Genomic DNA, 576,716 nt, shown 5'->3' with positions numbered 1-576,716 from the left:
CATAGAGGTCCAAATATCGACTTGCAGACTTTACAAACAGGTTGTTTCCACCTGCTCTATGAAAAAAAAGGTTAAACTCTGTGACTGGAACGCACACATTACCAAGTGGTTGCTGAGAATGATTCTCTCTAGTTTTTATACGAAGATGTTTCCTTTTCTACCGATGGCCGCAAAGCGCTTGAAATCTCCACTTGCAAATTCCACAAAAAGACGTTTTCAAATCTCCTCTGTCTAAAGGAAGGTTCAACTCAGTGAGTTGAACACACGCAGCCCAAAGAAGTTACTGAGAATTCTTCTGTCTAGCGTTATATGCAGGAATCCCGTTTCCAACGAAATCCTCAAAGAGGTCCAAATATCCAATTGCAGACTTTACAAACAGAGTGTTTCCAAACTGCTCTATGAAAACAAAGCTTAGACTCTGTGAGTGGAACGCACACATCACCAAGTGGTTGCTGAGAATGATTCCCTATAGTTTTTATATGAAGATATTTCCTTTTCTACCATTGGCCACAAAGCCCTTCAAATCTCCAAATGAAAATTCCACAAAAAGGGGGTTTCAAATCTTCTCTGTCTAAAAGAAGGTTCAACTCTGTGAGTTGAACACACGCAGCACAAAGAAGTTACTGAGAATTCTTCTGTCTAGTGTTATATGCAGAAATCCCGTTTCCAACGAAATCCGCTGAGAGGTCCAAATATCCACTTGCAGACTTTACAAAGAGTCTGTTTCCAAACTGCTCTATGAAAAGAAAGGTTAAACTCTGTGAGTGGGATGCACACATCACCAAGTGGTTGCTGAGAATAATTCTCTCTAGTTTTTATTCGAAGATATTTCCTTTTCTACCATTGGCCAAAATGCGCTTTAAATCTCCACTTGCAAATTCCACTAAAAGAGGGTTTCAAATCTGCTCTGTGTAAAGGAAGGTTCAACTCTGTGAGTTGAACACACGCCGCCCAAAGAAGTTACTGAGAATTCTTCTGTCTAGAGTTAATCGCAGAAATCCCGTTTCCAACGAAATCCTCAAAGAGGTCCAAATATCCACTTGCTGACTGTACAAACAGAGTGTTTCCAAACTGCTCTGTGAAAAGAAAGGTGAAACTCTGTGAGTGGAACGCACACATTACCTAGTGGTTGCTGAGAATGATTCTCTCTAGTTTTTATACGAAGATGTTTCCTTTTCTACCGTTGTCCGCAAAGCGCTTGAAATCTCCACTTGCAAATTCCACAAAAAGAGGGTTTCAAATCTGCTCTGTATAAAGTAATGATCAAAGCTATGAGTTGAACACACGCAGCCCAAAGAAGTTACTGAGAATTCTTCTGTCTAGCGTTATATGCAGGAATCCCGTTTCCAACGAAATCCTCAAAGAGGTCCAAATATCCACTTGCAGACTTTACAAACAGAGTGTTTCCAAACTGCTCTATGAAAAGAAAGCTTAAACTCTGTGAGTGGAACGCACACATCACCAAGTGGTTGCTGAGAATGATTCCCTCTAGTTTTAATACGAGGATATTTCCTTTTCTACCGTAGGCCACAATGCGCTTGAAATCTCCACTTGCAAATTCCACAAAAAGAGGGTTTCAAATCTGCTCTGTCTAAAGGAAGGTTCAACTCTGTGAGTTGAACACACGCAGCACAAAGAAGTTACTGAGAATTCTTCTGTCTAGCGTTATATCTAGAATTCCCGTTTCCAACGAAATCCGAAGAGAGGTCCAAATATCCACTTGCAGACTTTACAAACAGGGTGTTTCCAAACTGCTCTATGAAAAGAAAGGTTAAACTCTGTGAGTGGGATGCACACATCACCAAGTGGTTGCTGAGAATAATTCTCTCTACTTTTTACTCGAAGATATTTCCTTTTCTACCGTTGGCTGAAAAGCACTTTAAATCTCCACTTGCAAATTCCTCAAAAAGAGGGTTTCAGATCTGCTCTGTTAAAAGGAAGGTTCAACTCTGTGAGTTGAACACACGCAGCCCAAAGAAGTTACTGAGAATTCTTCTGTCTAGCGTTATTCGCAGGAATCCCGTTTCCAACGAAATCCTCAAAGAGGTCCAAATATCCAATTGCAGACTTTACAAACAGAGTGTTTCCAAACTGCTCTATTAAAAGAAAGGTTAAACTCTGTGAGTGGAACGCACACATTACCAAGCGGTTGCTGAGAATGATTCTCTCTAGTTTTTATAGGAAGATATTTCCTTTTCTACCGTTGGCCGCAAAGCGCTTGAAATCTCCACTTGCAAATTCCACAAAGAGAGGGTTTCATATCTGCTCTGTCTAAAGGAGGGTTCAACTCTATGAGTTAAACACACGCAGCACAAAGAAGTTACTGAGAATTCTTCTGTCTAGCATTATATGCAGGAATCCCTTTTCCAACGAAATCCTCAAAGAGGTCCAAATATCCAATTGCAGACTTTACAAACAGAGTGTTTCCAAACTGCTCTATGAGTAGAAAACTTAAACTCTGTGAGTGGAACGCACACATCACCAAGTGGTTGCTGAGAATGATTCTCTCTAGTTTTTCTACGAAGATGTTTCCTTTTCTACCGTAGGCCCAAAAGTGCCTGAAATCTCCACTTCCAAATTCCGCAAAAAGAGGGTTTCAAATCTGCTCTGTCTAAAGGAAGGTTCAACTCTGTGAGTCGAACACACACAGCCCAAAGAAGTTACTGAGAATTCTTCTGTCTAGAGTTATTCACAAAAATCCCGTTTCCAACGAAATCCTCAAAGAGGTCCAAATATCCACTTGCAGACTTTACAAACAGAGCTTTTCCAAACTGCTCTATGAAAAGAAAGTTTAACCTCTGTGAGAGGAAGGCAAACATCACCAAGTGGTTGCTGAGAATGATTCTCTCTAGTTTTTCTGCGAAGATGTTTCCTTTTCTACCGTTGGCCCCAAAGCGCTTGAAATCTCCACTTGCAAATTCCACAAAAGGAGGCTTTCAAATCTGCTCTGTGTAAAGGAAGGTTCAACTCTGTGAGTTGAACACACGCAGCCCGAAGAAGTTATTGAGAATTCTTCTGTCTAGCGTTATATACAGAAATCCCGTTTCCAACGAAATCCTCAAAGAGGTCCAAATATCCACTTGCAGACTTTACAAACAGAGTGTTTCCAAACTGCTCTTTGAAAAGGAAGCTTAAACTCTGAGACTGGAACGCACACATTACCTAGTGGTTGCTGAGAATGATTCTCTCTAGTTTTTATACGAAGATGTTTCCTTTTCTACAGTTGTCCGCAAAGCGCTTGAAATCTCCACTTGCAAATTCCACAAAAAGAGGGTTTCAAATCTGCTCTGTCTAAAGTAACGTTCAACGCTATGAGTTGAACACACGCAGCCCAAAGAAGTTACTGAGAATTCTTCTGTCTAGCGTTATATGCAGGAATCCCGTTTCCAATGAAATCCTCAAAGAGGTCCAAATATCCACTTGCAGACTTTACAAACAGAGTGTTTCCAAACTGCTCTATGAAAAGAAAGCTTAAACTCTGTGAGTGGAACGCACACATCACCAAGTGGTTGCTGAGAATGATTCCCTCTAGTTTTAATACGAGGATATTTCCTTTTCTACCGTAGGCCACAAAGCGCTTCAAATCTCCACTTGCAAATTCCACAAAAAGAGGGTTTCAAATCTGCTCTGTCTAAAGGAAGGTTCAACTCTGTGAGTTAAACACACGCAGCACAAAGAAGTTACTGAGAATTCTTCTGTCTAGAGTTATATGCAGAAATCCCGTTTCCAACGAAATCCGCAAAGAGGCCCAAATATCCAATTGCACAATTTTCAAACAGAGTGTTTCCAAACTGCTCTATGAAAAGGAGGGTTAAACTTTGTGAGTGGAACGCACACATCACCAAGTGGTTGCTGAGAATGATTCCCTCTAGTTTTTGTTCGAAGATATTCCCTTTTGTACCGTTGGCAGCAAAGCGCATGAAATCTCCACTTGCAAATTCCACAAAAAGAGGGTTTGAAATCTGCTCTGTGTAAAGGAAGGTTCAACTCTGTGTGTTGAACACACGCAGCCCAAAGAAGTTACTGAGAATTTTTCTGTCTAGAGTTATTCGCAGAAATCCCGTTTCCAACGAAATCCTCAAAGAGGTCCAAATATCCACTTGCAGACTTTACAAACAGAGTGTTTCCAAACTGCTCTTTGAAAAGAAAGGTTAAACTCTGTGAGTGGAACGCACACATTACCAAGCGGTTGCTGAGAATGATTCTCTCTAGTTTTTATAGGAAGATGTTTCCTTTTCTACCGTTGGCCGCAAAGCGCTTGAAATCTCCACTTGCAAATTCCACAAAAAGAGGGTTTCATATCTGCTCTGTCTAAAGGAAGGTTCAAATCTATGAGTTGAACACACGCAGTGCAAAGAAGTTACCGAGAATTCTTCTGTCTAGCGTTATATGCAGGAATACCGTTTCCAACGAAATCCGCAGAGAGGTCCAAATATCCACTTGCAGACTTTACAAACACGGTGTTTCCAAACTACTCTATGAAAAGAAAAGTTAAACTCTGTGAGTGGGATGCACACTTCACCAAGTGGTTGCTGAGAATGATTCTCTCTAGTTTTTATACGAAGATATTTCCTTTTCTACCGTAGGCCCCAAAGCGCTTGAAATCTCCACTTGCAAATTCCAGAAAAAGAGGGTTTCAAATCTGCTCTGTCTAAAGGAATGTTCAACTCTGTGAGTTGAACACACACAGGCCAAAGAAGTTACTGAGAATTCTTCTGTCTAGAGTTATTCGCAGAAATCCCGTTTCCAAAGAAATCCTCAAAGAGGTCCAAATATCCACTTGCACAATTTTCAAACAGAGTGTTTACAAACTGCTCTATGAAAAGAAAGGTTAAACTCTGTGAGTGGAACGCACACATCACCAAGTGGTTGCTGAGAATGATTCTCTCTAGTTTTTCTACGAAGATGTTTCCTTTTCTACCATTGGCTGCAAAGCGCTTGAAATCTCCACTTGCAAATTCCACAAAAAGAGGTTTTAAATCTGCTCTGTGTAAAGGAAGGTTCAACTCTGTGAGTTGAACACACGCAGCCCAAAGAAGTTACTGAGAATTCTTCTGTCTAGAGTTATTCGGAGAAATCAAGTTTCCAACGAAATCCACAAGGAGGTCCAAATATCCACTTGCAGAGTTTACAAACAGTGTGTTTCCAAACTGCTCTATGAAAAGAAAGGTTAAACTCTGTGAGTCGAACACACACAACATCAAGTGGTTGCTGAGAATGATTCTCTCTAGTTTTTCTACGAAGATGTTTCCTTTTCTACCGTTGGCCGCAAAGTTCTTGAAATCTCCACTTGCAAATTCCACAAAAAGAGGGTTTCAAATCTCCCCTGTGTAAACGAAGGTTCAACTCTGTGAGTTGAACACATGTAGCCCAAAGAAGTTACTGAGAATTCTTCTGTCTAGCGTTATATGCAGAAATCCCGTTTCCAAAGAAATCCGCAGAGAGGTCCAAATATCCACTTGCAGACTTTACAAACAGGGTGTTTCCAAACTGCTCTATGAAAAGAAAGGTTAAACTCTGTGAGTGGGATGCACACATCACCAAGTGGTTGCTGAGAATGATTCTCTCTAGTTTTTATACGAAGATATTTCATTTTCTAACGTAGGCCCCAATGCGCTTGAAATCTCCACTTGCAAATTCCACAAAAAGAGGGTTTCAAATCTGCTCTGTCTAAAGGAAGGTTCAACTCTGTGAGTTGAACACACACAGCCCAAAGAAGTTACTGAGAATTCTTCTGTCTGGAGTTATTCGCAGAAATCCCGTTTCCAACGAAATCCTCAAAGAGGTCCAAATATCCACTTGCAGACTTTACAAACAGAGTGTTTCCAAACTGCTCTATGGAAAGAAAGGTTAAACCCTGTGACTGGAACGGACACATTACCAACTGGTTGCTGAGAATGATTCTCTATAGTTTTTATACGAAGATGTTTCCTTTTCTACCGTTGGCCGCAAAGCGCTTGAAATCTCCACTTGCAAATTTTACAAAAAGAGGGTTTCAAATCTGCTCTGTGTAAAGGAAGGTTCAACTCCGTGAGTTGAACACACGCAGCCCAAAGGAGTTACTCAGAATTCTTCTCTCTAGCGTTATATGCAGGAATCCCGTTTCCAACGAAATCCTCAAAGAGGTCCAAATATCCAATTGCAGACTTTACAAACAGAGTGTTTCCAAACTGCTGTATGAAAAGAAAGGTTAAACTCTGTGAGTGGAACGCACACATCACCAAGTGGTTGCTGAGAATGATTCCCTCTAGTTTTTATACGGAGATATTACCTTTTCTACCCTAGGCCCCAAAGCGCTTGAAATCTCCACTTGCAAATACCACAAAAAGAGGGTTTCAAATCTGCTCTGTCTAAAGGAATGTTCATCTCTGTGAGTTCAACACACGCAGCACAAAGAAGTTACTGAGATTTCTTCTGTCTAGCGTTATATGCAGAAATCCCGTTTCCAACGAAATCCGCAGAGAGGTCCAAATATCCACTTGCAGACTTTACAAACAGGGTGTTTCCAAACTGCTCTATGAAAAGAAAGGTTAAACTCTGTGACTGGAACGCACACATTACCAAGTGGTTGCTGAGAATGATTCTCTCTAGTTTTTATACAAAGATGTTTCCTTTTCTACCGTTGGCCGCAAAGCGCTTGAAATCTCCACATGCAAATTGCACAAAAAGAGGGTTTCAAATCTGCTCTGTCAAAAGGAAGGTTCAACTCTGTGTGTTGAACACACGCAGGCCAAGGAAGTTACTGAGAATTTTTCTGTCTAGAGATATTCGCAGAAATCCCGTTTCCAACGAAATCCTCAAAGAGGTCCAAATATCCAATTGCAGACTTCACAAACAGAGTGTTTCCAAACTGCTCTATGAAAACAAAGCTTAAACACAGGGAGTGGAACGCAAACATCACCAAGTGGTTGCTGAGAATGATTCCCTCTAGTTTTTAAACGAAGATATTTCCTGTTCTACCATAGGCCCCAAAGCGCTTCAAATCTCCAATTGCAAATTCCACAAAACGAGGGTTTCAAATCTGCTCTGTCTAAAGGAAGGTTCAACTCTGTGAGTTGAACACACGCAGCACAAACAAGTTACTGAGAATTCTTCTGTCTAGCGTTATATGCAGAAATCCCGTTTCCAACGAAATCCTCAAAGAGGTCCAAATATCCAATTGCAGAGTTTACAAACAGAGTGTTTCCAAACTGCTCTATGAAAAGAAAGGTTAAATTCTGTGAGTGGGATGCACACTTCACCAAGTGGTTGCTGAGAATAATTCTCTCTACTTTTTATTGGATGATATTTCCTTTTCTACCATTGGTCGAAAAGCGCTTGAAATCTCCACTTGCAAATACCACAAAAAGAGGTTTTCAAATCTGCTGTATTTAAAGGAAGGTTCAACTCTGTGTGTTGAACACACGCAGCCCAAAGAAGTTACTGAGAATTCTTCTGTCTAGAGTTATTCGGAGAAATACCGTTTCCAACGAAATCCTCAAAGTGGTCCAAATATCCACTTGCGGACTTTACAAGCAGAGTGTTTGCAAACTGCTCTATGAAAAGAAAGATTAAACTCTGTGAGTGGAACGCACACATCACCAAGTGGTTGCTGAGAATGATTCCCTCTAGTTTTTATACGAAGATATTTCCTTTTCTACCGTAGGCCCGAAAAGCGCTTGAAATCTCCACTTGCAAATTCCACAAAGAGAGGGTTTCAAACCTGCTCTGTCTAAAGGAAGGTTTAACTCTGTGAGTTGAACACACGCAGCACAAAGAAGTTACTGAGAATTCTTCTGTCTAGCGTTATAGGCAGAAATCCCGTTTCCAACGAAATCCTCAAAGAGGTCCAAATATCCAATTGCAGAGTTTACAAACAGAGTGTTTCAAAACTGCTCTATGAAAAGAAAGGTTAAATTCTGTGAGTGGAACGCTCACAACATCAAGTGGTTGCTGAGAATGATTCTCTCTAGTTTTTCTACGGAGATGTTTCCTTTTCTACCGTTGGCCGCAAAATGCTTGAAATCTCCACTTGCAAATTCCACAAAAAGAGGGTTTCAAATCTCCTCTGTGTAAACGAAGGTTCAACTCTGTTAGTTGAACACATGCAGCCCAAAGAAGGTACTGAGAATTCTTCTGTCTACAGTTATTCGCAGAAATCCCGTTTCCAACGAAATCCTCAAAGAGGTCCAAATATCCACTTGCAGACTTTACAAACAGAGTGTTTCCAAACTGCTCTATGGAAAGAAAGGTTAAACTCTGTGACTGGAACGCACACATTACCAAGTGGTTGCTGAGAATGATTCTCTCTAGTTTTTATACGAAGATGTTTCCTTTCTACCGTTGGCCGCAAAGCGCTTGAAATATCCACTTGCAAATTTTACAAAAAGAGGGTTTCAAATCTGCTCTGTGTAAAGGAAGGTTCAACTCTGTGAGTTGAACACACGCTGCCCAAAGAAGTTACTGAGAATTCTTCTGTCTAGCGTTACATGCAGGAATCCCGTTTCCAATGAAATCCGTAGAGAGGTCCAAATATCCACTTGCAGACTTTACAAACAGGGTGTTTCCAATCTGCTCTATGAAAAGAAAGGTTAAACTCTGTGACTGGAACGCACACATTACCAAGTAGTTGCTGAGAATGATTCTCTCTAGTTTTTATACAAAGATGTTTCCTTTTCTACCGTTGGCCGCAAAGCGCTTGAAATCTCCACATGCAAATTCCACAAAAAGAGGGTTTCAAATCTGCTCTGTCAAAAGGAAGGTTCAACTCTGTGAGTTGAACACACGCAGCCCAAAGAAGTTACTGAGAATTCTTCTGTCTAGCATTATATGCAGGAAACCCGTTTACAACGAAATCCTCAAAGAGGTCCAAATATCCAAATGCAGACTTTACAAACAGAGTGTTTCCAAACTGCTCTATGAAAAGAAAGCTTAAACTCTGTGAGTGGAACGCACAAATAACCACGTGGTTTCTGAGAATGATTCCCTCTTGTTTTTATACGAAGATATTTTCTTTTCTACCGTAGGCCCCAAAGCGCTTGAAATCTCCACTTGCAAATACCACAAAAAGAGGGTTTCAAATCTGCTCTGTCTAAAGGAAGGTTCAACTCTGTGAGATGAACAGACGCAGCACAAAGAAGTTACTGAGAATTCTTCTGTCTAGTGTTATATGCAGAAATCCCGTTTCCAACGAAATCCGCAGAGAGGTCCAAATATCCACTTGCAGACTTTTCAAACAGAGTGTTTCCAAACTGCTCTATGAAAAGAAAGGTTAAACTCTGTGAGTGGGATGCACACATCACCAAGTGGTTGCTGAGAATAATTCTCTCTACTTTTTATTCGAAGATATTTCCTTTTCTACCATTGGCCGAAAAGCGCTTGAAATCTCCACTTGCAAATACCACAAAAAGAGGTTTTCAAATCTGCTCTATTTAAAGGAAGGTTCAAATCTGTGTGTTGAACACACGCAGCCCAAAGAAGTTACTGATAATTCTTCTGTCTAGAGTTATTCGGAGAAATCCCGTTTCCAACGAAATCCTCAAAGAGGTCCAAATATCCACATGCAGACTTTACAAGCAGAGTGTTTTCAAACTGCTCTATGAAAAGAAACATTAAACTCTGTGAGTGGAACGCACACATCACCAAGTGGTTGCTGAGAATGATTCCCACTAGTTTTTATACGAAGATATTTCCTTTTCTACCGTAGGCCCCAAAGCGCTTGAAATCTCCACTTGCAAATTCCACAAAAAGAGGGTTTCAAATCTGCTCTGTCTAAAGGAAGGTTCAACTCTGTGAGTTGAACACACGCAGCACAAAGAAGTTACTGAGAATTCTTCTGTCTAGCGTTATAGGCAGAAATCCCTTTTCCAACGAAATCCGCAGAGAGGTCCAAATATCGACTTGCAGACTTTACAAACAGGGTGTTTCCAAACTGCTCTATGAAAAGAAAGCTTAAACTCTGTGAGTGGAACGCACAAATAACCACGTGGTTGCTGAGAATGATTCCCTCTTGTTTTTATACGAAGATATTTCCTTTTCAACCGTAGGCCCCAAAGCGCTTGAAATCTCCACTTGCAAATACCACAAAAAGAGGGTTTCAAATCTGCTCTGTCTAAAGGAAGGTTCAACTCTGTGAGTTGAACAGACGCAGCACAAAGAAGTTACTGAGAATTCTTCTGTCTAGCGTTATATGCAGAAATCCCGTTTCCAACGAAATCCGCAGAGAGGTCCAAATATCCACTTGCATACTTTACAAACAGAGTGTTTCCAAACTGCTCTATGAAAAGAAAGGTTAAACTCTGTGAGTGGGATGCACACATCACCAAGTGGTTGCTGAGAATAATTCTCTCTACTTTTTATTCGAAGATATTTCCTTTTCTACCATTGGCCGAAAAGCGCTTGAAATCTCCACTTGCAAATTCCACAAAAAGAGGGTTTCAAATCTGCTCTGTTTAAAGGAAGGTTCAACTCTGTGAGTCGAACACATGTAGCCCAAAGAAGTTACTGATAATTTTTCTGTCTAGAGTTATTCACACAAATCCCGTTTCCAACGAAATCGTCAAAGAGGTCCAAATATCCACCTGCAGAGTTTACAAACAGAGTGTTTCCAAACTGCTCTATGAAAAGAAAGGTTAAACTCTGTGAGTGGAACGCCCACATTACCAAGTGGTTGCTGAGAATGATTCTCTCTAGTTTTTATACGAAGATGTTTCCTTTTCTACCGTTGGCCGCAAAGCGCTTGAAATCTCCACTTGCAAATTCCACAAAAAGAGGGTTTCACATCTGCTCTGTCTAAAGGAAGGTTCAACTCTATGAGTTGAACACACGCAGCCCAAAGAAGTTACTGGGAATTCTTCTGTCTAGCGTTATATGCAGGAATCCCGTTTCCAACGAAATCCTCAAAGAGGTCCAAATATCCAATTGCAGACCTCACATACAGAGTGTTTCCAAACTGCTCTATGAAAACAAAGCTTAAACACTGTGAGTGGAACGCAAGCATCACCAAGTGGATGCTGAGAATGATTCCCTCTAGTTTTTATACGAAGATATTTCCTTTTCTACCATAGGCCCCAAAGCGCTTGAAATCTCCACTTGCAAATTCCACAAAAAGAGGGTTTCAAATCTGCTCTGTCTAAAGGAAGGTTCAACTCTGTGAGATGAACAGACGCAGCACAAAGAAGTTACTGAGAATTCTTCTGTCTAGTGTTATATGCAGAAATCCCGTTTCCAACGAAATCCTCAAAGAGGTCCAAATATCCACTTGCAGACTTTTCAAACAGAGTGTTTCTAAACTGCTCTATGAAAAGAAAGGTTAAACTCTGTGAGTGGGATGCACACATCACCAAGTGGTTGCTGAGAATGATTCTCTCTACTTTTTATTCGAAGATGTTTCCTTTTCTACCATTGGCCGAAAAGCGCTTGAAATCTCCACTTGCAAATTCCACAAAAAGAGGGTTTCAAATCTCCTCTGTGTAAACGAAGGTTCAACTCCGTGTGTTGAACACACGCAGCCCAAAGAAGTTACTGATAATTCTTCTGTCTAGAGTTATTCGCAGAAATCCCGTTTCCAACGAAATCCTCAAAGAGGTCCAAATATCCACATGCAGACTTTACAAGCAGAGTGTTTTCAAACTGCTCTATGAAAAGAAACATTAAACTCTGTGAGTGGAACGCACACATCACCAAGTGGTTGCTGAGAATGATTCCCTCTAGTTTTTATACGAAGATATTTCCTTTTCTACTGTAGGCCCCAAAGCGCTTGAAATCTCCACTTGCAAATTCCACAAAAAGAGGGCTTCAAATCTGCTCTGTCTAAAGGAAGGTTCAACTCTGTGAGTTGAACACACGCAGCACAAAGAAGTTACTGAGAATTCTTCTGTCTAGCGTTATATACAGAAATCCCTTTTCCAACGAAATCCGCAGAGAGGTCAAAATGTCCACTTGCAGACTTTACAAACAGGGTGTTTCCAAACTGCTCTATGAAAAGAAATGTTAAACTCTGTGAGTGGGATGCACACATCACCAAGTGGTTGCTGAGAATAATTCTCTCTACTTTTTATTCGAAGATATTTCCTTTTCTACCGTTGGCCGAAAAGCGCTTGAAATCTCCACTTGCATATTCCACAAAAAGAGGGTTTCAAATCTGCTCTGTTTAAAGGAAGGTTCAAATCTGTGAATTGAACACACGCACCCCAAAGAAGTTACTGAGAATTCTTCTGTCTAGAGTTATTCGCAGAAATCCTGTTTCCAACGAAATCCAAAAAGAGGTCCAAATATCCACTTGCAGACTTTACAAACAGAGTGTTTCCAAACTGCTCTACGGGAAGTAAGGTTAAACTCTATGACTGGAACGCACACATTACCAAGTGGTTGCTGAGAATGATTCTCTCTAGTTTTTATACGAAGATGTTTCCTTTTCTACCGTTGGCCGCAAAGCGCTTGAAATCTCCACTTGCAAATTTTACAAAAAGAGGGTTTCAAATCTGCTCTGTGTAAAGCAAGGTTCAACTCTGTGAGTTGAACACACGCAGCACAAAGAAGTTACTGAGAATTCTTCTGTCTAGCGTTATATGCAGGAATCCCGTTTCCAACGAAATCCTCAAAGAGGTCCAAATATCCAATTGCAGACTTTACAAACAGAGTGTTTCCAAACTGCTCTATGAAAAGAAAGCTTAAACTCTGTGAGTGGAATGCACACATCACCACGTGGTTGCTGAGAATGATTACCTCTAGTTTTTATACGAAGATATTTCCTTTTCTACCGTAGGCCCCAAAGCGCTTGAAATCTCCACTTGCAAATACCACAAAAAGAGGGTTTCAAATCTGCTCTGTCTAAAGGAAGGTTCATCTCTGTGAGTTGAACACACACAGCACAAAGAAGTTACTGAGAATTCTTCTGTCTAGCGTTATATGCAGAAATCCCGTTTCCAACGAAATCCTCAAAGAGGTCCAAATATCCAATTGCAGACTTTACAAACAGAGTGTTTCCAAACTGCTCTATGAAAAGAAAGGTTAAACTCTGTGAGTGGAAAGCACACATCACCAAGTGGTTGCTGAGAATAATTCTCTCTACTTTTTATACGAAGATATTTCCTTTTCTACCGTTGGCCACAAAGCGCTTCAAATCTCCAAATGCAAATTCCACAAAAAGGGGGTTTCAAATCTGCTCTGTCTAATGGAAGGTTCAACTCTGTGAGTTGAACACACACAGCACAAAGAAGTTACTGAGAATTCTTCTGTCTAGCGTTATATGCAGGGATCCCGTTTCCAACGAAATCCGCAGAGAGGTCCAAATATCCACTTGCAGACTTTACAAACAGGGTGTTTCCAAACTGCTCTATGAAAAGAAATGTTAAACTCTGTGAGTGGGATGCACACATCACCAAGTGGTTGCTGAGAATAATTCTCTCTACTTTTTATTCGAAGATATTTCCTTTTCTACCGTTGGCCGAAAAGCGCTTGAAATCTCCACTTGCATATTCCACAAAAAGAGGGTTTCAAATCTGCTCTGTTTAAAGGAAGGTTCCAATCTGTGAGTTGAACACACGCAGCCCAAAGAAGTTACTGAGAATTCTTCTGTCTAGAGTTATTCACAGAAATCCCGTTTCCAACGAAATCCTCAAAGAGGTCCAAATATCCACCTGCAGAGTTTACAAACAGAGTGTTTCCAAACTGTTCTTTGAAAAGAAAGCTTAAACTCTATGAGTGGAATGCACACATCACCACGTGGTTGCTGAGAATGATTCCCTCTAGTTTTTATACGAAGATATTTCCTTTTCTACCGTAGGCCCCAAATCGCTTGAAATCTCCACTTGCAAATACCACAAAAAGAGCGTTTCAAATCTGCTCTGTCTATAGGAAGGTTCAAATCTGTGAGTTGAACACACGCAGCACAAAGAAGTTACTGAGAATTCTTCTGTCTAGCGTTATATGCAGAAATCCCGTTTCCAACGAAATCCGTAGAGAGGTCCAAATATCCACTTGCAGACTTTACAAACAGGGTGTTTCCAAACTGCTCTATGAAAAGAAAGGTTAAACTCTGTGAGTGGGATGCACACATCACCAAGTGGTTGCTGAGAATAATTCTCTCTACTTTTTATTCGAAGATATTTCCTTTTCTACCGTTGGCCGCAAAGCGCTTGAAATCTCCACTTGCAAATAACACAAACAGAGGGTTTCAAATCTGATGTATTTAAAGGAAGGTTCAACTATGTGTGTTGAACACACGCAGCCCAAAGAAGTTACTGAGAATTTTTCTGTCTAGAGTTATTCGCAGAAATCCCGTTTCCAACGAAATCCTCAAAGAGGTCCAAATATCCACTTGCAGACTTTACAAACAGAGTGTTTCCAAACTGCTCTATTAAAAGAAAGGTTAAACTCTGTGAGTGGAACGCACACATTACCAAGCGGTTGCTGAGAATGATTCTCTCTAGTTTTTATAGGAAGATGTTTCCTTTTCTACCGTTGGCCGCAAAGCGCTTGAAATCTCCACTTGCAAATTCCACAAAAAGAGGGTTTCATATCTGCTCTGTCTAAAGGAGGGTTCAACTCTATGAGTTAAACACACGCAGCACAAAGAAGTTACTGAGAATTCTTCTGTCTAGCGTTATATGCAGGAATCCCTTTTCCAACGAAATCCTCAAAGAGGTCCAAATATCCAATTGCAGACTTTACAAACAGAGTGTTTCCAAACTGCTCTATGAATAGAAAACTTAAACTCTGTGAGTGGAACGCACACATCACCAAGTGGTTGCTGAGAATGATTCTCTCTAGTTTTTCTACGAAGATGTTTCCTTTTCTACCGTAGGCCCAAAAGCGCCTGAAATCTCCACTTCCAAATTCCACAAAAAGAGGGTTTCAAATCTGCTCTGTCTAAAGTAAGGTTCAACTCTGTGAGTTGAACACACACAGCCCAAAGAAGTTACTGAGAATTCTTCTGTCTAGAGTTATTCGCAAAAATCCCGTTTCCAACGAAATCCTCAAAGAGGTCCAAATATCCACTTGCAGACTTTACAAACAGAGTTTTTCCAAACTGCTCTATGAAAAGAAAGTTTAACCTCTGTGAGTGGAAGGCACACATCACCAAGTGGTTGCTGAGAATGATTCTCTTTAGTTTTTCTGCGAAGATGTTTCCTTTTCTACCGTTGGCCCCAAAGCGCTTGAAATCCCCACTTGCAAATTCCACAAAAGGAGGCTTTAAATTCTGCTCTGTGTAAACGAAGGTTCAACTCTGTGAGTTGAACACACGCAGCCCGAAGAAGTTATTGAGAATTCTTCTGTCTAGCGTTATATACAGAAATCCCGTTTCCAACGAAATCCTCAAAGAGGTCCAAATATCCACTTGCAGACTTTACAAACAGAGTGTTTCCAAACTGCTCTTTGAAAAGGAAGCTTAAACTCTGAGACTGGAACGCACACATTACCTAGTGGTTGCTGAGAATGATTCTCTCTAGTTTTTATACGAAGATGTTTCCTTTTCTACAGTTGTCCGCAAAGCGCTTGGAATCTCCACTTGCAAATTCCACAAAAAGAGGGTTTCAAATCTGCTCTGTCTAAAGTAACGTTCAACGCTATGAGTTGAACACACGCAGCCCAAAGAAGTTACTGAGAATTCTTCTGTCTAGCGTTATATGCAGGAATCCCGTTTCCAACGAAATCCTCAAAGAGGTCCAAATATCCACTTGCAGACTTTACAAACAGAGTGTTTCCAAACTGCTCTATGAAAAGAAAGCTTAAACTCTGTGAGTGGAACGCACACATCACCAAGTGGTTGCTGAGAATGATTCCCTCTAGTTTTAATACGAGGATATTTCCTTTTCTACCGTAGGCCCCTAAGCGCTTGAAATCTCCACTTGCAAATTCCACAAAAAGAGGGTTTCAAATCTGCTCTTTCTAAAGGAAGGTTCAACTCTGTGAGTTGAACACACGCAGCACAAGGAAGTTACTGAGAATTCTTCTGTCTAGTGTTATATCTAAAATTCCCGTTTCCAACGAAATCCGAAGAGAGGTCCAAATATCCACTTGCAGACTTTACAAACAGGGTGTTTCCAAACTGCTCTATGAAAAGAAAGGTTAAACTCTGTGAGTTGGATGCACACATCACCAAGTGGTTGCTGAGAGTAATTCTCTCTACTTTTTATTTGAAGATATTTCCTTTTCTACCGTTGGCCGAAAAGCGCTTGAAATCTCCACTTGCAAATTCCTCAAAAAGAGGGTTTCAGATCTGCTCTGTTAAAAGGAAGGTTCAACTCTGTGAGTTGAACACACGCAGCCCAAAAAAGTTACTGAGAATTTTTCAGTCTAGAGTTATTCACAGAAATCCCGTTTCCAAAGAAATCCTCAAAGAGGTCCAAACATCCACTTGCAGACTTTACAAACAGAGTGTTTCCAAAATGCTCTATGAAAAGAAAGGTGAAACTCTGTGAGTGAAACAAACACATCACCAAGTTGTTGCTGAGAATGATTCTCTCTAGTTTTTATACGAAGATGTTTCCTTTTCTACCGTTGGCCGCAAAGCGTTTGAAATCTCCACTTGCAAATTCCACAAAAAGAGGGTTTCAAATCTGCTCTGTCTAAAGGAAGGTTCAACTCTATGAGTTGAACACACGCAGGCCAAAGAAGTTACTGAGAATTCTTCTGTCTAGCGTTATATGCAGGAATCCCGTTTCCAACGAAATCCTCAAAGAGGTCCAAATATCCAATTGCAGACTTTACAAACAGAGTGTTTCCAAACTGCTCTATGAAAAGAAAGCTTAAACTCTGTGAGTGGAACGCACACACCACCAAGTGGTTGCTGAGAATGATTCCCTATAGTTTTTATACGAAGATATTTCCTTTTCTACCGTTGGCCACAAAGCTCTTCAAATCTCCAAATGCAAATTCCACAAAAAGGGGGTTTCAAATCTGCTCTGTCTAAAGGAAGGTTCAACTCTGTGAGTTGAACACACGCAGCACAAAGAAGTTACTGAGAATTCTTCTGTCTAGCGTTATATGCAGAAATCCCGTTTCCAACGAAATCCGCTGAGAGGTCCAAATATCCACTTGCAGACTTTACAAAGAGGGTGTTTCCAAACTGCTCTATGAAAAGAAAGGATAAACTCTGTGAGTGGGATGCACACGTCACCAAGTGGTTGCTGAGAATAATTCTCTCTAGTTTTTATTCGAAGATATTTCCTTTTCTACCACTGGCCAAAATGCGCTTTAAATCTCCACTTGCAAATTCCACTAAAAGAGGGTTTCAAATCTGCTCTGTGTACAGGAAGGTTCACCTCTGTGAGTTGAACACACGCTGCCCAAAGAAGTTACTGAGAATTCTTCTGTCTAGAGTTATTCACAGAAATCCCGTTTCCAACGAAATCCTCAAAGAAGTCCAAATATTCACCTGCAGAGTTTACAAACAGAGTGTTTCCAAACTGCTCTATGAAAAGAAAGGTTAAACTCTGTGAGTGGAACGCACACAATACCAAGTGGTTGCTGAGAATGATTCTCTATAGTTTTTATACGAAGATATTTCCTTTTCTACCGTTGGCCGCAAAGCGCTTGAAATCTCCACTTGCAAATTCCACAAAAAGAGGGTTTCATATCTGCTCTGTCTAAAGGAAGGTTCAACTCTGTGAGTTGAACACACACAGCCCAAGGAAGTTACTGAGAATTCTTCTGTCTAGAGTTATTCGCAGAAATCCCGTTTCCAACAAAATCCTCAAAGAGGTCCAAATATCCACTTGCATACTGTACAAACAGAGTGTTTCCAAACTGCTCTATGAAAAGAAAGGTTAAACTCTGTGAGTGGAACGCACACATCACCAAGTGGTTGCTGAGAATGATTCCCTCTAGTTTTTACACGAAGATGTTTCATTTTCTACCGTAGGCCCCAAAACGCTTGAAATCTCCACTTGCAAATTCCACAAAAAGAGGGTTTCAAATCTGCTCTGTCTAAAGGAAGGTTCAACTCTGTGAGTTGAACACAGGCAGCCCAAAGAAGTTGCTGAGAATTTTTCTGTCTCGAGTTATTCGCAGAAATCCCGTTTCCAACGAAATCCTCAAAGAGGTCCAAATATCCACTTTGAGACTTTACAAACAGAGTGTTACCAAACTGCTCTATGAAAGGAAAGGTTAAATACTGTGAGTGGAACGCACACATCACCAAGTGGTTGCTGAGAATGTTTCTCTCTAGTTTTTATACGAAGATGTTTCCTTTTCTACAGTTGGCCGCAAAGCGCTTGAAAACTCCACTTGCAAATTCCACAAAAAGAGGGTTTCAAATCTGCTGTGTCTAAAGGAAGGTTCAACTCTGTGAGTTGAACACACGCAGCCCAAAAAGTTACTGAGAATTCTTCTGTCTAGCATTATATGCAGAAATCCCGTTTCCAACGAAATCCTCAAAGAGGTCCAAATTTCCTCTTGCAGACTTTAGAAACAGAGTGTTTCCAAACTGCTCTATGAAAAGAAACGTTAAACTCTGTGAGTGGAACTCACACATTACCAAGTGGTTGCTGAGAATGATTCTCTCTAGTTATTATACGAACATGTTTCCTTTTCTACCGTTGGCCGCAAAGCGCTTGAAATCTCCACTTGTAAATTCCACAAAAAGAGGGTTTCAAATCTGCTCTGTCTAAAGGAAGGTTCAAGTCTATGAGTTCAACACACGCAGCCCAAAGAAGTTACCGAGAATTCTTCTGTCTAGCGTTATATGCGGGAATCCCGTGTCCAACGAAATCCACAGAGAGGTCCAAATATCCACTTGCAGACGGTACAAACAGGGTGTTTCCAAACTGCTCTATGAAAAGAAAGGTTAACCTCTGTGAGTGGGATGCACACTTCACCAAGTGGTTGCTGAGAATGATTCTCTCTAGTTTTAATACGAAGATATTTCCTTTTCTACCGTAGGCCCCAAAGCGCTTGATATCTCCACTTCCAAATTCCAGAAAAAGAGGGTTTCAAATCTGCTCTGTCTAAAGGAAGGTTCACCTCTGTGAGTTGAACACACGCAGCCCAAAGAAGTTACTGAGAATTCTTCTGTCTAGAGTTATTCGCAGAAATCCCGTTTCCAACGAAATCCTCAAAGAGGTCCAAATATCCAATTGCAGACATTACAAACAGAGTGCTTCCAAACTGCTCTATGAAAAGAAAGCTTAAACTCCGTGAGTGGAACGCACACATCACCAAGTCGTTGCTGTGAATGATTCCCTCTAGTTTTTATGCGAAGATATTTCCTTTTCTACCGCAGTCCCCTAAGCAATTGAAATCTCCACTTGCAAATTCCACAAAAAGAGGGTTTCAAATCTGCTCTGTCTTAAGGAAGATTCAACTCTGTGAGTTGAACACACGCAGCACAAAGAAGTTACTGAGAATTCTTCTGTCTAGTGTTATATGCAGAAATCCCGTTTCCACCGAAATCCGAAGAGAGGTCCAAATATCCACTTGAAGACTTTACAAACAGGGTGTTTCCAAACTGCTCTATGAAAAGAAAGGTTAAAATCTGTGAGTGGGATGCACACTTCACCAAGTGGTTGCTGAGAATAATTCTCTCTACTTTTTATTCGAAGATATTTCCTTTTTACCGTTGGCCGAAATGCGCTTGAAATCTCCACTTGCAAATTCCACAAAAAGAGGGTTTCATATCTGCTCTGTTTAAAGGAAGGTTCAACTCTGTGAGTTGAACACACGCAGCCCAAAGAAGTTACTGAGAATTCTTCTGTCTAGAGTTATTCGCAGAAATCCCATTTCCAAAGAAATTCTCAAAGAGGTCCAAATATCCACTTGCAGACTTTACAAACAGAGTGTTTCCAAACTGCTCTATGAAAAGAAAGGTTAAACTCTGTGAGTGGAACGCACACATTACCAAGTGGTTGCTGAGAATGATTCTCTCTAGTTTTTATACGAAGATGTTTCCTTTTCTACCGTTGGCCGCAAATCGCTTGAAATCTCCACTTGCAAATTCCACAAAAAGAGGGTTTCATATCTGCTCTGTCTAAAGGTTGGTTCAACTCTATGAGTTGAACACACGCAGCCCAAAGAAGTTACTGAGAATTCTTCTGTCTAGCGTTATATGCAGGAATCCCGTTTCCAACGAAATCCTCAAAGAGGTCCAAATATCCAATTGCAGACTTCACAAACAGAGTGTTTAAAAAACTGCTCTATGAAAAGAAAGCTTAAACTCCGTGAGTGGAACGCACACATTACCAAGTGGTTGCTGAGAATGATTCCCTCTAGTTTTCATACGAAGTTATTTCCTTTTCGACCGTAGGCCCCAAAGCGCTTCAAATCTCCACTTGCAAATTCCACAAAAAGAGGGTTTCAAATCTGCTCTGTCTAAAGGAAGGTTCAAATCTGTGAGTTGAACACATGCAGCACAAAGAAGTTACTGAGAATTCTTCTGTCTAGCGTTATATGCAGAAATCCCGTTTCCAACGAAATCCTCAAAGAGGTCCAAATATCCACTTGCAGAATTTACAAACACGGTGTTTCCAAACTGCTCTATGAAAAGAAAGGTTAAACTCTGTGAGTGGGATGCACACATCACCAAGTGGTTGCTGAGAATAATTCTCTCTACTTTATATTCGAAGATATTTCCTTTTCTACCGTTGGCCGAAAAGCGCTTGAAATCTCCACTTGCAAATTCCACAAAAAGAGGGTTTCAAATCGGCTCTGTGTAAAGGAAGGTTCAACTCTGTGTGCTGAACACACGCAGCCCTACGAAGTTACTGAGAATTATTCTGTCTAGAGTTATTCGCAGAAATCCCGTTTCCAACGAAATCCTCAAAGAGGTCCAAATATCCACTTGCAGACTTTACAAACAGAGTGTTTCCAAACTGCTCTATGAAAAGAAAGGTTAAACTCTGTGAGTGGAACGCTCACTTCACCAAGTGGTTGCTGAGAATGATTCTCTCTAGTTTCTCTACGAAGATGGTTCCTTTTCTACCGTTGGCGGCAAAGCGCTTGAAATCCCCACTTGCAAATCCCACAAAAAGAGGCTTTCAAATCTGCTCTGTGTAAAGGAAGGTTCAACTCTGTGAGTTGAACACACGCAGCCCAAAGAAGTTACTGAGAATTCTTCTGTCTAGCGTTATATACAGAAATACTGTTTAAAACGAAATCCTCAAAGAGGTCCAAATATCCACTTGCAGACCTTACAAACAGAGTGTTTCCAAACTCCTCTTTGAAAAGAAAGCTTAAACTATGTGACTGGAATACACATATTACCAAGTGGTTGCTGAGAATGATTCTCTCTAGTTTTTCTACGAAGATGGTTCCTTTTCTTCCGTTGGCGGCAATGTGCTTGAAATCTCCACTTGCAAATTCCACAAAAAGAGGGTTTGAAATCTGCTCTGCATAAGGAAGGTTCAACTCTGTGAGTTGAGCACACGCAGTCCAAAGAAGTTACTGAGAATTCTTCTGTCTAGAGTTATTCGCAGAAATCCCGTTTCCAACGAAATCCGCAGAGAGGTCCAAATATCCACGTGCAGACATTACAAACAGAGTGTTTCCAAACTGCTCTATGAATAGAAAACTTAAACTCTGTGAGTGGAACGCACACATCACCAAGTGGTTGCTGAGAATGATACTCTCTAGTTTTTCTACGAAGATGTTTCCTTTTCTACCGTAGTCCAAAAAGTGCATGAAATCTCCACTTGCAAATTCCATAAAAAGAGTGTTTCAAATCTGCTCTGTCTAAAGGAAGGTTCAACTCTGTGAGTTGAACACAAACAGCCCAAAGAAGTTACTGAGAATTCTTCTGCCTAGAGTTATTCGCAGAAATCCCATTTCCAACGAAATCTTCAAAGAGGTCCAAATATCCACTTGCAGACTTTACAAACAGAGTGTTTCCAAACTGCTCTATGAAAAGAAAGGTGAAACTCTGTGAGTGGAACGCACACATCACCAAGTGGTTGCTGAGAATGATTCTCTCTAGTTTTTCTACGAAGATGTTTCCTTTTCTACCGTTGGCCGCAAAGTGCTTGAAATCTCCACTTGCAAATTCCACAAAAAGAGGCTTTCAAATCTGCTCTGCGTAAAGGAAGGTTCAACTCTGTGAGTTGAACACACGCAGCCCAAAGAAGTTACTGAGAATTCTTCTGTCTAGGGTTATATACAGAAATCCCATTTCCAACGAAATTCTCAAAGAGGTCCAAATATTCACTTGCAGACTTTACAAACAGAGTGTTTCCAAACTGCTCTTTGAAAAGAAAGCTTAAACTCTGTGACTGGAACGCACACATTACCAAGTGGTTGCCGAGAATGATTCTCTCTAGTTTTTATACGAAGATGTTTCCTATTCTACCGTTGGCCGCAAATCGCTTGAAATCTCCACTTGCAAATTCCACAAGAAGAGGGTTTCCAATCTGCTCTGTCTAAAGGAAGGTTCAACTCTGTGAGTTGAACACACGCAGCCCAAAGAAGTTACTGAGAATTCTTCTGTCTATCGTTGTATGCAGGAATCCCGTTTCCAACGAAATCCTCAAAGAGGTCCAAATATCCACTTACAGACTTTACAAACAGAGTGTTTCCAAGCTGCTCTATGAAAAGAAAGGTGAAACTCTGTGACTGAAACGCACACATTACCAAGTGGTTGCTGAGAATGATTCTCTCTAGTTTTTCTACGAAGATATTTCTTTTCTACTGTTGGCAACAAAGGGCTTGAAATCTCCATTTGCAAATTCCACTAAAAGAGGGTTTCAAATCTGCTCTGTCTGAAGGAAGGCTCAACTGTATGAGTTGAACACACGCAGCCCAAAGAAATTACTGAGAATTCTTCTGTCTAGAGTTATTCGCAGAAATCCCGTTTCCAATGAAATCCTCCATGGGGTCCAAATATCCAATTGCAGACTTTACAAACAGTGTGTTTCCAAACTGCTCTATGAAAAGAGAGCTTAAACTCTGTGAGTGGAACGCACACATCACCAAGTGGTTGCTGAGAATGATTCCCTCTAGTTTTTATACGAAGATATTTCCTCTTCTACCGTAGGCCCCTAAGCGCCTGAAATCCCCACTTGCAAATTCCACAAAAAGAGGGTTTCAAATCTGCTCTGTCTAAAGGAAGGTTCAACTCCGTGAGTTGAACACACGCAGCCCAAAGAAGTTACTGAGAATTCCTCGGTCTAGCGTTATATGCAGAAATCCCTTTTCCAACGAATTCTGCCGAGAGGTCCAAATGTCCACTTGCAGACTTTACAAACAAGTGTTTCCAAACTGCTCTATGAAAAGAAAGGTTAAACTCTGTGAGTGGGATGCACACATCACCATGTGGTTGCTGAGAATGATTCCCTCTAGTTTTTTTTCGAAGATATTTCCTTTTCTACCGTTGGCCGAAAAGCGCTTGAAATCTCCACTTGCAAATTCCACAAAAAGAGGGTTTGAAATCTGCTCTGTGTAAAGGAAGGTTCAACTCTGTGAGTTGAACACACGCAGCCCAAAGAACTTACTGAGAATTCTTCTGTCTAGAGTTATTCGCAGAAATCCCTTTTCCAACGAAATCCTCAAAGAGTTCCAAATATCCACTTGCAGACTTTACAAACAGAGTGTTTCCAAACTGCTCTATGAAAAGAAAGGTTAAACTCTGTGAGTGGAACGCACACATCACCAAGTGGTTGCTGAGAATGATTCTCTCTAGTTTTTCTACGAAGATGGTTCCTTTTCTACCGTTGGCGGCAAAGCCCTTGAAATCTCCACTTGCAAATTCCACAAAAAGTGGGTTTGAAATCTGCTGTGTCTAAAGGAAGGTTCAAATCTGTGAGTTGAACACACGCAGCCCAAAGAAGTTACTGAGAATTCTTCTGTCTAGCGTTATATGCAGAAAACCCGTTTCCAACGAAATCCGCATAGAGGTCCAAATATCGACTTGCAGACTTTACAAACAGGCAGTTTCCAAACTGCTCTATGAAAAGAAAGGTTAAACTCTGTGACTGGAACGCACACATTACCAAGTGGTTGCTGAGAATGATACTCTCTAGTTTTTATACGAAGATGTTTCCTTTTCTACCGTTGGCCCCAAAGCGCTTGAAATCTCCACTTTCAAATTCCACTAAAAGAGGGTTTCAAATCTGCTCTGTCTAAAGGAAGGTTCAACTCTGTGAGTTGAACACACACAGCACAAAAAAGTTACTGAGAATTCTTCTGTCTAGCGTTATATGCAGAAATCCCGTTTCCAACGAAATCTGCAGAGAGGTCCAAATATCCACCTCCAGACTTTACAAACAGGGTGATTCCAAACTGCTCTATGAAAAGAAAGGTTAAACTCTGTGAGTGGGATGCACACATCACCAAGTGGTTGCTGAGAATAATTCTCTCTACTTTTTATTCGAAGATATTTCCTTTTCTACCGTTGGCCGAAAAGCGCTTGAAATCTCCACTTGCAAATTCCAGAAAAAGGGGGTTTCAAATCTGCTGTGTCTAAAGGAAGGTTCAACTCTGTGAGTTGAACACACGCAGAACAAAGAAGTTACTGACAATTCTTCTGTCTAGCGTTATATGCAGAAATCCCGTTTCCAACGAAATCCTCAAAGAGGTCAAAATGTCCACTTGCAGAGTTTGCAAACAGAGTGTTTCCAAATTGCTCTATGAAAAGAAAGGTTAAACTCTGTGAGTGGAACGCACACATTACCAAGTGGTTGCCGAGAATGATTCTCTCTAGTTTTTATACGAAGATGTTTCCTATTCTACCGTTGGCCGCAAATCGCTTGAAATCTCCACTTGCAAATTCCACAAGAAGAGGGTTTCCAATCTGCTCTGTCTAAAGGAAGGTTCAACTCTGTGAGTTGAACACACGCAGCCCAAAGAAGTTACTGAGAATTCTTCTGTCTATCGTTGTATGCAGGAATCCCGTTTCCAACGAAATCCTCAAAGAGGTCCAAATATCCACTTACAGACTTTACAAACAGAGTGTTTCCAAGCTGCTCTATGAAAAGAAAGGTGAAACTCTGTGACTGAAGCGCACACATTACCAAGTGGTTGCTGAGAATGATTCTCTCTAGTTTTTCTACGAAGATATTTCTTTTCTACTGTTGGCAACAAAGGGCTTGAAATCTCCATTTGCAAATTCCACTAAAAGAGGGTTTCAAATCTGCTCTGTCTGAAGGAAGGCTCAACTGTATGAGTTGAACACGCGCAGCCCAAAGAAATTACTGAGAATTCTTCTGTCTAGAGTTATTCGCAGAAATCCCGTTTCCAAGGAAATCCTCCAAGAGGCCCAAATATCCAATTGCAGACTTTACAAACAGTGTGTTTCCAAACTGCTCTATGAAAAGAGAGCTTAAACTCTGTGAGTGGAACGCACACATCACCAAGTGGTTGCTGAGAATGATTCCCTCTAGTTTTTATACGAAGATGTTTCCTCTTCTACCGTAGGCCCCTAAGCGCTTGAAATCCCCACTTGCAAATTCCACAAAAAGAGGGTTTCAAATCTGCTCTGTCTAAAGGAAGGTTCAACTCTGTGAGTTGAACACACGCAGCCCAAAGAGGTTACTGAGAATTCCTCGGTCTAGCGTTATATGCAGAAATCCCGTTTCCAACGAATTCTGCCGAGAGGTCCAAATATCCACTTGCAGACTTTACAAACAAGTGTTTCCAAACTGCTCTATGAAAAGAAAGGTTAAACTCTGTGAGTGGGATGCACACATCACCATGTGGTTGCTGAGAATGATTCCCTCTAGTTTTTTTTCGAAGCTATTTCCTTTTCTACCGTTGGCCGAAAAGCGCTTGAAATCTCCACTTGGAAATTCCACAAAAAGAGGGTTTGAAATCTGCTCTGTGTAAAGGAAGGTTCAACTCTGTGAGTTGAACACACGCAGCCCAAAGAACTTACTGAGAATTCTTCTGTCTAGAGTTATTCGCAGAAATCCCTTTTCCAACGAAATCCTCAAAGAGTTCCAAATATCCACTTGCAGACTTTACAAACAGAGTGTTTCCAAACTGCTCTATGAAAAGAAAGGTTAAACTCTGTGAGTGGAACGCACACATCACCAAGTGGTTGCTGAGAATGATTCTCTCTAGTTTTTCTACGAAGATGGTTCCTTTTCTACCGTTGGCGGCAAAGCCCTTGAAATCTCCACTTGCAAATTCCACAAAAAGTGGGTTTGAAATCTGCTGTGTCTAAAGGAAGGTTCAACTCTGTGAGTTGAACACACGCAGCCCAAAGAAGTTACTGAGAATTCTTCTGTCTAGCGTTATATGCAGAAAACCCGTTTCCAACGAAATCCGCATAGAGGTCCAAATATCGACTTGCAGACTTTACAAACAGGCAGTTTCCAAACTGCTCTATGAAAAGAAAGGTTAAACTCTGTGACTGGAACGCACACATTACCAAGTGGTTGCTGAGAATGATACTCTCTAGTTTTTATACGAAGATGTTTCCTTTTCTACCGTTGGCCGCAAATGGCTTGAAATCTCCACATGCAAATTCCACTAAAAGAGGGTTTCAAATCTGCTCTGTCTAAAGGAAGGTTCAACTCTGTGAGTTGAACACACACAGCACAAAAAAGTTACTGAGAATTCTTCTGTCTAGCGTTATATGCAGAAATCCCGTTTCCAACGAAATCTGCAGAGAGGTCCAAATATCCACCTGCAGACTTTACAAACAGGGTGATTCCAAACTGCTCTATGAAAAGAAAGGTTAAATTATGTGAGTGGGATGCACACATCACCAAGTGGTTGCTGAGAATAATTCTCTTTACTTTTTATTCAAAGATATTTCCTTTTCTACCGTTGGCCGAAAAGCGCTTGAAATCTCCACTTGCAAATTCCACAAAAAGAGGGTTTCAAATCTGCTGTGTCTAAAGGAAGGTTCAACTCTGTGAGTTGAACACACGCAGAACAAAGAAGTTACTGACAATTCTTCTGTCTAGCGTTGTATGCAGAAATCCCGTTTCCAACGAATTCCTCAAAGAGGTCCAAATATCCACTTGCAGACTTTACAAACAGAATGTTTCCACACTGCTCTATGAAAAGAAAGGTTAAACTCTGTGACTGGAACGCACACATTACCAAGTGGTTGCTGAGAATGATTCTCTCTAGTTTTTATACGATGATGTTCCCTTTTCTACCGTTGGCCGCAAAGCGGTTGAAATCTCCACATGCAAATTCCACAAAAAGACGTTTTCAAATCTGCTCTGTCTAAAGGAAGGTTCATCTCCATGAGTTGAACACACGCAGCCCAAAGAAGTTACTGAGAATTCTTCTGTCTAGCGTTATATGCAGGAATCCCGTTTCCAACGAAATCCTCAAAGAGGTCCAAATATCCAATCGCAGACTTTACAAACAGAGTGTTTCCAAACTGCTCTATGAAAAGAAAGCTTAAACTCTGTGAGTGGAACGCACACATCACCACGTGGTTGCTGAGAATGATTCCCTCTAGGTTTTATACGAAGATATTTCCTTTTCTACCGTAGACTCCAAAGCGCTTGAAATATCCACTTGCAAATTCCACAAAAAGAGGTTTTCAAATCTGCTGTATTTCAAGGAAGGTTCAACTCTGTGTGTTGAACACACGCAGCCCAAAGAAGTTACTGAGAATTCTTCTGTCTAGAGTTATTCGGAGAAATCCCGTTTCCAACAAAATCCTCAAAGAGGTCCAAATATCCACTTGCAGACATTACAAGCAGAGTGTTTGCAAACTGCTCTATGAAAAGAAAGGTTAAACTCTGGGAGTGGAACGCACACATCACCACGTGGTTGCTGAGAATGATTCTCTCTAGTTTTTATACGAAGATGTTTCCTTTTCTACAGTTGGAAGCAAAGCGCTTGAAAACTGCACTTGCAAATTCCACAAAAAGAGGGTTTCAAATCTGCTCTGTCTAAAGGAAGGTTCAACTCTGTGAGTTGAACGCAAGCAGCCCAAAGGAGTTACTGAGGATTCTTCTGTCTAGACTTATTCGGAGAAATACAGTTTACAACGAAATCCTCAAGGAGGTCCAAATATCCACTTGCAGACTTTACAAACAGAGTGTTTCCAAACGGCTCTATGAAAAGAAAGGTTAAACTCTGTGAGTGGAACGCACACAACACCAAGTGGTTGCTGAGAATTATTCTCTCTAGTTTTTCTACGAAGATGTTTCCTTTTCTACCATTGGCCACAAAGCGCTTGAAATCTCCACTTGCATATTCCACAAAAAGAGGGTTTCAAATCTGCTCTTTGTAAAGGAAGGTTCAACTCTGTGAGATGAACACACTCAGCCCGAAGAAGTTACTGAGAATTCTTCTGTCTAGAGTTAATCGCAGAAATCCCGTTTCCAACGAAATCCTCAAAGAGGTCCAAATATCCACTTTCAGACTGTACAAACAGAGTGTTTCCAAACTGCTCTATGAAAAAAAAGGTTAAACTCTGTGAGTGGAACGCACACATTACCAAGTGGTTGCTGAGAATGATTCTCTCTAGTGATTATACGAACATGTTTCCTTTTCTACCGTTGGCCGCAAAGCGCTTGAAATCTCCACTTGCAAATTCCACAAAAAGAGGGTTTCATGTCTGCTCTGTCTTAAGGAAGGTTCAACTCTATGAGTTGAACACATGCAGCCCAAAGAAGTTACTGAGAATTCTTCTGTCTAGCGTTATATGCAGGAATCCCGTTTCCAACGAAATCCGCAGAGAGGTCCAAATATCCACTTGCAGACTTTACAAACAGGGTGTTTCCAAACTGCTCTATGAAAAGAAAGGTTAAATTCTGTGAGTGGATCACACACATTACCAAGTGGTTGCTGCGAATGATTCTCTCTAGTTTTTATACGAAGATGTTTCCTTTTCTACCGTTGGCCGCAAAGCGCTTGAAATCTCCCCTTGCAAATTCCACAAAAAGAGTGTTTCAAATCTGCTGTATTTAAAGGAAGGTTCAACTCTGTGTGTTGAACAAACGCAGCCCAAAGAACTTACTGAGAATTTTTCTGTCTAGAGTTATTCGCAGAAATACCGTTTCCAACGAAATCCTCAAAGAGGCCCAAATATCCAATTGCACACTTTTCAAACAGAGTGTTTCCAAACTGCTCTATGAAAAGAAAGGTTAAACTATGTGAGTGGAACGCACACATCACCAAGTGGTTGCTGAGAATGATTCCCTCTAGTTTTTGTTCGAAGATATTCCCTTTTGTACCGTTGGCGGCAAAGCGCTTGAAATCTCCACTTGCAAATTCCACAAAAAGAGGGTTTGAAATCTGCTCTGTGTAAAGGAAGGTTCAACTCTGTGAGTTGAACACACGCAGCCCAAAGAAGTTACTGAGAATTCTTCTGTCTAGAGTTATTCGCAGAAATCCCGTTTCCAACGAAATCCTCAAAGAGGTCCAAATATCCACTTGCGGAGTTTACAAGCAGAGTGTTTTCAAACTGCTCTATGAAAAGAAAGATTAAACTCTGTGATTGGAACGCACACATCACCAAGTGGTTGCTGAGAATGATTCCCTCTAGTTTTTATACGAAGATATTTCCTTTTCTACCGTAGGCCCAAAAAGCGCTTGAAATCTCCACTTGCAAATTCCACAAAAAGAGGGTTTCAAATCTGCTCTGTCTAAAGGAAGGTTCAACTCTGTGAGTTGAACACACGCAGCACAAAGAAGTTACTGAGAATTCTTCTGTCTAGCGTTATATGCAGAAATCCCGTTTCCAACGAAATCCGCAGAGAGGTCCAAATATCGACTTGCAGACTTTACAAACAGGGTGTTTCCAAACGGCTCTATGAAAAGAAAGGTTAAACTCTGTGAGTGGGATGCACACATCACCAAGTGGTTGCTGAGAATGATTCTCTCTAGTTTTTATTCGAAGATATTTCCTTTTCTACCGTTGGCCGAAAAGCGCTTGAAATCTCCGCTTGCAAATTCCACAAAAAGAGGGTTTCAAATCTGCTCTGTTTAAAGGAAGGTTCAAGTCTGTGAGTTGAACACATGCAGCCCAAAGAAGTTACTGAGAATTTTTCTGTCTTGAGTTATTCGCAGAAATCCCGTTTCCAACGAAATCCTCAAAGAGGTCCAAATATCCAATTGCAGACTTTACAAACAGAGTGTTTCCAAACTGCGCTATGAAAACAAAGCTTAAACACTGTGAGTGGAACGCAAACATCACCAAGTGGTTGCTGAGAATGATTCCCTCTACTTTTTATACGAAGATATTTCCCTTTCTACCGTAGGCCCCAAAGGGCTTCAAATCTCCACTTGCAAATTCCACAAAAAGAGGGTTTCAAATCTGTTCTGTCTAACGGAAGGTCCAACTCTGTGAGTTGAACACACGCAGCACAAACAAGTTACTGAGAATTCTTCTGTCTAGCGTTATATGCAGAAATACCGTTTCCAACGAAATCCTCAAAGAGGTCCTAATATCCAATTGCAGACTTCACATACAGAGTGTTTCCAAACTGCTCTATGTAAAGAAAGGTTAAACTCTGTGACTGGAACGCACACATTACCAAGTGGTTGCTGAGAATGATTCTCTCTAGTTTTTATACGAGGATGTTTCCTTTCTACCGTTGGCCGCAAAGCGCTTGAAATATCCACTTGCAAATTTTACAAAAAGAGGTTTTCAAATCTGCTCTGTGTAAAGGAAGGTTCAACTCTGTGAGTTGAACACACGCTGCCCAAAGAAGTTACTGAGAATTCTTCTGTCTAGCGTTGCATGCAGGAATCCCGTTTCCAATGAAATCCGTAGAGAGGTCAAAATATCCACTTGCAGACGTTACAAACAGGGTGTCTCCAATCTGCTCTATGAAAAGAAAGGTTAAACTCTGTGACTGGAACGCACACATTACCAAGTAGTTGCTGAGAATGATTCTCTCTAGTTTTTATACAAAGATGTTTCCTTTTCTACCGTTGGCCGCAAAGCGCTTGAAATCTCCACATGCAAATTCCACAAAAAGAGGGTTTCAAATCTGCTCTGTCAAAAGGAAGGTTCAACTCTGTGAGTTGAACACACGCCTCCCAAAGAAGTTACTGAGAATTCTTCTGTCTAGCGTTATATGCAGGAAACCCGTTTACAACGAAATCCTCAAAGAGGTCCAACTATCCAATTGCAGACTTTACAAACAGAGTGTTTCCAAACTGCTCTATGAAATGAAAGCTTAAACTCTGTGAGTGGAACGCACAAATAACCACGTGGTTTCTGAGAATGATTCCCTCTTGTTTTTATACGAAGATATTTCCTTTTCTACCGTAGGCCCCAAAGCGCTTGAAATCTCCACTTGCAAATACCACAAAAAGAGGGTTTCAAATCTGCTCTATTTAAAGGAAGGTTCAACTCTGTGTGTTGAACACATTCAGCCCAAAGAAGTTACTGATAATTCTTCTGTCTAGAGTTATTCGGAGAAATCCCGTTTCCAACGAAATCCTCAAAGAGGTCCAAATATCCACATGCAGACTTTACAAGCAGAGTGTTTTCAAACTGCTCTATTAAAAGAAACATTAAACTCTGTGAGTGGAACGCACACATCACCAAGTGGTTGCTGAGAATGATTCCCACTAGTTTTTATACGAAGATATTTCCTTTTCTACCGTTGGCCGAAAAGCGCTTGAAATCTCCACTTGCAAATTCCACAAAATGAGGGTTTCAAATCTGCTCTGTTTAAAGGAAGGATCAACTCTGTGAGTTGAACACATGCAGCAAAAAGAAGTTACTGAGAATTTTTCTGTCTAGAGTTATTCGCAGAAATCCCGTTTCCAACGAAATCCTCAAAGAGGTCCAAATATCCAATTGCAGAGTTTACAAACAGAGTGGTTCCAAACTGCTCTATGAAAAGAAAGGTTAAATTCTGTGAGTGGAACGCACACAACATCAAGTGGTTGCTGAGAATGATTCTCTCTAGTTTTTCTACGAAGATGTTTCCTTTTCTACCGTTGGCCGCAAAATGCTTGAAATCCCCACTTGCAAATTCCACAAAAAGAGGGTTTCAAATCTCCTCTGTGTAAACGAAGGTTCAACTCTGTGAGTTGAACACATGCAGCCCAAAGAAGTTACTGAGAATTCTTCTGTCTACAGTTATTCGCAGAAATCCTGTTTCCAACGAAATCCTCAAAGAGGTCCAAATATCCACTTGCAGACGTTACAAACAGAGTGTTTCCAAACTGCTCTACGGAAAGAAAGGTTAAACTCTGTGACTGGAACGCACACATTACCAAGTGGTTGCTGAGAATGATTCTCTCTAGTTTTTATACGAAGATGTTTCCTTTTCTACCGTTGGCCGCAAAGCGCTTGAAATCTCCACCAGCAAATTTTACAAAAAGAGGGTTTCAAATCTGCTCTGTGTAAAGGAAGGTTCAACTCTGTGAGTTGAACACACGCCTCCCAAAGAAGTTACTGAGAATTCTTCTGTCTAGCGTTATATGCAGGAATCCCGTTTCCAACGAAATCCTCAAAGAGGTCCAAATATCCAATTGCAGACTTTACAAACAGAGTGTTTCCAAACTGCTCTATGAAAAGAAAGCTTAAACTCTGTGAGTGGAACGCACACATCACCACGTGGTTGCTGAGAATGATTCCCTCTAGTTTTTATACGAAGACATTTCCTTTTCTACCGTAGGCCCCAAAGCGCTTGAAATCTCCACTTGCAAATACCACAAAAAGAGGGTTTCAAATCTGCTCTGTCTAAAGGAAGGTTCATCTCTGTGAGTTGAACACACGCAGCACAAAGAAGTTACTGAGAATTCTTCTGTCTAGCGTTATATGCAGAAATCCCGTTTCCAACGAAATCCTCAAAGAGGTCCAAATATCCACTTGCAGACTTTACAAACAGGGTGTTTCAAAACTGCTCTATGAAAGGAAAGGTTAAAATCTGTGAGTGGGATGCACACATCACCAAGTGGTTGCTGAGAATAATTCTCTCTACTTTTTATTCGAAGATATTTCCTTTTCTACCGTTGGCCGAAAAGCGCTTGAAATCTCCACTTGCAAATTCCACAAAAAGAGGGTTTCAAATCTGCTGTATTTAAAGGAAGGTTCAACTCTGTGTGTTGAACACACGCAGCCCAAAGAAGTTACTGAGAATTTTTCTGTCTAGAGTTATTCGCAGAAATCCCGTTTCCAACGAAATCCTCAAAGAGGTTGAAATATCCACCTGCAGAGTTTACAAACAGAGTGTTTCCAAACTGCTCTATGAAGAGAAAGCTTAAACTCTGTGAGTGGAATGCACACATCACCAAGTGGTTGCTGAGAATGATTCCCTCTCGTTTTTATACGAAGATATTTCCTTTTCTACCGTAGGCCCCAAAGCGCTTGAAATCTGCACTTGCAAATTCCACAAAAAGAGGGTTTCAAATCTGCTCTGTCTAAGGGAAGGTTCAACTCTGTGAATTGAACACACACAGCCCAAAGAAGTTACTGAGAATTCTTCTGTCTAGCGTTATATGCCGAAATCCCGTTTCCAACGAAATCCTCAAAGAGGTCCAAATATCCACTTGCAGACTTTACAAACAGAGTGTTTCCAAACTGCTCTATGAAAAGAAAGGTTACACTCTGTGAGTGGAACGCACACATCATGAAGTGGTTGCTGAGAATGATTCTCTCTAGTTTTTCTACGAAGATGTTTCCTTTTCTACCGTTTGCCGCAAAGCGCTTGAAATCTCCACTTGCAAATTCCACGAAAAGAGGCTTTCAAATCTGCTCTGTGTAAAGGAAGGTTCAACTCTGTGAATTGAACACACGCAGCCCAAAGAAGTTACTGAGAATGCTTCTGTCTAGCGTTATATACAGAAATCCCGTTTCCAATGAAATCCTCAAAGAGTTCCAAATATCCACTTGCAGACTTTACAAACAGAGTGTTTCCAAACTGCTCAATGAAAAGAAAGGTTAATCTCTGTGACTGGAACGCACACATCACCAAGTGGTTGCTGAGAATGATTCCCTCTAGTTTTTATACGAAGATATTTCCTTTTCTACCGTAGGCCCCAAAGCGCTTGAAATCTCCACTTGCAAATTCCACAAAAAGAGGGTTTCAATTCAGCTCTGTTTAAAGGAAGGTTCAACTCTGTGAGTTGAACACACGCAGCCCAAAGAAGTTACTGAGAATTTTTCTGACTAGAGTTGTTCGCAGAAAACACGTTTCCAATGAAATCCTCAAAGAGGTCCAAATATCCAATTGCAGACTTTACAAACAGAGTGTTTCCAAACTGCTCTATGAATAGAAAACTTAAACTCTGTGAGTGGAACGCAAACATCACCAAGTGGTTGCTGAGAATGATTCTCTCTAGTTTTTCTACGAAGATGTTTCCTTTTCTACTGTAGGCCCCAAAGCGCCTGAAATCTCCACTTACAAATTCCACAAAAAGAGGGTTTCAAATCTGCTCTGTCTAAAGGAAGGTTCAACTCTGTGAGTTGAACACACGCAGCTCAAAGGAGTTACTGAGAATTCTTCTGTCTAGAGTTATTCGCAGAAATCCCGTTTCCAAGGAAATCCTCAAAGAGGTCCAAATATCCACTTGCAGACTTTACAAACAGAGTGTTTCCAAACTGCACTATGAAAAGAAAGGTGAAACACTGTGAGTGGAACAAACACATCACCAAGTGGTTGCTGAGAATGATTCTCTCTAGTTTTTCTACGAAGATGTTTCCTTTTCTACCGTTGGCCTCAAATCGCTTCAAATCTCCAAATGCAAATTCCACAAAAAGGGGGTTTCAAATCTGCTCTGTGTAAAGGAAGGTTCAACTCTGTGAGTTGAACACACGCAGCACAAAGAAGTTACTGAGAATTCTTCTGTCTAGCGTTATATGCAGAAATCCCGTTTCCAACGAAATCCGCAGAGAGGTCCAAATATCCACTTGCAGACTTTACAAAGAGGGTGTTTCCAAACTGCTCTATGAAAAGAAAGGTTAAACTCTGTGAGTGGGATGCACACATCAACAAGTGGTTGCTGAGAATAATTCTCTCTAGTTTTTATTCGAAGATATTTCCTTTTCAACCATTGGCCAAAATGCGCTTTAAATCTCCACTTGCAAATTCCACTAAAGAGGGTTTCAAATCTGCTCTGTGTAAAGGAAGGTTCAACTCTGTGAGTTGAACACACGCCACCCAAAGAAGTTACTGAGAATTCTTCGGTCTAGAGTTAATCGCAGAAATCCTGTTTCCAACGAAATCCTCAAAGAGATCCAAATATCCACTTGCAGACTGTACAAACAGAGTGTTTCCAAACTGCTCTATGAAAAGAAAGGTGAAACTCTGTGAGTGGAACGCACACATTACCAAGTGGTTGCTGAGAATGATTCTCTCTAGTTATTATACGAACATGTTTCCTTTTCTACCGTTGGCCGCAAAGCGCTTGAAATCTCCAGTTGCAAATTACACAAAAAGAGGGTTTCAAATCTGCTCTGTCTTAAGGAAGGTTCAACTCTATGAGTTGAACACATGCAGCCCAAAGAAGTTACTGAGAATTCTTCTGTCTAGCGTTATATGCAGGAATCCCGATTCCAACGAAATCCGCAGAGAGGTCCAAATATCCACTTGCAGACTTTACAAACAGGGTGTTTCCAAACTGCTCTATGAAAAGAAAGGTTAAACTTTGTGAGTGGGATGCACACATCACCAAGTGGTTGCTGAGAATAATTCTCTCTACTTTTTATTCGAAGATATTTCCTTTTCTTCCGTTGGCCGAAAAGCGCTTGAAATCTCCACTTGCAAATTCCACAAAAAGAGGCTTTCAAGTCTGCTCTGTTTAAAGGAAGGTTCAACTCTGTGAGTTGAACACACGCAGCCCAAAGAAGTTACTGAGAATTCTTCTGTCTAGAGTTATTCACAGAAATCCCGTTTCCAACGAAATCCTCAAAGAGGTCCAAATATCCACTTGCAGAGTTTACAAACAGAGTGTTTCCAAACTGCTCTATGAAAAGAAAGGTTAAACTCTGTGAGTGGAACAAACACATCGCCAAGATGTTGCTGAGAATGATTCTCTCTAGTTTATATACGAAGATGTTTCCTTTTCTACCGTTGGCCGCAAAGCGCTTGAAATCTCCACTTGCAAAATCCACAAAAAGAGGGTTTCAAATCTGCTCTGTCTAAAGGAAGGTTCAACTCTATGAGTTGAACACACGCAGCGCAAAGAAGTTACTGAGAATTCTTCTGTCTAGCGTTATATGCAGGAATCCCGTTTCCAACGAAATCCTCAATGAGGTCCAAATATCCAATTGCAGACTTTACAAACAGAGTGTTTCCACACTGCTCTATGAAAAGAAAGCTTAAATTCTGTGAGTGCAACGCACACATCACCAAGTGGTTGCTGAGAATGATTCCCTATAGTTTTTATACGAAGATATTTCCTTTTCTACCGTTGGCCACAAAGCGCTTAAAATCTCCAAATGCAAATTCCACAAAAGGGGGTTTCAAATCTGCTCTGTCTAAAGGAAGGTTCAACTCTGTGAGTTGAACACACGCAGCACAAAGAAGTTACTGAGAATTCTTCTCTCTAGCGTTATATGCAGAAATCCCGTTTCCAACGAAATCCGCAGTGAGGTCCAAATATCCACTTGCAGACTTTACAAAGAGGGTGTTTCCAAACTGCTCTATGAAAGGAAAGGTTAAACTCTGTGAGTGGGATGCACACATCACCAACTGGTTGCTGAGAATGATTCTCTCTAGTTTTTCTACAAAGATGTTTCCTTTTCTACCGTTGGCAGCAAAGCGCTTGAAATCTCCACTTGCAAATTCCACAAAAAGAGGGTTTCAAATCTGCTCTGTTTAAAGGAAGGTTCAACTCTGTGAGTTGAACACACGCAGCCCAAGGAATTTACTGAGAATTCTTCTGTCTAGAGTTATTCGCAGAAATCCCGTTTCCAACAAAATCCTCAAAGAGGTCCAAATATCCACTTGCAGACTGTACTAACAGAGTGTTTCCAAACTGCTCTATGAAAAGAAAGGTTAAACTCTGTGAGTGGAACGCACACATCACCAAGTGGTTGCTGAGAATGATTCCCTCTAGTTTTTATACGAAGATGTTTCCTTTTCTACCGTAGGACCAAAAACTCTTGAAATCTCCACTTGCAAATTCCACAAAAAGAGGGTTTCAAATCTGCTGTGTCTAAAGGAAGGTTCAACTCTGTGAGTTGAACACACGCAGCCCAAAAAGTTACTGAGAATTCTTCTGTCTACCGTTATATGCAGAAATCCCGTTTCCAACGAAATCCTCAAAGAGGTCCAAATTTCCACTTGCAGACTTTAGAAACAGAGTGTTTCCAAACTGCTCTATGAAAAGAAAGGTCAAACTCTGTGAGTGGAACTCACACATTACCAAGAGGTTGCTGAGAATGATTCTCTCTAGTTATTATACGAACATGTTTCCTTTTCTACCGTTGACCGCAAAGCGCTTGAAATCTCCACTTGCAAATTCCACAAAAAGAGGGTTTCAAATCTGCTCTGTCTAAAGGAAGGTTCAACTCTGTGAGTTGAACACACGCAGCCCAAAGAAGTTACTGAGAATTCTTCTGTCTAGATTTATTCACAGAAATCCCATTTCCAACGAAATCTTCAAAGAGGTCCAAATATCCACTTGCAGACTTTACAAACAGAGTGTTTCCAAACTGCTCTACGAAAAGAAAGGTTAAACTCTGTGAGTGGAATGCACACATCACCAAGTGGTTGCTGAGAATGATTCTCTCTAGCTATTCTACGAAGATGTTTCCTTTTCTACCGTTGGCCGCAAAGCGGTTGAAATCTCCACTTGCAAATTCCACAAAAAGAGGGTTTCAAATATGCTCTGTGTAAAGGAATGTTCAACTCTGTGAGTTGAACACACGCAGCACAAAGAAGTTACTGAGAATTCTTCTGTCTAGCGTTATATGCAGAAATCCCGTTTACAACGAAATCCTCAAAGAGGTCCAAATATCCACTTGCAGACTTTACAAACAGGGTGTTTCCAAACTGCTCTATGAATAGAAAGGTTAAACTCTGTGAGTGGGATGCACACATCACCAAGTGGTTGCTGAGAATAATTCTCTCTAGTTTTTATTCGAAGATGTTTCCTTTTCTACCGTTGGCCGCAAAGCGCTTGAAATCTCCACTTGCAAATTCCACAAAAAGAGGGTTTCAATTCTGCTCTGCTAAAGGAAGGTTCAACTCCGTGAGTTGAACACACGCAGCACAAAGAAGTTACTGAGAATTTTTCTGATTAGCGTTATATGCAGAAATCCCGTTTCCAACGAAATCCGCAGAGAGGTCTAAATATCGACTTGCAGACTTTACAAACAGGGTGTTTACAAACTGCTCTATGAAAAGAAAGGTTAAACTCTGTGAGTGGGATGCACACATCACCAAGTGGTTGCTGAGAATGATTCTCTCTAGTTTTTATTCGTAGATATTTCCTTTTCTACCGTTGGCCGAAAAGCGCTTGAAATCTCCACTTGCAAATTCCACAAAAAGAGGATTTCAAATCTGCTCTGTCTAAAGGATGGTTCAACTCTGTGAGTTGAACACACGCAGCCCAAAGAACTTACTGAGAATTCTTCTGTCTAGAGTTATTCGCAGAAATCCCGTTTCCAACGAAATCCTCAAAGAGGTCCAAATATCCACTTGCAGACTTCACAAACAGAGTGTTTCCAAACTGCTCTATGAAAAGAAAGGTTAAACTCTGTGAGTGGAACGCACACATCACCAAGTGGTTGCTGAGAATGATTCCCTCTAGTTTTTATACGAAGATATTTCCTTTTCTACCGTAGGCCCCAAAGCGCTTGAAATCTCCACTTGCAAATTCCACAAAAAGAGGGTTTCAAATCTGCTCTGTCTAAGGGAAGGTTCAACTCTGTGAGTTGAACACACGCAGCCCAAAGAAGTTACTGAGAATTCTTCTGTCTAGCGTTATATGCAGAAATCCCGTTTCCAAAGAAATCCTCAAAGAGTTCAAAATATCCACTTGCAGACTTTACAAACAGAGTGTTTCCAAACTGCTCTATGAAAAGAAAGGTTAAACTCTGTGAGTGGGATGCACACATCACCAAGTGGTTGCTGAGAATGATTCTCTCTAGTTTTTATTCGAAGATATTTCCTTTTCTAGCGTTGGCCGATAAGCACTTGAAATCTCCACTTGCAAATTCCACAAAAAGAGGGTTTCAATTCTGCTCTGCTAAAGGAAGGTTCAACTCCGTGAGTTCAACACACGCAGCACAAAGAAGTTACTGAGAATTTTTCTGATTAGCGTTATATGCAGAAATCCCGTTTCCAACGAAATCCGCATAGAGCTCCAAATATCCACTTGCAGACTTTACAAACAGGCAGTTTCCAAACTGCTCTATGAAAAGAAAGGTTAAACTCTGTGAGTGGGATGCACACATCACCAAGTGGTTGCTGAGAATGATTCTCTCTTGTTTTTATTCAAAGATATTTCTTTTCTACCGTGGGCCGATAAGCGCTTGAAATCCCCACTTGCAAATTCCGCAAAAAGAGGGTTTCAAATCTGCGCTGTCTAAAGGATGGTTCCACTCTGTGAGTTGAACACACGCAGCCCAAAGAACTTACTGAGAATTCTTCTGTCTAAAGTTATTCGCAGAAATCCCGTTACCAACGAAATCCTCAAAGAGGTCCAAATATCCACTTGCAGACTTTACAAACAGAGTGTTTCCAAACTGCTCTATGAAAAGAAAGGTTAAACTCTGTGAGTGGAACGCACACATCACCAAGTGGTTGCTGAGAATGATTCCCTCTAGTTTTTTTACGAGGATATTTCCTTCTCTACCGTAGGCCCAAGAGCACTTGAAATCTCCACTTGCAAATTCCACAAAAAGAGGTTTTCAAATCTGCTCTGTGTAAAGGAAGGTTCAACTCTGTGAGTTGAACACACGCCACCCAAAGAAGTTACTGAGAATTCTTCGGTCTAGAGTTAATCGCAGAAATCCTGTTTCCAACGAAATCCTCAAAGAGATCCAAATATCCACTTGCAGACTGTACAAACAGAGTGTTTCCAAACTGCTCTATGAAAAGAAAGGTGAAACTCTGTGAGTGGAACGCACACATTACCAAGTGGTTGCTGAGAATGATTCTCTCTAGTTATTATACGAACATGTTTCCTTTTCTACCGTTGGCCGCAAAGCGCTTGAAATCTCCAGTTGCAAATTACACAAAAAGAGGGTTTCAAATCTGCTCTGTCTTAAGGAAGGTTCAACTCTATGAGTTGAACACATGCAGCCCAAAGAAGTTACTGAGAATTCTTCTGTCTAGCGTTATATGCAGGAATCCCGATTCCAACGAAATCCGCAGAGAGGTCCAAATATCCACTTGCAGACTTTACAAACAGGGTGTTTCCAAACTGCTCTATGAAAAGAAAGGTTAAACTTTGTGAGTGGGATGCACACATCACCAAGTGGTTGCTGAGAATAATTCTCTCTACTTTTTATTCGAAGATATTTCCTTTTCTTCTGTTGGCCGAAAAGCGCTTGAAATCTCCACTTGCAAATTCCACAAAAAGAGGCTTTCAAGTCTGCTCTGTTTAAAGGAAGGTTCAACTCTGTGAGTTGAACACACGCAGCCCAAAGAAGTTACTGAGAATTCTTCTGTCTAGAGTTATTCACAGAAATCCCGTTTCCAACGAAATCCTCAAAGAGGTCCAAATATCCACTTGCAGAGTTTACAAACAGAGTGTTTCCAAACTGCTCTATGAAAAGAAAGGTTAAACTCTGTGAGTGGAACAAACACATCGCCAAGATGTTGCTGAGAATGATTCTCTCTAGTTTATATACGAAGATGTTTCCTTTTCTACCGTTGGCCGCAAAGCGCTTGAAATCTCCACTTGCAAAATCCACAAAAAGAGGGTTTCAAATCTGCTCTGTCTAAAGGAAGGTTCAACTCTATGAGTTGAACACACGCAGCGCAAAGAAGTTACTGAGAATTCTTCTGTCTAGCGTTATATGCAGGAATCCCGTTTCCAACGAAATCCTCAATGAGGTCCAAATATCCAATTGCAGACTTTACAAACAGAGTGTTTCCACACTGCTCTATGAAAAGAAAGCTTAAATTCTGTGAGTGCAACGCACACATCACCAAGTGGTTGCTGAGAATGATTCCCTATAGTTTTTATACGAAGATATTTCCTTTTCTACCGTTGGCCACAAAGCGCTTAAAATCTCCAAATGCAAATTCCACAAAAGGGGGTTTCAAATCTGCTCTGTCTAAAGGAAGGTTCAACTCTGTGAGTTGAACACACGCAGCACAAAGAAGTTACTGAGAATTCTTCTCTCTAGCGTTATATGCAGAAATCCCGTTTCCAACGAAATCCGCAGTGAGGTCCAAATATCCACTTGCAGACTTTACAAAGAGGGTGTTTCCAAACTGCTCTATGAAAGGAAAGGTTAAACTCTGTGAGTGGGATGCACACATCACCAACTGGTTGCTGAGAATGATTCTCTCTAGTTTTTCTACGAAGATGTTTCCTTTTCTACCGTTGGCAGCAAAGCGCTTGAAATCTCCACTTGCAAATTCCACAAAAAGAGGGTTTCAAATCTGCTCTGTTTAAAGGAAGGTTCAACTCTGTGAGTTGAACACACGCAGCCCAAGGAATTTACTGAGAATTCTTCTGTCTAGAGTTATTCGCAGAAATCCCGTTTCCAACAAAATCCTCAAAGAGGTCCAAATATCCACTTGCAGACTGTACTAACAGAGTGTTTCCAAACTGCTCTATGAAAAGAAAGGTTAAACTCTGTGAGTGGAACGCACACATCACCAAGTGGTTGCTGAGAATGATTCCCTCTAGTTTTTATACGAAGATGTTTCCTTTTCTACCGTAGGACCAAAAACTCTTGAAATCTCCACTTGCAAATTCCACAAAAAGAGGGTTTCAAATCTGCTGTGTCTAAAGGAAGGTTCAACTCTGTGAGTTGAACACACGCAGCCCAAAAAGTTACTGAGAATTCTTCTGTCTACCGTTATATGCAGAAATCCCGTTTCCAACGAAATCCTCAAAGAGGTCCAAATTTCCACTTGCAGACTTTAGAAACAGAGTGTTTCCAAACTGCTCTATGAAAAGAAAGGTCAAACTCTGTGAGTGGAACTCACACATTACCAAGAGGTTGCTGAGAATGATTCTCTCTAGTTATTATACGAACATGTTTCCTTTTCTACCGTTGACCGCAAAGCGCTTGAAATCTCCACTTGCAAATTCCACAAAAAGAGGGTTTCAAATCTGCTCTGTCTAAAGGAAGGTTCAACTCTGTGAGTTGAACACACGCAGCCCAAAGAAGTTACTGAGAATTCTTCTGTCTAGATTTATTCACAGAAATCCCATTTCCAACGAAATCTTCAAAGAGGTCCAAATATCCACTTGCAGACTTTACAAACAGAGTGTTTCCAAACTGCTCTACGAAAAGAAAGGTTAAACTCTGTGAGTGGAATGCACACATCACCAAGTGGTTGCTGAGAATGATTCTCTCTAGCTATTCTACGAAGATGTTTCCTTTTCTACCGTTGGCCGCAAAGCGGTTGAAATCTCCACTTGCAAATTCCACAAAAAGAGGGTTTCAAATATGCTCTGTGTAAAGGAATGTTCAACTCTGTGAGTTGAACACACGCAGCACAAAGAAGTTACTGAGAATTCTTCTGTCTAGCGTTATATGCAGAAATCCCGTTTCCAACCAAATCCTCAAAGAGGTCCAAATATCCACTTGCAGACTTTACAAACAGGGTGTTTCCAAACTGCTCTATGAATAGAAAGGTTAAACTCTGTGAGTGGGATGCACACATCACCAAGTGGTTGCTGAGAATAATTCTCTCTAGTTTTTATTCGAAGATGTTTCCTTTTCTACCGTTGGCCGCAAAGCGCTTGAAATCTCCACTTGCAAATTCCACAAAAAGAGGGTTTCAATTCTGCTCTGCTAAAGGAAGGTTCAACTCCGTGAGTTGAACACACGCAGCACAAAGAAGTTACTGAGAATTTTTCTGATTAGCGTTATATGCAGAAATCCCGTTTCCAACGAAATCCGCAGAGAGGTCTAAATATCGACTTGCAGACTTTACAAACAGGGTGTTTACAAACTGCTCTATGAAAAGAAAGGTTAAACTCTGTGAGTGGGATGCACACATCACCAAGTGGTTGCTGAGAATGATTCTCTCTAGTTTTTATTCGTAGATATTTCCTTTTCTACCGTTGGCCGAAAAGCGCTTGAAATCTCCACTTGCAAATTCCACAAAAAGAGGATTTCAAATCTGCTCTGTCTAAAGGATGGTTCAACTCTGTGAGTTGAACACACGCAGCCCAAAGAACTTACTGAGAATTCTTCTGTCTAGAGTTATTCGCAGAAATCCCGTTTCCAACGAAATCCTCAAAGAGGTCCAAATATCCACTTGCAGACTTCACAAACAGAGTGTTTCCAAACTGCTCTATGAAAAGAAAGGTTAAACTCTGTGAGTGGAACGCACACATCACCAAGTGGTTGCTGAGAATGATTCCCTCTAGTTTTTATACGAAGATATTTCCTTTTCTACCGTAGGCCCCAAAGCGCTTGAAATCTCCACTTGCAAATTCCACAAAAAGAGGGTTTCAAATCTGCTCTGTCTAAGGGAAGGTTCAACTCTGTGAGTTGAACACACGCAGCCCAAAGAAGTTACTGAGAATTCTTCTGTCTAGCGTTATATGCAGAAATCCCGTTTCCAAAGAAATCCTCAAAGAGTTCAAAATATCCACTTGCAGACTTTACAAACAGAGTGTTTCCAAACTGCTCTATGAAAAGAAAGGTTAAACTCTGTGAGTGGGATGCACACATCACCAAGTGGTTGCTGAGAATGATTCTCTCTAGTTTTTATTCGAAGATATTTCCTTTTCTAGCGTTGGCCGATAAGCACTTGAAATCTCCACTTGCAAATTCCACAAAAAGAGGGTTTCAATTCTGCTCTGCTAAAGGAAGGTTCAACTCCGTGAGTTCAACACACGCAGCACAAAGAAGTTACTGAGAATTTTTCTGATTAGCGTTATATGCAGAAATCCCGTTTCCAACGAAATCCGCATAGAGCTCCAAATATCCACTTGCAGACTTTACAAACAGGCAGTTTCCAAACTGCTCTATGAAAAGAAAGGTTAAACTCTGTGAGTGGGATGCACACATCACCAAGTGGTTGCTGAGAATGATTCTCTCTTGTTTTTATTCAAAGATATTTCTTTTCTACCGTGGGCCGATAAGCGCTTGAAATCCCCACTTGCAAATTCCGCAAAAAGAGGGTTTCAAATCTGCGCTGTCTAAAGGATGGTTCCACTCTGTGAGTTGAACACACGCAGCCCAAAGAACTTACTGAGAATTCTTCTGTCTAAAGTTATTCGCAGAAATCCCGTTACCAACGAAATCCTCAAAGAGGTCCAAATATCCACTTGCAGACTTTACAAACAGAGTGTTTCCAAACTGCTCTATGAAAAGAAAGGTTAAACTCTGTGAGTGGAACGCACACATCACCAAGTGGTTGCTGAGAATGATTCCCTCTAGTTTTTTTACGAGGATATTTCCTTCTCTACCGTAGGCCCAAGAGCACTTGAAATCTCCACTTGCAAATTCCACAAAAAGAGGTTTTCAAATCTGCTCTGTGTAAAGGAAGGTTCAACTCTGTGAGTTGAACACACGCCACCCAAAGAAGTTACTGAGAATTCTTCGGTCTAGAGTTAATCGCAGAAATCCTGTTTCCAACGAAATCCTCAAAGAGATCCAAATATCCACTTGCAGACTGTACAAACAGAGTGTTTCCAAACTGCTCTATGAAAAGAAAGGTGAAACTCTGTGAGTGGAACGCACACATTACCAAGTGGTTGCTGAGAATGATTCTCTCTAGTTATTATACGAACATGTTTCCTTTTCTACCGTTGGCCGCAAAGCGCTTGAAATCTCCAGTTGCAAATTACACAAAAAGAGGGTTTCAAATCTGCTCTGTCTTAAGGAAGGTTCAACTCTATGAGTTGAACACATGCAGCCCAAAGAAGTTACTGAGAATTCTTCTGTCTAGCGTTATATGCAGGAATCCCGATTCCAACGAAATCCGCAGAGAGGTCCAAATATCCACTTGCAGACTTTACAAACAGGGTGTTTCCAAACTGCTCTATGAAAAGAAAGGTTAAACTTTGTGAGTGGGATGCACACATCACCAAGTGGTTGCTGAGAATAATTCTCTCTACTTTTTATTCGAAGATATTTCCTTTTCTTCTGTTGGCTGAAAAGCGCTTGAAATCTCCACTTGCAAATTCCACAAAAAGAGGCTTTCAAGTCTGCTCTGTTTAAAGGAAGGTTCAACTCTGTGAGTTGAACACACGCAGCCCAAAGAAGTTACTGAGAATTCTTCTGTCTAGAGTTATTCACAGAAATCCCGTTTCCAACGAAATCCTCAAAGAGGTCCAAATATCCACTTGCAGAGTTTACAAACAGAGTGTTTCCAAACTGCTCTATGAAAAGAAAGGTTAAACTCTGTGAGTGGAACAAACACATCGCCAAGATGTTGCTGAGAATGATTCTCTCTAGTTTTTATACGAAGATGTTTCCTTTTCTACCGTTGGCCGCAAAGCGCTTGAAATCTCCACTTGCAAAATCCACAAAAAGAGGGTTTCAAATCTGCTCTGTCTAAAGGAAGGTTCAACTCTATGAGTTGAACACACGCAGCCCAAAGAAGTTACTGAGAATTCTTCTGTCTAGCGTTATATGCAGGAATCCCGTTTCCAACGAAATCCTCAATGAGGTCCAAATATCCAATTGCAGACTTTACAAACAGAGTGTTTCCACACTGCTCTATGAAGAGAAAGCTTAAATTCTGTGAGTGCAACGCACACATCACCAAGTGGTTGCTGAGAATGATTCCCTATAGTTTTTATACGAAGATGTTTCCTTTTCTACCGTTGGCCACAAAGCGCTCAAAATCTCCAAATGCAAATTCCACAAAAGGGGGTTTCAAATCTGCTCTGTCTAAAGGAAGGTTCAACTCTGTGAGTTGAACACACGCAGCACAAAGAAGTTACTGAGAATTCTTCTCTCTAGCGTTATATGCAGAAATCCCGTTTCCAACGAAATCCGCAGTGAGGTCCAAATATCCACTTGCAGACTTTACAAAGAGGGTGTTTCCAAACTGCTCTATGAAAGGAAAGGTTAAACTCTGTGAGTGGGATGCACACATCACCAACTGGTTGCTGAGAATGATTCTCTCTAGTTTTTCTACGAAGATGGTTCCTTTTCTACCGTTGGCGGCAAAGCGCTTGAAATCTCCACTTGCAAATTCCACAAAAAGAGGGTTTCAAATCTGCTCTGTTTAAAGGAAGGTTCAACTCTGTGAGTTGAACACACGCAGCCCAAGGAATTTACTGAGAATTCTTCTGTCTAGAGTAATTCACAGAAATCCCGTTTCCAACGAAATCCTCAAAGAGGTCCAAATATCCACTTGCAGAGTTTACAAACAGAGTGTTTCCAAACTGCTCTATGAAAAGAAAGGTTAAACTCTGTGAGTGGAACAAACACATCGCCAAGATGTTGCTGAGAATGATTCTCTCTAGTTTATATACGAAGATGTTTCCTTTTCTACCGTTGGCCGCAAAGCGCTTGAAATCTCCACTTGCAAAATCCACAAAAAGAGGGTTTCAAATCTGCTCTGTCTAAAGGAAGGTTCAACTCTATGAGTTGAACACACGCAGCGCAAAGAAGTTACTGAGAATTCTTCTGTCTAGCGTTATATGCAGGAATCCCGTTTCCAACGAAATCCTCAATGAGGTCCAAATATCCAATTGCAGACTTTACAAACAGAGTGTTTCCACACTGCTCTATGAAAAGAAAGCTTAAATTCTGTGAGTGCAACGCACACATCACCAAGTGGTTGCTGAGAATGATTCCCTATAGTTTTTATACGAAGATATTTCCTTTTCTACCGTTGGCCACAAAGCGCTTAAAATCTCCAAATGCAAATTCCACAAAAGGGGGTTTCAAATCTGCTCTGTCTAAAGGAAGGTTCAACTCTGTGAGTTGAACACACGCAGCACAAAGAAGTTACTGAGAATTCTTCTCTCTAGCGTTATATGCAGAAATCCCGTTTCCAACGAAATCCGCAGTGAGGTCCAAATATCCACTTGCAGACTTTACAAAGAGGGTGTTTCCAAACTGCTCTATGAAAGGAAAGGTTAAACTCTGTGAGTGGGATGCACACATCACCAACTGGTTGCTGAGAATGATTCTCTCTAGTTTTTCTACGAAGATGGTTCCTTTTCTACCGTTGGCGGCAAAGCGCTTGAAATCTCCACTTGCAAATTCCACAAAAAGAGGGTTTCAAATCTGCTCTGTTTAAAGGAAGGTTCAACTCTGTGAGTTGAACACACGCAGCCCAAGGAATTTACTGAGAATTCTTCTGTCTAGAGTTATTCGCAGAAATCCCGTTTCCAACAAAATCCTCAAAGAGGTCCAAATATCCACTTGCAGACTGTACTAACAGAGTGTTTCCAAACTGCTCTATGAAAAGAAAGGTTAAACTCTGTGAGTGGAACGCACACATCACCAAGTGGTTGCTGAGAATGATTCCCTCTAGTTTTTATACGAAGATGTTTCCTTTTCTACCGTAGGCCCAAAAACTCTTGAAATCTCCACTTGCAAATTCCACAAAAAGAGGGTTTCAAATCTGCTGTGTCTAAAGGAAGGTTCAACTCTGTGAGTTGAACACACGCAGCCCAAAAAGTTACTGAGAATTCTTCTGTCTACCGTTATATGCAGAAATCCCGTTTCCAACGAAATCCTCAAAGAGGTCCAAATTTCCACTTGCAGACTTTAGAAACAGAGTGTTTCCAAACTGCTCTATGAAAAGAAAGGTCAAACTCTGTGAGTGGAACTCACACATTACCAAGAGGTTGCTGAGAATGATTCTCTCTAGTTATTATACGAACATGTTTCCTTTTCTACCGTTGACCGCAAAGCGCTTGAAATCTCCACTTGCAAATTCCACAAAAAGAGGGTATCAAATCTGCTCTGTCTAAAGGAAGGTTCAACTCTGTGAGTTGAACACACGCAGCCCAAAGAAGTTACTGAGAATTCTTCTGTCTAGATTTATTCACAGAAATCCCGTTTCCAACGAAATCTTCAAAGAGGTCCAAATATCCACTTGCAGACTTTACAAACAGAGTGTTTCCAAACTGCTCTACGAAAAGAAAGGTTAAACTCTGTGAGTGGAATGCACACATCACCAAGTGGTTGCTGAGAATGATTCTCTCTAGCTATTCTACGAAGATGTTTCCTTTTCTACCGTTGGCCGCAAAGCGGTTGAAATCTCCACTTGCAAATTCCACAAAAAGAGGGTTTCAAATATGCTCTGTGTAAAGGAATGTTCAACTCTGTGAGTTGAACACACGCAGCACAAAGAAGTTACTGAGAATTCTTCTGTCTAGCGTTATATGCAGAAATCCCGTTTACAACGAAATCCTCAAAGAGGTCCAAATATCCACTTGCAGACTTTACAAACAGGGTGTTTCCAAACTGCTCTATGAATAGAAAGGTTAAACTCTGTGAGTGGGATGCACACATCACCAAGTGGTTGCAGAGAATAATTCTCTCTAGTTTTTATTCGAAGATGTTTCCTTTTCTACCGTTGGCCGCAAAGCGCTTGAAATCTCCACTTGCAAATTCCACAAAAAGAGGGTTTCAATTCTGCTCTGCTAAAGGAAGGTTCAACTCCGTGAGTTGAACACACGCAGCACAAAGAAGTTACTGAGAATTTTTCTGATTAGCGTTATATGCAGAAATCCCGTTTCCAACGAAATCCGCAGAGAGGTCTAAATATCGACTTGCAGACTTTACAAACAGGGTGTTTACAAACTGCTCTATGAAAAGAAAGGTTAAACTCTGTGAGTGGGATGCACACATCACCAAGTGGTTGCTGAGAATGATTCTCTCTAGTTTTTATTCGTAGATATTTCCTTTTCTACCGTTGGCCGAAAAGCGCTTGAAATCTCCACTTGCAAATTCCACAAAAAGAGGATTTCAAATCTGCTCTGTCTAAAGGATGGTTCAACTCTGTGAGTTGAACACACGCAGCCCAAAGAACTTACTGAGAATTCTTCTGTCTAGAGTTATTCGCAGAAATCCCGTTTCCAACGAAATCCTCAAAGAGGTCCAAATATCCACTTGCAGACTTCACAAACAGAGTGTTTCCAAACTGCTCTATGAAAAGAAAGGTTAAACTCTGTGAGTGGAACGCACACATCACCAAGTGGTTGCTGAGAATGATTCCCTCTAGTTTTTATACGAAGATATTTCCTTTTCTACCGTAGGCCCCAAAGCGCTTGAAATCTCCACTTGCAAATTCCACAAAAAGAGGGTTTCAAATCTGCTCTGTCTAAGGGAAGGTTCAACTCTGTGAGTTGAACACACGCAGCCCAAAGAAGTTACTGAGAATTCTTCTGTCTAGCGTTATATGCAGAAATCCCGTTTCCAAAGAAATCCTCAAAGAGTTCAAAATATCCACTTGCAGACTTTACAAACAGAGTGTTTCCAAACTGCTCTATGAAAAGAAAGGTTAAACTCTGTGAGTGGGATGCACACATCACCAAGTGGTTGCTGAGAATGATTCTCTCTAGTTTTTATTCGAAGATATTTCCTTTTCTAGCGTTGGCCGATAAGCACTTGAAATCTCCACTTGCAAATTCCACAAAAAGAGGGTTTCAATTCTGCTCTGCTAAAGGAAGGTTCAACTCCGTGAGTTGAACACACGCAGCACAAAGAAGTTACTGAGAATTTTTCTGATTAGCGTTATATGCAGAAATCCCGTTTCCAACGAAATCCGCATAGAGCTCCAAATATCCACTTGCAGACTTTACAAACAGGCAGTTTCCAAACTGCTCTATGAAAAGAAAGGTTAAACTCTGTGAGTGGGATGCACACATCACCAAGTGGTTGCTGAGAATGATTCTCTCTTGTTTTTATTCAAAGATATTTCTTTTCTACCGTGGGCCGATAAGCGATTGAAATCCCCACTTGCAAATTCCGCAAAAAGAGGGTTTCAAATCTGCGCTGTCTAAAGGATGGTTCCACTCTGTGAGTTGAACACACGCAGCCCAAAGAACTTACTGAGAATTCTTCTGTCTAAAGTTATTCGCAGAAATCCCGTTACCAACGAAATCCTCAAAGAGGTCCAAATATCCACTTGCAGACTTTACAAACAGAGTGTTTCCAAACTGCTCTATGAAAAGAAAGGTTAAACTCTGTGAGTGGAACGCACACATCACCAAGTGGTTGCTGAGAATGATTCCCTCTAGTTTTTTTACGAGGATATTTCCTTCTCTACCGTAGGCCCAAGAGCACTTGAAATCTCCACTTGCAAATTCCACAAAAAGAGGTTTTCAAATCTGCTCTGTGTAAAGGAAGGTTCAACTCTGTGAGTTGAACACACGCCACGCAAAGAAGTTACTGAGAATTCTTCGGTCTAGAGTTAATCGCAGAAATCCTGTTTCCAACGAAATCCTCAAAGAGATCCAAATATCCACTTGCAGACTGTACAAACAGAGTGTTTCCAAACTGCTCTATGAAAAGAAAGGTGAAACTCTGTGAGTGGAACGCACACATTACCAAGTGGTTGCTGAGAATGATTCTCTCTAGTTATTATACGAACATGTTTCCTTTTCTACCGTTGGCCGCAAAGCACTTGAAATCTCCAGTTGCAAATTACACAAAAAGAGGGTTTCAAATCTGCTCTGTCTTAAGGAAGGTTCAACTCTATGAGTTGAACACATGCAGCCCAAAGAAGTTACTGAGAATTCTTCTGTCTAGCGTTATATGCAGGAATCCCGATTCCAACGAAATCCGCAGAGAGGTCCAAATATCCACTTGCAGACTTTACAAACAGGGTGTTTCCAAACTGCTCTATGAAAAGAAAGGTTAAACTTTGTGAGTGGGATGCACACATCACCAAGTGGTTGCTGAGAATAATTCTCTCTACTTTTTATTCGAAGATATTTCCTTTTCTTCCGTTGGCCGAAAAGCGCTTGAAATCTCCACTTGCAAATTCCACAAAAAGAGGCTTTCAAGTCTGCTCTGTTTAAAGGAAGGTTCAACTCTGTGAGTTGAACACACGCAGCCCAAAGAAGTTACTGAGAATTCTTCTGTCTAGAGTTATTCACAGAAATCCCGTTTCCAACGAAATCCTCAAAGAGGTCCAAATATCCACTTGCAGAGTTTACAAACAGAGTGTTTCAAACTGCTCTATGAAAAGAAAGGTTAAATTCTGTGAGTGGAACAAACACATCGCCAAGATGTTGCTGAGAATGATTCTCTCTAGTTTTTATACGAAGATGTTTCCTTTTCTACCGTTGGCCGCAAAGCGCTTGAAATCTCCACTTGCAAAATCCACAAAAAGAGGGTTTCAAATCTGCTCTGTCTAAAGGAAGGTTCAACTCTATGAGTTGAACACACGCAGCCCAAAGAAGTTACTGAGAATTCTTCTGTCTAGCGTTATATGCAGGAATCCCGTTTCCAACGAAATCCTCAATGAGGTCCAAATATCCAATTGCAGACTTTACAAACAGAGTGTTTCCACACTGCTCTATGAAAAGAAAGCTTAAATTCTGTGAGTGCAACGCACACATCACCAAGTGGTTGCTCAGAATGATTCCCTATAGTTTTTATACGAAGATATTTCCTTTTCTACCGTTGGCCACAAAGCGCTTAAAATCTCCAAATGCAAATTCCACAAAAGGGGGTTTCAAATCTGCTCTGTCTAAAGGAAGGTTCAACTCTGTGAGTTGAACACACGCAGCACAAAGAAGTTACTGAGAATTCTTCTCTCTAGCGTTATATGCAGAAATCCCGTTTCCAACGAAATCCGCAGTGAGGTCCAAATATCCACTTGCAGACTTTACAAAGAGGGTGTTTCCAAACTGCTCTATGAAAGGAAAGGTTAAACTCTGTGAGTGGGATGCACACATCACCAACTGGTTGCTGAGAATGATTCTCTCTAGTTTTTCTACGAAGATGGTTCCTTTTCTACCGTTGGCGGCAAAGCGCTTGAAATCTCCACTTGCAAATTCCACAAAAAGAGGGTTTCAAATCTGCTCTGTTTAAAGGAAGGTTCAACTCTGTGAGTTGAACACACGCAGCCCAAGGAATTTACTGAGAATTCTTCTGTCTAGAGTTATTCGCAGAAATCCCGTTTCCAACAAAATCCTCAAAGAGGTCCAAATATCCACTTGCAGACTGTACTAACAGAGTGTTTCCAAACTGCTCTATGAAAAGAAAGGTTAAACTCTGTGAGTGGAACGCACACATCACCAAGTGGTTGCTGAGAATGATTCCCTCTAGTTTTTATACGAAGATGTTTCCTTTTCTACCGTAGGCCCAAAAACTCTTGAAATCTCCACTTGCAAATTCCACAAAAAGAGGGTTTCAAATCTGCTGTGTCTAAAGGAAGGTTCAACTCTGTGAGTTGAACACACGCAGCCCAAAAAGTTACTGAGAATTCTTCTGTCTAGCGTTATATGCAGAAATCCCGTTTCCAACGAAATCCTCAAAGAGGTCCAAATTTCCACTTGCAGACTTTAGAAACAGAGTGTTTCCAAACTGCTCTATGAAAAGAAAGGTTAAACTCTGTGAGTGGAACTCACACATTACCAAGAGGTTGCTGAGAATGATTCTCTCTAGTTATTATACGAACATGTTTCCTTTTCTACCGTTGACCGCAAAGCGCTTGAAATCTCCACTTGCAAATTCCACAAAAAGAGGGTTTCAAATCTGCTCTGTCTAAAGGAAGGTTCAACTCTGTGAGTTGAACACACACAGCCCAAACAAGTTACTGAGAATTCTTCTGTCTAGATTTATTCACAGAAATCCCGTTTCCAACGAAATCTTCAAAGAGGTCCAAATATCCACTTGCAGACTTTACAAACAGAGTGTTTCCAAACTGCTCTACGGAAAGAAAGGTTAAACTCTGTGAGTGGAATGCACACATCACCAAGTGGTTGCTGAGAATGATTCTCTCTAGCTATTCTACGAAGATGTTTCCTTTTCTACCGTTGGCCGCAAAGCGGTTGAAATCTCCACTTGCAAATTCCACAAAAAGAGGGTTTCAAATATGCTCTGTGTAAAGGAATGTTCAACTCTGTGAGTTGAACACACGCAGCACAAAGAAGTTACTGAGAATTCTTCTGTCTAGCGTTATATGCAGAAATCCCGTTTACAACGAAATCCTCAAAGAGGTCCAAATATCCACTTGCAGACTTTACAAACAGGGTGTTTCCAAACTGCTCTATGAATAGAAAGGTTAAACTCTGTGAGTGGGATGCACACATCACCAAGTGGTTGCAGAGAATAATTCTCTCTAGTTTTTATTCGAAGATGTTTCCTTTTCTACCGTTGGCCGCAAAGCGCTTGAAATCTCCACTTGCAAATTCCACAAAAAGAGGGTTTCAATTCTGCTCTGCTAAAGGAAGGTTCAACTCCGTGAGTTGAACACACGCAGCACAAAGAAGTTACTGAGAATTTTTCTGATTAGCGTTATATGCAGAAATCCCGTTTCCAACGAAATCCGCAGAGAGGTCTAAATATCGACTTGCAGACTTTACAAACAGGGTGTTTACAAACTGCTCTATGAAAAGAAAGGTTAAACTCTGTGAGTGGGATGCACACATCACCAAGTGGTTGCTGAGAATGATTCTCTCTAGTTTTTATTCGTAGATATTTCCTTTTCTACCGTTGGCCGAAAAGCGCTTGAAATCTCCACTTGCAAATTCCACAAAAAGAGAATTTCAAATCTGCTCTGTCTAAAGGATGGTTCAACTCTGTGAGTTGAACACACGCAGCCCAAAGAACTTACTGAGAATTCTTCTGTCTAGAGTTATTCGCAGAAATCCCGTTTCCAACGAAATCCTCAAAGAGGTCCAAATATCCACTTGCAGACTTCACAAACAGAGTGTTTCCAAACTGCTCTATGAAAAGAAAGGTTAAACTCTGTGAGTGGAACGCACACATCACCAAGTGGTTGCTGAGAATGATTCCCTCTAGTTTTTATACGAAGATATTTCCTTTTCTACCGTAGGCCCCAAAGCGCTTGAAATCTCCACTTGCAAATTCCACAAAAAGAGGGTTTCAAATCTGCTCTGTCTAAGGGAAGGTTCAACTCTGTGAGTTGAACACACGCAGCCCAAAGAAGTTACTGAGAATTCTTCTGTCTAGCGTTATATGCAGAAATCCCGTTTCCAAAGAAATCCTCAAAGAGTTCAAAATATCCACTTGCAGACTTTACAAACAGAGTGTTTCCAAACTGCTCTATGAAAAGAAAGGTTAAACTCTGTGAGTGGGATGCACACATCACCAAGTGGTTGCTGAGAATGATTCTCTCTAGTTTTTATTCGAAGATATTTCCTTTTCTAGCGTTGGCCGATAAGCACTTGAAATCTCCACTTGCAAATTCCACAAAAAGAGGGTTTCAATTCTGCTCTGCTAAAGGAAGGTTCAACTCCGTGAGTTCAACACACGCAGCACAAAGAAGTTACTGAGAATTTTTCTGATTAGCGTTATATGCAGAAATCCCGTTTCCAACGAAATCCGCATAGAGCTCCAAATATCCACTTGCAGACTTTACAAACAGGCAGTTTCCAAACTGCTCTATGAAAAGAAAGGTTAAACTCTGTGAGTGGGATGCACACATCACCAAGTGGTTGCTGAGAATGATTCTCTCTTGTTTTTATTCAAAGATATTTCTTTTCTACCGTGGGCCGATAAGCGATTGAAATCCCCACTTGCAAATTCCGCAAAAAGAGGGTTTCAAATCTGCGCTGTCTAAAGGATGGTTCCACTCTGTGAGTTGAACACACGCAGCCCAAAGAACTTACTGAGAATTCTTCTGTCTAAAGTTATTCGCAGAAATCCCGTTACCAACGAAATCCTCAAAGAGGTCCAAATATCCACTTGCAGACTTTACAAACAGAGTGTTTCCAAACTGCTCTATGAAAAGAAAGGTTAAACTCTGTGAGTGGAACGCACACATCACCAAGTGGTTGCTGAGAATGATTCCCTCTAGTTTTTTTACGAGGATATTTCCTTCTCTACCGTAGGCCCAAGAGCACTTGAAATCTCCACTTGCAAATTCCACAAAAAGAGGTTTTCAAATCTGCTCTGTGTAAAGGAAGGTTCAACTCTGTGAGTTGAACACACGCCACCCAAAGAAGTTACTGAGAATTCTTCGGTCTAGAGTTAATCGCAGAAATCCTGTTTCCAACGAAATCCTCAAAGAGATCCAAATATCCACTTGCAGACTGTACAAACAGAGTGTTTCCAAACTGCTCTATGAAAAGAAAGGTGAAACTCTGTGAGTGGAACGCACACATTACCAAGTGGTTGCTGAGAATGATTCTCTCTAGTTATTATACGAACATGTTTCCTTTTCTACCGTTGGCCGCAAAGCACTTGAAATCTCCAGTTGCAAATTACACAAAAAGAGGGTTTCAAATCTGCTCTGTCTTAAGGAAGGTTCAACTCTATGAGTTGAACACATGCAGCCCAAAGAAGTTACTGAGAATTCTTCTGTCTAGCGTTATATGCAGGAATCCCGATTCCAACGAAATCCGCAGAGAGGTCCAAATATCCACTTGCAGACTTTACAAACAGGGTGTTTCCAAACTGCTCTATGAAAAGAAAGGTTAAACTTTGTGAGTGGGATGCACACATCACCAAGTGGTTGCTGAGAATAATTCTCTCTACTTTTTATTCGAAGATATTTCCTTTTCTTCCGTTGGCCGAAAAGCGCTTGAAATCTCCACTTGCAAATTCCACAAAAAGAGGCTTTCAAGTCTGCTCTGTTTAAAGGAAGGTTCAACTCTGTGAGTTGAACACACGCAGCCCAAAGAAGTTACTGAGAATTCTTCTGTCTAGAGTTATTCACAGAAATCCCGTTTCCAACGAAATCCTCAAAGAGGTCCAAATATCCACTTGCAGAGTTTACAAACAGAGTGTTTCAAACTGCTCTATGAAAAGAAAGGTTAAATTCTGTGAGTGGAACAAACACATCGCCAAGATGTTGCTGAGAATGATTCTCTCTAGTTTTTATACGAAGATGTTTCCTTTTCTACCGTTGGCCGCAAAGCGCTTGAAATCTCCACTTGCAAAATCCACAAAAAGAGGGTTTCAAATCTGCTCTGTCTAAAGGAAGGTTCAACTCTATGAGTTGAACACACGCAGCCCAAAGAAGTTACTGAGAATTCTTCTGTCTAGCGTTATATGCAGGAATCCCGTTTCCAACGAAATCCTCAATGAGGTCCAAATATCCAATTGCAGACTTTACAAACAGAGTGTTTCCACACTGCTCTATGAAAAGAAAGCTTAAATTCTGTGAGTGCAACGCACACATCACCAAGTGGTTGCTCAGAATGATTCCCTATAGTTTTTATACGAAGATATTTCCTTTTCTACCGTTGGCCACAAAGCGCTTAAAATCTCCAAATGCAAATTCCACAAAAGGGGGTTTCAAATCTGCTCTGTCTAAAGGAAGGTTCAACTCTGTGAGTTGAACACACGCAGCACAAAGAAGTTACTGAGAATTCTTCTCTCTAGCGTTATATGCAGAAATCCCGTTTCCAACGAAATCCGCAGTGAGGTCCAAATATCCACTTGCAGACTTTACAAAGAGGGTGTTTCCAAACTGCTCTATGAAAGGAAAGGTTAAACTCTGTGAGTGGGATGCACACATCACCAACTGGTTGCTGAGAATGATTCTCTCTAGTTTTTCTACGAAGATGGTTCCTTTTCTACCGTTGGCGGCAAAGCGCTTGAAATCTCCACTTGCAAATTCCACAAAAAGAGGGTTTCAAATCTGCTCTGTTTAAAGGAAGGTTCAACTCTGTGAGTTGAACACACGCAGCCCAAGGAATTTACTGAGAATTCTTCTGTCTAGAGTTATTCGCAGAAATCCCGTTTCCAACAAAATCCTCAAAGAGGTCCAAATATCCACTTGCAGACTGTACTAACAGAGTGTTTCCAAACTGCTCTATGAAAAGAAAGGTTAAACTCTGTGAGTGGAACGCACACATCACCAAGTGGTTGCTGAGAATGATTCCCTCTAGTTTTTATACGAAGATGTTTCCTTTTCTACCGTAGGCCCAAAAACTCTTGAAATCTCCACTTGCAAATTCCACAAAAAGAGGGTTTCAAATCTGCTGTGTCTAAAGGAAGGTTCAACTCTGTGAGTTGAACACACGCAGCCCAAAAAGTTACTGAGAATTCTTCTGTCTAGCGTTATATGCAGAAATCCCGTTTCCAACGAAATCCTCAAAGAGGTCCAAATTTCCACTTGCAGACTTTAGAAACAGAGTGTTTCCAAACTGCTCTATGAAAAGAAAGGTTAAACTCTGTGAGTGGAACTCACACATTACCAAGAGGTTGCTGAGAATGATTCTCTCTAGTTATTATACGAACATGTTTCCTTTTCTACCGTTGACCGCAAAGCGCTTGAAATCTCCACTTGCAAATTCCACAAAAAGAGGGTTTCAAATCTGCTCTGTCTAAAGGAAGGTTCAACTCTGTGAGTTGAACACACACAGCCCAAACAAGTTACTGAGAATTCTTCTGTCTAGATTTATTCACAGAAATCCCGTTTCCAACGAAATCTTCAAAGAGGTCCAAATATCCACTTGCAGACTTTACAAACAGAGTGTTTCCAAACTGCTCTACGGAAAGAAAGGTTAAACTCTGTGAGTGGAATGCACACATCACCAAGTGGTTGCTGAGAATGATTCTCTCTAGCTATTCTACGAAGATGTTTCCTTTTCTACCGTTGGCCGCAAAGCGGTTGAAATCTCCACTTGCAAATTCCACAAAAAGAGGGTTTCAAATATGCTCTGTGTAAAGGAATGTTCAACTCTGTGAGTTGAACACACGCAGCACAAAGAAGTTACTGAGAATTCTTCTGTCTAGCGTTATATGCAGAAATCCCGTTTACAACGAAATCCTCAAAGAGGTCCAAATATCCACTTGCAGACTTTACAAACAGGGTGTTTCCAAACTGCTCTATGAATAGAAAGGTTAAACTCTGTGAGTGGGATGCACACATCACCAAGTGGTTGCTGAGAATAATTCTCTCTAGTTTTTATTCGAAGATGTTTCCTTTTCTACCGTTGGCCGCAAAGCGCTTGAAATCTCCACTTGCAAATTCCACAAAAAGAGGGTTTCAATTCTGCTCTGCTAAAGGAAGGTTCAACTCCGTGAGTTGAACACACGCAGCACAAAGAAGTTACTGAGAATTTTTCTGATTAGCGTTATATGCAGAAATCCCGTTTCCAACGAAATCCGCAGAGAGGTCTAAATATCGACTTGCAGACTTTACAAACAGGGTGTTTACAAACTGCTCTATGAAAAGAAAGGTTAAACTCTGTGAGTGGGATGCACACATCACCAAGTGGTTGCTGAGAATGATTCTCTCTAGTTTTTATTCGTAGATATTTCCTTTTCTACCGTTGGCCGAAAAGCGCTTGAAATCTCCACTTGCAAATTCCACAAAAAGAGGATTTCAAATCTGCTCTGTCTAAAGGATGGTTCAACTCTGTGAGTTGAACACACGCAGCCCAAAGAACTTACTGAGAATTCTTCTGTCTAGAGTTATTCGCAGAAATCCCGTTTCCAACGAAATCCTCAAAGAGGTCCAAATATCCACTTGCAGACTTCACAAACAGAGTGTTTCCAAACTGCTCTATGAAAAGAAAGGTTAAACTCTGTGAGTGGAACGCACACATCACCAAGTGGTTGCTGAGAATGATTCCCTCTAGTTTTTATACGAAGATATTTCCTTTTCTACCGTAGGCCCCAAAGCGCTTGAAATCTCCACTTGCAAATTCCACAAAAAGAGGGTTTCAAATCTGCTCTGTCTAAGGGAAGGTTCAACTCTGTGAGTTGAACACACGCAGCCCAAAGAAGTTACTGAGAATTCTTCTGTCTAGCGTTATATGCAGAAATCCCGTTTCCAAAGAAATCCTCAAACAGGTCCAAATATCCAATTGCAGACTTTACAAACAGAGTCTTTCCAAACTGCTCTATGAAAAGAAAGCTTAAACTCTGTGAGTGGAATGCACGCATCACCAAGTGGTTGCTGAGAATGATTCCCTCTAGTTTTTATACGAAGATATTTCCTTTTCTACCGTAGGCCACAAAGCGCTTGAAGTCTCCACTTGCAAATCCCACAAAAAGAGGGTTTCAAATCTGCTGTATTTAAAGAGAGGTTCAACTCTGTGTGTTGAACACACGCAGCCCAAAGAAGTTACTGAGAATTCTTCTGTCTAGCGTTATATGCAGGAATCCCATTTCCAACGAAATCCTCAAAGAGGTCCAAATATCCACTTGCAGACTTTACAAGCAGAGTGTCTCCAAACTGCTCTATGAATAGACAACTTAAACTCTGTGAGTGGAACGCACACATCACCAAGTGGTTGCTGAGAATGATTCTCTCTAGTTTTTCTACGAAGATGGTTCCTTTTCTACCGTTGGCGGCAAAGCGCTTCAAATCTCCACTTGCAAATTCCACAAAAAGAGGCTTTCAAATCTGCTCTGTGTAAAGGAAGGTTCAACTCTGTGAGTTGAACACACGTAGCCCAAAGAAGTTACTGAGAATTCTTCTGTCTAGCGTTATATACAGAAATCCTGTTTCCAACGAAATCCTCAAAGAGGTCCATATATCCACTTGCAGACCTTACAAACAGAGTGTTTCCAAACTCCTCTTTGAAAAGAAAGCTTAAACTATGTGACTGGAACGCACATATTACCAAGTGGTTGCTGAGAATGATTCTCTCTAGTTTTTATACGAAGATGTTTCCTTTTCTACCGTTGGCCGCAAAGCACTTGAAATCTCCACTTGCAAATTCCACAAGAAGAGGGTTTCAAAACTGCTCTGTCTAAAGGAAGGTTCAAATCTGTGAGTTGAACACACGCAGCCCAAAGAAGTTACTGAGAATTCTTCTGTCTAGCGTTATATGCAGGAATCCCGTTTCCAACGAAATCCTCAAAGAAGTCCAAATATCCAATTACAGACTTTAAAAACAGAGTGTTTCCAAACTGCTGTATGAATAGAAAACTTAAACCCTGTGAGTGGAACGCACACATCACCAAGTGGTTGCTGAGAATGATTCTCCCTAGTTTTTCTACGAAGATGTTTCCTTTTCTACCGGAGGCCCCAAAGCGCCTGAAATCTCCACTTGCAAATTCCACAAAAAGAGTGTTTCAAATCTGCTCTTTCTAAAGGAAGGTTCAAATCTGTGAGTTGAACACACGCAGCACAAAGAAGTTACTGAGAATTCTTCTGACTAGAATTATTCGCAGAAATCCCGTTTTCAACGAAATCCTCAAAGAGGTCCAAATATCCACTTGCAGACTTTACAAACAGAGTGTTTCCAAACTGCTCTATGAAAAGAAAGGTTAAACTCTGTGAGTGCAAGGCACACATCACCAAGTGGTTGCTGAGAATGATTCTCTCTAGTTTTTCTACGAAGATGGTTCCTTTTCTTCCGTTGGCGGCAAAGTGCTTGTAATCTCCAATTGCAAATTCCACAAAAAGAGGGTTTGAAATCTGCTCTGTCTAAAGGAAGGTTCAACTCTGTGAGTTGAACACACACAGCCCAAAGAAGTTACTGAGAATTCTTCTGTCTAGCGTAATATACAGAAATCCCGTTTCCAACGAAATTCTCAAAGAGGTCCAAATACCCACTTGCAGACTTTACAAACAGAGTGTTTCCAAACTGCTCTTTGAATAGAAAGCTTAAACTCTGTGACTGGAACGCACACATTACCAAGTGGTGGCTTAGAATGATTCTCTCTAGTTTTTATACGAAGATGTTTTCTTTTCTACCGTTGGCCGCAAAGCGCTTGAAATCTTCTCTTGCAAATTCCACAAAAAGAGGGTTTCAAATCTGCTCTGTCTAAAGGAAGGTTCAAATCTGTGAGTTGAACACACGCAGCCCAAAGAAGTTACTTAGAATTCTTCTGTCTACAGTTATTCGCAGAAATCCCGTTTCCAACGAAATCCTCGAAGAGGTCCAAATATCCACTTGCAGACTTTACAAACAGAGTGTTTCCAAACTGCTCTATGAAAAGAAAGGTTAAACTCTGTGAGTGGAACGCACACATCACCAAGTGGTTGCTGAGAATGATTCTCTCTAGTTTTTCTACGAAGATGTTTCCTTTTCCACCGTTGGCCGCAAAGCGCTTGAAATCTCCACTTGCAAATTCCACAAAAAGATGGTTTCAAATCTGCTGTGTCTAAAGGAAGGTTCAACTCTGTGAGTTGAACACACGCAGCCCAAAAAGTTACTGAGAATTCTTCTGTGTAGCGTTATATACAGAAATCCCGTTTCCAACGAAATCCTCAAAGTGGTCCAAATATCTACTTGCAGACTTTACAAACAGAGTGTTTCCAAACTGCTCTTTGAAAAGAAAGCTTAAACTCTGTGACTGGAATGCACTCATTACCAAGAGGTTGCTGAGAATGATTCTTTCTTGTTTTTATACGAAGATGTTTCCTTTTCTACCATTGGCCGCAAAGCGTTTGAAATCTCCACTTGCAAATTCCACAAAAAGAGGGTTTCAAATCTGCTCTGTCTAAAGGAACGTTCAACGCTATGAGTTGAACACACGCAGCCCAAAGAAGTTACTGAGAATTCTTCTGTCTAGCGTTATATGCAGGAATCCCGTTTCCAACGAAATCCTCAAACAGGTCCAAATATCCAATTGCAGACTTTATAAACAGAGTGTTTCCAAACTGCTCTATGAAAAGAAAGCTTAAACTCTGTGAGTGGAACGCACACATCACCAAGTGGTTGCTGAGAATGATTCCCTCTAGTTTTTATACGAAGATATTTCCTCTTCTACCGTAGGCCCCAAAGCGCTTGAAATCTCCACTTGCAAATTCCACAAAAAGAGGGTTTCAAATCTGCTCTGTCTAAAGGAAGGTTCAACTCTGTGAGTTGAACACACGCAGCACAAACAAGTTACTGAGAATTCTTCTGTCTAGCGTTATATGCAGGAATCCCGTTTCCAACGAAATCCTCAAAGAGGTCCAAATATCCACTTGCAGACTTGACAAACTGAGTGTTTCCAAACTGCTCTATGAAAAGAAAGCTTAAACCCTGTTAGTGGGATGCACACATCACCAAGTGGTTGCTGAGAATAATTCTCTCTGGTTTTTCTTCGAAGATATTTCCTTTTCTACCGTTGCCCGAAAAGCTCTTGAAATCTCCACTTGCAAATTCCACTAAAAGACGGTTTCAAATCTGCTCTGTGTAAAGGAAGGTTCAACTCTGTGAGTTGAACACACGCAGCCCAAAGAAGTTACTGAGAATTCTTCTCTCTAGCGTTATATGCAGAAATCCCGTTTCCAACGAAATCCGCAGTGAGGTCCAAATATCCACTTGCAGACTTTACAAAGAGGGTGTTTCCAAACTGCTCTATGAAAGGAAAGGTTAAACTCTGTGAGTGGGATGCACACATCACCAACTGGTTGCTGAGAATGATTCTCTCTAGTTTTTCTATGAAGATGGTTCCTTTTCTACCGTTGGCGGCAAAGCGCTTGAAATCTCCACTTGCAAATTCCACAAAAAGAGGGTTTCAAATCTGCTCTGTTTAAAGGAAGGTTCAACTCTGTGAGTTGAACACACGCAGCCCAAGGAATTTACTGAGAATTCTTCTGTCTAGAGTTATTCGCAGAAATCCCGTTTCCAACAAAATCCTCAAAGAGGTCCAAATATCCACTTGCAGACTGTACTAACAGAGTGTTTCCAAACTGCTCTATGAAAAGAAAGGTTAAACTCTGTGAGTGGAACGCACACATCACCAAGTGGTTGCTGAGAATGATTCCCTCTAGTTTTTATACGAAGATGTTTCCTTTTCTACCGTAGGCCCAAAAACTCTTGAAATCTCCACTTGCAAATTCCACAAAAAGAGGGTTTCAAATCTGCTGTGTCTAAAGGAAGGTTCAACTCTGTGAGTTGAACACACGCAGCCCAAAAAGTTACTGAGAATTCTTCTGTCTAGCGTTATATGCAGAAATCCCGTTTCCAACGAAATCCTCAAAGAGGTCCAAATTTCCACTTGCAGACCTTACAAACAGAGTGTTTCCAAACTCCTCTTTGAAAAGAAAGCTTAAACTATGTGACTGGAACGCACATATTACCAAGTGGTTGCTGAGAATGATTCTCTCTAGTTTTTATACGAAGATGTTTCCTTTTCTACCGTTGGCCGCAAAGCACTTGAAATCTCCACTTGCAAATTCCACAAGAAGAGGGTTTCAAAACTGCTCTGTCTAAAGGAAGGTTCAAATCTGTGAGTTGAACACACGCAGCCCAAAGAAGTTACTGAGAATTCTTCTGTCTAGCGTTATATGCAGGAATCCCGTTTCCAACGAAATCCTCAAAGAAGTCCAAATATCCAATTACAGACTTTAAAAACAGAGTGTTTCCAAACTGCTGTATGAATAGAAAACTTAAACCCTGTGAGTGGAACGCACACATCACCAAGTGGTTGCTGAGAATGATTCTCCCTAGTTTTTCTACGAAGATGTTTCCTTTTCTACCGGAGGCCCCAAAGCGCCTGAAATCTCCACTTGCAAATTCCACAAAAAGAGTGTTTCAAATCTGCTCTTTCTAAAGGAAGGTTCAAATCTGTGAGTTGAACACACGCAGCACAAAGAAGTTACTGAGAATTCTTCTGACTAGAATTATTCGCAGAAATCCCGTTTTCAACGAAATCCTCAAAGAGGTCCAAATATCCACTTGCAGACTTTACAAACAGAGTGTTTCCAAACTGCTCTATGAAAAGAAAGGTTAAACTCTGTGAGTGGAAGGCACACATCACCAAGTGGTTGCTGAGAATGATTCTCTCTAGTTTTTCTACGAAGATGGTTCCTTTTCTTCCGTTGGCGGCAAAGTGCTTGTAATCTCCAATTGCAAATTCCACAAAAAGAGGGTTTGAAATCTGCTCTGTCTAAAGGAAGGTTCAACTCTGTGAGTTGAACACACGCAGCCCAAAGAAGTTACTGAGAATTCTTCTGTCTAGCGTAATATACAGAAATCCCGTTTCCAACGAAATTCTCAAAGAGGTCCAAATACCCACTTGCAGACTTTACAAACAGAGTGTTTCCAAACTGCTCTTTGAATAGAAAGCTTAAACTCTGTGACTGGAACGCACACATTACCAAGTGGTGGCTTAGAATGATTCTCTCTAGTTTTTATACGAAGATGTTTTCTTTTCTACCGTTGGCCGCAAAGCGCTTGAAATCTTCTCTTGCAAATTCCACAAAAAGAGGGTTTCAAATCTGCTCTGTCTAAAGGAAGGTTCAAATCTGTGAGTTGAACACACGCAGCCCAAAGAAGTTACTTAGAATTCTTCTGTCTACAGTTATTCGCAGAAATCCCGTTTCCAACGAAATCCTCGAAGAGGTCCAAATATCCACTTGCAGACTTTACAAACAGAGTGTTTCCAAACTGCTCTATGAAAAGAAAGGTTAAACTCTGTGAGTGGAACGCACACATCACCAAGTGGTTGCTGAGAATGATTCTCTCTAGTTTTTCTACGAAGATGTTTCCTTTTCCACCGTTGGCCGCAAAGCGCTTGAAATCTCCACTTGCAAATTCCACAAAAAGATGGTTTCAAATCTGCTGTGTCTAAAGGAAGGTTCAACTCTGTGAGTTGAACACACGCAGCCCAAAAAGTTACTGAGAATTCTTCTGTGTAGCGTTATATACAGAAATCCCGTTTCCAACGAAATCCTCAAAGTGGTCCAAATATCTACTTGCAGACTTTACAAACAGAGTGTTTCCAAACTGCTCTTTGAAAAGAAAGCTTAAACTCTGTGACTGGAATGCACTCATTACCAAGAGGTTGCTGAGAATGATTCTTTCTTGTTTTTATACGAAGATGTTTCCTTTTCTACCATTGGCCGCAAAGCGTTTGAAATCTCCACTTGCAAATTCCACAAAAAGAGGGTTTCAAATCTGCTCTGTCTAAAGGAACGTTCAACGCTATGAGTTGAACACACGCAGCCCAAAGAAGTTACTGAGAATTCTTCTGTCTAGCGTTATATGCAGGAATCCCGTTTCCAACGAAATCCTCAAACAGGTCCAAATATCCAATTGCAGACTTTATAAACAGAGTGTTTCCAAACTGCTCTATGAAAAGAAAGCTTAAACTCTGTGAGTGGAACGCACACATCACCAAGTGGTTGCTGAGAATGATTCCCTCTAGTTTTTATACGAAGATATTTCCTCTTCTACCGTAGGCCCCAAAGCGCTTGAAATCTCCACTTGCAAATTCCACAAAAAGAGGGTTTCAAATCTGCTCTGTCTAAAGGAAGGTTCAACTCTGTGAGTTGAACACACGCAGCACAAACAAGTTACTGAGAATTCTTCTGTCTAGCGTTATATGCAGGAATCCCGTTTCCAACGAAATCCTCAAAGAGGTCCAAATATCCACTTGCAGACTTGACAAACTGAGTGTTTCCAAACTGCTCTATGAAAAGAAAGCTTAAACCCTGTTAGTGGGATGCACACATCACCAAGTGGTTGCTGAGAATAATTCTCTCTGGTTTTTCTTCGAAGATATTTCCTTTTCTACCGTTGCCCGAAAAGCTCTTGAAATCTCCACTTGCAAATTCCACTAAAAGACGGTTTCAAATCTGCTCTGTGTAAAGGAAGGTTCAACTCTGTGAGTTGAACACACGCAGCCCAAAGAAGTTACTGAGAATTCTTCTCTCTAGCGTTATATGCAGAAATCCCGTTTCCAACGAAATCCGCAGTGAGGTCCAAATATCCACTTGCAGACTTTACAAAGAGGGCGTTTCCAAACTGCTCTATGAAAGGAAAGGTTAAACTCTGTGAGTGGGATGCACACATCACCAACTGGTTGCTGAGAATGATTCTCTCTAGTTTTTCTATGAAGATGGTTCCTTTTCTACCGTTGGCGGCAAAGCGCTTGAAATCTCCACTTGCAAATTCCACAAAAAGAGGGTTTCAAATCTGCTCTGTTTAAAGGAAGGTTCAACTCTGTGAGTTGAACACACGCAGCCCAAGGAATTTACTGAGAATTCTTCTGTCTAGAGTTATTCGCAGAAATCCCGTTTCCAACAAAATCCTCAAAGAGGTCCAAATATCCACTTGCAGACTGTACTAACAGAGTGTTTCCAAACTGCTCTATGAAAAGAAAGGTTAAACTCTGTGAGTGGAACGCACACATCACCAAGTGGTTGCTGAGAATGATTCCCTCTAGTTTTTATACGAAGATGTTTCCTTTTCTACCGTAGGCCCAAAAACTCTTGAAATCTCCACTTGCAAATTCCACAAAAAGAGGGTTTCAAATCTGCTGTGTCTAAAGGAAGGTTCAACTCTGTGAGTTGAACACACGCAGCCCAAAAAGTTACTGAGAATTCTTCTGTCTAGCGTTATATGCAGAAATCCCGTTTCCAACGAAATCCTCAAAGAGGTCCAAATTTCCACTTGCAGACTTTAGAAACAGAGTGTTTCCAAACTGCTCTATGAAAAGAAAGGTTAAACTCTGTGAGTGGAACTCACACATTACCAAGAGGTTGCTGAGAATGATTCTCTCTAGTTATTATACGAACATGTTTCCTTTTCTACCGTTGACCGCAAAGCGCTTGAAATCTCCACTTGCAAATTCCACAAAAAGAGGGTTTCAAATCTGCTCTGTCTAAAGGAAGGTTCAACTCTGTGAGTTGAACACACACAGCCCAAACAAGTTACTGAGAATTCTTCTGTCTAGATTTATTCACAGAAATCCCGTTTCCAACGAAATCTTCAAAGAGGTCCAAATATCCACTTGCAGACTTTACAAACAGAGTGTTTCCAAACTGCTCTACGGAAAGAAAGGTTAAACTCTGTGAGTGGAATGCACACATCACCAAGTGGTTGCTGAGAATGATTCTCTCTAGCTATTCTACGAAGATGTTTCCTTTTCTACCGTTGGCCGCAAAGCGGTTGAAATCTCCACTTGCAAATTCCACAAAAAGAGGGTTTCAAATATGCTCTGTGTAAAGGAATGTTCAACTCTGTGAGTTGAACACACGCAGCACAAAGAAGTTACTGAAAATTCTTCTGTCTAGCGTTATATGCAGAAATCCCGTTTACAACGAAATCCTCAAAGAGGTCCAAATATCCACTTGCAGACTTTACAAACAGGGTGTTTCCAAACTGCTCTATGAATAGAAAGGTTAAACTCTGTGAGTGGGATGCACACATCACCAAGTGGTTGCTGAGAATAATTCTCTCTAGTTTTTATTCGAAGATGTTTCCTTTTCTACCGTTGGCCGCAAAGCGCTTGAAATCTCCACTTGCAAATTCCACAAAAAGAGGGTTTCAATTCTGCTCTGCTAAAGGAAGGTTCAACTCCGTGAGTTGAACACACGCAGCACAAAGAAGTTACTGAGAATTTTTCTGATTAGCGTTATATGCAGAAATCCCGTTTCCAACGAAATCCGCAGAGAGGTCTAAATATCGACTTGCAGACTTTACAAACAGGGTGTTTACAAACTGCTCTATGAAAAGAAAGGTTAAACTCTGTGAGTGGAACGCAAACATCACCAAGTGGTTGCTGAGAATGATTCCCTCTAGTTTTTATACGAAGATATTTCCTTTTCTACCGTAGGCCCCAAAGCGCTTGAAATCTCCACTTGCAAATTCCACAAAAAGAGGGTTTCAAATCTGCTATGTCTAAGGGAAGGTACAACTCTGTGAGTTGAACACACGCAGCCCAAAGAAGTTACTGAGAATTCTTCTGTCTAGCGTTATATGCAGAAATCCCGTTTCCAACGAAATCCTCAAACAGGTCCAAATATCCAATTGCAGACTTTACAAACAGAGTCTTTCCAAACTGCTCTATGAAAAGAAAGCTTAAACTCTGTGAGTGGAATGCACGCATCACCAAGTGGTTGCTGAGAATGATTCCCTCTAGTTTTTATACGAAGATATTTCCTTTTCTACCGTAGGCCACAAAGCGCTTGAAGTCTCCACTTGCAAATCCCACAAAAAGAGGGTTTCAAATCTGCTGTATTTAAAGAGAGGTTCAACTCTGTGTGTTGAACACACGCAGCCCAAAGAAGTTACTGAGAATTCTTCTGTCTAGCGTTATATGCAGGAATCCCATTTCCAACGAAATCCTCAAAGAGGTCCAAATATCCACTTGCAGACTTTACAAGCAGAGTGTCTCCAAACTGCTCTATGAATAGACAACTTAAACTCTGTGAGTGGAACGCACACATCACCAAGTGGTTGCTGAGAATGATTCTCTCTAGTTTTTCTACGAAGATGGTTCCTTTTCTACCGTTGGCGGCAAAGCGCTTCAAATCTCCACTTGCAAATTCCACAAAAAGAGGCTTTCAAATCTGCTCTGTGTAAAGGAAGGTTCAACTCTGTGAGTTGAACACACGTAGCCCAAAGAAGTTACTGAGAATTCTTCTGTCTAGCGTTATATACAGAAATCCTGTTTCCAACGAAATCCTCAAAGAGGTCCATATATCCACTTGCAGACCTTACAAACAGAGTGTTTCCAAACTCCTCTTTGAAAAGAAAGCTTAAACTATGTGACTGGAACGCACATATTACCAAGTGGTTGCTGAGAATGATTCTCTCTAGTTTTTATACGAAGATGTTTCCTTTTCTACCGTTGGCCGCAAAGCACTTGAAATCTCCACTTGCAAATTCCACAAGAAGAGGGTTTCAAAACTGCTCTGTCTAAAGGAAGGTTCAAATCTGTGAGTTGAACACACGCAGCCCAAAGAAGTTACTGAGAATTCTTCTGTCTAGCGTTATATGCAGGAATCCCGTTTCCAACGAAATCCTCAAAGAAGTCCAAATATCCAATTACAGACTTTAAAAACAGAGTGTTTCCAAACTGCTGTATGAATAGAAAACTTAAACCCTGTGAGTGGAACGCACACATCACCAAGTGGTTGCTGAGAATGATTCTCCCTAGTTTTTCTACGAAGATGTTTCCTTTTCTACCGGAGGCCCCAAAGCGCCTGAAATCTCCACTTGCAAATTCCACAAAAAGAGTGTTTCAAATCTGCTCTTTCTAAAGGAAGGTTCAAATCTGTGAGTTGAACACACGCAGCACAAAGAAGTTACTGAGAATTCTTCTGACTAGAATTATTCGCAGAAATCCCGTTTTCAACGAAATCCTCAAAGAGGTCCAAATATCCACTTGCAGACTTTACAAACAGAGTGTTTCCAAACTGCTCTATGAAAAGAAAGGTTAAACTCTGTGAGTGGAAGGCACACATCACCAAGTGGTTGCTGAGAATGATTCTCTCTAGTTTTTCTACGAAGATGGTTCCTTTTCTTCCGTTGGCGGCAAAGTGCTTGTAATCTCCAATTGCAAATTCCACAAAAAGAGGGTTTGAAATCTGCTCTGTCTAAAGGAAGGTTCAACTCTGTGAGTTGAACACACGCAGCCCAAAGAAGTTACTGAGAATTCTTCTGTCTAGCGTAATATACAGAAATCCCGTTTCCAACGAAATTCTCAAAGAGGTCCAAATACCCACTTGCAGACTTTACAAACAGAGTGTTTCCAAACTGCTCTTTGAATAGAAAGCTTAAACTCTGTGACTGGAACGCACACATTACCAAGTGGTGGCTTAGAATGATTCTCTCTAGTTTTTATACGAAGATGTTTTCTTTTCTACCGTTGGCCGCAAAGCGCTTGAAATCTTCTCTTGCAAATTCCACAAAAAGAGGGTTTCAAATCTGCTCTGTCTAAAGGAAGGTTCAAATCTGTGAGTTGAACACACGCAGCCCAAAGAAGTTACTTAGAATTCTTCTGTCTACAGTTATTCGCAGAAATCCCGTTTCCAACGAAATCCTCGAAGAGGTCCAAATATCCACTTGCAGACTTTACAAACAGAGTGTTTCCAAACTGCTCTATGAAAAGAAAGGTTAAACTCTGTGAGTGGAACGCACACATCACCAAGTGGTTGCTGAGAATGATTCTCTCTAGTTTTTCTACGAAGATGTTTCCTTTTCCACCGTTGGCCGCAAAGCGCTTGAAATCTCCACTTGCAAATTCCACAAAAAGATGGTTTCAAATCTGCTGTGTCTAAAGGAAGGTTCAACTCTGTGAGTTGAACACACGCAGCCCAAAAAGTTACTGAGAATTCTTCTGTGTAGCGTTATATACAGAAATCCCGTTTCCAACGAAATCCTCAAAGTGGTCCAAATATCTACTTGCAGACTTTACAAACAGAGTGTTTCCAAACTGCTCTTTGAAAAGAAAGCTTAAACTCTGTGACTGGAATGCACTCATTACCAAGAGGTTGCTGAGAATGATTCTTTCTTGTTTTTATACGAAGATGTTTCCTTTTCTACCATTGGCCGCAAAGCGTTTGAAATCTCCACTTGCAAATTCCACAAAAAGAGGGTTTCAAATCTGCTCTGTCTAAAGGAACGTTCAACGCTATGAGTTGAACACACGCAGCCCAAAGAAGTTACTGAGAATTCTTCTGTCTAGCGTTATATGCAGGAATCCCGTTTCCAACGAAATCCTCAAACAGGTCCAAATATCCAATTGCAGACTTTATAAACAGAGTGTTTCCAAACTGCTCTATGAAAAGAAAGCTTAAACTCTGTGAGTGGAACGCACACATCACCAAGTGGTTGCTGAGAATGATTCCCTCTAGTTTTTATACGAAGATATTTCCTCTTCTACCGTAGGCCCCAAAGCGCTTGAAATCTCCACTTGCAAATTCCACAAAAAGAGGGTTTCAAATCTGCTCTGTCTAAAGGAAGGTTCAACTCTGTGAGTTGAACACACGCAGCACAAACAAGTTACTGAGAATTCTTCTGTCTAGCGTTATATGCAGGAATCCCGTTTCCAACGAAATCCTCAAAGAGGTCCAAATATCCACTTGCAGACTTGACAAACTGAGTGTTTCCAAACTGCTCTATGAAAAGAAAGCTTAAACTCCGTGAGTGGGATGCACACATCACCAAGTGGTTGCTGAGAATAATTCTCTCTGGTTTTTCTTCGAAGATATTTCCTTTTCTACCGTTGCCCGAAAAGCTCTTGAAATCTCCACTTGCAAATTCCACTAAAAGACGGTTTCAAATCTGCTCTGTGTAAAGGAAGGTTCAACTCTGTGAGTTGAACACACGCAGCCCAAAGAAGTTACAGAGAAATCTTCTGTCTAGAGTTAATCTCAGAAATCCCGTTTCCAACGAAATCCTCAAAGAGGTTCAAATATCCACTTGCAGACTGTACAAACAGAGTGTTTCCAAACTGCTCTATGAAAAGAAAGGGTAAACTCTGTGAGTGGAACGCACACATTACCAAGTGGTTGCTGAGAATGATTCTCTCTAGTTATTATACGAACATGTTTCCTTTTCGACCGTTGGCCGCAAAGCGCTTGAAATGTCCACTTGCAAATTCCACAAAAAGAGGGTTTCATATCTGCTCTGTCTTAAGGAAGGTTCATCTCTATGAGTTGAACACACGCAGCCCAGAGAAGTTACTGAGAATTTTTCTGTCTAGCGTTATATGCAGGAATCCCGTTTCCAATGAAATCCGCAGAGTGGTCCAAATATCCACTTGCAGACTTTACAAACAGGGTGTTTCCAAACTGCTCTATGAAAAGAAAGGTGAAACTCTGTGAGTGGAACAAACACATCCCCAAGTGGTTGCTGAGAATGATTCTCTCTAGTTTTTATTCGAAGATATTTCCTTTTCTACCGTGGGCCGATAAGCGCTTGAAATCTCCACTTGCAAATTCCACAAAAAGAGGGTTTCAAATCTGCTGTGTCTAAAGGAAGGTTCAACTCTATGAGTTGAACACATGCAGCCCAAAGAAGTTACTGGGAATTGTTCTGTCTAGCGTTATATGCAGGAATCCCGATTCCAACGAAATCCTCAAACAGGTCCAAATATCCAATTGCAGACTTTACAAACAGAGTGTTTCCAAACTGTTCTATGAAAAGAAAGCTTAAACTCTGTGAGTGGAACGCACGCATCACCAAGTGGTTGCTGAGAATGATTCCCTCTAGTTTTTATACGAAGATATTTCCTTTTCTACCGTAGGCCACAAAGCGCTTGAAGTCTCCACTTGCAAATCCCACAAAAAGAGGGTTTCAAATCTGCTGTATTTAAAGGAAGGTTCAACTCTGTGTGTTGAACACACGCAGCCCAAAGAAGTTACTGAGAATTCTTCTGTCTAGCGTTATATGCAGGAATCCCATTTCCAACGAAATCCTCAAAGAGGTCCAAATATCCACTTGCAGACTTTACAAGCAGAGTGTTTCCAAACTGCTCTATGAATAGACAACTTAAACTCTGTGAGTGGAACGCACACATCACCAAGTGGTTGCTGAGAATGATTCTCTCTAGTTTTTCTACGAAGATGGTTCCTTTTCTACCGTTGGCGGCAAAGCGCTTCAAATCTCCACTTGCAAATTCCACAAAAAGAGGCTTTCAAATCTGCTCTGTGTAAAGGAAGGTTCAACTCTGTGAGTTGAACACACGCAGCCCAAAGAAGTTACTGAGAATTCTTCTGTCTAGCGTTATATACAGAAATCCTGTTTCCAACGAAATTCTCAAAGAGGTCCATATATCCACTTGCAGACCTTACAAACAGAGTGTTTCCAAACTCCTCTTTGAAAAGAAAGCTTAAACTATGTGACTGGAACGCACATATTACCAAGTGGTTGCTGAGAATGATTCTCTCTAGTTTTTATACGAAGATGTTTCCTTTTCTACCGTTGGCCGCAAAGCACTTGAAATCTCCACTTGCAAATTCCACAAGAAGAGGGTTTCAAAACTGCTCTGTCTAAAGGAAGGTTCAAATCTGTGAGTTGAACACACGCAGCCCAAAGAAGTTACTGAGAATTCTTCTGTCTAGCGTTATATGCAGGAATCCCGTTTCCAACGAAATCCTCAAAGAAGTCCAAATATCCAATTACAGACTTTAAAAACAGAGTGTTTCCAAACTGCTGTATGAATAGAAAACTTAAACCCTGTGAGTGGAACGCACACATCACCAAGTGGTTGCTGAGAATGATTCTCCCTAGTTTTTCTACGAAGATGTTTCCTTTTCTACCGTAGGCTCCAAAGCGCCTGAAATCTCCACTTGCAAATTCCACAAAAAGAGTGTTTCAAATCTGCTCTTTCTAAAGGAAGGTTCAAATCTGTGAGTTGAACACACGCAGCACAAAGAAGTTACTGAGAATTCTTCTGTCTAGAATTATTCGCAGAAATCCCGTTTTCAACGAAATCCTCAAAGAGGTCCAAATATCCACTTGCAGACTTTACAAACAGAGTGTTTCCAAACTGCTCTATGAAAAGAAAGGTTAAACTCTGTGAGTGGAAGGCACACATCACCAAGTGGTTGCTGAGAATGATTCTCTCTAGTTTTTCTACGAAGATGGTTCCTTTTCTTCCGTTGGCGGCAAAGTGCTTGAAATCTCCAATTGCAAATTCCACAAAAAGAGGGTTTGAAATCTGCTCTGTCTAAAGGAAGGTTCAACTCTGTGAGTTGAACACACGCAGCCCAAAGAAGTTACTGAGAATTCTTCTGTCTAGCGTAATATACAGAAATCCCGTTTCCAACGAAATTCTCAAAGAGGTCCAAATACTCACTTGCAGACTTTACAAACAGAGTGTTTCCAAACTGCTCTTTGAATAGAAAGCTGAAACTCTGTGACTGGAACGCACACATTACCAAGTGGTGGCTGAGAATGATTCTCTCTAGTTTTTATACGAAGATGTTTTCTTTTCTACCGTTGGCCACAAAGCGCTTGAAATCTTCTCTTGCAAATTCCACAAAAAGAGGGTTTCAAATCTGCTCTGTCTAAAGGAAGGTTCAAATCTGTGAGTTGAACACACGCAGCCCAAAGAAGTTACTTAGAATTCTTCTGTCTACAGTTATTCGCAGAAATCCCGTTTCCAACGAAATCCTCGAAGAGGTCCAAATATCCACTTGCAGACTTTACAAACAGAGTGTTTCCAAACTGATCTATGAAAACAAAGGTTCAACTCTGTGAGTGGAACGCACACATCACCAAGTGGTTGCTGAGAATGATTCTCTCTAGTTTTTCTACGAAGATGTTTCCTTTTGCACCGTTGGCCGCAAAGTGCTTGAAATCTCCACTTGCAAATTCCACAAAAAGAGGGTTTCAAATCTGCTCTGTCTAAAGGAAGGTTCAACTCTGTGAGTTGAACACACGCAGCACAAACAAGTTACTGAGAATTCTTCTGTCTAGCGTTATATGCAGGAATCCCGTTTCCAACGAAATCCTCAAAGAGGTCCAAATATCCACTTGCAGACTTTACAAACTGAGTGTTTCCAAACTGCTCTATGAAAAGAAAGCTTAAACTCCGTGAGTGGGATGCACACATCACCAAGTGGTTGCTGAGAATAATTCTCTCTGGTTTTTCTTCGAAGATATTTCCTTTTCTACCGTTGCCCGAAAAGCTCTTGAAATCTCCACTTGCAAATTCCACTAAAAGACGGTTTCAAATCTGCTCTGTGTAAAGGAAGGTTCAACTCTGTGAGTTGAACACACGCAGCCCAAAGAAGTTACAGAGAATTCTTCTGTCTTGAGTTAATCTCAGAAATCCCGTTTCCAACGAAATCCTCAAAGAGGTTCAAATATCCACTTGCAGACTGTACAAACAGAGTGTTTCCAAACTGCTCTATGAAAAGAAAGGGTAAACTCTGTGAGTGGAATGCACACATTACCAAGTGGTTGCTGAGAATGATTCTCTCTAGTTATTATACGAACATGTTTCCTTTTCGACCGTTGGCCGCAAAGCGCTTGAAATGTCCACTTGCAAATTCCACAAAAAGAGGGTTTCATATCTGCTCTGTCTTAAGGAAGGTTCATCTCTATGAGTTGAACACACGCAGCCCAGAGAAGTTACTGAGAATTTTTCTGTCTAGCGTTATATGCAGGAATCCCGTTTCCAATGAAATCCACAGAGTGGTCCAAATATCCACTTGCAGACTTTACAAACAGGGTGTTTCCAAACTGCTCTATGAAAAGAAAGGTGAAACTCTGTGAGTGGAACAAACACATCCCCAAGTGGTTGCTGAGAATGATTCTCTCTAGTTTTTATTCGAAGATATTTCCTTTTCTACCGTGGGCCGATAAGCGCTTGAAATCCCACTTACAAATTCCACAAAAAGAGGGTTTCAAATCTGCTGTGTCTAAAGGAAGGTTCAACTCCATGAGTTGAACACATGCAGCCCAAAGAAGTTACTGGGAATTGTTCTGTCTAGCGTTATATGCAGGAATCCCGATTCCAACGAAATCCTCAAACAGGTCCAAATATCCAATTGCAGACTTTACAAACAGAGTGTTTCCAAACTGCTCTATGAAAAGAAAGCTTAAACTCTGTGAGTGGAACGCGCACATCACCAAGTGATTGCTGAGAATTATTCCCTTTAGTTTTTTTACGAGGATATTTCCTTCTCTACCGTAGGCCCCAAAGCGCTTGAAATCTCCACTTGCAAATTCCACAAAAAGAGGGTTTCAAATCTGCTCTGTCTAAAGGAAGGTTCAACTCTGTGAGTTGAACATACACAGCCCAAAGAAGTTACTGAGAATTCTTCTGTCTAGAGTTATTTGCAGAAATCCCGCTTCCAACAAAATCCTCAATAAGTTCCAAATATCCACTTGCAGACTTTACAAACAGAGTGTTTCCAAACTGCTCTATGAAAAGAAAGGTTAAACTCTGTGAGTTGAACGCACACATCACCAAGTGGTTGCTAAGAATGATTCTCTCTAGTTTTCCTACGAAGATGTTTCCTTTTCTACCGTGGCCGCAAAGCGGTTGAAATCTCCACTTGCAAATTCCACAAAAAGAGGGTTTCAAATCTGCTCTCTCTAAAGGAAGGTTCAACTCTGTGAGTTGAACACATGCAGCACAAAGAAGTTACTGAGAATTCTTCTGTCTAGCGTTATATACAGAAATCCCGTTTCCAACGAAATCCGCAGAGAGGTCCAAATATCCACTTGCAGACTTTACAAACAGGGTGTTTCCAAACTGCTCTATGAAAAGAAAGGTTAAACTCTGTGAGTGGGATGCACACATCACGAAGTGGTTGCTGAGAATGATTCTCTCTAGTTTTTATTCGAAGATATTTCCTTTTGTACAGTTATGCGATAAGCGCTTGAAATCTCCACTTGCAAATTCCACAAAAAGAGGGTTTCAAATCTGCTCTGTCTAAAGGAAGGTTCAACTCTGTGAGTTGAACACACACAGCCCAAACAAGTTACTGAGAATTCTTCTGTCTAGATTTATTCACAGAAATCCCGTTTCCAACGAAATCTTCAAAGAGGTCCAAATATCCACTTGCAGACTTTACAAACAGAGTGTTTCCAAACTGCTCTACGAAAAGAAAGGTTAAACTCTGTGAGTGGAATGCACACATCACCAAGTGGTTGCTGAGAATGATTCTCTCTAGCTATTCTACGAAGATGTTTCCTTTTCTACCGTTGGCCGCAAAGCGGTTGAAATCTCCACTTGCAAATTCCACAAAAAGAGGGTTTCAAATATGCTCTGTGTAAAGGAAGGTTCAACTCTGTGAGTTGAACACACGCAGCCCAAAGAAGTTACTGAGAATTCTTCTGTCTAGCGTTATATGCAGAAATCCCGTTTCCAACCAAATCCTCAAAGAGGTCCAAATATCCACTTGCAGACTTTACAAACAGGGTGTTTCCAAACTGCTCTATGAATAGAAAGGTTAAACTCTGTGAGTGGGATGCACACATCACCAAGTGGTTGCTGAGAATAATTCTCTCTAGTTTTTATTCGAAGATGTTTCCTTTTCTACCGTTGGCCGCAAAGCGCTTGAAATCTCCACTTGCAAATTCCACAAAAAGAGGGTTTCAATTCTGCTCTGCTAAAGGAAGGTTCAACTCCGTGAGTTGAACACACGCAGCACAAAGAAGTTACTGAGAATTTTTCTGATTAGCGTTATATGCAGAAATCCCGTTTCCAACGAAATCCGCAGAGAGGTCTAAATATCGACTTGCAGACTTTACAAACAGGGTGTTTCCAAACTGCTCTATGAAAAGAAAGGTTAAACTCTGTGAGTGGGATGCACACATCACCAAGTGGTTGCTGAGAATGATTCTCTCTAGTTTTTATTCGTAGATATCTCCTTTTCTATCGTTGGCCGAAAATCTCTTGAAATCTCCACTTGCAAATTCCACAAAAAGAGGATTTCAAATCTGCTCTGTCTAAAGGATGGTTCAACACTGTGAGTTGAACACACGCAGCCCAAAGAACTTACTGAGAATTCTTCTGTCTAGAGTTATTCGCAGAAATCCCGTTTCCAACGAAATCCTCAAAGAGGTCCAAATATCCACTTGCAGACTTCACAAACAGAGTGTTTCCAAACTGCTCTATGAAAAGAAAGGTTAAACTCTGTGAGTGGAACGCACACATCACCAAGTGGTTGCTGAGAATGATTCCCTCTAGTTTCTATACGAAGATATTTCCTTTTCTACCGTAGGCCCCAAAGCGCTTGAAATCTCCACTTGCAAATTCCACAAAAAGAGGGTTTCAAATCTGCTCTGTCTAAGGGAAGGTTCAACTCTGTGAGTTGAACACACGCAGCCCAAAGAAGTTACTGAGAATTCTTCTGTCTAGCGTTATATGCAGAAATCCCGTTTCCAAAGAAATCCTCAAAGAGTTCAAAATATCCACTTGCAGACTTTACAAACAGAGTGTTTCCAAACTGCTCTATGAAAAGAAAGGTTAAACTCTGTGAGTGGGATGCACACATCACCAAGTGGTTGCTGAGAATGATTCTCTCTAGTTTTTATTCGAAGATATTTCCTTTTCTAGCGTTGGCCGATAAGCACTTGAAATCTCCACTTGCAAATTCCACAAAAAGAGGGTTTCAATTCTGCTCTGCTAAAGGAAGGTTCAACTCCGTGAGTTGAACACACGCAGCACAAAGAAGTTACTGAGAATTTTTCTGATTAGCGTTATATGCAGAAATCCCGTTTCCAACGAAATCCGCAGAGAGCTCAAAATATCCACTTGCAGACTTTACAAACAGGCAGTTTCCAAACTGCTCTATGAAAAGAAAGGTTAAACTCTGTGAGTGGGATGCACACATCACCAAGTGGTTGCTGAGAATGATTCTCTCTTGTTTTTATTCAAAGATATTTCTTTTCTACCGTGGGCCGATAAGCGCTTGAAATCCCCACTTGCAAATTCCGCAAAAAGAGGGTTTCAAATCTGCGCTGTCTAAAGGATGGTTCCACTCTGTGAGTTGAACACACGCAGCCCAAAGAACTTACTGAGAATTCTTCTGTCTAAAGTTATTCGCAGAAATCCCGTTACCAACGAAATCCTCAAAGAGGTCCAAATATCCACTTGCAGACTTTACAAACAGAGTGTTTCCAAACTGCTCTATGAAAAGAAAGGTTAAACTCTGTGAGTGGAACGCACACATCACCAAGTGGTTGCTGAGAATGATTCCCTCTAGTTTTTTTACGAGGATATTTCCTTCTCTACCGTAGGCCCAAGAGCACTTGAAATCTCCACTTGCAAATTCCACAAAAAGAGGTTTTCAAATCTGCTCTGCCTAAAGGAAGGTTCAACTCTGTGAATTGAACACATGCAGCACAAAGAAGTTACTGAGAATTCTTCTGTCTAGCGTTATATGCAGAAATCTCGTTTCCAACGAAATCCGCAGAGAGGTCCAAATATCCACTTGCAGACTTTACAAACAGGGAGTTTCCAAACTGCTCTATGAAAACAAAGGTTAAACTCTGTGAGTGGAACGCACACAACACCATGTGGTTGCTGAGAATGATTCTCTCTAGTTTTTCTACGAAGACGTTTCCTTTTCTACCATAGGCCACGAAGCGCTTGAAATCTCCACTTGCAAATTCCACAAATAGAGGGTTTCAAATCTGCTCTGTCTAAAGGAAGGTTCACACGCAGCACAAAGAAGTTACTGAGAATTCTTCTGTCTCGCGTTATATGAAGAAATCCCGTTTCCAACGAAATCCGCAGAGAGGTCCAAATATCGACTTGCAGACTTTACAAACAGGGTTTTTCCAAACTACTCTATGAAAAGAAAGGTTATACTCTGTGAGTGGTATGCACACATCACCAAGTGATTGCTGAGAATAATTCTCTCTAGTTTTTATTCGAAGATATTTCCTTTTCTACCGTTGGCCGAAAAGCGCTTGAAATCTCCACTTGCAAATTCCACAAAAAGAGGGTTTCAAATCTGCTGTATTTAAAGGAAGGTTCAACTCTGTGAGTTGAACACACGCAGCCCAAAGAAGTTACTGAGAATTTTTCTGTCTAGAGTTATTCGCAGAAATCCCGTTTCCAACGAAATCCTCAAAGAGGTCGAAATATCCACCTGCAGAGTTTACAAACAGAGTGTTTCCAAACTGCTCTATGAAAAGAAAGCTTAAACTCTGTGAGTGGAATGCACACATCACCAAGTGGTTGCTGAGAATGATTCCCTCTCGTTTTTATACGAAGATATTTCCTTTTCTACCGTAGGCCCCAAAGCGCTTGAAATCTGCACTTGCAAATTCCACAAAAAGAGGGTTTCAAATCTGCTCTGTCTAAAGGAAGGTTCAACTCTGTGAATTGAACACACACAGCCCAAAGAAGTTACTGAGAATTCTTCTGTCTAGCGTTATATGCCGAAATCCCGTTTCCAACGAAATCCTCAAAGAGGTCCAAATATCCACTTGCAGACTTTACAAACAGAGTGTTTCCAAACTGCTCTATGAAAAGAAAAGTTACACTCTGTGAGTGGAACGCACACATCATGAAGTGGTTGCTGAGAATGATTCTCTCTAGTTTTTCTACGAAGATGTTTCCTTTTCTACCGTTGGCCGCAAAGCGCTTGAAATCTCCACTTGCAAATTCCACGAAAAGAGGCTTTCAAATCTGCTCTGTGTAAAGGAAGGTTCAACTCTGTGAATTGAACACACGCAGCCCAAAGAGGTTACTGAGAATGCTTCTGTCTAGCGTTATATACAGAAATCCCGTTTCCAATGAAATCCTCAAAGAGTTCCAAATATCCACTTGCAGACTTTACAAACAGAGTGTTTCCAAACTGCTCTATGAAAAGAAAGGTTAATCTCTGTGACTGGAACGCACACATCACCAAGTGGTTGCTGAGAATGATTCCCTCTAGTTTTTATACGAAGATATTTCCTTTTCTACCGTAGGCCCCAAAGCGCTTGAAATCTCCACTTGCAAATTCCACAAAAAGAGGGTTTCAATTCAGCTCTGTTTAAAGGAAGGTTCAACTCTGTGAGTTGAACACACGCAGCCCAAAGAAGTTACTGAGAATTTTTCTGACTAGAGTTGTTCGCAGAAATCACGTTTCCAATGAAATCCTCAAAGAGGTCCAAATATCCAATTGCAGACTTTACAAACAGAGTGTTTCCAAACTGCTCTATGAATAGAAAACTTAAACTCTGTGAGTGGAACGCAAACATCACCAAGTGGTTGCTGAGAATGATTCTCTCTAGTTTTTCTACGAATATGTTTCTTTTTCTACTGTAGGCCCCAAAGCGCCTGAAATCTCCACTTCCAAATTCCACAAAAAGAGGGTTTCAAATCTGCTCTGTCTAAAGGAAGGTTCAACTCTGTGAGTTGAACACACGCAGCTCAAAGGAGTTACTGAGAATTCTTCTGTCTAGAGTTATTCGCAGAAATCCCGTTTCCAAGGAAATCCTCAAAGAGGTCCAAATATCCACTTGCAGACTTTACAAACAGAGTGTTTCCAAACTGCTCTATGAAAAGAAAGGTTAAACTCTGTGAGTTGAACGCACACATCACCAAGTGGTTGCTAAGAATGATTCTCTCTAGTTTTCCTACGAAGATGTTTCCTTTTCTACCGTGGCCGCAAAGCGCTTGAAATCTCCACTTGCAAATTCCACAAAAAGAGGGTTTCAAATCTGCTCTCTCTAAAGGAAGGTTCAACTCTGTGAGTTGAACACATGCAGCACAAAGAAGTTACTGAGAATTCTTCTGTCTAGCGTTATATACAGAAATCCCGTTTCCAACGAAATCCGCAGAGAGGTCCAAATATCCACTTGCAGACTTTACAAACAGGGTGTTTCCAAACTGCTCTATGAAAAGAAAGGTTAAAGTCTGTGAGTGGGATGCACACATCACGAAGTGGTTGCTGAGAATGATTCTCTCTAGTTTTTATTCGAAGATATTTCCTTTTGTACAGTTATGCGATAAGCGCTTGAAATCTCCACTTGCAAATTCCACAAAAAGAGGGTTTCAAATCTGCTCTGTCTAAAGGAAGGTTCAACTCTGTGAGTTGAACACACACAGCCCAAACAAGTTACTGAGAATTCTTCTGTCTAGATTTATTCACAGAAATCCCGTTTCCAACGAAATCTTCAAAGAGGTCCAAATATCCACTTGCAGACTTTACAAACAGAGTGTTTCCAAACTGCTCTACGAAAAGAAAGGTTAAACTCTGTGAGTGGAATGCACACATCACCAAGTGGTTGCTGAGAATGATTCTCTCTAGCTATTCTACGAAGATGTTTCCTTTTCTACCGTTGGCCGCAAAGCGGTTGAAATCTCCACTTGCAAATTCCACAAAAAGAGGGTTTCAAATATGCTCTGTGTAAAGGAAGGTTCAACTCTGTGAGTTGAACACACGCAGCACAAAGAAGTTACTGAGAATTCTTCTGTCTAGCGTTATATGCAGAAATCCCGTTTCCAACCAAATCCTCAAAGAGGTCCAAATATCCACTTGCAGACTTTACAAACAGGGTGTTTCCAAACTGCTCTATGAATAGAAAGGTTAAACTCTGTGAGTGGGATGCACACATCACCAAGTGGTTGCTGAGAATAATTCTCTCTAGTTTTTATTCGAAGATGTTTCCTTTTCTACCGTTGGCCGCAAAGCGCTTGAAATCTCCACTTGCAAATTCCACAAAAAGAGGGTTTCAATTCTGCTCTGCTAAAGGAAGGTTCAACTCCGTGAGTTGAACACACGCAGCACAAAGAAGTTACTGAGAATTTTTCTGATTAGCGTTATATGCAGAAATCCCGTTTCCAACGAAATCCGCAGAGAGGTCTAAATATCGACTTGCAGACTTTACAAACAGGGTGTTTCCAAACTGCTCTATGAAAAGAAAGGTTAAACTCTGTGAGTGGGATGCACACATCACCAAGTGGTTGCTGAGAATGATTCTCTCTAGTTTTTATTCGTAGATATTTCCTTTTCTATCGTTGGCCGAAAAGCGCTTGAAATCTCCACTTGCAAATTCCACAAAAAGAGGATTTCAAATCTGCTCTGTCTAAAGGATGGTTCAACACTGTGAGTTGAACACACGCAGCCCAAAGAACTTACTGAGAATTCTTCTGTCTAGAGTTATTCGCAGAAATCCCGTTTCCAACGAAATCCTCAAAGAGGTCCAAATATCCACTTGCAGACTTCACAAACAGAGTGTTTCCAAACTGCTCTATGAAAAGAAAGGTTAAACTCTGTGAGTGGAACGCACACATCACCAAGTGGTTGCTGAGAATGATTCCCTCTAGTTTCTATACGAAGATATTTCCTTTTCTACCGTAGGCCCCAAAGCGCTTGAAATCTCCACTTGCAAATTCCACAAAAAGAGGGTTTCAAATCTGCTCTGTCTAAGGGAAGGTTCAACTCTGTGAGTTGAACACACGCAGCCCAAAGAAGTTACTGAGAATTCTTCTGTCTAGCGTTATATGCAGAAATCCCGTTTCCAAAGAAATCCTCAAAGAGTTCAAAATATCCACTTGCAGACTTTACAAACAGAGTGTTTCCAAACTGCTCTATGAAAAGAAAGGTTAAACTCTGTGAGTGGGATGCACACATCACCAAGTGGTTGCTGAGAATGATTCTCTCTAGTTTTTATTCGAAGATATTTCCTTTTCTAGCGTTGGCCGATAAGCACTTGAAATCTCCACTTGCAAATTCCACAAAAAGAGGGTTTCAATTCTGCTCTGCTAAAGGAAGGTTCAACTCCGTGAGTTGAACACACGCAGCACAAAGAAGTTACTGAGAATTTTTCTGATTAGCGTTATATGCAGAAATCCCGTTTCCAACGAAATCCGCAGAGAGCTCAAAATATCCACTTGCAGACTTTACAAACAGGCAGTTTCCAAACTGCTCTATGAAAAGAAAGGTTAAACTCTGTGAGTGGGATGCACACATCACCAAGTGGTTGCTGAGAATGATTCTCTCTTGTTTTTATTCAAAGATATTTCTTTTCTACCGTGGGCCGATAAGCGCTTGAAATCCCCACTTGCAAATTCCGCAAAAAGAGGGTTTCAAATCTGCGCTGTCTAAAGGATGGTTCCACTCTGTGAGTTGAACACACGCAGCCCAAAGAACTTACTGAGAATTCTTCTGTCTAAAGTTATTCGCAGAAATCCCGTTACCAACGAAATCCTCAAAGAGGTCCAAATATCCACTTGCAGACTTTACAAACAGAGTGTTTCCAAACTGCTCTATGAAAAGAAAGGTTAAACTCTGTGAGTGGAACGCACACATCACCAAGTGGTTGCTGAGAATGATTCCCTCTAGTTTTTTTACGAGGATATTTCCTTCTCTACCGTAGGCCCAAGAGCACTTGAAATCTCCACTTGCAAATTCCACAAAAAGAGGTTTTCAAATCTGCTCTGCCTAAAGGAAGGTTCAACTCTGTGAATTGAACACATGCAGCACAAAGAAGTTACTGAGAATTCTTCTGTCTAGCGTTATATGCAGAAATCTCGTTTCCAACGAAATCCGCAGAGAGGTCCAAATATCCACTTGCAGACTTTACAAACAGGGAGTTTCCAAACTGCTCTATGAAAACAAAGGTTAAACTCTGTGAGTGGAACGCACACAACACCATGTGGTTGCTGAGAATGATTCTCTCTAGTTTTTCTACGAAGACGTTTCCTTTTCTACCATAGGCCACGAAGCGCTTGAAATCTCCACTTGCAAATTCCACAAATAGAGGGTTTCAAATCTGCTCTGTCTAAAGGAAGGTTCACACGCAGCACAAAGAAGTTACTGAGAATTCTTCTGTCTCGCGTTATATGAAGAAATCCCGTTTCCAACGAAATCCGCAGAGAGGTCCAAATATCGACTTGCAGACTTTACAAACAGGGTTTTTCCAAACTACTCTATGAAAAGAAAGGTTATACTCTGTGAGTGGTATGCACACATCACCAAGTGATTGCTGAGAATAATTCTCTCTAGTTTTTATTCGAAGATATTTCCTTTTCTACCGTTGGCCGAAAAGCGCTTGAAATCTCCACTTGCAAATTCCACAAAAAGAGGGTTTCAAATCTGCTGTATTTAAAGGAAGGTTCAACTCTGTGAGTTGAACACACGCAGCCCAAAGAAGTTACTGAGAATTTTTCTGTCTAGAGTTATTCGCAGAAATCCCGTTTCCAACGAAATCCTCAAAGAGGCCGAAATATCCACCTGCAGAGTTTACAAACAGAGTGTTTCCAAACTGCTCTATGAAAAGAAAGCTTAAACTCTGTGAGTGGAATGCACACATCACCAAGTGGTTGCTGAGAATGATTCCCTCTCGTTTTTATACGAAGATATTTCCTTTTCTACCGTAGGCCCCAAAGCGCTTGAAATCTGCACTTGCAAATTCCACAAAAAGAGGGTTTCAAATCTGCTCTGTCTAAAGGAAGGTTCAACTCTGTGAATTGAACACACACAGCCCAAAGAAGTTACTGAGAATTCTTCTGTCTAGCGTTATATGCCGAAATCCCGTTTCCAACGAAATCCTCAAAGAGGTCCAAATATCCACTTGCAGACTTTACAAACAGAGTGTTTCCAAACTGCTCTATGAAAAGAAAAGTTACACTCTGTGAGTGGAACGCACACATCATGAAGTGGTTGCTGAGAATGATTCTCTCTAGTTTTTCTACGAAGATGTTTCCTTTTCTACATTTGGCCGCAAAGCGCTTGAAATCTCCACTTGCAAATTCCACGAAAAGAGGCTTTCAAATCTGCTCTGTGTAAAGGAAGGTTCAACTCTGTGAATTGAACACACGCAGCCCAAAGAGGTTACTGAGAATGCTTCTGTCTAGCGTTATATACAGAAATCCCGTTTCCAATGAAATCCTCAAAGAGTTCCAAATATCCACTTGCAGACTTTACAAACAGAGTGTTTCCAAACTGCTCTATGAAAAGAAAGGTTAATCTCTGTGACTGGAATGCACACATCACCAAGTGGTTGCTGAGAATGATTCCCTCTAGTTTTTATACGAAGATATTTCCTTTTCTACCGTAGGCCCCAAAGCGCTTGAAATCTCCACTTGCAAATTCCACAAAAAGAGGGTTTCAATTCAGCTCTGTTTAAAGGAAGGTTCAACTCTGTGAGTTGAACACACGCAGCCCAAAGAAGTTACTGAGAATTTTTCTGACTAGAGTTGTTCGCAGAAATCACGTTTCCAATGAAATCCTCAAAGAGGTCCAAATATCCAATTGCAGACTTTACAAACAGAGTGTTTCCAAACTGCTCTATGAATAGAAAACTTAAACTCTGTGAGTGGAACGCAAACATCACCAAGTGGTTGCTGAGAATGATTCTCTCTAGTTTTTCTACGAAGATGTTTCTTTTTCTACTGTAGGCCCCAAAGCGCCTGAAATCTCCACTTCCAAATTCCACAAAAAGAGGGTTTCAAATCTGCTCTGTCTAAAGGAAGGTTCAACTCTGTGAGTTGAACACACGCAGCTCAAAGGAGTTACTGAGAATTCTTCTGTCTAGAGTTATTCGCAGAAATCCTGTTTCCAAGGAAATCCTCAAAGAGGTCCAAATATCCACTTGCAGACTTTACAAAGAGAGTGTTTCCAAACTGCACTATGAAAAGAAAGGTGAAACTCTGTGAGTGGAACAAACACATCACCAAGTGGTTGCTGAGAATGATTCTCTCTAGTTTTTCTACGAAGATGTTTCCTTTTCTACCGTTGGCCTCAAATCGCTTCAAATCTCCAAATGCAAATTCCACAAAAAGGGGGTTTCAAATCTGCTCTGTGTAAAGGAAGGTTCAACTCTGTGAGTTGAACACACGCAGCACAAAGAAGTTACTGAGAATTCTTCTGTCTAGCGTTATATGCAGAAATCCCGTTTCCAACGAAATCCGCAGAGAGGTCCAAATATCCACTTGCAGACTTTACAAAGAGGGTGTTTCCAAACTGCTCAATGAAAAGAAAGGTTAAACTCTGTGAGTGGGATGCACACATCAACAAGTGGTTGCTGAGAATAATTCTCTCTAGTTTTTATTCGAAGATATTTCCTTTTCAACCATTGGCCAAAATGCGCTTTAAATCTCCACTTGCAAATTCCACTAAAGAGGGTTTCAAATCTGCTCTGTGTAAAGGAAGGTTCAACTCTGTGAGTTGAACACACGCCACCCAAAGAAGTTACTGAGAATTCTTCGGTCTAGAGTTAATCGCAGAAATCCTGTTTCCAACGAAATCCTCAAAGAGATCCAAATATCCACTTGCAGACTGTACAAACAGAGTGTTTCCAAACTGCTCTGTGAAAAGAAAGGTGAAACTCTGTGAGTGGAATGCACACATTACCAAGTGGTTGCTGAGAATGATTCTCTCTAGTTATTATACGAACATGTTTCCTTTTCTACCGTTGGCCGCAAAGCGCTTGAAATCTCCACTTGCAAATTACACAAAAAGAGGGTTTCATATCTGCTCTGTCTTAAGGAAGGTTCAACTCTATGAGTTGAACACATGCAGCCCAAAGAAGTTACTGAGAATTCTTCTGTCTAGCATTATATGCAGGAATCCCGATTCCAACGAAATCCGCAGAGAGGTCCAAATATCCACTTGCAGACTTTATAAACAGGGTGTTTCCAAACTGCTCTATGAAAAGAAAGGTTAAACTTTGTGAGTGGGATGCACACATCACCAAGTGGTTGCTGAGAATAATTCTCTCTACTTTTTATTCGAAGATATTTCCTTTTCTTCCGTTGGCCGAAAAGCGCTTGAAATCTCCACTTGCAAATTCCACAAAAAGAGGCTTTCAAGTCTGCTCTGTTTAAAGGAAGGTTCAACTCTGTGAGTTGAACACACGCAGCCCAAAGAAGTTACTGAGAATTCTTCTGTCTAGAGTTATTCACAGAAATCCCGTTTCCAACGAAATCCTCAAAGAGGTCCAAATATCCACTTGCAGAGTTTACAAACAGAGTGTTTCCAAACTGCTCTATGAAAAGAAAGGTTAAACTCTGTGAGTGGAACGCACACATTACCAAGTGGTTGCTGAGAATGATTCTCTCTAGTTTTTATACGAAGATGTTTCCTTTTCTACCGTTGGCCACAAAGCGCTTGAAATCTCCACTTGCAAATTCCACAAAAAGAGGGTTTCATATCTGCTCTGTCTAAAGGAAGGTTCAACTCTATGAGTTGAACACACGCAGCCCAAAGAAGTTACTGAGAATTCTTCTGTCTAGAGTTATATGCAGGAATCCCGTTTCAAACGAAATCCTCAAAGAGGTCCAAATATCCAATTGCAGACTTCACAAACAGAGTGTTTCCAAACTGCTCCATGAAAAGAAAGCTTAAACTCTGTGAGTGGAAAGCACACATCACCAAGCGGTTGCTGAGAATGATTCCCTCTAGTTTTTATACGAAGATATTTCCTTTTCTACCGTAGGCCCCAAAGCGCTTGAAATCTCCACTTGCAAATTCCACAAAAAGAGGGTTTCAAATCTGCTCTGTCTAAAGGAAGGTTCAACTCTGTGAGTTGAACACACGCAGCACAAAGAAGTTACTGAGAATTCTTCTGTCTAGCGTTATATGCAGAAATCCCGTTTCCAACGAAATCCGAAGAGAGGTCCAAATATCCACTTGCAGACGTTACAAACAGGGTGTTTCCAAACTGCTCTATGAAAAGAAAGGTTAAGCTCTGTGAGTGGGATGCACACATCACCAAGTGGTTGCTGAGAATAATTCTCTCTACTTTTTATTCGAAGATATTTCCTTTTCCACCGTTGGCCGAAAAGCGCTTGAAATCTCCACTTGCAAATTCCACAAAAAGAGGGTTTCAAATCCACTCTGTTTAAAGGAAGGTTCAACTCTGTGAGTTGAACACACGCAGCCCAAAAAAGTTACTGAGAATTTTTCTGTCTAGAGTTATTCACAGAAATCCCGTTTCCAACGATATCCTCAAAGAGGTCCAAATATCCACTTGAAGACTTTACAAACAGAGTGTTTCCAAACTGCTCTATGAAAAGAAAGGTGACACTCTGTGAGTGGAACAAACACATCGCCAAGATGTTGCTGAGAATGATTCTCTCTAGTTTTTATACGAAGATGTTTCCTTTTCTACCGTTGGCCGCAAAGCGCTTGAAATCTCCACTTGCAAAATCCACAAAAAGAGGGTTTCAAATCTGCTCTGTCTAAAGGAAGGTTCAACTCTATGAGTTGAACACACGCAGCGCAAAGAAGTTACTGAGAATTCTTCTGTCTAGCGTTATATGCAGGAATCCCGTTTCCAACGAAATCCTCAATGAGGTCCAAATATCCAATTGCAGACTTTACAAACAGAGTGTTTCCACACTGCTCTATGAAAAGAAAGCTTAAATTCTGTGAGTGCAACGCACACATCACCAAGTGGTTGCTGAGAATGATTCCCTATAGTTTTTATACGAAGATATTTCCTTTTCTACCGTTGGCCACAAGGCGCTTAAAATCTCCAAATGCAAATTCCACAAAAGGGGGTTTCAAATCTGCTCTGTCTAAAGGAAGGTTCAACTCTGTGAGTTGAACACACGCAGCACAAAGAAGTTACTGAGAATTCTTCTCTCTAGCGTTATATGCAGAAATCCCATTTCCAACGAAATCCGCAGTGAGGTCCAAATATCCACTTGCAGACTTTACAAAGAGGGTGTTTCCAAACTGCTCTATGAAAGGAAAGGTTAAACTCTGTGAGTGGGATGCACACATCACCAACTGGTTGCTGAGAATGATTCTCTCTAGTTTTTCTACGAAGATGGTTCCTTTTCTACCGTTGGCGGCAAAGCGCTTGAAATCTCCACTTGCAAATTCCACAAAAAGAGGGTTTCAAATCTGCTCTGTTTAAAGGAAGGTTCAACTCTGTGAGTTGAACACACGCAGCCCAAGGAATTTACTGAGAATTCCTCTGTCTAGAGTTATTCGCAGAAATCCCGTTTCCAACAAAATCCTCAAAGAGGTCCAAATATCCACTTGCAGACTGTACTAACAGATTGTTTCCAAACTGCTCTATGAAAAGAAAGGTTAAACTCTGTGAGTGGAACGCACACATCACCAAGTGGTTGCTGAGAATGATTCCCTCTAGTTTTTATATGAAGATGTTTCCTTTTCTACCGTTGGCCCAAAAACTCTTGAAATCTCCACTTGCAAATTCCACAAAAAGAGGGTTTCAAATCTGCTGTGTCTAAAGGAAGGTTCAACTCTGTGAGTTGAACACACGCAGCCCAAAATGTTACTGAGAATTCTTCTGTCTAGCGTTATATGCAGAAATCCCGTTTCCAACGAAATCCTCAAAGAGGTCCAAATTTCCACTTGCAGACTTTAGAAACAGAGTGTTTCCAAACTGCTCTATGAAAAGAAAGGTTAAACTCTGTGAGTGGAACTCACACATTACCAAGAGGTTGCTGAGAATGATTCTCTCTAGTTATTATACGAACATGTTTCCTTTTCTACCGTTGACCGCAAAGCGCTTGAAATCTCCACTTGCAAATTCCACAAAAAGAGGGTTTCAAATCTGCTCTGTCTAAAGGAAGGTTCAACTCTGTGAGTTGAACACACACAGCCCAAACAAGTTACTGAGAATTCTTCTGTCTAGATTTATTCACAGAAATCCCGTTTCCAACGAAATCTTCAAAGAGGTCCAAATATCCACTTGCAGACCTTACAAACAGAGTGTTTCCAAACTGCTCTACGAAAAGAAAGGTTAACCTCTGTGAGTGGAATGCACACATCACCAAGTGGTTGCTGAGAATGATTCTCTCTAGCTATTCTACGAAGATGTTTCCTTTTCTACCATTGGCCGCAAAGCGGTTGAAATCTCCACTTGCAAATTCCACAAAAAGAGGGTTTCAAATATGCTCTGTGTAAAGGAAGGTTCAACTCTGTGAGTTGAACACACGCAGCACAAAGAAGTTACTGAGAATTCTTCTGTCTAGCGTTATATGCAGAAATCCCGTTTACAACGAAATCCTCAAAGAGGTCCAAATATCCACTTGCAGACTTTACAAACAGGGTGTTTCCAAACTGCTCTATGAAAAGAAAGGTTAAACTCTGTGAGTGGGATGCACACATCGCCGAGTGGTTGCTGAGAATGATTCTCTCTAGTTTTTATTCGAAGATATTTCCTTTTCTAGCGTTGGCCGATAAGCACTTGAAATCTCCACTTGCAAATTCCACAAAAAGAGGGTTTCAATTCTGCTCTGCTAAAGGAAGGTTCAACTCCGTGAGTTGAACACACGCAGCACAAAGAAGTTACTGAGAATTTTTCTGATTAGCGTTATATGCAGAAATCCCGTTTCCAACGAAATCCGCATAGAGCTCCAAATATCCACTTGCAGACTTTACAAACAGGCAGTTTCCAAATTGCTCTATGAAAAGAAAGGTTAAACTCTGTGAGTGGGATGCACACATCACCAAGTGGTTGCTGAGAATGATTCTCTCTTGTTTTTATTCAAAGATATTTCTTTTCTACCGTGGGCCGATAAGCGCTTGAAATCCCCACTTGCAAATTCCGCAAAAAGAGGGTTTCAAATCTGCGCTGTCTAAAGGATGGTTCCACTCTGTTAGTTGAACACACGCAGCCCAAAGAACTTACTGAGAATTCTTCTGTCTAAAGTTATTCGCAGAAATCCCGTTACCAACGAAATCCTCAAAGAGGTCCAAATATCCACTTGCAGACTTTACAAACAGAGTGTTTCCAAACTGCTCTATGAAAAGAAAGGTTAAACTCTGTGAGTGGAACGCACACATCACCAAGTGGTTGCTGAGAATGATTCCCTCTAGTTTTTTTACGAGGATATTTCCTTCTCTACCGTAGGCCCAAGAGCACTTGAAATCTCCACTTGCAAATTCCACAAAAAGAGGTTTTCAAATCTGCTCTGTCTAAAGGAAGGTTCAACTCTGTGAATTGAACACATGCAGCACAAAGAAGTTACTGAGAATTCTTCTGTCTAGCGTTATATGCAGAAATCCCGTTTCCAACGAAATCCGCAGAGAGGTCCAAATATCCACTTGCAGACTTTACAAACAGGGAGTTTCCAAACTGCTCTATGAAAAGAAAGGTTAAACTCTGTGAGTGGAACGCACACAACACCATGTGGTTGCTGAGAATGATTCTCTCTAGTTTTTCTACGAAGACGTTTCCTTTTCTACCGTAGGCCACGAAGCGCTTGAAATCTCCACTTGCAAATTCCACAAATAGAGGGTTTCAAATCTGCTCTGTCTAAAGGAAGGTTCACACGCAGCACAAAGAAGTTACTGAGAATTCTTCTGTCTCGCGTTATATGCAGAAATCCCGTTTCCAACGAAATCCGCAGAGAGGTCCAAATATCGACTTGCAGACTTTACAAACAGGGTGTTTCCAAACTGCTCTATGAAAAGAAAGGTTAAACTCTGTGAGTGGTATGCACACATCACCAAGTGATTGCTGAGAATAATTCTCTCTAGTTTTTATTCGAAGATATTTCCTTTTCTACTGTTGGCCGAAAAGCGCTTGAAATCTCCAGTTGCAAATTCCACTAAAAGAGGGTTTGAAGTCTGCTCTGTTTAAAGGAAGGTTCAAATCTGTGAGTTGAACACACGCAGCCCAAAGAGGTTACTGAGAATTCTTCTGTCTAGAGTTATTCGCAGAAATCCCGTTTCCAACGAAACCCTCAAAGAGGTCCAAATATCCACTTGCAGACTTTACAAACTGAGTGTTTCCAAACTGCTCTATGAAAAGAAAGGTTAAACTCTGTGAGTGGAACGCAAACATCACCAAGTGGTTGCTGAGAATGATTCCCTCTAGTTTTTATCCGAAGATATTTCCTTTTCTACTGTAGGCCCCATAGCCCTTGAAATCTGCACTTGCAAATTCCACAAAAAGAGGGTTTCAAATCTGCTCTGTCTAAAGAAAGGTTCAACTCTGTGAGTTGAACACACGCAGCCCAAAGAAGTTACTGAGAATTCTTCTGTCTTGCGTTATATGCAGGAATCCCGTTTCCAACGAAATCCTCAAAGAGGTCCAAATATCCAATTGCAGACTTTACAAACAGAATGTTTCCAAACTGCTCTATGAAAAGAAAGCTTAAACCCTGTGAGTGGAACGCACGCATCACCAAGTGGTTGCTGAGAATGATTCCCTCTAGTTTTTATACGAAGATATTTCCTTTTCTACCGTAGGCCACAAAGCGCTTGAAGTCTCCACTTGCAAATCCCACAAAAAGAGGGTTTCAAATCTGCTGTATTTAATGGAAGGTTCAACTCTGTGTGTTGAACACAGGCAGCCCAAAGAAGTTACTGAGAATTCTTCTGTCTAGCGTTATATGCAGGAATCCCATTTCCAACGAAATCCTCAAAGAGGTCCAAATATCCACTTGCAGACTTTACAAGCAGAGTGTTTCCAAACTGCTCTATGAATAGACAACTTAAACTCTGTGAGTGGAACGCACACATCACCAAGTGGTTGCTGAGAATGATTCTCTCTAGTTTTTCTACGAAGATGGTTCCTTTTCTTCCGTTGGCGGCAAAGTGCTTGAAATCTCCAATTGCAAATTCCACAAAAAGAGGGTTTGAAATCTGCTCTGTCTAAAGGAAGGTTCAACTCTGTGAGTTGAACACACGCAGCCCAAAGAAGTTACTGAGAATTCTTCTGTCTAGCGTAATATACAGAAATCCCGTTTCCAACGAAATTCTCAAAGAGGTCCAAATACTCACTTGCAGACTTTACAAACAGAGTGTTTCCAAACTGCTCTTTGAATAGAAAGCTTAAACTCTGTGACTGGAACGCACACATTACCAAGTGGTGGCTGAGAATGATTCTCTCTAGTTTTTATACGAAGATGTTTTCTTTTCTACCGTTGGCCGCAAAGCGCTTGGAATCTTATCTTGCAAATTCCACAAAAAGAGGGTTTCAAATCTGCTCTGTCTAAAGGAAGGTTCAAATCTGTGAGTTGAACACACGCACCCCAAAGAAGTTACTTAGAATTCTTCTGTCTACAGTTATTCGCAGAAATCCCGTTTCCAACGAAATCCTCGAAGAGGTCCAAATATCCACTTGCAGACTTTACAAACAGAGTGTTTCCAAACTGCTCTATGAAAAGAAAGGTTAAACTCTGTGAGTGGAACGCACACATCACCAAGTGGTTGCTGAGAATGATTCTCTCTAGTTTTTCTACGAAGATGTTTCCTTTTCCACCGTTGGCCGCAAAGCGCTTGAAATCTCCACTTGCAAATTCCACAAAAAGATGGTTTCAAATCTGCTGTGTCTAAAGGAAGGTTCAACTCTGTGAGTTGAACACACGCAGCCGAAAAAGTTACTGAGAATTCTTCTGTGTAGCGTTATATAGAGAAATCCCGTTTCCAACGAAATCCTCAAAGAGGTCCAAATATCTACTTGCAGACTTTACAAACAGAGTGTTTCCAAACTACTCTTTGAAAAGAAAGCTTAAACTCTGTGACTGGAATGCACTCATTACCAAGAGGTTGCTGAGAATGATTCTTTCTTGTTTTTATACGAAGATGTTTCCTTTTCTACCATTGGCCGCAAAGCGTTTGAAATCTCCACTTGCAAATTCCACAAAAAGAGGGTTTCAAATCTGCTCTGTCTAAAGGAACGTTCAACGCTATGAGTTGAACACACGCAGCCCAAAGAAGTTACTGAGAATTCTTCTGTCTAGCGTTATATGCAGGAATCCCGTTTCCAACGAAATCCTCAAACAGGTCCAAATATCCAATTGCAGACTTTACAAACAGAGTGTTTCCAAACTGCTCTATGAAAAGAAAGCTTAAACTCTGTGAGTGGAACGCACACATCACCAAGTGGTTGCTGAGAATGATTCCCTCTAGTTTTTATACGAAGATATTTCGTCTTCTACCGTAGGCCCCAAAGCGCTTGAAATCTCCACTTGCAAATTCCACAAAAAGAGGGTTTCAAATCTGCTCTGTCTAAAGGAAAGTTCAACTCTGTGAGTTGAACACACGCAGCACAAACAAGTTACTGAGAATTCTTCTGTCTAGCGTTATATGCAGGAATCCCGTTTCCAACGAAATCCTCAAAGAGGTCCAAATATCCACTTGCAGACTTTACAAACTGAGTGTTTCCAAACTGCTCTATGAAAAGAAAGCTTAAACTCCGTGAGTGGGATGCACACATCACCAAGTGGTTGCTGAGAATAATTCTCTCTGGTTTTTCTTCGAAGATATTTCCTTTTCTACCGTTGCCCGAAAAGCTCTTGAAATCTCCACTTGCAAATTCCACTAAAAGACGGTTTCAAATCTGCTCTGTGTAAAGGAAGGTTCAACTCTGTGAGTTGAACACACGCAGCCCAAAGAAGTTACAGAGAATTCTTCTGTCTAGAGTTAATCTCAGAAATCCCGTTTCCAACGAAATCCTCAAAGAGGTTCAAATATCCACTTGCAGACTGTACAAACAGAGTGTTTCCAAACTGCTCTATGAAAAGAAAGGGTAAACTCTGTGAGTGGAACGCACACATTACCAAGTGGTTGCTGAGAATGATTCTCTCTAGTTATTATACGAACATGTTTCCTTTTCGACCGTTGGCCGCAAAGCGCTTGAAATCTCCACTTGCAAATTCCACAAAAAGAGGGTTTCATATCTGCTCTGTCTAAAGGAAGGTTCATCTCTATGAGTTGAACACACGCAGCCCAGAGAAGTTACTGAGAATTTTTCTGTCTAGCGTTATATGCAGGAATCCCGTTTCCAATGAAATCCGCAGAGTGGTCCAAATATCCACTTGCAGACTTTACAAACAGGGTGTTTCCAAACTGCTCTATGAAAAGAAAGGTGAAACTCTGTGAGTGGAACAAACACATCCCCAAGTGGTTGCTGAGAATGATTCTCTCTAGTTTTTATTCGAAGATATTTCCTTTTCTACCGTGGGCCGATAAGCGCTTGAAATCTCCACTTGCAAATTCCACAAAAAGAGGGTTTCAAATCTGCTGTGTCTAAAGGAAGCTTCAACTCTATGAGTTGAACACATGCAGCCCAAAGAAGTTACTGGGAATTGTTCTGTCTAGCGTTATTTGCAGGAATCCCGATTCCAACGAAATCCTCAAACAGGTCCAAATATCCAATTGCAGACTTTACAAACAGAGTGTTTCCAAACTGCTCTATGAAAAGAAAGCTTAAACTCTGTGAGTGGAACGCGCACATCACCAAGTGATTGCTGAGAATGATTCCCTCTAGTTTTTTTACGAGGATATTTCCTTCTCTACCGTAGGCCCCAAAGCGCTTGAAATCTCCACTTGCAAATTCCACAAAAAGAGGGTTTCAAATCTGCTCTGTCTAAAGGAAGGTTCAACTCTGTGAGTTGAACACACACAGCCCAAAGAAGTTACTGAGAATTCTTCTGTCTAGAGTTATTTGCAGAAATCCCGCTTCCAACAAAATCCTCAATAAGTTCCAAATATCCACTTGCAGACTTTACAAACAGAGTGTTTCCAAACTGCTCTATGAAAAGAAAGGTTAAACTCTGTGAGTTGAACGCACACATCACCAAGTGGTTGCTAAGAATGATTCTCTCTAGTTTTCCTACGAAGATGTTTCCTTTTATACCGTTGGCCGCAAAGCGCATGAAATCTCCACTTGCAAATTCCACAAAAAGAGGGTTTCAAATCTGCTCTCTCTAAAGGAAGGTTCAACTCTGTGAGTTGAACACATGCAGCACAAAGAAGTTACTGAGAATTCTTCTGTCTAGCTTTATATACAGAAATCCCGTTTCCAACGAAATCCGCAGAGAGTTCCAAATATCCACTTGCAGACTTTACAAACAGGGTGTTTCCAAACTGCTCTATGAAAAGAAAGGTTAAAGTCTGTGAGTGGGATGCACACATCACGAAGTGGTTGCTGAGAATGATTCTCTCTAGTTTTTATTCGAAGATATTTCCTTTTGTACAGTTATGCGATAAGCGCTTGAAATCTCCACTTGCAAATTCCACAAAAAGAGGGTTTCAAATCTACTCTGTCTAAAGGAAGGTTCAACTCTGTGAGTTGAACACACACAGCCCAAACAAGTTACTGAGAATTCTTCTGTCTAGATTTATTCACAGAAATCCCGTTTCCAACGAAATCTTCAAAGAGGTCCAAATATCCACTTGCAGACTTTACAAACAGAGTGTTTCCAAACTGCTCTATGAAAAGAAAGGTTAAACTCCGTGAGTGGGATGCACACATCACCAAGTGGTTGCTGAGAATAATTCTCTCTAGTTTTTATTCGAAGATGTTTCCTTTTCTACCGTTGGCTGCAAAGCACTTGAAATCTCCACTTGCAAATTCCACAAAAAGAGGGTTTCAATTCTGCTCTGCTAAAGGAAGGTTCAACTCCGTGAGTTGAACACACGCAGCACAAAGAAGTTACTGAGATTTTTTCTGATTAGCGTTATATGCAGAAATCCCGTTTCCAACGAAATCCGCAGAGAGGTCTAAATATCGACTTGCAGACTTTACAAACAGGGTGTTTCCAAACTGCTCTATGAAAAGAAAGGTTAAACTCTGTGAGTGGGATGCACACATCACCAAGTGGTTGCTGAGAATGATTCTCTCTAGTTTTTATTCGTAGATATTTCCTTTTCTACCGTTGGCCGAAAAGCGCTTGAAATCTCCACTTGCAAATTCCACAAAAAGAGGATTTCAAATCTGCTCTGTCTAAAGGATGGTTCAACTCTGTGAGTTGAACACACACAGCCCAAAGAAGTTACTGAGAATTCTTCTGTCTAGAGTTATTCGCAGAAATCCCTCTTCCAATGAAATCCTCAATGAGTTCCAAATATCCACTTGCAGACTTTACAAACAGAGTGTTTCCAAACTGCTCTATGAAAAGAAAGGTTAAACTCTGTGACTGGAACGCACACATTACCAAGTGGTTGCTGAGAATGATTCTCTCTAGTTATTATACGAAGATGTTTCCTTTTCTACCGTTGGCCGCAAAGCGCTTGAAATCTCCACCTGCAAATTCCACAAAAAGAGGGTTTCAAATCTGCTCTGTGTAAACGAAGGTTCAACTCTGTGAGTTGAACACACGCAGCCCAAAGAAGTTACTGAGAATTCTTCTGTCTAGCGTTATATGCAGAAATCCCTTTTCCAAAAAAATCCTCAAAGAGGTCCAAATATCCACTTGCAGACTTTACAAACAGAGTGTTTCCAAACTGCTCTATGAAAAGAAAGGTTAAACTCTGTGAGTGGAACGCACACATTACCAAGTGGTTGCTGAGAATGATCCTCTCTAGTCTGTCTACGAAGATGTTTCATTTTCTACCGTTGGCCGCAAAGAGCTTGAAATCTCCACTTGCAAATTCCACAAAAAGAGGGTTTCAAATCTGCTCTGTGTAAAGGAAGGTTCAACTCTGTGAGTTGAAGACACGCAGCCCAAAGAAGTTACTGAGAATTCTTCTGTCTAGCGTTATATGCAGAAATCCCCTTTCAAACGAAATCCTCAAAGAGGTCCAAATATCCACTTGCAGACTTTACAAACAGAGTGTTTCCAAACTGCTCTATGAAAAGAAAGGTTAAACTCTGTGACTGGAACGCACACATTACCAAGTGGTTGCTGAGAATGATTCTGTCTAGTTTTTATACGAAGTTGTTTCGTTTTCTACCGTGGGCGGCAAATCGCTTGAAATCTCCACTTGCAAATTCCACAAAAAGAGGGTTTCAAATCTGCTGTGTCTAAAGGAAGGTTCAACTGTATGAGTTGAACACATGCAGCCCAAAGAAGTTACTGAGAATTGTTCTGTCTAGCGTTATATACAGGAATCCCGATTCCAACGAAATCCTCAAAGAGGTCCAAATATCCAATTGCAGACTTTACAAACAGAGTGTTTCCAAACTGCTCTATGAAAAGAAAGCTTAAACTCTGTGAGTGGAACGCACACATCACCAAGTGGTTGCTGAGAATGATTCCCTCTAGTTTTTTTACGAGGATATTTCCTTCTCTACCGTAGGCCCAATAGCGCCTGAAATCTCCACTTGCAAATTCCACAAAAAGAGGTTTTCAAATCTGCTCTGTCTAAAGGAAGGTTCAACTCTGTGAGTTGAATACAAGCAGCACAAAGAAGTTACTGAGAATTTTTCTGTCTAGCGTTATATGCAGAAATCCCGTTTCCAACGAAATCCGCAGAGAGGTCCAAATATCCACTTGCAGACTTTACAAACAGGGAGTTTCCAAACTGCTCTATGAAAAGAAAGGTTAAACTCTGTGAGTGGGATGCAGACATCACAAAGTGGTTGCTGAGAATGATTCTCTCTAGTTTTTATTCGAAGATACTTCCTTTTCTACCGTTGGCCGATAAGCGCTTGAAATCTCCACTTGCAAATTCCAGAAAAAGAGGGTTTCAAATCTGCTCTGTCTAAAGGAAGGTTCAACTCTGTGAGTTGAACACACGCAGCCCAAAGAAGTTACTGAGAATTCTTCTGTCTAGCGTTATATACAGAAATCCTGTTTCCAACGAAATCCTCAAAGAGGTCCATATATCCACTTGCAGACCTTACAAACAGAGTGTTTCCAAACTCCTCTTTGAAAAGAAAGCTTAAACTCTGTGAGTGGAATGCACACATTACCAAGTGGTTGCTGAGAATGATTCTCTCTAGTTTTTATACGAAGATGTTTCCTTTTCTACCGTTGGCCGCAAAGCACTTGAAATCTAAACTTGCAAATTCCACAAGAAGAGGGTTTCAAAACTGCTCTGTCTAAAGGAAGGTTCAAATCTGTGAGTTGAACACACGCAGCCCAAAGAAGTTACTGAGAATTCTTCTGTCTAGCGTTATATGCTGGAATCCCGTTTCCAAAGAAATCCTCAAAGAGGTCCAAATATCCAATTGCAGACTTTAAAAACAGAGTGTTTCCAAACTGCTGTATGAATAGAAAACTTAAACTCTGTGAGTGGAACACACACGTCACCAAGTGGTTGCTGAGAATGATTATCTCTAGTTTTTCTACGAAGATGTTTCCTTTTCTACCGTAGGCCCCAAAGCGCCTGAAACCTCCACTTCCAAATTCCACAAAAAGAGTGTTTCAAATCTGCTCTTTCTAAAGGAAGGTTCAACTCTGTGAGTTGAACACACACAGCCCAAAGACGTTACTGAGTATTCTGCTGTCTAGAATTATTCGCAGAAATGCCGTATTCAACGAAATCCTCAAAGAGGTCCAAATATCCACTTGCAGACTTTACAAACAGAGTTTTTCCAAACTGTTCTATGAAAAGAAAGGTTAAACTCTGTGAGTGGAAGGCACACATCACCAAGTTGTTGCTGAGAATGATTCTCTCTAGTTTTTCTACGAAGATGGTTCCTTTTCTTCCGTTGGTGGCAAAGCGCTTGAAATCTCCACTTGTAAGTTCCACAAAAAGAGGATTTCAAATCTGCTCTGTTTAAAGGAAGGTTCAACACTTTGAGTTGAACACACGCAGCCCAAAGAAGTTACTTAGAATTCTTCTGTCTAGAGTTATTCGCAGAAATCCCGTTTCCAACGAAATCCTCGAAGAGGTCCAAATATGCACTTGCAGACTTTACAAACAGAGTGTTTCCAAACTGCTCTATGAAAAGAAAGGTTAAACTCTGTGAGTGGAACACACACATTACCAAGTGGTTGCTGAGAATGATTCTGTCTAGTTTTTCTACGAAGATGTTTCCTTTTCTACCGTTGGCCGCAAAGCGCTTGAAATCTCCACTTGCAAATTCCACAAAAAGAGGGTTTCAAATCTGCTCTGTCTAAAGGAAGGTTCTACTCTGTGAGTTGAACACACGCAGCCCAAAGAAGTTACTGAGAATTCTTCTGTCTAGAGTTATTTGCAGAAATCCCGTTTCCAACGAAATCCTCAAAGATGTCCAAATATCCACTTGCAGACTTTACAAACAGAGTGTTTCCAAACTACTCTATGAAAAGAAAGGTTAAACTCTCTGAGTGGAACGCACACATCACCAAGTGGTTGCTGAGAATGATTCTCTCTAGTTTTTCTACAAAGATGTTTCCTTTTCTACCGTTGGCCACAAAGCGCTTGAAATCTCCACTTGCAAATTCCACAAAAAGAGGGTTTCAAATCTGGTCTGTCTAAAGGAAGGTTCAACTCTGTGAGTTGAACACACGCAGCCCAAAGAACTTACTGAGAATTCTTCTGTCTATAGTTATTCGCAGAAATCCCTTTTCCAACGAAATCCTCAAAGAGGTCCAAATATCCACTTGCAGACTTTACAAACAGAGTGTTTCCAAACTGCTCTATGAAAAGAAAGGTTAAACTCTGTGAGAGGAACGCACACATCACCAAGTAGTTGCTGAGAATGATTCCCTCTAGTTTTTTTATGAGGATATTTCCTTCTCTACCGTAGGCCCAAGAGCGCTTGAAATCTCCACTTGCAAATTCCACAAAAAGAGGTTTTAAAATCTGCTCTGTCTAAAGGAAGGTTCACACGCAGCACAAAGAAGTTACTGAGAATTCTTCTGTCTAGCGTTATATGCAGAAATCCCGTTTCCAACGAAATCCGCAGAGAGGTCCAAATATCGACTTGCAGACTTTACAAACAGGGTGTTTCCAAACTGCTCTATGAAAAGAAAGGTTAAACTCTGTGAGTGTTATGCACACATCACCAAGTGATTGCTGAGAATAATTCTCTCTAGTTTTTATTCGAAGATATTTCCTTTTCTACCGTTGGCCGAAAAGCGCTTGAAATCTCCAGTTGCAAATTCCACTAAAAGAGGGTTTCAAATCTGCTCTGTTTAAAGGAAGGTTCAAATCTGTGAGTTGAACACACGCAGCCCAAAGAAGTTACTGAGAATTCTTCTGTCTAGAGTTATTCGCAGAAATCCCGTTTCCAACGAAACCCTCAAAGAGGTCCAAATATCCACTTGCAGACTTTACAAACTGAGTGTTTCCAAACTGCTCTATGAAAAGAAAGGTTAAACTCTGTGAGTGGAACACAAACATCACCAAGTGGTTGCTGAGAATGATTCTCTCTAGTTTTTATACGAAGATGTTTCCTTTTCTACCGTTGGCCGCAAATTGCTTGAAAACTAAACCTGCAAATTCCACAAAAAGAGGGTTTCAAATCTGCTCTGTCTAAATGAAGGTTCAACTCTGTGAGTTGAACACACGCAGCCCAAAGAAGTTACTGAGAATTCTTCTCTCTAGCGTTACATGCAGAAATCCCGTTTCCAATGAAATCCTCAAAGAGGTCCAAATATCCACTTGCAGACTTTACAAACAGGGTGTTTCCAAACCGCTCTATGAAAAGAAAGGTTAAACTCTGTGAGTGGAACGCACACATCACCAAGTGGTTGCTGAGAATGATTCCCTCTAGTTTTTATCCGAAGATATTTCCTTTTCTACTGTAGGCCCCAATGCGCTTGAAATCTGCACTTGCAAATTCCACAAAAAGAGGGTTTCAAATCTGCTCTGTCTAAAGGAAGGTTCAACTCTGTGAGTTGAACACACGCAGCACAAAGAAGTTACTGAGAATTCTTCTGTCTAGCGTTATATGCAGAAATCCCGTTTCCAACGAAATCCGCAGAGAGGTCCAAATATCCACTTGCAGACTTTACAAAGAGGGTGTTTCCAAACTGCTCTAGGAAAAGAAAGGTTAAACTCTGTGAGTGGGATGCACACATCACCAAGTGGTTGCTGAGAATAATTCTCTCTAGTTTTTATTCGAAGATATTTCCTTTTCTACCGGTGGCCGAAAGACGCTTGAAATCTCCACTTGCAAATTCCACTAAAAGAGGGTTTCAAATCTGCTCTGTGTAAAGGAAGGTTCAACTCTGTGAGGTGAACGCATGTAGCCCAGAGAAGTTACTGAGAATTCTTCTGTCTAGAGTTATTCGCAGAAATCCCGTTTCCAATGAAATCCTGAAAGAGGTACAAATATCCACTTGCAGACTTTACAAACAGGGTGTTTCCAAACTGCTCTATGAAAAGAAAGGTTAAACTCTGTGAGTGGAACGCACACATCACCAAGTGGTTGCTGAGAATGATTCCCTCTAGTTTTTATACGAAGATATTTCCTTTTCTACTGTTGGCCCCAAAGCGCTTGAAATCTGCACTTGCAAATTCCACAAAAAGAGGGTTTCAAATCTGCTCTGTCTAAAGGAAGATTCAACACTGTGAATTGAACACACGCAGCACAAAAAAGATACTGAGAATTCTTCTGTCTAGTGTTATTCGCAGAAATCCCGTTTCCAATGAAATCCTCAAAGAGGTCCAAATATCCACTTGCAGACTTTACAAACAGAGTGTTTCCAAACTGCTCTATGAAAAGTAAGGTTAAACTCTGTGAGTGGAACACACACATTACCAAGTGGTTGCTGAGAATGATTCTCTGTAGTTTTTATACGAAGATGTTTCCTTTTCTACAATGGGCCACAAAGCGCTTGAAATCTCCACTTGCAAATTTCAGAAAAAGAGGTTTTCAAATCTGCTCTGTCTAAAGGAAGGTTCAACTCTGTGAGTTGAACACACTCAGCACAAAGAAGTTACTAAGAATTCTTCTGTCTAGCGTTATATGCAGAAATCCCGTTTCAAACGAAATCCTCAGAGAGGTCCAAATATCGACTTGCAGACTTTACAAACAGGGTGTTTCCAAACTGCTCTATGAAATGAAAGGTTAAACTCTGTGAGAGGAATGCACACATCACCAAGCAGTTGCTGAGAATGATGCTCTCTACTTTTTATTCGAAGATATTTCCTTTTCTACCGTTGGCCGAAAAGCGCTTGAAATCTCCACTTGCAAATTCCAGAAAAAGAGTATTTCAAATCTGCTCTGTCTAAAGGAAGGTTCAACTCTGTGAGTTGAACACACGCAGCCCAAAGAACTTACTGAGAATTCTTCTGTTTAGAGTTATTCGCAGAAATCCCGTTTCCAACGAAATCCGCAAAGAGGTCCAAATATCCACTTGCAGACTTTACAAACAGAGTGTTTCCAACCTGCTCTATGAAAAGAAAGGTTAAACTCTGTGAGTGGAACGCGCACATCATCAAGTGGTTGCTGAGAATGATTCTCTCTAGCTTTTATACGAAGATGTTTCCTTTTCTACCGTTGGCCGCAAAGCTCTTGAAATCTTCACTTGCAAATTCCACAAAAAGAGGTTTTCAAATCTGCTGTGTCTAAAGGAAGGTTCAACTCTGTGAGTTTAACACACGCAGCCCAAAGAAGTTACTGAGAATTCTTCTGTCTAGCGTTACATGCAGGAATCCCGTTTCCAACGAAATCCTCAAAGAGGCCCTAATATCCAATTGCAGACTTTACAAACAGAGTGTTTCCAAACTGCTCTATGAAAAGAAAGGTTGAACTCTGTGAGTGGAACGCACACATCACCAAGTGGTTGCTGAGAATGTTTCCCTCTAGTTTTTATACGAAGATATTTCCTTTTCTACCATAGGCCCCAAAGCGCTTGAAATCTCCACTTGCAAATTCCACAAAAAGAGGGTTGCACATCTGCACTGTCTAAAAGAAGGTTCACACGCAGCACAAAGAAGTTACTGAGAATTCTTCTGTCTACCGTTATATGCAGAAATCCCGTTTCCAACGAAATCCACAGAGAGGTCCAAATATCCAATTGCAGACTTTACAAACAGGGTGTTTCCAAACTGCTCTATGAAAAGAAAGGTTAAACTCTGTGAGTGGAACGCACACATCACCAAGTGGTTGCTGAGAATGATTCCCTCTAGTTTTTATCCGAAGATATTTCCTTTTCTACTGTAGGCCCCAAAGCGCTTGAAATCTCCACTTGCAAATTCCACAAAAAGAGGGTTTCAAATCTGCTCTGTCTAAAGCAAGGTTCAACTCTGTGAGTTCAACACACGCAGCACAAAGAAGTTACTGAGAATTCTTCTGTCTAGTGTAATTCGCAGAAATCCCGTTTCCAACGAAATCCTCAAAGAGGTCCAAATATCCACTTGCAGACTTTACAAACAGAGTGTTTCCAAACTGCTCTATGAAAAGAAAGGTTAAACTCTGTGACTGGAACGCACAAATTACCAAGTGGTTGCTGAGAATGATTCTCTCTAGTTATTATACGAAGATGTTTCCTTTTCTACCGTTGGCCGCAAAGCGCTTGAAATCTCCAACTGCAAATTCCACAAAAAGAGGGTTTCAAATCTGCCCTGTGTAAAGGAAGGTTCAACTCTGTGAGTTGAACACACGCAGCCCAAAGAAGTTACTGAGAATTCTTCTGTCTAGCGTTATATGCTGAAATCCCTTTTCCAACGAAATCCTCAAAGAGGTCCAATTATCCACTTGCACACTTTACAAACAGAGTGTTTCCAAACTGCTCTATGAAAAGAAAGGTTAAACTCTGTGAGTGGAACGCACACATTACCAAGTGGTTGCTGAGAATGATCCTCTCTAGTCTGTCTACGAAGATGATTCATTTTCTACCGTTGGCCGCAAAGAGCTTGAAATCTCCACTTGCAAATTCCACAAAAAGAGGGTTTCAAATCTGCTGTGTCTGAAGGAAGGTTCAACTGTATGAGTTAAACACATGCAGCCCAAAGAAGTTACTGAGAATTTTTCTGTCTAGCGTTATATACAGGAATCCCGATTCCAACGAAATCCTCAAAGAGGTCCAAATATCCAATTGCAGACTTTACAAACAGAGTGTTTCCAAACTGCTCTATGAAAAGAAAGCTTAAACTCTGTGAGTGGAACGCACACATCACCAAGTGGTTGCTGAGAATGATTCTCTCTAGTTTTTATTCGAAGATACTTCCTTTTCTACCGTTGGCCGATAAGCGCTTGAAATCTCCACTTGCAAATTCCAGAAAAAGAGGGTTTCAAATCTGCTCTGTCTAAAGGAAGGTTCAACTCTGTGAGTTGAACACACACAGCCCAAAGAAGTTACTGAGAATTCTTCTGTCTAGAGTTATTCGCAGAAATCCCGCTTCCAATGAAATCCTCAATGAGTTCCAAATATCCACTTGCAGACTTTACAAACAGAGTGTTTCCAAACTGCTCTATGAAAAGAAAGGTTAAACTCTGTGACTGGAACGCACACATTACCAAGTGGTTGCTGAGAATGATTCTCTCTAGTTATTGTACGAAGATGTTTCCTTTTCTACCGTTGGCCGCAAAGCGCTTGAAATCTCCACCTGCAAATTCCACAAAAAGAGGGTTTCAAATCTGCTCTGTGTAAAGGAAGGTTCAACTCTGTGAGTTGAACACACGCAGCCCAAAGAAGTTACTGAGAATTCTTCTGTCTAGCGTTATATGCAGAAATCCCTTTTCCAAAAAAATCCTCAAAGAGGTCCAAATATCCACTTGCAGACTTTACAAACAGAGTGTTTCCAAACTGCTCTATGAAAAGAAAGGTTAAACTCTGTGAGTGGAACGCACACATCACCAAGTGGTTGCTGAGAATGATTCTCTCTAGCTTTTATACGAAGATGTTTCCTTTTCTACCGTTGGCCGCAAAGCTCTTGAAATCTTCACTTGCAAATTCCACAAAAAGAGGTTTTCAAATCTGCTGTGTCTAAAGGAAGGTTCAACTCTGTGAGTTTAACACACGCAGCCCAAAGAAGTTACTGAGAATTCTTCTGTCTAGCGTTACATGCAGGAATCCCGTTTCCAACGAAATCCACAAAGAGGCCCTAATATCCAATTGCAGACTTTACAAACAGAGTGTTTCCAAACTGCTCTATGAAAAGAAAGGTTGAACTCTGTGAGTGGAACGCACACATCACCAAGTGGTTGCTGAGAATGTTTCCCTCTAGTTTTTATACGAAGATATTTCCTTTTCTACCATAGGCCCCAAAGCGCTTGAAATCTCCACTTGCAAATTCCACAAAAAGAGGGTTGCACATCTGCTCTGTCTAAAGGAAGGTTCACACGCAGCACAAAGAAGTTACTGAGAATTCTTCTGTCTACCGTTATATGCAGAAATCCCGTTTCCAACGAAATCCACAGAGAGGTCCAAATATCCACTTGCAGACTTTACAAACAGGGTGTTTCCAAACTGCTCTGTGAAAAGAAAGGTTAAACTCTGTGAGTGGAACGCACACATCACCAAGTGGTTGCTGAGAATGATTCCCTCTTGTTTTTATCCGAAGATATTTCCTTTTCTACTGTAGGCCCCAAAGCGCTTGAAATCTCCACTTGCAAATTCCACAAAAAGACGGTTTCAAATCTGCTCTGTCTAAAGGAAGGTTCAACTCTGTGAGTTGAACACACACAGCCCAAAGAAGTTACTGAGAATTCTTCTGTCTAGAGTTATTCGCAGAAATCCCGCTTCCAATGAAATCCTCAATCAGTTCCAAATATCCACTTGCAGACTTTACAAACAGAGTGTTTCCAAACTGCTCTATGAAAAGAAAGGTTAAACTCTGTGAGTGGAACGCACACATTACCAAGTGGTTGCTGAGAATGATCCTCTCTAGTCTGTCTACGAAGATGTTTCATTTTCTACCGTTGGCCGCAAAGAGCTTGAAATCTCCACTTGCAAATTCCACAAAAAGAGGGTTTCAAATCTGCTGTGTCTGAAGGAAGGTTCAACTGTATGAGTTGAACACATGCAGCCCAAAGAAGTTACTGAGAATTGTTCTGTCTAGCGTTATATACAGGAATCCCGATTCCAACGAAATCCTCAAAGAGGTCCAAATATCCAATTGCAGACTTTACAAACAGAGTGTTTCCAAACTGCTCTATGAAAAGAAAGCTTAAACTCTGTGAGTGGAACGCACACATCACCAAGTGGTTGCTGAGAATGATTCCCTCTAGTTTTTTTACGAGGATATTTCCTTCTCTACCGTAGGCCCAATAGCGCTTGAAATCTCCACTTGCAAATTCCACAAAAAGAGGTTTTCAAATCTGCTCTGTCTAAAGGAAGGTTCAACTCTGTGAGTTGAATACAAGCAGCACAAAGAAGTTACAGAGAATTTTTCTGTCTAGCGTTATATGCAGAAATCCCGTTTCCAACGAAATCCGCAGAGAGGTCCAAATATCCACTTGCAGACGTTACAAACAGGGAGTTTCCAAACTGCTCTATGAAAAGAAAGGTTAAACTCTGTGAGTGGGATGCAGACATCACAAAGTGGTTGCTGAGAATGATTCTCTCTAGTTTTTATTCGAAGATACTTCCTTTTCTACCGTTGGCCGCAAAGCGCTTGAAATCTCCACCTGCAAATTCCACAAAAAGAGGGTTTCAAATCTGCTCTGTCTAAAGGAAGGTCCAACTCTGTGAGTTGAACACACGCAGCCCAAAGAAGTTACTGAGAATTCTTCTGTCTAGCATTATATGCAGAAATCCCTTTTCCAAAAAAATCCTCAAAGAGGTCCAAATATCCACTTGCAGACTTTACAAACAGAGTGTTTCCAAACTGCTCTATGAAAAGAAAGGTTAAACTCTGTGAGTGGAACGCACACATCACCAAGTGGTTGCTGAGAATGATTCTCTCTAGCTTTTATACGAAGATGTTTCCTTTTCTACCGTTGGCCGCAAAGCTCTTGAAATCTTCACTTGCAAATTTCACAAAAAGAGGTTTTCAAATCTGCTGTGTCTAAAGGAAGGTTCAACTCTGTGAGTTTAACACACGCAGCCCAAAGAAGTTACTGAGAATTCTTCTGTCTAGCGTTACATGCAGGAATCCCGTTTCCATCGAAATCCTCAAAGAGGCCCTAATATCCAATTGCAGACTTTACAAACAGAGTGTTTCCAAACTGCTCTATGAAAAGAAAGGTTGAACTCTGTGAGTGGAACGCACACATCACCAAGTGGTTGCTGAGAATGTTTCCCTCTAGTTTTTATACGAAGATATTTCCTTTTCTACCATAGGCCCCAAAGCGCTTGAAATCTCCACTTGCAAATTCCACAAAAAGAGGGTTGCACATCTGCTCTGTCTAAAGGAAGGTTCACACGCAGCACAAAGAAGTTACTGAGAATTCTTCTGTCTGCCGTTATACGCAGAAATCCCGTTTCCAAAGAAATCCACAGAGAGGTCCAAATATCCACTTGCAGACTTTACAAACAGGGTGTTTCCAAACTGCTCTATGAAAAGAAAGGTTAAACTCTGTGTGTGGAACGCACACATCACCAAGTGGTTGCTGAGAATGATTCCCTCTAGTTTTTATCCGAAGATATTTCCTTTTCTACTGTAGGCCCCAAAGCGCTTGAAATCTCCACTTGCAAATTCCACAAAAAGACGGTTTCAAATCTGCTCTGTCTAAAGCAAGGTTCAACTCTGTGAGTTGAACACACGCAGCACAAAGAAGTTACTGAGAATTCTTCTGTCTAGTGTAATTCACAGAAATCCCGTTTCCAACGAAATCTTCAAAGTGGTCCAAATATCCACTTGCAGACTTTACAAACAGAGTGTTTCCAAACTGCTCTATGAAAAGAAAGGTTAAACTCTGTGACTGGAACGCACACATTACCAAGTGGTTGCTGAGAATGATTCTCTCTAGTTATTATACGAAGATGTTTCCTTTTCTACCGTTGGCCGCAAAGCGCTTTAAATCTCCACCTGCAAATTCCACAAAAAGAGGGTTTCAAATCTGCTCTGTGTAAAGGAAGGTTCAACTCTGTGAGTTGAACACACGCAGCCCAAAGAAGTTACTGAGAATTCTTCTGTCTAGCGTTATATGCAGAAATCCCTTTTCCAAAAAAATCCTCAAAGAGGTCCAAATATCCACTTGCAGACTTTACAAACAGAGTGTTTCCAAACTGCTCTATGAAAAGAAAGGATAAACTCTGTGAGTGGAACACACACATTACCAAGTGGTTGCTGAGAATGATCCTCCCTAGTCTGTCTACGAAGATGTTTCATTTTCTACCGTTGGCCGCAAAGAGCTTGAAATCTCCACTTGCAAATTCCACAAAAAGAGGGTTTCAAATCTGCTCTGTGTAAAGGAAGGTTCAACTCTGTGAGTTGAAGACACGCAGCCAAAAAGAAGTTACTGAGAATTCTTCTGTCTAGCGTTATATGCAGAAAACCCCTTTCAAACGAAATCCTCAAAGAGGTCCAAATATCCACTTGCAGACTTTACAAACAGAGTGTTTCCAAACTGCTCTATGGAAAGAAAGGTTAAACTCTGTGACTGGAACGCACACATTACCAAGTGGTTGCTGAGAATGATTGTGTCTAGTTTTTATACGAAGTTGTTTCGTTTTCTACCGTGGGCGGCAAAGCGCTTGAAATCTCCACTTGCAAATTCCACAAAAAGAGGGTTTCAAATCTGCTGTGTCTGAAGGAAGGTTCAACTGTATGAGTTGAACACATGCAGCCCAAAGAAGTTACTGAGAATTGTTCTGTCTAGCGTTATATACAGGAATCCCGATTCCAACGGAATCCTCAAAGAGGTCCAAATATCCAATTGCAGACTTTACAAACAGAGTGTTTCCAAACTGCTCTATGAAAAGAAAGCTTAAACTCTGTGAGTGGAACGCACACATCACCAAGTGGTTGCTGAGAATGATTCCCTCTAGTTTTTTTACGAGGATATTTCCTTCTCTACCGTAGGCCCAATAGCGCTTGAAATCTCCACTTGCAAATTCCACAAAAAGAGGTTTTCAAATCTGCTCTGTCTAAAGGAAGGTTCAACTCTGTGAGTTGAATACAAGCAGCACAAAGAAGTTACTGAGAATTTTTCTGTCTAGCGTTATATGCAGAAATCCCGTTTCCAACGAAATCCGCAGAGAGGTCCAAATATCCACTTGCAGACTTTACAAACAGGGAGTTTCCAAACTGCTCTATGAAAAGAAAGGTTAAACTCTGTGAGTGGGATGCAGACATCACAAAGTGGTTGCTGAGAATGATTCTCTCTAGTTTTTATTCGTAGATATTTCCTTTTCTACCGTTGGCCGAAAAGCGCTTGAAATCTCCACTTGCAAATTCCACAAAAAGAGGATTTCAAATCTGCTCTGTCTAAAGGATGGTTCAACTCTGTGAGTTGAACACACGCAGCCCAAAGAACTTACTGAGAATTCTTCTGTCTAGAGTTATTCGCAGAAATCCCGTTTCCAACGAAATCCTCAAAGAGGTCCAAATATCCACTTGCAGACTTCACAAACAGAGTGTTTCCAAACTGCTCTATGAAAAGAAAGGTTAAACTCTGTGAGTGGAACGCACACATCACCAAGTGGTTGCTGAGAATGATTCCCTCTAGTTTTTATACGAAGATATTTCCTTTTCTACCGTAGGCCCCAAAGCGCTTGAAATCTCCACTTGCAAATTCCACAAAAAGAGGGTTTCAAATCTGCTCTGTCTAAGGGAAGGTTCAACTCTGTGAGTTGAACACACGCAGCCCAAAGAAGTTACTGAGAATTCTTCTGTCTAGCGTTATATGCAGAAATCCCGTTTCCAAAGAAATCCTCAAAGAGTTCAAAATATCCACTTGCAGACTTTACAAACAGAGTGTTTCCAAACTGCTCTATGAAAAGAAAGGTTAAACTCTGTGAGTGGGATGCACACATCACCAAGTGGTTGCTGAGAATGATTCTCTCTAGTTTTTATTCGAAGATATTTCCTTTTCTAGCGTTGGCCGATAAGCACTTGAAATCTCCACTTGCAAATTCCACAAAAAGAGGGTTTCAATTCTGCTCTGCTAAAGGAAGGTTCAACTCCGTGAGTTGAACACACGCAGCACAAAGAAGTTACTGAGAATTTTTCTGATTAGCGTTATATGCAGAAATCCCGTTTCCAACGAAATCCGCATAGAGCTCCAAATATCCACTTGCAGACTTTACAAACAGGCAGTTTCCAAACTGCTCTATGAAAAGAAAGGTTAAACTCTGTGAGTGGGATGCACACATCACCAAGTGGTTGCTGAGAATGATTCTCTCTTGTTTTTATTCAAAGATATTTCTTTTCTACCGTGGGCCGATAAGCGATTGAAATCCCCACTTGCAAATTCCGCAAAAAGAGGGTTTCAAATCTGCGCTGTCTAAAGGATGGTTCCACTCTGTGAGTTGAACACACGCAGCCCAAAGAACTTACTGAGAATTCTTCTGTCTAAAGTTATTCGCAGAAATCCCGTTACCAACGAAATCCTCAAAGAGGTCCAAATATCCACTTGCAGACTTTACAAACAGAGTGTTTCCAAACTGCTCTATGAAAAGAAAGGTTAAACTCTGTGAGTGGAACGCACACATCACCAACTGGTTGCTGAGAATGATTCCCTCTAGTTTTTTTACGAGGATATTTCCTTCTCTACCGTAGGCCCAAGAGCACTTGAAATCTCCACTTGCAAATTCCACAAAAAGAGGTTTTCAAATCTGCTCTGTGTAAAGGAAGGTTCAACTCTGTGAGTTGAACACACGCCACCCAAAGAAGTTACTGAGAATTCTTCGGTCTAGAGTTAATCGCAGAAATCCTGTTTCCAACGAAATCCTCAAAGAGATCCAAATATCCACTTGCAGACTGTACAAACAGAGTGTTTCCAAACTGCTCTATGAAAAGAAAGGTGAAACTCTGTGAGTGGAACGCACACATTACCAAGTGGTTGCTGAGAATGATTGTCTCTAGTTATTATACGAACATGTTTCCTTTTCTACCGTTGGCCGCAAAGCACTTGAAATCTCCAGTTGCAAATTACACAAAAAGAGGGTTTCAAATCTGCTCTGTCTTAAGGAAGGTTCAACTCTATGAGTTGAACACATGCAGCCCAAAGAAGTTACTGAGAATTCTTCTGTCTAGCGTTATATGCAGGAATCCCGATTCCAACGAAATCCGCAGAGAGGTCCAAATATCCACTTGCAGACTTTACAAACAGGGTGTTTCCAAACTGCTCTATGAAAAGAAAGGTTAAACTTTGTGAGTGGGATGCACACATCACCAAGTGGTTGCTGAGAATAATTCTCTCTACTTTTTATTCGAAGATATTTCCTTTTCTTCCGTTGGCCGAAAAGCGCTTGAAATCTCCACTTGCAAATTCCACAAAAAGAGGCTTTCAAGTCTGCTCTGTTTAAAGGAAGGTTCAACTCTGTGAGTTGAACACACGCAGCCCAAAGAAGTTACTGAGAATTCTTCTGTCTAGAGTTATTCACAGAAATCCCGTTTCCAACGAAATCCTCAAAGAGGTCCAAATATCCACTTGCAGAGTTTACAAACAGAGTGTTTCAAACTGCTCTATGAAAAGAAAGGTTAAATTCTGTGAGTGGAACAAACACATCGCCAAGATGTTGCTGAGAATGATTCTCTCTAGTTTTTATACGAAGATGTTTCCTTTTCTACCGTTGGCCGCAAAGCGCTTGAAATCTCCACTTGCAAAATCCACAAAAAGAGGGTTTCAAATCTGCTCTGTCTAAAGGAAGGTTCAACTCTATGAGTTGAACACACGCAGCCCAAAGAAGTTACTGAGAATTCTTCTGTCTAGCGTTATATGCAGGAATCCCGTTTCCAACGAAATCCTCAATGAGGTCCAAATATCCAATTGCAGACTTTACAAACAGAGTGTTTCCACACTGCTCTATGAAAAGAAAGCTTAAATTCTGTGAGTGCAACGCACACATCACCAAGTGGTTGCTGAGAATGATTCCCTATAGTTTTTATACGAAGATATTTCCTTTTCTACCGTTGGCCACAAAGCGCTTAAAATCTCCAAATGCAAATTCCACAAAAGGGGGTTTCAAATCTGCTCTGTCTAAAGGAAGGTTCAACTCTGTGAGTTGAACACACGCAGCACAAAGAAGTTACTGAGAATTCTTCTCTCTAGCGTTATATGCAGAAATCCCGTTTCCAACGAAATCCGCAGTGAGGTCCAAATATGCACTTGCAGACTTTACAAAGAGGGTGTTTCCAAACTGCTCTATGAAAGGAAAGGTTAAACTCTGTGAGTGGGATGCACACATCACCAACTGGTTGCTGAGAATGATTCTCTCTAGTTTTTCTACGAAGATGGTTCCTTTTCTACCGTTGGCGGCAAAGCGCTTGAAATCTCCACTTGCAAATTCCACAAAAAGAGGGTTTCAAATCTGCTCTGTTTAAAGGAAGGTTCAACTCTGTGAGTTGAACACACGCAGCCCAAGGAATTTACTGAGAATTCTTCTGTCTAGAGTTATTCGCAGAAATCCCGTTTCCAACAAAATCCTCAAAGAGGTCCAAATATCCACTTGCAGACTGTACTAACAGAGTGTTTCCAAACTGCTCTATGAAAAGAAAGGTTAAACTCTGTGAGTGGAACGCACACATCACCAAGTGGTTGCTGAGAATGATTCCCTCTAGTTTTTATACGAAGATGTTTCCTTTTCTACCGTAGGCCCAAAAACTCTTGAAATCTCCACTTGCAAATTCCACAAAAAGAGGGTTTCAAATCTGCTGTGTCTAAAGGAAGGTTCAACTCTGTGAGTTGAACACACGCAGCCCAAAAAGTTACTGAGAATTCTTCTGTCTAGCGTTATATGCAGAAATCCCGTTTCCAACGAAATCCTCAAAGAGGTCCAAATTTCCACTTGCAGACTTTAGAAACAGAGTGTTTCCAAACTGCTCTATGAAAAGAAAGGTTAAACTCTGTGAGTGGAACTCACACATTACCAAGAGGTTGCTGAGAATGATTCTCTCTAGTTATTATACGAACATGTTTCCTTTTCTACCGTTGACCGCAAAGCGCTTGAAATCTCCACTTGCAAATTCCACAAAAAGAGGGTTTCAAATCTGCTCTGTCTAAAGGAAGGTTCAACTCTGTGAGTTGAACACACACAGCCCAAACAAGTTACTGAGAATTCTTCTGTCTAGATTTATTCACAGAAATCCCGTTTCCAACGAAATCTTCAAAGAGGTCCAAATATCCACTTGCAGACTTTACAAACAGAGTGTTTCCAAACTGCTCTACGGAAAGAAAGGTTAAACTCTGTGAGTGGAATGCACACATCACCAAGTGGTTGCTGAGAATGATTCTCTCTAGCTATTCTACGAAGATGTTTCCTTTTCTACCGTTGGCCGCAAAGCGGTTGAAATCTCCACTTGCAAATTCCACAAAAAGAGGGTTTCAAATATGCTCTGTGTAAAGGAATGTTCAACTCTGTGAGTTGAACACACGCAGCACAAAGAAGTTACTGAGAATTCTTCTGTCTAGCGTTATATGCAGAAATCCCGTTTACAACGAAATCCTCAAAGAGGTCCAAATATCCACTTGCAGACTTTACAAACAGGGTGTTTCCAAACTGCTCTATGAATAGAAAGGTTAAACTCTGTGAGTGGGATGCACACATCACCAAGTGGTTGCTGAGAATAATTCTCTCTAGTTTTTATTCGAAGATGTTTCCTTTTCTACCGTTGGCCGCAAAGCGCTTGAAATCTCCACTTGCAAATTCCACAAAAAGAGGGTTTCAATTCTGCTCTGCTAAAGGAAGGTTCAACTCCGTGAGTTGAACACACGCAGCACAAAGAAGTTACTGAGAATTTTTCTGATTAGCGTTATATGCAGAAATCCCGTTTCCAACGAAATCCGCAGAGAGGTCTAAATATCGACTTGCAGACTTTACAAACAGGGTGTTTACAAACTGCTCTATGAAAAGAAAGGTTAAACTCTGTGAGTGGGATGCACACATCACCAAGTGGTTGCTGAGAATGATTCTCTCTAGTTTTTATTCGTAGATATTTCCTTTTCTACCGTTGGCCGAAAAGCGCTTGAAATCTCCACTTGCAAATTCCACAAAAAGAGGATTTCAAATCTGCTCTGTCTAAAGGATGGTTCAACTCTGTGAGTTGAACACACGCAGCCCAAAGAACTTACTGAGAATTCTTCTGTCTAGAGTTATTCGCAGAAATCCCGTTTCCAACGAAATCCTCAAAGAGGTCCAAATATCCACTTGCAGACTTCACAAACAGAGTGTTTCCAAACTGCTCTATGAAAAGAAAGGTTAAACTCTGTGAGTGGAACGCACACATCACCAAGTGGTTGCTGAGAATGATTCCCTCTAGTTTTTATACGAAGATATTTCCTTTTCTACCGTAGGCCCCAAAGCGCTTGAAATCTCCACTTGCAAATTCCACAAAAAGAGGGTTTCAAATCTGCTCTGTCTAAGGGAAGGTTCAACTCTGTGAGTTGAACACACGCAGCCCAAAGAAGTTACTGAGAATTCTTCTGTCTTGCGTTATATGCAGAAATCCCGTTTCCAAAGAAATCCTCAAACAGGTCCAAATATCCAATTGCAGACTTTACAAACAGAGTCTTTCCAAACTGCTCTATGAAAAGAAAGCTTAAACTCTGTGAGTGGAATGCACGCATCACCAAGTGGTTGCTGAGAATGATTCCCTCTAGTTTTTATACGAAGATATTTCCTTTTCTACCGTAGGCCACAAAGCGCTTGAAGTCTCCACTTGCAAATCCCACAAAAAGAGGGTTTCAAATCTGCTGTATTTAAAGAGAGGTTCAACTCTGTGTGTTGAACACACGCAGCCCAAAGAAGTTACTGAGAATTCTTCTGTCTAGCGTTATATGCAGGAATCCCATTTCCAACGAAATCCTCAAAGAGGTCCAAATATCCACTTGCAGACTTTACAAGCAGAGTGTCTCCAAACTGCTCTATGAATAGACAACTTAAACTCTGTGAGTGGAACGCACACATCACCAAGTGGTTGCTGAGAATGATTCTCTCTAGTTTTTCTACGAAGATGGTTCCTTTTCTACCGTTGGCGGCAAAGCGCTTCAAATCTCCACTTGCAAATTCCACAAAAAGAGGCTTTCAAATCTGCTCTGTGTAAAGGAAGGTTCAACTCTGTGAGTTGAACACACGTAGCCCAAAGAAGTTACTGAGAATTCTTCTGTCTAGCGTTATATACAGAAATCCTGTTTCCAACGAAATCCTCAAAGAGGTCCATATATCCACTTGCAGACCTTACAAACAGAGTGTTTCCAAACTCCTCTTTGAAAAGAAAGCTTAAACTATGTGACTGGAACGCACATATTACCAAGTGGTTGCTGAGAATGATTCTCTCTAGTTTTTATACGAAGATGTTTCCTTTTCTACCGTTGGCCGCAAAGCACTTGAAATCTCCACTTGCAAATTCCACAAGAAGAGGGTTTCAAAACTGCTCTGTCTAAAGGAAGGTTCAAATCTGTGAGTTGAACACACGCAGCCCAAAGAAGTTACTGAGAATTCTTCTGTCTAGCGTTATATGCAGGAATCCCGTTTCCAACGAAATCCTCAAAGAAGTCCAAATATCCAATTACAGACTTTAAAAACAGAGTGTTTCCAAACTGCTGTATGAATAGAAAACTTAAACCCTGTGAGTGGAACGCACACATCACCAAGTGGTTGCTGAGAATGATTCTCCCTAGTTTTTCTACGAAGATGTTTCCTTTTCTACCGGAGGCCCCAAAGCGCCTGAAATCTCCACTTGCAAATTCCACAAAAAGAGTGTTTCAAATCTGCTCTTTCTAAAGGAAGGTTCAAATCTGTGAGTTGAACACACGCAGCACAAAGAAGTTACTGAGAATTCTTCTGACTAGAATTATTCGCAGAAATCCCGTTTTCAACGAAATCCTCAAAGAGGTCCAAATATCCACTTGCAGACTTTACAAACAGAGTGTTTCCAAACTGCTCTATGAAAAGAAAGGTTAAACTCTGTGAGTGCAAGGCACACATCACCAAGTGGTTGCTGAGAATGATTCTCTCTAGTTTTTCTACGAAGATGGTTCCTTTTCTTCCGTTGGCGGCAAAGTGCTTGTAATCTCCAATTGCAAATTCCACAAAAAGAGGGTTTGAAATCTGCTCTGTCTAAAGGAAGGTTCAACTCTGTGAGTTGAACACACGCAGCCCAAAGAAGTTACTGAGAATTCTTCTGTCTAGCGTAATATACAGAAATCCCGTTTCCAACGAAATTCTCAAAGAGGTCCAAATACCCACTTGCAGACTTTACAAACAGAGTGTTTCCAAACTGCTCTTTGAATAGAAAGCTTAAACTCTGTGACTGGAACGCACACATTACCAAGTGGTGGCTTAGAATGATTCTCTCTAGTTTTTATACGAAGATGTTTTCTTTTCTACCGTTGGCCGCAAAGCGCTTGAAATCTTCTCTTGCAAATTCCACAAAAAGAGGGTTTCAAATCTGCTCTGTCTAAAGGAAGGTTCAAATCTGTGAGTTGAACACACGCAGCCCAAAGAAGTTACTTAGAATTCTTCTGTCTACAGTTATTCGCAGAAATCCCGTTTCCAACGAAATCCTCGAAGAGGTCCAAATATCCACTTGCAGACTTTACAAACAGAGTGTTTCCAAACTGCTCTATGAAAAGAAAGGTTAAACTCTGTGAGTGGAACGCACACATCACCAAGTGGTTGCTGAGAATGATTCTCTCTAGTTTTTCTACGAAGATGTTTCCTTTTCCACCGTTGGCCGCAAAGCGCTTGAAATCTCCACTTGCAAATTCCACAAAAAGATGGTTTCAAATCTGCTGTGTCTAAAGGAAGGTTCAACTCTGTGAGTTGAACACACGCAGCCCAAAAAGTTACTGAGAATTCTTCTGTGTAGCGTTATATACAGAAATCCCGTTTCCAACGAAATCCTCAAAGTGGTCCAAATATCTACTTGCAGACTTTACAAACAGAGTGTTTCCAAACTGCTCTTTGAAAAGAAAGCTTAAACTCTGTGACTGGAATGCACTCATTACCAAGAGGTTGCTGAGAATGATTCTTTCTTGTTTTTATACGAAGATGTTTCCTTTTCTACCATTGGCCGCAAAGCGTTTGAAATCTCCACTTGCAAATTCCACAAAAAGAGGGTTTCAAATCTGCTCTGTCTAAAGGAACGTTCAACGCTATGAGTTGAACACACGCAGCCCAAAGAAGTTACTGAGAATTCTTCTGTCTAGCGTTATATGCAGGAATCCCGTTTCCAACGAAATCCTCAAACAGGTCCAAATATCCAATTGCAGACTTTATAAACAGAGTGTTTCCAAACTGCTCTATGAAAAGAAAGCTTAAACTCTGTGAGTGGAACGCACACATCACCAAGTGGTTGCTGAGAATGATTCCCTCTAGTTTTTATACGAAGATATTTCCTCTTCTACCGTAGGCCCCAAAGCGCTTGAAATCTCCACTTGCAAATTCCACAAAAAGAGGGTTTCAAATCTGCTCTGTCTAAAGGAAGGTTCAACTCTGTGAGTTGAACACACGCAGCACAAACAAGTTACTGAGAATTCTTCTGTCTAGCGTTATATGCAGGAATCCCGTTTCCAACGAAATCCTCAAAGAGGTCCAAATATCCACTTGCAGACTTGACAAACTGAGTGTTTCCAAACTGCTCTATGAAAAGAAAGCTTAAACCCCGTGAGTGGGATGCACACATCACCAAGTGGTTGCTGAGAATAATTCTCTATGGTTTTTCTTCGAAGATATTTCCTTTTCTACCGTTGCCCGAAAAGCTCTTGAAATCTGCACTTGCAAATTCCACTAAAAGACGGTTTCAAATCTGCTCTGTGTAAAGGAAGGTTCAACTCTGTGAGTTGAACACACGCAGCCCAAAGAAGTTACTGAGAATTCTTCTCTCTAGCGTTATATGCAGAAATCCCGTTTCCAACGAAATCCGCAGTGAGGTCCAAATATCCACTTGCAGACTTTACAAAGAGGGTGTTTCCAAACTGCTCTATGAAAGGAAAGGTTAAACTCTGTGAGTGGGATGCACACATCACCAACTGGTTGCTGAGAATGATTCTCTCTAGTTTTTCTACGAAGATGGTTCCTTTTCTACCGTTGGCGGCAAAGCGCTTGAAATCTCCACTTGCAAATTCCACAAAAAGAGGGTTTCAAATCTGCTCTGTTTAAAGGAAGGTTCAACTCTGTGAGTTGAACACACGCAGCCCAAGGAATTTACTGAGAATTCTTCTGTCTAGAGTTATTCGCAGAAATCCCGTTTCCAACAAAATCCTCAAAGAGGTCCAAATATCCACTTGCAGACTGTACTAACAGAGTGTTTCCAAACTGCTCTATGAAAAGAAAGGTTAAACTCTGTGAGTGGAACGCACACATCACCAAGTGGTTGCTGAGAATGATTCCCTCTAGTTTTTATACGAAGATGTTTCCTTTTCTACCGTAGGCCCAAAAACTCTTGAAATCTCCACTTGCAAATTCCACAAAAAGAGGGTTTCAAATCTGCTGTGTCTAAAGGAAGGTTCAACTCTGTGAGTTGAACACACGCAGCCCAAAAAGTTACTGAGAATTCTTCTGTCTAGCGTTATATGCAGAAATCCCGTTTCCAACGAAATCCTCAAAGAGGTCCAAATTTCCACTTGCACACTTTAGAAACAGAGTGTTTCCAAACTGCTCTATGAAAAGAAAGGTTAAACTCTGTGAGTGGAACTCACACATTACCAAGAGGTTGCTGAGAATGATTCTCTCTAGTTATTATACGAACATGTTTCCTTTTCTACCGTTGACCGCAAAGCGCTTGAAATCTCCACTTGCAAATTCCACAAAAAGAGGGTTTCAAATCTGCTCTGTCTAAAGGAAGGTTCAACTCTGTGAGTTGAACACACACAGCCCAAACAAGTTACTGAGAATTCTTCTGTCTAGATTTATTCACAGAAATCCCGTTTCCAACGAAATCTTCAAAGAGGTCCAAATATCCACTTGCAGACTTTACAAACAGAGTGTTTCCAAACTGCTCTATGGAAAGAAAGGTTAAACTCTGTGAGTGGAATGCACACATCACCAAGTGGTTGCTGAGAATGATTCTCTCTAGCTATTCTACGAAGATGTTTCCTTTTCTACCGTTGGCCGCAAAGCGGTTGAAATCTCCACTTGCAAATTCCACAAAAAGAGGGTTTCAAATATGCTCTGTGTAAAGGAATGTTCAACTCTGTGAGTTGAACACACGCAGCACAAAGAAGTTACTGAGAATTCTTCTGTCTAGCGTTATATGCAGAAATCCCGTTTACAACGAAATCCTCAAAGAGGTCCAAATATCCACTTGCAGACTTTACAAACAGGGTGTTTCCAAACTGCTCTATGAATAGAAAGGTTAAACTCTGTGAGTGGGATGCACACATCACCAAGTGGTTGCTGAGAATAATTCTCTCTAGTTTTTATTCGAAGATGTTTCCTTTTCTACCGTTGGCCGCAAAGCGCTTGAAATCTCCACTTGCAAATTCCACAAAAAGAGGGTTTCAATTCTGCTCTGCTAAAGGAAGGTACAACTCCGTGAGTTGAACACACGCAGCACAAAGAAGTTACTGAGAATTTTTCTGATTAGCGTTATATGCAGAAATCCCGTTTCCAACGAAATCCGCAGAGAGGTCTAAATATCGACTTGCAGACTTTACAAACAGGGTGTTTACAAACTGCTCTATGAAAAGAAAGGTTAAACTCTGTGAGTGGGATGCACACATCACCAAGTGGTTGCTGAGAATGATTCTCTCTAGTTTTTATTCGTAGATATTTCCTTTTCTACCGTTGGCCGAAAAGCGCTTGAAATCTCCACTTGCAAATTCCACAAAAAGAGGATTTCAAATCTGCTCTGTCTAAAGGATGGTTCAACTCTGTGAGTTGAACACACGCAGCCCAAAGAACTTACTGAGAATTCTTCTGTCTAGAGTTATTCGCAGAAATCCCGTTTCCAACGAAATCCTCAAAGAGGTCCAAATATCCACTTGCAGACTTCACAAACAGAGTGTTTCCAAACTGCTCTATGAAAAGAAAGGTTAAACTCTGTGAGTGGAACGCAAACATCACCAAGTGGTTGCTGAGAATGATTCCCTCTAGTTTTTATACGAAGATATTTCCTTTTCTACCGTAGGCCCCAAAGCGCTTGAAATCTCCACTTGCAAATTCCACAAAAAGAGGGTTTCAAATCTGCTATGTCTAAGGGAAGGTACAACTCTGTGAGTTGAACACACGCAGCCCAAAGAAGTTACTGAGAATTCTTCTGTCTAGCGTTATATGCAGAAATCCCGTTTCCAACGAAATCCTCAAACAGGTCCAAATATCCAATTGCAGACTTTACAAACAGAGTCTTTCCAAACTGCTCTATGAAAAGAAAGCTTAAACTCTGTGAGTGGAATGCACGCATCACCAAGTGGTTGCTGAGAATGATTCCCTCTAGTTTTTATACGAAGATATTTCCTTTTCTACCGTAGGCCACAAAGCGCTTGAAGTCTCCACTTGCAAATCCCACAAAAAGAGGGTTTCAAATCTGCTGTATTTAAAGAGAGGTTCAACTCTGTGTGTTGAACACACGCAGCCCAAAGAAGTTACTGAGAATTCTTCTGTCTAGCGTTATATGCAGGAATCCCATTTCCAACGAAATCCTCAAAGAGGTCCAAATATCCACTTGCAGACTTTACAAGCAGAGTGTCTCCAAACTGCTCTATGAATAGACAACTTAAACTCTGTGAGTGGAACGCACACATCACCAAGTGGTTGCTGAGAATGATTCTCTCTAGTTTTTCTACGAAGATGGTTCCTTTTCTACCGTTGGCGGCAAAGCGCTTCAAATCTCCACTTGCAAATTCCACAAAAAGAGGCTTTCAAATCTGCTCTGTGTAAAGGAAGGTTCAACTCTGTGAGTTGAACACACGTAGCCCAAAGAAGTTACTGAGAATTCTTCTGTCTAGCGTTATATACAGAAATCCTGTTTCCAACGAAATCCTCAAAGAGGTCCATATATCCACTTGCAGACCTTACAAACAGAGTGTTTCCAAACTCCTCTTTGAAAAGAAAGCTTAAACTATGTGACTGGAACGCACATATTACCAAGTGGTTGCTGAGAATGATTCTCTCTAGTTTTTATACGAAGATGTTTCCTTTTCTACCGTTGGCCGCAAAGCACTTGAAATCTCCACTTGCAAATTCCACAAGAAGAGGGTTTCAAAACTGCTCTGTCTAAAGGAAGGTTCAAATCTGTGAGTTGAACACACGCAGCCCAAAGAAGTTACTGAGAATTCTTCTGTCTAGCGTTATATGCAGGAATCCCGTTTCCAACGAAATCCTCAAAGAAGTCCAAATATCCAATTACAGACTTTAAAAACAGAGTGTTTCCAAACTGCTGTATGAATAGAAAACTTAAACCCTGTGAGTGGAACGCACACATCACCAAGTGGTTGCTGAGAATGATTCTCCCTAGTTTTTCTACGAAGATGTTTCCTTTTCTACCGGAGGCCCCAAAGCGCCTGAAATCTCCACTTGCAAATTCCACAAAAAGAGTGTTTCAAATCTGCTCTTTCTAAAGGAAGGTTCAAATCTGTGAGTTGAACACACGCAGCACAAAGAAGTTACTGAGAATTCTTCTGACTAGAATTATTCGCAGAAATCCCGTTTTCAACGAAATCCTCAAAGAGGTCCAAATATCCACTTGCAGACTTTACAAACAGAGTGTTTCCAAACTGCTCTATGAAAAGAAAGGTTAAACTCTGTGAGTGGAAGGCACACATCACCAAGTGGTTGCTGAGAATGATTCTCTCTAGTTTTTCTACGAAGATGGTTCCTTTTCTTCCGTTGGCGGCAAAGTGCTTGTAATCTCCAATTGCAAATTCCACAAAAAGAGGGTTTGAAATCTGCTCTGTCTAAAGGAAGGTTCAACTCTGTGAGTTGAACACACGCAGCCCAAAGAAGTTACTGAGAATTCTTCTGTCTAGCGTAATATACAGAAATCCCGTTTCCAACGAAATTCTCAAAGAGGTCCAAATACCCACTTGCAGACTTTACAAACAGAGTGTTTCCAAACTGCTCTTTGAATAGAAAGCTTAAACTCTGTGACTGGAACGCACACATTACCAAGTGGTGGCTTAGAATGATTCTCTCTAGTTTTTATACGAAGATGTTTTCTTTTCTACCGTTGGCCGCAAAGCGCTTGAAATCTTCTCTTGCAAATTCCACAAAAAGAGGGTTTCAAATCTGCTCTGTCTAAAGGAAGGTTCAAATCTGTGAGTTGAACACACGCAGCCCAAAGAAGTTACTTAGAATTCTTCTGTCTACAGTTATTCGCAGAAATCCCGTTTCCAACGAAATCCTCGAAGAGGTCCAAATATCCACTTGCAGACTTTACAAACAGAGTGTTTCCAAACTGCTCTATGAAAAGAAAGGTTAAACTCTGTGAGTGGAACGCACACATCACCAAGTGGTTGCTGAGAATGATTCTCTCCAGTTTTTATACGAAGATGTTTCCTTTTCCACCGTTGGCCGCAAAGCGCTTGAAATCTCCACTTGCAAATTCCACAAAAAGATGGTTTCAAATCTGCTGTGTCTAAAGGAAGGTTCAACTCTGTGAGTTGAACACACGCAGCCCAAAAAGTTACTGAGAATTCTTCTGTGTAGCGTTATATACAGAAATCCCGTTTCCAACGAAATCCTCAAAGTGGTCCAAATATCTACTTGCAGACTTTACAAACAGAGTGTTTCCAAACTGCTCTTTGAAAAGAAAGCTTAAACTCTGTGACTGGAATGCACTCATTACCAAGAGGTTGCTGAGAATGATTCTTTCTTGTTTTTATACGAAGATGTTTCCTTTTCTACCATTGGCCGCAAAGCGTTTGAAATCTCCACTTGCAAATTCCACAAAAAGAGGGTTTCAAATCTGCTCTGTCTAAAGGAACGTTCAACGCTATGAGTTGAACACACGCAGCCCAAAGAAGTTACTGAGAATTCTTCTGTCTAGCGTTATATGCAGGAATCCCGTTTCCAACGAAATCCTCAAACAGGTCCAAATATCCAATTGCAGACTTTATAAACAGAGTGTTTCCAAACTGCTCTATGAAAAGAAAGCTTAAACTCTGTGAGTGGAACGCACACATCACCAAGTGGTTGCTGAGAATGATTCCCTCTAGTTTTTATACGAAGATATTTCCTCTTCTACCGTAGGCCCCAAAGCGCTTGAAATCTCCACTTGCAAATTCCACAAAAAGAGGGTTTCAAATCTGCTCTGTCTAAAGGAAGGTTCAACTCTGTGAGTTGAACACACGCAGCACAAACAAGTTACTGAGAATTCTTCTGTCTAGCGTTATATGCAGGAATCCCGTTTCCAACGAAATCCTCAAAGAGGTCCAAATATCCACTTGCAGACTTGACAAACTGAGTGTTTCCAAACTGCTCTATGAAAAGAAAGCTTAAACTCCGTGAGTGGGATGCACACATCACCAAGTGGTTGCTGAGAATAATTCTCTCTGGTTTTTCTTCGAAGATATTTCCTTTTCTACCGTTGCCCGAAAAGCTCTTGAAATCTCCACTTGCAAATTCCACTAAAAGACGGTTTCAAATCTGCTCTGTGTAAAGGAAGGTTCAACTCTGTGAGTTGAACACACGCAGCCCAAAGAAGTTACAGAGAATTCTTCTGTCTAGAGTTAATCTCAGAAATCCCGTTTCCAACGAAATGCTCAAAGAGGTTCAAATATCCACTTGCAGACTGTACAAACAGAGTGTTTCCAAACTGCTCTATGAAAAGAAAGGGTAAACTCTGTGAGTGGAACGCACACATTACCAAGTGGTTGCTGAGAATGATTCTCTCTAGTTATTATACGAACATGTTTCCTTTTTGACCGTTGGCAGCAAAGCGCTTGAAATGTCCACTTGCAAATTCCACAAAAAGAGGGTTTCATATCTGCTCTGTCTTAAGGAAGGTTCATCTCTATGAGTTGAACACACGCAGCCCAGAGAAGTTACTGAGAATTTTTCTGTCTAGCGTTATATGCAGGAATCCCGTTTCCAATGAAATCCGCAGAGTGGTCCAAATATCCACTTGCAGACTTTACAAACAGGGTGTTTCCAAACTGCTCTATGAAAAGAAAGGTGAAACTCTGTGAGTGGAACAAACACATCCCCAAGTGGTTGCTGAGAATGATTCTCTCTAGTTTTTATTCGAAGATATTTCCTTTTCTACCGTGGGCCGATAAGCGCTTGAAATCTCCACTTGCAAATTCCACAAAAAGAGGGTTTCAAATCTGCTGTGTCTAAAGGAAGGTTCAACTCTATGAGTTGAACACATGCAGCCCAAAGAAGTTACTGGGAATTGTTCTGTCTAGCGTTATATGCAGGAATCCCGATTCCAACGAAATCCTCAAACAGGTCCAAATATCCAATTGCAGACTTTACAAACAGAGTGTTTCCAAACTGTTCTATGAAAAGAAAGCTTAAACTCTGTGAGTGGAACGCACGCATCACCAAGTGGTTGCTGAGAATGATTCCCTCTAGTTTTTATACGAAGATATTTCCTTTTCTACCGTAGGCCACAAAGCGCTTGAAGTCTCCACTTGCAAATCCCACAAAAAGAGGGTTTCAAATCTGCTGTATTTAAAGGAAGGTTCAACTCTGTGTGTTGAACACACGCAGCCCAAAGAAGTTACTGAGAATTCTTCTGTCTAGCGTTATATGCAGGAATCCCATTTCCAACGAAATCCTCAAAGAGGTCCAAATATCCACTTGCAGACTTTACAAGCAGAGTGTTTCCAAACTGCTCTATGAATAGACAACTTAAACTCTGTGAGTGGAACGCACACATCACCAAGTGGTTGCTGAGAATGATTCTCTCTAGTTTTTCTACGAAGATGGTTCCTTTTCTACCGTTGGCGGCAAAGCGCTTCAAATCTCCACTTGCAAATTCCACAAAAAGAGGCTTTCAAATCTGCTCTGTGTAAAGGAAGGTTCAACTCTGTGAGTTGAACACACGCAGCCCAAAGAAGTTACTGAGAATTCTTCTGTCTAGCGTTATATACAGAAATCCTGTTTCCAACGAAATTCTCAAAGAGGTCCATATATCCACTTGCAGACCTTACAAACAGAGTGTTTCCAAACTCCTCTTTGAAAAGAAAGCTTAAACTATGTGACTGGAACGCACATATTACCAAGTGGTTGCTGAGAATGATTCTCTCTAGTTTTTATACGAAGATGTTTCCTTTTCTACCGTTGGCCGCAAAGCACTTGAAATCTCCACTTGCAAATTCCACAAGAAGAGGGTTTCAAAACTGCTCTGTCTAAAGGAAGGTTCAAATCTGTGAGTTGAACACACGCAGCCCAAAGAAGTTACTGAGAATTCTTCTGTCTAGCGTTATATGCAGGAATCCCGTTTCCAACGAAATCCTCAAAGAAGTCCAAATATCCAATTACAGACTTTAAAAACAGAGTGTTTCCAAACTGCTGTATGAATAGAAAACTTAAACCCTGTGAGTGGAACGCACACATCACCAAGTGGTTGCTGAGAATGATTCTCCCTAGTTTTTCTACGAAGATGTTTCCTTTTCTACCGTAGGCTCCAAAGCGCCTGAAATCTCCACTTGCAAATTCCACAAAAAGAGTGTTTCAAATCTGCTCTTTCTAAAGGAAGGTTCAAATCTGTGAGTTGAACACACGCAGCACAAAGAAGTTACTGAGAATTCTTCTGTCTAGAATTATTCGCAGAAATCCCGTTTTCAACGAAATCCTCAAAGAGGTCCAAATATCCACTTGCAGACTTTACAAACAGAGTGTTTCCAAACTGCTCTATGAAAAGAAAGGTTAAACTCTGTGAGTGGAAGGCACACATCACCAAGTGGTTGCTGAGAATGATTCTCTCTAGTTTTTCTACGAAGATGGTTCCTTTTCTTCCGTTGGCGGCAAAGTGCTTGAAATCTCCAATTGCAAATTCCACAAAAAGAGGGTTTGAAATCTGCTCTGTCTAAAGGAAGGTTCAACTCTGTGAGTTGAACACACGCAGCCCAAAGAAGTTACTGAGAATTCTTCTGTCTAGCGTAATATACAGAAATCCCGTTTCCAACGAAATTCTCAAAGAGGTCCAAATACTCACTTGCAGACTTTACAAACAGAGTGTTTCCAAACTGCTCTTTGAATAGAAAGCTTAAACTCTGTGACTGGAACGCACACATTACCAAGTGGTGGCTGAGAATGATTCTCTCTAGTTTTTATACGAAGATGTTTTCTTTTCTACCGTTGGCCACAAAGCGCTTGAAATCTTCTCTTGCAAATTCCACAAAAAGAGGGTTTCAAATCTGCTCTGTCTAAAGGAAGGTTCAAATCTGTGAGTTGAACACACGCAGCCCAAAGAAGTTACTTAGAATTCTTCTGTCTACAGTTATTCGCAGAAATCCCGTTTCCAACGAAATCCTCGAAGAGGTCCAAATATCCACTTGCAGACTTTACAAACAGAGTGTTTCCAAACTGATCTATGAAAACAAAGGTTCAACTCTGTGAGTGGAACGCACACATCACCAAGTGGTTGCTGAGAATGATTCTCTCTAGTTTTTCTACGAAGATGTTTCCTTTTGCACCGTTGGCCGCAAAGTGCTTGAAATCTCCACTTGCAAATTCCACAAAAAGATGGTTTCAAATCTGCTGTGTCTAAAGGAAGGTTCAACTCTGTGAGTTGAACACACGCAGCCCAAAAAGTTACTGAGAATTCTTCTGTGTAGCGTTATATACAGAAATCCCGTTTCCAACGAAATCCTCAAAGAGGTCCAAATATCTACTTGCAGACTTTACAAACAGAGTGTTTCCAAACTGCTCTTTGAAAAGAAAGCTTAAACTCTGTGACTGGAATGCACTCATTACCAAGAGGTTGCTGAGAATGATTCTTTCTTGTTTTTATACGAAGATGTTTCCTTTTCTACCATTGGCCGCAAAGCGTTTGAAATCTCCACTTGCAAATTCCACAAAAAGAGGGTTTCAAATCTGCTCTGTCTAAAGGAACGTTCAACGCTATGAGTTGAACACACGCAGCCCAAAGAAGTTACTGAGAATTCTTCTGTCTAGCGTTATATGCAGGAATCCCGTTTCCAACGAAATCCTCAAACAGGTCCAAATATCCAATTGCAGACATTACAAACAGAGTGTTTCCAAACTGCTCTATGAAAAGAAAGCTTAAACTCTGTGAGTGGAACGCACACATCACCAAGTGGTTGCTGAGAATGATTCCCTCTAGTTTTTCTACGAAGATATTTCCTCTTCTACCGTAGTCCCCAAAGCGCTTGAAATCTCCACTTGCAAATTCCACAAAAAGAGGGTTTCAAATCTGCTCTGTCTAAAGGAAGGTTCAACTCTGTGAGTTGAACACACGCAGCACAAACAAGTTACTGAGAATTCTTCTGTCTAGCGTTATATGCAGGAATCCCGTTTCCAACGAAATCCTCAAAGAGGTCCAAATATCCACTTGCAGACTTTACAAACTGAGTGTTTCCAAACTGCTCTATGAAAAGAAAGCTTAAACTCCGTGAGTGGGATGCACACATCACCAAGTGGTTGCTGAGAATAATTCTCTCTGGTTTTTCTTCGAAGATATTTCCTTTTCTACCGTTGCCCGAAAAGCTCTTGAAATCTCCACTTGCAAATTCCACTAAAAGACGGTTTCAAATCTGCTCTGTGTAAAGGAAGGTTCAACTCTGTGAGTTGAACACACGCAGCCCAAAGAAGTTACAGAGAATTCTTCTGTCTTGAGTTAATCTCAGTAATCCCGTTTCCAACGAAATCCTCAAAGAGGTTCAAATATCCACTTGCAGACTGTACAAACAGAGTGTTTCCAAACTGCTCTATGAAAAGAAAGGGTAAACTCTGTGAGTGGAATGCACACATTACCAAGTGGTTGCTGAGAATGATTCTCTCTAGTTATTATACGAACATGTTTCCTTTTCGACCGTTGGCCGCAAAGCGCTTGAAATGTCCACTTGCAAATTCCACAAAAAGAGGGTTTCATATCTGCTCTGTCTTAAGGAAGGTTCATCTCTATGAGTTGAACACACGCAGCCCAGAGAAGTTACTGAGAATTTTTCTGTCTAGCGTTATATGCAGGAATCCCGTTTCCAATGAAATCCGCAGAGTGGTCCAAATATCCACTTGCAGACTTTACAAACAGGGTGTTTCCAAACTGCTCTATGAAAAGAAAGGTGAAACTCTGTGAGTGGAACAAACACATCCCCAAGTGGTTGCTGAGAATGATTCTCTCTAGTTTTTATTCGAAGATATTTCCTTTTCTACCGTGGGCCGATAAGCGCTTGAAATCTCCACTTACAAATTCCACAAAAAGAGGGTTTCAAATCTGCTGTGTCTAAAGGAAGGTTCAACTCCATGAGTTGAACACATGCAGCCCAAAGAAGTTACTGGGAATTGTTCTGTCTAGCGTTATATGCAGGAATCCCGATTCCAACGAAATCCTCAAACAGGTCCAAATATCCAATTGCAGACTTTACAAACAGAGTGTTTCCAAACTGGTCTATGAAAAGAAAGCTTAAACTCTGTGAGTGGAACGCGCACATCACCAAGTGATTGCTGAGAATTATTCCCTTTAGTTTTTTTACGAGGATATTTCCTTCTCTACCGTAGGCCCCAAAGCGCTTGAAATCTCCACTTGCAAATTCCACAAAAAGAGGGTTTCAAATCTGCTCTGTCTAAAGGAAGGTTCAACTCTGTGAGTTGAACACACACAGCCCAAAGAAGTTACTGAGAATTCTTCTGTCTAGAGTTATTTGCAGAAATCCCGCTTCCAACAAAATCCTCAATAAGTTCCAAATATCCACTTGCAGACTTTACAAACAGAGTGTTTCCAAACTGCTCTATGAAAAGAAAGGTTAAACTCTGTGAGTTGAACGCACACATCACCAAGTGGTTGCTAAGAATGATTCTCTCTAGTTTTCCTACGAAGATGTTTCCTTTTCTACCGTGGCCGCAAAGCGGTTGAAATCTCCACTTGCAAATTCCACAAAAAGAGGGTTTCAAATCTGCTCTCTCTAAAGGAAGGTTCAACTCTGTGAGTTGAACACATGCAGCACAAAGAAGTTACTGAGAATTCTTCTGTCTAGCGTTATATACAGAAATCCCGTTTCCAACGAAATCCGCAGAGAGGTCCAAATATCCACTTGCAGACTTTACAAACAGGGTGTTTCCAAACTGCTCTATGAAAAGAAAGGTTAAACTCTGTGAGTGGGATGCACACATCACGAAGTGGTTGCTGAGAATGATTCTCTCTAGTTTTTATTCGAAGATATTTCCTTTTGTACAGTTATGCGATAAGCGCTTGAAATCTCCACTTGCAAATTCCACAAAAAGAGGGTTTCAAATCTGCTCTGTCTAAAGGAAGGTTCAACTCTGTGAGTTGAACACACACAGCCCAAACAAGTTACTGAGAATTCTTCTGTCTAGATTTATTCACAGAAATCCCGTTTCCAACGAAATCTTCAAAGAGGTCCAAATATCCACTTGCAGACTTTACAAACAGAGTGTTTCCAAACTGCTCTACGAAAAGAAAGGTTAAACTCTGTGAGTGGAATGCACACATCACCAAGTGGTTGCTGAGAATGATTCTCTCTAGCTATTCTACGAAGATGTTTCCTTTTCTACCGTTGGCCGCAAAGCGGTGGAAATCTCCACTTGCAAATTCCACAAAAAGAGGGTTTCAAATATGCTCTGTGTAAAGGAAGGTTCAACTCTGTGAGTTGAACACACGCAGCACAAAGAAGTTACTGAGAATTCTTCTGTCTAGCGTTATATGCAGAAATCCCGTTTCCAACCAAATCCTCAAAGAGGTCCAAATATCCACTTGCAGACTTTACAAACAGGGTGTTTCCAAACTGCTCTATGAATAGAAAGGTTAAACTCTGTGAGTGGGATGCACACATCACCAAGTGGTTGCTGAGAATAATTCTCTCTAGTTTTTATTCGAAGATGTTTCCTTTTCTACCGTTGGCCGCAAAGCGCTTGAAATCTCCACTTGCAAATTCCACAAAAAGAGGGTTTCAATTCTGCTCTGCTAAAGGAAGGTTCAACTCCGTGAGTTGAACACACGCAGCACAAAGAAGTTACTGAGAATTTTTCTGATTAGCGTTATATGCAGAAATCCCGTTTCCAACGAAATCCGCAGAGAGGTCTAAATATCGACTTGCAGACTTTACAAACAGGGTGTTTCCAAACTGCTCTATGAAAAGAAAGGTTAAACTCTGTGAGTGGGATGCACACATCACCAAGTGGTTGCTGAGAATGATTCTCTCTAGTTTTTATTCGTAGATATTTCCTTTTCTATCGTTGGCCGAAAATCTCTTGAAATCTCCACTTGCAAATTCCACAAAAAGAGGATTTCAAATCTGCTCTGTCTAAAGGATGGTTCAACACTGTGAGTTGAACACACGCAGCCCAAAGAACTTACTGAGAATTCTTCTGTCTAGAGTTATTCGCAGAAATCCCGTTTCCAACGAAATCCTCAAAGAGGTCCAAATATCCACTTGCAGACTTCACAAACAGAGTGTTTCCAAACTGCTCTATGAAAAGAAAGGTTAAACTCTGTGAGTGGAATGCACACATCACCAAGTGGTTGCTGAGAATGATTCCCTCTAGTTTCTATACGAAGATATTTCCTTTTCTACCGTAGGCCCCAAAGCGCTTGAAATCTCCACTTGCAAATTCCACAAAAAGAGGGTTTCAAATCTGCTCTGTCTAAGGGAAGGTTCAACTCTGTGAGTTGAACACACGCAGCCCAAAGAAGTTACTGAGAATTCTTCTGTCTTGCGTTATATGCAGAAATCCCGTTTCCAAAGAAATCCTCAAAGAGTTCAAAATATCCACTTGCAGACTTTACAAACAGAGTGTTTCCAAACTGCTCTATGAAAAGAAAGGTTAAACTCTGTGAGTGGGATGCACACATCACCAAGTGGTTGCTGAGAATGATTCTCTCTAGTTTTTATTCGAAGATATTTCCTTTTCTAGCGTTGGCCGATAAGCACTTGAAATCTCCACCTGCAAATTCCACAAAAAGAGGGTTTCAATTCTGCTCTGCTAAAGGAAGGTTCAACTCCGTGAGTTGAACACACGCAGCACAAAGAAGTTACTGAGAATTTTTCTGATTAGCGTTATATGCAGAAATCCCGTTTCCAACGAAATCCGCAGAGAGCTCAAAATATCCACTTGCAGACTTTACAAACAGGCAGTTTCCAAACTGCTCTATGAAAAGAAAGGTTAAACTCTGTGAGTGGGATGCACACATCACCAAGTGGTTGCTGAGAATGATTCTCTCTTGTTTTTATTCAAAGATATTTCTTTTCTACCGTGGGCCGATAAGCGCTTGAAATCCCCACTTGCAAATTCCGCAAAAAGAGGGTTTCAAATCTGCGCTGTCTAAAGGATGGTTCCACTCTGTGAGTTGAACACACGCAGCCCAAAGAACTTACTGAGAATTCTTCTGTCTAAAGTTATTCGCAGAAATCCCGTTACCAACGAAATCCTCAAAGAGGTCCAAATATCCACTTGCAGACTTTACAAACAGAGTGTTTCCAAACTGCTCTATGAAAAGAAAGGTTAAACTCTGTGAGTGGAACGCACACATCACCAAGTGGTTGCTGAGAATGATTCCCTCTAGTTTTTTTACGAGGATATTTCCTTCTCTACCGTAGGCCCAAGAGCACTTGAAATCTCCACTTGCAAATTCCACAAAAAGAGGTTTTCAAATCTGCTCTGCCTAAAGGAAGGTTCAACTCTGTGAATTGAACACATGCAGCACAAAGAAGTTACTGAGAATTCTTCTGTCTAGCGTTATATGCAGAAATCTCGTTTCCAACGAAATCCGCAGAGAGGTCCAAATATCCACTTGCAGACTTTACAAACAGGGAGTTTCCAAACTGCTCTATGAAAACAAAGGTTAAACTCTGTGAGTGGAACGCACACAACACCATGTGGTTGCTGAGAATGATTCTCTCTAGTTTTTCTACGAAGACGTTTCCTTTTCTACCATAGGCCACGAAGCGCTTGAAATCTCCACTTGCAAATTCCACAAATAGAGGGTTTCAAATCTGCTCTGTCTAAAGGAAGGTTCACACGCAGCACAAAGAAGTTACTGAGAATTCTTCTGTCTCGCGTTATATGCAGAAATCCCGTTTCCAACGAAATCCGCAGAGAGGTCCAAATATCGACTTGCAGACTTTACAAACAGGGTTTTTCCAAACTACTCTATGAAAAGAAAGGTTATACTCTGTGAGTGGTATGCACACATCACCAAGTGATTGCTGAGAATAATTCTCTCTAGTTTTTATTCGAAGATATTTCCTTTTCTACCGTTGGCCGAAAAGCGCTTGAAATCTCCACTTGCAAATTCCACAAAAAGAGGGTTTCAAATCTGCTGTATTTAAAGGAAGGTTCAACTCTGTGAGTTGAACACACGCAGCCCAAAGAAGTTACTGAGAATTTTTCTGTCTAGAGTTATTCGCAGAAATCCCGTTTCCAACGAAATCCTCAAAGAGGTCGAAATATCCACCTGCAGAGTTTACAAACAGAGTGTTTCCAAACTGCTCTATGAAAAGAAAGCTTAAACTCTGTGAGTGGAATGCACACATCACCAAGTGGTTGCTGAGAATGATTCCCTCTCGTTTTTATACGAAGATATTTCCTTTTCTACCGTAGGCCCCAAAGCGCTTGAAATCTGCACTTGCAAATTCCACAAAAAGAGGGTTTCAAATCTGCTCTGTCTAAAGGAAGGTTCAACTCTGTGAATTGAACACACACAGCCCAAAGAAGTTACTGAGAATTCTTCTGTCTAGCGTTATATGCCGAAATCCCGTTTCCAACGAAATCCTCAAAGAGGTCCAAATATCCACTTGCAGACTTTACAAACAGAGTGTTTCCAAACTGCTCTATGAAAAGAAAAGTTACACTCTGTGAGTGGAACGCACACATCATGAAGTGGTTGCTGAGAATGATTCTCTCTAGTTTTTCTACGAAGATGTTTCCTTTTCTACCGTTGGCCGCAAAGCGCTTGAAATCTCCACTTGCAAATTCCACGAAAAGAGGCTTTCAAATCTGCTCTGTGTAAAGGAAGGTTCAACTCTGTGAATTGAACACACGCAGCCCAAAGAGGTTACTGAGAATGCTTCTGTCTAGCGTTATATACAGAAATCCCGTTTCCAATGAAATCCTCAAAGAGTTCCAAATATCCACTTGCAGACTTTACAAACAGAGTGTTTCCAAACTGCTCTATGAAAAGAAAGGTTAATCTCTGTGACTGGAACGCACACATCACCAAGTGGTTGCTGAGAATGATTCCCTCTAGTTTTTATACGAAGATATTTCCTTTTCTACCGTAGGCCCCAAAGCGCTTGAAATCTCCACTTGCAAATTCCACAAAAAGAGGGTTTCAATTCAGCTCTGTTTAAAGGAAGGTTCAACTCTGTGAGTTGAACACACGCAGCCCAAAGAAGTTACTGAGAATTTTTCTGACTAGAGTTGTTCGCAGAAATCACGTTTCCAATGAAATCCTCAAAGAGGTCCAAATATCCAATTGCAGACTTTACAAACAGAGTGTTTCCAAACTGCTCTATGAATAGAAAACTTAAACTCTGTGACTGGAACGCAAACATCACCAAGTGGTTGCTGAGAATGATTCTCTCTAGTTTTTCTACGAAGATGTTTCTTTTTCTACTGTAGGCCCCAAAGCGCCTGAAATCTCCACTTCCAAATTCCACAAAAAGAGGGTTTCAAATCTGCTCTGTCTAAAGGAAGGTTCAACTCTGTGAGTTGAACACACGCAGCTCAAAGGAGTTACTGAGAATTCTTCTGTCTAGAGTTATTCGCAGAAATCCCGTTTCCAAGGAAATCCTCAAAGAGGTCCAAATATCCACTTGCAGACTTTACAAACAGAGTGTTTCCAAACTGCACTATGAAAAGAAAGGTGAAACTCTGTGAGTGGAACAAACACATCACCAAGTGGTTGCTGAGAATGATTCTCTCTAGTTTTTCTACGAAGATGTTTCCTTTTCTACCGTTGGCCTCAAATCGCTTCAAATCTCCAAATGCAAATTCCACAAAAAGGGGGTTTCAAATCTGCTCTGTGTAAAGGAAGGTTCAACTCTGTGAGTTGAACACACGCAGCACAAAGAAGTTACTGAGAATTCTTCTGTCTAGCGTTATATGCAGAAATCCCGTTTCCAACGAAATCCGCAGAGAGGTCCAAATATCCACTTGCAGACTTTACAAAGAGGGTGTTTCCAAACTGCTCAATGAAAAGAAAGGTTAAACTCTGTGAGTGGGATGCACACATCAACAAGTGGTTGCTGAGAATAATTCTCTCTAGTTTTTATTCGAAGATATTTCCTTTTCAACCATTGGCCAAAATGCGCTTTAAATCTCCACTTGCAAATTCCACTAAAGAGGGTTTCAAATCTGCTCTGTGTAAAGGAAGGTTCAACTCTGTGAGTTGAACACACGCCACCCAAAGAAGTTACTGAGAATTCTTCGGTCTAGAGTTAATCGCAGAAATCCTGTTTCCAACGAAATCCTCAAAGAGATCCAAATATCCACTTGCAGACTGTACAAACAGAGTGTTTCCAAACTGCTCTGTGAAAAGAAAGGTGAAACTCTGTGAGTGGAATGCACACATTACCAAGTGGTTGCTGAGAATGATTCTCTCTAGTTATTATACGAACATGTTTCCTTTTCTACCGTTGGCCGCAAAGCGCTTGAAATCTCCACTTGCAAATTACACAAAAAGAGGGTTTCATATCTGCTCTGTCTTAAGGAAGGTTCAACTCTATGAGTTGAACACATGCAGCCCAAAGAAGTTACTGAGAATTCTTCTGTCTAGCATTATATGCAGGAATCCCGATTCCAACGAAATCCGCAGAGAGGTCCAAATATCCACTTGCAGACTTTATAAACAGGGTGTTTCCAAACTGCTCTATGAAAAGAAAGGTTAAACTTTGTGAGTGGGATGCACACATCACCAAGTGGTTGCTGAGAATAATTCTCTCTACTTTTTATTCGAAGATATTTCCTTTTCTTCCGTTGGCCGAAAAGCGCTTGAAATCTCCACTTGCAAATTCCACAAAAAGAGGCTTTCAAGTCTGCTCTGTTTAAAGGAAGGTTCAACTCTGTGAGTTGAACACACGCAGCCCAAAGAAGTTACTGAGAATTCTTCTGTCTAGAGTTATTCACAGAAATCCCGTTTCCAACGAAATCCTCAAAGAGGTCCAAATATCCACTTGCAGAGTTTACAAACAGAGTGTTTCCAAACTGCTCTATGAAAAGAAAGGTTAAACTCTGTGAGTGGAACGCACACATTACCAAGTGGTTGCTGAGAATGATTCTCTCTAGTTTTTATACGAAGATGTTTCCTTTTCTACCGTTGGCCACAAAGCGCTTGAAATCTCCACTTGCAAATTCCACAAAAAGAGGGTTTCATATCTGCTCTGTCTAAAGGAAGGTTCAACTCTATGAGTTGAACACACGCAGCCCAAAGAAGTTACTGAGAATTCTTCTGTCTAGAGTTATATGCAGGAATCCCGTTTCAAACGAAATCCTCAAAGAGGTCCAAATATCCAATTGCAGACTTCACAAACAGAGTGTTTCCAAACTGCTCCATGAAAAGAAAGCTTAAACTCTGTGAGTGGAAAGCACACATCACCAAGCGGTTGCTGAGAATGATTCCCTCTAGTTTTTATACGAAGATATTTCCTTTTCTACCGTAGGCCCCAAAGCGCTTGAAATCTCCACTTGCAAATTCCACAAAAACAGGGTTTCAAATCTGCTCTGTCTAAAGGAAGGTTCAACTCTGTGAGTTGAACACACGCAGCACAAAGAAGTTACTGAGAATTCTTCTGTCTAGCGTTATATGCAGAAATCCCGTTTCCAACGAAATCCGAAGAGAGGTCCAAATATCCACTTGCAGACGTTACAAACAGGGTGTTTCCAAACTGCTCTATGAAAAGAAAGGTTAAGCTCTGTGAGTGGGATGCACACATCACCAAGTGGTTGCTGAGAATAATTCTCTCTACTTTTTATTCGAAGATATTTCCTTTTCCACCGTTGGCCGAAAAGCGCTTGAAATCTCCACTTGCAAATTCCACAAAAAGAGGGTTTCAAATCCACTCTGTTTAAAGGAAGGTTCAACTCTGTGAGTTGAACACACGCAGCCCAAAAAAGTTACTGAGAATTTTTCTGTCTAGAGTTATTCACAGAAATCCCGTTTCCAACGATATCCTCAAAGAGGTCCAAATATCCACTTGAAGACTTTACAAACAGAGTGTTTCCAAACTGCTCTATGAAAAGAAAGGTGACACTCTGTGAGTGGAACAAACACATCGCCAAGATGTTGCTGAGAATGATTCTCTCTAGTTTTTATACGAAGATGTTTCCTTTTCTACCGTTGGCCGCAAAGCGCTTGAAATCTCCACTTGCAAAATCCACAAAAAGAGGGTTTCAAATCTGCTCTGTCTAAAGGAAGGTTCAACTCTATGAGTTGAACACACGCAGCGCAAAGAAGTTACTGAGAATTCTTCTGTCTAGCGTTATATGCAGGAATCCCGTTTCCAACGAAATCCTCAATGAGGTCCAAATATCCAATTGCAGACTTTACAAACAGAGTGTTTCCACACTGCTCTATGAAAAGAAAGCTTAAATTCTGTGAGTGCAACGCACACATCACCAAGTGGTTGCTGAGAATGATTCCCTATAGTTTTTATACGAAGATATTTCCTTTTCTACCGTTGGCCACAAAGCGCTTAAAATCTCCAAATGCAAATTCCACAAAAGGGGGTTTCAAATCTGCTCTGTCTAAAGGAAGGTTCAACTCTGTGAGTTGAACACACGCAGCACAAAGAAGTTACTGAGAATTCTTCTCTCTAGCGTTATATGCAGAAATCCCATTTCCAACGAAATCCGCAGTGAGGTCCAAATATCCACTTGCAGACTTTACAAAGAGGGTGTTTCCAAACTGCTCTATGAAAGGAAAGGTTAAACTCTGTGAGTGGGATGCACACATCACCAACTGGTTGCTGAGAATGATTCTCTCTAGTTTTTCTACGAAGATGGTTCCTTTTCTACCGTTGGCGGCAAAGCGCTTGAAATCTCCACTTGCAAATTCCACAAAAAGAGGGTTTCAAATCTGCTCTGTTTAAAGGAAGGTTCAACTCTGTGAGTTGAACACACGCAGCCCAAGGAATTTACTGAGAATTCCTCTGTCTAGAGTTATTCGCAGAAATCCCGTTTCCAACAAAATCCTCAAAGAGGTCCAAATATCCACTTGCAGACTGTACTAACAGATTGTTTCCAAACTGCTCTATGAAAAGAAAGGTTAAACTCTGTGAGTGGAACGCACACATCACCAAGTGGTTGCTGAGAATGATTCCCTCTAGTTTTTATACGAAGATGTTTCCTTTTCTACCGTTGGCCCAAAAACTCTTGAAATCTCCACTTGCAAATTCCACAAAAAGAGGGTTTCAAATCTGCTGTGTCTAAAGGAAGGTTCAACTCTGTGAGTTGAACACACGCAGCCCAAAATGTTACTGAGAATTCTTCTGTCTAGCGTTATATGCAGAAATCCCGTTTCCAACGAAATCCTCAAAGAGGTCCAAATTTCCACTTGCAGGCTTTAGAAACAGAGTGTTTCCAAACTGCTCTATGAAAAGAAAGGTTAAACTCTGTGAGTGGAACTCACACATTACCAAGAGGTTGCTGAGAATGATTCTCTCTAGTTATTATACGAACATGTTTCCTTTTCTACCGTTGACCGCAAAGCGCTTGAAATCTCCACCTGCAAATTCCACAAAAAGAGGGTTTCAAATCTGCTCTGTCTAAAGGAAGGTTCAACTCTGTGAGTTGAACACACACAGCCCAAACAAGTTACTGAGAATTCTTCTGTCTAGATTTATTCACAGAAATCCCGTTTCCAACGAAATCTTCAAAGAGGTCCAAATATCCACTTGCAGACCTTACAAACAGAGTGTTTCCAAACTGCTCTACGAAAAGAAAGGTTAACCTCTGTGAGTGGAATGCACACATCACCAAGTGGTTGCTGAGAATGATTCTCTCTAGCTATTCTACGAAGATGTTTCCTTTTCTACCATTGGCCGCAAAGCGGTTGAAATCTCCACTTGCAAATTCCACAAAAAGAGGGTTTCAAATATGCTCTGTGTACAGGAAGGTTCAACTCTGTGAGTTGAACACACGCAGCACAAAGAAGTTACTGAGAATTCTTCTGTCTAGCGTTATATGCAGAAATCCCGTTTACAACGAAATCCTCAAAGAGGTCCAAATATCCACTTGCAGACTTTACAAACAGGGTGTTTCCAAACTGCTCTATGAAAAGAAAGGTTAAACTCTGTGAGTGGGATGCACACATCGCCGAGTGGTTGCTGAGAATGATTCTCTCTAGTTTTTATTCGAAGATATTTCCTTTTCTAGCGTTGGCCGATAAGCACTTGAAATCTCCACTTGCAAATTCCACAAAAAGAGGGTTTCAATTCTGCTCTGCTAAAGGAAGGTTCAACTCCGTGAGTTGAACACACGCAGCACAAAGAAGTTACTGAGAATTTTTCTGATTAGCGTTATATGCAGAAATCCCGTTTCCAACGAAATCCGCATAGAGCTCCAAATATCCACTTGCAGACTTTACAAACAGGCAGTTTCCAAATTGCTCTATGAAAAGAAAGGTTAAACTCTGTGAGTGGGATGCACACATCACCAAGTGGTTGCTGAGAATGATTCTCTCTTGTTTTTATTCAAAGATATTTCTTTTCTACCGTGGGCCGATAAGCGCTTGAAATCCCCACTTGCAAATTCCGCAAAAAGAGGGTTTCAAATCTGCGCTGTCTAAAGGATGGTTCCACTCTGTGAGTTGAACACACGCAGCCCAAAGAACTTACTGAGAATTCTTCTGTCTAAAGTTATTCGCAGAAATCCCGTTACCAACGAAATCCTCAAAGAGGTCCAAATATCCACTTGCAGACTTTACAAACAGAGTGTTTCCAAACTGCTCTATGAAAAGAAAGGTTAAACTCTGTGAGTGGAACGCACACATCACCAAGTGGTTGCTGAGAATGATTCCCTCTAGTTTTTTTACGAGGATATTTCCTTCTCTACCATAGGCCCAAGAGCACTTGAAATCTCCACTTGCAAATTCCACAAAAAGAGGTTTTCAAATCTGCTCTGTCTAAAGGAAGGTTCAACTCTGTGAATTGAACACATGCAGCACAAAGAAGTTACTGAGAATTCTTCTGTCTAGCGTTATATGCAGAAATCCCGTTTCCAACGAAATCCGCAGAGAGGTCCAAATATCCACTTGCAGACTTTACAAACAGGGAGTTTCCAAACTGCTCTATGAAAAGAAAGGTTAAACTCTGTGAGTGGAACGCACACAACACCATGTGGTTGCTGAGAATGATTCTCTCTAGTTTTTCTACGAAGACGTTTCCTTTTCTACCGTAGGCCACGAAGCGCTTGAAATCTCCACTTGCAAATTCCACAAATAGAGGGTTTCAAATCTGCTCTGTCTAAAGGAAGGTTCACACGCAGCACAAAGAAGTTACTGAGAATTCTTCTGTCTAGCGTTATATGCAGAAATCCCGTTTCCAACGAAATCCGCAGAGAGGTCCAAATATCGACTTGCAGACTTTACAAACAGGGTGTTTCCAAACTGCTCTATGAAAAGAAAGGTTAAACTCTGTGAGTGGTATGCACACATCACCAAGTGATTGCTGAGAATAATTCTCTCTAGTTTTTATTCGAAGATATTTCCTTTTCTACCGTTGGCCGAAAAGCGCTTGAAATCTCCAGTTGCAAATTCCACTAAAAGAGGGTTTGAAGTCTGCTCTGTTTAAAGGAAGGTTCAAATCTGTGAGTTGAACACACGCAGCCCAAAGAGGTTACTGAGAATTCTTCTGTCTAGAGTTATTCGCAGAAATCCCGTTTCCAACGAAACCCTCAAAGAGGTCCAAATATCCACTTGCAGACTTTACAAACTGAGTGTTTCCAAACTGCTCTATGAAAAGAAAGGTTAAACTCTGTGAGTGGAACGCAAACATCACCAAGTGGTTGCTGAGAATGATTCCCTCTAGTTTTTATCCGAAGATATTTCCTTTTCTACTGTAGGCCCCATAGCGCTTGAAATCTGCACTTGCAAATTCCACAAAAAGAGGGTTTCAAATCTGCTCTGTCTAAAGAAAGGTTCAACTCTGTGAGTTGAACACACGCAGCCCAAAGAAGTTACTGAGAATTCTTCTGTCTTGCGTTATATGCAGGAATCCCGTTTCCAACGAAATCCTCAAAGAGGTCCAAATATCCAATTGCAGACTTTACAAACAGAATGTTTCCAAACTGCTCTATGAAAAGAAAGCTTAAACCCTGTGAGTGGAACGCACGCATCACCAAGTGGTTGCTGAGAATGATTCCCTCTAGTTTTTATACGAAGATATTTCCTTTTCTACCGTAGGCCACAAAGCGCTTGAAGTCTCCACTTGCAAATCCCACAAAAAGAGGGTTTCAAATCTGCTGTATTTAATGGAAGGTTCAACTCTGTGTGTTGAACACAGGCAGCCCAAAGAAGTTACTGAGAATTCTTCTGTCTAGCGTTATATGCAGGAATCCCATTTCCAACGAAATCCTCAAAGAGGTCCAAATATCCACTTGCAGACTTTACAAGCAGAGTGTTTCCAAACTGCTCTATGAATAGACAACTTAAACTCTGTGAGTGGAACGCACACATCACCAAGTGGTTGCTGAGAATGATTCTCTCTAGTTTTTCTACGAAGATGGTTCCTTTTCTTCCGTTGGCGGCAAAGTGCTTGAAATCTCCAATTGCAAATTCCACAAAAAGAGGGTTTGAAATCTGCTCTGTCTAAAGGAAGGTTCAACTCTGTGAGTTGAACACACGCAGCCCAAAGAAGTTACTGAGAATTCTTCTGTCTAGCGTAATATACAGAAATCCCGTTTCCAACGAAATTCTCAAAGAGGTCCAAATACTCACTTGCAGACTTTACAAACAGAGTGTTTCCAAACTGCTCTTTGAATAGAAAGCTTAAACTCTGTGACTGGAACGCACACATTACCAAGTGGTGGCTGAGAATGATTCTCTCTAGTTTTTATACGAAGATGTTTTCTTTTCTACCGTTGGCCGCAAAGCGCTTGGAATCTTATCTTGCAAATTCCACAAAAAGAGGGTTTCAAATCTGCTCTGTCTAAAGGAAGGTTCAAATCTGTGAGTTGAACACACGCACCCCAAAGAAGTTACTTAGAATTCTTCTGTCTACAGTTATTCGCAGAAATCCCGTTTCCAACGAAATCCTCGAAGAGGTCCAAATATCCACTTGCAGACTTTACAAACAGAGTGTTTCCAAACTGCTCTATGAAAAGAAAGGTTAAACTCTGTGAGTGGAACGCACACATCACCAAGTGGTTGCTGAGAATGATTCTCTCTAGTTTTTCTACGAAGATGTTTCCTTTTCCACCGTTGGCCGCAAAGCGCTTGAATTCTCCACTTGCAAATTCCACAAAAAGATGGTTTCAAATCTGCTGTGTCTAAAGGAAGGTTCAACTCTGTGAGTTGAACACACGCAGCCGAAAAAGTTACTGAGAATTCTTCTGTGTAGCGTTATATAGAGAAATCCCGTTTCCAACGAAATCCTCAAAGAGGTCCAAATATCTACTTGCAGACTTTACAAACAGAGTGTTTCCAAACTACTCTTTGAAAAGAAAGCTTAAACTCTGTGACTGGAATGCACTCATTACCAAGAGGTTGCTGAGAATGATTCTTTCTTGTTTTTATACGAAGATGTTTCCTTTTCTACCATTGGCCGCAAAGCGTTTGAAATCTCCACTTGCAAATTCCACAAAAAGAGGGTTTCAAATCTGCTCTGTCTAAAGGAACGTTCAACGCTATGAGTTGAACACACGCAGCCCAAAGAAGTTACTGAGAATTCTTCTGTCTAGCGTTATATGCAGGAATCCCGTTTCCAACGAAATCCTCAAACAGGTCCAAATATCCAGTTGCAGACTTTACAAACAGAGTGTTTCCAAACTGCTCTATGAAAAGAAAGCTTAAACTCTGTGAGTGGAACGCACACATCACCAAGTGGTTGCTGAGAATGATTCCCTCTAGTTTTTATACGAAGATATTTCGTCTTCTACCGTAGGCCCCAAAGCGCTTGAAATCTCCACTTGCAAATTCCACAAAAAGAGGGTTTCAAATCTGCTCTGTCTAAACGAAAGTTCAACTCTGTGAGTTGAACACACGCAGCACAAACAAGTTACTGAGAATTCTTCTGTCTAGCGTTATATGCAGGAATCCCGTTTCCAACGAAATCCTCAAAGAGGTCCAAATATCCACTTGCAGACTTTACAAACTGAGTGTTTCCAAACTGCTCTATGAAAAGAAAGCTTAAACTCCGTGAGTGGGATGCACACATCACCAAGTGGTTGCTGAGAATAATTCTCTCTGGTTTTTCTTCGAAGATATTTCCTTTTCTACCGTTGCCCGAAAAGCTCTTGAAATCTCCACTTGCAAATTCCACTAAAAGACGGTTTCAAATCTGCTCTGTGTAAAGGAAGGTTCAACTCTGTGAGTTGAACACACGCAGCCCAAAGAAGTTACAGAGAATTCTTCTGTCTAGAGTTAATCTCAGAAATCCCGTTTCCAACGAAATCCTCAAAGAGGTTCAAATATCCACTTGCAGACTGTACAAACAGAGTGTTTCCAAACTGCTCTATGAAAAGAAAGGGTAAACTCTGTGAGTGGAACGCACACATTACCAAGTGGTTGCTGAGAATGATTCTCTCTAGTTATTATACGAACATGTTTCCTTTTCGACCGTTGGCCGCAAAGCGCTTGAAATCTCCACTTGCAAATTCCACAAAAAGAGGGTTTCATATCTGCTCTGTCTAAAGGAAGGTTCATCTCTATGAGTTGAACACACGCAGCCCAGAGAAGTTACTGAGAATTTTTCTGTCTAGCGTTATATGCAGGAATCCCGTTTCCAATGAAATCCGCAGAGTGGTCCAAATATCCACTTGCAGACTTTACAAACAGGGTGTTTCCAAACTGCTCTATGAAAAGAAAGGTGAAACTCTGTGAGTGGAACAAACACATCCCCAAGTGGTTGCTGAGAATGATTCTCTCTAGTTTTTATTCGAAGATATTTCCTTTTCTACCGTGGGCCGATAAGCGCTTGAAATCTCCACTTGCAAATTCCACAAAAAGAGGGTTTCAAATCTGCTGTGTCTAAAGGAAGCTTCAACTCTATGAGTTGAACACATGCAGCCCAAAGAAGTTACTGGGAATTGTTCTGTCTAGCGTTATTTGCAGGAATCCCGATTCCAACGAAATCCTCAAACAGGTCCAAATATCCAATTGCAGACTTTACAAACAGAGTGTTTCCAAACTGCTCTATGAAAAGAAAGCTTAAACTCTGTGAGTGGAACGCGCACATCACCAAGTGATTGCTGAGAATGATTCCCTCTAGTTTTTTTACGAGGATATTTCCTTCTCTACCGTAGGCCCCAAAGCGCTTGAAATCTCCACTTGCAAATTCCACAAAAAGAGGGTTTCAAATCTGCTCTGTCTAAAGGAAGGTTCAACTCTGTGAGTTGAAGACACACAGCCCAAAGAAGTTACTGAGAATTCTTCTGTCTAGAGTTATTTGCAGAAATCCCGCTTCCAACAAAATCCTCAATAAGTTCCAAATATCCACTTGCAGACTTTACAAACAGAGTGTTTCCAAACTGCTCTATGAAAAGAAAGGTTAAACTCTGTGAGTTGAACGCACACATCACCAAGTGGTTGCTAAGAATGATTCTCTCTAGTTTTCCTACGAAGATGTTTCCTTTTATACCGTTGGCCGCAAAGCGCATGAAATCTCCACTTGCAAATTCCACAAAAAGAGGGTTTCAAATCTGCTCTCTCTAAAGGAAGGTTCAACTCTGTGAGTTGAACACATGCAGCACAAAGAAGTTACTGAGAATTCTTCTGTCTAGCTTTATATACAGAAATCCCGTTTCCAACGAAATCCGCAGAGAGTTCCAAATATCCACTTGCAGACTTTACAAACAGGGTGTTTCCAAACTGCTCTATGAAAAGAAAGGTTAAAGTCTGTGAGTGGGATGCACACATCACGAAGTGGTTGCTGAGAATGATTCTCTCTAGTTTTTATTCGAAGATATTTCCTTTTGTACAGTTATGCGATAAGCGCTTGAAATCTCCACTTGCAAATTCCACAAAAAGAGGGTTTCAAATCTACTCTGTCTAAAGGAAGGTTCAACTCTGTGAGTTGAACACACACAGCCCAAACAAGTTACTGAGAATTCTTCTGTCTAGATTTATTCACAGAAATCCCGTTTCCAACGAAATCTTCAAAGAGGTCCAAATATCCACTTGCAGACTTTACAAACAGAGTGTTTCCAAACTGCTCTATGAAAAGAAAGGTTAAACTCCGTGAGTGGGATGCACACATCACCAAGTGGTTGCTGAGAATAATTCTCTCTAGTTTTTATTCGAAGATGTTTCCTTTTCTACCGTTGGCTGCAAAGCACTTGAAATCTCCACTTGCAAATTCCACAAAAAGAGGGTTTCAATTCTGCTCTGCTAAAGGAAGGTTCAACTCCGTGAGTTGAACACACGCAGCACAAAGAAGTTACTGAGATTTTTTCTGATTAGCGTTATATGCAGAAATCCCGTTTCCAACGAAATCCGCAGAGAGGTCTAAATATCGACTTGCAGACTTTACAAACAGGGTGTTTCCAAACTGCTCTATGAAAAGAAAGGTTAAACTCTGTGAGTGGGATGCACACATCACCAAGTGGTTGCTGAGAATGATTCTCTCTAGTTTTTATTCGTAGATATTTCCTTTTCTACCGTTGGCCGAAAAGCGCTTGAAATCTCCACTTGCAAATTCCACAAAAAGAGGATTTCAAATCTGCTCTGTCTAAAGGATGGTTCAACTCTGTGAGTTGAACACACACAGCCCAAAGAAGTTACTGAGAATTCTTCTGTCTAGAGTTATTCGCAGAAATCCCTCTTCCAATGAAATCCTCAATGAGTTCCAAATATCCACTTGCAGACTTTACAAACAGAGTGTTTCCAAACTGCTCTATGAAAAGAAAGGTTAAACTCTGTGACTGGAACGCACACATTACCAAGTGGTTGCTGAGAATGATTCTCTCTAGTTATTATACGAAGATGTTTCCTTTTCTACCGTTGGCCGCAAAGCGCTTGAAATCTCCACCTGCAAATTCCACAAAAAGAGGGTTTCAAATCTGCTCTGTGTAAACGAAGGTTCAACTCTGTGAGTTGAACACACGCAGCCCAAAGAAGTTACTGAGAATTCTTCTGTCTAGCGTTATATGCAGAAATCCCTTTTCCAAAAAAATCCTCAAAGAGGTCCAAATATCCACTTGCAGACTTTACAAACAGACTGTTTCCAAACTGCTCTATGAAAAGAAAGGTTAAACTCTGTGAGTGGAACGCACACATTACCAAGTGGTTGCTGAGAATGATCCTCTCTAGTCTGTCTACGAAGATGTTTCATTTTCTACCGTTGGCCGCAAAGAGCTTGAAATCTCCACTTGCAAATTCCACAAAAAGAGGGTTTCAAATCTGCTCTGTGTAAAGGAAGGTTCAACTCTGTGAGTTGAAGACACGCAGCCCAAAGAAGTTACTGAGAATTCTTCTGTCTAGCGTTATATGCAGAAATCCCCTTTCAAACGAAATCCTCAAAGAGGTCCAAATATCCACTTGCAGACTTTACAAACAGAGTGTTTCCAAACTGCTCTATGAAAAGAAAGGTTAAACTCTGTGACTGGAACGCACACATTACCAAGTGGTTGCTGAGAATGATTCTGTCTAGTTTTTATACGAAGTTGTTTCGTTTTCTACCGTGGGCGGCAAATCGCTTGAAATCTCCACTTGCAAATTCCACAAAAAGAGGGTTTCAAATCTGCTGTGTCTAAAGGAAGGTTCAACTGTATGAGTTGAACACATGCAGCCCAAAGAAGTTACTGAGAATTGTTCTGTCTAGCGTTATATACAGGAATCCCGATTCCAACGAAATCCTCAAAGAGGTCCAAATATCCAATTGCAGACTTTACAAACAGAGTGTTTCCAAACTGCTCTATGAAAAGAAAGCTTAAACTCTGTGAGTGGAACGCACACATCACCAAGTGGTTGCTGAGAATGATTCCCTCTAGTTTTTTTACGAGGATATTTCCTTCTCTACCGTAGGCCCAATAGCGCCTGAAATCTCCACTTGCAAATTCCACAAAAAGAGGTTTTCAAATCTGCTCTGTCTAAAGGAAGGTTCAACTCTGTGAGTTGAATACAAGCAGCACAAAGAAGTTACTGAGAATTTTTCTGTCTAGCGTTATATGCAGAAATCCCGTTTCCAACGAAATCCGCAGAGAGGTCCAAATATCCACTTGCAGACTTTACAAACAGGGAGTTTCCAAACTGCTCTATGAAAAGAAAGGTTAAACTCTGTGAGTGGGATGCAGACATCACAAAGTGGTTGCTGAGAATGATTCTCTCTAGTTTTTATTCGAAGATACTTCCTTTTCTACCGTTGGCCGATAAGCGCTTGAAATCTCCACTTGCAAATTCCAGAAAAAGAGGGTTTCAAATCTGCTCTGTCTAAAGGAAGGTTCAACTCTGTGAGTTGAACACACGCAGCCCAAAGAAGTTACTGAGAATTCTTCTGTCTAGCGTTATATACAGAAATCCTGTTTCCAACGAAATCCTCAAAGAGGTCCATATATCCACTTGCAGACCTTACAAACAGAGTGTTTCCAAACTCCTCTTTGAAAAGAAAGCTTAAACTCTGTGAGTGGAATGCACACATTACCAAGTGGTTGCTGAGAATGATTCTCTCTAGTTTTTATACGAAGATGTTTCCTTTTCTACCGTTGGCCGCAAAGCACTTGAAATCTAAACTTGCAAATTCCACAAGAAGAGGGTTTCAAAACTGCTCTGTCTAAAGGAAGGTTCAAATCTGTGAGTTGAACACACGCAGCCCAAAGAAGTTACTGAGAATTCTTCTGTCTAGCGTTATATGCTGGAATCCCGTTTCCAAAGAAATCCTCAAAGAGGTCCAAATATCCAATTGCAGACTTTAAAAACAGAGTGTTTCCAAACTGCTGTATGAATAGAAAACTTAAACTCTGTGAGTGGAACACACACGTCACCAAGTGGTTGCTGAGAATGATTATCTCTAGTTTTTCTACGAAGATGTTTCCTTTTCTACCGTAGGCCCCAAAGCGCCTGAAACCTCCACTTCCAAATTCCACAAAAAGAGTGTTTCAAATCTGCTCTTTCTAAAGGAAGGTTCAACTCTGTGAGTTGAACACACACAGCCCAAAGACGTTACTGAGTATTCTGCTGTCTAGAATTATTCGCAGAAATGCCGTATTCAACGAAATCCTCAAAGAGGTCCAAATATCCACTTGCAGACTTTACAAACAGAGTTTTTCCAAACTGTTCTATGAAAAGAAAGGTTAAACTCTGTGAGTGGAAGGCACACATCACCAAGTTGTTGCTGAGAATGATTCTCTCTAGTTTTTCTACGAAGATGGTTCCTTTTCTTCCGTTGGTGGCAAAGCGCTTGAAATCTCCACTTGTAAGTTCCACAAAAAGAGGATTTCAAATCTCCTCTGTTTAAAGGAAGGTTCAACACTTTGAGTTGAACACACGCAGCCCAAAGAAGTTACTTAGAATTCTTCTGTCTAGAGTTATTCGCAGAAATCCCGTTTCCAACGAAATCCTCGAAGAGGTCCAAATATGCACTTGCAGACTTTACAAACAGAGTGTTTCCAAACTGCTCTATGAAAAGAAAGGTTAAACTCTGTGAGTGGAACGCACACATCACCAAGTGGTTGCTGAGAATGATTCTGTCTAGTTTTTCTACGAAGATGTTTCCTTTTCTACCGTTGGCCGCAAAGCGCTTGAAATCTCCACTTGCAAATTCCACAAAAAGAGGGTTTCAAAACTGCTGTGTCTAAAGGAAGGTTCAACTCTGTGAGTTGAACACACGCAGCCCAAATAGTTACTGAGAATTCTTCTGTCTAGCGTTATATACAGAAATCCCGTTTCCAACGAAATACTCAAAGAGGTCCAAATATCCACTTGCAGACTTTACAAACAGAGTGTTTCCAAACTGCTCTTTGAAAAGAAAGCTTAAACTCTGTGACTGGAATGCACTCATTACCAAGAGGTTGCTGAGAATGATTCTTTCTAGTTTTTATACGAAGATGTTTCCTTTTCTACCGTTGGCCGCAAAGCGCTCGAAATCTCCACTTGCAAATTCCACAAAAAGAGGGTTTCAAATCTGCTCTGTCTAAAGGAACGTTCAACGCTATGAGTTGAACACACGCAGCCCAAAGAAGTTACTGAGGATTCTTCTGTCTAGCGTTATATGCAGGAATCCCGTTTCCAACGAAATCCTCAAACAGGTCCAAATATCCAATTGCAGACTTTACAAACAGAGTCTTTCCTAACTTCTCTATGAAAAGAAAGCTTAAACTCTGTGAGTGGAATGCACACATCACCAAGTGGTTGCTGAGAATGATTCCCTCTAGTTTTTATACGAAGATATTTCCTTTTCTACCATTGGCCCCAAAGCGCTTGAAATCTCCACTTGCAAATTCCACAAAAAGAGGGTTTCAAATCTGCTCTGTCTAAAGCAAGGTTCAACTCTGTGAGTTGAACACACACAGCACAAAGAAGTTACTGAGAATTCTTCTGTCTAGTGTAATTCGCAGAAATCCCGTTTCCAACGAAATCCTCAAAGAGGTCCAAATATCCACTTGCAGACTTTACAAACAGAGTGTTTCCAAACTGCTCTATGAAAAGAAAGTTTAAACTCTGTGAGTGGAACACACACATTACCAAGTGGTTGCTGAGAATGATTCTCTCTAGTTATTATACAAACATGTTTCCTTTTCTACCGTTGGCCGCAAAGCGCTTGAAATCTCCACTTGCAAATTCCACAAAAAGAGGGTTTCAAATCTGCTCTGTCTAAAGGAAGGTTCTACTCTGTGAGTTGAACACACGCAGCCCAAAGAAGTTACTGAGAATTCTTCTGTCTAGAGTTATTCGCAGAAATCCCGTATCCAACGAAATCCTCAAAGATGTCCAAATATCCACTTGCAGACTTTACAAACAGAGTGTTTCCAAACTACTCTATGAAAAGAAAGGTTAAACTCTCTGAGTGGAACGCACACATCACCAAGTGGTTGCTGAGAATGATTCTCTCTAGTTTTTCTACAAAGATGTTTCCTTTTCTACCGTTGGCCACAAAGCGCTTGAAATCTCCACTTGCAAATTCCACAAAAAGAGGGTTTCAAATCTGGTCTGTCTAAAGGAAGGTTCAACTCTGTGAGTTGAACACACGCAGCCCAAAGAACTTACTGAGAATTCTTCTGTCTATAGTTATTCGCAGAAATCCCTTTTCCAACGAAATCCTCAAAGAGGTCCAAATATCCACTTGCAGACGTTACAAACAGAGTGTTTCCAAACTGCTCTATGAAAAGAAAGGTTAAACTCTGTGAGAGGAACGCACACATCACCAAGTAGTTGCTGAGAATGATTCCCTCTAGTTTTTTTATGAGGATATTTCCTTCTCTACCGTAGGCCCAAGAGCGCTTGAAATCTCCACTTGCAAATTCCACAAAAAGAGGTTTTAAAATCTGCTCTGTCTAAAGGAAGGTTCACACGCAGCACAAAGAAGTTACTGAGAATTCTTCTGTCTAGCGTTATATGCAGAAATCCCGTTTCCAACGAAATCCGCAGAGAGGTCCAAATATCGACTTGCAGACTTTACAAACAGGGTGTTTCCAAACTGCTCTATGAAAAGAAAGGTTAAACTCTGTGAGTGTTATGCACACATCACCAAGTGATTGCTGAGAATAATTCTCTCTAGTTTTTATTCGAAGATATTTCCTTTTCTACCGTTGGCCGAAAAGCGCTTGAAATCTCCAGTTGCAAATTCCACTAAAAGAGGGTTTCAAATCTGCTCTGTTTAAAGGAAGGTTCAAATCTGTGAGTTGAACACACGCAGCCCAAAGAAGTTACTGAGAATTCTTCTGTCTAGAGTTATTCGCAGAAATCCCGTTTCCAACGAAACCCTCAAAGAGGTCCAAATATCCACTTGCAGACTTTACAAACTGAGTGTTTCCAAACTGCTCTATGAAAAGAAAGGTTAAACTCTGTGAGTGGAACACAAACATCACCAAGTGGTTGCTGAGAATGATTCTCTCTAGTTTTTATACGAAGATGTTTCCTTTTCTACCGTTGGCCGCAAATTGCTTGAAAACTAAACCTGCAAATTCCACAAAAAGAGGGTTTCAAATCTGCTCTGTCTAAATGAAGGTTCAACTCTGTGAGTTGAACACACGCAGCCCAAAGAAGTTACTGAGAATTCTTCTCTCTAGCGTTACATGCAGAAATCCCGTTTCCAATGAAATCCTCAAAGAGGTCCAAATATCCACTTGCAGACTTTACAAACAGGGTGTTTCCAAACCGCTCTATGAAAAGAAAGGTTAAACTCTGTGAGTGGAACGCACACATCACCAAGTGGTTGCTGAGAATGATTCCCTCTAGTTTTTATCCGAAGATATTTCCTTTTCTACTGTAGGCCCCAATGCGCTTGAAATCTGCACTTGCAAATTCCACAAAAAGAGGGTTTCAAATCTGCTCTGTCTAAAGGAAGGTTCAACTCTGTGAGTTGAACACACGCAGCACAAAGAAGTTACTGAGAATTCTTCTGTCTAGCGTTATATGCAGAAATCCCGTTTCCAACGAAATCCGCAGAGAGGTCCAAATATCCACTTGCAGACTTTACAAAGAGGGTGTTTCCAAACTGCTCTAGGAAAAGAAAGGTTAAACTCTGTGAGTGGGATGCACACATCACCAAGTGGTTGCTGAGAATAATTCTCTCTAGTTTTTATTCGAAGATATTTCCTTTTCTACCGGTGGCCGAAAGACGCTTGAAATCTCCACTTGCAAATTCCACTAAAAGAGGGTTTCAAATCTGCTCTGTGTAAAGGAAGGTTCAACTCTGTGAGGTGAACGCATGTAGCCCAGAGAAGTTACTGAGAATTCTTCTGTCTAGAGTTATTCGCAGAAATCCCGTTTCCAATGAAATCCTGAAAGAGGTACAAATATCCACTTGCAGACTTTACAAACAGGGTGTTTCCAAACTGCTCTATGAAAAGAAAGGTTAAACTCTGTGAGTGGAACGCACACATCACCAAGTGGTTGCTGAGAATGATTCCCTCTAGTTTTTATACGAAGATATTTCCTTTTCTACTGTTGGCCCCAAAGCGCTTGAAATCTGCACTTGCAAATTCCACAAAAAGAGGGTTTCAAATCTGCTCTGTCTAAAGGAAGATTCAACACTGTGAATTGAACACACGCAGCACAAAAAAGATACTGAGAATTCTTCTGTCTAGTGTTATTCGCAGAAATCCCGTTTCCAATGAAATCCTCAAAGAGGTCCAAATATCCACTTGCAGACTTTACAAACAGAGTGTTTCCAAACTGCTCTATGAAAAGTAAGGTTAAACTCTGTGAGTGGAACACACACATTACCAAGTGGTTGCTGAGAATGATTCTCTGTAGTTTTTATACGAAGATGTTTCCTTTTCTACAATGGGCCACAAAGCGCTTGAAATCTCCACTTGCAAATTTCAGAAAAAGAGGTTTTCAAATCTGCTCTGTCTAAAGGAAGGTTCAACTCTGTGAGTTGAACACACTCAGCACAAAGAAGTTACTAAGAATTCTTCTGTCTAGCGTTATATGCAGAAATCCCGTTTCAAACGAAATCCTCAGAGAGGTCCAAATATCGACTTGCAGACTTTACAAACAGGGTGTTTCCAAACTGCTCTATGAAATGAAAGGTTAAACTCTGTGAGAGGAATGCACACATCACCAAGCAGTTGCTGAGAATGATGCTCTCTACTTTTTATTCGAAGATATTTCCTTTTCTACCGTTGGCCGAAAATCGCTTGAAATCTCCACTTGCAAATTCCAGAAAAAGAGTATTTCAAATCTGCTCTGTCTAAAGGAAGGTTCAACTCTGTGAGTTGAACACACGCAGCCCAAAGAACTTACTGAGAATTCTTCTGTTTAGAGTTATTCGCAGAAATCCCGTTTCCAACGAAATCCGCAAAGAGGTCCAAATATCCACTTGCAGACTTTACAAACAGAGTGTTTCCAACCTGCTCTATGAAAAGAAAGGTTAAACTCTGTGAGTGGAACGCACACATCATCAAGTGGTTGCTGAGAATGATTCTCTCTAGCTTTTATACGAAGATGTTTCCTTTTCTACCGTTGGCCGCAAAGCTCTTGAAATCTTCACTTGCAAATTCCACAAAAAGAGGTTTTCAAATCTGCTGTGTCTAAAGGAAGGTTCAACTCTGTGAGTTTAACACACGCAGCCCAAAGAAGTTACTGAGAATTCTTCTGTCTAGCGTTACATGCAGGAATCCCGTTTCCAACGAAATCCTCAAAGAGGCCCTAATATCCAATTGCAGACTTTACAAACAGAGTGTTTCCAAACTGCTCTATGAAAAGAAAGGTTGAACTCTGTGAGTGGAACGCACACATCACCAAGTGGTTGCTGAGAATGTTTCCCTCTAGTTTTTATACGAAGATATTTCCTTTTCTACCATAGGCCCCAAAGCGCTTGAAATCTCCACTTGCAAATTCCACAAAAAGAGGGTTGCACATCTGCACTGTCTAAAAGAAGGTTCACACGCAGCACAAAGAAGTTACTGAGAATTCTTCTGTCTACCGTTATATGCAGAAATCCCGTTTCCAACGAAATCCACAGAGAGGTCCAAATATCCAATTGCAGACTTTACAAACAGGGTGTTTCCAAACTGCTCTATGAAAAGAAAGGTTAAACTCTGTGAGTGGAACGCACACATCACCAAGTGGTTGCTGAGAATGATTCCCTCTAGTTTTTATCCGAAGATATTTCCTTTTCTACTGTAGGCCCCAAAGCGCTTGAAATCTCCACTTGCAAATTCCACAAAAAGAGGGTTTCAAATCTGCTCTGTCTAAAGCAAGGTTCAACTCTGTGAGTTCAACACACGCAGCACAAAGAAGTTACTGAGAATTCTTCTGTCTAGTGTAATTCGCAGAAATCCCGTTTCCAACGAAATCCTCAAAGAGGTCCAAATATCCACTTGCAGACTTTACAAACAGAGTGTTTCCAAACTGCTCTATGAAAAGAAAGGTTAAACTCTGTGACTGGAACGCACAAATTACCAAGTGGTTGCTGAGAATGATTCTCTCTAGTTATTATACGAAGATGTTTCCTTTTCTACCGTTGGCCGCAAAGCGCTTGAAATCTCCAACTGCAAATTCCACAAAAAGAGGGTTTCAAATCTGCCCTGTGTAAAGGAAGGTTCAACTCTGTGAGTTGAACACACGCAGCCCAAAGAAGTTACTGAGAATTCTTCTGTCTAGCGTTATATGCAGAAATCCCTTTTCCAACGAAATCCTCAAAGAGGTCCAATTATCCACTTGCACACTTTACAAACAGAGTGTTTCCAAACTGCTCTATGAAAAGAAAGGTTAAACTCTGTGAGTGGAACGCACACATTACCAAGTGGTTGCTGAGAATGATCCTCTCTAGTCTGTCTACGAAGATGATTCATTTTCTACCGTTGGCCGCAAAGAGCTTGAAATCTCCACTTGCAAATTCCACAAAAAGAGGGTTTCAAATCTGCTGTGTCTGAAGGAAGGTTCAACTGTATGAGTTAAACACATGCAGCCCAAAGAAGTTACTGAGAATTTTTCTGTCTAGCGTTATATACAGGAATCCCGATTCCAACGAAATCCTCAAAGAGGTCCAAATATCCAATTGCAGACTTTACAAACAGAGTGTTTCCAAACTGCTCTATGAAAAGAAAGCTTAAACTCTGTGAGTGGAACGCACACATCACCAAGTGGTTGCTGAGAATGATTCTCTCTAGTTTTTATTCGAAGATACTTCCTTTTCTACCGTTGGCCGATAAGCGCTTGAAATCTCCACTTGCAAATTCCAGAAAAAGAGGGTTTCAAATCTGCTCTGTCTAAAGGAAGGTTCAACTCTGTGAGTTGAACACACACAGCCCAAAGAAGTTACTGAGAATTCTTCTGTCTAGAGTTATTCTCAGAAATCCCGCTTCCAATGAAATCCTCAATGAGTTCCAAATATCCACTTGCAGACTTTACAAACAGAGTGTTTCCAAACTGCTCTATGAAAAGAAAGGTTAAACTCTGTGACTGGAACGCACACATTACCAAGTGGTTGCTGAGAATGATTCTCTCTAGTTATTATACGAAGATGTTTCCTTTTCTACCGTTGGCCGCAAAGCGCTTGAAATCTCCACCTGCAAATTCCACAAAAAGAGGGTTTCAAATCTGCTCTGTGTAAAGGAAGGTTCAACTCTGTGAGTTGAACACACGCAGCCCAAAGAAGTTACTGAGAATTCTTCTGTCTAGCGTTATATGCAGAAATCCCTTTTCCAAAAAAATCCTCAAAGAGGTCCAAATATCCACTTGCAGACTTTACAAACAGAGTGTTTCCAAACTGCTCTATGAAAAGAAAGGTTAAACTCTGTGAGTGGAACGCACACATCACCAAGTGGTTGCTGAGAATGATTCTCTCTAGCTTTTATACGAAGATGTTTCCTTTTCTACCGTTGGCCGCAAAGCTCTTGAAATCTTCACTTGCAAATTCCACAAAAAGAGGTTTTCAAATCTGCTGTGTCTAAAGGAAGGTTCAACTCTGTGAGTTTAACACACGCAGCCCAAAGAAGTTACTGAGAATTCTTCTGTCTAGCGTTACATGCAGGAATCCCGTTTCCAACGAAATCCACAAAGAGGCCCTAATATCCAATTGCAGACTTTACAAACAGAGTGTTTCCAAACTGCTCTATGAAAAGAAAGGTTGAACTCTGTGAGTGGAACGCACACATCACCAAGTGGTTGCTGAGAATGTTTCCCTCTAGTTTTTATACGAAGATATTTCCTTTTCTACCATAGGCCCCAAAGCGCTTGAAATCTCCACTTGCAAATTCCACAAAAAGAGGGTTGCACATCTGCTCTGTCTAAAGGAAGGTTCACACGCAGCACAAAGAAGTTACTGAGAATTCTTCTGTCTACCGTTATATGCAGAAATCCCGTTTCCAACGAAATCCACAGAGAGGTCCAAATATCCACTTGCAGACTTTACAAACAGGGTGTTTCCAAACTGCTCTATGAAAAGAAAGGTTAAACTCTGTGAGTGGAACGCACACATCACCAAGTGGTTGCTGAGAATGATTCCCTCTTGTTTTTATCCGAAGATATTTCCTTTTCTACTGTAGGCCCCAAAGCGCTTGAAATCTCCACTTGCAAATTCCACAAAAAGAGGGTTTCAAATCTGCTCTGTCTAAAGGAAGGTTCAACTCTGTGAGTTGAACACACACAGCCCAAAGAAGTTACTGAGAATTCTTCTGTCTAGAGTTATTCGCAGAAATCCCGCTTCCAATGAAATCCTCAATCAGTTCCAAATATCCACTTGCAGACTTTACAAACAGAGTGTTTCCAAACTGCTCTATGAAAAGAAAGGTTAAACTCTGTGAGTGGAACGCACACATTACCAAGTGGTTGCTGAGAATGATCCTCTCTAGTCTGTCTACGAAGATGTTTCATTTTCTACCGTTGGCCGCAAAGAGCTTGAAATCTCCACTTGCAAATTCCACAAAAAGAGGGTTTCAAATCTGCTGTGTCTGAAGGAAGGTTCAACTGTATGAGTTGAACACATGCAGCCCAAAGAAGTTACTGAGAATTGTTCTGTCTAGCGTTATATACAGGAATCCCGATTCCAACGAAATCCTCAAAGAGGTCCAAATATCCAATTGCAGACTTTACAAACAGAGTGTTTCCAAACTGCTCTATGAAAAGAAAGCTTAAACTCTGTGAGTGGAACGCACACATCACCAAGTGGTTGCTGAGAATGATTCCCTCTAGTTTTTTTACGAGGATATTTCCTTCTCTACCGTAGGCCCAATAGCGCTTGAAATCTCCACTTGCAAATTCCACAAAAAGAGGTTTTCAAATCTGCTCTGTCTAAAGGAAGGTTCAACTCTGTGAGTTGAATACAAGCAGCACAAAGAAGTTACAGAGAATTTTTCTGTCTAGCGTTATATGCAGAAATCCCGTTTCCAACGAAATCCGCAGAGAGGTCCAAATATCCACTTGCAGACGTTACAAACAGGGAGTTTCCAAACTGCTCTATGAAAAGAAAGGTTAAACTCTGTGAGTGGGATGCAGACATCACAAAGTGGTTGCTGAGAATGATTCTCTCTAGTTTTTATTCGAAGATACTTCCTTTTCTACCGTTGACCGCAAAGCGCTTGAAATCTCCACCTGCAAATTCCACAAAAAGAGGGTTTCAAATCTGCTCTGTCTAAAGGAAGGTCCAACTCTGTGAGTTGAACACACGCAGCCCAAAGAAGTTACTGAGAATTCTTCTGTCTAGCGTTATATGCAGAAATCCCTTTTCCAAAAAAATCCTCAAAGAGGTCCAAATATCCACTTGCAGACTTTACAAACAGAGTGTTTCCAAACTGCTCTATGAAAAGAAAGGTTAAACTCTGTGAGTGGAACGCACACATCACCAAGTGGTTGCTGAGAATGATTCTCTCTAGCTTTTATACGAAGATGTTTCCTTTTCTACCGTTGGCCGCAAAGCTCTTGAAATCTTCACTTGCAAATTTCACAAAAAGAGGTTTTCAAATCTGCTGTGTCTAAAGGAAGGTTCAACTCTGTGAGTTTAACACACGCAGCCCAAAGAAGTTACTGAGAATTCTTCTGTCTAGCGTTACATGCAGGAATCCCGTTTCCATCGAAATCCTCAAAGAGGCCCTAATATCCAATTGCAGACTTTACAAACAGAGTGTTTCCAAACTGCTCTATGAAAAGAAAGGTTGAACTCTGTGAGTGGAACGCACACATCACCAAGTGGTTGCTGAGAATGTTTCCCTCTAGTTTTTATACGAAGATATTTCCTTTTCTACCATAGGCCCCAAAGCGCTTGAAATCTCCACTTGCAAATTCCACAAAAAGAGGGTTGCACATCTGCTCTGTCTAAAGGAAGGTTCACACGCAGCACAAAGAAGTTACTGAGAATTCTTCTGTCTGCCGTTATATGCAGAAATCCCGTTTCCAAAGAAATCCACAGAGAGGTCCAAATATCCACTTGCAGACTTTACAAACAGGGTGTTTCCAAACTGCTCTATGAAAAGAAAGGTTAAACTCTGTGTGTGGAACGCACACATCACCAAGTGGTTGCTGAGAATGATTCCCTCTAGTTTTTATCCGAAGATATTTCCTTTTCTACTGTAGGCCCCAAAGCGCTTGAAATCTCCACTTGCAAATTCCACAAAAAGACGGTTTCAAATCTGCTCTGTCTAAAGCAAGGTTCAACTCTGTGAGTTGAACACACGCAGCACAAAGAAGTTACTGAGAATTCTTCTGTCTAGTGTAATTCACAGAAATCCCGTTTCCAACGAAATCTTCAAAGTGGTCCAAATATCCACTTGCAGACTTTACAAACAGAGTGTTTCCAAACTGCTCTATGAAAAGAAAGGTTAAACTCTGTGACTGGAACGCACACATTACCAAGTGGTTGCTGAGAATGATTCTCTCTAGTTATTATACGAAGATGTTTCCTTTTCTACCGTTGGCCGCAAAGCGCTTTAAATCTCCACCTGCAAATTCCACAAAAAGAGGGTTTCAAATCTGCTCTGTGTAAAGGAAGGTTCAACTCTGTGAGTTGAACACACGCAGCCCAAAGAAGTTACTGAGAATTCTTCTGTCTAGCGTTATATGCAGAAATCCCTTTTCCAAAAAAATCCTCAAAGAGGTCCAAATATCCACTTGCAGACTTTACAAACAGAGTGTTTCCAAACTGCTCTATGAAAAGAAAGGATAAACTCTGTGAGTGGAACACACACATTACCAAGTGGTTGCTGAGAATGATCCTCCCTAGTCTGTCTACGAAGATGTTTCATTTTCTACCGTTGGCCGCAAAGAGCTTGAAATCTCCACTTGCAAATTCCACAAAAAGAGGGTTTCAAATCTGCTCTGTGTAAAGGAAGGTTCAACTCTGTGAGTTGAAGACACGCAGCCAAAAAGAAGTTACTGAGAATTCTTCTGTCTAGCGTTATATGCAGAAAACCCCTTTCAAACGAAATCCTCAAAGAGGTCCAAATATCCACTTGCAGACTTTACAAACAGAGTGTTTCCAAACTGCTCTATGGAAAGAAAGGTTAAACTCTGTGACTGGAACGCACACATTACCAAGTGCTTGCTGAGAATGATTGTGTCTAGTTTTTATAAGAAGTTGTTTCGTTTTCTACCGTGGGCGGCAAAGCGCTTGAAATCTCCACTTGCAAATTCCACAAAAAGAGGGTTTCAAATCTGCTGTGTCTGAAGGAAGGTTCAACTGTATGAGTTGAACACATGCAGCCCAAAGAAGTTACTGAGAATTGTTCTGTCTAGCGTTATATACAGGAATCCCGATTCCAACGGAATCCTCAAAGAGGTCCAAATATCCAATTGCAGACTTTACAAACAGAGTGTTTCCAAACTGCTCTATGAAAAGAAAGCTTAAACTCTGTGAGTGGAACGCACACATCACCAAGTGGTTGCTGAGAATGATTCCCTCTAGTTTTTTTACGAGGATATTTCCTTCTCTACCGTAGGCCCAATAGCGCTTGAAATCTCCACTTGCAAATTCCACAAAAAGAGGTTTTCAAATCTGCTCTGTCTAAAGGAAGGTTCAACTCTGTGAGTTGAATACAAGCAGCACAAAGAAGTTACTGAGAATTTTTCTGTCTAGCGTTATATGCAGAAATCCCGTTTCCAACGAAATCCGCAGAGAGGTCCAAATATCCACTTGCAGACTTTACAAACAGGGAGTTTCCAAACTGCTCTATGAAAAGAAAGGTTAAACTCTGTGAGTGGGATGCAGACATCACAAAGTGGTTGCTGAGAATGATTCTCTCTAGTTTTTATTCGAAGATACTTCCTTTTCTACCGTTGGCCGATAAGCGCTTGAAATCTCCACTTGCAAATTCCAGAAAAAGAGGGTTTCAAATCTGCTCTGTCTAAAGGAAGGTTCAACTCTGTGAGTTGAACACACACAGCCCAAAGAAGTTACTGAGAATTCTTCTGTCTAGAGTTATTCGCAGAATTCCCGCTTCCAATGAAATCCTCAATGAGTTCCAAATATCCATTTGCAGACTTTACAAACAGAGTGTTTCCAAACTGCTCTATGAAAAGAAAGGTTAAACTCTGTGACTGGAACGCACACATTACCAAGTGGTTGCTGAGAATGATTCTCTCTAGTTATTATACGAAGATGTTTCCTTTTCTACCGTTGGCCGCAAAGCGCTTGAAATCTCCACCTGCAAATTCCACAAAAAGAGGGTTTCAAATCTGCTCTGTGTAAAGGAAGGTTCAACTCTGTGAGTTGAACACACGCAGCCCAAAGAAGTTACTGAGAATTCTTCTGTCTAGTGTTATATGCAGAAATCCCTTTTCCAAAAAAATCCTCAAAGAGGTCCAAATATCCACTTGCAGACTTTACAAACAGACTGTTTCCAAACTGCTCTATGAAAAGAAAGGTTAAACTCTGTGAGTGGAACGCACACATTACCAAGTGGTTGCTGAGAATGATCCTCTCTAGTCTGTCTACGAAGATGTTTCATTTTCTACCGTTGGCCGCAAAGAGCTTGAAATCTCCACTTGCAAATTCCACAAAAAGAGGGTTTCAAATCTGCTCTGTGTAAAGGAAGGTTCAACTCTGTGAGTTGAAGACACGCAGCCCAAAGAAGTTACTGAGAATTCTTCTGTCTAGCGTTATATGCAGAAATCCCCTTTCAAACGAAATCCTCAAAGAGGTCCAAATATCCACTTGCAGACTTTACAAACAGAGTGTTTCCAAACTGCTCTATGAAAAGAAAGGTTAAACTCTGTGACTGGAACGCACACATTACCAAGTGGTTGCTGAGAATGATTCTGTCTAGTTTTTATACGAAGTTGTTTCGTTTTCTACCGTGGGAGGCAAAGCGCTTGAAATCTCCACTTGCAAATTCCACAAAAAGAGGGTTTCAAATCTGCTGTGTCTGAAGGAAGGTTCAACTGTATGAGTTGAACACATGCAGCCCAAAGAAGTTACTTAGAATTGTTCTGTCTAGCGTTATATACAGGAATCCCGATTCCAACGAAATCCTCAAAGAGGTCCAAATATCCAATTGCAGACTTTACAAACAGAGTGTTTCCAAACTGCTCTATGAAAAGAAAGCTTAAACTCTGTGAGTGGAATGCACACATCACCAAGTGGTTGCTGAGAATGATTCCCTCTAGTTTTTTTACGAGGATATTTCCTTCTCTACCGTAGGCCCAATAGCGCTTGAAATCTCCACTTGCAAATTCCACAAAAAGAGGGTTTCAAATCTGCTCTGTCTAAAGGAAGGTTCAACTCTGTGAGTAGAACACACGCAGCCCAAAGAAGTTACTGAGAATTCTTCTGTCTAGCGTTATATGCAGAAATCCCGTTTCCAACGAAATCCGCAGAGAGGTCCAAATATCCACTTGCAGAATTTACAAACAGGGTATTTCCAAACTGCTCTATGAAAAGAAAGGTTAAACTCTGTGAGTGGGATGCACACATCACGAAGTGGTTGCTGAGAATGATTCTCTCTAGTTTTTATTCGAAGATATTTCCTTTTCTACCGTGGGCCGATAAGCGCTTGAAATCTCCACTTGCAAATTCCGCAAAAAGAGGGTTTCAAATCTGTTCTGTGTAAAGGATGGTTCCACTCTGTGAGTTGAACACACGCAGCCCAAAGAAGTTACTGAGAATTCTTCTGTCTAGAGTTATTCGCAGAAATCCCGTTTCCAACGAAATCCTCAAAGAGGTCCAAATATCCACTTGCAGACTTTACAAACAGAGTGTTTCCAAACTGCTCTATGAAAAGAAAGGTTAAACTCTGTGACTGGAACGCACACATTACCAAGTGGTTGCTGAGAATGATTCTGTCTAGTTTTTATACGAAGTTGTTTCGTTTTCTACCCTTGGCGGCAAAGCGCTTTAAATCTCCATTTGCAAATTCCACAAAAAGAGGGTTTCAAATCTGCTGTGTCTAAAGGAAGGTTCAACTCTATGAGTTGAACACATGCAGCCCTAAGAAGTTACTGAGAATTGTTCTGTCTAGCGTTATATGCAGGAATTCCGATTCCAACGAAATCCTCAAAGAGGTCCAAATATCCAATTGCAGACTTTACAAACAGAGTGTTTCCAAACTGCTCTATGAAAAGAAAGCTTAAACTCTGTGAGTGGAACGCACACATCACCAAGTGGTTGCTGAGAATGATTCCCTCTAGTGTTTATACGAAGATATTTCCTTTTCTTCCGTAGGCCCCAAAGCGCTTGAAATCTCCACTTGCAAATTCCACAAAAAGAGGGTTTCAAATCTGCTCTGTCTAAAGGAAGGTTCAACTCTGTGAGTTGAACACACGCAGCACAAAGAAGTTACTGATAATTCTTCTGTGTAGCGTTATAAGCAGAAATCCCGTTTCCAACGAAATCCACAGAGAGGTCCAAATATCGACTTGCAGACTTTACAAACAGGGTGTTTCCAAACTGCTCTATGAAAAGAAAGGTTAAACTCTGTGAGTGGGATGCACACATCACCAAGTGGTTGCTGAGAATGATGCTCTCTACTTTTTATTCAAAGATATTTCTTTTTCTACCGTGGGCCGGTAAGCGCTTGAAATCTCCAATTGCAAATTCCGCAAAAAGAGGGTTTCAAATCTGCTCTGTCTAAAGGATGGTTCCATTCTGTGAGTTGAACACACGCAGCCCAAAGAAGTTACTGAGAATTCTTCTGTCTAGAGTTATTCGCAGAAATCCGGTTTCCAACGAAATCGTCAAAGAGGTCCAAATATCCACTTGCAGACTTTACAAACTGAGTGTTTCCAAACTGCTCTTTGAAAAGAAAGGTTAAACTCCTTGAGTGGAATGCACACATTACCAAGTGGTTGCTGAGAATGATTCTCTCCAGTTTTTATACGAAAATGTTTCCTTTTCTACCGTTGGCTGCAAAGTGCTTGAAATCTCCACTTGCAAATTCCACAAAAAGAGGGTTTCAAATCTGCTCTGTCTAAAGGAAGGTTCAACTCTGTGAGTTGAACACACGCAGCACAAAGAAGTTACTGAGAATTCTTCTGTCTAGAGTTATTCGCAGAAATCACGTTTCCAACGAAATCGCCAGAGAGGTCCAAATATCCACTTGCAGACATTACAAACAGAGTGTTTCCAAACTGCTCTATGAAAAGAAAGGTTAAACTCTGTGAGTGGAACGCACACATTACCAAGCGGTTGCAGAGAATGATTCTCTCCAGTTTTTATACGAAGATGTTTAATTTTCTAAAGTTGGCCGCAAAGTGCTTGAAATCTCCACTTGGAAATTCCGCAAAAAGAGGGTTTCAAATCTGCTCTGTCTAAAGGAAGGTTCAACTCTGTGAGTTGAACACACGCAGCCCAAAGAAGTTTCTGAGAATTCTTTTGTCTAGAGTTATTCGCAAAATTCCCCTTTCCAACGATATGCACAAAGAGGTCCAAATATCCACTTGCAGACTTTACAAACAGAGTGTTTCCAAACTGCTATATGAAAAGAAAGGTTAAACTCTGTGAGTGGAACGCACACATCACCAAGTGGTTGCTGAGAATAATTCTCTCTAGTTTTTATACGAAGATGTTTCCATTTCTACCGTTGGCAGCAAAGTGCTTGAAATCTCCACTTGCAAATTTCTCAAAAATAGTGATTCAAATCTGCTCTGTGTAAAGGAAGGTTCAACTCTGTGAGTTGAACACACGCATCCCAAAGAAGTTTCTGAGAATTCTTCTGTCTAGCGTTATATGCAGAGTTCCCGTTTCCAACGAAATCCTCAAGGAGTTCCAAATATCCACTTGCAGACTTTACAAACAGAGTGTTTCCAAACTGCTCTATGAAAAGAAAGGTTAAACTCTGTGAGTGGAACGCACACATCACCAAGTGGTTGCTGAGAATGATTCTCTCTAGTTTTTATACGAAGATATTTCCTTTTCTACCATTGGCCACAAAGCGCATGAAATCTCCACTTGCAAATTCCAAAAAAAGAGGGTTTCAAATCTGCTCCGTGTAATGGAAGGTTCAACTCTGTGAGTTGAACACACGCAGCCCATAGAAGTTACTGAGAATTATGTCTAGCGTTATATGCAGTAATCCCGTTTCCAACGAAATCCTCAAAGAGGTCCAAATATCCACTTGCAGACTTTACAAACAGAGTGTTTCCAAACTGCTATATGAAAAGAAAGGTTAAACTCTGTGAGTGGAACGCACACATCACCAAGTGGTTGCTGAGAACGATTCTCTCCAGTTTTTATACGAAAATGTTTCCTTTTCTACCGTTGGCGGCAAAGTGCTTGAAATCTCCACTTGCAAATTCCACAAAAAGAGGGTTTCAAATCTGCTCTGTCTAAAGGAAGGTTCAAATCTGTGAGTTGAACACACGCAGCCCAAAGAAGTTACTGAGAATTCTTCTGTCTAGAGTTATTCGCAGAAAACCCGTTTCCAACGAAATCGCCAGAGAGGTCCAAATATCCACTTGCAGACTTTACAAACAGAGTGTTTCCCACCTGCTCTATGAAAAGAAAGGTGAAACTCTGTGAGTGGAACGCACTCATCACCAAGTGGTTGCTGAGAATGATTCTCTCTAGTTTTTATACGAAGATGTTTCCTATTCTACCGTTGGCTGCAAAGCGCTTGAAATCTCCACTTGCAAATTCCACAAAAAGAGGGTTTCAAATCTGCTCGGTGTAAAGGAACGTTCAACTCTGTGATTTGAAGACACGCAGCCCAAAGAAGTTACTGAGGATTCTTCTGTCCAGCGTTATATGCAGAAATCCCGTTTCCAACGAAATCCTCAAAGAGGTCCAAATATCCCCTTGCGGACTTTACAAACAGAGTGTTTCCAAACTGCTCTATGAAAAGAAAGGTTAAACTCTGTGAGTGGAACGCACACATTACCAAGCGGTTGCTGAGAGTGATTCTCTCCAGTTTTTATACGAAGATGTTTCCTTTTCTAACGTTGGCCGCAAATTGCTTGAAATCTCCACTTGCAAATTCCGCAAAAAGAGGCTTTCAAATCTGCTCTGTCTAAAGGAAGGTACAACTCTGTGAGTTGAACACACGCAGCCCAAAGAAGTTTCTGAGAATTCTTTTGTCCAGAGTTATTCGCAAATTTCCCGTTTCCAACGAAATCCACAAAGAGGTCCCAATATCCACTTGCAGACTTTACAAACAGAGTGTTTCCAAACTGCTATATGAAAAGAAAGGTTAAACTCTGTGAGTGGAACGCACACATCACCAAGTTGTTGCTGAGAATGATTCTCTCTAGTTTTTATACGAAGATGTTTCCTTTTCTACCGTTGGCTGCAAAGTGCTTGAAATCTCCACTTGCAAATTTCGCAAAAAGAGGGTTTCAAATCTGCTCTGTCTAAAGGAAGGTTCAACTCTGTGAGTTGAACACACGCAGCCCAAAGAAGTTTCTGAGAATTCTTCTGTCTAGAGTTATATGCAGAAATCCCGTTTCCAAAGAAATCCACAAAGAGGTCCAAATATCCACTTGCAGACTTTACAAACAGAGTGTTTCCAAACTGCTCTATGAAAAGAAAGGTTAAACTCTGTGAGTGGAATGCACACATCACCAAGTGGTTGCTGAGAATGATTCTCTCTAGTTTTTATTCGAAGATATTTCCTTTTCTACCATTGGCCGAAAAGTGCTTGAAATCTCCACTTGCAAATTCCACAAAAAGAGGGTTTCTAATCTGCTCTGTGTAAAGGATGGTTCAACCCTATGAGTTGAACACACGCAAATCAAAGAAGTTACTGTGAATTCTTCTGTCTAGATTTATTCGCAGAAATCCCGTTTCCAACGAAATCGCCAGAGAGGTCCAAATATCCACTTGCAGACTTTACAAACAGAGTGTTTTCAAACTGCTCTATGAAAAGAAAGGTTAAACTCTGTGAGTGGAACGCACACATCACCAAGTGGTTGCTGAGAATCATTCTCTCTAGTTTTTATACGAAGATGTTTCCTTTTCTACCGTTGGCCGCAAAGCGCTTGACATCTCCACTTTGCAAATTCCACAAAAAGAGGGTTTCAAATCTGCTCTGTGTAATGGAAGTTTCAACTCTGTGAGTTGAACACACGCAGCCCAAAGAAGTTACTGAGAATTCTGTCTAGCGTTATATGCAGAAATCCCGTTTCCAAAGAAATCCTGAAAGAAGTCCAAATATCCACTTGCAGACTTTACAAACAGAGTGTTTCCAAACTGCTCTATGAAAAGAAAGGTTAAACTCTTTGAGTGGAATGCACACATTACCAAGTGGTTGCTGAGAATGATTCTCTCCAGTTTTTATACGAAGATGTTTCCTTTTCTACCGTTGGCTGCAAAGTGCTTGAAATCTCCACTTGGAAATTCCACAAAAAGAGGGTTTCAAATCTGCTCTGACTAAAGGAAGGTTCAACTCTGTGAGTTGAACACACGCAGCCCAAAGAAGTTACTGAGAATTCTTCTGTCTAGAGTTATTCGCAGAAATCCCGTTTCCAACGAAATCGCCAGAGAGGTCCAAATATGCACTTGCAGACTTTACACACAGAGTGTTTCCAAACTCCTCTATGAAAAGAAAGGTGAAACTCTGTGAGTGGAACGCACACATCACCAAGTGGTTGCTGAGAATGATTCTCTCTAGTTTTTATACGAAGTTGTTTCCTTTTCTACCGTTGGCTGCAAAGCGCTTGAAATCTCCACTTGCAAATTCCACAAAAAGAGGGTTGCAAATCTGCCGTGTCTAAAGGAAGGTTCAACTCTGTGAGTTGAACACACGCAGCACAAAGAAGTTACTGAGAATTCTTCTGTCTAGTGTTATATGCAGAAATCCCGTTTCCAACGAAATCCTCAAATAGGTCCAAATATCCACTTGCAGACTTTACAAACTGAGTGTTTCCAAACTGCTCTATGAAGAGAAAGGTTAAACTCTGTGAGTGGAACGCACACACTACCAATTGGTTGCTGAGAATGATTCTCTCCAGTTTTTATACGAAGATGTTTCCTTTTCTACCGTTGGCCGCAAAGCGCTTGAAATCTCCACTTGCAAATTCCACAAAAAGAGGGTTTCAAATCTGCTCTGTGTAATGGAAGGTTCAACTCTGTGAGTTGAACACATGCAGCCCAAAGAAGTTACTGAGAATTCTGTCTAGCGTTATATGCAGTAATCCCGTTTCCAACGAAATCCTCAAAGAGGTCCAAATATCCACTTGCAGACTTTACAAACAGAGTGTTTCCAAACTGCTCTATGAAAAGAAAGGTTAACCTCTGTGAGTGGAAGGCACACATCACAAAGTGGTTGCTGAGAATGATTCTCTCTAGTTTTTCTGCGAAGATGGTTCCTTTTCTACCGTTGGCCGAAAAGTGCTTGAAATCTCCAATTGCAAATTCCACAAAAAGAGGGTTGCAAATCTGCCGTGTCTAAAGGAAGGTTCAACTCTGTGAGTTGAACACACGCAGCACAAAGAAGTTACTGAGAATTCTTCTGTCTAGTGTTATATGCAGAAATCCCGTTTCCAACGAAATCCTCAAATAGGTCCAAATATCCACTTGCAGACTTTACAAACTGAGTGTTTCCAAACTGCTCTATGAAGAGAAAGGTTAAACTCTGTGAGTGGAACGCACACATTACCAAGTGGTTGCTGAGAATCATTCTCTCTAGTTATTATACGAACATGTTTCCTTTTCTACCGTTGGCCGCAAAGCGCTTGAAATCTCCACTTGCAAATTACACAAAAAGAGGCTTTCCAATCTGCTCTGTCTTAAGGAAGGTTCAGCTCCATGTGTTAAACACCTGCAGCCCAAAGAAGTTACTGAGAATTCTTCTGTCTAGCGTTATATGCAGGAATGCCGTTTCCAACGAAATCAGCAGAGAGGTCCAAATATCCACTTGCAGACTTTACAAACAGGGTGTTTCCAAACGGCTCTATGAAAAGAAAGGTTAAACTCTGTGAGTGGGATGCACACATCACCAAGTGGTTGCTGAGAATAATTCTCTATAGTTTTTATTCGAAGATATTTCGTTTTCTACCGTTGGCCGAAAAGTGCTTGAAATCTCCAATTGCAAATTCCACAAAAAGAGGGTTTCAAATCTGCTCTGTTTAAAGGAAGGTTCAACTCTGTGAGTTGAACACACGCAGCCCAAAAAGTTACTGAGAATTCTTCTGTCTAGAGTTATTCGCAAAAATCCCGTTTCCAACGAAATCCTCAAAGAGGTCCAAATATCCACTTGCAGACGTTACAAACAGAGTTTTTCCAAACTGCTCTATGAAAAGAAAGGTTAACCTCTGTGAGTGGAAGGCACACATCACAAAGTGGTTGCTGAGAATGATTCTCTCTAGTTTTTCTGCGAAGATGGTTCCTTTTCTACCGTTGGCGGCAAAGCACTTGAAATCTCCACTTTCAAATTCCACAAAAAGAGGGTTTGAAATCTGCTCTGTCTAAAGGAATGTTCAACTCTGTGAGTTGAACACACGCAGCACAAAGAAGTTACTGAGAATTCTTCTGTCTAGAGTTATTCACAGAAATCCCGTTTCCAACGAAATCCTCAAAGAGGTCCAAATATCCACCGGCAGAGTTTACAAACAGAGTGTTTCCAAACTGCTCTATGAAAAGAAAGGTTAAACTCTGTGAGTGGAACGCACACATTACCAAGTGGTTGCTGAGAATGATTCTCTCTAGTTTTTATATGAAGCTATTTCCTTTTCTACCGTTGGCCGCAAAGCGCTTGAAATCTCCACTTGCAAATTCCACAAAAGGAGGGTTTCATATCTGCTCTGTCTAAAGGAAGGTTCAACTCTATGAGTTGAACACACGCAGCCCAAAGAAGTTACTGAGAATTCTACTGTCTAGCGTTATATGCAGGAATCCCGTTTCCAACGAAATCCTCAAAGAGGTCCAAATATCCAATTGCACACTTCACAAACAGCGTGTTTCCAAACTGCTCTATGAAAAGAAAGCTTAAACTCTGTGGGTGGAACTCACACATCACCAAGTGGTTGCTGAGAATGATTCCCACTAGTTTTTATACGAAGATATTTCCTTTTCTACCGTAGGCCCCAAAGCGCTTGAAATCTCCACTTGCAAATTCCACAAAAAGAGGGATTCAAATCTGCTCTATCTAAAGGAAGGTTCAACTCTGTGAGTTGAACACACGCAGCACAAAGAAGTTACTGAGAATTCTTCTGTCTGGCGTTATATGCAGAAATCCCTTTTCCAACGAAATCCGCAGAGAGGTCTAAATATCCACTTGCAGACTTTACAAACAGGGTGTTGCCAAACTGCTCTATGAAAAGAAAGCTTAAACTCTGTGAGTGGGATGCACACATCACCAAGTGGTTGCTGAGAATAATTCTCTCAAGTTTTTATTCGAAGATATTTCCTTTTCTACCGTTGGCCGAAAATTGCTTGAAATCTCCACTTGCAAATTCCACAAAAGGAGGGTTTCAAATCTGCTCTGTGTAAAGGAAGGTTCAACTCTGTGAGTTAAACACACGCTGCCCAAAGAAGTTACTGACAATTCTTCTGTCTAGAGTTATTCGCAGAAATCCCGTTTCCAACAAAATCCTCAAAGAGGTCCAAATATCCACTGGAAGACTTTACAAACAGAGTGTTTCCAAACTGCTCTATGAAAAGAAAGGTTAAACTCTGTGAGTGGAACTCACACATTACCAAGTGGTTGCTGAGAATGATTCTCTCTAGTTATTATACGAACATGTTTCCTTTTCTACCGTTGGCCGCAATGCGCTTGAAATCTGCACTAGCAAATTCCACAAAAAGAGGGTTTCATATCTGCTCTGTCTAAAGGAAGGTTCAACTCTATGAGTTGAACACATGCAGCCCAAAGAAGTTACTGAGAATACTTCTGTCTAGCGCTATATGCAGGAATCCCGTTTCCAACAAAATCCGCAGAGAGGTCCAAATATCCACTTGCAGACTTTACAAACAGAGTGTTTCCAAACTGCTCTATGAATAGAAAACTTAAACTCTGTGAGTGGAACGCACACATCACCAAGTGGTTGCTGAGAATGATTCTCTCTAGTTTTTCTACGAAGATGTCTCCTTTTCTACCGTAGGCCCCAAAGCGCCTGAAATCACCACTTGCAAATTCCACAAAAAGAGTGTTTCAAATCTGCTCTGTCTAAAGGAAGGTTCAACTCTGTGAGTTGAACACACACAGCCCAAAGAAGTTACTGAGAATTCTTCTGTCTGGAGTTATTCACAGAAATCCCGTTTCCATCGAAATCCTCAAAGAGGTCCAAATATCCACTTGCAGACTTTACAAACAGAGTTTTTACAAACTGCTCTATGAAAAGAAAGGTTAAACTCTGTGAGTGGAACACACACATCACCAAGTGGTTGCTGAGAATGATTCTCTCTAGTTTTTGTACGAAAATGGTTCCTTTTCTACCGTTGGCGGCAAAGCGCTTGAAATCTCCACTTGCAAATTCCACAAAAAGAGGGTTTGAAATCTGCTCTGTCTAAAGGAATGTTCAACTCTGTGAGTTGAACACACGCAGCCCAAAGAATTTACTGAGAATTCTTCTGTCTAGAGTTATTCGCAGAAATCCCGTTTGCAACGAAATCCTCAAAGAGGTCCAAATATCCACTTGCAGACTTTACTAACAGGGTGTTTCCAAACTGCTCTATGAAAAGAAAGGTTAAACTCTGTGAGTGGAACGCACACATCACCAAGTGGTTGGTGAGAATGATTCTCTCTAGTTTTTATACGAAGATGTTTCCTTTTCTACCGTTGGCCGCAAAGCGCTTGAAATCTCCACTTGCAAATTCCACAAAAAGAGGGTTTCAAATCTGCTCTGTCTAAAGGAAGGTTCAACGCTATGAGTTGAACACACGCAGCCCGAAGACGTTACTGAGAATTCTTCTGTCTAGCGTTATATGCAGGAATCCCGTTTCCAACGAAATCCTCAAAGAGGTCCAAGTATCCAATTGCAGACTTTACAAACAGGGTGTTTCCAAACTGCTCTATGAAAAGAAAGGTTAAACTCTGTGAGTGGAACGCACACATCACCAAGTGGTTGCTGAGAATGATTCTCTCTAGTTTTTCTACGAAGATGTTTCCTTTTCTACTGTTGGCCGCAAAATGCTTGAAATCTCCACTTGCAAATTCCACAAAAAGAGGGTTTCAAATCTCCTCTGTGTAAACGAAGGTTTAACTCTGTGAGTTGAACACACGCAGCCCAAAGAAGTTACTGAGAATTCTTCTGTCTACAGTTTTTCGCAGAAATCCCGTTTCCAACGAAATCCTCAAAGAGGTCCAAATATCCACTTGCAGACTTTACAAACAGAGTGTTTCCAAACTGCTGTATGGAAAGAAAGGTTAAACTCTGTGACTGGAACGCACACATTACCAAGCGGTTGCTGAGAATGATTCTCTCTAGTTTTTATACGAAGATGTTTCCTTTTCTACCGTTGGCCGCAAAGCGCTTGAAATCTCCACTTGCAAATTTTACAAAAAGAGGTTTTCAAATCTGCTCTGTGTAAAGGAAGGTTTAACTCTGTGAGTTGAACACACGCAGCCCAAAGAAGTTACTGAGAATTCTTCTGTCTAGCGTTATATGCAGGAATCCCGTTTCCAAAGAAATCCTCAAAGAGGTACAAATATCCAATTGCAGACTTTACAAACAGAGTGTTTCCAAACTGCTCTATGAAAAGAAAGCTTAAACTCTGTGAGTGGAACGCACACATCACCACGTGGTTGCTGAGAATGATTCCCTCTTGTTTTTATACGAAGATATTTCCTTTTCTACTGTAGGCCCCAAAGCGCTTGATATCTCCACTTGCAAATACCACAAAAAGAGCGTTTCAAATCTGCTCTGTCTATAGGAAGGTTCAACTCTGTGAGTTGAACACACGCAGCACAAAGAAGTTACTGAGAGTTCTTCTGTCTAGAGTTATTCGCAGAAATCCCGTTTCCAACGAAATCCGTAGAGAGGTCCAAATATCCACTTGCAGTCTTTACAAACAGAGTGTTTCCAAACTGCTCTATGAATAGAAAACTTATACTCTGTGAGTGGAACGCACACATCACCAAGTGGTTGCTGAGAATGATTCTCTCTAGTTTTTCTACGAAGATGTCTCCTTTTCTACCGTAGGCCCCAAAGGGCCTGAAATCTCCACTTGCAAATTCCACAAAAAGAGTGTTTCAAATCTGCTTTGTCTAAAGGAAGGTTCAAATCTGTGAGTTGAACACACACAGCCAAAAGAAGTTACTGAGAATTCTTCTGTCTGGAGTTATTCACAGAAATCCCGTTTCCATCGAAATCCTCAAAGAGGTCCAAATATCCACTTGCAGACTTTACAAACAGAGTTTTTCCAAACTGCTCTATGAAAAGAAAGGTTAAACTCTGTGAGTGGAACACACACATCACCAAGTGGTTGCTGAGAATGATTCTCTCTAGTTTTTGTATGAAAATGGTTCCTTTTCTACCGTTGGCGGCAAAGCGCTTGAAATCTCCACTTGCAAATTCCACAAAAAGAGGGTTTGAAATCTGCTCTGTCTAAAGGAATGTTCAACTCTGTGAGTTGAACACACACAGCCCAAAGAAGTTACTGAGAATTCTTCTGTCTAGAGTTATTCGCAGAAATCCCGTTTCCAACGAAATCCTCAATGAGGTCCAAATATCCACTAGCAGACTTTACAGACAAAGTGTTTCCAAACTGCTCTATGAAAAGAAAGGTTAAACTCTGTGAGTGGAACGCACACATTACCAAGTGGTTGCTGAGAATGATTCTCTCCAGTTTTTATACGAAAATGTTTCCTTTTCTACCGTTGGCTGCAAAGTGCTTGAAATCTCCACTTGCAAATTCCACAAAAAGAGGGTTTCAAATCTGCTCTGTCTAAAGGAAGGTTCAACTCTGTGAGTTGAACACGCTCAGCCCAAAGAAGTTACTGAGAATTCTTCTGTCCAGCGTTATATGCAGAAATCCCGTTTCCAACGAAATCGCCAGAGAGGTCCAAATATCCACCTGCAGACTTTACAAACAGGGTGTTTCCAATCTGCTCTACGAAAACAAAAGTTAAACTCTGTGAGTGGAACACACACATCCCAAAACGGTTGCTGAGAATGATTCTGTCTAGTTTTTATTCGAAGATATTACCTTTTCTATCGTAGGCCCAAAATCGCTTGAAATCTCCATTTGGAAATTCCACAAAAAGAGGGTTTCAAATCGGCTCTGTCTAAAGGAAGGTTCAACTCTGTGAGTTGAACACACGCAGCCCAAAGAAGTTACTGAGAATTCTTCTGTCTAGTGTTATATGCAGAAATCCCGTTTCCAACGAAATCCTCAAAGACGTCCAAATATCCACTTGCAGACTTTACAAACAGAGTGTTTCCAAACTGCTCTATGAAAACAAAGGTTAAACTCTGTGAGTGGAACGCACACATCACCAAGTGGTTGCTGAGAATGATTCTCTCTAGTTTTTATACGAAGATATTTCCTTTTCTATTGTAGGCTCAAAATCGCTTGAAATCTCCACTTGGAAATTGCACAAAAAGAGGGTTTCAAATCTGCTCTGTCGAAAGAAAGGTTCAACTCTGTGAGTTGAACACACCCAGCACAAAAAGTTACTGAGAATTATTCTCTCTAGCGTTATATGCAGAAATCCGCTTTCCAACGAAATCCTCAAAGAGGTCCAAATATCCACTTGCAGACTTTACAAACAGAGTGTTTCCAATCTGCTGTATGAAAACAAAGGTTAAACTCTGTGAGTGGAACACACACATCCCAAAACGGTTGCTGAGAATGATTCTGTATACTTTTTATACGAAGATATTTCCTTTTCAATCGTAGGCCCAAAATCGCTTGAAATCTCCACTTGGAAATTCCACAAAAAGAGGGTTTCAAATCTGCTCTGTCTAAAGGAAGGTTCAAATCTGTGAGATGAACACACGCAGCCCAAAGACGTTACTGAGAATTCTTCTGTCTAGCGTTATATGCAGAAATCCCGTTTCCAACGAAATCCTCAATGAGGTCCAAATATCCACTAGCAGACTTTACAAACAGACTGTTTCCAAACTGCTCTATGAAAAGAAAGGTTAAACTCTGTGAGTGGAACGCACACATCACCAAGTGGTTGCTGAGAATGATTCTCTCTAGTTTTTATACGAAGATATTGCCTTTTCTATCGTAGGCCTAAAATCGCTTGAAATCTCCACTTGGAAATTCCACAAAAAGAGGGTTTCAAATCTGCTCTCTCTAAAGGAAGGTTCAACTCTGTGAGTTGAACACACGCAGCCCAAAGACGTTACTGAGAATTCTTCTGTCTAGCGTTATATGCAGAAATCCCGTTTCCAACGAAATCCACAAAGAGGTCCAAATATCCACTTGCAGAATTTACAAACAGAGTGTTTCCAAACTGCTCTATGAAAACAAAGGTTCAACTCTGTGAGTGGAACGCACACACCACCAAGTGGTTGCTGAGGATGATTCTCTCTGGTTTTTATACGAAGATATTTCCTTTTCAATCGTAGGCCCAAAATCGCTTGAAATCTCCACTTGGAAATTCCACAAAAAGAGGGTTTCAAATCTGCTCTGTCTAAAGGAAGGTTCAACTCTGTGAGTTGAACACACCCAGCCCAAAGAAGTTACTGAGAATTCTTCTGTCTAGCGTTATATGCAGAAATCCCGTTTCCAACGAAATCCTCAAAGAGGTCCAAATATCCCCTTGCAGACTTTACAAACAGAGTGTTTCCAAACTGCTCTTTGAAAAGAAAGGTTAAACTCCTTGAGTGGAACGCACACATTACCAAGTGGTTGCTGAGAATGATTCTCTCCAGTTTTTATACGAAAATGTTTCCTTTTCTACCGTTGGCTGCAAAGTGCTTGAAATCTCCACTTGCAAATTCCACAAAAAGAGGGTTTCAAATCTTCTCTGTCTAAAGGAAGGTTCAACTCTGTGAGTTGAACACACGCAGCACAAAGAAGTTACTGAGAATTCTTCTCTCTAGAGTTATTCGCAGAAATCACGTTTCCAACGAAATCGCCAGAAAGGTCCAAATATCCACTTGCAGACATTACAAACAGAGTGTTTCCAAACTGCTATATGAAAAGAAAGGTTAAACTCTGTGAGTGGAACGCACACATTACCAAGCGGTTGCAGAGAATGATTCTCTCCAGTTTTTATATGAAGATGTTTCCTTTTCTAACGTTGGCCGCAAAGTGCTTGAAATCTCCACTTGCAAATTCCGCAAAAAGAGGGTTTCAAATCTGCTCTGTCTAAAGGAAGTTTCAACTCTGTGAGTTGAACACACGCAGCCCAAAGAAGTTTCTGAGAATTCTTTTGTCTAGAGTTATTCGCAAAATTCCCCTTTCCAACGAAATGCACAAAGAGGTCCAAATATCCACTTGCAGACTTTACAAACAGAGTGTTTCCAAACTGCTATATGAAAAGAAAGGTTAAACTCTGTGAGTGGAAGGCACACATCACCAAGTGGTTGCTGAGAATGATTCTCTCTAGTTTTTATACGAAGATGTTTCCTATTCTACCGTTGGCAGCAAAGTGCTTGAAATCTCCACTTGCAAATTTCGCAAAAAGAGTGATTCAAATCTGCTCTGTGTAAAGGAAGGTTCAACTCTGTGAGTTGAACACACGCATCCCAAATAAGTTTCTGAGAATTCTTCTGTCTAGCGTTATTTGCAGAGTTCCCGTTTCCAACGAAATCCTCAAGGAGGTCCAAATATCCACTTGCAGACTTTACAAACAGAGTGTTTCCAAACTGCTCTTTGAAAAGAAAGGTTAAACTCCTTGAGTGGAACGCACACATTACCAAGTGGTTGCTGAGAATGATTCTCTCCAGTTTTTATACGAAAATGTTTCCTTTTCTACCGTTGGCGGCAAAGTGCTTGAAATCTCCACTTGCAAATTCCACAAAAAGAGGGTTTCAAATCTGCTCTGTCTAAAGGAAGGTTCAACCCTGTGAGTTGAACACACGCAGCCCAAAGAAGTTACTGAGAATTCTTCTGTCTAGAGTTATTCGCAGAAATCCCGTTTCCAACGAAATCGCCAGAGAGGTCCAAATATCCACTTGCAGACTTTACAAACAGAGTGTTTCCCACCTGCTCTATGAAAAGAAAGGTGAAACTCTGTGAGTGGAACGCACTCAACACCAAGTGGTTGCTGAGAATGATTCTCTCTAGTTTTTATACGAAGATGTTTCCTATTCTACCGTTGGCTGCAAAGCGCTTGAAATCTCCACTTGCAAATTCCACAAAAAGAGGGTTTCAAATCTGCTCTGTGTAAAGGAAGGTTCAACTCTGTGAGTTGAACACATGCAGCCCAAAGAAGTTACTGAGAATTCTTCTGTCTAGCTTTATATGCAGAAATCCCATTTCCAACGAAATGCTCAAAGAGGTCCAAATATCCACTTGCGGACTTTACAAACAGAGTGTTTCCAAACTGCTCTATGAAAAGAAATGTTAAACTCTGTGAGTGGAACGCACACATTACCAAGCGGTTGCTGAGAATGATTCTCTCCAGTTTTTATACGAAGATGTTTCCTTTTCTAACGTTGGCCGCAAAGTGCTTGAAATCTCCACTTGCAAATTCCGCAAAAAGAGGGTTTCAAATCTGCTCTGTCTAAAGGAAGGTTCAACTCTGTGAGTTGAACACACACAGCCCAAAGAAGTTTCTGAGAATTCTTTTGTCTAGAGTTATTCGCAGAAACACCTTTTACAACGAAATCCTCAAAGAGGTCCAAATATCCACTTGCAGACTTTACAAACGGAGTGTTTCCAAACTGCTCTATGAAAAGAAAGCTTAAACTCTGTGAGTGGAACGCACAAATAACCACGTGGTTTCTGAGAATGATTCCCTCTTGTTTTTATACGAAGATATTTCCTTTTCTACCGTAGGCCCCAAAGCGCTTGAAATCTCCACTTGCAAATTCCACAAAAAGAGGGTTTCAAATCTGCTCTGTCTAAAGGAAGGTTCAACTCTATGAGTTGAACAGATACAGCACAAAGAAGTTACTGAGAATTCTTCTGTCTAGCGTTATATGCAGGAATCCCGATTCCAATGAAATCCTCAAAGATGTCCAAATATTCAATTGCAGACTTTACAAACAGAGTGTTTCCAAACTGCTCTACGAAAACAAAAGTTAAACTCTGTGAGTGGAACACACACATCCAAAAACGGTTGCTGAGAATGATTCTGTCTAGTTTTTATTCGAAGATATTTCCTTTTCTATCGTAGGCCCAAAATCGCTTGAAATCTCCATTTGGAAATTCCACAAAAAGAGGGTTTCAAATCTGCTCTGTCTAAAGGAAGGTTCAACTCTGTGAGTTGAACACGTGCAGCCCAAAGAAGTTACTGAGAATTCTTCTGTCCAGCGTTATATGCAGAAATCCCGTTTCCAACGAAATCCTCAAAGAGGTCCAAATATCCACCTGCAGACTTTACAAACAGGGTGTTTCCAATCTGCTCTACGAAAACAAAAGTTAAACTCTGTGAGTGGAACACACACATCCCAAAAGGGTTGCTGAGAATGATTCTGTCTAGTTTTTATTCGAAGATATTACCTTTTCTATCGTAGGCCCAAAATCGCTTGAAATCTCCATTTGGAAATTCCACAAAAAGAGGGTTTCAAATCTGCTCTGTCTAAAGGAAGGTTCAACTCTGTGAGTTGAACACACGCAGCCCAAAGAAGTTACTGAGAATTCTTCTGTCTAGCGTTATATGCAGAAATCCCGTTTCCACCGAAATCCTCAAAGAGGTCCAAATATCCACTTGCAGAATTTACAAACAGAGTGTTTCCAAACTGCTCTATGAAAACAAAGGTTAAACTCTGTGAGTGGAACGCACACATCACCAAGTGGTTGCTGAGAATGATTCTCTCTAGTTTTTATACGAAGATATTTCCTTTTCTATCGTAGGCTCAAAATCGCTTGAAATCTCCACTTGGAAATTCCACAAAAAGAGGGTTTCAAATCTGCTCTGTCGAAAGAAAGGTTCAACTCTGTGAGTTGAACACACCCAGCACAAAAAGTTACTGAGAATTATTCTCTCTAGCGTTATATGCAGAAATCCCGTTTCCAACGAAATCCTCAAAGAGGTCCAAATATCCACTTGCAGACTTTACAAACAGAGTGTTTCCAATCTGTTGTATGAAAACAAAGGTTAAACTCTGTGAGTGGAACACACACATCCCAAAACGGTTGCTGAGAATGATTCTGTATACTTTTTATACGAAGATATTTCCTTTTCAATCGTAGGCCCAAAATCGCTTGAAATCTCCACTTGGAAATTCCACAAAAAGAGGGTTTCAAATCTGCTCTGTCTAAAGGAAGGTTCAAATCTGTGAGATGAACACACGCAGCCCAAAGAAGTTACTGAGAATTCTTCTGTCTAGCGTTATATGCAGAAATCCCGTTTCCAACGAAATCCTCAATGAGGTCCAAATATCCACTAGCAGACTTTACAGACAGAGTGTTTCCAAACTGCTCTATGAAAAGAAAGGTTAAACTCTGTGAGTGGAACGCACACATCACCAAGTGGTTGCTGAGAATGATTCTCTCTAGTTTTTATACGAAGATATTTCCTTTTCTATCGTAGGCCCAAAATCGCTTGAAATCTCCACTTGGAAATTCCACAAAAAGAGGGTTTCAAATCTGCTCTCTCTAAAGGAAGGTTCAAATCTGTGAGTTGAACACACGCAGCCCAAAGACGTTACTGAGAATTCTTCTGTCTAGCGTTATATGCAGAAATCCCGTTTCCAACGAAATCCACAAAGAGGTCCAAATATCCACTTGCAGAATTTACAAACAGAGTGTTTCCAAACTGCTCAATGAAAACAAACGTTCAACTCTGTGAGTGGAACGCACACACCACCAAGTGGTTGCTGAGAATGATTCTCTCTAGTTTTTATACGAAGATATTTCCTTTTCAATCGTAGGCCCAAAATCGCTTGAAATCTCCACTTGGAAATTCCACAAAAAGAGGGTTTCAAATCTGCTCTGTCTAAAGGAAGGTTCAACTCTGTGAGTTGAACACACCCAGCCCAAAGAAGTTACTGAGAATTCTTCTGTCTAGCGTTATATGCGGAAATCCCGTTTCCAACAAAATCCTCAAAAAGGTCCAAATATCCCCTTGCAGACTTTACAAACAGAGTGTTTCCAAACTGCTCTTTGAAAAGAAAGGTTAAACTCCTTGAGTGGAACGCACACATTACCAAGTGGTTGCTGAGAATGATTCTCTCCAGTTTTTATACGAAAATGTTTCCTTTTCTACCGTTGGCTGCAAAGTGCTTGAAATCTCCACTTGCAAATTCCACAAAAAGAGGGTTTCAAATCTGCTCTGTCTAAAGGAAGGTTCAACTCTGTGAGTTGAACACGCTCAGCCCAAAGAAGTTACTGAGAATTCTTCCGTCCAGCGTTATAGGCAGAAATCCCGTTTCCAACGAAATCCTCAGAGAGGTCCAAATATCCACCTGCAGACTTTACAAACAGGGTGTTTCCAATCTGCTCTACGAAAACAAAAGTTAAACTCTGTGAGTGGAACACACACATCCCAAAACGGCTGCTGAGAATGATTCTGTCTAGTTTTTATTCGAAGATATTACCTTTTCTATCGTAGGCCCAAAATCGCTTGAAATCTCCATTTGGAAATTCCACAAAAAGAGGGTTTCAAATCTGCTCTGTCTAAAGGAAGGTTCAACTCTGTGAGTTGAACACACGCAGCCCAAAGAAGTTACTGAGAATTCTTCTGTCTAGTGTTATATGCAGAAATCCCGTTTCCAACGAAATCCTCAAAGACGTCCAAATATCCACTTGCAGACTTTACAAACAGAGTGTTTCCAAACTGCTCTATGAAAGGAAAGGTTAAACTCTGTGAGTGGAACGCACACATCACAAAGTGGTTGCTGAGAATGATTCTCTCTAGTTTTTATACGAAGATATTTCCTTTTCTATTGTAGGCTCAAAATCGCTTGAAATCTCCACTTGGAAATTCCACAAAAAGAGGGTTTCAAATCTGCTCTGTCGAAAGAAAGGTTCAACTCTGTGAGTTGAACACACCCAGCACAAAAAGTTACTGAGAATTATTCTCTCTAGCGTTATATGCAGAAATCCCGTTTCCAACGAAATCCTCAAAGAGGTCCAAATATCCACTTGCAGACTTTACAAACAGAGTGTTTCCAATCTGCTGTATGAAAACAAAGGTTAAACTCTGTGAGTGGAACACACACATCCCAAAACGGTTGCTGAGAATGATTCTGTATACTTTTTATACGAAGATATTTCCTTTTCAATCGTAGGCCCAAAATCGCTTGAAATCTCCACTTGGAAATTCCACAAAAAGAGGGTTTCAAATCTGCTGTGTCTAAAGGAAGGTTCAAATCTGTGAGATGAACACACGCAGCCCAAAGAAGTTACTGAGAATTCTTCTGTCTAGCGTTATATGCAGAAATCCCGTTTCCAACGAAATCCTCAATGAGGTCCAAATATCCACTAGCAGACTTTACAAACAGACTGTTTCCAAACTGCTCTATGAAAAGAAAGGTTAAACTCTGTGAGTGGAACGCACACATCACCAAGTGGTTGCTGAGAATGATTCTCTCTAGTTTTTATACGAAGATATTTCCTTTTCTATCGTAGGCCTAAAATCGCTAGAAATCTCCACTTGGAAATTCCACAAAAAGAGGGTTTCAAATCTGCTCTCTCTAAAGGAAGGTTCAACTCTGTGAGTTGAACACACGCAGCCCAAAGACGTTACTGAGAATTCTTCTGTCTAGCGTTATATGCAGAAATCCCGTTTCCAACGAAATCCACAAAGAGGTCCAAATATCCACTTGCAGAATTTACAAACAGAGTGTTTCCAAACTGCTCTATGAAAACAAAGGTTCAACTCTGTGAGTGGAACGCACACACCACCAAGTGGTTGCTGAGAATGATTCTCTCTAGTTTTTAAACGAAGATATTTCCTTTTCAATCGTAGGCCCAAAATCGCTTGAAATCTCCACTTGGAAATTCCACAAAAAGAGGGTTTCAAATCTTCTCTGTCTAAAGGAAGGTTCAACTCTGTGAGTTGAACACACCCAGCCCAAAGAAGTTACTGAGAATTCTTCTGTCTAGCGTTATATGCAGAAATCCCGTTTCCAACGAAATCCTCAAAGAGGTCCAAATATCCCCTTGCAGACTTTACAAACAGAGTGTTTCCAAACTGCTCTTTGAAAAGAAAGGTTAAACTCCTTGAGTGGAACGCACACATTACCAAGTGGTTGCTGAGAATGATTCTCTCCAGTTTTTATACGAAAATGTTTCCTTTTCTACCGTTGGCTGCAAAGTGCTTGAAATCTCCACTTGCAAATTCCACAAAAAGAGGGTTTCAAATCTGCTCTGTCTAAAGGAAGGTTCAACTCTGTGAGTTGAACACACGCAGCACAAAGAAGTTACTGAGAATTCTTCTGTCTAGAGTTATTCGCAGAAATCACGTTTCCAACGAAATCGCCAGAAAGGTCCAAATATCCACTTGCAGACATTACAAACAGAGTGTTTCCAAACTGCTATATGAAAAGAAAGGTTAAACTCTGTGAGTGGAACGCACACATTACCAAGCGGTTGCAGAGAATGATTCTCTCCAGTTTTTATATGAAGATGTTTCCTTTTCTAACGTTGGCCGCAAAGTGCTTGAAATCTCCACTTGCAAATTCCGCAAAAAGAGGGTTTCAAATCTGCTCTGTCTAAAGGAAGTTTCAACTCTGTGAGTTGAACACACGCAGCCCAAAGAAGTTTCTGAGAATTCTTTTGTCTAGAGTTATTCGCAAAATTCCCCTTTCCAACGAAATGCACAAAGAGGTCCAAATATCCACTTGCAGACTTTACAAACAGAGTGTTTCCAAACTGCTATATGAAAAGAAAGGTTAAACTCTGTGAGTGGAAGGCACACATCACCAAGTGGTTGCTGAGAATGATTCTCTCTAGTTTTTATACGAAGATGTTTCCTATTCTACCGTTGGCAGCAAAGTGCTTGAAATCTCCACTTGCAAATTTCGCAAAAAGAGTGATTCAAATCTGCTCTGTGTAAAGGAAGGTTAAACTCTGTGAGTTGAACACACGCATCCCAAATAAGTTTCTGAGAATTCTTCTGTCTAGCGTTATTTACAGAGTTCCCGTTTCCAACGAAATCCTCAAGGAGGTCCAAATATCCACTTGCAGACTTTACAAACAGAGTGTTTCCAAACTGCTCTATGAAAAGAAAGGTTAAACTCTGTGAGTGGAACGCACACATCACCAAGTGGTTGCTGAGAATGATTCTCTCTAGTTTTTATACGAAGATGTTTCCTTTTCTACCGATGGCCACAAAGCGCATGAAATCTCCACTTGCAAATTCCAAAAAAAGAGGGTTTCAAATCTGCTCCATGTAATGGAAGGTTCAACTCTGTGAGTTGAACACACGCAGCCCAAACAAGTTACTGAGAATTCTGTCTAGCGTTATATGCAGTAATCCCGTTTCCAAAGAAATCCTCAAAGAGGTCCAAATATCCACTTGCAGACTTTACAAACAGAGTGTTTCCAAACTGCTCTATGAAAAGAAAGGTTAAACTCGGTGAGTGGAACGCACATATCACCAAGTGGTTGCTGAGAATGATTCTCTCCAGTTTTAATACGAAAATGTTTCCTTTTCTACCGTTGGCGGCAAAGTGCTTGAAATCTCCACTTGCAAATTCCACAAAAAGAGGGTTTCAAATCTGCTCTGTCTAAAGGAAGGTTCAACCCTGTGAGTTGAACACACGCAGCCCAAAGAAGTTACTGAGAATTCTTCTGTCTAGAGTTTTTCGCAGAAATCCCGTTTCCAACGAAATCGCCAGAGAGGTCCAAATATCCACTTGCAGACTTTACAAACAGAGTGTTTCCCACCTGCTCTATGAAAAGAAAGGTGAAACTCTGTGAGTGGAACGCACTCATCACCAAGTGGTTGCTCAGAATGATTCCCTCTTGTTTTTATACGAAGATATTTCCTTTTCTACTGTAGGCCCAAAGCGCTTGAAATCTCCACTTGCAAATACCACAAAAAGAGGGTTTCAAATCTGCTCTGTCTAAAGGAAGGTTCAACTCTGTGAGTTGAACAGATACAGCACAAAGAAGTTACTGAGAATTCTTCTGTCTAGTGTTATATGCAGAAATCCCGTTTCCAACGAAATCCGCAGAGGGGTCCAAATATCCACTTGCATACTTTTCAAACAGAGTGTTTCCAAACTGCTCTATGAAAAGAAAGGTTAAACTCTGTGAGTGGGATGCACACATCACCAAGTGGTTGCTGAGAATAATTCTCTCTACTTTTTATTCGAAGATATTTCCTTTTCTACCATTGGCCGAAAAGCGCTTGAAATCTCCACTTGCAAATACCACAAAAAGAGGTTTTCAAATCTGCTGTATTTAAAGGAAGGTTCAACTCTGTGTGTTGAACACACGCAGCCCAAAGAAGTTACTGATAATTCTTCTGTCTAGAGTTATTCGGAGAAATCCCGTTTCCAACGAAATCCTCAAAGAGGTCCAAATATCCACATGCAGACTTTACAAGCAGAGTGTTTTCAAACTGCTCTATGAAAAGAAACATTAAACTCTGTGAGTGGAACGCACACATCACCAAGTGGTTGCTGAGAATGATTCCCTCTAGTTTTTATACGAAGATATTTCCTTTTCTACCGTAGGCCCCAAAGCGCTTGAAATCTCCACTTGCAAATTCCACAAAAAGAGGGTTTCAAATCTGCTCTGTCTAAAGGAAGGTTCAACTCTGTGAGTTGAACACACGCAGCACAAAGAAGTTACTGAGAATTCTTCTGTCTAGCGTGATATTCAGAAATCCCGTTTCCAACGAAATCCGCAGAGAGGTCCAAATATCGACTTGCAGACTTTACAAACAGGGTGTTTCCAAACTGCTCTATGAAAAGAAAGGTTAAACTCTGTGAGTGGGATGCACACATCCCCAAGTGGTTGCTGAGAATGATTCTCTCTAGTTTTTATTCGAAGACATTTCCTTTTCTACCGTTGGCCGAAAAGCGCTTGAAATCTCCACTTGCAAATTCCACAAAAAGAGGGTTTCAAATCTGCTCTGTTTAAAGGAAGGTTCAACTCTGTGAGTTGAACACATGCAGCAAAAAGAAGTTACTGAGAATTTTTCTGTCTAGAGTTATTCGCAGAAATCCCGTTTCCAACGAAATCCTCAAAGAGGTCCAAATATCCAATTGCAGAGTTTACAAACAGAGTGGTTCCAAACTGCTCTATGAAAAGAAAGGTTAAATTCTGTGAGTGGAACGCACACATTACCAAGTGGTTGCTGAGAATGATTCTCTCTAGTTTTTATACGAAGTTGTTTCCTTTTCTACCGTTGGCCGCAAAGCGCTTGAAATCTCCACTTGCAAATTTTACAAAAACAGGGTTTCAAATCTGCTCTGTGTAAAGGAAGGTTCTACTCTGTGAGTTGAACACACGCAGCCCAAAGAAGTTACTGAAAATTCTTCTGTCTAGCGTTATATGCAGAAATCCCTTTTCCAACGAAATCCTCAAAGAGGTCCAAATATCCAATTGCAGACTTTACAAACAGAGTGTTTCCAAACTGCTCTATGAAAAGAAAGGTTAAACTCTGTGAGTGGGATGCACACATCACCAAGTGGTTGCTGAGAATAATTCTCTCTAGTTTTTATTCGAAGATATTTTCTTTTCAACCATTGGCCAAAATGCGCTTTAAATCTCCACTTCCAAATTCCACTAAAAGAGGGTTTCAAATCTGCTCTGTGTAAAGGAAGGTTCAACTCTGTGAGTTGAACACACGCCACCCAAAGAAGTTACTGAGAATTCTTCTGTCTAGGGTTAATCGCAGAAATCCCGTTTCCAACGAAATCCTCAAAGAGGTCCAAATATCCACTTGCAGACTGTACAAACAGAGTGTTTCCAAACTGCTCTATGAAAAGAAAGGTGAAACTCTGTGAGTGGAACGCACACATTACCAAGTGGTTGCTGAGAATGATTCTCTCTAGTTATTATACGAACATGTTTCCTTTTCTACCGTTGGCTGCAAAGCGCTTGAAATCTCCACTTGCAAATTACACAAAAAGAGGGTTTCATATCTGCTCTGTCTTAAGGAAGGTTCAACTCTATGAGTTGAACACATGCAGCCCAAAGAAGTTACTGAGAATTCTTCTGTCTAGCGTTATATGCAGGAATCCCGTTTCCAACGAAATACGCAGAGAGGTCCAAATATCCACTTGCAGACTTTACAAACAGGGTGTTTCCAAACTGCTCTATGAAATGAAATGTTAAACTTTGTGAGTGGGATGCACACATCACCAAGTGGTTGCTGAGAATAATTCTCTCTACTTTTTATTCGAAGATATTTCCTTTTCTACCATTGGCCGAAAAGCACTTGAAATCTCCACTTGCAAATACCACAAAAAGAGGATTTCAAATCTGCTCTGTCTAAAGGAAGGTTCAACTCTGTGAGTTGAACACACGCAGCCCAAAGAACTTACTGAGAATTCTTCTGTTTAGAGTTATTCGCAGAAATCCCGTTTCCAACGAAATCCTCAAAGAGGTCCAAATATCCACTTGCAGACTTTACAAACAGAGTGTTTCCAGACTGCTCTATGAAAAGAAAGGTTAAACTCTGTGAGTGGAACGCACACATCACCAAGTGGTTGCTGAGAATGATTCTCTCTAGCTTTTATACGAAGATGTTTCCTTTTCTACCGTTGGCCGCAAAGCTCTTGAAATCTTCACTTGCAAATTCCACAAAAAGAGGTTTTCAAATCTGCTCTGTCTAAAGGAAGGTTCACCTCTGTGAGTTTAACACACGCAGCCCAAAGAAGTTACTGAGAATTCTTCTGTCTAGCGTTATATGCAGGAATCCCGTTTCCAACGAAATCCTCAAAGAGGCCCTAATATCCAATTGCAGACTTTACAAACAGAGTGTTTCCAAACTGCTCTATGAAAAGAAAGGTTGAACTCTGTGAGTGGAACGCACACATCACCAAGTGCTTGCTGAGAATGTTTCCCTCTAGTTTTTATACTAAGATATTTCCTTTTCTACAATAGGCCCCAAAGCGTTTGAAATCTCCACTTGCAAATTCCACAAAATGAGGGTTTCACATCTGCTCTGTCTAAAGGAAGGTTCACACGCAGCACAAAGAAGTTACTGAGAATTCTTCTGTCTACCGTTATATGCAGAAATCCCGTTTCCAACGAAATCCACAGAGAGGTCCAAATATCCAATTGCAGACTTGACAAACAGGGTGTTTCCAAACTGTTCTATGAAAAGAAAGGTTAAACTCTGTGAGTGGAACTCACACATCACCAAGTGGTTGCTGAGAATGATTCCCTCTAGTTTTTATCCGAAGATATTTCCTTTTCTACTGTAGGCCCCAAAGCGCTTGAAATCTGCACTTGCAAATTCCACAAAAAGAGGGTTTCAAATCTGCTCTGTCTAAAGGAAGGTTCAACTCTGTGAGTTGAACACACGCAGCACAAAGAAGTTACTGAGAATTCTTCTGTCTAGCGTTATATGCAGAAATCCCGTTTCCAACGAAATCCGCAGTGGGGTCCAAATATCCACTTGCAGACTTTACAAAGAGGGTGTTTCCAAACTGCTCTATGAAACGAAAGGTTACACTCTGTGAGTGGGATGCACACATCACCAACTGGTTACTGAGAATAATTCTCTCAAGTTTTTATTCGAAGATATTTCCTTTTCTACCATTGGCCAAAATGCGCTTTAAATCTCCACTTGCAAATTCCACTAAAAGAAGGTTTCAAATCTGCTCTGTGTAAAGGAAGGTTCAACTCTGTGAGTTGAACACACGCCGCCCAAAGAAGTTACTGAGAATTCTTCTGTCTAGAGTTAATCGCAGAAATCCCGTTTCCAAAGAAATCCTCAAAGAGCTCCAAATATCCACTTGCAGACTGTACAAACAGAGTGTTTCCAAACTGCTCTATGGAAAGAAAGGTGAAACTCTGTGAGTGGAACGCACACATTACCAAGTGGTTGCTGAGAATGATTCTCTCTAGTTATTATACGAACATGTTTCCTTTTCTACCGTTGGCCGCAAAGCGCTTGAAATTTCCACTTGCAAATTACACAAAAAGAGGGTTTCAAATCTGCTCTGTCTTAAGGAAGGTTCAGCTCTATGTGTTGAACACATGCAGCCCAAAGAAGTTACTGAGAATACTTCTGTCTAGCGCCATATGCAGGAATCCCGTTTCCAACAAAATCCGCAGAGAGGTCCAAATATCCACTTGCAGACTTTACAAACAGAGTGTTTCCAAACTGCTCTATGAATAGAAAACTTAAACTCTGTGAGTGGAACGCACACATCACCAAGTGGTTGCTGAGAATGATTCTCTCTAGTTTTTCTACGAAGATGTCACCTTTTCTAACGTAGGCCTTAAAGCGCCTGAAATCTCCACTTGCAAATTCCACAAAAAGAGTGTTTCAAATCTGCTCTGTCTAAAGGAAGGTTCAACTCTGTGAGTTGAACACACACAGCCCAAAGAAGTTACTGAGAATTCTTCTGTCTGGAGTTATTCACAGAAATCCCGTTTCCATCGAAATCCTCAAAGACGTCCAAATATCCACTTGCAGACTTTACAAACAGAGTTTTTCCAAACTGCTCTATGAAAAGAAAGGTTAAACTCTGTGAGTGGAACACACACATCACCAAGTGGTTGCTGAGAATGATTCTCTCTAGTTTTTGTACGAAAATGGTTCCTTTTCTACCGTTGGCGGCAAAGCGCTTGAAATCTCCACTTGCAAATTCCACAAAAAGAGGGTTTGAAATCTGCTCTGTCTAAAGGAATGTTCAACTCTGTGAGTTTAACACACGCAGCCCAAAGAAGTTACTGAGAATTCTTCTGTCTAGAGTTACTCGCAGAAATCCCGTTTGCAACGAAATCCTCAAAGAGGTCCAAATATCCACTTGCAGACTTTACTAACAGGGTGTTTCCAAACTGCTCTATGAAAAGAAAGGTTAAACTCTGTGAGTGGAACGCACACATCACCAAGTGGTTGGTGAGAATGATTCTCTCTAGTTTTTATACGAAGATGTTTCCTTTTCTACCGTTGGCCGCAAAGCGCTTGAAATCTCCACTTGCAAATTCCACAAAAAGAGGGTTTCAAATCTGCTCTGTCTAAAGGAAGGTTCAACGCTATGAGTTGAACACACGCAGCCCAAAGACGTTACTGAGAATTCTTCGGTCTAGCGTTATATGCAGGAATCCCGTTTCCAACGAAATCCTCAAAGAGGTCCAAGTATCCAATTGCAGGCTTTACAAACAGGGTGTTTTCAAACTGCTCTATGAAAAGAAAGCTTAAACTCTGTGAGTGGAACGCACACATCACCAAGTGGTTGCTGAGAATGATTCTCTCTAGTTTTTCTACGAAGATGTTTCCATTTCTACTGTTGGCCGCAAAATGCTTGAAATCTCCACTTGCAAATTCCACAAAAAGAGGGTTTCAAATCTCCTCTGTGTAAACGAAGGTTTAACTCTGTGAGGTGAACACATGCAGCCCAAAGAAGTTACTGAGAATTCTTCTGTCTACAGTTATTCGCAGAAATCCCGTTTCCAACGAAATCCTCAAAGAGGTCCAAATATCCACTTGCAGACTTTACAAACAGAGTGTTTCCAAACTGCTCTATGGAAAGAAAGGTTAAACTCTGTGACTGGAACGCACACATTACCAAGCGGTTGCTGAGAATGATTCTCTCTAGTTTTTATACGAAGATGTTTCCTTTTCTACCGTTGGCCGCAAACGCTTGAAATCTCCACTTGCAAATTTTACAAAAAGAGGTTTTCAAATCTGCTCTGTGTAAAGGAAGGTTTAACTCTGTGAGTTGAACACACGCAGCCCAAAGAAGTTACTGAGAATTCTTCTGTCTAGCGTTATATGCAGGAATCCCGTTTCCAACGAAATCCTCAAAGAGGTACAAATATCCAATTGCAGACTTTACAAACAGAGTGTTTCCAAACTGCTCTATGAAAAGAAAGCTTAAACTCTGTGAGTGGAACGCACACATCACCACGTGGTTGCTGAGAATCATTCCCTCTAGTTTTTATACGAAGATATTTCCTTTTCTACTGTAGGCCCAAAAGCGCTTGAAATCTCCACTTGCAAATACCACAAAAAGAGCGTTTCAAATCTGCTCTGTCTATAGGAAGGTTCAACTCTGTGAGTTGAACACACGCAGCACAAAGAAGTTACTGAGAGTTCTTCTGTCTAGAGTTATTCGCAGAAATCCCGTTTCCAACGAAATCCGTAGAGAGGTCCAAATATCCACTTGCAGTCCTTACAAACAGAGTGTTTCCAAACTGCTCTATGAATAGAAAACTTAAACTCTGTGAGTGGAACGAACACATCACCAAGTGGTTGCTGAGAATGATTCTCTCTAGTTTTTCTACGAAGATGTCTCCTTTTCTACCGTAGGCCCCAAAGCGCATGAAATCTCCACTTGCAAATTCCACAAAAAGAGTGTTTCAAATCTGCTCTGTCTAAAGGAAGGTTCAAATCTGTGAGTTGAACACACACAGCCCAAAGAAGTTACTGAGAATTCTTCTGTCTGGAGTTATTCACAGAAATGCCGTTTCCATCGAAATCCTCAAAGAGGTCCAAATATCCACTTGCAGACTTTACAAACAGAGTTTTTCCAAACTGCTCTATGAAAAGAAAGGTTAAACTCTGTGAGTGGAACACACACATCACCAAGTGGTTGCTGAGAATGATTCTCTCTAGTTTTTGTACGAAAATTGTTCCTTTTCTACCGTTGGCGGCAAAGCGCTTGAAATCTCCACTTGCAAATTCCACAAAAAGAGGGTTTGAAATCTGCTCTGTCTAAAGGAAGGTTCAACTCTGTGAGTTGAACACACGCAGCCCAAAGAAGTTACTGAGAATTCTTCTGTCTAGAGTTATTCGCAGAAATCCCGTTTGCAACGAAATCCTCAAAGAGGTCCAAATATCCACTTGCAGACTTTACTAACAGGGTGTTTCCAAACTGCTCTATGAAAAGAAAGGTTAAACTCTGTGAGTGGAACGCACACATCACCAAGTGGTTGGTGAGAATGATTCTCTCTAGTTTTTATACGAAGATGTTTCCTTTTCTACCGTTGGCCGCAAAGCGCTTGAAATCTCCACTTGCAAATTCCACAAAAAGAGGGTTTCAAATCTGCTCTGTCTAAAGGAAGGTTCAACGCTATGAGTTGAACACACGCAGCCCAAAGACGTTACTGAGAATTCTTCTGTCTAGCGTTATATGCAGGAATCCCGTTTCCAACGAAATCCTCAAAGAGGTCCAAGTATCCAATTGCAGACTTTACAAACAGGGTGTTTCCAAACTGCTCTATGAAAAGAAAGCTTAAACTCTGTGAGTGGAACGCACACATCACCACGTGGTTGCTGAGAATCATTCCCTCTAGTTTTTATCCGAAGATATTTCCTTTTCTACTGTACGCCCCAAAGCGCTTGAAATCTCCACTTGCAAATACCACAAAAAGAGCGTTTCAAATCTGCTCTGTCTATAGGAAGGTTCAACTCTGTGAGTTGAACACACGCAGCACAAAGAAGTTACTGAGAGTTCTTCTGTCTAGAGTTATTCGCAGAAATCCCGTTTCCAACGAAATCCGTAGAGAGGTCCAAATATCCACTTGCAGTCTTTACAAACAGGGTGTTTCCAAACTGCTCTATGAAAAGAAAGGTTAAACTCTGTGAGTGGGATGCACACATCACCAAGTGGTTGCTGAGAATAATTCTCTCTACTTTTTATTCGAAGATATTTCCTTTTCTACCGTTGGCCGAAAAGCGCTTGAAATCTCCACTTGCAAATTCCACAAAAAGAGGGTTTCAAATCTGCTGTATTTAAAGGAAGGTTCAACTATGTGTGTTGAACACACGCAGCCCAAAGAAGTTACCGAGAATTTTTCTGTCTAGAGTTATTCTCAGAAATCCCGTTTCCAACGAAATCCTCAAAGAGGTCCAAATATCCACTTGCAGACTTTACAAACAGAGTGTTTATAAACTGCTCTATGAAAAGAAAGGTTAAACTCTGTGAGTGGAACGCACACATTACCAAGCGGTTGCTGAGAATGATTCTCTGTAGCTTTTATAGGAAGATGTTTCCTTTTCTACCGTTGGCCGCAAAGCGCTTGAAATCTCCACTTGCAAATTCCACAAAAAGAGGGTTTCATATCTGCTCTGTCTAAAGGAGGGTTCAACTCTATGAGTTAAACACACGCAGCACAAAGAAGTTACTGAGAATTCTTCTGTCTAGCGTTATATGCAGGAATCCCTTTTCCAACAAAATCCTCAAAGAGGTCCAAATATCCAATTGCAGACTTTACAAACAGAGTGTTTCCAAACTGCTCTATGAATAGAAAACTTAAAGTCTGTGAGTGGAACGCACACATCACCATGTGGTTGCTGAGAATGATTCTCTCTAGTTTTTCTACGAAGGTGTTTCCCTTTCTACCGTAGGCCCAAAAGCGCCTGAAATCTCCACTTCCAAATTCCACAAAAAGAGGGTTTCAAATCTGCTCTGTCTAAAGGAAGGTTCAACTCTGTGAGTTGAACACACACAGCCCAAAGAAGTTACTGAGAATTCTTCTGTCTAGAGTTATTCGCAAAAATCCCGTTTCCAACGAAATCCTCAAAGAGGTCCAAATATCCACTTGCAGACGTTACAAACAGAGTTTTTCCAAACTGCTCTATGAAAAGAAAGGTTAACCTCTGTGAGTGGAAGGCACACATAACAAAGTGGTTGCTGAGAATGATTCTCTCTAGTTTTTATACGAAGATATTTCCTTTTCTACCGTTGGCCGCAAAGCGCTTGAAATCTCCACTTGCAAATTCCACAAAAAGAGGGATTCAAATCTGCTCTGTCTAAAGGAAGGTTCAACTCTGTGAGTTGAACACACGCAGCACAAAGAAGTTACTGAGAATTCTTCTGTCTGGCGTTATATGCAGAAATCCCTTTTCCAACGAAATCCGCAGAGAGGTCTAAATATCCACTTGCAGACTTTACAAACAGGGTGTTGCCAAACTGCTCTATGAAAAGAAAGGTTAAACTCTGTGAGTGGGATGCACACATCACCAAGTGGTTGCTGAGAATAATTCTCTCAAGTTTTTATTCGAAGATATTTCATTTTCTACCGTTGGCCGAAAAGTGCTTGAAATCTCCACTTGCAAATTCCACAAAAAGAGGGTTTCAAATCTGCTCTGTGTAAAGGAAGGTTCAACTCTGTGAGTTAAACACACGCTGCCCAAAGAATTTACTGACAATTCTTCTGTCTAGAGTTATTCGCAGAAATCCCGTTTCCAACAAAATCCTCAAAGAGGTCCAAATATCCACTGGCAGACTTTACAAACAGAGTGTTTCCAAACTGCTCTATGAAAAGAAAGGTTAAACTCTGTGAGTGGAACTCACACATTACCAAGTGGTTGCTGAGAATGATTCTCTCTAGTTATTATACGAACATGTTTCCTTTTCTACCGTTGGCCGCAATGCGCTTGAAATCTGCACTAGCAAATTCCACAAAAAGAGGGTTTCATATCTGCTCTGTCTAAAGGAAGGTTCAACTCTATGAGTTGAACACATGCAGCCCAAAGAAGTTACTGAGAATACTTCTGTCTAGCGCTATATGCAGGAATACCGTTTCCAACAAAATCCGCAGAGAGGTCCAAATATCCACTTGCAGACTTTACAAACAGAGTGTTTCCAAACTGCTCTATGAATAGAAAACTTAAACTCTGTGTGTGGAACGCACACATCACCAAGTGGTTGCTGAGAATGATTCTCTCTACTTTTTCTACGAAGATGTTTCCTTTTCAACCGTAGGCCCCAAAGCGCCTGAAATCTCCACTTGCAAATTCCACAAAAAGAGTGTTTCAAATCTGCTCTGTCTAAAGAAAGGTTCAACTCTGTGAGTTGAACACACGCAGCCCAAAGAACTTACTGAGAGTTCTTCTGTCTAGAATCATTCGCAGAAATCCCGTTTCCAACGAAATCCTCAAAGAGGTCCAAATATCCAATTGCAGACTTTACAAACAGAGTGTTTCCAAACTGCTCTATGAATAGACAACTTAAACTCTGTGAGTGGAACGCACACATCACCAAGTGGTTGCTGAGAATGATTCTCTCTAGTTTTTCTACGAAGATGTTTCTATTTCTACCGTAGGCCCAAAAGCGCCTGAAATCTCCACTTCCAAATTCCACAAAAAGAGGGTTTCAAATCTGCTCTCTCTAAAGGAAGGTTCAACTCTGTGAGTTGAACACACACAGCCCAAAGAAGTTACTGAGAATTCTTCTGTCTAGAGTTATTCGCAAAAATCCCGTTTCCAACGAAATCCTCAAAGAGGTCCAAATATCCACTTGCAGACGTTACAAACAGAGTTTTTCCAAACTGCTCTATGAAAAGAAAGGTTAACCTCTGTGAGTGGAAGGCACACATCACCAAGTGGTTGCTGAGAATGATTCTCTCTAGTTTTTCTGCGAAGATGGTTCCTTTTCTACCGTTGGCCGCAAAGCACTTGAAATCTCCACTTTCAAATTCCACAAAAAGAGGGTTTGAAATCTGCTCTGTCTAAAGGAATGTTCAACTCTGTGAGTTGAACACACGCAGCACAAAGAAGTTACTGAGAATTCTTCTGTCTAGAGTTATTCACAGAAATCCCGTTTCCAAAGAAATCCTCAAAGAGGTCCAAATATCCACCTGCAGAGTTTACAAACAGAGTGTTTCCAAACTGCTCTATGAAAAGAAAGGTTAAACTCTGTGAGTGGAACGCACACATTACCAAGTGGTTGCTGAGAATGATTCTCTCTAGTTTTTATATGAAGCTATTTCCTTTTCTACCGTTGGCCGCAAAGCGCTTGAAATCTCCACTTGCAAATTCCAGAAAAAGAGGGTTTCAAATCTGCTCTGTCTAAAGGAAGTTTCAACTCTGTGAGTTGAACACACGCAGCAGAAAGAAGTTACTGAGAATTCTTCTGTCTTGCGTTATATACAGAAATCCGGTTTCCAAAGAAATCCGCAGAGAGGTCTAAATATCCACTTGCAGACCTTACAAACAGGGTGTTTCCAAACTGCTCTATGAAAAGAAAGGTTAAACTCGGTGAGTGGGATGCACACATCAACAAGTGGTTGCTGAGAATGATTCTCTCCAGTTTTTATTCGAAGATATTACCTTTTCTACTGTTGGCCTCAAAGCGCTTGACATCTCCACTTGCAAATTCCACAAAAAGAGAGTTTCAAATCTGCTCTGTGTAAAGGAAGGTTCAACTCTTTGAGTTGAACACACACAGCCCAAAGAAGTTACTGACAATTCTTCTGTCTAGAGTTATTCGCAGAAATCCCGTTTCCAACGAAATCCTCAAAGAGGTCCAAATATCCATTTTCAGACTTTACAAACAGAGTGTTTCCAAACTGCTCTAAGAAAAGAAAGGTTAAACACTGTGAGTAGAACGCACACATCACCAAGAGGTTGCTGAGAACGTTTCTCTCTAGTTTTTATACGAAGATGTTTCCTTTTCTACAGTTGGCCGCTAAGCGCTTGAAAACCCAACTTGCAAATTCCACAAAAAGAGGGTTTCAAATCTGCTGTGTCTAAAGGAAGGTTCAACTCTGTGAGTTGAACACACGCAGCCCAAAAAGTTACTGAGAATTCTTCTGTCTAGCGTTATATGCAGAAATCCCGTTTCCAACGAAATCCTCAAAGAGGTCCAAATTTCCACTTGCAGACTTTAGAAACAGAGTGTTTCCAAACTGCTCTATGAAAAGAAAGGTTAAACTCTGTGAGTGGAACTCACACGTTACCAAGAGGTTGCTGAGAATGATTCTCTCTAGTTATTATACGAACAAGTTTCCTTTTCTACCGTTGGCCGCAAAGCGCATGAAATCTCCACTTGCAAATTCCACAAAAAGAGGGTTTGAAATCTGCTCTGTCTAAAGGAAGGTTCAACTCTATGAGTTCAACACACGCAGCCTGAAGGAGTTACTGAGAATTCTTCTGTCTAGCGTTATATGCAGGAATCCCGTTTCCAACGAAATCCGCAAAGAGGCCCAAATATCCAATTGCACACTTTTCAAACAGAGTGTTTCCAAACTGCTCTATTAAAAGAAAGGTAAAACTCCGTGAGTGGAACGCACACATCACCAAGTAGTTGCTGAGAATGATTCCCTCTAGTTTTTGTTCGAAGATATTCCCTTTTGTACCGTTGGCGGCAAAGCGCTTGAAATCTCCACTTGCAAATTCCACAAAAAGAGGGTTTGAAATCTGCTCTGTGTAAAGGAAGGTTCAACTCTGTGAGTTGAACACACGCAGCCCAAAGAAGTTACTGAGAATTCTTCTGTCTAGAGTTATTCGCAGAAATCTCTTTTCCAACGAAATCCTCAAAGAGGTCCAAATATCCACTTGCAGACTTTACAAACAGAGTGTTTACAAACTGCTCTATGAAAAGAAAGGTTAAACTCTGTGAGTGGAATGCACACATTACCAAGTGGTTGCTGAGAATGATTCTCTCTAGTTTTTCCACGAAGATGGTTCCTTTTCTTCAGTTGGCGGCAAAGCGCATGAAATCTCCACTTGCAAATTCCACAAAAAGAGGGTTTCAAATCTGCTCTGTCTAAAGGAAGGTTCAACTCTATGAGGTGAACACACGCAGCACAAAGAAGTTACTGAGAATTCTTCTGTCTTGCGTTATATGCAGGAATCCGGTTTCCAACGAAATCCTCAAAGAGGTCCAAATATCCAATTGCAGACTTTACAAACAGAGTCTTTCCAAACTGCTCTATGAAAAGAAAGCTTAAACTCTGTGAGTGGAACACACGCATCACCAAGTGGTTGCTGAGAATGATTCCCTCTAGTTTTTATAAGAAGATATTTCCTTTTCTACCATAGGCCACAAAGCGCTTGAAATCTCCACTTGCAAATCCCACAAAAAGAGGGTTTCAAATCTGCTGTATTTCAAGGAAGGTTCAACTCTGTGTGTTGAACACACGCAGCCCAAAGAAGTTACTGAGAATTCTTCTGTCTAGCGTTACATGCAGGAATCCCGTTTCCAACGAAATCCTCAAAGAGGTCCAAATATCCACTTGCAGACTTTACAAGCAGAGTGTTTCCAAACTGCTCTATGAAAAGAAAGGTTACACTCTGTGAGTGGGATGCACACATCACCAAGTGGTTGCTGAGAATAATTCTCTCTAGTTTTTATTCGAAGATATTTCCTTTTCTACCGTTGGCCGAAAAGCGATTGAAATCTCCAATTGCAAATTCCACAAAAAGAGGGTTTCAAATCGGCTCTGTGTAAAGGAAGGTTCAACTCTGTGTGCTGAACACACGCAGCCCTACGAAGTTACTGAGAATTCTTCTGTCTAGAGTTATTCACAGAAATCCCGCTTCCAACAAAATCCTCAAAGAGGTCCAAATATCCACTTGCAGAGTTTACAAACAGAATGTTTCCAAACTGCTCTATGAAAAGAAAGGTTAAACTCTGTGAGTGGAACGCACACATTACCAAGTGGTTGCTGAGTATGATTCTCTCTAGTTTTTATACGAAGATGTTTCCTTTTCTACCGTTGGCCGCAAAGTGCTTGAAATCTCCACTTGCAAATTCCACAAAAAGAGGGTTTCAAATCTGCTCTGTCTAAATTAAGGTTCAACTCTATGAGGTGAACACACGCAGCACAAAGAAGTTACTGAGAATTCTTCTGTCTAGCGTTATATGCAGGAATCCCATTTCCAACGAAATCCTCAAAGAGGTCCAAATATCCAATTGCGGACTTCACAAACAGAGTGTTTCCAAACTGCTCTATGAAAAGAAAGCTTAAACTCTGTGAGTGGAACGCACTCATCACCAAGTGGTTGCTGAGAATGATTCCCTCTAGTTTTTCTACGAAGATGTTTCCTTTTCTACCTTTGGCCGCAAAGCGCTTGAAATCTCCACTTGCAAATTCCACAAAAAGAGGGTTTCAAATCTGCTCTGTGTAAAGGAAGGTTCAACTCCGTGAGTTGAACACACGCAGCCCAAAGAAGTTACTGAGAATTCTTCTGTCTAGCATTATATGCAGAAATCCCATTTCCAACGAAATCCTCAAAGAGGTCCAAATATCCACTTGCAGACTTTACAAACAGAGTGTTTCCAAACTGCTCTATGAAAAGAAAGTTTAAACTCTGTGACTTGAACGCACACATTACCAAGTGGTTGCTGAGAATGATTCTGTCTAGTTTTTATACGAAGTTGTTTCGTTTTCTACCGTTGGCGGCAAAGCGCTTGAAATCTCCACTTGCAAATTCCACAAAAAGAGGGTTTCAAATCTGCTGTGTCTAAAGGAAGGTTCAACTCTATGAGTTGAACACATGCAGCCCAAAGAAGTTACTGAGAATTGTTCTGTCTAGCGTTATATGCAGGAATCCCGATTCCAATGAAATCCTCAAAGATGTCCAAATATTCAATTGCAGACTTTAGAAACAGAGTGTTTCCAAACTGCTCTATGAAAGAAAGCTTAAGCTCTGTGAGTGGAACGCACACACCACCAAGGGGTTGCTGAGAGTGATTCTCTCTAGTTTTTATACGAAGATATTTCCTTTTCTATCGTAGGCCCAAAATCGCTCGAAATCTCCACTTGGAAATTCCACAAAAAGAGGGTTTCAAATCTGCTCTGTCTAAAGGAAGGTTCAACTCTGTGAGTTGAACACACCCAGCCGAAAGAAGTTACTGAGAATTCTTCTGTCTAGCGTTATATGCCGAAATCCCGTTTCCAACGAAATCATCAAAGAGGTCCAAATATCCACCTGGAGACTTTACAAACAGGGTGTTTCCAATCTGCTCTACGAAAACAAAAGATAAACTCTGTGAGTGGATCACACACATCCCAAAACGGTTGCTGAGAATGATTCTGTCTAGTTTTTATTCGAAGATATTTCCTTTTCTATCGAAGGCCCAAAATCGCTTGAAATCTCCATTCGGAAATTCCACAAAAAGAGGGTTTCAAATCTGCTCTGTCTAAAGGAAGGTTCAACTCTGTGAGTTGAACACACGCAGCCCAAAGGAGTTACTGAGAATTCTTCTGTCTAGCGTTATATGCAGAAATCCCGTTTCCAACGAAATCCTCAAAGAGGTCCAAATATCCACTTGCAGACTTTACAAACAGAGTGTTTCCAAACTGCTCTATGAAAACAAAGGTTAAACTCAGTGAGTGGAACGCACACACCACCAAGTGCTTGCTGAGAATGATTCTCTCTAGTTTTTATACGAAGATATTTCCTTTTCTATTGTAGGCCCAAAATCGCTCGAAATCTCCACTTGGAAATTCCACAAAAAGAGGGTTCCACATCTGCTCTGTCTAAAGGAAGGTTCAACTCTGTGAGTTGAACACACCCAGCCCAAAGAAGTTACTGAGAATTCTTCTGTCCAGCGTTCTGTGCAGAAATCCCGTTTCCAACGAAATCCTCAAAGAGGTCCAAATATCCACCTGCAGACTTTGCAAACAGGGTGTTTCCAATCTGCTCTACGAAAACAAAAGATAAACTCTGTGAGTGGAACACACACATCCCAAAACGGTTGCTGAGAATGATTCTGTCTAGTTTTTATTCGAAGATATTACCTTTTATATCGTAGGCCCAAAATCGCTTGAAATCTCCACTTGGAAATTCCACAAAAAGAGGGTTTCAAATCTGCTCTGTCTAAAGGAAGGTTCAACTCTGTGAGTTGAACACACCCAGACCAAAGAAGTTACTGAGAATTCTTCTGTCTAGAGTTATATGCAGAAATCCCGTTTCCAACGAAATCCTCAAATAGGTCCAAATATACCCTTGCAGAATTTACAAACAGAGAGTTTCCAAACTGCTCTTTTAAAAGAAAGGTTAAACTCCTTGAGTGGAACGCACACATTACCAAGTGGTTGCTGAGAATGATTCTCTCCAGTTTTTATACGAAAATGTTTCCTTTTCTACCGTTGGCTGCAAAGTGCTTGAAATCTCCACTTGCCAATTCCACAAAAAGAGGGTTTCAAATCTGCTCTGTCTAAAGGAAGGTTCAACTCTGTGAGTTGAACACACGCAGCACAAAGAAGTTACTGAGAATTCTTCTGTCTAGAGTTATTCGCAGAAATCACGTTTCCAACGAAATCGCCAGAGAGGTCCAAATATCCACTTGCAGACATTACAAACAGAGTGTTTCCAAACGGCTCTATGAAAAGAAAGGTTAAACTCTGTGAGTGGAACGCACACATTACCAAGCGGTTGCAGAGAATGATTCTCTCCAGTTTTTATACGAAGATGTTTCCTTTTCTAACGTTGGCCGCAAAGTGGTTGAAATCTCCACTTGCAAATTCCACAAAAAGAGGGTTTCAAATCTGCTCTGTCTAAAGGAAGTTTCAACTCTGTGAGTTGAACACACGCAGCCCAAAGAAGTTTCTGAGAATTCTTTTGTCTAGAGTTATTCGCAAAATTCCCCTTTCCAACGAAATGCACAAAGAGGTCCAAATATCCACTTGCAGACTTTACAAACAGAGTGTTTCCAAACTGCTATATGAAAAGAAAGGTTAAACTCTGTGAGTGGAACGCACACATCACCAAGTGGTTGCTGAGAATGATTCTCTCTAGTTTTTATACGAAGATGTTTCCTATTCTACCGTTGGCAGCAAAGTGCTTGAAATCTCCACTTGCAAATTTCGTGAAAAGAGTGATTCAAATCTGCTCTGTGTAAAGGAAGGTTCAACTCTGTGAGTTGAACACACGCATCCCAAATCAGTTTCTGAGAATTCTTCTGTCTAGCGTTATTTGCAGAGTTCCCGTTTCCAACGAAATCCTCAAGGAGGTCCAAATATCCACTTGCAGACTTTACAAACAGAGTGTTTCCAAACTGCTCTATGAAAAGAAAGGTTAAACTCTGTGAGTGGAACGCACACATCACCAAGTGGTTGCTGAGAATGATTCTCTCTAGTTTTTATACGAAGATGTTTCCTTTTCTACCGTTGGCCACAAAGCGCATGAAATCTCCACTTGCAAATTCCAAAAAAAGAGGGTTTCAAATCTGCCCCGTGTAATGGAAGGTTCAACTCTGTGAGTTGAACACACGCAGCCCAAAGAAGTTACTGAGAATTCTGTCTAGCGTTATATGCAGTAATCCCGTTTCCAACGAAATCCTCACAGAGGTCCAAATATCCACTTGCAGACTTTACAAACAGAGTGTTTCCAAACTGCTCTTTGAAAAGAAAGGTTAAACTCCTTGAGTGGAACGCACACATTACCAAGTGGTTGCTGAGAATGATTCTCTCCAGTTTTAATACGAAAATGTTTCCTTTTCTACCGTTGGCGGCAAAGTGCTTGAAATCTCCACTTGCAAATTCCACAAAAAGAGGGTTTCAAATCTGCTCTGTCTAAAGGAAGGTTCAACTCTGTGAGTTGAACACACGCAGCCCAAAGAAGTTACTGAGAATTCTTCTGTCTAGAGTTATTCGCAGAAATCCCGTTTCCAACGAAATCGCCAGAGAGGTCCAAATATCCACTTGCAGACTTCACAAACAGAGTGTTTCCCACCTGCTCTATGAAAAGAAAGGTGAAACTCTGTGAGTGGAACGCACTCATCACCAAGTGGTTGCTGAGAATGATTCTCTCTAGTTTTTATACGAAGATGTTTCCTTTTCTACCGTTGGCTGCAAAGCGCTTGAAATCTCCACTTGCAAATTCCACAAAAAGAGGGTTTCAAATCTGCTCTGTGTAAAGGAAGGTTCAACTCTGTGAGTTGAACACACGCGGCCCAAAGAAGTTACTGAGAATGCTTCTGTCTAGCGTTATATGCAGAAATCCCATTTCCAACGAAATCCTCAAAGAGGTCCAAATATCCACTTGCGGACTTTACAAACAGAGTGTTTCCAAACTGCTCTATGAAAAGAAAGGTTAAACTCTGTGAGTGGAACGCACACATTACCAAGCGGTTGCTGAGAATGATTCTCTCCAGTTTTTATACGAAGATGTTTCCTTTTCTAACGTTGGCCGCAAAGTGCTTGAAATCTCCACTTGCAAATTCCGCAAAAAGAGGGTTTCAAATCTGATCTGTCTAAAGGAAGGTTCAACTCTGTGAGTTGAACACACGCAGCCCAAAGAAGTTTCTGAGAATTCTTTTGTCTAGAGTTATTCGCAGAAAAACCTTTTACAACGAAATCCTCAAAGAGGTCAAAATATCAACTTGCAGACTTTACAAACGGAGTGTTTCCAAACTGCTCTATGAAAAGAAAGCTTAAACTCTGTGAGTGGAACGCACAAATAACCACGTGGTTTCTGAGAATGATTCCCTCTTGTTTTTATACGAAGATATTTCCTTTTCTACCGTAGGCCCCAAAGCGCTTGAAATCTCCACTTGCAAATACCACAAAAAGAGGGTTTCAAATCTGCTCTGTCTAAAGGAAGGTTCAACTCTGTGAGTTCAACAGATGCAGCACAAAGAAGTTACTGAGAATTCTTCTGTCTAGTGTTATATGCAGAAATCCCGTTTCCAACGAAATCCGCAGAGAGGTCAAAATATCCACTTGCAGACTTTTCAAACAGAGTGTTTCCAAACTGCTCTATGAAAAGAAAGGTTAAACTCTGTGAGTGGGATGCACACATCACCAAGTGGTTGCTGAGAATAATTCTCTCTACTTTTTGTTCGAAGATATTTCCTTTTCTACCATTGGCGAAAAGCGCTTGAAATCTCCACTTGCAAATACCACAAAAAGAGGTTTTCAAATCTGCTGTATTTAAAGGAAGGTTCAACTCTGTGTGTTGAACACACGCAGCCCAAAGAAGTTACTGAGAATTCTTCTGTCTAGCGTTATATGCAGGAATCTCGTTTCCAACGAAATCCTCAAAGAGGCCCTAATATCCAATTGCAGACTTTACAAACAGAGTGTTTCCAAACTGCTCTATGAAAAGAAAGGTTGAACTCTGTGAGTGGAACGCACACATCACCAAGTGCTTGCTGAGAATGTTTCCCTCTAGTTTTTATACGAAGATATTTCCTTTTCTACCATAGGCCCCAAAGCGCTTGAAATCTCCACTTGCAAATTCCACAAAAAGAGGGTTTCACATCTGCTCTGTCTAAAGGAAGGTTCACAGGCAGCACAAAGAAGTTACTGAGAATTCTTCTGTCTACCGTTATATGCAAAAATCCCGTTTCCAACGAAATCCACAGAGAGGTCCAAATATCCAATTGCAGACTTGACAAACAGGGTGTTTCCAAACTGCTCTATGAAAAGAAAGGTTAAACTCTGTGAGTGGAATGCACACATCACCAAGTGGTTGCTGAGAATGATTCCCTCTAGTTTTTATCCGAAGATATTTCCTTTTCTACTGTAGGCCCCAAAGCGCTTGAAATCTGCACTTGCAAATTCCACAAAAAGAGGGTTTCAAATCTGCTCTGTCTAAAGCAAGGTTCAACTCTGTGAGTTAAACACACGCAGCCCAAAGAAGTTACTGAGAATTCTTCTGACTAGCGTTATATGCAGAAATCCCTTTTCCAAAAAAATCCTCAAAGAGGTCCAAATATCCACTTGCAGACTTTACAAACAGAGTGTTTCCAAACTGCTCTATGAAAAGAAAGGTTAAACTCTGTGAGTGGAACGCACACATTACCAAGTGGTTGCTGAGAATGATCCTCTCTAGTTTTTCTACGAAGATGTTTCATTTTCTACCGTTGGCCGCAAAGAGCTTGAAATCTCCACTTGCAAATTCCACAAAAAGAGGGTTTCAAATCTGCTCTGTGTAAAGGAAGGTTCAACTCTGTGAGTTGAACACACGCAGCCCAAAGAAGTTACTGAGAATTCTTCTGTCTTGCGTTATATGCAGAAATCCCCTTTCAAACGAAATCCTCAAAGAGGTCCAAATATCCACTTGCAGACTTTACAAACAGAGTGTTTCCAAACTGCTCTATGCAAAGAAAGGTTAAACTCTGTGACTGGAACGCACACATTACCAAGTGGTTGCTGAGAATGATTCTGTCTAGTTTTTATACAAAGTTGTTTCGTTTTCTAAAGTGGGCGGCAAAGCGCTTGAAATCTCCACTTGCAAATTCCACAAAAAGAGGATTTCAAATCTGCTGTGTCTAAAGGAAGGTTCACCTCTATGAGTTGAACACATGGAGCCCAAAGAAGTTAATGAGAATTGTTCTGTCTAGCGTTATATGCAGGAATCCCGATTCCAACGAAATCCTCAAAGAGGTCCAAAAATCCAATTGCAGACTTTACAAACAGAGTGTTTCCAAACTGCTCTATGAAAAGAAAGCTTAAACTCCGTGAGTGTAACGCACACATCACCAAGTGGTTGCTGAGAATGATTCCCTCTAGTTTTTTTACGGGGATATTTCCTTCTCTACCGTAGGCCCAATAGCGCTTGAAATCTCCACTTGCAAATTCCACAAAAAGAGGTTTTCAAATCTGCTCTGTCTAAAGGAAGGTTCAACTCTGTGAGTTGAATGCAAGCAGCACAGAGAAGTTACTGAAAATTTTTCTGTCTAGCGTTATATGCAGAAATCCCGTATCCAACGAAATCCGCAGAGAGGTCCAAATATCCACTTGCAGACTTTACAAACAGGGAGTTTCCAAACTGCTCTATGAAAAGAAAGGTTAAACTCTGTGATTGGGATGCAGACATCACAAAGTGGTTGCAGAGAATGATTCTCTCTAGTTTTTATTCGAAGATAATTCCTTTTCTACCGTTGGCCGATAAGCGCTTGAAATCTCCACTTGCAAATTCCACAAAAAGAGGGTTTCACATCTGCTCTGTCTAAAGGAAGGTTCACAGGCAGCACAAAGAAGTTACTGAGAATTCTTCTGTCTACCGTTATATGCAAAAATCCCGTTTCCAACGAAATCCACAGAGAGGTCCAAATATCCAATTGCAGACTTGACAAACAGGGTGTTTCCAAACTGCTCTATGAAAAGAAAGGTTAAACTCTGTGAGTGGAATGCACACATCACCAAGTGGTTGCTGAGAATGATTCCCTCTAGTTTTTATCCGAAGATATTTCCTTTTCTACTGTAGGCCCCAAAGCGCTTGAAATCTGCACTTGCAAATTCCACAAAAAGAGGGTTTCAAATCTGCTCTGTCTAAAGCAAGGTTCAACTCTGTGAGTTGAACACACGCAGCACAAAGAAGTTACTGAGAATTCTTCTGTCTAGTGTTATTCGCAGAAATCCCGTTTCCAACGAAATCCACAAAGAGGTCCAAATATCCACTTGCAGACTTTACAAACAGAGTGTTTCCAAACTGCTCTATGAAAAGAAAGGTTAAACTCTGTGACTGGAACGCACACATTACCAAGTGGTTGCTGAGAATGATTCTCTCTAGTTATTATACGAAGATGTTTCCTTTTCTACCGTTGGCTGCAAAGCGCTTGAAATCTCCACCTGCAAATTCCACAAAAAGAGGGTTTCAAATCTGCTCTGTGTAAAGGAAGGTTCAACTCTGTGAGTTGAACACACGCAGCCCAAAGAAGTTACTGAGAATTCTTCTGTCTAGCGTTATATGCAGAAATCCCTTTTCCAAAAAAATCCTCAAAGAGGTCCATATATCCACTTGCAGACTTTACAAACAGAGTGTTTCCAAACTGCTCTATGAAAAGAAAGGTTAAACTCTGTGAGTGGAACGCACACATTACCAAGTGGTTGCTGAGAATGATCCTCTCTAGTTTTTCTACGAAGATGTTTCATTTTCTACCGTTGGCCGCAAAGAGCTTGAAATCTCCACTTGCAAATTCCGCAAAAAGAGGGTTTCAAATCTGCTCTGTGTAAAGGAAGGTTCAACTCTGTGAGTTGAACACACCCAGCCCAAAGAAGTTACTGAGAATTCTTCTGTCTAGCGTTATATGCAGAAATCCCCTTTCAAACGAAATCCTCAAAGAGGTCCAAATATCCACTTGCAGACTTTACAAACAGAGTGTTTCCAAACTGCTCTATGCAAAGAAAGGTTAAACTCTGTGACTGGAACGCACACATTACCAAGTGGTTGCTGAGAATGATTCTGTCTAGTTTTTATACAAAGTTGTTTCGTTTTCTACCGTGGGCGGCAAAGCGCTTGAAATCTCCAATTGGAAATTCCACAAAAAGAGGATTTCAAATCTGCTGTGTCTAAAGGAAGGTTCAACTCTATGAGTTGAACACATGCAGCCCAAAGAAGTTACTGAGAATTGTTCTGTCTAGCGTTATATGCAGGAATCCCGATTCCAACGAAATCCTCAAAGAGGTCCAAATATCCAATTGCAGACTTTACAAACAGAGTGTTTCCAAACTGCTCTATGAAAAGAAAGCTTAAACTCTGTGAGTGTAACGCACACATCACCAAGTGGTTGCTGAGAATGATTCCCTCTAGTTTTTTTACGAGGATATTTCCTTCTCTACCGTAGGCCCAATAGCGCTTGAAATCTCCACTTGCAAATTCCACAAAAAGAGGTTTTCAAATCTGCTCTGTCTAAAGGAAGGTTCAACTCTGTGAGTTGAATGCAAGCAGCACAGAGAAGTTACTGAGAATTCTTCTGTCTAGAGTTAGTCGCAGAAATCCCGTTTCCAATGAAATCCTCAAAGAGGTCCAAATATCCACTGGCAGACTTTACAAACAGAGTGTTTCCAAACTGCTCTATGAAAAGAAAGGTTAAACTCTGTGAGTGGAACTCACACATTACCAAGTGGTTGCTGTGAATGATTCTCTCTAGTTATTATACGAACGTGTTTCCTTTTCTACCGTTGGCCGCAATGCGCTTGAAATCTCCACTAGCAAATTCCACAAAAAGAGGGTTTCATATCTGCTCTGTCTAAAGGAAGGTTCAACTCGGTGAGTTGAACACACACAGCCCAAAGAAGTTACTGAGAATTCTTCTGTCTGGAGTTATTCACAGAAATCCCTTTTCCATCGAAATCCTCAAAGAGGTCCAAATATCCACTTGCAGACTTTACAAACAGGGTGTTTCCAAACTGCTCTATGAAAAGAAAGGTTAAACTCTGTGAGTGGAACGCACACATCACCAAGTGGTTGGTGAGAATGATTCTCTCTAGTTTTTATACGAAGATGTTTCCTTTTCTACCGTAGGCCGCAAAGCGCTTGAAATCTCCACTTGCAGATTCCACAAAAAGAGGGATTCATATCTGCTCTGTCTAAAGGAAGGTTCAACACTATGAGTTGAACACACGCAGCCCAAAGACGTTACTGAGAATTCTTCTGTCTAGCGTTTTATGCAGGAATCCCGTTTCCAACGAAATCCTCAAAGAGGTCCAAGCATCCAATTGCAGACTTTACAAACAGGCTGTTTCCAAACTGCTCTATGAAAAGAAAGCTTAAACTCTGTGAGTGGAACGCACACATCACCAAGTGGTTGCTGAGAATGATTCTCTCTAGTTTTTCTACGAAGATGTTTCCTTTTCTACTGTTGGCCGCAAAATGCTTGAAATCTCCACTTGCAAATTCCACAAAAAGAGGGTTTCAAATCTCCTCTGTGTAAACGAAGGTTTAACTCTGTGAGTTGAACACATGCAGCCCAAAGAAGTTACTGAGAATACTTCTGTCTACAGTTATTCGCAGAAATCCCGTTTCCAACGAAATCCTCAAAGAGGTCCAAATATCCACTTGCAGACTTTACAAACAGAGTGTTTCCAAACTGCTCTATGAAAAGAAAGCTTAAACTCTGTGAGTGGAATGCACACATCACCACGTGGTTGCTGAGAATGATTCCCTCTAGTTTTTATACGAAGATATTTCCTTTTCTACCGTAGGCCCCAAAGCGCTTGAAATCTCCACTTGCAAATACCACAAAAAGAGCGTTTCAAATCTGCTCTGTCTATAGGAAGGTTCAACTCTGTGAGTTGAACACACGCAGCACAAAGAAGTTACTGAGAGTTCTTCTGTCTAGAGTTATTCGCAGAAAACCCGTTTCCAACGAAATCCGTAGAGAGGTCCAAATATCCACTTGCAGACTTTACAAACAGGTTGTTTCCAAACTGCTCTATGAAAAGAAAGGTTAAACTCTGTGAGTGGAATGCACACATCACCAAGTGGTTGCTGAGAATAATTCTCTCTACTTTTTATTCGAAGATATTTCCTTTTCTACCGTTGGCCGAAAAGCGCTTGAAATCTCCACTTGCAAATTCCACAAAAAGAGGGTTTCAAATCTGCTGTATTTAAAGGAAGGTTCAACTATGTGTGTTGAACACACGCAGCCCAAAGAAGTTACTGAGAATTTTTCTGTCTAGAGTTATTCGCAGATATCCCGTTTCCAACGAAATCCTCAAAGAGGTCCAAATATCCACTTGCAGACTTTACAAACAGACTGTTTATAAACTGCTCTATGAAAAGAAAGGTTAAACTCTGTGAGTGGAACGCACACATTACCAAGCGGTTGCTGAGAATGATTCTCTCTAGTTTTTATAGGAAGATGTTTCCTTTTCTACCATTGGCCGCAAAGCACTTGAAATCTCCACTTGCAAATTCCACAAAAAGAGGGTTTCATATCTGCTCTGTCTAAAGGAGGGTTCAACTGTATGAGTTAAACACACGCAGCACAAAGAAGTTACTGAGAATTCTTCTGTCTAGCGTTATATGCAGGAATCCCTTTTCCAACGAAATCCTCGAAGAGGTCCAAATATCCAATTACAGACTTTACAAACAGAGTGTTTCCAAACTGCTCTATGAATAGAAAACTTAAACTCTGTGAGTGGAACGCACACATCACCAAGTGGTTGCTGAGAATGATTCTCTCTAGTTTTTCTACGAAGATGTTTCTCTTTCTACCGTAGCCCCAAACGCGCCTGAAATCTCCACTTCCAAATTCCACAAAAAGAGGGTTTCAAATCTGCTCTGTCTAAAGGAAGGTTCAACTCTGTGAGTTGAACACACACAGCCCAAAGAAGTTACTGAGAATTCTTCTGTCTAGAGTTATTCGCAAAAATCCCGTTTCCAACGAAATCCTCAAAGAGGTCCAAATATCCACTTGCAGACGTTACAAACAGAGTTTTTCCAAACTGCTCTATGAAAAGAAAGGTTAACCTCTGTGAGTGGAAGGCACACATCACCAAGTGGTTGCTGAGAATGATTCTCTCTAGTTTTTCTGCGAAGATGGTTCCTCTTCTACCGTTGGCGGCAAAGCGCTTGAAATCTCCACTTTCAAATTCCACAAAAAGAGGGTTTGAAATCTGCTCTGTCTAAAGGAAGGTTCAACTCTGTGAGTTGAACACACACAGCACAAAGAAGTTACTGAGAATTCTTCTGTCTAGAGTTATTCACAGAAATCCCGTTTCCAACGAAATCCTCAAAGAGGTCCAAATATCCACCTGCAGAGTTTACAAACAGAGTGTTTCCAAACTGCTCTATGAAAAGAAAGGTTAAACTCTGTGAGTGGAACGCACACATTACCAAGTGGTTGCTGAGAATGATTCTCTGTAGTTTTTATACGAAGATATTTCCTTTTCTACCGTTGGCCGCAAAGCGCTTGAAATCTCCACTTGCAAATTCCACAAAAAGAGGGTTTCATATCTGCTCTGTCTAAAGGAAGGTTCAACTCTATGAGTTGAACACACGCAGCCCAAAGAAGTTACTGAGAATTCTTCTGTCTAGCGTTATATGCAGGAATCCCTTTTCCAACGAAATCCTCAAAGAGGTCCAAATACCCAATTGCAGACTTCACAAACAGAGTGTTTCCAAACTGCTCGATGAAAAGAAAGCTTAAACTCTGTGGGTGGAACTCACACATCACCAGGTGGTTGCTGAGAATGATTCCCTCTAGTTTTTAAACGAAGATACTTCCTTTTCTACCGTAGGCCCCAAAGCGCTTGAAATCTCCACTTGCAAATTCCACAAAAAGAGGGTTTCAAATCTGCTCTGTCTAAAGGAAGGTTCAACTCTGTGAGTTGAACACACGCAGCACAAAGAAGTTACGGAGAATTCTTCTGTCTGGCGTTATATGCAGAAATCCCTTTTCCAACGAAATCCGCAGAGAGGTCTAAATATCCACTTGCAGACTTTACAAACAGGGTGTTTCCAAACTGCTCTATGAAAAGAAAGGTTAACTCTGTGAGTGGGATGCACACATCACCAAGTGGTTGCTGAGAATAATTCTCTCAAGTTTTTATTCGAAGATGTTTCCTTTTCTACCGTTGGCCGAAAAGTGCTTGAAATCTCCACTTGCAAATTCCACAAAAAGAGGGTTTCAAATCTGCTCTGTGTAAAGGAAGGTTCAACTCTGTGAGTTAAACACACGCTGCCCAAAGAAGTTACTGACAATTCTTCTGTCTAGAGTTATTCGCAGAAATCCCGTTTCCAATGAAATCCTCAAAGAGGTCCAAATATCCACTGGCAGACTTTGCAAACAGAATGATTCCAAACTGCTCTATGAAAAGAAAGGTTAAACTCTGTGAGTGGAACTCACACATTACCAAGTGGTTGCTGAGAATGATTTTCTCTAGTTATTATACGAACATGTTTCCTTTTCTACCGTTGGCCGCAATGCGCTTGAAATCTGCACTGGCAAATTCCACAAAAAGAGGGTTTCATATCTGCTCTGTCTAAAGGAAGGTTCAATTCTATGAGTTGAACACATGCAGCCCAAAGAAGTTACTGAGAATACTTCTGTCTAGCGCTATATGCAGGAATCCCGTTTCCAACAAAATCCGCAGAGAGGTGCAAATATCCACTTGCAGAATTTAAAAACAGAGTGTTTCCAAACTGCTCTATGAATAGAAAACTTAAACTCTGTGAGTGGAACGCACACATCACCAAGTGGTTGCTGAGAATGATTCTCTCTTCTTTTTCTACGAAGATGTTTCCTTTTCTACCGTTGGCGGCAAAGCGCTTGAAATCTCCACTTGCAAATTCCACAAAAAGAGGGTTTCAAATCTGCTCTGTTTAAAGGAAGGTTCAACTCTGTGAGTTGAACACACGCAGCCCAAGGAATTTACTGAGAATTCTTCTGTCTAGAGTTATTCGCAGAAATCCCGTTTCCAACAAAATCCTCAAAGAGGTCCAAATATCCACTTGCAGACCGTACAAACAGAGTGTTTCCAAACTGCTCTATGAAAAGAAAGGTTAAACTCTCTGAGTGGAACGCACACATCACCAAGTGCTTGCTGAGAATGATTCCCTCTAGTTTTTATACGAAGATGTTTCCTTTTCTACCGTAGGCCCAAAAACGCTTGAAATCTCCACATGCAAATTCCACAAAAAGAGGGTTTCAAATCTGCTCTGTCTAAAGGAAGGTTCAACTCTGTGAGTTGAACACACGCAGCCCAAAGAAGTTGCTGAGAATTTTTCTGTCTCGAGTTATTCGCAGAAATCCCGTTTCCAACGAAATCCTCAAAGAGGTCCAAATATCCACTTTCAGACTTTACAAACAGAGTGTTTCCAAACTGCTCTATGAAAAGAAAGGTTAAACACTGTGAGTAGAACGCACACATCACCAAGAGGTTGCTGAGAATGTTTCTCTCTAGTTTTTATATGAAGATGTTTCCTTTTCTACAGTTGGCCGCTAAGCGCATGAAAACCCAACTTGCAAATTCCACAAAAAGAGGGTTTCAAATCTGCTGTGTCTAAAGGAAGGTTCAACTCGGTGAGTTGAACACACGCAGCCCAAAAAGTTACTGAGAATTCTTCTGTCTAGCGTTATATGCAGAAATCCCGTTTCCAACGAAATCCTCAAAGAGGTCCAAATTTCCACTTGCAGACTTCAGAAACAGAGTGTTTCCAAACTGCTCTATGAAAAGAAAGGTTAAACTCTGTGAGTGGAACTCACACATTACCAAGAGGTTGCTAAGAATGATTCTCTCTAGTTATTATACGAACATGTTTCCTTTTCTACCGTTGGCCGCAAAGCGCATGAAATCTCCACTTGCAAATTCCACAAAAAGAGGGTTTCAAATCTGCTCTGTCTAAAGGAAGGTTCAACTCTATGAGGTGAACACACGCAGCACAAAGAAGTTACTGAGAATTCTTCTGTCTTGCGTTATATGCAGGAATCCGGTTTCCAACGAAATCCTCAAAGAGGTCCAAATATCCAATTGCAGACTTTACAAACAGAGTCTTTCCAAACTGCTCTATGAAAGGAAAGCTTAAACTCTGTGAGTGGAACGCACGCATCACCAAGTGGTTGCTGGGAATGATTCTCTCTAGTTTTTATAAGAAGATATTTCCTTTTCTACCATAGGCCACAAAGCGCTTGAAATCTCCACTTGCAAATCCCACAAAAAGAGGGTTTCAAATCTGCTGTATTTAAAGGAAGGTTCAACTCTGTGTGTTGAACACACGCAGCCCAAAGAAGTTACTGAGAATTCTTCTGTCTAGCGTTATATGCAGGAATCCCGTTTCCAACGAAATCCTCAAAGAGGTCCAAATATCCACTTGCAGACTTTACAAGCAGAGTGTTTCCAAACTGCTCTATGAAAAGAAAGGTTACACTCTGTGAGTGGGATGCACACATCACCAAGTGGTTGCTGAGAATAATTCTCTCTACTTTTTATTCGAAGATATTTCCTTTTCTACCATTGGCCGAAAGGCGCTTGAAATCTCCTCTTGCAAATACCACAAAAAGAGGATTTCAAATCTGCTGTATTTAAAAGAAGGTTCAACTCTGTGTGTTGAACACACGCAGCCCAAAGAAGTTACTGATAATTCTTCTGTCTAGAGTTATTCGGAGAAATCCCGTTTCCAACGAAATCCTCAAAGAGGTCCAAATATCCACATGCAGACTTTACAAGCAGAGTGTTTTCAAACTGCTCTATGAAAAGAAACATTAAACTCTGTGAGTGGAACGCACACATCACAAAGTGGTTGCTGAGAATGATTCCCTCTAGTTTTTATACGAAGATATTTCCTTTTCTACCGTAGGCCCCAAAGCGCTTGAAATCTCCACTTGCAAATTCCACAAAAAGAGGGTTTCAAATCTGCTCTGTCTAAAGGAAGGTTCAACTCTGTGAGTTGAACACACGCAGCACAAAGAAGTTACTGAGAATTCTTCTGTCTAGCGTGATATTCAGAAATCCCGTTTCCAACGAAATCCGCAGAGAGGTCCAAATATCGACTAGCAGACTTTACAAACAGGGTGTTTCCAAACTGCTCTATGAAAAGAAAGGTTAAATTCTGTGAGTGGGATGCACACATCCCCAAGTGGTTGCTGAGAATGATTCTCTCTAGTTTTTATTCGAAGACATTTCCTTTTCTACCGTTGGCAGAAAAGCGCTTGAAATCTCCACTTGCAAATTCCACAAAAAGAGGGTTTCAAATCTGCTCTGTTTAAAGGAAGGTTCAACTCTGTGAGTTGAACACATGCAGCAAAAAGAAGTTACTGAGAATTTTTCTGTCTAGAGTTATTCGCAGAAATCCCGTTTCCAACGCAATCCTCAAAGAGGTCCAAATATCCAATTGCAGAGTTTACAAACAGAGTGGTTCCAAACTGCTCTATGAAAAGAAAGGTTAAATTCTGTGAGTGGAACGCACACAACATCAAGTGGTTGCTGAGAATGATTCTCTCTAGTTTTTCTACGAAGATGTTTCCTTTTGTACCGTTGGCCGCAAAATTCTTGAAATCCCCACTTGGAAATTCCACAAAAAGAGGGTTTCAAATCTCCTCTGTGTAAACGAAGGTTCAACTCTGTGAGTTGAACACATGCAGCCCAAAGAAGTTACTGAGAATTCTTCTGTCTAGAGTTAATCGCAGAAATCCCGTTTCCAACGAAATCCTCAAAGAGGTCCAAATATCCACTTGTAGACTGTACAAACAGAGTGTTTCCAAACCGCTCTATGAAAAGAAAGGTGAAACTCTGTGAGTGGAACGCACACATTATCAAGTGGTTGCTGAGAATGATTCTCTCTAGTTATTATACGAACATGTTTCCTTTTCTACCGCTGGCCGCAAAGCGCTTGAAATCTCCACTTGCAAATTACACAAAAAGAGGGTTTCATATCTGCTCTGTCTTAAGGAAGGTTCAACTCTATGAGTTGAACACATGCAGCCAAAAGAAGTTACTGAGAATTCTTCTGTCTAGCGTTATATGCAGGAATCCCGTTTCCAACGAAATCCGCAGAGAGGTCCAAATATCCACTTGCAGACTTTACAAACAGGGTGTTTCCAAACTGCTCTATGAAATGAAATGTTAAACTTTGTGAGTGGGATGCACACATCACCAAGTGGTTGCTGAGAATAATTCTCTCTACTTTTTATTCGAAGATATTTCCTTTTCTTCCGTTGGCAGAAAAGCGCTTGAAATCTCCACTTGCAAATTCCACAAAAAGAGGCTTTCAAGTCTGCTCTGTGTAAAGGAAGGTTCAACTCTGTGAGTTGAACACACGCAGCCCAAAGAAGTTACTGAGAATTCTTCTGTCTACAGTTATTCACAGAAATCCCGTTTCCAACGAAATCCTCAAAGAGGTCCAAATATCCACTTGCAGAGTTTACAAACAGAGTGTTTCCAAACTGCTCTATGAAAAGAAAGGTTAAACTCTGTGAGTGGAACGCACACATTACCAAGTGGTTGCTGAGAATGATTCTCTCTAGTTTTTATACGAAGATGTTTCCTTTTCTACCGGTGGCCGCAAAGCGCTGGAAATCTCCACTTGCAAATTCCACAAAAAGAGGGTTTCATATCTGCTCTGTCTAAAGGAAGGTTCAACTCTATGAGTTGAACACACGCAGCCCAAAGAAGTTACTGAGAATTCTTCTGTCAAGCGTTATATGCAGGAATCCCGTTTCCAACGAAATCCTCAAAGAGGTCCAAATATCCAATTGCAGACATCACAAACAGAATGTTTCCAAACTGCTCTATGAAAAGAAAGTTTAAACTCTGTGAGTGGAACGCACACATCACCAAGTGGTTGCTGAGAATGATTCTCTCTAGTTTTTCTACGAAGATGGTTCCTTTTCTATCGTTGGCGGCAAAGCGCTACAAATCTCCACTTGCAAATTCCACAAAAAGAGGGTTTCAAATCTGCTCTGTCTAAAGGAAGGTTCAACTCTGTGAGTTGAACACACGCAGCCCAAAGAAGTTACTGAGAATTCTTCTGTCTAGCGTTATATGCAGAAATCCCTTTTCCAAGGAAATCCGCAGAGAAGTCAAAATATCCACTTGCAGACTTTACAAACAGGGTGTTTCCAAACTGCTTTATGAAAAGAAAGGTTAAACTCTGTGAGTGGGATGCACACATCACCAAGTGGTTGCTGAGAATAATTCTCTCTAGTTTTTATTCGAAGATATTTCCTTTTCTACTGTTGGCCGAAAAGTGCTTGAAATCTCCACTTGCAAATTCCACAAAAAGAGGGTTTCAAATCTGCTCTGTGTAAAGGAAGGTTCAACTCTGTGAGTTAAACACACACAGCCCAAAGAAGTTACTGACAATTCTTCTGTCTAGAGTTAGTCGCAGAAATCCCGTTTCCAATGAAATCCTCAAAGAGGTCCAAATATCCACTGGCAGACTTTACAAACAGAGTGTTTCCAAACTGCTCTATGAAAAGAAAGGTTAAACTCTGTGAGTGGAACTCACACATTACCAAGTGGTTGCTGTGAATGATTCTCTCTAGTTATTATACGAACGTGTTTCCTTTTCTACCGTCGGCCGCAATGCGCTTGAAATCTCCACTAGCAAATTCCACAAAAAGAGGGTTTCATATCTGCTCTGTCTAAAGGAAGGTTCAACTCTGTGAGTTGAACACACACAGCCCAAAGAAGTTACTGAGAATTCTTCTGTCTGGAGTTATTCACAGAAATCCCTTTTCCATCGAAATCCTCAAAGAGGTCCAAATATCCACTTGCAGACTTTACAAACAGGGTGTTTCCAAACTGCTCTATGAAAAGAAAGGTTAAACTCTGTGAGTGGAACGCACACATCACCAAGTGGTTGGTGAGAATGATTCTCTCTAGTTTTTATACGAAGATGTTTCCTTTTCTACCGTAGGCCGCAAAGCGCTTGAAATCTCCACTTGCAGATTCCACAAAAAGAGGGATTCATATCTGCTCTGTCTAAAGGAAGGTTCAACACTATGAGTTGAACACACGCAGCCCAAAGACGTTACTGAGAATTCTTCTGTCTAGCGTTTTATGCAGGAATCCCGTTTCCAACGAAATCCTCAAAGAGGTCCAAGCATCCAATTGCAGACTTTACAAACAGGGTGTTTCCAAACTGCTCTATGAAAAGAAAGCTTAAACTCTGTGAGTGGAACGCACACATCACCAAGTGGTTGCTGAGAATGATTCTCTCTAGTTTTTCTACGAAGATGTTTCCTTTTCTACTGTTGGCCGCAAAATGCTTGAAATCTCCACTTGCAAATTCCACAAAAAGAGGGTTTCAAATCTCCTCTGTGTAAACGAAGGTTTAACTCTGTGAGTTGAACACATGCAGCCCAAAGAAGTTACTGAGAATACTTCTGTCTACAGTTATTCGCAGAAATCCCGTTTCCAACGAAATCCTCAAAGAGGTCCAAATATCCACTTGCAGACTTTACAAACAGAGTGTTTCCAAACTGCTCTATGGAAAGAAAGGTTAAACTCTGTGACTGGAACGCACACATTACCAAGCGGTTGCTGAGAATGATTCTCTCCAGTTTTTATACGAAGATGTTTCCTTTTCTACCGTTGGCCGCAAAGCGCTTGAAATCTCCACTTGCAAATTTTACAAAAAGAGGTTTTCAAATCTGCTCTGTGTAAAGGAAGGTTCAACTCTGTGAGTTGAACACACGCAGCCCAAAGAAGTTACTGAGACTTCTTCTGTCTAGCGTTATATGCAGGAATCCCGTTTCCAACGAAATCCTCAAAGAGGTACAAATATCCAATTGCAGACTTTACAAACAGAGTGTTTCCAAACTGCTCTATGAAAAGAAAGCTTAAACTCTGTGAGTGGAACGCACACATCACCACGTGGTTGCTGAGAATGATTCCCTCTAGTTTTTATATGAAGATATTTCCTTTTCTACCGTAGGCCCCAAAGCGCTTGAAATCTCCACTTGCAAATACCACAAAAAGAGCGTTTCAAATCTGCTCTGTCTATAGGAAGGTTCAACTCTGTGAGTTGAACACACGCAGCACAAAGAAGTTACTGAGAGTTCTTCTGTCTAGAGTTATTCGCAGAAAACCCGTTTCCAACGAAATCCGTAGAGAGGTCCAAATATCCACTTGCAGACTTTACAAACAGGTTGTTTCCAAACTGCTCTATGAAAAGAAAGGTTAAACTCTGTGAGTGGAATGCACACATCACCAAGTGGTTGCTGAGAATAATTCTCTCTACTTTTTATTCGAAGATATTTCCTTTTCTACCGTTGGCCGAAAAGCGCTTGAAATCTCCACTTGCAAATTCCACAAAAAGAGGGTTTCAAATCTGCTGTATTTAAAGGAAGGTTCAACTATGTGTGTTGAACACACGCAGCCCAAAGAAGTTACTGAGAATTTTTCTGTCTAGAGTTATTCGCAGATATCCCGTTTCCAACGAAATCCTCAAAGAGGTCCAAATATCCACTTGCAGACTTTACAAACAGACTGTTTATAAACTGCTCTATGAAAAGAAAGGTTAAACTCTGTGAGTGGAACGCACACATTACCAAGCGGTTGCTGAGAATGATTCTCTCTAGTTTTTATAGGAAGATGTTTCCTTTTCTACCATTGGCCGCAAAGCACTTGAAATCTCCACTTGCAAATTCCACAAAAAGAGGGTTTCATATCTGCTCTGTCTAAGGGAGGGTTCAACTCTATGAGTTAAACACACGCAGCACAAAGAAGTTACTGAGAATTCTTCTGTCTAGCGTTATATGCAGGAATCCCTTTTCCAACGAAATCCTCGAAGAGGTCCAAATATCCAATTGCAGACTTTACAAACAGAGTGTTTCCAAACTGCTCTATGAATAGAAAACTTAAACTCTGTGAGTGGAACGCACACATCACCAAGTGGTTGCTGAGAATGATTCTCTCTAGTTTTTCTACGAAGATGTTTCTCTTTCTACCGTAGCCCCAAACGCGCCTGAAATCTCCACTTCCAAATTCCACAAAAAGAGGGTTTCAAATCTGCTCTGTCTAAAGGAAGGTTCAACTCTGTGAGTTGAACACACACAGCCCAAAGAAGTTACTGAGAATTCTTCTGTCTAGAGTTATTCGCAAAAAACCCGTTTCCAACGAAATCCTCAAAGAGGTCCAAATATCCACTTGCAGACGTTACAAACAGAGTTTTTCCAAACTGCTCTATGAAAAGAAAGGTTAACCTCTGTGAGTGGAAGGCACACATCACCAAGTGGTTGCTGAGAATGATTCTCTCTAGTTTTTCTGCGAAGATGGTTCCTCTTCTACCGTTGGCGGCAAATCGCTTGAAATCTCCACTTTCAAATTCCACAAAAAGAGGGTTTGAAATCTGCTCTGTCTAAAGGAAGGTTCAACTCTGTGAGTTGAACACACACAGCACAAAGAAGTTACTGAGAATTCTTCTGTCTAGAGTTATTCACAGAAATCCCGTTTCCAACGAAATCCTCAAAGAGGTCCAAATATCCACCTGCAGAGTTTACAAACAGAGTGTTTCCAAACTGCTCTATGAAAAGAAAGGTTAAACTCTGTGAGTGGAATGCACACATTACCAAGTGGTTGCTGAGAATGATTCTCTGTAGTTTTTATACGAAGATATTTCCTTTTCTACCATTGGCCGAAAGGCGCTTGAAATCTCCACTTGCAAATACCACAAAAAGAGGATTTCAAATCTGCTGTATTTAAAAGAAGGTTCAACTCTGTGTGTTGAACACACGCAGCCCAAAGAAGTTACTGATAATTCTTCTGTCTAGAGTTATTCGGAGAAATCCCGTTTCCAACGAAATCCTCAAAGAGGTCCAAATATCCACATGCAGACTTTACAAGCAGAGTGTTTTCAAACTGCTCTATGAAAAGAAACATTAAACTCTGTGAGTGGAACGCACACATCACCAAGTGGTTGCTGAGAATGATTCCCTCTAGTTTTTATACGAAGATATTTCCTTTTCTACCATAGGCCCCAAAGCGCTTGAAATCTCCACTTGCAAATTCCACAAAAAGAGGGTTTCAAATCTGCTCTGTCTAAAGGAAGGTTCAACTCTGTGAGTTGAACACACGCAGCACAAAGAAGTTACTGAGAATTCTTCTGTCTAGCGTGATATTCAGAAATCCCGTTTCCAACGAAATCCGCAGAGAGGTCCAAATATCGACTAGCAGACTTTACAAACAGGGTGTTTCCAAACTGCTCTATGAAAAGAAAGGTTAAATTCTGTGAGTGGGATGCACACATCCCCAAGTGGTTGCTGAGAATGATTCTCTCTAGTTTTTATTCGAAGACATTTCCTTTTCTACCGTTGGCAGAAAAGCGCTTGAAATCTCCACTTGCAAATTCCACAAAAAGAGGGTTTCAAATCTGCTCTGTTTAAAGGAAGGTTCAACTCTGTGAGTTGAACACACGCAGCACAAAGAAGTTACTGATAATTCTTCTGTCTAGCGTTATAAGCAGAAATCACGTTTCCAACGAAATCCACAGAGAGGTCCAAATATCAACTTGCAGACTTTACAAACAGGGTGTTTCCAAACTGCTCTATGAAAAGAAAGGTTAAACTCTGTGAGTGGGATGCACACATCACCAAGTGGTTGCTGAGAATGATTCTCTCTAGTTTTTATTCGAAGATATTTCCTTTTCAACCATGGGCCGATAAGCGCTTGAAATCTCCACTTGCAAATTCCGCAAAAAGAGGGTTTCAAATCTGCTCTGTCTAAAGGATGGTTCCATTCTGTGAGTTGAACACACGCAGCCCAAAGAAGTTACTGAGAATTCTTCTTTCTAGAGTTATTCGCAGAAATCCCGTTTCCAACGAAATCCTCAAAGAGGTCCAAATATCCACTTGCAGACTTTACAAACAGAGTGTTTCCAAACTGCTCTATGAAAAGAAAGGTTAAACTCTGTGAGTGGAACGCCCACATCACCAAGCGGTTGCTGAGAATGATTCCCTCTAGTTTTTTTACGAGGATATTTCCTTCTCTACCGTAGGCCCAAAAGCGCTTGAAATCTCCACTTGCAAATTCCACAAAAAGAGGTTTTCAAATCTGCTCTGTCTAAAGGAAGGTTCAATTCTGTGAGTTGAACACACACAGCCCAAAGAAGTTACTGAGAATTCTTCTGTCTAGAGTTATTCGCAGAAATCCCGCTTCCAACGAAATCCTCAATGAGTTCCAAATATCCACTTGCAGACTTTACAGAGTGTTTTCAAACTGCTCTATGAAAAGAAAGGTTAAACTCTGTGAGTTGAACGCACACATCACCAAGTGGTTGCTAAGAATGATTATTTCTAGTTTTTCTACGAAGATGTTTCCTTTTCTTCAGTTGGCGGCAAAGCGCATGAAATCTCCACTTGCAAATTCCACAAAAAGAGGGTTTCAAATCTGCTCTATGTAAAGGAAGGTTCAACTCTATGAGGTGAACACACGCAGCACAAAGAAGTTACTGAGAATTCTTCTGTCTTGCGTTATATGCAGGAATCTGGTTTCCAACGAAATCCTCAAAGAGGTCCAAATATCCAATTGCACACTTTACAAACAGAGTCTTTCCAAACTGCTCTATGAAAAGAAAGCTTAAACTCTGTGAGTGGAACGCACACATCACCAAGTGGTTGCTGAGAATGATTCCCTCTAGTTTTTATAAGAAGATATTTCCTTTTCTACCATAGGCCACAAAGCGCTTGAAATCTCCACTTGCAAATCCCACAAAAAGAGGGCTTCAAATCTGCTGTATTTAAAGGAAGGTTCAACTCTGTGTGTTGAACACACGCAGCCCAAAGAAGTTACTGAGAATTCTTCTGTCTAGCGTAATATGAAGGAATCCCGTTTCCAACGAAATCCTCAAAGAGGTCCAAATATCCACTTGCAGACTTTACAAGCAGAGTGTTTCCAAACTGCTCTATGAAAAGAAAGGTTACACTCTGTGAGTGGTATGCACACATCACCAAGTGGTTGCTGAGAATAATTCTCTCTAGTTTTTATTCGAAGATATTTCCTTTTCTACCGTTGGCCGAAAAGCGATTGAAATCTCCAATTGCAAATTCCACAAAAAGAGGGTTTCAAATCGGCTCTGTGTAAAGGAAGGTTCAACTCTGTGTGCTGAACACACGCAGCCCTACGAAGTTACTGAGAATTCTTCTGTCTAGAGTTATTCACAAAAATCCCGCTTCCAACGAAATCCTCAAAGAGGTCCAAATATCCACTTGCAGAGTTTACAAACAGAATGTTTCCAAACTGCTCTATGAAAAGAAAGGTTAAACTCTGTGAGTGGAACGCACACATTACCAAGTGGTTGCTGAGTATGATTCTCTCTAGTTTTTATACGAAGATGTTTCCTTTTCTACCGTTGGCCGCAAAGTGCTTGAAATCTCCACTTGCAAATTCCACAAAAAGAGGGTTTCATATCTGCTCTGTCTAAAGTAAGGTTCAACTCTATGAGTTGAACACACGCAGCCCAAAGAAGTTACTGAGAATTCTTCTGTCTAGCGTTATATGCAGGAATCCCGTTTCCAACGAAATCCTCAAAGAGGTCCAAATATCCAATTGCAGACTTCACAAACAGAGTGTTTCCAAACTGCTCTATGAAAAGAAAGCTTAAACTCTGTGAGTGGAACGCACTCATCACCAAGTGGTTGCTGAGAATGATTCCCTCTAGTTTTTCTACGAAGATGTTTCCTTTTCTACCTTTGGCCGCAAAGCGCTTGAAATCTCCACTTGCAAATTCCACAAAAAGAGGGTTTCAAATCTGCTCTGTGTAAAGGAAGGTTCAACTCCGTGAGTTGAACACACGCAGCCCAAAGAAGTTACTGAGAATTCTTCTGTCTAGCATTATATGCAGAAATCCCATTTCCAACGAAATCCTCAAAGAGGTCCAAATATCCACTTGCAGACTTTACAAACAGAGTGTTTCCAAACTGCTCTATGAAAAGAAAGTTTAAACTCTGTGACTTGAACGCACACATTACCAAGTGGTTGCTGAGAATGATTCTGTCTAGTTTTTATACGAAGTTGTTTCGTTTTCTACCGTTGGCGGCAAAGCGCTTGAAATCTCCACTTGCAAATTCCACAAAAAGAGGGTTTCAAATCTGCTGTGTCTAAAGGAAGGTTCAACTCTATGAGTTGAACACATGCAGCCCAAAGAAGTTACTGAGAATTGTTCTGTCTAGCGTTATATGCAGGAATCCCGATTCCAATGAAATCCTCAAAGATGTCCAAATATTCAATTGCAGACTTTACAAACAGAGTGTTTCCAAACTGCTCTATGAAAAGAAAGCTTAAACTCTGTGAGTGGAACGCACACACCACCAAGTGGTTGCTGAGAGTGATTCTCTCTAGTTTTTATACGAAGATATTTCCTTTTCTATCGTAGGCCCAAAATCGCTCGAAATCTCCACTTGGAAATTCCACAAAAAGAGGGTTTCAAATCTGCTCTGTCTAAAGGAAGGTTCAACTCTGTGAGTTGAACACACCCAGCCGAAAGAAGTTACTGAGAATTCTTCTGTCTAGCGTTATATGCCGAAATCCCGTTTCCAAAGAAATCCTCAAAGAGGTCCAAATATCCACCTGGAGACTTTACAAACAGGGTGTTTCCAATCTGCTCTACGAAAACAAAAGATAAACTCTGTGAGTGGATCACACACATCCCAAAACGGTTGCTGAGAATGATTCTGTCTAGTTTTTATTCGAAGATATTTCCTTTTCTATCGAAGGCCCAAAATCGCTTGAAATCTCCATTTGGAAATTCCACAAAAAGAGGGTTTCAAATCTGCTCTGTCTAAAGGAAGGTTCAACTCTGTGAGTTGAACACACGCAGCCCAAAGGAGTTACTGAGAATTCTTCTGTCTAGCGTTATATGCAGAAATCCCGTTTCCAACGAAATCCTCAAAGAGGTCCAAATATCCACTTGCAGACTTTACAAACAGAGTGTTATCAAACTGCTCTATGAAAACAAAGGTTAAACTCAGTGAGTGGAACGCACACACCACCAAGTGGTTGCTGAGAATGATTCTCTCTAGTTTTTATACGAAGATATTTCCTTTTCTATCGTAGGCCCAAAATCGCTCGAAATCTCCACTTGGAAATTCCACAAAAAGAGGGTTCCACATCTGCTCTGTCTAAAGGAAGGTTCAACTCTGTGAGTTGAACACACCCAGCCCAAAGAATTACTGAGAATTCTTCTGTCTAGCGTTCTATGCAGAAATCCCGTTTCCAACGAAATCCTCAAAGAGGTCCAAATATCCACCTGCAGACTTTACAAACAGAGTGTTTCCAAACTGCTATATGAAAAGAAAGGTTAAACTCTGTGAGTGGAACGCACACATCACCAAGTGGTTGCTGAGAATGATTCTCTCTAGTTTGTATACGAAGATGTTTCCTTTTCTACCGTTGGCAGCAAAGTGCTTGAAATCTCCACTTGCAAATTTCGCAAAAAGAGTTATTCAAATCTGCTCTGTGTAAAGGAAGGTTCAACTCTGTGACTTGAACACACGCATCCCAAAGAGGTTTCTGAGAATTCTTCTGTCTAGCGTTATATGCAGAGTTCCCGTTTCCAACGAAATCCTCAAGGAGGTCCAAATATCCACTTGCAGACTTTACAAACAGAGTGTTTCCAAACTGCTCTATGAAAAGAAAGGTTAAACTCTGTGAGTGGAACGCACACATCACCAAGTGGTTGCTGAGAATGATTCTCTCTAGTTTTTATACGAAGATGTTTCCTTTTCTACCGTTGGCCACAAAGCGCATGAAATCTCCACTTGCAAATTCCAAAAAAAGAGGGTTTCAAATCTGCTCCGTGTAATGGAAAGTTCAACTCTGTGAGTTGAACACACGCAGCCCAAAGAAGTTACTGAGAATTCTGTCTAGCGTTATATGCAGTAATCCCGTTTCCAACGAAATCCTCAAAGAGGTCCAAATATCCACTTTCAGACTTTACAAACAGAGTGTTTCCAAACTGCTCTTTGAAAAGAAAGGTTAAACTCCTTGAGTGGAACGCACACATTACCAAGTGGTTGCTGAGAATGATTCTCTCCAGTTTTAATACGAAAATGTTTCCTTTTCTACCGTTGGCGGCAAAGTGCTTGAAATCTCCACTTGCAAATTCCACAAAAAGAGGGTTTCAAATCTGCTCTGTCTAAAGGAAGGTTCAACTCTGTGAGTTGAACACAGGCAGCCCAAAGAAGTTACTGAGAATTCTTCTGTCTAGAGTTATTCGCAGAAATCCCGTTTCCAACGAAATCGCCAGAGAGGTCCAAATATCCACTTGCAGACTTTACAAACAGATTGTTTCCCACCTGCTCCATGAAAAGAAAGGTGAAACTCTGTGAGTGGAACGCACTCATCACCAAGTGGTTGCTGAGAATGATTCTCTCTAGTTTTTATACGAAGATGTTTCCTATTCTACCGTTGGCTGCAAAGCGCTTGAAATCTCCACTTGCAAATTCCACAAAAAGAGGGTTTCAAATCTGCTCTGTGTAAAGGAAGGTTCAACTCTGTGAGTTGAACACACGCAGCCCAAAGAAGTTACTGAGAATTCTTCTGTCTAGCGTTATATGCAGAAATCCCATTTCCAACGAAATCCTCAAAGAGGTCCAAATATCCACTTGCAGACTTCACAAACAGAGTGTTTCCCACCTGCTCTATGAAAAGAAAGGTGAAACTCTGTGAGTGGAACGCACTCATCACCAAGTGGTTGCTGAGAATGATTCTCTCTAGTTTTTATACGAAGATGTTTCCTTTTCTACCGTTGGCTGCAAAGCGCTTGAAATCTCCACTTGCAAATTCCACAAAAAGAGGGTTTCAAATCTGCTCTGTGTAAAGGAAGGTTCAACTCTGTGAGTTGAACACACGCGGCCCAAAGAAGTTACTGAGAATGCTTCTGTCTAGCGTTATATGCAGAAATCCCATTTCCAACGAAATCCTCAAAGAGGTCCAAATATCCACTTGCGGACTTTACAAACAGAGTGTTTCCAAACTGCTCTATGAAAAGAAAGGTTAAACTCTGTGAGTGGAACGCACACATTACCAAGCGGTTGCTGAGAATGATTCTCTCCAGTTTTTATACGAAGATGTTTCCTTTTCTAACGTTGGCCGCAAAGTGCTTGAAATCTCCACTTGCAAATTCCGCAAAAAGAGGGTTTCAAATCTGATCTGTCTAAAGGAAGGTTCAACTCTGTGAGTTGAACACACGCAGCCCAAAGAAGTTTCTGAGAATTCTTTTGTCTAGAGTTATTCGCAGAAAAACCTTTTACAACGAAATCCTCAAAGAGGTCAAAATATCAACTTGCAGACTTTACAAACGGAGTGTTTCCAAACTGCTCTATGAAAAGAAAGCTTAAACTCTGTGAGTGGAACGCACAAATAACCACGTGGTTTCTGAGAATGATTCCCTCTTGTTTTTATACGAAGATATTTCCTTTTCTACCGTAGGCCCCAAAGCGCTTGAAATCTCCACTTGCAAATACCACAAAAAGAGGGTTTCAAATCTGCTCTGTCTAAAGGAAGGTTCAACTCTGTGAGTTCAACAGATGCAGCACAAAGAAGTTACTGAGAATTCTTCTGTCTAGTGTTATATGCAGAAATCCCGTTTCCAACGAAATCCGCAGAGAGGTCAAAATATCCACTTGCAGACTTTTCAAACAGAGTGTTTCCAAACTGCTCTATGAAAAGAAAGGTTAAACTCTGTGAGTGGGATGCACACATCACCAAGTGGTTGCTGAGAATAATTCTCTCTACTTTTTGTTCGAAGATATTTCCTTTTCTACCATTGGCGAAAAGCGCTTGAAATCTCCACTTGCAAATACCACAAAAAGAGGTTTTCAAATCTGCTGTATTTAAAGGAAGGTTCAACTCTGTGTGTTGAACACACGCAGCCCAAAGAAGTTACTGAGAATTCTTCTGTCTAGCGTTATATGCAGGAATCTCGTTTCCAACGAAATCCTCAAAGAGGCCCTAATATCCAATTGCAGACTTTACAAACAGAGTGTTTCCAAACTGCTCTATGAAAAGAAAGGTTGAACTCTGTGAGTGGAACGCACACATCACCAAGTGCTTGCTGAGAATGTTTCCCTCTAGTTTTTATACGAAGATATTTCCTTTTCTACCATAGGCCCCAAAGCGCTTGAAATCTCCACTTGCAAATTCCACAAAAAGAGGGTTTCACATCTGCTCTGTCTAAAGGAAGGTTCACAGGCAGCACAAAGAAGTTACTGAGAATTCTTCTGTCTACCGTTATATGCAAAAATCCCGTTTCCAACGAAATCCACAGAGAGGTCCAAATATCCAATTGCAGACTTGACAAACAGGGTGTTTCCAAACTGCTCTATGAAAAGAAAGGTTAAACTCTGTGAGTGGAATGCACACATCACCAAGTGGTTGCTGAGAATGATTCCCTCTAGTTTTTATCCGAAGATATTTCCTTTTCTACTGTAGGCCCCAAAGCGCTTGAAATCTGCACTTGCAAATTCCACAAAAAGAGGGTTTCAAATCTGCTCTGTCTAAAGCAAGGTTCAACTCTGTGAGTTAAACACACGCAGCCCAAAGAAGTTACTGAGAATTCTTCTGACTAGCGTTATATGCAGAAATCCCTTTTCCAAAAAAATCCTCAAAGAGGTCCAAATATCCACTTGCAGACTTTACAAACAGAGTGTTTCCAAACTGCTCTATGAAAAGAAAGGTTAAACTCTGTGAGTGGAACGCACACATTACCAAGTGGTTGCTGAGAATGATCCTCTCTAGTTTTTCTACGAAGATGTTTCATTTTCTACCGTTGGCCGCAAAGAGCTTGAAATCTCCACTTGCAAATTCCACAAAAAGAGGGTTTCAAATCTGCTCTGTGTAAAGGAAGGTTCAACTCTGTGAGTTGAACACACGCAGCCCAAAGAAGTTACTGAGAATTCTTCTGTCTTGCGTTATATGCAGAAATCCCCTTTCAAACGAAATCCTCAAAGAGGTCCAAATATCCACTTGCAGACTTTACAAACAGAGTGTTTCCAAACTGCTCTATGCAAAGAAAGGTTAAACTCTGTGACTGGAACGCACACATTACCAAGTGGTTGCTGAGAATGATTCTGTCTAGTTTTTATACAAAGTTGTTTCGTTTTCTACCGTGGGCGGCAAAGCGCTTGAAATCTCCACTTGCAAATTCCACAAAAAGAGGATTTCAAATCTGCTGTGTCTAAAGGAAGGTTCACCTCTATGAGTTGAACACATGGAGCCCAAAGAAGTTAATGAGAATTGTTCTGTCTAGCGTTATATGCAGGAATCCCGATTCCAACGAAATCCTCAAAGAGGTCCAAAAATCCAATTGCAGACTTTACAAACAGAGTGTTTCCAAACTGCTCTATGAAAAGAAAGCTTAAACTCCGTGAGTGTAACGCACACATCACCAAGTGGTTGCTGAGAATGATTCCCTCTAGTTTTTTTACGGGGATATTTCCTTCTCTACCGTAGGCCCAATAGCGCTTGAAATCTCCACTTGCAAATTCCACAAAAAGAGGTTTTCAAATCTGCTCTGTCTAAAGGAAGGTTCAACTCTGTGAGTTGAATGCAAGCAGCACAGAGAAGTTACTGAAAATTTTTCTGTCTAGCGTTATATGCAGAAATCCCGTATCCAACGAAATCCGCAGAGAGGTCCAAATATCCACTTGCAGACTTTACAAACAGGGAGTTTCCAAACTGCTCTATGAAAAGAAAGGTTAAACTCTGTGATTGGGATGCAGACATCACAAAGTGGTTGCAGAGAATGATTCTCTCTAGTTTTTATTCGAAGATAATTCCTTTTCTACCGTTGGCCGATAAGCGCTTGAAATCTCCACTTGCAAATTCCACAAAAAGAGGGTTTCACATCTGCTCTGTCTAAAGGAAGGTTCACAGGCAGCACAAAGAAGTTACTGAGAATTCTTCTGTCTACCGTTATATGCAAAAATCCCGTTTCCAACGAAATCCACAGAGAGGTCCAAATATCCAATTGCAGACTTGACAAACAGGGTGTTTCCAAACTGCTCTATGAAAAGAAAGGTTAAACTCTGTGAGTGGAATGCACACATCACCAAGTGGTTGCTGAGAATGATTCCCTCTAGTTTTTATCCGAAGATATTTCCTTTTCTACTGTAGGCCCCAAAGCGCTTGAAATCTGCACTTGCAAATTCCACAAAAAGAGGGTTTCAAATCTGCTCTGTCTAAAGCAAGGTTCAACTCTGTGAGTTGAACACACGCAGCACAAAGAAGTTACTGAGAATTCTTCTGTCTAGTGTTATTCGCAGAAATCCCGTTTCCAACGAAATCCACAAAGAGGTCCAAATATCCACTTGCAGACTTTACAAACAGAGTGTTTCCAAACTGCTCTATGAAAAGAAAGGTTAAACTCTGTGACTGGAACGCACACATTACCAAGTGGTTGCTGAGAATGATTCTCTCTAGTTATTATACGAAGATGTTTCCTTTTCTACCGTTGGCTGCAAAGCGCTTGAAATCTCCACCTGCAAATTCCACAAAAAGAGGGTTTCAAATCTGCTCTGTGTAAAGGAAGGTTCAACTCTGTGAGTTGAACACACGCAGCCCAAAGAAGTTACTGAGAATTCTTCTGTCTAGCGTTATATGCAGAAATCCCTTTTCCAAAAAAATCCTCAAAGAGGTCCATATATCCACTTGCAGACTTTACAAACAGAGTGTTTCCAAACTGCTCTATGAAAAGAAAGGTTAAACTCTGTGAGTGGAACGCACACATTACCAAGTGGTTGCTGAGAATGATCCTCTCTAGTTTTTCTACGAAGATGTTTCATTTTCTACCGTTGGCCGCAAAGAGCTTGAAATCTCCACTTGCAAATTCCGCAAAAAGAGGGTTTCAAATCTGCTCTGTGTAAAGGAAGGTTCAACTCTGTGAGTTGAACACACCCAGCCCAAAGAAGTTACTGAGAATTCTTCTGTCTAGCGTTATATGCAGAAATCCCCTTTCAAACGAAATCCTCAAAGAGGTCCAAATATCCACTTGCAGACTTTACAAACAGAGTGTTTCCAAACTGCTCTATGCAAAGAAAGGTTAAACTCTGTGACTGGAACGCACACATTACCAAGTGGTTGCTGAGAATGATTCTGTCTAGTTTTTATACAAAGTTGTTTCGTTTTCTACCGTGGGCGGCAAAGCGCTTGAAATCTCCAATTGGAAATTCCACAAAAAGAGGATTTCAAATCTGCTGTGTCTAAAGGAAGGTTCAACTCTATGAGTTGAACACATGCAGCCCAAAGAAGTTACTGAGAATTGTTCTGTCTAGCGTTATATGCAGGAATCCCGATTCCAACGAAATCCTCAAAGAGGTCCAAATATCCAATTGCAGACTTTACAAACAGAGTGTTTCCAAACTGCTCTATGAAAAGAAAGCTTAAACTCTGTGAGTGGAACGCACACATCACCAAGTGCTTGCTGAGAATGTTTCCCTCTAGTTTTTATACGAAGATATTTCCTTTTCTACCATAGGCCCCAAAGCGCTTGAAATCTCCACTTGCAAATTCCACAAAAAGAGGGTTTCACATCTGCTCTGTCTAAAGGAAGGTTCACAGGCAGCACAAAGAAGTTACTGAGAATTCTTCTGTCTACCGTTATATGCAAAAATCCCGTTTCCAACGAAATCCACAGAGAGGTCCAAATATCCAATTGCAGACTTGACAAACAGGGTGTTTCCAAACTGCTCTATGAAAAGAAAGGTTAAACTCTGTGAGTGGAATGCACACATCACCAAGTGGTTGCTGAGAATGATTCCCTCTAGTTTTTATCCGAAGATATTTCCTTTTCTACTGTAGGCCCCAAAGCGCTTGAAATCTGCACTTGCAAATTCCACAAAAAGAGGGTTTCAAATCTGCTCTGTCTAAAGCAAGGTTCAACTCTGTGAGTTGAACACACGCAGCACAAAGAAGTTACTGAGAATTCTTCTGTCTAGTGTTATTCGCAGAAATCCCGTTTCCAACGAAATCCACAAAGAGGTCCAAATATCCACTTGCAGACTTTACAAACAGAGTGTTTCCAAACTGCTCTATGAAAAGAAAGGTTAAACTCTGTGACTGGAACGCACACATTACCAAGTGGTTGCTGAGAATGATTCTCTCTAGTTATTATACGAAGATGTTTCCTTTTCTACCGTTGGCTGCAAAGCGCTTGAAATCTCCACCTGCAAATTCCACAAAAAGAGGGTTTCAAATCTGCTCTGTGTAAAGGAAGGTTCAACTCTGTGAGTTGAACACACGCAGCCCAAAGAAGTTACTGAGAATTCTTCTGTCTAGCGTTATATGCAGAAATCCCTTTTCCAAAAAAATCCTCAAAGAGGTCCAAATATCCACTTGCAGACTTTACAAACAGAGTGTTTCCAAACTGCTCTATGAAAAGAAAGGTTAAACTCTGTGAGTGGAACGCACACATTACCAAGTGGTTGCTGAGAATGATTCTGTCTAGTTTTTATACAAAGTTGTTTCGTTTTCTACCGTGGGCGGCAAAGCGCTTGAAATCTCCAATTGCAAATTCCACAAAAAGAGGATTTCAAATCTGCTGTGTCTAAAGGAAGGTTCAACTCTATGAGTTGAACACATGCAGCCCAAAGAAGTTACTGAGAATTGTTCTGTCTAGCGTTATATGCAGGAATCCCGATTCCAACGAAATCCTCAAAGAGGTCCAAATATCCAATTGCAGACTTTACAAACAGAGTGTTTCCAAACTGCTCTATGAAAAGAAAGCTTAAACTCTGTGAGTGGAACGCACACATCACCAAGTGCTTGCTGAGAATGTTTCCCTCTAGTTTTTATACGAAGATATTTCCTTTTCTACCATAGGCCCCAAAGCGCTTGAAATCTCCACTTGCAAATTCCACAAAAAGAGGGTTTCACATCTGCTCTGTCTAAAGGAAGGTTCACAGGCAGCACAAAGAAGTTACTGAGAATTCTTCTGTCTACCGTTATATGCAAAAATCCCGTTTCCAACGAAATCCACAGAGAGGTCCAAATATCCAATTGCAGACTTGACAAACAGGGTGTTTCCAAACTGCTCTATGAAAAGAAAGGTTAAACTCTGTGAGTGGAATGCACACATCACCAAGTGGTTGCTGAGAATGATTCCCTCTAGTTTTTATCCGAAGATATTTCCTTTTCTACTGTAGGCCCCAAAGCGCTTGAAATCTGCACTTGCAAATTCCACAAAAAGAGGGTTTCAAAACTGCTCTGTCTAAAGCAAGGTTCAACTCTGTGAGTTGAACACACGCAGCACAAAGAAGTTACTGAGAATTCTTCTTTCTAGTGTTATTCGCAGAAATCCCGTTTCCAACGAAATCCACAAAGAGGTCCAAATATCCACTTGCAGACTTTACAAACAGAGTGTTTCCAAACTGCTCTATGAAAAGAAAGGTTAAAATCTGTGACTGGAATGCACACATTACCAAGTGGTTGCTGAGAATGATTCTCTCTAGTTATTATACGAAGATGTTTCCTTTTCTACCGTTGGCTGCAAAGCGCTTGAAATCTCCACCTGCAAATTCCACAAAAAGAGGGTTTCAAATCTGCTCTGTGTAAAGGAAGGTTCAACTCTGTGAGTTGAACACACGCAGCCCAAAGAAGTTACTGAGAATTCTTCTGTCTAGCGTTATATGCAGAAATCCCTTTTCCAAAAAAATCCTCAAAGAGGTCCAAATATCCACTTGCAGACTTTACAAACAGAGTGTTTCCAAACTGCTCTATGAAAAGAAAGCTTAAACTCTGTGAGTGGAACGCACACATTACCAAGTGGTTGCTGAGAATGATCCTCTCTAGTTTTTCTACGAAGATGTTTCATTTTCTACCGTTGGCCGCAAAGAGCTTGAAATCTCCACTTGCAAATTCCGCAAAAAGAGGGTTTCAAATCTGCTCTGTGTAAAGGAAGGTTCAACTCTGTGAGTTGAACACACCCAGCCAAAAGAAGTTACTGAGAATTCTTCTGTCTAGCGTTATATGCAGAAATCCCCTTTCAAACGAAATCCTCAAAGAGGTCCAAATATCCACTTGCAGACTTTACAAACAGAGTGTTTCCAAACTGCTCTATGCAAAGAAAGGTTAAACTCTGTGACTGGAACGCACACATTACCAAGTGGTTGCTGAGAATGATTCTGTCTAGTTTTTATACAAAGTTGTTTCGTTTTCTACCGTGGGCGGCAAAGCGCTTGAAATCTCCAATTCCAAATTCCACAAAAAGAGGATTTCAAATCTGCTGTGTCTAAAGGAAGGTTCAACTCTATGAGTTGAACACATGCAGCCCAAAGAAGTTACTGAGAATTGTTCTGTCTAGCGTTATATGCAGGAATCCCGATTCCAACGAAATCCTCAAAGAGGTCCAAATATCCAATTGCAGACTTTACAAACAGAGTGTTTCCAAACTGCTCTATGAAAAGAAAGCTTAAACTCTGTGAGTGTAACGCACACATCACCAAGTGGTTGCTGAGAATGATTCCCTCTAGTTTTTTTACGAGGATATTTCCTTCTCTACCGTAGGCCCAATAGCGCTTGAAATCTCCACTTGCAAATTCCACAAAAAGAGGTTTTCAAATCTGCTCTGTCTAAAGGAAGGTTCAACTCTGTGAGTTGAATGCAAGCAGCACAGAGAAGTTACTGAGAATTCTTCTGTCTAGAGTTAGTCGCAGAAATCCCGTTTCCAATGAAATCCTCAAAGAGGTCCAAATATCCACTGGCAGACTTTACAAACAGAGTGTTTCCAAACTGCTCTATGAAAAGAAAGGTTAAACTCTGTGAGTGGAACTCACACATTACCAAGTGGTTGCTGTGAATGATTCTCTCTAGTTATTATACGAACGTGTTTCCTTTTCTACCGTTGGCCGCAATGCGCTTGAAATCTCCACTAGCAAATTCCACAAAAAGAGGGTTTCATATCTGCTCTGTCTAAAGGAAGGTTCAACTCGGTGAGTTGAACACACACAGCCCAAAGAAGTTACTGAGAATTCTTCTGTCTGGAGTTATTCACAGAAATCCCTTTTCCATCGAAATCCTCAAAGAGGTCCAAATATCCACTTGCAGACTTTACAAACAGGGTGTTTCCAAACTGCTCTATGAAAAGAAAGGTTAAACTCTGTGAGTGGAACGCACACATCACCAAGTGGTTGGTGAGAATGATTCTCTCTAGTTTTTATACGAAGATGTTTCCTTTTCTACCGTAGGCCGCAAAGCGCTTGAAATCTCCACTTGCAGATTCCACAAAAAGAGGGATTCATATCTGCTCTGTCTAAAGGAAGGTTCAACACTATGAGTTGAACACACGCAGCCCAAAGACGTTACTGAGAATTCTTCTGTCTAGCGTTTTATGCAGGAATCCCGTTTCCAACGAAATCCTCAAAGAGGTCCAAGCATCCAATTGCAGACTTTACAAACAGGCTGTTTCCAAACTGCTCTATGAAAAGAAAGCTTAAACTCTGTGAGTGGAACGCACACATCACCAAGTGGTTGCTGAGAATGATTCTCTCTAGTTTTTCTACGAAGATGTTTCCTTTTCTACTGTTGGCCGCAAAATGCTTGAAATCTCCACTTGCAAATTCCACAAAAAGAGGGTTTCAAATCTCCTCTGTGTAAACGAAGGTTTAACTCTGTGAGTTGAACACATGCAGCCCAAAGAAGTTACTGAGAATACTTCTGTCTACAGTTATTCGCAGAAATCCCGTTTCCAACGAAATCCTCAAAGAGGTCCAAATATCCACTTGCAGACTTTACAAACAGAGTGTTTCCAAACTGCTCTATGAAAAGAAAGCTTAAACTCTGTGAGTGGAATGCACACATCACCACGTGGTTGCTGAGAATGATTCCCTCTAGTTTTTATACGAAGATATTTCCTTTTCTACCGTAGGCCCCAAAGCGCTTGAAATCTCCACTTGCAAATACCACAAAAAGAGCGTTTCAAATCTGCTCTGTCTATAGGAAGGTTCAACTCTGTGAGTTGAACACACGCAGCACAAAGAAGTTACTGAGAGTTCTTCTGTCTAGAGTTATTCGCAGAAAACCCGTTTCCAACGAAATCCGTAGAGAGGTCCAAATATCCACTTGCAGACTTTACAAACAGGTTGTTTCCAAACTGCTCTATGAAAAGAAAGGTTAAACTCTGTGAGTGGAATGCACACATCACCAAGTGGTTGCTGAGAATAATTCTCTCTACTTTTTATTCGAAGATATTTCCTTTTCTACCGTTGGCCGAAAAGCGCTTGAAATCTCCACTTGCAAATTCCACAAAAAGAGGGTTTCAAATCTGCTGTATTTAAAGGAAGGTTCAACTATGTGTGTTGAACACACGCAGCCCAAAGAAGTTACTGAGAATTTTTCTGTCTAGAGTTATTCGCAGATATCCCGTTTCCAACGAAATCCTCAAAGAGGTCCAAATATCCACTTGCAGACTTTACAAACAGACTGTTTATAAACTGCTCTATGAAAAGAAAGGTTAAACTCTGTGAGTGGAACGCACACATTACCAAGCGGTTGCTGAGAATGATTCTCTCTAGTTTTTATAGGAAGATGTTTCCTTTTCTACCATTGGCCGCAAAGCACTTGAAATCTCCACTTGCAAATTCCACAAAAAGAGGGTTTCATATCTGCTCTGTCTAAAGGAGGGTTCAACTCTATGAGTTAAACACACGCAGCACAAAGAAGTTACTGAGAATTCTTCTGTCTAGCGTTATATGCAGGAATCCCTTTTCCAACGAAATCCTCGAAGAGGTCCAAATATCCAATTGCAGACTTTACAAACAGAGTGTTTCCAAACTGCTCTATGAATAGAAAACTTAAACTCTGTGAGTGGAACGCACACATCACCAAGTGGTTGCTGAGAATGATTCTCTCTAGTTTTTCTACGAAGATGTTTCTCTTTCTACCGTAGCCCCAAACGCGCCTGAAATCTCCACTTCCAAATTCCACAAAAAGAGGGTTTCAAATCTGCTCTGTCTAAAGGAAGGTTCAACTCTGTGAGTTGAACACACACAGCCCAAAGAAGTTACTGAGAATTCTTCTGTCTAGAGTTATTCGCAAAAATCCCGTTTCCAACGAAATCCTCAAAGAGGTCCAAATATCCACTTGCAGACGTTACAAACAGAGTTTTTCCAAACTGCTCTATGAAAAGAAAGGTTAACCTCTGTGAGTGGAAGGCACACATCACCAAGTGGTTGCTGAGAATGATTCTCTCTAGTTTTTCTGCGAAGATGGTTCCTCTTCTACCGTTGGCGGCAAAGCGCTTGAAATCTCCACTTTCAAATTCCACAAAAAGAGGGTTTGAAATCTGCTCTGTCTAAAGGAAGGTTCAACTCTGTGAGTTGAACACACACAGCACAAAGAAGTTACTGAGAATTCTTCTGTCTAGAGTTATTCACAGAAATCCCGTTTCCAACGAAATCCTCAAAGAGGTCCAAATATCCACCTGCAGAGTTTACAAACAGAGTGTTTCCAAACTGCTCTATGAAAAGAAAGGTTAAACTCTGTGAGTGGAACGCACACATTACCAAGTGGTTGCTGAGAATGATTCTCTGTAGTTTTTATACGAAGATATTTCCTTTTCTACCGTTGGCCGCAAAGCGCTTGAAATCTCCACTTGCAAATTCCACAAAAAGAGGGTTTCATATCTGCTCTGTCTAAAGGAAGGTTCAACTCTATGAGTTGAACACACGCAGCCCAAAGAAGTTACTGAGAATTCTTCTGTCTAGCGTTATATGCAGGAATCCCTTTTCCAACGAAATCCTCAAAGAGGTCCAAATACCCAATTGCAGACTTCACAAACAGAGTGTTTCCAAACTGCTCGATGAAAAGAAAGCTTAAACTCTGTGGGTGGAACTCACACATCACCAGGTGGTTGCTGAGAATGATTCCCTCTAGTTTTTAAACGAAGATACTTCCTTTTCTACCGTAGGCCCCAAAGCGCTTGAAATCTCCACTTGCAAATTCCACAAAAAGAGGGTTTCAAATCTGCTCTGTCTAAAGGAAGGTTCAACTCTGTGAGTTGAACACACGCAGCACAAAGAAGTTACGGAGAATTCTTCTGTCTGGCGTTATATGCAGAAATCCCTTTTCCAACGAAATCCGCAGAGAGGTCTAAATATCCACTTGCAGACTTTACAAACAGGGTGTTTCCAAACTGCTCTATGAAAAGAAAGGTTAACTCTGTGAGTGGGATGCACACATCACCAAGTGGTTGCTGAGAATAATTCTCTCAAGTTTTTATTCGAAGATGTTTCCTTTTCTACCGTTGGCCGAAAAGTGCTTGAAATCTCCACTTGCAAATTCCACAAAAAGAGGGTTTCAAATCTGCTCTGTGTAAAGGAAGGTTCAACTCTGTGAGTTAAACACACGCTGCCCAAAGAAGTTACTGACAATTCTTCTGTCTAGAGTTATTCGCAGAAATCCCGTTTCCAATGAAATCCTCAAAGAGGTCCAAATATCCACTGGCAGACTTTGCAAACAGAATGATTCCAAACTGCTCTATGAAAAGAAAGGTTAAACTCTGTGAGTGGAACTCACACATTACCAAGTGGTTGCTGAGAATGATTTTCTCTAGTTATTATACGAACATGTTTCCTTTTCTACCGTTGGCCGCAATGCGCTTGAAATCTGCACTGGCAAATTCCACAAAAAGAGGGTTTCATATCTGCTCTGTCTAAAGGAAGGTTCAATTCTATGAGTTGAACACATGCAGCCCAAAGAAGTTACTGAGAATACTTCTGTCTAGCGCTATATGCAGGAATCCCGTTTCCAACAAAATCCGCAGAGAGGTGCAAATATCCACTTGCAGAATTTAAAAACAGAGTGTTTCCAAACTGCTCTATGAATAGAAAACTTAAACTCTGTGAGTGGAACGCACACATCACCAAGTGGTTGCTGAGAATGATTCTCTCTTCTTTTTCTACGAAGATGTTTCCTTTTCTACCGTTGGCGGCAAAGCGCTTGAAATCTCCACTTGCAAATTCCACAAAAAGAGGGTTTCAAATCTGCTCTGTTTAAAGGAAGGTTCAACTCTGTGAGTTGAACACACGCAGCCCAAGGAATTTACTGAGAATTCTTCTGTCTAGAGTTATTCGCAGAAATCCCGTTTCCAACAAAATCCTCAAAGAGGTCCAAATATCCACTTGCAGACCGTACAAACAGAGTGTTTCCAAACTGCTCTATGAAAAGAAAGGTTAAACTCTCTGAGTGGAACGCACACATCACCAAGTGCTTGCTGAGAATGATTCCCTCTAGTTTTTATACGAAGATGTTTCCTTTTCTACCGTAGGCCCAAAAACGCTTGAAATCTCCACATGCAAATTCCACAAAAAGAGGGTTTCAAATCTGCTCTGTCTAAAGGAAGGTTCAACTCTGTGAGTTGAACACACGCAGCCCAAAGAAGTTGCTGAGAATTTTTCTGTCTCGAGTTATTCGCAGAAATCCCGTTTCCAACGAAATCCTCAAAGAGGTCCAAATATCCACTTTCAGACTTTACAAACAGAGTGTTTCCAAACTGCTCTATGAAAAGAAAGGTTAAACACTGTGAGTAGAACGCACACATCACCAAGAGGTTGCTGAGAATGTTTCTCTCTAGTTTTTATATGAAGATGTTTCCTTTTCTACAGTTGGCCGCTAAGCGCATGAAAACCCAACTTGCAAATTCCACAAAAAGAGGGTTTCAAATCTGCTGTGTCTAAAGGAAGGTTCAACTCTGTGAGTTGAACACACGCAGCCCAAAAAGTTACTGAGAATTCTTCTGTCTAGCGTTATATGCAGAAATCCCGTTTCCAACGAAATCCTCAAAGAGGTCCAAATTTCCACTTGCAGACTTCAGAAACAGAGTGTTTCCAAACTGCTCTATGAAAAGAAAGGTTAAACTCTGTGAGTGGAACTCACACATTACCAAGAGGTTGCTAAGAATGATTCTCTCTAGTTATTATACGAACATGTTTCCTTTTCTACCGTTGGCCGCAAAGCGCATGAAATCTCCACTTGCAAATTCCACAAAAAGAGGGTTTCAAATCTGCTCTGTCTAAAGGAAGGTTCAACTCTATGAGGTGAACACACGCAGCACAAAGAAGTTACTGAGAATTCTTCTGTCTTGCGTTATATGCAGGAATCCGGTTTCCAACGAAATCCTCAAAGAGGTCCAAATATCCAATTGCAGACTTTACAAACAGAGTCTTTCCAAACTGCTCTATGAAAGGAAAGCTTAAACTCTGTGAGTGGAACGCACGCATCACCAAGTGGTTGCTGAGAATGATTCTCTCTAGTTTTTATAAGAAGATATTTCCTTTTCTACCATAGGCCACAAAGCGCTTGAAATCTCCACTTGCAAATCCCACAAAAAGAGGGTTTCAAATCTGCTGTATTTAAAGGAAGGTTCAACTCTGTGTGTTGAACACACGCAGCCCAAAGAAGTTACTGAGAATTCTTCTGTCTAGCGTTATATGCAGGAATCCCGTTTCCAACGAAATCCTCAAAGAGGTCCAAATATCCACTTGCAGACTTTACAAGCAGAGTGTTTCCAAACTGCTCTATGAAAAGAAAGGTTACACTCTGTGAGTGGGATGCACACATCACCAAGTGGTTGCTGAGAATAATTCTCTCTACTTTTTATTCGAAGATATTTCCTTTTCTACCATTGGCCGAAAGGCGCTTGAAATCTCCTCTTGCAAATACCACAAAAAGAGGATTTCAAATCTGCTGTATTTAAAAGAAGGTTCAACTCTGTGTGTTGAACACACGCAGCCCAAAGAAGTTACTGATAATTCTTCTGTCTAGAGTTATTCGGAGAAATCCCGTTTCCAACGAAATCCTCAAAGAGGTCCAAATATCCACATGCAGACTTTACAAGCAGAGTGTTTTCAAACTGCTCTATGAAAAGAAACATTAAACTCTGTGAGTGGAACGCACACATCACAAAGTGGTTGCTGAGAATGATTCCCTCTAGTTTTTATACGAAGATATTTCCTTTTCTACCGTAGGCCCCAAAGCGCTTGAAATCTCCACTTGCAAATTCCACAAAAAGAGGGTTTCAAATCTGCTCTGTCTAAAGGAAGGTTCAACTCTGTGAGTTGAACACACGCAGCACAAAGAAGTTACTGAGAATTCTTCTGTCTAGCGTGATATTCAGAAATCCCGTTTCCAACGAAATCCGCAGAGAGGTCCAAATATCGACTAGCAGACTTTACAAACAGGGTGTTTCCAAACTGCTCTATGAAAAGAAAGGTTAAATTCTGTGAGTGGGATGCACACATCCCCAAGTGGTTGCTGAGAATGATTCTCTCTAGTTTTTATTCGAAGACATTTCCTTTTCTACCGTTGGCAGAAAAGCGCTTGAAATCTCCACTTGCAAATTCCACAAAAAGAGGGTTTCAAATCTGCTCTGTTTAAAGGAAGGTTCAACTCTGTGAGTTGAACACATGCAGCAAAAAGAAGTTACTGAGAATTTTTCTGTCTAGAGTTATTCGCAGAAATCCCGTTTCCAACGCAATCCTCAAAGAGGTCCAAATATCCAATTGCAGAGTTTACAAACAGAGTGGTTCCAAACTGCTCTATGAAAAGAAAGGTTAAATTCTGTGAGTGGAACGCACACAACATCAAGTGGTTGCTGAGAATGATTCTCTCTAGTTTTTCTACGAAGATGTTTCCTTTTGTACCGTTGGCCGCAAAATTCTTGAAATCCCCACTTGGAAATTCCACAAAAAGAGGGTTTCAAATCTCCTCTGTGTAAACGAAGGTTCAACTCTGTGAGTTGAACACATGCAGCCCAAAGAAGTTACTGAGAATTCTTCTGTCTAGAGTTAATCGCAGAAATCCCGTTTCCAACGAAATCCTCAAAGAGGTCCAAATATCCACTTGTAGACTGTACAAACAGAGTGTTTCCAAACCGCTCTATGAAAAGAAAGGTGAAACTCTGTGAGTGGAACGCACACATTATCAAGTGGTTGCTGAGAATGATTCTCTCTAGTTATTATACGAACATGTTTCCTTTTCTACCGCTGGCCGCAAAGCGCTTGAAATCTCCACTTGCAAATTACACAAAAAGAGGGTTTCATATCTGCTCTGTCTTAAGGAAGGTTCAACTCTATGAGTTGAACACATGCAGCCAAAAGAAGTTACTGAGAATTCTTCTGTCTAGCGTTATATGCAGGAATCCCGTTTCCAACGAAATCCGCAGAGAGGTCCAAATATCCACTTGCAGACTTTACAAACAGGGTGTTTCCAAACTGCTCTATGAAATGAAATGTTAAACTTTGTGAGTGGGATGCACACATCACCAAGTGGTTGCTGAGAATAATTCTCTCTACTTTTTATTCGAAGATATTTCCTTTTCTTCCGTTGGCAGAAAAGCGCTTGAAATCTCCACTTGCAAATTCCACAAAAAGAGGCTTTCAAGTCTGCTCTGTGTAAAGGAAGGTTCAACTCTGTGAGTTGAACACACGCAGCCCAAAGAAGTTACTGAGAATTCTTCTGTCTACAGTTATTCACAGAAATCCCGTTTCCAACGAAATCCTCAAAGAGGTCCAAATATCCACTTGCAGAGTTTACAAACAGAGTGTTTCCAAACTGCTCTATGAAAAGAAAGGTTAAACTCTGTGAGTGGAACGCACACATTACCAAGTGGTTGCTGAGAATGATTCTCTCTAGTTTTTATACGAAGATGTTTCCTTTTCTACCGGTGGACGCAAAGCGCTGGAAATCTCCACTTGCAAATTCCACAAAAAGAGGGTTTCATATCTGCTCTGTCTAAAGGAAGGTTCAACTCTATGAGTTGAACACACGCAGCCCAAAGAAGTTACTGAGAATTCTTCTGTCAAGCGTTATATGCAGGAATCCCGTTTCCAACGAAATCCTCAAAGAGGTCCAAATATCCAATTGCAGACATCACAAACAGAATGTTTCCAAACTGCTCTATGAAAAGAAAGTTTAAACTCTGTGAGTGGAACGCACACATCACCAAGTGGTTGCTGAGAATGATTCTCTCTAGTTTTTCTACGAAGATGGTTCCTTTTCTATCGTTGGCGGCAAAGCGCTACAAATCTCCACTTGCAAATTCCACAAAAAGAGGGTTTCAAATCTGCTCTGTCTAAAGGAAGGTTCAACTCTGTGAGTTGAACACACGCAGCCCAAAGAAGTTACTGAGAATTCTTCTGTCTAGCGTTATATGCAGAAATCCCTTTTCCAAGGAAATCCGCAGAGAAGTCAAAATATCCACTTGCAGACTTTACAAACAGGGTGTTTCCAAACTGCTTTATGAAAAGAAAGGTTAAACTCTGTGAGTGGGATGCACACATCACCAAGTGGTTGCTGAGAATAATTCTCTCTAGTTTTTATTCGAAGATATTTCCTTTTCTACTGTTGGCCGAAAAGTGCTTGAAATCTCCACTTGCAAATTCCACAAAAAGAGGGTTTCAAATCTGCTCTGTGTAAAGGAAGGTTCAACTCTGTGAGTTAAACACACACAGCCCAAAGAAGTTACTGACAATTCTTCTGTCTAGAGTTAGTCGCAGAAATCCCGTTTCCAATGAAATCCTCAAAGAGGTCCAAATATCCACTGGCAGACTTTACAAACAGAGTGTTTCCAAACTGCTCTATGAAAAGAAAGGTTAAACTCTGTGAGTGGAACTCACACATTACCAAGTGGTTGCTGTGAATGATTCTCTCTAGTTATTATACGAACGTGTTTCCTTTTCTACCGTCGGCCGCAATGCGCTTGAAATCTCCACTAGCAAATTCCACAAAAAGAGGGTTTCATATCTGCTCTGTCTAAAGGAAGGTTCAACTCTGTGAGTTGAACACACACAGCCCAAAGAAGTTACTGAGAATTCTTCTGTCTGGAGTTATTCACAGAAATCCCTTTTCCATCGAAATCCTCAAAGAGGTCCAAATATCCACTTGCAGACTTTACAAACAGGGTGTTTCCAAACTGCTCTATGAAAAGAAAGGTTAAACTCTGTGAGTGGAACGCACACATCACCAAGTGGTTGGTGAGAATGATTCTCTCTAGTTTTTATACGAAGATGTTTCCTTTTCTACCGTAGGCCGCAAAGCGCTTGAAATCTCCACTTGCAGATTCCACAAAAAGAGGGATTCATATCTGCTCTGTCTAAAGGAAGGTTCAACACTATGAGTTGAACACACGCAGCCCAAAGACGTTACTGAGAATTCTTCTGTCTAGCGTTTTATGCAGGAATCCCGTTTCCAACGAAATCCTCAAAGAGGTCCAAGCATCCAATTGCAGACTTTACAAACAGGGTGTTTCCAAACTGCTCTATGAAAAGAAAGCTTAAACTCTGTGAGTGGAACGCACACATCACCAAGTGGTTGCTGAGAATGATTCTCTCTAGTTTTTCTACGAAGATGTTTCCTTTTCTACTGTTGGCCGCAAAATGCTTGAAATCTCCACTTGCAAATTCCACAAAAAGAGGGTTTCAAATCTCCTCTGTGTAAACGAAGGTTTAACTCTGTGAGTTGAACACATGCAGCCCAAAGAAGTTACTGAGAATACTTCTGTCTACAGTTATTCGCAGAAATCCCGTTTCCAACGAAATCCTCAAAGAGGTCCAAATATCCACTTGCAGACTTTACAAACAGAGTGTTTCCAAACTGCTCTATGGAAAGAAAGGTTAAACTCTGTGACTGGAACGCACACATTACCAAGCGGTTGCTGAGAATGATTCTCTCCAGTTTTTATACGAAGATGTTTCCTTTTCTACCGTTGGCCGCAAAGCGCTTGAAATCTCCACTTGCAAATTTTACAAAAAGAGGTTTTCAAATCTGCTCTGTGTAAAGGAAGGTTCAACTCTGTGAGTTGAACACACGCAGCCCAAAGAAGTTACTGAGAATTCTTCTGTCTAGCGTTATATGCAGGAATCCCGTTTCCAACGAAATCCTCAAAGAGGTACAAATATCCAATTGCAGACTTTACAAACAGAGTGTTTCCAAACTGCTCTATGAAAAGAAAGCTTAAACTCTGTGAGTGGAACGCACACATCACCACGTGGTTGCTGAGAATGATTCCCTCTAGTTTTTATATGAAGATATTTCCTTTTCTACCGTAGGCCCCAAAGCGCTTGAAATCTCCACTTGCAAATACCACAAAAAGAGCGTTTCAAATCTGCTCTGTCTATAGGAAGGTTCAACTCTGTGAGTTGAACACACGCAGCACAAAGAAGTTACTGAGAGTTCTTCTGTCTAGAGTTATTCGCAGAAAACCCGTTTCCAACGAAATCCGTAGAGAGGTCCAAATATCCACTTGCAGACTTTACAAACAGGTTGTTTCCAAACTGCTCTATGAAAAGAAAGGTTAAACTCTGTGAGTGGAATGCACACATCACCAAGTGGTTGCTGAGAATAATTCTCTCTACTTTTTATTCGAAGATATTTCCTTTTCTACCGTTGGCCGAAAAGCGCTTGAAATCTCCACTTGCAAATTCCACAAAAAGAGGGTTTCAAATCTGCTGTATTTAAAGGAAGGTTCAACTATGTGTGTTGAACACACGCAGCCCAAAGAAGTTACTGAGAATTTTTCTGTCTAGAGTTATTCGCAGATATCCCGTTTCCAACGAAATCCTCAAAGAGGTCCAAATATCCACTTGCAGACTTTACAAACAGACTGTTTATAAACTGCTCTATGAAAAGAAAGGTTAAACTCTGTGAGTGGAACGCACACATTACCAAGCGGTTGCTGAGAATGATTCTCTCTAGTTTTTATAGGAAGATGTTTCCTTTTCTACCATTGGCCGCAAAGCACTTGAAATCTCCACTTGCAAATTCCACAAAAAGAGGGTTTCATATCTGCTCTGTCTAAGGGAGGGTTCAACTCTATGAGTTAAACACACGCAGCACAAAGAAGTTACTGAGAATTCTTCTGTCTAGCGTTATATGCAGGAATCCCTTTTCCAACGAAATCCTCGAAGAGGTCCAAATATCCAATTGCAGACTTTACAAACAGAGTGTTTCCAAACTGCTCTATGAATAGAAAACTTAAACTCTGTGAGTGGAACGCACACATCACCAAGTGGTTGCTGAGAATGATTCTCTCTAGTTTTTCTACGAAGATGTTTCTCTTTCTACCGTAGCCCCAAACGCGCCTGAAATCTCCACTTCCAAATTCCACAAAAAGAGGGTTTCAAATCTGCTCTGTCTAAAGGAAGGTTCAACTCTGTGAGTTGAACACACACAGCCCAAAGAAGTTACTGAGAATTCTTCTGTCTAGAGTTATTCGCAAAAAACCCGTTTCCAACGAAATCCTCAAAGAGGTCCAAATATCCACTTGCAGACGTTACAAACAGAGTTTTTCCAAACTGCTCTATGAAAAGAAAGGTTAACCTCTGTGAGTGGAAGGCACACATCACCAAGTGGTTGCTGAGAATGATTCTCTCTAGTTTTTCTGCGAAGATGGTTCCTCTTCTACCGTTGGCGGCAAATCGCTTGAAATCTCCACTTTCAAATTCCACAAAAAGAGGGTTTGAAATCTGCTCTGTCTAAAGGAAGGTTCAACTCTGTGAGTTGAACACACACAGCACAAAGAAGTTACTGAGAATTCTTCTGTCTAGAGTTATTCACAGAAATCCCGTTTCCAACGAAATCCTCAAAGAGGTCCAAATATCCACCTGCAGAGTTTACAAACAGAGTGTTTCCAAACTGCTCTATGAAAAGAAAGGTTAAACTCTGTGAGTGGAACGCACACATTACCAAGTGGTTGCTGAGAATGATTCTCTGTAGTTTTTATACGAAGATATTTCCTTTTCTACCATTGGCCGAAAGGCGCTTGAAATCTCCACTTGCAAATACCACAAAAAGAGGATTTCAAATCTGCTGTATTTAAAAGAAGGTTCAACTCTGTGTGTTGAACACACGCAGCCCAAAGAAGTTACTGATAATTCTTCTGTCTAGAGTTATTCGGAGAAATCCCGTTTCCAACGAAATCCTCAAAGAGGTCCAAATATCCACATGCAGACTTTACAAGCAGAGTGTTTTCAAACTGCTCTATGAAAAGAAACATTAAACTCTGTGAGTGGAACGCACACATCACCAAGTGGTTGCTGAGAATGATTCCCTCTAGTTTTTATACGAAGATATTTCCTTTTCTACCATAGGCCACAAAGCGCTTGAAATCTCCACTTGCAAATTCCACAAAAAGAGGGTTTCAAATCTGCTCTGTCTAAAGGAAGGTTCAACTCTGTGAGTTGAACACACGCAGCACAAAGAAGTTACTGAGAATTCTTCTGTCTAGCGTGATATTCAGAAATCCCGTTTCCAACGAAATCCGCAGAGAGGTCCAAATATCGACTAGCAGACTTTACAAACAGGGTGTTTCCAAACTGCTCTATGAAAAGAAAGGTTAAATTCTGTGAGTGGGATGCACACATCCCCAAGTGGTTGCTGAGAATGATTCTCTCTAGTTTTTATTCGAAGACATTTCCTTTTCTACCGTTGGCAGAAAAGCGCTTGAAATCTCCACTTGCAAATTCCACAAAAAGAGGGTTTCAAATCTGCTCTGTTTAAAGGAAGGTTCAACTCTGTGAGTTGAACACACGCAGCACAAAGAAGTTACTGATAATTCTTCTGTCTAGCGTTATAAGCAGAAATCACGTTTCCAACGAAATCCACAGAGAGGTCCAAATATCAACTTGCAGACTTTACAAACAGGGTGTTTCCAAACTGCTCTATGAAAAGAAAGGTTAAACTCTGTGAGTGGGATGCACACATCACCAAGTGGTTGCTGAGAATGATTCTCTCTAGTTTTTATTCGAAGATATTTCCTTTTCAACCATGGGCCGATAAGCGCTTGAAATCTCCACTTGCAAATTCCGCAAAAAGAGGGTTTCAAATCTGCTCTGTCTAAAGGATGGTTCCATTCTGTGAGTTGAACACACGCAGCCCAAAGAAGTTACTGAGAATTCTTCTTTCTAGAGTTATTCGCAGAAATCCCGTTTCCAACGAAATCCTCAAAGAGGTCCAAATATCCACTTGCAGACTTTACAAACAGAGTGTTTCCAAACTGCTCTATGAAAAGAAAGGTTAAACTCTGTGAGTGGAACGCCCACATCACCAAGCGGTTGCTGAGAATGATTCCCTCTAGTTTTTTTACGAGGATATTTCCTTCTCTACCGTAGGCCCAAAAGCGCTTGAAATCTCCACTTGCAAATTCCACAAAAAGAGGTTTTCAAATCTGCTCTGTCTAAAGGAAGGTTCAATTCTGTGAGTTGAACACACACAGCCCAAAGAAGTTACTGAGAATTCTTCTGTCTAGAGTTATTCGCAGAAATCCCGCTTCCAACGAAATCCTCAATGAGTTCCAAATATCCACTTGCAGACTTTACAGAGTGTTTTCAAACTGCTCTATGAAAAGAAAGGTTAAACTCTGTGAGTTGAACGCACACATCACCAAGTGGTTGCTAAGAATGATTATTTCTAGTTTTTCTACGAAGATGTTTCCTTTTCTTCAGTTGGCGGCAAAGCGCATGAAATCTCCACTTGCAAATTCCACAAAAAGAGGGTTTCAAATCTGCTCTATGTAAAGGAAGGTTCAACTCTATGAGGTGAACACACGCAGCACAAAGAAGTTACTGAGAATTCTTCTGTCTTGCGTTATATGCAGGAATCCGGTTTCCAACGAAATCCTCAAAGAGGTCCAAATATCCAATTGCACACTTTACAAACAGAGTCTTTCCAAACTGCTCTATGAAAAGAAAGCTTAAACTCTGTGAGTGGAACGCACACATCACCAAGTGGTTGCTGAGAATGATTCCCTCTAGTTTTTATAAGAAGATATTTCCTTTTCTACCATAGGCCACAAAGCGCTTGAAATCTCCACTTGCAAATCCCACAAAAAGAGGGCTTCAAATCTGCTGTATTTAAAGGAAGGTTCAACTCTGTGTGTTGAACACACGCAGCCCAAAGAAGTTACTGAGAATTCTTCTGTCTAGCGTAATATGAAGGAATCCCGTTTCCAACGAAATCCTCAAAGAGGTCCAAATATCCACTTGCAGACTTTACAAGCAGAGTGTTTCCAAACTGCTCTATGAAAAGAAAGGTTACACTCTGTGAGTGGTATGCACACATCACCAAGTGGTTGCTGAGAATAATTCTCTCTAGTTTTTATTCGAAGATATTTCCTTTTCTACCGTTGGCGGCAAAGCGCTTGAAATCTCCACTTGCAAATTCCACAAAAAGAGGGTTTCAAATCGGCTCTGTGTAAAGGAAGGTTCAACTCTGTGTGCTGAACACACGCAGCCCTACGAAGTTACTGAGAATTCTTCTGTCTAGAGTTATTCACAAAAATCCCGCTTCCAACGAAATCCTCAAAGAGGTCCAAATATCCACTTGCAGAGTTTACAAACAGAATGTTTCCAAACTGCTCTATGAAAAGAAAGGTTAAACTCTGTGAGTGGAACGCACACATTACCAAGTGGTTGCTGAGTATGATTCTCTCTAGTTTTTATACGAAGATGTTTCCTTTTCTACCGTTGGCCGCAAAGTGCTTGAAATCTCCACTTGCAAATTCCACAAAAAGAGGGTTTCATATCTGCTCTGTCTAAAGTAAGGTTCAACTCTATGAGTTGAACACACGCAGCCCAAAGAAGTTACTGAGAATTCTTCTGTCTAGCGTTATATGCAGGAATCCCGTTTCCAACGAAATCCTCAAAGAGGTCCAAATATCCAATTGCAGACTTCACAAACAGAGTGTTTCCAAACTGCTCTATGAAAAGAAAGCTTAAACTCTGTGAGTGGAACGCACTCATCACCAAGTGGTTGCTGAGAATGATTCCCTCTAGTTTTTCTACGAAGATGTTTCCTTTTCTACCTTTGGCCGCAAAGCGCTTGAAATCTCCACTTGCAAATTCCACAAAAAGAGGGTTTCAAATCTGCTCTGTGTAAAGGAAGGTTCAACTCCGTGAGTTGAACACACGCAGCCCAAAGAAGTTACTGAGAATTCTTCTGTCTAGCATTATATGCAGAAATCCCATTTCCAACGAAATCCTCAAAGAGGTCCAAATATCCACTTGCAGACTTTACAAACAGAGTGTTTCCAAACTGCTCTATGAAAAGAAAGTTTAAACTCTGTGACTTGAACGCACACATTACCAAGTGGTTGCTGAGAATGATTCTGTCTAGTTTTTATACGAAGTTGTTTCGTTTTCTACCGTTGGCGGCAAAGCGCTTGAAATCTCCACTTGCAAATTCCACAAAAAGAGGGTTTCAAATCTGCTGTGTCTAAAGGAAGGTTCAACTCTATGAGTTGAACACATGCAGCCCAAAGAAGTTACTGAGAATTGTTCTGTCTAGCGTTATATGCAGGAATCCCGATTCCAATGAAATCCTCAAAGATGTCCAAATATTCAATTGCAGACTTTACAAACAGAGTGTTTCCAAACTGCTCTATGAAAAGAAAGCTTAAACTCTGTGAGTGGAACGCACACACCACCAAGTGGTTGCTGAGAGTGATTCTCTCTAGTTTTTATACGAAGATATTTCCTTTTCTATCGTAGGCCCAAAATCGCTCGAAATCTCCACTTGGAAATTCCACAAAAAGAGGGTTTCAAATCTGCTCTGTCTAAAGGAAGGTTCAACTCTGTGAGTTGAACACACCCAGCCGAAAGAAGTTACTGAGAATTCTTCTGTCTAGCGTTATATGCCGAAATCCCGTTTCCAAAGAAATCCTCAAAGAGGTCCAAATATCCACCTGGAGACTTTACAAACAGGGTGTTTCCAATCTGCTCTACGAAAACAAAAGATAAACTCTGTGAGTGGATCACACACATCCCAAAACGGTTGCTGAGAATGATTCTGTCTAGTTTTTATTCGAAGATATTTCCTTTTCTATCGAAGGCCCAAAATCGCTTGAAATCTCCATTTGGAAATTCCACAAAAAGAGGGTTTCAAATCTGCTCTGTCTAAAGGAAGGTTCAACTCTGTGAGTTGAACACACGCAGCCCAAAGGAGTTACTGAGAATTCTTCTGTCTAGCGTTATATGCAGAAATCCCGTTTCCAACGAAATCCTCAAAGAGGTCCAAATATCCACTTGCAGACTTTACAAACAGAGTGTTATCAAACTGCTCTATGAAAACAAAGGTTAAACTCAGTGAGTGGAACGCACACACCACCAAGTGGTTGCTGAGAATGATTCTCTCTAGTTTTTATACGAAGATATTTCCTTTTCTATCGTAGGCCCAAAATCGCTCGAAATCTCCACTTGGAAATTCCACAAAAAGAGGGTTCCACATCTGCTCTGTCTAAAGGAAGGTTCAACTCTGTGAGTTGAACACACCCAGCCCAAAGAATTACTGAGAATTCTTCTGTCTAGCGTTCTATGCAGAAATCCCGTTTCCAACGAAATCCTCAAAGAGGTCCAAATATCCACCTGCAGACTTTACAAACAGAGTGTTTCCAAACTGCTATATGAAAAGAAAGGTTAAACTCTGTGAGTGGAACGCACACATCACCAAGTGGTTGCTGAGAATGATTCTCTCTAGTTTGTATACGAAGATGTTTCCTTTTCTACCGTTGGCAGCAAAGTGCTTGAAATCTCCACTTGCAAATTTCGCAAAAAGAGTTATTCAAATCTGCTCTGTGTAAAGGAAGGTTCAACTCTGTGACTTGAACACACGCATCCCAAAGAGGTTTCTGAGAATTCTTCTGTCTAGCGTTATATGCAGAGTTCCCGTTTCCAACGAAATCCTCAAGGAGGTCCAAATATCCACTTGCAGACTTTACAAACAGAGTGTTTCCAAACTGCTCTATGAAAAGAAAGGTTAAACTCTGTGAGTGGAACGCACACATCACCAAGTGGTTGCTGAGAATGATTCTCTCTAGTTTTTATACGAAGATGTTTCCTTTTCTACCGTTGGCCACAAAGCGCATGAAATCTCCACTTGCAAATTCCAAAAAAAGAGGGTTTCAAATCTGCTCCGTGTAATGGAAAGTTCAACTCTGTGAGTTGAACACACGCAGCCCAAAGAAGTTACTGAGAATTCTGTCTAGCGTTATATGCAGTAATCCCGTTTCCAACGAAATCCTCAAAGAGGTCCAAATATCCACTTGCAGACTTTACAAACAGAGTGTTTCCAAACTGCTCTTTGAAAAGAAAGGTTAAACTCCTTGAGTGGAACGCACACATTACCAAGTGGTTGCTGAGAATGATTCTCTCCAGTTTTAATACGAAAATGTTTCCTTTTCTACCGTTGGCGGCAAAGTGCTTGAAATCTCCACTTGCAAATTCCACAAAAAGAGGGTTTCAAATCTGCTCTGTCTAAAGGAAGGTTCAACTCTGTGAGTTGAACACAGGCAGCCCAAAGAAGTTACTGAGAATTCTTCTGTCTAGAGTTATTCGCAGAAATCCCGTTTCCAACGAAATCGCCAGAGAGGTCCAAATATCCACTTGCAGACTTTACAAACAGATTGTTTCCCACCTGCTCCATGAAAAGAAAGGTGAAACTCTGTGAGTGGAACGCACTCATCACCAAGTGGTTGCTGAGAATGATTCTCTCTAGTTTTTATACGAAGATGTTTCCTATTCTACCGTTGGCTGCAAAGCGCTTGAAATCTCCACTTGCAAATTCCACAAAAAGAGGGTTTCAAATCTGCTCTGTGTAAAGGAAGGTTCAACTCTGTGAGTTGAACACACGCAGCCCAAAGAAGTTACTGAGAATTCTTCTGTCTAGCGTTATATGCAGAAATCCCATTTCCAACGAAATCCTCAAAGAGGTCCAAATATCCACTTGCGGACTTTACTAACAGAGTGTTTCCAAACTGCTCTATGAAAAGAAAGGTTAAACTCTGTGAGTGGAACGCACACATTACCAAGCGGTTGCTGAGAATGATTCTCTCCAGTTTTTATACGAAGATGTTTCCTTTTCTAACGTTGGCCGCAAAGTGCTTGAAATGTCCACTTGCAAATTCCGCAAAAAGAGGGTTTCAAATCTGCTCTGTCTAAAGGAAGGTTCAACTCTGTGAGTTGAACACACGCAGCCCAAAGAAGTTTCTGAGAATTCTTTTGTCTAGAGTTATTCACAGAAATACCTTTTACAAAGAAATCCTCAAAGAGGTCCAAATATCCACTTGCAGACTTTTCAAACAGAGTGTTTCCAAACTGCTCTATGAAGAGAAAGGTTAAACTCTGTGAGTGGGATGCACACATCACCAAGTGGTTGCTGAGAATAATTCTCTCTACTTTTTATTCGAAGATATTTCCTTTTCTACCATTGGCCGAAAGGCACTTGAAATCTCCACTTGCAAATACCACAAAAAGAGGATTTCAAATCTGCTGTATTTAAAAGAAGGTTCAACTCTGTGTGTTGAACACACGCAGCCCAAAGAAGTTACTGATAATTCTTCTGTCTAGAGTTATTCGGAGAAATCCCGTTTCCAACGAAATCCTCAAAGAGGTCCAAATATCCACATGCAGACTTTACAAGCAGAGTGTTTTCAAACTGCTCTATGAAAAGAAACATTAAACTCTGTGAGTGGAACGCACACATCACCAAGTGGTTGCTGAGAATGATTCCCTCTAGTTTTTATACGAAGATATTTCCTTTTCTACCGTAGGCCCCAAAGCGCTTGAAATCTCCACTTGCAAATTCCACAAAAAGAGGGTTACAAATCTGCTCTGTCTAAAGGAAGGTTCAACTCTGTGAGTTGAACACACGCAGCACAAAGAAGTTACTGAGAATTCTTCTGTCTAGCGTGATATTCAGAAATCCCGTTTCCAACGAAATCCGCAGAGAGGTCCAAATATCGACTAGCAGACTTTACAAACAGGGTGTTTCCAAACTGCTCTATGAAAAGAAAGGTTAAATTCTGTGAGTGGGATGCACACATCCCCAAGTGGTTGCTGAGAATGATTCTCTCTAGTTTTTATTCGAAGACATTTCCTTTTCTACCGTTGGCAGAAAAGCGCTTGAAATCTCCACTTGCAAATTCCACAAAAAGAGGGTTTCAAATCTGCTCTGTTTAAAGGAAGGTTCAACTCTGTGAGTTGAACACATGCAGCAAAAAGAAGTTACTGAGAATTTTTCTGTCTAGAGTTATTCGCAGAAATCCCGTTTCCAACGCAATCCTCAAAGAGGTCCAAATATCCAATTGCAGAGTTTACAAACAGAGTGGTTCCAAACTGCTCTATGAAAAGAAAGGTTAAATTCTGTGAGTGGAACGCACACAACATCAAGTGGTTGCTGAGAATGATTCTCTCTAGTTTTTCTACGAAGATGTTTCGTTTTCTACCGTTGGCCGCAAAATTCTTGAAATCCCCACTTGGAAATTCCACAAAAAGAGGGTTTCAAATCTCCTCTGTGTAAACGAAGGTTCAACTCTGTGAGTTGAACACATGCAGCCCAAAGAAGTTACTGAGAATTCTTCTGTCTAGAGTTAATCGCAGAAATCCCGTTTCCAACGAAATCCTCAAAGAGGTCCAAATATCCACTTGTAGACTGTACAAACAGAGTGTTTCCAAACCGCTCTATGAAAAGAAAGGTGAAACTCTGTGAGTGGAACGCACACATTACCAAGTGGTTGCTGAGAATGATTCTCTCTAGTTATTATACGAACATGTTTCCTTTTCTACCGCTGGCCGCAAAGCGCTTGAAATCTCCACTTGCAAATTACACAAAAAGAGGGTTTCATATCTGCTCTGTCTTAAGGAAGGTTCAACTCTATGAGTTGAACACATGCAGCCAAAAGAAGTTACTGAGAATTCTTCTGTCTAGCGTTATATGCAGGAATCCCGTTTCCAACGAAATCCGCAGAGAGGTCCAAATATCCACTTGCAGACTTTACAAACAGGGTGTTTCCAAACTACTCTATGAAATGAAATGTTAAACTTTGTGAGTGGGATGCACACATCACCAAGTGGTTGCTGAGAATAATTCTCTCTACTTTTTATTCGAAGATATTTCCTTTTCTTCCGTTGGCAGAAAAGCGCTTGAAATCTCCACTTGCAAATTCCACAAAAAGAGGCTTTCAAGTCTGCTCTGTGTAAAGGAAGGTTCAACTCTGTGAGTTGAACACACGCAGCCCAAAGAAGTTACTGAGAATTCTTCTGTCTAGAGTTATTCACAGAAATCCCGTTTCCAACGAAATCCTCAAAGAGGTCCAAATATCCACTTGCAGAGTTTACAAACAGAGTGTTTCCAAACTGCTCTATGAAAAGAAAGGTTAAACTCTGTGAGTGGAACGCACACATTACCAAGTGGTTGCTGAGAATGATTCTCTCTAGCTTTTATACGAAGATGTTTCCTTTTCTACCGGTGGCCGCAAAGCGCTGGAAATCTCCACTTGCAAATTCCACAAAAAGAGGGTTTCATATCTGCTCTGTCTAAAGGAAGGTTCAACTCTATGAGTTGAACACACGCAGCCCAAAGAAGTTACTGAGAATTCTTCTGTCAAGCGTTATATGCAGGAATCCCGTTTCCAACGAAATCCTCAAAGAGGTCCAAATATCCAATTGCAGACATCACAAACAGAATGTTTCCAAACTGCTCTATGAAAAGAAAGTTTAAACTCTGTGAGTGGAACGCACACATCACCAAGTGGTTGCTGAGAATGATTCTCTCTAGTTTTTCTACGAAGATGGTTCCTTTTCTATCGTTGGCGGCAAAGCGCTACAAATCTCCACTTGCAAATTCCACAAAAAGAGGGTTTCAAATCTGCTCTGTCTAAAGGAAGGTTCAACTCTGTGAGTTGAACACACGCAGCCCAAAGAAGTTACTGAGAATTCTTCTGTCTAGCGTTATATGCAGAAATCCCTTTTCCAAGGAAATCCGCGGAGAAGTCAAAATATCCACTTGCAGACTTTACAAACAGGGTGTTTCCAAACTGCTTTATGAAAAGAAAGGTTAAACTCTGTCAGTGGGATGCACACATCACCAAGTGGTTGCTGAGAATAATTCTCTCTAGTTTTTATTCGAAGATATTTCCTTTTCTACTGTTGGCCGAAAAGTGCTTGAAATCTCCACTTGCAAATTCCACAAAAAGAGGGTTTCAAATCTGCTCTGTGTAAAGGAAGGTTCAACTCTGTGAGTTAAACACACGCAGCCCAAAGAAGTTACTGACAATTCTTCTGTCTAGAGTTAGTCGCAGAAATCCCGTTTCCAATGAAATCCTCAAAGAGGTCCAAATATCCACAGGCAGACTTTACAAACAGAGTGTTTCCAAACTGCTCTATGAAAAGAAAGGTTAAACTCTGTGAGTGGAACTCACACATTACCAAGTGGTTGCTGTGAATGATTCTCTCTAGTTATTATACGAACGTGTTTCCTTTTCTACAGTTGGCCGCAATGCGCTTGAAATCTCCACTGGCAAATTCCACAAAAAGAGGGTTTCATATCTGCTCTGTCTAAAGGAAGGTTCAACACTATGAGTTGAACACACGCAGCCCAAAGACGTTACTGAGAATTCTTCTGTCTAGCGTTTTATGCAGGAATCCCGTTTCCAACGAAATCCTCAAAGAAGTCCAAGCATCCAATTGCAGACTTTACAAACAGGGTGTTTCCAAACTGCTCTATGAAAAGAAAGCTTAAACTCTGTGAGTGGAACGCACACATCACCAAGTTGTTGCTGAGAATGATTCTCTCTAGTTTTTCTACGAAGATGTTTCCTTTTCTACTGTTGGCCGCAAAATGCTTGAAATCTCCACTTGCAAATTCCACAAAAAGAGGGTTTCAAATCTCCTCTGTGTAAACGAAGGTTTAACTCTGTGAGTTGAACACATGCAGCCCAAAGAAGTTACTGAGAATACTTCTGTCTACAGTTATTCGCAGAAATCCCGTTTCCAACGAAATCCTCAAAGAGGTCCAAATATCCACTTGCAGACTTTACAAACAGAGTGTTTCCAAACTGCTCTATGAAAAGAAAGCTTAAACTCTGTGACTGGAACGCACACATCACCACGTGGTTGCTGAGAATGATTCCCTCTAGTTTTTATACGAAGATATTTCCTTTTCTACCGTAGGCCCCAAAGCGCTTGAAATCTCCACTTGCAAATACCACAAAAAGAGCGTTTCAAATCTGCTCTGTCTATAGGAAGGTTCAACTCTGTGAGTTGAACACACGCAGCACAAAGAAGTTACTGAGAGTTCTTCTGTCTAGAGTTATTCGCAGAAATCCCGTTTCCAACGAAATCCGTAGAGAGGTCCAAATATCCACTTGCAGACTTTACAAACAGGTTGTTTCCAAACTGCTCTATGAAAAGAAAGGTTAAACTCTGTGAGTGGAATGCACACATCACCAAGTGGTTGCTGAGAATAATTCTCTCTACTTTTTATTCGAAGATATTTCCTTTTCTACCGTTGGCCGAAAAGCGCTTGAAATCTCCACTTGCAAATTCCACAAAAAGAGGGTTTCAAATCTGCTGTATTTAAAGGAAGGTTCAACTATGTGTGTTGAACACACGCAGCCCAAAGAAGTTACTGAGAATTTTTCTGTCCAGAGTTATTCGCAGATATCCCGTTTCCAACGAAATCCTCAAAGAGGTCCAAATATCCACTTGCAGACTTTACAAACAGACTGTTTATAAACTGCTCTATGAAAAGAAAGGTTAAACTCTGTGAGTGGAACTCACACATTACCAAGCGGTTGCTGAGAATGATTCTCTCTAGTTTTTATAGGAAGATGTTTCCTTTTCTACCATTGGCCGCAAAGCACTTGAAATCTCCACTTGCAAATTCCACAAAAAGAGGGTTTCATATCTGCTCTGTCTAAAGGAGGGTTCAACTCTATGAGTTAAACACACGCAGCACAAAGAAGTTACTGAGAATTCTTCTGTCTAGCGTTATATGCAGGAATCCCTTTTCCAACGAAATCCTCGAAGAGGTCCAAATATCCAATTGCAGACTTTACAAACAGAGTGTTTCCAAACTGCTCTATGAATAGAAAACTTAAACTCTGTGAGTGGAACGCACACATCACCAAGTGGTTGCTGAGAATGATTCTCTCTAGTTTTTCTACGAAGATGTTTCTCTTTCTACCGTAGCCCCAAACGCGCCTGAAATCTCCACTTCCAAATTCCACAAAAAGAGGGTTTCAAATCTGCTCTGTCTAAAGGAAGGTTCAACTCTGTGAGTTGAACACACACAGCCCAAAGAAGTTACTGAGAATTCTTCTGTCTAGAGTTATTCGCAAAAATCCCGTTTCCAACGAAATCCTCAAAGAGGTCCAAATATCCACTTGCAGACGTTACAAACAGAGTTTTTCCAAACTGCTCTATGAAAAGAAAGGTTAACCTCTGTGAGTGGAAGGCACACATCACCAAGTGGTTGCTGAGAATGATTCTCTCTAATTTTTCTGCGAAGATGGGTCCTCTTCTACCGTTGGCGGCAAAGCGCTTGAAATCTCCACTTGCAAATTCCACAAAAAGAGGGTTTGAAATCTGCTCTGTCTAAAGGAAGGTTCAACTCTGTGAGTTGAACACACACAGAACAAAGAAGTTACTGAGAATTCTTCTGTCTAGAGTTATTCACAGAAATCCCGTTTCCAACGAAATCCTCAAAGAGGTCCAAATATCCACCTGCAGAGTTTACAAACAGAGTGTTTCCAAACTGCTCTATGAAAAGAAAGGTTAAACTCTGTGAGTGGAACGCACACATTACCAAGCGGTTGCTGAGAATGATTCTCTGTAGTTTTTATACGAAGATATTTCCTTTTCTACCGTTGGCCGCAAAGCGCTTGAAATCTCCACTTGCAAATTCCACAAAAAGAGGGCTTCATATCTGCTCTGTCTAAAGGAAGGTTCAACTCTATGAGTTGAACACACGCAGCCCAAAGAAGTTACTGAGAATTCTTCTGTCTAGCGTTATATGCAGGAATCCCTTTTCCAACGAAATCCTCAAAGAGGTCCAAATACCCAATTGCAGACTTCACAAACAGAGTGTTTCCAAACTGCTCGATGAAAAGAAAGCTTAAACTCTGTGGGTGGAACTCACACATCACCAGGTGGTTGCTGAGAATGATTCCCTCTAGTTTTTAAACGAAGATACTTCCTTTTCTACCGTAGGCCCCAAAGCGCTTGAAATCTCCACTTGCAAATTCCACAAAAAGAGGGTTTCAAATCTGCTCTGTCTAAAGGAAGGTTCAACTCTGTGAGTTGAACACACGCAGCACAAAGAAGTTACGGAGAATTCTTCTGTCTGGCGTTATATGCAGAAATCCCTTTTCCAACGAAATCCGCAGAGAGGTCTAAATATCGACTTGCAGACTTTACAAACAGGGTGTTTCCAAACTGCTCTATGAAAAGAAAGGTTAAACTCTGTGAGTGGGATGCACACATCACCAAGTGGTTGCTGAGAATAATTCTCTCAAGTTTTTATTCGAAGATGTTTCCTTTTCTACCGTTGGCCGAAAAGTGCTTGAAATCTCCACTTGCAAATTCCACAAAAAGAGGGTTTCAAATCTGCTCTGTGTAAAGGAAGGTTCAATTCTGTGAGTTAAACACACGCTGCCCAAAGAAGTTACTGACAATTCTTCTGTCTAGAGTTATTCGCAGAAATCCCGTTTCCAATGAAATCCTCAAAGAGGTCCAAATATCCACTGGCAGACTTTGCAAACAGAATGTTTCCAAACTGCTCTATGAAAAGAAAGGTTAAACTCTGTGAGTGCAACTCACACATTACCAAGTGGTTGCTGAGAATGATTCTCTCTAGTTATTATATGAACATGTTTCCTTTTCTACCGTTGGCCGCAATGCGCTTGAAATCTGCACTGGCAAATTCCACAAAAAGAGGGTTTCATATCTGCTCTGTCTAAAGGAAGGTTCAATTCTATGAGTTGAACACATGCAGCCCAAAGAAGTTACTGAGAATACTTCTGTCTAGCGCTATATGCAGGAATCCCGTTTCCAACAAAATCCGCAGAGAGGTGCAAATATCCACTTGCAGACTTTAAAAACAGAGTGTTTCCAAACTGCTCTATGAATAGAAAACTTAAACTCTGTGAGTGGAACGCACACATCACCAAGTGGTTGCTGAGAATGATTCTCTCTTCTTTTTCTACGAAGATGTTTCCTTTTCTACCGTTGGCGGCAAAGCGCTTGAAATCTCCACTTCCAAATTCCACAAAAAGAGGGTTTCAAATCTGCTCTGTTTAAAGGAAGGTTCAACTCTGTGTGTTGAACACACGCAGCCCAAGGAATTTACTGAGAATTCTTCTGTCTAGAGTTATTCGCAGAAATCCCGTTTCCAACAAAATCCTCAAAGAGGTCCAAATATCCACTTGCAGACCGTACAAACAGAGTGTTTCCAAACTGCTCTATGAAAAGAAAGGTTAAACACTCTGAGTGGAACGCACACATCACCAAGTGGTTGCTGAGAATGATTCCCTCTAGTTTTTATACGAAGATGTTTCCTTTTCTACCGTAGGCCCAAAATCGCTTGAAATCTCCACATGCAAATTCCACAAAAAGAGGGTTTCAAATCTGCTCTGTCTAAAGGAAGGTTCAACTCTGTGAGTTGAACACACGCAGCCCAAAGAAGTTGCTGAGAATTTTTCTGTCTCGAGTTATTCGCAGAAATCCCGTTTCCAACGAAATCCTCAAAGAGGTCCAAATATCCACTTTCAGACTTTACAAACAGAGTGTTTCCAAACTGCTCTATGAAAAGAAAGGTTAAACACTGTGAGTAGAACGCACACATCACCAAGAGGTTGCTGAGAATGTTTCTCTCTAGTTTTTATACGAAGATGTTTCCTTTTCTACAGTTGGCCGCTAAGCGCATGAAAACCCAACTTGCAAATTCCACAAAAAGAGGGTTTCAAATCTGCTGTGTCTAAAGGAAGGTTCAACTCGGTGAGTTGAACACACGCAGCCCAAAATGTTACTGAGAATTCTTCTGTCTAGCGTTATATGCAGAAATCCCGTTTCCAACGAAATCCTCAAAGAGGTCCAAATTTCCACTTGCAGACTTTAGAAACAGAGTGTTTCCAAACTGCTCTATGAAAAGAAAGGTTAAACTCTGTGAGTGGAACTCACACATTACCAAGAGGTTGCTGAGAATGATTCTCTCTAGTTATTATACGAACATGTTTCCTTTTCTACCGTTGGCCGCAAAGCGCATGAAATCTCCACTTGCAAATTCCACAAAAAGAGGGTTTCAAATCTGCTCTGTCTAAAGGAAGGTTCAACTCTATGAGGTGAACACACGCAGCACAAAGAAGTTACTGAGAATTCTTCTGTCTTGCGTTATATGCAGGAATCCGGTTTCCAACGAAATCCTCAAAGAGGTCCAAATATCCAATTGCAGACTTTACAAACAGAGTCTTTCCAAACTGCTCTATGAAAGGAAAGCTTAAACTCTGTGAGTGGAACGCACGCATCACCAAGTGGTTGCTGAGAATGATTCTCTCTAGTTTTTATAAGAAGATATTTCCTTTTCTACCATAGGCCACAAAGCGCTTGAAATCTCCACTTGCAAATCCCACAAAAAGAGGGTTTCAAATCTGCTGTATTTAAAGGAAGGTTCAACTCTGTGTGTTGAACACACGCAGCCCAAAGAAGTTACTGAGAATTCTTCTGTCTAGCGTTATATGCAGGAATCCCGTTTCCAACGAAATCCTCAAAGAGGTCCAAATATCCACTTGCAGACTTTACAAGCAGAGTGTTTCCAAACTGCTCTATGAAAAGAAAGGTTACACTCTGTGAGTGGGATGCACACATCACCAAGTGGTTGCTGAGAATAATTCTCTCTAGTTTTTATTCGAAGATATTTCCTTTTCTACCGTTGGCCGAAAAGCGATTGAAATCTCCAATTGCAAATTCCACAAAAAGAGGGTTTCAAATCGGCTCTGTGTAAAGGAAGGTTCAACTCTGTGTGCTGAACACATGCAGCCCTACGAAGTTACTGAGAATTCTTCTGTCTAGAGTTATTCGCAGAAATCACGTTTCCAACGAAATCCTCAAAGAGGTCCAAATATCCACTTGCAGACTTTACAAACAGAGTGTTTCCAAACTGCTCTAAGAAAAGAAAGGTTAAACTCTGTGAGTGGAACGCACACATTACCAAGTGGATGCTGAGAATGATTCTCTCTAGTTATTATACGAACATGTTTCCTTTTCTACCGTTGGCCGCAAAGCGCTTGAAATTTCCACTTGCAAATTCCACAAAAAGAGGGATTCATATCTGCTCTGTCTAAAGGAAGGTTCAACTCTATGAGATGAACACATGCAGCCCAAAGAAGTTACGGAGAATTCTTCTGTCTAGCGTTATATGCAGGAATCCCGTTTCCAACGAAATCCTCAAAGAGGTCCAAATATCCACTTGCAGACTTTACAAACAGAGTGTTTCCAAACTGCTCTATGAATAGACAACTTAAACTCTGTGAGTGGAACGCACACATCACCAAGTGGTTGCTGAGAATGATTCTCTCTAGTTTTTCTACGAAGATGGTTCCTTTTCTACCGTTGGCGGCAAAGCGCTTGAAATCTCCACTTGCAAATTCCACAAAAAGAGGGTTTCAAATCTGCTCTGTCTAAAGGAAGGTTCAACTCTGTGAGTTGAACACACGCAGCCCAAAGAAGTTACTGAGAATTCTTCTGTCTAGCGTTATATACAGAAATTCTGTTTCCAACGAAATCCTCAAAGAGGTCCATATATCCACTTGCAGACCTTACAAACAGAGTGTTTCCAAACTGCTCTATGAAAAGAAATGTTAAACACTGTGAGTGGAACGCAAACATCACCAAGTGGTTGCTGAGAATGATTCTCTCTAGTTTTTCTACGAAGATGTTTCCTTTTCTACAGTAGGCCCCAAAGCGCATGAAATATCCACTTGCAAATTCCACAAAAAGAGTGTTTCAAATCTGCTCTGTCTAAAGGAAGGTTCAAGTCTGTGAGTTGAACACAAACAGCCCAAAGAAGTTACTGAGAATTCTTCTGAAAGAGTTATTCGCAGAAATACCATTTCCAACGAAATCCTCAAAGAGGTCCAAATATCCACTTGCAGACTTTACAAACAGAGTGTTTCCAAACTGCTCTATGAAAAGAAAGGTTAAACTCTGTGAGTGGAACGCACACATCACCAAGTGGTTGCTGAGAATGATTCTCTCTAGTTTTTATACGAAGATGTTTCCTTTTCTACCGTTGGCCGCAAACAGCTTGAAATCTCCACTTGCATATTCCACAAAAAGAGGGTTTCAAATCTGCTCTGTTTAAAGGAATGTTCAACTCTGTGAGTTGAACACACGCAGCCCAAAGAAGTTACTGAGAATTCCTCTGTCTAGCGTTATATACAGAAATCCCGTTTCCAACGAAATTCTCAAAGAGGTCCAAATACTCACTGGCAGACTTTACAAACAGAGTGTTTCCAAACTGCTCTTTGAAAAGAAAGCTTAAACTCTGTGACTGGAACGCACACATTACCAAGTGATGGCTGAGAATTATTCTCTCTAGTTTTTATACGAAGATGTTTTCTTTTCTACCGTTGGCCGCAAAGCGCTTGAAATCTTCTCTTGCAAATTCCACAAAAGAGGGTTTCAAATCTGCTCTGTCTAAAGGAAGGTTCAAATCTGTGAGTTGAACACACGCAGCACAAAGAAGTTACTGAGAATTCTTCTGTCTAGCGTTATATGCAGAAATCCCGTTTCCAACGAAATCCGCAGAGAGGTCCAAATATCCACTTGCAGACTTTACAAAGAGGGTGTTTCCAAACTGCTCTAGGAAAAGAAAGGTTAAACTCTGTGAGTGGGATGCACACATCACCAAGTGGTTGCTGAGAATAATTCTCTCTAGTTTTTATTCGAAGATATTTCCTTTTCTACCGTTGGCCGAAAGACGCTTGAAATCTCCACTTGCAAATTCCACTAAAAGAGGGTTTCAAATCTGCTCTGTGTAAAGGAAGGTTCAACTCTTTGAGTTGAACACACGCAGCCCAAATAAGTTACTGAGAATTCTTCTGTCTAGAGTTAATCGCCGAAATCCCGTTTCCAGCGAAATCCTCAAAGAGCTCCAAATATCCACTTGCAGACAGTACAAAAAGAGTGTTTCCAAACTGCTCTATGAAAAGAAAGTTTAAACTCTGTGACTTGAACGCACACATTACCAAGTGGTTGCTGAGAATGATTCTCTCTAGTTATTAAACGAACATGTTTCCTTTTCTACCGTTGGCCGCAAAGCGCTTGAAATTTCCACTTGCAAATTCCAAAAAAAGAGGGTTTCATATCTGCTCTATCTTAGGGAAAGTTCAACTCTATGAGTTGAACACATGCAGCCCAAAGAAGTTACTGAGAATTCTTCTGTCTAGCGTTATATGCAGGAATCCCGTTTCCAAAGAAATCCGCAGAGAAGTCCAAATATCCACTTGCAGACTTTACAAACAGGGTGTTTCCTAACTGCTGTATGAAAAGAAAGGTTAAACTCTGTGAGTGGGATGCACACATCACCAAGTGGTTGCTGAGAATAATTCTCTCTACTTTTTATTCGAAGATATTTCCTTTCTACCATTGGCCGAAAAGCGCTTGAAATCTCCACTTGCAAATTCCACAAAAAGAGGGTTTCAAATCTGCTCTATTTAAAGGAAGGTTCAACTCTGTGAGTTGAACACAGGCAGCCCAAAGAAGTTACTGAGAATTCTTCTGTCTAGAGTTATTCACAGAAATCCCGCTTCCAACGAAATCCTCAAAGAGGTCCAAATATCCACTTGCAGAGTTTACAAACAGAATGTTTCCAAACTGCTCTATGAAAAGAAAGGTTAAACTCTGTGAGTGGAACGCACACATTACCAAGTGGTTGCTGAGTATGATTCTCTCTAGTTTTTATACGAAGATGTTTCCTTGTCTACCGTTGGCCGCAAAGTGCTTGAAATCTCCACTTGCAAATTCCACAAAAAGAGGGTTTCATATCTGCTCTGTCTAAAGTAAGGTTCAACTCTATGAGTTGAACACACGCAGCCCAAAGAAGTTACTGAGAATTCTTCTGTCTAGCGTTATATGCAGGAATCCCGTTTCCAACGAAATCCTCAAAGAGGTCCAAATATCCAATTGCAGACTTCACAAACAGAGTGTTTCCAAACTGCTCTATGAAAAGAAAGCTTAAACTCTGTGAGTGGAACGCACTCATCACCAAGTGGTTGCTGAGAATGATTCCCTCTAGTTTTTCTACGAAGATGTTTCCTTTTCTACCGTAGGCCCCAAAGCGCCTGAAATCTCCACTTGCAAATTCCACAAAAAGAGTGTTTCAAATCTGCTCTGCTAAAGGAAGGTTCAACTCTGTGAGTTGAACACACACAGCCCAAAGAAGTTACTGAGAATTCTTCTGTCTAGAGTTATTCGCAGAAATCCCATTTGCAACGAAATCCTCAAAGAGGTCCAAATATCGACTTGCAGACTTTACAAACAGAGTTTTTCCAAACTGCTCTATGAAAAGACTGGTTAAAATCTGTGAGTGGAACGCACACATCACCAAGTGGTTGCTGAGAATGATTCTCTCTAGTTTTTATACGAAGATGGTTCCTTTTCTACCGTTGGTGGCAAAGCGCTTGAAATCTCCACTTGTAAGTTCCACAAAAAGAGGGTTTCCAATCTGCTCTGTCTAAAGGAAGGTTCAACACTGTGAGTTGAACACACGCTGCCCAAAGAAGTTACTTAGAATTCTTCTGTCTAGCGTTATATACAGAAATCCCGTTTCCAACGAAATCCTCGAAGAGGTCCAAATACTCACTTGCAGACTTTACAAACAGAGTGTTTCCAAACTGCTCTTTGAAAAGAAAGCTTAAACTCTGTGACTGGAACGCACACATTACCAAGTGGTGGCTGAGAATGATTCTCTCTAGTTTTTATACGAAGATGTTCTCTTTTCTACCATTGGCCGCAAAGCGCTTGAAATCTTCTCTTGCAAATTCCACAAAAGAGGGTTTCAAATCTGCTCTGTCTAAAGGAAGGTTCAAATCTGTGAGTTGAACACACGCAGCACAAAGAAGTTACTGAGAATTCTTCTGTCTAGCGTTATATGCAGAAATCCCATTTCCAACGAAATCCGCAGAAAGGTCCAAATATCCACTTGCAGACTTTACAAAGAGGGTGTTTCCAAACTGCTCTAGGAAAAGAAAGGCTAAACTCTGTGAGTGGGATGCACACATCACCAAGTGGTTGCTGAGAATAATTCTCTCTAGTTTTTATTCGAAGATATTTCCTTTTCTACCGTTGGCCGAAAGGCGCTTGAAATCTCCACTTGCAAATTCCACTAAAAGAGGGTTTCAAATCTGCTCTGTGTAAAGGAAGGTTCAACTCTGTGAGTTGAACACACGCAGCCCAAAGAAGTTACTGAGAATTCTTCTGTCTAGAGTTAATCGCCGAAATACCGTTTCCAGCGAAATCCTCAAAGAGCTCCAAATATCCACTTGCAGAGAGTGCAAAAAGAGTGTTTCCAAACTGCTCTATGAAAAGAAAGGTTAAACTCTGTGAGTGGAACGCACACATTACCGAGTGGTTGCTGAGAATGATTCTCTCTAGTTATTAAACGAACATGTTTCCTTTTCTACCATTGGCCGCAAAGCGCTTGAAATTTCCACTTGCAAATTCCACAAAAAGAGGGTTTCATATCTGCTCTGTCTTAGGGAAAGTTCAACTCTATGAGTTGAACACAGGCAGCGCAAAGAAGTTACTGAGAATTCTTCTGTCTAGTGTTATTCACAGAAATCCCGCTTCCAACGAAATCCTCAAAGAGGTCCAAATATCCACTTGCAGAGTTTACAAACAGAATGTTTCCAAACTGCTCTATGAAAAGAAAGGTTAAACTCTGTGAGTGGAACGCACACATTACCAAGTGGTTGCTGAGTATGATTCTCTCTAGTTTTTATACGAAGATGTTTCCTTTTCTACCGTTGGACGCAAAGTGCTTGAAATCTCCACTTGCAAATTCCACAGAAAGAGGGTTTCATATCTGCTCTGTCTAAAGGAAGGTTCAACTCTATGAGTTGAACACACGCAGCCCAAAGAAGTTACTGAGAATTCTTCTGTCTAGCGTTATATGCAGGAATCCCGTTTCCAACGAAATCCTCAAAGAGGTCCAAATATCCAATTGCAGACTTCACAAACAGAGTGTTTCCAAACTGCTCTATGAAAAGAAAGCTTAAACTCTGTGAGTGGAACGCACACATCACCAAGTGGTTGCTGAGAATGATTCCCTCTAGTTTTTCTACGAAGATGTTTCCTTTTCTACCGTAGGCCCCAAAGCGCCTGAAATCTCCACTTGCAAATTCCACAAAAAGAGTGTTTCAAATCTGCTCTGATAAAGGAAGGTTCAACTCTGTGAGTTGAACACACAGCCCAAAGAAGTTACTGAGAATTCTTCTGTCTAGAGTTATTCGCAGAAATCCCATTTCCAACCAAATCCTCAAAGAGGTCCAAATATCGACTTGCAGACTTTACAAACAGAGTTTTTCCAAACTGCTCTATGAAAAGAAAGGTTAAAATCTGTGAGTGGAACGCACACATCACCAAGTGGTTGCTGAGAATGATTCTCTCTAGTTTTTATACGAAGATGGTTCCTTTTCTACCGTTGGTGGCAAAGCACTTGAAATCTCCACTTGTAAGTTCCACAAAAAGAGGGTTTCAAATCTGCTCTGTCTAAAGGAAGGTTCAACACTGTGAGTTGAACACACGCTGCCCAAAGAAGTTACTTAGAATTCTTCTGTCTAGAGTTATTCGCAGAAATCCCGTTTCCAAAGAAATCCTCGAAGAGGTCCAAATATCCACTTGCAGACTTTACAAACAGGGTGTTTCCAAACTGCTCTATGAAAAGAAAGGTTAAACTCTGTGAGTGGAACGCACACATCACCAAGTGGTTGCTGAGAATTATTCTCTCTAGTTTTTCTACGAAGATGTTTTCTTTTCTACCGTTGGCCGCAAAGCGTTTGAAATCTCCACTTGCAAATTCCACAAAAAGAGGGTTTCAAATCTGCTCTGTCTAAAGGAACGTTCAACGCTATGAGATGAACACACGCAGCCCAAAGAAGTTACTGAGAATTCTTCTGTCTAGCGTTATATGCAGGAATTCCCTTTCCAACGAAATCCTCAAAGAGGTCCAAATATCCACTTGCAGACTTTACAAACTGAGTGTTTCCAAACTGCTCTATGAAAAAAAAGCTTAAACTCTGTGAGTGAGATGCACACATCACCAAGTGGTTGCTGAGAATAATTCTCTCTAGTTTTTCTTCGAAGATATTTCCTTTTCTACCGTTGCCCGAAAAGCTCTTGAAATCTCCACTTGCAAATTCCACTAAAAGAATGTTTCAAATCTGCTCTGTGTAATGGAAGGTTCAAATCTGTGAGTTGAACACTCGCAGTGCAAAGAAGTTACTGAGAATTCTGTCTAGCGTTATATGCAGTAATCCCGTTTCCAACGAAATCCTGAAAGAGGTCCAAATATATACTTGCAGACTTTACAAACAGAGTGTTTCCAAACTGCTCTATGAAAAGAAAGGGTAAACTCTGTGAGTGGAACGCACACATCACCAAGTGGTTGCTGAGAATGATTCTCTCTAGTTTTAATACGAAGATGTTTCCTTTTCTACCGTTGGCCGCAGAGCGTTTGAAATCTCCACTTGCAAATTCCACAAAAAGAGGGTTTCAAATCTGCTCTGTGTAATGGAAGGTTCAACTCTGTGAGTTGAAAACACGCAGCCCAAAGGTGTTACTGAGAATTCTGTCCAGCGTTATATGCAGAAATCCCGTTTCCAACGGAATCCTCAAAGAAGTCCAAATATCCATTTGCAGACATTACAAACAGAGTGTTTCCAAACTGCTCTATGAAAAGAAAGGTGAAACACTGTGAGTGGAATGCACACATCACCAAGTGGTTGCTGAGAATGATTCTCTCCAGTTTTTATTTGAAGATATTTCCTTTTCTACCGTTGGCCGAAAAGAGCTTGAAATCTCCACTTGCAAATTCAATAAAAAGAGGGTTTCATATCTGCTCTGTCTAAAGGAAGGTTCAACTCTGTGAGTTGAACACACGCAGTCCAAAGAAGTTACTGAGAATTCTTCTGTGTAGAGTTATTCGCAGAAATCCTGTTTCCAACGAAATCCTCAAAGAGGTCCAAATATCCACTTGCAGACTTTACAAACAGAGTGTTTCCAAACTGCTCTATGAAAAGAAAGGTGAAACTCTGTGAGTGGAACACACACATCACCAAGCGGTTGCTGAGAATGATTCTCTCCAGTTTTTAAATGAAGATGTTTCCTTTTCTAACGTTGGCCGCAAAGTGCTTGAAATCTCCACTTGCAAATTCCGCAAAAAGAGGGTTTCAAATCTGCTCTGTCTAAAGGAAGGTTCAACTCTGTGAGTTGAACACACGCAGCCCAAAGCAGTTTCTGAGAATTCTTTTGTCTAGAGTTATTCGCAAACTTCCCGTTTCCAACGAAATCCACAAAGAGGACCAAATATCCACTTGCAGACTTTACAAACAGAGTGTTTCCAAACTGCTATATGAAAAGAAAGGTTAAACTCTGTGAGTGGAACGCACACATCACCAAGTGGTTGCTGAGAATGATTCCCTCCAGTTTTTATACGAAGATGTTTCCTTTTCTACCGATGGCCGAAAAGTGCTTGAAATCTCCACTTGCAAATTCCACAAAAAGAGGGTTTCAAATCTGCTCTGTCTAAAGGAAGGTTCAACTCTGTTAGTTGAACACACGCAGCCCAAAGAAGTTACTGAGAATTCTTCTGTCTAGATTTATTCTCAGAAATCCCGTTTCCAATGAAATCGCCAGAGAGGTCCAAATATCCACTTGCAGACTTTACAAACAGAGTGTTTCCAAACTGCTCTATGAAAAGAAAGGTTAAACTCTGTGAGTGGAACGCACACATCACCAAGTGGTTGCTGAGAATGATTCTCTCCAGTTTTTATACGAAGATGTTTCCTTTTCTACCGTTGGCTGCAAAGCGCTTGAAATCTCCACTTGCAAATTCCACAAAAAGAGGGTTTCAAATCTGCCGTGTCTAAAGGAAGGTTCAACTCTGTGAGTTCAACACACGCAGCCCAAAGAAGTTACTGAGAATTCTTCTGTCTAGCGTTATATGCAGAAATCCCGTTTCCAACGAAATCCTCAAGGAGCTCCAAATATCCACTTGCAGACTTTACAAACAGAGTGTTTCCAAACTGCTCTATGAAAAGAAATGTTAAACTATGTGAGTGGAACGCACACATCACCAAGTGGTTGCTGAGAATGATTCTCTCCAGTTTTTATACGAAGATGTTTCCTTTTCTACCATTGGCCTCAAAGCGCTTGAAATCTCCACTTGCAATTTCCACAAAAAGAGGGTTTCAAATCTGCTCTCTCTAAAGGAAGTTTCAACTCTGTGAGTTGAACTCACGCAGCCCAAAGAAGTTACTGAGAATTCTTTTGTCTAGCATTAGATGAAGAAATCCCGTTTCCAACGAAATCGCCAGAGAGGTCCAAATATCCACTTGCAGACTTTACAATCAGAGTGTTTCCAAACTGCTCTATGAGAAGAAAAGTGGAACTCTGTGAGTGGAACGCACACATCACCAAGTGGTTGCTGAGAATGATTCTCTCCAGTTTTTATACGAAGATGTTTCCTTTTCTACCGTTGGCCGCAAAGCGCTTGAAATCTCCACTTGCAAATTCCACAAAAAGAGGGTTTCAAATCTGCTCTGTCTAAAGGAAGGTTCAACTCTGTGAGTTGAACTCACGCAGCCCAAAGAAGTTACTGAGAATTCTTCTGTCTAGCGTTATATGCAGAAATCCCGTTTCCAACGAAATCCTCAAAGAGGTCCAAATATCCACTTGCAGACTTTGCAAACAGAGTGTTTCCAAACTGCTCTATGAAAAGAAAGGTGAAACACTGTGAGTGGAACGCACACATCACCAAGTGGTTGCTGAGAATGATTCTCTCCAGTTTTTATTGGAAAATATTTCCTTTTCTACCGTTGGCCGAAAAGAGCTTGAAATCTCCACTTGCAAATTCAATAAAAAGAGGGTTTCATATCTGCTCTGTCTAAAGGAAGGTTCAACTCTGTGAGTTGAACACACGCAGTCCAAAGAAGTTACTGAGAATTCTTCTGTGTAGAGTTATTCGCAGAAATCCCGTTTCCAACGAAATCCTCAAAGAGGTCCAAATATCCACTTGCAGACTTTACAAACAGAGTGTTTCCAAACTGCTCTATGAAAAGAAAGGTGAAACTCTGTGAGTGGAACAAACACATCTCCAAGCGGTTGCTGAGAATGATTCTCTCCAGTTTTTAAACGAAGATGTTTCCTTTTCTAACGTTGGCCGCAAAGTGCTTGAAATCTCCACTTGCAAATTCCGCAAAAAGAGGGTTTCAAATCTGCTCTGTCTAAAGGAAGGTTCAACTCTGTGAGTTGAACACACGCAGCCCAAAGAAGTTTCTGAGAATTCTTTTGTCTAGAGTTATTCGCAAAATTCCCGTTTCCAACGAAATCCACAAAGAGGACAAAATATCCACTTGCAGACTTTACAAACATAGTGTTTCCAAACTGCTATATGAAAAGAAAGGTTAAACTCTGTGAGTGGAACGCACACATCACCAAGTGGTTGCAGAGAATGATTCTCTCTAGTTTTTATAAGAAGATGTTTCCTTTTCTACCGTTGGCTGCAAAGCTCTTGAAATCTCCACTTGCAAATTCCACAAAAAGAGGGTTTCAAATCTGCTCTGTCTAAAGGAAGGTTCAACTCTGTGAGTTGAACACGCGCAGCCCAAAGAAGTTTCTGAGAATTCTTCTGTCTAGAGTTATATGCAGAAATCCCGTTTCCAAAGAAATCCTCAAACTGGTCCAAATATCCACTTGCAGACTTTACAAACAGAGTGTTTCCAAACTGCTCTATGAAAAGAAAGGTTAAACTCTGTGAGTGGAACGCACACATCACCAAGTGGTTGCTGAGAATGATTATCTCTAGTTTTCATTCGAAGATATTTCCTTTTCTACCGTTGGCCGAAAAATGCTTGAAATCTCCACTTGCAAATTCCACAAAAAGAGGGTTTCAAACCTGCTCTGTGTAAAGGATGGTTCAACTCTGTTAGTTGAACACAGGCAGCCCAAAGAAGTTTCTGAGAATTTTTCTGTCTAGATTTATTCTCAGAAATCCCGTTTCCAACGAAATCGCCAGAGAGGTCCAAATATCCACTTGCAGACTTTACAAACAGAGTGTTTCCAAACTGCTCTGTGAAAAGAAAGGTTAAACTCTGTGAGTCGAACGCACACATCACCAAGTGGTTGCTGAGAATGATTCTCTCTAGTTTTTATACGAAGATGTTTCCTATTCTACCGTTTGCCGCAAAGCGCTTGAAATCTCCTCTTGCAAATTCCACAAAAAGAGGGTTTAAAATTTGCTCTGTGTAATGGAAGGTTCAAATCTGTGAGTTGAACACACGCAGTGCAAAGAAGTTACTGAGAATTCTGTCTAGCGTTATATGCAGTAATCCCGTTTCCAACGAAATCCTCAAAGAGGTCAAAATATATACTTGCAGACTTTACAAACAGAGTGTTTCCAAACTGCTCTATGAAAAGAAAGGTTAAACTATGTGAGTGGAACAAACACATCACCAGTTGGATGCTGAGAATGATTCTCTCTAGTTATTATACGAACATGATTCCTTTTCTACCGTTGGCCGCAAAGCGCTAAAAATCTCCACTTGCAAATTCCACAAAAAGGGGGTTTCAAATCTGCTCTGTCTAAAGGAAGGTTCAACTCTGTGAGTTGAACTCACGCAGCCCAAAGAAGTTGCTGAGAATTCTTCTGTCTAGAGTTATTCACAGAAATCCCATTTCCAACGAAATCCTCAAAGAGGTCCAAATATCCACTTGCAAACTTTACAAACAGAGTGTTTCCAAACGGCTCTATGAAAAGAAAGTTTAAACTCTGTGAGTGGAACTCACAAATTACCAAGCGGTTGCTGAGAATGATTCTCTCCAGTTTTTATATGAAGATGTTTCCTTTTCTAACATTGGCCGCAAAGTGCATGAAATCTCCACTTGCAAATTCCACAAAAAGAGGGTTTCAAATCTGCTCTGTCTAAAGGAAAGTTCAACTCTGTGAGTTGAACACACGCAGCCCAAAGAAGTTTCTGGGAATTCTTCTGTCTAGAGTTGTTCGCAAAAATCCCGTTTCCAACGAAATCCACAAAGAGGTCCAAATATCCACTTGCAGACTTTACAAACAGAGTGTTTCCACACTGCTCTATGAAAAGAAAGGTTAAACTCTGTGAGTGCAACGCACACATCACCAAGTGGTTGCTGAGAATGATTCTCCCTAGTTTTTATATGAAGATGTTTCCTTTTCTACCGTTGGCCGCAAATCGCTTGAAATCTCCACTTGCAAATTCCACAAAAAGAGGGTTTCAAATCTGCTCTGTGTAATGGAAGGTTCAACTCTGTGAGTTGAACACACGCAGCCCAAAGAAGTTACTGAGAATTCTGTCTATCGTTATATGCAGAAATCCCGTATCCAACGAAATCCTCAAAGAGGTCGAAATATCCACCTGCAGACTTTACAAACAGAGTGTTTCCAAACTGCTCTATGAAAAGAAAGGTTAAATTCTTTGAGTGGAACGCACACATTACCAAGTGGTTGCTGAGAATGATTCTCTCCAGTTTTTATACGAAGATGTACCCTTTTCTACCGTTGGCTGCAAAGTGCTTGAAATCTCCACTTGCAAATTCCACAAAAAGGGGGCTTCAAATCTGCTTTGTCTAAAGGAAGGTTCAACTCTGTGAGTTGAACACACGCAGCCCAAAGAAGTTACTGAGAATTCTTCTGTCTAGAGTTATTCGGAGAAATCCCGTTTCCAACGAAATCGCCACAAGGTTCCAAATATCCACTTGCAGACTTTAGAAACAGAGTGCTTCCAAACTGCTCTACGAAAAGAAAGGTGCTACTCTGTGAGTGGAACGCACACATAACCAAGTGGTTGCTGAGAATGATTCTCTCTAGTTTTTATACGAAGATGTTTCCATTTTCTACCGTTGGCTACAAAGCGCTAGAAATCTCCACTTGCAAATTCCTCAAAAAGAGGGTTTCAAATCTGCCGTGTCTAAAAGAAGGTTCAACTCTGTGAGTTGAACACACGTAGCACAAAGAAGTTACTGAGCATTCTTCTGTCTAGCGTTATATGCAGAAATCCCGTTTCCAACGAAATCCTCAAAGAGGTCCAAATATCCACTTGCAGACTTTACAAACAGAGTGTTTCCAAACTGGTCTATGAAAGGAAAGGTTAAACTCTGTGAGTGGAACGCACACGTCACCAAGAGGTTGCTGAGAATGATTCTCTCTAGTTTTTATTCAAAGATATTTACTTTTCTACCGTTGGGCGCAAAGTGCTTGAAATCTCCACTTGCAAATTCCACAAAAAGAGGGTTTCAAGTCTGCTCTGTGTTAAGGATGGTTCAACTCTGTGAGTTGAACACACGCAGCCCAAAGAAGTTACTGAGAATTCTGCTGTCTAGACTTATTGGCAGAAATACCGTTTCCAACGAAATCGCCAGAGAGGTCCAAATATCCACTTGCAGACTCTACAAACAGAGTGTTTCCAAACTGCTCAATGAAAAGAAAGGGTAAAGTCTGTGAGTGGAACGCACACATCACCAAGTGGTTGCTGAGAATGATTCTCTCTAGTTTTTATTCGAAGATATTTCCTTTTCTACCGTTGGACGCTAAGTGCTTGAAATCTCCACTTGCAAATTCCACAAAAAGGGGGTTTCCAATCTGCTCTGTGTAATGGAAGGTTCACCTCTGTGAGTTGAACACACGCACACCAAAGATGTTACTGAGAATTCAGTCTAGCGTTATATGCAGAAATCCCGTTTCCAACAAAATCCTCAAAGTGGTCCAAATATCCACTTGCAGACTTTACAAACAGAGTGTTTCCAAACTGCTCTATGAAAAGAAAGGTTAAACTCTGTGAGTGGAACGCACACATTACCAAGTGGTTGCTGAGAATGATTCTCTCCAGTTTTTATACAAAGATGTTTCCTTTTCTGCCGATGGCCTCAAGGCGCTTGAAATCTCCACTTGCAAATTCCACAAAAAGAGGGTTTCAAATCTGCTCTGTGTAAAGGAAGGTTCACCTCTGGGAGGTGAACACACGCAGCCCAAAGAAGTTACTGAGAATTCTTCTGTCTAGAGTTATTCGCAGAAATCCCGTTTCCAACGAAATCCTCATAGAGGTCCAAATATCCACTTGCAAACTTTACAAACAGACTGTTTCCAAACTGCTCTATGAAAAGAAAGTTTAAACTCTGTGAGTGGAACTCACAAATTACCAAGCGGTTGCTGAGAATGATTCTCTCCAATTTTTATACGAAGATGTTTCCTTTTCTAACGTTGGCCGCAAAGTGCTTGAAATCTCCACTTACAAATTCCACAAAAAGAGGGTTTCAAATCTGCTCTGTCTAAAGGAAGGTTCAACTCTGTGAGTTGAACACACGCAGCCCAAAGAAGTTACTGAGAATTCTTCTGTCTAGAGTAATTCGCAGAAATCCCGTTTCCAACGAAATCGCCAGAGAGGTCCAAATATCCACTTGCAGACTTTACAAACAGAGTGTTTCCAAACTGCTCTATGAAAAGAAAGGTTAAACTCTGTGAGTGGAACGCACACATTACCAAGTGGTTGCTGAGAATGATTCTCTCCAGTTTTTATACGAAGATGTTTCCTTTTCTACCGTTGGCCGCAAAGTGCTTGAAATCTCCACTTGCAAATTCCTCAAAAAGAGGGTTTCAAATCTGCTCTGTGTAAAGGAAGGTTCATCTCTGAGAGGTGAACACACGCAGCCCAAAGAAGTTTCTGAGAATTCTTTTGTCTAGAGTTATTCGCAAAATTCCCGTTTCCAACGAAATCCACAAAGAGGTGCAAATATCCACTTGCAGACTTTACAAACAGAGTGTTTCCAAACTGCTCTATGAAAAGAAAGGTTCAACTCTGTGAGTGGAACGCACACATCACCAAGTGGTTGCTTAGGATGATTCTCTCTAGTTTTTATACGAAGATGTTTCCTTTTCTACCGTTGGCTACAAAGCGCTAGAAATCTCCACTTGCAAATTCCACAAAAAGAGGGTTTCAAATCTGCCGTGTCTAAAAGAAGGTTCAACTCTGTGAGTTCAACTCACGTAGCACAAAGAAGTTACTGAGCATTCTTCTGTCTAGCGTTATATGCAGAAATCCCGTTTCAAAAGAAATCCTCAAAGAGGTCCAAATATCCACTTGCAGACTTTACAAACAGAGTGTTTCCAAACTGCTCTATGCAAGGAAATGTTAAACTCTGTGAGTGGAACGCACACGCCACCAAGAGGTTGCTGAGAATGATTCTCTCTAGTTTTTATTCGAAGATATATCCCTTTCTACCGTTGGCCACAAAGTGCTTGAAATCTCCACTTGCAAATTCCACAAAAAGAGGGTTTCAAGTCTGCTCTGTGTTAAGGATGGTTCAACTCTGTGAGTTGAACACACGCAGCCCAAAGAAGTTACTGAGAATTCTTCTGTCTAGAGTTATTCGCAGAAATCCCGTTTCCAACGAAATCGCCAGAGAGGTCCAAATATCCACTTGCAGACTTTACAGAGTGTTTCCAAACTGCTCTATGAAAAGAAAGGTGAAACTCTGTGTGTGGAACAAACACATCACCAGTTGGATGCTGAGAATGATTCTCTCTAGTTATTATACGAACATGATTCCTTTTCTACCGTTGGCCGCAAAGCGCTAGAAATCTCCACTTGCAAATTCCACAAAAAGGGGGTTTCAAATCTGCTCTGTCTAAAGGAAGGTTCAACTCTGTGAGTTGAACTCACGCAGCCCAAAGAATCTACTGAGAATTCTTCTGTCTAGAGTTATTCACAGAAATCCCATTTCCAACGAAATCCTCAAAGACGTCCAAATATCCACTTGCAAACTTTACAAACAGAGTGTTTCCAAACGGCTCTATGAAAAGAAAGTTTAAACTCTGTGAGTGGAACTCACAAATTACCAAGCGGTTGCTGAGAATGATTCTCTCCAGTTTTTATACGAAGATGTTTCCTTTTCTAACGTTGGCCGCAAAGTGCATGAAATCTCCACTTGCAAATTCCACAAAAAGAGGGTTTCAAATCTGCTCTGTCTAAAGGAAAGTTCAACTCTGTGATTTGAACACACGCAGCCCAAAGAAGTTTCTGGGAATTCTTCTGTCTAGAGTTGTTCGCAAAAATCCCGTTTCCAACGAAATCCACAAAGAGGTCCAAATATCCACTTGCAGACATTACAAACAGAGTGTTTCCACACTGCTCTATGAAAAGAAAGGTTAAACTCTGTGAGTGCAACGCACACATCACCAAGTGGTTGCTGAGAATGATTCTCCCTAGTTTTTATATGAAGATGTTTCCTTTTCTACCGTTGGCCGCAAATCGCTTGAAATCTCCACTTGCAAATTCCACAAAAAGAGGGTTTCAAATCTGCTCTGTGTAATGGAAGGTTCAACTCTGTGAGTTGAACACACGCAGCCCAAAGAAGTTACTGAGAATTCTGTCTAGCGTTATATGCAGAAATCCCGTATCCAACGAAATCCTCAAAGAGGTCGAAATATCCACCTGCAGACTTTACAAACAGAGTGTTTCCAAACTGCTCTATGAAAAGAAAGGTTAAACTCTTTGAGTGGAACGCACACATTACCAAGTGGTTGCTGAGAATGATTCTCTCCAGTTTTTATACGAAGATGTATCCTTTTCTACCGTTGGCTGCAAAGTGCTTGAAATCTCCGCTTGCAAATTCCACAAAAAGAGGGCTTCAAATCTGCTTTGTCTAAAGGAAGGTTCAACTCTGTGAGTTGAACACACGCAGCCCAAAGAAGTTACTGAGAATTCTTCTGTCTAGAGTTATTCGGAGAAATCCCGTTTCCAACGAAATCGCCAGAAGGTTCCAAATATCCACTTGCAGACTTTAGAAACAGAGTGCTTCCAAACTGCTCTACGAAAAGAAAGGTGCTACTCTGTGAGTGGAACGCACACATAACCAAGTGGTTGCTGAGAATGATTCTCTCTAGTTTTTATACGAAGATGTTTCCATTTTCTACCGTTGGCTACAAAGCGCTAGAAATCTCCACTTGCAAATTCCTCAAAAAGAGGGTTTCAAATCTGCCGTGTCTAAAAGAAGGTTCAACTCTGTGAGTTGAACACACGTAGCACAAAGAAGTTACTGAGCATTCTTCTGTCTAGCGTTATATGCAGAAATCCCGTTTCCAACGAAATCCTCAAAGAGGTCTAAATATCCACTTGCAGACTTTACAAACAGAGTGTTTCCAAACTGCTCTATGAAAGGAAAGGTTAAACTCTGTGAGTGGAACGCACACGTCACCAAGAGGTTGCTGAGAATGATTCTCTCTAGTTTTTATTCGAAGATATTTCCTTTTCTACCGTTGGCCGCTAAGTGCTTGAAATCTCCACTTGCAAATTCCACAAAAAGAGGGTTTCCAATCTGCTCTGTGTAATGGAAGGTTCACCTCTGTGAGTTGAACACACGCAGACCAAAGATGTTACTGAGAATTCAGTCTAGCGTTATATGCAGAAATCCCGTTTCCAACAAAATCCTCAAAGAGGTCCAAATATCCACTTGCAGACTTTACAAACAGAGTGTTTCCAAACTGCTCTATGAAAAGAAAGGTTAAACTCTGTGAGTGGAACGCACACATTACCAAGTGGTTGCTGAGAATGATTCTCTCCAGTTTTTATACGAAGATGTTTCCTTTTCTACCGTTGGCCGCAAAGCGCTTGAAATCTCCACTTGCAAATTCCACAAAAAGAGGGTTTCAAATCTGCTCTGTCTAAAGGAAGGTTCAACTCTGTGAGTTGAACTCACGCAGCCCAAAGAAGTTACTGAGAATTCTTCTGTCTAGCGTTATATGCAGAAATCCCGTTTCCAACGAAATCCTCAAAGAGGTCCAAATATCCACTTGCAGACTTTGCAAACAGAGTGTTTCCAAACTGCTCTATGAAAAGAAAGGTGAAACACTGTGAGTGGAACGCACACATCACCAAGTGGTTGCTGAGAATGATTCTCTCCAGTTTTTATTGGAAAATATTTCCTTTTCTACCGTTGGCCGAAAAGAGCTTGAAATCTCCACTTGCAAATTCAATAAAAAGAGGGTTTCATATCTGCTCTGTCTAAAGGAAGGTTCAACTCTGTGAGTTGAACACACGCAGTCCAAAGAAGTTACTGAGAATTCTTCTGTGTAGAGTTATTCGCAGAAATCCCGTTTCCAACGAAATCCTCAAAGAGGTCCAAATATCCACTTGCAGACTTTACAAACAGAGTGTTTCCAAACTGCTCTATGAAAAGAAAGGTGAAACTCTGTGAGTGGAACAAACACATCTCCAAGCGGTTGCTGAGAATGATTCTCTCCAGTTTTTAAACGAAGATGTTTCCTTTTCTAACGTTGGCCGCAAAGTGCTTGAAATCTCCACTTGCAAATTCCGCAAAAAGAGGGTTTCAAATCTGCTCTGTCTAAAGGAAGGTTCAACTCTGTGAGTTGAACACACGCAGCCCAAAGAAGTTTCTGAGAATTCTTTTGTCTAGAGTTATTCGCAAAATTCCCGTTTCCAACGAAATCCACAAAGAGGACAAAATATCCACTTGCAGACTTTACAAACATAGTGTTTCCAAACTGCTATATGAAAAGAAAGGTTAAACTCTGTGAGTGGAACGCACACATCACCAAGTGGTTGCAGAGAATGATTCTCTCTAGTTTTTATAAGAAGATGTTTCCTTTTCTACCGTTGGCTGCAAAGCTCTTGAAATCTCCACTTGCAAATTCCACAAAAAGAGGGTTTCAAATCTGCTCTGTCTAAAGGAAGGTTCAACTCTGTGAGTTGAACACGCGCAGCCCAAAGAAGTTTCTGAGAATTCTTCTGTCTAGAGTTATATGCAGAAATCCCGTTTCCAAAGAAATCCTCAAACTGGTCCAAATATCCACTTGCAGACTTTACAAACAGAGTGTTTCCAAACTGCTCTATGAAAAGAAAGGTTAAACTCTGTGAGTGGAACGCACACATCACCAAGTGGTTGCTGAGAATGATTATCTCTAGTTTTCATTCGAAGATATTTCCTTTTCTACCGTTGGCCGAAAAATGCTTGAAATCTCCACTTGCAAATTCCACAAAAAGAGGGTTTCAAACCTGCTCTGTGTAAAGGATGGTTCAACTCTGTTAGTTGAACACAGGCAGCCCAAAGAAGTTTCTGAGAATTTTTCTGTCTAGATTTATTCTCAGAAATCCCGTTTCCAACGAAATCGCCAGAGAGGTCCAAATATCCACTTGCAGACTTTACAAACAGAGTGTTTCCAAACTGCTCTGTGAAAAGAAAGGTTAAACTCTGTGAGTCGAACGCACACATCACCAAGTGGTTGCTGAGAATGATTCTCTCTAGTTTTTATACGAAGATGTTTCCTATTCTACCGTTTGCCGCAAAGCGCTTGAAATCTCCTCTTGCAAATTCCACAAAAAGAGGGTTTAAAATTTGCTCTGTGTAATGGAAGGTTCAAATCTGTGAGTTGAACACACGCAGTGCAAAGAAGTTACTGAGAATTCTGTCTAGCGTTATATGCAGTAATCCCGTTTCCAACGAAATCCTCAAAGAGGTCAAAATATATACTTGCAGACTTTACAAACAGAGTGTTTCCAAACTGCTCTATGAAAAGAAAGGTTAAACTATGTGAGTGGAACAAACACATCACCAGTTGGATGCTGAGAATGATTCTCTCTAGTTATTATACGAACATGATTCCTTTTCTACCGTTGGCCGCAAAGCGCTAAAAATCTCCACTTGCAAATTCCACAAAAAGGGGGTTTCAAATCTGCTCTGTCTAAAGGAAGGTTCAACTCTGTGAGTTGAACTCACGCAGCCCAAAGAAGTTGCTGAGAATTCTTCTGTCTAGAGTTATTCACAGAAATCCCATTTCCAACGAAATCCTCAAAGAGGTCCAAATATCCACTTGCAAACTTTACAAACAGAGTGTTTCCAAACGGCTCTATGAAAAGAAAGTTTAAACTCTGTGAGTGGAACTCACAAATTACCAAGCGGTTGCTGAGAATGATTCTCTCCAGTTTTTATATGAAGATGTTTCCTTTTCTAACATTGGCCGCAAAGTGCATGAAATCTCCACTTGCAAATTCCACAAAAAGAGGGTTTCAAATCTGCTCTGTCTAAAGGAAAGTTCAACTCTGTGAGTTGAACACACGCAGCCCAAAGAAGTTTCTGGGAATTCTTCTGTCTAGAGTTGTTCGCAAAAATCCCGTTTCCAACGAAATCCACAAAGAGGTCCAAATATCCACTTGCAGACTTTACAAACAGAGTGTTTCCACACTGCTCTATGAAAAGAAAGGTTAAACTCTGTGAGTGCAACGCACACATCACCAAGTGGTTGCTGAGAATGATTCTCCCTAGTTTTTATATGAAGATGTTTCCTTTTCTACCGTTGGCCGCAAATCGCTTGAAATCTCCACTTGCAAATTCCACAAAAAGAGGGTTTCAAATCTGCTCTGTGTAATGGAAGGTTCAACTCTGTGAGTTGAACACACGCAGCCCAAAGAAGTTACTGAGAATTCTGTCTATCGTTATATGCAGAAATCCCGTATCCAACGAAATCCTCAAAGAGGTCGAAATATCCACCTGCAGACTTTACAAACAGAGTGTTTCCAAACTGCTCTATGAAAAGAAAGGTTAAATTCTTTGAGTGGAACGCACACATTACCAAGTGGTTGCTGAGAATGATTCTCTCCAGTTTTTATACGAAGATGTACCCTTTTCTACCGTTGGCTGCAAAGTGCTTGAAATCTCCACTTGCAAATTCCACAAAAAGGGGGCTTCAAATCTGCTTTGTCTAAAGGAAGGTTCAACTCTGTGAGTTGAACACACGCAGCCCAAAGAAGTTACTGAGAATTCTTCTGTCTAGAGTTATTCGGAGAAATCCCGTTTCCAACGAAATCGCCACAAGGTTCCAAATATCCACTTGCAGACTTTAGAAACAGAGTGCTTCCAAACTGCTCTACGAAAAGAAAGGTGCTACTCTGTGAGTGGAACGCACACATAACCAAGTGGTTGCTGAGAATGATTCTCTCTAGTTTTTATACGAAGATGTTTCCATTTTCTACCGTTGGCTACAAAGCGCTAGAAATCTCCACTTGCAAATTCCTCAAAAAGAGGGTTTCAAATCTGCCGTGTCTAAAAGAAGGTTCAACTCTGTGAGTTGAACACACGTAGCACAAAGAAGTTACTGAGCATTCTTCTGTCTAGCGTTATATGCAGAAATCCCGTTTCCAACGAAATCCTCAAAGAGGTCCAAATATCCACTTGCAGACTTTACAAACAGAGTGTTTCCAAACTGGTCTATGAAAGGAAAGGTTAAACTCTGTGAGTGGAACGCACACGTCACCAAGAGGTTGCTGAGAATGATTCTCTCTAGTTTTTATTCAAAGATATTTACTTTTCTACCGTTGGGCGCAAAGTGCTTGAAATCTCCACTTGCAAATTCCACAAAAAGAGGGTTTCAAGTCTGCTCTGTGTTAAGGATGGTTCAACTCTGTGAGTTGAACACACGCAGCCCAAAGAAGTTACTGAGAATTCTGCTGTCTAGACTTATTGGCAGAAATACCGTTTCCAACGAAATCGCCAGAGAGGTCCAAATATCCACTTGCAGACTCTACAAACAGAGTGTTTCCAAACTGCTCAATGAAAAGAAAGGGTAAAGTCTGTGAGTGGAACGCACACATCACCAAGTGGTTGCTGAGAATGATTCTCTCTAGTTTTTATTCGAAGATATTTCCTTTTCTACCGTTGGACGCTAAGTGCTTGAAATCTCCACTTGCAAATTCCACAAAAAGGGGGTTTCCAATCTGCTCTGTGTAATGGAAGGTTCACCTCTGTGAGTTGAACACACGCACACCAAAGATGTTACTGAGAATTCAGTCTAGCGTTATATGCAGAAATCCCGTTTCCAACAAAATCCTCAAAGTGGTCCAAATATCCACTTGCAGACTTTACAAACAGAGTGTTTCCAAACTGCTCTATGAAAAGAAAGGTTAAACTCTGTGAGTGGAACGCACACATTACCAAGTGGTTGCTGAGAATGATTCTCTCCAGTTTTTATACAAAGATGTTTCCTTTTCTGCCGATGGCCTCAAGGCGCTTGAAATCTCCACTTGCAAATTCCACAAAAAGAGGGTTTCAAATCTGCTCTGTGTAAAGGAAGGTTCACCTCTGGGAGGTGAACACACGCAGCCCAAAGAAGTTACTGAGAATTCTTCTGTCTAGAGTTATTCGCAGAAATCCCGTTTCCAACGAAATCCTCATAGAGGTCCAAATATCCACTTGCAAACTTTACAAACAGACTGTTTCCAAACTGCTCTATGAAAAGAAAGTTTAAACTCTGTGAGTGGAACTCACAAATTACCAAGCGGTTGCTGAGAATGATTCTCTCCAATTTTTATACGAAGATGTTTCCTTTTCTAACGTTGGCCGCAAAGTGCTTGAAATCTCCACTTACAAATTCCACAAAAAGAGGGTTTCAAATCTGCTCTGTCTAAAGGAAGGTTCAACTCTGTGAGTTGAACACACGCAGCCCAAAGAAGTTACTGAGAATTCTTCTGTCTAGAGTAATTCGCAGAAATCCCGTTTCCAACGAAATCGCCAGAGAGGTCCAAATATCCACTTGCAGACTTTACAAACAGAGTGTTTCCAAACTGCTCTATGAAAAGAAAGGTTAAACTCTGTGAGTGGAACGCACACATTACCAAGTGGTTGCTGAGAATGATTCTCTCCAGTTTTTATACGAAGATGTTTCCTTTTCTACCGTTGGCCGCAAAGTGCTTGAAATCTCCACTTGCAAATTCCTCAAAAAGAGGGTTTCAAATCTGCTCTGTGTAAAGGAAGGTTCATCTCTGAGAGGTGAACACACGCAGCCCAAAGAAGTTTCTGAGAATTCTTTTGTCTAGAGTTATTCGCAAAATTCCCGTTTCCAACGAAATCCACAAAGAGGTGCAAATATCCACTTGCAGACTTTACAAACAGAGTGTTTCCAAACTGCTCTATGAAAAGAAAGGTTCAACTCTGTGAGTGGAACGCACACATCACCAAGTGGTTGCTTAGGATGATTCTCTCTAGTTTTTATACGAAGATGTTTCCTTTTCTACCGTTGGCTACAAAGCGCTAGAAATCTCCACTTGCAAATTCCACAAAAAGAGGGTTTCAAATCTGCCGTGTCTAAAAGAAGGTTCAACTCTGTGAGTTCAACTCACGTAGCACAAAGAAGTTACTGAGCATTCTTCTGTCTAGCGTTATATGCAGAAATCCCGTTTCAAAAGAAATCCTCAAAGAGGTCCAAATATCCACTTGCAGACTTTACAAACAGAGTGTTTCCAAACTGCTCTATGCAAGGAAATGTTAAACTCTGTGAGTGGAACGCACACGCCACCAAGAGGTTGCTGAGAATGATTCTCTCTAGTTTTTATTCGAAGATATATCCCTTTCTACCGTTGGCCACAAAGTGCTTGAAATCTCCACTTGCAAATTCCACAAAAAGAGGGTTTCAAGTCTGCTCTGTGTTAAGGATGGTTCAACTCTGTGAGTTGAACACACGCAGCCCAAAGAAGTTACTGAGAATTCTTCTGTCTAGAGTTATTCGCAGAAATCCCGTTTCCAACGAAATCGCCAGAGAGGTCCAAATATCCACTTGCAGACTTTACAGAGTGTTTCCAAACTGCTCTATGAAAAGAAAGGTGAAACTCTGTGTGTGGAACAAACACATCACCAGTTGGATGCTGAGAATGATTCTCTCTAGTTATTATACGAACATGATTCCTTTTCTACCGTTGGCCGCAAAGCGCTAGAAATCTCCACTTGCAAATTCCACAAAAAGGGGGTTTCAAATCTGCTCTGTCTAAAGGAAGGTTCAACTCTGTGAGTTGAACTCACGCAGCCCAAAGAATCTACTGAGAATTCTTCTGTCTAGAGTTATTCACAGAAATCCCATTTCCAACGAAATCCTCAAAGACGTCCAAATATCCACTTGCAAACTTTACAAACAGAGTGTTTCCAAACGGCTCTATGAAAAGAAAGTTTAAACTCTGTGAGTGGAACTCACAAATTACCAAGCGGTTGCTGAGAATGATTCTCTCCAGTTTTTATACGAAGATGTTTCCTTTTCTAACGTTGGCCGCAAAGTGCATGAAATCTCCACTTGCAAATTCCACAAAAAGAGGGTTTCAAATCTGCTCTGTCTAAAGGAAAGTTCAACTCTGTGATTTGAACACACGCAGCCCAAAGAAGTTTCTGGGAATTCTTCTGTCTAGAGTTGTTCGCAAAAATCCCGTTTCCAACGAAATCCACAAAGAGGTCCAAATATCCACTTGCAGACATTACAAACAGAGTGTTTCCACACTGCTCTATGAAAAGAAAGGTTAAACTCTGTGAGTGCAACGCACACATCACCAAGTGGTTGCTGAGAATGATTCTCCCTAGTTTTTATATGAAGATGTTTCCTTTTCTACCGTTGGCCGCAAATCGCTTGAAATCTCCACTTGCAAATTCCACAAAAAGAGGGTTTCAAATCTGCTCTGTGTAATGGAAGGTTCAACTCTGTGAGTTGAACACACGCAGCCCAAAGAAGTTACTGAGAATTCTGTCTAGCGTTATATGCAGAAATCCCGTATCCAACGAAATCCTCAAAGAGGTCGAAATATCCACCTGCAGACTTTACAAACAGAGTGTTTCCAAACTGCTCTATGAAAAGAAAGGTTAAACTCTTTGAGTGGAACGCACACATTACCAAGTGGTTGCTGAGAATGATTCTCTCCAGTTTTTATACGAAGATGTATCCTTTTCTACCGTTGGCTGCAAAGTGCTTGAAATCTCCGCTTGCAAATTCCACAAAAAGAGGGCTTCAAATCTGCTTTGTCTAAAGGAAGGTTCAACTCTGTGAGTTGAACACACGCAGCCCAAAGAAGTTACTGAGAATTCTTCTGTCTAGAGTTATTCGGAGAAATCCCGTTTCCAACGAAATCGCCAGAAGGTTCCAAATATCCACTTGCAGACTTTAGAAACAGAGTGCTTCCAAACTGCTCTACGAAAAGAAAGGTGCTACTCTGTGAGTGGAACGCACACATAACCAAGTGGTTGCTGAGAATGATTCTCTCTAGTTTTTATACGAAGATGTTTCCATTTTCTACCGTTGGCTACAAAGCGCTAGAAATCTCCACTTGCAAATTCCTCAAAAAGAGGGTTTCAAATCTGCCGTGTCTAAAAGAAGGTTCAACTCTGTGAGTTGAACACACGTAGCACAAAGAAGTTACTGAGCATTCTTCTGTCTAGCGTTATATGCAGAAATCCCGTTTCCAACGAAATCCTCAAAGAGGTCTAAATATCCACTTGCAGACTTTACAAACAGAGTGTTTCCAAACTGCTCTATGAAAGGAAAGGTTAAACTCTGTGAGTGGAACGCACACGTCACCAAGAGGTTGCTGAGAATGATTCTCTCTAGTTTTTATTCGAAGATATTTCCTTTTCTACCGTTGGCCGCTAAGTGCTTGAAATCTCCACTTGCAAATTCCACAAAAAGAGGGTTTCCAATCTGCTCTGTGTAATGGAAGGTTCACCTCTGTGAGTTGAACACACGCAGACCAAAGATGTTACTGAGAATTCAGTCTAGCGTTATATGCAGAAATCCCGTTTCCAACAAAATCCTCAAAGAGGTCCAAATATCCACTTGCAGACTTTACAAACAGAGTGTTTCCAAACTGCTCTATGAAAAGAAAGGTTAAACTCTGTGAGTGGAACGCACACATTACCAAGTGGTTGCTGAGAATGATTCTCTCCAGTTTTTATACAAAGATGTTTCCTTTTCTACCGATGGCCGCAAGGCGCTTGAAATCTCCACTTGCAAATTCCACAAAAAGAGGGTTTCAAATCTGCTCTGTGTAAAGGAAGGTTCACCTCTGGGAGGTGAACACACGCAGCCCAAAGAAGTTACTGAGAATTCTTCTGTCTAGAGTTATTCGCAGAAATCCCGTTTCCAACGAAATCCTCATAGAGGTCAAAATATCCACTTGCAAACTTTACAAACAGACTGTTTCCAAACTGCTCTATGAAAAGAAAGTTTAAACTCTGTGAGTAGAACTCACAAATTACCAAGCGGTTGCTGAGAATGATTCTCTCCAATTTTTATACGAAGATGTTTCCTTTTCTAACGTTGGCCGCAAAGTGCTTGAAATCTCCACTTACAAATTCCACAAAAAGAGGGTTTCAAATCTGCTCTGTCTAAAGGAAGGTTCAACTCTGTGAGTTGAACACACGCAGCCCAAAGAAGTTACTGAGAATTCTTCTGTCTAGAGTAATTCGCAGAAATCCCGCTTCCAACGAAATCGCCAGAGAGGTCCAAATATCCACTTGCAGACTTTACAAACAGAGAGTTTCCAAACTGCTCTATGAAAAGAAAGGTTAAACTCCTTGAGTGGAACGCACACATTACCAAGTGGTTGCTGAGAATGATTCTCTCCAGTTTTTATACGAAGATGTTTCCTTTTCTACCGTTGGCCGCAAAGTGCTTGAAATCTCCACTTGCAAATTCCACAAAAAGAGGGTTTCAAATCTGCTCTGTGTAAAGGAATCTTCATCTCTGAGAGGTGAACACACGCAGCCCAAAGAAGTTTCTGAGAATTCTTTTGTCTAGAGTTATTCGCAAAATTCCCGTTTCCAACGAAATCCACAAAGAGGTGCAAATATCCACTTGCAGACTTTACAAACAGAGTGTTTCCAAACTGCTCTATGAAAAGAAAGGTTCAACTCTGTGAGTGGAACGCACACATCACCAAGTGGTTGCTGAGGATGATTCTCTCTAGTTTTTATACGAAGATGTTTCCTTTTCTACCGTTGGCTACAAAGCGCTAGAAATCTCCACTTGCAAATTCCACAAAAAGAGGGTTTCAAATCTGCCGTGTCTAAAAGAAGGTTCAACTCTGTGAGTTGAACTCATGTAGCACAAAGAAGTTACTGAGCATTCTTCTGTCTAGCGTTATATGCAGAAATCCCGTTTCAAACGAAATCCTCAAAGAGGTCCAAATATCCACTTGTAGACTTTACAAACAGAGTGTTTCCAAACTGCTCTATGCAAGGAAAGGTTAAACTTTGTGAGTGGAACGCACACGCCACCAAGAGGTTGCTGAGAATGATTCTCTCTAGTTTTTATTCGAAGATATTTCCCTTTCTACCGTTGGCCACAAAGTGCTTGAAATCTCCACTTGCAAATTCCACAAAAAGAGGGTTTCAAGTCTGCTCTGTGTTAAGGATGGTTCAACTCTGTGAGTTGAACACACGCAGCCCAAAGAAGTTACTGAGAATTCTTCTGTCTAGAGTTATTCGCAGAAATATCGTTTCCAACGAAATCGCCAGAGAGGTCCAAATATCCACTTGCAGACTTTACAAACAGAGTGTTTCCAAACTGCTCTATGAAAAGAAAGGTTAAACTCTGTGAGTGGAACGCACACATCACCAAGTGGTTGCTGAGAATGATTCTCTCTAGTTTTTATCCGAAGATATTTCCTTTTCTACCGTTGGCCGCTAAGTGCTTGAAATCTCCCCTTGCAAATTCCACAAAAAGAGGGTTTCAAATCTGCTCTGTGTAATGGAAGGTTCAACTCTGTGAGGTGAACACACGCAGACCAAAGATGTTACTGAGAATTCTTCTGTCTAGCGTTATTTGCAGAAATCCCGTTTCCAACGAAATCCTCAAATAGGTCCAAATATCCACTTGCAAACTTTACAAACAGAGTGTTTCCAAACTGCTCTATGAAAAGAAAGGTTAAACTCTGTGAGTGGAACGCACTGATTACCAAATGGTTGCTGAGAATGATTCTCTCCTGTTTTTATACGAAGATATTTCCTTTTCTACCGTTGGCCGCAAAGGGCTTGAAATCTCCACTTGCAAATTCCACAAAAAGAGGGTTTCAAATCTGCTCTGTGTAAAGGAAGGTTCACCTCTGAGACGTGAACACACGCAGCCCAAAGAAGTTACCGAGAATTCTTCTGTCTAGAGTTATTCGCAGAAATCCCGTTTCCAACGAAATCCTCAAAGAGGTCCAAATATCCTCTTGCAAACTTTACAAACAGAGTGTTTCCAAACTGCTCTATGAAAAGAAAGGTTAAACTCTGTGAGTGGAACGCACACATCACCAAGTGGTTGCTGAGAATGATTCTCTCTAGTTTTTATACGAAGATGTTTCCTTTTCTACCGTTGGCTGCAAAGCGCTTGGAATCTCCACTTGCAAATTCCACAAAAAGAAGGTTTCAAATCTGCTCTGTCTAAAGGAAGGTTAAACTCTGTGAGTTGAACACACGCAGCACAAAGAAGTTACTGAGAATTCTTCTGTCTAGCGTTATATGCAGAAATCCCGTTTCCAACGAAATCCTCAAAGAGGTCCAAATATCCACTTGCAGACTTTACAAACAGAGTGTTTCCAAACTGCTCTATGAAAAGAAAGGTTAAACTCGGTGAGTGGAATGCACACATCACCAAGTGGTTGCTGAGAATGATTCTCTCTAGTTTTTATTCGAAGATATTTCCTTTCCTACCGTTGGCCTCTAAGTGCTTGAAATCTCCACTTGCAAATTCCACAAAAAGAGGGTTTCAAATCTGCTCTGTGTAAAGGAAGGTTCAACTCTGTGAGTTGAACACACGCAGCCCAAAGAAGTTACTGAGAATTCTTCTGTCTAGAGTTATTCGCAGAAATCCCGTTTCCAACGAAATCGCCAGAGAGGTCCAAATATCCACTTGCAGACTTTACAGAGTGTTTCCAAACTGCTCTATGAAAAGAAAGGTGAAACTCTGTGTGTGGAACAAACACATCACCAGTTGGATGCTGAGAATGATTCTCTCTAGTTATTATACGAACATGTTTCCTTTTCTACCGTTGGCCGCAAAGCGCTAGAAATCTCCACTTGCAAATTCCACAAAAAGGGGGTTTCAAATCTGCTCTGTCTACAGGAAGGTTCAACTCTGTGAGTTGAACACACGCAGCCCAAAGAAGTTACTGAGAATTCTTCTGTCTAGAGTTATTCTCAGAAAACCCGTTTCCAACGAAATCGCCAGAGAGGTCCAAATATCCACTTGCAGACTTTACAAACAGAGTGTTTCCAAACTGCTCTATGAAAAGAAAGGTTAAACTCTGTGAGTGGAACGCACTCAACACCAAGCGTTTGCTGAGAATGATTCTCTCTAGTTTTTATACGAAGATGTTTCCTTTTCTACCGTTGGCTGCAAAGCGCTTGAAATCTCCGCTTGCAAATTCCACAAAAAGAGGGCTTCAAATCTGCTCTGTCTAAAGGAAGGTTCAACTCTGTGTGTTGAACACACGCAGCTCAAAGAAGTTACTGAGAATTCTTCTTTCTAGAGTTATTCGGAGAAATCCCGTTTCCAACGAAATCGCCAGAAGGGTCTAAATATCCACTTGCAGACTTTAGAAACAGAGTGCTTCCAAACTGCTCTATGAAAAGAAAGGTGCTACTCTGTGAGTGAAACGCACACATCACCAAGTGGTTGCTGAGAATGATTCTCTCTAGTTTTCATACGAAGATGTTTCCATTTTCTACCGTTGGCTACAAAGCGCTAGAAATCTCCACTTGCAAATTCCACAAAAATAGGGTTTCAAATCTGCCGTGTCTAAAAGAAGGTTCAACTCTGTGAGTTGAACACACGTAGCACAAAGAAGTTACTGAGCATTCTTCTGTCTAGCGTTATATGCAGAAATCCCGTTTCCAACGAAATCCTCAAAGAGGTCCAAATATCCACTTGCAGACTTTACAAACTGAGTGTTTCCAAACTGGTCTATGAAAGGAAAGGTTAAACTCTGTGAGTGGAACGCACACGTCACCAAGAGGTTGCTGAGAATGATTCTCTCTAGTTTTTATTCAAAGATATTTCCTTTTCTACCGTTGGCCGCAAAGTGCTTGAAATCTCCACTTGCAAATTCCACAAAAAGAGGGTTTCAAGTCTGCTCTGTGTTAAGGATGGTTCAACTCTGTGAGTTGAACACACGCAGCCCAAAGAAGTTACTGAGAATTCTTCTGTCTAGAGTTATTCGCAGAAATACCGTTTCCAACGAAATCGCCAGAGAGGTCCAAATATCCACTTGCAGACTCTACAAACAGAGTGTTTCCAAACTGCTCAATGAAAAGAAAGGTTAAACTCTGTGAGTGGAACGCACACATCACCAGGTGGTTGCTGAGAATGATTCTCTCTAGTTTTTATTCGAAGATATTTCCTTTTCTACCGTTGGCCGCTAAGTGCTTGAAATCTCCACTTGCAAGTTCCAAAAAAATAGGGTTTCAAATCTGCTCTGTGTAATGGAAGGTTCACCTCTGTGAGTTGAACACACGCAGACCAAAGATATTACTGAGAATTCAGTCTAGCGTTATATGCAGAAATCCCGTTTCCAACAAAATCCTCAAAGAGGTCCAAATATCCACTTGCAGACTTTACAAACAGAGTGTTTCCAAACTGCTCTATGAAACGAAAGGTTAAACTCTGTGAGTGGAATGCACACATTATCAAGTGGTTGCTGAGAATGATTCTCTCCAGTTTTTATACGGAGATGTTTCCTTTTCTACCGTTGGCTGCAAAGTGCTTGAAATCTCCACTTGCAAATTCCACAAAAAGAGGGTTTCAAATCTGCTCTGTCTAAAGGAAGGTTCACCTCTGTGAGTTGAACACACGCAGACCAAAGATGTTACTGAGAATTCTGTCTAGCGTTATATGCAGAAATCCCGTTTCCAACGAAATCCTCTAAGAGGTCCAAATATCTACTTGCAGACTTCACAAACAGAGTGTTTCCAAACTGCTCTATGAAAAGAAACGTTAAACTCTGTGATTGGAACGCACACATTACCAAGTGCTTGCTGAGAATGATTCTCTCCAGTTTTTATACGAAGATGTTTCCTTTTCTACCGTTGGCCGCAAAGCGCTTGAAATCTCCACTTGCAAATTCCACAAAAAGAGGGTTTCAAATCTGCTCTGTCTAAAGGAAGGTTCACCTCTCTGAGTTGAACACACGCAGACCAAAGATGTTACTGAGAATTCTGTCTAGCGTTATAGGCAGAAATCCCGTTTCCAACGAAATCCTCAAAGAGGTCCAAATATCCACTTGCAGACTTTACAAACAGAGTGTTTCCAAACTGCTCTATGAAAAGAAAGGTTAAACTCTGTGAGTGGAAGGCACACATTACCAGGTGGTTGCTGAGAATGATTCTCTCCAGTTTTTATACGAAGATGTTTCCTTTTCTACCGATGGCCGCAAGGCGCTTGAAATCTCCACTTGCAAATTCCACAAAAAGAGGGTTTCAAATCTGCTCTGTGTAGAGGAAGGTTCACCTCGGGGAGGTGAACACACGCAGCCCAAAGAAGTAACTGAGAATTCTTCTGTCTAGAGTTATTCGCAGAAATCCCGTTTCCAACGAAATCCTCAAAGAGGTCCAAATATCCACTTGCACACTTTACAAACAGACTGTTTCCAAACTGCTCTATGAAAAGAAAGTTTAAACTCTGTGAGTGGAACTCACAAATTACCAAGCGGCTGCTGAGAATGATTCTCTCCAATTTTTATACGAAGATGTTTCCTTTTCTAACGTTGGCCGCAAAGTGCTTGAAATCTCCACTTACAAATTCCACAAAAAGAGGGTTTCAAATCTGCTGTGTCTAAAGGAAGGTTCAACTCTGTGAGTTGAACACACGCAGCCCAAAGAAGTTACTGAGAATTCTTCTGTCTAGAGTTATTCGCAGAAATCCCGTTTCCAACGAAATCGCCAGAGAGGTCCAAATATCCACTTGCAGACGTTACAAACAGAGTGTTTCCAAACTGCTCTATGAAAAGAAAGGTTAAACTCCTTGAGTGGAACGCACACATTACCAAGTGGTTGGTGAGAATGATTCTCTCCAGTTTTTATACGAAGATGTTTCCTTTTCTACCGTTGGCCGCAAAGTGCTTGAAATCTCCTCTTGCAAATTCCACAAAAAGAGGGTTTCAAATCTGCTCTGTGTAAAGGAATGTTCATCTCTGAGAGGTGAACACACGCAGCCCAAAGAAGTTTCTGAGAATTCTTTTGTCTAGAGTTATTCGCAAAATTCCCGTTTCCAACGAAATCCACAAAGAGGTCCAAATATCCACTTGCAGACTTTACAAACAGAGTGTTTCCAAACTGCTCTATGAAAAGAAAGGTTCAACTCTGTGAGTGGAACAAACACATCACCAAGTGGTTGCTGAGGATGATTCTCTCTAGTTTTTATACGAAGATGTTTCCTTTTCTACCGTTGGCTACAAAGCACTAGAAATCTCCACTTGCAAATTCCACAAAAAGAGGGTTTCAAATCTGCCGTGTCTAAAAGAAGGTTCAACTCTGTGAGTTGAACTCACGTAGCACAAAGAAGTTACTGAGCATTCTTCTGTCTAGCGTTATATGCAGAAATCCCGTTTCCAACGAAATCCTCAAAGAGGTCCAAATATCCACTTGCAGACTTTACAAACAGAGTGTTTCCAAACTGCTCTATGCAAGGAAAGGTTAAACTCTGTGAGTGGAACGCACACGCCACCAAGAGGTTGCTGAGAATGATTCTCTCTAGTTTTTATTCGAAGATATTTCCCTTTCTACCGTTGGCCACAAAGTGCTTGAAATCTCCACTTGCAAATTCCACAAAAAGAGGGTTTCAAGTCTGCTCTGTGTTAAGGATGGTTCAACTCTGTGAGTTGAACACACGCAGCCCAAAGAAGTTACCGAGAATTCTTCTGTCTAGAGTTATTCGCAGAAATATCGTTTCCAACGAAATCGCCAGAGAGGTCCAAATATCCACTTGCAGACTTTACAAACAGAGTGTTTCCAAACTGCTCTATGAAAAGAAAGGTTAAACTCTGTGAGTGGAACGCACACATCACCAAGTGGTTGCTGAGAATGATTCTCTCTAGTTTTTATTCGAAGATATTTCCTTTTCTACCGTTGGCCGCTAAGTGCTTGAAATCTCCACTTGCAAATTCCACAAAAAGAGGGTTTCAAATCTGCTCTGGGTAATGGAAAGTTCAACTCTGTGAGGTGAACACACGCAGACCAAAGATGTTACTGAGAATTCTTCTGTCTAGCGTTATTTGCAGAAATCCCGTTTCCAACGAAATCCTCAAATAGGTCCAAATATCCACTTGCAAACTTTACAAACAGATTGTTTTTTTAAACTGCTCTATGAAAAGAAAGGTTAAACTCTGTGAGTGGAACGCACTGATTACCAAATGGTTGCTGAGAATGATTCTCTCCTGTTTTTATACGAAGATATTTCCTTTTCTACCGTTGGCCGCAAAGCGCTTGAAATCTCCACTTGCAAATTCCACAAAAAGAGGGTTTCAAATCTGCTCTGTGTAAAGGAAGGTTCACCTCTGAGACGTGAACACACGCAGCCCAAAGAAGTTACCGAGAATTCTTCTGTCTAGAGTTATTCGCAGAAATCCCGTTTCCAACGAAATCCTCAAAGAGGTCCAAATATCCTCTTGCAAACTTTACAAACAGAGTGTTTCCAAACTGCTATATGAAAAGAAAGGTTAAACTCTGTGAGTGGAACGCACACATCAACAAGTGGTTGCTGAGAATGATTCTCTCTAGTTTTTATACGAAGATGTTTCCTTTTCTACCGTTGGCTGCAAAGCGCTTGAAATCTCCACTTGCAAATTCCACAAAAAGAGGGTTTCAAATCTGCTCTGTCTAAAGGAAGGTTAAACTCTGTGAGTTGAACACATGCAGCACAAAGAAGTTACTGAGCATTCTTCTGTCTAGCGTTATATGCAGAAATCCCGTTTCCAACGAAATCCTCAAAGAGGTCCAAATATCCACTTGCAGACTTTACAAACTGAGTGTTTCCAAACTGGTCTATGAAAGGAAAGGTTAAACTCTGTGAGTGGAACGCACACGTCACCAAGAGGTTGCTGAGAATGATTCTCTCTAGTTTTTATTCAAAGATATTTCCTTTTCTACCGTTGGCCGCAAAGTGCTTGAAATCTCCACTTGCAAATTCCACAAAAAGAGGGTTTCAAGTCTGCTCTGTGTTAAGGATGGTTCAACTCTGTGAGTTGAACACACGCAGCCCAAAGAAGTTACTGAGAATTCTTCTGTCTAGAGTTATTCGCAGAAATACCGTTTCCAACGAAATCGCCAGAGAGGTCCAAATATCCACTTGCAGACTCTACAAACAGAGTGTTTCCAAACTGCTCAATGAAAAGAAAGGTTAAACTCTGTGAGTGGAACGCACACATCACCAGGTGGTTGCTGAGAATGATTCTCTCTAGTTTTTATTCGAAGATATTTCCTTTTCTACCGTTGGCCGCTAAGTGCTTGAAATCTCCACTTGCAAGTTCCAAAAAAATAGGGTTTCAAATCTGCTCTGTGTAATGGAAGGTTCACCTCTGTGAGTTGAACACACGCAGACCAAAGATATTACTGAGAATTCAGTCTAGCGTTATATGCAGAAATCCCGTTTCCAACAAAATCCTCAAAGAGGTCCAAATATCCACTTGCAGACTTTACAAACAGAGTGTTTCCAAACTGCTCTATGAAACGAAAGGTTAAACTCTGTGAGTGGAATGCACACATTATCAAGTGGTTGCTGAGAATGATTCTCTCCAGTTTTTATACGGAGATGTTTCCTTTTCTACCGTTGGCTGCAAAGTGCTTGAAATCTCCACTTGCAAATTCCACAAAAAGAGGGTTTCAAATCTGCTCTGTCTAAAGGAAGGTTCACCTCTGTGAGTTGAACACACGCAGACCAAAGATGTTACTGAGAATTCTGTCTAGCGTTATATGCAGAAATCCCGTTTCCAACGAAATCCTCTAAGAGGTCCAAATATCTACTTGCAGACTTCACAAACAGAGTGTTTCCAAACTGCTCTATGAAAAGAAACGTTAAACTCTGTGATTGGAACGCACACATTACCAAGTGCTTGCTGAGAATGATTCTCTCCAGTTTTTATACGAAGATGTTTCCTTTTCTACCGTTGGCCGCAAAGCGCTTGAAATCTCCACTTGCAAATTCCACAAAAAGAGGGTTTCAAATCTGCTCTGTCTAAAGGAAGGTTCACCTCTCTGAGTTGAACACACGCAGACCAAAGATGTTACTGAGAATTCTGTCTAGCGTTATAGGCAGAAATCCCGTTTCCAACGAAATCCTCAAAGAGGTCCAAATATCCACTTGCAGACTTTACAAACAGAGTGTTTCCAAACTGCTCTATGAAAAGAAAGGTTAAACTCTGTGAGTGGAAGGCACACATTACCAGGTGGTTGCTGAGAATGATTCTCTCCAGTTTTTATACGAAGATGTTTCCTTTTCTACCGATGGCCGCAAGGCGCTTGAAATCTCCACTTGCAAATTCCACAAAAAGAGGGTTTCAAATCTGCTCTGTGTAGAGGAAGGTTCACCTCGGGGAGGTGAACACACGCAGCCCAAAGAAGTAACTGAGAATTCTTCTGTCTAGAGTTATTCGCAGAAATCCCGTTTCCAACGAAATCCTCAAAGAGGTCCAAATATCCACTTGCACACTTTACAAACAGACTGTTTCCAAACTGCTCTATGAAAAGAAAGTTTAAACTCTGTGAGTGGAACTCACAAATTACCAAGCGGTTGCTGAGAATGATTCTCTCCAATTTTTATACGAAGATGTTTCCTTTTCTAACGTTGGCCGCAAAGTGCTTGAAATCTCCACTTACAAATTCCACAAAAAGAGGGTTTCAAATCTGCTGTGTCTAAAGGAAGGTTCAACTCTGTGAGTTGAACACACGCAGCCCAAAGAAGTTACTGAGAATTCTTCTGTCTAGAGTTATTCGCAGAAATCCCGTTTCCAACGAAATCGCCAGAGAGGTCCAAATATCCACTTGCAGACGTTACAAACAGAGTGTTTCCAAACTGCTCTATGAAAAGAAAGGTTAAACTCCTTGAGTGGAACGCACACATTACCAAGTGGTTGGTGAGAATGATTCTCTCCAGTTTTTATACGAAGATGTTTCCTTTTCTACCGTTGGCCGCAAAGTGCTTGAAATCTCCTCTTGCAAATTCCACAAAAAGAGGGTTTCAAATCTGCTCTGTGTAAAGGAATGTTCATCTCTGAGAGGTGAACACACGCAGCCCAAAGAAGTTTCTGAGAATTCTTTTGTCTAGAGTTATTCGCAAATTTCCCGTTTCCAACGAAATCCACAAAGAGGTCCAAATATCCACTTGCAGACTTTACAAACAGAGTGTTTCCAAACTGCTCTATGAAAAGAAAGGTTCAACTCTGTGAGTGGAACAAACACATCACCAAGTGGTTGCTGAGGATGATTCTCTCTAGTTTTTATACGAAGATGTTTCCTTTTCTACCGTTGGCTACAAAGCACTAGAAATCTCCACTTGCAAATTCCACAAAAAGAGGGTTTCAAATCTGCCGTGTCTAAAAGAAGGTTCAACTCTGTGAGTTGAACTCACGTAGCACAAAGAAGTTACTGAGCATTCTTCTGTCTAGCGTTATATGCAGAAATCCCGTTTCCAACGAAATCCTCAAAGAGGTCCAAATATCCACTTGCAGACTTTACAAACAGAGTGTTTCCAAACTGCTCTATGCAAGGAAAGGTTAAACTCTGTGAGTGGAACGCACACGCCACCAAGAGGTTGCTGAGAATGATTCTCTCTAGTTTTTATTCGAAGATATTTCCCTTTCTACCGTTGGCCACAAAGTGCTTGAAATCTCCACTTGCAAATTCCACAAAAAGAGGGTTTCAAGTCTGCTCTGTGTTAAGGATGGTTCAACTCTGTGAGTTGAACACACGCAGCCCAAAGAAGTTACCGAGAATTCTTCTGTCTAGAGTTATTCGCAGAAATATCGTTTCCAACGAAATCGCCAGAGAGGTCCAAATATCCACTTGCAGACTTTACAAACAGAGTGTTTCCAAACTGCTCTATGAAAAGAAAGGTTAAACTCTGTGAGTGGAACGCACACATCACCAAGTGGTTGCTGAGAATGATTCTCTCTAGTTTTTATTCGAAGATATTTCCTTTTCTACCGTTGGCCGCTAAGTGCTTGAAATCTCCACTTGCAAATTCCACAAAAAGAGGGTTTCAAATCTGCTCTGGGTAATGGAAAGTTCAACTCTGTGAGGTGAACACACGCAGACCAAAGATGTTACTGAGAATTCTTCTGTCTAGCGTTATTTGCAGAAATCCCGTTTCCAACGAAATCCTCAAATAGGTCCAAATATCCACTTGCAAACTTTACAAACAGATTGTTTTTTTAAACTGCTCTATGAAAAGAAAGGTTAAACTCTGTGAGTGGAACGCACTGATTACCAAATGGTTGCTGAGAATGATTCTCTCCTGTTTTTATACGAAGATATTTCCTTTTCTACCGTTGGCCGCAAAGCGCTTGAAATCTCCACTTGCAAATTCCACAAAAAGAGGGTTTCAAATCTGCTCTGTGTAAAGGAAAGTTCACCTCTGAGACGTGAACACACGCAGCCCAAAGAAGTTACCGAGAATTCTTCTGTCTAGAGTTATTCGCAGAAATCCCGTTTCCAACGAAATCCTCAAAGAGGTCCAAATATCCTCTTGCAAACTTTACAAACAGAGTGTTTCCAAACTGCTATATGAAAAGAAAGGTTAAACTCTGTGAGTGGAACGCACACATCAACAAGTGGTTGCTGAGAATGATTCTCTCTAGTTTTTATACGAAGATGTTTCCTTTTCTACCGTTGGCTGCAAAGCGCTTGAAATCTCCACTTGCAAATTCCACAAAAAGAGGGTTTCAAATCTGCTCTGTCTAAAGGAAGGTTAAACTCTGTGAGTTGAACACATGCAGCACAAAGAAGTTACTGAGAATTCTTCTGTCTAGCGTTATATGCAGAAATCCCGTTTCCAACGAAATCCTCAAAGAGGTCCAAATATCCACTTGCAGACTTTACAAACAGAGTGTTTCCAAACTGCTCTATGGAAAGAAAGGTTAAACTCTGTGACTGGAACGCACACATCACCAAGTGGTTGCTGAGAATGATTCTCTCTAGTTTTTATTCGAAGATATTTCCTTTCCTACCGTTGGCCTCTAAGTGCTTGATATCTCCACTTGCAAATTCCACAAAAGGAGGGTTTCAAATCTGCTCTGTGTAAAGGAAGGTTCAACTCTGTGAGTTGAACACACGCAGCCCAAAGAAGTTACTGAGAATTCTTCTGTCTAGAGTTATTCTCAGAAATCCCGTTTCCAACGAAATCGCCAGAGAGGTCCAAATATCCACTTGCAGACTTTACAAACAGAGTGTTTCCAAACTGCTCTATGAAAAGAAAGGTGAAACTCTGTGAGTGGAACAAATACATCACCAAGTGGTTGCTGAGAATGATTCTCTCTAGTTTTTATACGAAGATGTTTCCTTTTCTACCGTTCCCTGAAAAACGCTTGAAATCTCCACATGCAAATTCCACAAAAAGAGGGTTTCAAATCTGCTCTGTCTAAAGGAAGGTTCAACTCTGAGAGATGAACACACGCAGCCCAAAGAAGTTCCTGAGAATTCTTCTGTCTAGAGTTATTCGCAGAAATCCTGTTTTCAACGAAATCATCAAAGAGGTCCAAATATCCACTTGCAGACTTTACAAACAGAGTGTTTCAAACTGCTCTATGAAAAGAAAGGTGAAACTCTGTGAGTGGAACGCACACATCACCAAGTGGTTGCTGAGAATGATTCTCTCTAGTTTTTATACGAAGATGTTTCCTTTTCTACCGTTGGCTACAAAGCTCTTGAAATCTCCACTTGCAAATTCCACAAAAAGAGGGTTTGAAATCTGCTCTGTGTGAAGGAAGGTTCAACCCTGTGAGTTGAACACACGCAGCCCAAAGAAGTTACTGAGAATTTTTCTGTCTAGCGTTTTATGCAGAAATCCCGTTTCCAACGAAATCCTCAAAGAGGTCCAAGTATCCACTTGCAGACTTTACAAACAGAGTGTTTCCAAACTGCTCTATGAAAAGAAAGGTTAAACTCTGCGAGTGGAACGCACACATCACCAAGTGGTTGCTGAAAATGATTCTCTCTAGTTTTTATTCGAAGATATTTCCTTTTCTACCGTTGGCCGAAAAGCGCTTGAAATCTCCACTTGCAAATTCAATAAAAAGAGGGTTTCAAATCTGCTCTGTCTAAAGGAAGGTTCAACTCTGTGAGTTGAACACAGGCAGCACAAAGAAGTTACTGAGAATTCTTCTGTCTAGAGTTATTCGCAGAAAACCCGTTTCCAATGAAATCCTCAAAGAGGTCCAAATATCCACTTGCAGACTTTACAAACAGAGTGTTTCCAAACTGCTCTATGAAAAGAAAGGTGAAACTCTGTGAGTGGAACAAACACATCACCAAGTGGTTGCTGAGAATGATTCTCTGTAGTTTTTATACGAAGGTGTTTCCTTTTCTACAGATGGCTGCAAAGCTCTTGAAATCTCCACTTGCAAATTCCACAAAAAGAGGGTTTCAAATCTGCTCTGTCTAAAGGAAGGTTCAACTCTGTGAGTTGAACACACGCAGCACAAAGAAGTTACTGAGAATTCTTCTGTCTAGCGTTATATGCAGAAATCCCGTTTCCAACGAAATCCTCAAAGAGGTCCAAATATCCACTTGCAGACTTTACAAACAGAGTGTTTCAAACTGCTCTATGAAAAGAAAGGTTAAACTCTGTGAGTGGAACCCACACATCACCAAGTGGTTGCTGAGAATGATTCTCTCCAGTTTTTATCCGAAGATGTTTCCTTTTCTACCGTTTGCCGCAAAGCGCTTGAAATCTCCACTTGCAAATTCCACCAAAAGAGGGTTTCGTATCTGCTCTGTCAAAAGGAATGTTCAAATCTGAGAGTTGAACACACGCAGCCCAAAGAAGTTACTGAGAATTCTTCTTTCTAGAGTTATTCGGAGAAATCCCGTTTCCAACGAAATCGCCAGAAGGGTCCAAATATCCACTTGCAGACTTTAGAAACAGAGTGCTTCCAAACTGCTCTACGAAAAGAAAGGTGCTACTCTGTGAGTGGAACGCACACATCACCAAGTGGTTGCTGAGAATGATTCTCTCTAGTTTTTATACGAAGATGTTTCCATTTTCTACCGTTGGCTACAAAGCGCTAGAAATCTCCACTTGCAAATTCCACAAAAATAGGGTTTCAAATCTGCCGTGTCTAAAAGAATGTTCAACTCTGTGAGTTGAACACACGTAGCACAAAGAAGTTACTGAGCATTCTTCTGTCTAGCGTTATATGCAGAAATCCCGTTTCCAACGAAATCCTCAAAGAGGTCCAAATATCCACTTGCAGACTTTACAAACAGAGTGTTTCCAAACTGCTCTATGAAAGGAAAGGTTAAACTCTGTGAGTGGAACGCACACGTCACCAAGAGGTTGCTGAGAATGATTCTCTCTAGTTTTTATTCAAAGATATTTCCTTTTCTACCGTTGGCCGCAAAGTGCTTGAAATCTCCACTTGCAAATTCCACAAAAAGAGGGTTTCAAGTCTGCTCTGTGTTAAGGATGGTTCAACTCTGTGAGTTGAACACACGCAGCCCAAAGAAGTTACTGAGAATTCTTCTGTCTAGAGTTATTCGCAGAAATACCGTTTCCAACGAAATCGCCAGAGAGGTCCAAATATCCACTTGCAGACTCTACAAACAGAGTGTTTCCAAACTGCTCAATGAAAAGAAAGGTTAAACTCTGTGAGTGGAACGCACACATCACCAGGTGGTTGCTGAGAATGATTCTCTCTAGTTTTTATTCGAAGATATTTCCTTTTCTACCGTTGGCCGCTAAGTGCTTGAAATCTCCACTTGCAAGTTCCAAAAAAATAGGGTTTCAAATCTGCTCTGTGTAATGGAAGGTTCACCTCTGTGAGTTGAACACACGCAGACCAAAGATGTTACTGAGAATTCAGTCTAGCGTTATATGCAGAAATCCCGTTTCCAACAAAATCCTCAAAGAGGTCCAAATATCCACTTGCAGACTTTACAAACAGAGTGTTTCCAAACTGCTCTATGAAACGAAAGGTTAAACTATTTGAGTGGAATGCACACATTACCAAGTGGTTGCTGAGAATGATTCTCTCTACTTTTTATACGGAGATGTTTCCTTTTCTACCGTTGGCTGCAAAGTGCTTGAAATCTCCACTTGCAAATTCCACAAAAAGAGGGTTTCAAATCTGCTCTGTCTAAAGGAAGGTTCACCTCTGTCAGTGGAACACACGCAGACCAAAGATGTTACTGAGAATTCTGTCTAGCGTTATAGGCAGAAATCCCGTTTCCAACAAAATCCTCAAAGAGGTCCAAATATCCACTTTCAGACTTTACAAACAGAGTGTTTCCAAACTGCTCTATGAAAAGAAAGGTTAAACTACTTGAGTGGAATGCACACATTACCAAGTGGTTGCTGAGAATGATTCTCTCCAGTTTTTATACGGAGATGTTTCCTTTTCTACCGTTGGCTGCAAAGTGCTTGAAATCTCCACTTGCAAATTCCACAAAAAGAGGGTTTCAAATCTGCTCTGTCTAAAGGAAGGTTCAACTCTGTGAGTTGAACACACGCAGCCCAAAGAAGTTACTGAGAATTCTTCTGTCTAGAGTTATTCGCAGAAATCCCGTTTCCAACGAAATCGCCAGAGAGGTCCAAATATCCACTTGCAGACTTTACAAACAGAGTGTCTCCAAACTGCTCTATGAAAAGAAAGGTGAAACCCTGTGAGTGGAACAAACACATCACCAAGTGGTTGCTGAGAATGATTCTCTGTAGTTTTTATACGAAGATGTTTCCTTTTCTACCGTTGGCTGCAAAGCGCTTTAAATCTCCACTTGCAAATTCCACAAAAAGAGGGTTTCAAATCTGCTCTGTCTAAAGGAAGGTTCAACTCTGTGAGTTGAACACAGGCAGCCCAAATAAGTTACCGAGAATTCTTCTGTCTAGCGTTATATGCAGAAATCCCGTTTCCAACGAAATCCTCAAATAGGTCCAAATATCCACTTGCAGACTTTACAAACAGAGTGTTTCCAAACTGCTCTATGAAAAGAAAGGTTAAACTCTGTGACTGGAACGCACACATTACCAAGTGGTTGCTGAGAATGATTCTCTCCAGTTTTTATACGAAGATGTTTCCTTTTCTACCGATGGCCGCAAGGCGCTTGAAATCTCCACTTGCAAATTCCACAAAAAGAGGGTTTCAAATCTGCTCTGTCTTAAGGAAGGTTCAACTCTGTGAGTTGAACACACGCAGCCCAAAGAAGTTACTGAGAATTCTTCTGTCTAGAGTTATTCGCAGAAATCCCGTTTCCAACGAAATCGCCAGAGAGGTCCAAATATCCACTTGCAGACTTTGCAAACAGAGTGTTTCCAAACTGCTCTATGAAAAGAAAGGTTAAACTCCTTGAGTGGAACGCACACATTACCAAGTGGTTGCTGAGAATTATTCTCTCCAGTTTTTATACGAAGATGTTTCCTTTTCTACCGTTGGCCGCAAAGTGCTTGAAATCTCCACTTGCAAATTCCACAAAAAGAGGGTTTCAAATCTGCTCTGTGTAAAGGAATCTTCATCTCTGAGAGGTGAACACACGCAGCCCAAAGAAGTTTCTGAGAATTCTTTTGTCTAGAGTTATTCGCAAAATTCCCGTTTCCAACGAAATCCACAAAGAGGTCCAAATATCCACTTGCAGACTTTACAAACAGAGTGTTTCCAAACTGCTCTATGAAAAGAAAGGTTCAACTCTGTGAGTGTAACGCACACATCACCAAGTGGTTGCTGAGGATGATTCTCTCTAGTTTTTATACGAAGATGTTTCCTTTTCTACCATTGGCTACAAAGCGCTAGAAATCTCCACTTGCAAATTCCACAAAAAGAGGGTTTCAAATCTGCCGTGTCTAAAAGAAGGTTCACCTCTGTGAGTTGAACTCACATAGCACAAAGAAGTTACTGAGCATTCTTCTGTCCAGCGTTATATGCAGAAATCCCATTTCCAACGAAATCCTCAAAGAGGTCCAAATATCCACTTGCAGACTTTACAAGCAGAGTGTTTCCAAACTGCTCTATGAAAGGAAAGGTTAAACTCTGTGAGTGGAACGCAGACGTCACCAAGTGGTTGCTGAGAATGATTCTCTCTAGTTTTTATTCGAAGATATTTCCCTTTCTACCGTTGGCCACAAAGTGCTTGAAATCTCCACTTGCAAATTCCACAAAAAGAGGGTTTCAAGACTGCTCTGTGTTAAGGATGGTTCAACTCTGTGACTTGAACACACGCAGCCCAAAGAAGTCACTGAGAATTCTTCTGTCTAGAGTTATTCGCAGAAATATCGTTTCCAACGAAATCGCCAGAGAGGTCCAAATATCCACTTGCAGACTTTACAAACAGAGTGTTTCCAAACTGCTCTATGAAAAGAAAGGTTAAACTCTGTGAGTGGAACGCAAACATCACCAAGTGGTTGCTGAGAATGATTCTCTCTAGTTTTTATTCGAAGATATTTCCTTTTCTACCGTTGGCCGCTAAGTGCTTGAAATCTCCACTTGCAAATTCCACAAAAAGAGGGTTTCAAATCTGCTCTGTGTAATGGAAGGTTCAACTCTGTGAGGTGAACACACGCAGACCAAAGATGTTACTGAGAATTCTGTCTAGCGTTATATGCAGAAATCCCGTTTCCAATGAAATCCTCAAAGAGGTACAAATATCTACTTGCAGACTTTACAAACAGAGTGTTTCCAAACTGCTCTATGAAAAGAAAGTTTAAACTCCTTGAGTGGAACGCACACATTACCAAGTGGTTGCTGAGAATGATTCTCTCCAGTTTTTATAAGAAGATGTTTCCTTTTCTACCGTTGGCCGCAAAATGCTTGAAATCTCCACTTGCAAATTCCACAAAAAGAGGGTTTCAAATCTGCTCTGTGTAAAGGAATGTTCATCTCTGAGAGGTGAACACACGCAGCCCAAAGAAGTTTCTGAGAATTCTTTTGTCTAGAGATATTCGCAAAATTCCCGTTTCCAACGAAATCCACAAAGAGGTCCAAATATCCACAGGCAGACTTTACAAACAGAGTGTTTCCAAACTGCTCTATGAAAAGAAAGGTTCAACTCTGTGAGTGGAACGCACACATCACCAAGTGGTTGCTGAGGATGATTCTCTCTAGTTTTTATACGAAGATGTTTCCTTTTCTACCGTTGGCTACAAAGCGCTAGAAATCTCCACTTACAAATTCCACAAAAAGAGGGTTTCAAGTCTGCTCTGTGTTAAGGATGGTTCAACTCTGTGAGTTGAACACACGCAGCCCAAAGAAGTTACTGAGAATTCTTCTGTCTAGAGTTATTCGCAGAAATACCGTTTCCAACGAAATCGCCAGAGAGTTCCAAATATCCACTTGCAGACTCTACAAACAGAGTGTTTCCAAACTGCTCAATGAAAAGAAAGGTTAAACTCTGTGAGTGGAACGCACACATCACCAAGTGGTTGCTGAGAATGATTCTCTCTAGTTTTTATTCGAAGATATTTCCTTTTCTACCGTTGGCCGCTAAGTGCTTGAAATCTCCACTTGCAAATTCCACAAAAAGAGGGTTTCAAATCTGCTCTGTGTAATGGAAGGTTCACCTCTGTGAGTTGAACACACGCAGACCAAAGATGTTACTGACAATTCAGTCTAGCGTTATATGCAGAAATCCCGTTTCCAACAAAATCCTCAAAGAGGTCCAAATATCCACTTGCAGACTTTACAAACAGAGTGATTCCAAACTGCTCTATGAAACGAAAGGTTAAACTATTTGAGTGGAATGCACACATTACCAAGTGGTTGCTGAGAATGATTCTCTCCAGTTTTTATACGGAGATGTTTCCTTTTCTACCGTTGGCTGCAAAGTGCTTGAAATCTCCACTTGCAAATTCCACAAAAAGAGGGTTTCAAATCTGCTCTGTCTAAAGGAAGGTTCACCTCTGTGAGTGGAACACTCGCAGACCAAAGATGTTACTGAGAATTCTGTCTAGCGTTTTAGGCAGAAATCCCGTTTCCAACAAAATCCTCAAAGAGGTCCAAATATCCACTTTCCGACTTTACAAACAGAGTGTTTACAAACTGCTCTATGAAAAGAAAGGTTAAACTACTTGAGTGGAATGCACACATTACCAAGTGGTTGCTGAGAATGATTCTCTCCAGTTTTTATACGGAGATGTTTCCTTTTCTACCGTTGGCTGCAAAGTGCTTGAAATCTCCACTTGCAAATTCCACAAAAAGAGGGTTTCAAATCTGCTCTGTCTAAAGGAAGGTTCAACTCTGTGAGTTGAACACACGCAGCCCAAAGAAGTTACTGAGAATTCTTCTGTCTAGAGTTATTCGCAGAAACCCCGTTTCCAACGAAATCGCCAGAGAGGTCCAAATATCCACTTGCAGACTTTACAAACAGAGTGTTTCCAAACTGCTCTATGAAAAGAAAGGTGAAACTCTGTGAGTGGAACAAACACATCACCAAGTGGTTGCTGAGAATGATTCTCTCTAGTTTTTATACGAAGATGTTTCCTTTTCTACCGTTGGCTGCAAAGCGCTTTAAATCTCCACTTGCAAATTCCACAAAAAGAGGGTTTCAAATCTGCTCTGTCTAAAGGAAGGTTCAACTCTGTGAGTTGAACACACTCAGCCCAAATAAGTTACTGAGAATTCTTCTGTCTAGCGTTATATGCAGAAATCCCGTTTCCAACGAAATCCTCAAAGAGGTCCAAATATCCACTTGCAGACTTTACAAACAGAGTGTTTCCAAACTGCTCTATGAAAAGAAAGGTTAAACTCTGTGAGTGGAACGCACACATTACCAAGTGGTTGCTGAGAATGATTCTCTCCAGTTTTTATACGAAGATGTTTCCTTTTCTACCGATGGCCGCAAGGCGCTTGAAATCGCCACTTGCAAATTCCACAAAAAGAGGGTTTCAAATCTGCTCTGTGTAGAGGAAGGTTCACCTCGGGGAGGTGAACACACGCAGCCCAAAGAAGTTACTGAGAATTCTTCTGTCTAGAGTTATTCGCAGAAATCCCGTTTCCAACGAAATCCTCAAAGAGGTCCAAATATCCACTTGCACACTTTACAAACAGACTGTTTCCAAACTGCTCTATGAAAAGAAAGTTTAAACTCTGTGAGTGGAACTCACAAATTACCAAGCGGTTGCTGAGAATGATTCTCTCCAATTTTTATACGAAGATGTTTCCTTTTCTAACGTTGGCCGCAAATTGCTTGAAATCTCCACTTACAAATTCCACAAAAAGAGGGTTTCAAATCTGCTGTGTCTAAAGGAAGGTTCAACTCTGTGAGTTGAACACACGCAGCCCAAAGAAGTTACTGAGAATTCTTCTGTCTAGAGTTATTCGCAGAAATCCCGTTTCCAACGAAATCGCCAGAGAGGTCCAAATATCCACTTGCAGACTTTACAAACAGAGTGTTTCCAAACTGCTCTATGAAAAGAAAGGTTAAACTCCTTGAGTGGAACGCACACATTACCAAGTGGTTGGTGAGAATGATTCTCTCCAGTTTTTATACGAAGATGTTTCCTTTTCTACCGTTGGCCGCAAAGTGCTTGAAATCTCCTCTTGCAAATTCCACAAAAAGAGGATTTCAAATCTGCTCTGTGTAAAGGAATGTTCATCTCTGAGAGGTGAACACACGCAGCCCAAAGAAGTTTCTGAGAATTCTTTTGTCTAGAGTTATTCGCAAAATTCCCTTTTCCAACGAAATCCACAAAGAGGTCCAAATATCCACTTGCAGACTTTACAAACAGAGTGTTTCCAAACTGCTCTATGAAAAGAAAGGTTCAACTCTGTGAGTGGAATGCACACATCACCAAGTGGTTGCTGAGGATGATTCTCTCTAGTTTTTATACGAAGATGTTTCCTTTTCTACCGTTGGCTACAAAGCGCTAGAAATCTCCACTTGCAAATTCCACAAAAAGAGGGTTTCAAATCTGCCGTGCCTAAGGAAGGTTCAACTCTGTGAGTTGAACTCACGTAGCACAAAGAAGTTACTGAGCATTCTTCTGTCTAGCGTTATATGCAGAAATCCCGTTTCCAACGAAATCCTCAAAGAGGTCCAAATATCCACTTGCAGACTTTACAAACAGAGTGTTTCCAAACTGCTCTATGAAAGGAAAGGTTAAACTCTGTGAGTGGAACGCACACGTCACCAAGTGGTTGCTGAGAATGATTCTCTCTAGTTTTTATTCGAAGATATTTCCCTTTCTACCGTTGGCCACAAAGTGCTTGAAATCTCCACTTGCAAGTTCCACAAAAAGAGGGTTTCAAATCTGCTCTGTCTAAAGGAAGGTTCAACTCTGTGAGCTGAACACACGCAGCCCAAAGAAGTTACTGAGAATTCTTCTGTCTAGAGTTATTCGCAGAAATCCCGTTTCCAACGAAATCGCCAGAGAGGTCCAAATATCCACTTGCAGACTTTACAAACAGAGTGTTTCCAAACTGCTCTATGAAAAGAAAGGTGAAACTCTGTGAGTGGAACAAACACATCACCAAGTGGTTGCTGAGAATGATTCTCTCTAGTTTTTATACGAAGATGTTTCCTTTTCTACCTTTGGCTGCAAAACGCTTGAAATCTCCACTTGCAAATTCCACAAAAAGAGGGTTTCAAATCTGCTCTGTCTAAAGGAAGGTTCAACTCTGTGAGTTGAACTCACGCAGCCCAAAGAAGTTACTGAGAATTCTTCTGTCTAGCGTTATTTGCAGAAATCCCGTTTCCAAAGAAATCCTCAAATAGGTCCAAATATCCACTTGCAAACTGTACAAACAGAGTGTTTCCAAACTGCTCTATGAAAAGAAAGGTTAAACTCTGTGAGTGGAACGCACTGATTACCAAATGGTTGGTGAGAATGTTTCTCTCCTGTTTTTATACGAAGATATTTCCTCTTCTACCGTTGGCCGCAAAGCGCTTGAAATCTCCACTTGCAAATTCCACAAAAAGAGGGTTTCAAATCTGCTCTGTGTAAAGGAAGGTTCACCTCTGAGACGTGAAGACACGCAGCCCAAAGAAGTTACCGAGAATTCTTCTGTCTAGAGTTATTCGCAAAAATCCCGTTTCCAACGAAATCCTCAAAGAGGTCCAAATATCCTCTTGCAAACTTTACAAACAGAGTGTTTCCAAACTGCTGTATGAAAAGAAAGGTTAAACTCTGTGAGTGGAACGCACACATCACCAAGTGGTTGCTGAGAATGATTCTCTCTAGTTTTTATACGAAGATGTTTCCTTTTCTACCGTTGGCTGCAAAGCGCTTGAAATCTCCACTTGCAAATTCCACAAAAAGAGGGTTTCAAATCTGCTCTGTCTAAAGGATGGTTCAGCTCTGTGAGTTGAACACATGCAGCACAAAGAAGTTACTGAGAATTCTTCCGTCTAGCGTTATATGCAGAAATCCCGTTTCCAACGAAATCCTCAAAGAGGACCAAATATCCACTTGCAGACTTTACAAACAGAGTGTTTCCAAACTGCTCTATGAAAAGAAAGGTGAAACTCGGTGAGTGGAACGCACACTTCACCAAGTGGTTGCTGAGAATGATTCTCTCTAGTTTTTATTCGAAGATACTTCCTTTCCTACCGTTGGCCGCAAAGCGCTTGAAATCTCCACTTGCAAATTCCACAAAAAGGGGGTTTCAAATCTGCTCTGTCTAAAGGAAGGTTCAATTCTGTGAGTTGAACACACGCAGCCCAAAGAAGTTACTGAGAATTCTTCTGTCTAGAGTTATTCGCAGAAATCCCGTTTCCAACGAAATCGCCAGAGAGGTCCAAATATCCACTTGCAGACTTCACAGAGTGTTTCCAAACTGCTCTATGAAAAGAAAGGTGAAACTCTGTGTGTGGAACAAACACATCACCAGTTGGATGCTGAGAATGATTCTCTCTAGTTTTTATACAAAGATGTTTCCTTTTCTTCCGTTGGCCGCAAAGCGCTTGAAATCTCCACTTGCAAATTCCACAAAAAGGGGGTTTCAAATCTGCTCTGTCTAAAGGAAGGTTCAACTCTGTGAGTTGAACACACGCAGCCCAAAGAAGTTACTGAGAATTCTTCTGTCTAGAGTTATTCTCAGAAATCCCGTTTCCAACGATATCCTCACAGAGATCCAAATATCCACTTGCAGACTTTACAAACAGAGTGTTTCCAAACTGCTCTATGAAAGCAAAGGTGAAACTCTGTGAGTGGAACGCACACGTCACCAAGTGGTTGCTGAGAATGATTCTCTCTAGTTTTTATTCGAAGATATTTCCCTTTCTACCGTTGGCCACAAAGTGCTTGAAATCTCCACTTGCAAGTTCCACAAAAAGAGGGTTTCAAATCTGCTCTGTCTAAAGGAAGGTTCAACTCTGTGAGCTGAACACACGCAGCCCAAAGAAGTTACTGAGAATTCTTCTGTCTAGAGTTATTCGCAGAAATCCCGTTTCCAACGAAATCGCCAGAGAGGTCCAAATATCCACTTGCAGACTTTACAAACAGAGTGTTTCCAAACTGCTCTATGAAAAGAAAGGTGAAACTCTGTGAGTGGAACAAACACATCACCAAGTGGTTGCTGAGAATGATTCTCTCTAGTTTTTATACGAAGATGTTTCCTTTTCTACCTTTGGCTGCAAAACGCTTGAAATCTCCACTTGCAAATTCCACAAAAAGAGGGTTTCAAATCTGCTCTGTCTAAAGGAAGGTTCAACTCTGTGAGTTGAACTCACGCAGCCCAAAGAAGTTACTGAGAATTCTTCTGTCTAGCGTTATTTGCAGAAATCCCGTTTCCAAAGAAATCCTCAAATAGGTCCAAATATCCACTTGCAAACTGTACAAACAGAGTGTTTCCAAACTGCTCTATGAAAAGAAAGGTTAAACTCTGTGAGTGGAACGCACTGATTACCAAATGGTTGGTGAGAATGTTTCTCTCCTGTTTTTATACGAAGATATTTCCTCTTCTACCGTTGGCCGCAAAGCGCTTGAAATCTCCACTTGCAAATTCCACAAAAAGAGGGTTTCAAATCTGCTCTGTGTAAAGGAAGGTTCACCTCTGAGACGTGAAGACACGCAGCCCAAAGAAGTTACCGAGAATTCTTCTGTCTAGAGTTATTCGCAAAAATCCCGTTTCCAACGAAATCCTCAAAGAGGTCCAAATATCCTCTTGCAAACTTTACAAACAGAGTGTTTCCAAACTGCTGTATGAAAAGAAAGGTTAAACTCTGTGAGTGGAACGCACACATCACCAAGTGGTTGCTGAGAATGATTCTCTCTAGTTTTTATACGAAGATGTTTCCTTTTCTACCGTTGGCTGCAAAGCGCTTGAAATCTCCACTTGCAAATTCCACAAAAAGAGGGTTTCAAATCTGCTCTGTCTAAAGGATGGTTCAGCTCTGTGAGTTGAACACATGCAGCACAAAGAAGTTACTGAGAATTCTTCCGTCTAGCGTTATATGCAGAAATCCCGTTTCCAACGAAATCCTCAAAGAGGACCAAATATCCACTTGCAGACTTTACAAACAGAGTGTTTCCAAACTGCTCTATGAAAAGAAAGGTGAAACTCGGTGAGTGGAACGCACACTTCACCAAGTGGTTGCTGAGAATGATTCTCTCTAGTTTTTATTCGAAGATACTTCCTTTCCTACCGTTGGCCGCAAAGCGCTTGAAATCTCCACTTGCAAATTCCACAAAAAGGGGGTTTCAAATCTGCTCTGTCTAAAGGAAGGTTCAATTCTGTGAGTTGAACACACGCAGCCCAAAGAAGTTACTGAGAATTCTTCTGTCTAGAGTTATTCGCAGAAATCCCGTTTCCAACGAAATCGCCAGAGAGGTCCAAATATCCACTTGCAGACTTCACAGAGTGTTTCCAAACTGCTCTATGAAAAGAAAGGTGAAACTCTGTGTGTGGAACAAACACATCACCAGTTGGATGCTGAGAATGATTCTCTCTAGTTTTTATACAAAGATGTTTCCTTTTCTTCCGTTGGCCGCAAAGCGCTTGAAATCTCCACTTGCAAATTCCACAAAAAGGGGGTTTCAAATCTGCTCTGTCTAAAGGAAGGTTCAACTCTGTGAGTTGAACACACGCAGCCCAAAGAAGTTACTGAGAATTCTTCTGTCTAGAGTTATTCTCAGAAATCCCGTTTCCAACGATATCGCCACAGAGATCCAAATATCCACTTGCAGACTTTACAAACAGAGTGTTTCCAAACTCCTCTATGAAAACAAAGGTGAAACTCTGTGAGTGGAACAAACACATCACCAAGTGGTTGCTGAGAATGATTCTCTGTAGTTTTTATACGAAGATGTTTCCTTTTCTACAGATGGCTGCAAAGCTCTTGAAATCTCCACTTGCAAATTCCACAAAAAGAGGGTTTCAAATCTGCTCTGTCTAAAGGAAGGTTCAACTCTGTGAGTTCAACACACACAGCACAAAGAAGTTACTGAGAATTCTTCTGTCTAGCGTTATATGCAGAAATCCCGTTTCCAACGAAATCCTCAAAGAGGTCCAAATATCCACTTGCAGACTTTACAAACAGAGTGTTTCCGAACTGCTCTATGAAAAGAAAGGTTAAACTCTGTGAGTGGAACCCACACATCACCAAGTGGTTGCTGAGAATCATTCTCTCCAGTTTTTATACGAAGATGTTTCCTTTTCTACCGTTTGTCGCAAAGCGCTTGAAATCTCCACTTGCAAATTCAACAAAAAGAGGTTTTCATATCTGCTCTGTCAAAAGGAAGGTTCAAATCTGAGAGTTGAACACACGCAGCCCAAAGAAGTTACGGAGAATTCTTCTGTCAAGCGTTATATGCAGAAATCCCGTTTCCAACGAAATCCTCAAAGAGGTCCAAATATCCACTTGCAGACTTTACACACAGAGTGTTTCCAAACTGCTCTATGAAAAGAAAGGTTAAACTCTGTGAGTGGAACGCACTCATCACCAAGTGGTTGCTGAGAATGATTCTCTCCAGTTTTTATACGAAGATGTTTCCTTTTCTACCGTTGGCCGCAAAGCGCTTGAAATCTCCACTTGCAAATTCCACAAAAAGAGGGTTTCAACTCTGCTCTGTGTAATGGAAGGTTAAACTCTGTGAGATGAACACACGCAGCCCAATGAAGTTACTGAGAATTCTGTCTAGCGTTATATGCAGAGATCCCGTTTCCAACGAAATCCTCAAAGAGGTCCTAATATCCACTTGCAGACTTTACAAACAGAGTGTTTCCAAACTGCTCTATGAAAAGAAAGGTTAAACTCTCTGAGTGGAACAAACACATCACCAAGTGGTTGCAGAGAATGATTCTCTCTAGTTTTTATACGAAGATGTTTCCTTTTCTACCGATGGCTGCAAACTCTTGAAATCTCCACTTGCAAATTCCACAAAAAGAGGATTTCAAATCTGCTCTGTCTAAAGGAAGGTTCAAATCTGTGAGTTTAACACATGCAGCACAAAGAAGTTACTGAGAATTCTTCTGTCTAGATTTAATCTCAGAAATCCCGTTTCCAACGAAATCGCCAGAGAGGTCCAAATATCCACTTGCAGACTTTACAAACAGTGTGTTTCCAAACTGCTCTATGAAAAGAAAGGTTAAACTCTGTGAGTGGAACGCACACATCACCAAGTGGTTGCTGAAAATGATTCTCTCTAGTTTTTATTCGAAGAAATTTCCTTTTCTACCGTTGGCTGCAAAGCGCTTGAAATCTCCACTTGCAAATTCAATAAAAAGAGGGTTTCAAATCTGCTCTGTCTAAAAGAAGGTTAAACTCTGTGAGTTGAACACACGCAGCACAAAGAAGTTACTGAGAATTCTTCTGACTAGAGTTATTCGCAAAAATCCCGTTTCCAACGAAATCCACAAAGAGGTCCAAATATCCACTTGCAGACTTTACAAACAGAGTGTTTCCAAACTGCTCTATGAAAAGAAAGGTGAAACTCTGGGAGTGGAACGCACACATCACCAAGTGGTTGCTGAGAATGATTCTCTCCAGTTTTTATACGAAGATGTTTCCTTTTCTACCGTTGGCCGCAAAGCTCTTGAAATCTCCACTTGCAAATTCCACAAAAAGAGGGTTTCAAATCTGCTCTGTCAAAAGGAAGGTTCATCTCCGTGAGTTGAACACATGCAGCCCAAAGAAGTTTCTGAGAATTCTTTTGACTAGAGTTATTCGCAAAAATCACGTTTCCAACGAAATCCACAAAGAGGTCCAAATATCCACTTGCAGACTTTACAAACAGAGTGTCTCCAAACTGCTCTATGAAAAGAAAGGTTAAACTCTGTGAGTGGAACGCACACATCACCAAGTGGTTGCTGAGAATGATTCTCTCTAGTTTTTATACGAAGATGTTTCCTTTTCTACCGTTGGCCGCAAAGCGCTTGAAATCTCCACTTGCAAATTCCACAAAAAGAGGGTTTCAAATCTGCTCTGTGTAATGGAAGGTAAAACTCTGTGAGTTGAACACACGCAGCCCAAAGAAGTTACTGAGAATTCTGTCTAGCGTTATATGCAGATATCCCGTTTCCAACGAAATCCTCAAAGAGGTCCAAATATCCACTTGCAGACTTTACAAACAGAGTGTTTCCAAACTGCTCTATGAAAAGAAAGGTGAAACTCTGTGAGTGGAACAAACACATCGCCAAGTGGTTGCAGAGAATGATTCTCTCTAGATTTTATACGAAGATGTTTCCTTTTCTACCGATGGCTGCAAAGCTCTTGAAATCTCCACTTGCAAATTCCACAAAAAGAGGATTTCAAATCTGCTCTGTCTAAAGGAAGGTTCAAATCTGTGAGTTGAACACACGCAGCCCAAAGAAGTTACTGAGAATTCTTCTGTCTAGATTTATTCTCAGAAATCCCGTTTCCAACGAAATCGCCAGAGAGGTCCAAATATCCACTTGCAGACTTTACAAACAGACTGTTTCCAAACTCCTCTATGAAAAGAATGGTGAACCTCTGTGAGTGGAACAGACACATCACCAAGTGGTTGCTGAGAATGATTCTCTCTAGTTTTTATACGAAGATGATTCCTTTTCTACTGTTGGCTGCAAAGCGCTTCAAATCTCCACTTGGAAATTCCACAAAAAGAGGGTTTCAAATCTGCTCTGTCTTAAGGAAGGTTCAACTCTGTGAGTTGAACACACGCAGCCCAAAGAAGTTACTGAGAATTCTTCTGTCTATAGTTATTCGCAGAAATCCCTTTTCCAATGAAATCGCCAGAGAGTTCCAAATATCCACTTGCAGACTTTACACACAGACGGTTTCCAAACTCCTCTATGAAAAGGAAGGTGAAACTCTGTGAGTGGAACGCACACATTACCAAGCTGTTGCTGAGAATGATTCTCTCCAGTTTATATACGAAGATGTTTCCTATTCTACCGTTGGCCGCAAAGTGCTTGAAATCTCCACTTGCAAATTCCACAGAAAGAGGGTTTCAAATCTGCTCTGTCTAAAGGAAGGTTCAACTCTATGAGTTGAACACACGCAGCCCAAAGAAGTTACTGAGAATTCTTCTGTCTAGCTTTATATGCAGGAATCCTGTTTCCAACGAAATCCTCAAAGAGGTCCAAATATCCACTGGCAGACTTTACAAACGGAGTGTTTCCAAACTGCTCTATGAAAAGAAAGGTTAAACTCTGTGAGTGGATCGCACCCATCACCAAGTGGCTGCTGAGAATGATTCTCTCTAGTTTTTATACGAAGATGTTTCCTTTTCTACCGATGGCTACAAAGCGCTTGAAATCTCCACTTGCAAATTCCACAAAAAGAGGGTTTCAAATCTGCCGTGTCCAAAGGAAGGTTCAACTCTGTGAGTTGAACACACGCAGGCCAAAGAAGTTACTGAGAATTCTTCTGTCTAGCGTTATATGCAGAAATCCCTTTTCCAACGAAATCCTCAAAGAGGTCCAAATATCCACTTGCAGACTTTACAAACAGAGTGTTTCCAAACTGCTCTATGAAAAGAAAGGTTAAACTCTGTGAGTGGAACGCACACATCACGACGTGGTTGCTGAGAATGATTCTCTCTAGTTTTTATAGGAAGATGTTTGATTTTCTACCGTTGGCCGCAAAGCGCTTCAAATCTCCACTTGAAAATTCCACAAAAAGAGGGTTTCTAATCTGCTCTGTGTAATGGAAGGTTAAACTCTGTGAGTTGAACACACGCAGCCCAAAGAAGTTACTGAGAATTCTGTCTAGCGTTATATGCAGAGATCCCGTTTCCAACGAAATCCTCAAAGAGGTCCAAATATCCACTTGCAGACTTTACAAACAGTGTGTTTCCAAACTGCTCTATGAAAAGAAAGGTTAAACTCTGTGAGTGGAACGCACACATCACCAAGTGGTTGCTGAAAATGATTCTCCCTAGTTTTTATTCGAAGAAATTTCCTTTTCTACCGTTGGCTGCAAAGCGCTTGAAATCTCCACTTTCAAATTCAATAAAAAGAGGGTTTCAAATCTGCTCTGTCTAAAAGAAGGTTAAACTCTGTGAGTTGAACACACGCAGCACAAAGAAGTTACTGAGAATTCTTCTGACTAGAGTTATTCGCAAAAATCCCGTTTCCAACGAAATCCACAAAGAGGTCCAAATATCCACTTGCAGACTTTACAAACAGAGTGTTTCCAAACTGCTCTATGAAAAGAAAGGTGAAACTCTGGGAGTGGAACGCACACATCACCAAGTGGTTGCTGAGAATGATTCTCTCTAGTTTTTATACGAAGATGTTTCCTTTTCTACCGTTGGCCGCAAAGCGCTTGAAATCTCCACTTGCAAATTCCAGAAAAAGAGGGTTTCAAATCTGCTCTGTGTAATGGAAGGTAAAACTCTGTGAGTTGAACACACGCAGCCCAAAGAAGTTACTGAGAATTCTGTCTAGCGTTATATGCAGATATCCCGTTTCCAACGAAATCCTCAAAGAGGTCCAAATATCCACTTGCAGACTTTACAAACAGAGTCTTTCCAAACTGCTCTATGAAAAGAAAGGTGAAACTCTGTGAGTGGAACAAACACATCGCCAAGTGGTTGCAGAGAATGATTCTCTCTAGTTTTTATACGAAGATGTTTCCTTTTCTACCGATGGCTGCAAAGCTCTTGAAATCTCCACTTGCAAATTCCACAAAAAGAGGATTTCAAATCTGCTCTGTCTAAAGGAAGGTTCAAATCTGTGAGTTGAACACACGCAGCCCAAAGAAGTTACTGAAAATTCTTCTGTCTAGATTTATTCTCAGAAATCCCGTTTCCAACCAAATCGCCAGAGAGGTCCTAATATCCACTTGCAGACTTTACAAACAGACTGTTTCCAAACTCCTCTATGAAAAGAATGGTGAACCTCTGTGAGTGGAACAGACACATCACCAAGTGGTTGCTGAGAATGATTCTCTCTAGTTTTTATACGAAGATGATTCCTTTTCTACTGTTGGCTGCAAAGCGCTTCAAATCTCCACTTGGAAATTCCACAAAAAGAGGGTTTCAAATCTGCTCTGTCTAAAGGAAGGTTCAACTCTGTGAGTTGAACACACGCAGCCCAAAGAAGTTACTGAGAATTCTTCTGTCTAGCTTTATATGCAGGAATCCTGTTTCCAACGAAATCCTCAAAGAGGTCCAAATATCCACTGGCAGACTTTACAAACGGAGTGTTTCCAAACTGCTCTATGAAAAGAAAGGTTAAACTCTGTGAGTGGATCGCACCCATCACCAAGTGGCTGCTGAGAATGATTCTCTCTAGTTTTTATACGAAGATGTTTCCTTTTCTACCGATGGCTGCAAAGCGCTTGAAATCTCCACTTGCAAATTCCACAAAAAGAGGGTTTCAAATCTGCCGTGTCCAAAGGAAGGTTCAACTCTGTGAGTTGAACACACGCAGGCCAAAGAAGTTACTGAGAATTCTTCTGTCTAGCGTTATATGCAGAAATCCCTTTTCCAACGAAATCCTCAAAGAGGTCCAAATATCCACTTGCAGACTTTACAAACAGAGTGTTTCCAAACTGCTCTATGAAAAGAAAGGTTAAACTCTGTGAGTGGAACGCACACATCACCAAGTGGTTGCTGAGAATGATTCTCTCTAGTTTTTATTCGAAGATATTTCCTATTCTACCGTTGGCTGAAAAGTGCTTGAAATCTCCACTTGCAAATTCCACAAAAAGAGGGTTTCAAATCTGCTCTGTGTAAAGGAAGGTTCACCTCTGAGAGGTGAACACACGCAGCCCAAAGAAGTTACTGAGAATTCTTCTGTCTAGAGTTATTCGCAGAAATCCTGTTTTCAACGAAATCATCAAAGAGGTCCAAATATCCACTTGCAGACTTTACAAACAGAGTGTTTCCAAACTGCTCTATGAAAAGAAAGGTGAAACTCTGTAAGTGGAACGCACACATCTCCAAGTGGTTGCTGAGAATGATTCTCTCTAGTTTTTATACGAAGATGTTTCCTTTTCTACAGATGGCTGCAAAGCTCTTGAAATCTCCACTTGCAAACTCCACAAAAAGAGGATTTCAAATCTGCTCTGTGTAAAGGAAGGTTCAACCCTGTCAGTTGGACACACGGAGCCCAAAGAAGTTACTGAGAATTCTTCTGTCTAGAGTTATTCGCAGAAATCCCGTTTCCAACGAAATCCTCAAAGAGGTCCAAATTTCCACTTGCAGACTTTACAAACAGAGTGTTTCCAAACTGCTCTATGAAAAGAAAGGTGAAACTCTGTGAGTGGAACAAACACATCACCAAGTGGTTGCTGAAAATGATTCTCTCTAGTTTTTATACGAAGATGTTTCCTTTTCTAACGTTGGCCGCAAAGTTCTTGAAATCTCCACTTGCAAATTCCACAAAAGGAGGGTTTCAAATCTGCTCTGTCTAAAGTAAGGTTCATCTCCGTGAGTTGAACACATGCAGCCCGAAGAAGTTTCTGAGAATTCTTCTGACAAGAGTTATTCGCAAAAATCCCGTTTCCCACGAAATCCACAAAGAGGTCCAAATATCCACTTGCAGACTTTACAAACAGAGTGTTTCCAAACTGCTCTATGAAAAGAAAGGTGAAACTCTGTGAGTGGAACGCACACATCACCAAGTGGTTGCTGAGAATGATTCTCTCTAGTTTTTATACGAAGATGTTTCCTTTTCTACCGTTGGCCGCAAAGCGCTTGAAATCTCCACTTGCAAATCCCACAAAAAGAGGGTTTCAAATCTGCTCTGTGTAATGGAAGGTTAAACTCTGTGAGTTGAACACACGCAGCCCAAAGAAGTTACTGAGAATTCTGTCTAGCGTTATATGCAGAGATCCCGATTCCAACGAAATCCTCAAAGAGGTCCAAATATCCACTTGCAGACTTTACAAACAGAGTGTTTCCAAACTGCTCTATGAAAAGAAAGGTGAAACTCTGTGAGTGGAATGCACACATCACCAAGTGGTTGCTGAAAATGATTCTCTCTACTTTTTATTCGAAGAAATTTCCTTTTCTACCGTTGGCTGCAAAGCGCTTGAAATCTCCACTTGCAAATTCCACAAAAAGAGGGTTTGAAATCTGCCGTGTCTAAAGGAAGGTTCAACTCTGTGAGTTGAACAGACGCAGCACAAAGAAGTTACTGAGAATTCTTCTGTCTAGCGTTATATGCAAAAATCCCTTTTCCAACGAAATCCTCAAAGAGGTCCAAATATCCACTTGCAGACTTTACAAACAGAGTGTTTCCAAACTGCTCTATGAAAAGAAAGGTTCAACTCTGTGAGTGGAATGCACACATCACCAAGTGGTTGCTGAGAATGATTCTCTCTAGTTTTTATTCGAAGATATTTCCTTTTCTACCGTTGGCTGCAAAGTGCTTGAAATCTCCACTTGCAAATTCCACAAAAAGAGGGTTTCATATCTGCTCTGTGTAAAGGAAGGTTCACCTCTGAGAGGTGAACACACGCAGCCCAAAGAAGTTACTGAGAATTCTTCTGTCTAGACTTATTCGCAGAAATCCTGTTTTCAACGAAATCATCAAAGAGGTCCAAATATCCACTTGCAGACTTTACAAACAGAGTGTTTCCAAACTGCTCTATGAAAAGAAAGGTGAAACTCTGTGACTGGAACGCACACATCACCAAGTGGTTGCTGAGAATGATTCTCTCTAGTTGTTATACGAAGATGTATCCTATTCTACCGTTGGCTGCAAAGCTCTTGAAATCTCCACTTGCAAATTCCACAAAAAGAGGGTTTCAAATCTGCTCTGTGTAAAGGAAGGTTCAACCCTGTGAGTTGAACACACGCAGCCCAAAGAAGTTACTGAGAATTCTTCTGTCTAGAGTTATTCGCAGAAATCCCGTTTCCAACGAAATCCTCAAAGAGGTCCAAATATCCACTTGCAGACTTTACAAACAGAGTGTTTCCAAACTGCTCTAAGAAAAGAAAGGTGAAGCTCTGTGAGTGGAACAAACACATCACCATGTGGTTGCTGAGAATGATTCTCTGTAGTTTTTATACGAAGATGTTTACTTTTCTACACATGGCTGCAAAGCTCTTGAAATCTCCACTTGCAAATTCCACAAAAAGAGGGTTTCAAATCTGCTCTGTCTAAAGGAAGGTTCAACTCTGTGAGTTGAACACACGCAGCACAAAGAAGTTACTGAGAATTCTTCTGACTAGAGTTATTCGCAAAAATCCCGTTTCCAACGAAATCCACAAAGAGGTCCAAATATCCACTTGCAGACTTTACAAACAGAGTGTTTCCAAACTGCTCTATGAAAAGAAAAGTGAAACTCTGGGAGTGGAACGCACACATCACCAAGTGGTTGCTGAGAATGATTCTCTCTAGTTTTTATACGAAGATGTTTCCTTTTCTACCGTTGGCCGCAAAGCGCTTGAAATCTCCACTTGCAAATTCCACAAAAAGAGGGTTTCAAATCTGCTCTGTGTAATGGAAGGTAAAACTCTGTGAGTTGAACACACGCAGCCCAAAGAAGTTACTGAGAATTCTGTCTAGCGTTATATGCAGATATCCCGTTTCCAACGAAATCCTCAAAGAGGTCCAAATATCCACTTGCAGACTTTACAAACAGAGTGTTTCCAAACTGCTCTATGAAAAGAAAGGTTAAACTCTGTGAGTGGAACGCACTCATCACCAAGTGGTTGCTGAGAATGATTCTCTCCAGTTTTTATACGAAGATGTTTCCTTTTCTACCGTTGGCTGCAAAGCTCTTGAAATCTCCACTTGCAAATTCCACAAAAAGAGGGTTTCAAATCTGCTCTGTGTAAAGGAAGGTTCAACCCTGTGAGTTGAACACACGCAGCCCAAAGAAGTTACTCAGAATTCTTCTGTCTAGACTTATTCGCAGAAATCCCGTTTCCAACGAAATCCTCAAAGAGGTCCAAATATCCACTTGCAGACTTTACAAACAGAGTGTTTCCAAACTGCTCTATGAAAAGAAAGGTGAAACTCTGTGAGTGGAACAAACACATCACCAAGGGGTTGCTGAGAATGATTCTCTGTAGTTTTTATACGAAGATGTTTCCTTTTCTACAGATGGCTGCAAAGCTCTTGAAATCTCCACTTGCAAATTCCACAAAAAGAGGGTTCCAAATCTGCTCTGTCTAAAGGAAGGTTAAACTCTGTGAGTTGAACACACGCAGCACAAAGAAGTTCCTGAGAATTCTTCTGTCTAGCGTTATATGCAGAAATCCCGTTTCCAACGAAATCACCAGAGAGGTCTAAATATCCACTCGCAGACTTTACAAACAGAGTGTTTCCAAACTGCTCTATGAAAAGAAAGGTGAAACTCTGGGAGTGGAACGCACACATCACCAAGTGGTTGCTGAGAATGATTCTCTCTAGTTTTTATACGAAGATGTTTCCTTTTCTACCGTTGGCTGCAAAGCGCATGAAATCTCCACTTGCAAATTCCACAAAAAGAGGGTTTCAAATCTGCCGTGTCTAAAGGAAGGTTCAACTCTGTGAGTTGAACACACGCAGCCCAAAGAAGTTACTGAGAATTCTTCTGTCTAGCGTTATATGCAGAAATCCCGTTTCCAACGAAATCCTCAAAGATGTCCAAATATCCACTTGCAGACTTTACAAACAGAGTGTTTCCAAACTGCTCTATGAAAAGAAAGGTTAAACTCTGTGAGTGGAACGCACACATCACCAAGTGGTTTCTGAGAATGATTCTCTCTAGTTTTTATACGAAGATGTTTCCTTTTCTACCGTTTGCCGCAAAGCGCTTGAAATCTCCACTTGCAAATTCCACAAAAACAGGGTTTCAAATCTGCTCTGTGTAATGGAAGGTTCAACTCTGTGAGTTGAACACACGCAGCCCAAGGAAGTTACTGAGAATTCTGTCTAGCGTTATATGCAGAAATCCAGTTTCCAACGAAATCCTCAAAGAGGTCGAAATATCCACTTGCAGACTTTACAAACAGAGTGTTTCCAAACTGCTATATGAAAAGAAAGGTTAAACTCTGTGAGTGGAACGCACACATCACCAAGTGGTTGCTGAGAATGATTCTCTCCAGTTTTTATACAAAGATGTTTCCTTTTCAACCGTTGGCCGCAAAGCGCTTGAAATCTCCACTTGCAAATTCCACAAAAAGAGGGTTTCAAATCTGCTCTGTCTAAAGGAAGGTTCAACTCTGTGATTTGAACTCACGCAGCCCAAAGGAGTTACTGAGAATTCTTCTGTCTAGCGTTATATGCAGAAATCCCGTTTCCAACGAAATCCTCAAAGAGGTCCAAATATCCACTTGCAGACTTTACAAACAGAGTGTTTCCAAACTGCTCTATGAAAAGAAAGGTGAAACGCTGTGAGTGGAACGCTCACATCACCAAGTGGTTGCTGAGAATGATTCTCTCTAGTTTTTATTTGAAGATATTACCTTTTCTACCGTTGGCCGAAAAGAGCTTGAAATCTCCACTTGCAAATTCAATAAAAAGAGGGTTTCAAATCTGCTCTGTCTAAAGGAAGGTTCATCTCTGTGAGTTGAAAACACGCATTCCAAAGAAGTTACTGAGAATTCTTCTGTGTAGAGTTATTCGCAGAAATCCCGTTTCCAACGAAATCCTCAAAAAGGTCCAAATATCCACTTGCAGACTTTGCAAACAGAGTGTTTCCAAACTGCTCTATGAAAAGAAAGGTGAAACTCTGTGAGTGGAACAAACACATCACCAAGTGGTTGCAGAGAATGATTCTCTCTAGTTTTTATACGAAGATGTTTCCTTTTCTACCGATGACTGCAAAGCTCTTGAAATCTCCACTTGCAAATTCCACAAAAAGAGTGTTTCAAATCTGCCGTGTCTAAAGGAAGGTTCAACTCTGTGAGTTGAACACACGCAGCACAAAGAAGTTACTGAGAATTCTTCTGTCTAGCGTTATATGCAGAAATCCCGTTTCCAACGAAATCCTCAAAGAGGTCCAAATATCCACTTGCAGACTTTACAAACAGAGTGTTTCCAAACTGCTCTATGAAAAGAAAGGTGAAACTCTGTGAGTGGAACGCACACATCACCAAGTGGTTGCTGAGAATGATTCTCTCTAGTTTTTATACGAAGATGTTTCCTTTTCTACCGTTTGCCGCAAAGCGCTTGAAATCTCCACTTGCAAATTCCACAAAAACAGGGTTTCAAATCTGCTCTGTGTAATGGAAGGTTCAACTCTGTGAGTTGAACACACGCAGCCCAAGGAAGTTACTGAGAATTCTGTCTAGCGTTATATGCAGAAATCCAGTTTCCAACGAAATCCTCAAAGAGGTCGAAATATCCACTTGCAGACTTTACAAACAGAGTGTTTCCAAACTGCTATATGAAAAGAAAGGTTAAACTCTGTGAGTGGAACGCACACATCACCAAGTGGTTGCTGAGAATGATTCTCTCCAGTTTTTATACAAAGATGTTTCCTTTTCTACCGTTGGCCGCAAAGCGCTTGAAATCTCCACTAGCAAATTCCACAAAAAGAGGGTTTCAAATCTGCTCTGTCTAAAGGAAGGTTCAACTCTGTGATTTGAACTCACGCAGCCCAAAGGAGTTACTGAGAATTCTTCTGTCTAGCGTTATATGCAGAAATCCCGTTTCCAACGAAATCCTCAAAGAGGTCCAAATATCCACTTGCAGACTTTACAAACAGAGTGTTTCCAAACTGCTCTATGAAAAGAAAGGTGAAACGCTGTGAGTGGAACGCACACATCACCAAGTGGTTGCTGAGAATGATTCTCTCTAGTTTTTATTTGAAGATATTTCCTTTTCTACCGTTGGCCGAAAAGAGCTTGAAATCTCCACTTGCAAATTCAATAAAAAGAGGGTTTCAAATCTGCTCTGTCTAAAGGAAGGTTCATCTCTGTGAGTTGAAAACACGCATTCCAAAGAAGTTACTGAGAATTCTTCTGTGTAGAGTTATTCGCAGAAATCCCGTTTCCAACGAAATCCTCAAAAAGGTCCAAATATCCACTTGCAGACTTTGCAAACAGAGTGTTTCCAAACTGCTCTATGAAAAGAAAGGTGAAACTCTGTGAGTGGAACAAACACATCACCAAGTGGTTGCAGAGAATGATTCTCTCTAGTTTTTATACGAAGATGTTTCCTTTTCTACCGATGACTGCAAAGCTCTTGAAATCTCCACTTGCAAATTCCACAAAAAGAGTGTTTCAAATCTGCCGTGTCTAAAGGAAGGTTCAACTCTGTGAGTTGAACACACGCAGCACAAAGAAGTTACTGAGAATTCTTCTGTCTAGCGTTATATGCAGAAATCCCGTTTCCAACGAAATCCTCAAAGAGGTCCAAATATCCACTTGCAGACTTTACAAACAGAGTGTTTCCAAACTGCTCTATGAAAAGAAAGGTTAAACTCTGTGAGTGGAACGCACACATCACCAAGTGGTTGCTGAGAATGATTCTCTCTAGTTTTTATACGAAGATGTTTCCTTTTCTACCGTTTGCCGCAAAGCGCTTGAAATCTCCACTTGCAAATTCCACAAAAACAGGGTTTCAAATCTGCTCTGTGTAATGGAAGGTTCAACTCTGTGAGTTGAACACACGCAGCCCAAGGAAGTTACTGAGAATTCTGTCTAGCGTTATATGCAGAAATCCAGTTTCCAACGAAATCCTCAAAGAGGTCGAAATATCCACTTGCAGACTTTACAAACAGAGTGTTTCCAAACTGCTCTATGAAAAGAAAGGTTAAACTCTGTGAGTGGAACGCACACATCACCAAGTGGTTGCTGAGAATGATTCTCTCCAGTTTTTATACAAAGATGTTTCCTTTTCAACCGTTGGCCGCAAAGCGCTTGAAATCTCCACTTGCAAATTCCACAAAAAGAGGGTTTCAAATCTGCTCTGTCTAAAGGAAGGTTCAACTCTGTGATTTGAACTCACGCAGCCCAAAGGAGTTACTGAGAATTCTTCTGTCTAGCGTTATATGCAGAAATCCCGTTTCCAACGAAATCCTCAAAGAGGTCCAAATATCCACTTGCAGACTTTACAAACAGAGTGTTTCCAAACTGCTCTATGAAAAGAAAGGTGAAACGCTGTGAGTGGAACGCACACATCACCAAGTGGTTGCTGAGAATGATTCTCTCTAGTTTTTATTTGAAGATATTTCCTTTTCTACCGTTGGCCGAAAAGAGCTTGAAATCTCCACTTGCAAATTCAATAAAAAGAGGGTTTCAAATCTGCTCTGTCTAAAGGAAGGTTCATCTCTGTGAGTTGAACACACGCATTCCAAAGAAGTTACTGAGAATTCTTCTGTGTAGAGTTATTCGCAGAAATCCCGTTTCCAACGAAATCCTCAAAAAGGTCCAAATATCCACTTGGAGACTTTACAAACAGAGTGTTTCCAAACTGCTCTATGAAAAGAAAGGTGAAACTCTGTGAGTGGAACAAACACATCACCAAGTGGTTGCAGAGAATGATTCTCTCTAGTTTTTATACGAAGATGTTTCCTTTTCTACTGATGACTGCAAAGCTCTTGAAATCTCCACTTGCAAATTCAACAAAAAGAGGATTTCAAATCTGCTCTGTCTAAAGGAAGGTTCAAATCTGTGAGTTGAACACACACAGCCCAAAGAAGTTACTGAGAATTCTTCTGTCTAGCGTTATATGCAGAAATCCCGTTTCCAACGAAATCCTCAAAGAGGTCCAAATATCCACTTGCAGACTTTACAAACAGAGTGTTTCCATACTGCTCTATGAAAAGAAAGGTTAAACTCTGTGAGTGAAACGCACACATCACCAAGTGGTTGCTGAAAATGATTCTCTCTAGTTTTTATTCGAAGATATTTCCTTTTCTACCGTTGGCTGCAAAGCGCTTGAAATCTCCACTTGCAAATTCAATAAAAAGAGGGTTTCAAATCTGCTCTGTCTAAAGGAATGTTCAACTCTGTGAGTTGAACACACGCAGTCCAAAGAAGTTACTGAGAATTCTTCTGTCTAGAGTTATTCGCAGAAATCCCGTTTCCAACGAAATCCTCAAAGAGGTCCAAATATCCACTTGCAGACTTTACAAACAGAGTGTTTCCAAACTGCTCTATGAAAAGAAAGGTGAAACTCTGTGAGTGGAACAAACACATCACCAAGTGGTTGCTGAGAATGATTCTCTCTAGTTTTTATACGAAGATGTTTCTTTTCTACAGATGGCTGCAAAGCTCTTGAAATCTCCACTTGCAAATTCCACAAAAAGAGGGTTTCAAATCTGCTCTGTCTAAAGGAAGGTTCAACTCTGTGAGTTGAACACACGCAGCACAAAGAAGTTACTGAGAATTCTTCTGTCTAGCGTTATATGCAGAAATCCCGTTTCCAACGAAATCCTCAAAGAGGTCCAAATATCCACTTGCAGACTTTACAAACAGAGTGTTTCCAAACTGCTCTATGAAAAGAAAGGTGAAACTCTGTGAGTGGAATAAACACATCACCAAGTGGTTGCTGAGAATGATTCTCTGTAGTTTTTATACGAAGATGTTTCCTTTTCTACAGATGGCTGCAAAGCTCTTGAAATCTCCACTTGCAAATTCCACAAAAAGAGGGTTTCAAATCTGCTCTGTCAAAAGGAAGGTTCAAATCTGTGAGTTGAACACACGCAGCCCATAGAAGTTACTGAGAATTCTTCTGTCTAGCGTTATATGAAGAAATCCCGTTTCCAACGAAATCGTCAAAGAGGTCCAAATATCCACTTGCAGACTTTACAAACAGAGTGTTTCCAAACTGCTCTATGAAAAGAAAGGTTAAACTCTGTGAGTGGAACGCACACATCACCAAGTGGTTGCTGAGAATGATTCTCTCTAGTTTTTATACGAAGATGTTTCCTTTTCTACCGTTTGCCGCAAAGCGCTTGAAATCTCCACTTGCAAATTCCACAAAAACAGGGTTTCAAATCTGCTCTGTGTAATGGAAGGTTCAACTCTGTGAGTTGAACACACGCAGCCCAAGGAAGTTACTGAGAATTCTGTCTAGCGTTATATGCAGAAATCCAGTTTCCAACGAAATCCTCAAAGAGGTCGAAATATCCACTTGCAGACTTTACAAACAGAGTGTTTCCTAACTGCTATATGAAAAGAAAGGTTAAACTCTGTGAGTGGAACGCACACATCACCAAGTGGTTGCTGAGAATGATTCTCTCCAGTTTTTATACAAAGATGTTTCCTTTTCAACCGTTGGCCGCAAAGCGCTTGAAATCTCCACTTGCAAATTCCACAAAAAGAGGGTTTCAAATCTGCTCTGTCTAAAGGAAGGTTCAACTCTGTGATTTGAACTCACGCAGCCCAAAGGAGTTACTGAGAATTCTTCTGTCTAGCGTTATATGCAGAAATCCCGTTTCCAACGAAATCCTCAAAGAGGTCCAAATATCCACTTGCAGACTTTACAAACAGAGTGTTTCCAAACTGCTCTATGAAAAGAAAGGTGAAACGCTGTGAGTGGAACGCTCACATCACCAAGTGGTTGCTGAGAATGATTCTCTCTAGTTTTTATTTGAAGATATTTCCTTTTCTACCGTTGGCCGAAAAGAGCTTGAAATCTCCACTTGCAAATTCAATAAAAAGAGGGTTTCAAATCTGCTCTGTCTAAAGGAAGGTTCATCTCTGTGAGTTGAAAACACGCATTCCAAAGAAGTTACTGAGAATTCTTCTGTGTAGAGTTATTCGCAGAAATCCCGTTTCCAAAGAAATCCTCAAAAAGGTCCAAATATCCACTTGCAGACTTTGCAAACAGAGTGTTTCCAAACTGCTCTATGAAAAGAAAGGTGAAACTCTGTGAGTGGAACAAACACATCACCAAGTGGTTGCAGAGAATGATTCTCTCTAGTTTTTATACGAAGATGTTTCCTTTTCTACCGATGACTGCAAAGCTCTTGAAATCTCCACTTGCAAATTCCACAAAAAGAGTGTTTCAAATCTGCCGTGTCTAAAGGAAGGTTCAACTCTGTGAGTTGAACACACGCAGCACAAAGAAGTTACTGAGAATTCTTCTGTCTAGCGTTATATGCAGAAATCCCGTTTCCAACGAAATCCTCAAAGAGGTCCAAATATCCACTTGCAGACTTTACAAACAGAGTGTTTCCAAACTGCTCTATGAAAAGAAAGGTGAAACTCTGTGAGTGGAACGCACACATCACCAAGTGGTTGCTGAGAATGATTCTCTCTAGTTTTTATACGAAGATGTTTCCTTTTCTACCGTTTGCCGCAAAGCGCTTGAAATCTCCACTTGCAAATTCCACAAAAACAGGGTTTCAAATCTGCTCTGTGTAATGGAAGGTTCAACTCTGTGAGTTGAACACACGCAGCCCAAGGAAGTTACTGAGAATTCTGTCTAGCGTTATATGCAGAAATCCAGTTTCCAACGAAATCCTCAAAGAGGTCGAAATATCCACTTGCAGACTTTACAAACAGAGTGTTTCCAAACTGCTATATGAAAAGAAAGGTTAAACTCTGTGAGTGGAACGCACACATCACCAAGTGGTTGCTGAGAATGATTCTCTCCAGTTTTTATACAAAGATGTTTCCTTTTCTAACGTTGGCCGCAAAGCGCTTGAAATCTCCACTTGCAAATTCCACAAAAAGAGGGTTTCAAATCTGCTCTGTCTAAAGGAAGGTTCAACTCTGTGATTTGAACTCACGCAGCCCAAAGGAGTTACTGAGAATTCTTCTGTCTAGCGTTATATGCAGAAATCCCGTTTCCAACGAAATCCTCAAAGAGGTCCAAATATCCACTTGCAGACTTTACAAACAGAGTGTTTCCAAACTGCTCTATGAAAAGAAAGGTGAAACGCTGTGAGTGGAACGCACACATCACCAAGTGGTTGCTGAGAATGATTCTCTCTAGTTTTTATTTGAAGATATTTCCTTTTCTACCGTTGGCCGAAAAGAGCTTGAAATCTCCACTTGCAAATTCAATAAAAAGAGGGTTTCAAATCTGCTCTGTCTAAAGGAATGTTCATCTCTGTGAGTTGAACACACGCATTCCAAAGAAGTTACTGAGAATTCTTCTGTGTAGAGTTATTCGCAGAAATCCCGTTTCCAACGAAATCCTCAAAAAGGTCCAAATATCCACTTGGAGACTTTACAAACAGAGTGTTTCCAAACTGCTCTATGAAAAGAAAGGTGAAACTCTGTGAGTGGAACAAACACATCACCAAGTGGTTGCAGAGAATGATTCTCTCTAGTTTTTATACGAAGATGTTTCCTTTTCTACTGATGACTGCAAAGCTCTTGAAATCTCCACTTGCAAATTCCACAAAAAGAGGATTTCAAATCTGCTCTGTATAAAGGAAGGTTCAACTCTGTGAGTTGAACACACGCAGCACAAAGAAGTTACTGAGAATTCTTCTGTCTAGCGTTATATGCAGAAATCCCGTTTCCAACGAAATCCTCAAAGAGGTCCAAATATCCACTTGCAGACTTTACAAACAGAGTGTTTCCAAACTGCTCTATGAAAAGAAAGGTTAAACTCTGTGAGTGGAACGCACACATCACCAAGTGGTTGCTGCGAATGATTCTATCTAGTTTTTATACGAAGATGTTTCCTTTTCTACCGTTTGCCGCAAAGCGCTTGAAATCTCCACTTGCAAATTCCACAAAAACAGGGTTTCAAATCTGCTCTGTGTAATGGAAGGTTCAACTCTGTGAGTTGAACACACGCAGCCCAAGGAAGTTACTGAGAATTCTGTCTAGCGTTATACGCAGAAATCCAGTTTCCAACGAAATCCTCAAAGAGGTCGAAATATCCACTTGCAGACTTTATAAACAGAGTGTTTCCAAACTGCTATATGAAAAGAAAGGTTAAACTCTGTGAGTGGAACGCACACATCACCAAGTGGTTGCTGAGAATGATTCTCTCCAGTTTTTATACAAAGATGTTTCCTTTTCTACCGTTGGCCGCAAAGCGCTTGAAATCTCCACTTGCAAATTCCACAAAAAGAGGGTTTCAAATCTGCTCTGTCTAAAGGAAGGTTCAACTCTGTGATTTGAACTCACGAAGCCCAAAGGAGTTACTGAGAATTCTTCTGTCTAGCGTTATATGCAGAAATCCCGTTTCCAAAGAAATCCTCAAAGAGGTCCAAATATCCACTTGCAGACTTTACAAACAGAGTGTTTCCAAACTGCTCTATGAAAAGAAAGGTGAAACGCTGTGAGTGGAACGCACACATCACCAAGTGGTTGCTGAGAATGATTCTCTCTAGTTTTTATTTGAAGATATTTCCTTTTCTACCGTTGGCCGAAAAGAGCTTGAAATCTCCACTTGCAAATTCAATAAAAAGAGGGTTTCAAATCTGCTCTGTCTAAAGGAAGGTTCATCTCTGTGAGTTGAACACACGCATTCCAAAGAAGTTACTGAGAATTCTTCTGTGTAGAGTTATTCGCAGAAATCCCGTTTCCAACGAAATCCTCAAAAAGGTCCAAATATCCACTTGCAAACTTTACAAACAGAGTGTTTCCAAACTGCTCTATGAAAAGAAAGGTGAAACTCTGTGAGTGGAACAAACACATCACCAAGTGGTTGCAGAGAATGATTCTCTCTAGTTTTTATACGAAGATGTTTCCTTTTCTACTGATGACTGCAAAGCTCTTGAAATCTCCACTTGCAAATTCCACAAAAAGAGGATTTCAAATCTGCTCTGTCTAAAGGAAGGTTCAAATCTGTGAGTTGAACACACACAGCCCAAAGAAGTTACTGAGAATTCTTCTGTCTAGCGTTATATGCAGAAATCCCGTTTCCAACGAAATCCTCAAAGAGGTCCAAATATCCACTTGCAGACTTTACAAACAGAGTGTTTCCAAACTGCTCTATGAAAAGAAAGGTTAAACTCTGTGAGTGAAACGCACACATCACCAAGTGGTTGCTGAAAATGATTCTCTCTAGTTTTTATTCGAAGATATTTCCTTTTCTACCGTTGGCTGCAAAGCGCTTGAAATCTCCACTTGCAAATTCAATAAAAAGAGGGTTTCAAATCTGCTCTGTCTAAAGGAATGTTCAACTCTGTGAGTTGAACACACGCAGTCCAAAGAAGTTACTGAGAATTATTCTGTCTAGAGTTATTCGCAGAAATCCCGTTTCCAACGAAATCCTCAAAGAGGTCCAAATATCCACTTGCAGACTTTACAAACAGAGTGTTTCCAAACTGCTCTATGAAAAGAAAGGTGAAACTCTGTGAGTGGAACAAACACATCACCAAGTGGTTGCTGAGAATGATTCTCTCTAGTTTTTATACGAAGATGTTTCTTTTCTACAGATGGCTGCAAAGCTCTTGAAATCTCCACTTGCAAATTCCACAAAAAGAGGGTTTCAAATCTGCTCTGTCTAAAGGAAGGTTCAACTCTGTGAGTTGAACACACGCAGCACAAAGAAGTTACTGAGAATTCTTCTGTCTAGCGTTATATGCAGAAATCCCGTTTCCAACGAAATCCTCAAAGAGGTCCAAATATCCACTTGCAGACTTTACAAACAGAGTGTTTCCAAACTGCTCTATGAAAAGAAAGGTGAAACTCTGTGAGTGGAATAAACACATCACCAAGTGGATGCTGAGAATGATTCTCTGTAGTTTTTATACGAAGATGTTTCCTTTTCTACAGATGGCTGCAAAGCTCTTGAAATCTCCACTTGCAAATTCCACAAAAAGAGGGTTTCAAATATGCTCTGTCAAAAGGAAGGTTCAAATCTGTGAGTTGAACACACGCAGCCCATAGAAGTTACTGAGAATTCTTCTGTCTAGCGTTATATGAAGAAATCCCGTTTCCAACGAAATCGTCAAAGAGGTCCAAATATCCACTTGCAGACTTTACAAACAGAGTGTTTCCAAACTGCTCTATGAAAAGAAAGGTTAAACTCTGTGAGTGGAACGCACTCATCACCAAGTGGTTGCTGAGAATGATTCTCTCCAGTTTTTATACGAAGATGTTTCGTTTTCTAACGTTGGACGCAAAGTGCTTGAAATCTCCACTTGCAAATTCCACAAAAAGAGGGTTTCAAATCTGCTCTGTCTAAAGGAAGGTTCATCTCTGTGAGTTGAACACATGCAGCCCAAAGAAGTTTCTGAGAATTCTTCTGACTAGAGTTATTCGCAAAAATCCCGTTTCCAACGAAATCCACAAAGAGGTCCAAATATCCACTTGCAGACTTTACAAACAGAGTGTTTCCAAACTGATCTATGAAAAGAAAGGTGAAACTCTGTGAGTGGAACGCACACATCACGAAGTGGTTGCTGAGAATGATTCTCTCTAGTTTTTATACAAGATGATTCCTTTTCTACTGTTGGCCGCAAAGCGCTTGAAATCTCCACTTGCAAATTCCACAAAAAGAGGGTTTCAAATCTGCTCTGTGTAATGGAAGGTTAAACTCTGTGAGTTGAACACACGCAGCCCAATGAAGTTACTGAGAATTCTGTCAAGCGTTATATGCAGAGATCCCGTTTCCAACGAAATCCTCAAAGAGGTCCAAATATCCACTTGCAGACATTACAAACAGAGTGTTTCCAAACTGCTCTATGAAAAGAAAGGTGAAACTCTGTGAGTGGAACGCACACATCCCCAAGTGGTTGCTGAGAATGATTCTCTCTAGTTTTTATACGAAGATGTTTCCTTTTCTACCGTTGGCTGCAAAGCGCTTGAAATCTCCACTTGCAAATTCCACAAAAAGAGGGTTTCAAATCTGCCGTGTCTAAAGGAAGGTTCAACTCTGTGAGTTGAACACACGCAGCACAAAGAAGTTACTGAGAATTCTTCTGTCTAGCGTTATACGCAGAAATCCCGTTTACAACGAAATCCTCAAAGAGGTCCAAATATCCCCTTGCAGACTTTACAAACAGAGTGTTTCCAAACTGCTCTAAGAAAAGAAAGGTTAAACTCTTTGAGTGGAACGCACACATTACCAAGTGGTTGCTGAGAATGATTCTCTCCAGTTTTTATACGAAGATGTTTCCTTTTCTACCGTTGGCTGCAAAGTGCTTGAAATCTCCACTTGCAAATTCCACAAAAAGAGGGTTTCAAATCTGCTCTGTATAAAGGAAGGTTCAACTCTGTGAGTTGAACACACGCAGCCCAAAGAAGTTTCTGAGAATCCTTCTGTCCAGTGTTATTCGCAGAAATCCCGTTTCCAATGAAATCGCCAGAGAGGTCCAAATATCCACTTGCAGACTTTACAAACAGAGTGTTTCCAAACTGCTCTATGAATAGAAAGGTGAAACTCTGTGAGTGGAACAAAAACATCACCAAGTGGTTGCTGAGAATGATTCTCTCCAGTTTTCATACGAAGATGTTTCCTTTTCTACCGATGGCCGCAAAGCGCTTGAAATCTCCACTTGCAAATTCCACAAAAAGAGGGTTTCATATCTGCTCTGTGTAAAGGAAGGTTCACCTCTGAGAGGTGAACACATGCAGCCCAAAGAAGTTACTGAGAATTCTTCTGTCTAGAGTTATTCACAGAAATCCCATTTCCAACGAAATCTTCAAAGAGGTCCAAATATCCACTTGCACACTTTACAAAAAGAGTGTCTCCAAACGGCTCTAGGAAAAGAAAGTTTAAACTCTGTGAGTGGAACTCACAAATTACCAAGCGGTTGCTGAGAATGATTCTCTCCGGTTTTTATACGAAGATGTTTCCTTTTCTACCGTTGGCCGCAAAGTGCATGAAATCTCCACTTGCCAATTCCACAAAAAGAGGGTTTCAAATCTGCTCTGTGTAATGGAAGGTTCAACTCTGTGAGTTGAACACACGCAGCCCAAAGAAGTTACTGAGAATTCTGTCTAGCGATATATGCAGAAATCCCGTATCCAACGAAATCCTCAAAGAGGTCGAAATATCCACCTGCAGACTTTACAAACAGAGTGTTTCCAAACTGCTCTATGAGAAGAAAGGTTAAACTCTTTGAGTGGAACGCACACATTACCAAGTGGTTGCTGAGAATGATTCTCTCCAGTTTTTATACGAAGATGTTTCCTTTTCTACCATTGGCTGCAAAATGCTTGAAATCTCCGCTTGCAAATTCCACAAAAAGAGGGCTTCAAATCTGCTCTGTCTAAAGGAAGGTTCAACTCTGTGAGTTGAACACACGCAGCCCAAAGAAGTTACTGAGAATTCTTCTCTCTAGAGTTATTCGGAGAAATCCCGTTTCCAACGAAATCGCCAGAAGGGTCCAAATATCCACTTGCAGACTTTAGAAACAGAGTGCTTCCAAACTGCTCTACGAAAAGAAAGGTGCTACTCTGTGAGTGGAACGCACACATCACCAAGTGGTTGCTGAGAATGATTCTCTCTAGTTTTTATACGAAGATGTTTCCATTTTCTACCGTTGGCTACAAAGCACTAGAAATCTCCACTTGCAAATTCTACAAAAAGAGGGTTTCAAATCTGCCGTGTCTAAAAGAAGGTTCAACTCTGTGAGTTGAACACACGTAGCACAAAGAAGTTACTGAGCATTCTTCTGTCTAGCGTTATATACAGAAATCCCGTTTCCAACGAAATCCTCAATGAGGTTCAAATATCCACTTGCAGACTTTACAAACAGAGTGTTTCCAAACTGGTCTATGAAAGGAAAGGTTAAACTCTGTGAGTGGAACGCACACGTCATGAAGAGGTTGCTGAGAATGATTCTCTCTAGTTTTTATTCAAAGATATTTCCTTTTCTACCGTTGGCCGCAAAGTGCTTGAAATCTCCACTTGCAAATTCCACAAAAAGAGGGTTTCAAGTCTGCTCTGTGTTAAGGATGGTTCAACTCTGTGAGTTGAACACACGCAGCCCAAAGAAGTTACTGAGAATTCTTCTGTCTAGAGTTATTCGCAGAAATACCGTTTCCAACGAAATCGCCAGAGAGGTCCAAATATCCACTTGCAGACTCTACAAACAGAGTGTTTCCAAACTGCTCAATGAAAAGAAAGGTTAAACTCTGTGAGAGGAACGCACCCATCACCAAGTGGTTGCTGAGAATGATTCTCTCTAGTTTTTATTCGAAGATATTTCCTTTTCTACCGTTGGCCGCTAAGTGCTTGAAATCTCCACTTGCAAATTCCACAAAAAGAGGGTTTCAAATCTGCTCTGTGTAATGGAAGGTTCACCTCTGTGAGTTGAACACACGCGGACCAAAGATGTTACTGAGAATTCAGTCTAGCGTTATATGCAGAAATCCCGTTTCCAACAAAATCCTCAAAGAGGTCCAAATATCCACTTGCAGACATTACAAACAGAGTGTTTCCAAACTGCTCTATGAAAAGGAAGGTTAAACTATTTGAGTGGAATGCACACATTACCAAGTGGTTGCTGAGAATGATTCTCTCCAGTTTTTATACGGAGATGTTTCCTTTTCTACGGTTGGCTGCAAAGTGCTTGAAATCTCCACTTGCAAATTCCACAAAAAGATGGTTTCAAATCTGCTCTGTCTAAAGGAAGGTTCAACTCTGTGAGTTGAACACACGTAGCACAAAGAAGTTACTGAGCATTCTTCTGTCTAGCGTTATATGCAGAAATCCCGTTTCCAACGAAATCCTCAATGAGTTTCAAATATCCACTTGCAGACTTTACAAACAGAGTGTTTCCAAACTGGTCTATGAAAGGAAAGGTTAAACTCTGTGAGTGGAACGCACACGTCACCAAGAGGTTGCTGAGAATGATTCTCTCTAGTTTTTATTCAAAGATATTTCCTTTTCTACCGTTGGCCGCAAAGTGCTTGAAATCTCCACTTGCAAATTCCACAAAAAGAGGGTTTCAAGTCTGCTCTGTGTTAAGGATGGTTCAATTCTGTGAGTTGAACACACGCAGCCCAAAGAAGTTACTGAGAATTCTTCTGTCTAGAGTTATTCGCAGAAATACCGTTTCCAACGAAATCGCCAGAGAGGTCCAAATATCCACTTGCATACTCTACAAACAGAGTGTTTCCAAACTGCTCAATGAAAAGAAAGGTTAAACTCTGTGAGTGGAACGCACACATCACCAAGTGGTTGCTGAGAATGATTCTCTCTAGTTTTTATTCGAAGATATTTCCTTTTCTACCGTTGGCCGCTAAGTGCTTGAAATCTCCACTTGCAAATTCCACAAAAAGAGGGTTTCAAATCTGCTCTGTGTAATGGAAGGTTCACCTCTGTAAGTTGAACACACGCAGACCAAAGATGTTACTGAGAATTCAGTCTAGCGTTATATGCAGAAATCCCGTTTCCAACAAAATCCTCAAAGAGGTCCAAATATCCACTTGCAGACATTACAAACAGAGTGTTTCCAAACTGCTCTATGAAACGAAAGGTTAAACTATTTGAGTGGAATGCACACATTACCAAGTGGTTGCTGAGAATGATTCTCTCCAGTTTTTATACGGAGATGTTTCCTTTTCTACCGTTGGCTGCAAAGTGCTTGAAATCTCCACTTGCAAATTCCACAAAAAGAGGGTTTCAAATCTGCTCTGTCTAAAGGAAGGTTCAACTCCGTGAGTTGAACACACGCAGCCCAAAGAAGTTACTGAGAATTCTTCTGTCTAGAGTTATTCGCAGAAATCCCGTTTCCAACGAAATCGCCAGAGAGGTCCAAATATCCACTTGCAGACTTTACAAACAGAGTGTTTCCAAACTGCTTTATGAAAAGAAAGGTGAAACTCTGTGAGTGGAACAAACACATCACCAAGTGGTTGCTGAGAATGATTCTCTCTAGTTTTTATACGAAGATGTTTCCTTTTCTACCGTTGGCTGCAAAGCGCTTGAAATCTCCACTTGCAAATTCCACAAAAAGAGGGTTTCAAATCTGCTCTGTCTAAAGGAAGGTTCAACTCAGTGAGTTGAACACACGCAGCCAAAAGAAGTTACTGAGAATTCTTCTGTCTAGCGTTATATGCAGAAATCCCGTTTCCAACGAAATCCTCAAAGAGGTCCAAATATCCACTTGCAGACTTTACAAACAGAGTGTTTCCAAACTGCTCTATGAAACGAAAGGTTCAACTCTGTGAGTGGAACGCACACATCACCAAGTGGTCGCTGAGGATGATTCTCTCTAGTTTTTATACGAAGATGTTTCCTTTTCTACCGTTGGCTACAAAGCGCTAGAAATCTCCACTTGCAAATTCCACAAAAAGAGGGTTTCAAATCTGCTCTGTGTAATGGAAGGTTCACCTCTGGGAGGTGAACACACGCAGCCCAAAGAAGTTACTGAGAATTCTTCTGTCTAGAGTTATTCGCAGAAATCCCGTTTCCAACGAAATCCTCAAAGAGGTCCAAATATCCACTTGCAAACTTTACAAACAGACTGTTTCCAAACTGCTCTATGAAAAGAAAGTTTAAACTCTGTGAGTGGAACTCACAAATTACCAAGCGGTTGCTGAGAATGATTCTCTCCAATTTTTATACGAAGATGTTTCCTTTTCTAACGTTGGCCGCAAAGTGCTTGAAATCTCCACTTGCAAATTCCACAAAAAGAGGGTTTCAAATCTGCTCTGTCTATAGGAAGGTTCAACTCTGTGAGTTGAACACACGCAGCCCAAAGAAGTTACTGAGAATTCTTCTGTCTACAGTTATTCGCAGAAATACCGTTTCCAACGAAATCGCCAGAGAGGTCCAAATATCCACTTGCAGACTTTACAAACAGAGTGTTTCCAAACTGCTCTATGAAAAGAAAGGTTCAACTCCGTGAGTGGAACGCACACATCACCAAGTGGTTGCTGAGGATGATTCTCTCTAGTTTTTATACGAAGATGTTTCCTTTTCTACCGTTGGCCGCAAAGTGCTTGAAATCTCCACTTGCAAATTCCACAAAAAGAGGGTTTCAAATCTGCTCTGTGTAATGGAAGGTTCAACTCTGTGAGTTGAACACACGCAGCCCAAAGAAGTTACTGAGAATTCTGTCTAGCGTTATGCGCAGAAATCCCGTTTCCAACGAAATCCTCAAAGAGGTCCAAATATCCACTTGCAGAATTTACAAACAGAGTGTTTCCAAACTGCTTTATGAAAGGAAAGGTGAAACTCTGTGAGTGGAACAAACACATCACCAAGTGGTTGCTGAGAATGATTCTCTCTAGTTTTTATACGAAGATGTTTCCTTTTCTACCGATGGCTGCAAAACGCTTGAAATCTCCACTTGCAAATTCCACAAAAAGAGGGTTTCAAATCTGCTCTGTCTAAAGTAAGTTTCAACTCTGTGAGTTGAACACACGCAGCCCAAAGAAGTTACTGAGAATTCTTCTGTCTAGCGTTATATGCAGAAATCCCGTTTCCAACGAAATCCTCAAAGAGGTCCAAATATCCACTTGCAGACTTTACAAACAGAGTGTTTCCAAACTGCTCTATGAAAAGAAAGGTGAAACTCTGTGAGTGGAATAAACACATCACCAAGTGGTTGCTGAGAATGATTCTCTGTAGTTTTTATACGAAGATGTTTCCTTTTCTACAGATGGCTGCAAAGCTCTTGAAATCTCCACTTGCAAATTCCACAAAAAGAGGGTTTCAAATATGCTCTGTCAAAAGGAAGGTTCAAACCTGTGAGTTGAACACACGCAGCCCATAGAAGTTACTGAGAATTCTTCTGTCTAGCGTTATATGAAGAAATCCCGTTTCCAAAGAAATCGTCAAAGAGGTCCAAATATCCACTTGCAGACTTTACAAACAGAGTGTTTCCAAACTGCTCTATGAAAAGAAAGGTTAAACTCTGTGAGTGGAACGCACTCATCACCAAGTGGTTGCTGAGAATGATTCTCTCCAGTTTTTATACGAAGATGTTTCCTTTTCTAACGTTGGACGCAAAGTGCTTGAAATCTCCACTTGCAAATTCCACAAAAAGAGGGTTTCAAATCTGCTCTGTCTAAAGGAAGGTTCATCTCTGTGAGTTGAACACATGCAGCCCAAAGAAGTTTCTGAGAATTCTTCTGACTAGAGTTATTCGCAAAAATCCCGTTTCCAACGAAATCCACAAAGAGGTCCAAATATCCACTTGCAGACTTTACAAACAGAGTGTTTCCAAACTGATCTATGAAAAGAAAGGTGAAACTCTGTGAGTGGAACGCACACATCACGAAGTGGTTGCTGAGAATGATTCTCTCTAGTTTTTATACAAGATGATTCCTTTTCTACTGTTGGCCGCAAAGCGCTTGAAATCTCCACTTGCAAATTCCACAAAAAGAGGGTTTCAAATCTGCTCTGTGTAATGGAAGGTTAAACTCTGTGAGTTGAACACACGCAGCCCAATGAAGTTACTGAGAATTCTGTCAAGCGTTATATGCAGAGATCCCGTTTCCAACGAAATCCTCAAAGAGGTCCAAATATCCACTTGCAGACATTACAAACAGAGTGTTTCCAAACTGCTCTATGAAAAGAAAGGTGAAACTCTGTGAGTGGAACGCACACATCCCCAAGTGGTTGCTGAGAATGATTCTCTCTAGTTTTTATACGAAGATGTTTCCTTTTCTACCGTTGGCTGCAAAGCGCTTGAAATCTCCACTTGCAAATTCCACAAAAAGAGGGTTTCAAATCTGCCGTGTCTAAAGGAAGGTTCAACTCTGTGAGTTGAACACACGCAGCACAAAGAAGTTACTGAGAATTCTTCTGTCTAGCGTTATACGCAGAAATCCCGTTTACAACGAAATCCTCAAAGAGGTCCAAATATCCCCTTGCAGACTTTACAAACAGAGTGTTTCCAAACTGCTCTAAGAAAAGAAAGGTTAAACTCTTTGAGTGGAACGCACACATTACCAAGTGGTTGCTGAGAATGATTCTCTCCAGTTTTTATACGAAGATGTTTCCTTTTCTACCGTTGGCTGCAAAGTGCTTGAAATCTCCACTTGCAAATTCCACAAAAAGAGGGTTTCAAATCTGCTCTGTATAAAGGAAGGTTCAACTCTGTGAGTTGAACACACGCAGCCCAAAGAAGTTTCTGAGAATCCTTCTGTCCAGTGTTATTCGCAGAAATCCCGTTTCCAATGAAATCGCCAGAGAGGTCCAAATATCCACTTGCAGACTTTACAAACAGAGTGTTTCCAAACTGCTCTATGAATAGAAAGGTGAAACTCTGTGAGTGGAACAAAAACATCACCAAGTGGTTGCTGAGAATGATTCTCTCCAGTTTTCATACGAAGATGTTTCCTTTTCTACCGATGGCCGCAAAGCGCTTGAAATCTCCACTTGCAAATTCCACAAAAAGAGGGTTTCATATCTGCTCTGTGTAAAGGAAGGTTCACCTCTGAGAGGTGAACACATGCAGCCCAAAGAAGTTACTGAGAATTCTTCTGTCTAGAGTTATTCACAGAAATCCCATTTCCAACGAAATCCTCAAAGAGGTCCAAATATCCACTTGCACACTTTACAAAAAGAGTGTCTCCAAACGGCTCTAGGAAAAGAAAGTTTAAACTCTGTGAGTGGAACTCACAAATTACCAAGCGGTTGCTGAGAATGATTCTCTCCAGTTTTTATACGAAGATGTCTCCTTTTCTAACGTTGGCCGCAAAGTGCATGAAATCTCCACTTGCCAATTCCACAAAAAGAGGGTTTCAAATCTGCTCTGTCTAAAGGAAAGTTCAACTCTGTGAGTTGAACACACGCAGCCCAAAGAAGTTTCTGGGAATTCTTCTGTCTAGAGTTGTTCGCAAAAATCCCTTTTCCAACGAAATCCACAAAGAGGTCCAAATATCCACTTGCAGACTTTACAAACAGAGTGTTTCCACACTGCTCTATGAAAAGAAAGGTTAAACTCTGTGAGTGGAACGCACACATCACCAAGTGGTTGCTGAGAATGATTCTCCCTAGTTTTTATTTGAAGATGTTTCCTTTTCTACCGTTGGCCGCAAATCGCTTGAAATCTCCACTTGCAAATTCCACAAAAAGAGGGTTTCAAATCTGCTCTGTGTAATGGAAGGTTCAACTCTGTGAGTTGAACACACGCAGCCCAAAGAAGTTACTGAGAATTCTGTCTAGCGATATATGCAGAAATCCCGTATCCAACGAAATCCTCAAAGAGGTCGAAATATCCACCTGCAGACTTTACAAACACAGTGTTTCCAAACTGCTCTATGAGAAGAAAGGTTAAACTCTTTGAGTGGAACGCACACATTACCAAGTGGTTGCTGAGAATGATTCTCTCCAGTTTTTATACGAAGATGTTTCCTTTTCTACCATTGGCTGCAAAATGCTTGAAATCTCCGCTTGCAAATTCCACAAAAAGAGGGCTTCAAATCTGCTCTGTCTAAAGGAAGGTTCAACTCTGTGAGTTGAACACACGCAGCCCAAAGAAGTTACTGAGAATTCTTCTCTCTAGAGTTATTCGGAGAAATCCCGTTTCCAACGAAATCGCCAGAAGGGTCCAAATATCCACTTGCAGACTTTAGAAACAGAGTGCTTCCAAACTGCTCTACGAAAAGAAAGGTGCTACTCTGTGAGTGGAACGCACACATCACCAAGTGGTTGCTGAGAATGATTCTCTCTAGTTTTTATACGAAGATGTTTCCATTTTCTACCGTTGGCTACAAAGCACTAGAAATCTCCACTTGCAAATTCTACAAAAAGAGGGTTTCAAATCTGCCGTGTCTAAAAGAAGGTTCAACTCTGTGAGTTGAACACACGTAGCACAAAGAAGTTACTGAGCATTCTTCTGTCTAGCGTTATATACAGAAATCCCGTTTCCAACGAAATCCTCAATGAGGTTCAAATATCCACTTGCAGACTTTACAAACAGAGTGTTTCCAAACTGGTCTATGAAAGGAAAGGTTAAACTCTGTGAGTGGAACGCACACGTCATGAAGAGGTTGCTGAGAATGATTCTCTCTAGTTTTTATTCAAAGATATTTCCTTTTCTACCGTTGGCCGCAAAGTGCTTGAAATCTCCACTTGCAAATTCCACAAAAAGAGGGTTTCAAGTCTGCTCTGTGTTAAGGATGGTTCAACTCTGTGAGTTGAACACACGCAGCCCAAAGAAGTTACTGAGAATTCTTCTGTCTAGAGTTATTCGCAGAAATACCGTTTCCAACGAAATCGCCAGAGAGGTCCAAATATCCACTTGCAGACTCTACAAACAGAGTGTTTCCAAACTGCTCAATGAAAAGAAAGGTTAAACTCTGTGAGAGGAACGCACACATCACCAAGTGGTTGCTGAGAATGATTCTCTCTAGTTTTTATTCGAAGATATTTCCTTTTCTACCGTTGGCCGCTAAGTGCTTGAAATCTCCACTTGCAAATTCCACAAAAAGAGGGTTTCAAATCTGCTCTGTGTAATGGAAGGTTCACCTCTGTGAGTTGAACACACGCGGACCAAAGATGTTACTGAGAATTCAGTCTAGCGTTATATGCAGAAATCCCGTTTCCAACAAAATCCTCAAAGAGGTCCAAATATCCACTTGCAGACATTACAAACAGAGTGTTTCCAAACTGCTCTATGAAAAGGAAGGTTAAACTATTTGAGTGGAATGCACACATTACCAAGTGGTTGCTGAGAATGATTCTCTCCAGTTTTTATACGGAGATGTTTCCTTTTCTACGGTTGGCTGCAAAGTGCTTGAAATCTCCACTTGCAAATTCCACAAAAAGATGGTTTCAAATCTGCTCTGTCTAAAGGAAGGTTCAACTCTGTGAGTTGAACACACGTAGCACAAAGAAGTTACTGAGCATTCTTCTGTCTAGCGTTATATGCAGAAATCCCGTTTCCAACGAAATCCTCAATGAGTTTCAAATATCCACTTGCAGACTTTACAAACAGAGTGTTTCCAAACTGGTCTATGAAAGGAAAGGTTAAACTCTGTGAGTGGAACGCACACGTCACCAAGAGGTTGCTGAGAATGATTCTCTCTAGTTTTTATTCAAAGATATTTCCTTTTCTACCGTTGGCCGCAAAGTGCTTGAAATCTCCACTTGCAAATTCCACAAAAAGAGGGTTTCAAGTCTGCTCTGTGTTAAGGATGGTTCAATTCTGTGAGTTGAACACACGCAGCCCAAAGAAGTTACTGAGAATTCTTCTGTCTAGAGTTATTCGCAGAAATACCGTTTCCAACGAAATCGCCAGAGAGGTCCAAATATCCACTTGCATACTCTACAAACAGAGTGTTTCCAAACTGCTCAATGAAAAGAAAGGTTAAACTCTGTGAGTGGAACGCACACATCACCAAGTGGTTGCTGAGAATGATTCTCTCTAGTTTTTATTCGAAGATATTTCCTTTTCTACCGTTGGCCGCTAAGTGCTTGAAATCTCCACTTGCAAATTCCACAAAAAGAGGGTTTCAAATCTGCTCTGTGTAATGGAAGGTTCACCTCTGTGAGTTGAACACACGCAGACCAAAGATGTTACTGAGAATTCAGTCTAGCGTTATATGCAGAAATCCCGTTTCCAACAAAATCCTCAAAGAGGTCCAAATATCCACTTGCAGACATTACAAACAGAGTGTTTCCAAACTGCTCTATGAAAAGAAAGGTTAAACTATTTGAGTGGAATGCACACATTACCAAGTGGTTGCTGAGAATGATTCTCTCCAGTTTTTATACGGAGATGTTTCCTTTTCTACCGTTGGCTGCAAAGTGCTTGAAATCTCCACTTGCAAATTCCACAAAAAGAGGGTTTCAAATCTGCTCTGTCTAAAGGAAGGTTCAACTCCGTGAGTTGAACACACGCAGCCCAAAGAAGTTACTGAGAATTCTTCTGTCTAGAGTTATTCGCAGAAATCCCGTTTCCAACGAAATCGCCAGAGAGGTCCAAATATCCACTTGCAGACTTTACAAACAGAGTGTTTCCAAACTGCTCTATGAAAAGAAAGGTTCAACTCTGTGAGTGGAACGCACACATCACCAAGTGGTTGCTGAGGATGATTCTCTCTAGTTTTTATACGAAGATGTTTCCTTTTCTACAGTTGGCTACAAAGCGCTAGAAATCTCCACTTGCAAATTCCACAAAAAGAGGGTTTCAAATCTGCTCTGTGTAAAGGAAGGTTCACCTCTGGGAGGTGAACACACGCAGCCCAAAGAAGTTACTGAGAATTCTTCTGTCTAGAGTTATTCGCAGAAATCCCGTTTCCAACGAAATCCTCAAAAAGGTCCAAATATCCACTTGCAGACTTTACAAACAGAGTGTTTCCAAACTGCTCTATGAAAAGAAAGGTGAAACTCTGTGAGTGGAACAAACACATCACCAAGGTGTTGCTGAGAATGATTCTCTGTAGTTTTTATACGAAGATGTTGCCTTTTCTACAGATGGCTGCAAAGCTCTTGAAATCTCCACTTGCAAATTCCACAAAAAGAGGGTTCCAAATCTGCTCTGTCTAAAGGAAGGTTAAACTCTGTGAGCTGAACACACCCAGCACAAAGAAGTTACTGAGAATTCCTCTGTCTAGCGTTATATGCAGAAATCCCGTTTCCAACGAAATCCTCAAAGAAGTCCAAATATCCTCTTGCAGACTATACAAACAGAGTGTTTCCAAACTGCTCTATGAAAAGAAAGGTTAAACTCTGTGAGTGGAACGCACTCATCACCAAGTGGTTGCTGAGAATGATTCTCTCCAGTTTTTATACGAAGATGTTTCCTTTTCTAACGTTGGACGCAAAGTGCTTGAAATCTCCACTTGCAAATTCCACAAAAAGAGGGTTTCAAATCTGCTCTGTCTAAAGGAAGGTTCATCTCTGTGAGTTGAACACATGCAGCCCAAAGAAGTTTCTGAGAATTCTTCTGACTAGAGTTATTCGCAAAAATCCCGTTTCCAACGAAATCCACAAAGAGGTCCAAATATCCACTTGCAGACTTTACAAACAGAGTGTTTCCAAACTGCTCTATGAAAAGAAAGGTGAAACTCTGTGAGTGGAACAAAAACATCACCAAGTGGTTGCTGAGAATTATTCTCTCCAGTTTGTATACGAAGATGTTTCCTTTTCTACCGATGGCCGCAAAGCGCTTGAAATCTCCACTTGCAAATTCCACAAAAAGAGGGTTTCATATCTGCTCTGTGTAAAGGAAGGTTCACCTCTGAGAGGTGAACACATGCAGCCCAAAGAAGTTACTGAGAATTCTTCTGTCTAGAGTTATTCACAGAAATCCCATTTCCAACGAAATCCTCAAAGAGGTCCAAATATCCACTTGCACACTTTACAAACAGAGTGTTTCCAAACGGCTCTATGAAAAGAAAGTTTAAACTCTGTGAGTGGAACTCACAAATTACCAAGCGGTTGCTGAGAATGATTCTCTCCAGTTTTTATACGAAGATGTTTCCTTTTCTAACGTTGGCCGCAAAGTGCATGAAATCTCCACTTGCAAATTCCACAAAAAGAGGGTTTCAAATCTGCTCTGTCTAAAGGAAAGTTCAACTCTGTGAGTTGAACACACGCAGCCCAAAGAAGTTTCTGGGAATTCTTCTGTCTAGAGTTGTTCGCAAAAATCCCGTTTCCAACGAAATCCACAAAGAGGTCCAAATATCCACTTGCAGACTTTACAAACAGAGTGTTTCCACACTGCTCTATGAAAAGAAAGGTTAAACTCTGTGAGTGGAACGCACACATCACCAAGTGGATGCTGAGAATGATTCTCCCTAGTTTTTATATGAAGATGTTTCCTTTTCTACCGTTGGCCGCAAATCGCTTGAAATCTCCACTTGCAAATTCCACAAAAAGAGGGTTTCAAATCTGCTCTGTGTAATGGAAGGTTCAACTCTGTGAGTTGAACACACGCAGCCCAAAGAAGTTACTGAGAATTCTGTCTAGCGATATATGCAGAAATCCCGTATCCAACGAAATCCTCAAACAGGTCGAAATATCCACCTGCAGACTTTACAAACAGAGTGTTTCCAAACTGCTCCATGAAAAGAAAGGTTAAACTCTTTGAGTGGAACGCACACATTACCAAGTGGTTGCTGAGAATGATTCTCTCCAGTTTTTATACGAAGATGTTTCCTTTTCTACCATTGGCTGCAAAGTGCTTGAAATCTCCGCTTGCAAATTCCACAAAAAGAGGGCTTCAAATCTGCTCTGTCTAAAGGAAGGTTCAACTCTGTGAGTTGAACACACGCAGCCCAAAGAAGTTACTGAGAATTCTTCTCTCTAGAGTTATTCGGAGAAATCCCGTTTCCAACGAAATCGCCAGAAGGGTCCAAATATCCACTTGCAGACTTTAGAAACAGAGTGCTTCCAAACTGCTCTACGAAAAGAAAGGTGCTACTCTGTGAGTGGAACGCACACATCACCAAGTGGTTGCTGAGAATGATTCTCTCTAGTTTTTATACGAAGATGTTTCCATTTTCTACCGTTGGCTACAAAGCACTAGAAATCTCCACTTGCAAATTCTACAAAAAGAGGGTTTCAAATCTGCCGTGTCTAAAAGAAGGTTCAACTCTGTGAGTTGAACACACGTAGCACAAAGAAGTTACTGAGCATTCTTCTGTCTAGCGTTATATGCAGAAATCCCGTTTCCAAAGAAATCCTCAATGAGGTTCAAATATCCACTTGCAGACTTTACAAACAGAGTGTTTCCAAACTGGTCTATGAAAGGAAAGGTTAAACTCTGTGAGTGGAACGCACACGTCACGAAGAGGTTGCTGAGAATGATTCTCTCTAGTTTTTATTCAAAGATATTTCCTTTTCTACCGTTGGCCGCAAAGTGCTTGAAATCTCCACTTGCAAATTCCACAAAAAGAGGGTTTCAAGTCTGCTCTGTGTTAAGGATGGTTCAACTCTGTGAGTTGAACACACGCAGCCCAAAGAAGTTACTGAGAATTCTTCTGTCTAGAGTTATTCGCAGAAATACCGTTTCCAACGAAATCGCCAGAGAGGTCCAAATATCCACTTGCAGACTCTACAAACAGAGTGTTTCCAAACTGCTCAATGAAAAGAAAGGTTAAACTCTGTGAGAGGAACGCACACATAACCAAGTGGTTGCTGAGAATGATTCTCTCTAGTTTTTATTCGAAGATATTTCCTTTTCTACCGTTGGCCGCTAAGTGCTTGAAATCTCCACTTGCAAATTCCACAAAAAGAGGGTTTCAAATCTGCTCTGTGTAATGGAAGGTTCACCTCTGTGAGTTGAACACACGCAGACCAAAGATGTTACTGAGAATTCAGTCTAGCGTTATATGCAGAAATCCCGTTTCCAACAAAATCCTCAAAGAGGTCCAAATATCCACTTGCAGACATTACAAACAGAGTGTTTCCAAACTGCTCTATGAAACGAAAGGTTAAACTATTTGAGTGGAATGCACACATTACCAAGTGGTTGCTGAGAATGATTCTCTCCAGTTTTTATACGGAGATGTTTCCTTTTCTACCGTTGGCTGCAAAGTGCTTGAAATCTCCACTTGCAAATTCCACAAAAAGATGGTTTCAAATCTGCTCTGTCTAAAGGAAGGTTCAACTCTGTGAGTTGAACACACGTAGCACAAAGAAGTAACTGAGCATTCTTCTGTCTAGCGTTATATGCAGAAATCCCGTTTCCAACGAAATCCTCAATGAGGTCCAAATATCCACTTGCAGACTTTACAAACAGAGTGTTTCCAAACTGGTCTATGAAAGGAAAGGTTAAACTCTGTGAGTGGAACGCACACGTCACCAAGAGGTTGCTGAGAATGATTCTCTCTAGTTTTTATTCAAAGATATTTCCTTTTCTACCGTTGGCCGCAAAGTGCTTGAAATCTCCACTTGCAAATTCCACAAAAAGAGGGTTTCAAGTCTGCTCTGTGTTAAGGATGGTTCAATTCTGTGAGTTGAACACACGCAGCCCAAAGAAGTTACTGAGAATTCTTCTGTCTAGTGTTATTCGCAGAAATCCCGTTTCCAACGAAATCGCCAGAGAGGTCCAAATATCCACTTGCAGACTTTACAAACAGAGTGTTTCCAAACTGCTTTATGAAAAGAAAGGTGAAACTCTGTGAGTGGAACAAACACATCACCAACTGGTTGCTGAGAATGATTCTCTCTAGTTTTTATACGAAGATGTTTCCTTTTCTACCGTTGGCTGCAAATCGCTTGAAATTTCCACTTGCAAATTCCACAAAAAGAGGGTTTCAAATCTGTTCTGTCTAAAGGAAGGTTCAACTCTGTGAGTTGAACACACGCAGCCCAAAGAAGTTACTGAGAATTCTTCTGTCTAGCGTTATATGCAGAAATCCCTTTTCCAACGAAATCCTCAAATAGGTCCAAATATCCACTTGCAAATATTACAAACAGAGTGTTTCCAAACTGCTCTATGAAAAGAAAGGTTAAACTCTGTGAGTGGAACGCACTGATTACCAAATGGTTGCTGAGAATGTTTCTCTCCTGTTTTTATACGAAGATACTTCCTTTTCTACCGTTCGCCGCTAAGTGCTTGAAATCTCCACTTGCAAATTCCACAAAAAGAGGGTTTCAAATCTGCTCTGTGTAATGGAAGGTTCAACTCTGTGAGTTGAACACACCCAGCCAAAAGAAGTTACTGAGAATTCTGTCTAGCGTTATATGCAGAAATCCCGTTTCCAACGAAATCCTCAAAGAGGTCCAAATATCCACTTGCAGACTTTACAAACAGAGTGTTTCCAAACTGCTCTATGAAAGGAAAGGTGAAACTCTGTGAGTGGAACAAACACATCACCAAGTGGTTGCTGAGAATGATTCTCTCTGGTTTTTATACGAAGATGTTTACTTTTCTACCGTTGGCTGCAAAACGCTTGAAATCTCCACTTGCAAATTCCACAAAAAGAGGGTTTCAAATCTGCTCTGTCTAAAGTAAGGTTCAACTCTGTGAGTTGAACACACGCAGCCCAAAGAAGTTACTGAGAATTCTTCTGTCTAGCGTTATATGCAGAAATCCCTTTTCCAACGAAATCCTCAAATATGTCCAAATATCCACTTGCAAATTTTACAAACAGAGTGTTTCCAAACTGCTCTATGAAAAGAAAGGTTAAACTCTGTGAGTGGAACGCACTGATTACCAAATGGTTGCTGAGAATGATTCTCTCCTGTTTTTATACGAAGATACTTCCTTTTCTACCGTTGGCCGCTAAGTGCTTGAAATCTCCACTTGCAAATTCCACAAAAAGAGGGTTTCAAATCTGCTCTGTGTAAAGGAAGGTTCAACTCTGTGAGTTGAACACACGCAGCCCAAGGAAGTTACTGAGAATTCTGTCTAGCGTTATATGCAGAAATCCAGTTTCCAACGAAATCCTCAAAGAGGTCGAAATATCCACTTGCAGACTTTACAAACAGAGTGTTTCCAAACTGCTGTATGAAAAAGAAGGTTAAACTCTGTGAGTGGAACGCACACATCACCAAGTGGTTGCTGAGAATGATTCTCTCCAGTTTTTATACAAAGATGTTTCCTTTTCTACCGTTGGCCGCAAAGCGCTTGAAATCTCCACTTGCAAATTCCACAAAAAGAGGGTTTCAAATCTGCTCTGTCTAAAGGAAGGTTCAACTCTGTGATTTGAACTCACGCAGCCCAAAGGAGTTACTGAGCATTCTTCTGTCTAGTGTTATATGCAGAAATCCCGTTTCCAACGAAATCCTCAAAGAGGTCCAAATATCCACTTGCAGACTTTACAAACAGAGTGTTTCCAAACTGCTCTATGAAAAGAAAGGTGAAACGCTGTGAGTGGAACGCACACATCACCAAGTGGTTGCTGAGAATGATTCTCTCTAGTTTTTATTTGAAGATATTTCCTTTTCTACCGTTGGCCGAAAAGAGCTTGAAATCTCCACTTGCAAATTCAATAAAAAGAGGGTTTCAAATCTGCTCTGTCTAAAGGAAGGTTCATCTCTGTGAGTTGAACACATGCAGCCCAAAGAAGTTTCTGAGAATTCTTCTGACTAGAGTTATTCGCAAAAATCCCGTTTCCAACGAAATCCACAAAGAGGTCCAAATATCCACTTGCAGACTTTACAAACAGAGTGTTTCCAAACTGATCTATGAAAAGAAAGGTGAAACTCTGTGAGTGGAACGCACACATCATGAAGTGGTTGCTGAGAATGATTCTCTCTAGTTTTTATAAAAGATGATTCCTTTTCTACTGTTGGCCGCAAAGCGCTTGAAATCTCCACTTGCAAATTCCAAAAAAAGAGGGTTTCAAATCTGCTCTGTGTAATGGAAGGTTAAACTCTGTGAGTTGAACACACGCAGCCCAAAGAAGTTACTGAGAATTCTGTCAAGCGTTATATGCAGAGATCCCGTTTCCAATGAAATCCTCAAAGAGGACCAAATATCCACTTGCAGACATTACAAACAGAGTGTTTCCAAACTGCTCTATGAAAAGAAAGGTGAAACTCTGTGAGTGGAACGCACACATCACCAAGTGGTTGCTGAGAATGATTCTCTCTAGTTTTTATACGAAGATGTTTCCTTTTCTACCGTTGGCTGCAAAGCGCTTGAAATCTCCACTTGCAAATTCCACAAAAAGAGGGTTTCAAATCTGCCGTGTCTAAAGGAAGGTTCAACTCTGTGAGTTGAACACACGCAGCACAAAGAAGTTACCGAGAATTCTTCTGTCTAGCGTTATTTGCAAAAATCCCGTTTCCAAAGAAATCCTCAAAGAGGTCCAAATATCCACTTGCAGACTTTACAAACAGAGTGTTTCCAAACTGCTCTACGAAAAGAAAGGTGAAACTCTATGAGTGGAACAAACACATCACCAAGTGGTTGCTGAGAATGATTCTCTCTAGTTTTTATATGAAGATGTTTCCTTTTCTACCGTTTGCCGTAAAGCGCTTGAAATCTCCACTTGCAAATTCCACAAAAAGAGGGTTTCAAATCTGCCCTGTGTAATGGAAGGTTCAACTCTGTGAGTTGAACACACGCAGCCCAAAGAAGTTACTGAGAATTCTGTCTTGCGTTATATGCAGAAATCGTGTTTCCAACGAAATCCTCAAAGAGGTCCAAATATCCACTTGCAGACTTTACAAACAGAGTGTTTCCAAACTGCTCTATGAAAAGAAAGGTTAAACTCTGTGAGTGAAACGCACACATCACCAAGTGGTTGCTGAAAATGATTCTCTCTAGTTTTTATTCGAAGATATTTCCTTTTCTACCGTTGGCTGCAAAGCGCTTGAAATCTCCACTTGCAAATTCAATAAAAAGTGGGTTTCTAATCTGCTCTGTGTAAAGAAATGTTCAACTCTGTGAGTTGAACACACGCAGCCCAAAGAAGTTACTGAGAATTCTTCTGTCTAGAGTTATTCGCAGAAATCCCTTTTCCAACGAAATCCTCAAAGAGGTCCAAATATCCACTTGCAGACTTTACAAACAGAGAGTTTCCAAACTGCTCTATGAAAAGAAAGGTGAAACTCTGTGAGTGGAACAAACACATCACCAAGTGGTTGCTGAGAATGATTCTCTCTAGTTTTTATACGAAGATGTTTCCTTTCTACAGATGGCTGCAAAGCTCTTGAAATCTCCACTTGCAAATTCCACAAAAAGAGGGTTTCAAATCTGCTCTGTCTAAAGGAAGGTTCAACTCTGTGAGTTGAACACACGCAGCCCAAAGAAGTTACTGAGAATTCTTCTGTCTAGCGTTATATGCACAAATCCCGTTTCCAACGAAATCCTCAAAGAGGTCCAAATATCCACTTGCAGACTTTACAAACAGAGTGTTTCCAAACTGCTCTATGAAAAGAAAGGTGAAACTCTGTGAGTGGAATAAACACATCACCAAGTGGTTGCTGAGAATGATTCTCTGTAGTTTTTATACGAAGATGTTTCCTTTTCTACAGATGGCTGCAAAGCTCTTGAAATCTCCACTTGCAAATTCCACAAAAAGAGTGTTTCAAATATGCTCTGTCAAAAGGAAGGTTCAAATCTGTGAGTTGAACACACGCAGCCCATAGAAGTTACTGAGAATTCTTCTGTCTAGCGTTATATGAAGAAATCCCGTTTCCAACGAAATCGTCAAAGAGGTCCAAATATCCACTTGCAGACTTTACAAACAGAGTGTTTCCAATTTGCTCTATGAAAAGAAAGGTTAAACTCTGTGAGTGGAACGCACTCATCACCAAGTGGTTGCTGAGAATGATTCTCTCCAGTTTTTATACGAAGATGTTTCCTTTTCTAACGTTGGACGCAAAGTGCTTGAAATCTCCACTTGCAAATTCCACAAAAAGAGGGTTTCAAATCTGCTCTGTCTAAAGGAAGGTTCATCTCTGTGAGTTGAACACATGCAGCCCAAAGAAGTTTCTGAGAATTCTTCTGACTAGAGTTATTCGCAAAAATCCCGTTTCCAACGAAATCCACAAAGAGGTCCAAATATCCACTTGCAGACTTTACAAACAGAGTGTTTCCAAACTGATCTATGAAAAGAAAGGTGAAACTCTGTGAGTGGAACGCACACATCACGAAGTGGTTGCTGAGAATGATTCTCTCTAGTTTTTATACAAGATGATTCCTTTTCTACTGTTGGCCGCAAAGCGCTTGAAATCTCCACTTGCAAATTCCACAAAAAGAGGGTTTCAAATCTGCTCTGTGTAATGGAAGGTTAAACTCTGTGAGTTGAACACACGCAGCCCAAAGAAGTTACTGAGAATTCTGTCAAGCGTTATATGGAGAGATCCCGTTTCCAATGAAATCCTCAAAGAGGACCAAATATCCACTTGCAGACATTACAAACAGAGTGTTTCCAAACTGCTCTATGAAAAGAAAGGTGAAACTCTGTGAGTGGAACGCACACATCACCAAGTGGTTGCTGAGAATGATTCTCTCTAGTTTTTATACGAAGATGTTTCCTTTTCTGCCGTTGGCTGCAAAGCGCTTGAAATCTCCACTTGCAAATTCCACAAAAAGAGGGTTTCAAATCTGCCGTGTCTAAAGGAAGGTTCAACTCTGTGAGTTGAACACACGCAGCACAAAGAAGTTACCGAGAATTCTTCTGTCTAGCGTTATTTGCAAAAATCCCGTTTCCAAAGAAATCCTCAAAGAGGTCCAAATATCCACTTGCAGACTTTACAAACAGAGTGTTTCCAAACTGCTCTATGAAAAGAAAGGTGAAACTCTATGAGTGGAACAAACACATCACCAAGTGGTTGCTGAGAATGATTCTCTCTAGTTTTTATATGAAGATGTTTCCTTTTCTACCGTTTGCCGTAAAGCGCTTGAAATCTCCACTTGCAAATTCCACAAAAAGAGGGTTTCAAATCTGCCCTGTGTAATGGAAGGTTCAACTCTGTGAGTTGAACACACGCAGCCCAAAGAAGTTACTGAGAATTCTGTCTTGCGTTATATGCAGAAATCCTGTTTCCAACGAAATCCTCAAAGAGGTCGAAATATCCACTTGCAGACTTTACAAACAGAGTGTTTCCAAACTGCTCTATGAAAAGAAAGGTTAAACTCTGTGAGTGGAACGCACACATCACCAAGTGGTTGTTGAGAGTGATTCTCTCTAGTTTTTATACGAAGATGTTTCCTTTTCTTCCGTTGGCTACAAAGCGCTTGAAATCTCCACTTGCAAATTCCACAAAAAGAGGGTTTCAAATCTGCCGTGTCTAAAAGAAGGTTCAACTCTGTGAGTTGAACACACGCCACCCAAAGAAGTTACTGAGAATTCTTCTGTCTAGCGTTATACGCAGAAATCCCGTTTCCAACGAAATCCTCAAAGAGGTCCAAATATCCACTTGCAGACTTTACAAACAGAGTGTTTCCAAACTGCTCTAAAAAAAGAAAGGTTAAACTCTTTGAGTGGAACGCACACATTACCAAGTGGTTGCTGAGAATGATTCTCTCCAGTTTTTATACGAAGATGTTTCCTTTTCTACCGTTGGCTGCAAAGTGCTCGAAATCTCCACATGCAAATTCCACAAAAAGAGGGTTTCAAATCTGCTCTGTATAAAGGAAGGTTCAACTCTGTGAGGTGAACACACGCAGCCCAAAGAAGTTTCTGAGAATTCTTCTGTCCAGTGTTATTCGCAGAAATCCCGTTTCCAACGAAATCGCCAGAGAGGTCCAAATATCCACTTGCAGACTTTACAAACAGAGTGTTTCCAAACTGCTCTATGAAAAGAAAGGTTAAACTCTGTGAGTGGAACGCACACATCACCAAGTGGTTGTTGAGAGTGATTCTCTCTAGTTTTTATACGAAGATGTTTCCTTTTCTTCCGTTGGCTACAAAGCGCTTGAAATCTCCACTTGCAAATTCCACAAAAAGAGGGTTTCAAATCTGCCGTGTCTAAAAGAAGGTTCAACTCTGTGAGTTGAACACACGCCACCCAAAGAAGTTACTGAGAATTCTTCTGTCTAGCGTTATACGCAGAAATCCCGTTTCCAACGAAATCCTCAAAGAGGTCCAAATATCCACTTGCAGACTTTACAAACAGAGTGTTTCCAAACTGCTCTAAAAAAAGAAAGGTTAAACTCTTTGAGTGGAACGCACACATTACCAAGTGGTTGCTGAGAATGATTCTCTCCAGTTTTTATACGAAGATGTTTCCTTTTCTACCGTTGGCTGCAAAGTGCTTGAAATCTCCACATGCAAATTCCACAAAAAGAGGGTTTCAAATCTGCTCTGTATAAAGGAAGGTTCAACTCTGTGAGTTGAACACACGAAGCCCAAAGAAGTTTCTGAGAATTCTTCTGTCCAGTGTTATTCGCAGAAATCCCGTTTCCAATGAAATCGCAGAGAGGTCCAAATATCCACTTGCAGACTTTACAGAGTGTTTCCAAACTGCTCTATGAAAAGAAAGGTGAAACTCTGTGAGTGGAACAAAAACATCACCAAGTGGTTGCTGAGAATGATTCTCTCCAGTTTTCATACGAAGATATTTCCTTTTCTACCGATGGCCGCAAAGCCCTTGAAATCTCCACTTGCAAATTCCACAAAAAGAGGGTTTCATATCTGCTCTGTGTAAAGGAAGGTTCACCTCTGAGAGGTGAACACATGCAGCCCAAAGAAGTTACTGAGAATTCTTCTGTCTAGAGTTATTCACAGAAATCCCATTTCCAACGAAATCCTCAAAGAGGTCCAAATATCCACTTGCACACTTTACAAACAGAGTGTTTCCAAACGGCTCTATGAAAAGAAAGTTTAAACTCTGTGAGTGGAACTCACAAATTACCAAGCGGTTGCTGAGAATGATTCTCTCCAGTTTTTATACGAAGATGTTTCCTTTTCTAACGTTGGCCGCAAAGTGCATGAAATCTCCAGTTGCAAATTCCACAAAAAGAGGGTTTCAAATCTGCTCTGTCTAAAGTAAGGTTCAACTCTGTGAGTTGAACACACGCAGCCCAAAGAAGTTACTGAGAATTCTTCTGTCTAGCGTTATATTCAGAAATCCCTTTTCCAACGAAATCCTCAAATAGGTCCAAATATCCACTTGCAAATTTTACAAACAGAGTGTTTCCAAACTGCTCTATGAAAAGAAAGGTTAAACTCTGTGAGTGGAATGCACTGATTACCAAATGGTTGCTGAGAATGATTCTCTCCTGTTTTTATACGAAGATACTTCCTTTTCTACCGTTGGCCGCTAAGTGCTTGAAATCTCCACTTGCAAATTCCACAAAAAGAGGGTTTCAAATCTGCTCTGTGTAAAGGAAGGTTCAACTCTGTGAGTTGAACACACGCAGCCCAAGGAAGTTACTGAGAATTCTGTCTAGCGTTATATGCAGAAATCCAGTTTCCAACGAAATCCTCAAAGAGGTCGAAATATCCACTTGCAGACTTTACAAACAGAGTGTTTCCAAACTGCTGTATGAAAAGAAAGGTTAAACTCTGTGAGTGGAACGCACACATCACCAAGTGGTTGCTGAGAATGCTTCTCTCTAGTTTTTATACGAAGATGTTTCCTTTTCTACCGTTGGCCGCAAAGCTCTTGAAATCTCCACTTGCAAATTCCACAAAAAGATGTTTTCAAATCTGCTCTGTGTAATGGAAGGTTCAACTCTGTGAGTTGAACACACGCAGCCCAAGGAAGTTACTGAGAATTCTGTCTAGCGTTATATGCAGAAATCCAGTTTCCAACGAAATCCTCAAAGAGGTCGAAATATCCACTTGCAGACTTTACAAACAGAGTGTTTCCAAACTGCTATATGAAAAGAAAGGTTAAACTCTGTGAGTGGAACGCACACATCACCAAGTGGTTGCTGAGAATGATTCTCTCCAGTTTTTATACAAAGATGTTTCCTTTTCTACCGTTGGCCGCAAAGCGCTTGAAATCTCCACTTGCAAATTCCACAAAAAGAGGGTTTCAAATCTGCTCTGTCTAAAGGAAGGTTCAACTCTGTGATTTGAACTCACGCAGCCCAAAGGAGTTACTGAGCATTCTTCTGTCTAGCGTTATATGCAGAAATCCCGTTTCCAACGAAATCCTCAAAGAGGTCCAAATATCCACTTGCAGACTTTACAAACAGAGTGTTTCCAAACTGCTCTATGAAAAGAAAGGTGAAACGCTGTGAGTGGAACGCACACATCACCAACTGGTTGCTGAGAATGATTCTCTCTAGTTTTTATTTGAAGATATTTCCTTTTCTACCGTTGGCCGAAAAGAGCATGAAATCTCCACTTGCAAATTCAATAAAAAGAGGGTTTCAAATCTGCTCTATCTAAAGGAAGGTTCAACTCTATGAGTTGAACACACGCATTCCAAAGAAGTTACTGAGAATTCTTCTGTGTAGCGTTATTCGCAGAAATCCCATTTCCAACGAAATCCTCAAAAAGGTCCAAATATCCACTTGCAGACTTTACAAACAGAGTGTTTCCAAACTGCTCTATGAAAAGAAAGGTGAAACTCTGTGAGTGGAACAAACACATCACCAAGTGGTTGCAGAGAATGATTCTCTCCAGTTTTTATACGAAGATGTTTCCTTTTCTACCGATGACTGCAAAGCTCTTGAAATCTCCACTTGCAAATTCCACAAAAAGAGGATTTCAAATCTGCTCTGTCTAAAGGAAGGTTCAAATCTGTGAGTTGAACACACGCAGCCCAAAGAAGTTACTGAGAATTCTTCTGTCTAGCGTTATATGCAGAAATCCCGTTTCCAACGAAATCCTCAAAGAGGTCCAAATATCCACTTGCAGACTTTACAAACAGAGTGTTTCCAAACTGCTCTATGAAAAGAAAGGTTAAACTCTGTGAGTGAAACGCACACATCACCAAGTGGTTGCTGAAAATGATTCTCTCTAGTTTTTATTCGAAGATATTTCCTTTTCTACCGTTGGCTGCAAAGCGCTTGAAATCTCCACTTGCAAATTCAATAAAAAGAGGGTTTCAAATCTGCTCTGTGTAAAGGAATGTTCAACTCTGTGAGTTGAACACACGCAGCCCAAAGAAGTTACTGAGAATTCTTCTGTCTAGAGTTATTCGCAGAAATCCCGTTTCCAACGAAATCCTCAAAGAGGTCCAAATATCCACTTGCAGACTTTACAAACAGAGAGTTTCCAAACTGCTCTATGAAAAGAAAGGTGAAACTCTGTGAGTGGAACAAACACATCACCAAGTGGTTGCTGAGAATGATTCTCTCTAGTTTTTATACGATGATGTTTCTTTTCTACAGATGGCTGCAAAGGTCTTGAAATCTCCACTTGCAAATTCCACAAAAAGAGGGTTTCAAATCTGCTCTGTATAAAGGAAGGTTCAACTCTGTGTGTTGAACACACGTAGCCCAAAGAAGTTACTGAGAATTCTTCTGTCTAGCGTTATATGCACAAATCCCGTTTCCAACGAAATCCTCAAAGAGGTCCAAATATCCACTTGCAGACTTTACAAACAGAGTGTTTCCAAACTGCTCTATGAAAAGAAAGGTGAAACTCTGTGAGTGGAATAAACACATCACCAAGTGGATGCTGAGAATGATTCTCTGTAGTTTTTATACGAAGATGTTTCCTTTTCTACAGATGGCTGCAAAGCTCTTGAAATCTCCACTTGCAAATTCCACAAAAAGAGGGTTTCAAATCTGCTCTGTCAAAAGGAAGGTTCAAATCTGTGAGTTGAACACAAGCAGCCCATAGAAGTTACTGAGAATTCTTCTGTCTAGCGTTATATGAAGAAATCCCGTTTCCAACGAAATCGTCAAAGAGGTCCAAATATCCACTTGCAGACTTTACAAACAGAGTGTTTCCAAACTGCTCTATGAAAAGAAAGGTTAAACTCTGTGAGTGGAACGCACTCATCACCAAGTGGTTGCTGAGAATGATTCTCTCCAGTTTTTATACGAAGATGTTTCCTTTTCTAACGTTGGACGCAAAGTGCTTGAAATCTCCACTTGCAAATTCCACAAAAAGAGGGTTTCAAATCTGCTCTGTCTAAAGGAAGGTTCATCTCTGTGAGTTGAACACATGCAGCCCAAAGAAGTTTCTGAGAATTCTTCTGACTAGAGTTATTCGCAAAAATCCCGTTTCCAACGAAATCCACAAAGAGGTCCAAATATCCACTTGCAGACTTTACAAACAGAGTGTTTCCAAACTGATCTATGAAAAGAAAGGTGAAACTCTGTGAGTGGAACGCACACATCACGAAGTGGTTGCTGAGAATGATTCTCTCTAGTTTTTATACAAGATGATTCCTTTTCTACTGTTGGCCGCAAAGCGCTTGAAATCTCCACTTGCAAATTCCACAAAAAGAGGGTTTCAAATCTGCTCTGTGTAATGGAAGGTTAAACTCTGTGAGTTGAACACACGCAGCCCAAAGAAGTTACTGAGAATTCTGTCAAGCGTTATATGCAGAGATCCCGTTTCCAATGAAATCCTCAAAGAGGACCAAATATCCACTTGCAGACATTACAAACAGAGTGTTTCCAAACTGCTCTATGAAAAGAAAGGTGAAACTCTGTGAGTGGAACGCACACATCACCAAGTGGTTGCTGAGAATGATTCTCTCTAGTTTTTATACGAAGATGTTTCCTTTTCTACCGTTGGCTGCAAAGCGCTTGAAATCTCCACTTGCAAATTCCACAAAAAGAGGGTTTCAAATCTGCCGTGTCTAAAGGAAGGTTCAACTCTGTGAGTTGAACACACGCAGCACAAAGAAGTTACCGAGAATTCTTCTGTCTAGCGTTATTTGCAAAAATCCCGTTTCCAAAGAAATCCTCAAAGAGGTCCAAATATCCACTTGCAGACTTTACAAACAGAGTGTTTCCAAACTGCTCTACGAAAAGAAAGGTCAAACTCTATGAGTGGAACAAACACATCACCAAGTGGTTGCTGAGAATGATTCTCTCTAGTTTTTATATGAAGATGTTTCCTTTTCTACCGTTTGCCGTAAAGCGCTTGAAATCTCCACTTGCAAATTCCACAAAAAGAGGGTTTCAAATCTGCCCTGTGTAATGGAAGGTTCAACTCTGTGAGTTGAACACACGCAGCCCAAAGAAGTTACTGAGAATTCTGTCTTGCGTTATATGCAGAAATCCTGTTTCCAACGAAATCCTCAAAGAGGTCGAAATATCCACTTGCAGACTTTACAAACAGAGTGTTTACAAACTGCTCTATGAAAAGAAAGGTTAAACTCTGTGAGTGGAACGCACACATCACCAAGTGGTTGTTGAGAGTGATTCTCTCTAGTTTTTATACGAAGATGTTTCCTTTTCTACCGTTGGCTACAAAGCGCTTGAAATCTCCACTTGCAAATTCCACAAAAAGAGGGTTTCAAATCTGCCGTGTCTAAAAGAAGGTTCAACTCTGTGAGTTGAACACACACAGCACAAAGAAGTTACTGAGAATTCTTCTGTCTAGCGTTATACGCAGAAATCCCGTTTCCAACGAAATCCTCAAAGAGGTCCAAATATCCACTTGCAGACTTTACAAACAGAGTGTTTCCAAACTGCTCTAAGAAAAGAAAGGTTAAACTCTTTGAGTGGAACGCACACATTACCAAGTGGTTGCTGAGAATGATTCTCTCCAGTTTTTATACGAAGATGTTTCCTTTTCTACCGTTGGCTGCAAAGTGCTTGAAATCTCCACTTGCAAATTCCACAAAAAGAGGGTTTCAAATCTGCTCTGTATAAAGGAAGGTTCAACTCTGTGAGTTGAACACACGCAGACCAAAGAAGTTTCTGAGAATTCTTCTGTCCAGTGTTATTCGCAGAAATCCCGTTTCCAACGAAATCGCCAGAGAGGTCCAAATATCCACTTGCAGACTTTACAAACAGAGTGTTTCCAAACTGCTCTATGAAAAGAAAGGTGAAACTCTGTGAGTGGAACAAAAACATCACCAAGTGGTTGCTGAGAATGATTCTCTCCAGTTTTCATACGAAGATATTTCCTTTTCTACCGATGGCCGCAAAGCCCTTGAAATCTCCACTTACAAATTCCACAAAAAGAGGGTTTCATATCTGCTCTGTGTAAAGGAAGGTTCACCTCTGAGAGGTGAACACATGCAGCCCAAAGAAGTTACTGAGAATTCTTCTGTCTAGAGTTATTCACAGAAATCCCATTTCCAACGAAATCCTCAAAGAGGTCCAAATATCCACTTGCACACTTTACAAACAGAGTGTTTCCAAACGGCTCTATGAAAAGAAAGTTTAAACTCTGTGAGTGGAACTCACAAATTACCAAGCGGTTGCTGAGAATGATTCTCTCCAGTTTTTATACGAAGATGTTTCCTTTTCTAACGTTGGCCGCAAAGTGCATGAAATCTCCACTTGCAAATTCCACAAAAAGAGGGTTTCAAATCTGCTCTGTCTAAAGGAAAGTTCAACTCTGTGAGTTGAACACACGCAGCCCAAAGAAGTTTCTGGGAATTCTTCTGTCTAGAGTTGTTCGCAAAAATCCCGTTTCCAATGAAATCCACAAAGAGGTCCAAATATCCACTTGCAGACTTTACAAACAGAGTGTTTCCACACTGCTCTATGAAAAGAAAGGTTAAACTCTGTGAGTGGAACGCACACATCACCAAGTGGTTGCTGAGAATGATTCTCCCTAGTTTTTATATGAAGATGTTTCCTTTTCTACCGTTGGCCGCAAATCGCTTGAAATCTCCACTTGCAAATTCCACAAAAAGAGGGTTTCAAATCTGCTCTGTCTAAAGGAAGGTTCAACTCTGTGAGTTGAACACACGCAGCCCAAAGAAGTTACTGAGAATTCTGTCTAGCGATATATGCAGAAATCCCGTATCCAACGAAATCCTCAAAGAGGTAGAAATATCCACCTGCAGACTTTACAAACAGAGTGTTTCCAAACTGCTCTATGAAAAGAAAGGTTAAACTCTTTGAGTGGAACGCACACATTACCAAGTGGTTGCTGAGAATGATTCTCTCCAGTTTTTATACGAAGATGTTTCCTTTTCTACCATTGGCTGCAAAGTGCTTGAAATCTCCCCTTGCAAATTCCACAAAAAGAGGGCTTCAAATCTGCTCTGTCTAAAGGAAGGTTCAACTCTGTGAGTTGAACACACGCAGCCCAAAGAAGTTACTGAGACTTCTTCTCTCTAGAGTTATTCGGAGAAATCCCGTTTCCAACGAAATCGCCAGAAGGGTCCAAATATCCACTTGCAGACTTTAGAAACAGAGTGCTTCCAAACTGCTCTACGAAAAGAAAGGTGCTACTCTGTGAGTGGAACGCACACATCACCAAGTGGTTGCTGAGAATGATTCTCTCTAGTTTTTATACGAAGATGTTTCCATTTTCTACCGTTGGCTACAAAGCACTAGAAATCTCCACTTGCAAATTCTACAAAAAGAGGGTTTCAAATCTGCCGTGTCTAAAAGAAGGTTCAACTCTGTGAGTTGAACACACGTAGCACAAAGAAGTTACTGAGCATTCTTCTGTCTAGCGTTATATGCAGAAATCCCGTTTCCAACGAAATCCTCAATGAGGTTCAAATATCCACTTGCAGACTTTACAAACAGAGTGTTTCCAAACTGGTCTATGAAAGGAAAGGTTAAACTCTGTGAGTGGAACGCACACGTCATGAAGAGGTTGCTGAGAATGATTCTCTCTAGTTTTTATTCAAAGATATTTCCTTTTCTACCGTTGGCCGCAAAGTGCTTGAAATCTCCACTTGCAAAATCCACAAAAAGAGGGTTTCAAGTCTGCTCTGTGTTAAGAAGGGTTCAACTCTGTGAGTTGAACACACGCAGCCCAAAGAAGTTACTGAGAATTCTTCTGTCTAGAGTTATTCGCAGAAATACCGTTTCCAACGAAATCGCCAGAGAGGTCCAAATATCCACTTGCAGACTCTACAAACAGAGTGTTTCCAAACTGCTCAATGAAAAGAAAGGTTAAACTCTGTGAGAGGAACGCACACATCACCAAGTGGTTGCTGAGAATGATTCTCTCTAGTTTTTATTCGAAGATATTTCCTTTTCTACCGTTGGCCGATAAGTGCTTGAAATCTCCACTTGCAAATTCCACAAAAAGAGGGTTTCAAATCTGCTCTGTGTAATGGAAGGTTCACCTCTGTGAGTTGAACACACGCAGACCAAAGATGTTACTGAGAATTCAGTCTAGCGTTATATGCAGAAATCCCGTTTCCAACAAAATCCTCAAAGAGGTCCAAATATCCACTTGCAGACATTACAAACAGAGTGTTTCCAAACTGCTCTATGAAACGAAAGGTTAAACTATTTGAGTGGAATGCACACATTACCAAGTGGTTGCTGAGAATGATTCTCTCCAGTTTTTATACGGAGATGTTTCCTTTTCTACCGTTGGCTGCAAAGTGCTTCAAATCTCCACTTGCAAATTCCACAAAAAGAGGGTTTCAAATCTGCTCTGTCTAAAGGAAGGTTCAACTCTGTGAGTTGAACACACGTAGCACAAAGAAGTTACTGAGCATTCTTCTGTCTAGCGTTATATGCAGAAATCCCGTTTCCAACGAAATCCTCAATGAGGTCCAAATATCCACTTGCAGACTCTACAAACAGAGTGTTTCCAAACTGCTCAATGAAAAGAAAGGTTAAACTCTGTGAGTGGAACGCACACATCACCAAGTGGTTGCTGAGAATGATTCTCTCTAGTTTTTATTCGAAGATATTTCCTTTTCTACCGTTGGCCGCTAAGTGCTTGAAATCTCCACTTGCAAATTCCACAAAAAGAGGGTTTCAAATCTGCTCTGTGTAAAGGAAGGTTCAACTCTGTGAGTTGAACACACGCAGCCCAAAGAAGTTACTGAGAATTCTTCTGTCTAGAGTTATACGCAGAAATCCCGTTTCCAACGAAATCGCCAGAGAGGTCCAAATATCCTCTTGCAGACTTTACAAACAGAGTGTTTCCAAACTGCTCTATGAAAAGAAAGGTTAAACTCCTTGAGTGGAACGCACACATTACCAAGTGGTTGCTGAGAATGATTCTCTCCAGTTTTTATAGGAAGATGTTTCCTTTTCTACCGTTGGCCGCAAAGTGCTTGAAATCTCCACTTGCAAATTCCACAAAAAGAGGGTTTCAAATCTGCTCTGTGTAAAGCAATGTTCATCTCTGAGAGGAGAAAACACTCAGCCCAAAGAAGTTTCTGAGAATTCTTTTGTCTAGAGTTATTCGCAAAATTCCCGTTTCCAACGAAATCCACAAAGAGGTCCAAATATCCACTTGCAGACTTTACAAACAGTGTGTTTCCAAACTGCTCTATGAAAAGAAAGGTTCAACTCTGTGAGTGGAACGCACACATCACCAAGTGGTTGCTGAGGATGATTCTCTCTAGTTTTTATACGAAGATGTTTCCTTTTCTACCGTTGGCTACAAAGCGCTTGAAATCTCCACTTGCAAATTCCACAAAAAGAGGGTTTCAAATCTGCTCTGTGTAATGGAAGGTTCAACTCACAGAGTTGAACACACGCAGCCCAAAGAAGTTACTGAGAATTCTTCTGTCTAGCGTTATATGCAGAAATCCCGTTTCCAACGAAATCCTCAAATAGGTCCAAATATCCACTTGCAAATTTTACAAACAGAGTGTTTCCAAACTGCTCTATGAAAAGAAAGGTTAAACTCTGTGAGTGGAACGCACTGATTACCAAATGGTTGCTGAGAATGATTCTCTCCTGTTTTTATACGAAGATATTTCCTTTTCTACCGTTGGCCGCAAAGCGCTTGAAATCTCCACTTGCAAATTCCACAAAAAGAGGGTTTCAAATCTGCTCTGTGTAAAGGAAGGTTCACCTCTGAGAGGTGAACACACGCAGCCCAAAGTAGTTACCGAGAATTCTTCTGTCTAGAGTTATTCGCAGAAATACCGTTTCCAACGAAATCCTCAAAGAGGTCCAAATATCCTCTTGCAAACTTTACAAACAGAGTGTTTCCAAACTGCTATATGAAAAGAAAGGTTAAACTCTGTGAGTGGAACGCACACATCACCAAGTGGTTGCTGAGAATGATTCTCTCTAGTTTTTATACGAAGATGTTTCCTTTTCTACCGTTGGATGCAAAGCGCTTGAAATCTCCACTTGCAAATTCCACAAAAAGAGGGTTTCAAATCTGCTCTGTCTAAAGGAAGGTTAAACTCTGTGAGTTGAACACACGCAGCACAAAGAAGTTACTGAGAATTCTTCTGTCTAGCGTTATATGCAGAAATCCCGTTTCCAACGAAATCCTCAAAGAGGACCAAATATCCACTTGCAGACTTTACAAACAGAGTGTTTCCAAACTGCTCTATGAAAAGAAAGGTTAAACTCGGTGAGTGGAATGCACACATCACCAAGTGGTTGCTGAGAATGATTCTCTCTAGTTTTTATTCGAAGATATTTCCTTTCCTACCGTTGGCCGCTAAGTGCTTGAAATCTCCACCTGCAAATTCCACAAAAAGAGGGTTTCAAATCTGCTCTGTGTAAAGGAAGGTTCAACTCTGTGAGATGAACACACGCAGCCCAAAGAAGTTACTGAGAATTCTTCTGTCTAGAGTTATTCGCAGAAATCCCGTTTCCAACGAAATCGCCAGAGAGGTCCAAATATCCACTTGCAGACTTTACAGAGTGTTTCCAAACTACTCTATGAAAAGAAAGGTGAAACTCTGTGTGTGGAACAAACACATCACCAGTTGGATGCTGAGAATGATTCTCTCTAGTTTTTATACGAAGATGTTTCCTTTTCTACCGTTGGCCGCAAAGCCCTTGAAATCTCCACTTTCTAATTCCACAAAAAGGGGGTTTCAAATCTGCTCTGTCTAAAGGAAGGTTCAACTCTGTGAGTTGAACACACACAGCCCAAAGAAGTTACTTAGAATTCTTCTGTCTAGAGTTATTCGCAGAACTCCCGTTTCCAACGAAATCGCCAGAGAGGTCGAAATATCCACTTGCAGACTTTACAAACAGAGTGTTTCCAAACTGCTCTATGAAAAGAAAGGTGAAGCTCTGTGAGTTGAACAAATACATCACCAAGTGGTTGCTGAGAATGATTCTCTCTAGTTTTTATACGAAGATGTTTCCTTTTCTACCGTTGGCTGCAAAGCTCTTGAAATCTCCACTTGCAAATTCCACAAAAAGAGGGTTTCAAATCTGCTCTGTGTAAAGGAATGTTCAACCCTGTGAGTTGAACACACGCAGCCCAAAGAAGTTACTGAGAATTTTTCTGTCTAGGGTTATATGCAGAAATCCCGTTTCCAACGAAATCCTCAAAGAGGTCCAAGTATCCACTTGCAGACTTTACAAACAGAGTGTTTCCAAACTGCTCTATGAAAAGAAAGGTTAAACTCTGTGAGTGGAACGCACACATCACCAAGTGGTTGCTGAAAATGATTCTCTCTAGTTTTTATTCGAAGATATTTCCTTTTCTACCGTTGGCCGAAAAGCGCTTGAAATCTCCACTTGCAAATTCAATAAAAAGAGGGTTTCAAATCTGCTCTGTCTAAAGGAAGGTTCAACTCTGTGAGTTGAACACACGCAGCACAAAGAAGTTACTGAGAATTCTTCTGTCTAGAGTTATTCGCAGAAATCCCGTTTCCAACGAAATCGCCAGAGAGGTCCAAATATCCACTTGCAGACTTTACAAACCGAGTGTTTCCAAACTGCTCTATGAAAAGAAAGGTTAAACTCTGTGAGTGGAACCCACACATCACCAAGTGGTTGCTGAGAATGATTCTCTCCAGTTTTTATACGAAGATGTTTCCTTTTCTACCGTTTGCCGCAAAGCGCTTGAAATCTCCACTTGCAAATTCAACAAAAAGAGGGTTTCATATCTGCTCTGTCAAAAGGAAGGTTCAAATCTGAGAGTTGAACACACGCAGCCCAAAGAAGTTACTGAGAATTCTTCTGTCAAGCGTTATATGCAGAAATCCCGTTTCCAACGAAATCCTCAAAGAGGTCCAAATATCCACTTGCAGACTTTACAAACAGAGTGTTTCCAAACTGCTCTATGAAAAGAAAGGTTAAACTCTGTGAGTGGAACGCACTCATCACCAAGTGGTTGCTTAGAATGATTCTCTCCAGTTTTTATACGAAGATGTTTCCTTTTCTAACGTTGGCCGCAAAGTGCTTGAAATCTCCACTTGCAAATTCCACAAAAAGAGGGTTTCAAATCTGCTCTGTCTAAAGTAAGGTTCATCTCCGTGAGTTGAACACATGCAGCCCAAAGAAGTTTCTGAGAATTCTTCTGACTAGAGTTATTCGCAAAAATCCCGTTTCCAACGAAATCCACAAAGAGGTCCAAATATCCACTTGCAGACTTTACAAACAGAGTGTTTCCAAACTGCTCTATGAAAAGAAAGGTGAAACTCTGTGAGTGGAACGCACACATCACCAAGTTGTTGCTGAGAATGATTCTCTCTAGTTTTTATACGAAGATGTTTCCTTTTCTACCGTTGGCCGCAAATCGCTTGAAATCTCCACTTGCAAATTCCACAAAAAGAGGGTTTCAAATCTGCTCTGTGTAATGGAAGGTTAAACTCTGTGAGTTGAACACACGCAGACCAAAGAAGTTACTGAGAATTCTGTCTAGCGTTATATGCAGAGATCCCGTTTCCAACAAAATCCTCAAAGAGGTCCAAATATCCACTTGCAGACTTTACAAACAGAGTGTTTCCAAACTGCTCTATGAAAAGAAAGGTGAAACTCTGTGAGTGGAACAAACACATCACCAAGTGGTTGCAGAGAATGATTCTCTCTAGTTTTTATACGAAGATGTTTCCTTTTCTACCGATGGCTGCAAATCTCTTGAAATCTATCACTTGCAAATTCCACAAAAAGAGGATTTCAAATCTGCTCTGTCTAAAGGAAGGTTCAAATCTGTGAGTTGAACACACGCAGCCCAAAGAAGTTACTGAGAATTCTTCTGTCTAGATTTATTCTCAGAAATCCCGTTTCCAACGAAATCGCCAGAGAGGTCCAAATATCCACTTGCAGACTTTACAAACAGAGTGTTTCCAAACTGCTCTATGAAAAGAAAGGTGAAACTCTGTGAGTGGAACAAATACATCACCAAGTGGTTGCTGAGAATGATTCTCTCTAGTTTTTATACGAAGATGTTTCCTTTTCTACCTTTGGCTGCAAAACGCTTGAAATCTCCACTTGCAAATTCCACAAAAAGAGGGTTTCAAATCTGCTCTGTCTAAAGGAAGGTTCAACTCTGAGAGGTGAACACACGCAGCCCAAAGAAGTTACTGAGAATTCTTCTGTCTAGAGTTATTCGCAGAAATCCTGTTTTCAACGAAATCATCAAAGAGGTCCAAATATCCACTTGCAGACTTTACAAACAGAGTGTTTCAAACTGCTCTATGAAAAGAAAGGTGAAACTCTGTGAGTGGAACGCACACATCACCAAGTGGTTGCTGAGAATGATTCTCTCTAGTTTTTCTACGTAGATGTTTCCTTTTCTACCGTTGGCTGCAAAGCTCTTGAAATCTCCAGTTGCAAATTCCACAAAAAGAGGGTTTCAAATCTGCTCTGTGTAAAGGAAGGTTCAACCCTGTGAGTTGAACACTCGCAGCCCAAAGAAGTTACTGAGAATTTTTCTGTCTAGGGTTATATGCAGAAATCCCGTTTCCAACGAAATCCTCAAAGAGGTCCAAGTATCCACTTGCAGACTTTACAAACAGAGTGTTTCCAAACTGCTCTATGAAAAGAAAGGTTAAACTCTGTGAGTGGAACGCACACATCACCAAGTGGTTGCTGAAAATGATTCTCTCTAGTTTTTATTCGAAGATATTTCCTTTTCTACCGTTGGCCGAAAAGCGCTTCAAATCTCCACTTGCAAATTCAATAAAAAGAGGGTTTCAAATCTGCTCTGTCTAAAGGAATGTTCAACTCTGTGAGTTGAAAACACGCAGCCCAAAGAAGTTACTGAGAATTCTTCTGTCTAGAGTTATTCGCAGAAATCCCGTTTCCAACGAGATCCTCAAAGAGGTCCAAATATCCACTTGCAGACTTTAGAAACAGAGTGTTTCCAAACTGCTCTATGAAAAGAAAGGTGAAACTCTGTGAGTGGAACAAACACATCACCAAGTGGTTGCTGAGAATGATTCTCTCTAGTTTTTATACGAAGATGTTTCTTTTCTACAGATGGCTGCAAAGCTCTTGAAATCTCCACTTGCAAATTCCACAAAAAGAGGGTTTCAAATCTGCTGTGTCTAAAGGAATGTTCAACTCTGAGAGGTGAACACACACAGCCCAAAGAAGTTACTGAGAATACTTCTGTCTAGAGTTATTCGCAGAAATCCTGTTTTCAACGAAATCATCAAAGAGGTCCAAATATCCACTTAAAGACTTTACAAACAGAGTGTTTCAAACTGCTCTATGAAAAGAAAGGTGAATCTCTGTGAGTGGAACCCACACATCACCAAGTGGTTGCTGAGAATGATTCTCTCTAGTTTTTATACGAAGATGTTTCCTTTTCTACCGTTGGCTGCAAAGCTCTTGAAATCTCCACTTGCAAATTCCACAAAAAGAGGGTTTCAAATCTGCTCTGTGTAAAGGAAGGTTCAACTATGTGAGTTGAACACACGCAGCACAAAGAAGTTACTGAGAATTCTTCTGTCTAGCGTTATATGCAGAAATCCCGTTTCCAACGAAATCCTCAAAGAGGTCCAAATATCCACTTGCAGACTTTACAAATAGAGTGTTTCCAAACTGCTCTATGAAAAGAAAGGTTAAACTCTGTGAGTGGAACCCACACATCACCAAATGGATGCTGAGAATGATTCTCTCCAGTTTTTATACGAAGATGTTTCCTTTTCTACCGTTTGCCGCAAAGCGCTTGAAATCTCCACTTGCAAATTCAACAAAAATAGGGTTTCATATCTGCTCTGTCAAAAGGAAGGTTCAAATCTGAGAGTTGAACACACGCAGCCCAAAGAAGTTACTGAGAATTCTTCTGTCAAGCGTTATATGCAGAAATCCCGTTTCCAACGAAATCCTCAAAGAGGTCCAAATATCCACTTGCAGACTTTACAAACAGAGTGTTTCCAAACTGCTCTATGAAAAGAAAAGTTAAACTCTGTGAGTGGAACGCACTCATCACCAAGTGGTTGCTGAGAATGATTCTCTCCAGTTTTTATACGTAGATGTTTCCTTTTCTAACGTTGGCCGCAAAGTGCTTGAAATCTCCACTTGCAAATTCCACAAAAAGAGGGTTTCAAATCTGCTCTGTCTAAAGTAAGGTTCATCTCCGTGAGTTGAACACATGCAGCCCAAAGAAGTTTCTGAGAATTCTTCTGACTAGAGTTATTCGCAAAAATCCCGTTTCCAACGAAATCCACAAAGAGGTCCAAATATCCACTTGCAGACTTTACAAACAGAGTGTTTCCAAACTGCTCTATGAAAAGAAAGGTGAATCTCTGTGAGTGGAACGCACACATCACCAAGTGGTTGCTGAGAATGATTCTCTCTAGTTTTTATACGAAGATGTTTCCTTTTCTACCGTTGGCCGCAAAGCGCTTGAAATCTCCACTTGCAAATTCCACAAAAAGAGGGTTTCAAATCTGCTCTGTGTAATGGAAGGTTAAACTCTGTGAGCTGAACACACGCAGCCCAAAGAAGTTACTGAGAATTCTGTCTAGCGTTATATGCAGAAATCCCGTTTCCAACAAAATCCTCAAAGAGGTCCAAATATCCAATTGCAGACATTACAAACAGAGTGTTTCCAAACTGCTCTATGAAAAGAAAGGTGAAACTCTGTGAGTGGAACAAACACATCACCAAGTGGTTGCTGAGAATGATTCTCTCTAGTTTTTATACGAAGATGTTTCTTTTCTACAGATGGCTGCAAAGCTCTTGAAATCTCCACTTGCAAATTCCACAAAAAGAGGGTTTCAAATCTGCTCTGTCAAAAGGAAGGTTCAAATCTGTGAGTTGAACACACGCAGCCCAAAGAAGTTACTGAGAATTCTTCTGTCTAGATTTAATCTAAGAAATCCCGTTTCCAACGAAATCGCCAGAGAGGTCCAAATATCCACTTGCAGACTTTACAAACAGAGTGTTTCCAAACTGCTGTATGAAAAGAAAGGTTAAACTCTGTGAGTGGAACGCACACATCACCAAGTGGTTGCTGAGAATGATTCTCTCTAGTTTTTATACGAAGATGTTTCCTTTTCTACCGTTGGCTGCAAAGCGCTTGAAATCTCCACTTGCAAATTCCACAAAAAGAGGGTTTCAAATCTGCCGTGTCTAAAGGAAGGTTCAAGTCCGCGAGTTGAACACACGCAGCCCAAAGAAGTTACTGAGAATACTTCTGTCTTGCCTTATATGCAGAAATCCCTTTTCCAACGAAATCCTCAAGGAGGTCCAAATATCCACTTGCAGACTTTACAAACAGAGTGTTTCCAAACTGCTCTATGAAAAGAAAGGTTAAACTCCGTGAGTGGAACGCACACATCACCAAGTGGTTGCTGAGAATGATTCTCTCTAGTTTTTATACGAAGATGTTTCCTTTTCTACCGTTTGCCGCAAAGCGCTTGAAATCTCCACTTGCAAATTCCACAAAAAGAGGGTTTCAAATTTGCTCTGTGTAATGGAAGGTTCAACTCTGTGAGTTGAACACACGCAGCCCAAAGAAGTTACTGAGAATTCTTTCTAGCGTTATATGCAGTAATCCCGTTTCCAACGAAATCCTCAAGGAGGTCCAAATATCCACTTGCAGACTTTACAAACAGAGTGTTTCCAAACTGCTCTATGAAAAGAAAGGTTAAACTCTGTGAGTGGAACGCACACATCACCAAGTGGTTGCTGAGAATGATTCTCTCTAGTTTTCATACGAAGATGTTTCCTTTTCTACCGTTGGCCGCAAAGCGCTTGAAATCTCCACTTGCAAATTCCACAAAAAGACGGTTTCAAATCTGCTCTGTGTAATGGAAGGTTCAACTCTGTGAGTTGAACACACGCAGCTCAAAGGTGTTACTGAGAATTCTGTCTAGCGTTATATGCAGAAATCCCGTTTCCAACGAAATCCTCAAAGAAGTCCAAATATCCATTTGCAGACTTTACAAACAGAGTGTTTCCAAACTGCTCTATGAAATGAAAGGTTAAACTCTTTGAGTGGAACGCACACATTACCAAGTGGTTGCTGAGAATGATTCTCTCCAGTTTTTATACGAAGATGTTTCCTTTTCTACCGTTGTCTGCAAAGTGCTTGAAATCTCCACTTGCAAATTCCACAAAAAGAGGGTTTCATATCTGCTCTGTCAAAAGGAAGGTTCAAATCTGAGAGTTGAACACACGCAGCCCAAAGAAGTTACTGAGAATTCTTCTGTCTAGAGTTATTCACAGAAATCCCGTTTCCAACGAAATCCTCAAAGAGGTCCAAATAACCACTTGCAGACTTTACAAACAGAGTGTTTCCAAACTGCTCTATGAAAAGAAAGGTTAAACTCTGTGAGTGGAATGCACTCATCACCAAGTGGTTGCTGAGAATGATTCTCTCCAGTTTTTATACGAAGATGTTTCCTTTTCTAATGTTGGCCGCAAAGTGCTTGAAATCTCCACTTGCAAATTCCACAAAAAGAGGGTTTCAAGTCTGCTCTGTCTAAAGTAAGGTTCATCTCCGTGAGTTGAACACATGCAGCCCAAAGAAGTTTCTGAGAATTCTTCTGACTAGAGTGATTCGCAAAAATCCCGTTTCCAACGAAATCCACAAAGAGGTACAAATAGCCACCTGCAGACTTTACAAACAGAGTGTTTCCAAACTGCTCTATGAAAAGAAAGGTGAAACTCTGTGAGTGGAACGCACACATCACGAAGTGGTTGCTGAGAATGATTATCTCTAGTTTTTATACGAAGATGTTTGATTTTCTACCGTTGGCCGCAAAGCGCCTCAAATCTCCACTTGCAAATTCCACAAAAAGAGGGTTTCAAATCTGCTCTGTGTAATGGAAGGTTAAACTCTGTGAGTTGAACACACGCAGCCCAAATAAGTTACTGAGAATTCTGTCTAGCGTTATATGCAGAGATCCCGTTTCCAACGAAATCCTCAAAGAGGTCCAAATATCCACTTGCAGACTTTACAAACAGAGTGTTTCCAAACTGCTCTATGAAAAGAAAGGTTAAACTCTGTGAGTGGAACGCACTGATTACCAAATGGTTGCTGAGAATGATTCTCTCCTGTTTTTATACGAAGATATTTCCTTTTCTACCGTTGGACGCAAAGCGCTTGAAATCTCCACCTGCAAATTCCACAAAAAGAGGGTTTCAAATCTGCTCTGTGTAAAGGAAGGTTCACCTCTGAGAGGTGAACACACGCAGCCCAAAGAAGTTACCGAGAATTCTTCTGTCTAGAGTTATTCGCAGAAATACCGTTTCCAACGAAATCCTCAAAGAGGTCCAAATATCCTCTTGCAAACCATACAAACAGAGTGTTTCCAAACTGCTCTATGAAAAGAAAGGTGAAACTCTGTGAGTGGAACAAACACATCACAAAGTGGTTGCTGAGAATGATTCTCTCTAGTTTTTATACGAAGATGTTTCCTTTTCTACCGTTGGCTGCAAAGCGCTTGAAATCTCCACTTGCAAATTCCACAAAAAGAGGGTTTCAAATCTGCTCTGTCTAAAGGAAGGTTAAACTCTGTGAGTTGAACACACGCAGCACAAAGAAGTTACTGAGAATTCTTCTGTCTAGCGTTATATGCAGAAATCCCGTTTCCAACGAAATCCTCAAAGAGGTCAAAATATCCACTTGCAGACTTTACAAACAGAGTGTTTCCAAACTGCTCTATGAAAATAAAGGTTAAACTCGGGGAGTGGAATGCACACATCACCAAGTGGTTGCTGAGAATGATTCTCTCTAGTTTTTATTCGAAGATATTTCCTTTCCTACCGTTGGCCGCTAAGTGCTTGAAATCTCCACTTGCAAATTCCACAAAAAGAGGGTTTCAAATCTGCTCTGTGTAAAGGAAGGTTCAACTCTGTGAGTTGAACACACGCAGCCCAAAGAAGTTACTGAGAATTCTTCTGTCTAGAGTTATTCGCAGAAATCCCGTTTCCAACGAAATCGCCAGAGAGGTCCAAATATCCACTTGCAGACTTTACAGAGTGTTTCCAAACTGCTCTATGAAAAGAAAGGTGAAACTCTGTGTGTGGAACAAACACATCACCAGTTGGATGCTGAGAATGATTCTCTCTAGTTTTTATACGAAGATGTTTCCTTTTCTACCGTTGGCCGCAAAGCGCTTGAAATCTCCACTTGCAAATTCCACAAAAAGGGGGTTTCAAATCTGCTCTGTCTAAAGGAAGGTTCAACTCTGTGAGTTGAACACACGCAGCCCAAAGAAGTTACTGAGAATTCTTCTGTCTAGAGTTATTCGCAGAAATCCCGTTTCCAACGAAATCGCCAGAGAGGTCCAAATATCCACTTGCAGACTTTACAAACAGAGTGTTTCCAAACTGCTCTATGAAAAGAAAGGTGAAACTCTGTGAGTGGAACAAATACATCACCAAGTGGTTGCTGAGAATGATTCTCTCTAGTTTTTATACGAAGATGTTTCCTTTTCTACCGCTGGCTGCAAAACGCTTGAAATCTCCACTTGCAAATTCCACAAAAAGAGGGTTTCAAATCTGCTCTGTCTAAAGGAATGTTCAACTCTGAGAGGTGAACACACGCAGCCCAAAGAAGTTACTGAGAATACTTCTGTCTAGAGTTATTCGCAGAAATCCTGTTTTCAACGAAATCATCAAAGAGGTCCAAATATCCACTTGCAGACTTTACAAACAGAGTGTTTCAAACTGCTCTATGAAAAGAAAGGTGAAACTCTGTGAGTGGAACGCACACATCACCAAGTGGTTGCTGAGAATGATTCTCTCTAGTTTTTATACGAAGATGTTTCCTTTTCTACCGTTGGCTGCAAAGCTCTTGAAATCTCCACTTGCAAATTCCACAAAAAGAGGGTTTCAAATCTGCTCTGTGTAAAGGAAGGTTCAACCCTGTGAGTTGAACACACGCAGCCCAAAGAAGTTACTGAGAATTTTTCTGTCTAGGGTTATATGCAGAAATCCCGTTTCCAACGAAATCCTCAAAGAGTTCCAAGTATCCACTTGCAGACTTTACAAACAGAGTGTTTCCAAACTGCTCTATGAAAAGAAAGGTTAAACTCTGTGAGTGGAACGCACACATCACCAAGTAGTTGCTGAAAATGATTCTCTCTAGTTTTTATTCGAAGATATTTCCTTTTCTACCGTTGGCCAAAAAGCGCTTGAAATCTCCACTTGCAAATTCAATAAAAAGAGGGTTTCAAATCTGCTCTGTCTAAAGGAAGGTTCAACTCTGTGAGTTGAACACACGCAGCACAAAGAAGTTACTGAGAATTCTTCTGTCTAGAGTTATTCGCAGAAATCCCGTTTCCAACGAAATCCTCAAAGAGGTCCAAATATCCACTTGCAGACTTTACAAACAGAGTGTTTCCAAACTGCTCTATGAGAAGAGAGGTGAAACTCTGTGAGTGGAACAAACACATCACCAAGTGGTTGCTGAGAATGATTCTCTGTAGTTTTTCTACGAAGATGTTTCCTTTTCTACAGATGGCTGCAAAGCTCTTGAAATCTCCACTTGCAAATTCCACAAAAAGAGGGTTTCAAATCTGCTCTGTCTAAAGGAAGGTTCAACTCTGTGAGTTGAACACACGCAGCACAAAGAAGTTACTGAGAATTCTTTCTTGCGTTATATGCGGAAATCCCGTTTCCAACGAAATCCACAAAGAGGTCCAAATATCCACTTGCAGACTTTACAAACAGAGTGTTTCCAAACTGCTCTATGAAAAGAAAGGTGAAACTCTGTGAGTGGAACGCACACATCACCAAGCGGTTGCTGAGAATGATTCTCTCTAGTTTTTATACGAAGATGTTTCCTTTTCTACCGTTGGCCGCAAATCGCTTGAAATCTCCACTTGCAAATTCCACAAAAAGAGGGTTTCAAATCTGCTCTGTGTAATGGAAGGTTAAACTCTGTGAGTTGAACACACGCAGACCAAAGAAGTTACTGAGAATTCTGTCTAGCGTTATATGCAGAGATCCCGTTTCCAACAAAATCCTCAAAGAGGTCCAAATATCCACTTGCAGACTTTACAAACAGAGTGTTTCCAAACTGCTCTATGAAAAGAAAGGTGAAACTCTGTGAGTGGAACAAACACATCACCAAGTGGTTGCAGAGAATGATTCTCTCTAGTTTTTATACGAAGATGTTTCCTTTTCTACCGATGGCTGCAAATCTCTTGAAATCTATCACTTGCAAATTCCACAAAAAGAGGATTTCAAATCTGCTCTGTCTAAAGGAAGGTTCAAATCTGTGAGTTGAACACACGCAGCCCAAAGAAGTTACTGAGAATTCTTCTGTCTAGAGTTATTCGCAGAAATCCCGTTTCCAACGAAATCGCCAGAGAGGTCCAAATATCCACTTGCAGACTTTACAAACAGAGTGTTTCCAAACTGCTCTATGAAAAGAAAGGTGAAACTCTGTGAGTGGAACAAATACATCACCAAGTGGTTGCTGAGAATGATTCTCTCTAGTTTTTATACGAAGATGTTTCCTTTTCTACCTTTGGCTGCAAAACGCTTGAAATCTCCACTTGCAAATTCCACAAAAAGAGGGTTTCAAATCTGCTCTGTCTAAAGGAAGGTTCAACTCTGAGAGGTGAACACACGCAGCCCAAAGAAGTTACTGAGAATTCTTCTGTCTAGAGTTATTCGCAGAAATCCTGTTTTCAACGAAATCATCAAAGAGGTCCAAATATCCACTTGCAGACTTTACAAACAGAGTGTTTCAAACTGCTCTATGAAAAGAAAGGTGAAACTCTGTGAGTGGAACGCACACATCACCAAGTGGTTGCTGAGAATGATTCTCTCTAGTTTTTCTACGTAGATGTTTCCTTTTCTACCGTTGGCTGCAAAGCTCTTGAAATCTCCAGTTGCAAATTCCACAAAAAGAGGGTTTCAAATCTGCTCTGTGTAAAGGAAGGTTCAACCCTGTGAGTTGAACACTCGCAGCCCAAAGAAGTTACTGAGAATTTTTCTGTCTAGGGTTATATGCAGAAATCCCGTTTCCAACGAAATCCTCAAAGAGGTCCAAGTATCCACTTGCAGACTTTACAAACAGAGTGTTTCCAAACTGCTCTATGAAAAGAAAGGTTAAACTCTGTGAGTGGAACGCACACATCACCAAGTGGTTGCTGAAAATGATTCTCTCTAGTTTTTATTCGAAGATATTTCCTTTTCTACCGTTGGCCGAAAAGCGCTTGAAATCTCCACTTGCAAATTCAATAAAAAGAGGGTTTCAAATCTGCTGTGTCTAAAGGAATGTTCAACTCTGAGAGGTGAACACACACAGCCCAAAGAAGTTACTGAGAATACTTCTGTCTAGAGTTATTCGCAGAAATCCTGTTTTCAACGAAATCATCAAAGAGGTCCAAATATCCACTTAAAGACTTTACAAACAGAGTGTTTCAAACTGCTCTATGAAAAGAAAGGTGAAACTCTGTGAGTGGAACCCACACATCACCAAGTGGTTGCTGAGAATGATTCTCTCTAGTTTTTATACGAAGATGTTTCCTTTTCTACCGTTGGCTGCAAAGCTCTTGAAATCTCCACTTGCAAATTCCACAAAAAGAGGGTTTCAAATCTGCTCTGTGTAAAGGAAGGTTCAACTATGTGAGTTGAACACACGCAGCACAAAGAAGTTACTGAGAATTCTTCTGTCTAGCGTTATATGCAGAAATCCCGTTTCCAACGAAATCCTCAAAGAGGTCCAAATATCCACTTGCAGACTTTACAAATAGAGTGTTTCCAAACTGCTCTATGAAAAGAAAGGTTAAACTCTGTGAGTGGAACCCACACATCACCAAATGGATGCTGAGAATGATTCTCTCCAGTTTTTATACGAAGATGTTTCCTTTTCTACCGTTTGCCGCAAAGCGCTTGAAATCTCCACTTGCAAATTCAACAAAAATAGGGTTTCATATCTGCTCTGTCAAAAGGAAGGTTCAAATCTGAGAGTTGAACACACGCAGCCCAAAGAAGTTACTGAGAATTCTTCTGTCAAGCGTTATATGCAGAAATCCCGTTTCCAACGAAATCCTCAAAGAGGTCCAAATATCCACTTGCAGACTTTACAAACAGAGTGTTTCCAAACTGCTCTATGAAAAGAAAAGTTAAACTCTGTGAGTGGAACGCACTCATCACCAAGTGGTTGCTGAGAATGATTCTCTCCAGTTTTTATACGTAGATGTTTCCTTTTCTAACGTTGGCCGCAAAGTGCTTGAAATCTCCACTTGCAAATTCCACAAAAAGAGGGTTTCAAATCTGCTCTGTCTAAAGTAAGGTTCATCTCCGTGAGTTGAACACATGCAGCCCAAAGAAGTTTCTGAGAATTCTTCTGACTAGAGTTATTCGCAAAAATCCCGTTTCCAACGAAATCCACAAAGAGGTCCAAATATCCACTTGCAGACTTTACAAACAGAGTGTTTCCAAACTGCTCTATGAAAAGAAAGGTGAATCTCTGTGAGTGGAACGCACACATCACCAAGTGGTTGCTGAGAATGATTCTCTCTAGTTTTTATACGAAGATGTTTCCTTTTCTACCGTTGGCCGCAAAGCGCTTGAAATCTCCACTTGCAAATTCCACAAAAAGAGGGTTTCAAATCTGCTCTGTGTAATGGAAGGTTAAACTCTGTGAGCTGAACACACGCAGCCCAAAGAAGTTACTGAGAATTCTGTCTAGCGTTATATGCAGAAATCCCGTTTCCAACAAAATCCTCAAAGAGGTCCAAATATCCAATTGCAGACATTACAAACAGAGTGTTTCCAAACTGCTCTATGAAAAGAAAGGTGAAACTCTGTGAGTGGAACAAACACATCACCAAGTGGTTGCTGAGAATGATTCTCTCTAGTTTTTATACGAAGATGTTTCTTTTCTACAGATGGCTGCAAAGCTCTTGAAATCTCCACTTGCAAATTCCACAAAAAGAGGGTTTCAAATCTGCTCTGTCAAAAGGAAGGTTCAAATCTGTGAGTTGAACACACGCAGCCCAAAGAAGTTACTGAGAATTCTTCTGTCTAGATTTAATCTAAGAAATCCCGTTTCCAACGAAATCGCCAGAGAGGTCCAAATATCCACTTGCAGACTTTACAAACAGAGTGTTTCCAAACTGCTGTATGAAAAGAAAGGTTAAACTCTGTGAGTGGAACGCACACATCACCAAGTGGTTGCTGAGAATGATTCTCTCTAGTTTTTATACGAAGATGTTTCCTTTTCTACCGTTGGCTGCAAAGCGCTTGAAATCTCCACTTGCAAATTCCACAAAAAGAGGGTTTCAAATCTGCCGTGTCTAAAGGAAGGTTCAAGTCCGCGAGTTGAACACACGCAGCCCAAAGAAGTTACTGAGAATACTTCTGTCTTGCCTTATATGCAGAAATCCCTTTTCCAACGAAATCCTCAAGGAGGTCCAAATATCCACTTGCAGACTTTACAAACAGAGTGTTTCCAAACTGCTCTATGAAAAGAAAGGTTAAACTCTGTGAGTGGAACGCACACATCACCAAGTGGTTGCTGAGAATGATTCTCTCTAGTTTTTATACGAAGATGTTTCCTTTTCTACCGTTTGCCGCAAAGCGCTTGAAATCTCCACTTGCAAATTCCACAAAAAGAGGGTTTCAAATTTGCTCTGTGTAATGGAAGGTTCAACTCTGTGAGTTGAACACACGCAGCCCAAAGAAGTTACTGAGAATTCTTTCTAGCGTTATATGCAGTAATCCCGTTTCCAACGAAATCCTCAAGGAGGTCCAAATATCCACTTGCAGACTTTACAAACAGAGTGTTTCCAAACTGCTCTATGAAAAGAAAGGTTAAACTCTGTGAGTGGAACGCACACATCACCAAGTGGTTGCTGAGAATGATTCTCTCTAGTTTTCATACGAAGATGTTTCCTTTTCTACCGTTGGCCGCAAAGCGCTTGAAATCTCCACTTGCAAATTCCACAAAAAGACGGTTTCAAATCTGCTCTGTGTAATGGAAGGTTCAACTCTGTGAGTTGAACACACGCAGCTCAAAGGTGTTACTGAGAATTCTGTCTAGCGTTATATGCAGAAATCCCGTTTCCAACGAAATCCTCAAAGAAGTCCAAATATCCATTTGCAGACTTTACAAACAGAGTGTTTCCAAACTGCTCTATGAAATGAAAGGTTAAACTCTTTGAGTGGAACGCACACATTACCAAGTGGTTGCTGAGAATGATTCTCTCCAGTTTTTATACGAAGATGTTTCCTTTTCTACCGTTGTCTGCAAAGTGCTTGAAATCTCCACTTGCAAATTCCACAAAAAGAGGGTTTCATATCTGCTCTGTCAAAAGGAAGGTTCAAATCTGAGAGTTGAACACACGCAGCCCAAAGAAGTTACTGAGAATTCTTCTGTCTAGAGTTATTCACAGAAATCCCGTTTCCAACGAAATCCTCAAAGAGGTCCAAATAACCACTTGCAGACTTTACAAACAGAGTGTTTCCAAACTGCTCTATGAAAAGAAAGGTTAAACTCTGTGAGTGGAACGCACTCATCACCAAGTGGTTGCTGAGAATGATTCTCTCCAGTTTTTATACGAAGATGTTTCCTTTTCTAATGTTGGCCGCAAAGTGCTTGAAATCTCCACTTGCAAATTCCACAAAAAGAGGGTTTCAAGTCTGCTCTGTCTAAAGTAAGGTTCATCTCCGTGAGTTGAACACATGCAGCCCAAAGAAGTTTCTGAGAATTCTTCTGACTAGAGTGATTCGCAAAAATCCCGTTTCCAACGAAATCCACAAAGAGGTACAAATAGCCACCTGCAGACTTTACAAACAGAGTGTTTCCAAACTGCTCTATGAAAAGAAAGGTGAAACTCTGTGAGTGGAACGCACACATCACGAAGTGGCTGCTGAGAATGATTATCTCTAGTTTTTATACGAAGATGTTTGATTTTCTACCGTTGGCCGCAAAGCGCCTCAAATCTCCACTTGCAAATTCCACAAAAAGAGGGTTTCAAATCTGCTCTGTGTAATGGAAGGTTAAACTCTGTGAGTTGAACACACGCAGCCCAAAGAAGTTACTGAGAATTCTGTCTAGCGTTATATGCAGAGATCCCGTTTCCAACGAAATCCTCAAAGAGGTCCAAATATCCACTTGCAGACTTTACAAACAGAGTGTTTCCAAACTGCTCTATGAAAAGAAAGGTTAAACTCTGTGAGTGGAACGCACTGATTACCAAATGGTTGCTGAGAATGATTCTCTCCTGTTTTTATACGAAGATATTTCCTTTTCTACCGTTGGACGCAAAGCGCTTGAAATCTCCACTTGCAAATTCCACAAAAAGAGGGTTTCAAATCTGCTCTGTGTAAAGGAAGGTTCACCTCTGAGAGGTGAACACACGCAGCCCAAAGAAGTTACCGAGAATTCTTCTGTCTAGAGTTATTCGCAGAAATACCGTTTCCAACGAAATCCTCAAAGAGGTCCAAATATCCTCTTGCAAACCATACAAACAGAGTGTTTCCAAACTGCTCTATGAAAAGAAAGGTGAAACTCTGTGAGTGGAACAAACACATCACAAAGTGGTTGCTGAGAATGATTCTCTCTAGTTTTTATACGAAGATGTTTCCTTTTCTACCGTTGGCTGCAAAGCGCTTGAAATCTCCACTTGCAAATTCCACAAAAAGAGGGTTTCAAATCTGCTCTGTCTAAAGGAAGGTTAAACTCTGTGAGTTGAACACACGCAGCACAAAGAAGTTACTGAGAATTCTTCTGTCTAGCGTTATATGCAGAAATCCCGTTTCCAACGAAATCCTCAAAGAGGTCAAAATATCCACTTGCAGACTTTACAAACAGAGTGTTTCCAAACTGCTCTATGAAAAGAAAGGTTAAACTCGGTGAGTGGAATGCACACATCACCAAGTGGTTGCTGAGAATGATTCTCTCTAGTTTTTATTCGAAGATATTTCCTTTCCTACCGTTGGCCGCTAAGTGCTTGAAATCTCCACTTGCAAATTCCACAAAAAGAGGGTTTCAAATCTGCTCTGTATAAAGGAAGGTTCAACTCTGTGAGTTGAACACACGCAGCCCAAAGAAGTTACTGAGAATTCTTCTGTCTAGAGTTATTCGCAGAAATCCCGTTTCCAACGAAATCGCCAGAGAGGTCCAAATATCCACTTGCAGACTTTACAGAGTGTTTCCAAACTGCTCTATGAAAAGAAAGGTGAAACTCTGTGTGTGGAACAAACACATCACCAGTTGGATGCTGAGAATGATTCTCTCTAGTTTTTATACGAAGATGTTTCCTTTTCTACCGTTGGCCGCAAAGCGCTTGAAATCTCCACTTGCAAATTCCACAAAAAGGGGGTTTCAAATCCGCTCTGTCTAAAGGAAGGTTCAACTCTGTGAGTTGAAAACACGCAGTCCAAAGAAGTTACTGAGAATTCTTCTGTCTAGAGTTATTCGCAGAAATCCCGTTTCCAACGAAATCCTCAAAGAGGTCCAAATATCCACTTGCAGACTTTACAAACAGAGTGTTTCCAAACTGCTCTATGAGAAGAGAGGTGAAACTCTGTGAGTGGAACAAACACATCACCAAGTGGTTGCTGAGAATGATTCTCTGTAGTTTTTATACGAAGATGTTTCCTTTTCTACAGATGGCTGCAAAGCTCTTGAAATCTCCACTTGCAAATTCCACAAAAAGAGGGTTTCAAATCTGCTCTGTGTAAAGGAAGGTTCAACCCTGTGAGTTGAACACTCGCAGCCCAAAGAAGTTACTGAGAATTTTTCTGTCTAGGGTTATATGCAGAAATCCCGTTTCCAACGAAATCCTCAAAGAGGTCCAAGTATCCACTTGCAGACTTTACAAACAGAGTGTTTCCAAACTGCTCTATGAAAAGAAAGGTTAAACTCTGTGAGTGGAACGCACACATCACCAAGTGGTTGCTGAAAATGATTCTCTCTAGTTTTTATTCGAAGATATTTCCTTTTCTACCGTTGGCCGAAAAGCGCTTGAAATCTCCACTTGCAAATTCAATAAAAAGAGGGTTTCAAATCTGCTCTGTCTAAAGGAATGTTCAACTCTGTGAGTTGAAAACACGCAGTCCAAAGAAGTTACTGAGAATTCTTCTGTCTAGAGTTATTCGGAGAAATCCCGTTTCCAACGAAATCCTCAAAGAGGTCCAAATATCCACTTGCAGACTTTACAAACAGAGTGTTTCCAAACTGCTCTATGAAAAGAAAGGTGAAACTTTGTGAGTGGAACAAACTCATCACCAAGTGGTTGCTGAGAATGATTCTCTCTAGTTTTTATACGAAGATGTTTCTTTTCTACAGATGGCTGCAAAGCTCTTGAAATCTCCACTTGCAAATTCCACAAAAAGAGGGTTTCAAATCTGCTCTGTCTAAAGGAATGTTCAACTCTGAGAGGTGAACACACGCACCCCAAAGAAGTTACTGAGAATACTTCTGTCTAGAGTTATTCGCAGAAATCCTGTTTTCAACGAAATCATCAAAGAGGTCCAAATATCCACTTCCAGTCTTTACAAACAGAGTGTTTCAAACTGCTCTATGAAAAAAAAGGTGAAACTCTGTGAGTGGAACGCACACATCACCAAGCGGTTGCTGAGAATGATTCTCTCTAGTTTTTATACGAAGATGTTTCCTTTTCTACCGTTGGCTGCAAAGCTCTTGAAATCTCCACTTGCAAATTCCACAAAAAGAGGGTTTCAAATCTGCTCTGTGTAAAGGAAGGTTCAACCCTGTGAGTTGAACACACGCATCCCAAAGAAGTTACTGAGAATTTTTCTGTCTAGGGTTATATGCAGAAATCCCGTTTCCAACGAAATCCTCAAAGAGGTCCAAGTATCCACTTGCAGACTTTACAAACAGAGTGTTTCCAAACTGCTCTATGAAAAGAAAGGTTAAACTCTGTGAGTGGAACGCACACATCACCAAGTGGTTGCTGAAAATGATTCTCTCTAGTTTTTATTCGAAGATATTTCCTTTTCTACCGTTGGCCGAAAAGCGCTTCAAATCTCCACTTGCAAATTCAATAAAAAGAGGGTTTCAAATCTGCTCTGTCTAAAGGAATGTTCAACTCTGTGAGTTGAAAACACGCAGTCCAAAGAAGTTACTGAGAATTCTTCTGTCTAGAGTTATTCGCAGAAATCCCGTTTCCAACGAAATCCTCAAAGAGGTCCAAATATCCACTTGCAGACTTTACAAACAGAGTGTTTCCAAACTGCTCTATGAGAAGAGAGGTGAAACTCTGTGAGTGGAACAAACACATCACCAAGTGGTTGCTGAGAATGATTCTCTGTAGTTTTTCTACGAAGATGTTTCCTTTTCTACAGATGGCTGCAAAGCTCTTGAAATCTCCACTTGCAAATTCCACAAAAAGAGGGTTTCAAATCTGCTCTGTCTAAAGGAAGGTTCAACTCTGTGAGTTGAACACACGCAGCACAAAGAAGTTACTGAGAATTCTTTCTTGCGTTATATGCGGAAATCCCGTTTCCAACGAAATCCACAAAGAGGTCCAAATATCCACTTGCAGACTTTACAAACAGAGTGTTTCCAAACTGCTCTATGAAAAGAAAGGTTAAACTCTGTGAGTGGAACCCACACATCACCAAGTGGTTGCTGAGAATGATTCTCTCCAGTTTTTATACGAAGATGTTTCCTTTTCTACCGTTTGCCGCAAAGCGCTTGAAATCTCCACTTGCAAATTCAACAAAAAGAGGGTTTCATATCTGCTCTGTCAAAAGGAAGGTTCAAATCTGAGAGTTGAACACACGCAGCCCAAAGAAGTTACTGAGAATTCTTCTGTCAAGCGTTATATGCAGAAATCCCGTTTCCAACGAAATCTTCAAAGAGGTCCAAATATCCACTTGCAGACTTTACAAACAGAGTGTTTCCAAACTGCTCTATGAAAAGAAAGGTTAAACTCTGTGAGTGGAACGCACTCATCACCAAGTGGTTGCTGAGAATGATTCTCTCCAGTTTTTATACGAAGATGTTTCCTTTTCTAACGTTGGCCGCAAAGTGCTTGAAATCTCCACTTGCAAATTCCACAAAAAGAGGGTTTCAAATCTGCTCTGTCTAAAGTAAGGTTCATCTCCGTGAGTTGAACACTTGCAGCCCAAAGAAGTTTCTGAGAATTCTTCTGACTAGAGTTATTCGCAAAAATCCCGTTTCCAACGAAATCCACAAAGAGGTCCAAATATCCACTTGCAGACTTTACAAACAGAGTGTTTCCAAACTGCTCTATGAAAAGAAAGGTGAAACTCTGTGAGTGGAACGCACACATCACCAAGTGGTTGCTGAGAGTGATTCTCTCTAGTTTTTATACGAAGATGTTTCCTTTTCTACCGTTGGCCGCAAAGCGCTTGAAATCTCCACTTGCAAATTCCACAAAAAGAGGGTTTCAAATCTGCTCTGTGTAATGGAAGGTTAAACTCTGTGAGTTGAACACACGCAGCCCAAAGAAGTTACTGAGAATTCTGTCTAGCGTTATATGCAGAGATCCCGTTTCCAACGAAATCCTCAAAGAGGTCCAAATATCCACTTGCAGACTTTACAAACAGAGTGTTTCCAAACTGCTCTATGAAAAGAAAGGTGAAACTCTGTGAGTGGAACAAACACATCACCAAGTGGTTGCAGAGAATGATTCTCTCTAGTTTTTATACGCAGATGTTTCCTTTTCTACCGATGGCTGCAAAGCTCTTGAAATCTATCACTTGCAAATTCCACAAAAAGAGGATTTCAAATCTGCTCTGTCTAAAGGAAGGTTCAAATCTGTGAGTTGAACACACGCAGCCCAAAGAAGTTACTGAGAATTCTGTCTAGCGTTATATGCAGAGATCCCGTTTCCAACGAAATCCTCAAAGAGGTCCAAATATCCACTTGCAGACTTTACAAACAGAGTGTTTCCAAACTGCTCTATGAAAAGAAAGGTGAAACTCTGTGAGTGGAACAAACACATCACCAAGTGGTTGCAGAGAATGATTCTCTCTAGTTTTTATACGCAGATGTTTCCTTTTCTACCGATGGCTGCAAAGCTCTTGAAATCTATCACTTGCAAATTCCACAAAAAGAGGATTTCAAATCTGCTCTGTCTAAAGGAAGGTTCAAATCTGTGAGTTGAACACACGCAGCCCAAAGAAGTTACTGAGAATTCTTCTGTCTAGATTTATTCTCAGAAATCCCGTTTCCAACGAAATCGCCAGAGAGGTCCAAATATCCACTTGCAGACTTTACAAACAGAGTGTTTCCAAACTGCTCTATGAAAAGAAAGGTGAAACTCTGTGAGTGGAACAAATAAATCACCAAGTGGTTGCTGAGAATGATTCTCTCTAGTTTCTATACGAAGATGTTTCCTTTTCTACCTTTGGCTGCAAAACGCTTGAAATCTCCACTTGCAAATTCCACAAAAAGAGGGTTTCAAATCTGCTCTGTCTAAAGGAAGGTTCAACTCTGAGAGGTGAACACACGCAGCCCAAAGAAGTTACTGAGAATTCTTCTGTCTAGAGTTATTCGCAGAAATCCTGTTTTCAACGAAATCATCAAAGAGGTCCAAATATCCACTTGCAGACTTTACAAACAGAGTGTTTCAAACTGCTCTATGAAAAGAAAGGTGAAACTCTGTGAGTGGAACGCACACATCACCAAGTGGTTGCTGAGAATGATTCTCTCTAGTTTTTCTACGTAGATGTTTCCTTTTCTACCGTTGGCTGCAAAGCTCTTGAAATCTCCACCTGCAAATTCCACAAAAAGAGGATTTCAAATCTGCTCTGTGTAAAGGAAGGTTCAACCCTGTGAGTTGAACACTCGCAGCCCAAAGAAGTTACTGAGAATTTTTCTGTCTAGGGTTATATGCAGAAATCCCGTTTCCAACGAAATCCTCAAAGAGGTCCAAATATCCACTTGCAGAATTTACAAACAGAGTGTTTCCAAACTGCTCTATGAAAGGAAAGGTGAAACTCTGTGAGTGGAACAAACACATCACCAAGTGGTTGCTGAGAATGATTCTCTCTAGTTTTTATACGAAGATGTTTCCTTTTCTACCGATGGCTGCAAAACGCTTGAAATCTCCACTTGCAAATTCCACAAAAAGAGGGTTTCAAATCTGCTCTGTCTAAAGTAAGTTTCAACTCTGTGAGTTGAACACACGCAGCCCAAAGAAGTTACTGAGAATTCTTCTGTCTAGCGTTATATGCAGAAATCCCGTTTCCAACGAAATCCTCAAAGAGGTCCAAATATCCACTTGCAGACTTTACAAACAGAGTGTTTCCAAACTGCACTATGAAAAGAAAGGTGAAACTCTGTGAGTGGAATAAACACATCACCAAGTGGTTGCTGAGAATGATTCTCTGTAGTTTTTATACGAAGATGTTTCCTTTTCTACAGATGGCTGCAAAGCTCTTGAAATCTCCACTTGCAAATTCCACAAAAAGAGGGTTTCAAATCTGCTCTGTCAAAAGGAAGGTTCAAATCTGTGAGTTGAACACACGCAGCCCATAGAAGTTACTGAGAATTCTTCTGTCTAGCGTTATATGAAGAAATCCCGTTTCCAAAGAAATCGTCAAAGAGGTCCAAATATCCACTTGCAGACTTTACAAACAGAGTGTTTCCAAACTGCTCTATGAAAAGAAAGGTTAAACTCTGTGAGTGGAACGCACTCATCACCAAGTGGTTGCTGAGAATGATTCTCTCCAGTTTTTATACGAAGATGTTTCCTTTTCTAACGTTGGACGCAAAGTGCTTGAAATCTCCACTTGCAAATTCCACAAAAAGAGGGTTTCAAATCTGCTCTGTCTAAAGGAAGGTTCATCTCTGTGAGTTGAACACATGCAGCCCAAAGAAGTTTCTGAGAATTCTTCTGACTAGAGTTATTCGCAAAAATCCCGTTTCCAACGAAATCCACAAAGAGGTCCAAATATCCACTTGCAGACTTTACAAACAGAGTGTTTCCAAACTGATCTATGAAAAGAAAGGTGAAACTCTGTGAGTGGAACGCACACATCACGAAGTGGTTGCTGAGAATGATTCTCTCTAGTTTTTATACAAGATGATTCCTTTTCTACTGTTGGCCGCAAAGCGCTTGAAATCTCCACTTGCAAATTCCACAAAAAGAGGGTTTCAAATCTGCTCTGTGTAATGGAAGGTTAAACTCTGTGAGTTGAACACACGCAGCCCAATGAAGTTACTGAGAATTCTGTCAAGCGTTATATGCAGAGATCCCGTTTCCAACGAAATCCTCAAAGAGGTCCAAATATCCACTTGCAGACATTACAAACAGAGTGTTTCCAAACTGCTCTATGAAAAGAAAGGTGAAACTCTGTGAGTGGAACGCACACATCCCCAAGTGGTTGCTGAGAATGATTCTCTCTAGTTTTTATACGAAGATGTTTCCTTTTCTACCGTTGGCTGCAAAGCGCTTGAAATCTCCACTTGCAAATTCCACAAAAAGAGGGTTTCAAATCTGCCGTGTCTAAAGGAAGGTTCAACTCTGTGAGTTGAACACACGCAGCACAAAGAAGTTACTGAGAATTCTTCTGTCTAGCGTTATACGCAGAAATCCCGTTTACAACGAAATCCTCAAAGAGGTCCAAATATCCCCTTGCAGACTTTACAAACAGAGTGTTTCCAAACTGCTCTAAGAAAAGAAAGGTTAAACTCTTTGAGTGGAACGCACACATTACCAAGTGGTTGCTGAGAATGATTCTCTCCAGTTTTTATACGAAGATGTTTCCTTTTCTACCGTTGGCTGCAAAGTGCTTGAAATCTCCACTTGCAAATTCCACAAAAAGAGGGTTTCAAATCTGCTCTGTATAAAGGAAGGTTCAAATCTGTGAGTTGAACACACGCAGCCCAAAGAAGTTTCTGAGAATCCTTCTGTCCAGTGTTATTCGCAGAAATCCCGTTTCCAATGAAATCGCCAGAGAGGTCCAAATATCCACTTGCAGACTTTACAAACAGAGTGTTTCCAAACTGCTCTATGAATAGAAAGGTGAAACTCTGTGAGTGGAACAAAAACATCACCAATTGGTTGCTGAGAATGATTCTCTCCAGTTTTCATACGAAGATGTTTCCTTTTCTACCGATGGCCGCAAAGCGCTTGAAATCTCCACTTGCAAATTCCACAAAAAGAGGGTTTCATATCTGCTCTGTGTAAAGGAAGGTTCACCTCTGAGAGGTGAACACATGCAGCCCAAAGAAGTTACTGAGAATTCTTCTGTCTAGAGTTATTCACAGAAATCCCATTTCCAACGAAATCCTCAAAGAGGTCCAAATATCCACTTGCACACTTTACAAAAAGAGTGTCTCCAAACGGCTCTAGGAAAAGAAAGTTTAAACTCTGTGAGTGGAACTCACAAATTACCAAGCGGTTGCTGAGAATGATTCTCTCCAGTTTTTATACGAAGATGTTTCCTTTTCTAACGTTGGCCGCAAAGTGCATGAAATCTCCACTTGCCAATTCCACAAAAAGAGGGTTTCAAATCTGCTCTGTCTAAAGGAAAGTTCAACTCTGTGAGTTGAACACACGCAGCCCAAAGAAGTTTCTGGGAATTCTTCTGTCTAGAGTTGTTCGCAAAAATCCCGTTTCCAACGAAATCCACAAAGAGGTCCAAATATCCACTTGCAGACTTTACAAACAGAGTGTTTCCACACTGCTCTATGAAAAGAAAGGTTAAACTCTGTGAGTGGAACGCACACATCACCAAGTGGTTGCTGAGAATGATTCTCCCTAGTTTTTATTTGAAGATGTTTCCTTTTCTACCGTTGGCCGCAAATCGCTTGAAATCTCCACTTGCAAATTCCACAAAAAGAGGGTTTCAAATCTGCTCTGTGTAATGGAAGGTTCAACTCTGTGAGTTGAACACACGCAGCCCAAAGAAGTTACTGAGAATTCTGTCTAGCGATATATGCAGAAATCCCGTATCCAACGAAATCCTCAAAGAGGTCGAAATATCCACCTGCAGACTTTACAAACACAGTGTTTCCAAACTGCTCTATGAGAAGAAAGGTTAAACTCTTTGAGTGGAACGCACACATTACCAAGTGGTTGCTGAGAATGATTCTCTCCAGTTTTTATACGAAGATGTTTCCTTTTCTACCATTGGCTGCAAAATGCTTGAAATCTCCGCTTGCAAATTCCACAAAAAGAGGGCTTCAAATCTGCTCTGTCTAAAGGAAGGTTCAACTCTGTGAGTTGAACACACGCAGCCCAAAGAAGTTACTGAGAATTCTTCTCTCTAGAGTTATTCGGAGAAATCCCGTTTCCAACGAAATCGCCAGAAGGGTCCAAATATCCACTTGCAGACTTTAGAAACAGAGTGCTTCCAAACTGCTCTACGAAAAGAAAGGTGCTACTCTGTGAGTGGAACGCACACATCACCAAGTGGTTGCTGAGAATGATTCTCTCTAGTTTTTATACGAAGATGTTTCCATTTTCTACCGTTGGCTACAAAGCACTAGAAATCTCCACTTGCAAATTCTACAAAAAGAGGGTTTCAAATCTGCCGTGTCTAAAAGAAGGTTCAACTCTGTGAGTTGAACACACGTAGCACAAAGAAGTTACTGAGCATTCTTCTGTCTAGCGTTATATACAGAAATCCCGTTTCCAACGAAATCCTCAATGAGGTTCAAATATCCACTTGCAGACTTTACAAACAGAGTGTTTCCAAACTGGTCTATGAAAGGAAAGGTTAAACTCTGTGAGTGGAACGCACACGTCATGAAGAGGTTGCTGAGAATGATTCTCTCTAGTTTTTATTCAAAGATATTTCCTTTTCTACCGTTGGCCGCAAAGTGCTTGAAATCTCCACTTGCAAATTCCACAAAAAGAGGGTTTCAAGTCTGCTCTGTGTTAAGGATGGTTCAACTCTGTGAGTTGAACACACGCAGCCCAAAGAAGTTACTGAGAATTCTTCTGTCTAGAGTTATTCGCAGAAATACCGTTTCCAACGAAATCGCCAGAGAGGTCCAAATATCCACTTGCAGACTCTACAAACAGAGTGTTTCCAAACTGCTCAATGAAAAGAAAGGTTAAACTCTGTGAGAGGAACGCACACATCACCAAGTGGTTGCTGAGAATGATTCTCTCTAGTTTTTATTCGAAGATATTTCCTTTTCTACCGTTGGCCGCTAAGTGCTTGAAATCTCCACTTGCAAATTCCACAAAAAGAGGGTTTCAAATCTGCTCTGTGTAATGGAAGGTTCACCTCTGTGAGTTGAACACACGCGGACCAAAGATGTTACTGAGAATTCAGTCTAGCGTTATATGCAGAAATCCCGTTTCCAACAAAATCCTCAAAGAGGTCCAAATATCCACTTGCAGACATTACAAACAGAGTGTTTCCAAACTGCTCTATGAAAAGGAAGGTTAAACTATTTGAGTGGAATGCACACATTACCAAGTGGTTGCTGAGAATGATTCTCTCCAGTTTTTATACGGAGATGTTTCCTTTTCTACGGTTGGCTGCAAAGTGCTTGAAATCTCCACTTGCAAATTCCACAAAAAGATGGTTTCAAATCTGCTCTGTCTAAAGGAAGGTTCAACTCTGTGAGTTGAACACACGTAGCACAAAGAAGTTACTGAGCATTCTTCTGTCTAGCGTTATATGCAGAAATCCCGTTTCCAACGAAATCCTCAATGAGTTTCAAATATCCACTTGCAGACTTTACAAACAGAGTGTTTCCAAACTGGTCTATGAAAGGAAAGGTTAAACTCTGTGAGTGGAACGCACACGTCACCAAGAGGTTGCTGAGAATGATTCTCTCTAGTTTTTATTCAAAGATATTTCCTTTTCTACCGTTGGCCGCAAAGTGCTTGAAATCTCCACTTGCAAATTCCACAAAAAGAGGGTTTCAAGTCTGCTCTGTGTTAAGGATGGTTCAATTCTGTGAGTTGAACACACGCAGCCCAAAGAAGTTACTGAGAATTCTTCTGTCTAGAGTTATTCGCAGAAATACCGTTTCCAACGAAATCGCCAGAGAGGTCCAAATATCCACTTGCATACTCTACAAACAGAGTGTTTCCAAACTGCTCAATGAAAAGAAAGGTTAAACTCTGTGAGTGGAACGCACACATCACCAAGTGGTTGCTGAGAATGATTCTCTCTAGTTTTTATTCGAAGATATTTCCTTTTCTACCGTTGGCCGCTAAGTGCTTGAAATCTCCACTTGCAAATTCCACAAAAAGAGGGTTTCAAATCTGCTCTGTGTAATGGAAGGTTCACCTCTGTAAGTTGAACACACGCAGACCAAAGATGTTACTGAGAATTCAGTCTAGCGTTATATGCAGAAATCCCGTTTCCAACAAAATCCTCAAAGAGGTCCAAATATCCACTTGCAGACATTACAAACAGAGTGTTTCCAAACTGCTCTATGAAACGAAAGGTTAAACTATTTGAGTGGAATGCACACATTACCAAGTGGTTGCTGAGAATGATTCTCTCCAGTTTTTATACGGAGATGTTTCCTTTTCTACCGTTGGCTGCAAAGTGCTTGAAATCTCCACTTGCAAATTCCACAAAAAGAGGGTTTCAAATCTGCTCTGTCTAAAGGAAGGTTCAACTCCGTGAGTTGAACACACGCAGCCCAAAGAAGTTACTGAGAATTCTTCTGTCTAGAGTTATTCGCAGAAATCCCGTTTCCAACGAAATCGCCAGAGAGGTCCAAATATCCACTTGCAGACTTTACAAACAGAGTGTTTCCAAACTGCTTTATGAAAAGAAAGGTGAAACTCTGTGAGTGGAACAAACACATCACCAAGTGGTTGCTGAGAATGATTCTCTCTAGTTTTTATACGAAGATGTTTCCTTTTCTACCGTTGGCTGCAAAGCGCTTGAAATCTCCACTTGCAAATTCCACAAAAAGAGGGTTTCAAATCTGCTCTGTCTAAAGGAAGGTTCAACTCAGTGAGTTGAACACACGCAGCCAAAAGAAGTTACTGAGAATTCTTCTGTCTAGCGTTATATGCAGAAATCCCGTTTCCAACGAAATCCTCAAAGAGGTCCAAATATCCACTTGCAGACTTTACAAACAGAGTGTTTCCAAACTGCTCTATGAAACGAAAGGTTCAACTCTGTGAGTGGAACGCACACATCACCAAGTGGTTGCTGAGGATGATTCTCTCTAGTTTTTATACGAAGATGTTTCCTTTTCTACCGTTGGCTACAAAGCGCTAGAAATCTCCACTTGCAAATTCCACAAAAAGAGGGTTTCAAATCTGCTCTGTGTAATGGAAGGTTCACCTCTGGGAGGTGAACACACGCAGCCCAAAGAAGTTACTGAGAATTCTTCTGTCTAGAGTTATTCGCAGAAATCCCGTTTCCAACGAAATCCTCAAAGAGGTCCAAATATCCACTTGCAAACTTTACAAACAGACTGTTTCCAAACTGCTCTATGAAAAGAAAGTTTAAACTCTGTGAGTGGAACTCACAAATTACCAAGCGGTTGCTGAGAATGATTCTCTCCAATTTTTATACGAAGATGTTTCCTTTTCTAACGTTGGCCGCAAAGTGCTTGAAATCTCCACTTGCAAATTCCACAAAAAGAGGGTTTCAAATCTGCTCTGTCTATAGGAAGGTTCAACTCTGTGAGTTGAACACACGCAGCCCAAAGAAGTTACTGAGAATTCTTCTGTCTACAGTTATTCGCAGAAATACCGTTTCCAACGAAATCGCCAGAGAGGTCCAAATATCCACTTGAAGACTTTACAAACAGAGTGTTTCCAAACTGCTCTATGAAAAGAAAGGTTAAACTCCTTGAGTGGAACGCACACATTACCAAGTGGTTGCTGAGAATGATTCTCTCCAGTTTTTATAGGAAGATGTTTCCTTTTCTACCGTTGGCCGCAAAGTGCTTGAAATCTCCACTTGCAAATTCCACAAAAAGAGGGTTTCAAATCTGCTCTGTGTAAAGCAATGTTCATCTCTGAGAGGTGAAACACGCAGCCCAAAGAAGTTTCGGAGAATTCTTTTGTCTAGAGTTATTCGCAAAATTCCCGTTTCCAACGAAATCCACAAAGAGGTCCAAATATCCACTTGCAGACTTTACAAACAGAGTGTTTCCAAACTGCTCTATGAAAAGAAAGGTTCAACTCTGTGAGTGGAACGCACACATCACCAAGTGGTTGCTGAGGATGATTCTCTCTAGTTTTTATACGAAGATGTTTCCTTTTCTACCGTTGGCTACAAAGCGCTAGAAATCTCCACTTGCAAATTCCACAAAAAGAGGGTTTCAAATCTGCTCTGTGTAATGGAAGGTTCAACTCTGTGAGTTGAACACACGCAGCCCAAAGAAGTTACTGAGAATTCTGTCTAGCGTTATGCGCAGAAATCCCGTTTCCAACGAAATCCTCAAAGAGGTCCAAATATCCACTTGCAGAATTTACAAACAGAGTGTTTCCAAACTGCTCTATGAAAGGAAAGGTGAAACTCTGTGAGTGGAACAAACACATCACCAAGTGGTTGCTGAGAATGATTCTCTCTAGTTTTTATACGAAGATGTTTCCTTTTCTACCGATGGCTGCAAAACGCTTGAAATCTCCACTTGCAAATTCCACAAAAAGAGGGTTTCAAATCTGCTCTGTCTAAAGTAAGTTTCAACTCTGTGAGTTGAACACACGCAGCCCAAAGAAGTTACTGAGAATTCTTCTGTCTAGCGTTATATGCAGAAATCCCGTTTCCAACGAAATCCTCAAAGAGGTCCAAATATCCACTTGCAGACTTTACAAACAGAGTGTTTCCAAACTGCTCTATGAAAAGAAAGGTTAAACTCTGTGAGTGGAACGCACTGATTACCAAATGGTTGCTGAGAATGATTCTCTCCTGTTTTTATACGAAGATATTTCCTTTTCTACCGTTGGCCGCAAAGCGCTTGAAATCTCCACTTGCAAATTCCACAAAAAGAGGGTTTCAAATCTGCTCTGTGTAAAGGAAGGTTCACCTCTGAGAGGTGAACACACGCAGCCCAAAGAAGTTACCGAGAATTCTTCTGTCTAGAGTTATTCGCAGAAATACCGTTTCCAACGAAATCCTCAAAGAGGTCCAAATATCCTCTTGCAAACTTTACAAACAGAGTGTTTCCAAACTGCTCTATGAAAAGAAAGGTGAAACTCTGTGAGTGGAACAAACACATCACCAAGCGGTTGCTGAGAATGATTCTCTGTAGTTTTTATACGAAGATGTTGCCTTTTCTACAGATGGCTGCAAAGCTCTTGAAATCTCCACTTGCAAATTCCACAAAAAGAGGGTTCCAAATCTGCTCTCTCTAAAGGAAGGTTAAACTCTGTGAGTTGAACACACGCAGCACAAAGAAGTTCCTGAGAATTCTTCTGTCTAGCGTTATATGCAGAAATCCCGTTTCCAACAAAATCCTCAAAGAGGTCCAAATATCCACTTGCAGACATTACAAACAGAGTGTTTCCAAACTGCTCTATGAAACGAAAGGTTAAACTATTTGAGTGGAATGCACACATTACCAAGTGGTTGCTGAGAATGATTCTCTCCAGTTTTTATACGGAGATGTTTCCTTTTCTACGGTTGGCTGCAAAGTGCTTGAAATCTCCACTTGCAAATTCCACAAAAAGATGGTTTCAAATCTGCTCTGTCTAAAGGAAGGTTCAACTCTGTGAGTTGAACACACGTAGCACAAAGAAGTTACTGAGCATTCTTCTGTCTAGCGTTATATGCAGAAATCCCGTTTCCAACGAAATCCTCAATGAGGTACAAATATCCACTTGCAGAATTTACAAACAGAGTGTTTCCAAACTGGTCTATGAAAGGAAAGGTTAAATTCAGTGAGTGGAACGCACACGTCACCAAGAGGTTGCTGAGAATGATTCTCTCTAGTTTTTATTCAAAGATATTTCCTTTTCTACCGTTGGCCGCAAAGTGGTTGAAATCTCCACTTGCAAATTCCACAAAAAGAGGGTTTCAAGTCTGCTCTGTGTTAAGGATGGTTCAATTCTGTGAGTTGAACACACGCAGCCCAAAGAAGTTACTGAGAATTCTTCTGTCTAGAGTTATTCGCAGAAATACCGTTTCCAACGAAATCGCCAGAGAGGTCCAAATATCCACTTGCAGACTCTACAAACAGAGTGTTTCCAAACTGCTCAATGAAAAGAAAGGTTAAACTCTGTGAGTGGAACGCACACATCACCAAGTGGTTGCTGAGAATGATTCTCTCTAGTTTTTATTCGATGATATTTCCTTTTCTACCGTTGGCCGCTAAGTGCTTGAAATCTCCACTTGCAAATTCCACAAAAAGAGGGTTTCAAATCTGCTCTGTGTAATGGAAGGTTCACCTCTGTGAGTTGAACACACGCAGACCAAAGATGTTACTGAGAATTCAGTCTAGCGTTATATGCAGAATTCCCGTTTCCAACAAAATCCTCAAAGAGGTCCAAATATCCACTTGCAGACATTACAAACAGAGTGTTTCCAAACTGCTCTATGAAAAGAAAGGTTAAACTATTTGAGTGGAATGCACACATTACCAAGTGGTTGCTGAGAATGATTCTCTCCAGTTTTTATACGGAGATGTTTCCTTTTCTACCGTTGGCTGCAAAGTGCTTGAAATCTCCACTTGCAAATTCCACAAAAAGAGGGTTTCAAATCTGCTCTGTCTAAAGGAAGGTTCAACTCCGTGAGTTGAACACACGCAGCCCAAAGAAGTTACTGAGAATTCTTCTGTCTAGAGTTATTCGCAGAAATCCCGTTTCCAACGAAATCGCCAGAGACGTCCAAATATCCACTTGCAGACTTTACAAACAGAGTGTTTCCAAACTGCTCTATGAAAAGAAAGGTTCAACTCTGTGAGTGGAACGCACACATCACCATGTGGTTGCTGAGGATGATTCTCTCTAGTTTTTATACGAAGATGTTTCCTTTTCTACCGTTGGCTACAAAGCGCTAGAAATCTCCACTTGCAAATTCCACAAAAAGAGGGTTTCAAATCTGCTCTGTGTAAAGGAAGGTTCACCTCTGGGAGGTGAACACACGCAGCCCAAAGAAGTTACTGAGAATTCTTCTGTCTAGAGTTATTCGCAGAAATCCCGTTTCCAACGAAATCCTCAAAAAGGTCCAAATATCCACTTGCAGACTTTACAAACAGAGTGTTTCCAAACTGCTCTATGAAAAGAAAGGTGAAACTCTGTGAGTGGAACAAACACATCACCAAGGTGTTGCTGAGAATGATTCTCTGTAGTTTTTATACGAAGATGTTGCCTTTTCTACAGATGGCTGCAAAGCTCTTGAAATCTCCACTTGCAAATTCCACAAAAAGAGGGTTCCAAATCTGCTCTGTCTAAAGGAAGGTTAAACTCTGTGAGTTGAACACACCCAGCACAAAGAAGTTACTGAGAATTCCTCTGTCTAGCGTTATATGCAGAAATCCCGTTTCCAACGAAATCCTCAAAGAAGTCCAAATATCCTCTTGCAGACTATACAAACAGAGTGTTTCCAAACTGCTCTATGAAAAGAAAGGTTAAACTCTGTGAGTGGAACGCACTCATCACCAAGTGGTTGCTGAGAATGATTCTCTCCAGTTTTTATACGAAGATGTTTCCTTTTCTAACGTTGGACGCAAAGTGCTTGAAATCTCCACTTGCAAATTCCACAAAAAGAGGGTTTCAAATCTGCTCTGTCTAAAGGAAGGTTCAACTCTGTGAGTTGAACACATGCAGCCCAAAGAAGTTTCTGAGAATTCTTCTGACTAGAGTTATTCGCAAAAATCCCGTTTCCAACGAAATCCACAAAGAGGTCCAAATATCCACTTGCAGACTTTACAAACAGAGTGTTTCCAAACTGCTCTATGAAAAGAAAGGTGAAACTCTGTGAGTGGAACAAAAACATCACCAAGTGGTTGCTGAGAATTATTCTCTCCAGTTTGTATACGAAGATGTTTCCTTTTCTACCGATGGCCGCAAAGCGCTTGAAATCTCCACTTGCAAATTCCACAAAAAGAGGGTTTCATATCTGCTCTGTGTAAAGGAAGGTTCACCTCTGAGAGGTGAACACATGCAGCCCAAAGAAGTTACTGAGAATTCTTCTGTCTAGAGTTATTCACAGAAATCCCATTTCCAACGAAATCCTCAAAGAGGTCCAAATATCCACTTGCACACTTTACAAACAGAGTGTTTCCAAACGGCTCTATGAAAAGAAAGTTTAAACTCTGTGAGTGGAACTCACAAATTACCAAGCGGTTGCTGAGAATGATTCTCTCCAGTTTTTATACGAAGATGTTTCCTTTTCTAACGTTGGCCGCAAAGTGCATGAAATCTCCACTTGCAAATTCCACAAAAAGAGGGTTTCAAATCTGCTCTGTCTAAAGGAAAGTTCAACTCTGTGAGTTGAACACACGCAGCCCAAAGAAGTTTCTGGGAATTCTTCTGTCTAGAGTTGTTCGCAAAAATCCCGTTTCCAACGAAATCCACAAAGAGGTCCAAATATCCACTTGCAGACTTTACAAACAGAGTGTTTCCACACTGCTCTATGAAAAGAAAGGTTAAACTCTGTGAGTGGAACGCACACATCACCAAGTGGATGCTGAGAATGATTCTCCCTAGTTTTTATATGAAGATGTTTCCTTTTCTACCGTTGGCCGCAAATCGCTTGAAATCTCCACTTGCAAATTCCACAAAAAGAGGGTTTCAAATCTGCTCTGTGTAATGGAAGGTTCAACTCTGTGAGTTGAACACACGCAGCCCAAAGAAGTTACTGAGAATTCTGTCTAGCGATATATGCAGAAATCCCGTATCCAACGAAATCCTCAAAGAGGTCGAAATATCCACCTGCAGACTTTACAAACAGAGTGTTTCCAAACTGCTCCATGAAAAGAAAGGTTAAACTCTTTGAGTGGAACGCACACATTACCAAGTGGTTGCTGAGAATGATTCTCTCCAGTTTTTATACGAAGATGTTTCCTTTTCTACCATTGGCTGCAAAGTGCTTGAAATCTCCGCTTGCAAATTCCACAAAAAGAGGGCTTCAAATCTGCTCTGTCTAAAGGAAGGTTCAACTCTGTGAGTTGAACACACGCAGCCCAAAGAAGTTACTGAGAATTCTTCTCTCTAGAGTTATTCGGAGAAATCCCGTTTCCAACGAAATCGCCAGAAGGGTCCAAATATCCACTTGCAGACTTTAGAAACAGAGTGCTTCCAAACTGCTCTACGAAAAGAAAGGTGCTACTCTGTGAGTGGAACGCACACATCACCAAGTGGTTGCTGAGAATGATTCTCTCTAGTTTTTATTCGAAGATATTTCCTTTTCTACCGTTGGCCGCTAAGTGCTTGAAATCTCCACTTGCAAATTCCACAAAAAGAGGGTTTCAAATCTGCTCTGTGTAATGGAAGGTTCACCTCTGTGAGTTGAACACACGCAGACCAAAGATGTTACTGAGAATTCAGTCTAGCGTTATATGCAGAAATCCCGTTTCCAACAAAATCCTCAAAGAGGTCCAAATATCCACTTGCAGACATTACAAACAGAGTGTTTCCAAACTGCTCTATGAAACGAAAGGTTAAACTATTTGAGTGGAATGCACACATTACCAAGTGGTTGCTGAGAATGATTCTCTCCAGTTTTTATACGGAGATGTTTCCTTTTCTACCGTTGGCTGCAAAGTGCTTGAAATCTCCACTTGCAAATTCCACAAAAAGATGGTTTCAAATCTGCTCTGTCTAAAGGAAGGTTCAACTCTGTGAGTTGAACACACGTAGCACAAAGAAGTAACTGAGCATTCTTCTGTCTAGCGTTATATGCAGAAATCCCGTTTCCAACGAAATCCTCAATGAGGTCCAAATATCCACTTGCAGACTTTACAAACAGAGTGTTTCCAAACTGGTCTATGAAAGGAAAGGTTAAACTCTGTGAGTGGAACGCACACGTCACCAAGAGGTTGCTGAGAATGATTCTCTCTAGTTTTTATTCATAGATATTTCCTTTTCTACCGTTGGCCGCAAAGTGCTTGAAATCTCCACTTGCAAATTCCACAAAAAGAGGGTTTCAAGTCTGCTCTGTGTTAAGGATGGTTCAATTCTGTGAGTTGAACACACGCAGCCCAAAGAAGTTACTGAGAATTCTTCTGTCTAGTGTTATTCGCAGAAATCCCGTTTCCAACGAAATCGCCAGAGAGGTCCAAATATCCACTTGCAGACTTTACAAACAGAGTGTTTCCAAACTGCTTTATGAAAAGAAAGGTGAAACTCTGTGAGTGGAACAAACACATCACCAAGTGGTTGCTGAGAATGATTCTCTCTAGTTTTTATACGAAGATGTTTCCTTTTCTACCGTTGGCTGCAAATCGCTTGAAATTTCCACTTGCAAATTCCACAAAAAGAGGGTTTCAAATCTGCTCTGTCTAAAGGAAGGTTCAACTCTGTGAGTTGAACACACGCAGCCCAAAGAAGTTACTGAGAATTCTTCTGTCTAGCGTTATATGCAGAAATCCCTTTTCCAACGAAATCCTCAAATAGGTCCAAATATCCACTTGCAAATTTTACAAACAGAGTGTTTCCAAACTGCTCTATGAAAAGAAAGGTTAAACTCTGTGAGTGGAACGCACTGATTACCAAATGGTTGCTGAGAATGTTTCTCTCCTGTTTTTATACGAAGATACTTCCTTTTCTACCGTTCGCCGCTAAGTGCTTGAAATCTCCACTTGCAAATTCCACAAAAAGAGGGTTTCAAATCTGCTCTGTGTAATGGAAGGTTCAACTCTGTGAGTTGAACACACCCAGCCAAAAGAAGTTACTGAGAATTTTGTCTAGCGTTATATGCAGAAATCCCGTTTCCAACGAAATCCTCAAAGAGGTCCAAATATCCACTTGCAGACTTTACAAACAGAGTGTTTCCAAACTGCTCTATGAAAGGAAAGGTGAAACTCTGTGAGTGGAACAAACACATCACCAAGTGGTTGCTGAGAATGATTCTCTCTGGTTTTTATACGAAGATGTTTCCTTTTCTACCGTTGGCTGCAAAACGCTTGAAATCTCCACTTGCAAATTCCACAAAAAGAGGGTTTCAAATCTGCTCTGTCTAAAGTAAGGTTCAACTCTGTGAGTTGAACACACGCAGCCCAAAGAAGTTACTGAGAATTCTTCTGTCTAGCGTTATATGCAGAAATCCCTTTTCCAACGAAATCCTCAAATATGTCCAAATATCCACTTGCAAATTTTACAAACAGAGTGTTTCCAAACTGCTCTATGAAAAGAAAGGTTAAACTCTGTGAGTGGAACGCACTGATTACCAAATGGTTGCTGAGAATGATTCTCTCCTGTTTTTATACGAAGATACTTCCTTTTCTACCGTTGGCCGCTAAGTGCTTGAAATCTCCACTTGCAAATTCCACAAAAAGAGGGTTTCAAATCTGCTCTGTGTAAAGGAAGGTTCAACTCTGTGAGTTGAACACACGCAGCCCAAGGAAGTTACTGAGAATTCTGTCTAGCGTTATATGCAGAAATCCAGTTTCCAACGAAATCCTCAAAGAGGTCGAAATATCCACTTGCAGACTTTACAAACAGAGTGTTTCCAAACTGCTGTATGAAAAAGAAGGTTAAACTCTGTGAGTGGAACGCACACATCACCAAGTGGTTGCTGAGAATGATTCTCTCCAGTTTTTATACAAAGATGTTTCCTTTTCTACCGTTGGCCGCAAAGCGCTTGAAATCTCCACTTGCAAATTCCACAAAAAGAGGGTTTCAAATCTGCTCTGTCTAAAGGAAGGTTCAACTCTGTGAGTTGAACACACGCAGCCCAAAGAAGTTTCTGAGAATTCTTCTGTCCAGTGTTATTCGCAGAAATCCCGTTTCCAACGAAATCGCCAGAGAGGTCCAAATATCCACTTGCAGACTTTACAAACAGAGTGTTTCCAAACTGCTCTATGAAAAGAAAGGTTAAACTCTGTGAGTGGAACGCACACATCACCAAGTGGTTGTTGAGAGTGATTCTCTCTAGTTTTTATACGAAGATGTTTCCTTTTCTTCCGTTGGCTACAAAGCGCTTGAAATCTCCACTTGCAAATTCCACAAAAAGAGGGTTTCAAATCTGCCGTGTCTAAAAGAAGGTTCAACTCTGTGAGTTGAACACACGCCACCCAAAGAAGTTACTGAGAATTCTTCTGTCTAGCGTTATACGCAGAAATCCCGTTTCCAACGAAATCCTCAAAGAGGTCCAAATATCCACTTGCAGACTTTACAAACAGAGTGTTTCCAAACTGCTCTAAAAAAAGAAAGGTTAAACTCTTTGAGTGGAACGCACACATTACCAAGTGGTTGCTGAGAATGATTCTCTCCAGTTTTTATACGAAGATGTTTCCTTTTCTACCGTTGGCTGCAAAGTGCTTGAAATCTCCACATGCAAATTCCACAAAAAGAGGGTTTCAAATCTGCTCTGTATAAAGGAAGGTTCAACTCTGTGAGTTGAACACACGCAGCCCAAAGAAGTTTCTGAGAATTCTTCTGTCCAGTGTTATTCGCAGAAATCCCGTTTCCAATGAAATCGCAGAGAGGTCCAAATATCCACTTGCAGACTTTACAAACAGAGTGTTTCCAAACTGCTCTATGAAAAGAAAGGTGAAACTCTGTGAGTGGAACAAAAACATCACCAAGTGGTTGCTGAGAATGATTCTCTCCAGTTTTCATACGAAGATATTTCCTTTTCTACCGATGGCCGCAAAGCCCTTGAAATCTCCACTTGCAAATTCCACAAAAAGAGGGTTTCATATCTGCTCTGTGTAAAGGAAGGTTCACCTCTGAGAGGTGAACACATGCAGCCCAAAGAAGTTACTGAGAATTCTTCTGTCTAGAGTTATTCACAGAAATCCCATTTCCAACGAAATCCTCAAAGAGGTCCAAATATCCACTTGCTCACTTTACAAACAGAGTGTTTCCAAACGGCTCTATGAAAAGAAAGTTTAAACTCTGTGAGTGGAACTCACAAATTACCAAGCGGTTGCTGAGAATGATTCTCTCCAGTTTTTATACGAAGATGTTTCCTTTTCTAACGATGGCCGCAAAGTGCATGAAATCTCCAGTTGCAAATTCCACAAAAAGAGGGTTTCAAATCTGCTCTGTCTAAAGTAAGGTTCAACTCTGTGAGTTGAACACACGCAGCCCAAAGAAGTTACTGAGAATTCTTCTGTCTAGCGTTATATTCAGAAATCCCTTTTCCAACGAAATCCTCAAATAGGTCCAAATATCCACTTGCAAATTTTACAAACAGAGTGTTTCCAAACTGCTCTATGAAAAGAAAGGTTAAACTCTGTGAGTGGAATGCACTGATTACCAAATGGTTGCTGAGAATGATTCTCTCCTGTTTTTATACGAAGATACTTCCTTTTCTACCGTTGGCCGCTAAGTGCTTGAAATCTCCACTTGCAAATTCCACAAAAAGAGGGTTTCAAATCTGCTCTGTGTAAAGGAAGGTTCAACTCTGTGAGTTGAACACACGCAGCCCAAGGAAGTTACTGAGAATTCTGTCTAGCGTTATATGCAGATATCCAGTTTCCAACGAAATCCTCAAAGAGGTCGAAATATCCACTTGCAGACTTTACAAACAGAGTGTTTCCAAACTGCTATATGAAAAGAAAGGTTAAACTCTGTGAGTGGAACGCACACATCACCAAGTGGTTGCTGAGAATGATTCTCTCCAGTTTTTATACAAAGATGTTTCCTTTTCTACCGTTGGCCGCAAAGCGCTTGAAATCTCCACTTGCAAATTCCACAAAAAGAGGGTTTCAAATCTGCTCTGTCTAAAGGAAGGTTCAACTCTGTGATTTGAACTCACGCAGCCCAAAGGAGTTACTGAGCATTCTTCTGTCTAGCGTTATATGCAGAAATCCCGTTTCCAACGAAATCCTCAAAGAGGTCCAAATATCCACTTGCAGACTTTACAAACAGAGTGTTTCCAAACTGCTCTATGAAAAGAAAGGTGAAACGCTGTGAGTGGAACGCACACATCACCAAGTGGTTGCTGAGAATGATTCTCTCTAGTTTTTATTTGAAGATATTTCCTTTTCTACCGTTGGCCGAAAAGAGCTTGAAATCTCCACTTGCAAATTCAATAAAAAGAGGGTTTCAAATCTGCTCTATCTAAAGGAAGGTTCAACTCTATGAGTTGAACACACGCATTCCAAAGAAGTTACTGAGAATTCTTCTGTGTAGCGTTATTCGCAGAAATCCCATTTCCAACGAAATCCTCAAAAAGGTCCAAATATCCACTTGCAGACTTTACAAACAGAGTGTTTCCAAACTGCTCTATGAAAAGAAAGGTGAAACTCTGTGAGTGGAACAAACACATCACCAAGTGGTTGCAGAGAATGATTCTCTCCAGTTTTTATACGAAGATGTTTCCTTTTCTACCGATGACTGCAAAGCTCTTGAAATCTCCACTTGCAAATTCCACAAAAAGAGGATTTCAAATCTGCTCTGTCTAAAGGAAGGTTCAAATCTGTGAGTTGAACACACGCAGCCCAAAGAAGTTACTGAGAATTCTTCTGTCTAGCGTTATATGCAGAAATCCCGTTTCCAACGAAATCCTCAAAGAGGTCCAAATATCCACTTGCAGACTTTACAAACAGAGTGTTTCCCAACTGCTCTATGAAAAGAAAGGTTAAACTCTGTGAGTGAAACGCACACATCACCAAGTGGTTGCTGAAAATGATTCTCTCTAGTTTTTATTCGAAGATATTTCCTTTTCTACCGTTGGCTGCAAAGCGCTTGAAATCTCCACTTGCAAATTCAATAAAAAGAGGGTTTCAAATCTGCTCTGTGTAAAGGAATGTTCAACTCTGTGAGTTGAACACACGCAGCCCAAAGAAGTTACTGAGAATTCTTCTGTCTAGAGTTATTCGCAGAAATCCCGTTTCCAACGAAATCCTCAAAGAGGTCCAAATATCCACTTGCAGACTTTACAAACAGAGAGTTTCCAAACTGCTCTATGAAAAGAAAGGTGAAACTCTGTGAGTGGAACAAACACATCACCAAGTGGTTGCTGAGAATGATTCTCTCTAGTTTTTATACGATGATGTTTCTTTTCTACAGATGGCTGCAAAGCTCTTGAAATCTCCACTTGCAAATTCCACAAAAAGAGGGTTTCAAATCTGCTCTGTCTAAAGGAAGGTTCAACTCTGTGTGTTGAACACACGTAGCCCAAAGAAGTTACTGAGAATTCTTCTGTCTAGCGTTATATGCACAAATCCCGTTTCCAACGAAATCCTCAAAGAGGTCCAAATATCCACTTGAAGACTTTACAAACAGAGTGTTTCCAAACTGCTCTATGAAAAGAAAGGTGAAACTCTGTGAGTGGAATAAACACATCACCAAGTGGATGCTGAGAATGATTCTCTGTAGTTTTTATACGAAGATGTTTCCTTTTCTACAGATGGCTGCAAAGCTCTTGAAATCTCCACTTGCAAATTCCACAAAAAGAGGGTTTCAAATCTGCTCTGTCAAAAGGAAGGTTCAAATCTGTGAGTTGAACACACGCAGCCCAAAGAAGTTACTGAGAATTCTTCTGTCTAGCGTTATATGAAGAAATCCCGTTTCCAACGAAATCGTCAAAGAGGTCCAAATATCCACTTGCAGACTTTACAAACAGAGTGTTTCCAAACTGCTCTATGAAAAGAAAGGTTAAACTCTGTGAGTGGAACGCACTCATCACCAAGTGGTTGCTGAGAATGATTCTCTCCAGTTTTTATACGAAGATGTTTCCTTTTCTAACGTTGGACGCAAAGTGCTTGAAATCTCCACTTGCAAATTCCACAAAAAGAGGGTTTCAAATCTGCTCTGTCTAAAGGAAGGTTCATCTCTGTGAGTTGAACACATGCAGCCCAAAGAAGTTTCTGAGAATTCTTCTGACTAGAGTTATTCGCAAAAATCCCGTTTCCAACGAAATCCACAAAGAGGTCCAAATATCCACTTGCAGACTTTACAAACAGAGTGTTTCCAAACTGATCTATGAAAAGAAAGGTGAAACTCTGTGAGTGGAACGCACACATCACGAAGTGGTTGCTGAGAATGATTCTCTCTAGTTTTTATACAAGATGATTCCTTTTCTACTGTTGGCCGCAAAGCGCTTGAAATCTCCACTTGCAAATTCCACAAAAAGAGGGTTTCAAATCTGCTCTGTGTAATGGAAGGTTAAACTCTGTGAGTTGAACACACGCAGCCCAAAGAAGTTACTGAGAATTCTGTCAAGCGTTATATGCAGAGATCCCGTTTCCAATGAAATCCTCAAAGAGGACCAAATATCCACTTGCAGACATTACAAACAGAGTGTTTCCAAACTGCTCTATGAAAAGAAAGGTGAAACTCTGTGAGTGGAACGCACACATCACCAAGTGGTTGCTGAGAATGATTCTCTCTAGTTTTTATACGAAGATGTTTCCTTTTCTACCGTTGGCTGCAAAGCGCTTGAAATCTCCACTTGCAAATTCCACAAAAAGAGGGTTTCAAATCTGCCGTGTCTAAAGGAAGGTTCAACTCTGTGAGTTGAACACACGCAGCACAAAGAAGTTACCGAGAATTCTTCTGTCTAGCGTTATTTGCAAAAATCCCGTTTCCAAAGAAATCCTCAAAGAGGTCCAAATATCCACTTGCAGACTTTACAAACAGAGTGTTTCCAAACTGCTCTACGAAAAGAAAGGTCAAACTCTATGAGTGGAACAAACACATCACCAAGTGGTTGCTGAGAATGATTCTCTCTAGTTTTTATATGAAGATGTTTCCTTTTCTACCGTTTGCCGTAAAGCGCTTGAAATCTCCACTTGCAAATTCCACAAAAAGAGGGTTTCAAATCTGCCCTGTGTAATGGAAGGTTCAACTCTGTGAGTTGAACACACGCAGCCCAAAGAAGTTACTGAGAATTCTGTCTTGCGTTATATGCAGAAATCCTGTTTCCAACGAAATCCTCAAAGAGGTCGAAATATCCACTTGCAGACTTTACAAACAGAGTGTTTACAAACTGCTCTATGAAAAGAAAGGTTAAACTCTGTGAGTGGAACGCACACATCACCAAGTGGTTGTTGAGAGTGATTCTCTCTAGTTTTTATACGAAGATGTTTCCTTTTCTACCGTTGGCTACAAAGCGCTTGAAATCTCCACTTGCAAATTCCACAAAAAGAGGGTTTCAAATCTGCCGTGTCTAAAAGAAGGTTCAACTCTGTGAGTTGAACACACACAGCACAAAGAAGTTACTGAGAATTCTTCTGTCTAGCGTTATACGCAGAAATCCCGTTTCCAACGAAATCCTCAAAGAGGTCCAAATATCCACTTGCAGACTTTACAAACAGAGTGTTTCCAAACTGCTCTAAGAAAAGAAAGGTTAAACTCTTTGAGTGGAACGCACACATTACCAAGTGGTTGCTGAGAATGATTCTCTCCAGTTTTTATACGAAGATGTTTCCTTTTCTACCGTTGGCTGCAAAGTGCTTGAAATCTCCACTTGCAAATTCCACAAAAAGAGGGTTTCAAATCTGCTCTGTATAAAGGAAGGTTCAACTCTGTGAGTTGAACACACGCAGCCCAAAGAAGTTTCTGAGAATTCTTCTGTCCAGTGTTATTCGCAGAAATCCCGTTTCCAACGAAATCGCCAGAGAGGTCCAAATATCCACTTGCAGACTTTACAAACAGAGTGTTTCCAAACTGCTCTATGAAAAGAAAGGTGAAACTCTGTGAGTGGAACAAAAACATCACCAAGTGGTTGCTGAGAATGATTCTCTCCAGTTTTCATACGAAGATATTTCCTTTTCTACCGATGGCCGCAAAGCCCTTGAAATCTCCACTTACAAATTCCACAAAAAGAGGGTTTCATATCTGCTCTGTGTAAAGGAAGGTTCACCTCTGAGAGGTGAACACATGCAGCCCAAAGAAGTTACTGAGAATTCTTCTGTCTAGAGTTATTCACAGAAATCCCATTTCCAACGAAATCCTCAAAGAGGTCCAAATATCCACTTGCACACTTTACAAACAGAGTGTTTCCAAACGGCTCTATGAAAAGAAAGTTTAAACTCTGTGAGTGGAACTCACAAATTACCAAGCGGTTGCTGAGAATGATTCTCTCCAGTTTTTATACGAAGATGTTTCCTTTTCTAACGTTGGCCGCAAAGTGCATGAAATCTCCACTTGCAAATTCCACAAAAAGAGGGTTTCAAATCTGCTCTGTCTAAAGGAAAGTTCAACTCTGTGAGTTGAACACACGCAGCCCAAAGAAGTTTCTGGGAATTCTTCTGTCTAGAGTTGTTCGCAAAAATCCCGTTTCCAATGAAATCCACAAAGAGGTCCAAATATCCACTTGCAGACTTTACAAACAGAGTGTTTCCACACTGCTCTATGAAAAGAAAGGTTAAACTCTGTGAGTGGAACGCACACATCACCAAGTGGTTGCTGAGAATGATTCTCCCTAGTTTTTATATGAAGATGTTTCCTTTTCTACCGTTGGCCGCAAATCGCTTGAAATCTCCACTTGCAAATTCCACAAAAAGAGGGTTTCAAATCTGCTCTGTGTAAAGGAAGGTTCAACTCTGTGAGTTGAACACACGCAGCCCAAAGAAGTTACTGAGAATTCTGTCTAGCGATATATGCAGAAATCCCGTATCCAACGAAATCCTCAAAGAGGTAGAAATATCCACCTGCAGACTTTACAAACAGAGTGTTTCCAAACTGCTCTATGAAAAGAAAGGTTAAACTCTTTGAGTGGAACGCACACATTACCAAGTGGTTGCTGAGAATGATTCTCTCCAGTTTTTATACGAAGATGTTTCCTTTTCTACCATTGGCTGCAAAGTGCTTGAAATCTCCCCTTGCAAATTCCACAAAAAGAGGGCTTCAAATCTGCTCTGTCTAAAGGAAGGTTCAACTCTGTGAGTTGAACACACGCAGCCCAAAGAAGTTACTGAGACTTCTTCTCTCTAGAGTTATTCGGAGAAATCCCGTTTCCAACGAAATCGCCAGAAGGGTCCAAATATCCACTTGCAGACTTTAGAAACAGAGTGCTTCCAAACTGCTCTACGAAAAGAAAGGTGCTACTCTGTGAGTGGAACGCACACATCACCAAGTGGTTGCTGAGAATGATTCTCTCTAGTTTTTATACGAAGATGTTTCCATTTTCTACCGTTGGCTACAAAGCACTAGAAATCTCCACTTGCAAATTCTACAAAAAGAGGGTTTCAAATCTGCCGTGTCTAAAAGAAGGTTCAACTCTGTGAGTTGAACACACGTAGCACAAAGAAGTTACTGAGCATTCTTCTGTCTAGCGTTATATGCAGAAATCCCGTTTCCAACGAAATCCTCAATGAGGTTCAAATATCCACTTGCAGACTTTACAAACAGAGTGTTTCCAAACTGGTCTATGAAAGGAAAGGTTAAACTCTGTGAGTGGAACGCACACGTCACGAAGAGGTTGCTGAGAATGATTCTCTCTAGTTTTTATTCAAAGATATTTCCTTTTCTACCGTTGGCCGCAAAGTGCTTGAAATCTCCACTTGCAAAATCCACAAAAAGAGGGTTTCAAGTCTGCTCTGTGTTAAGAAGGGTTCAACTCTGTGAGTTGAACACACGCAGCCCAAAGAAGTTACTGAGAATTCTTCTGTCTAGAGTTATTCGCAGAAATACCGTTTCCAACGAAATCGCCAGAGAGGTCCAAATATCCACTTGCAGACTCTACAAACAGAGTGTTTCCAAACTGCTCAATGAAAAGAAAGGTTAAACTCTGTGAGAGGAACGCACACATCACCAAGTGGTTGCTGAGAATGATTCTCTCTAGTTTTTATTCGAAGATATTTCCTTTTCTACCGTTGGCCGATAAGTGCTTGAAATCTCCACTTGCAAATTCCACAAAAAGAGGGTTTCAAATCTGCTCTGTGTAATGGAAGGTTCACCTCTGTGAGTTGAACACACGCAGACCAAAGATGTTACTGAGAATTCAGTCTAGCGTTATATGCAGAAATCCCGTTTCCAACAAAATCCTCAAAGAGGTCCAAATATCCACTTGCAGACATTACAAACAGAGTGTTTCCAAACTGCTCTATGAAACGAAAGGTTAAACTATTTGAGTGGAATGCACACATTACCAAGTGGTTGCTGAGAATGATTCTCTCCAGTTTTTATACGGAGATGTTTCCTTTTCTACCGTTGGCTGCAAAGTGCTTCAAATCTCCACTTGCAAATTCCACAAAAAGAGGGTTTCAAATCTGCTCTGTCTAAAGGAAGGTTCAACTCTGTGAGTTGAACACACGTAGCACAAAGAAGTTACTGAGCATTCTTCTGTCTAGCGTTATATGCAGAAATCCCGTTTCCAACGAAATCCTCAATGAGGTCCAAATATCCACTTGCAGACTCTACAAACAGAGTGTTTCCAAACTGCTCAATGAAAAGAAAGGTTAAACTCTGTGAGTGGAACGCACACATCACCAAGTGGTTGCTGAGAATGATTCTCTCTAGTTTTTATTCGAAGATATTTCCTTTTCTACCGTTGGCCGCTAAGTGCTTGAAATCTCCACTTGCAAATTCCACAAAAAGAGGGTTTCAAATCTGCTCTGTGTAAAGGAAGGTTCAACTCTGTGAGTTGAACACACGCAGCCCAAAGAAGTTACTGAGAATTCTTCTGTCTAGAGTTATACGCAGAAATCCCGTTTCCAACGAAATCGCCAGAGAGGTCCAAATATCCACTTGCAGACTTTACAAACAGAGTGTTTCCAAACTGCTCTAAGAAAAGAAAGGTTAAACTCTTTGAGTGGAACGCACACATTACCAAGTGGTTGCTGAGAATGATTCTCTCCAGTTTTTATACGAAGATGTTTCCTTTTCTACCGTTGGCTGCAAAGTGCTTGAAATCTCCACTTGCAAATTCCACAAAAAGAGGGTTTCAAATCTGCTCTGTATAAAGGAAGGTTCAACTCTGTGAGTTGAACACACGCTGCCCAAAGAAGTTTCTGAGAATTCTTCTGTCCAGTGTTATTCGCAGAAATCCCGTTTCCAACGAAATCGCCAGAGAGGTCCAAATATCCACTTGCAGACTTTACAAACAGAGTGTTTCCAAACTGCTCTATGAAAAGAAAGGTGAAACTCTGTGAGTGGAACAAAAACATCACCAAGTGGTTGCTGAGAATGATTCTCTCCAGTTTTCATACGAAGATATTTCCTTTTCTACCGATGGCCGCAAAGCCCTTGAAATCTCCACTTACAAATTCCACAAAAAGAGGGTTTCATATCTGCTCTGTGTAAAGGAAGGTTCACCTCTGAGAGGTGAACACATGCAGCCCAAAGAAGTTACTGAGAATTCTTCTGTCTAGAGTTATTCACAGAAATCCCATTTCCAACGAAATCCTCAAAGAGGTCCAAATATCCACTTGCACACTTTACAAACAGAGTGTTTCCAAACGGCTCTATGAAAAGAAAGTTTAAACTCTGTGAGTGGAACTCACAAATTACCAAGCGGTTGCTGAGAATGATTCTCTCCAGTTTTTATACGAAGATGTTTCCTTTTCTAACGTTGGCCGCAAAGTGCATGAAATCTCCACTTGCAAATTCCACAAAAAGAGGGTTTCAAATCTGCTCTGTCTAAAGGAAAGTTCAACTCTGTGAGTTGAACACACGCAGCCCAAAGAAGTTTCTGGGAATTCTTCTGTCTAGAGTTGTTCGCAAAAATCCCGTTTCCAATGAAATCCACAAAGAGGTCCAAATATCCACTTGCAGACTTTACAAACAGAGTGTTTCCACACTGCTCTATGAAAAGAAAGGTTAAACTCTGTGAGTGGAACGCACACATCACCAAGTGGTTGCTGAGAATGATTCTCCCTAGTTTTTATATGAAGATGTTTCCTTTTCTACCGTTGGCCGCAAATCGCTTGAAATCTCCACTTGCAAATTCCACAAAAAGAGGGTTTCAAATCTGCTCTGTGTAAAGGAAGGTTCAACTCTGTGAGTTGAACACACCCAGCCCAAAGAAGTTACTGAGAATTCTGTCTAGCGATATATGCAGAAATCCCGTATCCAACGAAATCCTCAAAGAGGTAGAAATATCCACCTGCAGACTTTACAAACAGAGTGTTTCCAAACTGCTCTATGAAAAGAAAGGTTAAACTCTTTGAGTGGAACGCACACATTACCAAGTGGTTGCTGAGAATGATTCTCTCCAGTTTTTATACGAAGATGTTTCCTTTTCTACCATTGGCTGCAAAGTGCTTGAAATCTCCCCTTGCAAATTCCACAAAAAGAGGGCTTCAAATCTGCTCTGTCTAAAGGAAGGTTCAACTCTGTGAGTTGAACACACGCAGCCCAAAGAAGTTACTGAGACTTCTTCTCTCTAGAGTTATTCGGAGAAATCCCGTTTCCAACGAAATCGCCAGAAGGGTCCAAATATCCACTTGCAGACTTTAGAAACAGAGTGCTTCCAAACTGCTCTACGAAAAGAAAGGTGCTACTCTGTGAGTGGAACGCACACATCACCAAGTGGTTGCTGAGAATGATTCTCTCTAGTTTTTATACGAAGATGTTTCCATTTTCTACCGTTGGCTACAAAGCACTAGAAATCTCCACTTGCAAATTCTACAAAAAGAGGGTTTCAAATCTGCCGTGTCTAAAAGAAGGTTCAACTCTGTGAGTTGAACACACGTAGCACAAAGAAGTTACTGAGCATTCTTCTGTCTAGCGTTATATGCAGAAATCCCGTTTCCAACGAAATCCTCAATGAGGTTCAAATATCCACTTGCAGACTTTACAAACAGAGTGTTTCCAAACTGGTCTATGAAAGGAAAGGTTAAACTCTGTGAGTGGAACGCACACGTCACGAAGAGGTTGCTGAGAATGATTCTCTCTAGTTTTTATTCAAAGATATTTCCTTTTCTACCGTTGGCCGCAAAGTGCTTGAAATCTCCACTTGCAAAATCCACAAAAAGAGGGTTTCAAGTCTGCTCTGTGTTAAGAAGGGTTCAACTCTGTGAGTTGAACACACGCAGCCCAAAGAAGTTACTGAGAATTCTTCTGTCTAGAGTTATTCGCAGAAATACCGTTTCCAACGAAATCGCCAGAGAGGTCCAAATATCCACTTGCAGACTCTACAAACAGAGTGTTTCCAAACTGCTCAATGAAAAGAAAGGTTAAACTCTGTGAGAGGAACGCACACATCACCAAGTGGTTGCTGAGAATGATTCTCTCTAGTTTTTATTCGAAGATATTTCCTTTTCTACCGTTGGCCGATAAGTGCTTGAAATCTCCACTTGCAAATTCCACAAAAAGAGGGTTTCAAATCTGCTCTGTGTAATGGAAGGTTCACCTCTGTGAGTTGAACACACGCAGACCAAAGATGTTACTGAGAATTCAGTCTAGCGTTATATGCAGAAATCCCGTTTCCAACAAAATCCTCAAAGAGGTCCAAATATCCACTTGCAGACATTACAAACAGAGTGTTTCCAAACTGCTCTATGAAACGAAAGGTTAAACTATTTGAGTGGAATGCACACATTACCAAGTGGTTGCTGAGAATGATTCTCTCCAGTTTTTATACGGAGATGTTTCCTTTTCTACCGTTGGCTGCAAAGTGCTTCAAATCTCCACTTGCAAATTCCACAAAAAGAGGGTTTCAAATCTGCTCTGTCTAAAGGAAGGTTCAACTCTGTGAGTTGAACACACGTAGCACAAAGAATTTACTGAGCATTCTTCTGTCTAGCGTTATATGCAGAAATCCCGTTTCCAACGAAATCCTCAATGAGGTCCAAATATCCACTTGCAGACTCTACAAACAGAGTGTTTCCAAACTGCTCAATGAAAAGAAAGGTTAAACTCTGTGAGTGGAACGCACACATCACCAAGTGGTTGCTGAGAATGATTCTCTCTAGTTTTTATTCGAAGATATTTCCTTTTCTACCGTTGGCCGCTAAGTGCTTGAAATCTCCACTTGCAAATTCCACAAAAAGAGGGTTTCAAATCTGCTCTGTGTAAAGGAAGGTTCAACTCTGTGTTGAACACACGCAGCCCAAAGAAGTTACTGAGAATTCTTCTGTCTAGAGTTATACGCAGAAATCCCGTTTCCAACGAAATCGCCAGAGAGGTCCAAATATCCACTTGCAGACTTTACAAACAGAGTGTTTCCAAACTGCTCTATGAAAAGAAAGGTTAAACTCCTTGAGTGGAACGCACACATTACCAAGTGGTTGCTGAGAATGATTCTCTCCAGTTTTTATAGGAAGATGTTTCCTTTTCTACCGTTGGCCGCAAAGTGCTTGAAATCTCCACTTGCAAATTCCACAAAAAGAGGGTTTCAAATCTGCTCTGTGTAAAGCAATGTTCATCTCTGAGAGGAGAAAACACTCAGCCCAAAGAAGTTTCTGAGAATTCTTTTGTCTAGAGTTATTCGCAAAATTCCCGTTTCCAACGAAATCCACAAAGAGGTCCAAATATCCACTTGCAGACTTTACAAACAGAGTGTTTCCACACTGCTCTATGAAAAGAAAGGTTAAACTCTGTGAGTGGAACGCACACATCACCAAGTGGTTGCTGAGAATGATTCTCCCTAGTTTTTATATGAAGATGTTTCCTTTTCTACCGTTGGCCGCAAATCGCTTGAAATCTCCACTTGCAAATTCCACAAAAAGAGGGTTTCAAATCTGCTCTGTGTAAAGGAAGGTTCAACTCTGTGAGTTGAACACACCCAGCCCAAAGAAGTTACTGAGAATTCTGTCTAGCGATATATGCAGAAATCCCGTATCCAACGAAATTCTCAAAGAGGTAGAAATATCCACCTGCAGACTTTACAAACAGAGTGTTTCCAAACTGCTCTATGAAAAGAAAGGTTAAACTCTTTGAGTGGAACGCACACATTACCAAGTGGTTGCTGAGAATGATTCTCTCCAGTTTTTATACGAAGATGTTTCCTTTTCTACCATTGGCTGCAAAGTGCTTGAAATCTCCCCTTGCAAATTCCACAAAAAGAGGGCTTCAAATCTGCTCTGTCTAAAGGAAGGTTCAACTCTGTGAGTTGAACACACGCAGCCCAAAGAAGTTACTGAGACTTCTTCTCTCTAGAGTTATTCGGAGAAATCCCGTTTCCAACGAAATCGCCAGAAGGGTCCAAATATCCACTTGCAGACTTTAGAAACAGAGTGCTTCCAAACTGCTCTACGAAAAGAAAGGTGCTACTCTGTGAGTGGAACGCACACATCACCAAGTGGTTGCTGAGAATGATTCTCTCTAGTTTTTATACGAAGATGTTTCCATTTTCTACCGTTGGCTACAAAGCACTAGAAATCTCCACTTGCAAATTCTACAAAAAGAGGGTTTCAAATCTGCCGTGTCTAAAAGAAGGTTCAACTCTGTGAGTTGAACACACGTAGCACAAAGAAGTTACTGAGCATTCTTCTGTCTAGCGTTATATGCAGAAATCCCGTTTCCAACGAAATCCTCAATGAGGTTCAAATATCCACTTGCAGACTTTACAAACAGAGTGTTTCCAAACTGGTCTATGAAAGGAAAGGTTAAACTCTGTGAGTGGAACGCACACGTCACGAAGAGGTTGCTGAGAATGATTCTCTCTAGTTTTTATTCAAAGATATTTCCTTTTCTACCGTTGGCCGCAAAGTGCTTGAAATCTCCACTTGCAAAATCCACAAAAAGAGGGTTTCAAGTCTGCTCTGTGTTAAGAAGGGTTCAACTCTGTGAGTTGAACACACGCAGCCCAAAGAAGTTACTGAGAATTCTTCTGTCTAGAGTTATTCGCAGAAATACCGTTTCCAACGAAATCGCCAGAGAGGTCCAAATATCCACTTGCAGACTCTACAAACAGAGTGTTTCCAAACTGCTCAATGAAAAGAAAGGTTAAACTCTGTGAGAGGAACGCACACATCACCAAGTGGTTGCTGAGAATGATTCTCTCTAGTTTTTATTCGAAGATATTTCCTTTTCTACCGTTGGCCGATAAGTGCTTGAAATCTCCACTTGCAAATTCCACAAAAAGAGGGTTTCAAATCTGCTCTGTGTAATGGAAGGTTCACCTCTGTGAGTTGAACACACGCAGACCAAAGATGTTACTGAGAATTCAGTCTAGCGTTATATGCAGAAATCCCGTTTCCAATAAAATCCTCAAAGAGGTCCAAATATCCACTTGCAGACATTACAAACAGAGTGTTTCCAAACTGCTCTATGAAACGAAAGGTTAAACTATTTGAGTGGAATGCACACATTACCAAGTGGTTGCTGAGAATGATTCTCTCCAGTTTTTATACGGAGATGTTTCCTTTTCTACCGTTGGCTGCAAAGTGCTTCAAATCTCCACTTGCAAATTCCACAAAAAGAGGGTTTCAAATCTGCTCTGTCTAAAGGAAGGTTCAACTCTGTGAGTTGAACACACGTAGCACAAAGAAGTTACTGAGCATTCTTCTGTCTAGCGTTATATGCAGAAATCCCGTTTCCAACGAAATCCTCAATGAGGTCCAAATATCCACTTGCAGACTCTACAAACAGAGTGTTTCCAAACTGCTCAATGAAAAGAAAGGTTAAACTCTGTGAGTGGAACGCACACATCACCAAGTGGTTGCTGAGAATGATTCTCTCTAGTTTTTATTCGAAGATATTTCCTTTTCTACCGTTGGCCGCTAAGTGCTTGAAATCTCCACTTGCAAATTCCACAAAAAGAGGGTTTCAAATCTGCTCTGTGTAAAGGAAGGTTCAACTCTGTGTTGAACACACGCAGCCCAAAGAAGTTACTGAGAATTCTTCTGTCTAGAGTTATACGCAGAAATCCCGTTTCCAACGAAATCGCCAGAGAGGTCCAAATATCCACTTGCAGACTTTACAAACAGAGTGTTTCCAAACTGCTCTATGAAAAGAAAGGTTAAACTCCTTGAGTGGAACGCACACATTACCAAGTGGTTGCTGAGAATGATTCTCTCCAGTTTTTATAGGAAGATGTTTCCTTTTCTACCGTTGGCCGCAAAGTGCTTGAAATCTCCACTTGCAAATTCCACAAAAAGAGGGTTTCAAATCTGCTCTGTGTAAAGCAATGTTCATCTCTGAGAGGAGAAAACACTCAGCCCAAAGAAGTTTCTGAGAATTCTTTTGTCTAGAGTTATTCGCAAAATTCCCGTTTCCAACGAAATCCACAAAGAGGTCCAAATATCCACTTGCAGACTTTACAAACAGAGTGTTTCCAAACTGCTCTATGAAAAGAAAGGTGAAACTCTGTGAGTGGAACGCACACATCACCAAGTGGTTGCTGAGGATGATTCTCTCTAGTTTTTATACGAAGATGTTTCCTTTTCTACCGTTGGCTACAAAGCGCTAGAAATCTCCACTTGCAAATTCCACAAAAAGAGGGTTTCAAATCTGCTCTGTGTAATGGAAGGTTCAACTCACAGAGTTGAACACACGCAGCCCAAAGAAGTTACTGAGAATTCTTCTGTCTAGCGTTATATGCAGAAATCCCGTTTCCAACGAAATCCTCAAATAGGTCCAAATATCCACTTGCAAATTTTACAAACAGAGTGTTTCCAAACTGCTCTATGAAAAGAAAGGTTAAACTCTGTGAGTGGAACGCACTGATTACCAAATGGTTGCTGAGAATGATTCTCTCCTGTTTTTATACGAAGATATTTCCTTTTCTACCGTTGGCCGCAAAGCGCTTGAAATCTCCACTTGCAAATTCCACAAAAAGAGGGTTTCAAATCTGCTCTGTCTAAAGGAAGGTTCACCTCTGAGAGGTGAACACACGCAGCCCAAAGTAGTTACCGAGAATTCTTCTGTCTAGAGTTATTCGCAGAAATACCGTTTCCAAAGAAATCCTCAAAGAGGTCCAAATATCCTCTTGCAAACTTTACAAACAGAGTGTTTCCAAACTGCTATATGAAAAGAAAGGTTAAACTCTGTGAGTGGAACGCACACATCACCAAGTGGTTGCTGAGAATGATTCTCTCTAGTTTTTATACGAAGATGTTTCCTTTTCTACCGTTGGCTGCAAAGCGCTTGAAATCTCCACTTGCAAATTCCACAAAAAGAGGGTTTCAAATCTGCTCTGTCTAAAGGAAGGTTCAACTCTGTGTGTTGAACACACGTAGCCCAAAGAAGTTACTGAGAATTCTTCTGTCTAGCGTTATATGCACAAATCCCGTTTCCAACGAAATCCTCAAAGAGGTCCAAATATCCACTTGCAGACTTTACAAACAGAGTGTTTCCAAACTGCTCTATGAAAAGAAAGGTGAAACTCTGTGAGTGGAATAAACACATCACCAAGTGGATGCTGAGAATGATTCTCTGTAGTTTTTATACGAAGATGTTTCCTTTTCTACAGATGGCTGCAAAGCTCTTGAAATCTCCACTTGCAAATTCCACAAAAAGAGGGTTTCAAATCTGCTCTGTCAAAAGGAAGGTTCAAATCTGTGAGTTGAACACACGCAGCCCATAGAAGTTACTGAGAATTCTTCTGTCTAGCGTTATATGAAGAAATCCCGTTTCCAACGAAATCGTCAAAGAGGTCCAAATATCCACTTGCAGACTTTACAAACAGAGTGTTTCCAAACTGCTCTATGAAAAGAAAGGTTAAACTCTGTGAGTGGAACGCACTCATCACCAAGTGGTTGCTGAGAATGATTCTCTCCAGTTTTTATACGAAGATGTTTCCTTTTCTAACGTTGGACGCAAAGTGCTTGAAATCTCCACTTGCAAATTCCACAAAAAGAGGGTTTCAAATCTGCTCTGTGTAAAGGAAGGTTCAACTCTGTGAGTTGAACACACGCAGCCCAAAGAAGTTACTGAGAATTCTTCTGTCTAGAGTTATACGCAGAAATCCCGTTTCCAACGAAATCGCCAGAGAGGTCCAAATATCCACTTGCAGACTTTACAAACAGAGTGTTTCCAAACTGCTCTAAGAAAAGAAAGGTTAAACTCTTTGAGTGGAACGCACACATTACCAAGTGGTTGCTGAGAATGATTCTCTCCAGTTTTTATACGAAGATGTTTCCTTTTCTACCGTTGGCTGCAAAGTGCTTGAAATCTCCACTTGCAAATTCCACAAAAAGAGGGTTTCAAATCTGCTCTGTCTAAAGGAAAGTTCAACTCTGTGAGTTGAACACACGCAGCCCAAAGAAGTTTCTGGGAATTCTTCTGTCTAGAGTTGTTCGCAAAAATCCCGTTTCCAATGAAATCCACAAAGAGGTCCAAATATCCACTTGCAGACTTTACAAACAGAGTGTTTCCACACTGCTCTATGAAAAGAAAGGTTAAACTCTGTGAGTGGAACGCACACATCACCAAGTGGTTGCTGAGAATGATTCTCCCTAGTTTTTATATGAAGATGTTTCCTTTTCTACCGTTGGCCGCAAATCGCTTGAAATCTCCACTTGCAAATTCCACAAAAAGAGGGTTTCAAATCTGCTCTGTGTAAAGGAAGGTTCAACTCTGTGAGTTGAACACACCCAGCCCAAAGAAGTTACTGAGAATTCTGTCTAGCGATATATGCAGAAATCCCGTATCCAACGAAATCCTCAAAGAGGTAGAAATATCCACCTGCAGACTTTACAAACAGAGTGTTTCCAAACTGCTCTATGAAAAGAAAGGTTAAACTCTTTGAGTGGAACGCACACATTACCAAGTGGTTGCTGAGAATGATTCTCTCCAGTTTTTATACGAAGATGTTTCCTTTTCTACCATTGGCTGCAAAGTGCTTGAAATCTCCCCTTGCAAATTCCACAAAAAGAGGGCTTCAAATCTGCTCTGTCTAAAGGAAGGTTCAACTCTGTGAGTTGAACACACGCAGCCCAAAGAAGTTACTGAGACTTCTTCTCTCTAGAGTTATTCGGAGAAATCCCGTTTCCAACGAAATCGCCAGAAGGGTCCAAATATCCACTTGCAGACTTTAGAAACAGAGTGCTTCCAAACTGCTCTACGAAAAGAAAGGTGCTACTCTGTGAGTGGAACGCACACATCACCAAGTGGTTGCTGAGAATGATTCTCTCTAGTTTTTATACGAAGATGTTTCCATTTTCTACCGTTGGCTACAAAGCACTAGAAATCTCCACTTGCAAATTCTACAAAAAGAGGGTTTCAAATCTGCCGTGTCTAAAAGAAGGTTCAACTCTGTGAGTTGAACACACGTAGCACAAAGAAGTTACTGAGCATTCTTCTGTCTAGCGTTATATGCAGAAATCCCGTTTCCAACGAAATCCTCAATGAGGTTCAAATATCCACTTGCAGACTTTACAAACAGAGTGTTTCCAAACTGGTCTATGAAAGGAAAGGTTAAACTCTGTGAGTGGAACGCACACGTCACGAAGAGGTTGCTGAGAATGATTCTCTCTAGTTTTTATTCAAAGATATTTCCTTTTCTACCGTTGGCCGCAAAGTGCTTGAAATCTCCACTTGCAAAATCCACAAAAAGAGGGTTTCAAGTCTGCTCTGTGTTAAGAAGGGTTCAACTCTGTGAGTTGAACACACGCAGCCCAAAGAAGTTACTGAGAATTCTTCTGTCTAGAGTTATTCGCAGAAATACCGTTTCCAACGAAATCGCCAGAGAGGTCCAAATATCCACTTGCAGACTCTACAAACAGAGTGTTTCCAAACTGCTCAATGAAAAGAAAGGTTAAACTCTGTGAGAGGAACGCACACATCACCAAGTGGTTGCTGAGAATGATTCTCTCTAGTTTTTATTCGAAGATATTTCCTTTTCTACCGTTGGCCGATAAGTGCTTGAAATCTCCACTTGCAAATTCCACAAAAAGAGGGTTTCAAATCTGCTCTGTGTAATGGAAGGTTCACCTCTGTGAGTTGAACACACGCAGACCAAAGATGTTACTGAGAATTCAGTCTAGCGTTATATGCAGAAATCCCGTTTCCAACAAAATCCTCAAAGAGGTCCAAATATCCACTTGCAGACATTACAAACAGAGTGTTTCCAAACTGCTCTATGAAACGAAAGGTTAAACTATTTGAGTGGAATGCACACATTACCAAGTGGTTGCTGAGAATGATTCTCTCCAGTTTTTATACGGAGATGTTTCCTTTTCTACCGTTGGCTGCAAAGTGCTTCAAATCTCCACTTGCAAATTCCACAAAAAGAGGGTTTCAAATCTGCTCTGTCTAAAGGAAGGTTCAACTCTGTGAGTTGAACACACGTAGCACAAAGAAGTTACTGAGCATTCTTCTGTCTAGCGTTATATGCAGAAATCCCGTTTCCAACGAAATCCTCAATGAGGTCCAAATATCCACTTGCAGACTCTACAAACAGAGTGTTTCCAAACTGCTCAATGAAAAGAAAGGTTAAACTCTGTGAGTGGAACGCACACATCACCAAGTGGTTGCTGAGAATGATTCTCTCTAGTTTTTATTCGAAGATATTTCCTTTTCTACCGTTGGCCGCTAAGTGCTTGAAATCTCCACTTGCAAATTCCACAAAAAGAGGGTTTCAAATCTGCTCTGTGTAAAGGAAGGTTCAACTCTGTGAGTTGAACACACGCAGCCCAAAGAAGTTACTGAGAATTCTTCTGTCTAGAGTTATACGCAGAAATCCCGTTTCCAACGAAATCGCCAGAGAGGTCCAAATATCCACTTGCAGACTTTACAAACAGAGTGTTTCCAAACTGCTCTAAGAAAAGAAAGGTTTAACTCTTTGAGTGGAACGCACACATTACCAAGTGGTTGCTGAGAATGATTCTCTCCAGTTTTTATACGAAGATGTTTCCTTTTCTACCGTTGGCTGCAAAGTGCTTGAAATCTCCACTTGCAAATTCCACAAAAAGAGGGTTTCAAATCTGCTCTGTATAAAGGAAGGTTCAACTCTGTGAGTTGAACACACGCAGCCCAAAGAAGTTTCTGAGAATTCTTCTGTCCAGTGTTATTCGCAGAAATCCCGTTTCCAACGAAATCGCCAGAGAGGTCCAAATATCCACTTGCAGACTTTACAAACAGAGTGTTTCCAAACTGCTCTATGAAAAGAAAGGTGAAACTCTGTGAGTGGAACAAAAACATCACCAAGTGGTTGCTGAGAATGATTCTCTCCAGTTTTCATACGAAGATATTTCCTTTTCTACCGATGGCCGCAAAGCCCTTGAAATCTCCACTTACAAATTCCACAAAAAGAGGGTTTCATATCTGCTCTGTGTAAAGGAAGGTTCACCTCTGAGAGGTGAACACATGCAGCCCAAAGAAGTTACTGAGAATTCTTCTGTCTAGAGTTATTCACAGAAATCCCATTTCCAACGAAATCCTCAAAGAGGTCCAAATATCCACTTGCACACTTTACAAACAGAGTGTTTCCAAACGGCTCTATGAAAAGAAAGTTTAAACTCTGTGAGTGGAACTCACAAATTACCAAGCGGTTGCTGAGAATGATTCTCTCCAGTTTTTATACGAAGATGTTTCCTTTTCTAACGTTGGCCGCAAAGTGCATGAAATCTCCACTTGCAAATTCCACAAAAAGAGGGTTTCAAATCTGCTCTGTCTAAAGGAAAGTTCAACTCTGTGAGTTGAACACACGCAGCCCAAAGAAGTTTCTGGGAATTCTTCTGTCTAGAGTTGTTCGCAAAAATCCCGTTTCCAATGAAATCCACAAAGAGGTCCAAATATCCACTTGCAGACTTTACAAACAGAGTGTTTCCACACTGCTCTATGAAAAGAAAGGTTAAACTCTGTGAGTGGAACGCACACATCACCAAGTGGTTGCTGAGAATGATTCTCCCTAGTTTTTATATGAAGATGTTTCCTTTTCTACCGTTGGCCGCAAATCGCTTGAAATCTCCACTTGCAAATTCCACAAAAAGAGGGTTTCAAATCTGCTCTGTGTAAAGGAAGGTTCAACTCTGTGAGTTGAACACACGCAGCCCAAAGAAGTTACTGAGAATTCTGTCTAGCGATATATGCAGAAATCCCGTATCCAACGAAATCCTCAAAGAGGTAGAAATATCCACCTGCAGACTTTACAAACAGAGTGTTTCCAAACTGCTCTATGAAAAGAAAGGTTAAACTCTTTGAGTGGAACGCACACATTACCAAGTGGTTGCTGAGAATGATTCTCTCCAGTTTTTATACGAAGATGTTTCCTTTTCTACCATTGGCTGCAAAGTGCTTGAAATCTCCCCTTGCAAATTCCACAAAAAGAGGGCTTCAAATCTGCTCTGTCTAAAGGAAGGTTCAACTCTGTGAGTTGAACACACGCAGCCCAAAGAAGTTACTGAGACTTCTTCTCTCTAGAGTTATTCGGAGAAATCCCGTTTCCAACGAAATCGCCAGAAGGGTCCAAATATCCACTTGCAGACTTTAGAAACAGAGTGCTTCCAAACTGCTCTACGAAAAGAAAGGTGCTACTCTGTGAGTGGAACGCACACATCACCAAGTGGTTGCTGAGAATGATTCTCTCTAGTTTTTATACGAAGATGTTTCCATTTTCTACCGTTGGCTACAAAGCACTAGAAATCTCCACTTGCAAATTCTACAAAAAGAGGGTTTCAAATCTGCCGTGTCTAAAAGAAGGTTCAACTCTGTGAGTTGAACACACGTAGCACAAAGAAGTTACTGAGCATTCTTCTGTCTAGCGTTATATGCAGAAATCCCGTTTCCAACGAAATCCTCAATGAGGTTCAAATATCCACTTGCAGACTTTACAAACAGAGTGTTTCCAAACTGGTCTATGAAAGGAAAGGTTAAACTCTGTGAGTGGAACGCACACGTCACGAAGAGGTTGCTGAGAATGATTCTCTCTAGTTTTTATTCAAAGATATTTCCTTTTCTACCGTTGGCCGCAAAGTGCTTGAAATCTCCACTTGCAAAATCCACAAAAAGAGGGTTTCAAGTCTGCTCTGTGTTAAGAAGGGTTCAACTCTGTGAGTTGAACACACGCAGCCCAAAGAAGTTACTGAGAATTCTTCTGTCTAGAGTTATTCGCAGAAATACCGTTTCCAACGAAATCGCCAGAGAGGTCCAAATATCCACTTGCAGACTCTACAAACAGAGTGTTTCCAAACTGCTCAATGAAAAGAAAGGTTAAACTCTGTGAGAGGAACGCACACATCACCAAGTGGTTGCTGAGAATGATTCTCTCTAGTTTTTATTCGAAGATATTTCCTTTTCTACCGTTGGCCGATAAGTGCTTGAAATCTCCACTTGCAAATTCCACAAAAAGAGGGTTTCAAATCTGCTCTGTGTAATGGAAGGTTCACCTCTGTGAGTTGAACACACGCAGACCAAAGATGTTACTGAGAATTCAGTCTAGCGTTATATGCAGAAATCCCGTTTCCAACAAAATCCTCAAAGAGGTCCAAATATCCACTTGCAGACATTACAAACAGAGTGTTTCCAAACTGCTCTATGAAACGAAAGGTTAAACTATTTGAGTGGAATGCACACATTACCAAGTGGTTGCTGAGAATGATTCTCTCCAGTTTTTATACGGAGATGTTTCCTTTTCTACCGTTGGCTGCAAAGTGCTTCAAATCTCCACTTGCAAATTCCACAAAAAGAGGGTTTCAAATCTGCTCTGTCTAAAGGAAGGTTCAACTCTGTGAGTTGAACACACGTAGCACAAAGAAGTTACTGAGCATTCTTCTGTCTAGCGTTATATGCAGAAATCCCGTTTCCAACGAAATCCTCAATGAGGTCCAAATATCCACTTGCAGACTCTACAAACAGAGTGTTTCCAAACTGCTCAATGAAAAGAAAGGTTAAACTCTGTGAGTGGAACGCACACATCACCAAGTGGTTGCTGAGAATGATTCTCTCTAGTTTTTATTCGAAGATATTTACTTTTCTACCGTTGGCCGCTAAGTGCTTGAAATCTCCACTTGCAAATTCCACAAAAAGAGGGTTTCAAATCTGCTCTGTGTAAAGGAAGGTTCAACTCTGTGTTGAACACACGCAGCCCAAAGAAGTTACTGAGAATTCTTCTGTCTAGAGTTATACGCAGAAATCCCGTTTCCAACGAAATCGCCAGAGAGGTCCAAATATCCACTTGCAGACTTTACAAACAGAGTGTTTCCAAACTGCTCTATGAAAAGAAAGGTTAAACTCCTTGAGTGGAACGCACACATTACCAAGTGGTTGCTGAGAATGATTCTCTCCAGTTTTTATAGGAAGATGTTTCCTTTTCTACCGTTGGCCGCAAAGTGCTTGAAATCTCCACTTGCAAATTCCACAAAAAGAGGGTTTCAAATCTGCTCTGTGTAAAGCAATGTTCATCTCTGAGAGGAGAAAACACTCAGCCCAAAGAAGTTTCTGAGAATTCTTTTGTCTAGAGTTATTCGCAAAATTCCCGTTTCCAACGAAATCCACAAAGAGGTCCAAATATCCACTTGCAGACTTTACAAACAGAGTGTTTCCACACTGCTCTATGAAAAGAAAGGTTAAACTCTGTGAGTGGAACGCACACATCACCAAGTGGTTGCTGAGAATGATTCTCCCTAGTTTTTATATGAAGATGTTTCCTTTTCTACCGTTGGCCGCAAATCGCTTGAAATCTCCACTTGCAAATTCCACAAAAAGAGGGTTTCAAATCTGCTCTGTGTAAAGGAAGGTTCAACTCTGTGAGTTGAACACACCCAGCCCAAAGAAGTTACTGAGAATTCTGTCTAGCGATATATGCAGAAATCCCGTATCCAACGAAATCCTCAAAGAGGTAGAAATATCCACCTGCAGACTTTACAAACAGAGTGTTTCCAAACTGCTCTATGAAAAGAAAGGTTAAACTCTTTGAGTGGAACGCACACATTACCAAGTGGTTGCTGAGAATGATTCTCTCCAGTTTTTATACGAAGATGTTTCCTTTTCTACCATTGGCTGCAAAGTGCTTGAAATCTCCCCTTGCAAATTCCACAAAAAGAGGGCTTCAAATCTGCTCTGTCTAAAGGAAGGTTCAACTCTGTGAGTTGAACACACGCAGCCCAAAGAAGTTACTGAGACTTCTTCTCTCTAGAGTTATTCGGAGAAATCCCGTTTCCAACGAAATCGCCAGAAGGGTCCAAATATCCACTTGCAGACTTTAGAAACAGAGTGCTTCCAAACTGCTCTACGAAAAGAAAGGTGCTACTCTGTGAGTGGAACGCACACATCACCAAGTGGTTGCTGAGAATGATTCTCTCTAGTTTTTATACGAAGATGTTTCCATTTTCTACCGTTGGCTACAAAGCACTAGAAATCTCCACTTGCAAATTCTACAAAAAGAGGGTTTCAAATCTGCCGTGTCTAAAAGAAGGTTCAACTCTGTGAGTTGAACACACGTAGCACAAAGAAGTTACTGAGCATTCTTCTGTCTAGCGTTATATGCAGAAATCCCGTTTCCAACGAAATCCTCAATGAGGTTCAAATATCCACTTGCAGACTTTACAAACAGAGTGTTTCCAAACTGGTCTATGAAAGGAAAGGTTAAACTCTGTGAGTGGAACGCACACGTCACGAAGAGGTTGCTGAGAATGATTCTCTCTAGTTTTTATTCAAAGATATTTCCTTTTCTACCGTTGGCCGCAAAGTGCTTGAAATCTCCACTTGCAAAATCCACAAAAAGAGGGTTTCAAGTCTGCTCTGTGTTAAGAAGGGTTCAACTCTGTGAGTTGAACACACGCAGCCCAAAGAAGTTACTGAGAATTCTTCTGTCTAGAGTTATTCGCAGAAATACCGTTTCCAACGAAATCGCCAGAGAGGTCCAAATATCCACTTGCAGACTCTACAAACAGAGTGTTTCCAAACTGCTCAATGAAAAGAAAGGTTAAACTCTGTGAGAGGAACGCACACATCACCAAGTGGTTGCTGAGAATGATTCTCTCTAGTTTTTATTCGAAGATATTTCCTTTTCTACCGTTGGCCGCTAAGTGCTTGAAATCTCCACTTGCAAATTCCACAAAAAGAGGGTTTCAAATCTGCTCTGTGTAATGGAAGGTTCACCTCTGTGAGTTGAACACACGCAGACCAAAGATGTTACTGAGAATTCAGTCTAGCGTTATATGCAGAAATCCCGTTTCCAACAAAATCCTCAAAGAGGTCCAAATATCCACTTGCAGACATTACAAACAGAGTGTTTCCAAACTGCTCTATGAAACGAAAGGTTAAACTATTTGAGTGGAATGCACACATTACCAAGTGGTTGCTGAGAATGATTCTCTCCAGTTTTTATACGGAGATGTTTCCTTTTCTACCGTTGGCTGCAAAGTGCTTCAAATCTCCACTTGCAAATTCCACAAAAAGAGGGTTTCAAATCTGCTCTGTCTAAAGGAAGGTTCAACTCTGTGAGTTGAACACACGTAGCACAAAGAAGTTACTGAGCATTCTTCTGTCTAGCGTTATATGCAGAAATCCCGTTTCCAACGAAATCCTCAATGAGGTCCAAATATCCACTTGCAGACTCTACAAACAGAGTGTTTCCAAACTGCTCAATGAAAAGAAAGGTTAAACTCTGTGAGTGGAACGCACACATCACCAAGTGGTTGCTGAGAATGATTCTCTCTAGTTTTTATTCGAAGATATTTCCTTTTCTACCGTTGGCCGCTAAGTGCTTGAAATCTCCACTTGCAAATTCCACAAAAAGAGGGTTTCAAATCTGCTCTGTGTAAAGGAAGGTTCAACTCTGTGTTGAACACACGCAGCCCAAAGAAGTTACTGAGAATTCTTCTGTCTAGAGTTATACGCAGAAATCCCGTTTCCAACGAAATCGCCAGAGAGGTCCAAATATCCACTTGCAGACTTTACAAACAGAGTGTTTCCAAACTGCTCTATGAAAAGAAAGGTTAAACTCCTTGAGTGGAACGCACACATTACCAAGTGGTTGCTGAGAATGATTCTCTCCAGTTTTTATAGGAAGATGTTTCCTTTTCTACCGTTGGCCGCAAAGTGCTTGAAATCTCCACTTGCAAATTCCACAAAAAGAGGGTTTCAAATCTGCTCTGTGTAAAGCAATGTTCATCTCTGAGAGGAGAAAACACTCAGCCCAAAGAAGTTTCTGAGAATTCTTTTGTCTAGAGTTATTCGCAAAATTCCCGTTTCCAACGAAATCCACAAAGAGGTCCAAATATCCACTTGCAGACTTTACAAACAGAGTGTTTCCAAACTGCTCTATGAAAAGAAAGGTGAAACTCTGTGAGTGGAACGCACACATCACCAAGTGGTTGCTGAGGATGATTCTCTCTAGTTTTTATACGAAGATGTTTCCTTTTCTACCGTTGGCTACAAAGCGCTAGAAATCTCCACTTGCAAATTCCACAAAAAGAGGGTTTCAAATCTGCTCTGTGTAATGGAAGGTTCAACTCACAGAGTTGAACACACGCAGCCCAAAGAAGTTACTGAGAATTCTTCTGTCTAGCGTTATATGCAGAAATCCCGTTTCCAACGAAATCCTCAAATAGGTCCAAATATCCACTTGCAAATTTTACAAACAGAGTGTTTCCAAACTGCTCTATGAAAAGAAAGGTTAAACTCTGTGAGTGGAACGCACTGATTACCAAATGGTTGCTGAGAATGATTCTCTCCTGTTTTTATACGAAGATATTTCCTTTTCTACCGTTGGCCGCAAAGCGCTTGAAATCTCCACTTGCAAATTCCACAAAAAGAGGGTTTCAAATCTGCTCTGTGTAAAGGAAGGTTCACCTCTGAGAGGTGAACACACGCAGCCCAAAGTAGTTACCGAGAATTCTTCTGTCTAGAGTTATTCGCAGAAATACCGTTTCCAACGAAATCCTCAAAGAGGTCCAAATATCCTCTTGCAAACTTTACAAACAGAGTGTTTCCAAACTGCTATATGAAAAGAAAGGTTAAACTCTGTGAGTGGAACGCACACATCACCAAGTGGTTGCTGAGAATGATTCTCTCTAGTTTTTATACGAAGATGTTTCCTTTTCTACCGTTGGCTGCAAAGCGCTTGAAATCTCCACTTGCAAATTCCACAAAAAGAGGGTTTCAAATCTGCTCTGTCTAAAGGAAGGTTCAACTCTGTGTGTTGAACACACGTAGCCCAAAGAAGTTACTGAGAATTCTTCTGTCTAGCGTTATATGCACAAATCCCGTTTCCAACGAAATCCTCAAAGAGGTCCAAATATCCACTTGCAGACTTTACAAACAGAGTGTTTCCAAACTGCTCTATGAAAAGAAAGGTGAAACTCTGTGAGTGGAATAAACACATCACCAAGTGGATGCTGAGAATGATTCTCTGTAGTTTTTATACGAAGATGTTTCCTTTTCTACAGATGGCTGCAAAGCTCTTGAAATCTCCACTTGCAAATTCCACAAAAAGAGGGTTTCAAATCTGCTCTGTCAAAAGGAAGGTTCAAATCTGTGAGTTGAACACACGCAGCCCATAGAAGTTACTGAGAATTCTTCTGTCTAGCGTTATATGAAGAAATCCCGTTTCCAACGAAATCGTCAAAGAGGTCCAAATATCCACTTGCAGACTTTACAAACAGAGTGTTTCCAAACTGCTCTATGAAAAGAAAGGTTAAACTCTGTGAGTGGAACGCACTCATCACCAAGTGGTTGCTGAGAATGATTCTCTCCAGTTTTTATACGAAGATGTTTCCTTTTCTAACGTTGGACGCAAAGTGCTTGAAATCTCCACTTGCAAATTCCACAAAAAGAGGGTTTCAAATCTGCTCTGTCTAAAGGAAGGTTCATCTCTGTGAGTTGAACACATGCAGCCCAAAGAAGTTTCTGAGAATTCTTCTGACTAGAGTTATTCGCAAAAATCCCGTTTCCAACGAAATCCACAAAGAGGTCCAAATATCCACTTGCAGACTTTACAAACAGAGTGTTTCCAAACTGATCTATGAAAAGAAAGGTGAAACTCTGTGAGTGGAACGCACACATCACGAAGTGGTTGCTGAGAATGATTCTCTCTAGTTTTTATACAAGATGATTCCTTTTCTACTGTTGGCCGCAAAGCGCTTGAAATCTCCACTTGCAAATTCCACAAAAAGAGGGTTTCAAATCTGCTCTGTGTAATGGAAGGTTAAACTCTGTGAGTTGAACACACGCAGCCCAAAGAAGTTACTGAGAATTCTGTCAAGCGTTATATGCAGAGATCCCGTTTCCAATGAAATCCTCAAAGAGGACCAAATATCCACTTGCAGACATTACAAACAGAGTGTTTCCAAACTGCTCTATGAAAAGAAAGGTGAAACTCTGTGAGTGGAACGCACACATCACCAAGTGGTTGCTGAGAATGATTCTCTCTAGTTTTTATACGAAGATGTTTCCTTTTCTACCGTTGGCTGCAAAGCGCTTGAAATCTCCACTTGCAAATTCCACAAAAAGAGGGTTTCAAATCTGCCGTGTCTAAAGGAAGGTTCAACTCTGTGAGTTGAACACACGCAGCACAAAGAAGTTACCGAGAATTCTTCTGTCTAGCGTTATTTGCAAAAATCCCGTTTCCAAAGAAATCCTCAAAGAGGTCCAAATATCCACTTGCAGACTTTACAAACAGAGTGTTTCCAAACTGCTCTACGAAAAGAAAGGTGAAACTCTATGAGTGGAACAAACACATCACCAAGTGGTTGCTGAGAATGATTCTCTCTAGTTTTTATATGAAGATGTTTCCTTTTCTACCGTTTGCCGTAAAGCGCTTGAAATCTCCACTTGCAAATTCCACAAAAAGAGGGTTTCAAATCTGCCCTGTGTAATGGAAGGTTCAACTCTGTGAGTTGAACACACGCAGCCCAAAGAAGTTACTGAGAATTCTGTCTTGCGTTATATGCAGAAATCCTGTTTCCAACGAAATCCTCAAAGAGGTCGAAATATCCACTTGCAGACTTTACAAACAGAGTGTTTACAAACTGCTCTATGAGAAGAAAGGTTAAACTCTGTGAGTGGAACGCACACATCACCAAGTGGTTGTTGAGAGTGATTCTCTCTAGTTTTTATACGAAGATGTTTCCTTTTCTACCGTTGGCTACAAAGCGCTTGAAATCTCCACTTGCAAATTCCACAAAAAGAGGGTTTCAAATCTGCCGTGTCTAAAAGAAGGTTCAACTCTGTGAGTTGAACACACACAGCACAAAGAAGTTACTGAGAATTCTTCTGTCTAGCGTTATACGCAGAAATCCCGTTTCCAACGAAATCCTCAAAGAGGTCCAAATATCCACTTGCAGACTTTACAAACAGAGTGTTTCCAAACTGCTCTAAGAAAAGAAAGGTTAAACTCTTTGAGTGGAACGCACACATTACCAAGTGGTTGCTGAGAATGATTCTCTCCAGTTTTTATACGAAGATGTTTCCTTTTCTACCGTTGGCTGCAAAGTGCTTGAAATCTCCACTTGCAAATTCCACAAAAAGAGGGTTTCAAATCTGCTCTGTATAAAGGAAGGTTCAACTCTGTGAGTTGAACACACGCAGCCCAAAGAAGTTTCTGAGAATTCTTCTGTCCAGTGTTATTCGCAGAAATCCCGTTTCCAACGAAATCGCCAGAGAGGTCCAAATATCCACTTGCAGACTTTACAAACAGAGTGTTTCCAAACTGCTCTATGAAAAGAAAGGTGAAACTCTGTGAGTGGAACAAAAACATCACCAAGTGGTTGCTGAGAATGATTCTCTCCAGTTTTCATACGAAGATATTTCCTTTTCTACCGATGGCCGCAAAGCCCTTGAAATCTCCACTTGCAAATTCCACAAAAAGAGGGTTTCATATCTGCTCTGTGTAAAGGAAGGTTCACCTCTGAGAGGTGAACACATGCAGCCCAAAGAAGTTACTGAGAATTCTTCTGTCTAGAGTTATTCACAGAAATCCCATTTCCAACGAAATCCTCAAAGAGGTCCAAATATCCACTTGCACACTTTACAAACAGAGTGTTTCCAAACGGCTCTATGAAAAGAAAGTTTAAACTCGGTGAGTGGAACTCACAAATTACCAAGCGGTTGCTGAGAATGATTCTCTCCAGTTTTTATACGAAGATGTTTCCTTTTCTAACGTTGGCCGCAAAGTGCATGAAATCTCCACTTGCAAATTCCACAAAAAGAGGGTTTCAAATCTGCTCTGTCTAAAGGAAAGTTCAACTCTGTGAGTTGAACACACGCAGCCCAAAGAAGTTTCTGGGAATTCTTCTGTCTAGAGTTGTTCGCAAAAATCCCGTTTCCAATGAAATCCACAAAGAGGTCCAAATATCCACTTGCAGACTTTACAAACAGAGTGTTTCCACACTGCTCTATGAAAAGAAAGGTTAAACTCTGTGAGTGGAACGCACACATCACCAAGTGGTTGCTGAGAATGATTCTCCCTAGTTTTTATATGAAGATGTTTCCTTTTCTACCGTTGGCCGCAAATCGCTTGAAATCTCCACTTGCAAATTCCACAAAAAGAGGGTTTCAAATCTGCTCTGTGTAAAGGAAGGTTCAACTCTGTGAGTTGAACACACGCAGCCCAAAGAAGTTACTGAGAATTCTGTCTAGCGATATATGCAGAAATCCCGTATCCAACGAAATCCTCAAAGAGGTAGAAATATCCACCTGCAGACTTTACAAACAGAGTGTTTCCAAACTGCTCTATGAAAAGAAAGGTTAAACTCTTTGAGTGGAACGCACACATTACCAAGTGGTTGCTGAGAATGATTCTCTCCAGTTTTTATACGAAGATGTTTCCTTTTCTACCATTGGCTGCAAAGTGCTTGAAATCTCCCCTTGCAAATTCCACAAAAAGAGGGCTTCAAATCTGCTCTGTCTAAAGGAAGGTTCAACTCTGTGAGTTGAACACACGCAGCCCAAAGAAGTTACTGAGACTTCTTCTCTCTAGAGTTATTCGGAGAAATCCCGTTTCCAACGAAATCGCCAGAAGGGTCCAAATATCCACTTGCAGACTTTAGAAACAGAGTGCTTCCAAACTGCTCTACGAAAAGAAAGGTGCTACTCTGTGAGTGGAACGCACACATCACCAAGTGGTTGCTGAGAATGATTCTCTCTAGTTTTTATACGAAGATGCTTCCATTTTCTACCGTTGGCTACAAAGCACTAGAAATCTCCACTTGCAAATTCTACAAAAAGAGGGTTTCAAATCTGCCGTGTCTAAAAGAAGGTTCAACTCTGTGAGTTGAACACACGTAGCACAAAGAAGTTACTGAGCATTCTTCTGTCTAGCGTTATATGCAGAAATCCCGTTTCCAACGAAATCCTCAATGAGGTTCAAATATCCACTTGCAGACTTTACAAACAGAGTGTTTCCAAACTGGTCTATGAAAGGAAAGGTTAAACTCTGTGAGTGGAACGCACACGTCACGAAGAGGTTGCTGAGAATGATTCTCTCTAGTTTTTATTCAAAGATATTTCCTTTTCTACCGTTGGCCGCAAAGTGCTTGAAATCTCCACTTGCAAAATCCACAAAAAGAGGGTTTCAAGTCTGCTCTGTGTTAAGAAGGGTTCAACTCTGTGAGTTGAACACACGCAGCCCAAAGAAGTTACTGAGAATTCTTCTGTCTAGAGTTATTCGCAGAAATACCGTTTCCAAAGAAATCGCCAGAGAGGTCCAAATATCCACTTGCAGACTCTACAAACAGAGTGTTTCCAAACTGCTCAATGAAAAGAAAGGTTAAACTCTGTGAGAGGAACGCACACATCACCAAGTGGTTGCTGAGAATGATTCTCTCTAGTTTTTATTCGAAGATATTTCCTTTTCTACCGTTGGCCGATAAGTGCTTGAAATCTCCACTTGCAAATTCCACAAAAAGAGGGTTTCAAATCTGCTCTGTGTAATGGAAGGTTCACCTCTGTGAGTTGAACACACGCAGACCAAAGATGTTACTGAGAATTCAGTCTAGCGTTATATGCAGAAATCCCGTTTCCAACAAAATCCTCAAAGAGGTCCAAATATCCACTTGCAGACATTACAAACAGAGTGTTTCCAAACTGCTCTATGAAACGAAAGGTTAAACTATTTGAGTGGAATGCACACATTACCAAGTGGTTGCTGAGAATGATTCTCTCCAGTTTTTATACGGAGATGTTTCCTTTTCTACCGTTGGCTGCAAAGTGCTTCAAATCTCCACTTGCAAATTCCACAAAAAGAGGGTTTCAAATCTGCTCTGTCTAAAGGAAGGTTCAACTCTGTGAGTTGAACACACGTAGCACAAAGAAGTTACTGAGCATTCTTCTGTCTAGCGTTATATGCAGAAATCCCGTTTCCAACGAAATCCTCAATGAGGTCCAAATATCCACTTGCAGACTCTACAAACAGAGTGTTTCCAAACTGCTCAATGAAAAGAAAGGTTAAACTCTGTGAGTGGAACGCACACATCACCAAGTGGTTGCTGAGAATGATTCTCTCTAGTTTTTATTCGAAGATATTTCCTTTTCTACCGTTGGCCGCTAAGTGCTTGAAATCTCCACTTGCAAATTCCACAAAAAGAGGGTTTCAAATCTGCTCTGTGTAAAGGAAGGTTCAACTCTGTGAGTTGAACACACGCAGCCCAAAGAAGTTACTGAGAATTCTTCTGTCTAGAGTTATACGCAGAAATCCCGTTTCCAACGAAATCGCCAGAGAGGTCCAAATATCCACTTGCAGACTTTACAAACAGAGTGTTTCCAAACTGCTCTATGAAAAGAAAGGTTAAACTCCTTGAGTGGAACGCACACATTACCAAGTGGTTGCTGAGAATGATTCTCTCCAGTTTTTATAGGCAGATGTTTCCTTTTCTACCGTTGGCCGCAAAGTGCTTGAAATCTCCACTTGCAAATTCCACAAAAAGAGGGTTTCAAATCTGCTCTGTGTAAAGCAATGTTCATCTCTGAGAGGAGAAAACACTCAGCCCAAAGAAGTTTCTGAGAATTCTTTTGTCTAGAGTTATTCGCAAAATTCCCGTTTCCAACGAAATCCACAAAGAGGTCCAAATATCCACTTGCAGACTTTACAAACAGAGTGTTTCCAAACTGCTCTATGAAAAGAAAGGTTCAACTCTGTGAGTGGAACGCACACATCACCAAGTGGTTGCTGAGGATGATTCTCTCTAGTTTTTATACGAAGATGTTTCCTTTTCTACCGTTGGCTACAAAGCGCTAGAAATCTCCACTTGCAAATTCCACAAAAAGAGGGTTTCAAATCTGCTCTGTGTAATGGAAGGTTCAACTCACAGAGTTGAACACACGCAGCCCAAAGAAGTTACTGAGAATTCTTCTGTCTAGCGTTATATGCAGAAATCCCGTTTCCAACGAAATCCTCAAATAGGTCCAAATATCCACTTGCAAATTTTACAAACAGAGTGTTTCCAAACTGCTCTATGAAAAGAAAGGTTAAACTCTGTGAGTGGAACGCACTGATTACCAAATGGTTGCTGAGAATGATTCTCTCCTGTTTTTATACGAAGATATTTCCTTTTCTACCGTTGGCCGCAAAGCGCTTGAAATCTCCACTTGCAAATTCCACAAAAAGAAGGTTTCAAATCTGCTCTGTGTAAAGGAAGGTTCACCTCTGAGAGGTGAACACACGCAGCCCAAAGTAGTTACCGAGAATTCTTCTGTCTAGAGTTATTCGCAGAAATCCCGTTTCCAACGAAATCGCCAGAGAGGTCCAAATATCCACTTGCAGACTTTACAGAGTGTTTCCAAACTGCTCTATGAAAAGAAAGGTGAAACTCTGTGTGTGGAACAAACACATCACCAGTTGGATGCTGAGAATGATTCTCTCTAGTTTTTATACGAAGATGTTTCCTTTTCTACCGTTGGCCGCAAAGCGCTTGAAATCTCCACTTTCAAATTCCACAAAAAGGGGGTTTCAAATCTGCTCTGTCTAAAGGAAGGTTCAACTCTGTGAGTTGAACACACGCAGCCCAAAGAAGTTACTTAGAATTCTTCTGTCTAGAGTTATTCGCAGAACTCCCGTTTCCAACGAAATCGCCAGAGAGGTCGAAATATCCACTTGCAGACTTTACAAACAGAGTGTTTCCAAACTGCTCTATGAAAAGAAAGGTGAAGCTCTGTGAGTTGAACAAATACATCACCAAGTGGTTGCTGAGAATGATTCTCTCTAGTTTTTATACGAAGATGTTTCCTTTTCTACCGTTGGCTGCAAAGCTCTTGAAATCTCCACTTGCAAATTCCACAAAAAGAGGGTTTCAAATCTGCTCTGTGTAAAGGAATGTTCAACCCTGTGAGTTGAACACACGCAGCCCAAAGAAGTTACTGAGAATTTTTCTGTCTAGGGTTATATGCAGAAATCCCGTTTCCAACGAAATCCTCAAAGAGGTCCAAGTATCCACTTGCAGACTTTACAAACAGAGTGTTTCCAAACTGCTCTATGAAAAGAAAGGTTAAACTCTGTGAGTGGAACGCACACATCACCAAGTGGTTGCTGAAAATGATTCTCTCTAGTTTTTATTCGAAGATATTTCCTTTTCTACCGTTGGCCGAAAAGCGCTTGAAATCTCCACTTGCAAATTCAATAAAAAGAGGGTTTCAAATCTGCTCTGTCTAAAGGAAGGTTCAACTCTGTGAGTTGAACACACGCAGCACAAAGAAGTTACTGAGAATTCTTCTGTCTAGAGTTATTCGCAGAAATCCCGTTTCCAACGAAATCCTCAAAGAGGTCCAAATATCCACTTGCAGAATTTACAAACAGAGTGTTTCCAAACTGCTCTATGAGGAGAGAGGTGAAACTCTGTTAGTGGAACAAACACATCACCAAGTGGTTGCTGAGAATGATTCTCTGTAGTTTTTCTACGAAGATGTTTCCTTTTCTACAGATAGCTGCAAAGCTCTTGAAATCTCCACTTGCAAATTCCACAAAAAGAGGGTTTCAAATCTGCTCTGTCTAAAGGAAGGTTCAACTCTGTGAGTTGAACACACGCAGCACAAAGAAGTTACTGAGAATTCTTCTTTCTTGCGTTATATGCAGAAATCCCGTTTCCAACGAAATCGCCAGAGAGGTCCAAATATCCACTTGCAGACTTTACAAACCGAGTGTTTCCAAACTGCTCTATGAAAAGAAAGGTTAAACTCTGTGAGTGGAACCCACACATCACCAAGTGGTTGCTGAGAATGATTCTCTCCAGTTTTTATACGAAGATGTTTCCTTTTCTACCGTTTGCCGCAAAGCGCTTGAAATCTCCACTTGCAAATTCAACAAAAAGAGGGTTTCATATCTGCTCTGTCAAAAGGAAGGTTCAAATCTGAGAGTTGAACACACGCAGCCCAAAGAAGTTACTGAGAATTCTTCTGTCAAGCGTTATATGCAGAAATCCCGTTTCCAACGAAATCCTCAAAGAGGTCCAAATATCCACTTGCAGACTTTACAAACAGAGTGTTTCCAAACTGCTCTATGAAAAGAAAGGTTAAACTCTGTGAGTGGAACGCACTCATCACCAAGTGGTTGCTTAGAATGATTCTCTCCAGTTTTTATACGAAGATGTTTCCTTTTCTAACGTTGGCCGCAAAGTGCTTGAAATCTCCACTTGCAAATTCCACAAAAAGAGGGTTTCAAATCTGCTCTGTCTAAAGTAAGGTTCATCTCCGTGAGTTGAACACATGCAGCCCAAAGAAGTTTCTGAGAATTCTTCTGACTAGAGTTATTCGCAAAAATCCCGTTTCCAACGAAATCCACAAAGAGGTCCAAATATCCACTTGCAGACTTTACAAACAGAGTGTTTCCAAACTGCTCTATGAAAAGAAAGGTGAAACTCTGTGAGTGGAACGCACACATCACCAAGTTGTTGCTGAGAATGATTCTCTCTAGTTTTTATACGAAGATGTTTCCTTTTCTACCGTTGGCCGCAAATCGCTTGAAATCTCCACTTGCAAATTCCACAAAAAGAGGGTTTCAAATCTGCTCTGTGTAATGGAAGGTTAAACTCTGTGAGTTGAACACACGCAGACCAAAGAAGTTACTGAGAATTCTGTCTAGCGTTATATGCAGAGATCCCGTTTCCAACAAAATCCTCAAAGAGGTCCAAATATCCACTTGCAGACTTTACAAACAGAGTGTTTCCAAACTGCTCTATGAAAAGAAAGGTGAAACTCTGTGAGTGGAACAAACACATCACCAAGTGGTTGCAGAGAATGATTCTCTCTAGTTTTTATACGAAGATGTTTCCTTTTCTACCGATGGCTGCAAATCTCTTGAAATCTATCACTTGCAAATTCCACAAAAAGAGGATTTCAAATCTGCTCTGTCTAAAGGAAGGTTCAAATCTGTGAGTTGAACACACGCAGCCCAAAGAAGTTACTGAGAATTCTTCTGTCTAGATTTATTCTCAGAAATCCCGTTTCCAACGAAATCGCCAGAGAGGTCCAAATATCCACTTGCAGACTTTACAAACAGAGTGTTTCCAAACTGCTCTATGAAAAGAAAGGTGAAACTCTGTGAGTGGAACAAATACATCACCAAGTGGTTGCTGAGAATGATTCTCTCTAGTTTTTATACGAAGATGTTTCCTTTTCTACCTTTGGCTGCAAAACGCTTGAAATCTCCACTTGCAAATTCCACAAAAAGAGGGTTTCAAATCTGCTCTGTCTAAAGGAAGGTTCAACTCTGAGAGGTGAACACACGCAGCCCAAAGAAGTTACTGAGAATTCTTCTGTCTAGAGTTATTCGCAGAAATCCTGTTTTCAACGAAATCATCAAAGAGGTCCAAATATCCACTTGCAGACTTTACAAACAGAGTGTTTCAAACTGCTCTATGAAAAGAAAGGTGAAACTCTGTGAGTGGAACGCACACATCACCAAGTGGTTGCTGAGAATGATTCTCTCTAGTTTTTCTACGTAGATGTTTCCTTTTCTACCGTTGGCTGCAAAGCTCTTGAAATCTCCAGTTGCAAATTCCACAAAAAGAGGGTTTCAAATCTGCTCTGTGTAAAGGAAGGTTCAACCCTGTGAGTTGAACACTCGCAGCCCAAAGAAGTTACTGAGAATTTTTCTGTCTAGGGTTATATGCAGAAATCCCGTTTCCAACGAAATCCTCAAAGAGGTCCAAGTATCCACTTGCAGACTTTACAAACAGAGTGTTTCCAAACTGCTCTATGAAAAGAAAGGTTAAACTCTGTGAGTGGAACGCACACATCACCAAGTGGTTGCTGAAAATGATTCTCTCTAGTTTTTATTCGAAGATATTTCCTTTTCTACCGTTGGCCGAAAAGCGCTTGAAATCTCCACTTGCAAATTCAATAAAAACAGGGTTTCAAATCTGCTCTGTCTAAAGGAATGTTCAACTCTGTGAGTTGAAAACACGCAGCCCAAAGAAGTTACTGAGAATTCTTCTGTCTAGAGTTATTCGCAGAAATCCCGTTTCCAACGAGATCCTCAAAGAGGTCCAAATATCCACTTGCAGACTTTAGAAACAGAGTGTTTCCAAACTGCTCTATGAAAAGAAAGGTGAAACTCTGTGAGTGGAACAAACACATCACCAAGTGGTTGCTGAGAATGATTCTCTCTAGTTTTTATACGAAGATGTTTCTTTTCTACAGATGGCTGCAAAGCTCTTGAAATCTCCACTTGCAAATTCCACAAAAAGAGGGTTTCAAATCTGCTGTGTCTAAAGGAATGTTCAACTCTGAGAGGTGAACACACACAGCCCAAAGAAGTTACTGAGAATACTTCTGTCTAGAGTTATTCGCAGAAATCCTGTTTTCAACGAAATCATCAAAGAGGTCCAAATATCCACTTAAAGACTTTACAAACAGAGTGTTTCAAACTGCTCTATGAAAAGAAAGGTGAAACTCTGTGAGTGGAACGCACACATCACCAAGTGGTTGCTGAGAATGATTGTCTCTAGTTTTTATACGAAGATGTTTCCTTTTCTACCGTTGGCTGCAAAGCGCTTGAAATCTCCACTTGCAAATTCCACAAAAAGAGGGTTTCAAATCTGCCGTGTCTAAAGGAAGGTTAAACTCTGTGAGTTGAACACACGCAGCACAAAGAAGTTACTGAGAATTCTTCTGTCTAGCGTTATATGCAGAAATCCCGTTTCCAACGAAATCCTCAAAGAGGACCAAATATCCACTTGCAGACTTTACAAACAGAGTGTTTCCAAACTGCTCTATGAAAAGAAAGGTTAAACTCGGTGAGTGGAATGCACACATCACCAAGTGGTTGCTGAGAATGATTCTCTCTAGTTTTTATTCGAAGATATTTCCTTTCCTACCGTTGGCCGCTAAGTGCTTGAAATCTCCACCTGCAAATTCCACAAAAAGAGGGTTTCAAATCTGCTCTGTGTAAAGGAAGGTTCAACTCTGTGAGATGAACACACGCAGCCCAAAGAAGTTACTGAGAATTCTTCTGTCTAGAGTTATTCGCAGAAATCCCGTTTCCAACGAAATCGCCAGAGAGGTCCAAATATCCACTTGCAGACTTTACAGAGTGTTTCCAAACTACTCTATGAAAAGAAAGGTGAAACTCTGTGTGTGGAACAAACACATCACCAGTTGGATGCTGAGAATGATTCTCTCTAGTTTTTATACGAAGATGTTTCCTTTTCTACCGTTGGCCGCAAAGCCCTTGAAATCTCCACTTTCTAATTCCACAAAAAGGGGGTTTCAAATCTGCTCTGTCTAAAGGAAGGTTCAACTCTGTGAGTTGAACACACACAGCCCAAAGAAGTTACTTAGAATTCTTCTGTCTAGAGTTATTCGCAGAACTCCCGTTTCCAACGAAATCGCCAGAGAGGTCGAAATATCCACTTGCAGACTTTACAAACAGAGTGTTTCCAAACTGCTCTATGAAAAGAAAGGTGAAGCTCTGTGAGTTGAACAAATACATCACCAAGTGGTTGCTGAGAATGATTCTCTCTAGTTTTTATACGAAGATGTTTCCTTTTCTACCGTTGGCTGCAAAGCTCTTGAAATCTCCACTTGCAAATTCCACAAAAAGAGGGTTTCAAATCTGCTCTGTGTAAAGGAATGTTCAACCCTGTGAGTTGAACACACGCAGCCCAAAGAAGTTACTGAGAATTTTTCTGTCTAGGGTTATATGCAGAAATCCCGTTTCCAACGAAATCCTCAAAGAGGTCCAAGTATCCACTTGCAGACTTTACAAACAGAGTGTTTCCAAACTGCTCTATGAAAAGAAAGGTTAAACTCTGTGAGTGGAACGCACACATCACCAAGTGGTTGCTGAAAATGATTCTCTCTAGTTTTTATTCGAAGATATTTCCTTTTCTACCGTTGGCCGAAAAGCGCTTGAAATCTCCACTTGCAAATTCAATAAAAAGAGGGTTTCAAATCTGCTCTGTCTAAAGGAAGGTTCAACTCTGTGAGTTGAACACACGCAGCACAAAGAAGTTACTGAGAATTCTTCTGTCTAGAGTTATTCGCAGAAATCCCGTTTCCAACGAAATCGCCAGAGAGGTCCAAATATCCACTTGCAGACTTTACAAACCGAGTGTTTCCAAACTGCTCTATGAAAAGAAAGGTTAAACTCTGTGAGTGGAACCCACACATCACCAAGTGGTTGCTGAGAATGATTCTCTCCAGTTTTTATACGAAGATGTTTCCTTTTCTACCGTTTGCCGCAAAGCGCTTGAAATCTCCACTTGCAAATTCAACAAAAAGAGGGTTTCATATCTGCTCTGTCAAAAGGAAGGTTCAAATCTGAGAGTTGAACACACGCAGCCCAAAGAAGTTACTGAGAATTCTTCTGTCAAGCGTTATATGCAGAAATCCCGTTTCCAACGAAATCCTCAAAGAGGTCCAAATATCCACTTGCAGACTTTACAAACAGAGTGTTTCCAAACTGCTCTATGAAAAGAAAGGTTAAACTCTGTGAGTGGAACGCACTCATCACCAAGTGGTTGCTTAGAATGATTCTCTCCAGTTTTTATACGAAGATGTTTCCTTTTCTAACGTTGGCCGCAAAGTGCTTGAAATCTCCACTTGCAAATTCCACAAAAAGAGGGTTTCAAATCTGCTCTGTCTAAAGTAAGGTTCATCTCCGTGAGTTGAACACATGCAGCCCAAAGAAGTTTCTGAGAATTCTTCTGACTAGAGTTATTCGCAAAAATCCCGTTTCCAACGAAATCCACAAAGAGGTCCAAATATCCACTTGCAGACTTTACAAACAGAGTGTTTCCAAACTGCTCTATGAAAAGAAAGGTGAAACTCTGTGAGTGGAACGCACACATCACCAAGTTGTTGCTGAGAATGATTCTCTCTAGTTTTTATACGAAGATGTTTCCTTTTCTACCGTTGGCCGCAAATCGCTTGAAATCTCCACTTGCAAATTCCACAAAAAGAGGGTTTCAAATCTGCTCTGTGTAATGGAAGGTTAAACTCTGTGAGTTGAACACACGCAGACCAAAGAAGTTACTGAGAATTCTGTCTAGCGTTATATGCAGAGATCCCGTTTCCAACAAAATCCTCAAAGAGGTCCAAATATCCACTTGCAGACTTTACAAACAGAGTGTTTCCAAACTGCTCTATGAAAAGAAAGGTGAAACTCTGTGAGTGGAACAAACACATCACCAAGTGGTTGCAGAGAATGATTCTCTCTAGTTTTTATACGAAGATGTTTCCTTTTCTACCGATGGCTGCAAATCTCTTGAAATCTATCACTTGCAAATTCCACAAAAAGAGGATTTCAAATCTGCTCTGTCTAAAGGAAGGTTCAAATCTGTGAGTTGAACACACGCAGCCCAAAGAAGTTACTGAGAATTCTTCTGTCTAGATTTATTCTCAGAAATCCCGTTTCCAACGAAATCGCCAGAGAGGTCCAAATATCCACTTGCAGACTTTACAAACAGAGTGTTTCCAAACTGCTCTATGAAAAGAAAGGTGAAACTCTGTGAGTGGAACAAATACATCACCAAGTGGTTGCTGAGAATGATTCTCTCTAGTTTTTATACGAAGATGTTTCCTTTTCTACCTTTGGCTGCAAAACGCTTGAAATCTCCACTTGCAAATTCCACAAAAAGAGGGTTTCAAATCTGCTCTGTCTAAAGGAAGGTTCAACTCTGAGAGGTGAACACACGCAGCCCAAAGAAGTTACTGAGAATTCTTCTGTCTAGAGTTATTCGCAGAAATCCTGTTTTCAACGAAATCATCAAAGAGGTCCAAATATCCACTTGCAGACTTTACAAACAGAGTGTTTCAAACTGCTCTATGAAAAGAAAGGTGAAACTCTGTGAGTGGAACGCACACATCACCAAGTGGTTGCTGAGAATGATTCTCTCTAGTTTTTCTACGTAGATGTTTCCTTTTCTACCGTTGGCTGCAAAGCTCTTGAAATCTCCAGTTGCAAATTCCACAAAAAGAGGGTTTCAAATCTGCTCTGTGTAAAGGAAGGTTCAACCCTGTGAGTTGAACACTCGCAGCCCAAAGAAGTTACTGAGAATTTTTCTGTCTAGGGTTATATGCAGAAATCCCGTTTCCAACGAAATCCTCAAAGAGGTCCAAGTATCCACTTGCAGACTTTACAAACAGAGTGTTTCCAAACTGCTCTATGAAAAGAAAGGTTAAACTCTGTGAGTGGAACGCACACATCACCAAGTGGTTGCTGAAAATGATTCTCTCTAGTTTTTATTCGAAGATATTTCCTTTTCTACCGTTGGCCGAAAAGCGCTTCAAATCTCCACTTGCAAATTCAATAAAAAGAGGGTTTCAAATCTGCTCTGTCTAAAGGAATGTTCAACTCTGTGAGTTGAAAACACGCAGCCCAAAGAAGTTACTGAGAATTCTTCTGTCTAGAGTTATTCGCAGAAATCCCGTTTCCAACGAGATCCTCAAAGAGGTCCAAATATCCACTTGCAGACTTTAGAAACAGAGTGTTTCCAAACTGCTCTATGAAAAGAAAGGTGAAACTCTGTGAGTGGAACAAACACATCACCAAGTGGTTGCTGAGAATGATTCTCTCTAGTTTTTATACGAAGATGTTTCTTTTCTACAGATGGCTGCAAAGCTCTTGAAATCTCCACTTGCAAATTCCACAAAAAGAGGGTTTCAAATCTGCTGTGTCTAAAGGAATGTTCAACTCTGAGAGGTGAACACACACAGCCCAAAGAAGTTACTGAGAATACTTCTGTCTAGAGTTATTCGCAGAAATCCTGTTTTCAACGAAATCATCAAAGAGGTCCAAATATCCACTTAAAGACTTTACAAACAGAGTGTTTCAAACTGCTCTATGAAAAGAAAGGTGAATCTCTGTGAGTGGAACCCACACATCACCAAGTGGTTGCTGAGAATGATTCTCTCTAGTTTTTATACGAAGATGTTTCCTTTTCTACCGTTGGCTGCAAAGCTCTTGAAATCTCCACTTGCAAATTCCACAAAAAGAGGGTTTCAAATCTGCTCTGTGTAAAGGAAGGTTCAACTATGTGAGTTGAACACACGCAGCACAAAGAAGTTACTGAGAATTCTTCTGTCTAGCGTTATATGCAGAAATCCCGTTTCCAACGAAATCCTCAAAGAGGTCCAAATATCCACTTGCAGACTTTACAAATAGAGTGTTTCCAAACTGCTCTATGAAAAGAAAGGTTAAACTCTGTGAGTGGAACCCACACATCACCAAATGGATGCTGAGAATGATTCTCTCCAGTTTTTATACGAAGATGTTTCCTTTTCTACCGTTTGCCGCAAAGCGCTTGAAATCTCCACTTGCAAATTCAACAAAAATAGGGTTTCATATCTGCTCTGTCAAAAGGAAGGTTCAAATCTGAGAGTTGAACACACGCAGCCCAAAGAAGTTACTGAGAATTCTTCTGTCAAGCGTTATATGCAGAAATCCCGTTTCCAACGAAATCCTCAAAGAGGTCCAAATATCCACTTGCAGACTTTACAAACAGAGTGTTTCCAAACTGCTCTATGAAAAGAAAAGTTAAACTCTGTGAGTGGAACGCACTCATCACCAAGTGGTTGCTGAGAATGATTCTCTCCAGTTTTTATACGTAGATGTTTCCTTTTCTAACGTTGGCCGCAAAGTGCTTGAAATCTCCACTTGCAAATTCCACAAAAAGAGGGTTTCAAATCTGCTCTGTCTAAAGTAAGGTTCATCTCCGTGAGTTGAACACATGCAGCCCAAAGAAGTTTCTGAGAATTCTTCTGACTAGAGTTATTCGCAAAAATCCCGTTTCCAACGAAATCCACAAAGAGGTCCAAATATCCACTTGCAGACTTTACAAACAGAGTGTTTCCAAACTGCTCTATGAAAAGAAAGGTGAATCTCTGTGAGTGGAACGCACACATCACCAAGTGGTTGCTGAGAATGATTCTCTCTAGTTTTTATACGAAGATGTTTCCTTTTCTACCGTTGGCCGCAAAGCGCTTGAAATCTCCACTTGCAAATTCCACAAAAAGAGGGTTTCAAATCTGCTCTGTGTAATGGAAGGTTAAACTCTGTGAGCTGAACACACGCAGCCCAAAGAAGTTACTGAGAATTCTGTCTAGCGTTATATGCAGAAATCCCGTTTCCAACAAAATCCTCAAAGAGGTCCAAATATCCAATTGCAGACATTACAAACAGAGTGTTTCCAAACTGCTCTATGAAAAGAAAGGTGAAACTCTGTGAGTGGAACAAACACATCACCAAGTGGTTGCTGAGAATGATTCTCTCTAGTTTTTATACGAAGATGTTTCTTTTCTACAGATGGCTGCAAAGCTCTTGAAATCTCCACTTGCAAATTCCACAAAAAGAGGGTTTCAAATCTGCTCTGTCAAAAGGAAGGTTCAAATCTGTGAGTTGAACACACGCAGCCCAAAGAAGTTACTGAGAATTCTTCTGTCTAGATTTAATCTAAGAAATCCCGTTTCCAACGAAATCGCCAGAGAGGTCCAAATATCCACTTGCAGACTTTACAAACAGAGTGTTTCCAAACTGCTGTATGAAAAGAAAGGTTAAACTCTGTGAGTGGAACGCACACATCACCAAGTGGTTGCTGAGAATGATTCTCTCTAGTTTTTATACGAAGATGTTTCCTTTTCTACCGTTGGCTGCAAAGCGCTTGAAATCTCCACTTGCAAATTCCACAAAAAGAGGGTTTCAAATCTGCCGTGTCTAAAGGAAGGTTCAAGTCCGCGAGTTGAACACACGCAGCCCAAAGAAGTTACTGAGAATACTTCTGTCTTGCCTTATATGCAGAAATCCCTTTTCCAACGAAATCCTCAAGGAGGTCCAAATATCCACTTGCAGACTTTACAAACAGAGTGTTTCCAAACTGCTCTATGAAAAGAAAGGTTAAACTCCGTGAGTGGAACGCACACATCACCAAGTGGTTGCTGAGAATGATTCTCTCTAGTTTTTATACGAAGATGTTTCCTTTTCTACCGTTTGCCGCAAAGCGCTTGAAATCTCCACTTGCAAATTCCACAAAAAGAGGGTTTCAAATTTGCTCTGTGTAATGGAAGGTTCAACTCTGTGAGTTGAACACACGCAGCCCAAAGAAGTTACTGAGAATTCTTTCTAGCGTTATATGCAGTAATCCCGTTTCCAACGAAATCCTCAAGGAGGTCCAAATATCCACTTGCAGACTTTACAAACAGAGTGTTTCCAAACTGCTCTATGAAAAGAAAGGTTAAACTCTGTGAGTGGAACGCACACATCACCAAGTGGTTGCTGAGAATGATTCTCTCTAGTTTTCATACGAAGATGTTTCCTTTTCTACCGTTGGCCGCAAAGCGCTTGAAATCTCCACTTGCAAATTCCACAAAAAGACGGTTTCAAATCTGCTCTGTGTAATGGAAGGTTCAACTCTGTGAGTTGAACACACGCAGCTCAAAGGTGTTACTGAGAATTCTGTCTAGCGTTATATGCAGAAATCCCGTTTCCAACGAAATCCTCAAAGAAGTCCAAATATCCATTTGCAGACTTTACAAACAGAGTGTTTCCAAACTGCTCTATGAAATGAAAGGTTAAACTCTTTGAGTGGAACGCACACATTACCAAGTGGTTGCTGAGAATGATTCTCTCCAGTTTTTATACGAAGATGTTTCCTTTTCTACCGTTGTCTGCAAAGTGCTTGAAATCTCCACTTGCAAATTCCACAAAAAGAGGGTTTCATATCTGCTCTGTCAAAAGGAAGGTTCAAATCTGAGAGTTGAACACACGCAGCCCAAAGAAGTTACTGAGAATTCTTCTGTCTAGAGTTATTCACAGAAATCCCGTTTCCAACGAAATCCTCAAAGAGGTCCAAATAACCACTTGCAGACTTTACAAACAGAGTGTTTCCAAACTGCTCTATGAAAAGAAAGGTTAAACTCTGTGAGTGGAATGCACTCATCACCAAGTGGTTGCTGAGAATGATTCTCTCCAGTTTTTATACGAAGATGTTTCCTTTTCTAATGTTGGCCGCAAAGTGCTTGAAATCTCCACTTGCAAATTCCACAAAAAGAGGGTTTCAAGTCTGCTCTGTCTAAAGTAAGGTTCATCTCCGTGAGTTGAACACATGCAGCCCAAAGAAGTTTCTGAGAATTCTTCTGACTAGAGTGATTCGCAAAAATCCCGTTTCCAACGAAATCCACAAAGAGGTACAAATAGCCACCTGCAGACTTTACAAACAGAGTGTTTCCAAACTGCTCTATGAAAAGAAAGGTGAAACTCTGTGAGTGGAACGCACACATCACGAAGTGGTTGCTGAGAATGATTATCTCTAGTTTTTATACGAAGATGTTTGATTTTCTACCGTTGGCCGCAAAGCGCCTCAAATCTCCACTTGCAAATTCCACAAAAAGAGGGTTTCAAATCTGCTCTGTGTAATGGAAGGTTAAACTCTGTGAGTTGAACACACGCAGCCCAAATAAGTTACTGAGAATTCTGTCTAGCGTTATATGCAGAGATCCCGTTTCCAACGAAATCCTCAAAGAGGTCCAAATATCCACTTGCAGACTTTACAAACAGAGTGTTTCCAAACTGCTCTATGAAAAGAAAGGTTAAACTCTGTGAGTGGAACGCACTGATTACCAAATGGTTGCTGAGAATGATTCTCTCCTGTTTTTATACGAAGATATTTCCTTTTCTACCGTTGGACGCAAAGCGCTTGAAATCTCCACCTGCAAATTCCACAAAAAGAGGGTTTCAAATCTGCTCTGTGTAAAGGAAGGTTCACCTCTGAGAGGTGAACACACGCAGCCCAAAGAAGTTACCGAGAATTCTTCTGTCTAGAGTTATTCGCAGAAATACCGTTTCCAACGAAATCCTCAAAGAGGTCCAAATATCCTCTTGCAAACCATACAAACAGAGTGTTTCCAAACTGCTCTATGAAAAGAAAGGTGAAACTCTGTGAGTGGAACAAACACATCACAAAGTGGTTGCTGAGAATGATTCTCTCTAGTTTTTATACGAAGATGTTTCCTTTTCTACCGTTGGCTGCAAAGCGCTTGAAATCTCCACTTGCAAATTCCACAAAAAGAGGGTTTCAAATCTGCTCTGTCTAAAGGAAGGTTAAACTCTGTGAGTTGAACACACGCAGCACAAAGAAGTTACTGAGAATTCTTCTGTCTAGCGTTATATGCAGAAATCCCGTTTCCAACGAAATCCTCAAAGAGGTCAAAATATCCACTTGCAGACTTTACAAACAGAGTGTTTCCAAACTGCTCTATGAAAATAAAGGTTAAACTCGGGGAGTGGAATGCACACATCACCAAGTGGTTGCTGAGAATGATTCTCTCTAGTTTTTATTCGAAGATATTTCCTTTCCTACCGTTGGCCGCTAAGTGCTTGAAATCTCCACTTGCAAATTCCACAAAAAGAGGGTTTCAAATCTGCTCTGTGTAAAGGAAGGTTCAACTCTGTGAGTTGAACACACGCAGCCCAAAGAAGTTACTGAGAATTCTTCTGTCTAGAGTTATTCGCAGAAATCCCGTTTCCAACGAAATCGCCAGAGAGGTCCAAATATCCACTTGCAGACTTTACAGAGTGTTTCCAAACTGCTCTATGAAAAGAAAGGTGAAACTCTGTGTGTGGAACAAACACATCACCAGTTGGATGCTGAGAATGATTCTCTCTAGTTTTTATACGAAGATGTTTCCTTTTCTACCGTTGGCCGCAAAGCGCTTGAAATCTCCACTTGCAAATTCCACAAAAAGGGGGTTTCAAATCTGCTCTGTCTAAAGGAAGGTTCAACTCTGTGAGTTGAACACACGCAGCCCAAAGAAGTTACTGAGAATTCTTCTGTCTAGAGTTATTCGCAGAAATCCCGTTTCCAACGAAATCGCCAGAGAGGTCCAAATATCCACTTGCAGACTTTACAAACAGAGTGTTTCCAAACTGCTCTATGAAAAGAAAGGTGAAACTCTGTGAGTGGAACAAATACATCACCAAGTGGTTGCTGAGAATGATTCTCTCTAGTTTTTATACGAAGATGTTTCCTTTTCTACCGCTGGCTGCAAAACGCTTGAAATCTCCACTTGCAAATTCCACAAAAAGAGGGTTTCAAATCTGCTCTGTCTAAAGGAATGTTCAACTCTGAGAGGTGAACACACGCAGCCCAAAGAAGTTACTGAGAATACTTCTGTCTAGAGTTATTCGCAGAAATCCTGTTTTCAACGAAATCATCAAAGAGGTCCAAATATCCACTTGCAGACTTTACAAACAGAGTGTTTCAAACTGCTCTATGAAAAGAAAGGTGAAACTCTGTGAGTGGAACGCACACATCACCAAGTGGTTGCTGAGAATGATTCTCTCTAGTTTTTATACGAAGATGTTTCCTTTTCTACCGTTGGCTGCAAAGCTCTTGAAATCTCCACTTGCAAATTCCACAAAAAGAGGGTTTCAAATCTGCTCTGTGTAAAGGAAGGTTCAACCCTGTGAGTTGAACACACGCAGCCCAAAGAAGTTACTGAGAATTTTTCTGTCTAGGGTTATATGCAGAAATCCCGTTTCCAACGAAATCCTCAAAGAGTTCCAAGTATCCACTTGCAGACTTTACAAACAGAGTGTTTCCAAACTGCTCTATGAAAAGAAAGGTTAAACTCTGTGAGTGGAACGCACACATCACCAAGTAGTTGCTGAAAATGATTCTCTCTAGTTTTTATTCGAAGATATTTCCTTTTCTACCGTTGGCCAAAAAGCGCTTGAAATCTCCACTTGCAAATTCAATAAAAAGAGGGTTTCAAATCTGCTCTGTCTAAAGGAAGGTTCAACTCTGTGAGTTGAACACACGCAGCACAAAGAAGTTACTGAGAATTCTTCTGTCTAGAGTTATTCGCAGAAATCCCGTTTCCAACGAAATCCTCAAAGAGGTCCAAATATCCACTTGCAGACTTTACAAACAGAGTGTTTCCAAACTGCTCTATGAGAAGAGAGGTGAAACTCTGTGAGTGGAACAAACACATCACCAAGTGGTTGCTGAGAATGATTCTCTGTAGTTTTTCTACGAAGATGTTTCCTTTTCTACAGATGGCTGCAAAGCTCTTGAAATCTCCACTTGCAAATTCCACAAAAAGAGGGTTTCAAATCTGCTCTGTCTAAAGGAAGGTTCAACTCTGTGAGTTGAACACACGCAGCACAAAGAAGTTACTGAGAATTCTTTCTTGCGTTATATGCGGAAATCCCGTTTCCAACGAAATCCACAAAGAGGTCCAAATATCCACTTGCAGACTTTACAAACAGAGTGTTTCCAAACTGCTCTATGAAAAGAAAGGTGAAACTCTGTGAGTGGAACGCACACATCACCAAGCGGTTGCTGAGAATGATTCTCTCTAGTTTTTATACGAAGATGTTTCCTTTTCTACCGTTGGCCGCAAATCGCTTGAAATCTCCACTTGCAAATTCCACAAAAAGAGGGTTTCAAATCTGCTCTGTGTAATGGAAGGTTAAACTCTGTGAGTTGAACACACGCAGACCAAAGAAGTTACTGAGAATTCTGTCTAGCGTTATATGCAGAGATCCCGTTTCCAACAAAATCCTCAAAGAGGTCCAAATATCCACTTGCAGACTTTACAAACAGAGTGTTTCCAAACTGCTCTATGAAAAGAAAGGTGAAACTCTGTGAGTGGAACAAACACATCACCAAGTGGTTGCAGAGAATGATTCTCTCTAGTTTTTATACGAAGATGTTTCCTTTTCTACCGATGGCTGCAAATCTCTTGAAATCTATCACTTGCAAATTCCACAAAAAGAGGATTTCAAATCTGCTCTGTCTAAAGGAAGGTTCAAATCTGTGAGTTGAACACACGCAGCCCAAAGAAGTTACTGAGAATTCTTCTGTCTAGAGTTATTCGCAGAAATCCCGTTTCCAACGAAATCGCCAGAGAGGTCCAAATATCCACTTGCAGACTTTACAAACAGAGTGTTTCCAAACTGCTCTATGAAAAGAAAGGTGAAACTCTGTGAGTGGAACAAATACATCACCAAGTGGTTGCTGAGAATGATTCTCTCTAGTTTTTATACGAAGATGTTTCCTTTTCTACCTTTGGCTGCAAAACGCTTGAAATCTCCACTTGCAAATTCCACAAAAAGAGGGTTTCAAATCTGCTCTGTCTAAAGGAAGGTTCAACTCTGAGAGGTGAACACACGCAGCCCAAAGAAGTTACTGAGAATTCTTCTGTCTAGAGTTATTCGCAGAAATCCTGTTTTCAACGAAATCATCAAAGAGGTCCAAATATCCACTTGCAGACTTTACAAACAGAGTGTTTCAAACTGCTCTATGAAAAGAAAGGTGAAACTCTGTGAGTGGAACGCACACATCACCAAGTGGTTGCTGAGAATGATTCTCTCTAGTTTTTCTACGTAGATGTTTCCTTTTCTACCGTTGGCTGCAAAGCTCTTGAAATCTCCAGTTGCAAATTCCACAAAAAGAGGGTTTCAAATCTGCTCTGTGTAAAGGAAGGTTCAACCCTGTGAGTTGAACACTCGCAGCCCAAAGAAGTTACTGAGAATTTTTCTGTCTAGGGTTATATGCAGAAATCCCGTTTCCAACGAAATCCTCAAAGAGGTCCAAGTATCCACTTGCAGACTTTACAAACAGAGTGTTTCCAAACTGCTCTATGAAAAGAAAGGTTAAACTCTGTGAGTGGAACGCACACATCACCAAGTGGTTGCTGAAAATGATTCTCTCTAGTTTTTATTCGAAGATATTTCCTTTTCTACCGTTGGCCGAAAAGCGCTTGAAATCTCCACTTGCAAATTCAATAAAAAGAGGGTTTCAAATCTGCTGTGTCTAAAGGAATGTTCAACTCTGAGAGGTGAACACACACAGCCCAAAGAAGTTACTGAGAATACTTCTGTCTAGAGTTATTCGCAGAAATCCTGTTTTCAACGAAATCATCAAAGAGGTCCAAATATCCACTTAAAGACTTTACAAACAGAGTGTTTCAAACTGCTCTATGAAAAGAAAGGTGAAACTCTGTGAGTGGAACCCACACATCACCAAGTGGTTGCTGAGAATGATTCTCTCTAGTTTTTATACGAAGATGTTTCCTTTTCTACCGTTGGCTGCAAAGCTCTTGAAATCTCCACTTGCAAATTCCACAAAAAGAGGGTTTCAAATCTGCTCTGTGTAAAGGAAGGTTCAACTATGTGAGTTGAACACACGCAGCACAAAGAAGTTACTGAGAATTCTTCTGTCTAGCGTTATATGCAGAAATCCCGTTTCCAACGAAATCCTCAAAGAGGTCCAAATATCCACTTGCAGACTTTACAAATAGAGTGTTTCCAAACTGCTCTATGAAAAGAAAGGTTAAACTCTGTGAGTGGAACCCACACATCACCAAATGGATGCTGAGAATGATTCTCTCCAGTTTTTATACGAAGATGTTTCCTTTTCTACCGTTTGCCGCAAAGCGCTTGAAATCTCCACTTGCAAATTCAACAAAAATAGGGTTTCATATCTGCTCTGTCAAAAGGAAGGTTCAAATCTGAGAGTTGAACACACGCAGCCCAAAGAAGTTACTGAGAATTCTTCTGTCAAGCGTTATATGCAGAAATCCCGTTTCCAACGAAATCCTCAAAGAGGTCCAAATATCCACTTGCAGACTTTACAAACAGAGTGTTTCCAAACTGCTCTATGAAAAGAAAAGTTAAACTCTGTGAGTGGAACGCACTCATCACCAAGTGGTTGCTGAGAATGATTCTCTCCAGTTTTTATACGTAGATGTTTCCTTTTCTAACGTTGGCCGCAAAGTGCTTGAAATCTCCACTTGCAAATTCCACAAAAAGAGGGTTTCAAATCTGCTCTGTCTAAAGTAAGGTTCATCTCCGTGAGTTGAACACATGCAGCCCAAAGAAGTTTCTGAGAATTCTTCTGACTAGAGTTATTCGCAAAAATCCCGTTTCCAACGAAATCCACAAAGAGGTCCAAATATCCACTTGCAGACTTTACAAACAGAGTGTTTCCAAACTGCTCTATGAAAAGAAAGGTGAATCTCTGTGAGTGGAACGCACACATCACCAAGTGGTTGCTGAGAATGATTCTCTCTAGTTTTTATACGAAGATGTTTCCTTTTCTACCGTTGGCCGCAAAGCGCTTGAAATCTCCACTTGCAAATTCCACAAAAAGAGGGTTTCAAATCTGCTCTGTGTAATGGAAGGTTAAACTCTGTGAGCTGAACACACGCAGCCCAAAGAAGTTACTGAGAATTCTGTCTAGCGTTATATGCAGAAATCCCGTTTCCAACAAAATCCTCAAAGAGGTCCAAATATCCAATTGCAGACATTACAAACAGAGTGTTTCCAAACTGCTCTATGAAAAGAAAGGTGAAACTCTGTGAGTGGAACAAACACATCACCAAGTGGTTGCTGAGAATGATTCTCTCTAGTTTTTATACGAAGATGTTTCTTTTCTACAGATGGCTGCAAAGCTCTTGAAATCTCCACTTGCAAATTCCACAAAAAGAGGGTTTCAAATCTGCTCTGTCAAAAGGAAGGTTCAAATCTGTGAGTTGAACACACGCAGCCCAAAGAAGTTACTGAGAATTCTTCTGTCTAGATTTAATCTAAGAAATCCCGTTTCCAACGAAATCGCCAGAGAGGTCCAAATATCCACTTGCAGACTTTACAAACAGAGTGTTTCCAAACTGCTGTATGAAAAGAAAGGTTAAACTCTGTGAGTGGAACGCACACATCACCAAGTGGTTGCTGAGAATGATTCTCTCTAGTTTTTATACGAAGATGTTTCCTTTTCTACCGTTGGCTGCAAAGCGCTTGAAATCTCCACTTGCAAATTCCACAAAAAGAGGGTTTCAAATCTGCCGTGTCTAAAGGAAGGTTCAAGTCCGCGAGTTGAACACACGCAGCCCAAAGAAGTTACTGAGAATACTTCTGTCTTGCCTTATATGCAGAAATCCCTTTTCCAACGAAATCCTCAAGGAGGTCCAAATATCCACTTGCAGACTTTACAAACAGAGTGTTTCCAAACTGCTCTATGAAAAGAAAGGTTAAACTCTGTGAGTGGAACGCACACATCACCAAGTGGTTGCTGAGAATGATTCTCTCTAGTTTTTATACGAAGATGTTTCCTTTTCTACCGTTTGCCGCAAAGCGCTTGAAATCTCCACTTGCAAATTCCACAAAAAGAGGGTTTCAAATTTGCTCTGTGTAATGGAAGGTTCAACTCTGTGAGTTGAACACACGCAGCCCAAAGAAGTTACTGAGAATTCTTTCTAGCGTTATATGCAGTAATCCCGTTTCCAACGAAATCCTCAAGGAGGTCCAAATATCCACTTGCAGACTTTACAAACAGAGTGTTTCCAAACTGCTCTATGAAAAGAAAGGTTAAACTCTGTGAGTGGAACGCACACATCACCAAGTGGTTGCTGAGAATGATTCTCTCTAGTTTTCATACGAAGATGTTTCCTTTTCTACCGTTGGCCGCAAAGCGCTTGAAATCTCCACTTGCAAATTCCACAAAAAGACGGTTTCAAATCTGCTCTGTGTAATGGAAGGTTCAACTCTGTGAGTTGAACACACGCAGCTCAAAGGTGTTACTGAGAATTCTGTCTAGCGTTATATGCAGAAATCCCGTTTCCAACGAAATCCTCAAAGAAGTCCAAATATCCATTTGCAGACTTTACAAACAGAGTGTTTCCAAACTGCTCTATGAAATGAAAGGTTAAACTCTTTGAGTGGAACGCACACATTACCAAGTGGTTGCTGAGAATGATTCTCTCCAGTTTTTATACGAAGATGTTTCCTTTTCTACCGTTGTCTGCAAAGTGCTTGAAATCTCCACTTGCAAATTCCACAAAAAGAGGGTTTCATATCTGCTCTGTCAAAAGGAAGGTTCAAATCTGAGAGTTGAACACACGCAGCCCAAAGAAGTTACTGAGAATTCTTCTGTCTAGAGTTATTCACAGAAATCCCGTTTCCAACGAAATCCTCAAAGAGGTCCAAATAACCACTTGCAGACTTTACAAACAGAGTGTTTCCAAACTGCTCTATGAAAAGAAAGGTTAAACTCTGTGAGTGGAACGCACTCATCACCAAGTGGTTGCTGAGAATGATTCTCTCCAGTTTTTATACGAAGATGTTTCCTTTTCTAATGTTGGCCGCAAAGTGCTTGAAATCTCCACTTGCAAATTCCACAAAAAGAGGGTTTCAAGTCTGCTCTGTCTAAAGTAAGGTTCATCTCCGTGAGTTGAACACATGCAGCCCAAAGAAGTTTCTGAGAATTCTTCTGACTAGAGTGATTCGCAAAAATCCCGTTTCCAACGAAATCCACAAAGAGGTACAAATAGCCACCTGCAGACTTTACAAACAGAGTGTTTCCAAACTGCTCTATGAAAAGAAAGGTGAAACTCTGTGAGTGGAACGCACACATCACGAAGTGGCTGCTGAGAATGATTATCTCTAGTTTTTATACGAAGATGTTTGATTTTCTACCGTTGGCCGCAAAGCGCCTCAAATCTCCACTTGCAAATTCCACAAAAAGAGGGTTTCAAATCTGCTCTGTGTAATGGAAGGTTAAACTCTGTGAGTTGAACACACGCAGCCCAAAGAAGTTACTGAGAATTCTGTCTAGCGTTATATGCAGAGATCCCGTTTCCAACGAAATCCTCAAAGAGGTCCAAATATCCACTTGCAGACTTTACAAACAGAGTGTTTCCAAACTGCTCTATGAAAAGAAAGGTTAAACTCTGTGAGTGGAACGCACTGATTACCAAATGGTTGCTGAGAATGATTCTCTCCTGTTTTTATACGAAGATATTTCCTTTTCTACCGTTGGACGCAAAGCGCTTGAAATCTCCACTTGCAAATTCCACAAAAAGAGGGTTTCAAATCTGCTCTGTGTAAAGGAAGGTTCACCTCTGAGAGGTGAACACACGCAGCCCAAAGAAGTTACCGAGAATTCTTCTGTCTAGAGTTATTCGCAGAAATACCGTTTCCAACGAAATCCTCAAAGAGGTCCAAATATCCTCTTGCAAACCATACAAACAGAGTGTTTCCAAACTGCTCTATGAAAAGAAAGGTGAAACTCTGTGAGTGGAACAAACACATCACAAAGTGGTTGCTGAGAATGATTCTCTCTAGTTTTTATACGAAGATGTTTCCTTTTCTACCGTTGGCTGCAAAGCGCTTGAAATCTCCACTTGCAAATTCCACAAAAAGAGGGTTTCAAATCTGCTCTGTCTAAAGGAAGGTTAAACTCTGTGAGTTGAACACACGCAGCACAAAGAAGTTACTGAGAATTCTTCTGTCTAGCGTTATATGCAGAAATCCCGTTTCCAACGAAATCCTCAAAGAGGTCAAAATATCCACTTGCAGACTTTACAAACAGAGTGTTTCCAAACTGCTCTATGAAAAGAAAGGTTAAACTCGGTGAGTGGAATGCACACATCACCAAGTGGTTGCTGAGAATGATTCTCTCTAGTTTTTATTCGAAGATATTTCCTTTCCTACCGTTGGCCGCTAAGTGCTTGAAATCTCCACTTGCAAATTCCACAAAAAGAGGGTTTCAAATCTGCTCTGTATAAAGGAAGGTTCAACTCTGTGAGTTGAACACACGCAGCCCAAAGAAGTTACTGAGAATTCTTCTGTCTAGAGTTATTCGCAGAAATCCCGTTTCCAACGAAATCGCCAGAGAGGTCCAAATATCCACTTGCAGACTTTACAGAGTGTTTCCAAACTGCTCTATGAAAAGAAAGGTGAAACTCTGTGTGTGGAACAAACACATCACCAGTTGGATGCTGAGAATGATTCTCTCTAGTTTTTATACGAAGATGTTTCCTTTTCTACCGTTGGCCGCAAAGCGCTTGAAATCTCCACTTGCAAATTCCACAAAAAGGGGGTTTCAAATCCGCTCTGTCTAAAGGAAGGTTCAACTCTGTGAGTTGAAAACACGCAGTCCAAAGAAGTTACTGAGAATTCTTCTGTCTAGAGTTATTCGCAGAAATCCCGTTTCCAACGAAATCCTCAAAGAGGTCCAAATATCCACTTGCAGACTTTACAAACAGAGTGTTTCCAAACTGCTCTATGAGAAGAGAGGTGAAACTCTGTGAGTGGAACAAACACATCACCAAGTGGTTGCTGAGAATGATTCTCTGTAGTTTTTATACGAAGATGTTTCCTTTTCTACAGATGGCTGCAAAGCTCTTGAAATCTCCACTTGCAAATTCCACAAAAAGAGGGTTTCAAATCTGCTCTGTGTAAAGGAAGGTTCAACCCTGTGAGTTGAACACTCGCAGCCCAAAGAAGTTACTGAGAATTTTTCTGTCTAGGGTTATATGCAGAAATCCCGTTTCCAACGAAATCCTCAAAGAGGTCCAAGTATCCACTTGCAGACTTTACAAACAGAGTGTTTCCAAACTGCTCTATGAAAAGAAAGGTTAAACTCTGTGAGTGGAACGCACACATCACCAAGTGGTTGCTGAAAATGATTCTCTCTAGTTTTTATTCGAAGATATTTCCTTTTCTACCGTTGGCCGAAAAGCGCTTGAAATCTCCACTTGCAAATTCAATAAAAAGAGGGTTTCAAATCTGCTCTGTCTAAAGGAATGTTCAACTCTGTGAGTTGAAAACACGCAGTCCAAAGAAGTTACTGAGAATTCTTCTGTCTAGAGTTATTCGGAGAAATCCCGTTTCCAACGAAATCCTCAAAGAGGTCCAAATATCCACTTGCAGACTTTACAAACAGAGTGTTTCCAAACTGCTCTATGAAAAGAAAGGTGAAACTTTGTGAGTGGAACAAACTCATCACCAAGTGGTTGCTGAGAATGATTCTCTCTAGTTTTTATACGAAGATGTTTCTTTTCTACAGATGGCTGCAAAGCTCTTGAAATCTCCACTTGCAAATTCCACAAAAAGAGGGTTTCAAATCTGCTCTGTCTAAAGGAATGTTCAACTCTGAGAGGTGAACACACGCACCCCAAAGAAGTTACTGAGAATACTTCTGTCTAGAGTTATTCGCAGAAATCCTGTTTTCAACGAAATCATCAAAGAGGTCCAAATATCCACTTCCAGTCTTTACAAACAGAGTGTTTCAAACTGCTCTATGAAAAAAAAGGTGAAACTCTGTGAGTGGAACGCACACATCACCAAGCGGTTGCTGAGAATGATTCTCTCTAGTTTTTATACGAAGATGTTTCCTTTTCTACCGTTGGCTGCAAAGCTCTTGAAATCTCCACTTGCAAATTCCACAAAAAGAGGGTTTCAAATCTGCTCTGTGTAAAGGAAGGTTCAACCCTGTGAGTTGAACACACGCATCCCAAAGAAGTTACTGAGAATTTTTCTGTCTAGGGTTATATGCAGAAATCCCGTTTCCAACGAAATCCTCAAAGAGGTCCAAGTATCCACTTGCAGACTTTACAAACAGAGTGTTTCCAAACTGCTCTATGAAAAGAAAGGTTAAACTCTGTGAGTGGAACGCACACATCACCAAGTGGTTGCTGAAAATGATTCTCTCTAGTTTTTATTCGAAGATATTTCCTTTTCTACCGTTGGCCGAAAAGCGCTTCAAATCTCCACTTGCAAATTCAATAAAAAGAGGGTTTCAAATCTGCTCTGTCTAAAGGAATGTTCAACTCTGTGAGTTGAAAACACGCAGTCCAAAGAAGTTACTGAGAATTCTTCTGTCTAGAGTTATTCGCAGAAATCCCGTTTCCAACGAAATCCTCAAAGAGGTCCAAATATCCACTTGCAGACTTTACAAACAGAGTGTTTCCAAACTGCTCTATGAGAAGAGAGGTGAAACTCTGTGAGTGGAACAAACACATCACCAAGTGGTTGCTGAGAATGATTCTCTGTAGTTTTTCTACGAAGATGTTTCCTTTTCTACAGATGGCTGCAAAGCTCTTGAAATCTCCACTTGCAAATTCCACAAAAAGAGGGTTTCAAATCTGCTCTGTCTAAAGGAAGGTTCAACTCTGTGAGTTGAACACACGCAGCACAAAGAAGTTACTGAGAATTCTTTCTTGCGTTATATGCGGAAATCCCGTTTCCAACGAAATCCACAAAGAGGTCCAAATATCCACTTGCAGACTTTACAAACAGAGTGTTTCCAAACTGCTCTATGAAAAGAAAGGTTAAACTCTGTGAGTGGAACCCACACATCACCAAGTGGTTGCTGAGAATGATTCTCTCCAGTTTTTATACGAAGATGTTTCCTTTTCTACCGTTTGCCGCAAAGCGCTTGAAATCTCCACTTGCAAATTCAACAAAAAGAGGGTTTCATATCTGCTCTGTCAAAAGGAAGGTTCAAATCTGAGAGTTGAACACACGCAGCCCAAAGAAGTTACTGAGAATTCTTCTGTCAAGCGTTATATGCAGAAATCCCGTTTCCAACGAAATCTTCAAAGAGGTCCAAATATCCACTTGCAGACTTTACAAACAGAGTGTTTCCAAACTGCTCTATGAAAAGAAAGGTTAAACTCTGTGAGTGGAACGCACTCATCACCAAGTGGTTGCTGAGAATGATTCTCTCCAGTTTTTATACGAAGATGTTTCCTTTTCTAACGTTGGCCGCAAAGTGCTTGAAATCTCCACTTGCAAATTCCACAAAAAGAGGGTTTCAAATCTGCTCTGTCTAAAGTAAGGTTCATCTCCGTGAGTTGAACACTTGCAGCCCAAAGAAGTTTCTGAGAATTCTTCTGACTAGAGTTATTCGCAAAAATCCCGTTTCCAACGAAATCCACAAAGAGGTCCAAATATCCACTTGCAGACTTTACAAACAGAGTGTTTCCAAACTGCTCTATGAAAAGAAAGGTGAAACTCTGTGAGTGGAACGCACACATCACCAAGTGGTTGCTGAGAGTGATTCTCTCTAGTTTTTATACGAAGATGTTTCCTTTTCTACCGTTGGCCGCAAAGCGCTTGAAATCTCCACTTGCAAATTCCACAAAAAGAGGGTTTCAAATCTGCTCTGTGTAATGGAAGGTTAAACTCTGTGAGTTGAACACACGCAGCCCAAAGAAGTTACTGAGAATTCTGTCTAGCGTTATATGCAGAGATCCCGTTTCCAACGAAATCCTCAAAGAGGTCCAAATATCCACTTGCAGACTTTACAAACAGAGTGTTTCCAAACTGCTCTATGAAAAGAAAGGTGAAACTCTGTGAGTGGAACAAACACATCACCAAGTGGTTGCAGAGAATGATTCTCTCTAGTTTTTATACGCAGATGTTTCCTTTTCTACCGATGGCTGCAAAGCTCTTGAAATCTATCACTTGCAAATTCCACAAAAAGAGGATTTCAAATCTGCTCTGTCTAAAGGAAGGTTCAAATCTGTGAGTTGAACACACGCAGCCCAAAGAAGTTACTGAGAATTCTGTCTAGCGTTATATGCAGAGATCCCGTTTCCAACGAAATCCTCAAAGAGGTCCAAATATCCACTTGCAGACTTTACAAACAGAGTGTTTCCAAACTGCTCTATGAAAAGAAAGGTGAAACTCTGTGAGTGGAACAAACACATCACCAAGTGGTTGCAGAGAATGATTCTCTCTAGTTTTTATACGCAGATGTTTCCTTTTCTACCGATGGCTGCAAAGCTCTTGAAATCTATCACTTGCAAATTCCACAAAAAGAGGATTTCAAATCTGCTCTGTCTAAAGGAAGGTTCAAATCTGTGAGTTGAACACACGCAGCCCAAAGAAGTTACTGAGAATTCTTCTGTCTAGATTTATTCTCAGAAATCCCGTTTCCAACGAAATCGCCAGAGAGGTCCAAATATCCACTTGCAGACTTTACAAACAGAGTGTTTCCAAACTGCTCTATGAAAAGAAAGGTGAAACTCTGTGAGTGGAACAAATAAATCACCAAGTGGTTGCTGAGAATGATTCTCTCTAGTTTCTATACGAAGATGTTTCCTTTTCTACCTTTGGCTGCAAAACGCTTGAAATCTCCACTTGCAAATTCCACAAAAAGAGGGTTTCAAATCTGCTCTGTCTAAAGGAAGGTTCAACTCTGAGAGGTGAACACACGCAGCCCAAAGAAGTTACTGAGAATTCTTCTGTCTAGAGTTATTCGCAGAAATCCTGTTTTCAACGAAATCATCAAAGAGGTCCAAATATCCACTTGCAGACTTTACAAACAGAGTGTTTCAAACTGCTCTATGAAAAGAAAGGTGAAACTCTGTGAGTGGAACGCACACATCACCAAGTGGTTGCTGAGAATGATTCTCTCTAGTTTTTCTACGTAGATGTTTCCTTTTCTACCGTTGGCTGCAAAGCTCTTGAAATCTCCACCTGCAAATTCCACAAAAAGAGGATTTCAAATCTGCTCTGTGTAAAGGAAGGTTCAACCCTGTGAGTTGAACACTCGCAGCCCAAAGAAGTTACTGAGAATTTTTCTGTCTAGGGTTATATGCAGAAATCCCGTTTCCAACGAAATCCTCAAAGAGGTCCAAATATCCACTTGCAGAATTTACAAACAGAGTGTTTCCAAACTGCTCTATGAAAGGAAAGGTGAAACTCTGTGAGTGGAACAAACACATCACCAAGTGGTTGCTGAGAATGATTCTCTCTAGTTTTTATACGAAGATGTTTCCTTTTCTACCGATGGCTGCAAAACGCTTGAAATCTCCACTTGCAAATTCCACAAAAAGAGGGTTTCAAATCTGCTCTGTCTAAAGTAAGTTTCAACTCTGTGAGTTGAACACACGCAGCCCAAAGAAGTTACTGAGAATTCTTCTGTCTAGCGTTATATGCAGAAATCCCGTTTCCAACGAAATCCTCAAAGAGGTCCAAATATCCACTTGCAGACTTTACAAACAGAGTGTTTCCAAACTGCACTATGAAAAGAAAGGTGAAACTCTGTGAGTGGAATAAACACATCACCAAGTGGTTGCTGAGAATGATTCTCTGTAGTTTTTATACGAAGATGTTTCCTTTTCTACAGATGGCTGCAAAGCTCTTGAAATCTCCACTTGCAAATTCCACAAAAAGAGGGTTTCAAATCTGCTCTGTCAAAAGGAAGGTTCAAATCTGTGAGTTGAACACACGCAGCCCATAGAAGTTACTGAGAATTCTTCTGTCTAGCGTTATATGAAGAAATCCCGTTTCCAAAGAAATCGTCAAAGAGGTCCAAATATCCACTTGCAGACTTTACAAACAGAGTGTTTCCAAACTGCTCTATGAAAAGAAAGGTTAAACTCTGTGAGTGGAACGCACTCATCACCAAGTGGTTGCTGAGAATGATTCTCTCCAGTTTTTATACGAAGATGTTTCCTTTTCTAACGTTGGACGCAAAGTGCTTGAAATCTCCACTTGCAAATTCCACAAAAAGAGGGTTTCAAATCTGCTCTGTCTAAAGGAAGGTTCATCTCTGTGAGTTGAACACATGCAGCCCAAAGAAGTTTCTGAGAATTCTTCTGACTAGAGTTATTCGCAAAAATCCCGTTTCCAACGAAATCCACAAAGAGGTCCAAATATCCACTTGCAGACTTTACAAACAGAGTGTTTCCAAACTGATCTATGAAAAGAAAGGTGAAACTCTGTGAGTGGAACGCACACATCACGAAGTGGTTGCTGAGAATGATTCTCTCTAGTTTTTATACAAGATGATTCCTTTTCTACTGTTGGCCGCAAAGCGCTTGAAATCTCCACTTGCAAATTCCACAAAAAGAGGGTTTCAAATCTGCTCTGTGTAATGGAAGGTTAAACTCTGTGAGTTGAACACACGCAGCCCAATGAAGTTACTGAGAATTCTGTCAAGCGTTATATGCAGAGATCCCGTTTCCAACGAAATCCTCAAAGAGGTCCAAATATCCACTTGCAGACATTACAAACAGAGTGTTTCCAAACTGCTCTATGAAAAGAAAGGTGAAACTCTGTGAGTGGAACGCACACATCCCCAAGTGGTTGCTGAGAATGATTCTCTCTAGTTTTTATACGAAGATGTTTCCTTTTCTACCGTTGGCTGCAAAGCGCTTGAAATCTCCACTTGCAAATTCCACAAAAAGAGGGTTTCAAATCTGCCGTGTCTAAAGGAAGGTTCAACTCTGTGAGTTGAACACACGCAGCACAAAGAAGTTACTGAGAATTCTTCTGTCTAGCGTTATACGCAGAAATCCCGTTTACAACGAAATCCTCAAAGAGGTCCAAATATCCCCTTGCAGACTTTACAAACAGAGTGTTTCCAAACTGCTCTAAGAAAAGAAAGGTTAAACTCTTTGAGTGGAACGCACACATTACCAAGTGGTTGCTGAGAATGATTCTCTCCAGTTTTTATACGAAGATGTTTCCTTTTCTACCGTTGGCTGCAAAGTGCTTGAAATCTCCACTTGCAAATTCCACAAAAAGAGGGTTTCAAATCTGCTCTGTATAAAGGAAGGTTCAAATCTGTGAGTTGAACACACGCAGCCCAAAGAAGTTTCTGAGAATCCTTCTGTCCAGTGTTATTCGCAGAAATCCCGTTTCCAATGAAATCGCCAGAGAGGTCCAAATATCCACTTGCAGACTTTACAAACAGAGTGTTTCCAAACTGCTCTATGAATAGAAAGGTGAAACTCTGTGAGTGGAACAAAAACATCACCAATTGGTTGCTGAGAATGATTCTCTCCAGTTTTCATACGAAGATGTTTCCTTTTCTACCGATGGCCGCAAAGCGCTTGAAATCTCCACTTGCAAATTCCACAAAAAGAGGGTTTCATATCTGCTCTGTGTAAAGGAAGGTTCACCTCTGAGAGGTGAACACATGCAGCCCAAAGAAGTTACTGAGAATTCTTCTGTCTAGAGTTATTCACAGAAATCCCATTTCCAACGAAATCCTCAAAGAGGTCCAAATATCCACTTGCACACTTTACAAAAAGAGTGTCTCCAAACGGCTCTAGGAAAAGAAAGTTTAAACTCTGTGAGTGGAACTCACAAATTACCAAGCGGTTGCTGAGAATGATTCTCTCCAGTTTTTATACGAAGATGTTTCCTTTTCTAACGTTGGCCGCAAAGTGCATGAAATCTCCACTTGCCAATTCCACAAAAAGAGGGTTTCAAATCTGCTCTGTCTAAAGGAAAGTTCAACTCTGTGAGTTGAACACACGCAGCCCAAAGAAGTTTCTGGGAATTCTTCTGTCTAGAGTTGTTCGCAAAAATCCCGTTTCCAACGAAATCCACAAAGAGGTCCAAATATCCACTTGCAGACTTTACAAACAGAGTGTTTCCACACTGCTCTATGAAAAGAAAGGTTAAACTCTGTGAGTGGAACGCACACATCACCAAGTGGTTGCTGAGAATGATTCTCCCTAGTTTTTATTTGAAGATGTTTCCTTTTCTACCGTTGGCCGCAAATCGCTTGAAATCTCCACTTGCAAATTCCACAAAAAGAGGGTTTCAAATCTGCTCTGTGTAATGGAAGGTTCAACTCTGTGAGTTGAACACACGCAGCCCAAAGAAGTTACTGAGAATTCTGTCTAGCGATATATGCAGAAATCCCGTATCCAACGAAATCCTCAAAGAGGTCGAAATATCCACCTGCAGACTTTACAAACACAGTGTTTCCAAACTGCTCTATGAGAAGAAAGGTTAAACTCTTTGAGTGGAACGCACACATTACCAAGTGGTTGCTGAGAATGATTCTCTCCAGTTTTTATACGAAGATGTTTCCTTTTCTACCATTGGCTGCAAAATGCTTGAAATCTCCGCTTGCAAATTCCACAAAAAGAGGGCTTCAAATCTGCTCTGTCTAAAGGAAGGTTCAACTCTGTGAGTTGAACACACGCAGCCCAAAGAAGTTACTGAGAATTCTTCTCTCTAGAGTTATTCGGAGAAATCCCGTTTCCAACGAAATCGCCAGAAGGGTCCAAATATCCACTTGCAGACTTTAGAAACAGAGTGCTTCCAAACTGCTCTACGAAAAGAAAGGTGCTACTCTGTGAGTGGAACGCACACATCACCAAGTGGTTGCTGAGAATGATTCTCTCTAGTTTTTATACGAAGATGTTTCCATTTTCTACCGTTGGCTACAAAGCACTAGAAATCTCCACTTGCAAATTCTACAAAAAGAGGGTTTCAAATCTGCCGTGTCTAAAAGAAGGTTCAACTCTGTGAGTTGAACACACGTAGCACAAAGAAGTTACTGAGCATTCTTCTGTCTAGCGTTATATACAGAAATCCCGTTTCCAACGAAATCCTCAATGAGGTTCAAATATCCACTTGCAGACTTTACAAACAGAGTGTTTCCAAACTGGTCTATGAAAGGAAAGGTTAAACTCTGTGAGTGGAACGCACACGTCATGAAGAGGTTGCTGAGAATGATTCTCTCTAGTTTTTATTCAAAGATATTTCCTTTTCTACCGTTGGCCGCAAAGTGCTTGAAATCTCCACTTGCAAATTCCACAAAAAGAGGGTTTCAAGTCTGCTCTGTGTTAAGGATGGTTCAACTCTGTGAGTTGAACACACGCAGCCCAAAGAAGTTACTGAGAATTCTTCTGTCTAGAGTTATTCGCAGAAATACCGTTTCCAACGAAATCGCCAGAGAGGTCCAAATATCCACTTGCAGACTCTACAAACAGAGTGTTTCCAAACTGCTCAATGAAAAGAAAGGTTAAACTCTGTGAGAGGAACGCACACATCACCAAGTGGTTGCTGAGAATGATTCTCTCTAGTTTTTATTCGAAGATATTTCCTTTTCTACCGTTGGCCGCTAAGTGCTTGAAATCTCCACTTGCAAATTCCACAAAAAGAGGGTTTCAAATCTGCTCTGTGTAATGGAAGGTTCACCTCTGTGAGTTGAACACACGCGGACCAAAGATGTTACTGAGAATTCAGTCTAGCGTTATATGCAGAAATCCCGTTTCCAACAAAATCCTCAAAGAGGTCCAAATATCCACTTGCAGACATTACAAACAGAGTGTTTCCAAACTGCTCTATGAAAAGGAAGGTTAAACTATTTGAGTGGAATGCACACATTACCAAGTGGTTGCTGAGAATGATTCTCTCCAGTTTTTATACGGAGATGTTTCCTTTTCTACGGTTGGCTGCAAAGTGCTTGAAATCTCCACTTGCAAATTCCACAAAAAGATGGTTTCAAATCTGCTCTGTCTAAAGGAAGGTTCAACTCTGTGAGTTGAACACACGTAGCACAAAGAAGTTACTGAGCATTCTTCTGTCTAGCGTTATATGCAGAAATCCCGTTTCCAACGAAATCCTCAATGAGTTTCAAATATCCACTTGCAGACTTTACAAACAGAGTGTTTCCAAACTGGTCTATGAAAGGAAAGGTTAAACTCTGTGAGTGGAACGCACACGTCACCAAGAGGTTGCTGAGAATGATTCTCTCTAGTTTTTATTCAAAGATATTTCCTTTTCTACCGTTGGCCGCAAAGTGCTTGAAATCTCCACTTGCAAATTCCACAAAAAGAGGGTTTCAAGTCTGCTCTGTGTTAAGGATGGTTCAATTCTGTGAGTTGAACACACGCAGCCCAAAGAAGTTACTGAGAATTCTTCTGTCTAGAGTTATTCGCAGAAATACCGTTTCCAACGAAATCGCCAGAGAGGTCCAAATATCCACTTGCATACTCTACAAACAGAGTGTTTCCAAACTGCTCAATGAAAAGAAAGGTTAAACTCTGTGAGTGGAACGCACACATCACCAAGTGGTTGCTGAGAATGATTCTCTCTAGTTTTTATTCGAAGATATTTCCTTTTCTACCGTTGGCCGCTAAGTGCTTGAAATCTCCACTTGCAAATTCCACAAAAAGAGGGTTTCAAATCTGCTCTGTGTAATGGAAGGTTCACCTCTGTAAGTTGAACACACGCAGACCAAAGATGTTACTGAGAATTCAGTCTAGCGTTATATGCAGAAATCCCGTTTCCAACAAAATCCTCAAAGAGGTCCAAATATCCACTTGCAGACATTACAAACAGAGTGTTTCCAAACTGCTCTATGAAACGAAAGGTTAAACTATTTGAGTGGAATGCACACATTACCAAGTGGTTGCTGAGAATGATTCTCTCCAGTTTTTATACGGAGATGTTTCCTTTTCTACCGTTGGCTGCAAAGTGCTTGAAATCTCCACTTGCAAATTCCACAAAAAGAGGGTTTCAAATCTGCTCTGTCTAAAGGAAGGTTCAACTCCGTGAGTTGAACACACGCAGCCCAAAGAAGTTACTGAGAATTCTTCTGTCTAGAGTTATTCGCAGAAATCCCGTTTCCAACGAAATCGCCAGAGAGGTCCAAATATCCACTTGCAGACTTTACAAACAGAGTGTTTCCAAACTGCTTTATGAAAAGAAAGGTGAAACTCTGTGAGTGGAACAAACACATCACCAAGTGGTTGCTGAGAATGATTCTCTCTAGTTTTTATACGAAGATGTTTCCTTTTCTACCGTTGGCTGCAAAGCGCTTGAAATCTCCACTTGCAAATTCCACAAAAAGAGGGTTTCAAATCTGCTCTGTCTAAAGGAAGGTTCAACTCAGTGAGTTGAACACACGCAGCCAAAAGAAGTTACTGAGAATTCTTCTGTCTAGCGTTATATGCAGAAATCCCGTTTCCAACGAAATCCTCAAAGAGGTCCAAATATCCACTTGCAGACTTTACAAACAGAGTGTTTCCAAACTGCTCTATGAAACGAAAGGTTCAACTCTGTGAGTGGAACGCACACATCACCAAGTGGTTGCTGAGGATGATTCTCTCTAGTTTTTATACGAAGATGTTTCCTTTTCTACCGTTGGCTACAAAGCGCTAGAAATCTCCACTTGCAAATTCCACAAAAAGAGGGTTTCAAATCTGCTCTGTGTAATGGAAGGTTCACCTCTGGGAGGTGAACACACGCAGCCCAAAGAAGTTACTGAGAATTCTTCTGTCTAGAGTTATTCGCAGAAATCCCGTTTCCAACGAAATCCTCAAAGAGGTCCAAATATCCACTTGCAAACTTTACAAACAGACTGTTTCCAAACTGCTCTATGAAAAGAAAGTTTAAACTCTGTGAGTGGAACTCACAAATTACCAAGCGGTTGCTGAGAATGATTCTCTCCAATTTTTATACGAAGATGTTTCCTTTTCTAACGTTGGCCGCAAAGTGCTTGAAATCTCCACTTGCAAATTCCACAAAAAGAGGGTTTCAAATCTGCTCTGTCTATAGGAAGGTTCAACTCTGTGAGTTGAACACACGCAGCCCAAAGAAGTTACTGAGAATTCTTCTGTCTACAGTTATTCGCAGAAATACCGTTTCCAACGAAATCGCCAGAGAGGTCCAAATATCCACTTGAAGACTTTACAAACAGAGTGTTTCCAAACTGCTCTATGAAAAGAAAGGTTAAACTCCTTGAGTGGAACGCACACATTACCAAGTGGTTGCTGAGAATGATTCTCTCCAGTTTTTATAGGAAGATGTTTCCTTTTCTACCGTTGGCCGCAAAGTGCTTGAAATCTCCACTTGCAAATTCCACAAAAAGAGGGTTTCAAATCTGCTCTGTGTAAAGCAATGTTCATCTCTGAGAGGTGAAACACGCAGCCCAAAGAAGTTTCGGAGAATTCTTTTGTCTAGAGTTATTCGCAAAATTCCCGTTTCCAACGAAATCCACAAAGAGGTCCAAATATCCACTTGCAGACTTTACAAACAGAGTGTTTCCAAACTGCTCTATGAAAAGAAAGGTTCAACTCTGTGAGTGGAACGCACACATCACCAAGTGGTTGCTGAGGATGATTCTCTCTAGTTTTTATACGAAGATGTTTCCTTTTCTACCGTTGGCTACAAAGCGCTAGAAATCTCCACTTGCAAATTCCACAAAAAGAGGGTTTCAAATCTGCTCTGTGTAATGGAAGGTTCAACTCTGTGAGTTGAACACACGCAGCCCAAAGAAGTTACTGAGAATTCTGTCTAGCGTTATGCGCAGAAATCCCGTTTCCAACGAAATCCTCAAAGAGGTCCAAATATCCACTTGCAGAATTTACAAACAGAGTGTTTCCAAACTGCTCTATGAAAGGAAAGGTGAAACTCTGTGAGTGGAACAAACACATCACCAAGTGGTTGCTGAGAATGATTCTCTCTAGTTTTTATACGAAGATGTTTCCTTTTCTACCGATGGCTGCAAAACGCTTGAAATCTCCACTTGCAAATTCCACAAAAAGAGGGTTTCAAATCTGCTCTGTCTAAAGTAAGTTTCAACTCTGTGAGTTGAACACACGCAGCCCAAAGAAGTTACTGAGAATTCTTCTGTCTAGCGTTATATGCAGAAATCCCGTTTCCAACGAAATCCTCAAAGAGGTCCAAATATCCACTTGCAGACTTTACAAACAGAGTGTTTCCAAACTGCTCTATGAAAAGAAAGGTTAAACTCTGTGAGTGGAACGCACTGATTACCAAATGGTTGCTGAGAATGATTCTCTCCTGTTTTTATACGAAGATATTTCCTTTTCTACCGTTGGCCGCAAAGCGCTTGAAATCTCCACTTGCAAATTCCACAAAAAGAGGGTTTCAAATCTGCTCTGTGTAAAGGAAGGTTCACCTCTGAGAGGTGAACACACGCAGCCCAAAGAAGTTACCGAGAATTCTTCTGTCTAGAGTTATTCGCAGAAATACCGTTTCCAACGAAATCCTCAAAGAGGTCCAAATATCCTCTTGCAAACTTTACAAACAGAGTGTTTCCAAACTGCTCTATGAAAAGAAAGGTGAAACTCTGTGAGTGGAACAAACACATCACCAAGCGGTTGCTGAGAATGATTCTCTGTAGTTTTTATACGAAGATGTTGCCTTTTCTACAGATGGCTGCAAAGCTCTTGAAATCTCCACTTGCAAATTCCACAAAAAGAGGGTTCCAAATCTGCTCTCTCTAAAGGAAGGTTAAACTCTGTGAGTTGAACACACGCAGCACAAAGAAGTTCCTGAGAATTCTTCTGTCTAGCGTTATATGCAGAAATCCCGTTTCCAACAAAATCCTCAAAGAGGTCCAAATATCCACTTGCAGACATTACAAACAGAGTGTTTCCAAACTGCTCTATGAAACGAAAGGTTAAACTATTTGAGTGGAATGCACACATTACCAAGTGGTTGCTGAGAATGATTCTCTCCAGTTTTTATACGGAGATGTTTCCTTTTCTACGGTTGGCTGCAAAGTGCTTGAAATCTCCACTTGCAAATTCCACAAAAAGATGGTTTCAAATCTGCTCTGTCTAAAGGAAGGTTCAACTCTGTGAGTTGAACACACGTAGCACAAAGAAGTTACTGAGCATTCTTCTGTCTAGCGTTATATGCAGAAATCCCGTTTCCAACGAAATCCTCAATGAGGTACAAATATCCACTTGCAGAATTTACAAACAGAGTGTTTCCAAACTGGTCTATGAAAGGAAAGGTTAAATTCAGTGAGTGGAACGCACACGTCACCAAGAGGTTGCTGAGAATGATTCTCTCTAGTTTTTATTCAAAGATATTTCCTTTTCTACCGTTGGCCGCAAAGTGGTTGAAATCTCCACTTGCAAATTCCACAAAAAGAGGGTTTCAAGTCTGCTCTGTGTTAAGGATGGTTCAATTCTGTGAGTTGAACACACGCAGCCCAAAGAAGTTACTGAGAATTCTTCTGTCTAGAGTTATTCGCAGAAATACCGTTTCCAACGAAATCGCCAGAGAGGTCCAAATATCCACTTGCAGACTCTACAAACAGAGTGTTTCCAAACTGCTCAATGAAAAGAAAGGTTAAACTCTGTGAGTGGAACGCACACATCACCAAGTGGTTGCTGAGAATGATTCTCTCTAGTTTTTATTCGATGATATTTCCTTTTCTACCGTTGGCCGCTAAGTGCTTGAAATCTCCACTTGCAAATTCCACAAAAAGAGGGTTTCAAATCTGCTCTGTGTAATGGAAGGTTCACCTCTGTGAGTTGAACACACGCAGACCAAAGATGTTACTGAGAATTCAGTCTAGCGTTATATGCAGAATTCCCGTTTCCAACAAAATCCTCAAAGAGGTCCAAATATCCACTTGCAGACATTACAAACAGAGTGTTTCCAAACTGCTCTATGAAAAGAAAGGTTAAACTATTTGAGTGGAATGCACACATTACCAAGTGGTTGCTGAGAATGATTCTCTCCAGTTTTTATACGGAGATGTTTCCTTTTCTACCGTTGGCTGCAAAGTGCTTGAAATCTCCACTTGCAAATTCCACAAAAAGAGGGTTTCAAATCTGCTCTGTCTAAAGGAAGGTTCAACTCCGTGAGTTGAACACACGCAGCCCAAAGAAGTTACTGAGAATTCTTCTGTCTAGAGTTATTCGCAGAAATCCCGTTTCCAACGAAATCGCCAGAGACGTCCAAATATCCACTTGCAGACTTTACAAACAGAGTGTTTCCAAACTGCTCTATGAAAAGAAAGGTTCAACTCTGTGAGTGGAACGCACACATCACCATGTGGTTGCTGAGGATGATTCTCTCTAGTTTTTATACGAAGATGTTTCCTTTTCTACCGTTGGCTACAAAGCGCTAGAAATCTCCACTTGCAAATTCCACAAAAAGAGGGTTTCAAATCTGCTCTGTGTAAAGGAAGGTTCACCTCTGGGAGGTGAACACACGCAGCCCAAAGAAGTTACTGAGAATTCTTCTGTCTAGAGTTATTCGCAGAAATCCCGTTTCCAACGAAATCCTCAAAAAGGTCCAAATATCCACTTGCAGACTTTACAAACAGAGTGTTTCCAAACTGCTCTATGAAAAGAAAGGTGAAACTCTGTGAGTGGAACAAACACATCACCAAGGTGTTGCTGAGAATGATTCTCTGTAGTTTTTATACGAAGATGTTGCCTTTTCTACAGATGGCTGCAAAGCTCTTGAAATCTCCACTTGCAAATTCCACAAAAAGAGGGTTCCAAATCTGCTCTGTCTAAAGGAAGGTTAAACTCTGTGAGTTGAACACACCCAGCACAAAGAAGTTACTGAGAATTCCTCTGTCTAGCGTTATATGCAGAAATCCCGTTTCCAACGAAATCCTCAAAGAAGTCCAAATATCCTCTTGCAGACTATACAAACAGAGTGTTTCCAAACTGCTCTATGAAAAGAAAGGTTAAACTCTGTGAGTGGAACGCACTCATCACCAAGTGGTTGCTGAGAATGATTCTCTCCAGTTTTTATACGAAGATGTTTCCTTTTCTAACGTTGGACGCAAAGTGCTTGAAATCTCCACTTGCAAATTCCACAAAAAGAGGGTTTCAAATCTGCTCTGTCTAAAGGAAGGTTCAACTCTGTGAGTTGAACACATGCAGCCCAAAGAAGTTTCTGAGAATTCTTCTGACTAGAGTTATTCGCAAAAATCCCGTTTCCAACGAAATCCACAAAGAGGTCCAAATATCCACTTGCAGACTTTACAAACAGAGTGTTTCCAAACTGCTCTATGAAAAGAAAGGTGAAACTCTGTGAGTGGAACAAAAACATCACCAAGTGGTTGCTGAGAATTATTCTCTCCAGTTTGTATACGAAGATGTTTCCTTTTCTACCGATGGCCGCAAAGCGCTTGAAATCTCCACTTGCAAATTCCACAAAAAGAGGGTTTCATATCTGCTCTGTGTAAAGGAAGGTTCACCTCTGAGAGGTGAACACATGCAGCCCAAAGAAGTTACTGAGAATTCTTCTGTCTAGAGTTATTCACAGAAATCCCATTTCCAACGAAATCCTCAAAGAGGTCCAAATATCCACTTGCACACTTTACAAACAGAGTGTTTCCAAACGGCTCTATGAAAAGAAAGTTTAAACTCTGTGAGTGGAACTCACAAATTACCAAGCGGTTGCTGAGAATGATTCTCTCCAGTTTTTATACGAAGATGTTTCCTTTTCTAACGTTGGCCGCAAAGTGCATGAAATCTCCACTTGCAAATTCCACAAAAAGAGGGTTTCAAATCTGCTCTGTCTAAAGGAAAGTTCAACTCTGTGAGTTGAACACACGCAGCCCAAAGAAGTTTCTGGGAATTCTTCTGTCTAGAGTTGTTCGCAAAAATCCCGTTTCCAACGAAATCCACAAAGAGGTCCAAATATCCACTTGCAGACTTTACAAACAGAGTGTTTCCACACTGCTCTATGAAAAGAAAGGTTAAACTCTGTGAGTGGAACGCACACATCACCAAGTGGATGCTGAGAATGATTCTCCCTAGTTTTTATATGAAGATGTTTCCTTTTCTACCGTTGGCCGCAAATCGCTTGAAATCTCCACTTGCAAATTCCACAAAAAGAGGGTTTCAAATCTGCTCTGTGTAATGGAAGGTTCAACTCTGTGAGTTGAACACACGCAGCCCAAAGAAGTTACTGAGAATTCTGTCTAGCGATATATGCAGAAATCCCGTATCCAACGAAATCCTCAAAGAGGTCGAAATATCCACCTGCAGACTTTACAAACAGAGTGTTTCCAAACTGCTCCATGAAAAGAAAGGTTAAACTCTTTGAGTGGAACGCACACATTACCAAGTGGTTGCTGAGAATGATTCTCTCCAGTTTTTATACGAAGATGTTTCCTTTTCTACCATTGGCTGCAAAGTGCTTGAAATCTCCGCTTGCAAATTCCACAAAAAGAGGGCTTCAAATCTGCTCTGTCTAAAGGAAGGTTCAACTCTGTGAGTTGAACACACGCAGCCCAAAGAAGTTACTGAGAATTCTTCTCTCTAGAGTTATTCGGAGAAATCCCGTTTCCAACGAAATCGCCAGAAGGGTCCAAATATCCACTTGCAGACTTTAGAAACAGAGTGCTTCCAAACTGCTCTACGAAAAGAAAGGTGCTACTCTGTGAGTGGAACGCACACATCACCAAGTGGTTGCTGAGAATGATTCTCTCTAGTTTTTATTCGAAGATATTTCCTTTTCTACCGTTGGCCGCTAAGTGCTTGAAATCTCCACTTGCAAATTCCACAAAAAGAGGGTTTCAAATCTGCTCTGTGTAATGGAAGGTTCACCTCTGTGAGTTGAACACACGCAGACCAAAGATGTTACTGAGAATTCAGTCTAGCGTTATATGCAGAAATCCCGTTTCCAACAAAATCCTCAAAGAGGTCCAAATATCCACTTGCAGACATTACAAACAGAGTGTTTCCAAACTGCTCTATGAAACGAAAGGTTAAACTATTTGAGTGGAATGCACACATTACCAAGTGGTTGCTGAGAATGATTCTCTCCAGTTTTTATACGGAGATGTTTCCTTTTCTACCGTTGGCTGCAAAGTGCTTGAAATCTCCACTTGCAAATTCCACAAAAAGATGGTTTCAAATCTGCTCTGTCTAAAGGAAGGTTCAACTCTGTGAGTTGAACACACGTAGCACAAAGAAGTAACTGAGCATTCTTCTGTCTAGCGTTATATGCAGAAATCCCGTTTCCAACGAAATCCTCAATGAGGTCCAAATATCCACTTGCAGACTTTACAAACAGAGTGTTTCCAAACTGGTCTATGAAAGGAAAGGTTAAACTCTGTGAGTGGAACGCACACGTCACCAAGAGGTTGCTGAGAATGATTCTCTCTAGTTTTTATTCATAGATATTTCCTTTTCTACCGTTGGCCGCAAAGTGCTTGAAATCTCCACTTGCAAATTCCACAAAAAGAGGGTTTCAAGTCTGCTCTGTGTTAAGGATGGTTCAATTCTGTGAGTTGAACACACGCAGCCCAAAGAAGTTACTGAGAATTCTTCTGTCTAGTGTTATTCGCAGAAATCCCGTTTCCAACGAAATCGCCAGAGAGGTCCAAATATCCACTTGCAGACTTTACAAACAGAGTGTTTCCAAACTGCTTTATGAAAAGAAAGGTGAAACTCTGTGAGTGGAACAAACACATCACCAAGTGGTTGCTGAGAATGATTCTCTCTAGTTTTTATACGAAGATGTTTCCTTTTCTACCGTTGGCTGCAAATCGCTTGAAATTTCCACTTGCAAATTCCACAAAAAGAGGGTTTCAAATCTGCTCTGTCTAAAGGAAGGTTCAACTCTGTGAGTTGAACACACGCAGCCCAAAGAAGTTACTGAGAATTCTTCTGTCTAGCGTTATATGCAGAAATCCCTTTTCCAACGAAATCCTCAAATAGGTCCAAATATCCACTTGCAAATTTTACAAACAGAGTGTTTCCAAACTGCTCTATGAAAAGAAAGGTTAAACTCTGTGAGTGGAACGCACTGATTACCAAATGGTTGCTGAGAATGTTTCTCTCCTGTTTTTATACGAAGATACTTCCTTTTCTACCGTTCGCCGCTAAGTGCTTGAAATCTCCACTTGCAAATTCCACAAAAAGAGGGTTTCAAATCTGCTCTGTGTAATGGAAGGTTCAACTCTGTGAGTTGAACACACCCAGCCAAAAGAAGTTACTGAGAATTTTGTCTAGCGTTATATGCAGAAATCCCGTTTCCAACGAAATCCTCAAAGAGGTCCAAATATCCACTTGCAGACTTTACAAACAGAGTGTTTCCAAACTGCTCTATGAAAGGAAAGGTGAAACTCTGTGAGTGGAACAAACACATCACCAAGTGGTTGCTGAGAATGATTCTCTCTGGTTTTTATACGAAGATGTTTCCTTTTCTACCGTTGGCTGCAAAACGCTTGAAATCTCCACTTGCAAATTCCACAAAAAGAGGGTTTCAAATCTGCTCTGTCTAAAGTAAGGTTCAACTCTGTGAGTTGAACACACGCAGCCCAAAGAAGTTACTGAGAATTCTTCTGTCTAGCGTTATATGCAGAAATCCCTTTTCCAACGAAATCCTCAAATATGTCCAAATATCCACTTGCAAATTTTACAAACAGAGTGTTTCCAAACTGCTCTATGAAAAGAAAGGTTAAACTCTGTGAGTGGAACGCACTGATTACCAAATGGTTGCTGAGAATGATTCTCTCCTGTTTTTATACGAAGATACTTCCTTTTCTACCGTTGGCCGCTAAGTGCTTGAAATCTCCACTTGCAAATTCCACAAAAAGAGGGTTTCAAATCTGCTCTGTGTAAAGGAAGGTTCAACTCTGTGAGTTGAACACACGCAGCCCAAGGAAGTTACTGAGAATTCTGTCTAGCGTTATATGCAGAAATCCAGTTTCCAACGAAATCCTCAAAGAGGTCGAAATATCCACTTGCAGACTTTACAAACAGAGTGTTTCCAAACTGCTGTATGAAAAAGAAGGTTAAACTCTGTGAGTGGAACGCACACATCACCAAGTGGTTGCTGAGAATGATTCTCTCCAGTTTTTATACAAAGATGTTTCCTTTTCTACCGTTGGCCGCAAAGCGCTTGAAATCTCCACTTGCAAATTCCACAAAAAGAGGGTTTCAAATCTGCTCTGTCTAAAGGAAGGTTCAACTCTGTGAGTTGAACACACGCAGCCCAAAGAAGTTTCTGAGAATTCTTCTGTCCAGTGTTATTCGCAGAAATCCCGTTTCCAACGAAATCGCCAGAGAGGTCCAAATATCCACTTGCAGACTTTACAAACAGAGTGTTTCCAAACTGCTCTATGAAAAGAAAGGTTAAACTCTGTGAGTGGAACGCACACATCACCAAGTGGTTGTTGAGAGTGATTCTCTCTAGTTTTTATACGAAGATGTTTCCTTTTCTTCCGTTGGCTACAAAGCGCTTGAAATCTCCACTTGCAAATTCCACAAAAAGAGGGTTTCAAATCTGCCGTGTCTAAAAGAAGGTTCAACTCTGTGAGTTGAACACACGCCACCCAAAGAAGTTACTGAGAATTCTTCTGTCTAGCGTTATACGCAGAAATCCCGTTTCCAACGAAATCCTCAAAGAGGTCCAAATATCCACTTGCAGACTTTACAAACAGAGTGTTTCCAAACTGCTCTAAAAAAAGAAAGGTTAAACTCTTTGAGTGGAACGCACACATTACCAAGTGGTTGCTGAGAATGATTCTCTCCAGTTTTTATACGAAGATGTTTCCTTTTCTACCGTTGGCTGCAAAGTGCTTGAAATCTCCACATGCAAATTCCACAAAAAGAGGGTTTCAAATCTGCTCTGTATAAAGGAAGGTTCAACTCTGTGAGTTGAACACACGCAGCCCAAAGAAGTTTCTGAGAATTCTTCTGTCCAGTGTTATTCGCAGAAATCCCGTTTCCAATGAAATCGCAGAGAGGTCCAAATATCCACTTGCAGACTTTACAAACAGAGTGTTTCCAAACTGCTCTATGAAAAGAAAGGTGAAACTCTGTGAGTGGAACAAAAACATCACCAAGTGGTTGCTGAGAATGATTCTCTCCAGTTTTCATACGAAGATATTTCCTTTTCTACCGATGGCCGCAAAGCCCTTGAAATCTCCACTTGCAAATTCCACAAAAAGAGGGTTTCATATCTGCTCTGTGTAAAGGAAGGTTCACCTCTGAGAGGTGAACACATGCAGCCCAAAGAAGTTACTGAGAATTCTTCTGTCTAGAGTTATTCACAGAAATCCCATTTCCAACGAAATCCTCAAAGAGGTCCAAATATCCACTTGCTCACTTTACAAACAGAGTGTTTCCAAACGGCTCTATGAAAAGAAAGTTTAAACTCTGTGAGTGGAACTCACAAATTACCAAGCGGTTGCTGAGAATGATTCTCTCCAGTTTTTATACGAAGATGTTTCCTTTTCTAACGATGGCCGCAAAGTGCATGAAATCTCCAGTTGCAAATTCCACAAAAAGAGGGTTTCAAATCTGCTCTGTCTAAAGTAAGGTTCAACTCTGTGAGTTGAACACACGCAGCCCAAAGAAGTTACTGAGAATTCTTCTGTCTAGCGTTATATTCAGAAATCCCTTTTCCAACGAAATCCTCAAATAGGTCCAAATATCCACTTGCAAATTTTACAAACAGAGTGTTTCCAAACTGCTCTATGAAAAGAAAGGTTAAACTCTGTGAGTGGAATGCACTGATTACCAAATGGTTGCTGAGAATGATTCTCTCCTGTTTTTATACGAAGATACTTCCTTTTCTACCGTTGGCCGCTAAGTGCTTGAAATCTCCACTTGCAAATTCCACAAAAAGAGGGTTTCAAATCTGCTCTGTGTAAAGGAAGGTTCAACTCTGTGAGTTGAACACACGCAGCCCAAGGAAGTTACTGAGAATTCTGTCTAGCGTTATATGCAGATATCCAGTTTCCAACGAAATCCTCAAAGAGGTCGAAATATCCACTTGCAGACTTTACAAACAGAGTGTTTCCAAACTGCTATATGAAAAGAAAGGTTAAACTCTGTGAGTGGAACGCACACATCACCAAGTGGTTGCTGAGAATGATTCTCTCCAGTTTTTATACAAAGATGTTTCCTTTTCTACCGTTGGCCGCAAAGCGCTTGAAATCTCCACTTGCAAATTCCACAAAAAGAGGGTTTCAAATCTGCTCTGTCTAAAGGAAGGTTCAACTCTGTGATTTGAACTCACGCAGCCCAAAGGAGTTACTGAGCATTCTTCTGTCTAGCGTTATATGCAGAAATCCCGTTTCCAACGAAATCCTCAAAGAGGTCCAAATATCCACTTGCAGACTTTACAAACAGAGTGTTTCCAAACTGCTCTATGAAAAGAAAGGTGAAACGCTGTGAGTGGAACGCACACATCACCAAGTGGTTGCTGAGAATGATTCTCTCTAGTTTTTATTTGAAGATATTTCCTTTTCTACCGTTGGCCGAAAAGAGCTTGAAATCTCCACTTGCAAATTCAATAAAAAGAGGGTTTCAAATCTGCTCTATCTAAAGGAAGGTTCAACTCTATGAGTTGAACACACGCATTCCAAAGAAGTTACTGAGAATTCTTCTGTGTAGCGTTATTCGCAGAAATCCCATTTCCAACGAAATCCTCAAAAAGGTCCAAATATCCACTTGCAGACTTTACAAACAGAGTGTTTCCAAACTGCTCTATGAAAAGAAAGGTGAAACTCTGTGAGTGGAACAAACACATCACCAAGTGGTTGCAGAGAATGATTCTCTCCAGTTTTTATACGAAGATGTTTCCTTTTCTACCGATGACTGCAAAGCTCTTGAAATCTCCACTTGCAAATTCCACAAAAAGAGGATTTCAAATCTGCTCTGTCTAAAGGAAGGTTCAAATCTGTGAGTTGAACACACGCAGCCCAAAGAAGTTACTGAGAATTCTTCTGTCTAGCGTTATATGCAGAAATCCCGTTTCCAACGAAATCCTCAAAGAGGTCCAAATATCCACTTGCAGACTTTACAAACAGAGTGTTTCCCAACTGCTCTATGAAAAGAAAGGTTAAACTCTGTGAGTGAAACGCACACATCACCAAGTGGTTGCTGAAAATGATTCTCTCTAGTTTTTATTCGAAGATATTTCCTTTTCTACCGTTGGCTGCAAAGCGCTTGAAATCTCCACTTGCAAATTCAATAAAAAGAGGGTTTCAAATCTGCTCTGTGTAAAGGAATGTTCAACTCTGTGAGTTGAACACACGCAGCCCAAAGAAGTTACTGAGAATTCTTCTGTCTAGAGTTATTCGCAGAAATCCCGTTTCCAACGAAATCCTCAAAGAGGTCCAAATATCCACTTGCAGACTTTACAAACAGAGAGTTTCCAAACTGCTCTATGAAAAGAAAGGTGAAACTCTGTGAGTGGAACAAACACATCACCAAGTGGTTGCTGAGAATGATTCTCTCTAGTTTTTATACGATGATGTTTCTTTTCTACAGATGGCTGCAAAGCTCTTGAAATCTCCACTTGCAAATTCCACAAAAAGAGGGTTTCAAATCTGCTCTGTCTAAAGGAAGGTTCAACTCTGTGTGTTGAACACACGTAGCCCAAAGAAGTTACTGAGAATTCTTCTGTCTAGCGTTATATGCACAAATCCCGTTTCCAACGAAATCCTCAAAGAGGTCCAAATATCCACTTGAAGACTTTACAAACAGAGTGTTTCCAAACTGCTCTATGAAAAGAAAGGTGAAACTCTGTGAGTGGAATAAACACATCACCAAGTGGATGCTGAGAATGATTCTCTGTAGTTTTTATACGAAGATGTTTCCTTTTCTACAGATGGCTGCAAAGCTCTTGAAATCTCCACTTGCAAATTCCACAAAAAGAGGGTTTCAAATCTGCTCTGTCAAAAGGAAGGTTCAAATCTGTGAGTTGAACACACGCAGCCCAAAGAAGTTACTGAGAATTCTTCTGTCTAGCGTTATATGAAGAAATCCCGTTTCCAACGAAATCGTCAAAGAGGTCCAAATATCCACTTGCAGACTTTACAAACAGAGTGTTTCCAAACTGCTCTATGAAAAGAAAGGTTAAACTCTGTGAGTGGAACGCACTCATCACCAAGTGGTTGCTGAGAATGATTCTCTCCAGTTTTTATACGAAGATGTTTCCTTTTCTAACGTTGGACGCAAAGTGCTTGAAATCTCCACTTGCAAATTCCACAAAAAGAGGGTTTCAAATCTGCTCTGTCTAAAGGAAGGTTCATCTCTGTGAGTTGAACACATGCAGCCCAAAGAAGTTTCTGAGAATTCTTCTGACTAGAGTTATTCGCAAAAATCCCGTTTCCAACGAAATCCACAAAGAGGTCCAAATATCCACTTGCAGACTTTACAAACAGAGTGTTTCCAAACTGATCTATGAAAAGAAAGGTGAAACTCTGTGAGTGGAACGCACACATCACGAAGTGGTTGCTGAGAATGATTCTCTCTAGTTTTTATACAAGATGATTCCTTTTCTACTGTTGGCCGCAAAGCGCTTGAAATCTCCACTTGCAAATTCCACAAAAAGAGGGTTTCAAATCTGCTCTGTGTAATGGAAGGTTAAACTCTGTGAGTTGAACACACGCAGCCCAAAGAAGTTACTGAGAATTCTGTCAAGCGTTATATGCAGAGATCCCGTTTCCAATGAAATCCTCAAAGAGGACCAAATATCCACTTGCAGACATTACAAACAGAGTGTTTCCAAACTGCTCTATGAAAAGAAAGGTGAAACTCTGTGAGTGGAACGCACACATCACCAAGTGGTTGCTGAGAATGATTCTCTCTAGTTTTTATACGAAGATGTTTCCTTTTCTACCGTTGGCTGCAAAGCGCTTGAAATCTCCACTTGCAAATTCCACAAAAAGAGGGTTTCAAATCTGCCGTGTCTAAAGGAAGGTTCAACTCTGTGAGTTGAACACACGCAGCACAAAGAAGTTACCGAGAATTCTTCTGTCTAGCGTTATTTGCAAAAATCCCGTTTCCAAAGAAATCCTCAAAGAGGTCCAAATATCCACTTGCAGACTTTACAAACAGAGTGTTTCCAAACTGCTCTACGAAAAGAAAGGTCAAACTCTATGAGTGGAACAAACACATCACCAAGTGGTTGCTGAGAATGATTCTCTCTAGTTTTTATATGAAGATGTTTCCTTTTCTACCGTTTGCCGTAAAGCGCTTGAAATCTCCACTTGCAAATTCCACAAAAAGAGGGTTTCAAATCTGCCCTGTGTAATGGAAGGTTCAACTCTGTGAGTTGAACACACGCAGCCCAAAGAAGTTACTGAGAATTCTGTCTTGCGTTATATGCAGAAATCCTGTTTCCAACGAAATCCTCAAAGAGGTCGAAATATCCACTTGCAGACTTTACAAACAGAGTGTTTACAAACTGCTCTATGAAAAGAAAGGTTAAACTCTGTGAGTGGAACGCACACATCACCAAGTGGTTGTTGAGAGTGATTCTCTCTAGTTTTTATACGAAGATGTTTCCTTTTCTACCGTTGGCTACAAAGCGCTTGAAATCTCCACTTGCAAATTCCACAAAAAGAGGGTTTCAAATCTGCCGTGTCTAAAAGAAGGTTCAACTCTGTGAGTTGAACACACACAGCACAAAGAAGTTACTGAGAATTCTTCTGTCTAGCGTTATACGCAGAAATCCCGTTTCCAACGAAATCCTCAAAGAGGTCCAAATATCCACTTGCAGACTTTACAAACAGAGTGTTTCCAAACTGCTCTAAGAAAAGAAAGGTTAAACTCTTTGAGTGGAACGCACACATTACCAAGTGGTTGCTGAGAATGATTCTCTCCAGTTTTTATACGAAGATGTTTCCTTTTCTACCGTTGGCTGCAAAGTGCTTGAAATCTCCACTTGCAAATTCCACAAAAAGAGGGTTTCAAATCTGCTCTGTATAAAGGAAGGTTCAACTCTGTGAGTTGAACACACGCAGCCCAAAGAAGTTTCTGAGAATTCTTCTGTCCAGTGTTATTCGCAGAAATCCCGTTTCCAACGAAATCGCCAGAGAGGTCCAAATATCCACTTGCAGACTTTACAAACAGAGTGTTTCCAAACTGCTCTATGAAAAGAAAGGTGAAACTCTGTGAGTGGAACAAAAACATCACCAAGTGGTTGCTGAGAATGATTCTCTCCAGTTTTCATACGAAGATATTTCCTTTTCTACCGATGGCCGCAAAGCCCTTGAAATCTCCACTTACAAATTCCACAAAAAGAGGGTTTCATATCTGCTCTGTGTAAAGGAAGGTTCACCTCTGAGAGGTGAACACATGCAGCCCAAAGAAGTTACTGAGAATTCTTCTGTCTAGAGTTATTCACAGAAATCCCATTTCCAACGAAATCCTCAAAGAGGTCCAAATATCCACTTGCACACTTTACAAACAGAGTGTTTCCAAACGGCTCTATGAAAAGAAAGTTTAAACTCTGTGAGTGGAACTCACAAATTACCAAGCGGTTGCTGAGAATGATTCTCTCCAGTTTTTATACGAAGATGTTTCCTTTTCTAACGTTGGCCGCAAAGTGCATGAAATCTCCACTTGCAAATTCCACAAAAAGAGGGTTTCAAATCTGCTCTGTCTAAAGGAAAGTTCAACTCTGTGAGTTGAACACACGCAGCCCAAAGAAGTTTCTGGGAATTCTTCTGTCTAGAGTTGTTCGCAAAAATCCCGTTTCCAATGAAATCCACAAAGAGGTCCAAATATCCACTTGCAGACTTTACAAACAGAGTGTTTCCACACTGCTCTATGAAAAGAAAGGTTAAACTCTGTGAGTGGAACGCACACATCACCAAGTGGTTGCTGAGAATGATTCTCCCTAGTTTTTATATGAAGATGTTTCCTTTTCTACCGTTGGCCGCAAATCGCTTGAAATCTCCACTTGCAAATTCCACAAAAAGAGGGTTTCAAATCTGCTCTGTGTAAAGGAAGGTTCAACTCTGTGAGTTGAACACACGCAGCCCAAAGAAGTTACTGAGAATTCTGTCTAGCGATATATGCAGAAATCCCGTATCCAACGAAATCCTCAAAGAGGTAGAAATATCCACCTGCAGACTTTACAAACAGAGTGTTTCCAAACTGCTCTATGAAAAGAAAGGTTAAACTCTTTGAGTGGAACGCACACATTACCAAGTGGTTGCTGAGAATGATTCTCTCCAGTTTTTATACGAAGATGTTTCCTTTTCTACCATTGGCTGCAAAGTGCTTGAAATCTCCCCTTGCAAATTCCACAAAAAGAGGGCTTCAAATCTGCTCTGTCTAAAGGAAGGTTCAACTCTGTGAGTTGAACACACGCAGCCCAAAGAAGTTACTGAGACTTCTTCTCTCTAGAGTTATTCGGAGAAATCCCGTTTCCAACGAAATCGCCAGAAGGGTCCAAATATCCACTTGCAGACTTTAGAAACAGAGTGCTTCCAAACTGCTCTACGAAAAGAAAGGTGCTACTCTGTGAGTGGAACGCACACATCACCAAGTGGTTGCTGAGAATGATTCTCTCTAGTTTTTATACGAAGATGTTTCCATTTTCTACCGTTGGCTACAAAGCACTAGAAATCTCCACTTGCAAATTCTACAAAAAGAGGGTTTCAAATCTGCCGTGTCTAAAAGAAGGTTCAACTCTGTGAGTTGAACACACGTAGCACAAAGAAGTTACTGAGCATTCTTCTGTCTAGCGTTATATGCAGAAATCCCGTTTCCAACGAAATCCTCAATGAGGTTCAAATATCCACTTGCAGACTTTACAAACAGAGTGTTTCCAAACTGGTCTATGAAAGGAAAGGTTAAACTCTGTGAGTGGAACGCACACGTCACGAAGAGGTTGCTGAGAATGATTCTCTCTAGTTTTTATTCAAAGATATTTCCTTTTCTACCGTTGGCCGCAAAGTGCTTGAAATCTCCACTTGCAAAATCCACAAAAAGAGGGTTTCAAGTCTGCTCTGTGTTAAGAAGGGTTCAACTCTGTGAGTTGAACACACGCAGCCCAAAGAAGTTACTGAGAATTCTTCTGTCTAGAGTTATTCGCAGAAATACCGTTTCCAACGAAATCGCCAGAGAGGTCCAAATATCCACTTGCAGACTCTACAAACAGAGTGTTTCCAAACTGCTCAATGAAAAGAAAGGTTAAACTCTGTGAGAGGAACGCACACATCACCAAGTGGTTGCTGAGAATGATTCTCTCTAGTTTTTATTCGAAGATATTTCCTTTTCTACCGTTGGCCGATAAGTGCTTGAAATCTCCACTTGCAAATTCCACAAAAAGAGGGTTTCAAATCTGCTCTGTGTAATGGAAGGTTCACCTCTGTGAGTTGAACACACGCAGACCAAAGATGTTACTGAGAATTCAGTCTAGCGTTATATGCAGAAATCCCGTTTCCAACAAAATCCTCAAAGAGGTCCAAATATCCACTTGCAGACATTACAAACAGAGTGTTTCCAAACTGCTCTATGAAACGAAAGGTTAAACTATTTGAGTGGAATGCACACATTACCAAGTGGTTGCTGAGAATGATTCTCTCCAGTTTTTATACGGAGATGTTTCCTTTTCTACCGTTGGCTGCAAAGTGCTTCAAATCTCCACTTGCAAATTCCACAAAAAGAGGGTTTCAAATCTGCTCTGTCTAAAGGAAGGTTCAACTCTGTGAGTTGAACACACGTAGCACAAAGAAGTTACTGAGCATTCTTCTGTCTAGCGTTATATGCAGAAATCCCGTTTCCAACGAAATCCTCAATGAGGTCCAAATATCCACTTGCAGACTCTACAAACAGAGTGTTTCCAAACTGCTCAATGAAAAGAAAGGTTAAACTCTGTGAGTGGAACGCACACATCACCAAGTGGTTGCTGAGAATGATTCTCTCTAGTTTTTATTCGAAGATATTTCCTTTTCTACCGTTGGCCGCTAAGTGCTTGAAATCTCCACTTGCAAATTCCACAAAAAGAGGGTTTCAAATCTGCTCTGTGTAAAGGAAGGTTCAACTCTGTGAGTTGAACACACGCAGCCCAAAGAAGTTACTGAGAATTCTTCTGTCTAGAGTTATACGCAGAAATCCCGTTTCCAACGAAATCGCCAGAGAGGTCCAAATATCCACTTGCAGACTTTACAAACAGAGTGTTTCCAAACTGCTCTAAGAAAAGAAAGGTTAAACTCTTTGAGTGGAACGCACACATTACCAAGTGGTTGCTGAGAATGATTCTCTCCAGTTTTTATACGAAGATGTTTCCTTTTCTACCGTTGGCTGCAAAGTGCTTGAAATCTCCACTTGCAAATTCCACAAAAAGAGGGTTTCAAATCTGCTCTGTATAAAGGAAGGTTCAACTCTGTGAGTTGAACACACGCTGCCCAAAGAAGTTTCTGAGAATTCTTCTGTCCAGTGTTATTCGCAGAAATCCCGTTTCCAACGAAATCGCCAGAGAGGTCCAAATATCCACTTGCAGACTTTACAAACAGAGTGTTTCCAAACTGCTCTATGAAAAGAAAGGTGAAACTCTGTGAGTGGAACAAAAACATCACCAAGTGGTTGCTGAGAATGATTCTCTCCAGTTTTCATACGAAGATATTTCCTTTTCTACCGATGGCCGCAAAGCCCTTGAAATCTCCACTTACAAATTCCACAAAAAGAGGGTTTCATATCTGCTCTGTGTAAAGGAAGGTTCACCTCTGAGAGGTGAACACATGCAGCCCAAAGAAGTTACTGAGAATTCTTCTGTCTAGAGTTATTCACAGAAATCCCATTTCCAACGAAATCCTCAAAGAGGTCCAAATATCCACTTGCACACTTTACAAACAGAGTGTTTCCAAACGGCTCTATGAAAAGAAAGTTTAAACTCTGTGAGTGGAACTCACAAATTACCAAGCGGTTGCTGAGAATGATTCTCTCCAGTTTTTATACGAAGATGTTTCCTTTTCTAACGTTGGCCGCAAAGTGCATGAAATCTCCACTTGCAAATTCCACAAAAAGAGGGTTTCAAATCTGCTCTGTCTAAAGGAAAGTTCAACTCTGTGAGTTGAACACACGCAGCCCAAAGAAGTTTCTGGGAATTCTTCTGTCTAGAGTTGTTCGCAAAAATCCCGTTTCCAATGAAATCCACAAAGAGGTCCAAATATCCACTTGCAGACTTTACAAACAGAGTGTTTCCACACTGCTCTATGAAAAGAAAGGTTAAACTCTGTGAGTGGAACGCACACATCACCAAGTGGTTGCTGAGAATGATTCTCCCTAGTTTTTATATGAAGATGTTTCCTTTTCTACCGTTGGCCGCAAATCGCTTGAAATCTCCACTTGCAAATTCCACAAAAAGAGGGTTTCAAATCTGCTCTGTGTAAAGGAAGGTTCAACTCTGTGAGTTGAACACACCCAGCCCAAAGAAGTTACTGAGAATTCTGTCTAGCGATATATGCAGAAATCCCGTATCCAACGAAATCCTCAAAGAGGTAGAAATATCCACCTGCAGACTTTACAAACAGAGTGTTTCCAAACTGCTCTATGAAAAGAAAGGTTAAACTCTTTGAGTGGAACGCACACATTACCAAGTGGTTGCTGAGAATGATTCTCTCCAGTTTTTATACGAAGATGTTTCCTTTTCTACCATTGGCTGCAAAGTGCTTGAAATCTCCCCTTGCAAATTCCACAAAAAGAGGGCTTCAAATCTGCTCTGTCTAAAGGAAGGTTCAACTCTGTGAGTTGAACACACGCAGCCCAAAGAAGTTACTGAGACTTCTTCTCTCTAGAGTTATTCGGAGAAATCCCGTTTCCAACGAAATCGCCAGAAGGGTCCAAATATCCACTTGCAGACTTTAGAAACAGAGTGCTTCCAAACTGCTCTACGAAAAGAAAGGTGCTACTCTGTGAGTGGAACGCACACATCACCAAGTGGTTGCTGAGAATGATTCTCTCTAGTTTTTATACGAAGATGTTTCCATTTTCTACCGTTGGCTACAAAGCACTAGAAATCTCCACTTGCAAATTCTACAAAAAGAGGGTTTCAAATCTGCCGTGTCTAAAAGAAGGTTCAACTCTGTGAGTTGAACACACGTAGCACAAAGAAGTTACTGAGCATTCTTCTGTCTAGCGTTATATGCAGAAATCCCGTTTCCAACGAAATCCTCAATGAGGTTCAAATATCCACTTGCAGACTTTACAAACAGAGTGTTTCCAAACTGGTCTATGAAAGGAAAGGTTAAACTCTGTGAGTGGAACGCACACGTCACGAAGAGGTTGCTGAGAATGATTCTCTCTAGTTTTTATTCAAAGATATTTCCTTTTCTACCGTTGGCCGCAAAGTGCTTGAAATCTCCACTTGCAAAATCCACAAAAAGAGGGTTTCAAGTCTGCTCTGTGTTAAGAAGGGTTCAACTCTGTGAGTTGAACACACGCAGCCCAAAGAAGTTACTGAGAATTCTTCTGTCTAGAGTTATTCGCAGAAATACCGTTTCCAACGAAATCGCCAGAGAGGTCCAAATATCCACTTGCAGACTCTACAAACAGAGTGTTTCCAAACTGCTCAATGAAAAGAAAGGTTAAACTCTGTGAGAGGAACGCACACATCACCAAGTGGTTGCTGAGAATGATTCTCTCTAGTTTTTATTCGAAGATATTTCCTTTTCTACCGTTGGCCGATAAGTGCTTGAAATCTCCACTTGCAAATTCCACAAAAAGAGGGTTTCAAATCTGCTCTGTGTAATGGAAGGTTCACCTCTGTGAGTTGAACACACGCAGACCAAAGATGTTACTGAGAATTCAGTCTAGCGTTATATGCAGAAATCCCGTTTCCAACAAAATCCTCAAAGAGGTCCAAATATCCACTTGCAGACATTACAAACAGAGTGTTTCCAAACTGCTCTATGAAACGAAAGGTTAAACTATTTGAGTGGAATGCACACATTACCAAGTGGTTGCTGAGAATGATTCTCTCCAGTTTTTATACGGAGATGTTTCCTTTTCTACCGTTGGCTGCAAAGTGCTTCAAATCTCCACTTGCAAATTCCACAAAAAGAGGGTTTCAAATCTGCTCTGTCTAAAGGAAGGTTCAACTCTGTGAGTTGAACACACGTAGCACAAAGAATTTACTGAGCATTCTTCTGTCTAGCGTTATATGCAGAAATCCCGTTTCCAACGAAATCCTCAATGAGGTCCAAATATCCACTTGCAGACTCTACAAACAGAGTGTTTCCAAACTGCTCAATGAAAAGAAAGGTTAAACTCTGTGAGTGGAACGCACACATCACCAAGTGGTTGCTGAGAATGATTCTCTCTAGTTTTTATTCGAAGATATTTCCTTTTCTACCGTTGGCCGCTAAGTGCTTGAAATCTCCACTTGCAAATTCCACAAAAAGAGGGTTTCAAATCTGCTCTGTGTAAAGGAAGGTTCAACTCTGTGTTGAACACACGCAGCCCAAAGAAGTTACTGAGAATTCTTCTGTCTAGAGTTATACGCAGAAATCCCGTTTCCAACGAAATCGCCAGAGAGGTCCAAATATCCACTTGCAGACTTTACAAACAGAGTGTTTCCAAACTGCTCTATGAAAAGAAAGGTTAAACTCCTTGAGTGGAACGCACACATTACCAAGTGGTTGCTGAGAATGATTCTCTCCAGTTTTTATAGGAAGATGTTTCCTTTTCTACCGTTGGCCGCAAAGTGCTTGAAATCTCCACTTGCAAATTCCACAAAAAGAGGGTTTCAAATCTGCTCTGTGTAAAGCAATGTTCATCTCTGAGAGGAGAAAACACTCAGCCCAAAGAAGTTTCTGAGAATTCTTTTGTCTAGAGTTATTCGCAAAATTCCCGTTTCCAACGAAATCCACAAAGAGGTCCAAATATCCACTTGCAGACTTTACAAACAGAGTGTTTCCACACTGCTCTATGAAAAGAAAGGTTAAACTCTGTGAGTGGAACGCACACATCACCAAGTGGTTGCTGAGAATGATTCTCCCTAGTTTTTATATGAAGATGTTTCCTTTTCTACCGTTGGCCGCAAATCGCTTGAAATCTCCACTTGCAAATTCCACAAAAAGAGGGTTTCAAATCTGCTCTGTGTAAAGGAAGGTTCAACTCTGTGAGTTGAACACACCCAGCCCAAAGAAGTTACTGAGAATTCTGTCTAGCGATATATGCAGAAATCCCGTATCCAACGAAATTCTCAAAGAGGTAGAAATATCCACCTGCAGACTTTACAAACAGAGTGTTTCCAAACTGCTCTATGAAAAGAAAGGTTAAACTCTTTGAGTGGAACGCACACATTACCAAGTGGTTGCTGAGAATGATTCTCTCCAGTTTTTATACGAAGATGTTTCCTTTTCTACCATTGGCTGCAAAGTGCTTGAAATCTCCCCTTGCAAATTCCACAAAAAGAGGGCTTCAAATCTGCTCTGTCTAAAGGAAGGTTCAACTCTGTGAGTTGAACACACGCAGCCCAAAGAAGTTACTGAGACTTCTTCTCTCTAGAGTTATTCGGAGAAATCCCGTTTCCAACGAAATCGCCAGAAGGGTCCAAATATCCACTTGCAGACTTTAGAAACAGAGTGCTTCCAAACTGCTCTACGAAAAGAAAGGTGCTACTCTGTGAGTGGAACGCACACATCACCAAGTGGTTGCTGAGAATGATTCTCTCTAGTTTTTATACGAAGATGTTTCCATTTTCTACCGTTGGCTACAAAGCACTAGAAATCTCCACTTGCAAATTCTACAAAAAGAGGGTTTCAAATCTGCCGTGTCTAAAAGAAGGTTCAACTCTGTGAGTTGAACACACGTAGCACAAAGAAGTTACTGAGCATTCTTCTGTCTAGCGTTATATGCAGAAATCCCGTTTCCAACGAAATCCTCAATGAGGTTCAAATATCCACTTGCAGACTTTACAAACAGAGTGTTTCCAAACTGGTCTATGAAAGGAAAGGTTAAACTCTGTGAGTGGAACGCACACGTCACGAAGAGGTTGCTGAGAATGATTCTCTCTAGTTTTTATTCAAAGATATTTCCTTTTCTACCGTTGGCCGCAAAGTGCTTGAAATCTCCACTTGCAAAATCCACAAAAAGAGGGTTTCAAGTCTGCTCTGTGTTAAGAAGGGTTCAACTCTGTGAGTTGAACACACGCAGCCCAAAGAAGTTACTGAGAATTCTTCTGTCTAGAGTTATTCGCAGAAATACCGTTTCCAACGAAATCGCCAGAGAGGTCCAAATATCCACTTGCAGACTCTACAAACAGAGTGTTTCCAAACTGCTCAATGAAAAGAAAGGTTAAACTCTGTGAGAGGAACGCACACATCACCAAGTGGTTGCTGAGAATGATTCTCTCTAGTTTTTATTCGAAGATATTTCCTTTTCTACCGTTGGCCGATAAGTGCTTGAAATCTCCACTTGCAAATTCCACAAAAAGAGGGTTTCAAATCTGCTCTGTGTAATGGAAGGTTCACCTCTGTGAGTTGAACACACGCAGACCAAAGATGTTACTGAGAATTCAGTCTAGCGTTATATGCAGAAATCCCGTTTCCAATAAAATCCTCAAAGAGGTCCAAATATCCACTTGCAGACATTACAAACAGAGTGTTTCCAAACTGCTCTATGAAACGAAAGGTTAAACTATTTGAGTGGAATGCACACATTACCAAGTGGTTGCTGAGAATGATTCTCTCCAGTTTTTATACGGAGATGTTTCCTTTTCTACCGTTGGCTGCAAAGTGCTTCAAATCTCCACTTGCAAATTCCACAAAAAGAGGGTTTCAAATCTGCTCTGTCTAAAGGAAGGTTCAACTCTGTGAGTTGAACACACGTAGCACAAAGAAGTTACTGAGCATTCTTCTGTCTAGCGTTATATGCAGAAATCCCGTTTCCAACGAAATCCTCAATGAGGTCCAAATATCCACTTGCAGACTCTACAAACAGAGTGTTTCCAAACTGCTCAATGAAAAGAAAGGTTAAACTCTGTGAGTGGAACGCACACATCACCAAGTGGTTGCTGAGAATGATTCTCTCTAGTTTTTATTCGAAGATATTTCCTTTTCTACCGTTGGCCGCTAAGTGCTTGAAATCTCCACTTGCAAATTCCACAAAAAGAGGGTTTCAAATCTGCTCTGTGTAAAGGAAGGTTCAACTCTGTGTTGAACACACGCAGCCCAAAGAAGTTACTGAGAATTCTTCTGTCTAGAGTTATACGCAGAAATCCCGTTTCCAACGAAATCGCCAGAGAGGTCCAAATATCCACTTGCAGACTTTACAAACAGAGTGTTTCCAAACTGCTCTATGAAAAGAAAGGTTAAACTCCTTGAGTGGAACGCACACATTACCAAGTGGTTGCTGAGAATGATTCTCTCCAGTTTTTATAGGAAGATGTTTCCTTTTCTACCGTTGGCCGCAAAGTGCTTGAAATCTCCACTTGCAAATTCCACAAAAAGAGGGTTTCAAATCTGCTCTGTGTAAAGCAATGTTCATCTCTGAGAGGAGAAAACACTCAGCCCAAAGAAGTTTCTGAGAATTCTTTTGTCTAGAGTTATTCGCAAAATTCCCGTTTCCAACGAAATCCACAAAGAGGTCCAAATATCCACTTGCAGACTTTACAAACAGAGTGTTTCCAAACTGCTCTATGAAAAGAAAGGTGAAACTCTGTGAGTGGAACGCACACATCACCAAGTGGTTGCTGAGGATGATTCTCTCTAGTTTTTATACGAAGATGTTTCCTTTTCTACCGTTGGCTACAAAGCGCTAGAAATCTCCACTTGCAAATTCCACAAAAAGAGGGTTTCAAATCTGCTCTGTGTAATGGAAGGTTCAACTCACAGAGTTGAACACACGCAGCCCAAAGAAGTTACTGAGAATTCTTCTGTCTAGCGTTATATGCAGAAATCCCGTTTCCAACGAAATCCTCAAATAGGTCCAAATATCCACTTGCAAATTTTACAAACAGAGTGTTTCCAAACTGCTCTATGAAAAGAAAGGTTAAACTCTGTGAGTGGAACGCACTGATTACCAAATGGTTGCTGAGAATGATTCTCTCCTGTTTTTATACGAAGATATTTCCTTTTCTACCGTTGGCCGCAAAGCGCTTGAAATCTCCACTTGCAAATTCCACAAAAAGAGGGTTTCAAATCTGCTCTGTCTAAAGGAAGGTTCACCTCTGAGAGGTGAACACACGCAGCCCAAAGTAGTTACCGAGAATTCTTCTGTCTAGAGTTATTCGCAGAAATACCGTTTCCAAAGAAATCCTCAAAGAGGTCCAAATATCCTCTTGCAAACTTTACAAACAGAGTGTTTCCAAACTGCTATATGAAAAGAAAGGTTAAACTCTGTGAGTGGAACGCACACATCACCAAGTGGTTGCTGAGAATGATTCTCTCTAGTTTTTATACGAAGATGTTTCCTTTTCTACCGTTGGCTGCAAAGCGCTTGAAATCTCCACTTGCAAATTCCACAAAAAGAGGGTTTCAAATCTGCTCTGTCTAAAGGAAGGTTCAACTCTGTGTGTTGAACACACGTAGCCCAAAGAAGTTACTGAGAATTCTTCTGTCTAGCGTTATATGCACAAATCCCGTTTCCAACGAAATCCTCAAAGAGGTCCAAATATCCACTTGCAGACTTTACAAACAGAGTGTTTCCAAACTGCTCTATGAAAAGAAAGGTGAAACTCTGTGAGTGGAATAAACACATCACCAAGTGGATGCTGAGAATGATTCTCTGTAGTTTTTATACGAAGATGTTTCCTTTTCTACAGATGGCTGCAAAGCTCTTGAAATCTCCACTTGCAAATTCCACAAAAAGAGGGTTTCAAATCTGCTCTGTCAAAAGGAAGGTTCAAATCTGTGAGTTGAACACACGCAGCCCATAGAAGTTACTGAGAATTCTTCTGTCTAGCGTTATATGAAGAAATCCCGTTTCCAACGAAATCGTCAAAGAGGTCCAAATATCCACTTGCAGACTTTACAAACAGAGTGTTTCCAAACTGCTCTATGAAAAGAAAGGTTAAACTCTGTGAGTGGAACGCACTCATCACCAAGTGGTTGCTGAGAATGATTCTCTCCAGTTTTTATACGAAGATGTTTCCTTTTCTAACGTTGGACGCAAAGTGCTTGAAATCTCCACTTGCAAATTCCACAAAAAGAGGGTTTCAAATCTGCTCTGTGTAAAGGAAGGTTCAACTCTGTGAGTTGAACACACGCAGCCCAAAGAAGTTACTGAGAATTCTTCTGTCTAGAGTTATACGCAGAAATCCCGTTTCCAACGAAATCGCCAGAGAGGTCCAAATATCCACTTGCAGACTTTACAAACAGAGTGTTTCCAAACTGCTCTAAGAAAAGAAAGGTTAAACTCTTTGAGTGGAACGCACACATTACCAAGTGGTTGCTGAGAATGATTCTCTCCAGTTTTTATACGAAGATGTTTCCTTTTCTACCGTTGGCTGCAAAGTGCTTGAAATCTCCACTTGCAAATTCCACAAAAAGAGGGTTTCAAATCTGCTCTGTCTAAAGGAAAGTTCAACTCTGTGAGTTGAACACACGCAGCCCAAAGAAGTTTCTGGGAATTCTTCTGTCTAGAGTTGTTCGCAAAAATCCCGTTTCCAATGAAATCCACAAAGAGGTCCAAATATCCACTTGCAGACTTTACAAACAGAGTGTTTCCACACTGCTCTATGAAAAGAAAGGTTAAACTCTGTGAGTGGAACGCACACATCACCAAGTGGTTGCTGAGAATGATTCTCCCTAGTTTTTATATGAAGATGTTTCCTTTTCTACCGTTGGCCGCAAATCGCTTGAAATCTCCACTTGCAAATTCCACAAAAAGAGGGTTTCAAATCTGCTCTGTGTAAAGGAAGGTTCAACTCTGTGAGTTGAACACACCCAGCCCAAAGAAGTTACTGAGAATTCTGTCTAGCGATATATGCAGAAATCCCGTATCCAACGAAATCCTCAAAGAGGTAGAAATATCCACCTGCAGACTTTACAAACAGAGTGTTTCCAAACTGCTCTATGAAAAGAAAGGTTAAACTCTTTGAGTGGAACGCACACATTACCAAGTGGTTGCTGAGAATGATTCTCTCCAGTTTTTATACGAAGATGTTTCCTTTTCTACCATTGGCTGCAAAGTGCTTGAAATCTCCCCTTGCAAATTCCACAAAAAGAGGGCTTCAAATCTGCTCTGTCTAAAGGAAGGTTCAACTCTGTGAGTTGAACACACGCAGCCCAAAGAAGTTACTGAGACTTCTTCTCTCTAGAGTTATTCGGAGAAATCCCGTTTCCAACGAAATCGCCAGAAGGGTCCAAATATCCACTTGCAGACTTTAGAAACAGAGTGCTTCCAAACTGCTCTACGAAAAGAAAGGTGCTACTCTGTGAGTGGAACGCACACATCACCAAGTGGTTGCTGAGAATGATTCTCTCTAGTTTTTATACGAAGATGTTTCCATTTTCTACCGTTGGCTACAAAGCACTAGAAATCTCCACTTGCAAATTCTACAAAAAGAGGGTTTCAAATCTGCCGTGTCTAAAAGAAGGTTCAACTCTGTGAGTTGAACACACGTAGCACAAAGAAGTTACTGAGCATTCTTCTGTCTAGCGTTATATGCAGAAATCCCGTTTCCAACGAAATCCTCAATGAGGTTCAAATATCCACTTGCAGACTTTACAAACAGAGTGTTTCCAAACTGGTCTATGAAAGGAAAGGTTAAACTCTGTGAGTGGAACGCACACGTCACGAAGAGGTTGCTGAGAATGATTCTCTCTAGTTTTTATTCAAAGATATTTCCTTTTCTACCGTTGGCCGCAAAGTGCTTGAAATCTCCACTTGCAAAATCCACAAAAAGAGGGTTTCAAGTCTGCTCTGTGTTAAGAAGGGTTCAACTCTGTGAGTTGAACACACGCAGCCCAAAGAAGTTACTGAGAATTCTTCTGTCTAGAGTTATTCGCAGAAATACCGTTTCCAACGAAATCGCCAGAGAGGTCCAAATATCCACTTGCAGACTCTACAAACAGAGTGTTTCCAAACTGCTCAATGAAAAGAAAGGTTAAACTCTGTGAGAGGAACGCACACATCACCAAGTGGTTGCTGAGAATGATTCTCTCTAGTTTTTATTCGAAGATATTTCCTTTTCTACCGTTGGCCGATAAGTGCTTGAAATCTCCACTTGCAAATTCCACAAAAAGAGGGTTTCAAATCTGCTCTGTGTAATGGAAGGTTCACCTCTGTGAGTTGAACACACGCAGACCAAAGATGTTACTGAGAATTCAGTCTAGCGTTATATGCAGAAATCCCGTTTCCAACAAAATCCTCAAAGAGGTCCAAATATCCACTTGCAGACATTACAAACAGAGTGTTTCCAAACTGCTCTATGAAACGAAAGGTTAAACTATTTGAGTGGAATGCACACATTACCAAGTGGTTGCTGAGAATGATTCTCTCCAGTTTTTATACGGAGATGTTTCCTTTTCTACCGTTGGCTGCAAAGTGCTTCAAATCTCCACTTGCAAATTCCACAAAAAGAGGGTTTCAAATCTGCTCTGTCTAAAGGAAGGTTCAACTCTGTGAGTTGAACACACGTAGCACAAAGAAGTTACTGAGCATTCTTCTGTCTAGCGTTATATGCAGAAATCCCGTTTCCAACGAAATCCTCAATGAGGTCCAAATATCCACTTGCAGACTCTACAAACAGAGTGTTTCCAAACTGCTCAATGAAAAGAAAGGTTAAACTCTGTGAGTGGAACGCACACATCACCAAGTGGTTGCTGAGAATGATTCTCTCTAGTTTTTATTCGAAGATATTTCCTTTTCTACCGTTGGCCGCTAAGTGCTTGAAATCTCCACTTGCAAATTCCACAAAAAGAGGGTTTCAAATCTGCTCTGTGTAAAGGAAGGTTCAACTCTGTGAGTTGAACACACGCAGCCCAAAGAAGTTACTGAGAATTCTTCTGTCTAGAGTTATACGCAGAAATCCCGTTTCCAACGAAATCGCCAGAGAGGTCCAAATATCCACTTGCAGACTTTACAAACAGAGTGTTTCCAAACTGCTCTAAGAAAAGAAAGGTTTAACTCTTTGAGTGGAACGCACACATTACCAAGTGGTTGCTGAGAATGATTCTCTCCAGTTTTTATACGAAGATGTTTCCTTTTCTACCGTTGGCTGCAAAGTGCTTGAAATCTCCACTTGCAAATTCCACAAAAAGAGGGTTTCAAATCTGCTCTGTATAAAGGAAGGTTCAACTCTGTGAGTTGAACACACGCAGCCCAAAGAAGTTTCTGAGAATTCTTCTGTCCAGTGTTATTCGCAGAAATCCCGTTTCCAACGAAATCGCCAGAGAGGTCCAAATATCCACTTGCAGACTTTACAAACAGAGTGTTTCCAAACTGCTCTATGAAAAGAAAGGTGAAACTCTGTGAGTGGAACAAAAACATCACCAAGTGGTTGCTGAGAATGATTCTCTCCAGTTTTCATACGAAGATATTTCCTTTTCTACCGATGGCCGCAAAGCCCTTGAAATCTCCACTTACAAATTCCACAAAAAGAGGGTTTCATATCTGCTCTGTGTAAAGGAAGGTTCACCTCTGAGAGGTGAACACATGCAGCCCAAAGAAGTTACTGAGAATTCTTCTGTCTAGAGTTATTCACAGAAATCCCATTTCCAACGAAATCCTCAAAGAGGTCCAAATATCCACTTGCACACTTTACAAACAGAGTGTTTCCAAACGGCTCTATGAAAAGAAAGTTTAAACTCTGTGAGTGGAACTCACAAATTACCAAGCGGTTGCTGAGAATGATTCTCTCCAGTTTTTATACGAAGATGTTTCCTTTTCTAACGTTGGCCGCAAAGTGCATGAAATCTCCACTTGCAAATTCCACAAAAAGAGGGTTTCAAATCTGCTCTGTCTAAAGGAAAGTTCAACTCTGTGAGTTGAACACACGCAGCCCAAAGAAGTTTCTGGGAATTCTTCTGTCTAGAGTTGTTCGCAAAAATCCCGTTTCCAATGAAATCCACAAAGAGGTCCAAATATCCACTTGCAGACTTTACAAACAGAGTGTTTCCACACTGCTCTATGAAAAGAAAGGTTAAACTCTGTGAGTGGAACGCACACATCACCAAGTGGTTGCTGAGAATGATTCTCCCTAGTTTTTATATGAAGATGTTTCCTTTTCTACCGTTGGCCGCAAATCGCTTGAAATCTCCACTTGCAAATTCCACAAAAAGAGGGTTTCAAATCTGCTCTGTGTAAAGGAAGGTTCAACTCTGTGAGTTGAACACACGCAGCCCAAAGAAGTTACTGAGAATTCTGTCTAGCGATATATGCAGAAATCCCGTATCCAACGAAATCCTCAAAGAGGTAGAAATATCCACCTGCAGACTTTACAAACAGAGTGTTTCCAAACTGCTCTATGAAAAGAAAGGTTAAACTCTTTGAGTGGAACGCACACATTACCAAGTGGTTGCTGAGAATGATTCTCTCCAGTTTTTATACGAAGATGTTTCCTTTTCTACCATTGGCTGCAAAGTGCTTGAAATCTCCCCTTGCAAATTCCACAAAAAGAGGGCTTCAAATCTGCTCTGTCTAAAGGAAGGTTCAACTCTGTGAGTTGAACACACGCAGCCCAAAGAAGTTACTGAGACTTCTTCTCTCTAGAGTTATTCGGAGAAATCCCGTTTCCAACGAAATCGCCAGAAGGGTCCAAATATCCACTTGCAGACTTTAGAAACAGAGTGCTTCCAAACTGCTCTACGAAAAGAAAGGTGCTACTCTGTGAGTGGAACGCACACATCACCAAGTGGTTGCTGAGAATGATTCTCTCTAGTTTTTATACGAAGATGTTTCCATTTTCTACCGTTGGCTACAAAGCACTAGAAATCTCCACTTGCAAATTCTACAAAAAGAGGGTTTCAAATCTGCCGTGTCTAAAAGAAGGTTCAACTCTGTGAGTTGAACACACGTAGCACAAAGAAGTTACTGAGCATTCTTCTGTCTAGCGTTATATGCAGAAATCCCGTTTCCAACGAAATCCTCAATGAGGTTCAAATATCCACTTGCAGACTTTACAAACAGAGTGTTTCCAAACTGGTCTATGAAAGGAAAGGTTAAACTCTGTGAGTGGAACGCACACGTCACGAAGAGGTTGCTGAGAATGATTCTCTCTAGTTTTTATTCAAAGATATTTCCTTTTCTACCGTTGGCCGCAAAGTGCTTGAAATCTCCACTTGCAAAATCCACAAAAAGAGGGTTTCAAGTCTGCTCTGTGTTAAGAAGGGTTCAACTCTGTGAGTTGAACACACGCAGCCCAAAGAAGTTACTGAGAATTCTTCTGTCTAGAGTTATTCGCAGAAATACCGTTTCCAACGAAATCGCCAGAGAGGTCCAAATATCCACTTGCAGACTCTACAAACAGAGTGTTTCCAAACTGCTCAATGAAAAGAAAGGTTAAACTCTGTGAGAGGAACGCACACATCACCAAGTGGTTGCTGAGAATGATTCTCTCTAGTTTTTATTCGAAGATATTTCCTTTTCTACCGTTGGCCGATAAGTGCTTGAAATCTCCACTTGCAAATTCCACAAAAAGAGGGTTTCAAATCTGCTCTGTGTAATGGAAGGTTCACCTCTGTGAGTTGAACACACGCAGACCAAAGATGTTACTGAGAATTCAGTCTAGCGTTATATGCAGAAATCCCGTTTCCAACAAAATCCTCAAAGAGGTCCAAATATCCACTTGCAGACATTACAAACAGAGTGTTTCCAAACTGCTCTATGAAACGAAAGGTTAAACTATTTGAGTGGAATGCACACATTACCAAGTGGTTGCTGAGAATGATTCTCTCCAGTTTTTATACGGAGATGTTTCCTTTTCTACCGTTGGCTGCAAAGTGCTTCAAATCTCCACTTGCAAATTCCACAAAAAGAGGGTTTCAAATCTGCTCTGTCTAAAGGAAGGTTCAACTCTGTGAGTTGAACACACGTAGCACAAAGAAGTTACTGAGCATTCTTCTGTCTAGCGTTATATGCAGAAATCCCGTTTCCAACGAAATCCTCAATGAGGTCCAAATATCCACTTGCAGACTCTACAAACAGAGTGTTTCCAAACTGCTCAATGAAAAGAAAGGTTAAACTCTGTGAGTGGAACGCACACATCACCAAGTGGTTGCTGAGAATGATTCTCTCTAGTTTTTATTCGAAGATATTTACTTTTCTACCGTTGGCCGCTAAGTGCTTGAAATCTCCACTTGCAAATTCCACAAAAAGAGGGTTTCAAATCTGCTCTGTGTAAAGGAAGGTTCAACTCTGTGTTGAACACACGCAGCCCAAAGAAGTTACTGAGAATTCTTCTGTCTAGAGTTATACGCAGAAATCCCGTTTCCAACGAAATCGCCAGAGAGGTCCAAATATCCACTTGCAGACTTTACAAACAGAGTGTTTCCAAACTGCTCTATGAAAAGAAAGGTTAAACTCCTTGAGTGGAACGCACACATTACCAAGTGGTTGCTGAGAATGATTCTCTCCAGTTTTTATAGGAAGATGTTTCCTTTTCTACCGTTGGCCGCAAAGTGCTTGAAATCTCCACTTGCAAATTCCACAAAAAGAGGGTTTCAAATCTGCTCTGTGTAAAGCAATGTTCATCTCTGAGAGGAGAAAACACTCAGCCCAAAGAAGTTTCTGAGAATTCTTTTGTCTAGAGTTATTCGCAAAATTCCCGTTTCCAACGAAATCCACAAAGAGGTCCAAATATCCACTTGCAGACTTTACAAACAGAGTGTTTCCACACTGCTCTATGAAAAGAAAGGTTAAACTCTGTGAGTGGAACGCACACATCACCAAGTGGTTGCTGAGAATGATTCTCCCTAGTTTTTATATGAAGATGTTTCCTTTTCTACCGTTGGCCGCAAATCGCTTGAAATCTCCACTTGCAAATTCCACAAAAAGAGGGTTTCAAATCTGCTCTGTGTAAAGGAAGGTTCAACTCTGTGAGTTGAACACACCCAGCCCAAAGAAGTTACTGAGAATTCTGTCTAGCGATATATGCAGAAATCCCGTATCCAACGAAATCCTCAAAGAGGTAGAAATATCCACCTGCAGACTTTACAAACAGAGTGTTTCCAAACTGCTCTATGAAAAGAAAGGTTAAACTCTTTGAGTGGAACGCACACATTACCAAGTGGTTGCTGAGAATGATTCTCTCCAGTTTTTATACGAAGATGTTTCCTTTTCTACCATTGGCTGCAAAGTGCTTGAAATCTCCCCTTGCAAATTCCACAAAAAGAGGGCTTCAAATCTGCTCTGTCTAAAGGAAGGTTCAACTCTGTGAGTTGAACACACGCAGCCCAAAGAAGTTACTGAGACTTCTTCTCTCTAGAGTTATTCGGAGAAATCCCGTTTCCAACGAAATCGCCAGAAGGGTCCAAATATCCACTTGCAGACTTTAGAAACAGAGTGCTTCCAAACTGCTCTACGAAAAGAAAGGTGCTACTCTGTGAGTGGAACGCACACATCACCAAGTGGTTGCTGAGAATGATTCTCTCTAGTTTTTATACGAAGATGTTTCCATTTTCTACCGTTGGCTACAAAGCACTAGAAATCTCCACTTGCAAATTCTACAAAAAGAGGGTTTCAAATCTGCCGTGTCTAAAAGAAGGTTCAACTCTGTGAGTTGAACACACGTAGCACAAAGAAGTTACTGAGCATTCTTCTGTCTAGCGTTATATGCAGAAATCCCGTTTCCAACGAAATCCTCAATGAGGTTCAAATATCCACTTGCAGACTTTACAAACAGAGTGTTTCCAAACTGGTCTATGAAAGGAAAGGTTAAACTCTGTGAGTGGAACGCACACGTCACGAAGAGGTTGCTGAGAATGATTCTCTCTAGTTTTTATTCAAAGATATTTCCTTTTCTACCGTTGGCCGCAAAGTGCTTGAAATCTCCACTTGCAAAATCCACAAAAAGAGGGTTTCAAGTCTGCTCTGTGTTAAGAAGGGTTCAACTCTGTGAGTTGAACACACGCAGCCCAAAGAAGTTACTGAGAATTCTTCTGTCTAGAGTTATTCGCAGAAATACCGTTTCCAACGAAATCGCCAGAGAGGTCCAAATATCCACTTGCAGACTCTACAAACAGAGTGTTTCCAAACTGCTCAATGAAAAGAAAGGTTAAACTCTGTGAGAGGAACGCACACATCACCAAGTGGTTGCTGAGAATGATTCTCTCTAGTTTTTATTCGAAGATATTTCCTTTTCTACCGTTGGCCGCTAAGTGCTTGAAATCTCCACTTGCAAATTCCACAAAAAGAGGGTTTCAAATCTGCTCTGTGTAATGGAAGGTTCACCTCTGTGAGTTGAACACACGCAGACCAAAGATGTTACTGAGAATTCAGTCTAGCGTTATATGCAGAAATCCCGTTTCCAACAAAATCCTCAAAGAGGTCCAAATATCCACTTGCAGACATTACAAACAGAGTGTTTCCAAACTGCTCTATGAAACGAAAGGTTAAACTATTTGAGTGGAATGCACACATTACCAAGTGGTTGCTGAGAATGATTCTCTCCAGTTTTTATACGGAGATGTTTCCTTTTCTACCGTTGGCTGCAAAGTGCTTCAAATCTCCACTTGCAAATTCCACAAAAAGAGGGTTTCAAATCTGCTCTGTCTAAAGGAAGGTTCAACTCTGTGAGTTGAACACACGTAGCACAAAGAAGTTACTGAGCATTCTTCTGTCTAGCGTTATATGCAGAAATCCCGTTTCCAACGAAATCCTCAATGAGGTCCAAATATCCACTTGCAGACTCTACAAACAGAGTGTTTCCAAACTGCTCAATGAAAAGAAAGGTTAAACTCTGTGAGTGGAACGCACACATCACCAAGTGGTTGCTGAGAATGATTCTCTCTAGTTTTTATTCGAAGATATTTCCTTTTCTACCGTTGGCCGCTAAGTGCTTGAAATCTCCACTTGCAAATTCCACAAAAAGAGGGTTTCAAATCTGCTCTGTGTAAAGGAAGGTTCAACTCTGTGTTGAACACACGCAGCCCAAAGAAGTTACTGAGAATTCTTCTGTCTAGAGTTATACGCAGAAATCCCGTTTCCAACGAAATCGCCAGAGAGGTCCAAATATCCACTTGCAGACTTTACAAACAGAGTGTTTCCAAACTGCTCTATGAAAAGAAAGGTTAAACTCCTTGAGTGGAACGCACACATTACCAAGTGGTTGCTGAGAATGATTCTCTCCAGTTTTTATAGGAAGATGTTTCCTTTTCTACCGTTGGCCGCAAAGTGCTTGAAATCTCCACTTGCAAATTCCACAAAAAGAGGGTTTCAAATCTGCTCTGTGTAAAGCAATGTTCATCTCTGAGAGGAGAAAACACTCAGCCCAAAGAAGTTTCTGAGAATTCTTTTGTCTAGAGTTATTCGCAAAATTCCCGTTTCCAACGAAATCCACAAAGAGGTCCAAATATCCACTTGCAGACTTTACAAACAGAGTGTTTCCAAACTGCTCTATGAAAAGAAAGGTGAAACTCTGTGAGTGGAACGCACACATCACCAAGTGGTTGCTGAGGATGATTCTCTCTAGTTTTTATACGAAGATGTTTCCTTTTCTACCGTTGGCTACAAAGCGCTAGAAATCTCCACTTGCAAATTCCACAAAAAGAGGGTTTCAAATCTGCTCTGTGTAATGGAAGGTTCAACTCACAGAGTTGAACACACGCAGCCCAAAGAAGTTACTGAGAATTCTTCTGTCTAGCGTTATATGCAGAAATCCCGTTTCCAACGAAATCCTCAAATAGGTCCAAATATCCACTTGCAAATTTTACAAACAGAGTGTTTCCAAACTGCTCTATGAAAAGAAAGGTTAAACTCTGTGAGTGGAACGCACTGATTACCAAATGGTTGCTGAGAATGATTCTCTCCTGTTTTTATACGAAGATATTTCCTTTTCTACCGTTGGCCGCAAAGCGCTTGAAATCTCCACTTGCAAATTCCACAAAAAGAGGGTTTCAAATCTGCTCTGTGTAAAGGAAGGTTCACCTCTGAGAGGTGAACACACGCAGCCCAAAGTAGTTACCGAGAATTCTTCTGTCTAGAGTTATTCGCAGAAATACCGTTTCCAACGAAATCCTCAAAGAGGTCCAAATATCCTCTTGCAAACTTTACAAACAGAGTGTTTCCAAACTGCTATATGAAAAGAAAGGTTAAACTCTGTGAGTGGAACGCACACATCACCAAGTGGTTGCTGAGAATGATTCTCTCTAGTTTTTATACGAAGATGTTTCCTTTTCTACCGTTGGCTGCAAAGCGCTTGAAATCTCCACTTGCAAATTCCACAAAAAGAGGGTTTCAAATCTGCTCTGTCTAAAGGAAGGTTCAACTCTGTGTGTTGAACACACGTAGCCCAAAGAAGTTACTGAGAATTCTTCTGTCTAGCGTTATATGCACAAATCCCGTTTCCAACGAAATCCTCAAAGAGGTCCAAATATCCACTTGCAGACTTTACAAACAGAGTGTTTCCAAACTGCTCTATGAAAAGAAAGGTGAAACTCTGTGAGTGGAATAAACACATCACCAAGTGGATGCTGAGAATGATTCTCTGTAGTTTTTATACGAAGATGTTTCCTTTTCTACAGATGGCTGCAAAGCTCTTGAAATCTCCACTTGCAAATTCCACAAAAAGAGGGTTTCAAATCTGCTCTGTCAAAAGGAAGGTTCAAATCTGTGAGTTGAACACACGCAGCCCATAGAAGTTACTGAGAATTCTTCTGTCTAGCGTTATATGAAGAAATCCCGTTTCCAACGAAATCGTCAAAGAGGTCCAAATATCCACTTGCAGACTTTACAAACAGAGTGTTTCCAAACTGCTCTATGAAAAGAAAGGTTAAACTCTGTGAGTGGAACGCACTCATCACCAAGTGGTTGCTGAGAATGATTCTCTCCAGTTTTTATACGAAGATGTTTCCTTTTCTAACGTTGGACGCAAAGTGCTTGAAATCTCCACTTGCAAATTCCACAAAAAGAGGGTTTCAAATCTGCTCTGTCTAAAGGAAGGTTCATCTCTGTGAGTTGAACACATGCAGCCCAAAGAAGTTTCTGAGAATTCTTCTGACTAGAGTTATTCGCAAAAATCCCGTTTCCAACGAAATCCACAAAGAGGTCCAAATATCCACTTGCAGACTTTACAAACAGAGTGTTTCCAAACTGATCTATGAAAAGAAAGGTGAAACTCTGTGAGTGGAACGCACACATCACGAAGTGGTTGCTGAGAATGATTCTCTCTAGTTTTTATACAAGATGATTCCTTTTCTACTGTTGGCCGCAAAGCGCTTGAAATCTCCACTTGCAAATTCCACAAAAAGAGGGTTTCAAATCTGCTCTGTGTAATGGAAGGTTAAACTCTGTGAGTTGAACACACGCAGCCCAAAGAAGTTACTGAGAATTCTGTCAAGCGTTATATGCAGAGATCCCGTTTCCAATGAAATCCTCAAAGAGGACCAAATATCCACTTGCAGACATTACAAACAGAGTGTTTCCAAACTGCTCTATGAAAAGAAAGGTGAAACTCTGTGAGTGGAACGCACACATCACCAAGTGGTTGCTGAGAATGATTCTCTCTAGTTTTTATACGAAGATGTTTCCTTTTCTACCGTTGGCTGCAAAGCGCTTGAAATCTCCACTTGCAAATTCCACAAAAAGAGGGTTTCAAATCTGCCGTGTCTAAAGGAAGGTTCAACTCTGTGAGTTGAACACACGCAGCACAAAGAAGTTACCGAGAATTCTTCTGTCTAGCGTTATTTGCAAAAATCCCGTTTCCAAAGAAATCCTCAAAGAGGTCCAAATATCCACTTGCAGACTTTACAAACAGAGTGTTTCCAAACTGCTCTACGAAAAGAAAGGTGAAACTCTATGAGTGGAACAAACACATCACCAAGTGGTTGCTGAGAATGATTCTCTCTAGTTTTTATATGAAGATGTTTCCTTTTCTACCGTTTGCCGTAAAGCGCTTGAAATCTCCACTTGCAAATTCCACAAAAAGAGGGTTTCAAATCTGCCCTGTGTAATGGAAGGTTCAACTCTGTGAGTTGAACACACGCAGCCCAAAGAAGTTACTGAGAATTCTGTCTTGCGTTATATGCAGAAATCCTGTTTCCAACGAAATCCTCAAAGAGGTCGAAATATCCACTTGCAGACTTTACAAACAGAGTGTTTACAAACTGCTCTATGAGAAGAAAGGTTAAACTCTGTGAGTGGAACGCACACATCACCAAGTGGTTGTTGAGAGTGATTCTCTCTAGTTTTTATACGAAGATGTTTCCTTTTCTACCGTTGGCTACAAAGCGCTTGAAATCTCCACTTGCAAATTCCACAAAAAGAGGGTTTCAAATCTGCCGTGTCTAAAAGAAGGTTCAACTCTGTGAGTTGAACACACACAGCACAAAGAAGTTACTGAGAATTCTTCTGTCTAGCGTTATACGCAGAAATCCCGTTTCCAACGAAATCCTCAAAGAGGTCCAAATATCCACTTGCAGACTTTACAAACAGAGTGTTTCCAAACTGCTCTAAGAAAAGAAAGGTTAAACTCTTTGAGTGGAACGCACACATTACCAAGTGGTTGCTGAGAATGATTCTCTCCAGTTTTTATACGAAGATGTTTCCTTTTCTACCGTTGGCTGCAAAGTGCTTGAAATCTCCACTTGCAAATTCCACAAAAAGAGGGTTTCAAATCTGCTCTGTATAAAGGAAGGTTCAACTCTGTGAGTTGAACACACGCAGCCCAAAGAAGTTTCTGAGAATTCTTCTGTCCAGTGTTATTCGCAGAAATCCCGTTTCCAACGAAATCGCCAGAGAGGTCCAAATATCCACTTGCAGACTTTACAAACAGAGTGTTTCCAAACTGCTCTATGAAAAGAAAGGTGAAACTCTGTGAGTGGAACAAAAACATCACCAAGTGGTTGCTGAGAATGATTCTCTCCAGTTTTCATACGAAGATATTTCCTTTTCTACCGATGGCCGCAAAGCCCTTGAAATCTCCACTTGCAAATTCCACAAAAAGAGGGTTTCATATCTGCTCTGTGTAAAGGAAGGTTCACCTCTGAGAGGTGAACACATGCAGCCCAAAGAAGTTACTGAGAATTCTTCTGTCTAGAGTTATTCACAGAAATCCCATTTCCAACGAAATCCTCAAAGAGGTCCAAATATCCACTTGCACACTTTACAAACAGAGTGTTTCCAAACGGCTCTATGAAAAGAAAGTTTAAACTCGGTGAGTGGAACTCACAAATTACCAAGCGGTTGCTGAGAATGATTCTCTCCAGTTTTTATACGAAGATGTTTCCTTTTCTAACGTTGGCCGCAAAGTGCATGAAATCTCCACTTGCAAATTCCACAAAAAGAGGGTTTCAAATCTGCTCTGTCTAAAGGAAAGTTCAACTCTGTGAGTTGAACACACGCAGCCCAAAGAAGTTTCTGGGAATTCTTCTGTCTAGAGTTGTTCGCAAAAATCCCGTTTCCAATGAAATCCACAAAGAGGTCCAAATATCCACTTGCAGACTTTACAAACAGAGTGTTTCCACACTGCTCTATGAAAAGAAAGGTTAAACTCTGTGAGTGGAACGCACACATCACCAAGTGGTTGCTGAGAATGATTCTCCCTAGTTTTTATATGAAGATGTTTCCTTTTCTACCGTTGGCCGCAAATCGCTTGAAATCTCCACTTGCAAATTCCACAAAAAGAGGGTTTCAAATCTGCTCTGTGTAAAGGAAGGTTCAACTCTGTGAGTTGAACACACGCAGCCCAAAGAAGTTACTGAGAATTCTGTCTAGCGATATATGCAGAAATCCCGTATCCAACGAAATCCTCAAAGAGGTAGAAATATCCACCTGCAGACTTTACAAACAGAGTGTTTCCAAACTGCTCTATGAAAAGAAAGGTTAAACTCTTTGAGTGGAACGCACACATTACCAAGTGGTTGCTGAGAATGATTCTCTCCAGTTTTTATACGAAGATGTTTCCTTTTCTACCATTGGCTGCAAAGTGCTTGAAATCTCCCCTTGCAAATTCCACAAAAAGAGGGCTTCAAATCTGCTCTGTCTAAAGGAAGGTTCAACTCTGTGAGTTGAACACACGCAGCCCAAAGAAGTTACTGAGACTTCTTCTCTCTAGAGTTATTCGGAGAAATCCCGTTTCCAACGAAATCGCCAGAAGGGTCCAAATATCCACTTGCAGACTTTAGAAACAGAGTGCTTCCAAACTGCTCTACGAAAAGAAAGGTGCTACTCTGTGAGTGGAACGCACACATCACCAAGTGGTTGCTGAGAATGATTCTCTCTAGTTTTTATACGAAGATGCTTCCATTTTCTACCGTTGGCTACAAAGCACTAGAAATCTCCACTTGCAAATTCTACAAAAAGAGGGTTTCAAATCTGCCGTGTCTAAAAGAAGGTTCAACTCTGTGAGTTGAACACACGTAGCACAAAGAAGTTACTGAGCATTCTTCTGTCTAGCGTTATATGCAGAAATCCCGTTTCCAACGAAATCCTCAATGAGGTTCAAATATCCACTTGCAGACTTTACAAACAGAGTGTTTCCAAACTGGTCTATGAAAGGAAAGGTTAAACTCTGTGAGTGGAACGCACACGTCACGAAGAGGTTGCTGAGAATGATTCTCTCTAGTTTTTATTCAAAGATATTTCCTTTTCTACCGTTGGCCGCAAAGTGCTTGAAATCTCCACTTGCAAAATCCACAAAAAGAGGGTTTCAAGTCTGCTCTGTGTTAAGAAGGGTTCAACTCTGTGAGTTGAACACACGCAGCCCAAAGAAGTTACTGAGAATTCTTCTGTCTAGAGTTATTCGCAGAAATACCGTTTCCAAAGAAATCGCCAGAGAGGTCCAAATATCCACTTGCAGACTCTACAAACAGAGTGTTTCCAAACTGCTCAATGAAAAGAAAGGTTAAACTCTGTGAGAGGAACGCACACATCACCAAGTGGTTGCTGAGAATGATTCTCTCTAGTTTTTATTCGAAGATATTTCCTTTTCTACCGTTGGCCGATAAGTGCTTGAAATCTCCACTTGCAAATTCCACAAAAAGAGGGTTTCAAATCTGCTCTGTGTAATGGAAGGTTCACCTCTGTGAGTTGAACACACGCAGACCAAAGATGTTACTGAGAATTCAGTCTAGCGTTATATGCAGAAATCCCGTTTCCAACAAAATCCTCAAAGAGGTCCAAATATCCACTTGCAGACATTACAAACAGAGTGTTTCCAAACTGCTCTATGAAACGAAAGGTTAAACTATTTGAGTGGAATGCACACATTACCAAGTGGTTGCTGAGAATGATTCTCTCCAGTTTTTATACGGAGATGTTTCCTTTTCTACCGTTGGCTGCAAAGTGCTTCAAATCTCCACTTGCAAATTCCACAAAAAGAGGGTTTCAAATCTGCTCTGTCTAAAGGAAGGTTCAACTCTGTGAGTTGAACACACGTAGCACAAAGAAGTTACTGAGCATTCTTCTGTCTAGCGTTATATGCAGAAATCCCGTTTCCAACGAAATCCTCAATGAGGTCCAAATATCCACTTGCAGACTCTACAAACAGAGTGTTTCCAAACTGCTCAATGAAAAGAAAGGTTAAACTCTGTGAGTGGAACGCACACATCACCAAGTGGTTGCTGAGAATGATTCTCTCTAGTTTTTATTCGAAGATATTTCCTTTTCTACCGTTGGCCGCTAAGTGCTTGAAATCTCCACTTGCAAATTCCACAAAAAGAGGGTTTCAAATCTGCTCTGTGTAAAGGAAGGTTCAACTCTGTGAGTTGAACACACGCAGCCCAAAGAAGTTACTGAGAATTCTTCTGTCTAGAGTTATACGCAGAAATCCCGTTTCCAACGAAATCGCCAGAGAGGTCCAAATATCCACTTGCAGACTTTACAAACAGAGTGTTTCCAAACTGCTCTATGAAAAGAAAGGTTAAACTCCTTGAGTGGAACGCACACATTACCAAGTGGTTGCTGAGAATGATTCTCTCCAGTTTTTATAGGCAGATGTTTCCTTTTCTACCGTTGGCCGCAAAGTGCTTGAAATCTCCACTTGCAAATTCCACAAAAAGAGGGTTTCAAATCTGCTCTGTGTAAAGCAATGTTCATCTCTGAGAGGAGAAAACACTCAGCCCAAAGAAGTTTCTGAGAATTCTTTTGTCTAGAGTTATTCGCAAAATTCCCGTTTCCAACGAAATCCACAAAGAGGTCCAAATATCCACTTGCAGACTTTACAAACAGAGTGTTTCCAAACTGCTCTATGAAAAGAAAGGTTCAACTCTGTGAGTGGAACGCACACATCACCAAGTGGTTGCTGAGGATGATTCTCTCTAGTTTTTATACGAAGATGTTTCCTTTTCTACCGTTGGCTACAAAGCGCTAGAAATCTCCACTTGCAAATTCCACAAAAAGAGGGTTTCAAATCTGCTCTGTGTAATGGAAGGTTCAACTCACAGAGTTGAACACACGCAGCCCAAAGAAGTTACTGAGAATTCTTCTGTCTAGCGTTATATGCAGAAATCCCGTTTCCAACGAAATCCTCAAATAGGTCCAAATATCCACTTGCAAATTTTACAAACAGAGTGTTTCCAAACTGCTCTATGAAAAGAAAGGTTAAACTCTGTGAGTGGAACGCACTGATTACCAAATGGTTGCTGAGAATGATTCTCTCCTGTTTTTATACGAAGATATTTCCTTTTCTACCGTTGGCCGCAAAGCGCTTGAAATCTCCACTTGCAAATTCCACAAAAAGAAGGTTTCAAATCTGCTCTGTGTAAAGGAAGGTTCACCTCTGAGAGGTGAACACACGCAGCCCAAAGTAGTTACCGAGAATTCTTCTGTCTAGAGTTATTCGCAGAAATCCCGTTTCCAACGAAATCGCCAGAGAGGTCCAAATATCCACTTGCAGACTTTACAGAGTGTTTCCAAACTGCTCTATGAAAAGAAAGGTGAAACTCTGTGTGTGGAACAAACACATCACCAGTTGGATGCTGAGAATGATTCTCTCTAGTTTTTATACGAAGATGTTTCCTTTTCTACCGTTGGCCGCAAAGCGCTTGAAATCTCCACTTTCAAATTCCACAAAAAGGGGGTTTCAAATCTGCTCTGTCTAAAGGAAGGTTCAACTCTGTGAGTTGAACACACGCAGCCCAAAGAAGTTACTTAGAATTCTTCTGTCTAGAGTTATTCGCAGAACTCCCGTTTCCAACGAAATCGCCAGAGAGGTCGAAATATCCACTTGCAGACTTTACAAACAGAGTGTTTCCAAACTGCTCTATGAAAAGAAAGGTGAAGCTCTGTGAGTTGAACAAATACATCACCAAGTGGTTGCTGAGAATGATTCTCTCTAGTTTTTATACGAAGATGTTTCCTTTTCTACCGTTGGCTGCAAAGCTCTTGAAATCTCCACTTGCAAATTCCACAAAAAGAGGGTTTCAAATCTGCTCTGTGTAAAGGAATGTTCAACCCTGTGAGTTGAACACACGCAGCCCAAAGAAGTTACTGAGAATTTTTCTGTCTAGGGTTATATGCAGAAATCCCGTTTCCAACGAAATCCTCAAAGAGGTCCAAGTATCCACTTGCAGACTTTACAAACAGAGTGTTTCCAAACTGCTCTATGAAAAGAAAGGTTAAACTCTGTGAGTGGAACGCACACATCACCAAGTGGTTGCTGAAAATGATTCTCTCTAGTTTTTATTCGAAGATATTTCCTTTTCTACCGTTGGCCGAAAAGCGCTTGAAATCTCCACTTGCAAATTCAATAAAAAGAGGGTTTCAAATCTGCTCTGTCTAAAGGAAGGTTCAACTCTGTGAGTTGAACACACGCAGCACAAAGAAGTTACTGAGAATTCTTCTGTCTAGAGTTATTCGCAGAAATCCCGTTTCCAACGAAATCCTCAAAGAGGTCCAAATATCCACTTGCAGAATTTACAAACAGAGTGTTTCCAAACTGCTCTATGAGGAGAGAGGTGAAACTCTGTTAGTGGAACAAACACATCACCAAGTGGTTGCTGAGAATGATTCTCTGTAGTTTTTCTACGAAGATGTTTCCTTTTCTACAGATAGCTGCAAAGCTCTTGAAATCTCCACTTGCAAATTCCACAAAAAGAGGGTTTCAAATCTGCTCTGTCTAAAGGAAGGTTCAACTCTGTGAGTTGAACACACGCAGCACAAAGAAGTTACTGAGAATTCTTCTTTCTTGCGTTATATGCAGAAATCCCGTTTCCAACGAAATCGCCAGAGAGGTCCAAATATCCACTTGCAGACTTTACAAACCGAGTGTTTCCAAACTGCTCTATGAAAAGAAAGGTTAAACTCTGTGAGTGGAACCCACACATCACCAAGTGGTTGCTGAGAATGATTCTCTCCAGTTTTTATACGAAGATGTTTCCTTTTCTACCGTTTGCCGCAAAGCGCTTGAAATCTCCACTTGCAAATTCAACAAAAAGAGGGTTTCATATCTGCTCTGTCAAAAGGAAGGTTCAAATCTGAGAGTTGAACACACGCAGCCCAAAGAAGTTACTGAGAATTCTTCTGTCAAGCGTTATATGCAGAAATCCCGTTTCCAACGAAATCCTCAAAGAGGTCCAAATATCCACTTGCAGACTTTACAAACAGAGTGTTTCCAAACTGCTCTATGAAAAGAAAGGTTAAACTCTGTGAGTGGAACGCACTCATCACCAAGTGGTTGCTTAGAATGATTCTCTCCAGTTTTTATACGAAGATGTTTCCTTTTCTAACGTTGGCCGCAAAGTGCTTGAAATCTCCACTTGCAAATTCCACAAAAAGAGGGTTTCAAATCTGCTCTGTCTAAAGTAAGGTTCATCTCCGTGAGTTGAACACATGCAGCCCAAAGAAGTTTCTGAGAATTCTTCTGACTAGAGTTATTCGCAAAAATCCCGTTTCCAACGAAATCCACAAAGAGGTCCAAATATCCACTTGCAGACTTTACAAACAGAGTGTTTCCAAACTGCTCTATGAAAAGAAAGGTGAAACTCTGTGAGTGGAACGCACACATCACCAAGTTGTTGCTGAGAATGATTCTCTCTAGTTTTTATACGAAGATGTTTCCTTTTCTACCGTTGGCCGCAAATCGCTTGAAATCTCCACTTGCAAATTCCACAAAAAGAGGGTTTCAAATCTGCTCTGTGTAATGGAAGGTTAAACTCTGTGAGTTGAACACACGCAGACCAAAGAAGTTACTGAGAATTCTGTCTAGCGTTATATGCAGAGATCCCGTTTCCAACAAAATCCTCAAAGAGGTCCAAATATCCACTTGCAGACTTTACAAACAGAGTGTTTCCAAACTGCTCTATGAAAAGAAAGGTGAAACTCTGTGAGTGGAACAAACACATCACCAAGTGGTTGCAGAGAATGATTCTCTCTAGTTTTTATACGAAGATGTTTCCTTTTCTACCGATGGCTGCAAATCTCTTGAAATCTATCACTTGCAAATTCCACAAAAAGAGGATTTCAAATCTGCTCTGTCTAAAGGAAGGTTCAAATCTGTGAGTTGAACACACGCAGCCCAAAGAAGTTACTGAGAATTCTTCTGTCTAGATTTATTCTCAGAAATCCCGTTTCCAACGAAATCGCCAGAGAGGTCCAAATATCCACTTGCAGACTTTACAAACAGAGTGTTTCCAAACTGCTCTATGAAAAGAAAGGTGAAACTCTGTGAGTGGAACAAATACATCACCAAGTGGTTGCTGAGAATGATTCTCTCTAGTTTTTATACGAAGATGTTTCCTTTTCTACCTTTGGCTGCAAAACGCTTGAAATCTCCACTTGCAAATTCCACAAAAAGAGGGTTTCAAATCTGCTCTGTCTAAAGGAAGGTTCAACTCTGAGAGGTGAACACACGCAGCCCAAAGAAGTTACTGAGAATTCTTCTGTCTAGAGTTATTCGCAGAAATCCTGTTTTCAACGAAATCATCAAAGAGGTCCAAATATCCACTTGCAGACTTTACAAACAGAGTGTTTCAAACTGCTCTATGAAAAGAAAGGTGAAACTCTGTGAGTGGAACGCACACATCACCAAGTGGTTGCTGAGAATGATTCTCTCTAGTTTTTCTACGTAGATGTTTCCTTTTCTACCGTTGGCTGCAAAGCTCTTGAAATCTCCAGTTGCAAATTCCACAAAAAGAGGGTTTCAAATCTGCTCTGTGTAAAGGAAGGTTCAACCCTGTGAGTTGAACACTCGCAGCCCAAAGAAGTTACTGAGAATTTTTCTGTCTAGGGTTATATGCAGAAATCCCGTTTCCAACGAAATCCTCAAAGAGGTCCAAGTATCCACTTGCAGACTTTACAAACAGAGTGTTTCCAAACTGCTCTATGAAAAGAAAGGTTAAACTCTGTGAGTGGAACGCACACATCACCAAGTGGTTGCTGAAAATGATTCTCTCTAGTTTTTATTCGAAGATATTTCCTTTTCTACCGTTGGCCGAAAAGCGCTTGAAATCTCCACTTGCAAATTCAATAAAAACAGGGTTTCAAATCTGCTCTGTCTAAAGGAATGTTCAACTCTGTGAGTTGAAAACACGCAGCCCAAAGAAGTTACTGAGAATTCTTCTGTCTAGAGTTATTCGCAGAAATCCCGTTTCCAACGAGATCCTCAAAGAGGTCCAAATATCCACTTGCAGACTTTAGAAACAGAGTGTTTCCAAACTGCTCTATGAAAAGAAAGGTGAAACTCTGTGAGTGGAACAAACACATCACCAAGTGGTTGCTGAGAATGATTCTCTCTAGTTTTTATACGAAGATGTTTCTTTTCTACAGATGGCTGCAAAGCTCTTGAAATCTCCACTTGCAAATTCCACAAAAAGAGGGTTTCAAATCTGCTGTGTCTAAAGGAATGTTCAACTCTGAGAGGTGAACACACACAGCCCAAAGAAGTTACTGAGAATACTTCTGTCTAGAGTTATTCGCAGAAATCCTGTTTTCAACGAAATCATCAAAGAGGTCCAAATATCCACTTAAAGACTTTACAAACAGAGTGTTTCAAACTGCTCTATGAAAAGAAAGGTGAAACTCTGTGAGTGGAACGCACACATCACCAAGTGGTTGCTGAGAATGATTGTCTCTAGTTTTTATACGAAGATGTTTCCTTTTCTACCGTTGGCTGCAAAGCGCTTGAAATCTCCACTTGCAAATTCCACAAAAAGAGGGTTTCAAATCTGCCGTGTCTAAAGGAAGGTTCAAGTCCGCGAGTTGAACACACGCAGCCCAAAGAAGTTACTGAGAATACTTCTGTCTTGCGTTATATGCAGAAATCCCTTTTCCAACGAAATCCTCAAGGAGGTCCAAATATCCACTTGCAGACTTTACAAACAGAGTGTTTCCAAACTGCTCTATGAAAAGAAAGGTTAAACTCTGTGAGTGGAACGCACACATCACCAAGTGGTTGCTGAGAATGATTCTCTCTAGTTTTTATACGAAGATGTTTCCTTTTCTACCGTTTGCCGCAAAGCGCTTGAAATCTCCACTTGCAAATTCCACAAAAAGAGGGTTTCAAATTTGCTCTGTGTAATGGAAGGTTCAACTCTGTGAGTTGAACACACGCAGCCCAAAGAAGTTACTGAGAATTCTTTCTAGCGTTATATGCAGTAATCCCGTTTCCAACGAAATCCTCAAGGAGGTCCAAATATCCACTTGCAGACTTTACAAACAGAGTGTTTCCAAACTGCTCTATGAAAAGAAAGGTTAAACTCTGTGAGTGGAACGCACACATCACCAAGTGGTTGCTGAGAATGATTCTCTCTAGTTTTCATACGAAGATGTTTCCTTTTCTACCGTTGGCCGCAAAGCGCTTGAAATCTCCACTTGCAAATTCCACAAAAAGACGGTTTCAAATCTGCTCTGTGTAATGGAAGGTTCAACTCTGTGAGTTGAACACACGCAGCTCAAAGGTGTTACTGAGAATTCTGTCTAGCGTTATATGCAGAAATCCCGTTTCCAACGAAATCCTCAAAGAAGTCCAAATATCCATTTGCAGACTTTACAAACAGAGTGTTTCCAAACTGCTCTATGAAAAGAAAGGTTAAACTCTGTGAGTGGAACGCACTCATCACCAAGTGGTTGCTGAGAATGATTCTTTCCAGTTTTTATACGAAGATGTTTCCTTTTCTAACGTTGGCCGCAAAGTGCTTGAAATCTCCACTTGCAAATTCCACAAAAAGAGGGTTTCAAATCTGCTCTGTCTAAAGTAAGGTTCATCTCCGTGAGTTGAACACATGCAGCCCAAAGAAGTTTCTGAGAATTCTTCTGACTAGAGTTATTCGCAAAAATCCCGTTTCCAACGAAATCCACAAAGAGGTCCAAATATCCACTTGCAGACTTTACAAACAGAGTGTTTCCAAACTGCTCTATGAAAAGAAAGGTGAAACTCTGTGAGTGGAACGCACACATCACCAAGTGGTTGCTGAGAGTGATTCTCTCTAGTTTTTATACGAAGATGTTTCCTTTTCTACCGTTGGCCGCAAAGCGCTTGAAATCTCCACTTGCAAATTCCACAAAAAGAGGGTTTCAAATCTGCTCTGTGTAATGGAAGGTTAAACTCTGTGAGTTGAACACACGCAGCCCAAAGAAGTTTCTGAGAATTCTTTTGTCTAGAGTTATTCGCAGAAATACCTTTTACAAAGAAATCCTCAAAGAGGTCCAAATATCCACTTGCAGACTTTTCAAACAGAGTGTTTCCAAACTGCTCTATGAAGAGAAAGGTTAAACTCTGTGAGTGGGATGCACACATCACCAAGTGGTTGCTGAGAATAATTCTCTCTACTTTTTATTCGAAGATATTTCCTTTTCTACCATTGGCCGAAAGGCGCTTGAAATCTCCACTTGCAAATACCACAAAAAGAGGATTTCAAATCTGCTGTATTTAAAAGAAGGTTCAACTCTGTGTGTTGAACACACGCAGCCCAAAGAAGTTACTGATAATTCTTCTGTCTAGAGTTATTCGGAGAAATCCCGTTTCCAACGAAATCCTCAAAGAGGTCCAAATATCCACATGCAGACTTTACAAGCAGAGTGTTTTCAAACTGCTCTATGAAAAGAAACATTAAACTCTGTGAGTGGAACGCACACATCACCAAGTGGTTGCTGAGAATGATTCCCTCTAGTTTTTATACGAAGATATTTCCTTTTCTACCGTAGGCCCCAAAGCGCTTGAAATCTCCACTTGCAAATTCCACAAAAAGAGGGTTTCAAATCTGCTCTGTCTAAAGGAAGGTTCAACTCTGTGAGTTGAACACACGCAGCACAAAGAAGTTACTGAGAATTCTTCTGTCTAGCGTGATATTCAGAAATCCCGTTTCCAACGAAATCCGCAGAGAGGTCCAAATATCGACTAGCAGACTTTACAAACAGGGTGTTTCCAAACTGCTCTATGAAAAGAAAGGTTAAATTCTGTGAGTGGGATGCACACATCCCCAAGTGGTTGCTGAGAATGATTCTCTCTAGTTTTTATTCGAAGACATTTCCTTTTCTACCGTTGGCAGAAAAGCGCTTGAAATCTCCACTTGCAAATTCCACAAAAAGAGGGTTTCAAATCTGCTCTGTTTAAAGGAAGGTTCAACTCTGTGAGTTGAACACATGCAGCAAAAAGAAGTTACTGAGAATTTTTCTGTCTAGAGTTATTCGCAGAAATCCCGTTTCCAACGCAATCCTCAAAGAGGTCCAAATATCCAATTGCAGAGTTTACAAACAGAGTGGTTCCAAACTGCTCTATGAAAAGAAAGGTTAAATTCTGTGAGTGGAACGCACACAACATCAAGTGGTTGCTGAGAATGATTCTCTCTAGTTTTTCTACGAAGATGTTTCGTTTTCTACCGTTGGCCGCAAAATTCTTGAAGTCCCCACTTGGAAATTCCACAAAAAGAGGGTTTCAAATCTCCTCTGTGTAAACGAAGGTTCAACTCTGTGAGTTGAACACATGAAGCCCAAAGAAGTTACTGAGAATTCTTCTGTCTAGAGTTAATCGCAGAAATCCCGTTTCCAACGAAATCCTCAAAGAGGTCCAAATATCCACTTGTAGACTGTACAAACAGAGTGTTTCCAAACCGCTCTATGAAAAGAAAGGTGAAACTCTGTGAGTGGAACGCACACATTACCAAGTGGTTGCTGAGAATGATTCTCTCTAGTTATTATACGAACATGTTTCCTTTTCTACCGCTGGCCGCAAAGCGCTTGAAATCTCCACTTGCAAATTACACAAAAAGAGGGTTTCATATCTGCTCTGTCTTAAGGAAGGTTCAACTCTATGAGTTGAACACATGCAGCCAAAAGAAGTTACTGAGAATTCTTCTGTCTAGCGTTATATGCAGGAATCCCGTTTCCAACGAAATCCGCAGAGAGGTCCAAATATCCACTTGCAGACTTTACAAACAGGGTGTTTCCAAACTGCTCTATGAAATGAAATGTTAAACTTTGTGAGTGGGATGCACACATCACCAAGTGGTTGCTGAGAATAATTCTCTCTACTTTTTATTCGAAGATATTTCCTTTTCTTCCGTTGGCAGAAAAGCGCTTGAAATCTCCACTTGCAAATTCCACAAAAAGAGGCTTTCAAGTCTGCTCTGTGTAAAGGAAGGTTCAACTCTGTGAGTTGAACACACGCAGCCCAAAGAAGTTACTGAGAATTCTTCTGTCTAGAGTTATTCACAGAAATCCCGTTTCCAACGAAATCCTCAAAGAGGTCCAAATATCCACTTGCAGAGTTTACAAACAGAGTGTTTCCAAACTGCTCTATGAAAAGAAAGGTTAAACTCTGTGAGTGGAACGCACACATTACCAAGTGGTTGCTGAGAATGATTCTCTCTAGCTTTTATACGAAGATGTTTCCTTTTCTACCGGTGGCCGCAAAGCGCTGGAAATCTCCACTTGCAAATTCCACAAAAAGAGGGTTTCATATCTGCTCTGTCTAAAGGAAGGTTCAACTCTATGAGTTGAACACACGCAGCCCAAAGAAGTTACTGAGAATTCTTCTGTCAAGCGTTATATGCAGGAATCCCGTTTCCAACGAAATCCTCAAAGAGGTCCAAATATCCAATTGCAGACATCACAAACAGAATGTTTCCAAACTGCTCTATGAAAAGAAAGTTTAAACTCTGTGAGTGGAACGCACACATCACCAAGTGGTTGCTGAGAATGATTCTCTCTAGTTTTTCTACGAAGATGGTTCCTTTTCTATCGTTGGCGGCAAAGCGCTACAAATCTCCACTTGCAAATTCCACAAAAAGAGGGTTTCAAATCTGCTGTGTCTAAAGGAAGGTTCAACTCTGTGAGTTGAACACACGCAGCCCAAAGAAGTTACTGAGAATTCTTCTGTCTAGCGTTATATGCAGAAATCCCTTTTCCAAGGAAATCCGCGGAGAAGTCAAAATATCCACTTGCAGACTTTACAAACAGGGTGTTTCCAAACTGCTTTATGAAAAGAAAGGTTAAACTCTGTCAGTGGGATGCACACATCACCAAGTGGTTGCTGAGAATAATTCTCTCTAGTTTTTATTCGAAGATATTTCCTTTTCTACTGTTGGCCGCAAAGCACTTGAAATCTCCACTTGCAAATTCCACAAAAAGAGGGTTTCATATCTGCTCTGTCTAAAGGAGGGTTCAACTCTATGAGTTAAACACACGCAGCACAAAGAAGTTACTGAGAATTCTTCTGTCTAGCGTTATATGCAGGAATCCCTTTTCCAACGAAATCCTCGAAGAGGTCCAAATATCCAATTGCAGACTTTACAAACAGAGTGTTTCCAAACTGCTCTATGAATAGAAAACTTAAACTCTGTGAGTGGAACGCACACATCACCAAGTGGTTGCTGAGAATGATTCTCTCTAGTTTTTCTACGAAGATGTTTCTCTTTCTACCGTAGCCCCAAACGCGCCTGAAATCTCCACTTCCAAATTCCACAAAAAGAGGGTTTCAAATCTGCTCTGTCTAAAGGAAGGTTCAACTCTGTGAGTTGAACACACACAGCCCAAAGAAGTTACTGAGAATTCTTCTGTCTAGAGTTATTCGCAAAAATCCCGTTTCCAACGAAATCCTCAAAGAGGTCCAAATATCCACTTGCAGACGTTACAAACAGAGTTTTTCCAAACTGCTCTATGAAAAGAAAGGTTAACCTCTGTGAGTGGAAGGCACACATCACCAAGTGGTTGCTGAGAATGATTCTCTCTAATTTTTCTGCGAAGATGGGTCCTCTTCTACCGTTGGCGGCAAAGCGCTTGAAATCTCCACTTGCAAATTCCACAAAAAGAGGGTTTGAAATCTGCTCTGTCTAAAGGAAGGTTCAACTCTGTGAGTTGAACACACACAGAACAAAGAAGTTACTGAGAATTCTTCTGTCTAGAGTTATTCACAGAAATCCCGTTTCCAACGAAATCCTCAAAGAGGTCCAAATATCCACCTGCAGAGTTTACAAACAGAGTGTTTCCAAACTGCTCTATGAAAAGAAAGGTTAAACTCTGTGAGTGGAACGCACACATTACCAAGCGGTTGCTGAGAATGATTCTCTGTAGTTTTTATACGAAGATATTTCCTTTTCTACCGTTGGCCGCAAAGCGCTTGAAATCTCCACTTGCAAATTCCACAAAAAGAGGGCTTCATATCTGCTCTGTCTAAAGGAAGGTTCAACTCTATGAGTTGAACACACGCAGCCCAAAGAAGTTACTGAGAATTCTTCTGTCTAGCGTTATATGCAGGAATCCCTTTTCCAACGAAATCCTCAAAGAGGTCCAAATACCCAATTGCAGACTTCACAAACAGAGTGTTTCCAAACTGCTCGATGAAAAGAAAGCTTAAACTCTGTGGGTGGAACTCACACATCACCAGGTGGTTGCTGAGAATGATTCCCTCTAGTTTTTAAACGAAGATACTTCCTTTTCTACCGTAGGCCCCAAAGCGCTTGAAATCTCCACTTGCAAATTCCACAAAAAGAGGGTTTCAAATCTGCTCTGTCTAAAGGAAGGTTCAACTCTGTGAGTTGAACACACGCAGCACAAAGAAGTTACGGAGAATTCTTCTGTCTGGCGTTATATGCAGAAATCCCTTTTCCAACGAAATCCGCAGAGAGGTCTAAATATCGACTTGCAGACTTTACAAACAGGGTGTTTCCAAACTGCTCTATGAAAAGAAAGGTTAAACTCTGTGAGTGGGATGCACACATCACCAAGTGGTTGCTGAGAATAATTCTCTCAAGTTTTTATTCGAAGATGTTTCCTTTTCTACCGTTGGCCGAAAAGTGCTTGAAATCTCCACTTGCAAATTCCACAAAAAGAGGGTTTCAAATCTGCTCTGTGTAAAGGAAGGTTCAACTCTGTGAGTTAAACACACGCTGCCCAAAGAAGTTACTGACAATTCTTCTGTCTAGAGTTATTCGCAGAAATCCCGTTTCCAATGAAATCCTCAAAGAGGTCCAAATATCCACTGGCAGACTTTGCAAACAGAATGTTTCCAAACTGCTCTATGAAAAGAAAGGTTAAACTCTGTGAGTGCAACTCACACATTACCAAGTGGTTGCTGAGAATGATTCTCTCTAGTTATTATATGAACATGTTTCCTTTTCTACCGTTGGCCGCAATGCGCTTGAAATCTGCACTGGCAAATTCCACAAAAAGAGGGTTTCATATCTGCTCTGTCTAAAGGAAGGTTCAATTCTATGAGTTGAACACATGCAGCCCAAAGAAGTTACTGAGAATACTTCTGTCTAGCGCTATATGCAGGAATCCCGTTTCCAACAAAATCCGCAGAGAGGTGCAAATATCCAATTGCAGACTTTAAAAACAGAGTGTTTCCAAACTGCTCTATGAATAGAAAACTTAAACTCTGTGAGTGGAACGCACACATCACCAAGTGGTTGCTGAGAATGATTCTCTCTTCTTTTTCTACGAAGATGTTTCCTTTTCTACCGTTGGCGGCAAAGCGCTTGAAATCTCCACTTCCAAATTCCACAAAAAGAGGGTTTCAAATCTGCTCTGTTTAAAGGAAGGTTCAACTCTGTGTGTTGAACACACGCAGCCCAAGGAATTTACTGAGAATTCTTCTGTCTAGAGTTATTCGCAGAAATCCCGTTTCCAACAAAATCATCAAAGAGGTCCAAATATCCACTTGCAGACCGTACAAACAGAGTGTTTCCAAACTGCTCTATGAAAAGAAAGGTTAAACTCTCTGAGTGGAACGCACACATCACCAAGTGGTTGCTGAGAATGATTCCCTCTAGTTTTTATACGAAGATGTTTCCTTTTCTACCGTAGGCCCAAAATCGCTTGAAATCTCCACATGCAAATTCCACAAAAAGAGGGTTTCAAATCTGCTCTGTCTAAAGGAAGGTTCAACTCTGTGAGTTGAACACACGCAGCCCAAAGAAGTTGCTGAGAATTTTTCTGTCTCGAGTTATTCGCAGAAATCCCGTTTCCAACGAAATCCTCAAAGAGGTCCAAATATCCAATTGCAGACTTTACAAACAGAGTCTTTCCAAACTGCTCTATGAAAGGAAAGCTTAAACTCTGTGAGTGGAACGCACGCATCACCAAGTGGTTGCTGAGAATGATTCTCTCTAGTTTTTATAAGAAGATATTTCCTTTTCTACCATAGGCCACAAAGCGCTTGAAATCTCCACTTGCAAATCCCACAAAAAGAGGGTTTCAAATCTGCTGTATTTAAAGGAAGGTTCAACTCTGTGTGTTGAACACACGCAGCCCAAAGAAGTTACTGAGAATTCTTCTGTCTAGCGTTATATGCAGGAATCCCGTTTCCAACGAAATCCTCAAAGAGGTCCAAATATCCACTTGCAGACTTTACAAGCAGAGTGTTTCCAAACTGCTCTATGAAAAGAAAGGTTACACTCTGTGAGTGGGATGCACACATCACCAAGTGGTTGCTGAGAATAATTCTCTCTAGTTTTTATTCGAAGATATTTCCTTTTCTACCGTTGGCCGAAAAGCGATTGAAATCTCCAATTGCAAATTCCACAAAAAGAGGGTTTCAAATCGGCTCTGTGTAAAGGAAGGTTCAACTCTGTGTGCTGAACACATGCAGCCCTACGAAGTTACTGAGAATTCTTCTGTCTAGAGTTATTCGCAGAAATCACGTTTCCAACGAAATCCTCAAAGAGGTCCAAATATCCACTTGCAGACTTTACAAACAGAGTGTTTCCAAACTGCTCTATGAAAAGAAAGGTTAAACTCTGTGAGTGGAACGCACACATTACCAAGTGGATGCTGAGAATGATTCTCTCTAGTTATTATACGAACATGTTTCCTTTTCTACCGTTGGCCGCAAAGCGCTTGAAATTTCCACTTGCAAATTCCACAAAAAGAGGGATTCATATCTGCTCTGTCTAAAGGAAGGTTCAACTCTATGAGATGAACACATGCAGCCCAAAGAAGTTACGGAGAATTCTTCTGTCTAGCGTTATATGCAGGAATCCCGTTTCCAACGAAATCCTCAAAGAGGTCCAAATATCCACTTGCAGACTTTACAAACAGAGTGTTTCCAAACTGCTCTATGAATAGACAACTTAAACTCTGTGAGTGGAACGCACACATCACCAAGTGGTTGCTGAGAATGATTCTCTCTAGTTTTTCTACGAAGATGGTTCCTTTTCTACCGTTGGCGGCAAAGCGCTTGAAATCTCCACTTGCAAATTCCACAAAAAGAGGGTTTCAAATCTGCTCTGTCTAAAGGAAGGTTCAACTCTGTGAGTTGAACACACGCAGCCCAAAGAAGTTACTGAGAATTCTTCTGTCTAGCGTTATATACAGAAATTCTGTTTCCAACGAAATCCTCAAAGAGGTCCATATATCCACTTGCAGACCTTACAAACAGAGTGTTTCCAAACTGCTCTATGAAAAGAAAGGTTAAACACTGTGAGTGGAACGCAAACATCACCAAGTGGTTGCTGAGAATGATTCTCTCTAGTTTTTCTACGAAGATGTTTCCTTTTCTACAGTAGGCCCCAAAGCGCATGAAATATCCACTTGCAAATTCCACAAAAAGAGTGTTTCAAATCTGCTCTGTATAAAGGAAGGTTCAACTCTGTGAGTTGAACACACGCAGCCCAAAGAAGTTTCTGAGAATTCTTCTGTCCAGTGTTATTCGCAGAAATCCCGTTTCCAATGAAATCGCAGAGAGGTCCAAATATCCACTTGCAGACTTTACAAACAGAGTGTTTCCAAACTGCTCTATGAAAAGAAAGGTGAAACTCTGTGAGTGGAACAAAAACATCACCAAGTGGTTGCTGAGAATGATTCTCTCCAGTTTTCATACGAAGATATTTCCTTTTCTACCGATGGCCGCAAAGCCCTTGAAATCTCCACTTGCAAATTCCACAAAAAGAGGGTTTCATATCTGCTCTGTGTAAAGGAAGGTTCACCTCTGAGAGGTGAACACATGCAGCCCAAAGAAGTTACTGAGAATTCTTCTGTCTAGAGTTATTCACAGAAATCCCATTTCCAACGAAATCCTCAAAGAGGTCCAAATATCCACTTGCACACTTTACAAACAGAGTGTTTCCAAACGGCTCTATGAAAAGAAAGTTTAAACTCTGTGAGTGGAACTCACAAATTACCAAGCGGTTGCTGAGAATGATTCTCTCCAGTTTTTATACGAAGATGTTTCCTTTTCTAACGATGGCCGCAAAGTGCATGAAATCTCCAGTTGCAAATTCCACAAAAAGAGGGTTTCAAATCTGCTCTGTCTAAAGTAAGGTTCAACTCTGTGAGTTGAACACACGCAGCCCAAAGAAGTTACTGAGAATTCTTCTGTCTAGCGTTATATTCAGAAATCCCTTTTCCAACGAAATCCTCAAATAGGTCCAAATATCCACTTGCAAATTTTACAAACAGAGTGTTTCCAAACTGCTCTATGAAAAGAAAGGTTAAACTCTGTGAGTGGAATGCACTGATTACCAAATGGTTGCTGAGAATGATTCTCTCCTGTTTTTATACGAAGATACTTCCTTTTCTACCGTTGGCCGCTAAGTGCTTGAAATCTCCACTTGCAAATTCCACAAAAAGAGGGTTTCAAATCTGCTCTGTGTAAAGGAAGGTTCAACTCTGTGAGTTGAACACACGCAGCCCAAGGAAGTTACTGAGAATTCTGTCTAGCGTTATATGCAGAAATCCAGTTTCCAACGAAATCCTCAAAGAGGTCGAAATATCCACTTGCAGACTTTACAAACAGAGTGTTTCCAAACTGCTATATGAAAAGAAAGGTTAAACTCTGTGAGTGGAACGCACACATCACCAAGTGGTTGCTGAGAATGATTCTCTCTAGTTTTTATACAAAGATGTTTCCTTTTCTACCGTTGGCCGCAAAGCGCTTGAAATCTCCACTTGCAAATTCCACAAAAAGAGGGTTTCAAATCTGCTCTGTCTAAAGGAAGGTTCAACTCTGTGATTTGAACTCACGCAGCCCAAAGGAGTTACTGAGCATTCTTCTGTCTAGCGTTATATGCAGAAATCCCGTTTCCAACGAAATCCTCAAAGAGGTCCAAATATCCACTTGCAGACTTTACAAACAGAGTGTTTCCAAACTGCTCTATGAAAAGAAAGGTGAAACGCTGTGAGTGGAACGCACACATCACCAAGTGGTTGCTGAGAATGATTCTCTCTAGTTTTTATTTGAAGATATTTCCTTTTCTACCGTTGGCCGAAAAGAGCTTGAAATCTCCACTTGCAAATTCAATAAAAAGAGGGTTTCAAATCTGCTCTATCTAAAGGAAGGTTCAACTCTATGAGTTGAACACACGCATTCCAAAGAAGTTACTGAGAATTCTTCTGTGTAGCGTTATTCGCAGAAATCCCATTTCCAACGAAATCCTCAAAAAGGTCCAAATATCCACTTGCAGACTTTACAAACAGAGTGTTTCCAAACTGCTCTATGAAAAGAAAGGTGAAACTCTGTGAGTGGAACAAACACATCACCAAGTGGTTGCAGAGAATGATTCTCTCCAGTTTTTATACGAAGATGTTTCCTTTTCTACCGATGACTGCAAAGCTCTTGAAATCTCCACTTGCAAATTCCACAAAAAGAGGATTTCAAATCTGCTCTGTCTAAAGGAAGGTTCAAATCTGTGAGTTGAACACACGCAGCCCAAAGAAGTTACTGAGAATTCTTCTGTCTAGCGTTATATGCAGAAATCCCGTTTCCAACGAAATCCTCAAAGAGGTCCAAATATCCACTTGCAGACTTTACAAACAGAGTGTTTCCCAACTGCTCTATGAAAAGAAAGGTTAAACTCTGTGAGTGAAACGCACACATCACCAAGTGGTTGCTGAAAATGATTCTCTCTAGTTTTTATTCGAAGATATTTCCTTTTCTACCGTTGGCTGCAAAGCGCTTGAAATCTCCACTTGCAAATTCAATAAAAAGAGGGTTTCAAATCTGCTCTGTGTAAAGGAATGTTCAACTCTGTGAGTTGAACACACGCAGCCCAAAGAAGTTACTGAGAATTCTTCTGTCTAGAGTTATTCGCAGAAATCCCGTTTCCAACGAAATCCTCAAAGAGGTCCAAATATCCACTTGCAGACTTTACAAACAGAGAGTTTCCAAACTGCTCTATGAAAAGAAAGGTGAAACTCTGTGAGTGGAACAAACACATCACCAAGTGGTTGCTGAGAATGATTCTCTCTAGTTTTTATACGATGATGTTTCTTTTCTACAGATGGCTGCAAAGCTCTTGAAATCTCCACTTGCAAATTCCACAAAAAGAGGGTTTCAAATCTGCTCTGTCTAAAGGAAGGTTCAACTCTGTGTGTTGAACACACGTAGCCCAAAGAAGTTACTGAGAATTCTTCTGTCTAGCGTTATATGCACAAATCCCGTTTCCAACGAAATCCTCAAAGAGGTCCAAATATCCACTTGCAGACTTTACAAACAGAGTGTTTCCAAACTGCTCTATGAAAAGAAAGGTGAAACTCTGTGAGTGGAATAAACACATCACCAAGTGGATGCTGAGAATGATTCTCTGTAGTTTTTATACGAAGATGTTTCCTTTTCTACAGATGGCTGCAAAGCTCTTGAAATCTCCACTTGCAAATTCCACAAAAAGAGGGTTTCAAATCTGCTCTGTCAAAAGGAAGGTTCAAATCTGTGAGTTGAACACACGCAGCCCATAGAAGTTACTGAGAATTCTTCTGTCTAGCGTTATATGAAGAAATCCCGTTTCCAACGAAATCGTCAAAGAGGTCCAAATATCCACTTGCAGACTTTACAAACAGAGTGTTTCCAAACTGCTCTATGAAAAGAAAGGTTAAACTCTGTGAGTGGAACGCACTCATCACCAAGTGGTTGCTGAGAATGATTCTCTCCAGTTTTTATACGAAGATGTTTCCTTTTCTAACGTTGGACGCAAAGTGCTTGAAATCTCCACTTGCAAATTCCACAAAAAGAGGGTTTCAAATCTGCTCTGTCTAAAGGAAGGTTCATCTCTGTGAGTTGAACACATGCAGCCCAAAGAAGTTTCTGAGAATTCTTCTGACTAGAGTTATTCGCAAAAATCCCGTTTCCAACGAAATCCACAAAGAGGTCCAAATATCCACTTGCAGACTTTACAAACAGAGTGTTTCCAAACTGATCTATGAAAAGAAAGGTGAAACTCTGTGAGTGGAACGCACACATCACGAAGTGGTTGCTGAGAATGATTCTCTCTAGTTTTTATACAAGATGATTCCTTTTCTACTGTTGGCCGCAAAGCGCTTGAAATCTCCACTTGCAAATTCCACAAAAAGAGGGTTTCAAATCTGCTCTGTGTAATGGAAGGTTAAACTCTGTGAGTTGAACACACGCAGCCCAAAGAAGTTACTGAGAATTCTGTCAAGCGTTATATGCAGAGATCCCGTTTCCAATGAAATCCTCAAAGAGGACCAAATATCCACTTGCAGACATTACAAACAGAGTGTTTCCAAACTGCTCTATGAAAAGAAAGGTGAAACTCTGTGAGTGGAACGCACACATCACCAAGTGGTTGCTGAGAATGATTCTCTCTAGTTTTTATACGAAGATGTTTCCTTTTCTACCGTTGGCTGCAAAGCACTTGAAATCTCCACTTGCAAATTCCACAAAAAGAGGGTTTCAAATCTGCCGTGTCTAAAGGAAGGTTCAACTCTGTGAGTTGAACACACGCAGCACAAAGAAGTTACCGAGAATTCTTCTGTCTAGCGTTATTTGCAAAAATCCCGTTTCCAAAGAAATCCTCAAAGAGGTCCAAATATCCACTTGCAGACTTTACAAACAGAGTGTTTCCAAACTGCTCTACGAAAAGAAAGGTCAAACTCTATGAGTGGAACAAACACATCACCAAGTGGTTGCTGAGAATGATTCTCTCTAGTTTTTATATGAAGATGTTTCCTTTTCTACCGTTTGCCGTAAAGCGCTTGAAATCTCCACTTGCAAATTCCACAAAAAGAGGGTTTCAAATCTGCCCTGTGTAATGGAAGGTTCAACTCTGTGAGTTGAACACACGCAGCCCAAAGAAGTTACTGAGAATTCTGTCTTGCGTTATATGCAGAAATCCTGTTTCCAACGAAATCCTCAAAGAGGTCGAAATATCCACTTGCAGACTTTACAAACAGAGTGTTTACAAACTGCTCTATGAAAAGAAAGGTTAAACTCTGTGAGTGGAACGCACACATCACCAAGTGGTTGTTGAGAGTGATTCTCTCTAGTTTTTATACGAAGATGTTTCCTTTTCTACCGTTGGCTACAAAGCGCTTGAAATCTCCACTTGCAAATTCCACAAAAAGAGGGTTTCAAATCTGCCGTGTCTAAAAGAAGGTTCAACTCTGTGAGTTGAACACACACAGCACAAAGAAGTTACTGAGAATTCTTCTGTCTAGCGTTATACGCAGAAATCCCGTTTCCAACGAAATCCTCAAAGAGGTCCAAATATCCACTTGCAGACTTTACAAACAGAGTGTTTCCAAACTGCTCTAAGAAAAGAAAGGTTAAACTCTTTGAGTGGAACGCACACATTACCAAGTGGTTGCTGAGAATGATTGTCTCCAGTTTTTATACGAAGATGTTTCCTTTTCTACCGTTGGCTGCAAAGTGCTTGAAATCTCCACTTGCAAATTCCACAAAAAGAGGGTTTCAAATCTGCTCTGTATAAAGGAAGGTTCAACTCTGTGAGTTGAACACACGCAGCCCAAAGAAGTTTCTGAGAATTCTTCTGTCCAGTGTTATTCGCAGAAATCCCGTTTCCAACGAAATCGCCAGAGAGGTCCAAATATCCACTTGCAGACTTTACAAACAGAGTGTTTCCAAACTGCTCTATGAAAAGAAAGGTGAAACTCTGTGAGTGGAACAAAAACATCACCAAGTGGTTGCTGAGAATGATTCTCTCCAGTTTTCATACGAAGATATTTCCTTTTCTACCGATGGCCGCAAAGCCCTTGAAATCTCCACTTACAAATTCCACAAAAAGAGGGTTTCATATCTGCTCTGTGTAAAGGAAGGTTCACCTCTGAGAGGTGAACACATGCAGCCCAAAGAAGTTACTGAGAATTCTTCTGTCTAGAGTTATTCACAGAAATCCCATTTCCAACGAAATCCTCAAAGAGGTCCAAATATCCACTTGCACACTTTACAAACAGAGTGTTTCCAAACGGCTCTATGAAAAGAAAGATTAAACTCTGTGAGTGGAACTCACAAATTACCAAGCGGTTGCTGAGAATGATTCTCTCCAGTTTTTATACGAAGATGTTTCCTTTTCTAACGTTGGCCGCAAAGTGCATGAAATCTCCACTTGCAAATTCCACAAAAAGAGGGTTTCAAATCTGCTCTGTCTAAAGGAAAGTTCAACTCTGTGAGTTGAACACACGCAGCCCAAAGAAGTTTCTGGGAATTCTTCTGTCTAGAGTTGTTCGCAAAAATCCCGTTTCCAATGAAATCCACAAAGAGGTCCAAATATCCACTTGCAGACTTTACAAACAGAGTGTTTCCACACTGCTCTATGAAAAGAAAGGTTAAACTCTGTGAGTGGAACGCACACATCACCAAGTGGTTGCTGAGAATGATTCTCCCTAGTTTTTATATGAAGATGTTTCCTTTTCTACCGTTGGCCGCAAATCGCTTGAAATCTCCACTTGCAAATTCCACAAAAAGAGGGTTTCAAATCTGCTCTGTGTAAAGGAAGGTTCAACTCTGTGAGTTGAACACACCCAGCCCAAAGAAGTTACTGAGAATTCTGTCTAGCGATATATGCAGAAATCCCGTATCCAACGAAATTCTCAAAGAGGTAGAAATATCCACCTGCAGACTTTACAAACAGAGTGTTTCCAAACTGCTCTATGAAAAGAAAGGTTAAACTCTTTGAGTGGAACGCACACATTACCAAGTGGTTGCTGAGAATGATTCTCTCCAGTTTTTATACGAAGATGTTTCCTTTTCTACCATTGGCTGCAAAGTGCTTGAAATCTCCCCTTGCAAATTCCACAAAAAGAGGGCTTCAAATCTGCTCTGTCTAAAGGAAGGTTCAACTCTGTGAGTTGAACACACGCAGCCCAAAGAAGTTACTGAGACTTCTTCTCTCTAGAGTTATTCGGAGAAATCCCGTTTCCAACGAAATCGCCAGAAGGGTCCAAATATCCACTTGCAGACTTTAGAAACAGAGTGCTTCCAAACTGCTCTACGAAAAGAAAGGTGCTACTCTGTGAGTGGAACGCACACATCACCAAGTGGTTGCTGAGAATGATTCTCTCTAGTTTTTATACGAAGATGTTTCCATTTTCTACCGTTGGCTACAAAGCACTAGAAATCTCCACTTGCAAATTCTACAAAAAGAGGGTTTCAAATCTGCCGTGTCTAAAAGAAGGTTCAACTCTGTGAGTTGAACACACGTAGCACAAAGAAGTTACTGAGCATTCTTCTGTCTAGCGTTATATGCAGAAATCCCGTTTCCAACGAAATCCTCAATGAGGTTCAAATATCCACTTGCAGACTTTACAAACAGAGTGTTTCCAAACTGGTCTATGAAAGGAAAGGTTAAACTCTGTGAGTGGAACGCACACGTCACGAAGAGGTTGCTGAGAATGATTCTCTCTAGTTTTTATTCAAAGATATTTCCTTTTCTACCGTTGGCCGCAAAGTGCTTGAAATCTCCACTTGCAAAATCCACAAAAAGAGGGTTTCAAGTCTGCTCTGTGTTAAGAAGGGTTCAACTCTGTGAGTTGAACACACGCAGCCCAAAGAAGTTACTGAGAATTCTTCTGTCTAGAGTTATTCGCAGAAATACCGTTTCCAACGAAATCGCCAGAGAGGTCCAAATATCCACTTGCAGACTCTACAAACAGAGTGTTTCCAAACTGCTCAATGAAAAGAAAGGTTAAACTCTGTGAGAGGAACGCACACATCACCAAGTGGTTGCTGAGAATGATTCTCTCTAGTTTTTATTCGAAGATATTTCCTTTTCTACCGTTGGCCGCTAAGTGCTTGAAATCTCCACTTGCAAATTCCACAAAAAGAGGGTTTCAAATCTGCTCTGTGTAATGGAAGGTTCACCTCTGTGAGTTGAACACACGCAGACCAAAGATGTTACTGAGAATTCAGTCTAGCGTTATATGCAGAAATCCCGTTTCCAACAAAATCCTCAAAGAGGTCCAAATATCCACTTGCAGACATTACAAACAGAGTGTTTCCAAACTGCTCTATGAAACGAAAGGTTAAACTATTTGAGTGGAATGCACACATTACCAAGTGGTTGCTGAGAATGATTCTCTCCAGTTTTTATACGGAGATGTTTCCTTTTCTACCGTTGGCTGCAAAGTGCTTCAAATCTCCACTTGCAAATTCCACAAAAAGAGGGTTTCAAATCTGCTCTGTCTAAAGGAAGGTTCAACTCTGTGAGTTGAACACACGTAGCACAAAGAAGTTACTGAGCATTCTTCTGTCTAGCGTTATATGCAGAAATCCCGTTTCCAACGAAATCCTCAATGAGGTCCAAATATCCACTTGCAGACTCTACAAACAGAGTGTTTCCAAACTGCTCAATGAAAAGAAAGGTTAAACTCTGTGAGTGGAACGCACACATCACCAAGTGGTTGCTGAGAATGATTCTCTCTAGTTTTTATTCGAAGATATTTCCTTTTCTACCGTTGGCCGCTAAGTGCTTGAAATCTCCACTTGCAAATTCCACAAAAAGAGGGTTTCAAATCTGCTCTGTGTAAAGGAAGGTTCAACTCTGTGAGTTGAACACACGCAGCCCAAAGAAGTTACTGAGAATTCTTCTGTCTAGAGTTATACGCAGAAATCCCGTTTCCAACGAAATCGCCAGAGAGGTCCAAATATCCACTTGCAGACTTTACAAACAGAGTGTTTCCAAACTGCTCTAAGAAAAGAAAGGTTAAACTCTTTGAGTGGAACGCACACATTACCAAGTGGTTGCTGAGAATGATTCTCTCCAGTTTTTATACGAAGATGTTTCCTTTTCTACCGTTGGCTGCAAAGTGCTTGAAATCTCCACTTGCAAATTCCACAAAAAGAGGGTTTCAAATCTGCTCTGTATAAAGGAAGGTTCAACTCTGTGAGTTGAACACACGCAGCCCAAAGAAGTTTCTGAGAATTCTTCTGTCCAGTGTTATTCGCAGAAATCCCGTTTCCAACGAAATCGCCAGAGAGGTCCAAATATCCACTTGCAGACTTTACAAACAGAGTGTTTCCAAACTGCTCTATGAAAAGAAAGGTGAAACTCTGTGAGTGGAACAAAAACATCACCAAGTGGTTGCTGAGAATGATTCTCTCCAGTTTTCATACGAAGATATTTCCTTTTCTACCGATGGCCGCAAAGCCCTTGAAATCTCCACTTACAAATTCCACAAAAAGAGGGTTTCATATCTGCTCTGTGTAAAGGAAGGTTCACCTCTGAGAGGTGAACACATGCAGCCCAAAGAAGTTACTGAGAATTCTTCTGTCTAGAGTTATTCACAGAAATCCCATTTCCAACGAAATCCTCAAAGAGGTCCAAATATCCACTTGCACACTTTACAAACAGAGTGTTTCCAAACGGCTCTATGAAAAGAAAGTTTAAACTCTGTGAGTGGAACTCACAAATTACCAAGCGGTTGCTGAGAATGATTCTCTCCAGTTTTTATACGAAGATGTTTCCTTTTCTAACGTTGGCCGCAAAGTGCATGAAATCTCCACTTGCAAATTCCACAAAAAGAGGGTTTCAAATCTGCTCTGTCTAAAGGAAAGTTCAACTCTGTGAGTTGAACACACGCAGCCCAAAGAAGTTTCTGGGAATTCTTCTGTCTAGAGTTGTTCGCAAAAATCCCGTTTCCAATGAAATCCACAAAGAGGTCCAAATATCCACTTGCAGACTTTACAAACAGAGTGTTTCCACACTGCTCTATGAAAAGAAAGGTTAAACTCTGTGAGTGGAACGCACACATCACCAAGTGGTTGCTGAGAATGATTCTCCCTAGTTTTTATATGAAGATGTTTCCTTTTCTACCGTTGGCCGCAAATCGCTTGAAATCTCCACTTGCAAATTCCACAAAAAGAGGGTTTCAAATCTGCTCTGTGTAAAGGAAGGTTCAACTCTGTGAGTTGAACACACCCAGCCCAAAGAAGTTACTGAGAATTCTGTCTAGCGATATATGCAGAAATCCCGTATCCAACGAAATCCTCAAAGAGGTAGAAATATCCACCTGCAGACTTTACAAACAGAGTGTTTCCAAACTGCTCTATGAAAAGAAAGGTTAAACTCTTTGAGTGGAACGCACACATTACCAAGTGGTTGCTGAGAATGATTCTCTCCAGTTTTTATACGAAGATGTTTCCTTTTCTACCATTGGCTGCAAAGTGCTTGAAATCTCCCCTTGCAAATTCCACAAAAAGAGGGCTTCAAATCTGCTCTGTCTAAAGGAAGGTTCAACTCTGTGAGTTGAACACACGCAGCCCAAAGAAGTTACTGAGACTTCTTCTCTCTAGAGTTATTCGGAGAAATCCCGTTTCCAACGAAATCGCCAGAAGGGTCCAAATATCCACTTGCAGACTTTAGAAACAGAGTGCTTCCAAACTGCTCTACGAAAAGAAAGGTGCTACTCTGTGAGTGGAACGCACACATCACCAAGTGGTTGCTGAGAATGATTCTCTCTAGTTTTTATACGAAGATGTTTCCATTTTCTACCGTTGGCTACAAAGCACTAGAAATCTCCACTTGCAAATTCTACAAAAAGAGGGTTTCAAATCTGCCGTGTCTAAAAGAAGGTTCAACTCTGTGAGTTGAACACACGTAGCACAAAGAAGTTACTGAGCATTCTTCTGTCTAGCGTTATATGCAGAAATCCCGTTTCCAACGAAATCCTCAATGAGGTTCAAATATCCACTTGCAGACTTTACAAACAGAGTGTTTCCAAACTGGTCTATGAAAGGAAAGGTTAAACTCTGTGAGTGGAACGCACACGTCACGAAGAGGTTGCTGAGAATGATTCTCTCTAGTTTTTATTCAAAGATATTTCCTTTTCTACCGTTGGCCGCAAAGTGCTTGAAATCTCCACTTGCAAAATCCACAAAAAGAGGGTTTCAAGTCTGCTCTGTGTTAAGAAGGGTTCAACTCTGTGAGTTGAACACACGCAGCCCAAAGAAGTTACTGAGAATTCTTCTGTCTAGAGTTATTCGCAGAAATACCGTTTCCAACGAAATCGCCAGAGAGGTCCAAATATCCACTTGCAGACTCTACAAACAGAGTGTTTCCAAACTGCTCAATGAAAAGAAAGGTTAAACTCTGTGAGAGGAACGCACACATCACCAAGTGGTTGCTGAGAATGATTCTCTCTAGTTTTTATTCGAAGATATTTCCTTTTCTACCGTTGGCCGATAAGTGCTTGAAATCTCCACTTGCAAATTCCACAAAAAGAGGGTTTCAAATCTGCTCTGTGTAATGGAAGGTTCACCTCTGTGAGTTGAACACACGCAGACCAAAGATGTTACTGAGAATTCAGTCTAGCGTTATATGCAGAAATCCCGTTTCCAACAAAATCCTCAAAGAGGTCCAAATATCCACTTGCAGACATTACAAACAGAGTGTTTCCAAACTGCTCTATGAAACGAAAGGTTAAACTATTTGAGTGGAATGCACACATTACCAAGTGGTTGCTGAGAATGATTCTCTCCAGTTTTTATACGGAGATGTTTCCTTTTCTACCGTTGGCTGCAAAGTGCTTCAAATCTCCACTTGCAAATTCCACAAAAAGAGGGTTTCAAATCTGCTCTGTCTAAAGGAAGGTTCAACTCTGTGAGTTGAACACACGTAGCACAAAGAATTTACTGAGCATTCTTCTGTCTAGCGTTATATGCAGAAATCCCGTTTCCAACGAAATCCTCAATGAGGTCCAAATATCCACTTGCAGACTCTACAAACAGAGTGTTTCCAAACTGCTCAATGAAAAGAAAGGTTAAACTCTGTGAGTGGAACGCACACATCACCAAGTGGTTGCTGAGAATGATTCTCTCTAGTTTTTATTCGAAGATATTTCCTTTTCTACCGTTGGCCGCTAAGTGCTTGAAATCTCCACTTGCAAATTCCACAAAAAGAGGGTTTCAAATCTGCTCTGTGTAAAGGAAGGTTCAACTCTGTGTTGAACACACGCAGCCCAAAGAAGTTACTGAGAATTCTTCTGTCTAGAGTTATACGCAGAAATCCCGTTTCCAACGAAATCGCCAGAGAGGTCCAAATATCCACTTGCAGACTTTACAAACAGAGTGTTTCCAAACTGCTCTATGAAAAGAAAGGTTAAACTCCTTGAGTGGAACGCACACATTACCAAGTGGTTGCTGAGAATGATTCTCTCCAGTTTTTATAGGAAGATGTTTCCTTTTCTACCGTTGGCCGCAAAGTGCTTGAAATCTCCACTTGCAAATTCCACAAAAAGAGGGTTTCAAATCTGCTCTGTGTAAAGCAATGTTCATCTCTGAGAGGAGAAAACACTCAGCCCAAAGAAGTTTCTGAGAATTCTTTTGTCTAGAGTTATTCGCAAAATTCCCGTTTCCAACGAAATCCACAAAGAGGTCCAAATATCCACTTGCAGACTTTACAAACAGAGTGTTTCCACACTGCTCTATGAAAAGAAAGGTTAAACTCTGTGAGTGGAACGCACACATCACCAAGTGGTTGCTGAGAATGATTCTCCCTAGTTTTTATATGAAGATGTTTCCTTTTCTACCGTTGGCCGCAAATCGCTTGAAATCTCCACTTGCAAATTCCACAAAAAGAGGGTTTCAAATCTGCTCTGTGTAAAGGAAGGTTCAACTCTGTGAGTTGAACACACCCAGCCCAAAGAAGTTACTGAGAATTCTGTCTAGCGATATATGCAGAAATCCCGTATCCAACGAAATTCTCAAAGAGGTAGAAATATCCACCTGCAGACTTTACAAACAGAGTGTTTCCAAACTGCTCTATGAAAAGAAAGGTTAAACTCTTTGAGTGGAACGCACACATTACCAAGTGGTTGCTGAGAATGATTCTCTCCAGTTTTTATACGAAGATGTTTCCTTTTCTACCATTGGCTGCAAAGTGCTTGAAATCTCCCCTTGCAAATTCCACAAAAAGAGGGCTTCAAATCTGCTCTGTCTAAAGGAAGGTTCAACTCTGTGAGTTGAACACACGCAGCCCAAAGAAGTTACTGAGACTTCTTCTCTCTAGAGTTATTCGGAGAAATCCCGTTTCCAACGAAATCGCCAGAAGGGTCCAAATATCCACTTGCAGACTTTAGAAACAGAGTGCTTCCAAACTGCTCTACGAAAAGAAAGGTGCTACTCTGTGAGTGGAACGCACACATCACCAAGTGGTTGCTGAGAATGATTCTCTCTAGTTTTTATACGAAGATGTTTCCATTTTCTACCGTTGGCTACAAAGCACTAGAAATCTCCACTTGCAAATTCTACAAAAAGAGGGTTTCAAATCTGCCGTGTCTAAAAGAAGGTTCAACTCTGTGAGTTGAACACACGTAGCACAAAGAAGTTACTGAGCATTCTTCTGTCTAGCGTTATATGCAGAAATCCCGTTTCCAACGAAATCCTCAATGAGGTTCAAATATCCACTTGCAGACTTTACAAACAGAGTGTTTCCAAACTGGTCTATGAAAGGAAAGGTTAAACTCTGTGAGTGGAACGCACACGTCACGAAGAGGTTGCTGAGAATGATTCTCTCTAGTTTTTATTCAAAGATATTTCCTTTTCTACCGTTGGCCGCAAAGTGCTTGAAATCTCCACTTGCAAAATCCACAAAAAGAGGGTTTCAAGTCTGCTCTGTGTTAAGAAGGGTTCAACTCTGTGAGTTGAACACACGCAGCCCAAAGAAGTTACTGAGAATTCTTCTGTCTAGAGTTATTCGCAGAAATACCGTTTCCAACGAAATCGCCAGAGAGGTCCAAATATCCACTTGCAGACTCTACAAACAGAGTGTTTCCAAACTGCTCAATGAAAAGAAAGGTTAAACTCTGTGAGAGGAACGCACACATCACCAAGTGGTTGCTGAGAATGATTCTCTCTAGTTTTTATTCGAAGATATTTCCTTTTCTACCGTTGGCCGATAAGTGCTTGAAATCTCCACTTGCAAATTCCACAAAAAGAGGGTTTCAAATCTGCTCTGTGTAATGGAAGGTTCACCTCTGTGAGTTGAACACATGCAGACCAAAGATGTTACTGAGAATTCAGTCTAGCGTTATATGCAGAAATCCCGTTTCCAACAAAATCCTCAAAGAGGTCCAAATATCCACTTGCAGACATTACAAACAGAGTGTTTCCAAACTGCTCTATGAAACGAAAGGTTAAACTATTTGAGTGGAATGCACACATTACCAAGTGGTTGCTGAGAATGATTCTCTCCAGTTTTTATACGGAGATGTTTCCTTTTCTACCGTTGGCTGCAAAGTGCTTCAAATCTCCACTTGCAAATTCCACAAAAAGAGGGTTTCAAATCTGCTCTGTCTAAAGGAAGGTTCAACTCTGTGAGTTGAACACACGTAGCACAAAGAAGTTACTGAGCATTCTTCTGTCTAGCGTTATATGCAGAAATCCCGTTTCCAACGAAATCCTCAATGAGGTCCAAATATCCACTTGCAGACTCTACAAACAGAGTGTTTCCAAACTGCTCAATGAAAAGAAAGGTTAAACTCTGTGAGTGGAACGCACACATCACCAAGTGGTTGCTGAGAATGATTCTCTCTAGTTTTTATTCGAAGATATTTCCTTTTCTACCGTTGGCCGCTAAGTGCTTGAAATCTCCACTTGCAAATTCCACAAAAAGAGGGTTTCAAATCTGCTCTGTGTAAAGGAAGGTTCAACTCTGTGTTGAACACACGCAGCCCAAAGAAGTTACTGAGAATTCTTCTGTCTAGAGTTATACGCAGAAATCCCGTTTCCAACGAAATCGCCAGAGAGGTCCAAATATCCACTTGCAGACTTTACAAACAGAGTGTTTCCAAACTGCTCTATGAAAAGAAAGGTTAAACTCCTTGAGTGGAACGCACACATTACCAAGTGGTTGCTGAGAATGATTCTCTCCAGTTTTTATAGGAAGATGTTTCCTTTTCTACCGTTGGCCGCAAAGTGCTTGAAATCTCCACTTGCAAATTCCACAAAAAGAGGGTTTCAAATCTGCTCTGTGTAAAGCAATGTTCATCTCTGAGAGGAGAAAACACTCAGCCCAAAGAAGTTTCTGAGAATTCTTTTGTCTAGAGTTATTCGCAAAATTCCCGTTTCCAACGAAATCCACAAAGAGGTCCAAATATCCACTTGCAGACTTTACAAACAGAGTGTTTCCAAACTGCTCTATGAAAAGAAAGGTGAAACTCTGTGAGTGGAACGCACACATCACCAAGTGGTTGCTGAGGATGATTCTCTCTAGTTTTTATACGAAGATGTTTCCTTTTCTACCGTTGGCTACAAAGCGCTAGAAATCTCCACTTGCAAATTCCACAAAAAGAGGGTTTCAAATCTGCTCTGTGTAATGGAAGGTTCAACTCACAGAGTTGAACACACGCAGCCCAAAGAAGTTACTGAGAATTCTTCTGTCTAGCGTTATATGCAGAAATCCCGTTTCCAACGAAATCCTCAAATAGGTCCAAATATCCACTTGCAAATTTTACAAACAGAGTGTTTCCAAACTGCTCTATGAAAAGAAAGGTTAAACTCTGTGAGTGGAACGCACTGATTACCAAATGGTTGCTGAGAATGATTCTCTCCTGTTTTTATACGAAGATATTTCCTTTTCTACCGTTGGCCGCAAAGCGCTTGAAATCTCCACTTGCAAATTCCACAAAAAGAGGGTTTCAAATCTGCTCTGTCTAAAGGAAGGTTCACCTCTGAGAGGTGAACACACGCAGCCCAAAGTAGTTACCGAGAATTCTTCTGTCTAGAGTTATTCGCAGAAATACCGTTTCCAAAGAAATCCTCAAAGAGGTCCAAATATCCTCTTGCAAACTTTACAAACAGAGTGTTTCCAAACTGCTCTATGAAAAGAAAGGTGAAACTCTGTGAGTGGAATAAACACATCACCAAGTGGATGCTGAGAATGATTCTCTGTAGTTTTTATACGAAGATGTTTCCTTTTCTACAGATGGCTGCAAAGCTCTTGAAATCTCCACTTGCAAATTCCACAAAAAGAGGGTTTCAAATCTGCTCTGTCAAAAGGAAGGTTCAAATCTGTGAGTTGAACACACGCAGCCCATAGAAGTTACTGAGAATTCTTCTGTCTAGCGTTATATGAAGAAATCCCGTTTCCAACGAAATCGTCAAAGAGGTCCAAATATCCACTTGCAGACTTTACAAACAGAGTGTTTCCAAACTGCTCTATGAAAAGAAAGGTTAAACTCTGTGAGTGGAACGCACTCATCACCAAGTGGTTGCTGAGAATGATTCTCTCCAGTTTTTATACGAAGATGTTTCCTTTTCTAACGTTGGACGCAAAGTGCTTGAAATCTCCACTTGCAAATTCCACAAAAAGAGGGTTTCAAATCTGCTCTGTGTAAAGGAAGGTTCAACTCTGTGAGTTGAACACACGCAGCCCAAAGAAGTTACTGAGAATTCTTCTGTCTAGAGTTATACGCAGAAATCCCGTTTCCAACGAAATCGCCAGAGAGGTCCAAATATCCACTTGCAGACTTTACAAACAGAGTGTTTCCAAACTGCTCTAAGAAAAGAAAGGTTAAACTCTTTGAGTGGAACGCACACATTACCAAGTGGTTGCTGAGAATGATTCTCTCCAGTTTTTATACGAAGATGTTTCCTTTTCTACCGTTGGCTGCAAAGTGCTTGAAATCTCCACTTGCAAATTCCACAAAAAGAGGGTTTCAAATCTGCTCTGTATAAAGGAAGGTTCAACTCTGTGAGTTGAACACACGCAGCCCAAAGAAGTTTCTGAGAATTCTTCTGTCCAGTGTTATTCGCAGAAATCCCGTTTCCAACGAAATCGCCAGAGAGGTCCAAATATCCACTTGCAGACTTTACAAACAGAGTGTTTCCAAACTGCTCTATGAAAAGAAAGGTGAAACTCTGTGAGTGGAACAAAAACATCACCAAGTGGTTGCTGAGAATGATTCTCTCCAGTTTTCATACGAAGATATTTCCTTTTCTACCGATGGCCGCAAAGCCCTTGAAATCTCCACTTACAAATTCCACAAAAAGAGGGTTTCATATCTGCTCTGTGTAAAGGAAGGTTCACCTCTGAGAGGTGAACACATGCAGCCCAAAGAAGTTACTGAGAATTCTTCTGTCTAGAGTTATTCACAGAAATCCCATTTCCAACGAAATCCTCAAAGAGGTCCAAATATCCACTTGCACACTTTACAAACAGAGTGTTTCCAAACGGCTCTATGAAAAGAAAGTTTAAACTCTGTGAGTGGAACTCACAAATTACCAAGCGGTTGCTGAGAATGATTCTCTCCAGTTTTTATACGAAGATGTTTCCTTTTCTAACGTTGGCCGCAAAGTGCATGAAATCTCCACTTGCAAATTCCACAAAAAGAGGGTTTCAAATCTGCTCTGTCTAAAGGAAAGTTCAACTCTGTGAGTTGAACACACGCAGCCCAAAGAAGTTTCTGGGAATTCTTCTGTCTAGAGTTGTTCGCAAAAATCCCGTTTCCAATGAAATCCACAAAGAGGTCCAAATATCCACTTGCAGACTTTACAAACAGAGTGTTTCCACACTGCTCTATGAAAAGAAAGGTTAAACTCTGTGAGTGGAACGCACACATCACCAAGTGGTTGCTGAGAATGATTCTCCCTAGTTTTTATATGAAGATGTTTCCTTTTCTACCGTTGGCCGCAAATCGCTTGAAATCTCCACTTGCAAATTCCACAAAAAGAGGGTTTCAAATCTGCTCTGTGTAAAGGAAGGTTCAACTCTGTGAGTTGAACACACCCAGCCCAAAGAAGTTACTGAGAATTCTGTCTAGCGATATATGCAGAAATCCCGTATCCAACGAAATCCTCAAAGAGGTAGAAATATCCACCTGCAGACTTTACAAACAGAGTGTTTCCAAACTGCTCTATGAAAAGAAAGGTTAAACTCTTTGAGTGGAACGCACACATTACCAAGTGGTTGCTGAGAATGATTCTCTCCAGTTTTTATACGAAGATGTTTCCTTTTCTACCATTGGCTGCAAAGTGCTTGAAATCTCCCCTTGCAAATTCCACAAAAAGAGGGCTTCAAATCTGCTCTGTCTAAAGGAAGGTTCAACTCTGTGAGTTGAACACACGCAGCCCAAAGAAGTTACTGAGACTTCTTCTCTCTAGAGTTATTCGGAGAAATCCCGTTTCCAACGAAATCGCCAGAAGGGTCCAAATATCCACTTGCAGACTTTAGAAACAGAGTGCTTCCAAACTGCTCTACGAAAAGAAAGGTGCTACTCTGTGAGTGGAACGCACACATCACCAAGTGGTTGCTGAGAATGATTCTCTCTAGTTTTTATACGAAGATGTTTCCATTTTCTACCGTTGGCTACAAAGCACTAGAAATCTCCACTTGCAAATTCTACAAAAAGAGGGTTTCAAATCTGCCGTGTCTAAAAGAAGGTTCAACTCTGTGAGTTGAACACACGTAGCACAAAGAAGTTACTGAGCATTCTTCTGTCTAGCGTTATATGCAGAAATCCCGTTTCCAACGAAATCCTCAATGAGGTTCAAATATCCACTTGCAGACTTTACAAACAGAGTGTTTCCAAACTGGTCTATGAAAGGAAAGGTTAAACTCTGTGAGTGGAACGCACACGTCACGAAGAGGTTGCTGAGAATGATTCTCTCTAGTTTTTATTCAAAGATATTTCCTTTTCTACCGTTGGCCGCAAAGTGCTTGAAATCTCCACTTGCAAAATCCACAAAAAGAGGGTTTCAAGTCTGCTCTGTGTTAAGAAGGGTTCAACTCTGTGAGTTGAACACACGCAGCCCAAAGAAGTTACTGAGAATTCTTCTGTCTAGAGTTATTCGCAGAAATACCGTTTCCAACGAAATCGCCAGAGAGGTCCAAATATCCACTTGCAGACTCTACAAACAGAGTGTTTCCAAACTGCTCAATGAAAAGAAAGGTTAAACTCTGTGAGAGGAACGCACACATCACCAAGTGGTTGCTGAGAATGATTCTCTCTAGTTTTTATTCGAAGATATTTCCTTTTCTACCGTTGGCCGATAAGTGCTTGAAATCTCCACTTGCAAATTCCACAAAAAGAGGGTTTCAAATCTGCTCTGTGTAATGGAAGGTTCACCTCTGTGAGTTGAACACACGCAGACCAAAGATGTTACTGAGAATTCAGTCTAGCGTTATATGCAGAAATCCCGTTTCCAACAAAATCCTCAAAGAGGTCCAAATATCCACTTGCAGACATTACAAACAGAGTGTTTCCAAACTGCTCTATGAAACGAAAGGTTAAACTATTTGAGTGGAATGCACACATTACCAAGTGGTTGCTGAGAATGATTCTCTCCAGTTTTTATACGGAGATGTTTCCTTTTCTACCGTTGGCTGCAAAGTGCTTCAAATCTCCACTTGCAAATTCCACAAAAAGAGGGTTTCAAATCTGCTCTGTCTAAAGGAAGGTTCAACTCTGTGAGTTGAACACACGTAGCACAAAGAAGTTACTGAGCATTCTTCTGTCTAGCGTTATATGCAGAAATCCCGTTTCCAACGAAATCCTCAATGAGGTCCAAATATCCACTTGCAGACTCTACAAACAGAGTGTTTCCAAACTGCTCAATGAAAAGAAAGGTTAAACTCTGTGAGTGGAACGCACACATCACCAAGTGGTTGCTGAGAATGATTCTCTCTAGTTTTTATTCGAAGATATTTCCTTTTCTACCGTTGGCCGCTAAGTGCTTGAAATCTCCACTTGCAAATTCCACAAAAAGAGGGTTTCAAATCTGCTCTGTGTAAAGGAAGGTTCAACTCTGTGAGTTGAACACACGCAGCCCAAAGAAGTTACTGAGAATTCTTCTGTCTAGAGTTATACGCAGAAATCCCGTTTCCAACGAAATCGCCAGAGAGGTCCAAATATCCACTTGCAGACTTTACAAACAGAGTGTTTCCAAACTGCTCTAAGAAAAGAAAGGTTTAACTCTTTGAGTGGAACGCACACATTACCAAGTGGTTGCTGAGAATGATTCTCTCCAGTTTTTATACGAAGATGTTTCCTTTTCTACCGTTGGCTGCAAAGTGCTTGAAATCTCCACTTGCAAATTCCACAAAAAGAGGGTTTCAAATCTGCTCTGTATAAAGGAAGGTTCAACTCTGTGAGTTGAACACACGCAGCCCAAAGAAGTTTCTGAGAATTCTTCTGTCCAGTGTTATTCGCAGAAATCCCGTTTCCAACGAAATCGCCAGAGAGGTCCAAATATCCACTTGCAGACTTTACAAACAGAGTGTTTCCAAACTGCTCTATGAAAAGAAAGGTGAAACTCTGTGAGTGGAACAAAAACATCACCAAGTGGTTGCTGAGAATGATTCTCTCCAGTTTTCATACGAAGATATTTCCTTTTCTACCGATGGCCGCAAAGCCCTTGAAATCTCCACTTACAAATTCCACAAAAAGAGGGTTTCATATCTGCTCTGTGTAAAGGAAGGTTCACCTCTGAGAGGTGAACACATGCAGCCCAAAGAAGTTACTGAGAATTCTTCTGTCTAGAGTTATTCACAGAAATCCCATTTCCAACGAAATCCTCAAAGAGGTCCAAATATCCACTTGCACACTTTACAAACAGAGTGTTTCCAAACGGCTCTATGAAAAGAAAGTTTAAACTCTGTGAGTGGAACTCACAAATTACCAAGCGGTTGCTGAGAATGATTCTCTCCAGTTTTTATACGAAGATGTTTCCTTTTCTAACGTTGGCCGCAAAGTGCATGAAATCTCCACTTGCAAATTCCACAAAAAGAGGGTTTCAAATCTGCTCTGTCTAAAGGAAAGTTCAACTCTGTGAGTTGAACACACGCAGCCCAAAGAAGTTTCTGGGAATTCTTCTGTCTAGAGTTGTTCGCAAAAATCCCGTTTCCAATGAAATCCACAAAGAGGTCCAAATATCCACTTGCAGACTTTACAAACAGAGTGTTTCCACACTGCTCTATGAAAAGAAAGGTTAAACTCTGTGAGTGGAACGCACACATCACCAAGTGGTTGCTGAGAATGATTCTCCCTAGTTTTTATATGAAGATGTTTCCTTTTCTACCGTTGGCCGCAAATCGCTTGAAATCTCCACTTGCAAATTCCACAAAAAGAGGGTTTCAAATCTGCTCTGTGTAAAGGAAGGTTCAACTCTGTGAGTTGAACACACGCAGCCCAAAGAAGTTACTGAGAATTCTGTCTAGCGATATATGCAGAAATCCCGTATCCAACGAAATCCTCAAAGAGGTAGAAATATCCACCTGCAGACTTTACAAACAGAGTGTTTCCAAACTGCTCTATGAAAAGAAAGGTTAAACTCTTTGAGTGGAACGCACACATTACCAAGTGGTTGCTGAGAATGATTCTCTCCAGTTTTTATACGAAGATGTTTCCTTTTCTACCATTGGCTGCAAAGTGCTTGAAATCTCCCCTTGCAAATTCCACAAAAAGAGGGCTTCAAATCTGCTCTGTCTAAAGGAAGGTTCAACTCTGTGAGTTGAACACACGCAGCCCAAAGAAGTTACTGAGACTTCTTCTCTCTAGAGTTATTCGGAGAAATCCCGTTTCCAACGAAATCGCCAGAAGGGTCCAAATATCCACTTGCAGACTTTAGAAACAGAGTGCTTCCAAACTGCTCTACGAAAAGAAAGGTGCTACTCTGTGAGTGGAACGCACACATCACCAAGTGGTTGCTGAGAATGATTCTCTCTAGTTTTTATACGAAGATGTTTCCATTTTCTACCGTTGGCTACAAAGCACTAGAAATCTCCACTTGCAAATTCTACAAAAAGAGGGTTTCAAATCTGCCGTGTCTAAAAGAAGGTTCAACTCTGTGAGTTGAACACACGTAGCACAAAGAAGTTACTGAGCATTCTTCTGTCTAGCGTTATATGCAGAAATCCCGTTTCCAACGAAATCCTCAATGAGGTTCAAATATCCACTTGCAGACTTTACAAACAGAGTGTTTCCAAACTGGTCTATGAAAGGAAAGGTTAAACTCTGTGAGTGGAACGCACACGTCACGAAGAGGTTGCTGAGAATGATTCTCTCTAGTTTTTATTCAAAGATATTTCCTTTTCTACCGTTGGCCGCAAAGTGCTTGAAATCTCCACTTGCAAAATCCACAAAAAGAGGGTTTCAAGTCTGCTCTGTGTTAAGAAGGGTTCAACTCTGTGAGTTGAACACACGCAGCCCAAAGAAGTTACTGAGAATTCTTCTGTCTAGAGTTATTCGCAGAAATACCGTTTCCAACGAAATCGCCAGAGAGGTCCAAATATCCACTTGCAGACTCTACAAACAGAGTGTTTCCAAACTGCTCAATGAAAAGAAAGGTTAAACTCTGTGAGAGGAACGCACACATCACCAAGTGGTTGCTGAGAATGATTCTCTCTAGTTTTTATTCGAAGATATTTCCTTTTCTACCGTTGGCCGATAAGTGCTTGAAATCTCCACTTGCAAATTCCACAAAAAGAGGGTTTCAAATCTGCTCTGTGTAATGGAAGGTTCACCTCTGTGAGTTGAACACACGCAGACCAAAGATGTTACTGAGAATTCAGTCTAGCGTTATATGCAGAAATCCCGTTTCCAACAAAATCCTCAAAGAGGTCCAAATATCCACTTGCAGACATTACAAACAGAGTGTTTCCAAACTGCTCTATGAAACGAAAGGTTAAACTATTTGAGTGGAATGCACACATTACCAAGTGGTTGCTGAGAATGATTCTCTCCAGTTTTTATACGGAGATGTTTCCTTTTCTACCGTTGGCTGCAAAGTGCTTCAAATCTCCACTTGCAAATTCCACAAAAAGAGGGTTTCAAATCTGCTCTGTCTAAAGGAAGGTTCAACTCTGTGAGTTGAACACACGTAGCACAAAGAAGTTACTGAGCATTCTTCTGTCTAGCGTTATATGCAGAAATCCCGTTTCCAACGAAATCCTCAATGAGGTCCAAATATCCACTTGCAGACTCTACAAACAGAGTGTTTCCAAACTGCTCAATGAAAAGAAAGGTTAAACTCTGTGAGTGGAACGCACACATCACCAAGTGGTTGCTGAGAATGATTCTCTCTAGTTTTTATTCGAAGATATTTCCTTTTCTACCGTTGGCCGCTAAGTGCTTGAAATCTCCACTTGCAAATTCCACAAAAAGAGGGTTTCAAATCTGCTCTGTGTAAAGGAAGGTTCAACTCTGTGTTGAACACACGCAGCCCAAAGAAGTTACTGAGAATTCTTCTGTCTAGAGTTATACGCAGAAATCCCGTTTCCAACGAAATCGCCAGAGAGGTCCAAATATCCACTTGCAGACTTTACAAACAGAGTGTTTCCAAACTGCTCTATGAAAAGAAAGGTTAAACTCCTTGAGTGGAACGCACACATTACCAAGTGGTTGCTGAGAATGATTCTCTCCAGTTTTTATAGGAAGATGTTTCCTTTTCTACCGTTGGCCGCAAAGTGCTTGAAATCTCCACTTGCAAATTCCACAAAAAGAGGGTTTCAAATCTGCTCTGTGTAAAGCAATGTTCATCTCTGAGAGGAGAAAACACTCAGCCCAAAGAAGTTTCTGAGAATTCTTTTGTCTAGAGTTATTCGCAAAATTCCCGTTTCCAACGAAATCCACAAAGAGGTCCAAATATCCACTTGCAGACTTTACAAACAGAGTGTTTCCACACTGCTCTATGAAAAGAAAGGTTAAACTCTGTGAGTGGAACGCACACATCACCAAGTGGTTGCTGAGAATGATTCTCCCTAGTTTTTATATGAAGATGTTTCCTTTTCTACCGTTGGCCGCAAATCGCTTGAAATCTCCACTTGCAAATTCCACAAAAAGAGGGTTTCAAATCTGCTCTGTGTAAAGGAAGGTTCAACTCTGTGAGTTGAACACACCCAGCCCAAAGAAGTTACTGAGAATTCTGTCTAGCGATATATGCAGAAATCCCGTATCCAACGAAATCCTCAAAGAGGTAGAAATATCCACCTGCAGACTTTACAAACAGAGTGTTTCCAAACTGCTCTATGAAAAGAAAGGTTAAACTCTTTGAGTGGAACGCACACATTACCAAGTGGTTGCTGAGAATGATTCTCTCCAGTTTTTATACGAAGATGTTTCCTTTTCTACCATTGGCTGCAAAGTGCTTGAAATCTCCCCTTGCAAATTCCACAAAAAGAGGGCTTCAAATCTGCTCTGTCTAAAGGAAGGTTCAACTCTGTGAGTTGAACACACGCAGCCCAAAGAAGTTACTGAGACTTCTTCTCTCTAGAGTTATTCGGAGAAATCCCGTTTCCAACGAAATCGCCAGAAGGGTCCAAATATCCACTTGCAGACTTTAGAAACAGAGTGCTTCCAAACTGCTCTACGAAAAGAAAGGTGCTACTCTGTGAGTGGAACGCACACATCACCAAGTGGTTGCTGAGAATGATTCTCTCTAGTTTTTATACGAAGATGTTTCCATTTTCTACCGTTGGCTACAAAGCACTAGAAATCTCCACTTGCAAATTCTACAAAAAGAGGGTTTCAAATCTGCCGTGTCTAAAAGAAGGTTCAACTCTGTGAGTTGAACACACGTAGCACAAAGAAGTTACTGAGCATTCTTCTGTCTAGCGTTATATGCAGAAATCCCGTTTCCAACGAAATCCTCAATGAGGTTCAAATATCCACTTGCAGACTTTACAAACAGAGTGTTTCCAAACTGGTCTATGAAAGGAAAGGTTAAACTCTGTGAGTGGAACGCACACGTCACGAAGAGGTTGCTGAGAATGATTCTCTCTAGTTTTTATTCAAAGATATTTCCTTTTCTACCGTTGGCCGCAAAGTGCTTGAAATCTCCACTTGCAAAATCCACAAAAAGAGGGTTTCAAGTCTGCTCTGTGTTAAGAAGGGTTCAACTCTGTGAGTTGAACACACGCAGCCCAAAGAAGTTACTGAGAATTCTTCTGTCTAGAGTTATTCGCAGAAATACCGTTTCCAACGAAATCGCCAGAGAGGTCCAAATATCCACTTGCAGACTCTACAAACAGAGTGTTTCCAAACTGCTCAATGAAAAGAAAGGTTAAACTCTGTGAGAGGAACGCACACATCACCAAGTGGTTGCTGAGAATGATTCTCTCTAGTTTTTATTCGAAGATATTTCCTTTTCTACCGTTGGCCGCTAAGTGCTTGAAATCTCCACTTGCAAATTCCACAAAAAGAGGGTTTCAAATCTGCTCTGTGTAATGGAAGGTTCACCTCTGTGAGTTGAACACACGCAGACCAAAGATGTTACTGAGAATTCAGTCTAGCGTTATATGCAGAAATCCCGTTTCCAACAAAATCCTCAAAGAGGTCCAAATATCCACTTGCAGACATTACAAACAGAGTGTTTCCAAACTGCTCTATGAAACGAAAGGTTAAACTATTTGAGTGGAATGCACACATTACCAAGTGGTTGCTGAGAATGATTCTCTCCAGTTTTTATACGGAGATGTTTCCTTTTCTACCGTTGGCTGCAAAGTGCTTCAAATCTCCACTTGCAAATTCCACAAAAAGAGGGTTTCAAATCTGCTCTGTCTAAAGGAAGGTTCAACTCTGTGAGTTGAACACACGTAGCACAAAGAAGTTACTGAGCATTCTTCTGTCTAGCGTTATATGCAGAAATCCCGTTTCCAACGAAATCCTCAATGAGGTCCAAATATCCACTTGCAGACTCTACAAACAGAGTGTTTCCAAACTGCTCAATGAAAAGAAAGGTTAAACTCTGTGAGTGGAACGCACACATCACCAAGTGGTTGCTGAGAATGATTCTCTCTAGTTTTTATTCGAAGATATTTCCTTTTCTACCGTTGGCCGCTAAGTGCTTGAAATCTCCACTTGCAAATTCCACAAAAAGAGGGTTTCAAATCTGCTCTGTGTAAAGGAAGGTTCAACTCTGTGTTGAACACACGCAGCCCAAAGAAGTTACTGAGAATTCTTCTGTCTAGAGTTATACGCAGAAATCCCGTTTCCAACGAAATCGCCAGAGAGGTCCAAATATCCACTTGCAGACTTTACAAACAGAGTGTTTCCAAACTGCTCTATGAAAAGAAAGGTTAAACTCCTTGAGTGGAACGCACACATTACCAAGTGGTTGCTGAGAATGATTCTCTCCAGTTTTTATAGGAAGATGTTTCCTTTTCTACCGTTGGCCGCAAAGTGCTTGAAATCTCCACTTGCAAATTCCACAAAAAGAGGGTTTCAAATCTGCTCTGTGTAAAGCAATGTTCATCTCTGAGAGGAGAAAACACTCAGCCCAAAGAAGTTTCTGAGAATTCTTTTGTCTAGAGTTATTCGCAAAATTCCCGTTTCCAACGAAATCCACAAAGAGGTCCAAATATCCACTTGCAGACTTTACAAACAGAGTGTTTCCAAACTGCTCTATGAAAAGAAAGGTTCAACTCTGTGAGTGGAACGCACACATCACCAAGTGGTTGCTGAGGATGATTCTCTCTAGTTTTTATACGAAGATGTTTCCTTTTCTACCGTTGGCTACAAAGCGCTAGAAATCTCCACTTGCAAATTCCACAAAAAGAGGGTTTCAAATCTGCTCTGTGTAATGGAAGGTTCAACTCACAGAGTTGAACACACGCAGCCCAAAGAAGTTACTGAGAATTCTTCTGTCTAGCGTTATATGCAGAAATCCCGTTTCCAACGAAATCCTCAAATAGGTCCAAATATCCACTTGCAAATTTTACAAACAGAGTGTTTCCAAACTGCTCTATGAAAAGAAAGGTTAAACTCTGTGAGTGGAACGCACTGATTACCAAATGGTTGCTGAGAATGATTCTCTCCTGTTTTTATACGAAGATATTTCCTTTTCTACCGTTGGCCGCAAAGCGCTTGAAATCTCCACTTGCAAATTCCACAAAAAGAGGGTTTCAAATCTGCTCTGTGTAAAGGAAGGTTCACCTCTGAGAGGTGAACACACGCAGCCCAAAGTAGTTACCGAGAATTCTTCTGTCTAGAGTTATTCGCAGAAATACCGTTTCCAACGAAATCCTCAAAGAGGTCCAAATATCCTCTTGCAAACTTTACAAACAGAGTGTTTCCAAACTGCTCTATGAAAAGAAAGGTTAAACTCTTTGAGTGGAACGCACACATTACCAAGTGGTTGCTGAGAATGATTCTCTCCAGTTTTTATACGAAGATGTTTCCTTTTCTACCATTGGCTGCAAAGTGCTTGAAATCTCCCCTTGCAAATTCCACAAAAAGAGGGCTTCAAATCTGCTCTGTCTAAAGGAAGGTTCAACTCTGTGAGTTGAACACACGCAGCCCAAAGAAGTTACTGAGACTTCTTCTCTCTAGAGTTATTCGGAGAAATCCCGTTTCCAACGAAATCGCCAGAAGGGTCCAAATATCCACTTGCAGACTTTAGAAACAGAGTGCTTCCAAACTGCTCTACGAAAAGAAAGGTGCTACTCTGTGAGTGGAACGCACACATCACCAAGTGGTTGCTGAGAATGATTCTCTCTAGTTTTTATACGAAGATGTTTCCATTTTCTACCGTTGGCTACAAAGCACTAGAAATCTCCACTTGCAAATTCTACAAAAAGAGGGTTTCAAATCTGCCGTGTCTAAAAGAAGGTTCAACTCTGTGAGTTGAACACACGTAGCACAAAGAAGTTACTGAGCATTCTTCTGTCTAGCGTTATATGCAGAAATCCCGTTTCCAACGAAATCCTCAATGAGGTTCAAATATCCACTTGCAGACTTTACAAACAGAGTGTTTCCAAACTGGTCTATGAAAGGAAAGGTTAAACTCTGTGAGTGGAACGCACACGTCACGAAGAGGTTGCTGAGAATGATTCTCTCTAGTTTTTATTCAAAGATATTTCCTTTTCTACCGTTGGCCGCAAAGTGCTTGAAATCTCCACTTGCAAAATCCACAAAAAGAGGGTTTCAAGTCTGCTCTGTGTTAAGAAGGGTTCAACTCTGTGAGTTGAACACACGCAGCCCAAAGAAGTTACTGAGAATTCTTCTGTCTAGAGTTATTCGCAGAAATACCGTTTCCAACGAAATCGCCAGAGAGGTCCAAATATCCACTTGCAGACTCTACAAACAGAGTGTTTCCAAACTGCTCAATGAAAAGAAAGGTTAAACTCTGTGAGAGGAACGCACACATCACCAAGTGGTTGCTGAGAATGATTCTCTCTAGTTTTTATTCGAAGATATTTCCTTTTCTACCGTTGGCCGCTAAGTGCTTGAAATCTCCACTTGCAAATTCCACAAAAAGAGGGTTTCAAATCTGCTCTGTGTAATGGAAGGTTCACCTCTGTGAGTTGAACACACGCAGACCAAAGATGTTACTGAGAATTCAGTCTAGCGTTATATGCAGAAATCCCGTTTCCAACAAAATCCTCAAAGAGGTCCAAATATCCACTTGCAGACATTACAAACAGAGTGTTTCCAAACTGCTCTATGAAACGAAAGGTTAAACTATTTGAGTGGAATGCACACATTACCAAGTGGTTGCTGAGAATGATTCTCTCCAGTTTTTATACGGAGATGTTTCCTTTTCTACCGTTGGCTGCAAAGTGCTTCAAATCTCCACTTGCAAATTCCACAAAAAGAGGGTTTCAAATCTGCTCTGTCTAAAGGAAGGTTCAACTCTGTGAGTTGAACACACGTAGCACAAAGAAGTTACTGAGCATTCTTCTGTCTAGCGTTATATGCAGAAATCCCGTTTCCAACGAAATCCTCAATGAGGTCCAAATATCCACTTGCAGACTCTACAAACAGAGTGTTTCCAAACTGCTCAATGAAAAGAAAGGTTAAACTCTGTGAGTGGAACGCACACATCACCAAGTGGTTGCTGAGAATGATTCTCTCTAGTTTTTATTCGAAGATATTTCCTTTTCTACCGTTGGCCGCTAAGTGCTTGAAATCTCCACTTGCAAATTCCACAAAAAGAGGGTTTCAAATCTGCTCTGTGTAAAGGAAGGTTCAACTCTGTGTTGAACACACGCAGCCCAAAGAAGTTACTGAGAATTCTTCTGTCTAGAGTTATACGCAGAAATCCCGTTTCCAACGAAATCGCCAGAGAGGTCCAAATATCCACTTGCAGACTTTACAAACAGAGTGTTTCCAAACTGCTCTATGAAAAGAAAGGTTAAACTCCTTGAGTGGAACGCACACATTACCAAGTGGTTGCTGAGAATGATTCTCTCCAGTTTTTATAGGAAGATGTTTCCTTTTCTACCGTTGGCCGCAAAGTGCTTGAAATCTCCACATGCAAATTCCACAAAAAGAGGGTTTCAAATCTGCTCTGTGTAAAGCAATGTTCATCTCTGAGAGGAGAAAACACTCAGCCCAAAGAAGTTTCTGAGAATTCTTTTGTCTAGAGTTATTCGCAAAATTCCCGTTTCCAACGAAATCCACAAAGAGGTCCAAATATCCACTTGCAGACTTTACAAACAGAGTGTTTCCAAACTGCTCTATGAAAAGAAAGGTGAAACTCTGTGAGTGGAACGCACACATCACCAAGTGGTTGCTGAGGATGATTCTCTCTAGTTTTTATACGAAGATGTTTCCTTTTCTACCGTTGGCTACAAAGCGCTAGAAATCTCCACTTGCAAATTCCACAAAAAGAGGGTTTCAAATCTGCTCTGTGTAATGGAAGGTTCAACTCACAGAGTTGAACACACGCAGCCCAAAGAAGTTACTGAGAATTCTTCTGTCTAGCGTTATATGCAGAAATCCCGTTTCCAACGAAATCCTCAAATAGGTCCAAATATCCACTTGCAAATTTTACAAACAGAGTGTTTCCAAACTGCTCTATGAAAAGAAAGGTTAAACTCTGTGAGTGGAACGCACTGATTACCAAATGGTTGCTGAGAATGATTCTCTCCTGTTTTTATACGAAGATATTTCCTTTTCTACCGTTGGCCGCAAAGCGCTTGAAATCTCCACTTGCAAATTCCACAAAAAGAGGGTTTCAAATCTGCTCTGTGTAAAGGAAGGTTCACCTCTGAGAGGTGAACACACGCAGCTCAAAGTAGTTACCGAGAATTCTTCTGTCTAGAGTTATTCGCAGAAATACCGTTTCCAACGAAATCCTCAAAGAGGTCCAAATATCCTCTTGCAAACTTTACAAACAGAGTGTTTCCAAACTGCTATATGAAAAGAAAGGTTAAACTCTGTGAGTGGAACGCACACATCACCAAGTGGTTGCTGAGAATGATTCTCTCTAGTTTTTATACGAAGATGTTTCCTTTTCTACCGTTGGCTGCAAAGCGCTTGAAATCTCCACTTGCAAATTCCACAAAAAGAGGGTTTCAAATCTGCTCTGTCTAAAGGAAGGTTCAACTCTGTGTGTTGAACACACGTAGCCCAAAGAAGTTACTGAGAATTCTTCTGTCTAGCGTTATATGCACAAATCCCGTTTCCAACGAAATCCTCAAAGAGGTCCAAATATCCACTTGCAGACTTTACAAACAGAGTGTTTCCAAACTGCTCTATGAAAAGAAAGGTGAAACTCTGTGAGTGGAATAAACACATCACCAAGTGGATGCTGAGAATGATTCTCTGTAGTTTTTATACGAAGATGTTTCCTTTTCTACAGATGGCTGCAAAGCTCTTGAAATCTCCACTTGCAAATTCCACAAAAAGAGGGTTTCAAATCTGCTCTGTCAAAAGGAAGGTTCAAATCTGTGAGTTCAACACACGCAGCCCATAGAAGTTACTGAGAATTCTTCTGTCTAGCGTTATATGAAGAAATCCCGTTTCCAACGAAATCGTCAAAGAGGTCCAAATATCCACTTGCAGACTTTACAAACAGAGTGTTTCCAAACTGCTCTATGAAAAGAAAGGTTAAACTCTGTGAGTGGAACGCACTCATCACCAAGTGGTTGCTGAGAATGATTCTCTCCAGTTTTTATACGAAGATGTTTCCTTTTCTAACGTTGGATGCAAAGTGCTTGAAATCTCCACTTGCAAATTCCACAAAAAGAGGGTTTCAAATCTGCTCTGTCTAAAGGAAGGTTCATCTCTGTGAGTTGAACACATGCAGCCCAAAGAAGTTTCTGAGAATTCTTCTGACTAGAGTTATTCGCAAAAATCCCGTTTCCAACGAAATCCACAAAGAGGTCGAAATATCCACTTGCAGACTTTACAAACAGAGTGTTTCCAAACTGATCTATGAAAAGAAAGGTGAAACTCTGTGAGTGGAACGCACACATCACGAAGTGGTTGCTGAGAATGATTCTCTCTAGTTTTTATACAAGATGATTCCTTTTCTACTGTTGGCCGCAAAGCGCTTGAAATCTCCACTTGCAAATTCCACAAAAAGAGGGTTTCAAATCTGCTCTGTGTAATGGAAGGTTAAACTCTGTGTGTTGAACACACGCAGCCCAAAGAAGTTACTGAGAATTCTGTCAAGCGTTATATGCAGAGATCCCGTTTCCAATGAAATCCTCAAAGAGGACCAAATATCCACTTGCAGACATTACAAACAGAGTGTTTCCAAACTGCTCTATGAAAAGAAAGGTGAAACTCTGTGAGTGGAACGCACACATCACCAAGTGGTTGCTGAGAATGATTCTCTCTAGTTTTTATACGAAGATGTTTCCTTTTCTACCGTTGGCTGCAAAGCGCTTGAAATCTCCACTTGCAAATTCCACAAAAAGAGGGTTTCAAATCTGCCGTGTCTAAAGGAAGGTTCAACTCTGTGAGTTGAACACACGCAGCACAAAGAAGTTACCGAGAATTCTTCTGTCTAGCGTTATTTGCAAAAATCCCGTTTCCAAAGAAATCCTCAAAGAGGTCCAAATATCCACTTGCAGACTTTACAAACAGAGTGTTTCCAAACTGCTCTACGAAAAGAAAGGTGAAACTCTATGAGTGGAACAAACACATCACCAAGTGGTTGCTGAGAATGATTCTCTCTAGTTTTTATATGAAGATGTTTCCTTTTCTACCGTTTGCCGTAAAGCGCTTGAAATCTCCACTTGCAAATTCCACAAAAAGAGGGTTTCAAATCTGCCCTGTGTAATGGAAGGTTCAACTCTGTGAGTTGAACACACGCAGCCCAAAGAAGTTACTGAGAATTCTGTCTTGCGTTATATGCAGAAATCCTGTTTCCAACGAAATCCTCAAAGAGGTCGAAATATCCACTTGCAGACTTTACAAACAGAGTGTTTACAAACTGCTCTATGAAAAGAAAGGTTAAACTCTGTGAGTGGAACGCACACATCACCAAGTGGTTGTTGAGAGTGATTCTCTCTAGTTTTTATACGAAGATGTTTCCTTTTCTACCGTTGGCTACAAAGCGCTTGAAATCTCCACTTGCAAATTCCACAAAAAGAGGGTTTCAAATCTGCCGTGTCTAAAATAAGGTTCAACTCTGTGAGTTGAACACACACAGCACAAAGAAGTTACTGAGAATTCTTCTGTCTAGCGTTATACGCAGAAATCCCGTTTCCAACGAAATCCTCAAAGAGGTCCAAATATCCACTTGCAGACTTTACAAACAGAGTGTTTCCAAACTGCTCTAAGAAAAGAAAGGTTAAACTCTTTGAGTGGAACGCACACATTACCAAGTGGTTGCTGAGAATGATTCTCTCCAGTTTTTATACGAAGATGTTTCCTTTTCTACCGTTGGCTGCAAAGTGCTTGAAATCTCCACTTGCAAATTCCACAAAAAGAGGGTTTCAAATCTGCTCTGTATAAAGGAAGGTTCAACTCTGTGAGTTGAACACACGCAGCCCAAAGAAGTTTCTGAGAATTCTTCTGTCCAGTGTTATTCGCAGAAATCCCGTTTCCAAAGAAATCGCCAGAGAGGTCCAAATATCCACTTGCAGACTTTACAAACAGAGTGTTTCCAAACTGCTCTATGAAAAGAAAGGTGAAACTCTGTGAGTGGAACAAAAACATCACCAAGTGGTTGCTGAGAATGATTCTCTCCAGTTTTCATACGAAGATATTTCCTTTTCTACCGATGGCCGCAAAGCCCTTGAAATCTCCACTTACAAATTCCACAAAAAGAGGGTTTCATATCTGCTCTGTGTAAAGGAAGGTTCACCTCTGAGAGGTGAACACATGCAGCCCAAAGAAGTTACTGAGAATTCTTCTGTCTAGAGTTATTCACAGAAATCCCATTTCCAACGAAATCCTCAAAGAGGTCCAAATATCCACTTGCACACTTTACAAACAGAGTGTTTCCAAACTGCTCTATGAAAAGAAAGTTTAAACTCTGTGAGTGGAACTCACAAATTACCAAGCGGTTGCTGAGAATGATTCTCTCCAGTTTTTATACGAAGATGTTTCCTTTTCTAACGTTGGCCGCAAAGTGCATGAAATCTCCACTTGCAAATTCCACAAAAAGAGGGTTTCAAATCTGCTCTGTCTAAAGGAAAGTTCAACTCTGTGAGTTGAACACACGCAGCCCAAAGAAGTTTCTGGGAATTCTTCTGTCTAGAGTTGTTCGCAAAAATCCCGTTTCCAATGAAATCCACAAAGAGGTCCAAATATCCACTTGCAGACTTTACAAACAGAGTGTTTCCACACTGCTCTATGAAAAGAAAGGTTAAACTCTGTGAGTGGAACGCACACATCACCAAGTGGTTGCTGAGAATGATTCTCCCTAGTTTTTATATGAAGATGTTTCCTTTTCTACCGTTGGCCGCAAATCGCTTGAAATCTCCACTTGCAAATTCCACAAAAAGAGGGTTTCAAATCTGCTCTGTGTAAAGGAAGGTTCAACTCTGTGAGTTGAACACACGCAGCCCAAAGAAGTTACTGAGAATTCTGTCTAGCGATATATGCAGAAATCCCGTATCCAACGAAATCCTCAAAGAGGTAGAAATATCCACCTGCAGACTTTACAAACAGAGTGTTTCCAAACTGCTCTATGAAAAGAAAGGTTAAACTCTTTGAGTGGAACGCACACATTACCAAGTGGTTGCTGAGAATGATTCTCTCCAGTTTTTATACGAAGATGTTTCCTTTTCTACCATTGGCTGCAAAGTGCTTGAAATCTCCCCTTGCAAATTCCACAAAAAGAGGGCTTCAAATCTGCTCTGTCTAAAGGAAGGTTCAACTCTGTGAGTTGAACACACGCAGCCCAAAGAAGTTACTGAGACTTCTTCTCTCTAGAGTTATTCGGAGAAATCCCGTTTCCAACGAAATCGCCAGAAGGGTCCAAATATCCACTTGCAGACTTTAGAAACAGAGTGCTTCCAAACTGCTCTACGAAAAGAAAGGTGCTACTCTGTGAGTGGAACGCACACATCACCAAGTGGTTGCTGAGAATGATTCTCTCTAGTTTTTATACGAAGATGCTTCCATTTTCTACCGTTGGCTACAAAGCACTAGAAATCTCCACTTGCAAATTCTACAAAAAGAGGGTTTCAAATCTGCCGTGTCTAAAAGAAGGTTCAACTCTGTGAGTTGAACACACGTAGCACAAAGAAGTTACTGAGCATTCTTCTGTCTAGCGTTATATGCAGAAATCCCGTTTCCAACGAAATCCTCAATGAGGTTCAAATATCCACTTGCAGACTTTACAAACAGAGTGTTTCCAAACTGGTCTATGAAAGGAAAGGTTAAACTCTGTGAGTGGAACGCACACGTCACGAAGAGGTTGCTGAGAATGATTCTCTCTAGTTTTTATTCAAAGATATTTCCTTTTCTACCGTTGGCCGCAAAGTGCTTGAAATCTCCACTTGCAAAATCCACAAAAAGAGGGTTTCAAGTCTGCTCTGTGTTAAGAAGGGTTCAACTCTGTGAGTTGAACACACGCAGCCCAAAGAAGTTACTGAGAATTCTTCTGTCTAGAGTTATTCGCAGAAATACCGTTTCCAAAGAAATCGCCAGAGAGGTCCAAATATCCACTTGCAGACTCTACAAACAGAGTGTTTCCAAACTGCTCAATGAAAAGAAAGGTTAAACTCTGTGAGAGGAACGCACACATCACCAAGTGGTTGCTGAGAATGATTCTCTCTAGTTTTTATTCGAAGATATTTCCTTTTCTACCGTTGGCCGATAAGTGCTTGAAATCTCCACTTGCAAATTCCACAAAAAGAGGGTTTCAAATCTGCTCTGTGTAATGGAAGGTTCACCTCTGTGAGTTGAACACACGCAGACCAAAGATGTTACTGAGAATTCAGTCTAGCGTTATATGCAGAAATCCCGTTTCCAACAAAATCCTCAAAGAGGTCCAAATATCCACTTGCAGACATTACAAACAGAGTGTTTCCAAACTGCTCTATGAAACGAAAGGTTAAACTATTTGAGTGGAATGCACACATTACCAAGTGGTTGCTGAGAATGATTCTCTCCAGTTTTTATACGGAGATGTTTCCTTTTCTACCGTTGGCTGCAAAGTGCTTCAAATCTCCACTTGCAAATTCCACAAAAAGAGGGTTTCAAATCTGCTCTGTCTAAAGGAAGGTTCAACTCTGTGAGTTGAACACACGTAGCACAAAGAAGTTACTGAGCATTCTTCTGTCTAGCGTTATATGCAGAAATCCCGTTTCCAACGAAATCCTCAATGAGGTCCAAATATCCACTTGCAGACTCTACAAACAGAGTGTTTCCAAACTGCTCAATGAAAAGAAAGGTTAAACTCTGTGAGTGGAACGCACACATCACCAAGTGGTTGCTGAGAATGATTCTCTCTAGTTTTTATTCGAAGATATTTCCTTTTCTACCGTTGGCCGCTAAGTGCTTGAAATCTCCACTTGCAAATTCCACAAAAAGAGGGTTTCAAATCTGCTCTGTGTAAAGGAAGGTTCAACTCTGTGAGTTGAACACACGCAGCCCAAAGAAGTTACTGAGAATTCTTCTGTCTAGAGTTATACGCAGAAATCCCGTTTCCAACGAAATCGCCAGAGAGGTCCAAATATCCACTTGCAGACTTTACAAACAGAGTGTTTCCAAACTGCTCTATGAAAAGAAAGGTTAAACTCCTTGAGTGGAACGCACACATTACCAAGTGGTTGCTGAGAATGATTCTCTCCAGTTTTTATAGGCAGATGTTTCCTTTTCTACCGTTGGCCGCAAAGTGCTTGAAATCTCCACTTGCAAATTCCACAAAAAGAGGGTTTCAAATCTGCTCTGTGTAAAGCAATGTTCATCTCTGAGAGGAGAAAACACTCAGCCCAAAGAAGTTTCTGAGAATTCTTTTGTCTAGAGTTATTCGCAAAATTCCCGTTTCCAACGAAATCCACAAAGAGGTCCAAATATCCACTTGCAGACTTTACAAACAGAGTGTTTCCAAACTGCTCTATGAAAAGAAAGGTTCAACTCTGTGAGTGGAACGAACACATCACCAAGTGGTTGCTGAGGATGATTCTCTCTAGTTTTTATACGAAGATGTTTCCTTTTCTACCGTTGGCTACAAAGCGCTAGAAATCTCCACTTGCAAATTCCACAAAAATAGGGTTTCAAATCTGCTCTGTGTAATGGAAGGTTCAACTCACAGAGTTGAACACACGCAGCCCAAAGAAGTTACTGAGAATTCTTCTGTCTAGCGTTATATGCAGAAATCCCGTTTCCAACGAAATCCTCAAATAGGTCCAAATATCCACTTGCAAATTTTACAAACAGAGTGTTTCCAAACTGCTCTATGAAAAGAAAGGTTAAACTCTGTGAGTGGAACGCACTGATTACCAAATGGTTGCTGAGAATGATTCTCTCCTGTTTTTATACGAAGATATTTCCTTTTCTACCGTTGGCCGCAAAGCGCTTGAAATCTCCACTTGCAAATTCCACAAAAAGAAGGTTTCAAATCTGCTCTGTGTAAAGGAAGGTTCACCTCTGAGAGGTGAACACACGCAGCCCAAAGTAGTTACCGAGAATTCTTCTGTCTAGAGTTATTCGCAGAAATCCCGTTTCCAACGAAATCGCCAGAGAGGTCCAAATATCCACTTGCAGACTTTACAGAGTGTTTCCAAACTGCTCTATGAAAAGAAAGGTGAAACTCTGTGTGTGGAACAAACACATCACCAGTTGGATGCTGAGAATGATTCTCTCTAGTTTTTATACGAAGATGTTTCCTTTTCTACCGTTGGCCGCAAAGCGCTTGAAATCTCCACTTTCAAATTCCACAAAAAGGGGGTTTCAAATCTGCTCTGTCTAAAGGAAGGTTCAACTCTGTGAGTTGAACACACGCAGCCCAAAGAAGTTACTTAGAATTCTTCTGTCTAGAGTTATTCGCAGAACTCCCGTTTCCAACGAAATCGCCAGAGAGGTCGAAATATCCACTTGCAGACTTTACAAACAGTGTGTTTCCAAACTGCTCTATGAAAAGAAAGGTGAAGCTCTGTGAGTTGAACAAATACATCACCAAGTGGTTGCTGAGAATGATTCTCTCTAGTTTTTATACGAAGATGTTTCCTTTTCTACCGTTGGCTGCAAAGCTCTTGAAATCTCCACTTGCAAATTCCACAAAAAGAGGGTTTCAAATCTGCTCTGTGTAAAGGAATGTTCAACCCTGTGAGTTGAACACACGCAGCCCAAAGAAGTTACTGAGAATTTTTCTGTCTAGGGTTATATGCAGAAATCCCGTTTCCAACGAAATCCTCAAAGAGGTCCAAGTATCCAATTGCAGACTTTACAAACAGAGTGTTTCCAAACTGCTCTATGAAAAGAAAGGTTAAACTCTGTGAGTGGAACGCACACATCACCAAGTGGTTGCTGAAAATGATTCTCTCTAGTTTTTATTCGAAGATATTTCCTTTTCTACCGTTGGCCGAAAAGCGCTTGAAATCTCCACTTGCAAATTCAATAAAAAGAGGGTTTCAAATCTGCTCTGTCTAAAGGAAGGTTCAACTCTGTGAGTTGAACACACGCAGCACAAAGAAGTTACTGAGAATTCTTCTGTCTAGAGTTATTCGCAGAAATCCCGTTTCCAACGAAATCCTCAAAGAGGTCCAAATATCCACTTGCAGAATTTACAAACAGAGTGTTTCCAAACTGCTCTATGAGGAGAGAGGTGAAACTCTGTTAGTGGAACAAACACATCACCAAGTGGTTGCTGAGAATGATTCTCTGTAGTTTTTCTACGAAGATGTTTCCTTTTCTACAGATAGCTGCAAAGCTCTTGAAATCTCCACTTGCAAATTCCACAAAAAGAGGGTTTCAAATCTGCTCTGTCTAAAGGAAGGTTCAACTCTGTGAGTTGAACACACGCAGCACAAAGAAGTTACTGAGAATTCTTCTTTCTTGCGTTATATGCAGAAATCCCGTTTCCAACGAAATCGCCAGAGAGGTCCAAATATCCACTTGCAGACTTTACAAACCGAGTGTTTCCAAACTGCTCTATGAAAAGAAAGGTTAAACTCTGTGAGTGGAACCCACACATCACCAAGTGGTTGCTGAGAATGATTCTCTCCAGTTTTTATACGAAGATGTTTCCTTTTCTACCGTTTGCCGCAAAGCGCTTGAAATCTCCACTTGCAAATTCAACAAAAAGAGGGTTTCATATCTGCTCTGTCAAAAGGAAGGTTCAAATCTGAGAGTTGAACACACGCAGCCCAAAGAAGTTACTGAGAATTCTTCTGTCAAGCGTTATATGCAGAAATCCCGTTTCCAACGAAATCCTCAAAGAGGTCCAAATATCCACTTGCAGACTTTACAAACAGAGTGTTTCCAAACTGCTCTATGAAAAGAAAGGTTAAACTCTGTGAGTGGAACGCACTCATCACCAAGTGGTTGCTTAGAATGATTCTCTCCAGTTTTTATACGAAGATGTTTCCTTTTCTAACGTTGGCCGCAAAGTGCTTGAAATCTCCACTTGCAAATTCCACAAAAAGAGGGTTTCAAATCTGCTCTGTCTAAAGTAAGGTTCATCTCCGTGAGTTGAACACATGCAGCCCAAAGAAGTTTCTGAGAATTCTTCTGACTAGAGTTATTTGCAAAAATCCCGTTTCCAACGAAATCCACAAAGAGGTCCAAATATCCACTTGCAGACTTTACAAACAGAGTGTTTCCAAACTGCTCTATGAAAAGAAAGGTGAAACTCTGTGAGTGGAACGCACACATCACCAAGTTGTTGCTGAGAATGATTCTCTCTAGTTTTTATACGAAGATGTTTCCTTTTCTACCGTTGGCCGCAAATCGCTTGAAATCTCCACTTGCAAATTCCACAAAAAGAGGGTTTCAAATCTGCTCTGTGTAATGGAAGGTTAAACTCTGTGAGTTGAACACACGCAGACCAAAGAAGTTACTGAGAATTCTGTCTAGCGTTATATGCAGAGATCCCGTTTCCAACAAAATCCTCAAAGAGGTCCAAATATCCACTTGCAGACTTTACAAACAGAGTGTTTCCAAACTGCTCTATGAAAAGAAAGGTGAAACTCTGTGAGTGGAACAAACACATCACCAAGTGGTTGCAGAGAATGATTCTCTCTAGTTTTTATACGAAGATGTTTCCTTTTCTACCGATGGCTGCAAATCTCTTGAAATCTATCACTTGCAAATTCTACAAAAAGAGGATTTCAAATCTGCTCTGTCTAAAGGAAGGTTCAAATCTGTGAGTTGAACACACGCAGCCCAAAGAAGTTACTGAGAATTCTTCTGTCTAGATTTATTCTCAGAAATCCCGTTTCCAACGAAATCGCCAGAGAGGTCCAAATATCCACTTGCAGACTTTACAAACAGAGTGTTTCCAAACTGCTCTATGAAAAGAAAGGTGAAACTCTGTGAGTGGAACAAATACATCACCAAGTGGTTGCTGAGAATGATTCTCTCTAGTTTTTATACGAAGATGTTTCCTTTTCTACCTTTGGCTGCAAAACGCTTGAAATCTCCACTTGCAAATTCCACAAAAAGAGGGTTTCAAATCTGCTCTGTCTAAAGGAAGGTTCAACTCTGAGAGGTGAACACACGCAGCCCAAAGAAGTTACTGAGAATTCTTCTGTCTAGAGTTATTCGCAGAAATCCTGTTTTCAACGAAATCATCAAAGAGGTCCAAATATCCACTTGCAGACTTTACAAACAGAGTGTTTCAAACTGCTCTATGAAAAGAAAGGTGAAACTCTGTGAGTGGAACGCACACATCACCAAGTGGTTGCTGAGAATGATTCTCTCTAGTTTTTCTACGTAGATGTTTCCTTTTCTACCGTTGGCTGCAAAGCTCTTGAAATCTCCAGTTGCAAATTCCACAAAAAGAGGGTTTCAAATCTGCTCGGTGTAAAGGAAGGTTCAACCCTGTGAGTTGAACACTCGCAGCCCAAAGAAGTTACTGAGAATTTTTCTGTCTAGGGTTATATGCAGAAATCCCGTTTCCAACGAAATCCTCAAAGAGGTCCAAGTATCCACTTGCAGACTTTACAAACAGAGTGTTTCCAAACTGCTCTATGAAAAGAAAGGTTAAACTCTGTGAGTGGAACGCACACATCACCAAGTGGTTGCTGAAAATGATTCTCTCTAGTTTTTATTCGAAGATATTTCCTTTTCTACCGTTGGCCGAAAAGCGCTTGAAATCTCCACTTGCAAATTCAATAAAAACAGGGTTTCAAATCTGCTCTGTCTAAAGGAATGTTCAACTCTGTGAGTTGAAAACACGCAGCCCAAAGAAGTTACTGAGAATTCTTCTGTCTAGAGTTATTCGCAGAAATCCCGTTTCCAACGAGATCCTCAAAGAGGTCCAAATATCCACTTGCAGACTTTAGAAACAGAGTGTTTCCAAACTGCTCTATGAAAAGAAAGGTGAAACTCTGTGAGTGGAACAAACACATCACCAAGTGGTTGCTGAGAATGATTCTCTCTAGTTTTTATACGAAGATGTTTCTTTTCTACAGATGGCTGCAAAGCTCTTGAAATCTCCACTTGCAAATTCCACAAAAAGAGGGTTTCAAATCTGCTGTGTCTAAAGGAATGTTCAACTCTGAGAGGTGAACACACACAGCCCAAAGAAGTTACTGAGAATACTTCTGTCTAGAGTTATTCGCAGAAATCCTGTTTTCAACAAAATCATCAAAGAGGTCCAAATATCCACTTAAAGACTTTACAAACAGAGTGTTTCAAACTGCTCTATGAAAAGAAAGGTGAAACTCTGTGAGTGGAACGCACACATCACCAAGTGGTTGCTGAGAATGATTGTCTCTAGTTTTTATACGAAGATGTTTCCTTTTCTACCGTTGGCTGCAAAGCGCTTGAAATCTCCACTTGCAAATTCCACAAAAAGAGGGTTTCAAATCTGCCGTGTCTAAAGGAAGGTTCAAGTCCGCGAGTTGAACACACGCAGCCCAAAGAAGTTACTGAGAATACTTCTGTCTTGCGTTATATGCAGAAATCTCTTTTCCAACGAAATCCTCAAGGAGGTCCAAATATCCACTTGCAGACTTTACAAACAGAGTGTTTCCAAACTGCTCTATGAAAAGAAAGGTTAAACTCTGTGAGTGGAACGCACACATCACCAAGTGGTTGCTGAGAATGATTCTCTCTAGTTTTTATACGAAGATGTTTCCTTTTCTACCGTTTGCCGCAAAGCGCTTGAAATCTCCACTTGCAAATTCCACAAAAAGAGGGTTTCAAATTTGCTCTGTGTAATGGAAGGTTCAACTCTGTGAGTTGAACACACGCAGCCCAAAGAAGTTACTGAGAATTCTTTCTAGCGTTATATGCAGTAATCCCGTTTCCAACGAAATCCTCAAGGAGGTCCAAATATCCACTTGCAGACTTTACAAACAGAGTGTTTCCAAACTGCTCTATGAAAAGAAAGGTTAAACTCTGTGAGTGGAACGCACACATCACCAAGTGGTTGCTGAGAATGATTCTCTCTAGTTTTCATACGAAGATGTTTCCTTTTCTACCGTTGGCCGCAAAGCGCTTGAAATCTCCACTTGCAAATTCCACAAAAAGACGGTTTCAAATCTGCTCTGTGTAATGGAAGGTTCAACTCTGTGAGTTGAACACACGCAGCTCAAAGGTGTTACTGAGAATTCTGTCTAGCGTTATATGCAGAAATCCCGTTTCCAACGAAATCCTCAAAGAAGTCCAAATATCCATTTGCAGACTTTACAAACAGAGTGTTTCCAAACTGCTCTATGAAAAGAAAGGTTAAACTCTGTGAGTGGAACGCACTCATCACCAAGTGGTTGCTGAGAATGATTCTCTCCAGTTTTTATACGAAGATGTTTCCTTTTCTAACGTTGGCCGCAAAGTGCTTGAAATCTCCACTTGCAAATTCCACAAAAAGAGGGTTTCAAATCTGCTCTGTCTAAAGTAAGGTTCATCTCCGTGAGTTGAACACATGCAGCCCAAAGAAGTTTCTGAGAATTCTTCTGACTAGAGTTATTCGCAAAAATCCCGTTTCCAACGAAATCCACAAAGAGGTCCAAATATCCACTTGCAGACTTTACAAACAGAGTGTTTCCAAACTGCTCTATGAAAAGAAAGGTGAAACTCTGTGAGTGGAACGCACACATCACCAAGTGGTTGCTGAGAGTGATTCTCTCTAGTTTTTATACGAAGATGTTTCCTTTTCTACCGTTGGCCGCAAAGCGCTTGAAATCTCCACTTGCAAATTCCACAAAAAGAGGGTTTCAAATCTGCTCTGTGTAATGGAAGGTTAAACTCTGTGAGTTGAACACACGCAGCCCAAAGAAGTTTCTGAGAATTCTTTTGTCTAGAGTTATTCGCAGAAATACTTTTTACAAAGAAATCCTCAAAGAGGTCCAAATATCCACTTGCAGACTTTTCAAACAGAGTGTTTCCAAACTGCTCTATGAAGAGAAAGGTTAAACTCTGTGAGTGGGATGCACACATCACCAAGTGGTTGCTGAGAATAATTCTCTCTACTTTTTATTCGAAGATATTTCCTTTTCTACCATTGGCCGAAAGGCGCTTGAAATCTCCACTTGCAAATACCACAAAAAGAGGATTTCAAATCTGCTGTATTTAAAAGAAGGTTCAACTCTGTGTGTTGAACACACGCAGCCCAAAGAAGTTACTGATAATTCTTCTGTCTAGAGTTATTCGGAGAAATCCCGTTTCCAACGAAATCCTCAAAGAGGTCCAAATATCCACATGCAGACTTTACAAGCAGAGTGTTTTCAAACTGCTCTATGAAAAGAAACATTAAACTCTGTGAGTGGAACGCACACATCACCAAGTGGTTGCTGAGAATGATTCCCTCTAGTTTTTATACGAAGATATTTCCTTTTCTACCGTAGGCCCCAAAGCGCTTGAAATCTCCACTTGCAAATTCCACAAAAAGAGGGTTTCAAATCTGCTCTGTCTAAAGGAAGGTTCAACTCTGTGAGTTGAACACACGCAGCACAAAGAAGTTACTGAGAATTCTTCTGTCTAGCGTGATATTCAGAAATCCCGTTTCCAACGAAATCCGCAGAGAGGTCCAAATATCGACTAGCAGACTTTACAAACAGGGTGTTTCCAAACTGCTCTATGAAAAGAAAGGTTAAATTCTGTGAGTGGGATGCACACATCCCCAAGTGGTTGCTGAGAATGATTCTCTCTAGTTTTTATTCGAAGACATTTCCTTTTCTACCGTTGGCAGAAAAGCGCTTGAAATCTCCACTTGCAAATTCCACAAAAAGAGGGTTTCAAATCTGCTCTGTTTAAAGGAAGGTTCAACTCTGTGAGTTGAACACATGCAGCAAAAAGAAGTTACTGAGAATTTTTCTGTCTAGAGTTATTCGCAGAAATCCCGTTTCCAACGCAATCCTCAAAGAGGTCCAAATATCCAATTGCAGAGTTTACAAACAGAGTGGTTCCAAACTGCTCTATGAAAAGAAAGGTTAAATTCTGTGAGTGGAACGCACACAACATCAAGTGGTTGCTGAGAATGATTCTCTCTAGTTTTTCTACGAAGATGTTTCGTTTTCTACCGTTGGCCGCAAAATTCTTGAAGTCCCCACTTGGAAATTCCACAAAAAGAGGGTTTCAAATCTCCTCTGTGTAAACGAAGGTTCAACTCTGTGAGTTGAACACATGAAGCCCAAAGAAGTTACTGAGAATTCTTCTGTCTAGAGTTAATCGCAGAAATCCCGTTTCCAACGAAATCCTCAAAGAGGTCCAAATATCCACTTGTAGACTGTACAAACAGAGTGTTTCCAAACCGCTCTATGAAAAGAAAGGTGAAACTCTGTGAGTGGAACGCACACATTACCAAGTGGTTGCTGAGAATGATTCTCTCTAGTTATTATACGAACATGTTTCCTTTTCTACCGCTGGCCGCAAAGCGCTTGAAATCTCCACTTGCAAATTACACAAAAAGAGGGTTTCATATCTGCTCTGTCTTAAGGAAGGTTCAACTCTATGAGTTGAACACATGCAGCCAAAAGAAGTTACTGAGAATTCTTCTGTCTAGCGTTATATGCAGGAATCCCGTTTCCAACGAAATCCGCAGAGAGGTCCAAATATCCACTTGCAGACTTTACAAACAGGGTGTTTCCAAACTGCTCTATGAAATGAAATGTTAAACTTTGTGAGTGGGATGCACACATCACCAAGTGGTTGCTGAGAATAATTCTCTCTACTTTTTATTCGAAGATATTTCCTTTTCTTCCGTTGGCAGAAAAGCGCTTGAAATCTCCACTTGCAAATTCCACAAAAAGAGGCTTTCAAGTCTGCTCTGTGTAAAGGAAGGTTCAACTCTGTGAGTTGAACACACGCAGCCCAAAGAAGTTACTGAGAATTCTTCTGTCTAGAGTTATTCACAGAAATCCCGTTTCCAACGAAATCCTCAAAGAGGTCCAAATATCCACTTGCAGAGTTTACAAACAGAGTGTTTCCAAACTGCTCTATGAAAAGAAAGGTTAAACTCTGTGAGTGGAACGCACACATTACCAAGTGGTTGCTGAGAATGATTCTCTCTAGCTTTTATACGAAGATGTTTCCTTTTCTACCGGTGGCCGCAAAGCGCTGGAAATCTCCACTTGCAAATTCCACAAAAAGAGGGTTTCATATCTGCTCTGTCTAAAGGAAGGTTCAACTCTATGAGTTGAACACACGCAGCCCAAAGAAGTTACTGAGAATTCTTCTGTCAAGCGTTATATGCAGGAATCCCGTTTCCAACGAAATCCTCAAAGAGGTCCAAATATCCAATTGCAGACATCACAAACAGAATGTTTCCAAACTGCTCTATGAAAAGAAAGTTTAAACTCTGTGAGTGGAACGCACACATCACCAAGTGGTTGCTGAGAATGATTCTCTCTAGTTTTTCTACGAAGATGGTTCCTTTTCTATCGTTGGCGGCAAAGCGCTACAAATCTCCACTTGCAAATTCCACAAAAAGAGGGTTTCAAATCTGCTCTGTCTAAAGGAAGGTTCAACTCTGTGAGTTGAACACACGCAGCCCAAAGAAGTTACTGAGAATTCTTCTGTCTAGCGTTATATGCAGAAATCCCTTTTCCAAGGAAATCCGCGGAGAAGTCAAAATATCCACTTGCAGACTTTACAAACAGGGTGTTTCCAAACTGCTTTATGAAAAGAAAGGTTAAACTCTGTCAGTGGGATGCACACATCACCAAGTGGTTGCTGAGAATAATTCTCTCTAGTTTTTATTCGAAGATATTTCCTTTTCTACTGTTGGCCGAAAAGTGCTTGAAATCTCCACTTGCAAATTCCACAAAAAGAGGGTTTCAAATCTGCTCTGTGTAAAGGAAGGTTCAACTCTGTGAGTTAAACACACGCAGCCCAAAGAAGTTACTGACAATTCTTCTGTCTAGAGTTAGTCGCAGAAATCCCGTTTCCAATGAAATCCTCAAAGAGGTCCAAATATCCACTGGCAGACTTTACAAACAGAGTGTTTCCAAACTGCTCTATGAAAAGAAAGGTTAAACTCTGTGAGTGGAACTCACACATTACCAAGTGGTTGCTGTGAATGATTCTCTCTAGTTATTATACGAACGTGTTTCCTTTTCTACAGTTGGCCGCAATGCGCTTGAAATCTCCACTGGCAAATTCCACAAAAAGAGGGTTTCATATCTGCTCTGTCTAAAGGAAGGTTCAACACTATGAGTTGAACACACGCAGCCCAAAGACGTTACTGAGAATTCTTCTGTCTAGCGTTTTATGCAGGAATCCCGTTTCCAACGAAATCCTCAAAGAAGTCCAAGCATCCAATTGCAGACTTTACAAACAGGGTGTTTCCAAACTGCTCTATGAAAAGAAAGCTTAAACTCTGTGAGTGGAACGCACACATCACCAAGTTGTTGCTGAGAATGATTCTCTCTAGTTTTTCTACGAAGATGTTTCCTTTTCTACTGTTGGCCGCAAAATGCTTGAAATCTCCACTTGCAAATTCCACAAAAAGAGGGTTTCAAATCTCCTCTGTGTAAACGAAGGTTTAACTCTGTGAGTTGAACACATGCAGCCCAAAGAAGTTACTGAGAATACTTCTGTCTACAGTTATTCGCAGAAATCCCGTTTCCAACGAAATCCTCAAAGAGGTCCAAATATCCACTTGCAGACTTTACAAACAGAGTGTTTCCAAACTGCTCTATGAAAAGAAAGCTTAAACTCTGTGAGTGGAACGCACACATCACCACGTGGTTGCTGAGAATGATTCCCTCCAGTTTTTATACGAAGATATTTCCTTTTCTACCGTAGGCCCCAAAGCGCTTGAAATCTCCACTTGCAAATACCACAAAAAGAGCGTTTCAAATCTGCTCTGTCTATAGGAAGGTTCAACTCTGTGAGTTGAACACACGCAGCACAAAGAAGTTACTGAGAGTTCTTCTGTCTAGAGTTATTCGCAGAAATCCCGTTTCCAACGAAATCCGTAGAGAGGTCCAAATATCCACTTGCAGACTTTACAAACAGGTTGTTTCCAAACTGCTCTATGAAAAGAAAGGTTAAACTCTGTGAGTGGAATGCACACATCACCAAGTGGTTGCTGAGAATAATTCTCTCTACTTTTTATTCGAAGATATTTCCTTTTCTACCGTTGGCCGAAAAGCGCTTGAAATCTCCACTTGCAAATTCCACAAAAAGAGGGTTTCAAATCTGCTGTATTTAAAGGAAGGTTCAACTATGTGTGTTGAACACACGCAGCCCAAAGAAGTTACTGAGAATTTTTCTGTCCAGAGTTATTCGCAGATATCCCGTTTCCAACGAAATCCTCAAAGAGGTCCAAATATCCACTTGCAGACTTTACAAACAGACTGTTTATAAACTGCTCTATGAAAAGAAAGGTTAAACTCTGTGAGTGGAACTCACACATTACCAAGCGGTTGCTGAGAATGATTCTCTCTAGTTTTTATAGGAAGATGTTTCCTTTTCTACCATTGGCCGCAAAGCACTTGAAATCTCCACTTGCAAATTCCACAAAAAGAGGGTTTCATATCTGCTCTGTCTAAAGGAGGGTTCAACTCTATGAGTTAAACACACGCAGCACAAAGAAGTTACTGAGAATTCTTCTGTCTAGCGTTATATGCAGGAATCCCTTTTCCAACGAAATCCTCGAAGAGGTCCAAATATCCAATTGCAGACTTTACAAACAGAGTGTTTCCAAACTGCTCTATGAATAGAAAACTTAAACTCTGTGAGTGGAACGCACACATCACCAAGTGGTTGCTGAGAATGATTCTCTCTAGTTTTTCTACGAAGATGTTTCTCTTTCTACCGTAGCCCCAAACGCGCCTGAAATCTCCACTTCCAAATTCCACAAAAAGAGGGTTTCAAATCTGCTCTGTCTAAAGGAAGGTTCAACTCTGTGAGTTGAACACACACAGCCCAAAGAAGTTACTGAGAATTCTTCTGTCTAGAGTTATTCGCAAAAATCCCGTTTCCAACGAAATCCTCAAAGAGGTCCAAATATCCACTTGCAGACGTTACAAACAGAGTTTTTCCAAACTGCTCTATGAAAAGAAAGGTTAACCTCTGTGAGTGGAAGGCACACATCACCAAGTGGTTGCTGAGAATGATTCTCTCTAATTTTTCTGCGAAGATGGGTCCTCTTCTACCGTTGGCGGCAAAGCGCTTGAAATCTCCACTTGCAAATTCCACAAAAAGAGGGTTTGAAATCTGCTCTGTCTAAAGGAAGGTTCAACTCTGTGAGTTGAACACACACAGAACAAAGAAGTTACTGAGAATTCTTCTGTCTAGAGTTATTCACAGAAATCCCGTTTCCAACGAAATCCTCAAAGAGGTCCAAATATCCACCTGCAGAGTTTACAAACAGAGTGTTTCCAAACTGCTCTATGAAAAGAAAGGTTAAACTCTGTGAGTGGAACGCACACATTACCAAGCGGTTGCTGAGAATGATTCTCTGTAGTTTTTATACGAAGATATTTCCTTTTCTACCGTTGGCCGCAAAGCGCTTGAAATCTCCACTTGCAAATTCCACAAAAAGAGGGCTTCATATCTGCTCTGTCTAAAGGAAGGTTCAACTCTATGAGTTGAACACACGCAGCCCAAAGAAGTTACTGAGAATTCTTCTGTCTAGCGTTATATGCAGGAATCCCTTTTCCAACGAAATCCTCAAAGAGGTCCAAATACCCAATTGCAGACTTCACAAACAGAGTGTTTCCAAACTGCTCGATGAAAAGAAAGCTTAAACTCTGTGGGTGGAACTCACACATCACCAGGTGGTTGCTGAGAATGATTCCCTCTAGTTTTTAAACGAAGATACTTCCTTTTCTACCGTAGGCCCCAAAGCGCTTGAAATCTCCACTTGCAAATTCCACAAAAAGAGGGTTTCAAATCTGCTCTGTCTAAAGGAAGGTTCAACTCTGTGAGTTGAACACACGCAGCACAAAGAAGTTACGGAGAATTCTTCTGTCTGGCGTTATATGCAGAAATCCCTTTTCCAACGAAATCCGCAGAGAGGTCTAAATATCGACTTGCAGACTTTACAAACAGGGTGTTTCCAAACTGCTCTATGAAAAGAAAGGTTAAACTCTGTGAGTGGGATGCACACATCACCAAGTGGTTGCTGAGAATAATTCTCTCAAGTTTTTATTCGAAGATGTTTCCTTTTCTACCGTTGGCCGAAAAGTGCTTGAAATCTCCACTTGCAAATTCCACAAAAAGAGGGTTTCAAATCTGCTCTGTGTAAAGGAAGGTTCAACTCTGTGAGTTAAACACACGCTGCCCAAAGAAGTTACTGACAATTCTTCTGTCTAGAGTTATTCGCAGAAATCCCGTTTCCAATGAAATCCTCAAAGAGGTCCAAATATCCACTGGCAGACTTTGCAAACAGAATGTTTCCAAACTGCTCTATGAAAAGAAAGGTTAAACTCTGTGAGTGCAACTCACACATTACCAAGTGGTTGCTGAGAATGATTCTCTCTAGTTATTATATGAACATGTTTCCTTTTCTACCGTTGGCCGCAATGCGCTTGAAATCTGCACTGGCAAATTCCACAAAAAGAGGGTTTCATATCTGCTCTGTCTAAAGGAAGGTTCAATTCTATGAGTTGAACACATGCAGCCCAAAGAAGTTACTGAGAATACTTCTGTCTAGCGCTATATGCAGGAATCCCGTTTCCAACAAAATCCGCAGAGAGGTGCAAATATCCACTTGCAGACTTTAAAAACAGAGTGTTTCCAAACTGCTCTATGAATAGAAAACTTAAACTCTGTGAGTGGAACGCACACATCACCAAGTGGTTGCTGAGAATGATTCTCTCTTCTTTTTCTACGAAGATGTTTCCTTTTCTACCGTTGGCGGCAAAGCGCTTGAAATCTCCACTTCCAAATTCCACAAAAAGAGGGTTTCAAATCTGCTCTGTTTAAAGGAAGGTTCAACTCTGTGTGTTGAACACACGCAGCCCAAGGAATTTACTGAGAATTCTTCTGTCTAGAGTTATTCGCAGAAATCCCGTTTCCAACAAAATCCTCAAAGAGGTCCAAATATCCACTTGCAGACCGTACAAACAGAGTGTTTCCAAACTGCTCTATGAAAAGAAAGGTTAAACTCTCTGAGTGGAACGCACACATCACCAAGTGGTTGCTGAGAATGATTCCCTCTAGTTTTTATACGAAGATGTTTCCTTTTCTACCGTAGGCCCAAAATCGCTTGAAATCTCCACATGCAAATTCCACAAAAAGAGGGTTTCAAATCTGCTCTGTCTAAAGGAAGGTTCAACTCTGTGAGTTGAACACACGCAGCCCAAAGAAGTTGCTGAGAATTTTTCTGTCTCGAGTTATTCGCAGAAATCCCGTTTCCAACGAAATCCTCAAAGAGGTCCAAATATCCACTTGCAGACTTTACAAACAGAGTGTTTCCAAACTGCTCTATGAAAAGAAAGGTTAAACACTGTGAGTAGAACGCACACATCACCAAGAGGTTGCTGAGAATGTTTCTCTCTAGTTTTTATACGAAGATGTTTCCTTTTCTACAGTTGGCCGCTAAGCGCATGAAAACCCAACTTGCAAATTCCACAAAAAGAGGGTTTCAAATCTGCTGTGTCTAAAGGAAGGTTCAACTCGGTGAGTTGAACACACGCAGCCCAAAATGTTACTGAGAATTCTTCTGTCTAGCGTTATATGCAGAAATCCCGTTTCCAACGAAATCCTCAAAGAGGTCCAAATTTCCACTTGCAGACTTTAGAAACAGAGTGTTTCCAAACTGCTCTATGAAAAGAAAGGTTAAACTCTGTGAGTGGAACTCACACATTACCAAGAGGTTGCTGAGAATGATTCTCTCTAGTTATTATACGAACATGTTTCCTTTTCTACCGTTGGCCGCAAAGCGCATGAAATCTCCACTTGCAAATTCCACAAAAAGAGGGTTTCAAATCTGCTCTGTCTAAAGGAAGGTTCAACTCTATGAGGTGAACACACGCAGCACAAAGAAGTTACTGAGAATTCTTCTGTCTTGCGTTATATGCAGGAATCCGGTTTCCAACGAAATCCTCAAAGAGGTCCAAATATCCAATTGCAGACTTTACAAACAGAGTCTTTCCAAACTGCTCTATGAAAGGAAAGCTTAAACTCTGTGAGTGGAACGCACGCATCACCAAGTGGTTGCTGAGAATGATTCTCTCTAGTTTTTATAAGAAGATATTTCCTTTTCTACCATAGGCCACAAAGCGCTTGAAATCTCCACTTGCAAATCCCACAAAAAGAGGGTTTCAAATCTGCTGTATTTAAAGGAAGGTTCAACTCTGTGTGTTGAACACACGCAGCCCAAAGAAGTTACTGAGAATTCTTCTGTCTAGCGTTATATGCAGGAATCCCGTTTCCAACGAAATCCTCAAAGAGGTCCAAATATCCACTTGCAGACTTTACAAGCAGAGTGTTTCCAAACTGCTCTATGAAAAGAAAGGTTACACTCTGTGAGTGGGATGCACACATCACCAAGTGGTTGCTGAGAATAATTCTCTCTAGTTTTTATTCGAAGATATTTCCTTTTCTACCGTTGGCCGAAAAGCGATTGAAATCTCCAATTGCAAATTCCACAAAAAGAGGGTTTCAAATCGGCTCTGTGTAAAGGAAGGTTCAACTCTGTGTGCTGAACACATGCAGCCCTACGAAGTTACTGAGAATTCTTCTGTCTAGAGTTATTCGCAGAAATCACGTTTCCAACGAAATCCTCAAAGAGGTCCAAATATCCACTTGCAGACTTTACAAACAGAGTGTTTCCAAACTGCTCTATGAAAAGAAAGGTTAAACTCTGTGAGTGGAACGCACACATTACCAAGTGGATGCTGAGAATGATTCTCTCTAGTTATTATACGAACATGTTTCCTTTTCTACCGTTGGCCGCAAAGCGCTTGAAATTTCCACTTGCAAATTCCACAAAAAGAGGGATTCATATCTGCTCTGTCTAAAGGAAGGTTCAACTCTATGAGATGAACACATGCAGCCCAAAGAAGTTACGGAGAATTCTTCTGTCTAGCGTTATATGCAGGAATCCCGTTTCCAACGAAATCCTCAAAGAGGTCCAAATATCCACTTGCAGACTTTACAAACAGAGTGTTTCCAAACTGCTCTATGAATAGACAACTTAAACTCTGTGAGTGGAACGCACACATCACCAAGTGGTTGCTGAGAATGATTCTCTCTAGTTTTTCTACGAAGATGGTTCCTTTTCTACCGTTGGCGGCAAAGCGCTTGAAATCTCCACTTGCAAATTCCACAAAAAGAGGGTTTCAAATCTGCTCTGTCTAAAGGAAGGTTCAACTCGGTGAGTTGAACACACGCAGCCCAAAGAAGTTACTGAGAATTCTTCTGTCTAGCGTTATATACAGAAATTCTGTTTCCAACGAAATCCTCAAAGAGGTCCATATATCCACTTGCAGACCTTACAAACAGAGTGTTTCCAAACTGCTCTATGAAAAGAAAGGTTAAACACTGTGAGTGGAACGCAAACATCACCAAGTGGTTGCTGAGAATGATTCTCTCTAGTTTTTCTACGAAGATGTTTCCTTTTCTACAGTAGGCCCCAAAGCGCATGAAATATCCACTTGCAAATTCCACAAAAAGAGTGTTTCAAATCTGCTCTGTCTAAAGGAAGGTTCAAGTCTGTGAGTTGAACACAAACAGCCCAAAGAAGTTACTGAGAATTCTTCTGAAAGAGTTATTCGCAGAAATCCCATTTCCAACGAAATCCTCAAAGAGGTCCAAATATCCACTTGCAGACTTTACAAACAGAGTGTTTCCAAACTGCTCTATGAAAAGAAAGGTTAAACTCTGTGAGTGGAACGCACACATCACCAAATGGTTGCTGAGAATGATTCTCTCTAGTTTTTATACGAAGATGTTTCCTTTTCTACCGTTGGCCGCAAACAGCTTGAAATCTCCACTTGCATATTCCACAAAAAGAGGGTTTCAAATCTGCTCTGTTTAAAGGAATGTTCAACTCTGTGAGTTGAACACACGCAGCCCAAAGAAGTTACTGAGAATTCCTCTGTCTAGCGTTATATACAGAAATCCCGTTTCCAACGAAATTCTCAAAGAGGTCCAAATACTCACTGGCAGACTTTACAAACAGAGTGTTTCCAAACTGCTCTTTGAAAAGAAAGCTTAAACTCTGTGACTGGAACGCACACATTACCAAGTGATGGCTGAGAATGATTCTCTCTAGTTTTTATACGAAGATGTTTTCTTTTCTACCGTTGGCCGCAAAGCGCTTGAAATCTTCTCTTGCAAATTCCACAAAAGAGGGTTTCAAATCTGCTCTGTCTAAAGGAAGGTTCAAATCTGTGAGTTGAACACACGCAGCACAAAGAAGTTACTGAGAATTCTTCTGTCTAGCGTTATATGCAGAAATCCCGTTTCCAACGAAATCCGCAGAGAGGTCCAAATATCCACTTGCAGACTTTACAAAGAGGGTGTTTCCAAACTGCTCTAGGAAAAGAAAGGTTAAACTCTGTGAGTGGGATGCACACATCACCAAGTGGTTGCTGAGAATAATTCTCTCTAGTTTTTATTCGAAGATATTTCCTTTTCTACCGTTGGCCGAAAGACGCTTGAAATCTCCACTTGCAAATTCCACTAAAAGAGGGTTTCAAATCTGCTCTGTGTAAAGGAAGGTTCAACTCTTTGAGTTGAACACACGCAGCCCAAATAAGTTACTGAGAATTCTTCTGTCTAGAGTTAATCGCCGAAATCCCGTTTCCAGCGAAATCCTCAAAGAGCTCCAAATATCCACTTGCAGACAGTACAAAAAGAGTGTTTCCAAACTGCTCTATGAAAAGAAAGTTTAAACTCTGTGACTTGAACGCACACATTACCAAGTGGTTGCTGAGAATGATTCTCTCTAGTTATTAAACGAACATGTTTCCTTTTCTACCGTTGGCCGCAAAGCGCTTGAAATTTCCACTTGCAAATTCCAAAAAAAGAGGGTTTCATATCTGCTCTATCTTAGGGAAAGTTCAACTCTATGAGTTGAACACATGCAGCCCAAAGAAGTTACTGAGAATTCTTCTGTCTAGCGTTATATGCAGGAATCCCGTTTCCAAAGAAATCCGCAGAGAAGTCCAAATATCCACTTGCAGACTTTACAAACAGGGTGTTTCCTAACTGCTGTATGAAAAGAAAGGTTAAACTCTGTGAGTGGGATGCACACATCACCAAGTGGTTGCTGAGAATAATTCTCTCTACTTTTTATTCGAAGATATTTCCTTTCTACCATTGGCCGAAAAGCGCTTGAAATCTCCACTTGCAAATTCCACAAAAAGAGGGTTTCAAATCTGCTCTATTTAAAGGAAGGTTCAACTCTGTGAGTTGAACACAGGCAGCCCAAAGAAGTTACTGAGAATTCTTCTGTCTAGAGTTATTCACAGAAATCCCGCTTCCAACGAAATCCTCAAAGAGGTCCAAATATCCACTTGCAGAGTTTACAAACAGAATGTTTCCAAACTGCTCTATGAAAAGAAAGGTTAAACTCTGTGAGTGGAACGCACACATTACGAAGTGGTTGCTGAGTATGATTCTCTCTAGTTTTTATACGAAGATGTTTCCTTGTCTACCGTTGGCCGCAAAGTGCTTGAAATCTCCACTTGCAAATTCCACAAAAAGAGGGTTTCATATCTGCTCTGTCTAAAGTAAGGTTCAACTCTATGAGTTGAACACACGCAGCCCAAAGAAGTTACTGAGAATTCTTCTGTCTAGCGTTATATGCAGGAATCCCGTTTCCAACGAAATCCTCAAAGAGGTCCAAATATCCAATTGCAGACTTCACAAACAGAGTGTTTCCAAACTGCTCTATGAAAAGAAAGCTTAAACTCTGTGAGTGGAACGCACTCATCACCAAGTGGTTGCTGAGAATGATTCCCTCTAGTTTTTCTACGAAGATGTTTCCTTTTCTACCGTAGGCCCCAAAGCGCCTGAAATCTCCACTTGCAAATTCCACAAAAAGAGTGTTTCAAATCTGCTCTGCTAAAGGAAGGTTCAACTCTGTGAGTTGAACACACACAGCCCAAAGAAGTTACTGAGAATTCTTCTGTCTAGAGTTATTCGCAGAAATCCCATTTGCAACGAAATCCTCAAAGAGGTCCAAATATCGACTTGCAGACTTTACAAACAGAGTTTTTCCAAACTGCTCTATGAAAAGACTGGTTAAAATCTGTGAGTGGAACGCACACATCACCAAGTGGTTGCTGAGAATGATTCTCTCTAGTTTTTATACGAAGATGGTTCCTTTTCTACCGTTGGTGGCAAAGCGCTTGAAATCTCCACTTGTAAGTTCCACAAAAAGAGGGTTTCCAATCTGCTCTGTCTAAAGGAAGGTTCAACACTGTGAGTTGAACACACGCTGCCCAAAGAAGTTACTTAGAATTCTTCTGTCTAGCGTTATATACAGAAATCCCGTTTCCAACGAAATCCTCGAAGAGGTCCAAATACTCACTTGCAGACTTTACAAACAGAGTGTTTCCAAACTGCTCTTTGAAAAGAAAGCTTAAACTCTGTGACTGGAACGCACACTTTACCAAGTGGTGGCTGAGAATGATTCTCTCTAGTTTTTATACGAAGATGTTCTCTTTTCTACAATTGGCCGCAAAGCGCTTGAAATCTTCTCTTGCAAATTCCACAAAAGAGGGTTTCAAATCTGCTCTGTCTAAAGGAAGGTTCAAATCTGTGAGTTGAACACACGCAGCACAAAGAAGTTACTGAGAATTCTTCTGTCTAGCGTTATATGCAGAAATCCCATTTCCAACGAAATCCGCAGAAAGGTCCAAATATCCACTTGCAGACTTTACAAAGAGGGTGTTTCCAAACTGCTCTAGGAAAAGAAAGGCTAAACTCTGTGAGTGGGATGCACACATCACCAAGTGGTTGCTGAGAATAATTCTCTCTAGTTTTTATTCGAAGATATTTCCTTTTCTACCGTTGGCCGAAAGGCGCTTGAAATCTCCACTTGCAAATTCCACTAAAAGAGGGTTTCAAATCTGCTCTGTGTAAAGGAAGGTTCAACTCTGTGAGTTGAACACACGCAGCCCAAAGAAGTTACTGAGAATTCTTCTGTCTAGAGTTAATCGCCGAAATACCGTTTCCAGCGAAATCCTCAAAGAGCTCCAAATATCCACTTGCAGAGAGTGCAAAAAGAGTGTTTCCAAACTGCTCTATGAAAAGAAAGGTTAAACTCTGTGAGTGGAACGCACACATTACCGAGTGGTTGCTGAGAATGATTCTCTCTAGTTATTAAACGAACATGTTTCCTTTTCTACCATTGGCCGCAAAGCGCTTGAAATTTCCACTTGCAAATTCCACAAAAAGAGGGTTTCATATCTGCTCTGTCTTAGGGAAAGTTCAACTCTATGAGTTGAACACAGGCAGCGCAAAGAAGTTACTGAGAATTCTTCTGTCTAGTGTTATTCACAGAAATCCCGCTTCCAACGAAATCCTCAAAGAGGTCCAAATATCCACTTGCAGAGTTTACAAACAGAATGTTTCCAAACTGCTCTATGAAAAGAAAGGTTAAACTCTGTGAGTGGAACGCACACATTACCAAGTGGTTGCTGAGTATGATTCTCTCTAGTTTTTATACGAAGATGTTTCCTTTTCTACCGTTGGACGCAAAGTGCTTGAAATCTCCACTTGCAAATTCCACAGAAAGAGGGTTTCATATCTGCTCTGTCTAAAGGAAGCTTCAACTCTATGAGTTGAACACACGCAGCCCAAAGAAGTTACTGAGAATTCTTCTGTCTAGCGTTATATGCAGGAATCCCGTTTCCAACGAAATCCTCAAAGAGGTCCAAATATCCAATTGCAGACTTCACAAACAGAGTGTTTCCAAACTGCTCTATGAAAAGAAAGCTTAAACTCTGTGAGTGGAACGCACACATCACCAAGTGGTTGCTGAGAATGATTCCCTCTAGTTTTTCTACGAAGATGTTTCCTTTTCTACCGTAGGCCCCAAAGCGCCTGAAATCTCCACTTGCAAATTCCACAAAAAGAGTGTTTCAAATCTGCTCTGATAAAGGAAGGTTCAACTCTGTGAGTTGAACACACAGCCCAAAGAAGTTACTGAGAATTCTTCTGTCTAGAGTTATTCGCAGAAATCCCATTTCCAACCAAATCCTCAAACAGGTCCAAATATCGACTTGCAGACTTTACAAACAGAGTTTTTCCAAACTGCTCTATGAAAAGAAAGGTTAAAATCTGTGAGTGGAACGCACACATCACCAAGTGGTTGCTGAGAATGATTCTCTCTAGTTTTTATACGAAGATGGTTCCTTTTCTACCGTTGGTGGCAAAGCACTTGAAATCTCCACTTGTAAGTTCCACAAAAAGAGGGTTTCAAATCTGCTCTGTCTAAAGGAAGGTTCAACACTGTGAGTTGAACACACGCTGCCCAAAGAAGTTACTTAGAATTCTTCTGTCTAGAGTTATTCGCAGAAATCCCGTTTCCAAAGAAATCCTCGAAGAGGTCCAAATATCCACTTGCAGACTTTACAAACAGGGTGTTTCCAAACTGCTCTATGAAAAGAAAGGTTAAACTCTGTGAGTGGAACGCACTCATCACCAAGTGGTTGCTGAGAATGATTCTCTCTAGTTTTTATACGAAGATGTTTCCTTTTCTACCGTTTGCCGCAAAGCGCTTGAAATCTCCACTTGCAAATTCCACAAAAAGAGGGTTTCAAATTTGCTCTGTGTAATGGAAGGTTCAAATCTGTGAGTTGAACACTCGCAGTGCAAAGAAGTTACTGAGAATTCTGTCTAGCGTTATATGCAGTAATCCCGTTTCCAACGAAATCCTGAAAGAGGTCCAAATATATACTTGCAGACTTTACAAACAGAGTGTTTCCAAACTGCTCTATGAAAAGAAAGGGTAAACTCTGTGAGTGGAACGCACACATCACCAAGTGGTTGCTGAGAATGATTCTCTCTAGTTTTAATACGAAGATGT

The sequence above is a fragment of the Gorilla gorilla genome, chromosome 6 (genome assembly GCF_029281585.2).
Source record: "Gorilla gorilla gorilla isolate KB3781 chromosome 6, NHGRI_mGorGor1-v2.1_pri, whole genome shotgun sequence".
In the NCBI taxonomy this organism is placed as follows: domain Eukaryota; kingdom Metazoa; phylum Chordata; class Mammalia; order Primates; family Hominidae; genus Gorilla; species Gorilla gorilla.
Note: the sequence above shows the minus strand (reverse complement) of the source record.